General features: G+C 44.0%; 6 protein-coding genes and 2 long non-coding RNA genes across 20 annotated transcripts in view; 5 read left to right on the forward strand and 3 right to left on the reverse strand.

Annotated features, from left to right (window-relative positions):
- The first annotated feature begins 24,283 nt into the window (after positions 1-24,283).
- Zcchc9 (zinc finger CCHC-type containing 9) lies at positions 24,284-32,560 on the forward strand. 2 transcript variants are annotated; one of them, XM_003479510.5, is made up of 6 exons: positions 24,284-24,378; positions 25,201-25,679; positions 27,977-28,127; positions 28,361-28,453; positions 30,204-30,272; positions 31,863-32,560. In XM_003479510.5, exons 2-6 carry the CDS (start codon positions 25,296-25,298, stop codon positions 31,979-31,981), a joined length of 816 nt encoding a protein of 271 aa, XP_003479558.1. In that variant the 5' UTR covers positions 24,284-24,378; positions 25,201-25,295; the 3' UTR covers positions 31,982-32,560. The 2 variants fall into 2 exon arrangements, with proteins under 2 accessions (XP_003479558.1, XP_012999120.1); XM_013143666.3 differs by lacking the exon at positions 24,284-24,378 and adding an exon at positions 24,433-24,746.
- A 13,441-nt stretch (positions 32,561-46,001) lies between these two features.
- Acot12 (acyl-CoA thioesterase 12) lies at positions 46,002-86,031 on the reverse strand. 3 transcript variants are annotated; one of them, XM_003479473.5, is made up of 15 exons: positions 85,284-86,016; positions 78,292-78,361; positions 74,270-74,330; positions 66,909-67,010; positions 64,099-64,234; positions 59,750-59,903; positions 58,962-59,081; positions 57,289-57,439; positions 56,664-56,719; positions 56,413-56,476; positions 55,690-55,773; positions 50,850-50,983; positions 48,924-49,052; positions 47,610-47,736; positions 46,002-47,317 (listed from the first exon to the last, which is right to left on the reverse strand). In XM_003479473.5, the coding sequence occupies exons 1-15, from the start codon at positions 85,399-85,401 to the stop codon at positions 47,177-47,179; spliced, it is 1,647 nt and encodes a 548-aa protein (XP_003479521.1). In that variant the 5' UTR covers positions 85,402-86,016; the 3' UTR covers positions 46,002-47,176. The 3 variants fall into 3 exon arrangements, with proteins under 3 accessions (XP_003479521.1, XP_012999097.1, XP_012999096.1); XM_013143643.2 differs by lacking the exons at positions 74,270-74,330; positions 85,284-86,016 and having other exon boundaries at positions 78,292-78,317; XM_013143642.3 differs by lacking the exons at positions 46,002-47,317; positions 47,610-47,736; positions 48,924-49,052; positions 50,850-50,983 and adding an exon at positions 54,676-55,189 and having other exon boundaries at positions 85,284-86,031.
- A 17,857-nt stretch (positions 86,032-103,888) lies between these two features.
- On the reverse strand, positions 103,889-354,581 carry Ssbp2 (single stranded DNA binding protein 2). 5 transcript variants are annotated; one of them, XM_063245283.1, is made up of 17 exons: positions 354,425-354,581; positions 274,722-274,794; positions 260,485-260,546; positions 250,912-250,996; positions 172,293-172,382; positions 154,833-154,892; positions 144,251-144,317; positions 143,672-143,742; positions 140,112-140,179; positions 135,150-135,198; positions 125,997-126,032; positions 124,722-124,776; positions 121,403-121,473; positions 119,314-119,392; positions 117,261-117,289; positions 111,410-111,508; positions 103,889-104,478 (listed from the first exon to the last, which is right to left on the reverse strand). In XM_063245283.1, exons 1-17 carry the CDS (start codon positions 354,484-354,486, stop codon positions 104,449-104,451), a joined length of 1,086 nt encoding a protein of 361 aa, XP_063101353.1. In that variant the 5' UTR covers positions 354,487-354,581; the 3' UTR covers positions 103,889-104,448. The 5 variants fall into 5 exon arrangements, with proteins under 5 accessions (XP_063101353.1, XP_063101352.1, XP_063101350.1 ...); XM_063245282.1 differs by having other exon boundaries at positions 140,112-140,203; XM_063245280.1 differs by lacking the exon at positions 354,425-354,581 and adding an exon at positions 337,880-341,190 and having other exon boundaries at positions 140,112-140,203.
- LOC134473215 (bcl-2-binding component 3, isoforms 3/4-like) lies at positions 354,563-355,285 on the forward strand. Its single transcript, XM_063236851.1, has one exon. It carries the CDS (start codon positions 354,563-354,565, stop codon positions 355,283-355,285), a length of 723 nt encoding a protein of 240 aa, XP_063092921.1.
- A 23,664-nt stretch (positions 355,286-378,949) lies between these two features.
- Positions 378,950-380,764, forward strand: LOC106025662 (uncharacterized). The gene is made up of 2 exons (XR_001199206.3): positions 378,950-379,701; positions 380,619-380,764. It is a non-coding gene; the product is annotated as an uncharacterized LOC106025662 (long non-coding RNA).
- Positions 380,765-383,795: 3,031 nt separating this feature from the next.
- On the forward strand, positions 383,796-393,237 carry LOC134475273 (uncharacterized). The gene is made up of 2 exons (XR_010046388.1): positions 383,796-385,749; positions 392,939-393,237. It is a non-coding gene; the product is annotated as an uncharacterized LOC134475273 (long non-coding RNA).
- A 138,432-nt stretch (positions 393,238-531,669) lies between these two features.
- On the reverse strand, positions 531,670-539,372 carry LOC134473216 (mitogen-activated protein kinase 7-like). The gene is made up of 3 exons (XM_063236853.1): positions 539,249-539,372; positions 535,397-535,810; positions 531,670-532,559 (listed from the first exon to the last, which is right to left on the reverse strand). Exons 1-3 carry the CDS (start codon positions 539,370-539,372, stop codon positions 532,555-532,557), a joined length of 543 nt encoding a protein of 180 aa, XP_063092923.1. The 3' UTR covers positions 531,670-532,554.
- Positions 535,430-576,716, forward strand: part of Atg10 (autophagy related 10) — a 232,250-nt gene continuing 190,963 nt past the window's right edge. For 2 of the 6 annotated variants that reach the window (XM_063245285.1, XM_063245290.1), the window contains exons 1-2: positions 535,430-535,569; positions 541,610-541,729. In XM_063245285.1, coding sequence (XP_063101355.1) covers positions 541,622-541,729 — 108 coding nt within the window. In that variant the 5' untranslated portion in view covers positions 535,430-535,569; positions 541,610-541,621. Of the gene's footprint in view, positions 535,570-535,788; positions 536,563-541,609; positions 541,730-576,716 lie in introns of those variants that run through there. The other 4 variants (XM_005008024.4, XM_063245289.1, XM_063245288.1 and 1 more) reach the window with 3 other exon arrangements.

Below are 576,716 nucleotides of genomic sequence, written 5' to 3' on the forward strand. Positions count from 1 at the left end.
GTCAAAACTCTAACTCAGTTGCACAGCTTTGCAAATTCCATCTGCTCTGTGTCGCTGGGCCAGCTAAAATAAAAGCGCTTCTTTTAAAAAAGACGTCTTGCCCCGTTTGTCATCTTGGGGTCTTGCCCCGCTTTTCACCATGGGGTCTTGTTTTTTAAGTAAAGTACAACACCATGTATTTGCTGATTAAGAAAATCAGTAAGTCATTCTAATCTAGCTATGAGCATCCCTTATCATCATTTTTTAAGGCAAGACAACCGTCCCTCTTCTGAGAGGCTTTTGGAGCAACATGGTAAATGAAAACAAATCCTTAGGGCAGGAGACACACAAGCATAAATGAGCCAGAGATTAGACAGACACACAACCTGACATTTCATGTTTTTCAGAAGAAAGGCTAAAAGACAAACACTGGCATAAAGCATATGGCTGCAGATCTAAAAAGAAAATGAGAGTTGTAATCTATGCATCTCAAGCAACATCTTCAGCAAGAACTGACAGGGGATCTAAAGAACAGCGGATTCCAGACAGAGCTTTTTTTCTATTGCTTTTTTTTTTTTTTTTTTACCTAATTCATTACTCACCTTTAGCCACCAGTAAGCACGCTGGCATCTGCACTGAAGTGCTTGCAGATCTTGTAGCCCACAAACGAGGCCCCCAAGAGCCCCCAACTTGGTGTCTAAAAATAGGGCAAGACATGTTTTTAAGAAGCAGTGCTGATTTATTTTATCCTGGGCCCAGTGACACAGTGCAGTTGGAGTTTGCAAAAACCGTGTGTCTCCCTCAAAACTTTCCAGACTTTTTGTAGAAAGCACGGTTTACAAAGTAATGGGTTATGGGCGTGGATCAGGAAATGAAAGATCCTTGATCTGCTAAGGAATGAGGAAGACCTTTGTTTCCCTTTGCAGAGGACAGAGAAGTCTTGCAGTAATTAACAATCCTTTGTCAACTTATTTTAGCACTCAATTTTAGATAACATCTGTTGTTTGCAGAGGGCAGCAATGGTTAACAAATCAATTAGGTCAGATTCCCAGGGACTTACAGTTCTTTGCAGAGGAGAGCATTGATTAAAATATCAATTAGGTCACCCAGAAAAATGGCACATACAGAACAGTATGGCTACGTTACAGGTACTTTGGTCATATAACTTAGGCATAACACAAACATAACAAAGCTCTTTTTGCTAGTGTACAGCAGCAGACTATTAGGAATTAATTCTTTAGTCACATAACATTTGAAACTCATGAGCTGTGGGGCTGTTTTCCTGTGTCACTAGAAATATGCAAGCATTTCCTTTCCCCCAAAACCCTGCCAAGGGTTGCAGTTAGGTGGCCAGGTTTGCAGATGTGGTAGTAAGTTATAATTTTGCCACAACAAGTAAGTACATTGTCAGTATGGTAAAAGTAAAAGATCTTTTTTGTGAAAAGTGAGTCCTGTTGAGAGAGAGAAAGGAACTCCTAAAGATTAAAACTGTGAGGAATGCTGAATCCTCCACCCAAGGCAATCCCAGCATGCAAATAGGTCTTGCTAATGAAGGTCTCGTCCTCTCAATATTTCTGGAGTTGAAGTAATGACACAAATAGAACAGGCTCCAGGCCACACACCTTTCACATTTGCTGTGTCCTTGGGCGTGGGGGCAGAGAGCAGCTGGAGTGGGCCCATGGCTGGTAAATCTTGGGTCTCTCCCACAGGGAGTGGGCTTCTTGATTTCCAGGTTACAAGCATCTGCATATGGGCCAAGGCTCTTCTTCTCCCTCAACCAAACATCAAAAATGGCCCCACATTTAACCAAGAGGTGGTTCTAGGGGTGAACCTACAAGGTCAGTTGAAGCTCACCAGGATGAGAACAAAGAATTTATTTGAGCCATTATAAAGCTAGACAGGAATTCTAGGCACCTGGATTTGTGGTCCTTTAGATGGCATCCAAGAGATCTGGATTTTCATAGGATAAAAAAACTCCCAAAAGACAAAAAGGAAGTTATAACAAACTGGTGGTACTGCTGCCCTGATGGACAAGAACGGCACAGGACGATGACTGGTTACTCATGGAATTTGACACAAAGAAAGGGTTTGACCATGGCCATCTGGTATCTTTAGGACATCAGGGAACTGCACCAGGTCAGGGTTCCTGAGGTGACTGCAGCCATGCCTCAGGGTTCTTTGACCTAAAGCATCTTGTGATTTTATTTCAATGTGTGTGTGTGTGTGTGTGTGTGTGTGTGACATTTTACATCCTTTCTCAAAGTTCCAAAGATTTGCATTAAATTGAGGGTCAGCCCCTAACCAGCCACAGGATCAGAGGCAAATTATTTAACTTACTCTTGGATTTATTATGAAAAGAGATACAGGTATATGGGTGTGCAAGAGAATGTATATAAATACAAATAAAAGTCTTATGTGACAGTACTTACCTGTCTACTAGAGATGTGCTTCAATAGTTTTCTAGTTAGTTATACAAAGAAGCAAGAAGGACCAACCAAGGAGTCTGCTAGGTAGTTAAAAGCAAAGAGAGGCCATGTCTCTCCCCATCTCATCTAGGGACCCTTTCACCTGCTGCCCTGTTCGGCCCCAGCCTCTTGTCTCTCTCTGCAGCAACAGTGAAGTGGATCCTTTGCCAAGAGAGAGAGAGACAGCTGTGCCTAGTTGCCTTTTCCAGTGACGAGTATGTTGGAGACCTCAGTGGCAGAGCTGCTGCCTTTGGCATCCTTCACGTGAGCCACATCACAAGAGTCTGAAGGTGCCCCAGTCGGGGATCATGCCAGTTGTCCCCAGGCTAGTGTCTCTGGTCACCACATGCACATTTCCAGTGTTAAACTTGGTGACTTCAGTGATCATGCCGCCGACCAAATTGACCTGGATGGTATCACTTATCTTGATGAAGGGATCAGCGTGAGGGATGGTGGGAGCTTTGGGGGGATGGATTCCCTTTGTGTCCACAGAGCTCTTTCTCACTTTGCGTAGTTCGTACTTGGCCCCCTTGGGTGTAGTATGATGAAGTGCAGGGTGTCATGGTCAGATGGAAGTCCTATCCAGTTCTCAGTGTTGGGGGCATCCATAAAGCCAGCAGCGTAGGTTATATCAGTACAGACTTGCACTGCATGTGCGTCTTCACTTCTCTTCCTGGCAGGGCCTGCTTAGTGCGGTTCCTCCGGAGGACGAGGCTCCCTCAGCGGGTGTGGATGGGCAAGGAGGAAGCACACAGCCAGTTCATCCAGCATCCGGGCTTTGCAGCGAGGCCCCTCGTCAGATGCACAGAGACTGTCCATTCATACCTTTGGTTATGAAGAAATAAAGGCTGAATACTACCCAAATTTCACAAAAATTATAACTCACAGATCAAGTAAATTCAAATGTACTAAAGAGGTAAAACATAAGAAACCACACAAAAACCCCACATCATAATAAAATTGGTGAAACTATATGAAAAACAGAGTACTGTACAAAACAAAATGAAAAAAAGGTGTTTCATAGAGAAATTCAGACAAAACTGACCCCAGACTTCTTTTAAGCCAGGCAAAGCAGAAGACAAGGGGATGTTATTTTCAGGTGCTGCAAGAATAATTTTTCAAACTAGAATTCAAATCCAGCTAAAATACTCTTTGAAAAAGTAAATTTTTAAGACACACACACACACACACACACACACACACACACACACACTCCTTCACAGAATGACACCAGTATACTCACAGCATAAGAAATGATAACAGTTCGAATCTCGTAGCTACTCAAAGGGATGAAAACTTTCCAAGTTCATAGGTACATTGGAAAGGATTAGAGTTTTCTTGAGTTTAAAAATCTATTTTAAAGTAGGTTGTTTAGAGCCAAACTAAGAACAATACGAAGAGTGGGTATAACACGGAGAAATCAAATTTATGGCAACAGCAGTTTCAGTGCAGGAGGGCCTGTGGTATGTAACAGGATAAGGCTCTTACATCAGAGATGAAGAGATACAGTCTAACACTGGATAAACTGTTTGAGTGATGTAATTGTGATACTATAAGTGAAATAGCTACAGGGGAAATGCAGTAAACTGACACTGCCACTTACTTTCAACTTCTTCAACTTTATTCTTCTGGTTTTATTTATTTTTTGTATCAGGAATGGAATTCGGGACCTTGTGCTTGCCAGGCAGGTGCTGTGCTATATCCCTGGCCACTTTTATGGCTTTAAATAGCATCCATATGGCTGTCTCATGATTCCTCAACTTACAGCTCACTGACTGACTTCTTTTTATGTATTAATTATATAAAATATAATTTTTCAAAATTTTTCTTTCTTTTTAATCATATACCTCAAAACCCCTGCTTTGCAAAAAGGCATTTGACTCCTAGAGGCTATTTCTATATTCAATCCGATGATCTAGGGAAGTTTTGTTTGCACAAAGCTCAGTTGTTCACACCAAAGCAGTGATGAAAATGGATGTGAGGCCAGAGTGGAGACTGGCTGTGGATGTGAAGGCTGGGCTGCTGAGACGGAACCCAGGGGCCGAGCAGATGGAAATGGATGGGCCATTTGCCAGCCCTCTACAGCGTGGCCTGCGTTCCTTGGAACTCATCAGTGCTGACCAGGCCCTGCCCGTGCTCAGGTGTGCTTCAGATGCCATTCAGATTAGCGAGGCGCATGAAGACACTAGTGAATACAGAGGGCTGGTACTGAAGGCTGCCACACGTTTTATTCCCTGAACTACAGCTTGGTTAGCAGTGCAGTCCCAACACTCTCAGGTAAATGGTAAAAAACCATAGATGCTCAAGGGTTTACTGAAGTCACGCAATATATTCAGTCAGCATGCTCCCTGGCACATCTTAAGATTCACGTTGACGGCCAGCTGGGCTGCCTTCATTAAAACTGAGATCAATTTACTTACCTTTTGCCTTATGATAATCCCTCTAATTGGATCTGCCCAATTTTTCTAACAACATATGATGTAGTCTATAACTGATTCACTATTGGTTTTTGTATCTCCTGCTTGCAATCTCTATGTAACCAAAACCCAAAGCTGACTCAGGGCTGGTGATTTGGAGCTGGTCTTCCCACCATTCCACTGGTTTAATAAATAGTTTGCCTTCTAACTTCTTGGTGCAAGACATCTTCCTTTTGGTCAGCACAGGGTTTCCACAACAGTATTCACTGATCTGGGCCTCAATTTTATTTCCATCATGGCATCTTCAATTCATTCCCTCCCTCTTCCAATGTACAATTATTTTTCTGTAGGTTCTACTAAAGCTCAGTCACTATTCAGAAGGTGATGAACACTGATAGGATTATTTCCAGAAGATGAAAAGTATTTCCAAAAGATGAGGAGTATAAAACAAAAGAGGCCTTTATTCTGGGAACATGGGGAGAGAGGACTGGTGTGCTGGCCGCTGGAATCTGCCGATCTCTCTCATGCGGACACATGGCGTGGGGGAATATAAGTAGCCTAAGCTTAGGGCAGTGCCCTAAGGCCATTAGAGATGCACAGGTATTTCATTGGCACACGTTTGGCGCCAGGGGCAGATTCTGAAGGATGGGGGGGGGGTATAGGGTTACAGGTAAATCTCTAGGGGCAGGGGAGACAGGAGCTCCCTAATTCTGGCTGAGGCTTTTTCTGGCTACAGTGTCCGGTCTGGGTCAACAAGCCTTTCATATCCCATCTTATGATTATTAGGAAAAGGGGCGAAGATTTCTCTCTTTAACTACCTCCTGCTGGCAGGGGCTGCTGTATTGGAGGCTAGGGGAGTCGATGGGATGAAGGTTGATGCCCAGGTAGATGCTGATGCCAGGTGTTTTAGCCAGGACAACTTCACTGGTGAATGTACGTATGTTAGACTGAAAAAAACAGAGAGACAAGATGTTATGAGGAGACATGGCACTGTCATATTTAAGGACTCAGGTGAGGTAGAAGGAAAAGTGTCTTTGATTTAGACATGTCATTTTATTAGGATGACGTTGCGGTAGGATCATTATCACAGTTAGGTAGAATTCTGAAAAATAAGTGTGAGGTTAGAAGGAGTGAAATTATGAGAGGTCATTACTCCCCCATCCAAAGTCATAAAAGTTAGGAGGGTAGGTGTATAAAACTTGTCTCTGGTCTAGGAGTGAGCTGGAAAAAATAGGGGGAGTAGGGGAGACGGTAGCTGTACCAGTATAGGGAAGGTAAGGGCTTAGGCTTTCAGGGACGTCACGTTTAACCAGACAGCTGAGGGTAGAAAGAACCACGACAGTTATCGCATAGAACATTATAAAGATGATCTTACGCATGATGTGGGAGTCTCTAGGAAAGACTGTCAAGAGTCCTGCTGTAAAAATGATCATTAATAGAGCATAAGAAATTAGGAACCAAATTGGATAACAAAACATGACTTAGCCTGTTAACTGCGGCTGTGAGGCCTTCATGAAACGGAGACAGGTGGGTGACAGAAGATGAGATGACCACTCAGAATGATCAGATTTGGGGCTGGGAGGGCACCTCTTAGCCTGAGTGATGTGAAACCAGGATGGGATTCCAGCAACTTTGACCACTGTAGGGATAGCCAAGTAGACCAGGTAAGGGCCACTCCACCTTGGTTGTAGTCCTGTGGATTTAGAACATTTGAGATAAATTAGATCTCCTGGGGATATGGGAGGATCTGGTTTGGCCTCTCCAGAGGGTTGTGGAAGGTAGAGATCAGCATGTTGTCGCAACAGGTGTCAGAGGAAGGAGAGAACTGGGACATAGTCAGCCAGGGGAGGGAGATTTTGGGGAGCAGGAAGATTGTGGAGTAAGAATGGCCTTCTGTACATAAGTTCAAAAGAACTTAAGAAAGTTGGAACCCAGGGAAGTGCCCTGAGCTTGGTTAAGGCTAAGGGCAATGGTTGAAGCCAAGGTTGGTGTAGTTCTAAAGTGAGTTTTGTAAGGTGTGTCTTTATGAGAACATTTGTCTTTTCTACTTTTCCTGAGGATTGTGGATGGTATGGAATGTGTAGGTGCCAGGTGATGTGTAAGCTCGAGGATACCTGTTGAGTGATCTGAGAAATAAAGGCAGAACCATTATCTGACTGAATACTCTGAGGTAGACCAAACCTCGGAATGATTTCTTGTAATATGATTTTGGTAACTACATCAGCAGTTTCCCTGGTTGTGGGAAAGGCTTCTATCCAACCTGAAAATGTACAAACAAAGGTTCCAAGAAGATATCTGAGAGTCTTGTGGCAGGGCATGTGTGTAAAATCTATCTGCCAGTCCTGACCAGGGGTGTGTCCCCGAAATTTGGGTAGGAAAGGAAGGGGGTGCCATGCGTCCCTGAGGAGAGGTCCTGGCACAGAGATCACAGGTGTGAGTAATCTTAAGAATGATAGCTTTTAGAGAAAGGTGTGTGACTATTGGGGCTAAGAGTTTGTATAGGGCCTGCATTCCTATATGAAAACAGTTGTGTAAGTCGGTGATGATGTCTAAGGCCTGTTGATGTGGGAGAACAAGTTTAGATCCCTGAAAAATCCATCCCTAAGTGTATTGTGTGTAGCCTGGTTTATTTTTTTATTTAAATTACTTTATTTGTTAATATTAAGAAAAGGTAAAACAAATTTTCACAACAAAATAATGAAAAAGTAACAATTATTGATAAATTACACATCATCTTTAGTCACTCAAGTACAACATATGGGCATAAAAATTTCTTCAATCAATATTAGCACGAACTTTCCTATTCAGTGAACTAAGTGACACTAATGGTATAACTAACTTGCATTTTCCCCTTCTATCCTTTCTCTTTTCCCCTATCTTAGTTTCTTCTTTTTATTGAACAGTTTCCTCCCATTTCGCAGTGACTATTGTATATTTTGAACCTTATGGTTTCACATATGTCACTGTGGTGTGATTTTTTTAATCCTTCTGGGAAGATACACAGAAGGTGAATACCTGGGTTGAATGGGACCTCTAAACCTAATTTTTAAAGGAATCTCCACACTGATTTCCACAGTATTTGTACTAGTCTACTCTCTAACCAACAGTTGTAAAGGGTTTCTTTTTCCCTACAGATCCAGCAGCATTTTTTATTGGTTGATTTTTTAAAATAATTTTTTAATGAACAAGGGAGAGGATGAGATAAAAGGTGGCATAACAACATAACAATACAGGTTAAAGCATGACACTTTCAGTAACCTAGTGCTTCACCACCAAATAACCCGACTTAATAGTAGTTACCATAGTGTCTTTTTCTTTGAAATATTTGAATATAACTTCATATGCTATAGCATCAAACATATCCAGACTGTGTAACACCATTCAAGTGGATGAAAGCATTGTAGAGCATTTAGAACCAGCTAACAGAAAAAATGATCAATGGTTTCAATATTATCTCTTTGCCTATAACAATTTTTGTTTATACTACCACATACAATAAAATCCAGCAAGTTACAACATGATAAAATCAATGGAGACAGAAGAACCATAGTTTGGTGCGGTTTTAAGACAAAATGTTATTAAATTGGCACTAGCTGTTATTATGTCTTATTTTCTTCAAAGTAGCTGTTCATTGCATCACCGGCCATAATATCAAACAGCCCAGAATAAAGCCAATCCAATTGATGAGTGAAAATTTTATAAGGCTTCAAGGCCATTAAATGGGGAATCATGATTACCACATTCTTTTATGTATTTATATAATTTCTTAGACTAGGGAAACTATTCAGTATTCATACATGTGAGTTTGATTTATTTCACTTAAGAGTATGGTCTCAAGCTGTGCCCATTTATTTATAAATATCTCAATGTGATCCTTCTTTATAACTGAGTAGTACTCCATTATATAAAAATACCACAACTTTTTGTCCATTCCTCAATTGATGGACACTTAGGTTGTTTCCAAGATCTGGTTATTACAAATTGTGCTGCTATAAATATGGGTGCATATATATCACTGTGTTATGATGCTTTCAGTTCTTCTGGGAATATACCTAGAAATGGAATAGCTGGAACAAATGGGACTTCCAATCCCAGCTTTTTGAGAAATCTCCAGACTGACCTCCACAAAGGTTGTGCCAGTCTACACTCCCACCAACAGTGTAGGAGAGTTCCTTTTTCCCCACAGCCTCTCCAGCACTTGTTGTTGTTGGTTTTCTTGATCCTGGCCATCCTTTCAGGAGTGAGATGGAATCTCAGTGTGGTTTTAATTTGCATTTCCCTAATAACCAATGATGATGAACATTTTTTCATGTATTTATTTGCCATTTGTATTTCTTCCTCTAAAAAGTGTGTATCCATCTCAGATGCCCATTTTTGGAATGGGTCTTTGAATTTTGGGGGACTGATTTTTTTAAATTCTTTATATATTTTAGACAAAAATCCTTTGTCTGAGGGGGAGTTAAGATCTTTTCCCAATTTGTGGGTTTTCTTTTCACTATGCTGGAGATTTTTTTTTACTTACAGAAACTTTTTAATAAGAGTTAGTCCCAGTTATTGATTCTGGGAAGTATTTCCCGTGCAGTTTGAGTCCTGTTCATGAATTCTCTACCTACCCCTATGTCTTCAAGGTTTCTACCTAATTTGTCTTCCAATAGATTTAGTGTTTCTGTTTTAATATTCAGATCTTTAATCCATTTATATTTTAATTTAGTACATGGTGGTAGGCTTGGGTCGAGTTTTAGTTTTTGGCAAATGTAGAGCCAGTTTTTCCAACACCATTTATTAAAAAGACTGTCGTTCTTCCAGTGAACCTGCTTGGCTCCTTTATTGAAAATAAGGTGGTTGAGTGTGTTTGTAGTTGTGGTTGTATCTTCTACTCTATTCCATTGATCCTCTGCTCTGTTTTGACTCCAGTACCATGTTGACTTTACTACTGACTTTACTACATGTTGACTTTACTACTGTTGTAGTATAATTTCAAGTCAGGGATTGTGATGCCTCCTGCCTTGCCTTTGTTGCTTAAAATTGCCTTTGATATTCTAGGTCTCTTCTGGTTCCAGATGAATCTTAGAAGTGATTTCTCTAGATCTATAAGGTATGTTGATGGTATTTTTATTGGGATTGCATTGAATCTGTATAACAGTTTTGGGAGAATGGCCATTTTCACAATGTTTATTCTTCCTATCCATGAACATGGGATGTCTTTCCATTTTCTGAGATCATCTTCAATTTCTTTCTTCAGTGTATTATAATTTTCACTTCTTTCATAAGTGTATTATAATCTTTCACTTCTTTCATAAGAGTAATTCCTAAATATTTCATTTTTTTGGTTGCTAGTGTGAAGAGTGTGGCTTCTCTTATTTCTCTCTCTGTGATCTTGTTGTTAGTGTATAAGAATGCTATTGATTTTGTACCCAGCTACATTACCGAATTTATTTATTATATCTAAGAGTCTTTCAATGGAGTTTAGGGAGTCTTCTATGTAGAGTATCATGTCATCTGCAAATAATGACAATTTAACTTCTTCTTTTCCTATCTTTACTCCTTTTATTTTTCTCTCTTGTCTAATTGCTCTGGCTAGTACTTCCAGTACTATATTAAATAGGAGAGGTGATAATGGACATCCTTGTCTTGTGCCTGATTTTAAAGTTAAGGCTTTCAATTTTTGGCCATTTAGTATGATACTGGCTGTTGGTTTGTCGTAGACAGCCTTTATTATATTGAGGTAAAGACCATCTATTCCAATTTTCTGTAGAGTTCTTATCATGAATGAATGTTGGACCTTATCAAAGGCTTTTTCTGCATCTATGGAAATGATCATGTGATTCTTACTCTTGGCTTTATTGATATGGTGGATTACATTTATTGGTTTATGTATGTTGAACCATTCCTGCATGCCTTGGATGAATCCCACTTGGTCATGGTGTATAATCTTCTTGATGATTTGCTGCATCCTATTTGCCAATATCTTATTGAGGATTTTTGCATCTGTGTTCATTAGGGAGATTGGTCTGTAGTTCTCTTTTTTGGTTGGGTCTTTCCCGGGTTTTGGTACTAGAGTAATATTTGCTTCCAGGAATGGCTTGGGAAGAATTGCTTCCCTTTCAATTTCATTGAAGAGTTTGAGGAGTGTCGGTATTAGGTCTTGTTTGTATTTCTTGTAGAATTCTGCAGTAAATCCGTCTGGGCTTGAGCTCTTCTTTGTAGGTAAGGAATTAATTACATGTTCAATTTCATTGATAGAGATTGGGTTATTCAGCAGTTTTACATCCTCTTGATCTAGCTTTGGTACTTCGTATGTTTCTAAGAATCTGTCTATTTCTTCTGTGTTATCAAACCTTTGAGAGTAGAGGTTTTCGAAATAGGTGTTGATGATCTTCTGTATTTCTATTGAGTCTGTAGTGACTTCACCTTTTTCATTTCTTACTGCACGGATTTGAGCTCTTTCTTCCCTTCTTTTAATAAGGTTGGCTAGAGGCTTATCGATTTTATTTATTCTTTCAAAGAACCAACTCTTTGATTCATTGATTCTTTGGATTGTTTTCTTAGTCTCTATTGCGTTGATTTCTGCTCTGATTTTTATAATGTCCTCTCTTCTTTTGGCTTTGGGCTTGACTTGCTCTTCTTTTTCTAGCTCTTTGATGTGTAGCATCATGTTATTTATTTGTATTCGTTCTGTTTTCCTGATGTGGGAGCTCAGTGCAATAAATTTTCCTCTGAGGACGGCTTTCATTGCATCCCATAGATTCCGGTAAGTATTTTCGTTTGTTTGTAGGTATTGCTTAACTTCTTTTTTAATTTCCTCTGTGACCCACTGATTACTCAGGAGTGTGTTATTCAGTTTCCATGTGTTTGTGGGATTTTTGCAATATCTTTTATCATTGATTACTAATTTCATGGCCCTATGTTCCGATAGCATGCAAGGGATAATTTCAACCCTTTTGCATTTATTTAAATATGTTCTGTGAATTAATATATGGTCTATTTTAGAGAATGACCCATGTACTGCTGAGAAGAATGTATATTCTGTTGTTGTTGGGTGGAATACTCTGTATATATCTATTAAGTCCATTTGTTCACAGGTGCAATTCAGTTCTTTTATTTCTTTGTTGATTTTCTTTTTGGTTGATCTGTTCATTGGTGTCAATGGTGTGTTAAGATCTTCTGTCATAACTGTATTAGTACTGATTTGGTTTTTCATTTCTGTTAGTACTTGTTTTATATAACTGGGTGCTCTGGAGTTTGGTGCATATATATTTAAGACAGTTATATCTTCCTCTTGGAGTTTTCCCCTAACCAGTATGTAGTGACCTTCTTTATCCTTTCTAATCATTATTGGCTTGAAGTTGACTTTGTCTGCGAACAGAATAGCTACCCCAGCTTTTTTTGGGGGTTCCTGTTGCTTGGAATGTTGTTTTCCATCCTTTGACTTTAAGTCTGTGAGTATCCTTTTGAGTTAAGTGGGTTTCTTGTAAACAGCATATGGTTGGATTTTGTTTCTTGATACATTCTGCCAGTCTGTTTCTTTTAATTGGTGTATTGAGACCATTTACATTGATAGTAAGAACTGTTATAAATTGGTCTATTGTTGACATATTATCTTTCTGGTGTTGCATGTTTATCTTTCTGCTCTGTTCAACTGTCTGCTTTGTTTAGTGGTTTTTTCCTAAATGTATCTAGGCTGTCTTTCAGTATTCTTTGCAGGGTTGGCTTGGTGATCATAAAGTTTTTCAGCTGATCTTTGTCATGGAAGTACGTATTTCTCCATCAAATTTGAAGGACAGTTTTGCAGGGTACATCAGCCTAAGTTGAAAATCATTTTCCTTTAGGATCTGAAATACATCACTCCATGCTCTTCTTGACTTTATTGTTTGTGCTGAGAAGTCTGCTGTAATTCTGATAGGTTTTCCTTTATAGGTGATCTGTCTTTTCTCTCTGACAGCCTTTAATATTCTATTCTGTTCAATTTCTGAGATGGTCATTATTATATGTCTGGGTGTAGATTTATTTTGGTTGTGACTATTTGGAGATCTATATGCTTCATTGATCTTGATATCAGTTTCCAATCTCATGTTTGGGAAAATTTCAGCTATTACTTCTCTAAATATCCTCTTGAAGTCCTTTATGTTGTCCCCTTCTTTTTCATTTATCCCTATCAATCTTATGTTGTTTCTCTTTGCGTCATCCTGTAGGTGTTGAATTGTTATTTCCTGCCTTCTTGTTATTTTTAAAAGATCTTTTCTTTCCTGTTTACTTGTTGCAATCTTGTCTTCGAGGTCTGAAATTCTATCTTCATATTCATTGAGGTGGTTTTTACAACTTTCAATGGAGTTTTTGATTTCTTGTATATCTCTTTGCATCTGTTTTATGTATTCTGTTTGCTTCCTATACTGTTCATCCAGGAATTCTATCCTTCCATTTAGTTCCTCTAATTTTTTAACTGCCTCTTCTTTAGCTATGTTTAGTATCTGCTTCATTTCTTTTATCAATTCTTCTTTCATCTGACAGAATATTTCTAGTTTGAATTCCTTCAAGGCTTCCCATACTTGCTTCTTTATTTCAGTTACCATTATTTCAGGTATTTCAGTCATGTGGCATGTATTTTCTTCTATGCACATGGCTCCTGGACTTTCTTGGCATGGGCTGGATGTTTGAGATTGCATTTTAGACTTTCGTTTTGTCATTTTCCTATATTTGGAACCTTCAAGTGTTGTTCCAGGTGTGGGAGAGAGATCCACCAGCCTGGGATGGGGTACCCTGCGATGGCCCCACTCACTGGACCCAGCAGGGAACTATGGCCTGCTCCTCAGGCCAGGAAGAGTGTCTCCTCAGGCTGGGCGGAGATCCCAGCTACCGCTGTTACTCTTACCCTTCCGGCCTAGTCTCTGGTCTGGTGGGGAGCTGGTCTGGTCCCCCAAGTCAGGGAGAAAGTTCCCACAGGCTGGGCGGAGCTCCCAGCTGCAGCTGCTACAGTCTCTGAACTCTCCTGGTCCCCGGGTCGGTAGGAAACCGGCCTGGGTCCCCAGGTCAGGGCGAAAGTTCCCACAGGCTGGGCGGATTTCCCAGCTGCAGCTGTTACTCTTACCCTTTGGTGTGGAGCCGGTCTGGTCCCCCAAGTCAGGGAGAAAGTTCCTGCAGGCGGTCGTACCAGCGCCTCCGTCACTGCTTTCCTTAGCGGCCCGGATCTCGCTGGAGTTTTATTCTCTCCCCCACGTAACACACTGGGTCAAACTACACCTCCGCCGCGTCACTCGCCAATACTCCGCTTCTCCCAGCTGCCCGGGCCACAGGCAGCAGCAGCCGCCACCAATTAAGGAGCCGCTATAACCTGGTTTATGAAGTAACTGTAACTGCTCTGGCGAATAATTGGGCTGAGGTAGACTGTTTGGGACTAACAGGAGAAGATGAGAAGGGCAGGGCCTTTGTGCAGCTAACTTGGCCTGTGAGTCTGCAAACGCATTGCCTTGAGCAATAGGATCTGTAGAGCTTTGGTGTCCTCTACAATGGATGATTGCTGCCTGCTTTGGAAGTTAGGCTGCCTCTAGAAGCTTAAGGATAAGGGGAGCATTAATAATGGGGGTTCCTTGAGTGGAAATAAAACCCTGTTCTTGCCAGATAGAGGCATGAGAGTGCAAAATGCTAAATGTATACTTTGAGTCAGTGTATATATTTATAATCTTGTCTTTTGTTAGTGTAAGGGTCCTTGTAAGGGCAATAAGTTCTGCCCTCTGGGGAGGCAGTGGATTTGCCTCTATAACTTTTGACTGGTTAATTATTGCTATCCTGCCTTCTTTTGGTTGTCTGTGTTTGTTGAACTGCCATCTATGAACCATGTGTCAAAGGCCAAGGACAGAGGTGTGCTACTGATGTGAGGGAAAGAAGTGGGAGTCATCTGGAAAAACTCTATAGTCATGGTGAGGATGGCCCTCTGAGGTGGGAAGTAAGGTGGCTATATTAAGAGGACCACTAGTTGCAATAGAGATGCAAGGGTCTTGAGAGAGAGCTAAGTGTACCTGTTGAAGGCGAGAAGGGGTCATTAGGGCAGGGAGCACCCTTATGTGAGATAAGATCACGTAGGTGATGAGGTGAGTGTACTGTAATAGATTGTCCTAATGTAAACTTTTTAGCTTCCTGTGTCAGGAGGGCTGCAGCTGCAAGAGCTCGGAGACAAGGAGCCCATCCTTTTACTGTGTGATCTAACTGTTTTGATAAGTAAGCTACTGCTTGAAAAGAAGGTTTCTTTTTGTGTCCTAGTACACCTATAGCATTGTGGCCCTGACAAGTAGTGTATAGGATGAAAGGTTGGGTAGGATCAGGAAGGGTAAGAGCCGGAGCTTTTAGGAGAGCCTCTTTTAATTTTTGAAAGGAGGCATGTATGGGCCTAGTAAGGTCCAGGGGTTCTGATAAGGGACCCTTAGCAGCCTTGTAGAGGGGTTGAGCTAGGGCTGCAAAGTTAGGAATCCAGAGATGAAAGAAATTAGCTAAACCTAGGAAAGATGTAACCTGCCATTTAGTTGTGGGCACCTGGAGATCACGAAGAATTGCCTTACGATCTGAGGTGATGGAGCAAGTGGTGGGGGTGAGAGCAAGACCTAGATATTTGACTTTTGGGGAGGCTATCTGGGCTTTGGCGGGAGACACCCTGTATCCACGGCTAGCAAGGAAATTAAGAAGGCTGGCTGAGTGGCATATGGCTAACATATGGGATGGAGAACATAATAGGAGGTTGTCTATGTATTGAAGAAGAACACTAGGTTTGAGATCAAGTTCTGTGAGGTCAGTAGCAAGAGCCTGACTAAAGAAGTGGGGACTAGGGGGCTGGGGATTTAGCTCAGTGGCATAAGCACCTGCCTTGCAAGCTGGCGGTCATGAGTTTGATCCCTGGTACCGATAAAAAAAGGAAAAGACAAAAAAAAAAAAAAAAAGAAGTGGGGACTATCCCTGAACCCCTGGGGGGGTACTGTCCAAGTAAGTTGTTGAGACCTGAGAGTGTCTGGGTCAGTCCATGTAAACACAAAGAGGTTCTGGGTGTAGGGGGATAGGGAAGAAGGCATCTTTAAGATCTATAACTGTAAAGTGAGTAGTGGAGGGAGGGATATGAGAGAGCATGGTATAAGGATTTGGTACCACTGGGTAAGTTGGGGTAACAGCACTGTTAATTACCCTAAGGTCATGTACTAGGCAATAGGACCCATCAGTCTTGAGTACCAGGAGAATGGGAGTATTGTGGGGTGAGTGGGACTTTCTGAAGCTTTCCTTTTTCTGAACCATTGTCTAAAAGCCGCTTAATGATGAGTTTAAGTCCCTTTAAATGTTGGGGGGCTATGGGGTATTGGGGAACGCAGGGAAAAATTGAGGGATCCTTGAGATGGATTAAAATAGGCATGGCATGTGTAGCCAGAGTGGGATTGGATGTGTCCCAAACCATGGGGTCAACCAGAGAAGGAGAAAGAGGGGGGGATGGCTTTGCGACACATTGTGAGGCAGTTTGGAGGATTAGGGCTGTGGGGAGAGAGAAAGTAAAGGAAAAATTGAGCTTTTGAAGACAGTCTCTACCTAAAAGGGGTGTGGGACATGTTGGGATTACTAGGAAGCTATGGGTAAAGAAAAGAGTCTGGAATCTACATGGGATAGGCTCAGTCTGCAAAGGTTGATTCGGCGTGGCCGTCAACGCCCACAACAGAAATCAGAGACTTAGTACAGGGTCCTGAAAATTCAAGAAGTACACTATAGGTGGCCCCCGTATCCACAAGCAGAGATATTAATTTGCCTGAGACCTCCAGTGAGACTCGGTGCTCCATCAAGGTAACTGGAGTGGGGACTGTGAGCACCGAGCCCCATCAATCTTCCGCAGCAAGTCCGAGCAGGTCAGTCAGCAATGAATCTGGCATTGACGAAGTCTCCTGTGATGGTGAGGGATTAGAGGATGGCCTAGTCACTTGCTGGTGCTTAGGACAATCACTCTTCCAATGCCCTTCATCTTTGCAGTATGGGTAGGGCCCAGGAGGAATGCCAGGGTTGGGGCAGTCTTGTGCCCAGTGTCCTTGTTTGTTGCATTTGAAGCACGGTCTGGGTGGGACTCGGGCAGCCACACCTTGTTGTGGATTTTTTGTTTTGGGAGCCCTGAGTGCCACTGCTAAGAGGTCAGACTGATATTTAGCAAACTTTAACTTCTGAGCTTGCTTTTCCTCTTTCTGAAGCTTGTCTCTATTGTTGAAGATACGGAAGGCTAATTTAAGTAGATCTCCTTGTGGAGTTTGAGGGCCATGTTCAACCTTTTGTAATTTTGTATGAATATCAGGAGCAGACTATGAAATAAAAGAGGAGTTAACAACAACTATCCCTTCATGAGAGTCTGGGTTTACATTGGTATATTTAATTAAGGTTTCCCGAAGCTGATTTAGAAACACAGCCGGGTTTTCATTAGCCTCCTGGACCTGTTCTAAAAGCTTGTTATACTTAGTGTGTTTGTGAACAATCTTATTAAGGCCCACAATCAGACATTCAATCATCTTATGTAATTTTGTTGAACCTTGACCATTTTGATAGTTCCAGTTAGGGTCTTGGTCTGGCACAGCTACAGGCCCAGGGTCATTGTCAGTAGTATTTGCCCTGTGCCTGCGGTCAACTTCCTCTCGAGCTGCTTGCCACAGCTGATTTCGCTCTTGTGAGCTAAGGGTGGTATTTAAAATCACATAAACATCTTTAAAATGTAAATCATAACAATTGGTGATAAATCCAAATTGCCTGATATAATTCTGTGGGTCAACAGAAAAGCTGCCCAATTTATGGGTAATCTGAGACAGATCAGAAAGAGAAAATGGCACATGAATATTCACAAGGCCTTCAGGGCCAGCTTGCTCCCGAAGTGGCAGCAGAGCCTGAGGAGAAGAATGTGGAGGAGAGTGCCATTGGGCAGCTATCCGCCCAGTAGATACATGTGGGTAATATCTGAAGAGCAGCTACAGAGCGGCTGCTGCTTACCCTATGAGGAGGAAGTACAGGCAGATGGCATTGTGCTGTGTGCCTTAAAACGAGCGCGACAAGGCAGCTGTTGCTGTTCCCAAGAGGAGCCAAAGAGGGTACCCACTGACCATGAGACCAGAACCAACATGGTGGCACCCTGTCGCCATGGTAACCAAACAAACATGGTGGCGCGCCACGTGACCCCTCTGAGCATGGCGGCGGCCCATCACCATAGCAACTATCTGAACCCAGTGTCGCTCCATCGCCACGTGACCTGTCTGAACTTCTGGAACATGGCGGCGCCCCGTCACCATGGCAACTAACTGAACATGGTAATGCTCTGCTGCCTCGTGACCCATCTGAACTTCCGGAACATGGTGGCTGTTTACAACACAGGCTAGAAAAATCACGCTGTGTGCCAGACGGGCACAATGAACGTGACCTAGTGTGGTAGGCAGGTGGTGAGAAGGTATCAGAGGGTAGAGCAGAGCTGCCAGGAGAAGCCAGTATCTCGGAAGGCGGAGGGGGAGATGATTGCACAGCGGGAGATACCTGTGACGCACTGGGACCAGGACTGCTGAGAGAACCGAGCATAGGGGGAGGGGAGGGGAACGAGTTGGGGGGTAGGCAGGCGGCAACGCTGCAAACACCAGAGGAACATCCTCAAGCGAATCCTGAGGGCAGGATGGAAAAGTTTGAGCTGGGGTAGAGTTAGCTAAAAGTACCTCAGCGGGAGCACAAGACTTAATGAGGGATTGGCATGTTCTCAGAACCAAAAATGCCTCGATGTACAGGAGTTCTATGGCTCTGTCATTGGCCTGACAGAAATCACGAAGTGTTTGTAGAATTGAAGCATTAAATGTTCCTTCTCGAGGCCAGTGCTTGCCAAGGAGTGGGTATGTAGGCCAAACTTCCTGGCAGTAAAAAGTTAATAATTTAGTTTTTATGATACTTTTAATTTTTAAAGTACGTAAGTTGGAGATTAAGCATTGTAAACGGTGTTTTTTTTTTTTTTTTTTTGGATGTAGGAAGTAAATTTCCCATCGTTGATTAAGGCAAGCAAAAAAGCCGGTGGCCCAAAGGAAAAGCCGTCACTGATCCTGTAGCGCCATGTGGCGGGGCTAAGGTTCCAAAACTCGTGTGTTCCAGTCGTCACTGAGAAACATACGAGTGGAGTTCGCGGAAGGTCAGTAGCAACTTTGCCAGTGAAAGCGCGAGGCTTTTAAGGAAAGTGAGGTATTTTTTTTTTAGTGGGCAGTCCAAAAATTTCTGCTTTGGGGTATCAGAACCCAAAGAACGTGAGAAATTTTAGTGTGGACACAGGCTAGCCCAGAAAAAAAACCTGCTCAGGGCTGTCCTAGGGACGTGAAAATGCTAGAGACCCACACAAACAGGGTGGGGGAGACTAGTCCACTGGGGCCCGGCCCAGTGCCACGAGTCTTCCGGAGTGTGCTCACCTTAAATCAATCTGGGCGGTGGTGTGTGGAGGCGGCCGGTGAGAGGTGAAGTGCGTCTGGGCAGAAGGAAAAGCGCAGAATCAAGCCAGGATGTTACCAGTTCGTGAATTGGCCAGAGACCCAACTGGGCGTGTGTCGCAAGAGTCAATCGCCTGCGGATGGAGTCACACGGCACCAAATGATAGGATTATTTCCAGAAGATGAAAAATATTTCCAAAAGATGAGGAGTATAAAACAAAAGAGGCCTTTATTCCGGGAACACGGGGAGAGAGGACTGGCGTGCTGGCCGCTGGAATCTGGCGATCTCTCTCATGCAGACGCGTGGTGTGGGGGAATATAAGTAGCCTAAGCTTAGGGCAGTGCCCTAAAGCCATTAGAGATGCACAGGTATTTCATTGGCACATGTTTGGTGCCAGGGGCAGGTTCCAAAGGGTGGGGGGTATAGGGTTACAGGTAAATCTCTAGGGGCGGGGAGGCAGAAGCTCCCTAATTCGGGCTGAGGCTTTTCTGGCTACAGTGTCCGGTCTGGGTCAACAAGCCTTTCAAACACTGTATTAGGTACATTTCTCATATACAACCATTAAGCTCTAACAGGTAAAATTCAAACACTTTGGTAAAATCTGGTCCTGGCCTTCCTTTCCAAACCCACTACCTCATTCCAGATTACTCTTGCTATAGCAGCTGCCTTAAAGCCTTTGGTGATAGTGACCTTCAGAGATTTCAGGTGCAGGAAAACTAGTATGGGAGTGTGTTGGCAGACGACCTGCTTTCAAAGAATTTCTAGAAGAAAGTCTTTAGACAGAAGGTAAATAATATTAGAAGACAATATGGGTAATCAAGAACCAAGATTACAGAAGCGGAAAACCATTTGGATAAAAAAGCATAACAGGCTATTCTTTGTCCACAAAGTTGTTTTCAAACTGTTTAATGTATGAAAGCAAAAAGTTTCTGTTGATTTTTCAATATAAGTACATGTAACACACAACTACAACATAAAAGGGGCAAAGGATCTATATGATGTAGGTTTCTACCCTGGATTTGTAGTGGTAGAAGGTTGATTTCAAGTAGATTGTGAAAGCATCAAACATAGTTGTACTGAAATTCCTACACCAGGGATGAAGATCCTTTTGGACTTTTAATGATACAGTCTGCTGCAGCACGCATGCCATAAGTTTGCCACCACTGTCCTAAACCAATCACTTAAAAAGCCGTCCTGAGATACAAAAACAATAATAAAATAGCAGAAAATAAAAACCGCACAATTAGAGTGGAATATTTAAAATGTCTAAAGAAGATCAAGAAGTCTGGGAATAGTAAATGAAAAAATGAGAGGAAACAAATTGAAAAATAACAGAATATTTGAGGAGTTAGTATTAAACATTTGAGATTGATGTTTTACTTTTCTTTTCTCAAATCTCTTCATGATAATCTGGACAGAATAACCTGGATGAAGTATAAGTGTGACCTAAAGACGATCTCCCCTGGGCGAATCCACCTCTAGTGTATGGTTTCCTAACCCTAGCAGAGTGCCACTGTCACGTACTGCAGAGCCATTGAAGATCGGTCTCTGGCCTTTCTTCACACTGGACAACTTACCAATGCTGTGATTTGGTATTTACTTGCTTTGCTCCATCAAGCTTTCTGCATTGATTTTCCTAACTTAGAGCCCGCTGACCATAGACTGGGTCCCCTGAAACCTTGAGCCAGATGAGCCTCTCCTTTAAATTGTAGGTGTTAGACATTGTGTCCCACCCTGATGATGAGAAAGGTATTACATAGTTATGCTGTATGTTCTTATGCTCTTCCATACAGATACTTTTCATTTAATGACTTACCTGTTTATGATCTGCTGCTCAGACTTATGATGCTGGAATTTAATGACAGTGAAGTCTTACACTGGCTTCTTCTTCAGTATTGTTTTTTTTTTTTTTTACTGATTGTACAGTACAGTACAACAGTTTTCTCTTCTGTTACACATTACAGTATAGCATGTAAACTCATGCAAATTAAAGAAAGTCATCAAGTTAGTTTCCTTTAACCATTTCTTTGTTCTGAATATTGTGATGCACATAGTATATATACTTCCTCATTTAGCAACCAATTCATTAATTACCTAGTTACAGGAACTGGCTAAGTTATTAAATGAGGAACATCTATATACATGATATACTATATAATTTTCTTTTAAATCTTTTGGTACTGAGAACTAAATCCAGGACCTTATGTTTGCTAGGCAAGTGCTCTACCACTGTGACTAACTCCAATTTTTTAAAAAAATGAAGTACTAACATGTCATAATCAATACCTTGGTTCCTAACATCTGCTTTATGTTTTATTAGAGAGCATTTTCTTGTTCTCATCGTGGTCCGGAAAGTTTATATTGGTAATCCCACGGAAACATTATTGGAATTCTAGAAAGTTAATTCCAATCTACCACTTTCAGTGCAACCCACGGCAAGAACACACATTTATAATTATGGGGGTGAAGGGGTCCTGAGTTCAGCCATGATGAAGGTTCAAGGAACAAAGGCCTCGACCCAGGGCCCAACCCAGATTTTATTCGTGAAGAAATGAGTGGCTAGAGGATGAATGACTATGAGAATGGCAGGAGTTATGCGAGTGCTATGAGCCTGGCTTCTAGGAGGCCAGAAAGCACCTCTGAAGCATGCAGAGAAAAGGAAATGCAGAAAAACAAATCTGTGTAACACAATCTGCACTTAACATTTAGAAGGCTTGTGTTTCAGCTCAGATATGCAAACCTTTTCTGCTTTGAGGGCCATAGCCTTTTATCTCTAGGCTTGAACCCAGTTGAGAGCCCTGGAGCGCTGGCTCTGTACCCCATTGGGCCCAACCATTTAGGGAGTCACTGAGGCAGGGAAACAGTGACTGTCATTCGGCTTCACAGATTAGGTATCTCAGCCAGCCCTATTTACATTGCTTAGAGCCAATTGAAGGGAAAAGAAAATAGCTTAGCCAGCCCTGTACATATTAGTACATGGATATAGGGCCCGGTTAGCTAAAGTGGAGGGGGAGGTAATTACTCTATATTCAAGAAGAACCATCTGGTGGTCTTCTATATTTTATTATTAAAGTAATACATTTATAATGTTTCAATAAGTAAAAGGTAAAATTAAAAGATCTCTTAAACTAAATGTGAAACCTCCCTACCAGAACCAACCAACCAAACAAACAAAACTACATGGAGAAGGGCAACTGGGTAAAGTGTATTTCGGTGTGGGTTCAAGCAGACAATCTTCTGCAAGATTATAAAGCAGGATGTGGGGCGAGATTTCAGTTTAAACCTTGGCTTTCTCTCTTAGCATCTGTGTACCCATACCTAAGTTACCTAAGCTCCCTGAGCTCATTTCCTCATTGTAAAAATGAAGAAAATAATAGCACCAACCTCAGAGGATACTGCGTAGTTAGGTAATGAACGTAAAGCATTAAGCATAGTGCTAAGCATCTATAAAATAGTATAATCAGTTACTATTAATACTATTTTCTCCTGAATTCCAAAGGATTTATTGTATGATCTTATTCAATTACAAATCTTTATTTGATACACTTCCACAGAAACAACTGAGATGTCCTTTCACTTCCATAAAGGAATAGTCTAGTCTTAACATTTTGCATAAAACCTACAGGACAAGTTTTAGGTACATGTGCCCTCTAGTGGTGACGTAAGTGTTTAAAACCAGAAGCCAGCTGGTTGAGATCCTTGACATGAAAAGCACTATCACATTCTTTTATAAAGCTCATCATTTTCAAGGGCTGGATGACTGTTTTCTCCTAGGACAGTTGTGACACTTGCCACACAAAATCCCAATATTCTTACATAATTTTAATCTATCTTAAAACTGGGACACTTTTTACTCTGCATTAAACAAAATGCCAAGTAACCATTCTTCACCCAATTAACAAACACAACATGGCACTGAGCAACAATTATACACCAGGAAATGGGGATAAAATAAAAAATTTACTAAACAAGAATTACACGCAGATTTGAAAGGTACCAACAGTAAGTACAAACTGCCATAGATGTACAATAGGTTCTACTGATAAGGGATTGGTCTAGCGTGGGATAGGGTTTTGGAAGGCTTACCTGAGAAAAATCTTAAAAGCTTTGAAAGACAAAAAACTAATCAGAAGAAAAAGGGTATCGTACAAAGAAAATAATATATGTAAAGGCATGGCTAGGAAAACTGAAGGATAGTTCCTATGCACAAGGCTCAAAAGGTGAGACTGTATTAGGTGAGGCTAGTTAAGGACCATGGTAGAGTCTGAACATCCAAAGAACGAGAAACAATGAAAAGGTTTAAACAATCATATTTAACAGTCTGTTTTATATCTCCCAGTGTTCACTTGGAAAAGGCACGGAAAATGAATTCGAGGGAGTTGGGCAAGAACGGATGCCCACACCAGCTGCAGCAATGCGGGGGCCTCATAATGTGTGCTAAGAGAAAGGTGGAAGCAGAAATAGAAAGCTGGCAATTATGTAGGAAGTGAAATGGATCGAGGGTGATGACAGGATACAGTAGTGAACTGGGGAACGGAGAGGATGTGATGATTCTATTTTCGCACTAACGCAGCGGCTGGTGTGATACAAGGAGTTGTTGAGAGACAAAGGCTAAGTACATTACTTTAGCTGAATAGTAGCATTGGGGGAGGACCTTGAGGTGCTCCCGTAAGAGATCCCAAACTTTCCCCGACCACTGCGCTTATCAGCTCCACTCTTTCTGCTAGGCATGCCCTCCCACCAAGTTCTCCAGACTTTTGTCGTGTTCTCCAAAGTCCAGCCACCCGCTTCCCATCTGTCTCTTTCACTAAGCTGCAGTCAAAGCACTGATCGGGCGCTCTTCAGCCCCGTGTCCTCGGCGTCCAGGGCACTTTCCTTGAAAACCTGGGCGATCTGTAAACTTTTACACAGCCTACAGCACTCGCCAAGAGAAGAACCTGAAGGCAGTCCAAGCGCCTGGCCCCTTCATTGCGGCTTCCGTCGGAAGTGACGACACTCAGGGAGGCGGTGCTTCCGGTCTCATCGACGGGGCTTCTCTAGCCAGCCGACTCAGCTGCTCGGGAGGATCGTGCGTGGTAAGAAGCGCCTCTGCGCGCGGCGTTATGGGGTTCCCGGCCCGTTTGGTGTGCTCGGCGCTGGGTGGACTAATGCGGGACCGGCTAGGGAGTCCCCACGGCCCTCAGCGCGCCAGAGCCTGGCCAGTCTAGTGGGCCGGGCAGTGACAATTTCTTTCGTGTGTCCCTGGCCCTCGCAGGGTCAGCGCCGTCCGCACGGGGGCGCTGGGGAGTTGACTTTTGGTTAAGGTACAGAAAAAAAAAAAGTCCCTAGATGCTGGGTAGGTCCGCGTGGAAAGGAACCAAAACACTGTTCAGTCTGTGTGACATCTGGTGGTTTGAACTCGGCGTTGGTGCCCATCGGCGTTGGTGCCCATCCACGGTGCACGGTGCTGACCCGCGTCGTAGGGAGCTGGCGCCGGCGCGCGGCGCGTCTCACTGCTTCTTTATCTCCCCATTCCCTCATTCATCGCCCGGTCCCCTCCTCTTTTGCAAAGATGCATCCGCTCAGGCCCCTTGGAATAGATCACTTCTTTAAAATGTGTCCACCGGGCGGATGTTCACATTTGAGGACTCTTACTGCAGCGGACGGCGCCTTGCCGGGAACGGTGGGGAGCGATCGGAGGGGTTCATGGCATTGTGTCCTTCTTTGTAGTAAACTTCCGTAAGGTCATAGATCATTTCCCCGTCTCTCTGACGGGCGTCGCTTCTCCGAGCGCACCTGATTCATGTTAGGGGCGGAGCTGTGCTGCGCGTCCTAGGATTAGCATGTCTGTAGAGACCTCAGTGAAGTGAAAAGTGTTTAAATAGTTACAACTTTTAACTCGAGTTTGCTTGATACAGGGATGTGCCGTGGATGATAAGTTGTTACTCGGTGAGTGCGGAGAAACTACAGCCTCGCTTGTTTTAGAGACTGAGCAGGCTCCTCTGGAGAAGCCATGACCCGGTGGGCACGAGTCACCACCACGCGTAGCAAAAGACCCCTGCCTGCCACGTCGTGGGAGGACATGAAAGAGGGGTCCCCGCAGGGGAGGAGCTCAGACCTGCCAAAGCGTCACCAGTCCGGAGCCGGTAGGCCGCCCCTTAAAAATGATACACCCCAAGCAAAACATAAAAAGAACAAAAAGAAAAAAGAGTACTTAAATGAAGATGTGAACGGGTTCATGGAATACCTGAGACAGAACTCACAGATGGCTCCCAGCGGGGAGGTGATAGCCACAGACAGCCCCGAAATGAGGGAAGAAATCGCGGTTGCTTTAAAGAAAGACAGTCGCCGAGAAGGAAGACGATTAAAAAGGCAAGCAGCCAAGAAAAACGCAATGGTGAGATGGTCACGTCTACCTTGTTACTGGCTTTCTGTATCCAGAAACTGTCACTGGTATTCTCGCAGTGCCCACATCCAGCAGGGGCTGACCGCTGGGTCCTCGATTTACAAAGCCTCTTTGTAAGGGCTCTTGCTGTTCAGCACAGGTGGGCACTTGATGTACCAGTACCAGTTAGTGATCACAGCACACTACAGAGATGGTGACATTATTTCCATGTTACTGATAGAAGACTGCGAAAACAGTGCAAGCAGTGCAAGGTTAAGTACTAAAAACTATTTAACTTGTAGCCAAGGCAAACTTCCAATCTGGATTCTAACTTCAGAACCTGTGTTCTTACCCTCTCTTTCTAATACCTATTAAGGGATGACTAGATACCACAGGTTAAATATGCCCAGTTCCCATTGCTTGGAAAGGATGGATGTTCTTAGCCATGAAAAACCAAGGCACAGGAGCCATCTAGCGTGATTCACATTAGTCGCAGAGCAGAGGAATAGAGTTAAAACTGACAGTCTTCCTGGGCATTGTCCCTTCTGTCCCCACATTACATGGCAAGGAGTACTGGGGGCAGGCTTACTTCTGTAGTGCTTAGCCCTTTAGCCTAGGTTTTGAACTCTATCAGACACAGAAAGTGGGATATTTATTGTTATTTTTGTTCTCTGAGAGTCTCATTTTCTAGCCGGGATGCTGCAGAAGAAGCAGGACTTGCTGCTGTTGATTACACTGTCATTTTGTATTCAGATTTGCAAGTGTAGATCTCAGCGCCTGCAGCGCAATCCCTGTGGCTTCTGCCCTCCCACAGGCCTGGTTCAGTGCAGCTCTTTAAAGATAATACTGACAAGTTCTTCTTCTGATGGACTTGCACAGGAAAGCTTAACTCTTCCTGTTGGCATAGGATAGCAATTTATTTAAATTGTAAAATTAGTTATTTTAAAGTATTTTAAGCCCAGTAAATTTATTTTGTAGATTGTTGGCATCACCAGGCTGGGGAATTGCAGACCATTGACAGTGTTCTGCTCTGCCTCCTCAAGAAAGCTTTCAGCTTGCCATTAGAGAGGATGCTGTTTGTCACAAGGAGGATACTTTGTAAATAGTATATGGCTGTTGTGTCTATACTTTTTTTCTCTTTTTAAGTAACTTTGTAACAAGCACCTGTAGCTCCAGTCCATGAAGTTAAGATGTACAGTATCCATCCCATTCCATAAGGCTAGCTCTCCTGAGTTAAGATCCAGGCAGTGAATTTGTTTTGGCAATGACTGGTTTTAGAAGTGATGGCAGGGAACAGTCAAGGTGGTAGGAATCACCTGGACGTCACCGACAAGCCAGCACTAATCCCACTGGTCACCTGGGGGTTAGCAGTGGCCCCTCTGCAGTTGTGGGACAGATGCAGCCTCTTCATTTGGACCAGCTCATGTTTAAAAGTTATTGTAGAATTTAAATGTACTTATTTTTCAGTGTTTGTAAACAGGAAAAAAGAAAGAAAAGGCACAGTGTAAAATGTGGGTTTATTTTTGCCTGTTGAATTTACTTTTTTTTTTTTTTTAACAAAAAAGACCTTATTTGAGGAAAATAATTAAATGATTGTTTTCCCAGAATATTTCTCCACTTGAAGTAAAATCTTTTCAGTGTCTGCTGTCTTTGATTATAGTTGATGTTCTCATTCACCCAGCAGAATCACAGCCTCCAAATTGCTAAATAGTATGGAAATCTCTGTATATTGTTCAGTTTTATGTTGGAGCCAAACTTCTATCTTAGAGTAAATTAAAATTTATTGTCTCTGTCTCAAGATGACATGCCTATTTGTACAAGTTAGTGTGTATCAGAGTGCAAAACCAAAAAATATGCAGTAAAACGTGTTATAATTTGAATCATAGTTTAAATGAAACAATTTGATCCCAATTCGGTTTCATGAACTGTAGAGGTGGAAATATTAGCTTGAGTGGTAATTTGTATAGCCTTTGTCCTTCTCTGAAATCAGGTGCCCTCTCTGAGAGACAGACATCTCTTAATGCCCACTGTAAACTTATATGTAACAGGTTTGTGATATTGGTGGATTTCGAATTGAAAAATTTTAGAAACATTGAGACCCTCAGATGGAAAGGACATCTCTGATTGCTTAGGAATGTATAAAACACTTTTCAATAGGTAGAATGCCAAGTTTTCTCTTTTCAAGAACTAAATAGCTTTCAAGTTAAGCAGTGTTTGAAAGCTATCTGAGTGATAGGAATTGGTTGAGTCACTGATATATTTCCAGCGTGGGAACTCACATTGTGGAAACTCACATTTTGTTTTCCCAGGTGTGTTTTCATTGTCGAAAACCTGGCCATGGAGTTGCTGATTGCCCAGCTGCCCTTGAAAACCAAGAGATGGGCACCGGGATTTGTTACCGGTGTGGGTCCACAGAGCATGAAATAACCAAGTGTAAGGCTAAGGTGGACCCGGCTCTGGGTAAGTTCTCCGGCTTCCTGTTTGGCTCATTGGGAAAGTGGCCACTTAATAGCCAGTTAGATATGGGGAGGCAGAATTGGTTATGAGCATGCCCATTAATATTTCTAAATCTTGTAGTTAAATTTCAAGTTATGTAAGAAGAAATAAAAATTTCCTCTTCAGAATATTTTAAAGCAATGTGAATTATGTGACTTTTGTATCATCACTTTCATAGGAATTGTTGATTCTTACAGGTGAATTTCCTTTTGCAAAATGCTTTGTTTGTGGGGAGATGGGGCATCTGTCCCGATCTTGTCCTGAGAATCCCAAAGGGCTTTATGCTGACGGTGAGTACTGTTATCCCGGTATTCCAGGGACACGGCGAGGTGGAGTCACCCCTATGAAGGGGTGACTTTATTGACTTTTTCCTGTGGTAGTGGAGATGGAACCAACACTGAGCTACATCCTTAATCCTTCTGAGTTTTTCTGGAGTCCTGCTCAGTTGTCCGGGCATGGCTGTACCCCTCCTCAGTGCTGGACTTACAGGCCCGAGGCACGGTGCCCGGTCCCAGTCAGTTCTGGTATAAACTCTTGAGAACGTAATGAAACACTGAGAATTTCATCATTTTTGAAAGTGCTCTGTTGTGTCCCGGGCTGCTTATACAGTATGGCTTGATACACTAATAAACCAGAACACTCGACTGTGTGTTTCCAACAGTGCTTGCTTCCTTTGTGAAAGTGTGTTATATGTTTATACGCAAACATGACCAGAGCAGAGGGGTTCTCTTAAATGACTGCAAGACTGCTAGACATTTGATTCCAGCCCTACACGCCGCTTAGGTAGAAGAAACGGTGCACACTGTTCAGTTTTGCAATAGTTTTTGTTTCTGAATTCCTTCCCATTATCTGGCGTGGGATCCTGCAGCCAGCTGATGCCCTGAGGTCCCCTCAGGAGAGTCTGTGATGTCTGCTGCTTTAGGAATTGGTGGCTGCCTGTTAATGTAATAGCCAGTGCCACTGGGTTCCAGGCGCTGATTGTCCCGGGTCCCAAGTTCTCCCATGGGGAATCCAGTGAAAGAGCACAGCTTTGGAGCCACAAAGAGATAGATGGTGGCCTTGTCCCACTGCACAGTAGCTAGGGATTTCAGTCAAGTCACTGAACTCTCCGTCTGCTCACCTGTCAAACAAACATGATAAAACTATTCCATTTGTTCTGTGATGCGTATTTTTTTCCCATTTTCATATCTGAAATTGGAATGTATCAGTGGCCCCTGCATGGTTACCAGCCTCTTGTTTTTCGGAGAGGTACATAAGGGTGACGCCCCTTAGCATCAGTGATGTCTCACGTTTGATGAACTGTGGCATTCACTCTGTTATTCAGTGCCTCTTCTGGTATCAGTCCCTGTGAAACTGTAGAGTGGCCTGGGCCTGGAAAATGGACTAAGGAGCAAGAATGTCTTTGACTGGTCAACCAAAGTGATCAGTTTCAGAAAGTTTTAGAAAGGGGAGTCTTGGAGAGGGCCCCTTTCTGACAGAGTCACTCAACATTGTGGGTGTGGTTATGACAGCGCCTGACCCTATAGCAGTCCTCCACAGCGTGGAGGACTCAGTTTAGGAACCACACATCTGTAATCCTAGCCTCAGAATGCTGCTGGGAGCAGACAGATGCGTGTTTGGGGGCTGAGCTGCCCAGCACGGGGAGGCACAGGGCCGAGTTGCTTGTATCCCTTCCATCAGTGCCTGCCCCATCTGACTGGTGTGGTGCAGAGAGGCTCCTTGCCGTCCTCTGAACCATGCCATGGAGACCCCAGCTGTCCTTCCTCGGGGGAGTGTGTGGGCCTGGATAGGAACCTCAGGCCGTGATACAACCAGATGGACTAGGGCTCCACCCCATGCTTCTCCCCAGGAAGCCCTTGGTAGGAGCTGCACAGTGCTCTTTGCATAGAGAGCAGGTGGTTGACTGCGCTGGTGGCCCCACTCGGTCCCTCGCCTCGCTGCCTTCATGGCCTGCAGGGTGTGAGGGCGGCGCAGGGGAAGCGCTGTGAGACAAGGGCGGCCTGTCCTGGGGTGGCGCTCAATGGCATTGCTCTTTCCTAGGTGGTGGCTGCAAGTTGTGCGGCTCTGTGGAGCACCTGAAGAGAGACTGCCCCGAGGGTCAGCATGCAGGTGAGTCCTGCAGGGAGGAGGGCGCAGCTGCATTTGGTTATTGGTGCCTCGCAGGACCACTGCTGAGCTTGGACACCGAGCTGCCTTCCCACAATGGTGCCTGCGCTCTTCCCTGTCCTTGCCTGTCCAGGGCAGGCACGGTCCTGCATCATGAGCCTTAGCTTCCCATGTCAGGCAGGGTTCAACACCATGCAGGATACAGGAAGGGTTTCCAAGGCAGGCTCGCCACAGCTGCCTGCAGGATTGGGGTGCACGGGTACAGGAGGGCCGGCTGTGGGAAGCAGCAGAGGACCCTGGGGAGGACTGACGGCCTGGAGCTTCTGCAGTCCCCACCACCGTGGGAGGCAGGAGAGGCTGTATCACCAGGCTGCAGAGTGCGCAGGAGGCCGTGAGGTGACATACAGAGCTGACAGTGCAGACTGGAGCTGGGCAGGAGCAGAAGCAAGCCTGCCTCCTCCTTTTCCTTTTCATTTCCCCCAGGATGGGATTTCGTCTTCAGTAAATCGAGCTATACCCATCCGCTGGGTGTCTCCTATTCAGGTTGACACCACAGTTAGCAATCCTCCTAGTCTCAGAAGAAAAGAAGCCAGCAAGCCTTAGAGGACCCTTTCTATTAAGCATCTTTCTCCTAAGTTCTTACGTTTGCTAACCAGTGAACTTAATTATAATAGAGCCTGTTCTGCTGTCTACAGAAAAGTATTAGTTCACCAAGAGAAAAATCACAGCATAATGCAATTTCAGCATTCATAGGAGGAGTGTCTTTCTCTATGCTTTGTTTTGTGTGTACTTAAATAGTTCAGAATCGGTAGCAAAAACTGCCAAAGACATGAAACATGTGTCCTCCACATAGCACCTGGCTAGCCATTTTCTCCTAATGAAACACTAGCCTTGTTCATCAGAATCTTCATCAGTGTTCTTTAGGCCTACGGCAGACTTGAAGAAGCAGATCATTATTCAGTTTGCCTGGACTAGAATGGGGTGATAATGTTGCATTTTAAAAAAAGCAGGACAGTAGGGCAGCCCGGTAGCACTTCTTTGGGAAAAAGCACATTTTGTCTCATTTCATATAGTCACAGTGCTACACTGTAGATATCTGTATTGGTACTTCCTGTCCCTCCTGTGTAAATCTGAAACCCAAAGGTTCTTGTTTACAGCCTTGTCTGGGAAATGATAGTCTTTACTGCACTGTAGCTGTAGCAGCGAGACTGAAGTGATGAGGTGGAATTTGATTCTCCCCCCTGGAGAATTACCCCTTCCCAAATGACAAGACTGACAAGCAGATGTGTAATTTCACAGGTGGAATCTTGTGCATTTAAAGCAGAGCCTTCCTAAGTCTCACTGTTTACTGGCTCTTGGAATTCATGGACTCTGCCGTGATGAACCCTGGGAGGGAGCGAAGCGCTTCCTCATCAGTTTGCGCGTGGCTAAGCAGCCACTTCCTTAATTGGGATGAGAAATCGCTCCTGGTGCTCTGAAATCAAGGGTTATAATCAGTTTCGGAGCCACTGACTCTTCCCCCTCCTTGTATTCACGTCCCAGCCCCTGCTGCTCCCTTTCTTCTCACACCCAGGCCTCTCTGTTCCTTTACAGACAGGGCGGTCACCGTGGGCCGCTGGGCGAAGGGAATGAGCGCGGACTACGAGGAGGTCATGGATGCACCCAAGGTGCAGAAGCCCAAAGCGAAGACGCCCAAGGTCGTTCATTTTTAGTGAGGACCGCCACTGCTGCTAAGTGCCCTGCAGTCCCTGCTGGGCTCCCCTGGAGTGGGCCTGTGCTTTCTGTCCACTGGGCTGCACGGGGTCCAGACCACTTTGCTGTTCTCGGTCCAGACGAGTACTTCTGTTGTGTGGAGAAAAGTGTACGATGATGAAAGTGGATTTGCTAAGAGGACCTCTTGGGACAGACCAGACCTAGTCATCACTAACTGGTTACACTCCTGAGTGTGGCGGTCAGCTGTTTAAAAGCCAAATTTAAAAGCGTTCAGGCGAAATGTCCTTAGAACATACTGCTTTGAATTTTTGCTTATGTTATTTTTCTGATTCAAAATGACAGTTTATTATTACAATAGAAATTTATTTATAAGTTGCCACAAAAATCTGTATTTTTCAAACACTGAATCAAATGCATTTACTATTTTCTGAGTATCTGATTCTCCATTGAACTATCATTGTTTATTGATGTGCATATAGCAATCCCTTTGGAAAGATGTTTTATGAATCCTAGATGGGGAAAACAAGGATTTTGCTTCATTTGTTTTAGTTTTGACATTAAAATATTTTTAAACAAAATCTCAGTAGCCTCTTTCTGGCCTGTGATTTCTAAGGGAAGGGTTCTAGCCACAAGTCAGTGTGCAGCTGGAACGACAGCTCGTCACTGCAGCTTGTATGGGGGGTGCTTAGGAGCATTTTGTCTGCGTGTTTCCGATGAGGCAGGGTGCGAGGCGTCCCCGTAATACAGTCAGAGCGCTGAGCAGAGGCCCATTAGCGGCTTTGTCTGATTTGATGAATCCATGCATACTTAATACTCAAGCGTGGTACCAGCTCGACGCCACCATTGTGCTGCAGAAAGGAACGGCTGGCTCGCCTATTCCATCTGAAATTGTACCTGATTGAATCCATTTGTAACTAAGGAAAACAGCTGTGATTAGTTACTGATGCCTCCAGAGCAAAATATTTACCAAATAAGACAAGGAGCACTTCTCTGTTTTCACGTCCGCATTTCTACTCTCAATGGGAGCTGTTCTGTTCTTTTCAGTGGAGAGGAAAACACAGGTGAGAAGCGTGTGGAGCAGAGCCGCACAGCAGAGCGTGGTGCTGCCTTGCCCCACAGTGTGGACACAGCCTGGCCGGTGTCACCACTCACAGGACCGCGGTTGCCAAGGGCTAAGGGTTGTCAGCAGTGTGCAGCCTGTGTGCTTCATGGTCTCGGGCTTGGGCTGCCTCCCCTGGACTGCTCTGTCTTCCGTGGAGCCCTTTGTTTGCATTTAATAATCAGAACTTGTGAAGGCAGCAGAAATAAGTTATAGGTGCTCAGTGGACCATGGGAAAGTACAGGCTAATCGGAGGGTACCGGGCTGAAGTCCGAGCTCCTGAGTGAGTGTGTGTCTTGAACTGTTGCTGCCAGAGGTTGCTGGATGTTTTCTAGTGTGGGAATGCTGGAAGAGAAAGCCAGCATTGCTTCCTAAGGCGCCTAGTATGTCTCTGGACCTCTTAGGTGCTGGGATTGTGGCCGTCAATGGGACCTGGTCACATGCAGGACACTGGGAGGAAGAGAGGAGTAGAGACCCTGGCAGTGACCAGCGCGGGTGTCATACTGTGTTCTTGGGGTACCTGGTTGAATCCCTGAGGGCTCCCTGGCGCGCCACCCTCAGTGTTTATGAACATCTCTCCTTATCAGTTTGCCTTTCATGTCTGTGACTGACTCCTGATTCCATCCAGCCCTGTCTGCCAGGGTCACCCCTTCATCTCACCTGTCCACCAGGCACCCCTGGGTGCTCCACTGCCACCTCAAGCGCAGTGTGGCTTTCCCCAGGGAAAAGGACAAGCTCCCTGCTTATGTCTTTTCTCCACCACAGCTGTGTCCCAAGCCTTGAGCCCCTCTCCTGATGTCCCCGAGCCTGTGGGCAGCCAGTCCCTACTGTCTAGCTGTCTGCTTTATGACCAGCTCAGGAGCCGGCCAGTAGTCTTACAGAAAATAGGGTGATGGGAAAATGCGGTGTGTATTTAACCTTTTTCAGAATGTGTTACAGTAAAAGATGTTGCCACAAATTCCCTCAAGCCCTCCCCCTTGCTTCAGACCCCTTACCCTGTTGTTCTGCCAGTTTTTGAAGCAGTTCTGGAGCCCTCTTTCCTGCTGTCTTTAGTTGTCCAGTTGAGGCTGCCCTGATGTCCCGAACTAATGCAAAATGTTCCCTTTTCATGGTCATTTGGACTTTGGGGAAGAGCCAGAGTCCAGCTGGCCAGCTCCAGCGGACGAGGTCAGGGCGTCATGTTCTCACGAGCCTGCTTTTCTGTTGGGGGGCGCTCGGCTGCAGTGCTCACTGTACTTTTGTCACACCTGGTAAAGACACGCAGGAAAGCACGCAGAACTGCTCAGAAAGTGGCCAGAGCAGTGGCATAGAAGTGCTGAATGCAGGGGAAAGATTCTGAGGGGAATTCATGGCGGTGTGTTTTGCTGTAATAACATTTGTAAAACCTTAAACATTCATTATAGTTTTGATCACCGATTGCAGCATCTCCTTCCCTCATCCTGATAGCTCCTCATTCCCTATTTCTTTTGGCAGGGTAGGGGCTTTGAGACAGGGTCTCCTCCCTATGCAGTTCAGGCTGGCCTTGAGCTCACTTTGTAGCCCAGGCTGACCTCGAACTCACAGTGATCCTCCTGCCTCAGCCTCCAAGTGTTGGGATTATAGGCATGCACCACCACACCAGCCCTGTTATTCTTTCTTAGCTTTATACATCTCTGCCTAACATCATGTATTTATTTGTCCCCTCATCACCAATGTATATCATTACTCGAGTGCTGGAATTTTGTCCCTTGGTCATTCCTGTAATCTCAGAAGTGCTTGGCTTGTAAGAAGCATTGTTATTTTTGAATGCGTGAATTAAATGAATAAATGATATAAAAGGAATTAGCAGATTACCCCAGTGTTCAGGTGGCAACTTTGGATTGCGGTCAAGGGGAGCTTCCAAGGGGTGGTGTTTAACCTGAGATATGCAAGACAGGACTCAGCCCTGCCTCCACAACGAGAGTATGCGGGAGAGGGCAGAGTTCGCAAGACCCCTGAAGGTGTGTGAGATTTCTGGGCAGCAAGGTGGGCCTCTCACCACCCCAGTAAGAAATCCTGTACCCGGAGCAAGCCATTCCCCACTTCTGCCTCCACCAGCCACCATCCTCGCCTGTCCCTGTGTGTTCTGCACACGAGCTGCAGATGAAACCCAATAACCCATGGCCTTCCGGGAGGCTGACCGCCTTCAAGAGGGCTCCACAGCCCCACCTCAAAGGCTGAGTTGTTTACTGTGGAGTTGTGTGGGTTCTTTCTGTTTTCTGTATACAAGTCCCTTATCTGATCTAAGATTTGCAAATATTTTCTTTGTTCTATGGGCTGTCTTTATTTTCTTGTGAGTGTCCTTTGAGGTGCAAATTATTAAATTGTTAACTGAACTGTTTTTACTTTTGGTGTTTGCTTTTTGTGTTATGACTAAGAATTCTTTCATGAGCTCAAAGTCACACCACTTAGAACAGTCTGTGTTCTCTTGGGAGTTCATAGTTTATTGCTTACATTTAGGTCTATACTTTAGCTTCTTTTTGGTGTACGCCGTGAGGTAGGGCTGCTACGTCATTTGTTTGCATGTTGATATTCAGTTGTCCATGGACAGTTGCTGTCCTGGGACGGTTTTTCCTCCATTGAATTATCTTGGCCCCCTTTTTGAAATACACAGAATATATATATATATATATATATATATATATATGTATGTATGTATTTCTGGACTTTCAGTTCTACTCTATTGATCTATACACATATCATATACACATATTCTTGTGTCAGTACCACACCATTTTAATAACTGTAGCTTAGCGGTCGGTATTGAACTCACTAAATGAGTTTTCCTATGTGTTCCCCTTCGAGATTGTTTTCCCTATTCTGTAGCCCCCGTGCTTTTCCACGTAAATCTTACAATAAGGATTTTTGCAATTTCTGCAAAAAATAAGTTGGGGTGAGCAGTAGAGATTTTGATAGAGACTGTTGCATTTCTGGAATTTGGAGAGTTTTACTTTCTTCTTATTATGCCTGGCTCCTGATCCAGCGGCATGGGATTTCCTGTTCTTATTTGCCCTCCAAGTCTCTGACTAGCGGCTTCTTTGCCTGGGCAGGTATCGATGTCCAGCAGCTGTGATGCTAAATTGCTACTGTTTGTGTTTTCCAAATTCTCTGGGGATGTGGCCCTGAGAAAGCTTTGAGTTTGGTCCAATAAGGACAAAGCGCAGAGGAGACTTTCTGGGGATGGTTTTTCAGGGGAGCTTCAAAAAACCCTTTGCCCTCTCGCATGGTTCCCTTAGCTGTTTTCATAGCAGCTATTATGAAAGACTGCTGCCTGTAAGCCACTGAGACTCAGTGGGACCAAGACGGAGTGACAGAAGTTAAAACCCTACCAAACTCGATTTTCCTGAGGTCCAGCCTCACTCTTGAATAAATGCTCCTTACTGTCGCAAGCCTGATGTTGATTACCAGAGTTACACAAGAGCATGTGGCACCTTGTGTGGGTGGTTTTGGAAGAGCAGACTGTCCGTGGTGCTGAGCTCACAAGCCTGGAAGTGTTGCTCCCTGACAAAAAGGCTGTTCTTTAAATACCAGTTTCATGTCACAGAATTCACTTGATTACCGTGTCGCTGACTACCGTGTGGAGTCCAGTGACTCTGTACATTCATAGCGCTGTGCATTCGTCACCACCGTCAGTTTCCGAGCATACTCATCGCCCAAACAGGACCCCACTTATTCCTTCTGCCTCCAGGTCCATAAGCTCCACCCCACCCTGGCCACACACAAGCACAAATCTTTCTTTCTCCTTGTTGGGAGGTTTTACAGAAGGAAGGGGAATGCTTGGACGAATATTTTAAAGTGACCATTCTGGCTGCTAGTGGGAGAATAAACTGTGGCATGCAGGGCACACAGAGGAATGAGGAAGTGCTTGCTGTGGGGGAGGGTGGTGTCTGACTAGGATGGGAAAGTGAAGAGGAGGATGGAGAGACACATGTAAACTTCGTTTAGGCAGAAGGGTGCCCGCTACCTCTAAAAATAACCCCAAAACGGGGACTAGATTTACTTTTAATCTTTCTAACCACATTAATGAGTTTATAAGGAGTGTATAGAGTTTGTAAAGATCAAACATTGAGTGAATGCAAGAACTCTTGAAGAATATGTACTGAAGCTGATGGTCTTCCCTGAACCCTGAACGTATGGACGCCAGAGACAGAAGACAAACACTTAACGTGGGCAGTGCAATTTCACATCTCTGTATAAAGCAGAGATGAAAGGAGTCCACCCTTAGTGCCAGAAATAATGAGAGCAAATGTGCTTCAAAGAAGACAGGAAGATAAAGTGCCTGCCTCTCTTCTGGCCCTGAGAGGCAAGGGGAAAACTTTGCCCTGAGCTTGAAACTGTGATTCTTGTGGCTTCTCTGTCAAAAAGGGACAACTTGAGATCTTTACTTAAAAATTGTTCCAAGTTGGAAGTGTTGTGCCAGCAGCCATCAGAAATATCACAATTTGATAGCATAGTCTTAGTTTTAAGCAGCAGATCAAAGAATTGAAATGTTCATAAAATCAAACACGATAGAAAAAATTCAAGGAAATGAGAAAGCTAAACTAACAGCCAACAGCAACAATAGGTAGTAAAATTGGTTCTGCAGATATTTCAGGTTTTGAAGCTACTGCACACAAATATAAACAGGTGTGCTTCAAGCCTTGTTCTATTTGGGTAGATACAACAAAATATCACAAGCGGGATGGCTAGTGTACAGCAGGGATTTACTCCTACAGTACTGGAGCCTGAGCGACCCAAGGTCAAGGTCAAGGTCAAGGTCTGGCAAACTCAGTGTCTGGGAGGGTGCAGTCCAGGCTCACCAACAGCACGTTCTTGGTGAGTCTGCATGTGGTGATGGAGAGCTCAGGCCCCTGAGTTAAGAGCACTAATGCCATTCAGGGAGTCTCTGCTCCAAACCAGACTCCTCCCAGAGGGACTTACTCAAGCCATCGCCTAGGGAAGGGGTGAGAGTTCAACTGTGAATGTGAAGGGGATACCAACATTTAGACAATGTCCTTGATATGTTTAAGTAATTTTAAAAATTGAAAATTGGAGCAAGGAACATGAGACTAGTAAAAAGCAAGAACCAAATAGATTAGAAAAGCAACCAACTGACACTTGAAGAATTGAAAAATATAGTGATTGCAATTTATACTTTAGGTCAAAAACAATCAATTAAACAGAATCTGACCTGGAAGATAAGGCTAAATAAATTACTTCAAATATAGTATAGAGAAATATAGAATAGCACTTAACAGACATTGAGGAGAAAATAAAGTTTCATGAACTTACAATAAAATAGAGAAGAGGAAATTTTTTAATGATCAAGAATTTTCCAGAATTGTTGATGATGATTTTCCTTTAATGAGCACAACATGTCGCAAGAACATTAAATAGAAAGATATATAGAGCTAAGGATTACAGAGATACAGTTTAGAGGCGTTAAAGATAGTGTGAGAATAATTTGCTATAGCATACAAACAGAACAAGGCATGAAGCACACTTATTTATATTCTGCATGCAGTAGCTTTGTATGAAGTGAATGCCAGAAGACAATGTGTAAAGTCTTCAGTGTGGATAGTAAATAATTTTCAATTTGGAATTCTATGCTCATTGAAACTGTACTGTGAAATAAAAACAGCACAGGAAAAGAAATCACCGACAGAGTGAAGAGACAGTTCACAGGACGGGAAAAAATTCAAAATAATCAGACCACCCCAAATTAAAAGACCCAATAAGTATCTGAAATGAAGACATTTCTCAAATGAAGTAATATAAACAGCAAATAAATATATGAAAAAATGTTCAACGTCATTTGAGAAATGTAAATTAAAACAACACGGAGATTCTACCTCCTGTGAGAAAGAATGGCTATTACAAGAAATCAATCAATAACAAATGCTGATGAGGCTGGTGAGGAAAAAGGAAGCCTTCTCCACTGTTAGTGGAAGTGTAAATTGTTGCAGCTAATATGGAAATCAGTGTGGAGATTCCTCATAAAACTAAAACTAGTTTGACTGAGCTATTCCACTTGTTGGTATCTTCCTAAAAGATTTAAAAGCATGATATCACAGTGATGGATGAACACCCATGTTTATAGCAGTACAATAGTTAAATCTTGGAGACAGTCCAGCTACCCATCAACAGAAGAATAGATGAAGAAAATGTGGTTTTAAATATACATTGGGGTGGTACTCTTCCATAAAGAAGGATAAACTCGAGACACTTTTAGGTAAATGGATTCACTTTGAGACCATACTTTTAAGTGAAATAAATTGAACACGTGTTTAAATATCACATTTTTTGTCTTGTATGAGAAACCAAAAGCATAAATAAGGACCAAAATGGATAATAGATATTGGGAAGTAGGAAGAAAATATTCAGATGGGAAAGAAACAAGGGAAGGGGAAGGAAGGGAAACAGTAAAACAGAGACTAGAAAGAAAAAATGGGAAAAAAAGATTTTGTAAATAAGGAGGGGAGGAAGAGTTGAAGGGAGGGGATGGTGATGCGGAGAAAAGTAGAATCAAGACATATCGTGTGCAGATACAAACTCCCTATGATGAATATGATTGTTGTGTGTATCAAAAGAGTACCAATAAAATTAGTTTTAAAAATAACAAAATAAAGTCACTGGAAGACAACATAGAATTTACCACATTAAATCCTTACTAAAAAAATCCTCAATATTGCACTTTGGGAAGAAGTTAAGTCATGTAAGATGTAAAGTCTAAAATGCAAAAAGAAATAGCAAGCAAATACAGGCATGCAAATAGCTAAGCTGACATAAATATTGCTAAAAAAATGAAAAGAATGTATAACTTACAGATAACAGTAGTATGTAGCCGAGAAAGTGTCTGAATTAAAATATTACAAAATCTTTCTCTTGTCTTGCTCTTATAAGAGAAAAGATACAAATGAGTTTCAAAGTTCTGCACCTTGGTGCTGAGATGGAAACATGGGGAGGAGGTGTATTTATTCAGAGAAAATTATTGATAGTAAATACCAGGTGATGCATTAGTACCCAGGATATAGCAATGAACAAAACAGGTAGAAATCTCAGCTCTGATGCAACTGACATTGGAAATGACACAAAAAATAGACAAAGACATATTTTAGATAATGATACACACTAAAAGGAAAAAGAATAAGATGGTAGAGTTGGAGTTCTTGTTGGGTGGGGCCTTCAATTTTAAGTGGGGGGCTTAGGAAAGTTTTCTTTCAGAAGCTGACATTTGAAAAAAGACCACAAAGAGCTAACCCTGGGGAGCCAGAAGAAGGGAATAGCTAGGTCACTTATTCTGAGGAAGGGGCATGCCAAGTAGAACCAAAATACAACAGAGATTAAAGGACAGGAAAACTGAGGCATATACTGGTAGGAAGAGATCAGCTAGTTAATGGGGAAGGCATCTTGTAAGCTCCAGATATGACAGAGCAAGAGGTGAGTTTCTTCTGAGTAGCAACCATGAACCCCCAGAAACACGGTCATGAACTGATCTAAATTAGGCTCAGAAGAAGCAACTCTATTCTATGCCTGTCTGTCTGTCTCTCCCTTTTCCTGAAACCACCAAGCTTGAAATTTATATCATGATAGTGGCTGAGATGTAAGAGGCCAAGTCCTTTTGCAAAAAATAACTTTTCCCAGCCTTTGTTGCAACACATCTGCCAACATCCCATCGATACACAACAGGGTCAAACCCCGAGTCCATTCATGGACGTAAGCGTGATGTGGAGGGAGTAAAGACTATTCAACAATAATCTAATGCACATGCACAGCTAGAGACCCTCATGAGACTCTGGCCTTTCGCTGTGATGTACAAAAAATTGCTCATGGGTTTTGAGGAGAGATGTGACAGTGTTAGACTGCTGCTGGGCTGAGCACAGAGTAAAAAGAAGAGTAATAACAGGAACAGAAAGATGGGTGAGCATTTGGGGAGAGAAAATGAAGTTTTGGGTTAGGGTTGTGGAGGTGAGGTTCTGATTATATTTTTCTGATTATATCTGAAGTGATCAGGTTCTGATTATATTTTTAATGCACAGCTGACAGGACTTGCTGAAGCGAAGGAGATTTGTAGAGGGAAAAGTGTCAGAATTAAGTGGTCTGCTCCATAATGTGGACTTTGAGATGACTGTTATCTTACTGAAAGTATCAAGCAAATAGCCTGAAGTTTAGTGGGGGTTCAGACTAGAGACACAGATACTGGAATTATTGGTAATGAAATGGCTTTTAAATTCTGGAAACTGATCAAGGAATGGAGACAGAGGAGAAGAGGCCTAGGTCAAAGCCTTGGGCAGCTACAATTGGGAGGGCTGATGGAGGAAGAAGAGTTTATAAGAGGAGACTTGTGAAGTGGGGCTAGTGAGTAGGAGGAAATCTAGCTGTGTGACCTCACAGAAGCTAGGGAGAGACTGTGTCGTAAGAAGGAGCCAGTCACATTTGTGAAGGCTGTCAGGGAGTAAATCGGTGAAGAGCAGGCTAGTCAGTTCAGCAAAGGGAGGACGCGGGTGACCCTGATGACAGGTCCTCAGTGAGTGATGGAGACAGATACATGATTAGGCAAGGAAGAAGGGTGCGGGTACCACATCTCCACACAACTGGAGCAGAGGGGGCGGGGCTTAGGAAACAGGATCGGACAAAGGATCGCATTGTTGTGTTTTATTATAAGAAATATAGTGCCCAGTACCAGCTGGACATCTGTAATCTCAGCACTCTGGGAGCCTGAGGTAGGAGCCCAACCTAGACAATTTAGTGAGACCTTCTTTCAAAAAAGAAAAACAAAGCTGGGACATAGCTCGGTGAGAATGCCTGGGTTCAACCTGCAGTGCTGCAAAAGGAAGAAAAAAGGGTAAGAGAGAGAGAAAGAAAGGAAAGTAGAAAAGAAGGAAGGAGAGGTAAAGAAAGCCCTGATGCCAATAACTAAGTGGAGAGAATGGAAGAGAGAAACCCTAAAGGTTAGAGAAGCTGTTATTGGCCGGGGTAGAGATGTTTCATTCATTTTACCATGAGGGAAAATCAGAGAAGATGCAGTGTGAGAACCTGAGGAGACTCCTGCTAAGTGGCGTGTGTGTCCTCCATGAAGTATTTCTTCAAGCTCATGATCTGAGGCAGGCCAGAGACACGAGAAGACAGAGGACAGAGCGGGTGGTAAAAAACAGGGCGCACCCAGGGAAGTGGTAGGGTCATCTCACACCTGGGTACTGAAATTTGTGGTCAGAAATTTAAAGCGAGCCTATTCCACAATCTCCAGCCTGAAGTCTTCATTCAGCCTTGGCTGGGGTTTTGCTAGAGAAGGGGAAAGGGGTACAGGTATTTTCCAGGAAGAGGTAGGCAGTGGAATGTAAGCCGAGGAAGGATAGAGACCATGTAGAGGGGAAGAGATGTTAAGTGATATAAGTGTTCATTTCTAAGTGTTCCTAAAAACAAAATGGGACGTGAAAGATGGCATTAGCTGTTTATATTTTATATGCACTTCATTGTTCCAGGTATCAGAATACAGAAATCCATGAATCTTAGCTTTAGGTGACTTTTTAATATGAGCTGGGGCATCTGGAGGGTGTGAGAGCCTAAATTAGCTAATAAGCAAACCAGTCTCTGTGTAGTGGATGCTGGCAGAAGACATCAGATTGTTGATTGAGAGACAAAGGACTGAATTACTCATGATGCACCTGGGACACAGTATAAACATGTTTACATCACTGGATTTTCCTCCCCAGACCCACAAGAGTGACAGGACAGGTGTGTGTGGTTGCTAGAGGCACAATGGGTTTGTGTCACAGCTGAGGGACTCAGGGCTTAGGGTTTTTTGAGCAAATAGCCAGTGGCAAAAGGCAGTCCCCAGCATCCTACCCTGAGTTAGCCATCACACTGATTTCCAAAGGTGGTTGTCTGGACCTGCTGCTCAGAATCAGGAGATGGGTAAGTTTTAGGAGCTGGCACCCTCAGGGAGAATGGGGAACGCACTCGGGCCCATGGTGAGCTTCCCGTCCCAGGACTTAAATGAGAAGGAAACCATGAATGAACTTACAGTTCTCATGGTGACAATTCATCCCAAACCACTAGACATTTCTTCACACGTATCTTTCAAAACTATCACCTACGACAGTTTCCATCTTTTAAAACATGCCACAGGAAATATGAACAAAACCATGTATGTCGGTGGCCCCCAGGCCTCATGTGTTTGCATTATGCATTTGTGATTGGTTCATTGACTAGAGCTTGGATTGGGGGTGTGAGTGCTATACCCACCTAGGGGTGGAGCCAGGATGAAATGTAATGGCAGGAAGAAGGTGCCTCTCTCTCTTGCAGGTTTCTGCCTTGTTATTTGCAGCCGCCATGAACTGTGGCCCTGCCATGCCAGCCTACCTTGGAGCCAACTGAGTATAGGCTGAAACCTCCAAGAAAAACTGTAAGAAATAAACCTTTCCTTTCCCAACTTTGGTCATCAGGTATTTTGTCTCAGCGAGGAGTAAAAAGTAACTAAGACACAGTGTGATGGTGTATATAAGCAGTCTGGCTTGTTTCATTTTTTTTTTAATCAAAATGTCTCTTTTCCTAAAGGTATTCAAGTATAATTTTCTGAACAATTTTTACATTTTTCCTCTACATTTTTTTAATTAAAAAAAGATAATAAAATATGTAGATATAGATAACAACTCGGCTGCATAATGCGCCCCTTTCTTAACTAAAAGCTCTCAGTACTGTTAGAAGCACTTGAAAACCATAGCTGTAAAAAATCAGGACATTTTGAGCATTCCTTAAAGAGGCTTCGACACTGCAGAGGAAGGCTCTGGTTTTCTGTTCTCTGTTTTCTGTGTTGTGCCTCTCCAGGGGCTGACAGTCATGAATCAAGTAACCTGCTTATCCTCGAGGAACTCACATTTGCCCAAGGCCTGGGCATCACCAAGAGAGAGAGACAGAGACAGAGACAGAGACAGAGACAGAGAATGTGTGTGTGTGTGTGTGTGTGTGTAGGTGTGTCTTTAACTCAGCTGTCTTAAATTACCTCTCACTCTGCTGCAGTCTCCCTGCTCCCTGCTTTTCCTGGAATGCTCCCCAAACACTGCCCTCAGGGGGTTTGTCTGACTCCTCTGTGGCTGGAAGGACCCTCAAGGAAGCCCTGATTCCTCTGTTGGAAACATCGACATCCACCTGCAGCCCTTGCCCAGCAGCTGTTTCTCCACCTGCTTCATATTTGTGTAGCAAGCTAATATTCTGTGCTACTTATTCTATTCACCATTGACCAGATGTTCCTGCTGCATGTAAACTCCAGCCCTGTTGAGTTTCAGGACTCAGTGTTGGTTAACTGTGTCCTGGTTTCAGACAATAGCTACTTTTGAAATGCCTTACATAGAAAATCATCCATTGCCATCTTATCCTCTCTCATGGCCTTTTAAAGTCTGTAAAGACAGTAATTCTGAAAATGAGCACTTTAATATAGCCCACTGCAAGATCCAAGAACCAGGTGGATAAGCCCTGTGTCTTTCTGTAGAAGCATAAAGTGACATGTCTTAGGAAGGTTGGACGGGTTGTTTGATGTGAGGACAGGTGACAATGGAAAATGTCAGGAACTGCCTGAGTCACAGTATTGGCTCCACTGGCTGGACCAACAGGGTCCAGTGAATCCCCACCACACAGAGATTCTGCACCTCTACTGCCTAGGGTGGCCACGGCCATCACTAATCACGTGCAATCGATGCTATGTGACATAGGGCTAGTGTGGCTTAGAAACTGATTTTTAAATTTTGTTTATTATTAATTAGGAGCACATGTGGCTAATGGCTATTGTACTGGGGAAAAGCAGGAAGGTACATGCTATGGTTTAACCAGGATGTCCCCCTAATGCTTCATGAGCTCAAAGTTGGGCCTTTTGAAAAGCACTGGATTAGGGAGACTTGCAGATGACTTGTGGTTAGGACGCAGGGTGGCTCCACCCAGTGGAGGGTGGCTGGGTCATGACCTGGATGGGTTCACCTCCCTCCTGGCTCCTCCTTCGACTGGCCCTGCTTCCTGCCCACCATGCCCTAGCATTCTCCTCTGCCAGGCCCCTTGGCCAGGCCTCCTGCCTTGGAGCCAGATGACCATGGACTGAGCCCTCCAGAAACTGTGACCCAAAATAAACCTCTCCTTTTCAAGTCATGGGTGTTGGTATTGTGTCCTGGCAAAGTGAAAGCGACTAAGATTCTGCCTACGTTACATGAGCCTTCCTTGGCTGTGACTTTGCTTTCTGTGGTTTCACTTAATCTCAGTTAACCACTGTCTGAAAATATTACATGTGAAATTCCAGAAATAAACTGTTTATAAGTTCTGAATCATGTGACATCCTGAGTAGCATGAGGAGATTCTGCACAGTACTGCTCTAGTCGGGACATAGGCCGTCCCTTCGCCCACAGAACCCTGTGGTATGCGCTACTCTCCGTGAATCCCTTCTCAGCTGAACTGGCCCTCAGATGCTGCACCATTCGAGGGAGTGTCGCTCATCTCCTCCATCTCATCCTGTAAGTGCCCCGTCCTCTCTCATCACCACAAGGGAAAAGGAGCGCACAGCGCGGTAAAGTGTGAGGGACAGACCACACTGCTGGGCTTTATTACAGAGGCCACCTCTGCTGGATTCTATCATTCATTATGCTGTGACTACCAGACTGTGTCCAGCTTGTCACTGTGCGTTGCCGTAGGTATGCTGCGTGCGAGGACCTCATGCTACTGCAGGCTGAGTGACCTCCCTCTGAAGTCACCCACTCCAGCCTCAGGAGCTCTGGTCTTGTTCAGATGAAAAGGTTCAGAGCTCATAAACTCAAAGACCATAGCTAGGCAGACAGCATCTAGATGTGACTTAGTTATAGGAAAAGTCTAAATGTTTTGCACTTTAAAAAATTATTCTCAGAAACCTTGTTTTGCATCTGGAATGTAATGAATACTCGTTATAATTTATGTGTCTACTTTTATTGTATATAAATATTGATTCATACAATGGCAGTCCAGCCCAAAGTTCATATGCACGAAAACCTCTTGACATAGGCAGATGAAAGTAACCATGACCAGGCCAGGCTGTGTGGGCGGGTGGGAGGGGAGGAGGCAGATGTGGGGAGCACAGGGACGGGCAGATTCAGGAAATGAGGGCTGAAGGTGTGGCACAAGGCCCTGGGTTTGATCCCCAACATGGCAAGCAAAGAGGGGAGAAAAGAGTTGGCACGCTAACAGATGGCGTATCTAACTTGGTCACTCTGGCTCCTCCAGTGACCACCTTGCTTCCCGCCCACCATTCCCTGAGCCGCTCTCCGCTGCCAGGCCTCTGGGCCACACCTCCTGCCTTGGGAGACCGTGTAAACTCTAGTGGCGAGCTCCTTCAACTTCTGAAAGCTGTCCTTTTGATGGGGCTACCGTGACATATTCAGAAAGACAAATGGCAGCGTGGAAGTCCAGGGGATCATGTGCTGATGTATGGGTTGGGGGTACAGAGCCCACTAACACTCTCTTCCTCTGCAGTATCCCATTTTGCAGGTACTTTGTATGCGTATATATAGCCCTAGATACTAAATTGGCTGCCCACCTGGAATATATGCAGAATGACACTAGTAAAGTAGCTCCCATTACTAAAATTGATTGGGTTCTATTATATTTTAATGCCTTCCTAATTTGAAGCCCTAAAACATGTAATACATCTCGTCAGATGCCCTGCCACACAGATACCTGCTGTACAGGGAACCGTGTCATGCATTAATCAGTGTATAGCAAACCATCATTTTACACTTTGGAAAATTTCAGCCAGAGCACACGTTGCCCCGCTGGAACCCAAACATGTTTATGATGATTTTAACTAAACTCATACCACTTTACAGAACACGCAGTTTTGCAGCCAGGCAATTTTCCAATTTTCGTGCTCTGGAAGAGGCAGAGCCCCGGCTGCTCTAAGATGGAGTTTTAAAGCCGTTTTAATGCTAAGCTAAATCTCTGCGATTGGATTGAGATGCAGCTTGGTTTGCAATCTCTTCTTAACTATTTTTCTTAGGCTGAAAGTCAATCATTCTGTGACTCTAACACCGGGCAAGAGTACTTGGAATTAAAGTGGGAAATTAAGTTCCAGGAAATTGAAAATTGACCTTTAACACACGGCACCATCAGCAGCATTCTCTATGAAGCGTATGCAGGAGGAGGCTGCTTCTTCGATGGATTTGGACCAGCCCCCGAGATCTCCAGCAAAGTAAGGCAGGACGCCAGCCGACATCTGGTTAAGGTACGACACCTGTTTCAAAGTCAAAGCAGCATTTTAGCTTCAGATTGGCTTGGAGCTTTTCTGAGCAAGTATCTCAGTTTTGTTGGTGTCAGGGAGTCTGCAGCCCCAAACTACTGGGGACTTTCTGGAGTGAATCTTGGAAGGTGACCTTAGGAAACCAAAGGTGACCAACCTTAGGTGACCAAAGGGTTGTGTGGATGCAAAATATTGCACAGTAGTTAATTCAGAAATCCAGGGGAAGGAAAAGCCACCCCCATATCTGCCTGGGAAAACTGAATGGCACATGTTTCATCAAACTCACAGTGCAGGAACTGTGGTCGGTGGGCTGGATGAGAAACCCAGCGAGCGCCACCTCACTTCTGGTGTATCCCGGAGATGGTGGCACGGCGGGCAGAACCACTGACTTCACTGCCACCAGGTACGTGTCCCTGAGAGACGAGAACATGCATCCAGGCTCTTGTGGCAAAGGGACAGTGGGTGTCCGGAAGCACGAGCCTGTGGTCCTGCAGTGCAGGGTTTGCGTGTCTAGTGCTGGGGATCCCAGGGCCTGTAGCATGCCAGAACAAGAGCTACACCCCGCCCCTCAAAGCCAGTCATGTATTTATCTGGGTCGAGGAGAGGCTCTGAAGAACTAGATCTTGCAGATGAGGGGTCTGTGGCCAGAAGTTCTATGGCCAAAGTCAGAGCTGGAACAGGAGCCCGAACTCGAGGTTCCCAGTGACCTGCAACCTGAGCTGTAATTTCGTGTCCTCTCTTTTTTAAATTACAGAAACAACGGCTACTGTTTTAAGGAACCACCAAATGATACAGAACTCCATAAGCTGCAGTCTGAAAGAGCCGCCCTGTTCCCTCTCCCGGCGGCTGGGCAGTTCCATGGACTTTGAAACAAATGTGTGATAATAACATCTGTGTAAGCAAATGCACGGTGCAAAATTTTACAAACTATACTCATCTCACTAATATGACCCACAATTTAATCTTTCAGTGACCAGGAGGGAGGCGAGAAGCCTTTACAGCAGAGCTGCTACAGTGACTTTTTCCTATCCTCGTGACACTGCTCTGCAGTACGGATTTGCTGGAAGCTGCAAGATGCACCTCAGGGTTACGCTCAGCCTGTGTCACAGGCCTTCCAACACAACAGAGGACGCTACCTGACGTCCACTCATAGGGTTGTTTGGGACATGCTCCCTTAGACAGCTCACCCCGAGTGCAGTATAGAGAGAACCGCCAACAGGGGACCTCTGGCTCACAGCCCTGGGGGACTTGCGGGCAGTCCATCCTAGCAGGGTCCTGGCAGGGGTCTAGAACTGCGGAGCCTTTGGGAAGCCAGCTTCCAGGGTTCATTAGTCTTTCATTACTTTGTTTCTTTTTTACTCTTCTGTTTCAAGGTTATTAAATATAGGCTTCCATCCAGACAAAACAGAAGAAGGAACTGCTTTCGAATCCTTGGGTGGTGCTTGGTTCTCATCCGCACTTGGTACGTGATGTTCCTTCAGTGATGGCTGAAGATCCCTCTAGAATATCATTCCAAGCCAGAGCAGCCTAGCTGACTTCCCTCCTTTCCCATCCAGTTTCCATTTCTACGCTGTCCCCGCCCTCGAGCTGCAGCACGCACCTCTCCTGGGCAGGCCTCCTCCGAGACACGAGCACCACGAAGTCCTTGGGTTTGTCGCCATTCACCTGACAACAGGTGACGTGGTAGATCTGGTCGTCCTCACTCACCTGGTCCACGGAGGTGCAGGACCTGTGTGGGGAGGGGAGCTGAGGTCAGGGCTCAGCCTTCAAGGCTGTGTTTCCTTCTTTGCTAGGTGACCTTGCCTTGGGGTCTGTGCTGGTCCCCCAGAGCCTGTCAGAGGAATCTGGCTGCCTGTGATGGAGGCTGCCAGAATCCACTCCAAGGTCACACCCTCAGGGCTGCAGAGGGAGGCATTAAAGGCCATCTCCACAAGACTGTCCTCCTCTACCCTGCAGTAAGGCGCCCTGACGCTTTCTGAAATACACACTTGCTCCAAGGACCACAGGTAAAGACCTGCTCTGGGAAGAGCAGGCTGTGGGGTGGGCTGGCTTTCACTTTCAGACCTGAACACCTCAGCAAGGCGCAGCACTGTACTATGCACCGAGAAGTGGGAGAGAGCCTGGGAGAGGCACGGCAGCTCGGGAAAATGCCTGGCCCAGGACTCAGCACACAAGCAAAGCGAGCTGAGTTAAAATTCATCCCTCTATCCACTCAAGCTCAATTTGGATGGGATGTTGAGGGACATAGAGTGTGCAGAGAAAATATTTAGAAGCGCTTAACATCTAGCTTAGGCATTGTTTTTCTTGAGAGCTTTGTACTTGTGGGCAAGCAATGATATGGATGTGAAAATCTGTAAAGCCCTCCTCTTCCCTCAAAATCTTTCATCACGGTGGCCTGCGCCATGGCGTGTTATTCAGGCATCTGTGCAAACGCAACGCCTCGCCTTGGCAACTGCCCCCTTAGTGGTATTAGACTGTCTATTACACGGTGTTAGTTGCAGCAAGTTTTGGACCTTTTAAAGATGCTCCTCTACCTTGTCTGCATTTGGGAACAGTGACACAAAAGAGGGATCTCTCTTTCATGAAGTAGTCCAGGGGGCCCGGCGGGGTTCCCCAGAGGAAGAGGGCCAGCCAGAGGGCTGCCATCACTGCCCAGGTGATGGGCAGTCACTCCTCAGCACCTGGGGATCAGAAACAGGGTCCCCCTAGATACCAGAGTCAGGAGGTGCTCACATCCCTCATAGGAAGTGCCTCTGCGTTTCCAGACACACCCTCCTGCGTCCTTTAAACCAAGTCTGCATTACTTATGCAGGGAGACACTGTCTAGATAGTTGTTTGGCTCCACTGCTTAGGGAATAAAGCCCATGAATGAAAGTGTGTGGTCAGTGTGGACACAAGGCTCCCAGTATGTTTGACCCAAGGTTGGCTGGATCCGCAGATGCAGAGCCCTCTGTGGGTGCAGAGGGCAGAGGTGTCCTAGGAAAGTGAGGGGACCGGAGGAGTCTGGTTTGGGTGAAGAGATGGGAGGAGCAGAGGCTGCTGGGAGGAAGGAGAGAGCTCCATGGGACCTGACTCCCTCCCCCAGCTGCCCTCGGGGAGTGAGGCTTTGTGGGTAAAGAAGGAGCTTCTCACCAAGGGTTGGAGGGGCAACACAGGAGGATCACTTCTTCCAGAGCATGGACCTCACAGCCTGGCAGAGCTGGAGTCCATTCTGGGTCCTGCCTCTTGGTGGCCAGCATAAGCTTGGCCAGTGTCAGAAGCTGGAGTGATGTCACCTTGAGCTGAGGGGAAGACCTTGAGCACAGGTGAGGGTAAGGAGGTCAGCTTGAAGCAGAATGAGTGTAATGGTTCCATCTGGTGTCTGCATCGCCCCAGGCAGGGTGCTGTGCAGAGCAAGCTCTGGAAGCCACTCGATTACCGAACAGCAGCTCACACTTTGTCGGGGGCAGCAGCTGTGGCTGTCTGGGGGGTGCTCCATGTGACCTTGAGAGGCTGGTGACAGAAAGGGCGTGTGGCTTGTGCTTACGTGTAGTGGGGGTCCCACAGCGGGCGATTTGTGAAGTCAGACAAGAGACAGTAAGCCAGGTGTGCTGGGCACCTCACACGCTTTTCAACCCACACCGATAAGAATTCTCGCTCTTCCAGAGTGTATATTTTTATCTAAAAATATTAACGAGAACAATTGAATTATAAGACAAAATATGATAATCTTACTTTAAAAGCCACATACGTATATATGCAATCAGAGACTGACTTTTTTTGCTTTTTTTTTGAGACAGGGTTTCACTGTGTAGCCCAGGCTGAACTCGGAGTGATCGACCTGCCTCAGCCTTCCAAGTGCGGAGATTACTGGCATAGGCCATCATGCCTGGCTAGACTGAGGAACGGAGCTCAGGCATCTCATCACCTGAATAAAAGCAAAGCCAACAATGGCAATTTCACATCTGACGTGTGGATGTCTGGATATCTGGGCCAGAGTGAGTCCCCTGTCCTGTTCACAGCATGTCACGTGACTGTAGTGCAGGCGGATTTCTCATGAGACATAAAGCACGTCAGGCTCGCTCTCTTCACCTCTTTGTGCAAGGCTGATGCTGTGGGTTAGGATGTGTCCCCAAGACACCAGGTGCAGCTCAGGGGGGCCACCTCCAGAGCCACCCAACTGTCACTGCTGCCTGTGTGCCACACAAAGCCTTCTTTGATTTTTCCATCCCATGCTCGCCCTTCTGAAAGACCAATGTCTGCTTTCTCAGGTCGGCGGAGCCCTGCTGGGCACTGTTTGCCACGCATGGACCCTAAGGTTCCCCTGGTGCCCTCAGCTCGCCTACTGTGTCTGGACAGCAGTCATGGACGTGCGATCAGGTAAGAGCACATTTTCTTTCTGCCCATTTTCCTGTCTCCTCCAGGGCACTCTGAAGCCAGTGCTGGAATTTGCAACATCTTACAATCATCCCCATGGCAACAGGATGAGAGAGGACAGCTGAGCATGAGGTCAGGACTTCGCTGCAGGAATCAAGCAGATGGAAAGAAAAACCAGGCTGTGAAGGAGAAACCCTTATTTAAACGTGTGTGTGTGTGTGTGTGTGTGTGTGTGTGTGTGTGTGTGTGTAATCAGAGGATGAAGAGATGAGAAATTAAGAGCTGTTCAGGAAGCAATCAAGTGATCATTTGCTCATGGAAAATCCTCTCTCCTCAAGGCCAAACCATCTTTAAATCCTCTTTGCAAAGAAGGGCGTGGTCCATGCTGAGAGCCCGCACCAAGCATCGCTCCAACCACTGCTGCTTGGTGAGATGCACCATCCTCAGCTGCTCCCCTCCATGTCCCCAGCACAGGGGACACCCAGGGAGAAGCCACCTTCCAGGAGCGTGGTGGTGGTGGCTTGGTGGTGTCGGAGTTGGTGGTTGATCGACTGACAGCCTGGTCACTCTCTGGCCTTAGTACAAGGAGGGTAGGGTGGGGAGAGGAGTGGGCAGAGCACTTGGGAGGAGTTGCATTGTACCCCCACCCTGTCCCCGGTTCTGGGTGCTGAGACTCTCACCTCCTGTACCGCAGAACAGGACCCTACATGAGGCAGGGGCATTACAGATGGGGTTGTTTAAGATGAGGTCATCCTGCCACAGCAAGGCAAGTCCCCAATCCAAGGTGATGGCATCCTTCTAGTGGGGAAAGGAGACCTAGAAGGGACAGGTGCCCAGCGTCCTTGCCCTGAGCCACCTGAGCCAGTGACACAGAGAAAAAGTGGACAGGGGACAGTGGTTCATTAGGGTTCTCTTAACAGCAACTTTTACTTAGTAAAAAATTCTCCAAGCAGAACCCTCTGGGACGGTGAGTTCCCTCTGATGCTGGGGAGGATGAAGGTTCATTTCCACCTGCCGCTGACCCAAATGCTTTCCTCACAACTCAGTGATTAGAAAACCTGTTCAGTGAAATGAAACTCAAGGTGAGTGGGCTCAAATTTGCTGAAATGCCCTCACTAGTATATAGTAGTGGAATTGTTTTTCATTCTGATGAGATTCTGTTTGGATTTGGGTTGGGGATTTTTGGTTAAACTCAAAGTTTTAGAAATTTCTGTACAACTTATGGGAATGTGTTTACACTGGGGAATAGAATAAAACCAGTTTTTACAGAATTTCAAGGAAATCTTGATTTGCCTTGCAGGCACTGGAGAATTAGGACAAGGTAGAAGGGGTGGGGGCTGGGCAGGTGGACCCAGCCCCTTGCAGCTTCAGGGAGGAGAGGACCCTCTGGTCTGCTTCCTGCACTGGTGTCCTGTCCCAGCCAGAGGTCTTCTGGTGGTCTGCGTTGTCTACTGTGAGACTCTGATTTTCACATTCTCAGCTTCTCCTTAAAGAATCAGCTACTCCTACCAGGTCAGTCCCTTGCTTACAATTTCCACCGGGAAGACTCAGCAGAGCTACCCCACTGTCCAGAAGTCCTCCGCCCTCCAGCATTGGACTCCGAGCATCACCTCTGAAGAGCTAGGAACTCGGTCCTGGAGCTCTTTCCACGTAGACTGTTCCCAGGCTGCAGACTGCCTGTGAGCTGACCTTATGTGTCAGCACCACGGCACCTGCCTATTTATAACCTGTGCTGCCAGTGTCGGCTCCACAGGTTCCTGTGTGTGTGATACAGCTCCCGAGTCATCAGCACTGACTCCAGCACTTTAGATAGGAGATAAAGATGAGTGAGAGTTGTGAGGATGGTCCAATCCACGCAAATGGCAGGCTGTGAGTGAAAACAAATCCAATGGAACCTCGGCTCATGAACGGAATTCGTTCCACAACTCTGGGGAAGGAAGCCATGGTCAAGTTTGTCTCCTGATGTGGAGATCACAGAAGGAAGCAAAATTTTGCCCAATGTTTCTGTCCGTGAGCTGGACTTCCCAAACAGATGCATTCATGAACCGAAACATCACTGTGTCCGTGTGAAAATCTGAACCGAGGTGGCATGAAAGAAAAGCTGCGTAGACAGAAGATGAGAAATCTCATGATTTTAAAATCGCAATTTTGCTAACAGAAGTAGCCTCAGAACACGAAAGTTATTTGGGCCATTTTCGTATCCAGGAAACTCACTCGGAAACGTTCCCAGGGTCTTGAGCCCCAAGAAGGCTGGGTCCACTGCTCTCCTTGCGTCACCCAGAGAGCTCTCTACGAAGTGGGCAGTAGAGCCCAGCTCCTGGGGAGCTCAGGGTCTGCGCGGTGACACAGCCCCAGATGGTGCAGACAGACAGCAGGACGTGTCCGGCTCCGGACCACTGGCCTGGCTGTGATGCCCACAGTGCACTCTCTGAGGTATACTTTCATTCTCCTTCTGCCTCTTTCTGACACAACTTGAAAATTGTTTTCCTGTGACAGAAGGCAGAGAACCTGAAACTTCTGCTGTGGGTTCTGAGGTGAGCTTCCTGTCTCCACTTTGGGAAACCACCTCACACTCACCCAGTCACAAAGTGTGTTTCCTGACAGACCACTGTGTTTCAGCTGAATTATTCAACTAAAATGTGACAAGAAAATACAAGATCTGTGTTTTACAATTAAATAGCCAGGTGTGGTGGTGCACACCTGTCATTCCAGCACTTGGGAGGCTGAGGCAGGAAGATGCTGAGTTTCAGGCCAACCTATGCTATGCAGTGAGTTCTAGGCCAGCCTGAGTTACATATCAAGACTCTGTCTCAAAAATAAATTAAAAAAATAAATAAAACCTGATAAAAATTGTAAAACTTGGGGGAGAAGATGGTAACTCAAAAAAAAGTTTATCAAACTTGATATCAGACTTTTGTCATAAGTAAAATTTTCTAAGGGAGGGATTCAAATTTCATACAGGAAACACAGAAACGTTTCTTTAATAACACAGTATCTTCTACTAAATGTTTATTGAAGAATGAAGACATCATTACTGGAAGATCTCCCAGGACACTAGACAGCCTGTTCCTTTGGGTCTGTTTCCAGCCCCAGCTCCCCAGAGCCTGGGGTCTCCTCCCAATCAGCGCTGCCCTGCCCACGTGCTCTGCTTCCTCCCCAGTTCAGCCCACTGTGACTGCCTGCGGCTCAGGACTGAGATGATGACAGCCACACAGGCACAGACTCGCACCAGTAAAAGGCAGCACTCTGAAGTCCCTCATGGGGGTAAAGAGAAAGCGGCACGGGTTTGGCTGAGCAGTTTGTGCACCGTGACAGCAGGCGGAGCTGGAGACCCAGTGGGAACTGACCTGGGCCTGGGAGGTGGGCAGCAGAGTGAATGGGTGGCTCCCAACTGGACATGGGTTTCAGCCTGTGATGACACTGGGCTGCATCAGCCAAATGGGGACACTGAGGCACAGGACAGCAGGTGCAGAACAAGGCCGTCCCAGGCGACCAGGACTCGAGGCTGTCCTGGGTGCGCAATGAGGATCAGCATGTGCTGAGGTGGCCAAGCACCACTAGCCTGCACCACTAGCCCCCAGCTCTGCCCACTGTTAGGTCGGACACCAGGTGGGGGTCATGGGACCTCGGAGCCTCACAGACCACGTCCCAGGGTCTCCTAGCCATGCAGAGCGCAGTGTCAGGTGACTGCTGACAACAAGAGAGCATCTAGCTAAGCCGTTTATGATCCGGTTAGGAAAGACTACAAGAAAGCCACACTGTTGTGTGGGGTGCATGCAGAATGCCTCGCTGGATTGATTTCCAGAAGAGGTGACAGGTGGGGATGAGGAGACCAAGGGATGTGAGCACCAATGCCCAGGGGCAGGGAAGTGTGGGCAGAGGTGCAGACTCCACACGGACCAGCCTAGGGCAGGCGGGATGATGCTGTCTCTTGGTTTCCATGGAGACGTGGTACCTGGCCAGCACGAGGCAGTGGGAGGAGCAGCAGACCCAGCCACCCGGCTCCCTACCTTTCCCAAGGCGCTGGTCACCTCCCAGCCGGTTTTGGCGGCCAGCTGTCTGAGAGCCTCCACATTGTCATCAATCAGGGATGCCTGGAACACAGGGGTGGGAAAGCTGGTATCAGGTCGCAGATGCGGACAGAATTCGAGTTGGAATCTGTTGACAGAAGTTGAGTCTTTTGTACTTAGAACTGAGCTTCAGCAAACATATAATCTATATCTGAAATTCTGAATTCAGAAGCCTGACACAGTAGCTGCAGGCTGAGTACACTGGTGGTGTTTTAGCTGATGTTGTGGGAAAGTTAGATTCTCAATAAGTCATTGATGAAGACTTATTTAAAAAATTGAGGGCTTTTTGAGATGGGACTTGCTATGTAGTTCAGGCTGACCTTGACCTTGTGGTGATCCTCCTGCCTCAGCCTCCCAGTCCTGAGATTACAGGCATGTGCCACCATGCCCAGTGATGACTGATAGTCCATGTGTAATAAGTAAACTTGGATTTTCCTTTGCATTGTGTTGCAAGCAGTTCCAGTGACCATTACTTTATGGTTTTATAAAAGTGCCGGCTGTAGGCATAACATTCAGCAGAGGTCATGGTGCGACACAGGTCTGTGGGCAGTAAGATGGTGGCAGGGGACCCGAGGATGCAGGTGCACAGGGGCTGGTGAGTCCAGGAGAGCCCTGCCTTCCCTGCACATCTCTCCCCGCAGAGCTGCAAATTGTGCCCCTCACCTGCTGGCTCTCGTCCCAGGGTGTGGAGGTGGGGACCTCTTGTCGGTGAGAAATAACGTATCTCCTGGAAAACACGGACGGGGTCAACACCAGGCTGCTTCCCTTATCACCCATGCCAGCCACCAGGTTCCTCCAAGAGTGCAGTGGGCACAGTTGGGGCGCTTTGCTGGGGGTGCAGCAGGAAGTGCCTGGCTTTCCTGTCCTACAAACTCAGCCCCCAGGGGCCTCCAGGTTCTCACCATGTCCCTCACCTGCCCAGGCGGATTCTCTTGCGTGCCATGGCTCCCCAGTAGCGTCTGAAATCATCCTTTAAGAAAAAGAGTAAAATAGACCAAACACAGTGTTAGCGCTGCCTGGGCCCTGGGCACCCCAAAACTGCTGTGGTGTAGCCACAGAGGCCACAGGCGGGGACGGCAGGAGGGTAGCTGGAAGCTCCGCAGTCATGAGGTCTCTTGCCTGGAGGACACAGCTTACTGGGCTCTGGAGAACAGGGAGCTGGCGCAAGGGAAGCACTGGGGAGGAGAGGCCCTGACCTCGGACAGCCGCATGTGGGGGCCTGAAGAAGGGGACACAGAAGTCACAGCTGCCTACAGCAGTAGCAACTGCCTGTGGGTGAGAGTGCCAGGACTCCATCATGTCACAGGTCACCAGCGTGATGTGGAAGAAGGGGAGGGAAGAGAACAAAAGGGAATAAAAGCAAAGGGCAGGGGAGGGGAAGACAGGATGGGAGAGAACAGAACAGGCAAGGGTCATGTTACTTTGTTAGGCAGAGGAGGAGCAGCCACAGAGGACAGGTGAGGTGAGGCAGTGGCCGTAGGAGCCGTGAGGTGCAGCTCTGTGCCCCCTATTCCTGCCCCTGCTGTGACAACAACCAACCTTGGAAATGGGCTTGACCCTGGGGAAGGTGACCGGCTCCTCCTGGTCATCCACGGCGTTGTAGATGAGGAAGGCGCTGTTGATGTGCCGGCCCTGGCCCGCAGCCCACTCCTGACAGGTGAAGGCCTCCACGCGCACTCCGACCTCCACACTGCGAGGGACACAGGGTAGTGGGCACAGAGTGGTGGTGGTCCCTGCCCAGTGCCCTCCATGCAGGGTGTGTGACAACCCGGCTGTTCTCAGCAGCAAGGAATCTGCACAGCGTGCCAAGCCCATGCTCAGGGGGCCATGGGGCTGCTGTGAGCCCTGTGAGCTCTGTGTGTGCACACACGTGTGCACGTGTCCATGTAGCCACAGCGTGGCCTGGTGTTGAGATAGAATCTTTTGACAGGGAAAGGCTTTGGTCTTTAGTGGCACGGCTGTGGCTGCCTCCTTGTCCTGAATTGGTGTGAAACACTGACCTCTCCGGCCCCTTTAAGTGGGGAAGAGCCAGAAGTCACTCAGGGCCAGGGTCAGAGGATCAGGGGACGAGGACCCAGCGTCAGGTTTTACAAGCTGCCTTTCAGCTGGGTGGATGGGGGAGGCGCTCAGAGTGAGGGGAGGGTAGGACGGCGGGCACCCAGGCCAGGCGTGTTTCTCCGGACCCTCAATGGAGGGCCTGGCCACAGCCTGTGGTATGGTCGTGGGGCAGGAGAAAATAACACTTCTATAATTTAAAAGTATCAAACACCAAATTAAAATGGGAAGCACAGATATTCATTTTGTTTCTACATTTGAAAAGAAAAAGTACTAACTGAAACCTTTCATCATGTATCAAGAATAATGAGGGGCTGAGGATTTAGCTCCGTGGCACAAGTGCCTGCCTGGCAAGTGTGGGGTCACCAGTTTGACCCCCAGTACCTCCAAAACAGAAGAATGAAGTGACCAGAAAGCAGCTTGGACTTGAGGTACAAATAACAGGTCCAATACAAGTCGGCCGATTGTGAGGCCTCGGGGACTGTTCAGAGAATTGATAATCAGGCCGAATGACAGGCACAAACCAGAACTGTCCTGGGCCAGCTGGCACGGGCCATTGCCTTTATGAGACAGAGCCCAATTCCCTCGGTGTGAAGAGGGCCCCAAGCAGAGCTGGGGTTCAAATGCATGGCCAAAGATTCTCAAGCGTGAGCAAAGCTTAAAATACCCAGAAGGAGCATGTAGAGAGGAGGGAGCTATAGAGAGGACACACACAAGTCATCCGCAGGAGCGCGGGTGCACCTAAGACAGTACTGTCCAGGGAAGTAAACTCGACCCAGGAGCTTAACTACTACAGGGTTTCTCTCCTGTGAGAAACTCAAGTATAAAAAAAGAGCAATGTGAAAGACGAGAGCAGGACTCAGGGAGACAGACCCTCTGCAGAAGGAAAGTGGTGGAAGAGGAGGAAGGGAACAGCAGGGAAGGCAAAGGGAAAGGAAGGTGAGGACAGGGGAGGATGGGAAAGGGGAGGGAGGGGAGGCGGAGAAAGGAATGGAGACAGCTGCTGTGTCCTTGCACTGACCCTGCCCGATGGAGGTGACAATCACGCACTGCAAGCACAGACCAATACAAATAATCAATTAAAAAACGAAGATCCTCTTTAGTGCACCCCTGAACTAAACACCCGAAGCTGCAGCCAAGGAGCGCCCGCACCTTACCAGGTCTGAAACGTGTTGTTGACGATGGCCCTGAAGACCAGCCGGTCCCCGACAGTGGAGGCGCCCCGGAACTTGAACATGTCCACGGACTTGAGGAAGGGGTGTCCTCGACACAGGCGGCTGGGAGAAGAGGAGGAAGAGGGGAGCGGTCCTTCTCCTCCGCGTGTTCCCTCACTGAGCAGCAAGCAGAAGCCACCCCAGCAACCTGGCTTCCTCTTCTTGTTTGCCTTTGCAACAGGGTCTTTCTTGCCCAAGAGCCCAGGGCCCCCTGAACTCACTGTAGCTCAGGCTGGCGGGATCCTCCTGGCTCAGCCTCCCGAGTGCTGGGATTCTAGGTGTGCACCACCACGCCCAGCGCCGCTGGGCTGCACTGTCTGAGTCTGGCTGCGGGTGAGGAGAAACACCCCTTCCCTGCGGCAGGGACTTTGCCAGGAGGCCGGTGCCTTCCTGCTGGCCTTGGTTCTGGTGTGAGGGTTCTGTGCGTCTGACAGCAGGTGCCAGGAGGTTGTGATTGAAGGTTGGAGGAGGGTCGGGGTGGCAGCTGCCACAGGGGCCACTCACTCTTCCCCAGTACCCGGGGAGTCACGCCCACGTCAAAAGGGCAAATGTTCCTCCCCACGTGAAAAGCACCTGGGGCAGTGCAGTGGGTAGTGGCTGATCATTTCCTCAGTGGTTAGTGGCAGCACTTTGCTGTTTTCCCTGGTCCTCGGGAGGCCAATACCTGCATCTCAGACCCTTCCCAACTCCTCCACCCTGCCATCCCCAGGTCCCTGGCCAAAGCCACCAACCTTGCAGCTATGGTGGCTGCTGTCTCCATCCACGCCATGATCTGGCCCCCGAACGTGTTCCCATGGTGATTGGCGTGGGGCGGGAGCACCAGCTCGATGCTCTGCACGGCAGTGGCGCTGGTCACCGTCCCTTCCTCCTTGTTGCACAGGGGATCTGGGGGGACAATGTCAATGTTGGAGCGCAGGCTGTGTGACCCGCCTCTGTCCTCTGTCCCAGCAGCAGACCAAGGAGGTGAGCTGGCTCCCCAAGGTCATGGTGGGGGGGGGAGGGTAACAGATACGGACAGAAAGCCCTCCCTGCAGAGCTCACGTCCACTGGCATTCAGGTTGGAGGTGCTTCCACCCAGACTCAGGGGTCTTTGGTCAGCAGTCCATTGAGACCACGTTCCGTGGTGGGAGTCAGTGTGCGTGCGTGGCACATCTTCATCCTTTCTCTGTCCCTCCCAGTCCTGGTCCCTTCCCCTCTGCAAAAGATCGATTTGTCTGTTTTCTACGGGCTATGTTGTTTTTAGCTCTCTAATTTTGTTTATATTTTGCATTTCTCATATGAGAGCAACCACACAGTATTTAAGCTTGTGTGTCTGACGCATTTCACTTAACATGACAGTCTCAAGATGCTTCCATTTTCCTACAAATGCCCCACATTAGCCTTTGTACAGCAGAGCGGTGCTGACTGTGTAATCACCACGCTCTCTTGCCCCACTCATCCACTGAGGAACAGAGAGGCCACAATCAAGGCTCAGCCACGGTGAGTTTGCTGCGGTGAACACGGGTGTGAGTGGCTCACAGCGACATGATCACATCTGTTACTCTTTCAGGAAGACACCTAGGAACGAATGGCTGGGCAGGGCGGAGCTTCTGGTTTTAGTGTTTATGGGACCCCACAGTGGGTTCCAGGGTGGCTGTGCTGTTTGGGTGGGGAAGGGTGGGGATGCTGGGGGGTTGAGATGACATGTGCTCACTTCTCGAGCTGCGTGCTGTCCCCATGGGCCACATGTTGTCACCAGTGAGACTTCAGATAAAGGAACAGGGCCAGCAATACTGAGCACAGTTAGGGCAGCAAAGACACAGTGGCTCTTCTGCCCCAAGTCACGCATCTTCTAGGTCAGGTCTGCTGCATTTCCTGACAGCCCCACACTCCGGCTACGGGGCAGGGACTGTGCTTTCTGGCCACCCCGGGAGTCCCTGATGCGGGGATCCAGAGATTGGGGACCTTCTGGGCCTCAAGCCACAGGTGGAATGGAGTGGATGGCATGAGTGGCTCCCCAGAGTGCTGGGAAGAGGGGCGGTGGCCTTGGGGTCCCATCCTGGCAGCCGAGAAGTGCAGCCCCCGGAGGTTTTCCATAATTCTTTCCCCTTTGCATTTCACAGGTCACTAATGAGTCCCAGCGTCTATTCACATGGACGTTAAACGCTCTTGTGGTCCCTCTGTGAACCGCTTCTGTGTTACTTGCTTCAAGCGTCACTCTTCCCGCTTCAGTGAGCTGTGTTCTCACGTCCTGCCCTGTCTCCTGGCCGCTCTGTCCTGTTTCCCACTTCTCTGTACCTGCTGGGCCACACTGGAGGTGAATCCTGCAGCTATGTCTCCCGAGCCAGGCTTGATGTCCCACGTCTATAACCCCAGCATTCTGTGTGGCTGAGCCAGGAGGTTACAATTTTGAGCCCAGCCTGGGTAAGTTAGCAGACCTTGTCTCAAATAAATACAAAAATAAAAAAGGGCTGGGGGTATAGTTCAGTGCAAAGGCCCTGGGCTTAAATAAAAATAAAAATAAACATAAACAAATAAATGTTAAAATATCCAGTTTGCCATGATATTTAATGATTTTCTCATTCATTGAACTTAGGAGTCTGTTGCGTTGTTATAATCAAAACTGGATGACCTCCTAAAGATACTTCAGGACCCCTTTCCTCCCCTCTCCTTCTTCAGCGTCCCCCTCTTTCCTTTCCCTTCTCTGTCTGGTTCTAAGGAACCTGGGACATGCTGAGCTACACCCCCAGCACTTGATTGATTTTCCTCGTGAGACAGAGTTTCTGTCGCCTGCCCACGCTGCCATCAAGCCAGGATTACCTTTCTTTTACAAAACTGGTTTTATTAGGTGACATCCTAAGTAGCTCAGGTTGAGTTTTTCAGCCTGATACTGCCTACCCAAATGCTACAATTTTTTTGCTCAAAATAAATCATTACAAGCTTTCTCTAAAATATACTGTTAAATGAAAACATCAGATACATAACTACCATCTGTTCTATCAATGAGAGGGATGGAGGGAGAGAGGGAGAGGGAGAGACAGGGCGCTGACAGTGGTGGGAACCGCGAGATGCAGGTGGCCAGAAGACTCACTTTTTAACTGTATTCCTTTCATACCTGTTCAATGTTCACCCTATGCCTGTGCTATTCCATTTTAAAGTAACTGTGAAGTTTAAAAACTTAATAAAACATGAGATTCTGTGAAAACTCAAATGTAAGGCAGCACCTTCTTTTCCTGGAGGTAGCTCGGGAATGGTCACTGGACTCGCTGTGGACGAGGCCAGCATACCCAGAGACCAGAGGAGGTGGCTGTTGGCTGGGTCTCTGTGCATGCATCAGCCGGAGCTGACTGTCCCCAAGCAGCAGGTGACCGCTGAGCTACACAGCTATCTTCAGGGCTCAGTGAGCAGCCTGGCTCCCAGCTCCAGCTCGGGCTAAGTAAAGAGCAGACCTTAGGTTCCCTGCAGGCTTCGGGTGGGCAGGTCTGATATTTGTACTTTGAATGTTTGTAGTATTGTGTCATTGCCCTGTGTGGACAGCTTCACATTAATTTCCATGTTTGCAGGTCACAAACTCTCCCCCGGGCGGTGGTCATCCTACCTCGGAGCACATGCACGGGTCAGCCAGGAGAATGCTCCTCAAGCCTGTTTCTTTTCTGAAAAACTGTGATTAAATGCTTTCCATTTTAAGTTTCCCCAACATGCCATGCTTCCAGACAATGACCCAGGGCACAAAAACATGTCCCCTGAAAGTCCTCCTTACAAAAGTTCATCTCATTTTTTTCCTCTTTACTTCTGAAACGTGGGGTCTGGGGTCAGCCTTTCCCCATCCTCACAATTGTGGTTCCCCCATTCAGCACCTGGAAGGGGACTCCCACCATAGGTGTCTGACACGGAGCCCTCCTCTCCTAAATGCCCGCCTTGCCAGCAGGTGATTCACTGCTTTCTTGCAGAAGGTGCCACCCAGTCAGAACAGCCTTCTTCAGACCCGTACACTCAAACCTCCCCATGTGCGGGTCTGGGGTTCATGCCTCTGAGAGAAGCTGGCTTCCAGTTCTCTTCTACCATTGGGGGCAAAACATTAGGAAAATTTCCAAAAAGAAAACACGATCAGTAGAGTTAGCTTCTACTCAGAGGAACGGAGACCAATCTGTTTCAGGCCAGCTGAAGGGTAAAGAAGTCTTTTTGGTTTTCCAGTGGCTCTCTCTGCTTTCTCCTCACAAATGCAGGCAGTGCAATTTCAATATGGAGGGCAGGGTTTGCAGCCGCCCTGGTGCTGGCAGGCGGACACAGCCACGGGGAAGCAGGGCTGTGCTCCCCGCTGCTGCCATTGGGAGATCTGCCTGTTGAAGCTCTCAGGGTTCAGCCTGGGTTGTGGGTCATTTCAGTCCTGTCCTGGGATTTCCCGGGGAGACATGAGCAGGGTCTGCTGCGGTCTGGGCTTTGCTTTTTACAAGCAGCTGCCTGGGCTGTATCCTCACAGGCCTGCTACTTCATTTCTTCTGAGAAACGCATCTGAAGCTTCTTTTCCTGCTGAGCCGTCTGCACCGAGGGGGACTCACTCTTCTGAGCACAGTCACAGGGTGACAGGGGCTTCACTTCCTTAAGACGGCTTAGCAACGAGCTGTGCTCTTTCAGTGGTCAGCAGATAAATAACACCCCTCAGGTACTAGAAGTACAGGCTTGACACGAATCGTCCTCTTCTCCTAGAACCGGCTCGGCCCTCTGTCATGACCCCTCCATCATCCAGATGAGTCTGGACTCAGGACCCGGAGTCTCCCCTTTTGGGAAACAGTGCCTGTGACTCTGAGCACCCCTGGGCTCTACGGGTTTTAGTTCCTGCAAGCACTAACCTTGGAGAACGCCTTTGCCACCACAGAAGGCTTTATTCGCCCTTGGGTCATGGGTGCTCACTTACGGGGACCACCAACTGTCTGGGTCCCATGTGCCCTGCCCCACCCTGACACCCCTGACACAGGAGACTGTGGCTGTCTGTGGGAGCATCAGCCTGGCCAGCCCTGTCTTCCCAGCCACAGGGCTGACATGGAAGTGAGACAGGCCTTCACCTACTAATCCTGGGGACCCCAGAGTGGCCTTTACTGACCTGCAAATGGGCTGCTCTCCTCCATTAAGCGCTGATAAGTGTCTTCGTGCTGCAGCCGGACCTTCCTTCTCTCGGACGCCAGGTCGTGCTCTATGCGGTCTTGTTCAGTCAGGAGTTGGACTGGTTTTAACTCAATCTAGAGAACGAAAAACAGTGGCCGCTCATTGGTACATTTTAGATACACTTAGTGATCACATTCATCCTAGGGAATTTGGACTTGCGACGGTGGATCTTGTCTTCTTTGTTCCCCCCATTTTCATTGCCTCATTAAATTATAAAAGCCACTGTACATTTCAAAGAAACAAATTATACACTACAGGATTTTATAACTCATGCTTTTAAGGGAATTTTCATGGCACAAACATTGCCTAAATTTTTCCTTAAACTATTTTTAAGTTTAAAAGTCAGCATAGGATTACTTCTGCTTTCATATAATAAAGATGTACTTTAACAACTATCCCTGTTCATTTCCATTTTCCTTTTTTTTGTGTGTGTGGTGCTGGGGATTGAACCTAGGCTTCCCTGTTTATTTTCCTTGATTTTAACATTTTTCAACAGAACTAGAAAATCTGAATTCTTTAGATTGATAAAGGAAGAAAGGGACTGTGACTTCACTGGATTTTTATCAAGAAATATTTCCTATCTTTTGCAAAATAAGATATCAAAGGGAGGGAACAGAGAGGCTCTAGAGAAATCACCTTTTTTCCAAGAGCCATTTCCAACTGGGAATTTCATCACATGGTAAAAATATTATCTACTAAACCAACTAGAAGGATCAGTGTGTCCAAGGCTCCAAGTGACCTCAGGAAACCTGGACCTCCAGTGCAACTGTACCAAGGGTTCAGCCTTTGCCCCAGATGGCAATCGGCTGAGCCTATACAGAAGGACACCTGGATCCAGTCCAGACCCTTGACCCAGACTAGTGTGAGAGAAGCTAGTGACTCATCCTAGGGTGTTCAGGAATGCACACCCTGACAGCTTACCTTGGTTTCCCTCTGTATAATCCTCTTTCAGCCACGTGGCCAGTGAGCTACAAAAGCCTGCTTGGTGAACTTGTGCTCAGGTTGTCCTGAAACCAAGGTGATCCCTGTCTGCATGTGGGAATTGACGAAGGACCTGTGGGCCCCTGTCAGCGGCAATGGAGCCTCTCTGAGGTCAGCCTGTGCCTTCTTTCTCCTCCAGCTTCCATAAGCCTGAGGCGAGCACACCCCGGGAACCTTTCTGCCTGCAGTGATCCGACCCGGGATTATGAACCAAGACCTGTTCATCATTGCCCATTGTGTCCTGGAGGAAGGTTAGTTCACACAGAGACCCAGTGGCCCTGCTGTTCAAACCAAACTATTGCTTTGCATGGTGCTTTCCTGCTGCTTAGAAAAACTCCTGGATAAGCATGTTACCGGCTGGATAAGAAGTTAGTCTGGGAGGGTGCTTTACAAGGAGACTAACTTGAGTTACAGTGACACTGAAAGGTGCTGACTCCCCAGCAAGGCCACTGCGACAGTTCCTCACTCAGCAGGGACTGGGCTTGCAGAGCAAGAAGTCTGAGGCTGGGGGTGGCGGAGGTCCTCCTCCTGGATCAGAAGGTGGCCACGCGTGTCCTCCTGCCTCTGGCTTTCAGCTGTGGGAACTCTGCATTCACCCCGTAATTCTTCCCCTCAAAGTTTAGAGATCTGGAGAGATTCCAGTAAGTCTGCGGAAACCTCTGACAATGTCTCAGCTTCTCATGAACGTAGGGTTCACAGGATGCTTTGCCAAAGTATGGATTCTTGATGGTGCCAATCCCTCTGGGGTGGGACGGAGTCTCGGTGCTGATTTAATGTGCATTTCTCTGATGGCTCCATGCTGAATGTTTCCATGGGTTTCCTGGCCATATACCCTTCTCCTGAGAAGGGTCTATTTATTTCCGTTGATTAGGCTTTGATTGAGCCTTTCCTGGGAGAAGGATCTCTTTTGTGTCTACCCCAAGGATTCCAACTTGGTACGTCCTGGTAGGGCTCCGAAAGCTGCACTTTCAGCAATGGGAGCCACTGATGGGAGCTGTGGTTTGGGAAGCAATGATGGGACAGCAGGGGTTTCCCCCTGAAGCACATTTATGCTAGGCCTGTGGTGCAGGGTACCCAGGTGTGTGACAGCCAGGTGCCCAGGAGGCCAGCCTGCCTCTACAGTGTGCCCAGGAGAGGAGCAGCTGTTGCTCACAGCCTGTGGGGACCACACAATAGTTGTCACCTGGCCCCACTGCTGTGGAGAAAGTGAGGAGAGGGATGCAGAGACCTCATGCACACACCTGGAGCTTCTTTGGAGGGAGACATTTACATTCCAAACCAACTATCACATTTAAATAATTCTCAGGGTCAGGCATCGTGGTGCATGCTGGTAATCCCAGCACTTGGGAAGCTGAGGCAGGAGGATCATTGGGAGTTCAAGACCAGACTGGGCTACAATGTGAGCTCAAGGCCAGACTGAAGTGCATAGTGAGACCCCATCTCAAAAACATAAATAAATAAGTAAATAATGCTCAGGGTAAAGGAGGGCCCCATCCCAGGCACCCCAACCCTACACAGCAACGGACATGAGGATGTCTTGCAGCCTGGGTGTGGCCTGCAGCATGCCAGCAGGCACATCAGGACTTTGTGATGCTTAGAAGGGTGTCACCCACCCCCAGGTCCCCAGAGTCTTGCTTTACAGTGAATACTGACGAATAACAAATTTTGAGACCGGGAGTCTCAGGATAAGAAGAAACCTTTCTCATGCAGTTACTCTGTTACCCTCTGATTTACATGAAAAAACAGCTCTTCACATAAAAGATTTACCTTTTCTCCTCCAGCTGGTTTGGCCACAAATGTAGAAAACGCGATGCTGACAAGCTTCTCAGTGCCAGTGAGTGTGTCCTGAACCATGACCTTGATACTTATCTAAGGAAGACAAACAGATAAACTTGGAGTCATCCAGGTATGAATTCAGCTGCCCCACTGAAAACCTGGCCCTGCACTCCATTGATCTTCTCTTTTGTTTTTAGAATGAAAGTGCTTTCATTAATTTTAAGCAATACTGTTCTTTTGATAAATGTTATACAAACAAAGACCTTTGCTTTTCTTATTGGACAAATACCTTTTCTTGACAATAGGACATTTATACATGTAGCATGAAAAAATTGTGGGGTTTGATTTCTCACAGTAAATATTATTAATAGTCCAATCACCCAGAGCTGTATTGTTAATCTTTAGGTAGATTTTCCTCCAGTCGCACACACACACATACACACATATGATGTTATAAATATAAAATATGAAATATATATTCTATAAATGCATGTGTATATACATGATAAAAATGATCACTGTTTACAGATTTATATTCTAATTAATAATTTGGCATGATGTGAAAAGCATTTTCTGTCTCATTATTGGCAGAGGACACTTTTGAAAACAAGGTACTAATGACCATATTATATGTCCATGTGAGATGTATCAAGGTATTTTTATCATTTATCCTCTGTGTTTTACCACCAGGACAGCCTGGGCAGGACTTAGCTGTGATAAACACAGCCAGGCTTCCTCCTTCTGTTCTTCTGGAGGAGCGGGAAAGTGGCAGAGGAGGCACTTCATGAGGACGCTGTGCTGGACTGGATTCGCCGCCCCCAGCCTGTGAGGGGCTCAGAAGTTCATGTCCCAGTGCTTGCACTGCACCGGAATGTGGATGCCCTCCTGAGCTGGTGTTTGCACTGCAGCCATACTGCCCTCCTGGAGTCAGGGATGACCTCAGGCATTGCCATGGTTGATACATTGTGTCAACTTGAGAAGACTACAAGTAACTCAGCAGGCTCCATGCTGGGGTGTAGAGGACAGGCCCTTACTTCTCTAGGATATTGTCCATTGTGTCAGTTTGCGAAGGCCAGAGGTTTAACTACGCGACTCAAGAGAGGGCCAGGGTCCTTACTTTGTAAATATCTTCAGCCTGTGCAAAAGGAGGCACAGAGGTGATATGAGTGCTACACCCAGCTGAGGTGCGCAGCCTGCTTACAAGCTAACAGAGGAAAAGAAAGAGTGGGGTTCCCTCCTTTTTGCCCTTTTGCTCTTTTGGTATCTGCCACAGCTGCCATGAATGGTTACTTCTTAGCCACACTACCCTGTGTTGGAGCCAGCTGATTATGAACTGAAACCTCCACAAACTGTGAACTAAATAACCCTTTCCTCCTTCATTTTGGCTTTAGGTATTTTGTCTCAGTAACCAGAGAAAAATAACCAACACAGGCATCTTAGTGCATCACAGAGCAATTAATGATAAGGAGCATCCATTTCCACCTCAGTACCAGGTACATCATGTACAGAAGCTCTCCATCCTTGACTCATTTTAGGACATTTAAAATACAAGTTAGTCCTTGCATGATAAATTTAAGATAACTAGATGTACATTAACCACATTTAGCTCATCTATTCCTAACCCTCCAACTCACTCATGCTCCATAGCTTTCAATTTAGAAAAATACTGAATGGAAGATGAAATAAAGTATCTAGTAAGAGTGAAAACAAGCAAAACTTAAGCCAGGGAAATTTTGCTGGATCATGCAAGTAAGTTTGGAATTAAATCCCATAAAAACTACTAGACAACTGGACAAAGTATAAGCAGTTATTCTCACACATAGCAAAATAGGAGCTATAAGACTGTGTTCCTGGGGAATGGGAAACAAAGGAAAGGAACATTACCTTCCCCAGCTCTCACCTGAAGGAAATTCCCACACTAACTTTGCTGAGTGGAGGAGCCAGAAATCACAGTGATCAAGAGCTATAGGGAAGCACAGCAGAGAGGAGAGAGCTACAGGAAGGAAAATTTCTAGAAATATCTATAGGTCTCGGTAAGTCTTGGGCTTGATGCCATTATGATCATGAACAAGGCGAAATCTCAAAAACTTTCAGACAAGAACAACTTCTGAGAAATAAATCAGCTGAGCCTTCACATGCAATGAGGAATCTTCAGAGTTCTCTTCAGCCCTACCTCGCTGAACATGCAATGCACACGCCACAAAAGATGCCAACTTAGAAGAAGGATCAAGTTAACCTGGCAGAAAGACCTGTTGTAGATCTTCCATAGAAGAGGTAAAAATGAACCTTTTGGGTCAAACTAATGTGGAAGTCACATCAGCCTGCTGCAAAAAATTCTGACACTCTTCTTACAGAAATACAGCAAAAATCTCACTAAGCAATGTAAAATTCATAGTGTACACTGAATTAAAAAATGATTAAACACAAGAAAATTATTAGGTGAAAGGTACTTAAAATAGAACAACAATTGACAGAAATGATGAAATTAACCAACAAGGACATCAAAGCATCAAGTATGTATGTGTACCATGAGACCAAGAATATCAAAGAGTGAATCAAAAACACAATTGTTACAGGGTAGGCAAGACTGCAAGTGTGCCAACTTTGTGTACACACAGCCTCTGTCACAACATTCAGCTCTGCTAATGTAACGTGGCAGCAGAATACACGGACCATAAAGCAGCAGGCATGGCTGTGCTCAGTCAGATTTATTTATAAAAATACATGGCTGGCCCTCAGGCCATACTTTGCTAACTCATATGAGCATAAGGGAGAGAAATGTAATATATAAAAGGTACTCAAATGGCACTGAAAAATAAAATATCTGAAATGAAAATATACCAGATAAGATTACAATCAGATAATATGCTGCAGAAATAAAGATCCGTGAAACCGAAGGCCATTATATAGACAGAAGGAAAGAGTAAAAAACACAGAAAAAATGTAAACAGCATCAGTGTCCTGTGGGGCACTAATCAACATTCTGAAACTCTAACCTGCAAAAGAAGACTGGGCACAGGGGATTGAAAGAAAAAATGTGTGAAGACAAAATAGCTGAAAAAATTCCTAATTTGTTAAAAGCTATAAACCTACAGGAAGTAGCTAAAAAAAGAAAACCCAAGCAGAATTAACTGGGAAGGTAATCACAAGGCATATCATAACTGAATTACTGAAAATGAGTGGCCAAAGAACAACCAAATCTTAGAAATACACACATAGTGTGAATCAAGAACAAATATAAGCATAACAACAGACTTCTTGGGAAACTATGCAGGTCCAAAGGCAATGGAGACACCTTTTAAAGAACTGTCAGAGGGAAAACCACGGTCAACCAGAATCCTGCACCCATGGAAAACACCTTTCAAGCATGACAGGGAAACAATGGCACTTCCACACAGCTAAAAGCCAGAAAAATTCATCACCAGGCTTACAGTGTAAGAAATATTACACGAGAATCTTCAGACAGAAGAGAATGATATCAAGGAGAATCTGGAGAAGCATGAAAAAACAACCCTAGAAATGGCAAACAGGCAGGAAGGTTAAAATATATTTACCTCATATTAAATCTCTAAATAGTAACTGAGTCTGCAAAGCAAAAATAATGCATTGTGGGATGCGTTACATGTGTGGAGATGAAAGGTGTGAGCACAGAGATGAAGACACAGGAAGGGTAGCCGGGGCTGGGAGGTTATTAGGCTCTGCCTAACGGAATCAAATATTAGTTGAGCGTAGACTCAGGTAAGTGTACATTTTGTAAACCCTAAAAAAATACTAAAAAACAAAAAAAGCAGGCTAAAACACCATGTGAAGATAAGATTGATTACTAAAAATTACTCATTCTGAAAATGAGGGAAAGGAACAAAAAATAATGGAACAAATAGAAAACAAACAGTAAGATGACAGCTTAAAAATTTATCATGTTAATACTTATGTTAAATGAGAATAATTTAAGCACAATGTGACATTTAATCTTGATTGTCAACTTGTCTGGGTTGAGAGATGCCTAGGGGGTTAATGCATGATTTTGAGTGTGCCCTGGCAGATCTTGAAGGCATGACCTTTGGAGCTGCGTCTGGCTCCTGGCCCTTTGCTCTCTGGCCTTGTACCCTGTGCTCTGCTTATTGGCCACCATGAACTAGCTCTGGTCCACTTCATCCTTCCACCTGGTGTTCCTGCCTTGGAGCCTGCTGACCATGGATGAACCCTTGGAAACTGTAAGTCAGACAATCCTCTTGTCCTTTAAGGTGTAGGGGTCAGGCATTTTGCCCTAGGAATGAGAAAGCTGAGTCAACCACATGCTAAGTAAAAGGCAGATTACTAGACTAGATAAAAAAACAACATCCAAACCTGTAGTGTCCATGGGAAACAATATATAAAACACATAAGCAAAAGAAAGTTAAGAGAAAAAAGATGGGAAAAACAATGCACACACACAAATGAATAGAAAGTTGGTATGGCTGAGTTAGTATCAAATGAAGTAGATTTCAAAACAAGAAACAGATACAAAGGTAGATGTCATAATCATGGCAGGGTTAAGTAATCAGGAAGATTCAACAATTCTAAATGTGATTGGGTCTAACAACAAAGTTTTGAAATATAAAGCAAACACTGATGGAACTGAACAGAAAAATATATGTCCATAACTATGGTGAGGCACCTTCTCATTTCTTTTTGGTGCTGAAAGACACAGGTAAAACAACCAATAAGAACAGAGAAAATCCAACCATGGTTATGGACCAAATTATCCTCATCAACGTTTGTGGGTCAGCTCACTGATTAGCAGAGTACACCTTCTCAAGCACACATAGAACACTTTCCAAGATAATGCCTACAAATGTCAAGCTTAACATAATTGGGATTATACAAGTAACTCTTTTCCTACAAAGGAATTAAATTAGAAATCAATAACATACTTGAAAGTTATCATCAAAGATTTGGAAATCAAATAACACACATCTAGATGACCAGAGGTCAAGGAAGAATTCATAAAGCAAATGATGGATTTGACATAGGTGAACAATGCTCTGAAGAACATCTGTGGTTTTAAATGCTGATATTTGGAAAAAACAGAAAAGTTTACTCAATTTGCTGGTCTTCTACCCAAATACTCTAGAAAAACAAAAGAAAGGCAATTAAATGTAAAACAAATAGGAAAATAGGAATAATGGTGATAATAATGATGACAGGAATAAAAACATCATGCTAAGTAAGATAAACTAGGAACTCTTACATGCTATATGGTTCTATTTATGTAAAATTCAGTAAAGAAGGAAAAGATATTCATCTAAAGTAGATGAGTGTGCACCAGGCATTGGAGGTGAGGGGTACTGATGGATTTCAAAAGGGCATGAGAGGAAGTTTGGTTAGCATGGGGATATTTTATGTGTACTATCATTGTGGATGTTCAACTATGTAAGTTTGTCACACTCATCAAAATGTGTAATTAAAACGGGTAGATTTTAATATTGTAAGTGCTATCTCAGTGAAATGAATTTTAAAAATATAGAAACAAAAAACTGCCTACCATTCTTCCCACAAGAGGCTCCTGATTACGCAGTGAGGCTTTCCTCATAAAACCCCAGAGTGGGAGGAGATCTCCTAAAGGAATAGGAGAACTGCTGGAGGTAGGGTAGGGCCACACCCAGCAGGGTTTCAGCTGGCTCTGGGTTCAGGGTGAAATCAGTAATTTTTTCTACTCAGCAAATGACTCCAGGCGATAACAAACAGAAATGGAATGGGATGAACTGGAAGGAGATGTTCAGTTTGTGAAAGTAAAAATAAGAATACTTAGTTGCCATCTAGTTTTAGAAAAAGGAAGGCAAAAAGCAACAGCAACTGTAGAGCAAGAAATCTGCACCACGGGCAGAAAGGAAGACAAACTCCGGGAGCGGCCATGAGTCATAGAGCATGCGCAAAAGGGGCCAAAATGGCGCCCAAGGGCTCATGCTTTGCAAGCTAGCTGGGGCCGGGATTTTTCTTACAATGAGAAAAAAGCTGTACTTTCAAATTAATTGGACTTTTTTCTTAGCTTCTAGAGAAACTTTCTTTAAAACCTCCAACCTGTTTCAAAAAATTGGAGAATAGGGAGAAAAAGAACTTTAATTTCCTGTTTGACTCACAGTAAAGGGACATTCAGTCATCTCCTGAAAGGAGCCTGGTGCTCCTCAGAAGGGAAGCCACGCCCAGCGCTGCGAGGGGCGAAGGGCCAGAGCCCCAGCCAAGGAGTCCAGGTCTTGTTAGAACTATTTTTCCTATATATGTTCCTCCTTTTTATTTTAATGTTTTGTGGCCTTTGCATCTGGATACTGGTGGGAGGTAACTACATTTTGGCAAAGCCATCAGTGTAGACGCAGATACTGCCAAAATAGTTCTGTTAGAGTTGAGTTGTGCCCTCCTTCCCAGATTCCTGTGTTGTTAGTATCTCAGAGGGTGACCCTATTTTGGAAACTGAGTCATTCAGATGTAATTAAAATGAAGTCACTCTAGGATTGTTTTCTAGTCCAACGATGCTGTCTTTTACAAAGGGTCAAGTAGAACACACACTCACAGGGGCACACATGGGCAGTGGAGAAAGAGCTCTGGGCATTGCTTTGACAGCCAAGGCATGCAACGATCCCCAGCAAACCCTGGAAGTTAGGAGGCAGGTGTGGAATAGTTTCCCCTAACATCCTCAGAAAAGAACAATCCTGCTGACACCCTGACTTGGGACTTCCAGCCTCCTGGACTGTGACATTATGAATTTCTGCTCCTTTGTCGTGAAGGCTAGAGGGAACAACCACTAGCTCCCAGGTGCCTTTATTTCCTGGATCAAAGTGACGGCCACTGTTAAAACTGGAAGCTACATCCTGTGCTCCTTTCTGCTTATTTTACCCAGGGAGAGACTTTGAGGGCCTTAAGAATGTCATTTCACAACTGTGATACAAGAAGTAGATGTAGAAGAAAAACATTCTAAACTTCTTTTCTTACCAAAGCCCCTTTTCTCTGCCTTTCAAAGACTAATGAATCATGGGCCCAGTCTCCGCAGGAGTATAAGGAACCAGAACAGAGTCCGATAACAGTGGAGTCAGGAAAATCAAGGAGTAAAATTACACCTTGCAGAGAACCTGGAATGTGCCCTTCCCTATCCCTTGCAGGCGCCCTTCCAGTGCAACCGTTTGTGAAAAGCAGCAGCGGGCAGCCCTGGGTTCTAGTGACAAGGCTCCCATTGTTTACTTGGGAGTCTGAGACAGGTTTAAGGACCTTTTTATACCTCTGTCCCACTATCAGTAAGGCTATTACAAACCTCCCGCTCTGCTGGCTAAACAACAAATGGATGGGCCCAGCAAGCAGAGCTAGGAAAAGGGCCCTCTTACCTCCATGCTGGTTTTGAAGGCTCTGGTAACTTTTGCTCTGATGGTTATAACTTGCCCAACTCTAGTGAAAAAAACAGAAAACAAAAACTAAACAGCATTCTCAGCACATCTTATTTCCCAGTAAAGCTGTACCTAAATAAATGCATGAGCCATAAGGCAGAACCACATCTTCCATTCTCCCCCAGACACACAATTCCCAACACTGTAACTTGCAGGAGGAGAAGTTTACTTTGGGTCATGTTTTAGTCTGCGATCAACAAGCCCCAAAGAAGCAGCGTGGCAGGGCCTGGCAGACTAAAAGAAGCTCACCTCATCGAGGCCAGGAAGCAGAGAACAAGGCAAGGACTGGAGGTGAGAGACGGACTTTTCCAGATCACACCTCCAAGCAATCACCTCCCCTGACTTGGCCCCAACATCACGCCAGAGATAGTGTCCTCATGATCCAATTGCCTGCCACAGGCCCAGAGAGCTGGAAGCTTTGGGGCAATTTATGTTTTATATATCCAGGTATAAACCATGATTGTAATAATGTTTATGCACAGAAAACTTGGGTTAGTGATAACAGAAAAGACAGGGCTTAAGGACAGATTGTGGTCCCCATAAGTCACTTTGGAACTTAACCTGCAGAAACAGACTCTGCAAATGCTGCATGCAAGGAGAATTCAAATTTACAACAGATGCTTTGAGCTTATAGCTGCTCTTTTTCCAAAGGAAGTTCAGAGAAACCTGTACAACTAACACTTATTTTTAAATGCTAGTGAATAAATAACTGGATAAACCAACACATAAGCAAGTAAGCCAGCAGGCTGATCAGCTTCACAGACCTGGACACTGCTAGATGACCCATTTGCTCCTGGCTTTGAGTTCTGGTCCTTAGTCACTTTGGATCCTTTTACATAAGCAGAAGGTAAGAGTCTGCCAGTAGAAGCTACTTCGCTCGTTGTGGTCTGAGTCTGGATGTCCCCTCAAAGCCTCTTGCAGTCTTGGAGGCAGGCTGCTAGAGTTTGTGAATGACTCGTGGTCCAAATGCTGGGATTATGTGTGTGAGTGCTACACTCAAGTGGGTGAGGCCTACATACATTAAAAAGGACAGAAAGAGTCTTCTCTCCATGCTCCTCCCCTTTTGCTCTGTTGCTTGTGCTGTTTTCCACCACCATGAACTGTTGCCTCTGCCATGTGCCACTCTGCTTTGGAGCCAGCAGAGTATGGACTTAAAACCTCCACAGACTGTAAGCTAAATAAACCTTTCCTTCCCTAATTTTGTATGTCTGATATTTTGTCTCAGCAATAGATATTCTCCCTTAACATCAAAGTCACGCTGTCTTATACAGTCTTTTGTTTCAGGGGAAGACTGTTAGATCGTCTCAAGATCCCATCTTCTTCCTTACCTTGATGCTGAACCTTCCTATCACCTTACCTTTGTCCCCTGCTCTGTCCTGCAGATCACCTCTTTCCTCCTCCGCCTACTCCCTTCTCTGACTCTTCTTCAGTCTTTGAAAATATTCAAGGCTTCTCCCTCTAGAAACCTTTCCTTTAAATCTACTCTATTTTGAGATTTTTTTCTTTTGTTCATATTCAAGCTTCCTAAAGGAATCATTGATTTTTCAAACTCCTACATTTACCAAATATTCACTGAGTTAGGATCAGCCTCACGAGAGCTCAGGTGCAAGGTGCAGTGACAGTCCAGACAAGGCTGGGGACCTCGAGGACACTAGTACTCAGGACACTGGTGTGTAAACAGTCTAATGGATTACAAAAGAATTACTGACAATTCATTAGCAATGAAACCCCCTTTCTACAGCTGAGCAAAGTACTCTTTCTGGGCATGGCATGGTAGGAACAACCGCTTGCCCTTTATCAGTGCAGCTGCAAACCAAGCACTAAGCTGCATGCGTCAAGTCATATCTAACAATGAGTCAGTCACCAAGTAAGTGACCTTCAAGACAGGCATCATCACCTGCTTCCTTCACACCAGGAAATGATCTGAAAGGGCAAGAGGGCAGCCACTGGCCGGAGTCTAAACCATTTGGCCCCAGAGCCTGATGACATTGGAGCACAGTGAGGACTGGGCCAGATGCGTACAGGTCAGGCTCCCAGGTGAGTCACCCAGGTTCCCTAAGAGATGACCTCACCCGATAGAGGCTTTGCACATGCCCTGTTCTCTGTGTCCCACACCTGTCCAAGCCTGGCCCCTCAGTCAGAAGAAGGAAGAGAGGCATTTCACGCATCCACACATGTGTGCATTAAAGTGACAAATTCCTGTGTTGCAGCTACGAACAAATCCACAGCCCTAGTACAACTGTATTAGTCCTTAGCTTTGTTTTGCTACTGTGGAAATGTTGCAGCCCACTAACAAAGCCACAGAGAGGAAGTCAGCAATGCTGAGTGAAACGAACGATCTGCCTTTACCCTTAGGCTCAGAAACCCTATTTTAGGGCTATCTGCCAAAAACATACAGGCAAAAAATATGAAATATATCCACGCAAGCCTGCTTTTGAAGTATTATTTTTAACAGCAAAACCTGGAAGTCATCTAAATGCTCATTGACCGGGGCCAGCTCACAGAATGAAGGCATGCATCCTAGTCACTTTCCCATTACTGACACCCGCAAATTAGAAGGGGAGGGGCTGATTTGGGCTCTTGGATGCAGTCCCTGGCTGGCTGCTTCAAAGGCAGAAATGGTGCAGAGGCCTGGTGGAGGATAGCTGCCCAGGTCATGGTGGCCCGGAAGCAGAGCAGAAGAGGAGCCGGGGAGGGAGACGCAGTCCACCTTCCAGCCCAGCCGAGGCCTCGCCTCCTCATACAGCACACTGGGCTACTGGACTTGTCACAGGGTAAATCCACCCACCAGGGACAGCACCCAAGATCAGGTCACCTTCCCAATGCATGAGAGTTTTGGGCATCATTTGTAACCCCTAAATACATGAAAGATTCAGAATGCATGAAAGGTTTGGGGATCATTTGTGATCTAACCCATATCAGCCTCCACATGGTGTGCAGTTATTAAAAATGCAGAACACCTCTGTACATTGCTGTGGACTGATTTTCCACATATTAAGAGAAAAAAAAGACATGGAGAATAGCATATACAGTGTTGAAATTAGTTTTAAAAGGCTATACATAAAAACATTTGCTTACATTTTTAAAATAAATGGGGAAATCATAAAACAAATATAATGTTTACTTATATAGGGAAGAGAGGAGAGTCTAGGCAGAAGCTAGGTAAAAGCTAAATTCCCAGGACCAAACGTATCTGTTTTCCAAATTTGAACCTTGTACACATATGTATTTTACATTTTAAGACAAAATAAAATTGAAGTGAAAAGGAACCTTTAAAAGGAGCAAATAAACTTAAGTACAGTGGAGTTAGTAGTTTAATCATGTGGGAGAGGATTCCATCAGTTGACTTCCAAAAACAGTGATTACGGTTATGCTACATCATCTAAAAAGAGCCCCAATCTTTCATACTCTACTGTTCTCTCGACTGTTACATATTTTTCCATCTGAGGGGTTCATGGCAATGTGTGTTTCACTGCACTTTAATACAGATTTTTAATTTAAAGACATTGTATATTTTGATCATCCCATGTAGGTCTGAATTACTTACCTTGAAATTTTTTACACTAAGTTAGTAAAACAACCTCATATACTGAGTGTTTCACCTGTGTATGTCTGCACAGACCAGTCAGTGCTTACGCAGAAGCCGGGGGTGAAATTCGCCATCGCAGAGGCCCTCGCTATCCTTACTGTCTCTTCGCAGGCATTGGAGACATCAGGGCTGGGATGCCTGGAGGCTTGTGATACCAGCCCCACGATTCAGCCAAACTGGGCCACTCCTCAACAAAGTGGACCCAACCTGCCCTTACAACACTGTCTACCAGTGGGCCCTGTGGTTCTGTTTTGATGCATTTACATTGCTTCCAATGTTACTTATTTTATTAACAAGTGGATCACTGACCCCAAACAAACAGGGATCACACAGACGTGGCAAGTGAACCGAGAGGCCCAACAGAGCCACTTACCTCGCTGTCTCCTCAAACTGAATGTCGTCCACCGAGGCTGTGACGCAGGAAAGCCCTGCGTGCTTCTCGGCTGCAAGAAAGGACAGCATGTGCTGGGTGAGAGGAGGTCAACGTTAGGGACAGGAATGCAATTTTAAGCAACAAATTTTAGTTTCCAGCCATGGTGCCCACTCTCCCAGGGTGCCCTGAGTTTGTAACAGTTCCTTGGCTTCATGAGCTACGTTTCTACTGTGTGGCCACCGGGTTTTCTCCAAAATTAGAATGCATACATCTTTACTTGAATTTCAATAATAGTAATCATAAAATCTGATAACTGTACATGGGGATTTTAGCAAGTAGGAGCTGGCTTTGATATGTTGGCAGGTCTCGCCCTTGCTTTGTTAAAATAAAACTCAGCTCCAGAGGTGAATCCGCTGCCTACCATAACTGGTGGCAAAATGTATTTAAGCCACTGTACACAGTATGCAGAGGCAGGAGAGACTGAGATCATCTTCTGCATCACAAATTCTCCAGCATCAGAGAGAGACGGGCACACAGGAGCTATTTATTGTTATTACTAAGCTGACTCTGCATTCCAGAGCATGAGGTGGGATGAGGCAGGGCTAGGGAGGTGCCTGGCAATCTCCATGCCCACATTCTGCAGACCCTGTGCCCAGAAGACTTTGGCTCATTGCTATTCTTGCTTTATATAAACAGCAAGAGTTTCCACTATTTGCTTCAGCTAGATTGTTTCTCTTTGAGAAATGGTTAAAATCTAAACTGATCACACTGGCTTTTAAAGAACCAAGCACCTCATTTTAACTCCTGGTGCTGGGTGTAAAAAAGGCAGCAAATTCTCCTGAGTTTTTATTCCTGTGGGTACTGATGACTGCAGCTGCAGTGTGTATCAGCCAAGTTGCCAGGTAAACTGAGGCAGCGGCTGAGAAGTTATTGCCCTTGGTCTAACTCTGGAGGAAATCGACACCCTGACTTTGTGAGTGGGAAGCAGTGGGTCTCCAAGCATGCGCATAACCTGATCTGAGTTACCAGGAAGCCACCCTAGCAGGCAGAGCTCTGTGTGCAGCAGTGGGGGGCAGGGTGGGCTCCCCACTGTGAAGCTCAGGGGAGAAGGGGGACGGAGGTGTCAGGCTCTGGAGCACAACGTGGCTCCTGAGAATTCAGTCAAATGTGAGCTAAGTTCTGGCTGATTTCAGACACTGAGCTGAATCAATCCCACTTTTAACCAGTGGGAGCTAGAGTCAGCTTTAGTGATTTTGTCATTGTTTCTTTTCATTCCTTTTCAATCTTAAATTTTCCAGATAACTACTCAACTGAACCTTTTCAAATATATGCTGTGAAACACTGATAGAAGAGTCACCTAATGAACATTTACTCCAGTTGCCTGAGGAGGAGGGAAAGGGATATGGAGGTTACTAAACTACTCTTACTAACAAAATGTCATCACGTGCAGCAAAGTGAGTTGCCAATTTTGAATGACTTCAGTGACAATAAAAATGCAGCAGCCAATGAAAGGTTAAATTTTTATTGCATCTACTGGACATCTACTGCCTATACATAGGCCTGTAAGGCCAGCTTACACAAAGCTTCAAGGAGAAACAGATGCATGAACATGTGTTTACTATTGGCTAGGCACAGAGCTAGTGTTTAGCATGTCAATCACAGGGAGTTGATAAATGGGGATATTTGGGCTTAGAAGGATTAACTATGTAATTTCAGTGGTGATTCTGAGTGCAGAAGTAACGGAAACTCTCAGAAAAGAGTATGATAGACCAATGAGAGGATGGTCCAAGAGAAGTATTGTGTTAAACATGGTCTGTGTAGCCACAGCTTGCAGTACTGAATTTCAGGGGAAGAGACAGAAGGGAAGGGAAAGGGAAAGGGAAAGGAAAAAGAAAAGATAGATGGCCAACAAAGGGTGCAGAGCTTTTGCGCCGGAGTAAGTGTGATTTCTTCTTTTTACAAGAGCATCATGATATAAACTCACAGGGTCATCTTGCTCTGGTTGTTGATTTCTGTTGGAATTTACAAAGTAGTTCAACAAAAGTTGACAAAAACCTCAGGACTGAAGATACAGCTCAATAGCACAATGTCTGCCTGGCAAGTGCAAGGTCCTGAGTTCGATTTCTGGAGCCCCTTCCCCCAAAAGTAGAAAAAGCCTAGAGCTGTTTCTGATCTCTTGGGGAAACTTGAAAGCAGACTAGCTGGGTGATGCAATGCATGGACGAGATGATGACTGCCAAAAGCAATGGTCACCTTCAAGTGACATTGATTTGACAGCTGTACCGTGCCACAGAAGTAGAATGGCCACGGCCTTCTGGTCCTGGAGATAGGGAAAGACCCAGGGGTTACTTCCACGGATGCTTACTAACAAAGCAAGTGCTCAGGACATGTGGCTGTCCTGAGTGTGTAACTGAGGAACCAGACCTTGGGGGACGTCAGGGAAGGCACGCATGTGAGCTGACACCTCAGGATGACGGGAGGGACATGGATGTGGGAACAGTGGGGAGAAACATGCTGGGCAGAGACCGCTGTGACTTCATAGCTCTGGTGACGGCCCCTGGGCTGACACATAGACAGTGAGGAGGGGAGGGAGCGTGTGAGGCCAGGACAGAGTGGGGCTGTGCCTTGAAGCTCCAGGACGCCAGTTTTCATGCCTCAGTGCTAAAGTTTCTGATGCATCCAGTGGTGATTTTAATCACTGTCCCTGACACAGTAGTGTTTCCTTGGCTTCTGTCCAGATTTCTCTTCAGCACAGTTTGACTGTGAGGTGCCCAGGAGTACTTAGTATTTTTGCACTACTCTTGCTTGGAGTTCTGTGGTCTTCTTGAATCTGTATTTGCACGTCTTTCACTAATCTTCTGGAAATTTTCAGCTATTATTTTTTAAAACTATGGATTATTGCCTTATAATTTTGCTCTCCTTCACAGAACTCTACATGTTTTGATTTTGATCTGGAAAGTTCCTGAGGAGCTTCGGTCCAGACAGAGGCGGGGCTTTTGGAAGGCGCCTGGGTCCTGGGAGCAGTAGCTGACTTGGTGTCAGGACGGAGGAGGCCCGGTTTCCTTGGTGTTAGGACAGTTACTGGTTCCTCACTCCCTCTCTGGCCCCTCTGTTGCCTCTCTGTTTCCTGGCTGCTGTGATGAGTGCAGCCCTCCTCTGCCCCGTCCTCCCTCCATGCCATTCCTGCCTTGGAGCCGTAAACAAGGGAGGACTGAAGCCTCTGAAACTATGCACCAAAATAAACCTCTTCTTTTATTGTAGGCGTCATGTACTGTGTCCCAGCTATGAGGAAAGTGACTGAGGCATTATACATATGCAAAACCACATCTGTCATACTTTATTCATTTAAATATTTTTAAGATTAGATAATTTCTACTGATCTATTTTTACATTTATGAACTCTTTTCTCAGGACTCATTACTTTTGAAGTTAAGGCCATCCAGTGAATTTTTTAATTTCAAATACTGTAATTAAGGTGTTACATTTCATTTTTAATAGTTTCTCTTTCTTTTCTGAGATTTACTCCCTTTTCATTCCTTATGATCATATTTTCCATGACATCTCCATCATAGCTACTTCAAAATCCTTGAAGCTTATTTCTAGCATCAAGATTGGTCTCCATGAAGAATGGATCATGTTTCCCTGTTCTTTTGTGTATCTAAAAATTTTGCACTGTATCCCAGCTATTATGTATCATCCACTTGAGAAACTGTGCCTCTGGTGTAGCCCTCTGTCTTTGTTACATTCTTGTCATTGTGATGCACTACCTGACACCCACACACAGCTCTACAGGAGGAGAGGTGTCTTTTGGCTCATGTTTCAGTCCATGGGCAGCCAGCTCTCAAGAAGAAACAGCAGAGGGTCTGGTGGAGGAGAAACTGCTCACCTTGTGGTGGGCAGGAAGCAGGGGGAAGGGAAGAGTTAAGGAAGAAAATAGATCCTTCCAGGTCATTTCCCTCAGTGATACACTTCTCCCAATCAGGGTCCATCTTGTAACAACAAGTCATCTGCAAACTCCCATAATACATCTCCTTTGCAAAGCTCCACCTGAGTGCATGAGACTTCGGGGCACTCCTACATATAAACAATAACATCTTCTGAAAAGGTAGTTAATTTGGCTAAAATTATAAGACCCTGAAGGTGGGTATACATCTCAGTTCTTTTGGCCTTAGGGAGGAGGCTTGGAGTCTCCTGTACAGACCACTTTAAGGTTGGCCAGAAACCTGGCCAAATAATACAGATAGATTTTTGGGGCTCTGGCTCTCTGGCTGTCTTCTGGAAATTTCCTCTTCATATTCCAGTAGATGTGATTCTCTCACACATTATGCTTTGGCTCTTCAAACTAATAAGGCTCTATTTCTCATTAGAAGTTTATCTGGGAGAAAACTGGAGCTTTCGTGCCTAAAGTCATTAAGTTACAACAACAACACACAAAATCCTCACAATAACCAAGTCACAAAAAACAAAAACTCAACTACTTCAGTTCTCTTCTTTGAGGCATTGGCTTCCATGCATACTGAGACTACTCTTGTTCCCTTGCACTTACGTCATTGTCATTTGGTGTTTTGTGCTCAATTTGTAGTTGTTATCTACAGATACTTTCTGCTAGAACGTACGTGGCCCAATGGAGGGAGTTTTTTAGCTGTTAGTAAAGAAAACAATGAGGAAAGATGAACAAAACATGTTATGTGGTCAGACTGGCACCTTCTAGGGGTATGTCAGCTGTGGTGTGGAGATGAGAACAGAATGGATGGGGAACTGGTGCTGAAGCCACAGTTGCTGCCCACAGTGTAAGGGGGCAGTGGCTTGGGGCAGGTGGTGGAAGCGTAAGCAGAGCAAAGGAGCTGGACTGGGAAGACTCCTCTAGCGGGTAACAGTGGTAGGACTTGGTCCATGGATTGGATACGGGGAAGAGGAAGCAGGCAGAGAAGTCTCCAGGATGACTCGCAGGTTTCTGACTTCACAGATGGATGAACTAGGTCCTACCCCTGACAGGGAGCTCTCAAGAAGACTCACAAACAACATACAGAGGAAAGTACAGGCTTGAGATGTTTCAAAATCAGAAACAGACAAGAGCGTAGACAAGGATTCAGCAGACTTCAAGGCTGTGGCTTGAAGGACTGGGGGAAACTGATGGGTGTAAAGTTTAATACTAAAATGACAGCAAAGATATTTAATCTTGCTTTAAATATTGAGGTCTAAGCAATGCCTTGGGTCATGAGCAGGACTGTTATTTATAATAGTAACGTTGGTTGTAAAAAAGCCCAAAAAAGAATCTGTTTTGTTTTTCTCTCTAGATTCCAGTACATTTTAACTAAAAAATATAGTGCTCTTGTGATGCCTTTTGTCAAAGGAAAAAGACAAAAAAAAAAAAAAAAAAAAAAGCATAGTCTTTAACATGAGCATTGCCTATTCTTCCCACACCAACTTATCATAAAGGTTCTTTAATATTAGTAATGCCAATACTGTCTTTTAGCTGGTACATAAATTAGCAGTAATATAACTACTAAGGTATAGAGAAATTGCCTGTTTTTGGTCCTTTCTGCATTTCCAAAAGTATTGATCTTTAGAAATTTTTATGGGGACACTAGAGGGCCAGTGGTTTCTCCATTATAAGATAGAGGCACTAAGCAAGGTAACTTCAAATTCGCTTTCATGGTCATGTGGTTTATCTGGTTGCCTTAGAAACAGTCACCACGTTAGCAACCTCTATGGTTTCTAGACTTGTTTCTTCTTTCTACATGGGGATGCATTTCATATTCTTGTTTTCATTATGTTACTACAGTCAAACTCAAATCCCGTTCCAAACTGCGTAGACAGAAACCAAACAGGTCAATAAGCAGAAAACAAACACCGTGGCTTCAAATATAACTGAATTCTATAGATACTAAGAAATCACAGATTAGAAACTTTAACACTTAATGAGAAAACCCATCAGATAGCTTCACTTTTGTCACCCATAAAAACAAGGGTTCTGGGAAACATGATGTTTAAAGTCCCTTCTGCTTCTAAAATTTACCCTGACATACATTAAAATATGTATTTGCTAAGTCTATTAAGTGTCCTACATAAAGTATACCTTGCCTTTGAACATGAGATTCTAAGTTATAGCCCCATCCATTCACCCATTCGGCAATTTTCAGGGACTGGGGAGAGCAGGGTGGTGACAGGGCTGACCAGAGATGCCGATCTGGCAACTGAGTCATTCTCTGTGACACCAATGACATGAAAGTGTAAAACTACAGCGACTTCTCTAAGTACACTTTTGTTACTGTGAAAATCAGCTCGGTAATCACTTTAATGAAGTAACACAGGAAGCCCTGGCGTATATGTGAGTATATCACAGTGGAAGAGTGTCGTTGTGTAAAAACTATGTAACAGTGGCAGCACATGTATGAAGGGTAATGGAAAGCAGGGTGAGAGTTTGCATTTACTGCGGTAAAGACACGTTTCCACAAATTCCCTTAAAAACGCTCCCCCTCACTTTAATACTCCTCGTTCATTCTTGCCACTTTGCGCAGTGGGTCTAGTGGTCCTCTGTCACGGGAGTCCTTAGGAGATGTGACCCTAAGTTCAGTGAATGTGGCTGTCCCGTGCCATCTGGGGAAAGGTGAGGGGAGGACTTTAGGGGATTCATAGCAATGCATCTTCTTGTGTCATACTTAAGGTAAACACTGCCTTTCCCATCACACCTCTACTAGGACAGTGGCTCAGACCGGTGGTTTGGGAGGGTCTGGTCTCAGGAACCTCAGGTTCCACGAAATAAGCGTGGAGCCCTGGAGGCTCGTGCGTGTCCTGGACACCTGGAACACCCACGCTTGCATTTAGCAGGCGCGAGTTCCTAAAAATGTAACTTCGCCAGGAAGCCAGCCTCTGGGTGACCTGTCATCCCTGTCCCTGCTTCTTCCCTCTGTCCCCTCCCAGGCGCGGACACCTGTCCTCGGGTTCCGGCGCCCAGCCCCGGGACCCCCGACACCCCGCCTACCCCCTACCTGCCAGGCAGGCCGTGGCGTCCACCCACTTGAGCAGCTGCCCCGCGCTGAGCTCGCCGCGGGCGTTGGCGTGCGCCGGCTGGATGGCCTGAGTCATGAGCGCCTCGCCGGGCTCCATGGCCCGGGACGCTGGGACGCTGCCGGCGGGGGGCTCCCCTGGGCGGGCCGGGAAGGGAACGGTCGGGGACAGCCCGGTCTCTCGGGAGCGGGCGCCGGCGGCGTCCCTGAGCCCCGCGGGGACGGAGGCGACAGGCGCCGCCCGGGTCGAGGGGGCCGCGGTGGAGGCGCTGGCCTCTGACACGGCTCTGCCTGCGCTTGGCTTTGTTTTTAAACACTTGTTTGCCGCGTGCTTGCTTTGTTTTGCTTTGCGAGCTGTGCCCTGTCACCTCGGGGCTCCCGTCCCAGCTGGATGCAAAATCCACCTCCGCCTCAGGTCGCAGCGGCGTGAGGCTCCAAAGATCACCTTGTGAAATCGCTCCCGGCTCCAAACGGGCCGGAAAAGCAGGGCTGGGGGCGGAGAGGCCGAGGCTGGGGCGCCTGAGGGCAACGCCGGCCGGGTCACGCGGGGGCCCCGAGGGTGCGCACAGCGCAGGGAGAGTCTCTTCTTGATGGGTCCAAAAACCAACACCTAGACTCGAGCTCCTACTCAGCAGGAAGGGCGCGACAGCGCACACTGCGGCCCCTGAGTTTAGGAAGCCCCCGTCTCAGCTGCTAGGTTTGGGGTGTCTGGGAGCATCCATGACGCAGCCAGATGCCAGGAAGGTGGGCGGCGGGCCTGGCGCGCAGCCCGGCGCGGGATCCAAAGTCCTGAAGTGCAGAGAGGAACCCAGCAGAGGGGACAAGGGTCTGGGTGCTTCGTCATCCAGGACCTTGGCCAAGTCCAGCCCGGCACAGAGCCCCGGGGAAGGTTCTGGTAACTTAGCTTCTCTTTCAGGCAAGGTTTTTTTCTTTGCTTTGTGGTAGGTTGCCAGCCCAGCTAAGCATAAGTAAAAACAGGATACACCCGGTTAGGCAGGGTAAGTCTGGCTTTTACAGAGAGCATAAAGTGAATACGTAAAACAAACGGCTCATCCTGGGTGATCCCTGCTGCGGCGATCTGCAGATTTATTTCAGTGTCCTGTGATAGCGTTTATGTTACCTTTGTCTCTTTGAAAAATGTCTGCGGAATTCTCAGTGCCTCACGAAAGCCCCTTCCGTACTAATGAGGCACTGCAGTAAGAGTCAGGAAACGAGATTAGGGTCCACACTTGAACTGAGAGCTCTGGGACTCTTTGATTGATGCTAAACTTGGCAGGGAGACCCACTGTGGAACGGACAAGGGGAGAAACAGCCTGGCTGCTGTGAGAGGGATCCCAGGTTTCCGTCCCCAGGAACTGAATTCTGCCCTGACATGATTCTATGCTCATGGAGCAACCTCCTACACAGTGCAGAGCTGTCTCCGCCAAATACAGATATATGGGGTGTGAATGAGAACTGTGTTTCATCATCTGTCACTGTGGTGTGTGTGGCTGTTTCTTACACAGCAGTAACTGGCAGTTACATGGGTGAATTTTAGGGAAATGATGGAACATGAAGTCTGTGTTTTGGCTGAGCTGTATTATTTTGAGTGAAGAGTGGTGACTAAGGTAGTAATATTGAATTTCATGTATTCTTTTAGATGTAGTTTCTTGGAAACTGTCAAAATTTGAATACTGCTTAAGTATAGGTGTGACAAGATGGCTTTGCAAAATGACTCTGTGAAAGTACAATCTGTAAATATGTGTCTAGAGATGCGGGATCTGAAACTTACGCTTGTGCTTTTTAATCTTTATCTTCCCCTTCTCATGTCTTCTGAGTATGCTTTCAGCCCTTTGTCTGGTTTCACACTGATTTTCATTTTAATAGCTTCTGTGTCTTTCTGAATGGGACTTCGGACCCCTCACATTGCAAAAGTCATCTGCACACGTGACCATTCCGTCTGCATTTCTCTCTGACTGCACGGCCTGCTGCTATCAGTTTGAAGAAAAGGCCTCTCCGCACTCCGTTTGCACTCACAGACGTCTTTTGGAGACGCAGGACATAAAGCCAGCCTGGTTTTAAAAGGTCACACCTAAGAGCAGAATTATCGAGCAGTGCACAGAGTTCCACAGTCCATGGCACAAGAGAGTTTCCAGTCAGAGAGTGGGAAAGGGACCAGCAGGCAGTCCCCAGGTGCTGGGCGCAGGGCAGCTGGGCTTTGTGCAAGCCAGCAGTAAGGAGCCCAGGACAGAAGGAAAGAGAAAAAGGGAGAGGAAGAAACAGAAAGGGAGGAGGGTAAGGGGGAAGGAGAAGGGAGGGAGAGACTGACAGGAGCAAAGGCTGAGCGGGATTGGGGAGCCTGAAGTTTACTGCAGAGGAAGCTGCAGGGGTGCAGACGGCGACATCCATGTGGGGTGCTCAGATGCCAGCAGCATCACCTGGGAGCACGTTAGAAACACAGAACCGCAGGCCCTACTTGACCTCCGGAGTCAAACCCGATGTCCCCGAGGCCCCCAGAGGACTCCCAAGTTCACGGAAGTTTGCAAGGAGCAGCCACGGCTTTCCCGCCACAGGGAGGGGAGCCAGGTTCTTGTCCTGTGGCTCCATCGTGGTGCCTGAAGGGCTGCTCCTAGGGAGCCCCTGTCCCCGGGACTCCTGCCGTGACAGCCCCGGAGTGCAGCCCAGGATTAGGGAGTCCCGGCTAGCAGCTGGGAAGCTCTCACAGGGACAGACCCAAGCGCGCTGACTTTATCCAGTTCTTCGCCATAGCCACGCCCCTAACTTGCGTGTGGGGCGGGGCTTTACTTCCTTGGGTGAAAAGCCAGTGTCTCTGTGGCCCGCGCTGCTCTGCCCATGTCTTCCCGGCCCTCGAATGATCTCCGACAGTGAGGTCCCCTGACTGCCACCTCGGCCACCTCGGTAATCTCGCGTGGTGCCGGGGCACATGGATTGCTCTGCCACTCTCTACCCCGTGGGTCACGCGTGACGCTGATTTCTATTTCCTAAAGGTTTAGGAAGGATTTTCATGTCCACATTTTAGAGAAATACAGGTCTGTACATTTTAAAATTATCTGTCTGTGTTTGCAGTGCAAGATTACATTCACAAGTCTACAGCACATCTTACTTCTTTCTGAAATCTCTTCTTTAAGTTTGGTTTGGTTTTGGTGTCAAGTTCATCAAGTGAGTCAAGAAGTTCCTCCTCTACATTCTACAAAGGACTGTGTAGATTTAGTGTTCTTTGAATGGTAGATTTCTCCAACAAAGCCATCAGAACCCCAGAGATTTCTCCTGTGAAATATTTGAATTACGGATTCATCTTTCCCCCAGTGCTGGAGATTGAGCCTAGGACCTTTTCACTGAGCTACAATCTTCTGAGTGTTTATTTTGAGACAGGGTCTCCCTAAGTCACTAAGCGAAGTGGCCAGACTGAGCTCAAATTTGAGATCTTTCTGCCTCAGCTTCCCAGAGTGCTGGGGATGACAGGTGTGCCTCCATGCCCAGCTTCTTTTTTAAAAATAGTAACCAGGCTACTCAAAGTATCTTTGGGGTGCATTGTGGTGGCATTTGGTTTTACAGAACTGGTCCATTTCATCTCCAGGTGATTTGCACCAGGACCCGGGGCCCTTCTGCTGACTGGCAGTGACCTTCCCAGGCCTACCGAGCCTAGAGCTGTCCCTTCCTATCCCTCTGGCTTTCCAGGCCCTCTCCAGTCTCCGCCCCTTCCCTTTCTTCCTTAACTGGCCCTCAAGATTCTCTGGCCTGCCCTAGAGTCTCTGCATCAGGAGCTCTGGGGAGTGACCACAGCCTAGGTTTTACAGCCCTGACATCCGGCTCGCAAACTCCTGCTTAGGGAGACATCTTTCATCAAAAGCAGTTTCCTTTCCAGCCTTCCCAAGAATCTCAGACAAGCAGCAGCCTTCTCAGATTGGCAAAAGCTTGTGCACTGGGGCAGTGAGGGCCCCGTGTGCGCCCAGAAGGCCGAGCCTGGGTCTGAGCCGGGTGACTCGCACGGGTGTGCCCTGCTCCCACTACAGTGTGGTGCAGTCTTCACTCGCCTCGTCGCTGAGACAATCCCGATGCCCACCACTCTCAGGAGGAATTTTGGCTCACATTTCAGTGCAGGATGGGCCAGCTCCCAAGAAGGAACAGAGAGGGGACACAGAGGAAGGAGAGCCGATCACAGCATGGGGGACAAGAAGGAGACAGGAAGCGGGAAGCTGGAAGGGAGATGCACCCTGCCAGGCACGCCCACAGTGACCACCTCTTGTGGCCAGCCCGTACCTCCTAAGGCAGTCAGCTGGGAGCCTGAGTCCGATTGCCTTTTGAACACACTAAGCTCTGGGCCCATTGTAGCCCTAACATGGTAGACCCTGGAAATTATTATTCAATGTAATCATGAAAAACATGATTTACCATGGCAAGTGAGTGCTCACAACCAGCCCACAAATCACATTCTTTGTGATTTCCAGAGATGGAAAGTGAAGTCCAGATCATTAACACTCACAAAGGCCACCGTCCCCAGGAGGCCTGGGAACTGTCCGAGTTCCCATCCCAGGGGCAGGAAACTGTGGCGACTTGTCCGAGACCACACAGCCTAGAGGAGGAGGGCTGGGGAGCCAAGCTGCCTGGGGTGCTGAACGTCCTTGGGGCACAGAAGTCAGACAGGCAGACGAAGGGCACTCTCACTGCAAAGTCCATGGAGTGGCTTCTAATCAAAGCCATGGTCTTTCATTAAATGTGTTGGTGACCCACAGCCTCCTGTGTCTAGGGCACTGGAAAAATGCTACGGGGTAATCAGACATGGCCCTTATCTTTATAGCTTTTGGAGTCAAGGACAGTATATGTAAAAATGCTAATAAATAGTGTAGCCGTGTGGTGATGCATGCCTATAATCTCAGAACTCTAGGAGGCTGAAACAGGACAACTGCAAATTTGAGTCCAGCCTAAGCAACCGAGGGACTTAGCAAGATGCTGTTTCCAAAAAAAAAGTACATTGTTAATTAGAGAAACTAGATGAAGATGAAACGGAATAGGCATGTTTGGAAGCTAGCTGATGGCTGTGTGTAGCCCCTCAAGTTATTTCCTGTTCTGACTAGGTATGACCAGTCACAAAGATTTTATTAGTCCTTATTTGCAGTACAGAACATGTAAAGTATTACTGGACATTTGTTTCACCATTACAGCACGCTGGGCAGTGTTTAAATTCTGAACAAATGCAGGGTCCACACAGATCATGTGGTGCCTGCCTAACGTTTATCAGTAGAAAGCAACCATGCCTCACAGCAGCCAGGTGCAGTCGGCTCCTGGGAATCGTCATCTTCTCTTTGGCTGAGCACTTTGCTGTTCCTTCCCTTAGAAACTGCAGAAGCCCAGATAGAGAAAACGGTTTTTAAAAAGTGGCTAGCACCAGCTGCGGAACCCCTAATGCTATGCTAATCAGGATTTAGAACTCAGAAATAAAACTTACAGGAGCTAAGCTTCATGAGTCTCTTTGGGAGCCCCATGGGAGGGAGCAGGGTACCGGCACAGGGTTCCTGCATTTTCAGGAGCTACTAAGGCAGTGATGGTGAAACTTTTAGAGACAAAGGCCCCACCTGCAACCCCGAACCCATTAATGTATTGCAAAGCAGCAACACTGCAATTAAATCCCAGCACTGAAGTTTTCCTTTAGGAAACAACTCATATGATAGCGTCTTTTATCTTGACAGAAAAACACAATAACAGAGCTTTCAGTGGTGCAAACAGTTTTCTAGCAAAAGGTAAAACCTTGCATTTGATGTGATCTTTGCTGTTGTGTCTTTGATGATAATTTGTGAAACTGTGGCTCGTACTTTGTTAGTTTGGGAGCAACACACGCAGTACTCAGGTCATCTGTTTCCTGCATCAGATTTGACATGATTCCAAGCGGAAAACAGCTGCTCACAAGCATAAGGTGGCCCAAACAAGGTAGGAAAAGCAACCCCAGATGCTTTGATTGACTTAGAATTATTTGGCAGTGTACCGCACATTTGAAGGGTTTTGGGGTCGGAGCTTCCAGTGGTGCTGTTCTTGGTCCTCCCTTCATAGGCTTCTTGTGTGTTGCACATGGGTCATGGAATTTTGTTTTTCCAGCTAGAGCTTTCTTGAAATCCCAATAGCTCCAATTCCAGATTTCCAAAATCTAAGCAGGAAGTTCTTCACATTTGGCTTTGTCTGGAGAAGAAAAGCCATGCATGGTTGCCTCTATCTTATGGAACTATAAAAATGTGTTAGTAAAATTCTCCTTTGCAGCAGCTACAATGCTAGAAAATTCCTTGCAGATTCCCTGATGGCTTGTAGGATTGTCTGCAAATGTTGGAGAATTTTCTATATTTCTAAGTAAAACATTATACCGTTCTTGAATCTCATAAAGAAGTGCTTGAAACTGTCAAAAATTAGGAGCATAAGCCATGATGTAATTCACTATTTTTGCCACATCTTTAAGCATATAATCTTCATTTTGCTGCCTTCTCCGGCACAAAGAGCTTCTGATGCAATGAAATACAATGAAATGGAGCGACAGGGTATTTTGCTTCTTTAACAAAGAACTGTAAGAACCAGCTGCTGCCCCATCATCCAATGTGTCAACACTAGTACCTGAAGCCACTTTTTCTGGTCTTATGTTTTATGACAAAAACCCTCCATCACAGCCTTGTAGATGTACCCCTTGTGTTCTTCCAGGCAGACACCAGTTTCACCAGCTCTTCTCTGTGATATCATCAACAGCATACTGTGAAATTACCACTAGGCTTACATGATTATTTAGATCTGTGCTTTCATCCAAGCACACGAAGTAACAGGCTGCCTTCTGTAAGTCAGCGGCTTACTAATATTATAGGGAATTACTCCCAGACAACATGACCATTTTGATAAAATCCCCGTCAGAGAGAGGCTTGCCATGTTTTGCAATGCACAGTGAAATTTGAATACTGGTAGTTTTCAGATGGTTTGTTTTAGAAAGATATTTACAAAAACTAAGATACTGGGAATGATATTCCCTTAGTTTCCCCTCAAGAAGCTCTTTCCTTTCAGTTTCAGTTTCACTGAGTTCTACAACACTTTCATGGTTGGCATCAAAGACCTGTCTGACACATGATATGTGACAAACAACACTACGCAGAAGGTGTAACACTTCTCGGTTGTGTTCAGTCACTCCAGATGACACTGACCAGGCCTCTTGGAATGATCAGCCACTATCTGTTTTCATTTTTGCTTTTTTTTTTGACATAGTCATTTTTTGATGCTCAAGAGTTAGGGTATAAAAAAGAATTTAAAAAATGAAGTACTGACTTACTTTTCTTTCATTGCTGAGACAAAATATCCAATGCATAAATTAAAGAGGAAAAGGTTTGTTTAGCTCACAGTTTGTGGAGGTTTCAGTTCACTGTCAACTCGTTCCAAGGCAGGGTGGCACGGCACAGGGGCAACTGTTCATGGCAGTGTAAGACAGCGAAGCAACAAGAGCAGAGGAGGAAGAGCAAGCCTCTTCTCCTTCCTTGTACTGCATTCAGGGCTTCCCCACAGGGCGGATGTAGCGCTCACACCATCTCCTTGCCCTCCTCTTGCACAGGATGAGGATATTTACAAAGTGAGTGCCTTGGCTCCATTCTGAGTCACTTAGTTAAACTTCTAAACTTCTTGAGGTGATACAATGTATCAACCACATCAATTCACACCTTGTCAACTTGGCAACCAGACATATTTCTTTAAATCAGTGTCCAAACACAAAGACATACTTATCCTGATGTCACAACTTGGACATTATAAAACAGGTTTAACAATTTTTAAGAACCAGTATTAAGTGTATCTGCATTCTATTAAATAAGAACCATAACATTAAACACCTGGTCCTCAAAGACTCATGCATGTCTTTTTATACAAGTGGCATTTAGTTCATCTCTAAAAGTTGCCACAGTCTAAGAGTTCCAGTGTTGCTGAAAAGTCCAACTCCCAAGTCTCCTTTGAGGCAAACTTTTAGATGCAACCCCTTGTACAAATGAAAACAAGATTAACCATTTCCAACATTCAATGGCATAAGATAAACATTCTCATTCCAGAAGTTACAAAAGGGAATACAAAGGTTTGGGACCAAAGCAAGTCCACAATCCAGCAGGACAGACATTAAGACCTGTAGTTCCACGTGCAGTATCTGAGACAACCTGGGACAAGTTGTAAGCTCCAAAGGGTTTGGGAGGTTCCACTCCTTTGGGAGGTAGCACTTCTCGTGGGTAGCTCCCATAGCTTCTTTCTTGGGCTGTCTTTGCTCCCTTCTGGCAGGTTTACTTATATGATCCACATCCTTGGCTTTTTCAAATTTCATGGCAGTAAAAGACAGCAAAAGCAACAGGTGCAAAAGGGGAAAGAGCAAGCCACTTTTCCTCTGCTTTTCACTGTTGCTGCCTTTGCAGTTTTCTATTGCCATGAACTGTTGCCCTTCTGACATGTGCCACCCTGCCTTGGAGCCAGCTGATTATAGACTAAAACTTCCACAAACTGTGAGCTAAAGAAACCTTACCTCCTTTAACTTTGAGTGTCAGATATTTTGTCTCAGTAATGATAAAAGTAACTAAAACAAGCACTCCAAACAAATATATCCCAGTACTAAAACTAGCTAATGCTATTAGTTAACACTAAAGAATTGGGTATTCCTTGAATCAACAATCTATGGCAGTGATTCTCAGCTGGGCTTCCTCTTGCATTTGCTGACCACCAGCTGAAAGGGAAAATGTTCCAATGACCACCAGATTTTGGTCTACTCTGAAAAAGCTATCTGAATGCATTTTCTACCTTGTGGGGGCTTCTGATAAAAGCACAGCCAGTCCACATCTTGCTCTGGTTTTCATAAATTCTCATTTCATAAATTCTTCACAAACAAATATGATGTTTCAGTTTCAAATATTCCAGGGGACAGTATAATATTGAAAGAATTTTAGTCCCATAATTAGAGCATCTGTTTGCTAAATCTTAGATATTAAATTTCAATTTTTTATAAGAAACTTCAAAGCTAAAATCTCAAGTGTTTTATATATATATATATATATATATACATATATATATATATATGTATATGTATGTATTTTTTTTGTAGTTGCACATGGACCAGCACATGAATGCTCAGACGAGTTGTGGCCAATGAGTCACATTTGTGACATCACTGGCCTGGTCTGCTACTCCTTTCTGAGCATCACATGGCTCTCTGTGCACTGTTATCTGATGCCTGGCTGCTGCTGCTGGGATGACTTGGTCTGCATCCTGCCAGAGGGCTCTGTGTGCCATAGATTTGCCACATTGTGGCAAATCACACTGAGTGGGGGTATGTGGCCCCCACTGGAGATGGCACCTGCTGCCTGGTGAGTGCTGAGTGCTGGCCAGCACTGTTACAGCGGGGGGCCCCAGGGAGCATGAAAGGTGCCACAGAGACAGACTGGGAAACGCAGCCACCTGCTGGCCTGAGCACAAAATGGTCCTGGGGTGGAGACAGTGAGGAAGGCAGTGAGGTCAAGATCCTGAAAGATTGTCCCGTCCAGAAATGAAATTCTTTTTACCAGACAGATGTAGTGATTCCTACAGGAAAGATGACCATAATTGGGAGAGGCCATTAATACTGGCCACAGTGCTTAAGGTCTGTATTGCTTGTCCTGCATTTAGCTGTCTCTGCCTTAGGGTAGGTTTTTTATTGGTCTTAATAATCTTCTGAAAAGAGATCAGGTTCTGCGTCCGCCAGTGCCTTCCAGTCCTTAGAGTAAAGGAGGTGCTTGAATCCTCGCGAGCGCCCAGCTACTTAAGAAGCTATGATCCTCTCGATGATTCTATACAATACTCTTGCAAGACTAAGTGCAGGTCAGATGACCACATGACTCTGACATGAGAGAGCGGAGAGGGGGAAGGAAGGAGAGAGAGGAGAGAGAGAATCTGCATTCACAGAGTATGCAAGATCAGGTAATCAAGACCATACATGATGCGTAACTAATTTCTTCACTCAGTGTGAGCCTTTCCTATGTCATGCTTTCATTGTTCAAAGAAGGGTTTTGTTGTTCCTTTGCTGAAATTCCCACCCCATGCCCCACATTCTTTCAATTTTTCTGCCTTCAGTGTGGGTTGGAGGTGCTGGGAATATAGCTCAAAGGTGTAGTGCTAGCCTAGGATGTGTAAGAGTTTCCAGCACCAAAAGAAAAAAAAAAAAAAAAAAGCCTGGAATGCCGGTGCACACCTGTAACCCCAGAACCTGGGAGGCTGAAGTAGGAGGGTCAGTATATGTTCAAGGCCAGGTTGAGGTAAGCAGCTCTCCCAGGCCTTCTAGAAGTGTCTCCTTGCTGATCTCATCTTTTCTGGACTGTCAGAGTCAAAGGAGGGTTTGACAGCCTCTTTCACTTCTCACTGCTTGGGCTACAACTCTTAGAAGAGTAATATATTCTAATGGAAAACTAATTTTGTATCGCATGGGCGGTTTTTCTGTTCACACAGTTCCTCATAAACCTCATAACCTCATAAACCTCCTCATAACATCCTCATAACAAACCTCATAAACATCCTCAGAAACCAGATCTTTCACATTGCTGATGGGCTTGTCTAACAAGCCTGAAAAATTTTAAATATACTCTTTCAATACAATCACTGAGAATGAAAATCTGTAGCCAAGTGACTGACCTCTCAGCACACTGAATATTAGGCTAATCGTCATCTTTTAACCACATGGGCAAATGCTGACATTAATTTGTGAAATAAGAAAGCATTTCCTCTGAAGGCTTTGAAAGCTGAGCTACATTAATAATCACTGCGCACACCTGCAGCTCTCCAATGCTAGATTTACTTTGTTATTTTTTGCAATTCTCTTTTGATGGTCTCTCTACTTTCCCAACTTTATCTTTATGAGTAGGTTTTTCTACCAGAAATACATTTGCAGAGTTTTAATTGTTGCCATTTGTGTCTGAAAAACAGTTTGAATCATGTAGCTTTTTTTGGCAAGCAGAAGGGAGGTCCCTGCAAAGGAATGTACAATATAAAGCCTAGAGAATACATGTTTATCCTCAGCCAGGAGGAATATCCCAGAATAGGTTAAGAAGTCACCAGTGTGCACATAACTTTTGAATTGAAAGTCCACAGATCTATAGTGATTAATCACTAATCTCAGTAAATAAAAATTTCCCACTCATTAGGAGTAAAAACATCATTTTTGCCACTCAAATGGAAGAGTTCTGATTTAATCCCTTGTCTGCTTCAAAACTCTTCAGTTGGCTAAGCTTAGGGACTTCCAGGATTTATTTCACATGTTGGGCAAACAGAGTATCAATTTTTGCAGCCTGGTGTTGAGAACTCAGGTCACGGTAAACTTGACGAGACTCAACACAGCCAGATAACACAGAAAGGTTTTTATTTATTTTAAACAAATTTCCAACACACGCTGAAGTGTGGAGGAACATACACTTCTGCAACTCTGCATTTCATAGGTTCTAAAGTGCCCACCGGCAATGCAAAACAGCAAAATACTTCTAGAGACTGGCAGGACAAGCATTTGCTCTTCATGCTTGAAAGATGTCATGCAGTGACTCCTCCTACGCAGACACGTCACCCAGACCTAACTGGAACATGAAAGTACAGCAGTGAGACTGTTCCGCACACGGTTCCAAACAGTCTGGGAAGCAGAGGTCACCAAGCAACTGTTACCTTTCCTTGGTCGCACACCACAGCCTCAAAGGGCCCATCTGGGAAACGCTGAAGGCCAATATCCCCTGCAGAGATGGAGACCTTGGATGACAGCCAGCCTCCCGGGCCATGGAATTTTGCAACTAAGTATCTTTCAACAAGACTATAGTTTTTAGAAAGCTCAACATCGTTGTGCTATGTTAATGATATTTTTGTTAAGCAAATGAAATTTTAAACATGAATGACCAATATTTACAATTTGGTGATGGCCTGATTTTGTGGTGCTAATTAACTCAGCGATCTGGGCTGTGGATTTTCCAATCTACTTTTCATGCACGTTTGATTCGGCACCTATGCTGGTTTCCATTTAGTTGCTTATTTAGTTCAGCAAATTTCTTATCAATAACCCTTTTACTTGCACTTTAGTTTTGATTCTGGGCATTAATTTGAGAGCTTTATGATGAGATAGTTCTCTTCTGATGACCTGTATTTCTGTTTCCACTTAACACTTTCATATAAGTCTTATGGTTTTAAAAAGTAGTAACTGGATTGTCTTTTTTAAAAAATGGATTTAAGTTCAACTCTTGAATTTTTCATTTGATCAGAAAATTGTGGCTAGGTGGGAACCTCTCCAATAAAAGTGAATATGTAAAAATGCATCCAGTGCCTTATCATTACTATTCTAGTAGCATGCTGAGTTCTGAAATTAAAAATCAGCATCACTTTCAGTAATTGATGCGTATGTTCCACTAAGATAAGTTTGAGACCATGAGGCATGATGTTCCTTCAGTGAGTGACAACTAGCTTCACAGTAACAGTGAGCACTGTAATAGGAAAGATTATTGAAAGATTACTTTTTTAATTCATACGCCACTGCTCTAAAACAACATACAAGCAAGGCTGAACACCTTTTATGTAGCCAACATTAGTCTGCACAGCATAATTACTGATCTCTTACTGAAAGTACATTTAGAAATAAATTTTTCTCGGGTAGCATCATTGGATAGGCAGGAAAGTTCTGCTCCTTTCACCAAAAGCACGTGGAGTGTCAGGTGCAAGGACACGGCTTGGTGGTGCATCCGAGGCTGCTGCTCAGGGGAGACACAGTGGTAGAGCAGAGCCTGACATTTACACCAGGGGGCTCTGTGAACAGTGGGAGAACTGCGCTACTGTTGCCACGTCTTTGGCTGCAGGATTTTCTAAAAGCCACATCTAGCTCTCAGCACACTGCTTGTGAAGGGAATGAAACTCGCATTACTTCTTTAATGTTATCCCTCTTTCGATGTAAAGGGCTCTCTGCTGTCAAGGGCACGCAGACGCCTGAGGATGCCCCCTTCACTTCAGTCTGGTGTTCACTGTCAGCTCATTCAACACCGGGAGCCACAGGGAGTTACTCAGACTCTGCTGGCCTTTCTTCATCATGCAGTACCTGCCTGGAATCTGCATAATACTTCTGCCATGAAGCATCATTTTAAATTAATTTTAATGCACAATTAAATTAATTAATTTTAATGCACAATTAAAAATAGCTGAAATAATAACTTCCAGAAACATTCTCAGTTGTAGTACTTCCATGTATTTCCAAGCCAAGAATGCAGTGTCTGGGGCCCTGCTGCCTGCTCTGCGGGCCCAGACATCCAAGCAACGTGGGGAACCCCCTGGTCTTTGCTCAGATGCCCGGCAGTGGGTTTAATATGTTCCTTCATGGTCACTGCATACAAATGTGCTGCACCCCTGAACCAGAAGCGCCTACTCCAGTCCAGCCCGTACTAGCTAATGGGCACCAGCATTCAGCAACTTGCTGAAAAAATGATGCACGCATATCCATCGCTAAGGATGGCTCTTTCTCCAGTTATCGATCCTCTCCTTCTGTACTTGTATGCATCTGAACGATAGTATACAGCACCTACTTCAGAACTCATCTGGGCAAACTCATCTAGCAAACGAGGCAAACACCTGTACAGTTTGCCAGGAAGATGAAAGAGGTTGAGAGATAATATAGTATTGCAGGAATTATCACATAACCACTTCCGGTTTCCGTATTATGTACAGTTCTACTTGGAATACTAAAGCTTTACCTATTAACAGATATCTATTTGCTAATAATAACAGATATCTATTTGCTAATAGCATTATTTTTGACTTTCCACACAGAGCTAGTCAATGATCATGATTTTTCCTTAAACATGTATAAAAAGTGCTATTATAAAGTCCTGGAGCTTTATATAAGGCCTAATATCCAATTAAACCACCTTCACAGATATCGATGTTAGGTGAATTTTGATTTGTCAGCAGAAGACTTTGATGCTGGCTTCATACAAATAATTTCTTTACTTTTCCAATAAGTATCAAAGTAGAGGCTAGAAATGAGAATAGAAACTGCAAATGAAAAGCTGTATTTTTATAAATAAATGTGAAAACATGCCAGATTAAGGGGTGTATGTACATCTTTATGGCAACTTTTCCCACGACATGAATAGCTTGGGTACTTTTACAAAAACATTAAGTGATAAATCCATTTGAGGACAGTGTAATAATGTATGTGTGAAAACACACACATTACATGTGCACACACAGATGGCAGATTTACAAGGCGTGTCAGATAGCTGGTGGCCATTTCTGAATTAAGAATAGATAACTGAGTCACCCCAGATTCCACTATATTTATACATAAATTGTGCATTTATAAAAATCTTATAAATAAGTTTTCCATGAAGACATTATGGGTAACAATTTAACACATATAATAAGAAAATATCTTAACATCTTAAAATCACAATTTGATAAATTAAACCATTCAATGAGCAGACACCTACCACGAGGAAGTAATTCTATCCATAAAGACTTCTCCTTTTTTATGTTTGAAACAGTGGCATGCTCTTTAAAGTTTTCATCCTAACACACTGTTTGTAAGCTTTGTCTTAATGGAAGGAAAGTATTCTGAAATACAACTTAACCCAAAAAGCCAAACACGCATTTCGGTCAGTTGCTTACATGAAGAGAAGTTTATGGTCCTGCAAAATTGAAAGTAGATTTGTTGTCAAACTTTGTAAACTGGACATTCTGTTAGATTTATTGTTTCCTACTAAATAGATGGTTAACTCCATTTGCTGAATGATTGTTACCAAGACATGATGGAAACTCAGCTGATAACATGTTGTGTTATGTTCTGAGGCCACTGAAGCCAGCCGGTGTGAAAGTGACAGTAGGGCACAGCTGTAACGCTGCCTGGGAGTAAGTCCTTTATGTCATTTTTCTGAAACTACTTAGGCTTGTCTATACCGTGTCAATAGCATACCTCATCTTAGAAATGAAATGCTAAGTGTTCCAGGAGCAGCTGGTAACATTTCAATGACTGGGATAATCAGCGTGAGCCCACATTTAGTTTGCTAACTGAATGTGCAGAGAGGGAAGAGACAGACTGTCACCGCACACGTGACAACACTGCATCCCGCTTTCGCGTTTATAATGTCTAGACAGAGCACTGTGTTCCATTAAAGATGTAGACAGCAAAAATATTCACATTTAAACTGCTTACGGACCCTATTCTATCGAGGAAAAACAATTACACTAAGTTAACCGGGGAAACGGAACCGAGGAATTCTTGGGAGATCTCAGGAATATTTTCCGTTTGGAGGTCCTCCTTTTCAGTCCGAGTTATGGCTCTTAGTAAATTGGTTGCTTTGGGTGAAATAAATGAGTCATGCAGACTTATTCCTTCTGAATAAATGTGTACATCAAAAAACCAGAGTTGCTGCACGCGCCTAGCAAGACCAGCGAACTGGCCACAGAGGAAACGATGGCTGAGCACGGAGCCTCCCTGCAGCCCAGTCTTCCCTGCCCAGTCCTCCCACGCACATGGACAATACCAAGGAGAACGATGATGCTTAGTGTTTGTAAGCTGAGCTACAGAGCAACAGGAATCACAGGGGGAAGTGTTTGGTGAGAAAACTTCCGGCTGCCACCCTGTGTGCCACAAGCACACAGATACACACACGCTCAGTATGCAAAATGGAGGTGTAATTACCGAGGATTCACCACCCTCCTACCACATTTCTCAACATAGAGTTCACAGACCAAGACCAAGGCAGACTCTTACAAATGCCTAAGACCTGGGTATCACTGCTTGCAGCAAACAGATACCTGCTCCTCATGGCAAATAAGAGACGTGAATAAAGGAAGATTAGCATTTCTGGGAAATACATAACAACTCTGTCCATATTGGACTTCACCTTCTTACGTTACCTATTTATAGCCTATTTGTATCAAATAGTGTTTTCAAGGAAGAAGAATATACTACATAAAAAAGAGAGAAAGCCAGTACCAAAATACTATCACACATGCCTAAGTCAAGCAGCCACGTGCGGTACTGGTTAGAATTAACAGTGACAGTCACATGTTGGAAACTGCGGTGACTGCTTCGGGGAAAACTGTGATCACCCGCCTCTGGGAAGGTAACAGTGTCTTCTGTCCCTTGTTCCTGCTGGACCAGGGAGGCCTGGGCGGGGCCCATGGGAGGTCAGGAAGGACAGATCAGGGCAGTCTCAGGGGTCAAGGGCTGTGGCGATGGCCCTGGCCAGCGGGCAGCTCGAAATGCTCACTGATGAAGGAAGGGTGCCGACAGGTGGGGCTCCCTCACACCCCGACTGAGCTCTCGCTTTATCACTTGCTGTCTTAAATGAGAGGAAACAAGCATGGAAACTCAGTGACTTTATGGAGTACGACAGAGTTCGGGTATATTAGTGAATCGCTCAAACAAAAATGGAAGACATTTTCTCTGTCTTATTCCTGGTTGAGAAGGGGTGTTTGGGACACTTTCCATGGCTGGGGATGCAGACTGGGTGTATCAGTCTTTTGGCAATGGAGGAATCTTAACCCCAGATTCTTGACTGTAAAACTCCTATTCCTCAGCAGTGGGGTCCAAGCTGCCACATTCTTACAGCGACACTGATCCTCCCATGAGATGTGTGGCACCCTCAGGTCTATGATGCCCCGGCCAGTGCTCCCGGATGGCTGGGGGGTGGGGAGGTGATTAAAAGTCAGGCATAGCTCGGGAAGAATGATGTGCACTTTCAACTGCAGCAAGCCCAGAGTGGAAAGAATGCATGACTTTACCCATGATTTACATGTGTAATTCAAGCTCAATGTAGGCAAGAATTGCTGATATTAGTTATCACTGTGAGGAGAGATGCATAGAAATAACCCTAGGAACAGGTGCTACATATGGAGGCCAACACAAACACATTTATATAGATGGAACTCATAAGAGAAATAGGCTGAATGTTCTTATCATAAGATAAACTAAATGACCCAAAACCTAAACAAAAACTAATGCACAAATACTCAGCACATGAGAAAAGTATTTGGATATAAAAAGTAAGACTTTTTACTTTCTAGTTTCCTTGAATATAATTTTCTCCTCAAAAATAATTTTTTAACTATTTCAGGAAAATTTAAAAAAATCTGAAAGAGTTGTTTTAAATCTGTGTTCCCAGAATGAAAAAAAAATAAATTCCACCTTTCTAACTAAACATGTTAGAAATCACGGGGCCCAATCTAGGATTACCCCCCAAATAAGGGATCAAGTCTGTGGATGTTTGTGATCGGAAACCGATCTTCTCAGAAGGCAAATACGAGCAATCTGGCACTGCAAGGTGACACATAAAAATCTGTCTATTTTTGTGGCACTGTCACCAAAAGTGGCAGCTACAGGTGGCCTCGCTAAGTCAGGTGTCTGCCTGAGGTGTCACTGCTACTACCTGGTTCGCCTGAATCCTCCACGACAGGTCTCTGGCACCTGACACCCCTGTTACTAGCTTCAATCCTCTCCTCAAATTTAATCCACAACACAAATTTGATACCGAGTCTTTTCCTCCTTAAATGGCTCTGTCATGCGCAGGTGAAATAAATTGACAGAGTAAAGGAAACGAGCCACGTGGAATTACGATGGCAAGTACAAGGCTGAAGTTCCACTTAGAGACTGAGAGCCCCAGGAGAGAAGATTCCTGTTAAGAGAGACTAAACTGTGCTCACCTAGGTCTCTGGAGTCTGGCTGTGGCCATGGTTTCAGCAGTGGCTGCTCTGTGTCACGACTGAAACACACAGGATCACCATGTTATCTTCCGGTCTCTAGTTAGTGTCTCACATTTTTTATTTTGACTCTGGTGTTTGTACATGTAATTAAACGCACCCTGCAGATCTGGAACCACAGAGCCAGGTGCTTTGTTAAGGGATTTTTAAAGCATTTCTTCTCTCCTTCTGAACTCTCAGTACACAGTGTCACCGAACTCAGCGGCTGGAAGGAGTTAAGTTACCACCGGCATGTGCTATGGGATACAAGCTGGTTGCCTGCCAGGGAGGAGGGACAGAAGGAATGAGGTCTCCACTGCCGGCAGGACCTTGGGGCAGAAGCAGCAGCACCCTGTGGTCCCTGGGTGTCCCCACTTGAGCTGAGAGGCTCACCCCTCCTGCAGTGTCTGTGGGGCTACATCACAGGAAGCCTGAATCACAGCCTGTTACGTTTCTCACCAGCGAGTCACTGAGCGTCAACCTGGAGGAGGCCTGGGAAAGAGCCACAGATCCAGGCCCAGGGCTCCCTCTCTCTCCTGAGCTTCATGTGTTAAAGAGCAAATGCACTGTTAAAAACACGACAAGCCCCCGGCACCTTACTGCTGCGGGCTGGGTCCTTCGAACTCATGAGTGATTTCCATGTCCTCTGAGACACAGGAGCCGGAAACTCCCCTTAGAGCAGCTGCTGCAGGAACACACCGCGGGTGGCCCTAGTGACTCCTGTGGAACCGTTTTCTTTCCTCAAAGAAAAAGCACCGAAATCCCTTTACTGGAGGTGACAAACAACAGCTAGCAGGGCCATGCACACGGGGACACTCTCCCGCCCGCTCCTGAGCTGGCACACCAAGGGCTCCGGGGGGGACGTGCACCAGACACAATTTAATGAAAGCTCTCAAATAAGCGATTTTATTCCTATCCATGATCGCAGACATTTACAAAACCATAACATCTGAGTTCACCTTAAAAAATAACTTATATAAAGCAGTGATATACACAGCACAAAATAGTTCAAGGAGGGGGCAGGAGCAACTTTTAATAATTAAAATGTAAACGTGAAAAAAAGAATGGAATAAAAGTCCCTACTTATTTCTACGTAAGATGTCATGTCGTACTGTACAATGTCCTGTGGGCCGATGCGCGCGTGCGTGCATGTCCATGTGACACCGCATGTACGATGCAGCCTCTGCCCACACGTATACATACACAGATAATTATTTGCAGTTCGGTCTCAGGCAATTCTACTGCGCCGCTCCGTGCGGCTGTGTGAATCGCGTTTGGACCCGCTTTCTTCACGGAAACGGGGAGAGAGCAGGAGCTACACGGTGGGCTCGGAGCGACTGAGATCTGTTCACTGTACACTGCGGTGAGGAAGTGCTCCCGAGGGTCCGCGGGCAGGCGGGCGGGCGGCGACTCTGGGGCTTCCAGGGGCCTGGGACCCTCACACGCTCATCGTCATGCTCGGGGAGTACTGGGAGGAGAGAGGAATTGCATTTTAGCAGCAGTTCTTTCACAGGTCACTCGGCTTGCATCTGCCCGAACAAGCGTGGCCAGCTGTAAGGACGACCCGAGTTCTGTGCACACTCCAACTTCCCGAGATGGAACTGACTGCTACACACCGTGGACACAGACTGCCCAAAGTCCCTACTTTACATGAAGGAAATGGGTTAACGACAGCACCTAGGGGTTTGGGCAGAATTAAACATCAAGCCCTGAAAACTGCAGCTTACTGGATCTGCACAGTCTCAGTAAATGCCAGGCGAACGGGAGAGAATCGGAAAATATCCATCCTACCTGCCCCAAGACAGCTACTCTCATACACTGAGGACCCAAAGGGTGTAACAAGGGGATGCTGGGGCAGAACCTCAGCATTGTGGGAGGCTGAGGCAGGAGGATTACAAGTTGCAGTCGAGCCTGGGCAACTAAGTGAGACCCTGTCCCAAAATAACTATAATAATAATAATTTTAAAAAGTGTTAGAAATGCTTCTCAGTGCAAAGGCTGGGGCCTTAATCCTGACAGTGGGTAGCTGAGAAATGAAAGGAGGAGCAGTCTGAAGAAAACGGCTTCTCCTTTTTCTTTTTTAGTGATACCGGGGATCTAACTTACGACCTTATGCTTGCCAGGCAGGCATTTCCCCTTCTTGATCACAATAGCAAAAAGAGTAAAGCAAAGCAAACCCCTCAACATTTGCAGACAGGACTGCTGACTGGGGCTCCCCGGCCTCTGCTGGATGGAGGGCAATTACCCCACTTCCTCCCAGGCACCTTGCACAGTGACAGCATAAATCATCTGGCAGGTACCAGGGTGTTATCCACGGTCTTTGGAAAGACAGAACCATACTCTGATAGCTCATTTTCAAAAGGGGCAACAAGGAAATACGTGGATACTCTGTGCACGTACCAGCTCCCCATGAATATGCAGACACGTACTCACGCAATCTTCATAAATAATAAAATGGGTAGAAAATATCAGATACGGGAAAACATGCACAGAGAACTGTAATGGATGCCACTCCAGTGCTGCCTTTACAGTAAGAACTGTGACTCAATGAGCAGAAGCCCACTGACCTATGATGACCAAGCATGGCGACACAGCCACCTGCTGCATGCTGCCACTGGACTTTGGGCATGTGCTCAGTGCTGATCAGAATCTGAGACTTCATGGTACTTAATTTAAATTTAAGCAGCACAGGTAGATTGTCAATCATTATTTCTGAATAAAGATTGTATTGGATATACTATGTTAATAATCTAAAACAGTAGGATCACCTAAAGCATTTCAGAAAGGATCTTAAAAGAAATGTTTGAAACCACTTCTAAGCCACAGTTACTTCCAGTGCAAAGCTCATTTATTGTATGGTATAAAGAACTGAGATTCTGGAAGTTCTTGAATTTTTTCTTCCTAAATATTCCAAGTCACTCCCAGAGCTCAGGAAGCATTGAGGATGATGGTAAAAATATATAATCCTTTTTGTTCTAATAAATGTTGTTAAAAGATACATATATGCAAACATAGACATAAAGTTTGTTTTTATTGGCTGCTACTATCCTTTAACACTAGTGGTTGTTAACATCTTTAATCTGGGCTATTTCCAATGGCCCAAGCAAATGCTGCAGGAAAATGATCATGGGTTACTGAGTTGATAGCATGTCTCGAGGCAGGTTTGCCCAAACAGAAAACTGAGTTTTCTGAAAAAACAAAGGAGGACACAGAAAGGGCCAGATTTGATGAGAAAGAAGGGCAGTTTGTACCCTGAGACACAACTCAGGAAAATGAGGTGGGCTCCAAGGCTGTGTAAGTGTCACAGGTCACAGTGCTGCAGCAGGTGCGGTGCAGGATGGCGCTTTGTGCAGGACCTGACCGTGTTACCACGTCTCTACCGCACGTCCACCTCAGGGCTGCAGGCCACCCACCTCAGCTGTCTCAGGGGAAACTGCTTGAGAGGAAGGTGATGAAGAGGAACCCAGGCTTCCAGCAGAGCTCACAGAAAATGTGAGCAGGAGGGACTCTGGCCTGGGAGCTGGAGGAGGTGCTTGCATTCTCCCAGAAGAGGAAGAGTGGGTAACTGGAACCCCACATCTGGAGCGTCGGAACACCACGCGTCCTGCAGCACCTGGCTGCAGTGTCTCCACCATGCTGCACACTGGCTCGCAGGCAGCTGTGGCACTGCCACCAGCTGGCCTGTGCATCTGCATCTCCACAGAGGGCAAGACAGCTCCTGAGGCCCTTTCGGCAGAGTACTGCTTGGGTTGCCGAGAAAAAGAAATGCTAAAGATGTTATTTTACACTCACTCAGGTGATGTTTTTACATTTTCATTGGCTCCATTTGAGTACGGTGATCGCATGGGCCATGGAGGCTGGCACCTGTGACGTGCTCTGAGCCTGCTCGCCCGTGATCCTGTGGTTTCCTGTCGCCTGGGGCATGCACAGGCCACTGTGCTGGAGATGTCCATGGATGCTGAACAACGCATATGGACTCCTGTTCGTGCTCCTCTAGAACCCGGGTTCTTAATGCACTGCTGTGTCTCAGCGTCTGTATTTTGTTTCCTTAGTGGGAAATAAGGAACAGCTCTGCCACTCTAGATGGAGTGAAACACACTTGGTGTTTATGTGACTACACAAAACCCTGGGGTTGATGTGAATTCTCGAGCGGAGGGGTGGTAATAGACCATCCATACGTGTTCCTCAGTCCCCATCGGATATGAAGAAGATTTTAATATTATTTGTGCTTAGCTGATTAAAGATCAAGATCACAGGTAAAATACTGCTCTAAAGTAATTCAGGAAATCAGATGGATTGATTCTTTGAAAACCACGAAGATGTTTTTGAACTTCACCACTCTGGACTATGCTTTTAGAAACCTGTGATGAAGTTTGGGCATCAGGGGGCGTCTTTGATTCTGAACTGAATGGCCTTGCTGGTGACCCCAGCCCCGGGAGGCTGCATCCTGTGGCCTCTTTGGAGCGCGTCTTGCGCTGTCCAGCGTGCTGGCCCTGCAAGGCCGCGCCCAGCTGGGTGTCTGTTTCTGTACACGTTGTCCTTGGACACAGGCTCTGTCCAGCTGCTCCTGGGGTGCAGCTTCAGGTGAGGAGCAAGGAGCCCCACAACTCATACTGCTCCAAGGCAGTGCCTTTCAGAGCACTATTCTCCAGCTTTTTTGCATCTGCATTTCCTGGAACCTGTCTTCCTTTTGAACTTAACAGTTCTGTGCATCCTGATTATATTCCCCCAAGGTGACATGTGGCTTAGCTCTGCGGAGACTCTGGTCTGTCAGCCGCACTCTCCTGGTCTTTTTTCCTCTCTCCTCTCCCTACCTAGGTCTGTCCAGAACTTCGACAAAGAGCCGCCGTGCCCTGGCCGTTCACAGGTCAGCCCTTCTGGTCACGTAGACAGCCAAGGGCAGTGTCAGGGCAGCCTGGGCTATTCACCTGCTGCTGGACACCTTTCCTTTTGCGACTTGGCCTCTGCTCTCAACTATGCCCCTCCTTCCTAAGGCACTGTGCACAGGAGGACCGGTCCTTTCTCTCAGCAGTGCAAGCATAGGCCAGCTGGGATGGAAGTGGGATGTGGGTGCCCCTTCTGTGAAGCACCTGACAGTCTCTGCTCCTGAGGCCGGCCTTAAATCCACAGCCCTACTGACAGGGCGGTCACGGGACAGCTGGGGGTCCCTGTTGTCATAAAGCCACGTGGAACCTGCTTCCGAAGGGCTTCTTAACCCCTTTCATCGTTTCTGCTTACTGTTAAAATACATGGCTTACATCTATTGCTTTTGTTTTAACTTTTTATTTTATGCTTTAAGATGGCACAGAAACTCATGCCTGTGTATGGAGTGTGATGTGATGCTCCCACACCCAGCTACCATGCAAAGTTTGCGTTGGGGTGACCGCATCTCCCTCCTGGATCATTGCTGTTTAAGGCGAGTGCCCCCCAATCCTCAGTGTTTTTGTTCTCAGAGGAACGCAGTGTGGGGCAACTCTGCTAGTGACCAGCCCTCATCTCCCCCCAATCCCTGGACTGTGGTACCTTGGCCCTGTGGTCAGCGTCCTACTCTGGCTCCGGGTGCTTAATGTTTCCATTGCTCGTGACTGAAGCCAGGCCATGCTGGTCTCCCTGCGCCTGTCTCGTGTTGCTCAGTGCCATGTCTCCCAGTGCACCCATACTGCATTCACAGGGTCCTGCCCTTTCCTATGGCTGGGGACAGCTCACCGTGGCTGAGTACATTCGCGTGCTGTCCATATCTTCAGTCTGGGCGGAAAGTTGTGAGGACTTCACCCCAGGCTCTCCTTGGCAAGCTTTTCCATTTGTGCTGAGAAGGCAGCAGTGATTCTGACGGGCTTTCTTTCATAGCTGATTTCTTTCTTTTCCCTAATAGCTTTCAGGATTCTGTTTTTGTGTTGAATTTCTGGAATGTTGACTATGATATGCCTGACTAAGGATTTTTTTGATCATTGCTAACTGGAGTTCTTTATACCTTGTTTAATCTGTATGTCAAATTCTTTTTCTCTACCAGGAAAGTGTTCTGTTGTCTGTGAACATTTTTAAATGTTCTTTGTGGTATCTCCTGCTTGTTCACTGACTCCAATTAACTTTTAAGTTATTCTTCTTTGTCTCATCTAGCAGCAGTTGAGTTGATTTCTCATGGTCCCTTGCTATTTTTGAGAAATCCTTCTTTTCCAAGTCCCTAACTGTTGGCCTGTCTTCAGTGTCTGAGATCCTGTCTTCACATTGGCCTAATGTGCTCTGAATACTTTCAATGGAGTTTTTATTCTCCTGGATATATGCTTGAATCTGCTTTATGGACTCTATCTTTCCTGTGCTGATGTTCTATAATTTTCTTAAGCTTGTTTTTCTTGTCTGTGTTTGCTCTATCATTGCTAAGCATGGTGTGTACTTTGGTAATTTCTGTAGCTATCTGAGAGATTACTTCTGATTTCATTTCTTCCAGAGTCTCATTGCATGGCCTTGTTGTTTCCACTTCGGAGAGGCCTGGTGGGGGTTTGGATTGTCCCACCTCTTTGCCCCTTGGATCTGCGGTTGGCACACTGGATGTCTGGGGCTGCATTTTGCTTGAGCGCCTTCTCATTTTATTTTCTCTCTCTTTTTAGTTTAATTCCTGAGGTGATGTTTGTAGGTTGCCTATGATGGGCTGCTTTATTGGTGGTGTTAGGACACTTAGGTGATGACTACTTCTCTGAGGTATCTCCCAGGTGTAGCTGAGTTTTGGGTTTTGAGCCTGTTGGAAGATCCAACCTCTTCAGTTTCTTAGAGATGAGAAACTATTGCTCATTTGGCCCGGTCCCTGGTTCTTGTATTTCTGTGACCCTTAGTTAATCTCAGTCATGGAATCCCAGGATCAGCACGGCCAGCCAGCGCAGTCCTCCACGTCCGCTGCTCCTCTCTACTGCCGTGGCCCTCTGCAGAGGCCTCTGGGGTCACTATGACCGTGTGTCCGCAGGCGCCAACAGCTCCTCTCACCTGGTGAGTCCCAGCTCAGGGCGAAGGTACCACTGCCTTCATTGAAGTTTTTCTTTTCACTCTCTTTGTGGGCTTTAGTTCATACTTTGGATTCTTCCTGGGGCCGGGGGACCCACCTCCTTCCTTCTAGTCTTCCTCATGACGCTTAGTCTAGCATCTGAACGGGGTCTCTGCTGCTTACCGCTGTCATCTTCCGGAAGTGTCTGATTTCCTTTCTTAGCTACTGTATATGGAGTGGCACAGCATTTCCATTCTGAAAAGTGGTTTTGTTAGTTATGTGAGCGCCTGTCTTTCTTTCTGGGCTACACGCTTTCAGGACAGGTATGTGTTATGTTTACCTTAAAAAACCTTGGCCTTAACCTGCTGCTTTGGCTTCAGCAGGCTCAGTAAATGCTGAACTGAATTGATTTATCTTATACTCATTGGATATTATACAATGTTGCTGCTGGAAAATTGCAGAAATGGAAATGAACATCTCTAATTAGATGAAGTACATACAGGAAAATGACTAACCCATCCAGTCTTGCAGTGAAACCATGAAAGAATCACGACTCAAAGCACAATTCCTGTATTGTGAGCATCCTTAAACTACGGAGTTTCTTGTGTTCTTCCTATTTCCTCATCACTGACAGCTAAGCTCTTGATTTATCAAATGACTATACATTTTCTTTGTCTTCCCTACTTGCATATACCCTGCTAGTAAACTAAAGTGCAAAGTCTTCCCCAAGTTTAACAGAGATAAAATGTCAAGGCAGGAAGGGTCACATACCTCAGAGGCTGCAAGCTGTGACCAAGAAGTAAAAGAAACCATGGCTCATGTTTGGGAGGGGTACTTTCAAAAATCTCCCAAGTGTTCTGGTGTAAAACAGCAGCTTAAAAATCATTGCTTTCCGCTCATCTCCTGGCCCTTCTAGCACTCACCATACCCAAGGCACAAGATGCGCACTCTGGGCTGTTGGCTGAGTGAGTGAATTTCTTTCTCTGCTTCACTTCTGGCCCTGCCCATTTCTACAGAATTATGGGAAGTGACTCCTTTGGCTTGGCACAGGCCCCATCTCAGCTGGGTGACCTCCTGCATGCCAGCGGGCTAGCGCTATCGTGCTTCGGGAGGACAGGTGACGTGCAGGGACACAGTGACGTAGTGGAAGGATCAGCTAGGCGACCTGTTTCCATCACATCCTCGGTGGGGGATGCTTGCCAGGCAGAAACTATTATTACTGATTTATAACTGTGAGCACAGGTGTACTCTAGAGAAAGGGTATTTTAATTTTTTTCAAAGACATTCCCCTTAAAGTGTCTTCTAATTTAAAAGATCATCCCTTTGAACCCTAGATACATAGCAGTGACAACGGTCTTATGCATTTATTCACATAGAAGTTCTTCAGAAATGAAATGCAGACAGAACACAGCTGAGGAAATACTTACGCTCTCACTCTGAAAAGGGTTTAAGAAGTTCCCCCCCATCTCGCTGTCATCCCTCGGGGTGCCGGGCTGATTGCTCAGGCTCATATTATTCGGAGAGTTCTGCAAACAACAGTTGGAAAGCAAGGCGTTGGTGAAGGTTTAGTTTCCCTGCCCCGCCACCGCTGTTTCAGACTTTGGACCCAAGAGAGTGTGCAGACTTACAGCACTCACATAGGCCCCGCCATGTATCTTGGCTCGCTCTGCAGCTTGCCAGGTACTAACGCTTTCCCCAGGGAAAATTAAAATCACACACAAAAAATTCCTCAAATAACCTACCACAAATATTTTCCTAGTTTCAGAATAAATAAATATTGACCCCCTCCCCTCCCCAGCTTATAGTACAGCACTCCTGAGAGTTTGAAAATGTTCCCAGCACGGCTCTGATGCAGAGCACTTTGCCACAGCGCAGGCAGCCAGACGGTCCTCCCTAGATAATTTCACTAATCAAAACTGGAAAGGTCACCACTTTCATAACCATCTCCCTTTAATCCTATGTGCATTTTACAGGCTATACTACTTCACCTGAGTGTGCTTTAATATGAACCCTGAGGAGGAAAGGAAGGTGGTGATGAAGTTCAGAGGAGACACTTCGGGACCAGAACTCAGCATGTGCTTTTACAGCAGGAGGCTGCAGGGTAAGCTCCATCAGAGGCTGTGGCCATCCCTAGTTTGAAAGTAGGTTTACTTTGAAACTTTCCTCCCTGAGTGGCCGCTAGAAGCAGCCCGATCAAACACGGGGTCAGCGGGCAGGGCTTTGTGACCATCTAAACGCTGCAGCCTCATCCGGCCACGCCAGTGTGCACAGGAAACCGAGGGGCGCTGGCACGCAAGTGGGTCACACGGTGCCACAGTGTTAGGGGTCAGGGGGAGGCTTCTGAGGTGCAGTTTATCTGCTGCAGGAAACAAACCCTTTGGGGCAAGCATTTTTTTTATTGCAAAAGGAAGATGGGGACTAGGGGTTTAGCTCAGTGGGGTGAGCACCTGCCTGGTGGGCACAAGGCTGGAAGTTTGAGCCCTGATACCAAAAAAAAAAAAAAAGAAGTGGTCTCAGAAGGATTAAAGACTAGGCTTTTATTTTTTTGGGGGTACTGGGAATTGAACTTAGGACCTTATGCTTGTTAGGCAGGTGCTGTGTCACTAAGCTAAACCTCTGGCCCCTTTAGAGTGTATTTTGGATTAAGTTTTTAGATTTCTCTAAAAGAAATATACTGCAGGATTTTGATTTAACTAAAACAGGTTGTGCTGTAAACATTAACACTTTGTGAATGAGTGACTCCCAGGAGGCCGCGTGCTCTTGGAGGCTCCAGTGGGAGAGTGAAGCCGAGACAGGCAGACGAGGAGTGAGGGTGCAGGGCTCTGTGTTTTTCCGGGGACTTTAGGGAGGACGATGGGAGGGCAGAGCCTTGGCAGCCCGAGGGAGCCCATGTGCCAGCAGTGGGGCATGGAGCCACACCCTGCAGGACAGTGAGGAGTCGCTGTCTCTCTGTCCCTCTGTCCTCTCTTCTCTTTCTCTGAAAAGTTACCCAAGTGTACAGAAAAGCAACTATACTTTGAAATCAATATTGGTTAACTGACTTACTTGAACATGTGAGTCAAATTTAACTAAACCCACTATTTCAGAATTCATGCTGGGATTAAATAATAAAATGTGCTTTGAAAACTGTAATCATGATGGCAACTTAGCTCCCAAAGGAAACCAGTCTTCTAAAAACACTGTAAGGTTGACCCTACCCATCTTTCTAGTAAAGGCAGATTTCTCGTAGTGTTGAGGTGAAAGTGAGGTGACCAGCGTGCATGAAAATTTGAGCATGCACTCAGAGTGGACCCTCTTCCACACTGCCTGGTACGTGCAGGAAATACACGCTCTGTTCTCATGCCCTGCGGCTCCAGGCTGTCGAGGGGCTGAGGTGCTCACTGTGTCAGCCCCCAGTTGCTTTGCGTCTCTCCCAGCCCTGCCACGTGTCATTTCTTCACTGAGAGTCTGGAAAGTTCAGCTGACTTTAAATCTGTCCACTCAAAGCGTTGACTTCAAATTACTTAGCATTTGCAAGCAATATTACACTTTCCACAGTTAAAGATTTCCAGAGTCCTTCCAGTACTATGCTTACTTGTTTCCCATGCACACTCTTCCTAGCATGGGGGCCCAAGGTGGGGTGCAAAGGAAGGGGGTGCACAGAAGGGTGCTATGAGGAAGACTGAAAGAGAACAGCAGAACTAAAGTGTCAGACCTCTGCAGCCCGTTCCTATCCAGTTCCCTGGCTCAGATTTGAAAAGCTAGACGAGACAAAGACAAACGTTTTGGTTTGATCTGGCTTTCACTTGAAGCACCCCCTGCAAGATGTAACTGCAACCACAGGGCCTCAGAACGAGGCGTCTCAGCCCGGTGCTGTCTGAGGTCCTCGTGGGCAGGCATGCGGCACTAGGCCCTGATGAGCCATGAGGACAGTCTCAGGGACCGCCCAAAGCAGGGGAGCAATGCTGTATACAGTGGCCTGTGCGCAGGGTCCCTCCCTAGCACTGTCCACCAGGCACAAGGAACCTGGGTAGTCAGAAACGCAGTGCGCTGCTTAACATAGGAGGGGGAAAAGGATCCCAAAAGAATACAGCCAAAGATGGCGCTTAGCGGCACTGGTCACATGAACTGTACTTGGGATTTCAGTGGATGTGTGCTTCATTCTGTACTCTAGGAATCTGAAATGTAGTTTGGAGCTGGGGATGTAGCTCAGCACATAAGCATCTGCCTGGCAAATATAAAGCCCTGAGTTTGATTTCTGGTACAAAAAGCAAACAAAACAAAAAAAGAATAAAGTGTAGTTAGGATTTTACGGGTGCTGTCCCCAAGGGAAGCGCTACATCCCCATCACCCTTTGCACTGGGAGCTTGTGGCACTGCAGGGCCATCCACCGGTGATCTTTGAGGTCACAGCCAGGCAGCTTGGGTAGCTGCCTCGTGCTGCCGTGCTTTCCTCTTCGAGGCTGCAGTCTCCAATCTATCCTGTAAGCATGTTTTCATATCTTCTCCTAATTTGTAGGCTGTCTCTTCCTCTATTCTTAAAGAATGTTCCAAACCTTTTCAAGATCTTTAAATTGCAAATTTTTAAAATTTCAAGTTAAGAAAGCAAGGAGCAACATTGGCTCTGTTATAGTTAAAGAAATGTCCATGCTGTGAGCCTGGGAGATCTACTTTGAATTGATTTTTCACAATTCTAAGCTTCACAGGGTGTCCTGTGGACTCTACTGCCAGCCACCTTCCTCGGGGCACCGCTGGGCTGAGCAGGGATTTGGCCACCACACTGGGAGGACACAGACATGGCTGTCCTTAGTTCCCTTGTGAGGTCCTCATGGGAACCTAGGTTCTTAGGTCAGGAAGCTGCAGGTCCCAAAGGCTGGAGTCATTTACTAAACATGCTCCGATCACATCTTGCCTTCTAACTGAAAGATACCCATGTGTTAGAGCTTAATACAGACTTCCACTGGGCCCTTTCTGCTCAGACACAGTCACCTGCTCCTCCCTGCCCCTAATTCCTGAGGTAACTGCGTGCACTGGTGAAATGGTGGCTTTTTAGCTGAAGAAAGGATGATGGGAACTTCACATTGCCTTGCAACAGGAAGCGACCGCGGAGTTCTTTACTGCGGGCTGCCTGGGAGCTGTCTCTGGCCATAACTGCAGACCCCATGTGAAGAGCTGCAGGCAGCATGTGCAGTGCTGGCAGCCGGGGCACACAGTCACGTGGGTCCTCAGGAGCTGCACGAAGCAGGGTGCAAACCACAGCTCCGTGTCACGGCCAAGGACACCACACCCAGGAGAGAGGTGCATCTCCCACCACCTGTGAGAATAGGACCAGCATCTCTCACTCCGAGTCCTTATTTATTTTAGATATAGTTGGAAAATATACTGAAGAAAGCAAAAAAAGAATTGAAGCTATGCAATGTTTAGAAGGGACAAGGCCAGGCACGCAGCATATGCAGCTGAGGCCAAGGCAGAAAGGTTTGTGAATGCGAGGGCAGTCTGGGCAACTTGGTGAGATCCTGGTGCAAAATACAGTAAAAAGGGCCCGAGGATGTAGCTCATCCAGTCTCTAGAAGCTCTCTAAGCCAGAAAAATTCTCACCCTCATGTGAATACCCACTTGGGTTTGTAACAGTTTCTCTGGTCACTCAGTTACTCTGTACTTTGAGGACACAGGCCCCATCTCACCCAACTTTGATTTTCAAAGCCCGCCACAGTGCCCCAGTACATTCCTGTCTACCACGGAGACCACATATGCATGCATCTAAGGCTCCACATCTCCTCATAGTGCACAGGGCGATGCCATGCAGGAGTGCACAGGGGAGGCCCATGGGTACGTGAAGAGTAAGTCAGAGGTCCCTGGGCAGGACAGTGCCTCGCAGTGGCTGGAGCAGTGCTGAGTCCTATGCCCAGGAAGAGGAGTGGGAACAGAAATGGAGGTAGATCACAGACCCCACTTAGTTTGTGCTAAGTCTACTTAGACACTGTGAAGTGCTTTATGAACTGCAAAATACTTGCCGTGCAGTCTTTTGCTTGTATCTATCTATTGCTAGGGTGCTTAGGGGAAGGGCTAGGAAGAGGACCTAAGGCACCATGGGCCGAGTCCCCTCCTGATGCGGATAGCCTGCTCAGCGCTCAGAGGGGAGGCCAGGGCTGTCACTGGTGAGCAGAGCTGGCTGCTGGGACACCCATGAGGGCCGGCGCTTTCCAGAGAGATGTGCGGGAACCTCATTTCCAAAGCAGGTTTCGTGCCTACCGTTTCTCACAGAGACACACCAGTATCCATAACAACATTTGTATAAAACACTTTTAGGAAAAGCAAACTTTTCTAGTTGCTACTAAAACAAACACCCAAAATGCCTGCAGAACCTGTGGGGCCAGGCAGCCAGTGCAGGCAAAGTGTCAGAGTTACAGCTAGAACGTGTTTTACAGGCTCGTCTTAATTTAAACTGTTTTATAGCTCAGTGAATCTTGCTTTATTTTCCTTGGCATCAGGAATTTTATACATTATGTGCGACTATAAATTAGAAATAAAATTAAAAGCAAAGTCATGCTTTAATGAACTCTCTACTGATACAAGGCAGATGTCTAAGAGAATCATTCTAGTGCCAGCTAACAATGAGTTCTTATTAAGCATTCTAAATATATTGGACTCAGCTATTTTAAATTCATCATGACCTAACAAATATTTAGGTATTGTTCATCCAAAAAAATTACAAGATTTTGGCAAAGGATTAATTCTAGATACTTACATTATTGAAAGAAGAAAAATACAGATATATACATTTCTATTTATATTAAGATAATTTTTCTCTAATTACTTTCTTACTGTTTTGGGAATAAGAATATTGATTTCATATATCAACACTGTTAAGTGAAGGTTTATAAGACCAAATGAATGTATAAATCCAATGCCCTTAACAACTATACAACCACTTTTTCAATGTTACTGCTTCTCACCTGTTTTAGACATCTTTACATTTTCAAAAGCTTATCTAAACTCTAATCATTTAATTTGCAAGTAAGTAATATCACAATGTGATCAGACTGGTTACTGCTTGGGTGCCAATAATCATGATATTCCAGTATGGGAATCTTAGCAGAATTAGGGACATTCTTAAAAGACATTCTTCAATTTCCTAAAGATCACAGAGATTAACATTTTAAACTGCCAGTTAATCTCCTTTCAATCTTCTATACTAGAAGAACATTCATGAAGTTATACAGTCAGATAATCTTGGTGACAGTTCCATGTAGAAAAAAACACAGATAAAAAAGTGAAACAGAGAATATGCAGTACTCACCTTGGAAATACTGTCCATATCTCCTGAGCCTAAAAAAACACAACAAGAGAGTAGTTTACTAGGTAAGGTTATCATTTAGAAAATACGCCTGAATACAGCCATATTAGACAGCAAATGAAAGGGATTCCTGCTTAACCACTGTCACCACAGGGCCATGAATTGGAACATCAGAGATCATTTATGCACCTTATTCAACTAAAATTTAAAAGTGTGCATGTAATTTATAAAGATATTGGTATCTACACAGATTTTTAGAAATTATAAAATGGAATACTTCATTTGTAGCAATATATGACAATATTTGGAACCATAATCTAGTATAAGAACAAACACAAAGTATTCTTAAGAACATTAAAAAACTGACAGCAATAAATATTCATAGTAAAAACTAAAAATGTCTCAAGATATAATATTGCATTTGATTCTTGGGAAAAATGAACAATCAATATTTTTTTCTCATAAGAAATTGACCCATATATTAAATAACAAATGATAATTTGCAACAATATCACTTTGTTTTAAACTATTTTATTTTCAACAATTTTCCTTTGAAAAATTGTATTTTTACAGGACAGCATTTAAACAACACTGCAAACAAAGTCAGTGCTTAACGCGATTAATCTGTAAACAAAGCGCTGCTTGTTGACCGCGTACATGGACCCAGGCCCTTGTGTAAATGTGTATGGCAGTGTTTGGCACAGACTGCACGAGCCAGGGGCCAAGTGTTCCTGAAACTCTTCTGAAATCCCATTCTGCTGAATAAACCAATGGAAAGCCTTCGACGACATCAAGATGTCATCTTTCTGTGACTAATTTTACAAGTGAAAGGCCTGGACGGCGAATGGTTTGGAAGCATGTGAGGGTGGAACCCATCTCTCGGAGGCCCCTGATGGCCCGCCAGCCTGCCATGTCCATGGGAGGACCGGCCTTGCAATTTGACTAGTGGCTGCTGCAGGGTGCGCAGGTCAACAACAACAACAAAACAGCACTTGGAAATTCAGGCAAACCAACGATGGCCCCTTAGAAGCAAAGGAGACTATCACTGTGCTGCCAGTGTTTGCAAATAAATTCTAGATTATCAAAGTTATATATATTTACAAAATATCAGCTGGAAGCATTTCCTGGCCTTGGATGGGGCCTGAAATCTATTTGTAACCTGAATTGTTCATAAGCATAGTTTGTTCAAGTTACGTAAATGATCCTAAAGGGCTTTTTATCCTGTCAACTTTTAAATTAGTTTCTGATCACATCACATAAACATGTACAAACAAGATAATACTTTCATTCAGACCGGCATTTGTTCTGCCTAAAAAAATAAAAAAATAAAAAAAGTTTGCTTCACAAACAGAAGGATGTGGCAAATTTTTGCTCTTGTGACAAGCATGATCACAGCCATCTTTCCCACACAAACACAAACACAAATGTGCACACCTCTTCCAAAATCAGGGAACAAATTACGTTCACAGGCTGGAGCACCACGGTAATGTGCATGGTGACCTACTCTATGTCACTATTCCAAGGCCCTTATTTACTTTGTGGGTACTTTGCTTCCTTGTGAGAAGCCATCATGAATGGCTTTTCACATCTCAGGACACACTTAGATCAGTTCTATCATGAAGGGGGTGTAAGCAGCGCTGTCTCCTAGGGGAAAAGCTCAGATAATCCAGAATAAGGTCACTAACACTGAGGAACCCATGCAGAGAACTGAAGTCCTCCCAGACTGTGTCTGCAGACTGCTGGAGATAAAGAAGCCAGCTGGGAAGACCCCGAGGTGCTCTGCGGAAGCACGTATGACAGCAGCACAGAGTGGCAGCATCTCCTCATCCCCAGGACACTTAGACTGGGACGGGGTCCCTAAGTTCCTGTGCCTACAGATGAGGAAGAGCACTTTTCACATGTCTAGTGAGCATGGCCAATGCGCTATAGATGAAATGTTCTGAGGCAGAAGCTGACACAGCTGGAGACAAAGGAACTGTGCACACCGTAACACCCATATGCAGAATTAAGGATCTTGTTTTTCATTCATTCTGTCCCTCAAGTTTAAAATCCTTACCTAGAGAGCCATTCATGTGATGCGACTCCATTCCTCCTAATCCACCCATGGGACCGTCTGACCCGGGACCCATTGGGAACTATGGTAGAAATGAAGAAAACGACCGTGAAGATCATGCTGAGAACAATTTTACCTCAGTGTTAAGAGTATCCATCTTGATATTGCAACTCATTTTCATTTTCCAACAGCAGTATTTACTTGATCTTTCTTCACCCTTTGGATTCTCTAGCTGGACTGCCCATTCTTCCACCTCATCCTCTTCGTGTTCACCCTACTCAGGTTCAACTTCACTTATGTCCGAATTTTTCTTGTTAAGATATCCCCCACCAGAAAGCATACATTCCAATGCAAACGAGAGGGTGAGCTGCCTCTCCTCTGACTCTGGCAATTTTTCTATACAAACATGAGTAGCTCTGAGAAGCTGCTGAGGTCCTGGATTATTGGGAAGAATACTCAGTGTCACAGGCTAACATCAACATTTCTCTTAGCGTGCAATCTACCTTTGTTCAGATGCACATAATAAACCACTTCACCATACAGGTTAAACACACGCAGCTCCTTACAGACAGCTGAACAGTGCTAATTCACCTTGGCAGTCTGGACTGTGTCAGCTTAACCACAGTCAAGTCTACAGTTTTGTGTAATGCTCTGCAAAGCAGTGGAATTTTCCTTCCTCTGCAAACGAAACCTTACACTGGAAGCCTGGTACAACATCACTGTGAACAGAGGGGCCAGAGTGGCGGAGGGGTCAGGTGGGAGCCAGTGGCCTGCCCACTCTGATTTCACCTTCCTTCCTTAGAATACTTCTGAGGAGACCCAGAGCCCTGTTTGAAGACAAGTTATCTGTAATCATCGCATGTTTAGGAGAAGGTAACCAACTGAAAACATTTGCTCTTCAAGGTTCTCCTATACAGGAATTTCTTCCATGCTCCATGGTGTACTTGTGTGTTTGCACGTGCATGTGTGTGTGCATGTGTGTGCAGATGGTATGGCTGCCAACCATAAAGGCTTTGGGGAAAACCTAGCCTTCAGGAGACAAGCCTGCATAGCACCACGGGTGTGTGGAGACATGATGACCTCTGTCACCTTCAGCATGTGTTCTTCATATGCTTTACACATTTTCCTGGAGTAACCACAATTTTGCTGCCTAAAACCGAGTATCTAAAAGCGTGTGGGTTAATTTTCAGTAAACTACTTGGAATATGCATGTCTTACTGCCAAGTCAAAGGGGACAACTTTGAACTCTGTGTTATTATTTAGCTCTTATCAAAGCATAGTTTGGATGGAGGCTGGGAAACTGGAGCTACAGCCCAACAGCAGGGAGTTTACAGGCGTGGTCCTTTGATCTGGCCCCAGGGTATATCAGAAGATTCTCAGACTCTAAGGGTATATACTCGGTCAGTTTAGCACATAGAAAGTGTATCTTCCCACTTTCCTTCAGTTTCAGTTACCCTGTGTGCATATGTGTTGCATAGTTACACACATTTATAGCTATATTGAGTTTATTGAAATTGCATTATAACTATGTTACAGTTATAGTTCGATTCTCTAAGTTATTCCATCATTAGTACTGGTAAGTAACTACTTTCCTAGGAACCTTTGTGGGAAACAATTACAGCCACATACTTTATAACAAACATGCAAGTTCTTCCTGAAGAACTTCCTCAGTTTCATATTTAAACCCTAGGTTTTATAAACCAAGTAAAAACAAGTATATCCAGCAATCTGTTTTCAAGTTTAACAGTATTAAAAACAAACTCACAATGGAGAAAATTTAGTTATGCCAAAAACCTGGCCAAAACAAATTACTTTACATAATTTTTCATTTAAAAATAATATTAATGTTTAAGCACTGAAATAGGACAAGATGAAAGATTAACATTTTGTAACTGATTAGGTTGTTTCATATTTAAATTATATTGATAGAAAATCTTTCATACATATTTGTTTGCAGTCCTAAGCATATCAACAATTTTTCTGATCTCCAGGAAACTCCTGGGTAATAAAATGTAATGCTTACACTATATATCCAGGAAGTGGAAGGAGTCAGAGTTTTAAGTCTGCAAGTGCATTTAAAAAGCGTACTTACATTAGGTCTGTTAGGTCCAGGAGGCACTGCATTCATTAAAGTATACATGTTGTCTCCAGAGTTGGTTGAATCTGAAACACAACATTACTTCATTAATATCTTTCTTTATAATTTACAGCCCAGTCATCGAAAAACAATAACTAAAGACGGTCTGGATGCCCTCAGATGCTGCCAGCAGCAGCGCCTGCGACAGTCAATGCTAATCTGGATACGACACTGCAGTCATTTCCTGACCCTCAAATTATCACTGCGAGGCCGTGAATCAGGTGTATAAGAAAAACATCAGAGGCCATGAATCAGGTGTATAAGAAAAACATCACTTTGATAAATCAGATCTGAGGAACATTACTTGAAAATATTTTTAGATTATAGTGAATTTTTCTTTTTTAGATAAAGCATGAGGTTTTTTTTTTTTTCACTTCTCCAAGCAATGACATGTAGATACTGGACTAAAATCTCTTAAAATCCAGATTCAGTAGCTTTTCAGTTTTCACTATTTTCTTAGGTTTCATGTACAGAAATTTTAAAAACAGGCTGAAAAAAAAAGCTTTGGTAGAATATCTTGGTTTAATTCCAGATGAAAGAGATTAGAACAAGTTCCACTGGAATGAAAGTAAAAGCCAGTGTCTTGTCACCATCTGAACTTGGATAATTTTTTTACTCATTTTATTGTTGATTCATTACAGTAAAATTACCCATGCAAATATATGGAACATTTTCTAGTATTTATAAAGTTCACATTTGATATCACCTAATTTTAGTGAAGTCTCTGAGTATGTGGTTTTATGATGTAAAACTCTGAGTGAAAGGTTACTTTACAGTGAGGAAATATCAATTTTGAAATATAGCTCATTTTCTTACAATCACGCACTTTTCTTAAGGAAACATAGTAGTACACCTGTTTTTTGGAAAGAGATGTATTTCAAAAGATGTGCCCTGCACTGACTCGAGACAGATGGCCTGGCCTGGGAGGGAACGGCAATCACTGCTGCTCCTTTTGTGGGACCCTATAGCGGACGTCAGCCACCTGTGACCCTACGGTGCCCACACCTCTTTCCAAGTTGGTACCATGTCATGCTCTGTAACCCTCGGGATTGCTTTTGTCTTTAGATGACAGCGCAGCAGTACTGATAAAGATGGCCCCTACGCTGCAGCCCTGCCCAGTCACTGTCCTGCCCTTCTCCATTCTCGGCACGAGGCTCCCCGTGTGTCCTGCCTGGTACCCACTTTCCAGCCCTGTGCTCTGCCCTCTCCCTCCGAGCTCCTCTCCCCAGCATCCCCTTGCTGAATTCTACTCATTTAAGGCCCCTTGTGAGAGTCACCTCTCCTACAGCTCTGTGTTCTGACATCTTGGGGTGCACTGGGCTCCTCACTAACAGAGCTCAGCTTGTGTTATGGGTAAGGTTTTATTTGTTGGGTTCACTTTTGACACACAGCTCTACTATCAAAACTCAGAGGGAAAGAAAACGTTCTTTGTACTTAACAAACTGGGTAAACGCTCTGCAAGGAAAGGTATCTTTCAGAAGGGCTAGGACATCTTTCCAAACAAATGAAACCTTTAAGTTGATTTTCAACTGTAGAAAATAGTCTTATTTTTTGTGAAAGGAAAAATGGTCTATATACTTCAAACATGTAAAATTGATAAATTTATCATTTTTAAGATCATCTGGAGAATATAGTTTCATTTTAAAAACAAAACAAAACAAAACAAGACAGGTCAGGAGATTAAGGTGGTATTTCCTAGGAAATATCTGAATTCTTTCTTATATGCAGAAGATCTTTGTAATAAAGTGGATATTCTGCACCAATTTTTGGTGCTGGGGTGTTGGCTTACTATTAGAGGGGTAACTATGATAAAAGATGAATATTAAAAACTATACAAAAACACTAGGAAGATATACTGGCAATCTCTGACTTCAAAGGTGGAAGTGATATGATCATTTACACCCTGAAAGTCCAGGGTTGTCCAAACAGTTTCACTCTGGAGTGAAGTGTTGGTTAATGAGTGCTGCCTGACAAATTCAACATGAACTTCCCAGCCTAAGAATGCAAGTGTGGGCATCATACAGTTCTACTTCAGTGACCTCTCATTTCACTTCTAATGAAGGTGCTTTCAGGATAGAGACCAAAAATATTGTAAATATAGTGCAAAGTGTGAGTGAAGTAATTATCACATTTGTTTTTTACAATGAGAAACTTCAAAACTTAAAAGCTATTGTTTACTGATGTTACTGATATTAGACTTAAAACATTCATATGCCTTAGATTTCAACAACCCAGTTAAGATGCCATGAACTAAGCAGCAAAACATAACTAAAAAATTATTCTATTTATAAAGGTTTACCATCTGGTTCATCAATCAGCAGTTATCACTGACAGCTTCGGCCTATTTCTCTTTTTATTCTTACTTTTCTGTTACACACACACACACACACACACACACACATATACATACACTAACGTAATTGGGACATACATGGGGTCATCAGCATCTATTTTTCTATGTCATTAAAAATTCTTTGATAATAACTTTAATTACATCATATCAAAAAATTAATTTCACTAAAATTGGACTTACGATTGAACATTGTGTCTACTGTTTCACTATTGAGTTGAATAAGTGAGCACCGGTGCACACACATCTTGAACTGTATCTCTAGTCACTGTTAGTACTGGGGTTGTAAGAGTCACAGGGCAGTAGCCCTTTCCTGGGTCTGTTACCTAATGAGCTTTCCAGGATGACCACCAATGGGAGCTCCCATCATTAATCTCCAACACATTTCAGAGTCTGCATTACAGTCTCAAGGAGAGACGATACAGTTACTGGAGATAATTATGTGAAATGATTATGGATATACTGGAATATACTTTAGAAGATTTTAAAAACTTTTCCTACTACATAGTAAATTTATTAACAGATTCTCACAGACATGTAGGATGAATTTACATGCATCTCAGGTGATAGATGTGGTGGGTCTGATTGGCTATTTTAAACCAAACAGATCTGTGGATTTAATGTTTTACTTCCGTAAAAACTGGCTAACTTAATGACATTTCTTAGTTTCAAGGAATCTTTAAATTGGGTAAATTATTGGGCAATTCACATAAGTCAACAGTTTTCACACTGAGTAAACCTGTTACTCACACAATAGAAATTTCTAAAAACTTAACTAAAAACAGTTGTTTAAAAACTGTACTTCTTTTTTCCTGCTGCCTCTCCCCAACTTTTTTAACCATTGTGAGACAATGGATATTACTAACTTTTTTGTGATTGTATTCTCCTAATCAAATGTTCGTGCAGCCAGTTGGATTACAATACCTGCTGGACTAGGCATGATGGGTGTTCCTGGTGGCCCTCCGCCTCCTGGGGGACCCTAAATAATTAAAAAATGTCAGGATAAATAAGGCATCTCATTAAGTAATGTAAAGAAAAAACTGAATACAAGTTAGACTTATCTCTATAGCAATCCAACTTTTTTAAAATAAAGGAACTCTTTTCTCCATAATTATTTTTTTGGCACAATCATTTCAACATTACCCATAACATAATTTAGCTTAACTATGCTGAGACTTTTTTGACAGGTTTCCAAAACCAAAGGCTCTGAAACACTGATTTATTATTCACAACTTCACCACAACAGGTGGAATGAGGTTAAGCAGAGCCGACTTAAAAGTCTTCACAAATTCATAAAATAGAAACAATTAATATGTACTTGTGATTTTGTTTACCACAATTTTCTTACATTTCATATCCCTGGTTCTTAAAGGAAACCAAAAAGTATTTAAGAACCGAAAGATAAGAACTGGGAGCTTGGCATTTTGTAAACTACACTGATGCTGTTTCCTCTGGACCACTAGTCAGTGAGGAGATGCAGTGTGGCCTCACTGTGGGCGCACAATTGAAATTCAGCCAGTGCTTCGAGGATGTGGGTTCACTCAGAGGCCCCTGGGTAGTTCAGGCAGTGGATTTCAGAACCTTTCACACACCCCAGCTGGTGACTGAATTAACTCTTAAGGGACAGAATTTTCACTTTATTCCTAGTATGTAAACATGAGTTCAGGAGTGCAAATGAAGCTTGCTAATCTAACTTCAGGTCTACAGGGCTTTCTGGAAAACAGCATGTATTAAATAATCATGAGAAAAATAAGTGTTCTCAACTTGTAAGAATGATACACTAAAAGACCCTTCCAATGGCCAGAATCACCTCGGGCTGGGAGGAGGTTAATGTCTCCTAGGCCCTCCCGTGGGGAGTGAGCGGGCCGGAGAGGCACCTCACTCTCCGGAAGAACTCCACATCCAGGTGCTTCCTTGCTGTAACCGGGATTCCCTGCTCCTGATCGTCTGCGGAGAAATGCGCCGGCTTCGAAACACACACCGCAGTGAACTGCGGAACGCTGGGCATTCTGGCCAGATTGATAACTGCTTCACCCATGAACATCAGCATACATACTGAGGACGGCAGAAGACATGACCCAGAATGCTCACTTCCTGGCCAACCCACTGGTGCTCTTCTTAACATCTGGACAGCTATGTCACCACTCCAATAAAACACAGTATCAATTCTTAGGAGCAAGCAAACCCGAATGCACTTACCACGTAATTCCCTGGTGAGGCTGAGGAGTAGGGGATCTAGAACATGAACAGGACAAGACACGGATTTTGATTCATATGGTGGCACGGACAGACTTTATCAGCTCTCAAAATGTATCACAAAGGACAGTAAAAGATAAGGAATTAACATCTGTTATAGTGACAGAGAATTGAGTAACTGCATATTATCTTCACTCTACAAGAATAAATGATGATTTTAGACAGAGGGATTTAGACAGTCACAGCTTCAAGCTATACTGGCTGTAGGTCAGTTGTACACACTGCTGGATACCAATGACTTATTCTGTAAATAGGAAGATAAATGCTTACAAAGGTAATGCCAAGAAACCAGAAAATTTTAAATTACTAGACTTGACAGACACAACTTCTACGCTGTGTACATTTAAAAAACAGTAGTTCACTGCATTCACGCTGTGTGGGGAATGCTTCCACTTTTCCCTTGTACCAGTCCAATCAGCAGGGCAAAATAAAATAAAATATAAGTGCAGGCCACAGTTCAGAATCAGGCAACAAATTTCCCTTTCCTCTCCAAATCAAGCTCTTCAACAAGCTCATTCACAGAGATTAGAGGGCATTAACACCACAGCGCTGTGATAATTTAAGAACTGACAAACTAGAATAAAGATAAATCTTTGAGTGTGGCTAGTGACAAGGAAAGTGAAATCCAAAGGTTTCCTTTTTCCACACCAGGTCATCCACTCACTGGGAGGAAGGCCTTGTGCAGCCTCGAGACACTTCTGCCTCATTCTGAAAGAGCCTTTGGTCCCCTCTACCTGGAGCCAGAGAGGGAGCCATCCCAGGCCTGCAGAGCAGGGACACAGTGAGGCTGTCCCTCCACCCATCGCCAGCCACACAATTAAACAATCAGCAACACGAAATCCCCGGGCAGGAAGGAGGACGGTGCCAAGGGCAGGCTCTCCTGTTGAGTAACTCTCTGCCTGTGTCCTTTTGCCCTAAGTAGGGACCCCGTTCCCCAAGGCTCTGCTGTGGCTGCCCAGCCCTGCTCGGTCCAGAGCCAACAGTGGAAAGGAGTACTTTGCTGAGAGCATGGAGCTCTTGGGCCTTTTGTGCTCCCTCCGTGTGGGGACAGAGGACAACTTTACCTCCTTGAGCTGACCAAGAGGGACCGAGCTGTGTGAGGGTTGAGCTGCTGACCGCAGTCTCTACAGACAAGACAAGGAGGGCTGCTGGATCTCACTCACAGGATTCCGGGCAGTAGAACTGTCAACCTCGAGACTCCGGACAGTGCTCTCCACTGCCAAGATTTACGGCCTAGAGAAGACTTTGACCCAAGCTTCCTGAGGTCCTGCTCGGCTTCTCACCTGGACCTCAGCTGTCCTTTTTCTTTGTTTGAAACCCAGTAAATGGATGGGTGCTCCAGAGGCTTTGTCTTAGCTCCTGGAGAGTCTGACTGCAAGCGACGGTTACATCTGTCTTTATGTGATCGTTGTCCATTAGATTTGGATCAGTCCTGATACACAATCGATGGACTGTGCTTCACAGTCCTTCAAAGACACGCACTTGCCCTCCCAAATCACCCATTCCTGGCCCCCTGGACTGTGCTCTCTCTGCTGGTCTCAGCACCCGGCTCCTGCCCTCCAACTGAGACCACTCTGAAGCTGCTTCGGGACAGAGTCCGTGGTCTTCCAGTACTTCAGGCCCCCTGTCCTGTTTTGGGGTAGGGATTCAGCACCCCTGGTACAGAGATCGGAATGATTGCTCCTCTCCACGACACCCACAACAAGCAATCTAATCCCCACAGTTCCATGTCCTGATTCCTCCATGCTTACTTGGGCAGTTCTTTCTCAGCTGGTTTGTGACTAAGGCACCTCTCTGCCTCCCTCATGCTTCCCTTTCTCTCTAATACCTGAAACTGTTACCCTAAAGCTACTGTTACTTCTGCTTTCTATGATCGCCTCTGGGCCAGCTTCCCTGTTTACAATCATTATTTCTCCATGAAAGACCTCAGCAAGGGGTGGTGCTGAGCGGGTGGGATCCCTTTAAACGTTCCAGATGGTAGATCTCAAGCTGTGGGTGCCACACCAGCTCTTGGGGTTCCTCGGTATTCAGCATCTGACTCCTGTGAGCAGCTCTCCTGACAATGAAACTGTCCTGTCGGGACAGTCAGGCCTGCTTCGCACACCAAAACCAAGTTCTCCCAGTTCAACAGTGTGTTGGTTACAGATTTAAGTTTTCATTTGTCCATCCAGGTAGAAACAGAAAACCAAACTTCCTGCTTGTCTCTAAAGCCAGCTCCTCCTAACAATCTCATCTTTTGAAGTCCCTGTAACTTTCATATTTTTAATTTTTCTTCCTTATGCTCCATCAAGAACAGCAAAATATAATTTTTCAATGCTTTCAAATGCGTGCTATTCTGTTCAGTTTCCAGTTTCTTTCCGTTTTGGCTCAGGCAAGTTTCTTGATGTCACGCTCTACTGTATCTACTCTGCATTCCTAGTGACCTGACTTAGCAGCGTTTGGAAACCCTGCTCCTGCCAATTTTCTGGAACCTGCACTCTTCACAGTCACCAGCAGGATGTGACAATACAGTGTGACTGATGTGGGGTATTCTGTGGGCACGGGACATATTTGCACAGGGCAGCTAGGGCTTACAGAGTCTGCGTCACAGAGCGTGAGAAGAGTTGGTGAGACGGTGGGAGGGAAGAAAGGACCTGTGAAAGTACACAGCTCTGTGTGGAAATGCTCCATCGTTCTCATGGGTGGAGGAGGCTGTGGTGAATGATGACGCTGCATGGCCAGAGTAGGCCTGAATGTGAACTAGAGAGGTGAGAAATGAGTCCAGGAGTGACCAGAGTTCAGAACCAAAGACAGAGCTTCAACTGAAAGAACTCCATTTTTGTCCTGGAGACAATATCTGAGCTAGAATTTCACTGAATTTTGTGATAATTAAACCATATAAAAACATCAAAACAAGCAGCAGTCCAAGAATGCAATTAGAAGATATCACCAGTGAGAAAGGGTGGATATGACTGACTGACAATTGGGGGAAATCAAGGAGTAGCTGGCTGGGAAAGAAATAAACCAGATTCATTCTTAAGGTCAGGCTTAGGCCTGGTCACCATTCTGAGATGACACACCCAAAAATAAACAGTCCAAAGGAACACTGCAGTGACACTATGGAAAAATAAAGAAATGCTACCAAATGAGAACAATAAATGACAGACACTTATAAAAACCCTAGCAATCAAATGCTCCAGAGGTCAGTCTGATGAGCACTGGATGGAGCTCTCCTGCTTGACTGGAAATGGGCCCTGTGCCCTTCAGATCAGGGCCTTGCAGGGAGTGGAAGTGGGCTGGCAGGGTGGCTTCAGAAGCCTCATTCCTCATTGTGCACAGGGCTCCAGGCGCTGGACTAGCACGAGAAGACAGGAAAGACAGAGGCCAGCACTCCTGGACTAGTGTGGTGGTGGCCAGGGAGGGGACAGTGAGGGCAGGGAGGTGGCCAGAGACTGGGGAGCTTGTGAGCAGCTGTCTGCCACCCAGCCCTTCTGGCTCTGCAGGAGTGTGGGCCTGGGGCTGAAGGCTGCCTTGGGATTGGTCCGTGGGCTCAGCATTGGGGACGGTGCCAGTCAATGGGAAGGGACAGAGGAGAGGCTTACTTAGAAGAGTGAGTAAGCAGGGCACTGGCAGAGACATGAATGCAGAAAGTGGGAGTGTTAGCACTTGGGATGGGGTACACTTCTCTGACTGAGGCAAGAGAGATAACGAGGGCCAAAGCTCTCACTTTACCGAGGTGGAGGGGATAATCTGAGAGACTCAAGTCGAGAGGTCTTTGTTATTGTTCTGTAAAATACAAGACAATTTTAGTCAATAGAGAAGGGCCCAGAGATAATGCAAGGGCCACAAAGTGACGAATAAAGACTTGTAACAACCGCTGAGGAAAGCAGGAGAAGCTGACCAAGCGATGTACACTACCCTGCTGGTCGACGTCAGACAGCGCTTGGCTGAGCCTCAGCATCATGGACTGTAACACAGCACATTCAGGGTGACACAGAGGGGTGCACCAGACACGGTGAGAGAACCAGCAGGGCTCGGCAAGTTCACTTCAAATGCCTTCAAAACCCACATGCTCCTTTTCGACTCTCTAAAGGGGGCTTCTCCCTACATTACTAGTTCTGCTATGCTATTATCGTTTTCCCAAAAACGCAGATGCAAAGACTAAAAACCACCTTTAAATTTCTGCTTTTTTTGGTCCCTGAATCTTCAGTCTCACTCTGCCCATACTTCATAAAAAATACTATTATGGTGAGATGAATGATAAAAATGGAAATGTAGAAGATAAGCAAAATCACAGATGGAAGGTCAGAATGATAAAACTATACGAATCTATTGTTTGACAAATGAGAAAATTAAGGGTATTATACCGTCTGCTAAGACAGACTGAAATTCAAGAGCTGCCACGAGGATCCAAATATCCGGAACTGTTCCGAGTCCTGACACCCACAGCCATGGTACTGCAGGAAATGCCCAGGAAACCTACTAGAGCTTTGTTTTTTAAGGACCAGTGAGACTTTGGCTCCACACTTATATTCAACTGGGAAGCATCGACCCGCCTCATGCTCACTGGTTAACTTGAAATCAGGAAGGGCAATAATAAAACATTATTGGTGCCAGTGGAAAGATAAAGCAACTCTACTTTTTAGTGCTCTTTTAAAAAATGAGCCTCTACTTTACACAGGAGCAGCCCACCTGGCGAATATATTAGTATTTCCCTCTGATCACCAGAATACAGTAGAATCTCCTTTTCTCCATAAAGGAGTGCCGTTTCTCCTCCTGCCACGCTGGCAGGCCACTGAGTGCAGTGCCACCCTGAATGTCCGCTGCTCCCTCGTCTGTGGTGAGGCAGACCTGTTACTTTCATGCCACATGGCATGGAGGGGGCAGGGAGCCGGCACACGACCAGGACAGCAGACAGCGTACTGCACTGTGGTTCCACGCACGAGCAGGGGTTACTTTCAGTTCTTTTGCTTAGCTGCTAGAGTTCTGTTCTGTCAGGGTAAACCCGGAGCTTCCTTTGGCTTCTTACTCTGATGAGGGGAGAGCAGCTAGGAAACACACAGAACTAGGGGCCTGAGGACCTGACTGGAACCCTTGGGAGCAACTGTATCCAACGTCACATTGAAAATTAGACTTTTCAATGGTGCAATAATGTTTTCCCTCAGAATGAATCTAGTTGGGTTGATTTTCTGTATTTTTTAATCAAAAGCATTTATTTTCAATAAAAATGCTTGACAGTGATTAGAACTTGCTTTACAGCTGGGTATGGTAGTGCATCACTGTAATCTCAGCACTCAGGCAGGAAGATTGTTATGCGTTCAAGTCCAGCTGGACTATATAGCAAGACCCTGTCTCAAAAAAAAAAAAAAAAAAAAATAGAACTTTCTATAAAGCCAAAGCACACACAATTTCTTATTAAAAAAGACAAAAGCGGAAAAACTAGAATTGGCAGATTTATAAGTAAACCTCTAGACAAGAATCTCAGACTAAGAAGTCTCACACTCAGAGTTAAAGAGACTAAAAATAGATACTTTTATTCAGAATTAAAACATGGACTTGGCTTTAGAAATGTTTCCCTTGCTGATATATAAAAGTGACAAAAAACAATTTCAAGACATTTTCACAGGACGATGGCAGGCCAGTTTGTCCTCCAGAGACAGAGCACAGACTTGGCCGGAAGGCCAGGGCAGGGTCTTGTGTGGGCCAGAACTGAGGCACCCGGCACACTCCCTCTAGTGCCAGGGCCTTGGGCTTGGGTGCCTGCTGTGTCTGTTGGCTCTGAGTGCCTCTCTCCACATCAGGGCCGTCTCCAGGACTTGGGCCAGGACAGCTCAGGGTGAGCTAGGGCATGAAGGGTGCACTTTGGAGAGGCCAGGTGGGCCAGCCTGAAGGTTCCGTGGCCAGACCTCGGTCCATCCTACACCCACTGCACATGACACTCCACATACACACCTGTTACCCAAGACCAGGAAGGGGGACGACAGGCTAGCCTTTGCTGCAGGAGAAACCACCTCCCCCAGGAGCAGGACAGGAGAAAACAGAAAATGTCCATTTGACAACCAACCAGGTTAAATAAACCAGGCAACTCATATAAGAAACATCAGTGGATGTTGCAAATACCTGATTAAAGAACAAGGAGAAACAGGCTGTTTCCTGTCATTCTGTTTGTTTGCTTTTCTTTTTTTTTTTTTTTTTTTTTTTTTTTTTTTGTTTTCGCTTTCTCTTTTTCTAAGACAGGTCTCGTCACATAGTTGAACTCACTATAGATTACAGGCTGGCCTCAAACTTACATCAAATCCTCCCTGTTCAGCCTCCTCAGTGATGCGATTACAGGTGTGCACCCCCACACCCAGCTCTTGCAGTTTTAAGTGTATTTGCAACTTAGTAATTACCAAGGGGAAAACAGTTTTGTGGTTTTAGAAATCTGATGAGGAAGGCCTTGACCAGTGTTCAAAATTAATTGGCCAATTGTGAGCCACCTGGTTGGTACCTCCTGAAACAGTGCCCCCGAAAGGCTACTTCTGTGGTGTTTCTACCAAATTCACATAACACACGTCTGGTCACGAGGATGCAGCGTGTGAGCTAGGCGGTGGCCATTCTGACGGCTGGCTGTGTGGCACGGCCAGGGAAGAGCTGCAGCATGGCTCCTGGGCCGAGGCAGAGACACAACGGGTGGACGCACAGGACAACAGGGGCTTTCTCACCAGTATTATGGGACAATTGGTAAAATCTGAAGCAGGTCCGTAATTAGGACATTGCATTACACTGGAGTTTATTCTCTTATGACTGCTTTGGAATTAGGAGAGGATATTTTTAGGAACACACACTAAAGTATTTAGGAGTAAAGTTTCAGAAAATGTTGCAGATATCAAGACAATGGTGTTTCTACAGAGGGCGAAAACGGTAAAGGGAATGTGTCACCATGTCACTGCATGGGGAAAGGAGCTTGGGAACTCTTTGCATCACCCTTCCAAGTTTTCTTGGAAAATGAAAAACTTAGTAAGCAAATATGTGAAATATGTGAAAACAGTAATAATCAAAAGCCCTCTTTACCATGCTGCCTGGACAATACAGATGTCCTCTCCCAGAACACACCAGAAAGTGTCTGCAATGTTAAATGTGCATGGCAAGTGTGTCAGCGTGACACTCTGAACCTGGCTGAGATCGCACTCCTGCCACTGCTTCCTCTTCTGTGGCACAGTGCCCCGTGCCCAGGCCAGAAGGCTGCCGGTGTCCTTGACTTCTCCCCGTTCCTGTTGCCACTGGCACACTCAAGGCATGGCCGCTCTTTCCTTGTCCACATGGCTGGGGGCTCCATCCCCTCACCTGTGTGGCCCGGACACCTCCAGGCCTGCTGCTTCTCTCCTGTGTGCTGGCTGCATGCTTGTTCCAGACTGACCTCAGACGGCAGTATGGTGCACACCGTTCTAAGCTAGTGCCTAGTTTTGCAGGGTCATTGCTCTGAGCCACTGGTCTGATAAAGAACATTCTCCAGCCACAGTGCTAGGCCCTGGGAAATTCTCAGGGATGGGGGTCATCCCCTAAGGACTAACAACCAGCAGCACACAGACCCCGCTCCGCCACATCTGTGGAAGATTCTGCAATGTTCCTCACTTCCAGGACAGAGCCTGTTCCTAGGATCCCCTCCCCAGAGGCTGCTGGCAGTGAAGCTCTGACTGAGCGGATCTCAGGAGGTGGTGCTGAGGTGGGCAGAGGAGGGGAGCAGGGTCGGTGGGGAATCACTTCCAGGTGGAAGACCGAGCAGCCGCAGCTATGGTGGGACGAGTGCTTTTCACTCCTGTCTCATCAAGCAGACAGATAACAGAAATGCTTTCCACACTACAGTACTAGCAACATTGCCTGAGCTATTAGTATTGCAAAAAAGGTTCTGCCACACCCTTACAGGCATTTAACAGGAAGTTGAAAGAAGCATATTTTGAATTAGGAAGAGGTCAGCTGGTTAAGGCAAAGAGCAGGCAACTTATTACACGCAGGCTCTTATAAGGCATGGAAGTAAACAAAAGAATTTTGGAGGTGTGGAGTTATTTACAATAGGACCCGACCCAGTGAGAGGATCTTAAGACTTTTGAAGAGTTCACTGAAGAGCCGAGCGCGAGAATCATCGCTTCCACCTCAAACAAATCTCACAGCTGTCAATACCATGAGAAATATGGGAAACGTAGTACTTTTCAACAAATATGACAGGTATTTCCTTCACTAAGAAGAATGACTTCTGCCTTGGAATATTCCTGAAATGGTCTGGGATGGTTTTCCCTGTACTGCACGTGCCTCATTTTCAGCATCCTTGAAGTTTATTTAACCTTAGACACAGATGGGGTTCTGGCTGCTCTGTGTGGCAGCCCTCCAGCAGGTGCGACAGACCCCCTCGGGACACAGCTCTCTTCGGATCGCCTGCCACCTGCAGGCTATCCACTCGCCACGAGGGCACACACACACTGGGCTCCGTGTGTGTGGACTCGAGAGTTTAGTCAAGGAGAAGAATCTAGGGTCAAAAAACTAAAACTGCATTAAAGACTGGCAGCTCCCTTCTCAGCCTGCACATATACTTAGGCATCATTTAAAAACTGTGCAGTATAATCACTGGCACAAAAATACAAAGGCCACTCCAAGAGTGTCAGGAAGGTAGAGATGGGAGCGCAGAGACTTAGCCGCAGCACAGAGGCTGGACACTGGGACTCTGGGCAGCAAGGGCGCGACCCGGGGTGGGGCACACAGACACACCTCTGCCTCAGCCCGGCTCCCTCTCCTGGAGAGTGTGTGTGCATTGGCGACCTTGCAACTCTTCCAGTGCTCACCAAGGACGAGCGGCTGTGGGAGACCCCATCGCTGTGCGGACAGTCACTTAGCCACACTCCGGGGCTCCACTTTTGAAGGTCTCTAACCAACGTGTTCACGTGCACATTAGCTCTTGCAGTGAAAAAACCACATAATCTCAAAAATAATGTACACTTTCCAAAAACAAATACACAAAACTTCTTTTTGGGTGATTAAAGAGGTGAATACAATGAATTTTAATGTTTTTAAAGCAACAGATTTTTGTTGTTTTTGTAAAATGTTACCAAGAGAAAAAATAAAAAGAATTACATAGATACTCACTGAATTGGCATTTGTTGGGTTTGGCCAAGGTCTGCCACCACCTGGACCCCTAAAAATAGTAAGATAAATGAAATTTTAAACTATGATTTTAATACTTTATAAGTTACATATAGAAAATCATAAAATACTGTTTCTAGTTTAGTTACTATGCAATTTTAGTTCAACAGGGAAATTATTTTCTTTATATTTTGATGGCTTTTCTTATTGCTTAAATAAAAAGGTTTACCATTCCATGAAGGTTTTCTCCCAAATCAAACTACTTTTAATAAGGCCAGTCTTATTTTAACATTTTTATTTTTATGCACAAGAATATTAATCACCAATATCAATACATACATGTAAGTCATTATGCCACTTTTGCAGCAAATGAAGTTGACATAAACTATGATATAAACATAAGAACTACCTGCATCTCATTTATGTAACTTATTTGGGAAGTATGTCTGTCTCCATTAACCTACACAATGACTGCTCTTCCTGAGCTATCAATAAATGGGTATATATAAAGGGGATTTAACATTGCGTTCTTTTCAAAAAAATCATGCAGTATCAAACATCACCTTATAGAACTATATGTCAATGTATCTTTTAGTGCCAGATAACTTAGTTAATGTGAGGGAATCCTTTTCTTATTTTCATAATTCTGGTTTAATGCAGTGGCTAGGAAGAACCTTAGAAAAAAATAAGGACATTTATGCTAAAGCCTGCCAATGTATTACCTCATCTCAGGATGGGGAGTGTTTTGTGTGCCATACCTTATAAGGACATAAATGTTTTAAAACAAAGTTAAAGGCCAGTTAGTTAAATCAGTCTTATTCTCACGCTGTAGTACTGAGTATTCCTGAATACTGTCTTAGGAAAAGCAGACTGATGCAGCAGTTCTTCTGCATTTAGGATTATTTGAAATTCCTTTTTCCTCTAATCATGAAGATAGTGAAAAGACTGATTTTAAAAAGAACACCCCTCATTCTAGAACCCGTAAGCCTCAAGGTTACGTTAGATGAAGAAGCTGTCTGAGTAAGCTGTCACTGTACCCATGTCTGCCTGGCACAGTCAGGGCTTCCAGTTTTATTTCAGGTCCTTCTGGAGTCTGTGCAGCAGGAAAGGGCCTGAGTTCTGTTCCCAGGAGCTGCTAGGAAGGCCCAGCACGGCTGTGCCCACCCTGACCTGCAGACCACGGGAAGAAGGAGAACTGGATGGCAACAGTGGGTGAGAGGCTTTCGGGCGGCTCAGGAGGCTGCTGCCTGTCTAGAGTGGTGATGACGGCCTGAAAACTAATACTGAAACATTTCAGAACGGGGGCTTCACATCCAGAATTCATTGTCCTAAGGGACACGGAGTATGGTGAAACAGGGTGCGTCTCCATCAAGGGAAACACTGATGGAGTTAGACCAGGCCATGTGATTTGTTTGATATAAAATAAAACACAGGAAACTGGGAAATATTTATGTTAAGATAACATTTTAAAAAAAGCTGTATCATTGCTAAACGATAATATATAAGTAATGAGCTCAGAATTTTGAAACATGATTGAATAAATACTGTATGAATAAGATATACTAGATGTAAAATATTTTATTTAAAAACCTGTCTAATAAATGAACATGCTAAATTAAATGTCAAAATAACCAGAATTTTAATTCAGTTAACATTAAATTAAATGTCAGATTATTATAAATAGTATAGAATTATTTTATGCATTTCAATTGTCTACTAAATACTAATCTAGTCTGTGTACCATGCATTTCATACTAAATTTCATTTTAATATTACAAGATTATGTAATAAAAATGATGTGCAAACATTTTTCCCAGACAGTGCTGAATAAAATGGGAGCTATATCGTGAGCAGTTTGCATGGAACAAGTACTTAAAACTCTGTAACTCCCTTCCTTTTGTAGTCATCAATATTGCCAAGAAAATAATCTACATCCACATTAGTTTGAAGGGAAATTTTTACGTAAGTATAGTCTGAAGTAGAGTTAGGCCAGTGTCCGTTAAAAATAACGAGAAAAATTTAAAAACTTTTTCGTGGTACTGAAGGCTGAACCCCAGGAATGGTGAGTCCAGCCTGGTCCTTGTTAGTTTTATTTATCTTACTTGCTAACTTTTGAGAGGCTGCATGGAGCTGGTTGGGCTGGCCACCCACTCCCCCCATCCTCTCAGGTAGCTCTGGCCACCATACTCAGCTCAGACGTGCAAAAATCAAAAAGAAGCCTGTATTTCTCAGCACAGATGCTGACTTTGATGGAGTCAAAGCAACTATGACCACCAAAGAAAAAATCCCTCTTTTCTTCTGTAACTCACTGTACACACTTGATTCCTCTACAGGCTAAGGTATAAAACAAGAAGATCCTTGAAAATCTTTTGTCCTTTAGTTTCCATGAAATAGCAAGATATAAAAAGTTGAGATGGAAATGTATTAATACTTAACCCTGATTTCTTTGGAAATTTGTAAAAATGTAATTAATTTAGAAGTGTACCACTATTCAAGTTTCTTTGAAAATATAACCTATAACACATTTCAAAACATTTACATTTGGGACATGGTTTATAAATTCTATTTTAAATCACTTAAATATTAGGATTTTACTTCTGAAGATATAATGCCAGTTACAGAAATGCTGAGGATAAAATTTTTAATTGAACTTTGTGGAATTCAACCTGAGTTTAAAGCACACATTTTTTTGGGGGGAGATCACCAATATTTTTTAACAATAAAGTTATCAAAATTTTGTTCCAAATGGTCTGTTTGGCAACAAAAGGACACCTTTGCTGTTGGGGTGCAGTATTTACTGGAATCACTGTGGTGGCCAGCGTCAGGTATTTTTGACTGTCATAGTCTTAAAGCAAATAATAAATGACAAACTAAGTAAGAGGCATCCAAACATGATTTTTCTGGACTCCCAACACACAAATATTTTAAAATAGTTTAAAGGCACAGGCCAATACCATTCTGATATTTCTTACCTCAATTTTTAAGTAGGTCAACATGTAAAAGGTAAGATAGTAACAAAAGACCTGGAGAAAACCACTGATACTAGTTCAAAGCACTTGTCTTTCATTAGAGACACACTCTGTTTTAAAGATAACAAGCTATTACGTGAATTTTAATTAAGCTTACTCTACTGAGTGTAATACACATAGAATGTGTTTTATTTTTTATGTTTTTTAAATTAGTTTTTGCTTTGTTGAGGCCATTATCAATACACTAATTATTCTCTCTGGTTGCCATATTTATGGGAAGTTTCTAAAGAGGAAAATATTTAATTGTGTAAATAAGTAAACTTACATTTTTCTTATTTTTGAAGGAATTTTAATGTGTAGAAAATGGAAAATGGTATAAAACTCCAGAAAAAAGGAAACAGTAACAAATAACAGAAATCAGTCTTTAAGACTTAAAATTTTGTTGAGAACCAGAAATTATATTAATAGTAAAATATTCTATGATTGAAAAACTTTAAAAATATCTTGAAATATTTAAATGAGAAACCCACACTCAAATAGCAACAAAACTAATCACAATTAAAATTTCATCCTTATTTTTAGTCTCTGTAGTCTTAGGGATTTGAATGTGCTTGTAACTGTACACATCAGTACGCACACAAAAAAAGAGAATTAGAAAGGAATTAGGTATTTTTAAGCAGCTACCTGGGTCTCTTAATGATTATCTAATAAAATCTGTGCACTCATAGGAACAGGCTGAGCTAAAGTTAGACACGTGCCCATTAGAGCGTAGCATAATATACAAAATGGTAGTAGACACATCTTAATATCATTCTGGGCTTGCCATATTCTTATTTATACTCCTTAAAACAGGCTTCCCTTAAAAATGAAAATCTCAGGTAAATTTTATGTGTTTCTTCAACCCATTGATAACAGTTTCAGCTTTAGACATGAGCACAAAATAGCACTCATTCTTTTTTTATAGCAACCATTAATAAAAGACTTTGAGAAATTTAAGAAGAGCCAGACTTTGTCTCTCTCCATTTTTATTTTAAAAGTGAAAAGATGTGCTGGGCCGTTTTGACCCATTTTCTCCCTTCCCTCTTGTTAGTTTTGTATCTGGCTGGTGTGCAACCTATAATCCATTTCAGGCAAAACTGCATTCCCTGACAGCAGTTTTAGAAACTTTAAAAAAAACACCCTATATACATCGAAAGCACTTATTTCACAGGCTATCTTTAGTGCCACTAAATGACAGCAGCTGTCTACTTTGACATGTAGCTAATTAAAACGGGACTGATATAAACTGTGTTTGAGGAAACAGCCACGGGAGACAGTTCCTTCTGGGAAGTCCTAGTTCACATGATGGAACGGTCCTCCAGTGAGCTAGGGAAGTCACTGGCAATCACCTGGCACACATGTGACTCTGAGGGAGAGCTGCACAGTGTAAAATATCCCCAACAAACTGCCCTACACTGGCCGACAGAAAGGGCCTATTCCATTTGGGTATGAAAGGTCTTTCTAAAAACATCTTTGAGTTGACTCTTTACAGCCTTCACCCATGGCAAGCCCTTTAACATACGAGACTGTACCGGAGAGATTCTGGCTGCCTTGAGTGTGGCCCCAACAAAGAAAATGTGAAGGAGGAGACGTGTGTGCAGCTAATCACTGCGCTGCGAGGACCGGCCTGTGTCTGCCAGAACCAGGCCCGCTAAGTGGTGGCTAAGTGGTGTTCCTGGTCAGCCGCTCTTCACACTCCTAGAGATGCTCTGCAGACACCATGTGGTGCGTACAAAGCAACAGGACAGAGGGGTCACGTGCGGCACCTGGAAACGGGAGATTCAAGGTTGGCAAAAGAAAACGTAAAAAATTAGGCTGTGGCAACTACGCAGACAGGGCAGCTCACGTTCAGCTACACAGGGACAGAGGGCTCAGACTGCTTTACAAATGGTGTCACCTCAGGAGACACAGAAGAGACAACACAATACCGTACAGAATGAGAGAGCGCTTTGCTTACATGTTCATGCCAGGCATCCCGGGGCCACCTAAAGCATTCAGTGGGGGTCTCATTGCACCTCCATAGTTCTGTAATGATAACCAAGGGTCAGACTACCACAAAACAAAAAAACAAAACCAAAGAGGAGGGGGGAAGAAAGGAGAGCAGGTTAATGACTTCCCTACGTGACTCCCGACTGGCTGAGGCCTGCGCAATTCATGCTCTGAAGGTCCACTCGGGACTTTTGCTTCTATCTTAAAAATTACTTTAGTCTGTATCTTTAAAAAACTACGTGAATATGGACAATCACAAGAACATGTTAAATGATTAAGGTATTAATGTTCAACGTTTTTTATAAACTTCCCAACACTGGCTCACTAGTGAGCTTTTCACCTAAAATATTTCATAAATCTGAAATTGTATTTTTAGAAAAAATTATATTCAAAGGGCTTAAAATTGTCAGACCCAGAATAATCCTATGAAGTCTGAAGAAAAGAATACAAAACAGGTAAACCCAATTCAAGAAAGCTGAATATGAACTTCTCACAAAATCCCAATCCAACACAGAAATGCATGAATACTTACAAATACACAAAAGTACGTGTAAACTAGTGCATGCTCAAAATATACAGGCGTGAATTATATGACTGAATGAACTTCAATTAACACCTACTATGTGCAGTCATAGGGGGAAAACGTCAGTGTTTCAGCATGTGCATCATGTTAGCTTCATGTAGCTGCCACAGGGCTGGTAAGTGACTGGTCACCACCATGTCAACGTGCTCTGACATTCCGCAACGCTCACACTCGGCTGATACTAGGCTTCCTCCTATTCTTCTGTGTGTGTTTTTCACTTTTTGCTTGAATTTTGCTAACTCTTTAAATATTGTTTCCCTCCAAGGTCTGTCATGTTCTTCTTAATAAATACACTTACAGGTGCACAGCAGGAATCCAGAGGCTCATACTTCACTATCATGGACTCTTGCTTCTTGCCGAGCTCATAGATAGCTCATGTGTTGGAAGCCACAGAACTCAGGTCTCCCTGGCCACCGCCCCCCTGCGATACACCTCACAGGACACCGGGGTCATCTCAGCCTGTCCCAGCGCTCCACATTGCCTTCCACACCGCAGTGCGGCCCAGGCCTCTCCAGAGCTCTCTGACCTTTCTCCCCTTCCTTTCCATCCCACATTCAGTCAGACACGGAGTCCACCGACTCGACCTGGGAAGGGCGCCTAGAGCAGGGCTTCCCTTCTGCCACTCCCCTTTGCAGGTCCTGGGACTGCTGCTCCCCCATCTCTCCACTGCCCTGCACTCCCTGGGCTCCTGGACAGGCCTCCAGCTAAGGAGTGGGAGCTCTCCAGCGAGGCCCTGGGTCTGTCTTCTCCGCCCCTTCTCCCAGGGTCCCCTTCCTTCTACTTCCCACAGTGTTCCCCTAACCTCCTGGGCTTCTGCGAGTTCAGCATCACCCCGCACGCTGCCATACTCATGCTAACTCTCTTCTTTGGCCTTTCTTTTTGTAATAAGTGCTAAGACCACAAAGACAATAAAGCAACAAAAAAGGGTCCTTTAACCCCAGAAAGACTCAGTAGGTGAAATCCCTTGGTGGTATGCTACTCTCACTTGCTTTCACTTCAGGAAATCTTAATTAGACATCCTGGTTTGGGTGCTGTGGACGCGGGGTGGCCCCCATCCACACTGGAGCCACTGAGTAAAAGGACCACCACTCCCCTCACGCTGGCTCACCCAGTGACACCGGTAGCACTAGCACGGGGTTTCTGAGAAAAATGATGCTCGATGGAAACAAAATGGAATGGTAAATTAAACCAGAAATACTGCACGAGAAAACTCTCTCCTTACTTTTTAGGCTTAAAAGACCGGTGTTTTATTTTACCAAGGAGAACATTACTTTTCTTTATAGCTTTGGACATAGAAGTGCATTGGTTTGCATGTCTGCTCCAACAACGGAGTCCCTCACCCTCTTTCCTTTATGTGTGATCTTGGGCCCATGACTTCTTCTAGTGATAACCCAATTTTAGTTCCCTTATCTATAAAGTGATACTATTATCTTCCTGAAAGAAGGATGAGATACATAGCACCCATCACTGATGGTCCTCTTGGTAAAAACTGTAGCCACTGAGTCTTTCCTCCCCCGTTAATACAGTGTACATGGGTACTCTTCCTGTTGGCTTCTGCTCCCTCAGTGCTGATAGATTTACCTGCTGGCTTATGCAGTGCCTCTTTGGTACATCACAAAGAGCATGCACACTTCCTCTCTGTACTCTTTCTGTGGTATGACAGTGTAGATGCGCCTGTGTGTCTTGCTAAGCAGTAAGTACACTAAAGACAGAGAGTTTACTTACCATTGTACACTTAATGCTCAAGCACAATGTTTGGTACACAGTAGGCCCTCAACAAATGACTGCCTAATTAAACTGAATTGTCACAGCAAGTGAGTGAGAGATTATTCAAAACTGTACATACTTGATAGATTTAGAAAATATTTTCATTTTGTGAATCATTTAAAGCAAAAAGAAATTAGGGAGAAAAGAAAGAGTAACAACTGCTTTCCAACAAAGGCAGACTGGGAAGAGCTAATTTAGAATCACTGAATTGCCAAGCTGACAGCAGCAATGCAGTTCCATCTGGTCTAATCTCTCTTCCAATGCAGCGTTCCTGAAAGAAGGGTGGTTTGGGCTCTGCTTACTTAGAAGGAGACATCTCTCCACAATGGACAGTTTAATTTCTAGGAAGTTTTTCCTGCACTGTGCTGAAACCTAGCATTATGTTAGATCTAAAAACATGAAATCAGTTTCCTAGGTGAAATGGTAAAAGGAAAGCCTAACAAGCTTCCTCATTTCCTGGCTTCTCTGTCCTGGCGATCTGATTGGGAAATCTTACTTGATTGTGACTGTAATTTTTATTAGTCCATGTTTGCAGTGCGTCTGATCATATTCATTGTGGGGAATCAGGGCCTGTGCAGGATACACCTTCGTTCTTTATCCTTCAGATTCCTAGTAGAACTAGAAATAGGTACTTGTAGTGAATTTTCCTATACATCACCTGACGCCTTGCTGAGTTTACAAACCCAGGATAGCTAAGTGTATCTTATTACAAAAGCAAATAGAAAGATGACTTTGAATATGTTATTAGACCTCTTTTCTTGAATACATAGATTTTTTGCTTTTCCATTGAGAGGATATTGAAATCAGTTTGAAGCCATGTACGTTACTATACTTAGTTCCAGAATAGATGAAGGGATGGGAAATACATGCCCGGGTTTGGGGGAGACTGTGATTCTTCATTTACATGGTAAATGCTAATCACACACCTACTCTATTCCACATGTACACTTTGCCTACTTCAGCATGACTCAGTTAACTATTGTTTCCCTTCACATACTGGGGGGAATGTGCCTGTTTGTATGTGCACATGTGCACTGAAGACTGTACCCAGGGCCTAGCAAACACCAAACCCTGTGCCCCATGGCACCTGAACAGGCACAAATTGCAGCACATGCTTAGGCCCAGACTGCCACGTGCTCCCATGCCAGAAGGCGAAGCTTGCAGCACTTAAGACTCACCTGGGGTCCCAAGGGCACCATCCCTCGCGGGGGAGTCATTCTCTGCATTGGCCCAGCCATATTCGGGTGTCCTACAAGGGATGAGGTCATGAGCCTGGCACCGAGAGTCCGAGCGCAGCCCCACCCTGGCCTGCCCACTCCATCCCTGCACCTCTCACCCCATCACACCCGACATCTGCCCCAGTCCCCGCCCCCTGGGGGTGGGTCTGTGCAGCCGCACTATGGTCCCTTCCCCTGGGGTGGGGCCACACAGTCGCACTATGGTCCCCGCCCTGTCCCCCTGGGGTTAGCCTGCGCAGCCGCACTGTGGCCTGGCCCTTCCCTGTTGGGGTGGCCTGTGCAGTGTACTCAGCTCATTGGAAGTCATGCATGGGGCTTTAGCAATTCTCCTTAAACTGCGAAAGAGTGGACACATCTGTGTCCGCTTCCACAGTATCCCCAGCCATGCCCACTACCGTGCGCAGCTGAGAGTGGGCTGAAATTGCTTAGCCCTCCCACTTCCAAAGACCGGTAAAATCAGGGAAGAGTTCACAGATGGAAGTGCGCTTCCAAAAGGAAGGTGCACCTCAGGCAGGTCACCTTGCTGTCGCGTGGGGTCCATGCCGCTGGGCAGCAGGGGCTGGCTTCCTGGGACACCTCCGAGTGCCTGCAGAGCAAACAGTGCATTAGGGGCGCTGAGGCCTGCGCTGTGGGCGGGCGTGTGCCCAAGGCGCGAGGTTCCGGGGAAAGCATGCGTGCTACAGCGTGTGCATGGGGAGCATTGCCTGGCTTCTCCAGAGATCCTTCTCAGCTCCATTTCGAGGCAGATAAAACAGGCGTTTTGAGGTACTAAAAGTCTAGACCAAAGCATGATATTTCTTCCTCACAAGTGCAATTTCCTAAGGATGCTGAAACAATTGATTTTACCTCTTCTACATGAGCTATTTTTAAAAAATATATTTCATTCGAGAGCCAAGAGATCAACGAATGTTTTTCAGTTAAATTTTTTTCTAAGAAGCTATTTAGAAAAATGTATCAATTAAGTTCAAACCACTTGGCTGTGTGGATGGAGGGAACCAACACTCAAATGTGTGACAGTGGCTGTTCTACTGGGATGCAGAGCCAGTCATGGGTTGCACATGTGTGTAAGACACACACGGCTGGGCCAGGTGGAATCTGATTCAACCCTGCTGATCCCACGAGCACCTCACGCACAAGAGACACTGAAAACCAGTGGTCATTCCTACAAGGCTTCACTCATGAAATCAGGTAAATCTTACCTGATTTAGTAAAATATTTCAACATATGCTTAACATGACTGCCCTGGCATGCCAAGATCAAACGGTTTCCTTAACTGTTATCACTTTGGATGCCACAGAGGGTGCAGTTTTTCAAGCTGATTTTATAACTTTTCTTTCTCGCTGGCACTGGACTGGCCTCGCCCACATTAAGAGCAAGAGCCATGCTGCTGAGACAACCCGGGCCCCAGCTCCGAAATTCTCGGGCTGTAGAGCTGAAGGATCCTCACATGGTCATTGCTGATACCGTTTAGACCTCAGTTTAGGGGTCACTTACTAACACCATTTCCCCCTGTAGCCCTTGTCCTCCTTATATGCGTTTGTGTTTAAAAATAATTTTCAAACCTATAGAAAAAACTGCATGAGCAGTATGAAGAATGCCCCTAGACCTTGACTTCCTAGCTGTTAGCATTTCACATTAGCCTTATGGCCCCTTCTGCCTCCTCCGCCCTCCACCAAGGGACCTGCACTGCCTGAGGGCCAGCGGCAGGCACAACCCAGGCCTCCTCCCAGGCCTGCAACATGGTGCAGCTCCCTCACCCAGCCAGCGCTGCCACCCGAGCCCCAAACCGTTTCAGTTTTGCCATTTCTCCAGCAGTCTTTCGTGTGTCTTTTGCTGTGGGAATGTCATGGAATGTATGCTGCGTTTAGTCCTCAGGAACAGGAGCCAGCGTTCCCGTCTATGTCTCTCTATCCTGTCTTCAATAGTTTTGAGGCACATAAGCCTTAGGTTTTATAGGATGACCGTTGGGTGTTTCCTCAGGCCTGAGGGCAGGGCACATTTTCACACAGGCCACCCAGCAGTGATGGGGGCTGTCCTCCAGGTCATACCCGAGGGGACGCCTCACCCCCACCTGAGAGGTCACCAGTTTCCACACGGAAAGGTCATTCTTTCTCTTTGTCTTTATTTTAATACCAACTATTCTGAGGCTGTTTAAAGCATATTCCTCACCAATCCTTTATTTATCCACAGCCCGTAGCCTCTTTATTTTCTCACTTGCTCTTGAGTTTGTTTTTATTCAATGGACTGGAATCTATTGATATTATCATTTATTTCAATGTTCAAATTATCCCAGGCCTTGTGAGCTAGCTTGGGGTCTTTCTGACATATCCAAGTCATTTCTGGGTCACTTTTCTGGCATGAAATCTTGCAGGTTCACACATACTTTTTATGGCCCTGCCCTGGAAGCATCTCTTTTTCCCAAGGACCTTGATTCCCTAGTGGAGGATGGCATGGAGGTACCAAGATCTGGGCTATTGGAGGGCTACTGTACCGCTTTGGGGTCTTTTGGTAAGCAGTGAGCTTGGCAGTCTACATCTATGTGTATGAACACACGCATACAACAATACATATGTACACTCATACAGATCTGTGGTGAGCTTTATATCTGGGTATGGGTATGGTGCATCCCATGTATTATAAATTCAATAGTTCTGATTGGAATCTGATACTTAGGAATGATTTTTGGCCTTTTTCCTTTCTAGGTCTGTAAATATCCAAAAGCAGAAAATGTGGCTTTCATTACCTTTATCAGTGCACTTATTTGGCTGATATAACTGTGTGCAGACTACATTGGCCCCTTCTTGCTCTCTTTGTGCAGCCCTGTGTAGCCTCTAGATGCCCTAGTAAGCAGAGTGGGCACAGGGGGTCTCACTCCCTGATTCCCCTAGAACTGCCCACTACCAGGGCTGCCTTCATGGTCCATATTGCCAAGTGTAAGCTTGGTGAGAGCTGGGGCCTTCTGCATGCTGCTGGTGCTGAGTGATGCACGTTTACTGAAGGAATGAAAGGAATAGATTCAGATTGGATAGTTATTGGTGATAAACTCATAAATATGGAATAAACTCCAAAGAAGGAAAAGGAAGAAGATACAGGATTTAATTCTTTAAAAATACCAAGAAGGTATTTGTCAAAATTCTACTTTTTTAGCTTATCTTAGACTATCAGGAAAATTGATAAATCTCTCATTTCTACTCATCACTTAAAAACATAGCATTATCTTATAGAAATTTTAATGTAAAGCTCTTTCAAAATGAATAGCTTTATCTAAAGGCATTTATTGAGTCATCAATGTTTGTATTTTAGTATAAGCCAAGTTTTTAACTTTGAAAACACTTTTTATGGTTCCTTTGACAGCTAAATGAAATCTTCGTACATCAACAGGGGCAGAATCATTGCATCGTTTAAACACTTAATACCAGAAAAAATAAACATATCCATCTTGTGTTGGGGCGGTTTCTGTGTGTTTAACATGTTAGATGTATTCCATGCAGACTACTTGTTTACTAGTCAGCGTGCTGGCACGTGCTCTGGTTCTATAAAAGGTCTTCCCTCTGGTGAAAAGCAGGGCCAGTCACCTTTAAGGACACTTAAAGACAACAGAATCTACACTGACATGCACCATGGGTCCCGGGCCTGGGCCAGGGATTGCGCTGAACTCTCTGTACTTATCATTTCATTAATCAGGGTGCACAGTAATGCAACTGGACTATTATTAATCCTTTTGAGGGTAAAAAATCAAAGTTTCATATGTTAGCTACCTGTTAATTTGTCCCTGGTGATCCACTAGTTCTAATGAGTAGAGTCAGAGCTTGGAATTACATCAACCTACTGGAAAGCCCTGAAGAGAAGCCTTAAACTGTAGGCTTTAAAGTAAATGAGTCAGGGCTGGGGACTTAGCTAAGTGCCTAAGCACCTGCCTTGTAAGTGTGTAGGTGTGAGTTCGATCCCCGGTACCAAAAAAAAAAAAGAAATAATATAATATTTTATCAAAACAAAGGAACTACTTGAAGAGTTGCTAGTTCATAGAAGAATTATTTAGCTGACATGCCAGGAGATATCAGGACTCCTAGGGCAGGTCTCTCCTGGAATGTCTGGTGTCTAAATGTCCTAAAGGCTCACAGACCATGACAAATCATGGATCCCTCACCGTTTCCAAGACACAGTTCAGTGAACAATTCTGATCTGTCGGTGATTATGTGCAATAAAGTGAGCTACAGTAATAAAAGAAATCCCAGAACCGAGAGGAACTTTAGCAACATCTGTATCTATTCTTTTACAGTAGGAAAAGCAGATCCCTGAAGGTGACCTGTTCCTAGCAGCATGCTGCTGGGAGGCTTCACACAGTTAGGGCCCGTAACAATATCACTATTTTCTAATTTGTGAAAAAGGCAGTTATCAACAGAGAAGTTAGTTTGGGAAGATGTTGGTCTTTACAGCACAGGGCACCTGTTGATATATATATGCTGCTTTCTGCATTTCTACTGCTGCACCTGTGACATTAAATATAATGGGCCTTTGCCATATCTGGCTATTTAATCAAAATCAGAGTAGTTAAACATTCAGCTCCTGAGACACACTAGTCATGTTTCCAGGGCTCAAAACGCCCAAGCCACTGTGTGTGACTGCACCAGGGACACCACCACCGCCCACAGGGCTCTGGGGCTGTGGGGCTCTACAGCCTCAGCTCTGCAAGCAAGGGGCTTTTCATGAGTTTTGCCACTGGTGGATCCCCGCCCCCAGGGAAGAGAGCCCCGCACATGGTAAACCTCAGTAAGCATGCGCTGGATTTCCGGGAGCGTTTTGTACAGCCCGGAGCGAACAGCAGCGCGCTCTTCGCAATGGCTTATATGGGAAGGAATGCATCTGTGAGCCACGACTCCAACCACGAGGTAGGTTCTGGCAGGAGAATTAAACACTGTATCACAATCTCCACATAACCATAACTTCAGCTGGGTAGGGTCAGGGTTCACTGTAAACTTTCTTGGTGTGAAAAAGAAAAGGAACTTTCTTTTGCCAGACATGTTGAAGTTTTAAACTTCTCTTGCACTATAAGGCAGACAAAAATCGGACACACACACACATGCACACACAAGCACACGCACACACTTCCCTGAATTAACTCAAAATTCCAAGTCATAAGGAAATAATATGCTTTTAACAGTGTCATCGGATTTAAAATAATAATTTACATGTTAATATAATTATCATAAAAACAAGATGTTAATATTTTGATTTGATCAAAGTTATTTTTTGCTTTTCATTACTGACCACTAATTTGTTTTAAATAGGTTACATTTTAAAGTAACAGATTCTCAAAGCCTCCTACACACAAGTATCCAACTCCTATATTCTTTCAGTAAAACATATTTCGTATGGGTATAATTAAAGTCAAACTCTATATGTGAAAATTTTACAAAGATAGAAAATTACTGGTAAGGATATGCTAAGACGTGTTTATCTTGAAAAAGAGAATATGTAATTGAGACTGTGTAGTTTGTTTGAAATGCAGGTCTTGGTTTACAGTACATTTATTTTCAGGATACAAGTGAATGTCCAAACAACCGTTCTTGGTTCCAGTGCCTGCTGATATTGTTCCCTATTTGAAGAATCATGAACTCTTTTCAAAATTTAGTTATCCTTAACATCCACTATTGGTGACCACGAAGTCACATGGCTAATTTTGCAGGTTTCCCTAAATGGAGCCTTGGGATTTTGGTGTCACTCTTTTGAGACTTTCCATTAACTCCTGGGATGGGCCATCCTCTCCCACCCACTAAGAATGAACTAAGACTACTAAGATGAAAAAGAACAATCTAGAGCAAGATCCTTTTAGCATAAGATCATCTCTGCCCTTTGAGTCTTCCCAGGATTATCTGCTGCCTGCAGCCTCAAGGACCTCTGAATGCTCTGCCGACCTGGAATCCTCTGCTAGCCCTTCCTATCACCGTAGACACCCATTGCATTGGACACACTAATAAATAATGGCTGGTTTGGAGGATCTGGGTCTTTGCCCATCCCGAGGCACTGAGCTTCCAGCTCTCCATCACACATGGTTTAAATTTATCTTTGTTTCTTATTTTACCCTTTGCCCTACCTCTCATACAGGCAGTTGGGGATCCTGGCCAGGTCCCTGATAATCCAATATATTTTTATCTTGTCATATAGGAGTGTCCCATTAAATATTAATAAAGCATAGTCCTATATATTAAATTATCAGAAGAATAAAATACTTATACTTTCATTTATCCTTGTATACAATTCAACATCTTTTTCTAACCACACAGATAACACCTACTCAAAGAAAAATTTTAAAATCCTGAAAATTTTATAAAGCAGAATTGCTCATAATCCCACCCCACACAAATAAGTATAGTCCTTACATTATTATTATTATTATTACTTTTGTTTTGGCAATTGAGTATGATTGTGTGCAGCTGAATGAAATAAGTTCTCTGATTCTCTGAGTTCATATGTTTATGTAGGAAAGGTGATATGCTTACATGTTTTGTATTTTTTGTATTTGCAAATGTAAATTCTGTAATATAGATTTAATTTTATTATGCCTTTTAATGTCTGCATGCTTTTTCATTATTTAAATGTATCATGATGCACTTAACCACTCACCTATTACTTGAAAGATCTTTAGGCTGAGCAGAATGGTCAGAGGTAGTATGTGCACAGAGCACCAAACTCCGCATTAGCATACAGAATGAACAGCAGTGCTGATCCATGCTGTCTTACTTCATGGGTCTCTTGATGTTTCCAGAATGGTGAGAAGAGCATACATTTAAAAAATTCCACAGAATCGATAGACCAAGTGCCACCCTCTCATTAACCGTGTCTGTACTGCTGGCTCAGTTTCTCAGTATTGTGTTCTGTTAATACCACGAAGCCTTCCCATCTGACATTTTACCCTGAGAAGGGTGAAGAAAAGTTCCTCTCACGTTGTGAAGGCATCAACTGGCCTCTCCTGAGAGCTGGACCCATGTCAGTGTGCAATTGTACAAACACGTTTTGGGGCCTTAATTTCCATGTTTCACATATTTCTTCCTCTATATTTATTCTCTGCTACATTGTGTACTTCTGGAATGGAGCTTTATTTTCAGGATTTTGGACACTAGTACCTGTTCCTACATTTTTTTTTCAGCGTATTAATGTCATACTGCTTTCCAAACACCCAGTCTTATTAAACATACAGACAATAGAAACTGCTACTGATTTAGCTCAGAACCATACAAACATTTCAGAGAAACTTAAACTCTATAGCCTAGTAGTTATAAATTGTAAGAAATTTGTCTATTAAAGTGATAGCTTTCACATGTTCTACATGACTAGTGTAGACTGACCACTGCAGAGGCCAGTGTTGCCCTAGTGTCTTACATACAATCGATTAAGGGACTGTTTCATTAGGTGATGATCAATTTAAATGAAAACTAAATTTTTAAATATTTTAATATTCTTGTTTTATGTACATCATTTCGATTAATCAAAAGATACTCATGCCAATTCTACTTTAATGGCTACATGATGAAATCAAATAATACTTATATTGGAAAATATCATGCTTCTAACTAGGATAATTTTCCCTAAATATTATTACTTAAGCTACCAACATGGTTATTTTACAGAATAGCATCAATGAAAATTCTTTATACAATAGATATTTGAATAGATGAGGTTACACTAAGTATCCTTGTACATTCAGGGGTAGAGATATGCAGTAGACTTTTACCTTCAGCTTTTTAATTGCTTCTTTAAAAACACCAAAGATATTATATATTCTTAAAACATTTCAAACAATCAGCATTCACAGTTTTACCTACCACTGGGCTCTTCCTAGAAGTGTGGCTTTCATTCTGAGTCTATGGACAAGAAACCTCCTGTCTTCTTTATGCACAGCAGTCATTTCAACAATGTCAAATGAGTGCAATTCCAACAATTCAGTCACATTTTCCCTATTGCTGTGCAACACATGGAGTTCACATATTCTGCTAATACACTCACACAAGAATTTCACACTTCCCAAGAACCATGCAGTGTACAGTATTCAGCATGGGATGTTTGAAATGTTGCAGGTAGCTGAGTTAGTTAGAAATATTATAGGCAGTGAGACAGGGGAAGTCCTCCTTGGAGCCAGTGCAAACACCTGGCAGTTCCCTGGGAAGCTGACACCTTCTGCTGTTGGCCAGGCCTCAAGACAAAAGACCATACAAATGCAGCCATATCCTAGGATTGATACCCTAAATAGTTCCCATCCCCCTAGGAAAGTCACAGCTCTAAGAATGCCCGCTTTCTACATGACTTGCTTGCCCGTTTGTCCCTAATGTAATGAATTTTACCTGAACTATTGATCTTATTGGCTAATTATAGTTATGTCCCACCTTGGACCCATGGTTTTACTCTATACAAAGTCTCTAGAAAAGACAGAGTCCTTTGCAACCCACTTGGGGACCCCTTCTGTTTCTCTCAAGACAGAAGCTTTCTTTCTCTCAGTAAATATATTCTGCAATTAACCTCTGTTGTTCCTAAAATTCATTCTTCGATTTTAGAGAACAGGAGCTCGTACCGGATATAGTAGGTTGAGAGTTTCGTTCCCCTGTATCAGAAACATCATGATGACTCCAAAAGGACTGCAAATTTCTGAACTTTATACACATGAGATTTAAAGAGACACCTGTTTAAGTAGATCTGACAGTTGATACACACAGGTTCCCCCACAGAGAAAACAGCTCCCCGGGTTGGCACACTGGGCACTGCAAGCTTCTCCATCCCCCTCCTCCCCAGTCCCCCTGCTCCAGCCTACTGAAGGCAGATTCAGTCTGCAGGGGAACAGTGCTCCTGCCACTAATGGGAGGAAGGTCACACACTAAAATTCAGAGGTGACCCAGCATGGTTTCCGCATTAATTTCTCCCCCGGGGCGGATGTGGGTGCTGTCCTCCCTGCTGTGCGGCAGAAGCAGAAAATACCAGTGAAGGTGGCAAACTTCAAAGACACGGAGTGACTGCAGTAAGAGTGTGAAGAGGAGCACAGGAACCTGGCTACTACTAAGTGAATCAGTAACTGCAACTTTGCTCTTCCATTTTTGGTAGTGAAGGAAGCAGAAAAGCAAAGATAATAAGAATGAAAAGAATGTATTGTGATAACATGTTTGACTTTATATTTGGGATAATTCTAAGGTATGGAATGGAGCTAGAGAAAATGAAAAGACAGTTACCTTGAAATAAATATCCCACACTGTTAAGTATTGTTGCTTATTTTACAAATAATTTAAAATTTTTATGAGTGCATAGTAATTATACAGATGAATGAGTCTCCTCTTGCCAGTTCTGGGCACGCACACGACACACCTGGATCGCTTTCACATTGTCACCCTCTGGCTCTGCCCTGTCCCGACTTCTACTTGCTTCCTTTCTCCTAGCAATCCTCTCTATTTCATGTCATCTTCAACTCCTCTTCAAGGATTCCCCAAGAGAAACTTCCATGTATGAGGCGAGACTGAAAAATGGTGTAAGTTTAAAAAAATTTTTTTTAAAAAAGCTATTACAGTGAAAGACTCATTGCAGTGAGTCCTTATCAGACTTCTCCCCTCACTCTGAGTGCACTCATCCCATCAATCTTGCTACTTCCTGCAGCAGCTCTGCAGTCCTCTTTCATTAGTGTCTTTAGTTGTGCTGTCTTGGCTGCTGGCTGCTGGCTGCTCAGAAGCGAATCAAAACGTCTGCTTTCCGTAATCATTTTGACTTTGGGGAAGAGCCAAGATTCACAGGCTGCCAGATCCAGTGAAGAAAATGAAGGAGGACACAGGTTATGCTTTATGAGCCTGTCTTTCCAGTTGACAGCATTCGGAAGTCACTGAAAGGGTCTCGCCATGCTGTTCAGGCTGGCCTTGATCTCACTTTGCATCCTAACTGGTCTTGAATTTGCAATGATCCTCCCGCCTCAGCCTCCCATGTACTGGGATTACAAGCATGAGCCACCATGCTTGGTTTAGTAACCATATTTTTTATCACATCTCATAAAGACACTTGGAAAAGAGGACTGTGGGACAGCTTCAGAAAGGGGCAAGAAAAATGGGATGAACATGTTTAAAGTAAGGGAAGTGTTTTGAGGGGGAATATATATAGCAATATATCTTTTATCACAATACATTTTAAAGTTTAAACACACATCGCATTTTTGATTAGCCTTTGCATACAGATGCATATGCACTGCATGTACCCTAAAAGTAAACTAACATTTTGTAAGTAAAAATTGTGCTTTATTTTCTTCGGCAAATAAATATTTACGGTGCTGATTTAAAAAAAAAACTGAGAACTAAACATTATGAAACTTTAGAAACCTCATGGTTAAAAAAGTTGGGAGATTCATTGTTAAATATTTGTTTATTAATATCACAAACTCTTCTAGAAGTAGCTAATTGTCTGATCTGCCATTGTAACTGGACAAAATTTACAGGAACATTGGAGCCATGATACTAAAGCTACAGTATAGGAAAGTAAACCAAACTATATTCATAGATAATCTCATTATCATCCTGCAATGGGACAGCAGTCAGCATTTACCAAATTATGTAAATCTTTAAAAACACACTTGAAAGTATAAGGAGGGCTCAAAGGGTTAGCATACTTATTCTGTAAAGACTTGAACACTGTCAAAATCCCATCTCTTTCACTATTCTTGATAACTGCAAGCCACACATGGCTCTGTCAGAACCATGCAAGTCTAAATTGTAAAAGTAGTTATGGACAATAGACGGATAGGTGAGGCTGTTTCCCAATAAAACTGTTCATCATACAGCCCTGCGGGAGCCAGCCCTTGTTTTACTGTATTATGTTAGATATTTCTAGAAGTAGCATGATGTGAATTAGAGAAAGGGTATGTATTTCTCTTTTACTTCTTATGACAGGGCCTCGAGATGCAGCCCAGGCAGGCCTAGAACTTGCTTGCAGTGATCCTCTTGCTCAGCCTCCCGAGTGCTGAGATTATGGTGTGCACCACCACACCTGGCTAATTTTACATTCTTACAGAATAAAAGATACCTGTAATACTTTCAAGGTCTTTATCAATTAAAGAAAGCAATGTAAGTAGCAGTGATCTTACCTGATTAGGTATCCTCAGAGGCGGCCGGGGACCTCCAGGGTACCGAGGTGACATAAAAGGCTAATGGAGCAAAGCAAATAAACAAAACAAAAAACAGCACACTGTAAAATCAGAGCCAAAAAGGAATGGTTTCAAAGTTCAGAATTAATATAAAATGTAAATCAGTTTACTTTGCTTTGTGGCTGCTTTCAGTAGAAAGTTTTCCAAAGAAAATATAGAAATCTCAAAGATATTAAAATCATTGCAGTAAAATTAAAAAAACTTACTAAGATAATGGTGTCTAATTGACAAAAAATAAGATTAAGAAAGAGATAAATGAATCTCAATAAAGACTTCAAGAGCTTTACTGGCTACTTTATTATACACATTAGGTTCTGAATATGTACTTTTAATTAAATTTTAAAGTTTGATTACCACTTTAATAATTTCAAAATTCTCAAATTCATCATTTCTTTTGTAGTGCTATTTAAAATGGCAGAGACGTTTCTTTTCCAGGGATCACTTGTAGTGAGAAAAAGGGTTTGGCTTCCTCTTTTTATGGGTTTGTTATAATTCAGTATTGATCATATATTTTAAAATTAAAATTTCTTTTAATTATTTTACCCTAGAAAATTATGAAATGCATATATTCAGTAAGAGAACAAAGGCTTTACATTAAAAGCCAAGCTTATTTATATCGTTAGATACAGCAGCTCCCCAAGACGTGTGTAATCTTTCAGTCTAGAAGCGGAACAATGCCCTAAGTGTATCACGTCTGTAACTGCTGAATGGGAGGGAAATATTTTAATCACTTAAGAGTTTGGCACCACATTATGGTATTTATTAATTATTCAAAATCCCAATTTTATCATATTTTTCTAAAATATCAGACAAATTATTTTGTTTAATTATGCCTCCATACATAACCATGAAAGTGTAAAATTCCTTGCACAGGTCAAATTGGAGCACCGCACAGAATAAGACCCTACACTTGTGATGTTTCTCCTACAAGCATTTGCAGAAACTTAAACCTCCAGTTCAGGACCATGCCTGTTTTCTGTGGCCGTTCTAAAAGAGCCCTAAGGAGCTTCAGCCACGTAGCTTTTCCACGATGTCATTCAGAGGACCTGACCTCCAGTGCAGCAGGCCTCTGGCTCTTTGCCCAGTCCTCTGTCCCCCAGGGGTGCTCAGGACACAAACAGCGGGTCATACAAGTGTGCACTCTGTCATGGTGACACAATGTAAGCAGATTTTCCAATTTCAACAGACTGCCTTGAAAGGTTTAGTTTTCATGTATTTGATCAAAGTTGTCTCTCTTTCATGACCTCTGAAAATGCACCCTAAATTGGACTAAATGGGATCTCTATATGACCAGTGAGACGCTGACCCCTCAGTTATTTTTTTCTTTCCTTTCTAAACCATTCAGTTTTACTTACAGAACTTGTTTCCATTCAGAACTACCTCCTAAATTTTAATAATTAGATATGGGGCTATTGCTGTTGTAATGTTGGCTCTCTTTTACAATATGGTATTTTATGACATATTCACTAATTCAAAGAACAATATCAATTTCCTGAAACATGGAGAAATAAAAATACATTACTGATAATTCCTACCTATAACAAAATCACTTTCAGATGGAGCACAGGGAAGAAATTATGTGAAAATAGTACTAAGTAACATATATGAAGTAAGCATTAAGTGCATTATTTGAAACAGAGCATTAGAGGTCTGCATGTCCATCCAAATGTAAAGAGCAGTCGCAGTGTCAGCTCGGTGAACTGTCCGTGAAGGAAGCTGCTGCTTCTCCACGACGGCGCTGTGAACCAGGACTGCCAGCCTTTCCTACACGCCTGGCAAGGGCCTGACAGGGAGGCTCAGGACATACCAGGCCAGAGAAACCACAGGTCCTTAAAATCAGGAGTGAGACAGTCAGTCTGATTTTAGTCAACTTATCTTCTCTTGTATGTTTTTCTCGTTTATATTTTTGGCAAAAAAAATTAAAAATTGAAGATCACTTATAAACCCTAATTTATATCTCTACAATTAAAACATACAATGACAGACATCTAGTGAGTTTAGATAAAAATCTGCTTTTATCTAAAATATAAAGACTTCTTTGGATAAAGTAGCGACATATAAAATTAGTGCTGTTAAAACATAAGCTTCTAATATTTAGACTGATCCTTATCATCCATGATCTCAGCTGCTGGCTGAATTAGTTTGTGGAGAACTCAAAGGAGTTTACACAGGAGTAACAGAGTATCTGTACTAATGTCTGGACTTCACTATTAGAAATCAATTTGCTTTCAAATATAATTCAAACTATTAAATTTAGAGTCTTTTATACTACAATATTAATTTACCTAGAGACGACCAATTGATAATATGACTTTTATCTACTGGCTGACATGTTACTGCTTCCTATACAGTGCTACTAACTTGTGTATTTGGGACTCTCACCTCAAAAAGTGTGCTTCTTCTCTGTACTGGGGCAATGTTTAATTTTGTTTTCAATAGTTAGGGCAACAAATATTTTGAAAAAGTGTCCCTTTATAATGTGTATAGAAAAGATGTTGGAGTGGGGATTGAGGGTGTAGGTTCTGGTTTTCATATCACTAGGAATTAGCAGAGTAGCCTCGAGCTAAGGCGTTTCCTCACCCTTCAGAGGGGGAAGTCCTCCCAAAGGGTCCCTAACGTCCTCTACAAGGACAGCGGGCTGGGAAGGTGTGGTGGGATTTGCTCATGCAACAAATATTTACTAAGTACCCACGAGGCCCTGCCCTGGCCCGAGGGTACTGCGGTTCCCAGGTTAGTGACTAAGAAGTAAACCATCTTCTGGGCACACTGTTCTCTGCATCAGTCCCCTAATCTGGAACGGATAGAATGTTCCATGCACCAAATGGCAAGTTATCAATGGAAATCCAAAGAAAATAACATTTCAATCTGGTGCCTTCCCTCAGATCCTGCTCCATCGCCCCCCGGGAGAACATGCAGTGCCTGACTGAATCCGAGGCTGTGCTGAGACGCCATTCCTGGCTGGGCAGAGCCTCCCAGGGGAGGTGCTCCGCAATGCAAAGAGAATCGGGAAGCAGAAGGAAGCTGCACTGACAGAAACTCCTGCTGCCGTGCGTGGACTCAGTGTCTGTGTCCCCACAAAATCTTGGGTTGAAACTATAACCCATTGTGATGGTATTTGGGGGAGTCTTTGTGGGTAATTAGGAATGAGACTGGTATATATATATATGATAGATGTGTTGATACATGCAATGTACATATTACATGTACATCTATATGGAAGACAAAGATGATTCTCTTCCTCCTTCCTGTCTGCCTGTCTGTCTGTCTCTCTGGCAGTCAACACACCATCATCTGCAAACAAGGACGATGGCCCTCACCAGAAAGGAACTCAATCTGTTTCCAGCACCTCGACCTTGAGCTTTGTGACCTTCATAGTTCAGATGAATATATTTCTGTTCTATAAGCAATCCAGTCTATGGTGTTTTTATTACAGCAGCCTGGCTAAAATGCCCTAGACAGAATGAGACAAAGCAAAATGGAAGAAATAAAAAATACATACTATCAGAAAATCAATAAATATTTGATGACAAAATGAAAGGAAAAAAACGGAAATACAAAGCAAGTGTCCAGCTCATTTCCTCCAAGTGGTCTTTTAGGGAAAAAAAATCACACCACTTAGAACTGTAATTTATTTCAGAGGAAGTGTTATTAAACTTTAAAAGATTATTATTTTCCATTATATCTAGAAACTATTCATGGAATTTTAAACTTCTGCTTTCCTAGAAGGGAGATTTCCTCCTTTATTCCTTGCTGCCTCTGCTCGCGCTCCCCTCTTCTCTAAGGGCTTTCCTGAAGCCCTTGTGTTGCATCCCAAACCCTAAGAATTACACAGAACTGGTTCTTCTTTGCCTACACCGAGTGAAGACAGATTTCTCAGTCTGGGTCTTTTCAGCTCAGAGGGTCCCAGAGCATTCAGTGGAGATGTTTTATAAATAACTTATTAGTAGTGAAATTACCAAATGGGACACATTTGACATCGTACTTCTTTTTCAAGACATATACGATAAAATTGTGCATCATAAATGATACATTGCTTGAAGGTTAATTTTGTTAATATTTTCTAAAAGTTTTCATAGTTTTGAAAGTATATAAATACAATCCGTCGATACCATTATATTTCTAGTTATCCCAAAATATGAGTTTAAATATCACTTTCTCTTTAAAGCTTCTCTGTAGCATCCTTTCCCTCTGATTTCCTGCTGTTTTCTTTATATTATTTATCAGAGAAGATTTCATATGCTACAGTTTAGTGTTTGATAAGAAGGACACCCACTTTAGAGGAAGAAACAACAAAAAGTTAGAGTAGGTAATTATCTTAATGTCAAGGTAAGCAACCTGTAAACTATGCCAGCGTTCCTTAGAATCTCTAAAATCGATGTAACATATTATGGTGGGTTAACACCTGGTGGTCAGCTTGCAACCAGCTGAGTTGAGTCAATATGGTGCTGGGTGCGGAGGGCCTACCTCAGGATCGATGCCAACCTAAGAGACACCTGGAGAAGAAGGTGTTGGGTCTCCTGTTGCCGTGGGTTCACCAGCAGGAGCTGTGAAGCTTCTTTCCTGATACAAACTTGGCTGTTCTCATCATCAGAGGAGCTCAGGACCTCGTCACTGAGGATGGCTGTGGTACTTTTCCAAGGAGCCCTGGTCCTTATTTTGAGTGTTGCTTCCTGGCTCCAGTGCAGATCCCTTAGCCTGCTGGCACAGATCCTTCACTCCGCTGGCACAGACTTTCTAGCTTCCACTGCCATCGTCTGGGCCTTCCCAGCGCAGATCCATGATACAAACTTGCATGAGACACTGTTGTGGGCCCAGGGTTTAGCTCGACTCATGCAGGACATTGCCTTGGGATCCAGGCCTCAGTTGAGTTCTATGGGCCTTTAGTGTGTGGACAGAATTCCTGCACTTGTTTGTATTTGACTCTTTGGTTGACTATTATAAAATAATTCTATAAATTATGTGTCTTGTATTAAATTGTTTGCCTTACAAACCCTGACTATAACACATGTATATTGACTTTTAACTTACTTTGACTATTTCAGTTTGGTTTCAGAAATTCTTTAAATCTTGGTCCTGAAGTATAATGCAATAATAAATAAAATTTTAAATAACTGAAAAGTATGAAAAAAATTTCCTTTAATATACCAGTCACTAAGTGTTAAATCCTCTATTTTATTTTATGAGCACACTTTTGGAAGAAAGCAGTGATGAAATGAGTTATCGATGATATTTCTTTAGAATGGACAACAGTAACATTTAGAATAGTTTATACTTAGAGGCCCAAGATAATTCTGAAACACACAGTTACATAGGACTTCTCTACTTCAAAGTAAATTTGGACTTTTTTGAAGACAAAGTTTTTCTTGTAAAATTTGCTTCCAAGCCTAAAAACAAAACTTGAGTGACTGAAATACGTAGTTACTGGTTTTAAGAAAATATGAACTTAAAGCAATTCAGCAAATGGTCACTTGCCTAACAGATGACTCTGTGCTTTATGAGGTGACTTACTCGGCATTTTACAAGTTGTGCCACCATTTACATTTATGTAAAGTATGACGTCTCATATGCTGATAGTTGAATGTCTTTTTGACACATTTTAGGGCAGGATCTTCTTTTCCCGAGGTTTATCAAATCAAGCTCCTAGTTTTCTACAGAGTGTACGAGTGTTCTTACTGCTCTATAAGCTCTGTGTCGCTCTAATGCCCCGCTCAGGAGCGCCCGTGCACACACTTCCTCTCCTGACCCATGGGCCAGAGGAACCTCCTGACTTGCGGCTGCCAGCCAGCCCCTGCACCTGGGTGACCACGCACCACATATTCATGCTTTACCCTTGATGCCCTAGAGCGCTGCCCTGCAGGCAGGGGAGGTAATTTGCACATAACACAGTAATTAGCCTGTACTCTGGATTCACTAGACCAAAAGAAAAGCCACAACCCAAATGAAATTAAGGTAGCAAGTGCTACCTCTCTTTTTAAAAATGTTTTGGTGGTATTTTAGTAACACATAGTCTTTAGCACATTTATTTGTGGTTTTAAAAATAACTGCTGACAGGGAACAGATGATGGGGAAAATGTTGGGAAGGGGATGTGATTATTCGAAGGCTATCATCACTTTAGTAAGAATGTTCATTATTATGTGATAACCTTACACAGAGGCAGGGAGGAAACTGCTAGCATATTCCAAGAATGCATGGAGCAAGCAATCAGTAAGTATCTGCTGGGCCCCTTAGGGGCCGCATTGGCTGAGTGAGGAGCACGCTGATGTAAGAAAGGCTTCCAAAGCCAGCAGAGGATGCAGTGAAGCTTGATCTCTGGTATAAAATTCTATGTGGCATAGCTGGGTCGAATGGAACCTCCAATCTCAGCTTTTTGAGGAATCTCCAGACTGACCTCCACAATGGTTGCACCAGTCTACACTCCCACCAACAGTACAGGAGAGTTCCCTTTTCCCCCACAGCCTCTCCAGCATTTGTTGCTGGTAGTTTTCTTGATCTTGGCCATTCTTTGAGGAGTGAGATAGAATCTCAGTGTTGTTTTAATTTGTATTTCTCTAATGAGTAATGATGATGAACATTTTTTCATGTATTTATTTGCCATTTGTATTTCTTCACCTGAGAACTGTGTATTCATCTCAGATGCCCATTTTTGGATTGGATATTTGAATTTCAGGGATCTGATTTTTTAAAATTCTTTATATGTTTTAGACAGAAGATCTTTGTCTGAGGAACAGTTCACTAAGATTTTTTTTCCCAGTATGGGCATAGTCCCAGAAGAACTGAAAATATCATACCACAGTGATATATGTGCACCCATGTTTATAGCACCACAATTTGTAATAGCCAGATCTTGGAAACAACCTAAGTGTCCATCAACTGAAGAATGGATAAAAAAGTTGTGGTATTTTTATACAATGGAGCACTACTCAGCTATAAAGAATGATCACATTGAAATATTTACTAATAAATGGGCGCAATTTGAGACCATACTCATAAGTGAAATAAACCAAACTCACACGTATAAATACCGTATAGTCTCCCTAGTGTAAGAAATAGTAAGAGTACACAAGAGTTTATGGTAATCATGATTCCTCATTACATTGTTTTGAAACCTTATAATGATCGCATTGGTTAGCTGTAATGGGTTTATCCTAGTTTGTTTGATTTTATTAACTGTGATGGTATGAACAGCTAATTTGAGGGAAACAAGGCATTATAATAGCTAGTACTGATGTAATATCATCTTACTCTGAAGTCCTACCATGCTTTTGCTCTTCTGTTTCCATTGGCTCTATCATGTTGTACCTTACTGGATTGTATTACGTGTGAAAGTATAAACAAATTTTCTGTGGAAAATGAGAAAGCGTGGGGGGCAGGTGGGTCAGATCACTGCAGTGTCCGCTGCAAAAACAAAAGGAAACAGCAACGCAACCCCTGCGCTGCGTCCGCTTCGGAGCCTTCCAGTCTGCTGTGGGGCCAAGGAGTGTGTGGGGCCAAGGTGTGTGATGGAGAAACGGACTGGGCCTTGCTCTCTGGACACAGCCAGGTGACGACCCCCGCTCCACTTTCTCTAGAACAAACTCCATGGGGACGAGCACATTCACTGGGGATTTGACTGTAAACACAGAGGCTACAGTTAGCGCCCACTTAAGGCTCAGCTCTTCACTAAGATCATCTTTCAACAGAGCAGGCTTCACAGATTTATTGTTGCCTGGCAGCACTGGATACGGGGTCCTTCTTGGACACAGGACATTGTTTTCCCTTGGCTACCGCGGACTGTGCTTCTGGTTCAGGGCTGGATCCTTCTTAGGTTTCCTTGCTGTTCCTCTTCCTCTTCCCCACTTCTCCCCTGATGCCCCAGGACCTGTCCCTGTGGAGCCTCTGTCTCTGTACCCAATCCTGGTGCTGCCATCCAGGCTCACAGCTTTAAGTAAATCCACGAGCTGTGACACCCAGGCCTCGGCCACAAATGTCTGCACTCTGCTGTCACGCTCCCGCCTCAGTACCTCGCCTGTCTTGTGGCCATCTCCCTCCTAAAGACCTCACAGGGAAGCTTCTGGAATTCCTCCTCATGCTTCCTCGTCATGCGTACCTACGTCAGGAAATATCAACTCCACTGTTTCTGACTGAACAGGCCACGTGCCTTCAAGTCATCCTTGACTTGTCTTACTTTCTCACCAACACATCTACAAACCATCATCAAGTCCTTTGGCTGTAATTTCTAAATAGATAGAGAATTCACTTGTCTTCTCTGCACTGTTGCCATGTGGTGCATACTAATCTCCTGCCAAAATTCTTCAATAACCTCCAAGCTGACCTTCCTGTTTCACACTGTCCTCTTGAGACTAACCTCAACATGCAGCCACAGCAACTGTCAAAATCCTCCATGCCCAGTAAAACCCGGTCTCCAGCAAGAATTACAAGGTTCTTCCTGATCTGGCTTCCTCTTATTGACAAGTCTGTTCTCTGCAGTGGACACCACTGAACTATGCAGAGCTTCTCCTCATTCCTTGAAAAGTACCAGTCACGTTCTGACCTTGCTATTTGCTTGTCTCTGGCCAGCACACCATTCCCCTTATATCGCAAGGTGTGTATCTTCATTTCCTTCAAATCTTTACTCAGGTAACATTGCTATGGCTTGTATCTAGATGACCCCACAGTCTCATGTGCTCACAGGTGGAACTTTGAGGAGTTGACAGGATCATGAGTGTGAGGTACTCATCAGTAAACCGGTCCACTGACAAGTTTATAGCTCAGGGTGATGTTGGGAAGGGAAACCTGGTTGGAGGAGGCGATCACTGGGGGTGTGGATTCACAGGGTTTATCACCCTTCTCCTCCCTTGATCTCTCTGCTTCTGGTCACATGCTCCGAGCTGCTTCTCCTCTGTGATGCTGCCCTGCCTTGGAGCCAGCTGACTGTGGACTGAAACCTCAACAAACTGTGAACCAAAATAAAGCTTTCCTCTTTAGAGTTGTGGGCAGTCAGGTATTATGTCAGTGATGAGAAAGTAACTAAGATAGCCATCTTTTTGATCAGTCTCTGGCCACTCTAACCAAAATTTTCATTTTTCCTTTTTTTCTTGCCTTCGCCCTTGTCACTGTCTAATCTACTGTGAATTCTGCAAGGGTGAGGCTGGTATCTGTTATCTTTTTTACTATAGTAACTGATCTAGAAGGGATACAATAAATATATGTCGTTGAATGCCTTCGGCAATTTTAGTGCTTTTAAATCAGTTTGTAAGACTCTTCTGTTAAAACAACCAACCAGTAACAACAATAATGCTGAAAGATTTCTAGCCCCACTCCACCCACACTGAAGAATTCTGATAGCATATGAGCTGGCCCATCATATGAGAGATCCACCTAACAAGTCTGGAGAAACACTGGCCCTTGACCTTTGCATTTCCTACAAGCTACCTCTTACCATATCCACGTAAAACAAGTAGTGGGCCAAATCTGGACCATCATCCGTTGTTGTAAATAAAGTTTTCCTGGAACACAGCCATGCACATAAATTTACATGGTGTCTATGGTTGAATTTATGCCACAATACAATAGTTGTGTGGTTGTGACAGAGACTATGTGGCCCTCACTCTAAAGTATTTACGACTGGGACCTTTCCATTAAATTCATCAGACCCTAACATAGACCATAAGGCAGATTATTCCGAACACTGCTTAGTGATCAGTTAGTTTTTCCAAAGCTGTGGGCTTCAAGGTATTCTTAAAGACAAAGCTATCTCACCTCTATGACCATGGAAATTAGTAACACCTCTCACATCCCATCCTATACGTGTAACTTTCCAAAGAGTATTGACATTTTGGTTTCTGTAACAAGTGGTGAATAAAAACTCAAATTGCGCCAAAATAGCCTGGCATGCTTGCAGTTTGTTTTATGTAACTGTTTTTAGCAGGAGACTTTGATAAGAACCAAAGCACTCTGGGAAGAATTTTCAATAATATGGTATTTCCCAAGGAAAAACTACAATTCCAAATTCTCTGGAAACTGGCCATGCTCCTTTCACAGACCTGGCTGTGACATATGTCCTGGCTTCCTTCAAATACTTTGGTGCCTTAGGGTGCAAAACAGCCTGAAAGTGAAAGGGAAACCAAATCCTGACCCCAGAGGACTGATCTAACTTTCTCCTAGATACACTTGTTTGGACAAACGAATAATAAACACAGTCTGATTTCTAACAGCAGAGCGGCCCATTCTGCTCTAACAGGGAGGCAGGAGAGAACTCCCACCCCTGGCCTTCCTCATGTGGTTCCCCGCCCCTCACTTACTGCTCTGGGGCCCTGAGCTGTGGGAGCTGCAATTTTTAAAAAGCTTCTTTAGTTATTCAAGCTGAGCAGTTTTAATTTGTTCTAATAGTTAAGGCCAGAAAAACTATTATAGCAACTGTAGGACGGCATTATCAAAGCCAGCAGCTGCCAGGTACCTTTATTATCATTTTTAAAAGGTGTTTTTATCTTTATACTAAGGAAAAACTTGCTCTATTTTCAAAATTTAGAATTCCTATTCTTTAAAGGTTCAGAGTGACATTTTTAAGAAAATTAAACTTAGTTTTTGTTGCTTGAGCGTTGATAAATAAGCTTCCCTGCCTACCCTATCCAATTGGATATTCTTATATCTGAATTTTAAACCTACACATTAAAGTAGATAATGCCAGATATTATATTTTGAAAAGTTAACTATCTGAGACTTTCAGGACACTGCCTACTCAGACGAAGGAGGGGTGTAATAAGGAATCTTCTGGTTCCCTATTTAAGATGTGAGGTGAAGGCTGTCACGGCCAGGGGGACTGAAAAGGGGTTTCTCTGGTTTAGAGAGCTTCCAAAGGCTGCTTTCTGCAACCGCCACGGTCATCAGACAGCAGGAAGGCAGATCACCGCGAGAGAGGACAATGCCGAGACTGACAGTAGAGGGCACCTGAGAAAGCTTGGAGAACACCACACTGTATGTGGGGATTTTAGGGTAAACAGGAGCTGGCTGGATTAACAGCCTGCCCAGGGCCTGGAGCTGGTATAAAGATGTCTTTCACAGGTTGCATTTATTGCAGGGAAAAATAAAACACACACTGATCTCTTAGAAGCCTTTATTCTGGAGCTTGTAAAAACATGTGTTCTTGTTGTTCACTAAACATTTTTCCATTCATGTTGCTTCTGTTCCTTTCAAAGTGCCAGCCTCACTGTCACCCTGGGCTTTGTTTTTACCCTGCTACTTCATGGCTATCACTCATAGTCTTTCGACTCCACAGTAACAGCGAGGAGAAGGAGGCACCTTTCTTCCTATTTTTCTGCTTTTTGTGTGTGTTATTACTGTGGCAAAGCGTTAGGTCAGCTTGCTACAGTGCAGTCTTACTAAAAATAGAACCTTTGGAACCTGGATCCCGAGCAAACGGAGATACCCTCAAACCACCACGAGATGGCAGAGCAGCCCCACCATTGCTAGCAGCCCTGCCAGCAAGATGTGACTTAAAACCCACAGTACTGCATTTCCACAGTGTCAGAGTTTTGATCAATTTACTTTGTCTTTTTGAGACAGAGTTTCTCTATGAAGTTCAGGTGGCCTTGAGCTCACTTTGTAGCTCAAGCTGGGCTTGAACTCGCAGTGATCCTCCTGCCTCAGCCTCCAGAGTGCTGGGATTACAGGTGAGGCTGGGATTACAGGTGAGGCTGGGATTACAGGTGAGGCTGGGATTACAGGTGAGGCTGAGATTGCAGGTGAGCCTGGGATTACAGGCGTGTGCCACCACATCGGGCTTCAATTTACATTTTAAAATATGGGTGACCACTTTGGTCTGACAGCAAATTACTCAGTGTAGTTTATCTTCAACAGGTATGTATAATCTATTCTTGTCAAAGCCTTGAATTTACAATCTAACACCAATGTGTCACTTCTTTTCAACTGATTTCAGTCAAGAAAACTAAAGGTCCAGTGAACAGAATATAGTAAATATGTCAAGATGAAAATCAAAACAAACACAAAATGGTAAAGAATAGGTATTTTTAGGCATTTATAATTTAATATTAGACATTTATCAGTTTATCTTGTATTACTCATAGACTCAAAGATACCATCCATATTGGCGCCTATAAGAAGATTACATTGCGCTTTTATATAAAGGTATAAATATGTTTCTGTTTCCTGAGATGGGGCCCCTGTGTAGCCCAAACTGGCCTTGAGCTCACAGCGATCTTCCTGCCTCGTCCTTCAGAGGGCTGGGAGGACAGGCATGCACCACCACGCCCAGCTAATGAGTTTAGTTTGTAAACTGATTATTAGCCAGGGAGGGTTTACTTCTTGAGAACTTTCTGTGGCAAAGGGCAAGAGGAGAAAAAAACTAACCTCCCTCATGAATATTTTGGTTGACATAAGAAATAGATATGGGTTTAATATTCTATAAACTATAATCAGCTCGCAAGAGAAGCCTGTTACCTATCCATAAACTCTTATATTTTACAGTATATTTATTTCATATACTCTTAAAAGGTAAGAGTTAACAGTCTAGTTTTTAAAACTCAAGAAGTGTGAGTACTTTGCTGTTGTTTTATATAGAATATTTCACTAAACTGTTTTGGCATTATACACAAATGAGAAGAAAATGTAGCTGGTCTAAGCCCCTGGCTTGTCTTTCTGTATGCGTGCTGTGAGTAACCCTCAGATGACACTGTTACCACGGGATTCAGAGTTCGGAGGATCCAACAGAACCACTGCCTGGGGTCCAGCGTGGGCCAGGGCGGCTCTGACCACACAGAACAACCCGCCGAGCTCTGGGTACATGTGGCCCCTTCTCCTGGCCTCCTATGGCCCCAGGCAGTTGGTCTTCCTGAGTAAAGAACACTACCCGAGCATAATTCACCTTTCTGTGGTAGGAGTTGCAGGATTTCTAGACAAATCAGCCGCCTGATAAAACATGCCAAGGGTAAGTATGCATTTTGCTTGCTTTGCACGGCTTTGTTTTACTATGCTGGTGACTTCTGGTGCATATCCACAAGCCCCACTGAGTTTTCCTAATTGTTCTTCTACAGTGACAGACGCTCACCTTTTAGTACAGACATCAGAGATTACATGTGAGCAATGCCACAGAGAAGAAGATCCGAACTGAGGGCCGCCTCCCAGGGGGTGGGAGCCCTTGCAACGACCCATTCCGAGATGAGGTCAGCTGCCTCCGGAACTCTGGAGTTTGTGATACTCTCTCATTTGGTGATGAATTTAAGGCTACACCTGGAATGGCAAAGAGGGCCCTTGTTGTGTAATTCAAACAGGAACAAAAGGAAAACACTTGTCGGGTTTGGAGAACTGTTTCAACAAATTCACAGCACGGTCACAAAATGAACAGGACTCAGCCCTGCTGAAAGTGGTGTCTTATGGACTGATTATAAATTATTATTCCTAATTTATTTACTCAAATTTAATAGGCTGACTCCTATTGTAGTCTAGTCCCATTTTAGCTGTCTCCAAATAATACAATTTACATTTTCTTACTAAGCATCCAAATTTAAAATACCTGCACAGTCTACCCAGTGGGAAGCGGCAGGTGGGGTTGGGACTCTACCCCTTAATGCTCTGTAAGCTATAATCAGTTCACAGGAGAAGCCTGTTACTTTTTATCCACAAATGCTTATATTTTACAACAGGTGACGGCAGGAGGCCTGGCTATCTGCGTCCTGAGCCAGGGCTTCTCTGGAATCCAAGCCTCTGGCTCCCTCGGGCGCCCCATCTGGCAGCCTTATGAAATCAAGTTCGCAGTGGATGCAGCCTTCTTCCTGGCTGTTCCTGACCTCTTCCCTTGGTGCTGACCAAGCAGGCTGTTCAGGTCTGTCTTGGACGTTATGACCTCTGAAATGATATCTGTCACATGGTCCTCGGGTTTGGATCACTTGCAGAGCAATATAGCTCTGGAACTAGATTAGAGTTCCGTGTGTGGACTTGGATTGTAATTATGTGCTGCTCTTTCTACTCACGTAAAGAATTACACTATGCAGCCTTCATTATGCATAAGTCCAGCGCAGTCAGGGCTGATGTCTAGGAAACACGCGAGTCACTGGGTCCCATCACTGTGCGGACCAAAAGAAGCAGCGCAAGGCTTCATCCCTAAATGTTTGTCTGTCTGCGCTTATCAGTGTTTGGGGAGGCATTCCTGGCAGCCTGGACACATTGAACACTGACCGGCTGGGAGAAGGGATGTGTTAGCTCGCCGATGACTGGGAATGCCTGGAGTATCAAACTCCAGTATGCCTAGTCATCTTCAACCCTGTCCTGCAGTCTCTGGTGTCTCCAGAGTCAGCCTTGATTTCTCCAGGGTTCTCTGCTACCTTCAGTGAATCAGCAAGGCTCAGCAGACAGAGCAATGAGCTCTCCCTCCCTTTCCAGCAGTACTTCCCTGACCTGGGGTCAGGACGTCTCTTCCTCGGCTCCTGTGACAGCCAAGCTACCGAGAGACCTGTGTCCAGTCCCCGCCATGGATTCCGGGGGTTCTGCTCCCCTAGCTCAGCCGCTGAATGTTAGTGTTCTTTGCAGCCTGCGGTGTGTGCCCCTCCATCTGTATTTTCTCCTTGCTCTTACTCTGATGACGTTTTCATCTTATTGTTTTCATCTCTAGTCTAGATCTCTGTCCAAGCTGCAAACCTGCAGGTCAGCCGGTTACATGTCTCTTACTGAGAACTAACTTACCCCGCCTCAAACCTACTCTGTATTTTGTGGTCTTTAGGTCACAAAAAAATATTTCCCTCTGCTCAGATTAGACCCTAAGACCAGCATATTATCCCAGTGATTTGCTTTGCACCCCTCTACCTTGATTTACACCTTACTACACCTGGCTATGCTACATAGCTGGAGACCGCAAACCTGAGTGTGCCCTGCTGGCTCACCATCGGGCGATGGCTCGTGACTGCCCTAGGAAAAAGGCGAGCTTCTTCCTCTCTGTTCATCTCTGAGTTTCTGTAATTTACTTTTTCTTCTTCCTGGAATGTTCTCCCCTTCTGCCTATCACTAGTTCATTTTCAGGTACTGCTTGTACAGTACTTTCCTCACTCAGCCTCTCTCAGAATGGGCCTCGGTGGCCTCATCTGCACTGAGCACATGATCTGCCGTTTAGTATCATGGTTTTTCATTGCTTTTCTTTCTACTCACCACGATGTAGGCTGTAGAGGGCAGGGCTTTTGTAGATACTCGGACGCCTCCAAAGCCTGAAGGCACTGGCTGTCCATTCCCTGCCCTGCTGGAAGATCTCCAGCGGCTCCTCTGTGTTGCTCCTGACTGGCCCGGAGGGCCTTTTGCACCATCTTTCCAACTTCACGTCAGGAACTCCTGGCTTCCCCGACTTGGGTAAGGAATGACCTCTCCACACATCAGCCCAGTCTTTCAGGTGCCAGCGCTCCACCCTCACACCAGGCCCGCCCTTCAGGGCATCCCTCTGCTGCTTGCTCTGATGAACACCGCTCCCAGCCTCTGAATTGCTGGCACAGGCTGATTTAGTGGTTCTCCCTTCCTGGTGATCACAGGACTTTTGGCTTTCTGCTTCCTCCCTTGGATAAGGGCTCCTCGGCTGGACGGGGGAGTTCTGGGAGGAGCCTGCTCTGTCTTGAGATGCCCATTCAGTGCCCAGCACCCAGTGGAACTCAAGTATTTAACTGTGAAATCACTCAAACCAGGTTAACTCTCTTTCAACCACTCTTGAAAAAAGACTGAGAAAAAAAGACGGAAGGTGAGAAGGTACGTGCCCCAAGTGTAGACGTGGGGTTGTGTGGACTCCTGTGACCCGGCCGGCCGAGGTTCAGAGGAAATGCACTTCCTCCCTGAGCCCTGGCTTCTCTCAGCAGAGCTCTGCACAAACTCTTGAGGAGATAAAACTCTTCCGATTAACTCCTCACCCCAACCCATCTCTGGCAAGAGAGAGCCGGACCATAAAGTCATGAGTAACAATCAACTACGACCTTTAAAAGGCAAGGTCGATGGCCCTAGTCCAGACTTCCTTGATATAAATTCCAGCTCTGTCACCTTCTGGTTCTGTAAGTGGTTCTTCCATCTGCACAGGGGCGATGACAGTAATGTGCATTCGCACCTACTGTTACTGTGGGGATTTAGTGTTTATATATGTAAAGTGTTTAGTGCACAGCACAGCACACAGGAAACAGCTATTGTTAGCTATGATTATCATTGTCTTAAATGGTGGCTGTTTAATTAATAATCAGCATTATAATCTGCTCTTAGATTATAAGAAAGGACCCCTGAGACAGAATGTGAGCGTAAGGAGACTCTTAAATATTCTAAACTACTTGAGTATTAACACAGGCGCAGCTGAGCAAATAAGCCAGTCCTAAAAGATCACAGTCGTACTAGGTTCCAATTAAGACCCTTTAGTTCAATTGATGCATTTTGCAAAATCACTGATAATTTTATTTCTCCATTTTCACATTTGTAAGTGCCCTACAATTAGGGTATCAGTTAACTAACAAATGATTATCAAGCACTCTAAAAATCTAAAAAATTGAAGGGGCAAATTATAAGTACCTAATTTATTAACAATATAGCATATTATGCTAATGCCTATAATGCTTTCCAACTGTAGTTCTTAACTTCTAAATTCTTAAATTTTTCAAAGAACATTATAAAATTCTGTATAAAAATAAATTTCAGAACCTGGTTGGCTATAGTTACTATCAGATTTAAGATATGAATCAAATTACAAAGTTATGTCTTATAATCCAAAATCATTATCATCAGTGGCAGCTACTTGAAATTTTGAAATACTAGTGTATCTATCTGGAAATCTGGTCCTAAAATGCCATATAATGATATTCATTAAATTCCAGCTTAAAAGACACAAAGATGATTCTCAAATATATTGTGATGTGGCCTGTAATTCTTGGTAAGTGAAATAAGTGTGACTTAGCTATAGCTTGAAAGTACGGCCAGACCCTGGTTCTGTCTGGTCCGTGGAGACAGACACAGCGTAGTTAAAAACTCGAATCTCCCAGAACACTTCTTTAGCTTCTTCTCTCACCAATATTTACTAGTTATCAGGCTAATTTCCATTTCAACTCCTTTTCCTTTTTAATGACGATGAGTGATGTGATGGTTTAATTAATTAAATAATTAATTAACAGGGAAACATTGGCAGGAATGGCAGCACAGCAGAGAGCTCCTCTGATCTGTCAGGAGCTGGCTGCACAGTGCTGCATTTAGTGAAGAAGGACCTGGACCTTCTTCTTCCTCTCCCCTCCCTCCTCTCTCTCTCTTCCCCCTCCTGTTCTCCCTCCCTTCCTTCCCCTCCCCTTCCTCCCTCTCCCTCTCCCTCCCCATTTCTCTTCTCCACCTCTTTTCCTCTCTTTCCCCAGCCTCCCCCTCCCTGGCCTTGGCTAAAATCAGCAGGCACCCCCGGCTCCCGTGTTCAGTACCTGAAAGAAGCCTGGTGGCACAGGACCTACTGGCATGCCATCTCCCGGGGGGATGTTTCCTAGCACAGGGCTGGGAGCTGCTGCTGCACTCTGCAAAATAAAGCAGAAACAGACCTGGATCATTACAGGGAAGCACCAGGCAGAGACTGTGGGTGGAGGCAGGAGGTGCCCATCCAGCCCGGGCACTTGCAGGGAGGGGACAGAGTTAGGACAGTGGCCCGGGAGTGGCTGAGTAGACTTCACCAGCTTGAGAAATCCGAGGACCTTTTTAAGACGGGACTCTCAGTGACACTGTGCCAGCAGGGATGTGGCAAAATGACAGAGGTGGACCTGGCATTTGAAATGGCAACCTCAGCTTAACAGGTTAATGTCTATCTAGGTAACAAGGTTGAAGGTGGTGATTGCAGCAGTTGGGAAAAATAGAAACTCATCCTAGGTTCTGCTTCTCTGCTACACAAGTCTGCTTTTCTGCCTATAGGTGGCAATGTATGGCTCACTTTCTCATTCACTGCAACAGCAGCCAAAACCTAACTATTGGTGGTCAACAGGAGACTGAAGAAGAGAAGCATCAGGTTTGGAAAAACTGGTCTGATACAAATTATGAGAAACACCAGATTGGCAAATTCAGTCTCCTGCACTTACAAATGATCGCCCAGAGCCATAGCATCTCATGAGAGAGTGTGAAAAATTTTGGCTTAGATTCTTTGCAACCAAATCAAAGTTATAGATTCAGTAATCACAGCAGTTACATTCACAACTGATCTACGACTATGGCTTTCAGCCCTCCACCTGAGTAGACATAGTACAAATACTGGGGCTGTCAATAAGAAACTAGATAAAAATAAACATTAATACAGTCATTATGGAATACAGCAGAGAGTATCCTTTAAAAATCAAAACTACAACTATTGCACACTCCAGTAGCTCACTAAGTACATATTTGAAGGTGAAGGGGTCAGTATGTGGAGACATCTACACACATGTATACTGCAGCGCTGTTCATAAAAGCCCAGGTGTGGGGTCAACCTATGTATCCGTCTGTGGGTGAATGAGGAGAGGAGATAGGGTCAGGTACACAGTGGGTACTATCCAGGCTTAGTAAAGAGGATTCGTGATGACACGGGTTAGCCCGGGGGACGTGAAGCAAAGTAAGCTAGGCACACACATGGACCTTGCACAACCTGACTCATCTGTGAAATCTATGGCTGACTGCATAGGTATCGAGAGAATGTGGTTACCACGGCTGCCATGAGGAAGCAGAGAGGCTGATGAAAAACTACAATACTCTAGTTAAAGCTGAGGGGCAAGGTCTGGTGTTTTATTGCACGGTAGGGTTGACTGTAATTAAGAGGAATGCATTGTATATTGCAAAGTAACAAACAATTTTGACTGTTTTTACCACGAAGGAACAAGAAGTATGCTGAAGATGATCATTTGACTCTAATAGTTCAGCTTTTAAAAAAATCAAAACAAGGTCTTTGTCCAGTGTATGCACTGACATACATCTACGTCTATGATCATGCAGTGATGCATCACGAGAAAAGGTACAGTTTCACGTGTGTGTGCTGGATGCTCATTTCCTAGCATACAAAGTGATACAAAGACTAGGCGTGTTTATTCTGTACTCCTTGCAGTTCTTAATAATGAAGACAGAATATTTGAGTCTTTTCCAGAGCCTAACTTTAAATTTATCTGAAATGTTGCTTACCTATAAATGCCCAAAATTTTAAACTTCTGATAAAACATGTGAGTACAAATTAGCAATATTTTTTAGGTATATGATGAGACATTAATCCACTATCCTATGTTCCAGGAACCATGTGATTTTATGTAGTGGACCTTAACTGAATGCCTACCACTTGTTAGTAATCCATTGCTTCATATAGTCACATTATGTTCCAGAAATGGAAGGCAAACTGCTTTTTCTCATTTTAACTAAACTTGTGTAACATTTTAATACACACTGTTAGAGTAAGAAATGAAATTGTAACCAAACACATTTAGCTTGAGTGTGTACGATTACATCTAGATCTAGGAAGTAAGATTTGATCTATTTCCTTAAGGCTGCCAATTACCGCCATATGGAAGGTGCTCTTAGTACTAAAAGCTGGACACAGATGTCATTATTGTTCTAAGTCATGGTGAAACAGAGAACTGTTCTGCAGTAAACAGACATGTAAAAGAGACAGATCTGGAAATCTTATTAGCCTATGCTTCCATAGAAGCACACACTGTGACACTGTGCATGTTTACAGGATAAAACAATTCATAGAATTACTGCAACTTTAGTGTGGATCAAAAATATTTTTCCCTTAGGACTTTAGCAGGCTGGCAAGACTGCTAGGGACCCCTCCCCTTAACTGGAGAAGCTTGGCAGTGGTCACCACAAAAGCATGGTGACCACTTCCTCCATCCAGAGGATCCCAACAGGCCTATGAGAGTGACAGTGACCCTTCCCTCCATCTAGAGCAACTCAGGTGGGCCTGTGAAACCCCCAATGACAAGTAGGGCCCTGACTGGGGTGCAAGTTTAGTCTGACAACCTGGAAACGTTTGAAGCAGCAGTAAGAATATAAGCCAAGGGACTTCTGGGAGAATATGGCAGATAGATAACAGCAGCTATGGAGGCTCTCTGAGGTAGCCAGCTTAGATTCCAGGAATAGTGCGGTGTGGGGAGTCCTAAGCAGGGGGAGATATACCCTGCCGACCCAGGAATGAACTAAGCTGAGAGAAACCAACTGGAAATGCAATCCCAGTGCTACAACTAGAACAGCCAAAGTCTCAGTGCTGAAGCTGGAACCCGCGCCTCTGGAAACGGTGGCTTGAATTTCCTGCTGCTACTGCTGCATCTGTATCGGCACAGCAGGGATAGAGATGTGAAAGCTCTGAGAGTGGGAATCAGTGAACCAAATTGAGAGCAGAGCTGGTGAGGAGCCTTCATTAACCTGCAGTGAGTGAGAGCAATGGGGACCCTTCCATGGACTAGTAGGTTCCAACAGAGGACATTCTGGGACCGGGCAGACTAGCTGGAATAGGAGCTACAGTGACTTCAGTCACATATTCCCCTCTCAAGTGGGATTGGTGGGGAGCACTTGACCTGGGTGATGCTGCGGACTAAGACCCAGTAGGCTAGCCCAAACCAGGTCCCTGTGCCTGGCAGTGCACCCTAATGCAGTGAAGCCTTCAGCAGGTTGACTGACCTGGAGGGCGAGTCCAGCATAGGCTGCCCAGGTCTGTGTCTCCCTAGTACACTGCACTGGGCGGGAACACCTAGCAAGCGTGATTTAAACAAACTGTAACCGACAAAGAAAGAAACTGGGCCTCCTATATATGCTTGTATGGAAGGAACAAAAAGTATGGGAAGAGGGAGCAACAAGAAAGGGTCCTCAGTCTCCAATCCTGAGGACACTGATCCAGGAAAGGTAAATGCAAAGGAGAATGAAGACAGAAAACATGTAATATCAGGCACGGCACCAATAGACATAAAGCGATATCTCCGGGACCTCACAGATGAGTTCAAAAGTGAAGTATTTAAGTAGAATAGTTAAAGAAATGCTAAGCACCTCCCAAGAAAAAACAGATGGTGGAATGGAAGAACAGACACAAAGGGGAGAATTGTTTGATGGAGAAAATAGAGAAAACATAGACTATATGAAGCAGGTTCAAAGAGATTACCAGGAAACTAAAAACTATTGAAAGCTGGCATAACAGCTTGAAAGAAACTAAGGATAGATTATCTGAACTAGAGGACAGATTTGTAATGTGGGAGCATGAAAGGAAAAACTTCTTAAAAATAACAAGGAAACAAGCAGTAACAATACAAAGGCTAGAAGATGATAAGAGGATCTATAACTTAAGAATTAAGAATGAAAAGGAAGAAGCAGGGATACAAACAAATGAACTGCAAAGGCTACTCACAGAAATAATCAAGGAGAACTTCCCTAATATGGGAAAATGTAAAGATACTCAGATCTATGAGGCATACAAGACCCCAGTCACCTACAACCCAAACAGAATTACACCCAGGTATATAATAATCAAAATTCCAGAAATCCAATATAAGAACAGAATATTAAAAGCTGTCAGAGACAAGAAACAGATCACTTACAAGGGAACACCCATCAGAATTACATCAGACTTCTCAGCACAAACCATCAAATCAAGAAGAGCGTGGGGCGAAATAATTCAAGCTTTGAAAGACAATAACCTTCAGCCAAGATTGGTATATCCTGCACAAATGTCCCTAGAAATCAATGGAGAAACAAGGTGCTTCCAGGATAAAGAGGAACTAGGTGAATTTGTAACCGCCAGTTCAACTCTACAGAGAATAGCGCAGGACATTCTAAAAGAGAAAAATACCAAGATTCCAGAAACAGTGCAGAGAGGCCACAATGAATGAAGCAGAAAGCGAAATAAAGAAGACAAACTGACAACTAATGACAGAAAAAGAGCTCAATGGAAATGAGGCAGAGAATGTTGGATGATATGAACAGCTATTTTGGAGAAAACAAGGCATCATAATAGCTAGTGCTGATTTAATATCATCTTGCTTTAAGTCCCATCAAGCTTTTGTTCTTCTGTCTCCATTGGTCTTAACAGGTTGTATCTTATTGGATTTTATTATATGTGATAATATAAACAAAAACTTTTATAGACAAAGAGATAATACAGAAACCATTGTTCATTTTCTGTTAGTTGGTTCTAAGTACCCTGTAATACTGTCATTCTTTTTAATGGTTTTACATTGTCTTGATATGTTTGATGGTACAGTATGCAAAGTTATACTCAAGGCTTTCAAGGAAAGAGATACTATCGTAACTACTTTTATGTCGGGATATCTTGTGGCGAAACACTATTTCACTTAAATGTTATGTTCTGACCTGTGCTGTTTTGTTGTTATGTCCTCTTTTATCTCAGTCTCCTTTATTTATTTATTTTTATCTTTTTAATTAATGAAAAGTAAATTAAAAATAGCAGGATACATTATAGTAACCCACTTTGATTTCCTATTAACTTGATTTGAAACCCTGTATTGCTCTCACCATCTTGTTTTGACTGATTTTACTCTATTCTGCTTTGCTTGATAGTACCAAATTTGAGAGTATAGGCAACTGTGAGGACAATAAGATTCACTATGATGCCCAATCTGGTTTGACTATAATCTTCTTTTGAAGTCCTGTAATGTCTCCTATGTTTTGGTTTTATTGGTTTTGCTCTTTACTGTTTTGTTCAATTTTATTATAACTGATGATATAAGCAGTTCTTTTTAAGATAGCAAGAGGCATTATGGTAACCAGTGTTGATCATTCTGTTTTTACATTATGTACTATGTCCATCCTTTTGATTTGACTGACTCTGTTTTGTTATGTCACATTTAGTTTTATTCTCTTCAAAAAAGAAGTAATAAAAACTGTGGGAGTAATAAAACCCAAAATGTGTAATTCTCATTGTAAAAAAGAGAGGAAAAGAAAGTGCTCTAAAGGATATAACTGCATGTATATTTAAGCGTATAAGATAGATAACCATATTACTGAGTTTTTGTTGGATCATAGAACAGAACTGTTTGCAGTCTCACTGTTTGAATGTCCACTTTATATGCTTTAATTTTATAACTTGAACAACTATTTCTAAGATGACAATATGTAATCTATTAACTAGTGATTTCTTACTGTTTATTTTTTTGAAATTCTGTATAACTTGTACCCTTTTTCTTTTTCTCCTTAAATAAAATTTTTAAAAAAAGAATATAAGCCAAGGGTTAGCTCACCTCAGTACTCACAGCTAGTCATCCTGGGAGGAATCCAGGAGTCACCCAACTGGCCCAGTAGGAGGAATTCAGGCACCTGGCTTCTCCCTTACACTGTGGCACCTGGCAAGTGGGTGCACCAGCCATAGGGTAGGACACTAAGACACACACAATACACTGGCAAGACTAGTGAGATTGGAAAGTGGTGAAAATCATTAAGACCAAAAAGCAAATGTAATCTCAGACCCCCAGCCATTCCAGAACAAGTATAAAAGACACTGATACAGAAGACATTGGAAGACACACACTTGAAGTTTGTGAAAAGATAGAAAGTGAAGTAAAAAAAAATCCATGAGCCTATAAAGGAAATTAGATCAGAAATTAGATCAGGTAAAAAAAGAAACTACAACCTTAATTAAGGAGTTGCTCAGCATAGCTAGAGAAGACATAGATTTTTAAAAAAGATTAAAAAAATAGGAACACAAAAAAATAATGGAAATCCTGAATGAACATTATAGGAAAGAAACAGAATGCATGAAACAGATTCAAAGAGATATCCAGGAAATTAAAAATTCTGTTGAAAGTGGGCAAAACCGGTTGCTTGAATGAAATTAAAGATTCCAGACTTTGAAGACAGAATCAAAGCTAAAGATCAAAAAAGCAAAGATCTCTTAAAAACAAGGGACCATGAAATAACAATTCAACAGCACCAAGACAATGCAAAGAAAAACAATGTAATACTGATAAGTATAAACAAAAAAGCAGGAGTCAATACAAATGACATAAAAAAATTTATTTGCAGAAGCAATAGCTGAAAATTTCCCAAGCCTGGGAACAGAATCTGACATACAGAGAAGTGAGGTATATAGAACTTCAAATATCCATAACCAAAATATATCTATATCCAGATATATAATAATCATGATTCCAGAAATTCAGCACAAAAACAGAATATTAAAAGCTGTTAGAGACATGAAACAGATCACCTATCAAGGGAAGTCCATTATAAACATGGCCAACTTCTCAACACAAACCTTCAATTCAAGAAGAATTTGGAATGAAGTATTTTAAGCTTTGAAGGAAAACAACTTCCAACCCAGATCGATGTACCCTACAAAACTATCTTTCAAAATTAATGGAGAAATAAGATTCTTCCATGACAAAGAACAACTGAAGAAATTCATGTCCACCAAAACAACCCTAGAAAGAGTACTAAAAGATATTCTAGATCAAGATAAAATGACCAAAATTACAAGAATAATAACAATAAGAAACCACCAGGCAGAGTAAGCAATTAAACAAAGGGGAAAACCAGGGAACCAACAGCAAGAAAATAACATGGCAGAGATAAACCAAAATATATCAATTATAACCATCAGTGTAAATGGCCTCCATTCACCAATCAAAAGAAACAGACTGACAGAACGAACAAGAAATAAGATCTCACAATATGCTGCATACAAGTACACATAACTCAAGACTGAAAGTCAAAGGATGGAAAACAATACTCCATGCAACAAGAACACAGAAAAATGGTGGGGTTAGTGATCCTATTTGCAGAAAATGTGAACTTCAAACCACAAATGATCAAAAGAGATACAGAAGGTCATTACATACTTGTTGGGGAAAATATTCAAGAGGAAAAGATAATCATAAATATATATGCATAAAATATGACAGCACCCAACTATGTAAGACTATTGAATAGACATAAAAAATCAAATATGTAGTAATGCAGCTATAATGGGAGAACTTAATACCCCACTGACACAAAGAGATAGATCAACTAGACAAAAAGTCAACAAAGAAATAACAGAACTGAATCAACCATGTGAACAAATGGACTCAGCAGACATTTACAGAGTGTTCCACCCAACATCAGAATATATTCTTCTCAGCTGCACATGGGATGTTTTCTAAAATAGACCATACACTAGTGCACAAGTAAATGCTACACCTCATGCTTCTAGAAAAAGAGCAAGTCAAAACCAAAGATCATAGAAGAGAGGAAATTATAAACATCAATTAAGAAGTTAACATAAGACTAAGAAAAAATTGCAAAGAATGAATGAATCAAAGAGTTGGTTCTTTGAAAGAATAAACAGTATTGATAATCCCCTACTCAACCTTACAAGTAAAGAAAAAAAATTCATGCAATGAGGAATGAAAAGGGTGAAATCCTGCAGAAATTTAGACTTTGAAAATCTTTACTTGCACAGGATGGAAAACACAGAAGAAACAGACAGATTCCTAGAAACATAAGAATTTCCAAAGCTGAATCAAGAGGATAAAAAAGTTTGAATATTCCAGTATCAATTAATGTAATTGAAAATGTAATTAAAACCTTCTAAGAAAGAAAAGCCCATGTCCTGATGGATTCATGGTTGAATTCTATGAGAAATTTAGAAGATTTAATGCCAATATTCCTCAAACTCTTGAATGAAATTGAAAGGGAAGCAATTCTCCCTAACTCATTCCTGGAGGCAAGTATTACCCTGATACCAAAACCAGACAAAGACCCAACGGGGGGAAAAAAAAAAGAGAGAGAGAAAACTACAGGTCAATCTCCCTAATGAACACATATGCAAAAATCCTCAATAAAAATACTAACAAACAGAATTCAGGAAATCATCAAGACTATTATAACACCATGATCAAGTGGGATTCAGTCCAGAAATGTAGGAATGGTTCAAAATATGCAAATCAATAACTGTAGCCACCATATCAACAGAGCAAAAGGCAAAAATTATGTAATCATCTCATTAGATGCAGAAAAAGCTTTTGATAAAGTACAACACTCATTCATGATAAAAACCCTACAAAAAAGCAGAATAGATGTTCTCTACCTCAATCTGAAAAAGCCATCTATTGAAAACCACAGCCAGCATCATGCTAAATGCTCAAAAGCTGAAAGCTTTCACTCTAAAATCAGGAACGAGTCAAGCATTTCCATTATCACTACTCCTACTCAATATACTTCTGGAAACATTAGCCAGAGCATTTACACAAGAGAGAGACATAAAAGGAATAAGCATAAGAAGAGAAGAAATTATCATTATTTGCAGATGACACAATATTCTACACAGACAACCCCAAAAACTCTACCAAAAGACAGAGTTAATAAGCAGATTCAGCAGCCTAGCTGGACACAAAGTCAACACTACAAAATCAATAGCATTCCTGTACACACACAAAAACTCATTGAAAATGAAATTAGGAAAACATCACCTTTCACCATAGCGTCCCAAACAATGAAACACTCAAGAATCAATATAACAAAGGATATAAAAGAGCTATACATTGAAAACTATATACTCTGAAAAAGGAGATTAAGAGGTATCAGAACATGGAAAGATATCTCTTGCTCAGGGATAGGAATAACCTACACTGTGAAAACAGCCATATTTCCAAAATCGTTATACAGATTGAATGCAATCTCAATCAAAATACCATTAACATAGTTCACAGATCTAGAGAAAACAATCCCAAAATTCATTTGAAAACAGAAGAGACCTAGAGTAGCAAAGGCAATCCTGGGCAACAAAGGCAAGGTAGGAGGCATCATAACCCTTGACTTGAAATTATAATACAAAGCTACTGTGATATAATCAGGATCGTACTGGCAAAAAACAGACCTGAGGATCAGTAGAACTGATTAGAAGATGCAGGAACAAGTACAAACACACTCATCCACTTATCTTTGACAACTGGGCCAAACATGTTCATTGGAAGAAAGCCTCTTTAATAAATGATGCTGGAAAAACTGGCTCTCTACATATCAAAGACTAAAACTAGGCTCATATCTATCACCATGCCCTAAACTAAAGTCAAAATGGATCAAAGATCTAAATATTAAAACAGAAACACTGAATCTACTGGAAGACAAAGTAGGTAGAAATCTTGAAAACATAGGGGTAGGCAGAGAGTTCAAGAACAAAACCCAAGGTTCACAGGAAGTACTACATAGAATCAGCAACTGGGATTTCATCTTATTAAAAGGTTTTTGCACATTAAAAGAAATCACCAATAGAATGAAAAGACAATCCACAGAATGGGATAAAAATTATAGACAACTGTCCCTCAGACAAGGGACTTCTATCTAGAACATATAAAGAATTGAAAAATCAGCCCCCCCCCCCCATTCAAAGACCCAATCCAAAAATGGGCATCTGAGATAATACACACTTCTCGGATGAAGAAATACAAATGGTAAATAAAAATATCAAAAAATGTTTAACAACATTGGCCTTTTGAGAAATTAAAATTAAAACAACACAGATTTCATCTCACACCTGAAAGAATGGCTGTCATTAAGAAATCAATCAATAACGAGTGCTAAAGAGGCTGTAGGGGAAAAGAAACCCTTTTCTGTCATTGGTGGGAGTGCAGACTGGTGCAGCCACTGTGGAGGTCAGTCTGGAGATTCCTCAAAATTTGGATTGGAGGCCCCACTTGACCCAGCTATTCCACTTCTGGACATCTCCCCAGAAGAACTGAAAACATCACACCGCGGTGATGTATGTGCACCCATGTTTATAGAAGCACAATTTGTAATCGCTAGATCTTGGAAACAACCCAAATGCCCATCAAGTGAGGAATGGATAAAAAAGATGTGGTATTTTTACACAATGGAGGACTATTCAGCTATAAAGAAGGATAAATGAGGCTTTTATAGGTAAGTGGATGCAACTTGAGACCATTTTCTTAAGTGAATTAAACCAGACTTGGATGTGTAAAAATCATATTGTCTCCCTAGTGTAAAAAACTGAAAGAGTAAATAAGACTCAAGATGTACAATAGACATCATGAGAGTCAGTGGGGAGGACTGCTCAGAAGGAAAGGAGAGCTGGGGTGGGGGAGGGGGAAAGGACAGGGAAAGGAGAGATAATTAGACCTCTAATCTTTGTCGGTTCCTCAAAAAGAACACTTTGTGCTTTCATTGGCTAATCATTTTTTCATGCCTATGTCCTGTAACCTGAGCAACTACACTGAAGATAACAATACACAATACATTACTGCTGAAATTCTGTATCATTATTTTTATTTTTATTGTTTTAAAATAAAAAAATTTCTCCCTCAATTCTAACTGCCTAAAAAGTATATAAAATAGTTTTCCCTATCCAAAGTGGGAATGGTCTACCTATATCTAAACCAAATTCAACAGGTAAAGATACTATTAAAGAAACAGGTAAAAATCACAGTTAAATATTAGTTAGTAGTGCTTTTTTCTGGGCAGAGTATGTTGTTTTTCTTTGAAGTTCACATACACACATAGTGATTTATTTTCCTATTATTTAAAAGACAGAAAATAAATGATTCAAATGAAGATTTTAAGCAATCTGTCTTTGCCTTCTGATTTTTCATGTTATACCCTTAAATCTGTTTTAATAAATTCACTCCCAGTCTTCACCTTATCTTCTCAGTATAGTCAAGGACACTTTGAAAGTCTCCAGTATCACAGTTAACAGGAAAAAATCTCTACCCTTATACAGAGAATATTCTAGTAATGGGAGAATAACAATGTGTAAAGCAACCAAATCTATTTATCTATAACTGGATGAGAGGAACAAGTGAGCAGGGAATAGAGTTCCCAGTAAAGAGAATGAGGATTACAATTTTAAACAGGAATGGCCAACTTAAAGAAACTAATGAATCGAGGTGTGTTAGTTACTGTTCTCATTGCTGAGACAAAATATCTGACACATAAAGTTAAAGGAGGAAAGGTTTATTTTAGCCCAGTTTGTCAGGTTTCAGTTCATAGCTGGCTGGTTCCAAGGCTGGCTGTCATGGCTGAGGGGAATGAATGGCAGAGGGGAAACAGTCCTTGCAGGGCAGGCAAGAGACAGCAGGTGACAAGCAGCACCCCCTTTCGGTCCCTTAGATCTTATGAAGCTCACCACCCTTTACGGTGGGCAGCACACACAGCCAGGTTGGGGCAGCCTTGATACTGCATTGTATCATGAATCAAACCCACATAACATTTTTGTATCCATCAGAACATACAAGATCCAGCCACCACTGAAATTCCCCACTATGACTGCTTAGGCTTTGGGGAATATCCAGATAGAAGCCATAACACAGGGCATAGTAACTACTGATTTATTATTATTATTATTATTGTTATTATTATTTGGTTTGTTGAGACAGGGGCTTGCTATGTAATTCAGTTTGGTCTGCAGTTCACTATGTAGCCTGGCCTGGGACTTGCTCGCCGGGAGTCTCTTGCCTCAGCCTCCAGCTTGGTGGGATTGCAGGTGTGAGTCACCACGCTCAGCTACTGATATAAATGTGCATCTTACTCTGTTACTGGCGTTTCCTCCATATGTTTCAAGATGCGCCAAACTCTTATAGTTTTCACTTATTCTCTCATAGTGGCATAATAATTTTACAAAGATTCTTTTTTAATATTCATACTTTGGGCAAAATTGTCTTGAAAACTAGGAGTGCAACAGCCAGATGACTTGCTGTGTATAGCAGGACAAGCCAGCTACCTGATGAGACAGCAAATTCTACCTGCCGTGTAAGGACCCGGGTAGACACAGGTCTGGCAGTCCCTAGCACAGCAGCAGAAAGCACCGGTCCAGACCATTTCAGACCAGACTTTACTTCTTTTCCTTCTGGGCTCACTTGTGAGCTCTGCCGGGTTACCAGGCAGACCGGTGGTCACCCTGCCCATCCTGACTAACCCCTTGGAGAGGCTGGGGCCCAAGTACCAGCAGAGTGCGTTCTCAAACTGCCCGTCCTGCTGACCCCCAGAGCAGCAGCCCAACTACCCCGCTTCCAAAATGGGGCAGAGTCTGAGCACTCGTGGCAGGGGGGCTCCTGCACCCAGCTTTCCCTGCCAGAATTTCTAAGACCGGTCTGCAGTCTACTTCCACACGTGAGACAACATTATCCTTGACGTCTGGAGCCACAGAAAGTTGCCGTTGGCCCGGATCATAAAGCATGCATCATTCCAGGTGTGGCCGCCAGCTCACAGCAGTTTAATTACATTACAAACCACTATGGAGCATTAGTTTCACTGGATTTATATGATTCCCATTAGAGCGCCGTGGGAAATCCTTTATTATGTAGCACATTCATGATTACTTAGGGTTTCCTTTTTATTATCACTCTCTTTTCAAAGAAAAACCTAAATAACATGGTTTTAAATGTTTCTTCTAACTGAATATATGACCAGTACAGATGGAAACATAAGTGTTTTGTCTTTTCTACCAGATTAATCAGTATGCTTTTAGTGTATTTTCAGACATGTATTTTCCAGTACACATTTTCTTAGATCATCTGCTTTGTTACCTAACTCTGGTAGGAAAAAAACGTTATCTAAGTCTCTATACAGAAGTGTCAAAACAACGGGCATAAAGTATTAAAAATCTGTTTAAAAATAAAATCAGGCTGGTATTTACTGTTAAACATAATTAGTTAGCATTGACCAACCTTCTACACATTGAGTAGGAGTTTGATTAATTAAGAATGCTAGAGAACCAGTCGCTGCCTGACGATACAGTAAAGAATCAGGATATACATCTATACTTGGTGGAATAAGAATTCTTAAATATATTTAAAATCTTTAAGCAATAATGGCAGAACTACGATGATACAATTTTTAGAAACTGTAAAGGTGTTGAAGAGAGGGGAGGGCAGGAGGAGGCTGGGAAGGGAGCACGGTCCTTAAGCCATCTGTACTGGTTTTAAGCTGCTAACTTAAATGAGTCACTTCCAAATTCAGGTGTTGCCAAGGTGATGGAACTAAAGGGGTGCCTGTGACATGGCCATGAGGCCTCCCTCACCCAGGTAGAGGTGTAGGTGTGTCAGAAAAGGAACTGAGGTGGGGCTCATCCTCCCAGGCTTGGCCTCTGTCTCCCCATGAGGGTGCAGCAAGAAGCTCCTCACTGATCTGGGCATGGTGGCCCAGCCTCTTATCCCAACACTCTGGGAGGCTGAGACAGGAATGTCACAAACTCCAGCCCAGCCTTGGCAATTAGTGACTCGGTGAGATTTGTGTTGACATAGAAAATTTTATAAAAGGGCTGAGGAAGTAGCTCAGTATTCAATCCATGGCATTACAAAGAATAAATAAAATAAAACAAGGTAAAATAAATACAGCATAAAAAAAATCCAAAACCAGATGGCTGTGGCTTGGTCTCAGGCTTCCCAGTCTCTACAACTGTGCGGAATAGATTTCTGCTCTTTATCTTTTGTCTTGTAGTGCAAAGCACACTCAGCCAGCCATGTGTAGGCGTTTGGAGAAACGTTTTAGAAGAGGCGAGGCCCAGTGGGTGTAGTCCTGACAATTCCAACATAAACCACTGGTAAATATTTTGCCAGGCATTGTGAAGACATTCTTTATCACACCATCCCGCCTATGGAAAAGGTTTCCCAAAACGTCAGGAATAAGAGAAGGTGTCTCACGCTTTTTCACCTCTGAGTGGCACTCTGATTTTTCTCCTGGAAGCCTGCTATGAGAAACCATACACTGACAGTGTTTGCAGACCAGCACCGTGCTTCTGATCTAAGCAGTGCCTGGCCATCACGGCTCAGCTGTCCAGCAGGTGCTGAACTACGCTGGCTAAGGATTCGTACATCCATCACTTAGGATTCATACATCCATAATTCTCAACCAAGACAGATCTAGAATGCTCTTTGATGTTTTACATTTTTTTCAAACTTGAGCACCAAGATTATTCTGCCTTTTCAGAATGAACTGATGGCAAATTGTCTTTCATAATGTTCTGGAGAAATTCATATAATTCATTTAACTCACTGCAAGTTAAAAAGTATGCAGCCATAAAACTGTCCGAATACAAAGACAATTTTAGGGGAGAATTATAGTCATTATTCTTTTTTTTATTTTCTACTTTTATTTGCTTCAATTTTATTCAGCTAAATTCTCCCAGAACACTGTTTCACTGAGAAAGTGGGTTGTATTCATATGCAGCCTCCTTACACCCCCTTTTACAAAGCTCCTCTGCAGCAGCTGGGAGACCAGGGGCAGACCTCAGACATCTACTTTTTGCTTCTGCTATGGTGAAAAAACTCTACCAGGTGCACGGCTTCCCAGCTCGCTTGTGGATGCAGGGCGAGCGGAAGAGGCATGACCCTCCCAGGGCTTGGTTTTAGAGTTTGGGGCTACTTCCTCTTCACATGCATCCCTAATCCTGATCCAGAACTCCGGGGGCATAGAGGTGTGCTTTCTGTTAAGCGGATGCTGCCCCCCAAGACTCAAATGATGTCAGCCCCCCATCTCTGAATGACTGTGTCACACAGTAGTCACCCACCAGCCTTCAACGACATCAAAGAACTCTGGACACTAACACAGTCGCTGACTGTTTTCCTCTCCTAAAGGTGAATTCACATTGCCATCATTATCTTTGCCACGGCTTGAGCTATTAGTTTACTTCTTGTTTTATTCAGGATCAAGTTTTTGAACAAATTCTTCCCATTTTATTGTATTCAAAACCTTTTGTTGTTCATTTTCAAACTTCTTAAATTAGCAGCTCCTGTTTTTTTTCTTTGTGAATTTATAAGGAATAGAAAATGTAATGTGGGCTCTCAATTTACTTTTGTTGCATGTGTAAGGTCTGACGTTGGTGTTCCCACTTTTTAAAAAAATCTTCTAATGAGTTTAATTTTGGTTTGGTAGTTGCTACAGAAATTGGAAAATAAAACCATGCTGATTAGATGATTTACAAAAAATGAGAACATCAGTACTGAGTCTTGTGGATGTAACCAACAACTTAATTTACAAATGTTTGGAGGTTTCCTTTCTAAATTTACTTTTAATTTTTAATGTTGTGCTGTGACCAATAAGATGTATTGCGTAATTTCTATATTTAGAAGCATGTTGAATAACTTTTTGTGATACAACCAATGGCTGATTTTTACGATTTTTTACAGATACTTAATAAAATATCCCCATTCTCTATAGGTGTGGACACGTCTGTTATCCTAGCTGCTTGGAAGGCTGAGGCAGGAGGCTCAATTCAAGGTCAACGTGGGTGGCTTAGTGAGACCATGTCTCTTAAAAAAATAAATAAAAGGCCTAGAGATGTGGTAGATTGCCCTTGGGCCTGATACCCAGCCCCACTATTAAATAAAACAAATGAAATAAATTGATAAAATAAAATGTCCTTATTCACTGACCTAGTATTTTCAAATTACCTCTAATTTTCTCTCTTTGAAATACATCTAACGCTCAGTAACTGATGCCTGTCCACTTCTCCTTGGGCTTTTGTCAACATTTGCCTTATATATTTTAATTGCCTGTGTTCATTACCACAGTGTTCTTGGAAATTTGTGGATTCTATCCCTCAAATGACTTCCTTTTCATGTTGAGTAATCCCCTCCTTGAATCCGTTTTGCATGCTTACATGCCTTCTCCGTGTTAACTTTGTATCCACTGATGGTTAAACTTTATGCTCTGTCTTATTAGCTGCTTTGCTCCTTAGCAGAAACGTCTTCCAATACACAGCCAGTGACAAGACACAGAGACATAGTGTCACTGAGAAGGTAGCTCCCGAGCACCTGAAAACACAAGCAGTGCTGGAGCTGGAGATCTGGATGCAGCAGCTGGGACTCTCCACGCAGAACACCCGAGAGCACAGGTCGGAGGTAACTTCTATACTCGCCAACCTTCTCACAGGACAGTCAGGAAGTGCAGGCAACAGAAGAGAAGAAGTTTTACTCTTATTCAACAATGTTTTTGATGATTTTATTAAAAACAGGAGAACAGCCAGACTTGGTGGTGCACACCTGTAATCCTAGCACTCCGACAGGATGAGTCCGGTGGATCACAAGTTCAAGCCCAATGTGGGTAATTTGGCAGCTTAGGAAATTCCTGTCTCAAAATGAGTAAGGGTTGGGGGGTGTAGGAGAGGCCTTTCCTGGAATTGTGAGTTTTCAAAAATAGTGGTGATATTTATGGTTCAGAATTTAGGCTAGTTACATTTTGTATTTGGCTTTAATCAGAAAAGGCAGATTATAATAAAAAGGGCTGACCCAAGGGAGATGTTTTCAGAAGATAACTTCTGATCAGACCTTAACATGTGACACTGCATTGCAAATATGGGTGCTTATTACATGCCTGGGGCTGTTGTAACCTATGCACACTCATTTTAATCACATGGGTTGCGACATCACTCCCTGAAATGATGAGTGGGAGAAGTTAAATGGCATATAAAGTTGTTCAGCAATACAGTGAAATGGAGCTGCTTCTGACAGCTTTGTATCACTTCTGGTGTGTTTCTGAGTCCCTCAGGAAGCACGGCACTGTCTTCGTATGAACTTCAGAGCCTGGGAACAGTGGGGAGAACAGTAGCCAATGTGCAGGCTCACCGCCGGGCACTCAGCAGAGCATGTGCTACCCCACGCTTGGCAACGTGACCTTCAGTGGGATTCTGAAATACCATAGTTTAGGGAGATGAAAGAAGGGGTCAGAAACATTACTGCTGTGTCTCCTTTTATGAGTCTTTAACTGTTGTCTATTCCGATCATTGTGCTTTTTCCTTTCTAACCTCAAACATGGAAGCTATGGTCTCTTTTTCAAATCTATTCTGCTCATTTGAGTGTTTGGATATTGTTGTTATTCTCAGCAGCATTTCTTAAAATGAAATGCAGGAACCATGGCATCTTTTGAGACTTTGCCGGGCTGTGGGGTGCAGAATGGCCCTTGAAGACACCCAGGCCCGACCCCTCATGCTGGGGGCATGCTGGGTAAGCTGGGAGTTCCTGTCTCCACCACCTATTACTGGACTTGTCTGCCAGTCAGCTACACAAACCCCATGGACTGCAGCTGCTGACTTTGCAGTAACTCACTGCAGTAGCAAAAACTGATGCTCCTTCTCCTCCCTCCCAGACACTATCTTGCATTTTGAAGAATATTTTTCAAGGGACACCTGGAAACTTGGGGACTCTGTGGAGCCTTGGAGATTGTGCACTTGGACCGTGTGCACTTCCTAATTTGATCATTTTGATGAGGTCAGCTGTCCTGGTTACAAAACAAGCAAGCAGAAACAAAGCCTGGGTTTAACAGAGGTTTGTTTTGGGGATCCTTGGTCCCACACGTCGTTGAATGGCTTTGAATCCTGCTCCGTGTGAACAGATCGCAGTGGGGAAGCCCAGAGAGGCAAGGAAGCACAGCCACAGCTCTTCTCAGGGACCCAGGACACTGCCAGCCTGGCCTCGGCCTCTGGCCTCTAAGCTGCCGGCAAGGACCATGAACCCGTCTCTGCTCCAGCCCCGCTGGTTCCCAAGCTGGGGGTTGTTGAGGATTCATTGTCTGGGCCCCCTGGCCCATGCTCCCTGTGGGGACCTGGTCAGGGTAACGAGATCTGCCTTTATTCTTACAGCCAACCTTCACCTGCCAGATCCGACTCACTGCTGGCCGCCCAGCTGGCACAGGGCAGGGGTTCTGGGGGCGCCTGAGCACATAGACTCTGAGGCTGGCACCAGACCTTCGCTTCCACAGCTGAGCCCCTCCCTGATGCTGGGACCCCTCAGCACCCTCCTCCCGTGCCCGGATCCCTGTCCGGTTCTTTTCCCCATGCCTGCCTGCTGCATAGCTTTTGCCACTGTCTCAGGTGTCGCTGTTACTCATTCGACACCACCTTAGACACCTGCTGGACTCTGCTGCCTGCAGGGGTCCCCTGCGGGATCCCCAAGGAGATCTCCTTCCAGCTTCGGGTTTCCCTTCAGGACTCTACCATCCCAGAACGGCCTCTCTGAGGTCCAGGGCATAGGTGCTCCAGCTGCACTGCAGGCTTTCTGAAGATGCTCTTCCGCGAGCAGATGACAGCCGAGGAGCACGTCTGCATCACAGGCAGAAGTCATGGTGACTTTTGACTTTTGTTTCTGTGTTTGATTTTTCCGGGAAGAAGGAAATCACTGCATACTCATCTTTTAAAAACACCACATCCTTTATACCTCATGAAAAGCTTATGTACAAGCCTCTTCTCCTCTGAACTTTTTCCTTTTGAAATGTACAAATACTAAACTCACAGGAAGAAATTTAAGTCAACAATTCTGACTTTTTTCCCCTGCAGGACCGTCAGCATGGATATGAAAGGGTACACAATTAATACATTTCTAAAGGTTCTTAATTTTTACCTAAATTATTAAATGTGGTTAAGAAGAAATTTCAGTAGTTTCAAAAATAGAAATCTTAAATTATTTCACTATACTGTAATATTTTAGGAAGGTTTCATCCTTATTTTAAAGCTTCAATATTTAGTCATTTTTAGTTATTTAGAACAAATTTCATATTCCACAACAATGACAGATAAAAGGAGAACTGAAACGTAACTTGAGCAGAAATACTATCACATACTTTTGAAAGATATTATTGTTTCCTTAAAAGTAGTGCTAACTGCTAGCTCATAACAGGCAGGAAAGAAATAGACAGAAAACAATACTTGTTTACACTGACTCTAGACAGGAAGGGAGCTCACTCCCTGGGCACAGAGTCTAAACCTCTTCTGCTACTGGATTTTACACTACTTGTGGCCACAGAAAACAACAAAACATTCCCACACGGTAATTGCTGTACACATGGGATTCAAGAACAAGTGAAAGGGGGACTTCGAGTCTGTGGAGCATTTTGGTGGCGAGAAACCCTGACTGCTTCACCAAAGATCTTAAAGATAGACAGCACCTGCACACTCTCCCCGGACTAAACACGTGAGAAATTCAGCCAGCAACTGATTTTCTCTGTTAGTGAAGCAAAGGTTAAAAAAGCAACGTTACAAATTTGCTTTAAAAAGTAAAGACGACTGTGAACTGTCCCAGGTCAACCCCGGAGAGACTCTTGGCCAAACTTCCCACTCAGCATCAGCAGAGGTGCTCCCCAGAAGTGGAGGCCGCTCACATGCCGGACATCAGATGCAGCTCATCTCTCACCGGGACAGCGGTTCCAAAATGCAGGGTGAGTGCCCGACTGTGCGCTAAAACAAACAGACCAGGTTTGACATGACGGTGGGGCGCTGCCCCTTAAAGCCATCCCTTTGGGTTCTCAAATGTTTTATCCCTACGATATCACCCCTGACCATGCCAAGAATTTCTGGGTGTGGTGGTGCACGCCTGTAATCTCAGCAACTGGGAGGCAGGAGAATTGTCATGGGTTCAAGGTCAGCCTGGGTCTCATACTGAATTCAAGGACAGTTTGGATGCCATCGTGAGACCCTGCTCAGAAACCAAACCAAACCAAACCAAACCAAACCCGAAAACCAAACCAAACCCCTAAAATTATTTATTTAAAACTGCCTTCATACATGTTACTGCATTTTTTTTGGATATTCTCAGAATAAGAAATCTTCATCCCTTAAGAGTTTGTGTTTGCTGTACACAAGCAGGTAAAATTCCTTTAGCACAGGGTTATGGAATTAGCAGTAAGGCTGGACAAAAGATTTTGAATTTGAAAAATTTATAAACAACAGTTCTTCCTATAAAATTGGCCCTGGTTTCAGTTGCAAAACCTGGGACTTTAAAAATGACAACATGAGGGAGATGCTATCTCTTCACCGCAGGCTTTTCACTTAGCAGGGCATTTTATTTATTTATTTATTTATTTATTTATTTTTGTAAATTTTAATTTATTTATTTTTTTTTTTATTTAAGAGGAAAAAGAGAAAAACACAAAACAAAACAAAGCAGTGTAAGGTTACACATAATACAGAACTACAAAAAAAAAACATAACAGTAAGAAATCATCTGTTAATAGATTACATAATATCATCTTGGAAATAGTTGCTCAAATCACAGTATCAAAGAATACAAAGTAGACATTCAAACGGAGAGACTGCAAACAGCTGTGTTCAATGATCCAAAAACATTAATATAGTCAGCTATTTAACATCCCTAAGCACACTTGTTGTTATATCCGTTAGAGCTCTTTTTTTTTTTTTCCCCTCCCTCTCTTTTTTATAACAAAATTTACACATTTTGGATTTTATTACTCCTCAGTTCTCATTACTCTCTTGGGGGGGAGAGAATAAAGTCAAATATGGCAAAACAAAGCTGTAAGTCCAAACCAAGGATAGACATAGCACATGATGTAGAACAGAGTACAAGGTCATCAACAATGGTTATCAACATTGTCTCTTGTTTCCTTAAAAGGAATTGTCCATCTCATTAGATATTATAAAGCCGGACAAAACAGTGGAGAACAAGACCAATAAAACTTAGGCATTGTGAACATTACAGGACTTCCAAAGGAGACAATAGTCAAACCAGAATGGGCATCTTTGTGAATCTTATTGCCTTCAAATTAGTTGCCTATACCTTCAAACTTGCTACTATCGCACAGAATGGAACAGAGTCTAATCAGTCAAAACAAGATCTTGGGAGTATTACAGGACTTCAAAACAAGTTAATAGGAGATCAAAAAGAGTTACTACTATATATCCTAATTTTTTAAGTTTTTCCCTTAATTAAAATAAACATAAGAAATAGCTAAATAATTTTTTTAAAGAATAGTAGTTACCATAGTGTCTGTCTTTTTCCTTAAAATATTTGGATAAAACTTCATATACTATAGCTTCAAATATTTCCATATCAAAAAGCCCAGAGTAAAGCCTTTCTAATTAATAAGTGAAAATTTTATAAGGCTTCAAGGCCACATAATGGGGAATCATGATTATCACATATTTTTATATATTTGAATCATTACTTACATTAGGGAAACTATTCGGTATTCATACATGCGAGATTGATTTATTTCACTTATGAGTATGGTCTCAAGCTGCGCCCATTTATTGATAAATATCTCAATGCGATCCTTCTTTATAGCTGAATAATACTCCATTGTATAGAAATACCACAACTTTTTTATCCATTCCTCAGTTGATGGACACTTGGGTTGTTTCCAAGATCTGGCGATTACAAATTGTGCTGCTATAAACATAGGTGCACATATATCCCTGTGGTATGATGCTTTCAGTTCTTCTGGGAATATGCCTAGAAGTGGAATAGCTGGAATAAATGGGATTTCCAATCCCAACTTTTTGAGAAACCTCCAGACAGATCTCCACAAAGGCTGTACCAGTCTACACTCCCACCAACAGTGCAGGAGAGTTCCTTTTTCCCCACAGCCTCTCCAGCATTTGTTGTTGTTGGTTTTCTTGATCCTGAATAGGACTCAAACTGCACGGGAAATACTTCCCAGAATCAATAACTGGGACCACTTCTTATTAAAAAGTTTTTGCATGTCAAAAGAAATCTCCAGCATAGTGAAAAGAAAACCCACAAACTGGGAAAAGATTTTAGTGAACTCTCTCTCAGACAAGGGACTCTTGTCTAAAACATATAAAGAATTAAAAAAACTCAGACCTTCAAAATTCAAAGATCCAATCCAAAAATGGGCATCTGAGATGAATACGCAATTCTCAGATGAAGAAATGCAAATGGCAAATAAATACATGAAAAAATGCTCATCATCATTGGTCATTAGAGAAATGCAAATTAAAACCACACTGAGATACCATCTCACTCCTGAAAGAATGAGCAGGGCATTTTAATCCGGTCTGTGAACCTGCTGGGTACCCAGCATCCCGGGAGCAGAGCTCGCTCTCCTGGAGTCTAGGAGGGAAGAGAGCGAGGCGCACACTTGTTTACCAATTGAACCAAGCGGCAAAGGCCAGACACACTTCGGAGAGGCGCAGTTTATCTGTGAGATCAATCAAAGCCAAGACCTAAAAAAGGGTCAGTGAGAATTAGAAAGTAAGGCAAGAGAATTACAGCATTAAAAATGAAAAGAATCAAAAAGCCAGGATCAGCTGTTGGGCAGGCGAGTGACAGAAGTCGAGAAAGCTAAGAAATGCCGACGTGGCTGAACCACGGGGATCCCAAACCGTGGCCAGATGACTTTGACGCTGGGAGGAGCAGCGTGGGGCCACGGAAGAGCCGTGAGACACAGAAACTCCACCTCTCCACGGGAAGCCGAGGCAGGCAGGACACAGGCCGGCGCGAGGCAGCTTCTACAGGACTCACTTGCAGCAGGCTGCGTGCCTGGAAAGGTCGGGCCCAGGCCTCGAAGGAGGCCTTGCAGGCTGGGCAGGAGGATGTGCCACGGTCGCCCAGCAGGGACGGGCTCGGGCAGCCCAGCGCCCACGACGGGGCCAGCCTGGGTCCTTAATAACTCCTTGCTGGTCCTATGCCTCACGACCCCACCCACCTTGTGTTTTCAACTCTTTCCCCTTAAGTCCTTGCTTTTGTGTTTTTCCTATGTTACAGAGAAAACAGCTGCCGGACACCTTAGGTATACAAGTGTAGCTCCACTGTTTTTTCATCAGAAAAACAATAAATAGTACTTATTTACTGCGTCTGCATCAGTTCTATCGGGATAACTACCACATCCTATTGAAATCTAGTTTTACCTGGAAAATAACCATGAAGGTTCAAACCGGTCCCTCTTTGCATAGACAGCAGTTAGCAGACCTGGCACAAGGACAGTAACAGTTGGCCAAGCTGAATGTGAGCCATTAGGCTGATCATCCACAGAATTAATAATTATATGACATCTAAAGTAACCTGTGCTATTTTGCATCAGATAAGCATATCGAGATCCTGGAAGACAAACTGGCTTAAGTCATTATAGCCAGTACTACTTTAAGTTATAAACAGCCGTGGATAGCTTTAAAGAGGCTCAAAAGGGAATAATTTACACAACCTTCAGGTTAGTGTTCATTGACATGATCAGCGAGAATCAGTGATACCTTTACAAACAAATGTCAAGATATCCTTCGGATCATTTCATCTGAATAATAATTTGACCAAGCTAAGACAACCACATGGTTCATTTTTAACATCAGAGCTTGGTATTATGGTAGCAAACTGTATTTAGCTATTAAGTTAACCTGGCTTTAAATACCATTTTGGAAACAAAGCCATTGTGGAATCATTATTGGTGATCACTCAACTAGATCAACTTGAATGCTTTAGCAAAATAAGATTTAAGTTAAAAAGGACTAGTGGATACACAGAGGGATTAGTCAGTGACAAAAGGAATAATACACAAGCACATTAAAATAATCTTTGATGCATCTAAGAGTATAACTTGAAAACACGTATAGCGAAATTGACAAAATTACAGAGGAGAGACTGCGACTTCATAGAAACTGATAAATTAAATACACTAAAAATTAGATTCATGATGACTGTTAATAAGCTTGATTTATGGGGCACTTATTCAACCCTGTTCCCACAAGGAGAAAATACATACTTTCTCACACCTTCTTTCTACCTTCAATTTAGCATCTGCTAGGTCAAGGAGAAAGGGATATAAGATTCTGTCCTTCAGGTTTTGGTAAACAGAAAAAGGGAAATGATTATTTAACACTATAAAGTAATACATAATCTAATACAGAGTAGCAAAAACAAAGCTATGGGATAAAACCAACCATGTGAAACACTTTCTGACTCTAATTGCACTGAAGTGAAAAATAAAGAGAAATACCTCAGAAGCAAATCAACACTATTCTGGCTAGAGAAAAATCATCATAAATTGCAGAGATTTCACTGTCTGTATGTAATAAAAAATATCACATCCTTCCTACAGTGCCAGCCCTCCGGCCTGCATGCAGCTGGTCCAACCCAGGCCCGCAGTCTCCACATACCTGGGAGACCAAAGCTGCACCACAGGCACAGAGAACCCCAAGACCAGCTCACTGAGGGAGCCTTCCCCCTCCACAGGGGAACAACAGCCAACACTGGGCTCACTTCAGAGAAGAGGCCGTGCTAGTTCTTAAAGAAAAAGTAATAGAAACAAATTTTAAAACAATCAGATTGGAACCACTTGAATCCACATCAAGGAGGTGAGGATCGCTGAGCTAAAGAAGACAGAACACCATTCGCTCCTCGGTGATCAGAGGAAAGGACTCACACGGATGCCATAGCACCTGACTGGAAATACTGAATATCAAAACGTATACAGTTCAGCGAGTGACAGAGAACTACTATGTGTCTCCAAGACATGGGTGCATGCAGAAACGTGATGGTTCTGACAGGAAAAAGAAGGAAGGGAGAAACCGGAACGCAGAGCTTTGAAAATGTAACCCAGACTATGATATCAGAAAGGTGCAGCTGGAAGTCAAGGAAGTGAAAGCGATGAGAAGAAAAGATGAGCAAGAAATGACCAGGCCAGGTTTCAGTCCGTTGGCATAGCACAGACGCAGGCAGGGCACCGATCGTGGACAGCCCGGCCGGTCACTGATGCCGCACGGCCCTTCCCCAGGACATATGGAGACAACACACTTAGCTCAGAGATCTGCAGGAGGATTCAATGAATTGATCCAGAAAAAGCAATCAGGATGTGTCTGCTACAACATAGGGGATCAATGAATATTAGCCATTATTACTATCATTATTCATGCCGAACTTGAGTTGATGCATAATGAGAGGTACGTGAGAGTCCAGGGGGGAAATGTACACTAAGACACAGTGAAAGGTCAAGGCTGGACAAACAGCTTCTTCCTCTTTCTCAGCCAGCTGCCACCGACAGAGCCAAGTTCTGTAAATCACACCTCACACAGAAACTGCCGGAATGGCGCTATTTCTTTCTCTCTCCATAGTTCTATATTTTCTGGCTGCCAACAGCTATCTTTTCACAAGCCAGAATATGTTCATACCATTTTTTCAAGAGAAAACTTTAAAACAAATGAAGACATCTCGCTTCCTTTAGGACAAAGCACAAACTATTCAAAACAGCAGAGCATGCACATTGTTACAATGTGTCTGAGTCAATTATGTTTTTATTTAAAGTCTTGCCTGATTTATCATAAATCTGTGCTTAGGTGCTCAGTAGGGGTTAAGAGTGTGTCCCTGGAAAGCGATATAATCATGCAAAGTCCTACTTTCACGGAGCCAGCAAATGTACCCAGTTAAAGCTGTATGTCACTCATCTCACTGGACAGGGTACCTGTCTTATCGACAGACAGATGAGGTGATCAGCTATCATCGAATGGAACTGGGAGACAGAGCATTTGGCAAGGAGACAGGTGACAGAGATGCCTACCTGCAAAGAGGACCTCTCCCCGAAGGGGAGGAGGCTGCCCGGGAGGACGCTGAGGCAGGAGCAGCTCTGGGTGTCAAAGGCTGATTCTGTACCAAGCACTACTATCCAAAGCGTGCACTGCAGTTTTTGCTTTATGACGATCACCTGCAGACTACAACAGTCTCCTGGTGTAAAATCCTAGGGGGTGATTAATCAGTGAAGGCACATAGTCAGCACAGCCACAGTTTCCTAAGTCTTTACTTGGTTTTTCTAAGGAAATGTTTATTTCAGATGTTTAAAAGCTAGAAAAATCAGTAGAAAACTTTTTAAAAAGTATGCCTAATTGTAGGGCAAAAATAGAACATTAAATATTAAATACTGAAAAAAATCATTAAAAAGTCAAAAAGGAAATGGGCAACAAGTTTACAATGGATAATCCAAAATCAGACTCTGTAGATTAAATGTAAATGGCTGAAACACGCAATAGAAGACATAGATTAGAGTGGACAAAAACAAGCACAGAGAGCTGGGGGTGGTAGCACAAACCTATAATCCCAGCACTCGGGAGGCTGAGGCAGGATGATTGTTGCAAATTTGAGACCAGCCCTGGCTACAAAGTGAACTCAAGGCCAGCCTGAACTGCATAGTGAGACCCTGTTTCAAAAGACAAAAAAAAAAAAAAAAGTACAATACTAGTTGTTCCAAGAAGCACATTTTACAAATAAAGACATATAAATTAAACACAAAGAGAGATAAAGATATACTTGCAAATACTATCATAAGAAAGGGGGATGAATTCAGTACAAAGAATGGCAGAGAGTTTCATAATAATAAACAAATTTACAGATCAAAAAGATAAAACAATCCTAAATATGCTGAACCTAATTAATAAGCTTCAAAGTATACAGAACAAAGATTGTCAAACTAAAGAGACACAGACACATTCATAATTATAAGCAGAAATTTAAACACTTTTCTTTCAGTGACTGGTAAATACACAAAAATCAGTGTAAACAAAATACTAGAAAAAAAATCTATAAATCTATCAGACCTAAGTGAATTTATAAAATATTACACTAGATAATAGCAGACTATACATTTATCAAAATTTTTATTCTTTATATCTTCACCAAAAAAGATTGTATGTCTTGCTATGTATTAATAAATTTGAAAAAATATGAAGGATTTTAGTAATCAAATTAGTAACCAAAAACACACTGAAACATCACTAAACACCTGAAAATTAAACAATGGTTTTAAAAACAGTACCAGGTAAAAGACAAAACACATGGAAATTGAAAAGAAAAATATTGAATACACAATAACAATCAAAATGTACCAAAATGCACAGGATGTAGCAGAAGAAGTGGTACTAGGATGATGCACGGCATTAAATCTCACAAAGGAAGAGGTTCTGAATCAAAGACCAAAACGTTCATGTTAAGAAGCCAGAAACAGAGCAAATTAATGCAAAATCAAGCAGAAGGGAGGACCGTGCATGGGATGGAAGGAGAATGATTTAATATAACCAAAGGCAGGTTCGTTGAAAAGTTACTAATGCTGATAAAGGAAGCGAGAAGGAGTTAATTTTATCAGGCCTGAGTTCAATCATCAATACGTATCCCACTGACATGAAAACAAGTAGCATGGCTAGCTGTGTGCCCATCAGTTTACCAGCATGTATGAAATGCACACGCATCTGTAAAGAAAAGACAGTGTCCACAACCGGTCTTAAAAGAAGCTGATAATCTAAGTCCACAGTGAGTAAGTCGAATTTTAATAAAAAGCTTCTCACCAGCAAAACTTTCAAGTTCAGATAATCATCTGCAATTCATTTTATGAGACTGAATAGTACCCTGACAGGAAACCCAAACAAAGAAAACACAGCGGCTAAAACACAAACATCTTTAACGGGGAGAAGGAGGGATCAGGCCCCTGGTACCGTGTGGTGGGCTGGTCACAGAGCTGATACATCCATGGGGGCTCCCTGGGCAAACCTAAGAGTCAGAACCCCAAGGCCCGGCAGAGGGGTCCCTAAGCTTCTTCTTTTGTTCCCGAAGACCTAAATAGGTTCTTGGGAGAAATCACTCACCTCCCACAGGACAAAAGTGGGGGAAGATCACTTTAAAATGTGCCAGAGAGTTCTGTTGCTTTCCTTTTTTCATGTTTATTTTTATTAGGGTGCACACTCACGGTGTACTGCTGTCACTAATGGAAACCTCCATTCAGAGCTCCTCTCCTTCCTCTCCTCTCCCTCTATCTCTGGGGTCTTCCCACTTGAGAAAGTTCGATCTCCTTGATTCCTACTATCTAGGTTTTGTTTGGCTCTTTAATTATGCTTTCAGTTTCTCGTATAAGAGAAACCATGTGAGCTTTAAGCTTGGGTGTCTAAATTATGTCCCTTAACATTGAGGCCTCAAGGTGCATTTGCTTTCTGACAGTGACTCCAGTTTGTCCCCTATAAGGCACAGATGTGCTCCACAGTTTCTCTGCCTTAACGAGGTCTTCCCTCCAGGGAAGCAACTGAACCAGGACCTGGCCCACTAGGGTTTTTAGCAGAGCCCGTGTGGCTGAGGCAAGGGGACTCTGCAAACTCTGCTCTCCAGGAGGGATGGCGAGGGGGACTGAGAAGGCGCAAAGGCCGGGCCTCACTGAAGGCCTGAGACTCGGGCTGGCAAGTTCAAGCCTAGCTGGGGCAGTGCGGTGATGTGGTGAGACTGTCTCAAGCTCTCAGAAACAAAAAAGAGGCGGGCTGGATTGTAACTCAGTGCAAAGGTCCTGGGTCCAATCCTCACCAATAGAAAAAGAAAAGAGAAATGAGACTTAATCACAGGATTAGAGGCTTCCCTTCTCTCACTGTGTTACCACGGCATTACTGCAGGCCTGGTGAAAGCAGTTTCTTCCATCCAGTGTATTATATTCAGCTATATACAGGGAAAGGTTACACCACAGCAACAATGAGGAATACATTCGATGGTTTATGGAGTTAGTAGACTAGACATTGCTAAGGAAAGAATCTCCAAGTTTGAGGGTATGGAAATAGAGAAGTTCCAAAACGGAAAACCAAAAAGAAAATGAACTAAATCCAAATGAGAACAGTATCCAGGAAGAGTGGGACAGTTCCACAGAGCATAACATATCACAGGGCTACAGGAAAGAGAGGGGAGACGGCACAAGTGACACTGGGATGACGGCGACCGAGTTCCTCAACTTAATGTCAGACACAGTTGCACAGAATCAGAAAGCAAAGAGAGCACCAAACATGACATAGGTTAGGGAAATCAACAAACAGACACCAAGGCACGTCATATTTAAACTGAAGAGAATAAAGAAGAGAAAGGGATGATCTTAAAGCTAGCCAAGGTTGTAAAAGAAAAAGTGGAAGGATGGAAGGAAGGAAAAAGAGAAAAAAAGGAAGAAAAGAAAAAAGAAGAAAAGCAAGAAGGAGGCAAGACATGCAAATTACTTTTTTCTTTTCCTTAAACTGGATATTACTGGCTTGCTAAATATATCTAGGATTTTACTAAAAGAATTTAATATAAATAAAGTGGAGGATATCGATGTGTTTGCTATTCACTACTGGAATGAACAATATATAATTATAAATAATTTGCACATTTACATACTTGTTACAGTGTGATTTTTAATCGCAGCTAAAACAACTACCTTAACCTTCATATTTGATTAAAAGTGAAGGCTGCTTGAGCCTGGAGGGCAGTTACCAGCTGTGAAACTGCACACTTTCTAGCACATCTGTCTAGAAGTTACCTTTCTCATTGCTGAGACAAATACTTGACCCATAAGTTAAAGAGGGAAAAGTTTAGTTTAGCTCACAGTACGTAGAGATTTCAGTCCGTGGTCGGCTGGCTCCAAGGTAGGGAACACAACAGAGGGTCACCACAGAAGAGAAACAGTCCATGGCAGGGCTGGCAGGAGGCAGCAAAATAGCACCGCTGAGCCTCCCTTTCCCTTTTATTTTATTCAGGCTACAAGCCTATTGGTTGGTGTGGTTCACACCCACAGTGGGCCTTCCCATTATCAGCACTCAGAATTATGCTGTCAAACAGTGGAATAATTTAGAACAAAACTAAGAGCAACTATGCGGTATCCTAAGTTTACCAGGAAAACAGCAAAATGAAAACAACAATGATGTCACTGAACTACAGAACAAACAAGGGCATGTGATACAACCTGGATGGTCACCAGCCCTACTTCATCTTGGACACCCGGAAGACTCCATTTTCCAGCTCTCCTGTGTGAGCAGGGGCCCAGGGTTAAGACCCAGAAGATAGGAGTGAGCGGACTGGGAAGAGACTTCTAAGACACAGCTGCTCCTTAGGAAGCAGGAGGTTTGTGAATGGAGGGTGGTTAAGTAGTAGAGAACCAACACCTCTCACATGCAGCCGAGACTCACAGACCCCATCTCTGCGATGCTCGCTGAGGGCACAGGCACTGGCTACAGGGTGGCACAGAGGAGCTCAGCCCCTGCAGAAAGCAAGGGGTAGCACACGCCCATAGAGGGGAAGGACGTTAATAGAGATTTTTAACTTTAATTCTACGAAAGCTGTTATAGAAGTGGCTTTGCAGAAGGCAGAGAGAGTATTTTAATTTCTTTTTCATTGGTCAGAGCTCACAGAATCTACTGCCTACTCCATTCTGGTGAGTTAGACAGGTGAAATTCCCTTCCCTTCCAGGTCTCTTTAGTAGTTTTTTTCATCAGTACCTGTTTGCCATGCACATTCCTTGTGGGGAGCGGGAACACGGATGGACACACCGTCTCCTTCCCCTCTTCCTCCTTCCCCTCCCCTCTTGGTCCCCTTCCCATCTGCAAAGGATCCATCTCCCTGTTTCCTATCACCTGCCTTTTATTTTGCTTTTTACTTTTAATGGTTTTAAAGGGAGTATTTAAGTACAAGTTTGCTTGATCTTGTTAAAATTAAGAACCATGGCTTCCACTAATCCAGTGCCTTCTGGCCTTAAGCTGTGTACGAACTCCCACACAGTCATCACGGTATGCACCACCTTGCGTCTGCAGACAGAAGTCAGCGGTGACATAAACACTAGACAGCTCGTGTGGTTGACCACTAAGCCGCCTTGCACACTGATTCCTTAAGACTGGTTATTCTGTCCCTCAACCCAACTGAGTCTTCAGTTCACATGGCTCAGCCTGAATTATTACAGTGCTATAGAAATCAGACTTCAGATGAATTAAAAATACCCCTCCCCGAACGTCACAGTAATTACAGGGGCAAAGAAGACGCCTGCTGCCCAAGGTGTGCCGCTTCTTTCTCAGTGTCCTGGACCTTAGCTCTAAAGAGCTGTGGTCCTCTCTGGGCTTGTCATGCTTCCCACAGGAGTTCTCTGAAGTCTGGGTAACAAAGCTTCCCCATTAGACGAGTCCTTCACGCCCAAACAAAGCTGCTAGTGTTTTTCTTAAAAGGCCTGTTTTGCTTTACCATGTATCTTTCAGTTTCTCTCTCCACTGACTTCAGGAAAACAGGGTATAGAATGGAATCAGTAGATTTATTGATCGACTATTTCTCTAAAGACTTTGCAAAAGAAATTTTCCTAGTGACAAAATTCCAAACTTATGAACATTAAGTATAAAACGTCACAATATATTCTATAAAGCTGGAATTCACAAAGTAATCACTCACCCCGAATTGTCCTAGAATTTATTAGAACATTAGTTGTCAGTGGTCTTCATGTAAACTGAAGACCACTCACAGCTGGGGCCTGAAGAGTAAAAGGCAAATCTTGGGCAAAACCAAAACACAGAGTCTGTGAAGAAGCCAGCGCTTGGCCCAGATCCCAAGCCCCGAGGACACGTGCTGGTAGAGGGGATGCACACAGGGCAACGGCCATGGTGGCAGCGGGTTGGCAGTTTCTCACAGGTCTCTCTCACCCTCATCACATGCCCCGGGAACAGCCCCTAGTTTTATCCAAAGGTGCTGAAAACCCTGCGCTGTCTGGGAAGCCGAGGTGCAGAGCCTGCGAGGCCCTGGTGTGATGGAGCTCCGGATCTTCAGAAAGCATCACGTAAACAGCAGCTGATGTACCTGCGCCTTCCTGTCTCTGTCAGCCAGCCTTCACTCTCCTCTGGCAATGAGACGCCACTGTGGGTCACCTCCACTGCAGCCCTGTCAATCACAATCTCAGAGCCTTCCCTGAGCTCACTCACTTCTACTCCTTGCACACACAACTCCTGTCGTGTCACAGTCTCCTGTCACTTTTGTTGAACTGCTTTCCAAGCCAAAGCTGTAAGTGCTCCATAAAGGACGGTGCCTACCTGGCTGCTCTCCATAGACACTGGTGTCTGATGGTATCAAATGAAAAATAAATGAGTGATTCACACAAAATTAGATCAATTTGCCTGGTGGCTCTCACCTGTAACCCCAGCACTGGGGGGGCTGAGGCAGGAGGATCTCTGTGAGTTCAAGATCAGCCTGGGCTAAAAAGTGAATTCAAGGCCAGCCTGAACTGCATAGTGAGACCTTGTCTCAAAAAACCACAAAAAAAGTGTATCAATTAGTTACTATGATGGCATTTGTCTTACTGATCATGTTAAGCTACTTTATTGAGATATTTTTGGACATAAAAACGTGTGTATTCAATGCATACACCTCAGTATATTTTGGGATAAATACACATCCATGACAGTTTTATCATCAGGACTCTGATTATTGATTACTGCCTGCATGCTAGTATGACATTAAATTTGCTTTTTAAGCACCACTGTCTTTTAAGGTAAATTGGGTCTTGGCCCATTTTCTCTTGGGTCCTGTTTTTCTGTTTAGTTGCCTTTGCCTCAAGGGTGCCATGTCTTCTCCCCTCTTGATGTTCATGTCCTCATACGCTCACTGTAGTCTCTCATCTTCAAATGCACATCCAGGGGATACCTCACAGCAACAGAAGAGCGCGTCGGGTGCAGTGACTCCACTCCCAGGTGGGCTTGGGCCTGTGTCGCCACACGCGAACACTCAAGATGTTTAACTATAGTTTATGCTTCTACTCTGCCTTCTGACACTTGGAAAGCAAAACTGTGCTTCTGAGATGATTTCTGTCTCTGATATTATCTTAAACTCTAACTTTTTCTGGGTTGGGATCTTGATTCTGAGTTGCAAATTCTGTAACTACCACAATCCTATCTAATGTTCTTTCCTTCCCTATCAAAATCCTACTCAGCACTTAGACTTAAGGGTAGGTACTGAGTAAGTAGTACATAGAAAATTGTATCAAAGTATCCAAAACTATTTCACCAGTGTAATTCTGCTAATAGAAAGCAATACTGTAACATACTTGTGGAAGAGCACAGGGAATCATGATCATCCCTCCTTTGACCTTTGATTTTACAAAAACAGTGTGAACACGGGTGGTGAACCTGCGAGGCGGAGTGGGTCAGGGACACATGGAGCCATTTCTGCCAGCACACAGGCCACATCCGCCCAGCAGCCGAGCACCAAATACTGGTTGCTTTTTCTAAACCAAAACCCAGGACTCAGGTTTATTTGCAGGGCTGGCACTTTGTGATAAGTAAGCGGGTTTGGGATTGCAGTTCAGGTACTGGGTCTCTAAAAGGTTCATCATCTCTGGTCTAAAATCTCAATACACCCTTGGCTTGATCTGACTTTAGTGGGATAATTTGATTATCTATATAAATTACAACAGGACCAACTAATCCCTATGTGATTCAAACAAGTAGGTACAACTTCAGGGTTTGGTTTCTTGCTTTTTCTCCCACAAAATCAAAAAATATCAAACTTTGCTCCCTTATATAACACCTCTCCTTCCTCTTCCTCCCCCAGCCCCTTTTGTTCCCTTTCCCTCTTTAAAACTTGAATATTAACATAAATCACAATGGCTAAGAGACTAATATGAAATACAGAGAAATCTCTCAGAAAAAGGTTTGATTTTAGAAGGGGAGGGGGTATTTCAAAATACCGGATGCACTTTTTCCTTGATTCATGTAGGAAAAATAAAAAAGCACCAAAATGAAAGCCAGGCTCACTACAGTAAGCGTATGAGGACATGAAGATCAAGAGGGGAGAAGACATCGCACCCTTGAGGCAAAGCCCACTAAACAGAAAAACAGGACCCAAGTGAAAATGGACCAAACACTTGATCTCTTGACAAACACAGAATGGACACAACACGGGTGGCATCTTCATAGTTTGGAAAGATTATTCAGATCGGTTACCTTGTATTATTCTGGAAGTGATGCTCTAACATTTCAGGGGTTTGTCAGCCCATTTCTCTTCACCCTGTCTCGTGTTGTCCCTATGGCCAAGGTCTTGCCGCATTTTACTCTCTGAAACTTTAAATATGAGGCATGTCTCACATCAATCCTGTCTGTGCGCCCTGAGCTCTCTGTCACCCAAAACCCATGTGCGCCCCTCCCGCACATCCCCCTAGTCCCCCTAGCCACCCCCCGCCCCCCGGCCATGGGCAGGATACTTTTTTCAGGCTTGAGTCAGCTCTGAGAATGACGGAACTGGCTAGTGAGGTTCCAGGAGTCACAGGGAAACTCAGAAAAGATACAGCTACATAACTCTCCTTTACGTCTCCATGACTTAGAAGCAGCATCAGAAACTATACACATTGCTTTATTTATATGTGGATAAAAAGGTGCCAGGAAAGCAGAAGTGAGATATTGACACTATCTGGATGCTTTTGCGAAATACTTTATACTTTAGTATTTTTACAGATAAATTTAACTTTTATATAGTGGTCATTCCTGTTTTCCTTATTTGTCTTTTTTTATGACCATCCTTTCCTCCACCTATCCCTTCTTGCCTTGTTTCTCTCCTTTCTGTCCACACACTCCTCCCTTCTATCCAATATTGGTTTTGGGCTGAAACCAGTTTCAACAAGAAATTATAATGGTATGAGTCACACAGGAAGCTGGTGCGCTTCGCTTCCCCAAGCCTCGTTAGACTAAAGGAGGAGCATGTTTTATAAAGATGCCGGTATAAACAACAGAAAGCAGACTGCACTCTTCCCTAATGATTAAAGTCAACTTAACAGTAAAATCAGGTATGAGGCGGAGTCCCGCACATCTCTGCCAACAAAGCTTGCTGCCCACAATGTCAAGACATTTTTTAGTGCATTGTTGAGCCAAGACAAGTGACCGTTCTCTGCTTTCTACATCTACCTCTTAACTTGCTCTGTGTTTATATTTTGGGTTTCTGATATAGGAGAAACTAGGCAATATTTAAATTTGTGTGTCTGATTTATTTCACTTAACATGACGGTGTCTTGGTGCATCTATTTTCCTGCCCTTGCAATGGGGAGAGGAGCAAATCTGCTGGAGCAGGGCTTGGAAGAGGAAATGAGAAAGATGGACGTGCGCTATGCGCATGCGCCAGCTCCCCATGATGTACGACGTCACTATTACTGCAAACATGGGATCGTGAAAACGTGACCACTACCACTTCCACTGAAAATAATTCTAATACTTAATAGATTTCTTCTAAGTACAGTTTGGATGGAAGGTTTTCAAGCAAAACCATTCCATTAGGCATGGTCATACCAGCGTTGTGTGTACACACACAAATCTATCACAATTATGTACTTAATTGACGTGCTCAAATATTAAATATGGCACAAAACACTAGGTACATAGCGCACACATTCTTGTTCTGAATCTCATCACCTATTGATTTAATTCTGTTCTGTTACAAAGGTACATAAAATTTCTCCGACTTATAATTTAATTGCTTAATGAATCATCAGCTTATTGAACTCGTATTTAAAGGACAAACGGAACAAGGTTTTCCTAAATTGCTTTTTTCTTTTTCTGTTTGTGTTGCATGACAAGCTTACAGGCAAGCTGCTAGTTTGAACATTAAGCTTCAATCTTGAAATTGTTCTCAACAACTGATTTGGTCATTATAGCGATAATAAGTGCCATTCATGATGATAATTTAAAAAAAATATGTTGACTTAGAGGAAATTTGGTAAAACCCAATTCATGTTTCAATGACTCCTAATAGTATAGCCACCGAAATCAGCTTCCTGCTTGTCGGGATCCATTGAACTTTGCAGTGAGCGTCTGGGTGTGCGCCCTGCAGATGTTGGAACAGAATTCCGCAGCAGAACCACTTCCACGTTCATCTGGCTGATAACAGCACTTCACTGAAAAGATTGCTTTCTGTAATTTCTGGCTTAGTTTTTGCCCAAATAAAATGTTTGCTTTTTTTTTTCTAAATGCGTGATTATGGTTTCTTATAAAACAAAGTCCTCCAATTCTAAAATCTATTAAATTTAGGCTATTTAGCAAAATAACTGCATTTAATTTTTCCAATTCAAGATAAACCAGTATTATAAAATGTTATTTATAAGTTATAAGGCTAAGAGTATCTCCTTAAACTAAATTTAAAAAATCTAGATCTTTGGTAAAAGTTCCTAAACGTAATTTATAATTTCTGTGACTTTATTTTCCACTTTTCTTGTGTGGAAAACTGTTTTGAGAGACTGTTCGTGGACCAGACCTTGCAAATGCAGGTTAGATGGAAGGAATTAAAGAACTTTAAAAGTATTCTTAGTGACACGAATTTCTTAGCAAACCACAGCCACTGTTTCCTTTAAGCATCTTCCTCATCTTTGACTCTGCTGAATTCTCTTCACATTCTTAACAGGCAGCTTGGTGTAGAGTTTACACAAACCTTCCAGTTAAGCGAACTCAAATCTGATTCTGTCATTTACTAGCTGTGCATTTTCTTGGGCAAATTACTTAATCTCTCTGCATCTTATTTTTATCATCTGTAAAATTAGGGTGCCATAATACTTCACCCAACAATTGCTATGAAAATTAAATTAATTAATACATGCAAATGTGGCGGTGGAAGAGCCTGGTCCGTGGCAGGCTCTCTATAAAAGCCCTGCATAAACCCCATGATAACATCTTGTCTGAGTTTTATTCTTGCCTCTGACTTGCGTCCACCTTTCTAATCTCACATTTACATTCTTCTTTCTTTATCATATGCTTATGATAAAGTGCTGCAGTATGAATAGAGTCTCCTCTCTGGCCCTGTGCACCTCCTGGCAGCTCTAGGCTGATGTGTTGGGTTTCCTTCTAGTACTTTAAAGGTGTTGTCCTCCTGTGTTCCCATTTGCACTGCTTTTCACAAGAACAATGTCATTGTCCTTATGATGCACCCTTGTTACTGCAGGTATTTTCTCTGCCTGCTTTTTCTCTATAGGTCACCTTGAAGGTTAAACCTTTGTCACTGATTTTGAGCAATCTGATTATCATGTGCATTGCTGTGCTTTTCTTTGTATTTTGTGCTTGGGTTCTTTGATATTTTTAGATCTGTAAGTATATACTTTTCATCAAATTTGGAAAAATTTGGCACTGATTTCCATAAATATTTTTCTTTCTCTTCTCTTGTCCTTCCTATGATGAATCCAAATGCATTAAGGCTGCTTTAGGATACTCAAAACTCTATGTGATGCTATATCTTCTTTTTCCTTTTTAAAAAAAGATTCCTTTTTTCTGTTTCATTTTGGGTAGTTTCTGCTGCCATGTCTTCAGGTTTACTAACCTTACTCTTAATTCCACACAGAGCATTCTAAGTTACTGTCTATGTATCCATATTTCTACCTAAACATGTTTCATCTTCTACTTGTCTGACCCATGTGGGACTTTATAACAACCATTTTAAAGTTATTAGCTGCCAGTACTCCCACCCGTGTCAGTGGGGATTGGCTCTGATTGTTTCTCCTCCTCCTGGGTCACATTTTCCTGCTCTTCATAGTGCCTGGAAATGTCTGATTGATAAATGTTTTAGTCAGTCCGACCACTCTAACACTTTGCCAAAAACCAAGGGGCTTAAGTGACGGACATTTGTTTCCATGGATCTGCAGGCCAGGAAATCAGGGATCCGGGTGCTGGCAGATGTGGTGTCTGGCGAGGCCCCCTTTCCTGGTTTGTGGATGGTTGTCTTCTCATTTGTCTTCACCAGGCAGCGAGAAAGACAGGGCTTCCTCTCTGCTGCCATGGATGCTCTGCTGCCCCTCCCTGATGGCATCCTAACTCCCCCATGGGGTTCACCTCCAAATACTATCACCTTAGGGGTTAGTGTTCCAACTTCAATGGGGGGGGGGATGAATATCAGTCCATAGCTGTTTACTAAGTTCATAACTAAGCAACAAGTGTTTTGTGCTCCCACTGCCGGGCACAGAAGATGCTATGTGCTATAAGCATTCATACATAAAGGCTAGGAAAATACCAAATATTGCATATTTAAGTCAAATCTGTAACAGAAACCCATGGTTTAAGATCAAGCTATTCCTTTTTAACTCACATGGCTTTCTATATACTTTTCTGCCACCTTAGGAAATAAAAACTAGCTGCAATTTTTAATAAAAAAGTTTGGTTCCACTTGTATTATACTTTTTATCTCTTTCAAGGTATTTTTTACTTCTCTTCCTATTTCTTGATATAAGGTTCTAGATCAAACTAATGGTCAAAGCAAAAAGACTTACTCCATACAGAGGTAGTATCAGGAGATAATGTCTTTTTGAGACAGGCTCACACTGCAGTTCGAGCTGGCCTTGAGCTCACTTTGTAGCCCAGATTGGTCTTGAGCTCACAACAATCCTCCTGCCTTAACCTCCAGAGTGCTTGCATTATAGGTGTGCATCACCATGCCTGGCTATGGGAAGATGTCTTTTAAATGGACATAGAACATCATAAGAAACAAGTCCTGGGGATGAGTTGTATACTAGTAATAGATTTATGTATTAAGCTCTGAGTTACTGAAGTTTAAAATTATTTTTCCTTTTATCTAAGCTAGTCAGTCTTCTCATTGCTGGGACAAACCCAGGAGCCTTAGAGCAGGAAGCATGCATTTGGCTCATGTTTTCAGAGTCTTCGACCCATGGCCTGCTGGCTCCGAGGCAGAAATGGCGCAGAAGCAGAAGACAGAACCGAGAAGAAGGGGCCCCAGGCCGCACCCCACACCTGTCCTCCATGAGGCCCCTCCTAGGAAGCACCCAGTCCAGGCCTCCCACAGCCTCCCCATGGGTCAGGCCGGCACACTGGGCCAGGATATTGGACATGGCAAGCACACTGCTCATATCTGTCCTTCACCCCAATCCACACCACCATGGAACAATCAGCCCTTTGGCACCCGGGTCGGGGCATCCACACAAACGTCTTTACATACAGCAACAGTCAGCAGCAAGCAGCCACTGCTTTCTTCAAACCCTCTGTCCTTACAGAGGCCTGCAGGCATCACCAGTCCAGTCACACAATTCATCTAAAATTGTCAAGCAAGTTTTGCATTCACTTATTAAAAAAGCTAAACTAGATGAATAGATGAATATTGAATTAGTCTGTAATTTCAACAGATAAAATTCCTGCAATCAGCAACCAAAACCAAAATATGTTCCCAAGAAGTCTAAGGCAGCCAAGCTGCGTCAAACACCTCAGTGTGGTGCCTGGGCCATGCTAGGCACTGCAGAAAGGTCCAGCTAGGTGCTGAGACAGTGTGGGAACACACGCTTAGACTTCCCACCCTAGAACTGTGGGGCAAAGCAGCTTGTCACCTTTATAAACACCCAGCTCAAGTGTCGTGATAGCAACTCTGAAGTGCTTAGCCTACAGTAGCCACTGCCAAAGGCTATGGCGAATGGAAGAAACACACATTTCATTGGAAATCCTAGCAAAAGGATGAAATAAAATTGGGTAACCAATCCCTAAAATTACAGCATCTCATCTGTTTAGAAAGGAACAGTCTCTAGTAAAAATACTCAATATCTTTCTTAATTTGGTTAAAAGGAGAGACTAAATTTTCATTCTTCAAAAATAAGCAACTCAGGATGTGACTTGCACCTCATTCATTAGCAGACATAATTTCAGAGAGAATACATTAGGCCCAAGGAAGACCACAATAAAGGAAAATTCTTCAACTACTGTCTTGGTTTCCTTTTCTTTCTTTGCTGGAACAAAATACCTGGCACCCAAAATGCAGGAAGGAAAGGTTTTTTAGCTCACTATTTGTGGAGGTTTAAGCCATAATCAGCTGGCTCCAAGGCAAGGTGGCGTATTTGGAGTTGGGTATTTATTTTGTGTAAGTGATCACAGAGATCCAGCTTATAGAAGAGCTTGTATTAGATACATAAATGCGTGAACAGCTATAACTAAAGCTTGGTAGAAAACCTCTGAAGACAGCAGGGAGAGGGTAAGAAGCAGAGGAAACACAGGCAGCTGCCCAGAGGGACGACCTCCCGAAATCATGTACAAATCAGTCCTGACGCCCTTCTGGATCACAAAGGACAGGGAAAAGGTTCCGTATGGAAATCACCAAACTGGGTCTTGGAACAAAAAAAAGGCAGGAGAGACACCAACTATTTACTTATTTTACCAATAAATTTTTTTAAATCTAATGAGTTTTCTGAAGAAAGAAAGGCTGCATTTGAATTTTTTCTTTAGTTTTAGATGTCTGTAAACTCATGTGGTACACAATGCAATGCACTGCGTTATGGATTATGAACTGGTGGTCAACTTAACACCAGCTGGATTCCATCAGCATGGCACCGAGTGTAGATGCTCTACCTGAGGAAAGTTGCCAGCATAAATAGGTTGAGAAGGAGAAGGAAGGCATTGTGGGTTTTCCTACGTGTTGCTGTTTTAGCCTTTGGTTCTCCTGGAGAAGCTCTGGTCCTCACATCAAGCATTGCTTCCTGGCTCTAGAGGGAAGATGTGTGTAACTAGGTCTCCAGGATGAACTCATCATGCTGGCTTCCTGGCATGCACCCAACTGTGCTTGTCATCAGATAAGCTTGGGGCCTCCGTGTCGCTGAGGACAGCTGTGGTGCCTTTCAGGCAGCCCTGGTCTTGTAAGTGTGACTTCTCGGCTCCAGCGTAGAACCCTCATCCCACCAGTACAGCTCCTTCACCCCATTGGCATAGACTTTCTGGCTTCTACCGCTGACCTTTGGGCCTTCCCAGCACGGATCCGTAAAGAGACTGGTGTGAGTCCTTCTTGTGGTCCTCCAGTTGGACTCATGGGAGGCATCGTCATGAGCATTAGGTTTTTATTTGAGCTCATGTGGGACATTGCTGTGGGATTTAGGCCTTTGACTAAATAGTCTATGTCTTTGGTGTTGTGGATAGATTTCCTGCATTTTCTTGTGTTAACTCTGGGTGACCATCATTAAACAATATTATAAACTCCATGTCCTGATTCTAATTGTTCTCTGTGTACAACCCCTAACTACAATGCGCTCTGACAGCAGCACCGTGTAACCAGCACCACAATTGGGAAATGCAACAGCTCTGTCAGCTCAAGGTGTCTTTGTGCTGGCTCTGTGCACGCAGAGCCTATTGCAAATACAGCCCTCCAGTTAGTCAGAACGAAGGCAGACTAGGCAGAAGAAAAGGGGCCGAGCCCGGGTGAGGTAAAAGGTTCATGCAGAAGCGTGTGAGTGTGTACACACCCCTGGGAGAGGACATATGAGCACACACGGTGTGCACATGAATACCCCGTGGAATCCCCGGTGCTCCTCTGACTTTACCAAGGAAACATCCGACAGGTGATTCTTCTCTTATCGTTTTGGTGCTGTTGTGTATTGAAAGCATCCTTGTCATTATCACAATGCCCAATCTGCCATGTTCCACAGGATCACATCAGCAATATCCTTTAAAAAGTCCACTGCTGAACTCACCCTCAGGCCTGTATGTTGGGACTTCCGCAGTAAGAACTGGAAAGGCACAGCAGGCTGCTGTTCTAGCAGGTTTAAAAACTCTCCTCACAAGTACAGCAGCAGCTGCTGTTCTGGTCACCAGAGAATTTCCGTTAGTGCCGTTTGCTATCATGGCCTAAATTCAAAGTGACACCAAATTAAAGCTTGTTATGGCAGTAATCACGGCAGGGTAAAGCAGTTTAAGGAAGCCTAAGTCTGAGCCTTGAGCTTTAATTCAGTTATATCACCCTTGACTGGCTAAGGTAAAACTCTAGTGCCTTCAAAATGTGTGAAACTTGGATTTAAAGGACATCCCGTGAATGAACAGTCACTTAGCAACAAACCTTTTCATTAAATGACAGAGCACTCTGTATTGGAGAAATAAGTAAGAACAGGACATCTCAAAGGTCAGGTTCCTAACTTTACAGCTTTACCCAAAGACTGTAAAAAAGTTTGCCCGCAGATAAAAAGCAGTATGCATCCACACATCCTCCCTCACATACAGACGTGGGGCTATTCTTCAAGCTGCCTTTCCCTCCTAAAGCGCAGACAATCTGGAAGGAATTTAAATTTCAGTGACATAATGAAAGAAACGTGCACTGCAGAATACTGTGGACTTAGTCTGTAATTGATTCTGGTGACCCAACTCCTCACAGAACTTTGGCTTCTCCAGGCTGACTGCTACTTCAATGAAACTGATTAGTGCATAATATAGAGGCATTAAAGGGTTTTAAATTAAGTTCCAAAAAGTAGCAAACCATCAAGCTGGGAAAATCAACAAGTCTCCGTGCATAGCGCCACACTAGACACTTCGTGAAGAGAGCATTCTGCTTTTCTCCTCCTTTTTGTGGCCCACGATGCACCTCATTCCCAAAGAGCATAAATTAATGGCTTTCCAGGAAAGCACTGAATAACCAATTAACCTGAAAATAAATCTGGGGCAACTACAGGAATGTTTTGAGTTTATAGCAACATTCAGGGACAAGTGTGGAGAAATAAATCTGTTTTGGTTTCCAACGCCAGTGAATTCCTCTGTGGCAACTCTCAAACCACAGGAACTCTCCTGTTCAGAGACTGTAATTCTCTTACAGATGTGCTTTCCAGTTAAGGAAGGCGTGTCCACAAACATGACGGCTTCATGGAGCACTGGGGGGGGGTGGAATGTAAATGGTCATTAAGCAGCCAGCTTATTGCCATTAGACTGACAAATCTGCAAGTGTGTCCCAGCAGGGCAGGACTGGTTGGCTGGCATCAAGGATCCAGCCAAGGCCTCCGGTGCACACAGGGTCACCACATGCTGGTGTTGAAAAGGACCCTCAGGCTCACGCGAGAGGTGCAAGCGAGACATTTCACAGAGGAGAGGTTTTCCAAGGAAACAACTGCAAACAGGGAATGTGAGTTCAGCCCTATTACCCTCTTAACTTGCCCCATTTCTGCTCTTTCCAGAGCAGAATTTATACAATTCTAGAACATTATCTTCTCAAGACAATGCCGGCCCACAGAGCCAGTGACATAACTGGTAACTCTGGATAAAAATGCAGGATGTGGGGCTGGGGATTTAGCTCAGTGGCATAAGCACCTGCCTTGCAAGCAGGCAGTCATGAGTTCGATCCCTGGTACCGATTAAAAAAAAAAAATGCAGGGTGAAAGGCCACCTTTCCTGTCATCTCTGTAACTCTGCAGCCTTGCCTGTGTGCATCTCTGGAGAGGTCCCAGAATCCGGCGCTGCCTTTTCAAACCCACAAGCCTCGATAGTAAGTATGTTAGCGTCACAACCCACAGTGTGCCCACAGGATACCTTCGGTTTTCACCGGAAAGACCTTAGCTCTCAACATGGGCTGTGTGTTCCATGTGACTGACCAGCACGAGGCAGCGGATAGTTTATAGAGACCTGAGAGTCAACATGAAACTGGAAGGGGGGTTCATGGTATCCAGAACTTAAGGAGCTGTGCGGGGTCCAACAGGTGCTCACATCCTATATGGAGATAATTGTGTGTGTGTGTGTGTGTGTGTAAGAAACTAAAATATCTTTTCTCTTCCAGTTTATGCACATTACATTTCAAATGACCTTCACGTTGTTATATCATGGATATTTAGAGAGTGCTTTGGGCATAATTGCTTAACAAATAGGTCCCCTAGGGTTCTGCTTACTTGTCTGTTTTTACTGGAAACTCCATGAGATAAATAAGATGCTAGGGTTCCATGAATTGATACAATTTCAGAAAACATTATTGCTAAAAGCACTGTACATTTTGTGTACAGGCTGTACACATATGAGGTACATACATATTGAATGGCTTAAAGGTCATGTGATAAACTGAAAAGACAAAAAGCCTCGACCACAAACTGATATGCTCAGAAAGGAAGTCGGTTCAGAGAGGCAGTCTGATATGTCAGAGTAATTCTGTGCTCAAGGCTTTTGCCAATGTGAAAACCATGTCTGGGGTCTAAGAGAGGAAACAGAAGTTTTAATAAACACAGTACAGGGCCACAGAACTCAGCATTCAAAACTCACCACGGAGAAAATAGAGCCAGGCACTCCCACACCTGCACAAGTTAGCAAGTATAAAGAAGGTGATTTCTAGATTTAAAAAAATTCAACTACGTACAGATGACAAGAAATGCGTCTTAAGTCACAAGGCTGTGGAATATTGGGAAGTAAAAGGACAGAAAATATATGTCATAGAGACCCTAACCAAAAGAGAGATGGAGACAGGGACATGGACGCTGAGGTGGAAGATCATCCCAGGGCCCCAGGCAGGTTCCAGAGAACAGTGATGCCGAGGAACCAGGAGAAGGGACACATACAGGGCCCCTGGGGCTTCACGTTCTTGTAAATGGGGAAACTGAGTCCAGAGACACTATCTCCTGCTTGGCTTCAGGTCACGTAGCAAGCTCAGCTCCTACTAGCAGTTCCCTCCCCAGCGCCAGCTTCCCAGTCTCTGTCCCTTCCTCTATGAGGCTTTTCCCTGGGTCATTTCCAGTTGATGGATGATAACGATCTGTTTCCGCTACTCTCCAAAACTTCAGGAGTCCAGCTGGGGTGATGCGCCTGTGACCCTAGCTACTTGGAGGGTGAGGGCATGAAGACCAAGGCTAACTTGGGCCACATAAGTGAGGCCCACTTTTGAAAACAATGAAAAAAGAAAAACAAAAAGAGAGGAGGAAGGAAGAAAGAGAAAGTTTTTAAAAATCCAAACGCACTCTTTTTCTGGACTAGCTTTATACTCAAATGAAAGGGATGAGATCAACTCGCTAAAATATCAGCAAGTGAGCGTGCAGTGGCTCTCATAAAACGCGTGCTATATGTGAGCCACTATTCTGTCAGATACACAAACAAACCCTCATAGCTGCAGATGAGCTAATGCCATTGGGTCCTTGCTTTATCTATGCACACGGAAACTCTGGTGCTGTGCAGACAAAAAAGCAGAAAAGCAGGGATCGGAACCGTGGCGCCAGCATCTGAGCCCTGAACCAAACTGAAGGTGCTCTCTTCTGCAGGGAGGCGACTCGCCATGGTGGAGCTGTCCGAGCCACACAGGAAGGTCACACCTCTACGTCTCCTTTGCAATGCGCAGAATGGAGGTTTCTGCTAATATTACCAATCCTATTTAAATATGATTTAAAAATTGCACAATTAATAATAAATTGTTATTGTGTGGTTATTTTTAAATTCTAGATAAACTGAATGAATCTTGCTTCTATGCTTTTCAGTTCATTGGGAGGAGAAGTTCAGGCACTTTTGCAAAGCACAGTGGTCCTATGAGGGGACTGTTGGAGAAGCCTGTATTTTCAGCCTTCCACAACTAATTTTTAAGAGAAGAAAGAATATTCACATCATTAACAAACAGAAAAACAAAAAGTCAAGGGAAGAAACAAAAATCTTTAAGTTTGTTCTAATAAGAACAAACTTATTAACTATGTAATGCATATTACAGATGGCGCGTCACAATCATGATCCACTGTACAAAACTGTGCTACCTGTACTTTGTATGTGTTCATGTGCATAAATGTGAGCCATGTAGAATCAATGCACCAAGCACACGTATCTCTTTTATAACACATTATGACTTTAAAGTGTTTAATTGTACTATTTTTGTTTGCTTATTGCATTGTTGATAGTATTTATTCTTGTTACTCCAACCAGCTCTATATAATGCATTTCCAAAGAATCATGAATCCTGCCAGTTAAGGTGAGTAATTAACAGAAACTTTCCCATCTGAAAGACTGACTTGTCCTGAAGATATGTTGTGAGTGCTTGGTAGGAGAAGTGGAAAACGGTAGGAAGGACAATTTTTAGGTTTTTCCAAAATGCAGTGGGTTCACTATATCTCCTGTTATCTCAGATGGAACAAGGGAAAAAACTATACATTAGGAAGCAACTCCCGGGATAGATAAAAGGAAAGTGTGCTCCATAACCAAAGTAAAAAAAAAACAAAGAATGCCTGCAGGATACAGAACGGCAAATAGAACAAGGAAAGCAGAAGCACAGAATCAGAGAAGATGCAGTCATTTGCCTTGAAAATCCATGACACATTTACAGTTTCCCTTATAAAATTACCATTTTCACAAAACTTGTTAAGCCACAGAAGCGCCACAGTAACCCACAAAACACAACAGTGACCTTCTTACAGTGAGTGGGGCTGCTCCTGTTGTTGTGAATCTCTCCTCTTGCTCTGCAGGTGGCCTTTGACAGGGTACAGTTTTGCTAAAATTCTCGAGGTCTAAACTAACTGTCAGAGCTAAAAGTGCCTTTTCTCGATGATCTGGTCCAGCACGTGCATTTCACATTTAACTCAGACTCTGTCTGCAGCTTCCCACATTGCTATGTGCCATCAGAGGTGACACGCTTGGGCTTCCAGCTTGGCATCTCTGTCCCTTGGGCTGGAAGCTCCTCTCATGGACCATGTGTCCTGCTCACTGCTCCTTTCTGTTCCTCCTAGACCCGAGCAATTGAAACCTGAACTGTGGTCAGCCGATGTCCAAAGGGCGTCAGAGTCTTCACATGGCAGAACCAGACTAACAGACTGTTGACCTGACCTATCAAAGCGGTGCTTTTACCTATCTTTCTCTTGGATTACTTGCTGCTGCAAATAGAAAAGCAGAAAATGTATTTTGTGTTTGGTCTATGATTTTTTTCTATTTTAGATCTGAGATTTTAAAGACTTTCACAAGAAACATAATGATACTTAAGATTATCTTTAATCATTTTTATGCCTTAATAGCACACTGAAATCACAGCAGATCCAGAAACAAGTCCTACAGAATCTGCATTTGGTGTTAACATATGGTGTCATTGTGTGTCCTTGCTGTTTATTAGCAGAGAGGTTTTTTTCATCTGCTTTGGGATGTTTTAGGAGTATCCCGGTTAAAATGTTTTCTCTGGCATATACCTCCACATTGAGCAATACACACTTAATTTAGCAGAGTGCAGTGGAAGATGAGAGGAAGGAAGGTCTCCTTCATGCAGAAGCAACCTCGCAGGGCCACATAACAATTCTACTGCAGAAACGAAGCGCAGTGGAACCAGGGCACAAACACAAGGGCTTCAGTGACAAGATGTAGACGTGCTTTTTCATAAACTTGAGGTTAAGATTTATAGTTTACTGGAGCTCAGATAGAAAGCAGCACTTTGATTTTGTATTGGTATCTTTTGGTCAAGCTGTTGATTTCCTGAGCTTTATTCTCTGCAGGCACTGACTATAGGTCCTTAGAAATGTGTATGAGCCCAAGTGGAGTTTGGAGTTTACAGTTCTCCCCTGTCCAGCACATGTGGGATGATTGTTTCTTCTGCCCCGCCCCCAGTAATCCTATTTCTTTACTATTGTTAAACCTATTTAATAGCCAATTGGCTTGATTTCTCTGAGGTCTTTTTAACAGTAGAAAATCTTAGTTTTGTCTTCATACCACACACCATGGAAACTGTAATTTAATAGGAATACAGCAGATAATATTCATCAAGAAGATGCAGTTTCCAACTTCTTGCCCTCCCAACACCATGTACACACTCCAAGCAGTAACCAAAAGGATATGTTTGACTGTCTGGTGGGACCTTTCTGTAAGGCTCACTGGAAGTGTGAACGTGCCTCCTTCCTATGTGAGTATTATTCACAGAGCACCAAGTCCCTAGCCAAAAGGCTGGACAAAGAGAACACTGAATTTCTGAGTCACTGCCAAAGTAGGAATAATCAGAAATTAAGATGAAACATCTTTTAAGACTTTAAAAATCATGTTCACTTGCAACTTTTTAAGAAAAAATTCATGGTGCAAAAGAGGTAAATATGTAGGGCAAGTTAGGTATGAACTGAAGGACATGTCTTTTAATTCATTTGAAGACTGCTGTTGACAGCTGGCAGCTAGCAAAACTGTTCATCCAGCGGCAGCATCTAGGGATCTGGGCAGCTTCTGTGCCCCACTGCATGAGCTCCTGTCTGAGAGTGCCATGCATGCCCATGCCATCAGCACCCTGTATCCACAGCAGAGGCCAAAGCTTCCATATTCAGAGTATTTCTCCGCCTGTGTCTCCAGTGGGTGAGGACACCAGCGAGTAAAACCAAGTGAAAACACAGTACCCTCACTGCACGGTGTTACGTCTTTACTTCTGTTAATTCTCTTGTCCCTAAAGTGGAACTGCAGTCCCGGTGACACATTCGGTCTCACTTCTGGGATGGCTCCCCAAGCTCTGGAGGTGTGACCCCAACTTCTGCAGTCACTCTGGGATGTCATTCTCCCACTTCATACTTGGTGTTTTGGAAAGGTCAACCTTGCCTTGCCCCATCAGTACAGAAAACTGCACAACAGTGAGGAACCCGTTCTCTGCTTGTGACTTGTAATTCTGTGCCCACACCAGGGTCTCCTGCCCTGCCTTACTCCCCTCTCCCTTCCCGCAGATCCACCAGCCCATCTTGTTCAGCCACTTGTCACTTCCCGCTGCCAGCCCAGCAGCCTGGATCTGCTTTTATGCACTCATTCTGCTCTTCCCACTGTCCTGTACTCTGAGGAGGAAATCCAGGTTCCTTTAACCGGCCTGCAGGTTCGTAATTATGTGCTTCTGCTCTCTGTGTTTATTTCCCACTCCTGTCTACTTCAGCTAAACCTGTCTCAGACTGTCCTGGGAATATACATCAAGGCTTTGCTTTGGCTTCTTATTTTCATTTGTTTTTTTGACTTTTACTGGCATATATTTCAGAACATAATGGTTATATTCACCGTACTGAATTGGTGTGTATATGTGACACATCTCCATTCATTTTTTTTCCTTTCCCTCATTTCTTTGTAAACCAACCCAGTGCTTTCTCAGACACATGGCTTCAGCAATATTCACTAGGGTTTCTAATGGCCAAACCCCGCTTCTACCTGCCAAATGCATCCTTTGAAATCCTACCCTACACACCACTTTCTTCTAAAACTTTCTGGATTTGTTTAATAAACTATTTCTATGTAGGGCTTACCTTTTATCTCTTCAAATATAACAACAGCAATTAACACAACTAAATGCTGTTATTTGTATAATGATTTTAATACCGCTGAACAGTCATAAACTTCCAAACGGCAATATTTAAGATTATTTTTCTCACAACATCCAGCACAGTGCCCAGTACACTTCCTGGACGCGCTGGACAAATGTGGAATGATTATTTTGCTCCCCTTCTAGCATTTCTGTTGGTGTTGGAGCCCTGGTTCTGCAATTCACAAATCTGCTGGTTTTTATTTGGGAATAATATCTTTGTCCTGTTAAACTGGTGTACATGTAATTATTAATTAAAGGACATCCTGAATCTAACGGTAATTACAGAATTATAACATGTCTTTTTTATAGTCTTGAAAAGTCTGTGAGTATGCTAGGGTTCTCTCTGTGTGAGCTTAAATCACACCTGAACCATTTACAAGGTGTCTGACCCTTAGCAAGTCAGTTAATGGGTATCAGTCTTTTCATCTGTAAAACGTGGCTAATACTATCTGTTTAACAAAGGTGTGAGTAGGATTAAATAGGGTGATTTATGTGATGTGTTTAGTATATCACACACTAATACTTCACCATACTTTGAGGATCCCTAATCCAAAACTTTGAAATTCAAAATGTTCCAAAACCTGACACTTTCTGAGTGTTGACATAGTGACACAAGTGTAAGATTCCCTGCCTGACTCCGTGCGATCGGCTGAAGTAAAAATGCAGGCTGGCTCAAGTTACTGTATTGTGCCAAATAACCTCTAGGCTGTGGGCATAAAGGTATGTAAGACACAAATGAATTTTGTATTTAGACTTTGAGTCCATCTCCAAAATATCTCATTACATGTATGCAAAGATTCTGAAACCATTAAACCCCTACAGCCTGCCACAGCTCTCTGGCTGGGCCAGTGCGATGACCTTGCAGTGGGCACTAGGTCCTGTGCCCTCAGTGTCTCCCATGAGACCTGTTCCACCAAGCAAGGACACCTACAGAAGATGCAAACTAAAGCGTGAGGTCACAGGACTGCCCCACGGGGAAGCACCTTTGACGTCCATTCTGGAAGGAAATTCCAGCCACCATTTGAACATGAAATACGGCAAGTCCTCACCAAGTTCCAACTCAGTAAGGGCCTTTGATTCCACTATTTTCAAAAGGCTTCTACACACAGTGAGTCTCAAAGCAAACAGCCTTCCCTGGGTACACAAGCTTAGTTTGTCTGAGGATCAGGTCAAAGCCCTGATTGTTTTGTCTAAGAAAAGCCATCTTCACAAAGCCAACATATTTCTCTCTTTGCCTGGGATTGATTTCTATGAGCCACCATGATTTTTCCCCTTCACAAACGTCAAATAAATACTAAAAATTAATAATGTAGTGTAAAAATTAAGCTTTCTTTACTTTTATAAAATCTACACTTGTAAAAATTCAGGGTAGAATACGTGATATTTTTCCATTTTAATATCTTTGAGAAGTAACTGATTCAGTAAGTTTTCTCATAAATTCATAGAAAAAAAGTGCTCTTGGGGAAACAGTTTACAGTGCCCTTGCTACACAGATACCCCATTTTCATGTAAGTCTTTTATTACCAGTGAAACAGACTTTCCAAAATGCACTATTCATCTACAGATACCCACATAACACCGACCTGGAGAAAAGTTCTGCGATGATTACTGAAATGTGATGGTGACATTTATCTACTCAGGTAGGGTACTGTTATTTACTAATGCACACACCTTTTAAAATATAACAAATGCAAAAACAATTTCCAAACTACATCCAACATAAAATAGCTGTTGCCCACGTGTATCTTCCTCCTTCAGTTAAAAAGCAGCCGCTCTGACCGTTTTCCCATCTGAAGTGTGGCCGCCCGCTGCTTACCCTCCTGGAGTACAGCCGGTCACCAGTGACCTTTAGGGACTGTTTCTCGCTGCAGCTGCTGAGCTGGGATACGGATGTGGAGCTTTTCCTCTCGCCTTCTTGCCTGCTGTTGCAGACACGTATACCTGTGGGTTTTTTCTAACCTTTCTTATTTCAAATTTGCTTTCATCAAAGGCAGTGTTCTACAGAATTAGCGTTCACACTGGAGACATTAAATACAGTGGCTGCTATTACTGAATTTGTAATGTAGTAACTACTTTTCAGCAGTTTTGAGACTTGAAAATTAGTTTAATACAAGTAAACTCTAGTTAAATATGTGTGAACTCATGAACGTTAAAGATGTTCTGTCCACACTATGTAAAGAGAAGCATAGTCAGTCCTTTGTCAGACCACTCATAAGCAGGCAGTTTTAGTGATCAATACATTATTCAAATGTTTGGTCTGAAATTTTTAATTCTTCATCTAGATTCTCACAAAGAGTTTGCTTTGTGATCAGTGATGAATTAGCTGAACTAAGTTTTTGGGTTGTGCGCTATTTTTGAAAGAATTACAGAATATATTTAATTTCTCCTACTCAGACAAGTATTCATATTTTCTATATACTATGCACTTTTAGGGGCTGCACCAGGCAATCAAGAAACAATCTCTACCCCTTATTAGTACAAAGAAATAACACTTCTATGTAACTCTCCTAGCTTGGCCCCATAACCCTTGGAAATTCTATCTCAGCCTTTTAAAACGCTGCCTGGGAACAAAGTACTGCAGATTTGTTGTCACAGAACGAACTCTCCAAATGGCTGAGTAGTTTGCCAGGGAAAAAACATAGAACGGAAAAAACGAGTGAGTGACCCTGTGATGTGAAGGGAACAGGAACAGGAAACCACCACAGATAGAAATGCAAGATACAAATTGTGAAGTAAGAGTTCATTTAGCAGCAAGAGAACTTTCTGCTGATGAATATTCAGGTAGGAAAAAAGGGTAAAAGCAAATGCTTTGAAGATGCATAATACCGCTGTGTGCTGAAACTTCACACACACATCCATGCTAACACCATGTCCACTCTCTTGGGTGAAGCAGTTATAATGCTTTAAAATGATGGACTTTAATGCTTCTACATAAGTTTTCACTACCTCACTTAATCTTCAAAACCCTGTGAGTGAAATAAGTTAAGAGGACGAACCATAATGTAAGAGAAATAAGTGAGCCTTACATTACACCTCTGCTAAGCTACGAAAGGAGAAAAGTGGGTCTTGCTACAAACGCTCCTAGAACCCGTAAGAGCAGAAAATATGTGGGTCTGGCCTGCAGAGGTGCACCACAAGTGACCGTGAGTTTCTGCTTGCTCCAGTGTGGTTCTATACAATGATTTCTACCTCTCCAGCCAGACCGCCCTCAGGCCTCCCGAGGTCATGTTATTCCGTGTTCCGGGAATCCCTTCATCCTTTTTCAATACCTCTTTGAATATGACCATCGTCAGTTTAATTTTAGTTCCTTCTTAATAGTCTTCCCTAAAGAATCCAGCCTATTTTAATTTCTTCCTCCTCTGCAAAATGCACATATGATCATTGTAAAACTAGGTTTTCTTCTAAAGTTTCATTTGAAATCAGTTGTTTGAAACCTGGAATGGAATTTTACCAAAGAAAGCATGTCATAAGATTGTCACATTTCCATGATGTTACACAAATGCCTTTAAAATTTTTTTAGTTAACAAAAACTGTATATGCTTATAGTGCACTACATGTTTTAATATGTGTGAACATTGCAAACGGCTAAATTAAACTAATTAACATGTTACATCACACACATCATTTTTGTGGTGAGAACACGTACATTCTACCGTCTTAATAATTTTTGAGTACAGACTACATTGTTATGTACTACAGTCGTGTCCATCAGTAAATTTCCTGAGCTACTTTTCCTGTCCACTGAATTTCTGTGTCCCTTGACCACTGCATCCCAGGTTCCCCTTCTCTTTCCCCTGGTGACCACTGCTCCTCTCTGCTCCTCCAGTTGACACCTTAGTAGAAGTGAGATCACACCGCATTTGTCCTCTTCTACCTGGCTGATGTCATTTGACACGATGTCCTCCAGGGTCATCTATGTTGTCACAAATGACAGGATGTCCTTCCTTTTTCAGGCCAGTTTCCACTGAGTAAACAGCACATTTTCTGCCTCTTCATCCACCAGCTTACATGTTGCCTGTGTGCACACTGTGGCTGTTATCAATAATGCTACCAATGACAGGGCATGTGGGTAGCTCCTGGACACACTGGTTTCATTTTCTTTTTATACATGAACCTAAGCGGCATTCTCAGACATCAGGTAACTGCATGTTTAATTTTTGGGAAAATCTACAGTGTTTCCCACCATGAGTGTGCCAGCTTACACTCCCATCCGTGGTGTGGAAGGACCTCCTTTCTGCACATGTGGTCAGCACTTGGTGTCCTCAGTCTTTTTGATAATCACCATCCTGTTAAGTGTCAGGTGCTCTCTCACTGTGGCTTTCATGTGGCTTCACTTGCAAAAGCCATTGAGACCCAAAATAATCGGAATTCCACACGATGGTAATGTAATACATTTTCTCAGGTTAATTATTAAACTGATCGGTAAAGAGAAATAAAGAATAAGAACTGCTTATCATAAATGCCAATGCTGTTCAGTTAACAGAGTCTAAAGACACAGTGGTTCTAACAGGAGCTCAGGGCTGCTTCCTGACACACTCCTGAGTCTACCTGACTGCACAGAGCAGGGTGCGCACAGCAGAGCCGAGGCTTGTTCTCAAGTTTGGCCTCAGGCTGGCGCTTGGGAACACTGGCCTGCAGCCGGCTCCTCTCAGTCACAGGAGGACCATGGGGAGTCACTAGGCCCCGAATACCATGTGGTTTACGTGGGACACCTGCTTCCTCTCTGGGCATCTGGAGTTTTGGTGGTTGCCAGGCAGAGAGCAACACACCCTTTCCCCTTTCCTCTTCTCCTCGTTTGCTTGCTTTGTAGTTTTTTGCTGTCATACATCATGGCGATGAGTATAGCCATGCTCCTGCATTCTGGGAACCCTTCTAGCAAATCACTGAATCTGGAGATGACCCTAGAGACCCCTTACATGAGTTGTCACTATGGATCTTGTTTCCAATAAATGTACCAACATTTCAACTCTAATACAAGTAAACTTGCAACAACATTCCAATTCGTCTCCTGATTAGAGCTGTCTGAGTTATTGCACACAACAAAGGTGGGTAGGAAAGGTTTGCCTTAACAATTGAGGCACATTTAGAAAAGTTTAATAGGGTGTCAGTGCATACGTGGGAGAAAGAATAATGCCTGCCATAGAACGCATGATCACATAAGCTGGGAAGGGGCAGGTTACGGGGCTGTCCCTAGACAGGGCAGCATGGGGAGACCCCAGTTCAGCTGGCACCCCTGCACTCACACCACATTTCTGCACTGCATCTTGGTCATCAAGGCCTGCTGGAGGATGTTACTGACATCCTACAGCACGTGCCAGGCACTCTGTGCTTTAGTTTATATATAATATGTAGATCACAATATTTCTGCTGGGAGGTATTTTTTCTAATACTCCTTCATGGAAGGATCCCAAAGAAATAGGTATAGAACGACCATACCTGAATTTGATAAATGCTATTTATGACGAGCCAAAGGCCAACATCATATTAAATGAAGAAAAACTAAAAGCACCCTATCTAGAACCAAGAACAAGACAAGGATGCCCATTCTGTCTATTCCTATTCCACACAGCACTTGGAACATTAGCCAGAGCAACCAGGCAAGAGAAAGAGATGAAAGGGACACATATAGGAAAGGAAGAACTCGACTGATCATTGTTTGCAGATGACTTGGTGGCTACATGAAAGACCCAAAGAACTCCACCAAAGCATTCTTAGAATTAACAACCAATCTCTGCAACGTAACAGGGTACAAAAATCAACACACAAAAATCATTAGCACTTGTGCACATCAATAATGAACTCAATGAGAAGGAAATTATCAAAACAATTCTCATTTATGGTAGCAGCAAGAAAAGTGAAATACCTGGAATTAACCTAACCAAGGAACTGCAAGACGTCTACAAAGGTACAGTATCCTGAGAAGGAGACTGAAGAGGACATCAGAAAATAGAAAGATGTCCCTTACTCCTGGATCGGCAGAACTAATACTGTCCAAATGGTCATGCTCCCAAAACTGTCACACAGGTTCAGTGCAGTCCCAATAAAACACCAGCAGCGCACTTCACAGAGCTAGAGAATACAACGCTAAAATTCATACAGAGCCAGAAGAGACTCGGCATTGCAAAAGCCGTCTTGGGTAAGAAGAGCAAAGCAGGAGACATCACGTTACCTGACCTCAAGCTACTGTAAAGGAGTAGTAATAAAAACAGAATGGAACTGAAACAAAAACAGACGTGAGGACCAGTGGACAGAACAGAGGATACAGAAGCCTCCTCAGACACACTCTGCTGTTTGATCTTTGGTAAGAAAGAGCCCGTTCGACAGGGTGACTGGGAAACAGGTTACCTGTGTGCAGAAGACTGAACCTGCACTTGAATCTCGCACCATGTACTAAGTTACAATAAAAATGAATGAAGGATCTAAACATTAAAACAGAAACACTGAACCTACTGGAAGGTAAAATAGGTAAAACACTTGAAGTCACAGGGGGAGGAAAGGACTTTCTAAACAGGACCTCAGTTACTCAAGAAATAACAGCAAGAATCCACAAACAGGGTTACACCAAATTTAAGAAGCTTCTGCACAGCAAAAGAACCAGTTAGCACAGTGAGGAGACAACCTATGGAATGGAAAGTTTTTGCCAGCTTTGCCTCAGAGGACTAATATCTAGAATATGTAAATAATTAAAAAACAATTTAGGCAACTTAAAGTAAAAGACTGAACCAAGAAGTGGGCAAGGAAAATGAACAAACATTTCATAGAGGGAGAAATACAAATGGACAACATAGATATGAAGAAAGGTTTCACATCTGTGGCCATTAAAGAAATGCAAGTTAAAATAGCACTGAGATTCCATCAAAGGAACTCTCCTATATTGTTGGCAGGGATGTCAACTAGTTTAATCATTGTGGAAATCAATATGGAAATTCCTCAAAGAAATCCTACATTAGAAATTCTATATTACACAGTTCTAGGAATCTTCCCCAAAGATCTTAGGACACCATACTACAGAGATACATGCATAGTGCTGCTTAGAGTAGCACAATTCATAAAAGCTGAATCCTCCAAGAGCCCATGTGCCCATCAGCAGATGACTGGATAAAGAACATGTGGTATCTATACAGACTGAAATACTACTCGGCTATAAAGAAGGACAAGTTTGAGCCATTTGTAGGAAAATGGGTGCACCTGGAAATGTAATGCTGAGTGAAATAAATCAGTCACACAAGTTTAAATATCATGCAGTATCTCTCATTTGAGTGAGGCCAGGACAAACAAAGAGTACAATAAAGGATGAAAAGAAGGAGAGAAGAGGATGGAGCGCTTGCAAACAGGCCGGGGTCCAGGAGATTGAGGGCAATGGGCAGGAGGGGGAGGGGAAAGAAAGATGTGCTGTGACAGGAGCCCAGAACCTCAGCCTAAGAACCCTTTGTGTCCCAAACATGAGCTAAGATTAACAGCATCAACAAGAGTGAGCTGGGGAAGGACACAGAGGCGGAGGGAGGAACAAGGGATGGGAAAAGGATTAAAAAGAACCAAGTCCGATTATGTGCACTGTCCCCGGCCCAAGATGACTGTGAGCCTCGTGTGCTGCAGATACCTGCTAACAGGAAAACAGATGCAAATGAAAAAATAAGCTTACACACGGTGACTAATAAAACAAAGGACATCTTTAAAGAGAAGCATACATTTCGAGATAGGAAAATTCTAACCATAACAGAAAAACCGAGATGCCTATGAAGTAGAATGTGAGAAGTTCAAATTAGAACTTCAAAAACAATTCAGCCCTTACTAAGAGAGTTAAAGCCAACAATCAAAAGTTCTTTAAATAAACTAGAAACAGGAAGTCACAAAGCTTATATCTGTTTCACTTAATTTTGGTAAAAATAAATGCACTCATGGGTAAAAGGTATAAAGGGAGAAGATAACTTAGGATCACAATTTTATAGCCTTAACTTTTCAGAGATCATTTACGTTTCTTATCTTGTAAGAACCCTGTAAGAGTGAAGGAGCAACGGTCTTAAAACTCTTTTTTTGAAAGAGGAGTCAACTAGACCAGTGACTGACTACGTGGAACTATAATAAAGGAAAAGCTGACACAATGCCCAGACTCTTCAAATTCTTATAAACAAAGGCTGGCACGTGAGCTTGGTGGCTCACGTACTCTGGGAGGCTGAGGCAGGAGGATCATGAGTGGGAGCTCAGCCTAGGCAATTTAGGGACTCAGACTCAGTGAGTGCCTCGAAATTAAAACAAAGAAGTCTGAGGATGCACTCAGCGCAGAGCCTCTGGGTTCGGCCCCCAGCCCCCTGAGAAGCCCAGGGTAGTGCCGAGGTGCAGCACTGTCTCAGAATGCTGCGAGGCTCTGGGCTTGCTGTCAGCACCCTAAGAGGGTGAGTTTCCTCCCCTCGGGGTGGCACTTCAGAATGCGTCTCCCTTAAGGTGCTTAGGTTTCTAGGTTGGGGTGGATGAGGGTGTGAGTAAGGAGTATTCAGACTCTAGCCAGAGACTTTTAAAAATTTATCAGAAGGAAACCAAAGTGGGGGTTGTGGGCCCATCAGGTGACACGTGACCTGGTAAGCGTCATGGGTCACATGGGCCACAGTGTGATTATGGACCAGGGTCCCACTCAGAGGCTGCTGGAAGCAGATTCACCTTCGAACTTACGAATCAGAATGGGGTCTCATAAGAGGCCGCACCAAAGAGCTCTTCCTCAGCCTTGGGAAAGGTGGGTGCCACCCAGGGAAGTCTGACAGCTCACCTGGCACCAGGGTTGCATGCCCCATGGGGTGGGCTGGCCAACAGGTCTATCACACTGCTCACTGTGGGATCCCTAGGAAACTGGGGCGCTAGGACGTGGGCTCCCCTCTGAGTCTCTCCTGCTTATATCACCGCTGCCCACAAGGAAGGGGGCACAGGGGAAGGGCCCCTCTCCTGGCAGCCTGGGGCAGGGAAAACCTGAACCACTGTAGGAGGAAAAAAGCCCAATGCTACAGTCGTCCTCAGGGCGCAGCTGAAGGCCGTCATAACAGAGGGAGAATGCATGAAAAACAGCAGCCCCCAGTCTTCTGGGGAGGTGGGGAAACATGCCAGCAAGGGCCCGCCTGCTTCTGGCAGAAGGCGGATGACAGGAAACAGAAGGGTGACTAATGCCCTGACACAGACCAGGCAGACCAGGACCACAGGGAACCCAGCCCCATTGCACAGTACCGCAGGGCAAAGTACACAGTACACAGCACCCTCGGATGCACAAGAGAGGGGAAGGAGGGCTCACTCGGCGAAGGCTCCACGGCAAGGCATGATGAGGAGATAAAGGGGACACTGAGCAGAGTCCTCAAGGAAAGCTGACTCCAAGCTGCTGTGAGATCGCGCTGGAGCCTCAGGAACTCTGCAGGGAGCTGACAGCAAAGTGCCAGGGAAACCCAGCCCCAGCTCAGACTCTCTGCACACTTGTCCCACACGAGGAAGGACTAGAAACGGAAGCAGTGTGTCCCTCTCCAGGCAAGAAGAACATTTCACATCCCCAACACAAGGTGTGTAGCTTTCAACCAAGAAACATGGCATACATACAAAACAGCATGAAAAACCCATATTCCTCCAACAGAGACATAAAGATAGATTCTGTCTCAGTTACTCTTCTCATAGCTGAGACAAAATATCCAAAGCCCACAGCTAAGAAAGGAAAGGTGTATTTAGCTCACAATTTGTGGAGGTTTCAGTCCGTAACTGGCTGGCTGGCTCTAGGACGGGCAGCTCTTCAGAGGAGAATAGCTCGTGGAGGGCAGAAGGCAGCAAACTCAACGATCAACCCTAACAGCGTCTTTCTGCTTTTTCCGTGCTCTATCTAGGCTGCTAGGATTAGGGCAGAGCCAGGCCAATCAGTGCACTGATCTAGCAATCAGCCAGCCTCAGTCCCAGCCTTGCAGCATGAATTAATCACACACACTAGATTCAGACACATCCAAAAAACGATGACTGCACGAGGCTTGGGGAGACATCCAGACAAACCTGTAACAGACACTTGCGTGACTAAGTTATTGGAAGTCTCTGACAGGAATTTAAAGTATCTATGGTAATACAATACGTTAATGTTTCTAGTAGAAAAGGTGGACCACAAATGTAAAAACATGGAATAACTTCAGCAGAAAGATGGAAACCATGAATAAAACCAAACTGAAATGCTAGAAATAAGAAAGGCAGTCCTAGATGTGAAAACTGCATTTGACAAACACAGTGCAGTGGGTGAATCTAAATAAGATGATTAACAGCAGTTAACCTGCAACACAAAGGAAAATAAAGAAGAGTAAAAAAACAGAACAAGTCATTCAAGAATCATGAGATAGTATGTCTCGCATACTCACAAATAAAAAACCAAGAGTAAATGAAATGAAAAAGCTAGAAAATATATTTGAAGACTATTTATAATAGCTAAGAATTTTCCAAAATTAGTAAAAGATGCAAACTAAAGATTAACCTGCTTACAAAATACCCAACATAACAAACAAAACTCACAACTAGATACATTCTGTTCAGATCCCTAGGAATGCTGAGGACATCCAGAAAGTTGGGGGGGGGGGAGGGGAGGGTTGTGGGGAGAGGACATTCCATAGAGGAGAACAGTTCCAGGTATGACCACAAACTTTCATCACAAGAGAAAGTGCTAGAAGAAAAGTATGACCAACTGAAATTCTAAGCCCAGGGAAATGCATCTTTCAGAAATGCAGAAGAAACACAGAAGCACCAAACACAGTAGAACAGAGGTAAGCTGCTCCCTGGAGGAAGGAGTGGCGAGCTGCTGTCATGAAAGTGTGAGAAGCCCTCACTCAGGAGGGGACTTTACCAAACCATGGACACGGAGCTCTCTCTGTCTAGGACAACCTCACTTCAACACTCACTTAATGGGCTCCAAAAGCCTCCTTCAAAAATCAGCCCAAATATCTCTGCTTTTTCACGGTCATCAGCAGGGACTGAGTACCCAGCCCATTCTGGAGGCGGCAGGAGGTAGTGGATGGAAGAGGACACACCCTCCATTCTCCTGCGTTCTAGAAGCTTAGCAAATCCTGGCCTTGTGCTGTGCTTGGGGTCTCCTGTCAGCCCTGCTGGTTACGTGTGAAGCTGACCCTGTGTGTTTCCATGGCTTGCTCCATGTGCTCTGCTCTAGAGCATGTCTTTGCGATCTCCTGGTGACCCTCTTCTCTATCAGACAGGCGCTCCGTGCGGGCTGTGGTTCTGTTTCATTTCTATCTTTTCAGCAGCCAGGCTTGTCTCTGGCAAAGGTGAATGCATTTTCAATTAAAGAAAGAGAAACATTTAAACGGGGGATATAAATAGTCTAACTGCATGTTAAATGTAAGAGAAGTACATTAAATGTTAGAAACAAGATAAATCACACATAATACTAATCTTTAGATAGTTTTATTTGTGCATCACAAAGTGTGCATGTAGTATATACTAAAGTACCGTAAAGTTAAAGTCCTGCTCAAATCTTAGATGCTAAAGTCCATACCAATGTTCCATAATGATTCTGGACCTGTGATAAATAATTCAGAAACACAGGGAAAAATCATTAAGTACCAACAGCATGTATAAGAAAAACAAGAAAAGGGCAAAGTCAGAAATTATTTGGTAATCAAAAATTTTAAAATAAAACCTAAAGGAAAAACACTAAGTTCCTTGCAAACACTTTGCCTGTAGCTGAGACACTGTGCACAGCACACAGGACTTTCGAAAGGTTTAATTTGCTTCGTGCTTTGAAGGCACTCAGTCTGCGGTCAGCTGGCCCCAGGCAGGAGCACCCTTGCAGAAGGGCAGGAGGAGCAAAGCTGTGCAGTTCATGGCAGAGGGACAGCACACCAGAGAGGAAGGGGCAGGGCCTGAGGCCCCCAGACACACCCAGACGGGATCCTGCCAATCCTCTCGGTGGGCCCTAACACTAACCACAACTGACCCAATCGAGTTTCACCAGCACAGACAGCTCAGTCTTGGCTCTAGACAGCGGAGAAATGTAGCTAAATGTAAAAGTCTTTACCAAGACGGCAGTTGTTTGTTATTAATGGAAAACTACTGAACTTGGAAAAGTCCATCACCATATATCTCTGAGTAGAGGTCTTTGTTGATTATTTGCGTGACTTAGTAAGACAATATCGTATGTCATGTACATGATCCGGTGAGGCAGGTGGCTGCGGACATACGAATGTACCAGGGGGGACGTTGTCACCCTGTCTCTGAGTACGGGTGCTTTGTTTGTAAACTTACACGGAAAGACTACATGTGAGCACAGGAAAGATGGGGGCCTCTGAGTAGCAGTCAGATTCTGTCATGGTCACTGTCCTGGTAGGAATGACTGAAAATTAAAAATGACAGAATTTTTACTATTCTGGAGAACTTGGCCACGGGTATATGGGTTATTTATTACTTCTTACAATTGCATTTGAATCTGTAATTATCTCAAAAAAGAGTTTTACTAAAAACCAATCTAGCACCATCTGCCCTGTGGTCTCAACAGTTTACATCAAACCCAAGGCCAAACACACTCCCTGTCAGCCCCGGAGTCTCGTCCTCAATCAAGCGTCCTCCTAGTCCTGAGTCCTGTGCCCTGAGTCCCATTCCCTGCCATCTGAAGAGTCAGGCACTAGATAGAGACTCTTTCTCTGCCCCGACGTGGGCCCCTCAGTCACCAGTGGTGGGCGGCAGTGAGGCGCTGTCCCTGGGCCGCAGCAGCGATGCGGAGCTGAGCCCAGGCTGGCTCAGTGCACATCCTGCTCTCCACTCTGGGTACCCCGAGCAACCTCTGGGTTTTACCCTGAGCCTCATGACTCCTCCTCTGTAACTCGCGTAGCAGAGCTGCAGCTGAGTGCTCTGTTGAGCTCCTCTGTCTCCTGACTCTGAGAGTTCCAAGCTTGTTTCGTTTCGCACTGTCTCGGTCCCTCTCAGTCCAGGGTGACACAGTTCTTCCAGGGTATCCTGGGGGACGGTCTGGCTAAATTTTCCGCCACTAAACAACAAAGATCTTTGTGGGTCCAAATGACATGGTCGCTACTCTCCAAGACACTCTCCCCACCTTCCCACAAGTCCTCCTGGGCCCAGCAGCCAACCCAGGTTCTGGTACAGCAGCACTCCTGAGCCCCCAAGCCAGCATTGGGCTGATTCTGAGGAGCTGTTGCTGCAGGATAGCTCCCCACCCCCAGCGCAGGGGCAGACAAACAGCAGCCTCACTGCGCTTACACTTGGGACTTGGGCTTTGCACGGTGGAGTCACCGAGGGTCTGTGCAGACCCGCACACCTCTGCCTTCACGGGCACACTTCCGCTTTCCCAGGTCTCCCAGGACGGGAGACACCGGACCCCACCTGGACGGCAGGAAGAGGATGCAGATGCTGTGATCCCACAGGGACAGGACAGAGAACCACGGTCACACCAGGAGCAGGGCTCAGCTCCGGCAGTGGCCACAGCTTCGTGTGTGAAGTGAACACACAGTGTGGAAATCTCGGAGGAACTCAGGAGATTGAAATGGTGCTGCACGCATCACCAGGCTTGTTTTTATGAGGATAAGACATGAGTCTGACTGTGTCAGCATTAGGTGAATTTTATGGAACTACTGGGAAATCCAAGTGTCCTATGGTCTGGCACCGTGAGAAGCTGGAGGAGGAGATAAGACCCAGACCCTTCAGCAGATGCTGTGAAAGGGGAGGAGACCTCCAAAGGGAAAGAGGCACTGTGGGGGAAAGGGAAAGGAGGGAGAAGAAAAGGAAATGCACACACACACACACCCACACACACACAGTTAAGACAGTTACATAGCAGCTCGTGTCTCTCAGTTCACTGAAAAGGAAGGCTTATGCTAATACTGCTCGGAGAATATTTTGGGCCTTTATTTTGTACTACTCTGAGTAACCATTATCAAGATAACATATGCAATGTATCAATTATTGCTATTCTGCTGTTTTGTTGTTTTGAAGGTCTGTTTCCTTTTTATTTTTTTCTCTTGGGAATGAAAATAAATAAATAAATAGTTCCATGACCATTATTATCATTTTGAAAAGTAAAATGAGCAGATGCAACTAAGACTCTGAATATTCTTCTACATAGCCTGGTGTCACTGAAAATGTACAGGAACAAAATTTGAACCCAATCATGAAAATACGTGTATGTCATCATTCAAAGTAAAATTTACCATGTTTTACATGAGAGAAAAAAAGCTACATTAAAATTTATGCTACTGACATTGCAAGAAGTACAACACTTGAAGAGACTATTTCAATGATATAATTTATCCCTCTAAAGCCACAGGCGGATGCCTATTTACAACTGGGTCTCATCCAATCAGATACTCTGGGAGTGATCCCAATGGGTGCCCGCTGATGTAAACAATCTGCCTCCAAATCCTGGGACTCCGTCTGGTGTTTCCGCCCAACACACAAGATAAATAATAGGAAGCAGGAAGTAGATCTTGTTCCAGTGGGAAGGGGATGAGAGATGGCAGGAGGCAAGGGCGGGGGCAAGAAAGGGAGGGAGATGCTCTGTGTCCAGGTACCAACTCCACAGGAGAATAAAATTGTTACATCACACAGACAGGTCACATAGACAGGTACTAATCACAAATCAGAACAAAACAAAACAAAAAAACAAACTAAAACTTACAGGCTCTGAATTGAACTAGTGTTCATTTTATGAATTTCCTTAACTTAGAATCAATTCATTATCGCCCTCCAAAAGAGACTGTTCTTAATTCTTACTCTTGTTATCACCACACAGTAAAAGAAATAATCTACTTAGGAAAAAACACACACAATTTTTCTCCACAAATATTTAATGACAGGATCTCACTCCTTCTTTAGATAACTACTTCCACCACAGATGCAAAAATAAATAGAGGGCTTTACAGAATTGCAGCTCAACTGAAAAGTTTTAAATCTCTTTTCTCTGTTTTATAAATCAGTCAGCCCTCACTCCCCAGGCGGCTCTCTTGGTGCTGTGGCAGTGCTCTGATGGGGAAGAGCACACGGGATGTGAGGCCCTGGATTTGGTCGAGACCTGCATTGGGCCAGGAGCTCAACCAGCACAGGGTTCCATCTCAGTGCCTAAGTTTCAGTGGTTGCAGAGGCATGAGGTCCCTAACTAAACTGTAAACAAGGGACTAAGTGTAACCAATGGCAGAACCACTCTCTGCACCTTCCCCCTGCTTTTCTGTTTCTGATGGTGCCATTGGTTAGCGTTCTCAAAACCTGCTGTAGCTCTGGAAGCTGCTGGGTTACATAACAGTTTGGTTTTGCTCAACTCTACAAAGTATTACTGGCAAAAGAGGGAATTCCTTAGAACACAGCTGAGCGATAGCTGCCTCTAATTTCAGAGAGGCAGCCGGGGAGAAGTCTATCATATTAAAATACAGAAAACTGTGTGAAAGATAGGGGAAAATCCTACTGGCCTTCTCAAATTTTCTTTTAAGGAAAATTACTGAGGTGCTTATTTTGTTTCAATTCAGCCTTGCTTTTGCTTGAACTCTGTGAATTTTTTAAGTAGGGAAGACACCAATTTAGGAGCCTACATGAACAAGTGTACCAAGGAGACCAGGAGAGCTACCTGGTTTCCAGCCCAGAAGGGAGATAACACTGAGCACCTTAAGGCTGAGGCTTACAAAGTCCTCCCTAGGGAGGCGGCACCTGGCTCTCAATGGGGCTCACCTCTGCCTCCCCGGAGGGCTGGCAGCCCATAGAAGCAGGGTCAGAGAAAAAAATTCTCTCTGGGGGCAGTGCTGGGGCTCACTTTGTAGGGATGCGCTCCAGGGCCTTTTTCTTTATAAAAGACAAGGATATTTGGCTCACTGGAATTTGCTGATCTTGGTGAGAGTCAACAGAAGGTGAATGAGAATTATTCGGGCATCTGGGAAATAAGTCCGAACAGGAGCAGGTAGGTCCCTGAGCAAGGGCTGATCCATCATCTTTGTTTTGACAATGAGCACTGGCTCAGCAGATGTCAAACTGGAAAAGCTTAGTTTCTCTCAAAGGTAAAACCAGTCTGCAAATTCCAGGAAATGGAGGAGCTGATGGACAGGAAGCAGGAAGGGGAGCCGAATAGCCAGTAGGATCCAGAGAGCAGCTCAGGATGTAGGGAGTTGCGAGGGTGACCAGGGCCTCCAGGCCGCAGCTGTGCCCACCTGCTTCTGACCTGGGCTGAGCCGAAAAATCTGAGCTTCCTGCAATCCAGACAGGAAAAGAAGAGGCGGCTTGGCGTGCCTCACCCACTCTACTTTCCCCACGACCAACTAAAAACCAATCAGGAGTGTGGATGTGAGGAACAAGCAAGTGGACGCCACTTATACTTCAACCATAAAAGCTCATCAGGATGCCCAAGTCTCTGCAGCCTTCCCAGTGCTTCTGCTGCCTCCTCTCTCCCTCTCTCTCTCCTTCTTCCTCTCTCTCCCCTTCCCTCTCTCTCGCAGTGAATGAAATTAAAATCCCAGCCAGGAGGAAAGCAGGCTCTGTGGGAGGGAAGTTAACAAAGGGCTCACGCCCTGGATAGATGAGGTGCCCCAGAGGTACACTCTGACATGCAGGTGCCCCCAGACAGAACAGGCCCCAGGAACTCACCCCAGGTTCCAGGGAAAAAGACCTTCCAGGTCTGAGCCTTAGGTGTGGCTGGGATCTGCAGATGGGAACTGTCTATTTCTAATTACACATCAGTTACAGGGTGCTGCTGTGGAGAAGACAGAAGTCATTCTGTGATGTCTGACAATGTCCTGTTTTCTCCCTGTATTTAGGTTTCTGGCCCTAGTTATAATATGATCAACTCTAATTATTTTTGTGTGCCTTATCTTTCATCTCTACCTCAGGGCTGTCAAAGGGAGCACACAAGGAAGGGCAGGGCTAAGATGTGGTGAGGAGGATAAAGGAATGATCAGAGGAAAGCAAACAGAAGTGTGGAGGAGACCACGCTAAAATAGTGCACTGTTCCACAGAATTGGGATCACTTCACTTAAAAATACCACGCGCAAGAAATGGATGTCCTTCTGGTGTATTTACTCCTTCAACTGGTTAGTGAGTACCACCTAGGTGAAAACTCACTAGTTTACCATACTGCACATGATGTATTTTTTCAGTCTTCAATTTATGTCCCTGTGGTGTGTAACCCATGCTTGGGTTGTAAGTTACTTTACAATCTGATTTTTTACACCGCTCTTTCCTTAAGTGGCAACTCCAGACGCTGCAAGCTGAAGACAGTGCGGAGAGATTTCCCTATCACTAATCCAAGCTCCAAACTCTCGGAAGAAGCGAGTCATGGGTCATTTAGGTCCTTTTAGTTTTCCTGCTAAATCTGAATGTACTCTCCCCTCATACATGCTTTGTTTGTTTGTTTTTGTCTTTTTGAAACAGGGTCTCATTATGCAGTTCAGGCTGGCCTTGAGCTCATTTAGTAGCCCAGGTTGATATCGAACTTGCAACGATCCTGCTGTGTCAGCCTCCCAAGTGCTGAGATTACAGCCATTACACGACTGCTTTTTAAAACGAAATTGTGTCCTGTAAAAATCTTCTAGGCACTGGCACAGAGTGAGCCTCAGGTTTTGCTCCAGCAGCCTACACAACTTTGCAATAACTCTAACAGTGCGTTACCATCAACCACTTTTATTCATTTCCCCAGGATGTAGAATTCCAGGTGGAAGCAAAGAGAAAACAGACTTGGGGAGCCCTCCAGGCCACAGAACACAGCGGTTACACCACTTGTTAGCCTCGCTGGCAGTGGACGTGTGTGTCTCACATGGAGCTATGTTCCCTCCCATGTGGCAACGCAGTCCTTTCTTTCCCACCACACTTACACGTGCGCATTTCTGCTAAGCTCCTAGCCCCAGCCCTCAATTCTTGTTTGACCTTTACTCCCCATTACTGTAGCCCATTCCCATAGCTTAACCTACTTTCTGTACATTTTTTCCTACAAAATGCCATGGCATTCTGAGTCTCAGCTCATGTTAACTACACACTATTTTTATTTTTCTATCTATCTAAATCCTTACAACTAGATCTATTTTCTTTGTGGCTCTCACACCATACTGAGACAAGTCTTGGCCTTGAGAACTTGCCTTTATTTCAGATCTTTTACATCATGCCTTTCAATCAATTGTCCTAAAATGTCACTTGTTATGTTTGAATGTACTCAGGAAATGACTGCATTGCAGACACATGTTGCACCCAGTTAGAAAAATGCTCCAGTCTGAGTTTTCCTCCTCTTATGGTTGTTGTAAGTCATGGGGCGGGTGCTTTTCAGAGGTGTCTGGATCTTGAGTGTGTGGTGCCCACATCAAGGGTGCATGGTAGTAAATCAGCTCACTGATTGGTTTGACATAGTGCTGGCTAGGATTAAGGATACCAGTGCTACACTGCTGTAGGGCAGGTGGCCTGCACACAATACAAGGGCTAGAAAGAGGCTTGTCAATTCCCTCTTTTGTTGCTCTTGCTGTCTTCCATCATGAACTGTTGCACTAAGCTGGGGATTTTGCTCAGTGGCACAAGCACCTGCCTGGCAAGCATGAGGTCATGAGTTTGATCTCTGGTGCCAAAACAAAACAAAATAACAGCAAAAACAACAACAAAAAAATTGTTGCTCCTCTGCCAGCTAATTATGGACCAAAACCTCCACAAACTGTGAACTAAGTAAACTTTTCCTCCTTTAACTTTGGGTGTTGGGTATTTTGTCTCATAGAAAAGTAACTAGGACACCTCCACAAAGGATATTCAATTTTAAAACAGTGGTGTACCTTTAGCTTCCCTGGGCACCTGGCTTCTTACCTAACAAAATGACAAGGCTAGACCAAATAAGGTGCCTTTTAACATTTTTATTTGAAGTTTTTAGATTGTTGTGGATATAAATGTCATAAACATATAAAAGAGATTTTAAGAAAATGTTGCTTAAGAGTTCTCCCAAGAATCCTTGAGAGAGAATTCTTGAATGGGGGTGAGGATGGGGTGAGTTGGATGCAGAAATAGCTGTGATAGCACTTTCGGAACATGAAGACATGAACTAAAACACCTGAATTAGAAACACTATAAAAGCAAAGAGCTGAGCAGTGGAACTGACAGACTCTGATGACTGGGTGGAGGTACAGGAACAAGTGGAAGAGACCGGCCTACGCCACCGGTGATCTTTGTATATACACTTGAAGCTGGGGCAATGGAAAGATAGGACTCACGCACTCCACAGTCTGGGAGGCTCAAAGCCCGAGAGCAGATGGTTCCATCAGGTCAGGTCTGGTGAGGGACTTGTGGTGCAGAGCGTCACGGTGGTGGGAGTAGACGCAGGATCAGAAGCCAGGAGAAGTTCAGGGACCAGGCTTGCTCTTTCTGCAGTGGTCTGCTTCAGGAGAGGAGTCTGGGAGATGGCTTTGGCTTGTGTCTAGATGTTCCCCCAAAGTCTCATGTGGTCATAGGTGGGGCTTTTGCAGAGGTGTCTGGACCTGCAGTGTGTGAAGCTGGAATGGTCAAGGGCACTAGGATTGAAGGTGTGAGTGCTCTTCACCCAGAGTAGCCAGCATAAGACACAAGGGACAGAAAGAGCTGTGGTTGTCCCTGTTGCTTTGCTACCTTCTACCTGACATGAACTATTCTCTGCGATACCCCTATGCCACCCCTCTCTGCCTTGGAACCAGTTAATTATGGACTGAGACCTCTACAAACAGTGAGCTAAGTAAACCTTTCCTCCTTTACCTTTAGGTCACAGGTATTTTATCTCAGCAATGAGAAAAGGAACTAAGGTACATGCCTTGAGAACTACATTAATCCCAACCAAAGCCAGTACCCACAGCTAATTGCCTTCCCTAGGTGCCACCTATTAAAAGCAGCAATATCTCAACACCAGCTCACCAGGAACCAACTTCCAGCACATGGCCTGGAGAGAGGGGCAAATTCAAACCAAATCTAAACCACAGCACCAGTACAGAGAGATCACTTACTGGAGAGGGAAAGCAGGAGGGCTCAGGAGAGGAGGAGGCCGATCTGCTTTGGCTGCAATGGGAGGGCAGCAGCTCTACAACAGCATGATTGATTCCTTCTCTTCCTTGGCACCATCTACAGCCTTCTCAGCACATTCCAAGGACCAAATCAAGGAACTCCGCATGCAGCCAGTTTTGAGTGGGACGATTTTATTGTCTCCTTATAGTTTTGAAACTTCGATCATCTTATAAATGACTCTGTGTCTGATTTTTCTTACCTGGTGAATGGTTCTGCTGGCTATTCCTCAAATGCACCTTGCATTTTCCCAACTTCAGCTATTTTCTCTGATACACCATCAGTCTTTGTTATTTTCTTGCTGCTGGGACAAAATACCTGACACCCACAAGTTTTATTTTGGCTCAGAGTCTGTAAAGATTTCAGTTCATAATCAGCTGGTTCCAAGGCCATGCAGAATAGCAGATGGGCATGGCAGAGGAGAAACTGCCCATGGCAGGGTAGGCAGGCGACAACACAGAGCAGCATTGAGCCTCCCTTTCTCTTTTATGCCATGTAGGCGACAAGCCTATTGGCTGGTGCCATGCACACCCACTGAGCCTTCCATTACCCAAACCCGGAACTATGTTAAGCCAGTCAGTGAACTAATTTCATTTTCATGCCCTTAATCCATATTCACACACCTCAGATTGAGCAATCTCTGCAAAGCCCCACCCATGGCCACATGAGTCTTTGGGGGCATATCAAGATACAAGCCATAACATTATCCTTAAAATGTCTCTTCTCCAAATCCCAGTCATCATTCAAAATCCAGTGCATGTTTAAAGTACCTAAACTCATACAGTAGAGCAGCTGTAATTTATGTAACACTCATAGCAAGTAACTCTTGGTATACAGCTCGTGCACTGTGCCAAACAGATTATAAATACCTAGAGGGAGAAATTTCTATGACGTATCTGGCACACAAATGGGTACTAAACAGGGAGTCACTCAATGACCCTAAATTACATCTACTTAAATTACTGCCCTCGAGGATAATCCTTTCCGTAGCACAGGCACATCTGCTAGTTGTATCATTTTCTTCTTTAAAAATCTAAATATTTTAACACAACATATCACACAAATTTTGAAATTTGGACTTTCATAAGGAATTGCCTTAAAAATATCACACCTTTCTTTTTCAGGATTCTGCAACTTTCCTTTTGGTATGTTCCAAGATTTAAAAGTTAGCATTTTATCTTTGGAAATTGCTAACATCTATTTACTGTGGCTGGCTGCAAACCATATTACAGAATTAGTTGTCTGTGATTTTAAATTCAAGAGAGAAAAGCAATTATCAGGTAAAATATATGCAGATTCAAGCAAACCTAATTCTAAAAACATATGCAATAAACCTATATACATTTCATGCTCTAAAAACAGATATTCCATTCTTATTAGTATAAAGTAAGAGTGTCACATCATAGCTCTATTTTATATTAATTGATTAAATAACTACTACTTCAACTAATAGCTATTGTTAAAGTCATAATAATTAAAACTGTAGGCAACTTATTTTAGAAAGATATGTGAATCCCTACCTTTTGTAGTAATAACCCCTACCTAAATTTAAAGAGTGAAATATAAGATAGATAGGAAACAAGCCGGCAGACCTTTTCAAATGGGAAGGAGACCAAGAAACTAAATAGAGGGGGAGATAAAGGAGGGAGCGGCGAGTAAACACAACGCAGTTACATTCTGTACGTCACTGCCCCCATAATGACGTCACCGCCCCGTGATGATGTCACCGGCTCCCCGTGATGAACACAGTCATCAAGTGCTGCAAACGTGAACAAAAAAAAAATGTTTTTTAAGGGAAAACTATTCTGGAGTAAGTGAAATGTGTTTTGTTAATGATTTTGTTTCTTTCCTCCAAATAAAAGGAAATAAAATGCAAATAACATACTTTTACTTTTCCAAGTTGCATGAAATACAGTAGCTTAAGGGAAGGTATAAATAGGAAATCAAAAGTCAAGTGTGGTGGTGCATGCTTACAATGCCAGCACTTGGAGGCTGAGGCAGGAGGACTACAAGTTCAAGCCCAGCCTGGGCAATTTAACAACTTGGCAAGACTTTATCTCAATATAAATAAACAAAAGCTCTGGGGATGTAGCTCAGTGCAAAGACCCTCAGTTCAATCTCCGAAACAACTTATTTTCTGTGATTCCTAAATTTTAAATCTCTTAGTATTAAATGAGAAATGTATTTTAGTGAGATTTGTATTACTTGATGAGGCCAGCAACATGATCACAGACCGTGAATGTCACCGTTAAACCACTAAGGATACAGAGCTTTCTGTGTTCACTTTTTCACATTCACCAGAACTTGGATTTTAATAAGAAAATAATATATTTATGGAGGGCAAAGAGACTCGCAGTGTTCGTTTAAGATGGAAACTTTAAAAATAAGTTACTTTTCATAACAAAGCAAAGTGTAAATAAAGGCATGCTCTTTTGTTAGTTTCTTTTCCGCATTAATGTCTCCATTTATTGCCTTACAGATTTCACAAAGTCTGTATTACACTGTAAATGATGCTGTCAAACACTTGCATAAAGAGGCATTTTTCACAGTGTTTTATAGTTTCTTTGGTTAGTGCTCCTTTTGCATGTTTCCCGTTGAATGAATGAATTAACAAATCCCCCCACAGGAACCTTCAGAATGAAAAGAACTATGAAAAGGAGTTACCAGCCACACTTGGAAGACACTTACGAGTAGTCCTGGGCCAGAATGACAGCCTAGCAATGGTGGTGCACACACGTCCCACTGGCCAAGGGGTGCGTGCGCACTTCTTCAAATCCTCCCAGCTGACATACACAGGAACAAAACCGAAAACAGCTCACCTCACGCTGGACAGGATGCAAGGTGGGGTTTCTAAGGCTTACATGCAGTAGAAGAAATTAATCTAGACCCACAAGAAGTTGTAAACGCAGAATGTCAGGTAAGAGTAGGCTACAAACCAGTCTGACAACATCCTGCACGTTGCAATGAACAAAAATCTAAATACAGACACTATATGCACATTGACTGATGAGGATCAGTAGGCCACTGCTAAAGCTCTTACCATGTGAATGGATTTCAAACACAATTTTATTTGCTCCCAGTCAATTAAGAATTTTCTTTACACGAACCATTTAGAAGTATTTATAACCCAAAATGACACACGGTTCATTCACCTGTGCATTTACTAAATCCCCACTATATGCCAAAGTCTAAACCCAAATCGAAAGTTACGTGAACATTTGGTCACTTCCCAGATTCCCATGCATTATATAAATGCTAATTCAACCATATGCAACTATCCTGGGTCTCTGTGTGCACTTTATCCTTCCACAGTTCAGACTTCTGGAGGAAAGGTCTCCATTCCTATATGCTGAGCCCATGAAGGGAGGGACCCATCCACCTCACTGCCAGCTGCTCTGTTGCCTGCTCAGACTATTTTACATCTTCATAAATTGCTGTCTTATCTAAATTTGCATTAAATACAAAGAGACTAAAAGTGATATTAAAGGACTTTTTTATAACTATGTATCTAGTAATTAAAATAAATAGAAAATCCTTATGAGACAATATTTTCTTAATCATTTATATACACACTAACTATGTAGCTGAATACATCATGTGTCTTGGTTACTTTTCTCTCCTTCCTGGGACAAAACACTCAACACTCAAAATGAAAGAAGGAAAGGTTTATTTAGCTTACAGTTTGTAGAGGTTTCAGTCTGCAATCAGTTGGCTCCTATGCAGGTGGCATGGCACTGGGGCAGCACTTCAAGGCAATGGCCAGCAAAAGCTGGGAACAAATCTCTTTTCCTCCCTTATATTGTACACAGGCAAGACTTTATATAAATAAACAAAACATACCACCGCCACCCTCTCAGGTGTAAATCTCACAAAATCTCCCCACCCTTCTCTTACACTAGCTGAGAATATTTACAAACTAAGGATCCTGCTGAGTGTCTTAGTTAAATCTCTAAACTTCTCAGTTGACACAATGTATCTACCATAACATCCTGTCAAGCAGCCTGCTGGGTACAGGGGTGATAAGGATGAGCCTCACAGAATCTGTTCCCTGAGGAAGTGCACAAAGTACTAGAGACAAGGTTCCACCACAAAAGTCTAATGCACCAGGACGTTAAGGATGTTGCAGAACAAATCTGTTCCATCACGAGGGTGACACAGGTGTAGGCAGGAGGTGTGCACACACAGCAGGAGGTGGAACCCTGCAGGATGCTTCCCTTGGACAGCTCCTCTGAGCTGGGCTGCCCTGTCCCATGAGAGACTGCATTTCACACACAGAAGCCTGGGACAGCCCTGTGTGGAGCAAGGCTTTCGGTGCCATTTTTCCAACAGCTCAGACGACTGTCTGCATTTTTATACCATAAAATACTTTCCATCAAGGTGTAGACATTTTAGACATAATGCTATTGCACATTTAGCAGACTGAGGTGTAGAATAAACATTCAGTATATGCCCCGAGGAACCAAGGGCCCGTGTGACCTGCTTTTTGAGGAATCTGTGTGGGAACCAGGCCTGCAGTATCTCCAAGCTACAACTGGTCTGATTTCCTGTGAAAATCTTCATGAGGTATTTATGAAACATCGATTTCCCATTATTTTATTTATATGTGATCACAAGGATTTATATACCATTTAAAACTATTATTACAAACCAGTTGCATAACCATTTCTAGGTATTACCACACACTTTTAGGCTAGAATACAAAAGTCAGCCTCTTGCTATCAACATTTACAAATCAAATTTATCACTTTACCTGAACACTTGAGAGGTTTTTAAACATTTTTAGTTTCCAACTGATGTACTGTTACCTTCTGTTAACATTTATTCAGCATGTATTATTCGACAGACCCTGAGGAATAAGGAATCTCATTCTCTGATTTCAAAGAGTTCATTGTTATAATTTGATTTTATTACCATTACACTAAAGCATAATATATTTCTACTCTAACTTTGCTTTAGGACAATTAAGCAATCTCCCATTCACAAAAAAGAATTCAAAATATAATCATGGCAATTCTTTTTCATTAAAAGTTTAATAGTATAATATTTTAGAAATAAATGAATTGTTAAGTAAAGCAATTATATATTAAGCTTTAGCAGAACAAACAAACAAAAAACCCAGTAAACATTCACTCTAGATAAAATTACTGCTTATGCTTTTCAGAGTCAAATAATAATTTAAAAAAACACACTAAGGGAAATAAAATAAAATGTAGTCCAATAAACACCACAAGCAAGTAGGTACTACTTTTACAATGACTTTGTTTTTATCAACAATATAGTATAATCATTTTGTAGCTCAGATAAACCTGTTTTTAATTCAGCATGGAAACCACAGGACCAAGCAAGCTGGCTCGTTCCCACCATGTGGCAATATAGTCATTTAATAGTAAAATCTCTGTCTTTTCCTACATCAACTCCTAGTTATTCATCCTTTCCTCAACATTTCTGACCTTCTGTGTCCTCCTCTAGAAACTCAGGGGTGGACATCTTTCAAGACATGCTAAGGCAGAGAGGAAGCACTGGCTTTGCTGGGATTCATCCCGACAGTCCTGCCACTGGTTCACAAGACAAATCTCAGAAATGCAGGAAACCCACGCATAACAGGAACTGTGCACATGGTTTTTCTAAAGCTAGTTATTTCAGCTATGGTTTTGAGAATCTTGTTACTTTAAAATAAAATAAAATATAAACACAGAAAGATACACCAAGTATACTTACAGCATTATGGGATGGTACAAAGCAGACTTGTAACTAGCACCAGGGCCTTGGTGAACTTGGCAAAGGAGAACTTTGCCATCATCGAAGAAATCCCTAAGAAATTTTTCCCACCACTAAAGCAACCACTAGCCTGATCATAAATGATCTCCTTGTGAACTGTATGGCTTTGTCTTTCAAAAATGCATCCACCGTTTATTTCTAAGTACACTTTTATTTTCTATTTACATTGCACATAGATTCTAAATATTTAACTTTCTACATTTTAAAATGCAAGAAAATTTAGGTATCACTTATCTTAAATGTGTTCTTCATTTCTCTTACGGTAAGTGTGCACAGGGTGATTTCTTTTGAGGAAAAAATATTAATTAACACTGCATCTGTAATCATTTGGCAAGTAAAATAATAAAGTGACAAAACCCATCCTCTAGCAGATAGTGATCAGGGAAAACATTCCAAAATTTAAAAATCAAAAGCCAAAATACATCCGGAATGGTAATTATAAAAACAGTTATTAAAATTAAAGAATGGAGATCAAATCTCCAGAATGGAGAAGAAACTCTTCTATTTGGTCAGTGTGAATGTAAATTTGTACCACCACTATAAAAAAGTGTAGAAGTTCCTCAAAAGACTAAAAATTGATTTACCATGTGTTCCAGCAATGCCATTTTGCTAGGTATCAAACCAAAGAAATCGAATGGCCAACAAAAGTCTATACTCCCATATTCATTACAACATTATTCACCACAGCCAAGACACAGGATCAGTCTAAATATCCATGAGGAATAAATGGATAAAGAAAGTGTGACAGAGTATGAGTGAGTGGTAAACAGGAAGGAAACCCTGCCATTTCTGATAACAAGGATAAACACAGAGAACACTATTAAAGAAAATAAGCCAGTCACAGAAGAACAAATACTGTCTGATTTCAATTTATATGGAACCTAAAAAAAGCCAAATCCATAGAAGCAATACGTAAAATAGCGAGTCCCCAGAGAGGGAGGGGAGAGAGAAATGGTCAGGTATTGTCAAAGGGTACAATATTCAATGATATAATAAGTTCTACACATCCTCTGTGCAATAGGGTGATTCTAATAACTGACTGTGTACTTAAATGCTGCTAAGAAGGTATCTGTTAGGTATTCTCATTGCAAAAGAAAAACAAAGTGATGGTTTCACTGTTTCTGCAGTTTCCTATCCCAACAACACTTCACTAGGGTGGTTAAAAATAAAATACAGAATGCTTCAGAATGAGTTGAGACATCTCTCCAGTTTAGGGATGTCCTTGAGTAAGCACACATGCAAAACCCAACACACCATCTTTAACAAGAGACACTAACTGCCCAGGTGTACAGCATGACTGCAGGAAAAGTCTATCACGCCCTTCAAATCTAAAGTTTAGCTTGCTAAACTTTTTATTTTCCAATTTCAGGAGAAAAATCAGAACTCATCAAAAGGCAAAAAAAATCTGTTTTAAAATAATTTTCCTGATTATAAAATTAACATCAATTATAGATATTTGGAAATTATATAAATTACATAGACAAAAATTAAAAATCATACATAAACTGAATACTAAGTCACTTTAACAGGTTAGACTACATTTTAAATTAAACATATTATTCCTTTTACCTGATTATCCTTCCAATGTATCTTCTAAAAAGTGCTCTGTCACTATACATTTATATACTCTATCATGCAAATCAGAGGTAACTGCATACAAAATAACAAGAGTAACTTTTAAAATCCTGGTATTTATACATATGAGTCAAAGTGAGTATTTCTCATTCCAAAGCTGCAACTACTGAAGAAAATATTTTCAGAATACTTCCTTAAGAAGTGCTTTACAGTTTGGTAGGTAAATGTATTAATATCCATCATAGGAATGATTTTGCAGTGATTTGAATTTTACTAAAATCTTACTGCTTGTTCCTATACTTCTTATTTTCTTCCCCAATTTAAAAAAAAATCTCTGTTTACACATCAGACATGTTATATTCATCACTTTTAGAAATTGTCCACAATTAAGAATTGAGGAGATCCTCCTGAAAATTACTATAAAAGTGAGCAACAGAAAACAAATATATTTCAAAAAATCGTAATTTTAATGTAAATTATAGAAATCAAACTCTATCTTCCACCCTCCTCTAATTTTAAGAAGTCAGAGAGGCATTACCTCTGAAAAGCCACTGGCTTAGAGATGTAATAAAAATGCCACCTAAAAATAAATTGCTTCTACAAACACCAAAATTTAGGACAAAATTAAACATGCAATAAATGTGTAATTATTCATAATGCATTATAAAATCCAAGCACTGAATTTCTTTCTAAACAGCATTTTCCGAGGCCAAACCACATAGTAAGATGCTGTTCGTCCTTTGGAATCTAGTTTACTACCTCTGTCAATGCTCACTTCAAACACACTGACAGCCACCCTCGTAACCATGACCAATCTCCGGAAGTTTATGATGCTGCTGAACGCACAGCTGATGATGGAGGAGGCCTTACAACCAGAGGATCACTTAGCCCAGGTTTCTGTGCTGCCCACCGGGCTCCGTGGTGAGCTGCAGTGTGCACCTTTCCAATGGACGGACTGCTAAGGTGCTGGTGTAATTAATCCCTCACCCTGCGGTCTGCCCACGAGTGTCTCCTCCACGCGTGAGCACCACATCACCTGGTAGTAGAAATCAGCAGGGAAATCACCACCAACTTCCCCCAGGACTGGCAGACTGGACACCGGCACAGCTGTCCTGGTCTAAGGGACAGACGGATGGGTGCCCATTAAACCTGGGCGCCGTATGCTCTTCCCGGTTGGGTCCCTGCTTCACTTTCTGCCATCAACCAAGGATGACAGAGAAACAGAAGTGAGCTCCTTCAGGCATAGCTGTGCCTGGTCCCGCCCTCTTGGCCTGTGCACTGCTCTTGGTGTGCTGTGGGGTCCTTTCCACTCTGCACCCCCAGAGCAATGCTCAGTATGCATTAAGCTTAGAAGAGTGACCGATGTCACATGAGGCCACCATGAGCCTGTCCACCTTCACAAATCACACAGCGGCCACCTTCACACCCCTTGTGCTAATCTGGGAGTTATAACTCTGGCCAATTCTGTCCTCTGGTCTAACATTCAATCATTTTCACTAGCAGGACGAAGTCCGTCTCCCTTCGGAGCCCAGTTCTGGTCTGTGAGGACTTTCACACAGTGATGCCTCCTCCCCAAGCCAGACAAGTGTCCCTCTGGTTCAGGCTAAGGACCTGCTGCTGGACGCTTTCTGAGCTCCAGCCCCAGCGCCACTCCCAAAGACGGAGCTCCTCCACCTGAAACACCACCTCTCTCTCCACGCCGGCCCCCAGTGTCCTCCCAGCCCTTCACAGCACCATCTCCTCATTCTCATGGGAAACTTTGCTAGAGAGAATTTCCCTTGCTTTGTTTCTTTTTTCTCATTCTACTTCCAGATATAATCAGCTACCTAAAGTCAGGCTTGCAGTTCTGAAAAATGTTTAGAGCAAAGCCCACCCTTCCTTCAGAACTTAAGAAGTAATAAATTCACATTTTCATTTTGGCTTAGAATCTTCTGCACTAGTGTCTGGTATTTTCATTAACCCATGATGAACTTCATTTGTGGAACTGAATTCTGCGGAGAAGATACAATATTTAGTCTTATGCTATCTAAACAGTACAAAACAAGAATAGAGTATTTCTACATTTAAAAACCTCTCACATGCAAAAGGAGAGCTTATCGTATTTCTAGAAACCTTGTGACACATCTTTCTGGACAGTAAAGAAGGACGGCCTCCCTTTACAAATTCCCCAAGCGGACACGCCGACGCGGGCCTTCAGCAGCCCTGGGCATTTCACTGCTAAATACAAGCCCGGTTTGCAAGGGAAAAGTGAAAAAAGGAAGAAGAACCAATTCATTCAGTGCCACAACAAAAGCACAGCCCACAGGAGCTGTCCAAAAGCAAGCGGTGAAAGGCAGCGGGGTGCACTTACGTAGTCGTGGAAGGCCTTGGCCTCGCTGGAGTGCTCGCAGGTCTCCCGCCTCTCCGGAGCCGCGCAGTACAGGTCCCAGAACACGCTGCAAAGGCACCAGGCACACTGAGAAGCCAGGAACACGGGGCACAGCCCTACCGCTACAGCCTCAGCCTGCCACTGCGGGACGGGATTGCTCTGTCTGCAGAGGAGCCCCGGCTCTGGCTCTGCAGAGGAGGGCGCACAGCTGCCCGCACGCCCAGCCCAGCCAGGCCTGCCTAGGAGGCCAACGACTGTCAGCCAGTGCTGTGGTGTTCCCGCTTCTGGAGGTCACACCCAGGGACTTGCGCAAAGACCAACAATTTAACATTTCATTCTAATAACGGCTCTTTACCTGGCTTAGTCCTCACTGAAGCAATTTATAGTGGTTTTCCGGTTAAGAACAGTGTAAATAATCCTTTTTCTTTCTATTTTTCTTTCTCTCTCTCTCTCTCTCTCTCTCTCTCTCTCTCTCTCTCTCTTTCTCTCTCTCTCTCTCTTTCTTTCTTTTTTTCTTTCTTTCTTTCTTTCTTTCATGACAGGGTCCCGCTAATTCACTAAGTTTCCCAATCTAGGCCCAAATTTGCAACCCTCCTGCCCAGCCTCCCAGGGTGAGGAGATTATGGCATGCACCACTGCAACTGCCACTATGCTAGTTTAATCATCAGGGAATAAAGTGGTTCATTAATTTTTTTCACAATAATTTTGTCATCCAACTCACAGACCTATGTACCTTTACCATTAAATAACATTGGTTAAATGGATATATGTTCTTCAAATATCTTATTTCCCCTTCAATTACCAAAATAAGTAATTCTGAAAATAAAACAACCCATTCAAACTCCTTTTTTCCTCCTATTAAAAAAATAATGTTTCTTGCAAAACATAAAGCGCTGGTCCTCTTCCCGTTTATCAAACTGATTACCAGCTGCAGAGACCCTACAGCCAGCTTCTTACACAGCCAGAAGCACCATTTCCTTCTCGTGCCCTGGGACTCCCGGGAAGACCAGATGACAGAACATCAGCCCGGTGTCTGCATCCTGAAGCACACAGTGTGCCTAGTGACAGCATGGACGCGATCAGGAGTGTGCAGAAAAGCTCAGAGTCACGTACTCCTCAGGCAGCCGACGTGATGGGGACAGAGCGGTGAGAGTAAATAAAACTGGGTGAATTGAGCCAGAGTTCCCGACTCTAAAACACGTTCATCATCCAGATCTTGCTCTCCCTCCTCTGTCGGGATAAAGTATCCCAAAGGCTTGTGACACACAGCATAAGTCCACGGTTCAGGAAAATCAGAGTACCCCAGAGAGGAAAGCGTGAGCACTGCGTGTGCCACAGTTTCCTTGACTGCACTGCTTATTATTTCCTTCCCTATTAAGTGGAAAGAAAATTTATTATCTCTTAGTAAGATTCTACGATAAGTAAGAAATACAAAGAAGATAAGGACAAAATAACCTAAGTAAATTTCAGTATTTTCAGGAGAGTGAAGGCAGTGGTACTTGGCCTCCTTATGTCTCTACCTGGATAAAAAAAAATAATGTAAGACTTGCAGATAGGATACGACTAAAATCTTCACCTGGTTACAGTGTGTTGTGAATTACAGTCTGTTGCAATTACTTGTTCTCCTGTTGCTAAGGAACTTCAAGGCTCTGAAAGCCAGAACTTTCAAACGTAATGTTTACTGTATGTAGTTTAATCACAGATTAAACATAATGTTATGACAAACAGCTGAATAGCTCTTCTTGTTCCTGATTTTCTTATTTTCCCAGAAAGTACCATAAAACCTCTCCTAACATTTCTATCCTACTACTGTTAAATGATTTGTATGGCCTGAAAATTATAAAATAAATATGACAAGTGATTATTTACACATATGTACTTAAATACTTGAGAACATTGCACTGTTATACTTTTAGATCTGTTCTCACTGTTTTAGTACAAGTCAAAAGTTTTAAGATTGAGCTTAGAGATGTTAAAATAATTTAAAAATAATTTAAATAATAATTAAATAAAATAATTTAAATAAATAAATAAAATAATTTAAATAAATACTTTAAATAATAATTTAAAAATAAGTTTACATGCTATTGCTAAGAATCCTGCATGACTTACATGTGATCTTCTTCAATAAAGGTAAACAAATGCATCTGACATTTAAAAACATTTACCATGGTAAGCTTTTATCCTAGGTTTGGTCTTATATCGCCTAACACAAGCGTGCATGCTTTTCTATGCATTCATAGCTGCTCTTCCACTGATGCTACGCAGCCACCCAATGTGGCAGTAAGAAGGGTTAAAGAAAACTGGGCAAATCTTCAGTTAAAATAAAGAAAATGTGGGGTTATATTATTTATAAATATGTATATACATATATGAATATATGGTGGAGTACTACTCAGTCATAAAGAAAGATAAGTTTGAGGCATGCAACTTGAGCCCATTTACTTAAGTGAAGTAAATCAGACTCATGTGTGTAAACATTGCACTGTCTCCCTAGTGTGAACCAAAATGTACCTTTGAAATGGGAAGAAATTGTTCAAAAGGAAAGAGGAACTAGGGTGAGGGAAGGGGGAAAGGGAGGAAGGCAAAAGGAAAAAACTGATTCAAAAAAGGATAAAATGGAAATAAAGCTTTGTAAGTAGGAAGGGAAGAAGTGCTGAGGGGAAAAGGGGATGGGAAAAAGAGGGATCAAAGCATATTGTACACAGATACAAATTCCCTATGGTGAAGATGACCACCCTGTATATCTAAAATGTGCCAATAAACTTATTTAATTAAAAATGGTACTTATCAGGAGAGTTTCAGAACGAAGTCTATAATAATATAAATTATATCATGAAAATTAAACAATAAAATTAATTTACAAATTAAATACATATGGACAAATTACCTGTAGTACTAGGGAATATGTGATTTAAAACATGTTTCATCTATAGGTGGAAAAGATAATCAAAATTTTATTTTTTCTATAATGTTTGACAATATCTTGCCCCAATGATATGAGCCTAACAGTATCGTGGCTGCTGCGGTAACTACACCCCTAGTGTTGGAGAACAATTTGCTATGTTGTAGCAGCAGGAGCTGCAGTAAGAACAGAACATACCATGTTGTCCACACTCTGTAATTAATCCATGCTTAGCTTTGGATTAATTGGGAGATTGCAGACAAATCACTTAATCTTTATAGTCTTATTTTGCAACTTAGAAAATGCGGAGATTAAGGAAGTTAAAGCTAGGGGACCTCTACGAGTCTTTCATGAAACACAAAGCAATATTAAACAGTATTTTTCTTCAAATTTATTCCAAATATTATTAAATGCCTAGTCACTATATTTAATATGCTATGTCACATGCTGCCAAAGAAAAAGACGTATCATCCATGGTACATAGGAATTCAAGACCACTGATGAGTTGACCTAAAAATTAATCAATTAATTAAGATAATTAAGTGCAGACTTCCATTTCGTAAGTTACTAAAATTTCGTGCATACTGTGGGCAGAAGCCTATGGCTCACATTAGGGCCTTCTGCTACTGATACACAGAAACACAGCTTTATCTCTTTGAGGAAGAACTAGGCGTCTGAGCAGGGAAGGCTGACGGTGACACTTGGTGGGTTCCTCACTGGAGGGAGCCCACTGATGTGCTTCACGGTCTCCGATGACCCGCTGTAGTGGTGCCCTGGTTCCCAAGAGAACCACGAGCAATACACTGTGACAGACTTCTCCCTACAGCCTACAGGCTGCTGGCCAAGCTGGTCTGGATTCCTCTAACTCCTGCATCTGTTAAACTTAAAAGCAAGTGCACTGGTTTATCACAGACACTCTCTTTATACCTAAGCAGTAACCAATGAAAAACTTCTGCACTTCTCAAATGGAAAAAGATGCTACACACAGAGAAGCAAAACTTAAGGCTTTGGTTTTGTCTCAGTTGCGAGTCTTCTCTGCATAAACTGAAAAACATAACGATCCCAAGTCAGTGATTCCTACCCAAACACTTTCAGTGATGTGGGGACATTGGGCAGAGGGCCGGGCTAGCTGCTGGTTCTTAAGGGAACACAGACAGCTGTGAAGGCTCATAAACACGCTACGCATGTCCCCGAGGGCAGCCAGCATGTTGATAGCCAGGTCTAGGGCTTCCTGAAGCTAAAAATTCAAAAATAAAAGACAAAAAGTCCCAGAGGACGATTTCCTGAAGAACAAGCCATGCTGCTGTAAGCTCAAGCCCCAACAGCTGAGGAAGTCGTTTTTCTTGGATTGGGCCAAAGATACATCCATGAATGTTAGCAGCTCCTGATCCCTGCTGAACTGTTCCAACTGCAGCCATCGTGAAGGGCTGGCTTCAGAGATACATGCCCACTGCAGGGCTGTCCAGAGGTGGTGCACAACTGCAGAGCCGCAGCCTGATGAGGGGCTTCTGGTCACTCCTCCTGTTCCCTCTCCCATGTCCCAGCACCACAGGTGAACGGTCATTCCACTGTACATTCCCACCAGCAGCTGCTATAGGCCTAAGTCACACCAACAGAAACCTCCAAACTGGGAGACCAAGTGAACCTTTGCTCTTTATAAGGTGATTATCTCTGGGGTTCATAACAGTAACAGAAGGTTGACTAATACAATCCTGAGTGAAGAAAACTATCCATTCATAAGACCAAGGATGTTTTTATATAACATATGCATGGATCTCCTCCTCATCTTAGTAATTTTTTTTTTTTTTTTTTTTTTTTTGGTACTGGGAATTGAACTCACGACTGTGTGTTTTTCAGGCAGGTGCTTATGTCACTGAGCTAAATCCCTGGCCCCAGTAATTTCATTTTTATGTACTTGTATTATTCCTTATTACTTAATATTTTAAACAATGACAGCATTAAATTTTGCCCCACAGTCATAAAATTCTCACAAAATTTCTGCATTAATAACATTTATGTTTTAAACATCATAAATAATTAACCTTTACTGAATATGTACTAAAGTCAAGTGTCATATTCTAAGCATCACATATTTAAGCTTCCAGTCTCCTAATTATGATCCCTTTTATAGAGGAGTGAGCTGGGGGCATAGAAAGTTAAACAATTCAGCTAAGGTCACAGAGTAAGAAGTTAGTGACAAGTTGGACTGGAACTTGTAACCATTGCATTATCTGCTTCCACTGGAAGTGTGGAGTAAGAGTTGAGCTCTCTATCTGGATCAGGGTCAGGTTTAGACAGCTCTGGCCACCTAGCCAGTGTTGGCTCTTATAGGAGTGTGGCAGATGTTTGTTCAGATAAGACAGCAAGCACTGTCATTCTGGCTTTGACCCGGAAGGAGAACTCTCATGTCCAGTGTGTGCCCATCACTACTACCCCGCATCTTGCATGCAGCTGCAGTGACCCGTGAAGGCCTCCATGCAGACATAACTAGTCCCCGGGACACACACTGCCTGGAACCTGCTGCTCTCTCATGGTGCTTTAATAGGAAATGCAATCCCACTGCAGTAACTGCAGTGAGCTGCTGAATTCAGCCCTGTGGCTAGTAAATTGTAAGCTCTGCTTACAATTCAGAAGATTTCAATTCCACTCATAAACTTGACCTTGACGGCAGTGTTTCATTCTTTCCTTTCTCTCTTTGGTCCCAGGGACTGAAGTCACCACCCCGTGCTCCCAAGGCAGGTACTTATGCCGCTGAGCTAAATCCTCAGCCATTGTTCTTTGATTTAACAATATCTGTACTCTATTGTACAGCATTTTTGCATAAGCAAGAGATGATACGAAGCCAGACATACTTGCAAAAAAAGTTTAAGTTTATTAAAAACTATTCTAGTAGAGTGTCATATAGCCAGGGAAAATGTCTTCTGATTAACTAATACAATTGGCCTCGCCTTCCTTCCCAATTCTTTGCATCTTTAATGAAAGAGCCCGCGGGTTTTCTCCTCCCAGGGATATTCTGTATTCCTCACCAGACTAAGTTTTGCTTTTTCTTTACAACCTAACCTCACCTATTCTTTGCTTCTCTCTTCCTAATACTTTGCTTCCTTTCTCACCCTGATCATACTCCTTGTATGCTAACAGTCACCTACCCTGTCTTACACAAAACTCCGTATAAGTCAACTCGAATAAGCAGCTATTCAATACCTGCTCCAAGAACACCTACAGAACAAAAATTATAAATACTATGTACCATTCCAGTGAATGAGCTGACTCCAATGTTACTGATTTCGTGCAGGTCTGTGTTTATTTTTAACTCCACCTGGTGTCATTCATTACAGTCATTAGCGTGCAAGCATACTGCAGGGCTTCAGTTCTGAGTGCCAGGTAAAAGAAACCAAATTCTTACAATAATTCTACTGATTAACGTATTTTCTGTGTGATATTACATAATTTTAGAATTATAAATCTAGGGGCCTGAAATTATTTTAAAAGATGTTTTAAATTTTTGTGTTTATAAATAAAAATGAGACATCATTCTTATAACTCAAACTTTACAGGAGAAGTCTTTTAAAGTCTGTAATTTTAAAATTCCACAAGTGGAAAAGGATGTTAACCTTGGAGGAACGAAGCTTCTTGGCAGCACAGTTGTGAAATTAGCGCAGGAACGGGGAGTGCTTGCAAATCCAAAGTTAGACTGGGCAGGTGAGAGGGGAGAAGGAGGCGGTGGGCAGGGAGCTCCAGCTCCAGGAGGCCCCCACTGGCCTCTCCTCTCCAAGGCCTCTGGCTCCCACTTCTGCTTATTTGTGTGTGGAACCCCCCCCCAATGTCTTCAGCCCTTGGTTTGCTGATTTCACACCTCCATCTGGATACATGCTGGAGTGCATGCTGTGTGCCAACCTGAGCCCACACACGCACCTGCAGGAGCTGGACACCGCGCTGGACAGCACTGGTGCCCATCGGTACTCCCTCCCCACTCCACCCAAATGTCCTCTGACTGGCACTTGCCTTCCTTCCTACACGGGAGGCCCCGTGGCTTCCTCTGTTCCTTTGGTGGTGGAGGAATCTGAGTTTGAATGTCAGCGTTCTCTTCTGGGAAGCTTCTGCACATTCTTCTCTCTTCATCCCCTTCCTCCCTTTCCACATACTTTTCTTTGAAGTTCCTCTTAATCTCCCACATGTAAATGCTGATTTCCTGGGGGTTCCAGCCCCAGGCACTGCTCTCTTCATCCTGTAGGACTTCATCCATGAACTCCCTACTGCTGTAGGTCCTAGTGGGTGAGTCCAAGACACCGTGCTGCTACCTCAGAGCTGTATACCCAGCTTAGACTCTCACCTCTGAGCAGCTGGGGTGGAGCCATCTGAGCTAACACATGATTCCTCCAACCTACTGCTCTCAGTATCTTTCCTCTGTCTGTCAGCAGCATCACCATCTGCACCACCACACAAATCTAAACCCTGGGAGTTCTGGACTCGCCTCTGAACTCGGTGACACCTGCTACCCAGAACTTCTCCTGCTATCTCCCTGCAGCTGGACCATGCTAGGAGCAGGCAAGCTCACCTTAGTTCCCAGCACTCTTCAGCCTGCCTCTGCAGTGATGCCAAATGAGTGCCTCAGCTGGACACGCCCGTGCACTTTGCTTAAAATCTCTGGGCTGCAGGCTCAAACCCTCCATGTTTCTAGGACTTCGGATCTGGCTCCTGCTTTTATCTCTGGGTTTATAGTCTACCTTTTCCCACTTTTTCCTAGTGTTCCTACGGGCCAGCTGCTCAAATGCCTGTCATTCCTTGAGGGTACCATCACTCCTTTTGAGGTTTTACACTAACTGTTCCTTCCCCAAAATACCTTTCCCTCACTCAACTTTCAGCTCAGGTTCTGAGATTAACTCCCTCAAACTGAGGTGAATATTGCTCTTGAGCTGGTATCTTAACCAACACCTACTTTTCTTATAACATTTTTAATTGCTGACCTTGCCTACTTCTGATTTCTTTGAAAGCAGCACAGCTTTGTACTTTATAAACATTTAGTAACTTAAACAACAAGAAAATTTTCATTTTACACATTCTATTAAAAAATAGAATTTCTACATGGCCGTCCTGGTCCACGTGGAAACACAACCATTACCACAGCCCTGCACCCTAGCTGGGACACAGCGATGAAGCCCAGTTCTAGAGGAGTATGGTGAGGACGGCAGGCATCTGCTGGGTCTGAAGCCTGGGCGGTGGCCTCGGAGCACACCGCGCCCACCACTTCCACTCCCAGCTTCCGGAGCCTTCTCCCTGGAGAAGCTGCACAGCACTTACCATATTCCCCCCGAACCCCGGCTTTCTCCTTGCCTACTGAGCTGTCTGTTTTCCCCAGTAGACTGTTGCTGGCAGGAGGGGAGGGTGTATCTGTTTTATTCACTACTGTGACCCCAGTAACTGGAGCACTGCACCTGGCATAAACAAAGTACTGCATAAGCTTTTCTAACAGTATACAATAAATAAATTTTATTAGGTTTGCAAAAAGAAATTTGCCCAAAGCCTCATGAGTAAATAAAACTTCAAAAGGTACTACTACTTATGGCAAAAATACAAAGAAATCATTGTTTAAAAATCCACATGGATAGTCAGTATCTATGAGCACTGGATCAGGAAAGTTTTTCTCATGAATATGCTCCTTCTTTTTAAGAAAATGGAGATAAATTTATTTCAGTACCTCCTTACTTATATCTCACTCCCTTCTTGTTCTTGGAAGATTCTATTTAATGAGTGGCTATTATTTTGAAATAGAATTGGCCTCTTATACAAGATGCCAGTCAAACCATTCTCTTCACTTCCAATTCCCCCAAGAGGAGAAAGGAGGATTCAAAGAAGAACCTGGAACCGTGGGTCAAAGTTTCCCATCGCGGCCCAGCACAGGACAATTTGCTAGACTAAAAAAAACAATTGCACAGCTACAGTAAGCAGAAATTAATATACACTACCAATGCCTCCTTCATGTTCACTGTTATGGTCTAACTGTATCTCCCTTCAAATTCACACATTAAAGTCCTAACTCCCATGTGACAGTACTTGGAGATGCAGCCTTCTGGAGATAATTATGACTAGATTCAGTCACAATGCTAGGACCCCATGATGGGTTTAGGACTTTATAAGAAAAGATACAAAGAGCCTCTCTCTCTCTCTCTCTCTCTCTCTCTCTCTGTCTCTCTCTCTCTCTGTCTCTCTCTCTCTCTCTCTCTCTCTCTAACTGAAAGGACACAGTGAAAATGTGCCGTCCACAAGCCTGGAGGAGAGCCCTCTTCAGAACCCAAACACTAGACACCTTGATCTTGGATTTCCAGCCCTCCAGAACTGTGAGAAAATGAATGTCCACTTTTTCAGCTACCCATTTCCAGGCATTTTTTATGGTAACTTTAGCAGACTAACAGAAAATGATAACTTATACTCAAAGAGTCTACATGCTAGTTTCAATTCTTTCTTGACTCAATGTAATAGCCTTAAGTCAAAGAACAGTAATCTGATCTTAATTTTTTTGTTTCTTAAAAGTGCTACCTCTCAAGTAACAACTTTAGTAAATGAAAAATAGAAGCAGGAAATCGTAAGGAGGTACAGTATAGGCCTACTGGAATCATTATCAAGTTAGTAAAAATGTAGCAAAAGATACTCACCACCACCAAGAATGTAAGAATCCTGGAGGTTCTCCCAATGTGATGTTTTTTTCCCATCTTATCTAAAATGAATAAAAAAGATAAATACTTTCTTAATAATAGTTTTGCCCATACACATTACAAAGCAATATTTTTCCATTTAAAATTACTATGGTAATTTTTAAGGTTTTCATTTTATTATTTACATGAGCTTTCCAATTATTCACTTCCCACCATGATCTACAGACTGAATTAGTCTCTGATAGTGGTCACCATTAATTTCTGATTGCCTCCAGCCTGTCAGGTCCTACCCGTCTGTGTCTTGGCATGAGGGCCACTGAGACAGTGAAGTGGTCTCCACTTTCTGGCTTCCTGTTGGGTTCTGTGACCTAAGTCAGATGAGGAGTCAGGTGGGTGGAGAGGAAAGAGGCCGAGGCTGCTTCTGGTCCCTTGCTCCTCCTGTCAGGGTGGACTCATCTGATCAACCGAGTGACTACAACAACTGCAGCTTCTTTCAACACGACCAGGCCCAGTCTCTTCCTTCCCGTCACAGGCACCCACACACAGGCGATGCCTTGGCCCCTCATCAACACTGAGCCCCTGATATGCAGCGGCCACTAAGCTCACATCTTCATGGGTCTGAACCTCAGCAACAGGAGGCTTCTCCTCTGATTTTTGTCAGTCACATCTCTTTCTTTTGGTCCCCTGATCCTAGTGATTGTTCATGGCAATTATTAATTTTATGATACTTTTCCCCTGCCGTGTTCCCTCTCTGATCCTTGGATATCTGTTTACCTATTTCCCTGCCTTACATTCTTTCTGTTGAAATAGTTCACAGACTTTCAATGAATGAGCATGAATCTTGACTGCTAGGCCACTGCATCTGATAGTACATATCACAGCCCCCGGAGAGTAAGAACTTCAAACTCCCCTGAGACAGAACAAGGTGTGCAAATAAACATCAGCTCCCCTACAAATCAGCTGTGTGAACTGGGGAAAGATACGTAGGCCTCCCATAGCAGTTTTCTCTCCTACAAAATGGGCTAGCAATACATACCCCCCTCCAAAGGTTGCTGTGAGGAGTAAACCGCTTAGTGACAACCCTTAGAATGACTGACATGCAGTCAACGCCTGATAACTGTCAGCTGTCATTATCTTTCCCTCGAAGCACATTCCTATCATAACTTAACTTATTCCTGTATCACTGTCAACAACATAACATTCTATGCATCCACCTGACATAAAAATATTGCAGTATTTAGGTAAGTGCCCAACAATTTAGCTTACTAGTCAGAAGAGTGCAAAATATCTAGGTGGGAATCATACATATATCTAGGAAAAAGAGCAATCCATGTCAGAACTATGGAAGACTTGTCCATGCCACTGGTGGAAATGAGAGAAGTAAATAAACATTAATCATTTAAACAAGATTAAGGTTTATTTATTAATCATTTGGAGATTAGGATTCTATTTACCGTCTTATCACATAATAAAATTCAGGTGATTACTAAAATATCATAAATAGACCCTAACTTTAAACATTTTTAAAATATTTGCTTGACATGTCTCTGTATATCTAGGGAGAAGAACGTAGTATCTCCACACACAGACACAGTGCGCAATGTTAAAATCAGGGTAACCTGCACATCTAGCACCTTGGGCCTTTGTCATTTATTTGCCCTAACAGTGTATTCCCCTGCTGTGACACATACAGAGCACAAGCAGCGTCCCTGGCGACAGTGGGCCCCGTCATCCCCTCTCCCCACACTTCCTGCTGCTCCCTCCACACGCCAGGCCCAGGAGCACAGCGCCGCAGTTCCCACTGAGAAGCGGGGGCAGGTGTGGCTGGCTTTTGCTGTGCCTGACTTACTGCACTGAATGGACCCACTCTAGGAGAATCCTACTTTTGAAGTTTTCTTCTTGTTGGCAAATCAGAGGGTATTTCGGGACCTTCAGGCACATCGAAATCATCATCAACATTAACATCATAACATCAGTGTCATCCCTGACCCAGAGATTCGCAAACGATTGCTCTTGAAATGCAGACCATACCTTAAGAACTAAGTTTCGGAACAAATTCCTGACTTGAGGGGAAGGCATGTCTTTCATAAAATACAAGTTTAAAAATAAAGACGGTGATACTGACATTCCCATTGTTTGCATTATAGATGACTCACAACTTACCATTCAAAAATTTAAATAAATTCAGTGTCTGTCACAGTTAAAAGTTTAGACCATGTGCTTTTTACAAAGTCAGTACAGAAGTTGGAAAGCTGGAAGGGTGTTTACAGGGCACCTTTTCTAAGCACTGGATAGCACTGGATGACACTGCAGGGACGGGGTGGTCATACTTACTGAGGGATGGACAAGGCCAGGCAGTGTGGGCACAGGGACAACAGGAAATGGTGACGGGAGAAAGCTTTAAACAATGTGATCCAGAGAGGCATCAAAAGGTTCACAGGCCTCTGACACCATGAAGAAGCAACTGTAATTATACATTTTGTAAAAATTTAAGGGCGGTTTTCATCATCCGCTATGGGAACAGCAGAGACTTCCAGAAAAAAACCTAGCAAATCAGCAATAACAACAGCAAAAATCCTTTAAAATAGGAACTGAGAAAGTCATCCCACGTGAGAGAGAAAGAAAGAGAGAGAGAGAGAGAGAAAAGGAGAAAGAGAGAACATGAGACTTTTTAAGGAAGAGATGGAAAAACAAGCACCATCGAAATCACTGAAACTGGGTCAGCTTTTAGGGTTTGAAGCACACAAAACACAAAAGGCAGCTTTGGAGGAAACAAGTAATTTTCTCTCAAAAAAAAAGAAGATTTTGCTAAAGATTAGAATGTGATTTAAAGTTCACGTTGTCTGCAAACAGAATGGCTACTCCTGCTTTTTTTTTGTATTCCTGCTGCATGAAATATTGTTTTCCATCCTTTGCTTTCAGTCTGTGAGTATCCTTCTGGGTTAGATGGGTTTCCTGTAAACAGCATATGGTTGGATTTTGTTTCTTGATCCATTCTGCTAGTCTGTTTCTTTTGATTGCTGCATTGAGGCCATTAACATTAATGGTTATTACTGTTAAATGTTGGTTTATTGTTGACATGTTATCTCTCTGCTGTTGCATCTTTATCTTTCTGTTCTGTTTAATTATCTGCTTTGCTTAGTGGTTTTTTCCTTTGTGTATCTAAACTGTCTTTCAATATTTTTTGCAGGGTTGGTTGGGTATTCATGAAGTTCTTCAGCTGTTCTTTGTCATGAAAGTATCGTATTTCACCATCAATTTTGAATGATAGTTTTGCAGGATACATCAGTCTAGGTTGGAAATCATTTTGCTTTAGGATCTGGAGTACTTCACTCCATGCTCTTCTTGACTTTATTGTTTGTGCTGAGAAGTCTGCTGTGATTCTGATAGGTTTTCCTTTATAAGTTTTGATCTGTCTTTTCTCTCTGACAGCTTTTAATAATCTATTCTTGTGTTGGATTTCTGGGATGGTGATTATTATATGTCTGGGTGTAGTTTTATTTTGGTTATGACTATTTGGAGTTCTATATGCTTCACTGATCCTGATGTCGGTTTCTGATCTCATGCTTGGGAAATTTTCAGCTATTACTTCTCTAAATATCCTTTTGACATCCTTTATGTTGTCTCCTTCTTTTTCATTAATCCCTCATTCTTATGTTATTTTTTTCATCATCTTGCAGTTGTTGAATTGTTGTTTCCTGATTCCTTGTTATTTTTAAAAGATCTTTCCTTTCCTGTTCACTAGCTGCAATCCTGTCTTCAAGGTCTGAAATTCTATCTTCACTTTCATTGAGGCGGTTTTTACAACTTTCAGTGGAGTTTATTTCCTGTATGTCTCGGTGCATCTGCATTATGTATTCTGTTTGTTTCTTATATTGCTCATCTAGGGATTCTATCTTTTTGTTTAGTTCCTCCAATTTTTTAACTGTGTTTTCTTTAGATACATTCAAAATCTCTTTCATTTCTTTTATCATTTCTTCTTTTACCTGGGAGATTATTTCGAGTTTGAATTCCTTTAAAGCTTCCTGGGGTTGCTTGTTAATTTCAGTAGCTATTATGCCTGATATTTGAGGTGAATGGCATATATTTTCTTCTATATACATTGCTCCTAGGGCTTCTTGAGATGGGCTGGAGGTTTGAGGTTGTAATTTGGTCTTTCGTTTTGTCATTTTCCTATATTTCTGTGTTTCAAGTGTTATTTGAAAGCTTCCTCAGGGTCTGTTGGAAATCCCTTTCTATGTTCGCAGCTCCTGAGACTCTGGCACTCAGTTACCCCAAGCCACTGGGCCTGTAGAACCAATGGCCCTCTTCTGCCTGTTTAGAACTCCGTAGTTCCAGATAAGCTGGGTTTCAGGGACACTGTGCGCCCACCTGCTTGTTGGAAGCTCCTCAGTTCTCCAAGCGCAGCCAGAATGGGGAGGCGGTGTAGACTGGTATAACCTTTATGGAGGTCAGTCTGGAGATTTCTCAAAAAGCTGGGGTTGGAAGTCCCATTTATTCCAGCTATTCCACTTCTAGGCATATTCCCAGAAGAACTGAAAGCATCATACCACAGTGATATATGTGCACCTATGTTTATAGCAGCACAATTTGTAATCGCCAGATCTTGGAAACAACCCAAGTGTCCATCAACTGAGGAATGGATAAAAAAGCTGTGGTATTTCTATACAATGGAGTACTACTCAGCTATAACGAAGGATCACATTGAGATATTTATCAATAAATGGGCGCAGCTTAAGACCATACTCATAAGTGAAATAAATCAATTTCGCATGTGTGAATACCGAATAGTTTCCCTAATGTAAGTAATGATTCAAATATATAAAAGTATGTGGTAATCATGATTCCCCATTATGAGGCCTTGAAGCCTTATAAAGTTTTCACTTATTAATTGGAAAGGCTTTATTCTGGGCTTCTTGATATGGAAATATTTGAAGCTATAGTATATGAAGTTATATTCAAATATTTCAAGGAAGAAGATAGACACTATGGTAACTACTACTAAATCGGGTTATTGGTGGTGAAGCACTAGGTTGCTGAAACAGTCATGCTTTGACCTGTATTGTTATACAGGTTATATATGTTATATATATATGTTATATATGTCCTCTTTTATCTCAATCTCTCCCTTATTCACTAAAAAAAATTATTTAGTTATTTTTTATGGTTTTTTTTTTTATTTAAGGGGAAAAATTTAAAAAATTAGCAGGAGATATTATAGTAACTTTTCTGATTTCCTATTAACTTGTTTTGAAGTCCTGTAATACTCCCACTATCTTGTTTTGACTGATTAGACTCTGTTCCATTCTGTATGATAGTATTAAGTTTGGGAGTATAGGCAACTACTTTGAAGGCAATAAGATTCACTAAGATGCCCATTCTGGTTTGACTATTATCTCCTTTGGAAGTCCTGTAATGTTTACAATGTTTAAGTTTTATTGGTCTTGTTCTCTACTGTTTTGTTCAACTTTATAATACCTAGTGAGATAGACAATTCTTTTTAAGGAAACAAGAGACATTATGGTAACCATTGTTGATAACCTTGTACTCTGTTCTTACATCATGTACTATGTCTATGCTTGGTTTTGACTGACAGCTTTGTTTCACCATATTTGACTTTATTCTCTTCCAAAAAAAAGTAGTAAGAACTAAGGAGTAATAAAACCCAAAATGTGTAAATTTTGTTGTAAAAAAGAGAGGGAAAAAAGTGCTCTAAAGGATACAACTGCAAGTGTGTTTAGGGGTGTTAAATAGCTGACCATATTAATGTTTTTGGTTGGATCATTGAACACAACTGTCTGCAGTCTCTCTGTCTGAATGTTCACTTTGTATGCTTTGATACTGTGACTTGAGCAACTATCTCTAAGACGATAATGTGTAATCTATTAACTGGTGATTTCTTACTGTTTTTTTTTTTTTTTGTAGTTCTGTATTACTTGTACCCTTGCACTGCTTTGTTTTGTTTTATTTTTTCTTTTTTTCCTTTTAAATAAAATTTAAAAAAAAGATTAGAATGTGATAGGCATTTTAAAAGAGTTACACGGAGAACTTCCAGGAATTAACAACGTCAGAAAGATTAAATATGAACAATAAACCAGAACATGTTATAAAAATGTAAGTCAGGTTCTATCTGAATTCTCCCAAGAAGTAACAAACATGACTGCTGAATGTGTATCGCCTTCATCTGATGACTGTAGCTGACCAATAGTGGTATCATCTTGGTTCATGAAAACTAAGGAATAGCACTTAGCGAGGCTGTTCAGAGACACTGATGTCCGGCTGAAGTTATAATTTAGTCAAAATTTCTGTCTTGCTCTTCTCTCCATCTCTGCTCTATGTTTTTATTAGCTGGTGGCTTCCCGAAGGAGCACAAGAATGGGACCTCAGAGATGTGCCCCAGACACGGCGGTACCCCCAGTCCCTGCATTCAAACTAATCATGGACCAGCGAGTCTTCCAAAACAGAGTTCTGTGGCACATCTCAGCTCACCTTGACTCTACACAATTTGCCTATGAGGTAAAGCAGATGCTAATTAATCACTATTCTTAATTAGAAGGAGAGCATGTGCAGAGCTCTGGAGCAGTCACAGGGGTGTAACCAGGTCTCAGGGCCAGGGTGCCCTGGAGGTGCCCCGTTCACAGCCTAATGCTTCCTCCACAGGTCTACAGCCACCTCCAGCTCCTTCAGGAGACAAATCAGGCTGAGAAACTACTGGCCCGGCTTGCAGCTGACATGGTCTTTCAGGAGAGGAAGCCTGAAGGTAATCTATGTGTGTTTTTAAACGCATTACATCTTATTATTCCTTGGAGAAACTCCCAGTGCTCCACATCCATCACTGCTTTTGGCCTCATAGTATTTTTTACTATACACTGAATAGAGTTCATCTTTCTTTCTTTAAATTACAAATCTGTGCCAGAAGCAGCCAGACCTCAGGCCCATCATTCTGAACACAGAAGCCATCCTTCCATAGCTATGGAATGAAAACACTCAAAGCTTTAAGCATTTCTAAAGAAAAGTAGTTCCGCACTGACACACATTTCCAGAGTGAGTGATACTGCTGCCTCCAAACAAATCACTGCCTAAACACTACGTATGGACAGAAGGCAGGGGCAGCGCACGGGGAAGGGCCCAAGACAGCTGATGCACAGGCCGAGCCACACACCCTGCGGGGCGGGAGGAAGAGTGGATTAGCCCCAGCAGAGAAGCACATGGGCACCAGCGAAGGTGAACTCAATGAGCCGCTGGCACCCCTCAGAAGAGCGTGTGACCAGGGTGAGAATAAGGCACGTCTATGTGGATAGAGGACTGGGCTTGCCGGCTTCTTAGGCCGGAAGACTGGACAACAATCTGTGTAATATAAAGCTTTTCCTGCTTCAGTGAAAAAGAAGAACGTACGCTGCAGTATGTGGATTTCAAAGAAATCAGACCAAATTTACAACTGTTTTTTAGAAACAGATAACAGGAGACCTTCATTTTAAAGTTCTCTTCATCTTTGTGATTTTTAGCCTACATGCATTATTGATTAGTGTACTGAGGAACAGCAAAACGTGACTCCTAAACATCAGAAACATCGCTAGTCATAGGGAAGTATTTTTTGTGGCACTGAGTTCTGTAGGCTTGAGGCTTGCTCAGGTGTTTGGGGGGACCCACGTCAACACAGTGTTTTCCTTGATTCACTTTTCCCTTCTCCCCTTGTCCCCGTCCCAGTGTGTACCTCGAGAGCTACGGGCTTGTTCCTGCTGAAAACCCGCTCCTCTTCCTTCCATTAGTTCATCAGCTCCTGGCCGTGTTTACTTGTAACTTCCCTGCAAGCCTCACTGCCCATTCCCCTCCACACTCCACTTTTCTGGGGCCTTGCTGGTGACCGTGCTTCTCTAGAATATGATCTAGGGCTTTCCGTGTTTCTACACAAACTCAGAATCTAACACTGAGTCTGAAGCAAAAGGTGTGCGGATGGGGTAACACATGCCTTGTGGTGTAATAATTAATTACATACTCTCCTGTGCAGCAGTTCTCCTGGGAATTTATCCAAGAAATGTCAGATATGCAACATGTTATATACACATTTTTTTCATATATGAAAATTGTTAATGGAAGCATTACTTATAATGGTAAAAGACCATAAAAATAAAAAACCAAAAAAGCTATCAGCAGAGGGCTTGCTGAAATATGCCATGGAACATTTCACAGAATGAAATATTAAATCATAAAAACTGAATGGTGGTACTTCATGAATCTGTACAACACAGTTTCCAAAATCTAATAAAGAGCTAGAAACTCAAAACACAGAACAATAAGCATAGTGAATTAACATTTGTGCAAGTGAAGAAAACACATGCGTGCACGCACACACACACTGTCACACACACACACACACAGACCCTTGCATCACCGTCTCTCTTCCTCTGTTTCCAGCATGGTGCCTCTCACATCTGCTCCACTTCTCCACATCCTGCTCGGCACCAGGGGCCAGGACCCTGCAGTTCACATTCCCAGCCTCCTTGCCAGCAGGAGACACTAGCGGGGATCAGAGGCAGGAGGGAGGAAAGGAGCTCCTCCCTCCGGCTCCGAATGGGAAGCAGTGGCCCCGTGTGTGGTGACAACGAGACTGGGCAATGCCAGGCACCAGGAGCGTCCTCTGGGGCCCTGGCCTGCTTGGCGTGGATCTTCTTGGCAGATGTAAATCCAACTCAATAGCATTTCCAACAGCATAGCTGCGGGGTTAGCTTGGAGGCTACAAGCTTTTCTGTGTTCCTAAATCATTTCAGATTTTTAAATCTTGAGCCAACATTCAAAAAATTTTAATGGCATCAAAGGATGAAAGCAGCTCCTGTGTGAACCATGTGTTCTAACCTCTGCTTAGGCTTGCTCCCAGGCAAAGTCCCTAAGAGGTCACCTCATGACACAACCTAGGGTCCTACTCATTTTTCTGACACTTCCCATGTACAGGTGAATCTATCTATGCACCAAGCTCAATATAAAAAGTAAACAAATTTGAAGCAAAACCTTTTGCATCTCAGTTTGACAACTGAAACCAATGGAAGTTTAATGGGAAGAAAAATCCAACCATACCTTGAAGTAAACCACATAAAACTGGGCAGCTTCCTGAGGTACCTGCTATTCTCCCCCGAGGCACCTATGATTTAAAATTAAGTTGACTGAAGGTCCTTCAGTCGAATAGCCAAGTGGCAAGTACTCAGCCATCACACATGAGCAGTGGTGAGCTTGTTAGCAGAGGTTAGACTTCCCCGCCATAATCACAGGAAGTCACTGGACAGTGTGGCTCTGCTTCAGAAGGGAGGGAGTGGCCCTTTTAGAAAAAACTCTTTTGATAGGAAGATTCCTTGCTGGATCCTTCCTTTATTTGCTTCTGATTTTGGTTTCATTCTTTGACCCAGAAAGACAGACCCCTAGAAATGGGAAGAACGAACAGGAACGTACAAAGGAAGCAAACACTCAATATTCGGCATGATGAGACCATAGGAGATTGCCAATGATACCGCAGGAAGCAGGCTGGGACATCTGAGAAGATTCAGAAGAGGAGGGGACAGGAAAGGCTGCAAGGTATCAAAGAGGAAGAATGCAAATGGCACCCGCAGAAAGACAGTTAGGGAGAACTCCTCCTAGAAAGAGTCAACAGGCAGGGGCAGCTGTGTCTAGCCAACATGCAAAGTAATGCTGTCACCCAGATTGTGCTTAAATCTCCTCGGCTGCCCCCAGCCCTTCTGTAATAACCTGCACACAGGAGCACTGTGTTCTTAAGAGCTCTGAAGCCATGAAGGAAACAAACCTTCAGCCACAGACCAGAGGAACCAGAGTGAGACTGGAAGAGTCAGCAGGGCAGCAGTTACCGAACAGCGCCCCGGGCACCCTGAAGCAGGCTCATAGATGCTGGAGAAGCCTCAAGATGCACTGCAGTCCTTGAGCCCAGCACCAGAGCCCTTGGATAAAAATGCTAACACCAAAAGGCAGGAAGGAAGGCTGTGGGCCACCCAAGCGACATGTGTGCACACAAGAGGATGCTTACACGTGGTACTCTGAAAGAAGGCACTGCACAAAATAGGAAAGTGCTGGCCAGCAAGCTTTTTAAAATAACCTTCTGGGGCACATACTCCATACCAGGCACTGTTCCAAGCAATTATGTGCACAAAGTCGTTCAAAGCTCAGCACAATTCTACATGCAAGGCTACACAGCCTCCAAAAGAAAGCTGGAGAAGCTGGCTAGGAAATAATAACTATGTCTTCTTTCTTCAGGTGGGTGAAAGAGAGACAGAGTGGAACTTTGGAGTCTACAGTGTTCAATAATAGCATCCCTAATAAAATCTCAAGAAGCTAACCATTCTGTGTTTTTAGGTTTCCATTCTAAGCTAACTGTTGGTTAATAATATAGTATAAACCATGTAAAATTTTTAAGAATTAGACTGTGTCACAGTCTAAATTTTTAATTTTAGTTATTACGGACATTGAGCCTCACTCTGAGGTATAAATACCATGCAGAACTTCAGGAATAAGCAAGAATTATCTTTCTATATTAAAATAATATAATCAGAAAATAGCTTCTAATGAATCTAAAGTAATAAAAACTGGTATAGAATTGGAAAGACTTCTTAACATTCAGTTAGTAGCTGTTGAAAATTAAAGGATAATAAAGATAAAGCAGAAGGATTACATTGAGAATATTTCTAAAGACTAGTCAATCTTCCTCATTATGAGCAAGAAAATGAAACCATACAAACTATACTCATGGTTAAGTAGTGGCTGAAAACCTATCATGTATCAGAGTTAACACTGAACTAATTAGCACAGCCTAGTTAGAGAAGCGCCTTGTCCACTGTTTCATTTTTAATTAGGAAAGGAAAAATGAGCTGGGTTAACAAACATTATGCCTTCCTCTCATCTGACCACCAAAAAGCTTCCAATGGCCCAGGTCCACTGATACCTCCAGTGCTTTCTTTGCACAAGTTAGCCTTGACACCTGTCCACGCTAGTGAGAGGAATGGCCAACACCCTCAATCCTGATTCCGAAGGGCTCGTTAACATCACGGTCACCCCTAACCTTGCTGATCAAAATGGGAAGACATATGCTACTTTGCCTTGGACCAGAGTAAGAACATTGAACATCTGAATAACCGGAACCACCACAATCATTTCCTTTTTATCACAATAAGGCAAATGAGTCCGCCTCGTTGTTTTATTTCCTTTTGTAACAGTTCTCGAGGAGCTTGAATCTGGGGCTAGGACAGGGAAGATTCAGGTTAACGGTCCAGAATGGCTAAGCGAGGAGAGAGGTCGTCCTACTACCAGCAGCCTTCAGTGCTCCACGTGCTCCAAGTAGAGTCAGAAAAAAGAGCAGCCCTGGAGTGTACAGAATTTAATCCACGACATTCTGCTTCTGTACTGTCCACAGTTAGGGAACAACATCACACAGGCACCAGCGAGCAGACCTAACGCTGTTATCTTTTTACCTTAGAATGTTTAAAAGCTCTTTCTTAGGAGAACATAAAGCACAAACTTCCCTACATCGGACGTAAAGGGCTTTGTACACGATTCAGCGGAAGGCATTTGAGCTTGAAGGAAGAGTGGCTGCTAGGGAACTTGGGTGAAGGGGAGAGGGTTCAGGCCCACAGACCACACTGGAATGTAGCCCAGAGGACAGCGGACAGGCGACCGCAGCAGGCGGGCCCAGAAACTTGGAAGGCATAGCGGGAGCCAGCCGCTGAGACGATGAGGACAGCAATGGCCCCCTGCGAACACACTTCCAGGCTCCCCGGTTCACATTCAAATAACTTAAGAGAATATATTTTCTGTTACTTTTATTTTTAAAGAACTATAAAATAATGTATGTATTTTTAAGCATATGCAAAACCCTGCAATTAAGAATAATATCCCCTGGTCCCTTTAATTAACTAACATCCATACTCTGAATAACAACTCTTCTAGTAGGTACATTCCTTCAGAGCTTTACTGTGCTTTACATTCATGAATTCATACTACCCACAAAATACACAGGGTCGCCTCATATTCCAGGGTCCCCATATAAATGGGATACTTTAGCCTCCTTTACCACTGGTCAGTGTTTCGCCATCCAGCTATGGAAGGCCGAATAGATCTGATTCTCTTATGTTATGGAACACTTACAAGATTCATTTAGCTACCCCTATATTGGTTATTTAGGCATTAAGAATGTATTTTCACAGGGTCAGGGTTTGACTAACTAGAAAGGGAGGAATAGCTTGGAGAGTTGCACATATTCATCTCCAAAACGCAGGAACATTCTACCTACCTGATGACAACAGTTTGTTTTCAATTTAACTGATTTCTCTTGTAAAACTGAGCCAGACTCATAATTCAGAGCAATCAGCTTTGTATTCCAAATGCAGCCAGAGAAAATAAAATCAGAGTAAATACTCGAATCTGTTCTGAAATTCTAATTCCATTTCTACTAAACTGCCCTAGAATTTGTTTCTATCCATTTTCCAATGAGCTCAGAGATTTGGACTATAGAATTGAGTTATCTGCTTAGTTCACATAACCCATTTGAGCCCAAATATCTGAGCTTACTTAAATAAGTTACAACATTTTCCTTTTTGAATGATGTTTAGTAACTGCTGCACTGATATAATGTTGGAGAGAAAACACAGTCTAGGAAAGCCCTGAGGATCCACCAAGCTGAGCCAATTCAAAGTGGTCCAAGGTACAAAAAAAGAGATCTGAAAAGCCTTCCATCAAGTACCTGCCTGCATTAGAATAAAAAGTTTACCCTCCAGGGTGGGCCTTAGCTTCCACCGTTGTGGGAGTTGGCTGTGGTTAAGAACACAAATACAGAAGACGTGTTGTCACTTCCCCTGCAATATCAGGCAGGTGATGGCCCATGCACTGCTGATCAATGATTTCAAGAAGCTTGGCAAACCCAGCTTCTATTCTGATTTAAATAAATTTTCATTATACTGCCTCTACTCCTGATTTTTGAGAAGTCTGCACCGAACCTCTAAAATTACTAACCTCTAATTTGCCCTGCTGATTCATGCTGGCTGATGGGGTCTAGGGTTGTGTGTTTCTTTCCTATATGTTTGTTTGTGAGGTGAATGAGTTTCAAGGGAGATGCTTCAGGCAGCCTTGCAGGCCATGCCTGGGGGACCTCTGGACAGTGAGACACCAAGCAGTGCCGCCCAGCAGTCACAGGAGCATGGGCCACAGGAAGAGTTGCATGTGCCATCTCAAATGTGCTAATATCATACCACAAAGTGAGTAAAACTCACTTTAACAATACATTTTTTATCCAGTGTGCCCAAATATTGATGTGATAATAATGTGATGGAAATTGTAAATGTACTGAAATTTTATATTCTTTGTTCAGAATAGGCCTTCGAAATATAACACACACTCCACAGAGGCAGCACTACCCTCTGAATCATTACATTTCAAGAGCTCCAAGGTGTTCGGCGCTGTCAGCTACCACATTGCACAGCCCAGCACCGGGGGCCAGGGGCTGGGAGTGCACACAGACGTAGGCTGAACTCCAGGCGCACAACTCACTACACTGTGCAAGCACTGCGAGTCTGCACATAAGCTCTCTGAGCACTGTCATCCCGATTTAGTGATAAACAGCAAAATGTGACCGGCTTCACAAATCGCTTAAAAGAATTAAAGCTAAGATATGCAGTGTATCTTGGCATCCGATGCATCTGCCACAGAACACAGCTCAACACACTCAATACCCTTAGCATTGTAACGTGGACTGAAGAAAAAATACCATTGTAGGAAAGCTCAAATTCAAAGTTTAACAAAGTGAAAAGAGAAAGAGAAACAAGAACTTGAAAAAAGCTTATCAAAATGTTTCCTATAATGATCAACTATTATCCATGTAAACAAAAATAAATAAAAATCACAAAATTGAATAATGTCAAAATAAGATAATGTTAGAAATGGTGACATGGTGGATTTTTGTTTTTAAAGAAAATTAGCTTTCTTGATTATTCTTGCCATGCTTAGACTATTTTCTGTTTAAAAGGGGAATAAATGGCTGCAAAGCTGACTAGAAGGTTGTTGAAAGGCACAGAAATAACGCTCCAGGATACTAAAAATATGATCACCTATGACTGACTATATTTTGCATACTGATAACAGCATTCACTACATAATATATAACAATCAATTTTTCAAACAAGTCTTACAGTATAATTTCATTCATTTATATAAGATATCAAAATGCAATGCAGAAAATACATAAAACATACCTCTGATAAAAATGTTTGGGCCGATTTCTGAGCTCCTACATGGAGCAGATATTCATATACATAGAGTGCTAACCTGAAAAATGAATAAAACATTTATTGAGAAGAGGAATATTTAAAATTCATCCTAATAATAATGCACATCTTTCTATAGAAAAATATTACATACAATAACAGTGACAGGAAATAAATCCTTCCCACACCTTTTCAATGGAAATCTATATATTCATAGCCAGAATGAACTTAAACTAATTAAAATAGGACAGAAATAAAAAGATAAATGTGTCTGTTGGAAAGAAGCATCTGAATACAGACTTCGCTCCTGAGACATCTCTCGTCAGAACACCATTCCCACAGGAGCGCAGGAGCAAGGTTGTCATCCCAGCATCCTGGGAGGCCAAGCCAGGAAGACTGAGCTTAACCCCACCCTAGACAATTCAGCGACCTGGCAAGACCCATCTCAAAATAAACACAGAAAGTGCTTGGTGCAAAGGTCCCTGGGTTCAATCCTCAGTATCGCACTGACCCCAAAAGAATCTCCTGGTTTTTATTACACTTAACGTAACCAACAATTTATGACCAAACATTAAAAATCTCCAAATCCTAGAATAAGGCAAAAATTGTTAGTAAAATAAATGAATGAGATTATTGGAATTTTCTAACAACTTTATGTCCTTTGATCTTTTTTACTAAATGTTAATGTAAACTCTAGCAATCTGTAGAACCACAGGCCAAAACTTGCACTGAGTATCTATTTTAAGACTTACTTAGCAGTCTCTCATTCTCCAGTTTCCACTGTCAAATCAGTTAATATTTTAGCTTTCAGGCATTTAATTCACAGCATTATGTAAACTTTAAAAACTGAAAATTCATAGAAAGCATGCGGGCACTTAGAGTTGAACAGTTAATATAAAATTGCATATAAATTTAATACTCAAGTACAGGCTATTTACTGGGTGGCACACATGCTACTCTCATTATCTGGTGGATTCAGAATTTTTAAGCCACGTCACGTGGCTCAATTTCACTTGAGCTGTTAAAATATTATTCACAAACCCAAATTAGTCTGAGGCAGTATTTTTAATGATATCTTGGCCCGGTGCCCGGCGAGCTCACACAGTTTGGTTTCTGCTACATTGTGTTTACCAACACTGAACCAGGTTTACAGTAAACAATGCGACGGAACAATAACCACAGATCTGCACGGCCGCATTGCTTTCCTTGCCAAGCCAACTCCTGATTGTCAAAGACGGGTGACATCAGCAGCCGTGGGGACACACTTGGTATTCACGGAAACACGCTACGCATCTGTCACACATAGACGACTGTGTGCGCTCTGGCTCTGTCCATCAGGTTTGCTCGAATTCCACAACTGCAGATGCTGTGCTGGGAGTGACTTTGTAGTCCCTGAGCACCCTGAGAGAGGAGGCATCTGTCACGACGGCTCATACGTGGGGAGTGTGTTATGGACAATGAGCACGTGTGCGCAGTTCTGAAACATCTCCCAGGCTACGCAAACACACACCACTGCCAGAGCGGTGGCTCTCAGCTCTTGGCCCTTTCTTAGCACAATCTTTTTAACACAGAGTCCCCAGGGAAGTGTGGCTCGCCCCCGAAGATGGCAGAAGGGACCGAGATTAGAAAGTATCTATGTTTACACAAACATTCCGGCACATTCTTCAAACACACATCCCACACAGCCTGCCTCTCCTCTGGCCGCTCCTAACCCTGTCACACAGCTACTTTGGCAAGATCTTCCCAGAGAGATCCTGATGTCTCCAAGTTGCCTGGCAATGTCTCTGCCTTACTGAGGAGACACAGCCTCAGGAGCTGCCCTGTCACTAGTAAAACCCCGGGGCTGCAGCGGAAACCTGGGCACAGGAGGCGAGACCATGGCAGAGCCCGGAGCAGCTCAGATCACCACTCAGTTTTGTGTCCTCGGTGGACCCATTCTTAAAGTCTAGCCAGTTACTTCTTTATAAGCTGATAGTCTCTTCTTTGTAATATGACGGTGCTAATATATTTCTTTGATTTTTTCCTTAACAAAATAATAAAGGGCTATTTAATTTTAGTTAAAATTTAAAGAAATAATCCCATTTTTTGTTCTCTGAGTATCTAGACAGGGATTCCAAAAACCTGCCACCACCCTACCCCGACGTGTCCCACCCTCCTGCTTTGGAATCCTTGCACAGCAGCTCACTGTAATCAGCAGGTGACAGAGCAGGACAGGGCTGAGAAAACTCATCAGTGATGCCACTTCATCCATGTGTCCATGCTGCAGAGAGGGCACACGACCAGTGCGAGGCTAAACAGCAAACTCACTCCACCATGGTTACTCCGGAATACACAGCCAGCAAATCCCCAGCGTGCAGGGGATTTTCCACACCTATCCCTCTAGTTTCGTCTCCTGTCACAAGTTCCAATCCAGCTTCTCCCAGTTACTGAGGGTTCCATCAAGCAGTTTCCCTCTGAAAGTGGCTATGTTCAGAGTGAAATTTGGACCTTCTGTCAGTTTTCACTGTAACTGTGTTCACCAGGAACAAGACACAGTTTACCCAAGTCCCAGGTTCCTCATTGGTCAGATGGGAGGAGAGTACTTTCCCTGCATTACTGGAAGGGTGAGAGAGCTCAGAAGGTAGGGGACAGCTGGTATTATGATTTCTCTCACTCACATCCAGCAGCCCATTACCTCGCCAGGCACTGGATTCTAACACACAGCTTCTCCCACATCAACATTCCTCTCTGCCCCACGGTTGCTCCTGAGAAGCCCATACAACAATAGGAGGAACTCATGCTCTTCCCTGGAAATAAGACTGTCCTGAAAGTTTCAGGATAAAAGCCCTGCAACAAAAGATACTGTTGAATACAAATAAGGCTCAGGAAAGTGGGGCGTGGTGCTGTCCATCCACACAGGTGATTTGCAGCATGTTCCTTCTCTAGTGACATGAGATCACCAAACATAAGAAGGCAATGATTTTCTTTAGATGCAATTTCTCCTGAGCAGGAAAATTTAAAGATAAATCTTAAATTTACTAATATTTGAACTACATGCTTTTGAATTAATGTTCCTTTTTATGTTTTATGATCTTTAAAAATTTTAAGTACTTTTGGTGAAGTACAGAGTACAGAGTGGTTACTTAACTAAGTAGCTCATAATATGATCTACATACTTTGAAAGGATTAACAAATGTGTTGATTGTGAAAACCAGATTCAGTCTTTTATTATTATTATTATATTAATGATTCATGGATCATATATTTTCATTTCATTCTAATTTTAAATACGTTATCAGTGACCAAGTTATCAAAATCATAGCCAACAATTCTACATAGTGAATCAAAGCCAAAATACAAAATAACTCATACAGTACAATACCTTCTTTATTCCCTGGTCACTCTTTGCCATCTCAGTTTTAAAGTTAAGAGCAAAAATCAAAGTTAAATTGGGAGGACCAGAGAATAACTATGTCTGAGCTCACCTGAGGCCACCCTTGGAACAGACACTGTGTGTGACCTTTATGGACAACACCCCTAGCTGCTGACACACACTCACACTGCTCGGGGACAGGCTGGACAATCAACAGTGACAAATCCTGTCTATCTCCAGTGGTAAAGTTAAACCTCCTTCAACCAGGCTTTATAGATTTGAAATTTAGTAATTTAAATCCAAATCTAGTAATTTTCAAAAAGTAGTAACTTGTGTGTGACAGCTCTATACCTTAACCTTTTATTAAAAAAAATCAAAGGGGGGGGGGTCCCTCTTAACTTTTTACTTTACAAAGAATTCTAACAAAAGTGAAGGTTTTTAAAGATACACAACTAAAAGAGAATTAATGATACACAGAAATGAATATACAAAAATGTGAACTGGCTCCCTCACCCTCTTGGAATCAAGTAAAATTAAAAAGTAGTAATAGACTGAGAAAATGGGGTACGTAGTTACCTGTAATAGGATAACAAAAGGCTAATACATACGCTTAATATATATAAAAGCATGGATAAAACAGCCCACCACCATGTGAAGACCTTAATTTTTAAATAGTGAGCAAAGTAGGAAAGTGAGAAGTCAAACACCAACGGCTATAAACAGCCCCAAGGAAAAACGCTCAGACACAGCCATAAAAAAAGTGTTTCAAACCTTCTGTGCAGTGCACCTAACACTGTAAAACATTCGCATCTCCCTCTCTGCAAGGGTAAGTAAAACCCGCGAGTGCAAATGGCGCAGCTTTTCAGGGAAAGGACAGGGCAAGGAGAAAAGGTCAGCCGGCAGATGAAGGACGCAGGGAGAAGAGCTACACACAGGGCCTCCGAGTCTTCTCTGTGCAAGCTCCGGCCTAGGATTACCTGAGTTAAAACCGTGTTTTACTGCAGGACGCTTTCCTTGGGGACCGGAGGTTTGGGATAAGGGGATAACTTTTTATGGTGTAACTTTTCTTTCATTTGATTGCTTCCCTTGAGCTTATATTGTTTGCAAAAACAGATATGCAAATTTTAAAAATTAAATGGATCTTTTATATTCTTTGACTCAGCAAGTTTTATTCCGCAATCAAGAAGTGCAATTTATTTATAAAGACGCTGGCGGGGAAACCACAGCGATGGGACACGGCCACCTGAAGATCTGGTGAGAGGGGCGGGATTTGCACGTGTGCTGGGAAAAATATTTTTGAAAACTGATCAAGTGAAGAAATGCTCTCTTTAAAATTTAAAAGTGCCCAGCCAGGAACAACCTGTACAGAAGAGTGGAAGGAGACAGGAGCAACCGTGCTGGAAGACACATCAGAGTAAGAAGGGCAGGTGAAGCTGACCATTGGTGATGCCTCTGGACACGGTGCGGCCCGCCCAGTGCAGGACCGAGCACCTCTCCTCTGCCTCGGCCGGGACAGCTCCTGGGTCAGCACTACCTTCCCGAAGGCAGGGTGAAGCTGGCGCCACCCGCACTGACCGAAGACCTCTGGATCCGGCCACACAGGAGTATCAATCCTAATGTATTCTTTCTGTAAAGCTTTTCCTCCTTAGGCCTTTGACTTAGCTTTTGGTCGTTTTTTTTCTTTAAATGAGAATAGCGTTTAGATATTTTTTACCATTTTGGACAACAGAATGGCAACTTTGTTCTTTAACAGAAAATGTCGCCTTTCTTTTTGGTACTGACATGATGGGGTGACAGATGTGAGCTCTTGGAAGGGCTGCCTCGAGTTGCTATGTGTGCTGCCTCGTGTGTGGCATCACCTGTGTGAGGTCACAGCAATTCTCACCACAGCACGCCATGCATTACCACTGGCGACCCTCAGCAGGCTGTAGGACAGCCCTGCAGACCTGCTTCTCCTGACAGCTGTCCCCTTCTGCTCCCCACTCCCAAGTCTGGCACAAGTCTCTGCCTAGTTTATTTCACTTAACACAGTGTCTTCTAGGCTGTCAGGAAGACAGGCTTTCCTTTGTTTTTTAGGATGAAGGGCATTACACACGTGCATGCACACACATGTGTGTATCACTTTCACTTAGTACTTAGGTTGACTCTGAATGCTGGCTAGTGTGAGTGAAGCCACGGTTTTTTTTTTTTTTTAACTTTTAAGTTCTTGAGGAACTTTCATACTATTTTCCATAACAGTTGTACTAATATACATCCCCACTATTAGTGCACAAGGGTGTGCTTTTCCTCCAGCCATTTATTCTCTTTCTCTTCTCTCTCTCTCTCTCTCTCTCTCTCTCTCTCTCTGTCTCTTTTGAGACAGGTTCTCGCTATACAGTTCAGGCTGGCCTTGAACTCACTTAGTAGTTTAGGCTCAGCTTAAATTCACAGCAAACCTCCTGCCTCAGCCTCCTGAGTGCTGAGATTACAGGTGTGCACCACCATGCCTGGCTTTCACTGTAATTTTAATGTGCATTTCCCTAATTATTACTGATCATACACCTGCTAGTCACTTATATGTGTTCTTCTGAGAAGTGCCTGTCCAAGTTCTCTGCTCACTTTTAAATTATATTATTTTTTTATTCTGCAATTGGGTCCCTTAAATGTTTTTAATATTAACTCCTTAGCAGATGTTTGGCTTTCATATATTTGCTGCCATTCCACAGGTTCCTTCTTCCCTCTGTGGACTGTTTTCTCTGCTGTGCAACACCTTTTTATTTGAGGTAATCACATTTGTCTAGTTTTGCTTTGGTTGCTTATGCTTTTGGTGCTAGATTCATGAAATCACTGCTAAAAATCAAAGTCATGAAGATTTTTTCTGTTTTTCTCTAACAGTTCTACAGTTTCAGGTCTTGGAACTGTCATCAGTACTTTGACTTGACTTTCGTATTTGAGGTAAGATGAGGGCCTAATCTCATCTTCTGTGTGTGGATAGCCAGTTTACACAGCACCATTAACCCAAGAGAATGCCACTTCCCCACTGTATGTTCTTGGCTCTTTATTAACAACCAATTGACAGCAAATGTATAAAATTTAATTTCTTGTCCATCTATTCTGTTCCATGGATCTGTGTGTATTTATGTGATTTATGCCATGGCATTCTGGTTTTTATAGCTTTATAGTAGCTTTGAATTAAGACACTATTGAATTAAGACAATTTTGTTCTTTTTGTTCAAAACTGCTTGGACTATTCAGGGTCATTTGTGGTTGGATACAAACTTTAGGATTTTTTTCTATTTCAGTAAAATAACTCATTGGAGTTTTGATAGAGTTTGCACTGAATCTTTAGATTGCTTTGGGTAATATGGACATTTTAGCAATACTAGATTTTCCAATTTGCCTTGTGAACTTTAAAATTAGAAATATCATTGTCATATCACCAAATAAAGTGATTTCTTTTTCTTGAGGAGGTATTGAACTCAGGACCTCATGCTTGCCAGGCAGGCACTGTGCTGCTGAGCTACATCCCTGGCCCCAATTACTTCAAATTTATCTTGTAAAAACTGCAAATTCTGATAAAGAGCTGAATTGTTTCCATTCACTTGAACGAAATGTGTCACAGTGCATGTTTGTCATTAGGCATTATCTAACAGCATGAGACAGGTTAGCTTTCACCTAAGTAGGCAAAAGACACTGACACTTAAGTGTATAATGGTGGTAAATTTTATTTTATTTACTTATTTGCTTTTGGTACTGGGAATCAAACTCATGACTTTAGCCTTGCCAGGCAGGCACCGTGCCGCTGAGCTATATCTCAGGCCCGTGGCAAATTTTAAACTATCTTTGGAAATGAGTGACTTTACAGCTGGAAAAGATGTTAGTTCATCAATTCTTTCTATAATCTAGTTATCTTAATTAAACATAATTTCTTCCTCTGAATAAAATTGTAGAACATAAGTGACTATGAGTGAGATATAAAAATAGAAGCTTTCTATGACAGTATAGTTAATTTGCAAACCGATTTACCACACACAAATTTATTTATTTATCATACATAAATAAGACAAATATTATCTGTAGTTCAGAACCAATTTGTCTCTCTCTATATATATACACATACATACACACACACACCAATAATATATATATGTATATATAATTCTAAAACAAATCATTATTTCACAAAAGTTGGCTAATAAAAATGACCTAATTTTTTAAAAGTTGGATTCATGAGGACTTTTCATCTTTTGGATTCATCAGGAGTTCTTTCACGTTATGCATGCTAGTTATAATAACATATAAAACTCACACAATGTTTTAAGAAGATATGCCACAACGCAGGTTGCTTGCAGATACCTTTAGTTACGCCTCCAGGTGTCCCTGTGAGAAACACAGTGATGCACTATGCAAACATGCTGCCAGCAGGATGCCTACAAAAAGAAAGGTCCGCCTCCCTACAAACAGCCATCGCTGGCAACCTGACGGTGATAGCTTACATCTGCTTTTCCCTTAGTCTGTCTGTTACCTATTACAGCCCAGGCCTCCTGCAAGCTTCCCAGTACGTAGTGCTGAAACCTTAAGAGCAGCAGTCGTTTGACATGGGAAAACTGCAGTGCTGATGAAGGATTTTGTTTGTAGTTTTCTATCTTCTTCATTTAGAAAGGGAAAAGAAAATGATTCCAACAAACACACAGCCTACTCGTTAATGAATCCCTATTTGTAATTTTTAAATTATTTTGCTTAATTTACTATGAATACGAAGGTAGAGAATAGGCAGGGTGGAATGCCTACAGAAAACAGCTGTTCCCAATTTCTCTTGAAATTAAGGATCATAATCACTTCAGCTGTCTTTTCATCTCTGTATCTCCAACACCTAAACTAGCAGGACCCAATAAATAAGTTTAAATGGATGAATGACTCCTTCAGGCCAGGTCTGAGGTGCTTGCAGGATCCTTTGGCTTCCTCTGTTCGGGCATTAGTTAAGAGCTCCTCTCAGACACCTGCTTCAACACAGGATCCTCTCAGAATTTAAGACTTAGCCTCTCAGTAAAATGCTGAACTGCTCACAACTCCGAAGTCAGCAAACCAGCTCCTTCACACTCATTCCTAATGCCTATGTAATTGTATGTGGTAGGTTTAGGTGCTCTATTTATTTTTAATAAAAGGTTCCCAAGAGGCACAAACTCCCTCTCTCTCTCTCTTTTTTTTGTGTGTGAAAAGGAAACACAACAAGCTTAGGAAATAAGTTTTAAAGGGATGACAGTGAGATACAGGCGGAGAATTTTGGAAGAAAGTTCTCGCTCTTATTTTCAGCGCTGATAAGCAGTAAATATCCAAATTGTGTCCACTTCCTATCCTTTGATTTTACATCCCAACCAGTGACCAGAGAAGCCTCAGCTATAGAGAATTTAAAATAGAAGCAAAATAAAAGACAGATGATAGGAGGTGGGGAGACCTTTCTCAAATGGAAACAGATCAAGCCATGGAGGAGGGGAGGCAGGAAGGGACGGGACGGGGATGGAAGGGAACAAACTTGTGATGTGTACTAACATGCACAGGTCCTCATGGGGATAAATGTTACTTGCTGCAAATGTACATCAATTAAGATAAAAACAAGTGCATAAAATTTAAAAATTTCTGAAAAGATCTTAAGTGTCGCTCAGACACATGCTACAGATAGAAAAGGGATCTCTCGTATCCCTGAGCCACTGCAGAGTCCAAGTGTTGGCGGGCGACGCACATCAGTAACCGAGTGCAACTCCTCGGTGATAAATGCCAACAGTCAGCTGGCTGAGTCTCCAGGAGCACTGGCAGCCTCTGAGCAGCCACTCAAGGGACCCGAGAGCTGCGATTAGCAGTGAAAGGAGATCAGCCTGATCAAATGTTAACGGCGTTTACAGCCTGGTGCTAAGGAGGCGTGAAAAATTAGAAATCTCTTTCTAACACAGTCTTTTTAAAGTTCCTCATCATTAACGGGCTAAGGGACAGATTAAAGGTGTCAAGAACTCTGTCTATGGAACCACTCAATAATGTCAATACTCAGCCTTTATTTTAATCGTACTTACAACTTGTCTCTTTATAAAGATGCACATAAATTATATATATACAGATATTGAAGATAATAAATTAAGCATTAGCAATGTTCTAGAGCAAGAGTAACTGCATCCACTAATACAGACATGCATGTCAACCAAAGATTTCACTGGGCAGCTGGGCCTGAAAAGGCTGATGGTCACTGACATCATAGACACCTGGTGTTGAGGGTAAGGGCTGCAAGTCCAATGCTTCTGCCTGCCCAGGAACAGAAAGACTTGCCTTGAGCAGAAATGCAAGTTCGAAACTAAAATGTTTACCATCAACGTGTAAAACTGAAAACAAAAAGATATAAAAATGGGAATTAAAGAACTAATTAAATCAATGGCTTGCATAAATACAGTTACTCACAGAATTCAGTAAAATTTTTCATCCAACCTTTGAGCTGAAGTGTACACACTGGAATTACTATCCTGGGTGCACTCAACAATCATGTTTACTCAGGCCAAACTGAACATTATATTCAGGCTCCACTTCCCATGGAACCCGATACACTCAGATGAGTCAGCTGGCCTTCTGTGCCACCCTCATGTCTGTGCACTCCAACACTGCTGGGGCCGGCATGCTGGGTACCAGTCCTGGAAGACTTCTGTGCTCTGTTTCAGTGTTACAACATCACAATTAGTGGTCCCCAGACTTGTACTAATGCCATAGAGGTGGGTTTGGACTTCTGTTTTGGCTGTCTACAACTAGGAAAGTGGATATAAACATATAAAACAGACTATTTTAAACCATTGGCAGTGGAGGTGCAGGCTTAGGGAACTTGAGCAAAGAGGAACAAGCTAGGTTGGGCTCCGTCATTTTCCTAGCTTTGGGCACAACCAGAAGACACAGAACACAGAAGAGCAGTGTCTTGAGTCGGAATCAACTAATTTTGGACAAGTTTTAGGCAGCTGGAATTTGAGGGGCAGAGTAACCCAAAGGAGTAAACCTATACAAAACAGAAAACCGCAGGCAATCAGCACAGGGTCCTTTTGTCCACATGTGGGGTAAAACTCCACAGAAACAGGCAAAGAACCTCTGCCGCACTGCTGGGGGAGCCACTTTGGACTGGGTAAAAAGATCTGCCAGAACCACGATGGACAATTTGGCAACCCGGATTAAGCTGTTAACAACATGCAAGCGTAGCCTAATTATCGTGGTTGAAAAGTAGCTTTAAATGAAGATAAGGAGCCCCTTCGCATGCCCAGGAAAAAGGTGAGAGTAGGTATAAAGTCAAAGACTACGATGACTTATAGGTACATGAAAGTCTGGCCTCCAGACTGAACTGCATTAACTACAAAGCACGGTAGGAAGCACCAGGAAAAGCCACAGAGTGAGCAAAACTGCTGCTATCAGTTTACATTACTATTTCTTCTGTGCCTGTTCGTATTCTTCTGGCAGGTTACATCTTTAACTGAAATGGGGTGGATGGTAAAGCATCCTGGAATAATGACTTTGCGAAGGAAGCTTGCAGTCATCTTTGAAGCCAGTGAGATGCACATAACTTTCCCACTGAGCAGGTAATATTACGACAGGTGATGAACTACCTTCCTCAATTGCAAAGAAGGGGCAGAACCTGCGTGGTGCTGGGAGGACCTGGTGGATGTCAAGATTTAACTAAAATCGAAGAAATTTCCTACAGGCTAAATACAAGCCAATAAATATGATGCATTCATTTAGCATTACCCCACAGAACCAGACTAGATACAGAAGTTATGCTACAGTTTAAAAAATGAAAAAGAAATGTTCTTCAAATAAAGTTTCACTTGTCAGCTTTATAACTATGAAAATTTTTTCGTGTATTCTGAGTAGCCAAGGTACAATGATTAGCCAAATAGTCTTCAATAGTTTAAAAATGATTGATTATGCTATGAAATTTTATTCAGCCTAGTCACCTTAAACCAAAGCAAATTTTCACAAGGAAAAAAAGAAATTAAATATAGTGGCAAGATTTCATTTTTCTTCTGAAATGAATCAGGTTAAATTTATATATTTTTATACTATTTATATAATATTTATAAATTTGTATTTTATATTCCAATTCATAAACAATGGATTTACTTCATACTATTCAACTTTTATTATTTTAACAAGTTGTACTAGTGAAAAGTTGTTGCTCCTATTTTATGGTATAATAACACTTCTATCACAAAAACAAATAAAGCACAATAGTTTATCAAAATCAAATGATATTGAGCCTTTTAAAAGTAAACATTGGGATATATACTTGAAATTAGTATCTTTATAGAACATCTTGTTAAATTTTATATTTATACTTATTTAAGGTTTTCACCTTTTGTACAGAGACAGAAAGAATTACTTTGCAAATTATTTCTCAAAGGTATAGTTTTGAAAACCCAAAATGATTTTAAGAGCCTTGAAACTTTAAAACATATATATATATATATTGTACTAACAATAATTATATATATGTGTGTGTGTGTGTGTGTGTGTGTGTGTATACAATTCTACCTGTAGAGTTTATAAAGGATTTTTATCAGTTATGGAGAGCAAAAAGAGTGAGAGAAGGTAATCACCTGTACGTCACAATTTATGAAAGTTATTATGTTATGGTATCATGTTTACATATACAAATATGCCACATAATGAAAGTGCACAGAATAAAGCATTACAAAGTTATTACAGCAAACGCGGACCAAGCTGTGCAGGCCAGAATGCTGAGCACGCCCATCACCAGCACCTGTGGAAGATGGCCTGCCACCTGTGAAACTGCCCGCAGCCTCGCCACACCATCCAGCTCTCTGCTCCCGGCACTGACCCAAATAACTGAAAACTAACATCCACGCAAAAGCCTACTGGGACCTTACTTGGAATTCTTCTTGACTGTAGCGCTCTTATTTTTCCTTCTCCTTCCCATTAGTTCTCCTCTGTAACGTTTGCGCACCCCATTTTGGCATTTAGCTCTCCTGGCTTCCTTTCCCACTCACTGTGCACTCTCTGCTCCCTACCCCTTCGTTCCTGTCTGTTCCCACTCTGTCCATGCATCCAGCCACACCCCCGTGCGTGTCCGGCTCTGGCACAGCGTTGAGTGGGTGCCCTACTTCGTCATCGCCCACTTTCAGTACCCGCATTAACACGCACCACGAAGGGAATACAGCTGGCCCCTGCATTCCCTAAAGGGATTCTGAAAGAGCTTTTCGCATGGCAAATCCCAGCAGTGCCACAGCCCATATTTGTTAGGCAGAGCAGGAAACAGAATCTTCAGAAGAAAACACCTGCGAACCAGGTCCAGAACTGTGATACCACAGGAGGATGTGGTCAGGTGTTCAAAGCAAAACCCCAACCGAAGAAAAACATAGGCTTTTCAGAGGCTATAAATCTGTAGCCACTGCTTTTAAAAACCATTATTTGGAGATATGTTTTAAAGCTCCAAATAAAATAATCAGAATCACAGGGGTTCTTACCGCAGGCCTCAGGCCATTTCCCAGCCCGGCTCTGATACCTCCAGAGCATGCCCTGGAGGCAGCGTGTGCTTCCTTTACTCAGCAGCTCCTAGCATCGGCTGTGTGTAGCTGATTTCCTTTATAGAGCACCATTAACTTAGGGTGCACGTACAAAGAGCTGGTGGCAGTCTAGCCAAGTAGCATGTCTTCACCTCAGGAAAGAACCAATTAGCATAAAGGCGATTCTAATCATCTACCTTACAAACAAAAGTCATTTCCAAACATCCTAAAGGTGACAAACACACACTTACGCTAGTCACTGTCAGCAGTTAGTAAGGTTCTAGCACTGTTCTGGGTCTCAGACAAAACAAAATCATGACACAAAACCTGCCAGCAAGTAATTTTCATATTTGACAATGGGCCAAGACATATAATTAAAAATAACAGCAACGATGAATGTTGCAGCCAATGAACATGCAGCCAGCAAAACATCAAAATTTCAAATAAGGACTACAGTAAGAGTCTCGATAAAATGAGTTTCCCTGGCAGGAGATAATATCTAATTCAGTCATGAAGGGAAACCAGATAAGTAAGGAAAACAGGATTTTCTAAAAGGGGTAAGGGCAGGAAAGGATTATCTACTGTATATGCAATAATGATAGCCGAACTAAAATGCTCTGTGTAACCCGAAGTAATCAATGGTTTGATATAATATTCTACTATTGATACATATTTCTTGCATCAGTATAATAGATTTTACTCTGATTATATTATTGCTACAGCAGAGAAATAATAGCAATTTATACAGTGCTTTATAGCTTATAAAATGCTTTGACATATGAAAGTAAATCATCAGTAGTAGCTGAAAGTAATGTTTCATTAACAATTTTTACATAGTTCTCTTTTAATTATTTTAAATTTACATTAGAAGAAACCCTACTGTATGCATTTGTAAGTGACAGATGTTCATCTAAGTAGCATTAAGTTACTATGAAGAGTTCTGGAATACAGTCATTTATTTAGCAGCCAAAAATGTAAGTCAAAACCCCACATTTTTTTAAAACACTAGAAAGTAAAAACTATTTTTCAAATAGAGATGAAATGATTCAGATTCTTCAGTGATTTTTATATGTAAAATGAATTTTCTAACTGTCTCCATATAAGAAATCAAAATAATAAATGAAAGGTAAAGCAGATAAGGGGAGAAAAACAGGATCAATGCAACATGAGCTTCTACTGAATTAACTTCCTGATACACAGTTTCCAGCCAACTGAACTAACATTTCACAGGGTGGGCGCTTACACCAATGAGAAGAGAGTGAACCACAGGCCTTGACTTCTCCAAGTTAAGATGGAAATAATCAGACCAACTCCTTGATTTGAGAAAAATAATCACAACAAAATAACAAATTTGAAAATAAAGCCAAATGATAACATATATATTTACATTCCTGAATTAACATCCAAGAAGAATAAGACTGTGAGACTGCCTAATCCAGCAAGATGAACTTAAAAATAAACATAAAATCTTGTGCTTGGTGAAGCCTACACAAAATGCCAAATAGGAGTTAATGACAAATTATAGGGAAAAGCAGGCTTTGGCTGATTGCAGGTTTAACATAAATTAATAGAGTACTTGATTGCTTTGCTGAAAATCTTCTTAAATACATTAATAGACTACAAACACTAGAAAAGAAGAACTTGACTGAGAAAGATGAGGAATAAGAAAGACACAAGTCACAAGCAGTGACTGTCAGTGAGACACAGCCTGAGAACAAAAGCTCAAATATTTAGTAATAAATTCAGTTATTAGAGGACTGATCACTTTTTACATGTCTAAAGAATGCAGAACTAAATAAATAGGTTAAAGTGCTAAGAAGGCAAATTTTAACTCAAAATAACCAATAACATTTTTTGTAAATGTTACAGCTATTTAAAAATGTTGTGAGTTGGGAAATAAACCACTTGGAGATTGAGAAATGTGCCTGTCCCATCACTGAAAGAGTAGAGACAGAACTAGAAGACAGGATAATGCGGGAGCTTGATCTGTATACTCAGCAGAAGTTCGGACAAGAATACCTCCTCTGAGACTGTGTCACTCTCCCATCACCAAATGCGTACTGAGGCCCCAGAGAAGTGCAAGCAAAGGGAACAGGAATCATGAGAGGACGTTCCATTTTAAACTTCCCTTTCCCTCCTTTTTTGGGAACGCATACCCTTCCTGATGGGTTGAACCCTTCCTGATCGGTTGAGTAAGTAAAGGAGTTGAGGTCAGAATTTTTTGTGCTTGAAATTTAGGCCCCTGGGCTGGGGATTTAGCTCAGCGGCATAAGCGCCTGCCTTGCAAGCAGGCAGTCATGAGTTTGATCCCTGGTACTGATAAAAAAAAAAAAAAAAAAAAAAAAAAATGAAATTTAGGCCCCTATACCTAGAAAAATTCTGCAAGACATCCTGAATCAGTATTTTCCCTAAGTTATCCAGGAAATACTGCTTTGTGACCAAGTGACCAAACAAGCAGCAGCAAAGACACAGGCAGCTGCCAGTGTGACCCCTGCCCCCTGCAGTGCCCCTCAGATGCTGAAGGGAAGCTCTGCACCCCATCTTCTCCATGTACCCTAAGTCTGTGCAGGAGCCCGTGGTCCACTGTGGACCTGGGCCCCGTGCTCGCCAAAATACCACGCAGCACAGAGAAAGCGTGTAGCTGATGACACAGCAAACACCTGGCCTAACAAAGATTACTCTGCGGAGTCCAGGTCTGTGGACTCAGTAGCCAGCAGAGCTGCGGCCAAGAAACACTGAGGACATCACTGTAAAACACCCACCTAAAATAGCACACCTTTTCTAAACACATTTTCTCCTTCCAAATTCCCCAATATTAGCTTTGCAGATAGCAAAGAATTTCTACATCCTATTTAATTGAATCTTTTTAACCTGTTCCACTCTATAATTTTTTTACAATTATAGTTGAAGTTGAAACAGTTGAAGGGATAAATTACACTAATACTAAGTGACAATTACAAAGCCATCTAAACAGACATTGCGCTGTAACAGGTTCAAGGTATTAATCATATTACCAGGTCATTTCAGTGTTTTCTTGCCATATCAAATTTAACTTATGGAATATATGTAAAATATGTTAATAGAGATCTCCTGTCCTGAATAAACTGTCCTACATATCTGCAAAGTTAGTTATTTGAAAGCAGAATGGTTTCAGATCAAAGTTCCGTCCTGTATACAATTTATTCCCTCTTAGAGCAGCTGTGATTGTCCAAAACAGTCACAGAAATTCCAAGACAGCAGACCGCAGCCGAGGGGCACAGCCCTAACCAGCTCTACTCTTCCCCCCATCACACAAACTTGCTCCCCAACCCCACACACAATTTTAATTCTACAGAAGCGGCTGCAGGCTACCTCCAGTCCAGGGTCACTCTCCTGAATGATAAGAAGCCACATGTCCAGCAGACTTCTCACTCCCCTGTCCCTCTTCGAGCCGGACGTGCCCATCTGCCTGAGCAATGGAGAGGAAAAACAGATCGGAGCTGGATGAGCGAGGTTTCCCTTGTGCACCCCTGCTCTCCACGGCACGGCCACGGCTGGGTGCCAACCTCCATGCTGCCCCAGACGAGAGTGCAGCGGGACCGCACGGCAGAAGGCAGAGGACAGACCCTCGGCGTCACAAACTGCCACCCACCTGTATCCTCAGCCTTCAGACGCCTTTTATTTAGGAGAAACACACTTACTATGATTGAATTTTCTGCTACACGCAAGCTAATAGAAGTGTGACGAGTACACCTGCACACGGGCATCTGCTGTGCTCCTCCACAGCAGCCTTCGGCGCTGGGGACCCAGACCGCCACTGCCACTCCTCTGCTGATGCCTCCTTCTCCCCAAACTTCTCTCCACTTGCTCTCCCCCAATTAAATCTTCACTTTGCTTTTCCTGTACACACTACCCCCACCCCTAAAACAGCAGCATTCCCTGCAGCCAGGTCCTCTCCTTAGCCTTCCCGTGTGGCCCACAGAAATCATCTCCTCCAGCGTCTGCCAAGATCTCCAGGCCCACTCTTTCCACCTGTTCATTGGGCACATCCACCTGACCCCAGACAGTGTCCGCACCATCTCCTCTCTGCTGCCTCAGTTAGTGGCACTGTCCACTCAGATCCCCAAAGCAAAACCTGAGGGTCACCCTCAGCTCCTCACCCTTCCCTGACACCCACTGGTCAGCATCTGGATCTTAGGGCTCATGCTGCCCCTTCCTTCTCCAGCGGGGGTCTCAGGGCACCGACCAGCATCTAACCTGCTCTCTCTTCTTGCACTCTCTCTCCTGCTCATTGCAAAGTCACAAGATGGCGGGGGAACTTCAGTTGTTTCAAGTTGCTTCCCTGACATCTGGGGACCCCGATTCATGGGGGCAGACACCTAAACACACAGACACGGCCTTCCCAGATTTGATGGTCGTGTCTTTGACAACTTCCTCTCCATCTCATCCCACTGAATCCACCCGTGATGGAACTGTTCTCAACCCCCTTGCCTCCTGCCAAGCCAGAAAAGGGCTCCTCCTTTCCCAAGGTCTAACCCAGGACTCCTCCACATGCGACCTTCCTCTGAGTGACACTCTGTGCTTCCTTCCATCCCATCCGGGCCACCACTGGACCTGTCTTATAAGCTGCATGCAAACGGATAATTATGATGAAATTTAATACACATCTGTATCTTTTAGAAATTGAGAGTGAAGAGAGTAATTAGCTTTTACTCCCTAGCACTTAACACCTGGTAGTTGTGGATAGAAAGAATAAAAGAAAAGGAAAAGCAATGAGAATGGAAAAGAGGAAAGCCTGCCGCATAACTCTTGTGAGGAGTCGTAAGACCCAGAGAGATTACAAAGTTTATTCTGGGTCACACAAGAATAAACATGTAAACATACTATGCTCTTTCAACTACTTCGCAGGTTCACTTTTCTCTCAGTATAATAATCCTGCTCTAAGGGTTACTGTACTCTTCCCCAGATCTTAAATATTCCTCACTTTCTCTAAGGGTGAAATTCACTTATAAAATACTGTGCTCTCAAAGCATAAATGGTTGCCAATTGGATATCTGGTTTCTAGTCTAGCATGAAACCAGTTCAAAAGTCACCATAGGGTCCTCACAAAAATTAAAATGCTGAGTAACTGAAAAATCAACAGTTATTCTTAGATCAGGAAGATATCGGAGGTCACAAGGCAAACCTTTGCGTTCAAAACTGTAGCTGTAGGCAGACATGCAGAATCAGAACTGCCCAGAAGAGAACCCCATGAGTGGAGGCGGGGACCTGAGACAGCGTCCTTGGGAACAGGTCTGACAGCGCCAGCTGTGGGGTACCAGTCACTCTGTATTCTAGGAACCACCTGCTTCCCACAGCGAGCACCGAAGAGAAGTACTCGTGTGCTTGTGTGGTGCTGGGGAGGGAGGTGGAACACATGGAAGTTTCTTCTCCTCCTCCCCCTGCTTCCTCCTCTTCTTCCTGCTCCTCTTCCTCCTTCCCTTCCTCCTCCTCATCCCCACTTTGCCAGAGCCCAGCCTGCTGGATTCCAGTGGAACCCAACTGGAAGGAGGGGAAATGACCACAGCCCCTCAGCGCCCTGCACCATGAAGAGTGAGGGGCTTGAGACGCACGGCTGAGGTCCACCAGCAACGGGCAGGGCCGGGTCACAGGACTGCAGGACCACGGAGCCATGAAAGCTGCCCCTCAAGATACAACATGTTAAAACCAGTGGAAACAGATGTACTACAGCTTGCTGGGACTTTAAAACAAGACAATATTAAATCAGCACTAGCTTTTATGTTGTGTTGCTTTCTTCAAAATAGCTATTCATGCTATCACAGATACTAAAATCGAACAACCCAGGTTAAAATCATTGCGGTTAATGAGTGAAAACATTATATGGCTTCAAACCAATATGACTGGGAATCACGATTACCACATACTTCTATGTATTCTTATCATTTCTTACACTAGGGAAACTATTCAGTATTTGTACATGTGAGTTTGATTTATTTCACTTATGAGTATGGTCTTAAGCTGCGTCCATTTATTTATAAATGTCTCAATGAGGTCATTTTTTATAGCTGAGTAGTACTCCATTGTATAAAAATACCACAACTTTTTTATCCATTCTTCAGTTGATGGACACTTAGGTTGTTTCCAAGATCTGCCTATTACAAATCATGCTGCTATAAACATGGGTGCACATATATCACTGTGGTATGATGCTTTCAGTTCTTCTGGGAATATGCCTAGAAGTGGTATAGCTGGGTCATATGGGGCTTCCAGTCCTAGTTTTCTGAGAAATCTCCAGACTGACCTCCACAATGGTTGCACTAGTCTACACTTCCACCAACAGTGCAGGAGAGTTCCTTTTTCTCCACAGCCTCTCCAGCATTTGGTGTTGGTGGTTTTCTTGATCTTGGCCATTCTTTCAAGAGTGAGATGGTATCTCAGTGTGGTTTTGATTTGCATTTCTCTAATGACCAACGATGATGAACATTTTTTCATATATTTATTTGCCAATTGTATTTCTTTATCTGAGGATTGTTTATTCATCTCAGATGCCCATTTTTTGATTGGGTCTTTGAATTTTGGGGGGTCTGATTTTTTTTAATTCTTTGTATGTTTTAGATAGAAGTCCTTTGTCTGAGGGGCAGTTCATTAAGATCTTTTCCCAGATTGTGGGTTTTCTTCTCACCACGCTAGAGAATTCTTTTGATGTGCAGAAACTTTTTAATAAGAGGTGATCCCAGTTATTGATTCTGGGAAGTATTTCCCGTGTGGTTTGAGTCCTGTTCATGAATTCTCTACCTACTCCTATATTTTCAAGGTTTTTACCCAATTTGTCTTCCAATAGATTTAGTGTTTCTGTTCTAATATTCAGATCTTTGATCCATTTAGATTTTATTTTAGTACATGGTGATAGGCATGGGTCTAGTTTTAGTTTTTGACATATGGAGAGCCAGTAAAATGTTTAATTTTCAAACTTTAGTTCATTAGTACACGAACAGTACACAACGCACACACTCCTGCTACATGTACACGACCTGACCCACCCTAATTCCTTTTCTGTCCCCTCCTTCTCCCTCCCTTCCCTCCCCCTCCACCATTCCGTTGATTTCCTTTCTTCTTTTTCCTTTGTCCATGTTTGCATTACATGACGCTTAAATTCCTTGTGTAGAGTTACATATTCTATTGTTTTAAAAATATTTCAATATATATACAAATAGTTTCATTTATACAAATACTATATTTTAGTTTATTGAAAAGAAAGTTTGTATTATCTGTTTCTTGTTCGTAAAAGTCTTTTTGGCTTATGTCTTGTACCAAGTAATTACTTTGAAGATAATGATGCAGTGTAATATTATTTGATTATGAAAATTTGTTTTATTTTTCATAAAATAGAAAGGAAAAAGGAAGCTATGTGCATACATTAGAAAAGAAAGATTTAACATCAAAGTGTCTCAGGTTCCATATTAGGAAACTAGAAATGGAGACCAACTTAAATCCAATATATCACAGAAAAAATACCAAAAATTAAATTAGAAATTAATAGAGAAAATTAGCAAAACCAAAGCCTGGTTGTTTGAAAAGATAATTAAAATGTGTAAGTTGTTTAAAAGGCTAAGAGAAAAAGAAAGGGTAGAAACTGTAACATCAGAGACAAACAAGGAGCTAGCATTACAGATCCCATGGATACCAAGAGGACAGACAGAAGACTGGGAGCAACTACGTCCTCGCAAATACCACAGCGACGTGAGGTCACTCAACCAGTTCTGTGAAAGTCACAAGATAAAACTCACACAAGAAGTGTTGACAATCTTCATAGATTAAAGAAAGAATCTACTGAAAAACTTCAACAATTAACAGCCTTCCCAGATATAAAGCACCAGGTGTAGATATATTTGTTGGTGAATTCCATCCAAAATTTAAGGAAGAAATTACACTAATTCTCTATAATTTTTTCCATAAGATAGAAACCATAAGAATGCCTTTTACTTATTACAGGCCAGTATTACCTCAATAGTAAGATCAAGCAAAGACATTATAGAAAAAAATTATACTGACTAATATCTTACAATGTAATGCAAAACTCAATCAAATATTTACAAATCAAATCCGACATTGTGTAAAAGGAATTATACTCTGCTAATTACTAATAGACGGTTAAATAAGAAAATCACATGATTATAACAACACATGTAGAAAAAGTATTTGACAAAACTGAATTTTCATTCATTACTTTAAAAACAAATTCTCAACAATTGAGAAATAGAGGGAACTCCTTTGACCTGACCTAAGTCAGAAGACCTAAGTAACCTCTGGCTAACATCAGACTTCACGACACGAACCTGGAACTTTCCCATTAAGATCAGAAACTAAGCAAGGTGCCTCCTCTTGCTGCTGCTCTTCAGCATTCAGCTGAGAGGTCTTAGCTAACAGAATATAACAAAATAAGGAGTTAAAAAGTAAACAGATTGGGAGGAAAAAAATCATGTTGTCTTTGTTTGCAGGTGACATTGTCATTTACATAAAAAATCAGAATACACCATAAAAACATTTTAAAGATCTCACTGGAATCAATAAGTGCATATGACAAGCTTGTAAGACACAAAGTTAACATACAAAATATAACTGCTTTCCTATATACCAGTGATGAGCAAGACAAACTTGAAATTAAAACATAATACTATTTATGCTAGCACCCCAAAATAAGATATATATACATAAAAATCCAATAAAATATGTCCAGGATTTATATGAGGAAAACTACAAAAGGCTATGGAAGATGTAAGAAGAACAAGGTAAGAGGAGGGACAGACAGACCCTGTCTGCAGAGTAGGAAAGTTCAGAAGTGTCACAATGTCAGCTCCTCTGAACCCATCCAGAGATGCAGGGTGGACCCAGTTAAAACCCCAGCAAAGTATTTCAGGCACATTGAGAACCCAATTCAAAGATTTACAGGGAAAGGCGAACCCAGAATAGCCAATTCAATACAGAAAGGGAGAGACAAAAGTCAGAGAACTAACACTGCCTCATTCCATGCCTAAAAACCAGTAGGTATACTGTTGGCATAAAAATGACAGATCAATGAACAGAACGATGGCCTCATAAATACATCCAGCTGGTGGCTGACAAAGGTGACATAAATGCACCAAGTGCACAAGGAATTCAATTATTATTACTGCAAACATGGACCCATAAGAAATTAAAACTGAAAATAATAATCTTGACACAGACTGTGCTCTCCACAAAAATCAGCCCAAAAGGGTAATATTCCTAAAGGAAATGCAGCAGTACTCCAGGGCAGCACAAGAGAATGAATGCTTTCCCGATCTCCGATGCGCCAGTAACTTTTTAGATACAACACAAAAACTAACCAGCTAGGCTTCCTTAAAACTAAAATGTGCTCTTATTCTCACTTATTTACAGAAGGTAGAAAAGCTGATCCTCTAACAGCACAGTACACAGCGGTGGTCACTAGGGGCCAGAGGAAGAGGGACAGGAAGGGTGGATAACAGGTACAAGAAACACGGAGGAGGAATTAGTCCTATTATTCTTATAACAAAGGAGCAATTACAGTCTGCAACACCCTGCTACATATTTCAAACTCACAAGAAGAGAAGAATGTGGGGCCAGGGATTTAGCTCATGGCATAAGTGCCTGCCTTGTAAGCACACTGTCATGAGTTAGATCCCTGGCACCAAACAAACAAAAAAAAAGCCACTGTAAAAAAAAAGAAGAGAAGAGTGTGAAGGCCATTAACACATAGAAAAGATAAAGATCCAGGAGATGGAAATGCTATTTATATGAGCCAAACTGTGTACACAAACTGGATTTTCACACTGTACCCCGCAACTACTGAAGATATGATGTTAACTTAAAAAGTTTTAAACTTCACACAAAAGATGTCAAAAGAATGAGAAGACAAGCGATAGACTGGGAGAAAATATTGGCAAAAGACCCATTTGATACAGGACTGTAGCCTAAAATATGCAAACAAGTATTAAAACGAATGGCAAGAGTGCGGAAGGTGCACTGCTCAGTGGGAGAACCTGTCTTACCACGTGTGAGGTCCTCAATTCAATTCCCGGCCCTACCACCAAACAAAACCACTGACCAATAAAAAATGAACAGCCCCCTTAAAAATGGGCAGACAACCTGGAAACCTCTCTCAGAAAGACATAGAGATGATGAACATAGAAAAGACGTTGAACAGTGTATGTCATCAGGCAACCTCAAACCAAAACACCAAGACTGCAGTAAAACACTGAACCCTACACAGATAGTGGAACAGTCAAGTCCAAAACACTGCACGGGGACAAGGGCTGGAATGAGTGTTCACTTCTGATGCTGATGCTGCAGTGGCTCTGGGGAAGCCAAATACAGCCTCAGCAGACCCACGCGGTACTCGGTCTCCTCAGCACTGACCAAAATGAACGGAAAAATGTGTGCCCACACGGAACCCTACACATAGGTAAGCAAGCAGGTGGGTAAAGGGAGAAATACACCGTGTTCCCTCCAGCAGTGGAGTATCACTCGGTGCTAAAAAGGAATGCCCAAGCCGCAAAGAAGAGGTAAGTGTGCATTATGAGGTGAAAGCAGCCCATCTGGAAGCACCAGCACTGTGACGTTTTAGAAAAAACACTATATGGCTACAGGAAAACACGTCGCTGCCCGCCAGGAGTGAGGAAGGGACAGGAGAATGGATGCACAAAACGCAGGCAGGGGAAGTCCTGAGGTCAGCTGCTGTGAACGACACGGCGGTGGCCACTGTGGAAAGTGACAGGATGGAAGTGTGTGCCGATGAGCCTGCCGGAGTGCAGGGTCAGCACCTGTGAGGACTGTGCGGCTGTGGTCCAAGATGCCGTAATGGAAAGGGTGGAGTGGGGCTAGGCAGGAACTCTACCTCCCACTCCGTTTTGTTGGAAGGCAGAAGGTTTTTTTAAGTTTCTTTCTTTCCAGGTTTGCCTAGCTGCAGGCCTACGGAAGTGGAGGCTGGTCTAATGTGTGCGAGCCCTCAGGTGAGCTACAGACCCTTCTGCTCAGTGTGAGGAGGCAGAAGTCTGCACCACGGCTTACTGCCTGGCCAGCCAATTGCGGCAGCCAGCAGCTGGGGTCCAGGAACCTCTCCCAACCTCAGGAGCCCAGGACACTCCTGGCCGTGGAGAGCTCCACAAAGAACCACTACCCAAACCGCACTTACCCTGCCTGAATTTAACCTGGAAACCAATGCATTTTCAAAATAGTGCACCGTGAACAGTGCTATTTGCCTTAGACATAATGCATAGTGAATAACCCAAACATGATTTGGGTTCCTTGATAAATGGGGTTGTTCAAAGCAGGCAGAAGTCTTCATGTTCTACTTAAAAAGTTCTCCAAAAGTTCAGAGGTGACAAGTGGGGCACCAACAAAGCAAGGAATTCACTTCATCCACTTAATTTTTAATTGGATCCAGAAAGCCTCACCGCTGCCTTCCCCTGGTCACTCCAGCAGGGCACAGAGTCACAGTTATCAGGCAGGCTGTCATTAACTGTCACCAAGATGAGCGAAACCTGAGTGAAATGCGGCGTGCCTTACAAATGCAATGAAAATTAATTCTAGGTACAGTCAACACCAATCAAAATCTGTTAGCCATTTGTGATGTAAATCATGTCCATACTGTAAACCTACTGAACAATATATATTATTTATTAAATCCATAGCATATGAGACACATGGCTTCTCACTGTATACATATAAACCAACTCCAAGAAAGAGTACACTTAAATATGTCAAATCAGTGTGCTAAAGCCAAGGAAAGGTATCTTCAAATTTTAGACTTACATACTTGGTTAGGAAGCCAGTAATTATGCAGGAAAATCATACTGAATGTGGCTGAAAACAGTAATTCTGGTATAGTCAATTAAGGGTGATTTTTCTTATGGGAGAACTGGGTACTGAACTTAGGGCCCGGTACACACAAACGAAGGTGAGCTACCACCATGTCACTTCTGCAGCCCTTTTTAGATCTTGAGACAAGATCTTACTAAGTTGCCCAGGCTGACCTCAAACAACAATCTTCCTGCCTCGGCCTCTGCAGTAGCTGGGATCGATCACTCACACACACCTCCTTGCTACAAAAAGGATGAGGGGCTAGGACCATAAACTGTTCAACAGCAGGAAACTTTTATGTCTCCATCCCTCTCCCAGAATTTGGCAGACTTTAATCTGGGGAGAGAAAGTAGACAGAGTTTGAGGAAAATGGGGAGATCCCAGCCATAATAAGTCTGTGTCTTGATTAGATAGGGTGAATACACAGCATTTCAGAGACCCCAAAGAAAGGAGCATTCTTCCCCTTCATGCTCCACAAGCCAAGCAGAGGCTCCTTTTAAAATAAACTCCATGTATCCCTGGTCCAAACCTGACCTGTACAGGACAAGCGGTCAAAAAGTAGATGTCCAGCTAACACTCTTCACTGGTGACAACCACAAGTCATGTAAAATGACACATGTTTTAGGACCAGGACACTGTCCTGCCTGGACCAGGGACATGGGACAGAAGACCTGCTGGGAGCACAAATCCTTCATAGGGGACAGTCCACACCGGCCGTCTCAGTTTCACTTGTTACCTCCTGTGCTTACACAGGCACCGTCTTAGGGGTGCTCTATTACAACCGCCTACAAGTGTTCCCCAGAATTCACAACCTGGTGCATCCGGTTACATGGAGTGCTCCATTAGCTAACACCCCTTAGCCGATTCATTTGAACCAGACGAATGGCAATGGAAATAAAACCACTGCTTCGAGAAGTCATGCACAAACCTAAGTCTGAGAGTTAATTACTATGACCGCCAGCCTAGCTCCTTTCAGTCTTGTTTCTGGAACTGCTGAGAAGATTCTGAAGAGAAAAATGAAGCAAAGCCTGGGCTCCAACCTCTGCTACCTAATTTACTAGAAATCACTAAAATTTCTTTAAAAAGGAATAAAGTTCTCAAAATACATGGTGGAATAAATATTACATTATTGTGTTAAGCCCCTAAATCCAAATGCATTAAAACCCTAACTCTCATATGAAGATAATAAAAGAGATACAGTAATAAGCAGATGTTGACATTATACAAATATAAATGATGATTTTCCAGTAAGGTGAATTTATCTAAAATCTCATAGAAATGTCTCTTTTGAGAAATTAATTCTTTCCATTATTTTTATATCCCAAGTAATGTTTATATTAAATTGCTTTTCAAGACTATCTCCTCAAATGTTAAAGATGACACTGAGCTTAGGTGACCACTTAGAATCATGTGACCATACCAGCACAGAATATAAATGAAGAGCAAAGAAAGTATATAAAAAGCAGAGAATATTAACACAAAATATGAACCACATAAAAATATAATACAAATAAATTAGTAAAAAATACTTCTGAGGTTTTTGGCATATTAAACGGAGTTCTTCCACATTACGTGTGAATAATAAAACAGGGGCCTAAGGTGGTCTCTGATGCGATTTACACCAGAGACCTACTAAGCAATTTTATCTGAAAGCCCACCTACCACTGCATTTCCTTATTTATAGCAACTTTTTTTAAAAGTTGGCACATTTTAGCCAAAAATGAAAAAAGAGGAAAGTGAACACCAAAACAGCCTATCTTTAACAAATAACTCACTTCCTCGGATCTGCACTGTTGGAGGGGTGGTAAAGAGAGAAGGAAGATGAAAAGGTCCACAGCGGAGGACTCCAGCGTTCACCCCAAGGCCCCAGGGAAAGCGCCTGCGATAGCCAGCCGACGCAGTGCCCAGCAAGCCTCTGGAGCTGCAGCCTTCCAGGAACACGTGTGAGGAAAAATAAAGCGGAAGGAACACTGCCATGAAGTCAGCTTCGGGAACTGGGCAGAGATTTCTGCTTTAGTGGGTTTAAGACACTGAGTGACATCAGTACCTATTAGTTTAACTCAAGTGCCACAGCTCCTGGCCTGTTAGAGAGTCCTTGTTCATGATACATGCAAATAAGTATCTGATACAAAAATCTGAGATCAAAACAGGAGAAATGCTGCTCTGTCCCAATAAACAATTTTAAGAATAAAGGAAGATGGAGTGTTTGGCTTCATCATTAGATACTAGCTTTTTAAATAATAATGATAGTAATAATAATAATGATCCGCTAAAAAAACTGCCAGGAACCCCAGGCATCTCTCTGCTGCTTGGGCTTTTGCCTGAGATGGTGGCAGGGTGGGAGGTATTTAACAAACACAGAATCTCCGCCTTCACACTCCTCCAGCAGCAAGACCTCTGTGACAACTGCCACTCCCGTGCTCAGCTTGCGCATGGCCTCGAAGGCAGTGGGGGCCTGGAAAGGAAACAGACGGGCTCTGAGGTCCCGGCAGGCAGCCTCTGTTCAGCTGTGTTACCTGTCGGCAACACACATGCAAAACAGGAAGCCAAATGACATGATTAATCCTGTGGATCAATAAAAAAAGAGTACATAAAAGATAAAAATAAAAGAATTTTAGAGATGAGAGACAAGTGGATTTTTCTCTTTTGTTACTCTCTAATCTACTCTGATCCTAACTGAAGGCTTTAAGGCTTTTGTTCTTTTTTCTTTCTATTAGTGCATGCTATACTAATAAATGATTGCTCTGCTTGTGGGACTTGGAACACAGTCACAGTGTATCTGCCTTCTTTTGGCCTCCCCTCTCCCTTTTCTTCTTCAGCTCTCTGTTTAAAAGGTTTTTGAAAGTGTAAAAATGAACTACAGATCTAGAGAAGAACAAATGTACATAGAATCTCGCAGGTTGTTTCTGGCCTAGGAGCTGCTTTGGAAGCTGCTGTGAGGCCCACGGGTCACCCATGAACAGCAGCACAGTATGGGGCACACTGAGGTTAAATAACTGTTCTATGCTGGGAAATGCCATGGATATACTGATAAGGAGATAAACTCATCACACTATAAAAGTATAGTCCTCTTACCTTCAAGCAAGCAGGATCAAAGGAGTCAGAAATGAAACCCTTCGAGGTGTGAATATCTTCGAGATTTCTAAGGTTGACCAGACCAGGTGCAGTCTGGTGTAAATGTAGTTGGTCTGATGAGTCCCAGTGCAGCAAAATCTGTAGCTATGGCCCTATCAGCACACAGAGATACTATACGCCAAGCACCAGGGTGGGAAGAAAAGCCGGCCCTGGGTGAAGGTCACCGAGGCTCCTGGGGCCCAAGTCAAGGGTTCCGTCTTCTGGGGTTTCCAGCTCGCCACTCCCCACTTACCGGAACCAGTGCACAAAGACAGAGCCAGAGCGATGGTCAGGGCAAACATTTGCCGGGGAGACAAGAAAGAGGACTGGTACAAACTGTCAACCCCACAAGGGACCATTCTGTTTAAATTCCTCATATTTCATATCTCCAATAAATTGGAGCTTTTTGACAAGGCTAATTTCCTAAATTCTTTCATTTCAGTTATATCCAAGCAAGCGATATCCTCCAACGAGCGTATTCAAGTGACAGACGTCCTTGTCAGCTTATCCCCACCCGGAAAGGAACTCCCAGACTGAACATAAGGATTTATTTTAGGGAGTGTTTGAGCTTTTGGCAATGTGTATTATTACAACATATATACACTCCAACCTCTAAAAAGAGGCACACCATTCCATATACTTCCCTAACCTCTGAACCCTTTTATTCTAGAACACCATTTTATGGAGCAATGAATGAAAACTGTGGACAACACTGCAATGTTTTCGCAGAACGTTAAAATTTAAGTTTAACTCTCTTGTTACCTGGCATGATTAGAAACAAAGTTATATGGACCGACAAGACATATTGCAAGGAATCGATCCCACTGCATTTTTAATCATAAGAAGATTGTATATTGTTTAGAAGAGGCCCTGAGCCATGACTAGACCCTTTCTACTGCTCAAGTCGCCCCTCTGTGAGAGAAGTGAAATAACAGAAGCCCGGAACAGACACCTGCCAACGCCAAGGGCATGAAACAGCACTCGCCAGCTCTGAACAAGGGAGGGGCGCTGTTTCTGAACCAGGATTGTTCTCCTGCACTTTCATCAGGCCATTCCAGCGAGAGCCCCCAGAAAGCAAGCCCTCTGTCCAACAATGCAAAGTGTGAATTCAAACTGGGTTACGACACCGCTCTGTCATTTCATTCCATGAGGCTGAAACTGGCACTTGTTTTGTGGCTTTCTACTAGGTCCCCTGGACAGCTGCGGGATATTTCCCAGCCGTTGTTAGCCAGCTAGGAGATCTGCGACCATACTGAGCTGTCATTAAAATCCCCTCAGAACCACCGAACCACTGGCCAGGGAAAGGCCTTGGACTGCCCGCGCTCAGTGGGAGCTGCAGGAGCGGATATAACACATTCACCACTACTTATGACAAAAGACAAGCTGCTCATTTTAATAGGGATTTTTCTGTCTTTACTTTTCCTCTTGATTCCTTTTGTGCACATATCTTACTCAGTCTTCTTTACGTGCCAAACACTTCGTTAAAGTGGTTCAATATTTAATTAAGGATTAAGTGGTAAAGCAGTTTGTCTATCACAGTCTAACAACCGTCAGTGTTTACATAGCTTTTTCTGATTCATTAAATAACTTCATAGAAATTTTAAAAGATTTAAAATTAAAGCTTTTAGGATGCACAGAATTTGAAGATACTAAGTTGTAAACAAATTGCACGAAACACATATGACCTGTCATCTACCTGCGACCAAGGGCACCAGAGCTCCTGCACTCAGCTCCAGCCACAGTCCCAGTGCCCACCAGATGGGCACACAGTTGAGCACTGACAAGGCGACCCTGAGACCCGCGGGGCAGGTTGTGGGCTGCATGAGAGGTGCTGCGTGTTTGGGGGGTGGGGGGGAGACAAATAACTTCTAATCCAGTTGTGTGAATTCAACTCCTCTGTCTCTGCTTATCTTCCTACCAACAGATAACCCAGGATTTCTGCAAATTCGTTAATTCTTCTCCAGACGACTTCATAGAATGCATCCACAGTGCACGGTTTGTACCCCTGCATGGGGCCAGTGTGGACAGAGCGCCCTGTTCCTGTCCTGTTCCCTCCACTCCTCCGGAGAGGGTGCCAAGGTGCCTGTAAGGTCAGCATCTCCAGTGTCTCTTCCCATGGATGCAACTATTCTTTATCTGCGGAGCCAGAATGTGGTGCCTAATTTGTCCTCGCACCAATGGACGCCTTCCGGTTTGCTCCTCCGCTGTGTTTTCCTGGGTGACAGATATGCTGTGGCAGACCTGAAGAGCGGCTGGGGCAGGACCTTTGGGCTGTAGCAGGCCTTGGGGCGGGGAGAGCGAGGGCAGCGGGCCTGGGGTTCACTCTTTTCCTTCTCCGCAGCTCCTCTACCCTCTGCTGAAGTCTGAGCTTGCGTGCAGTAACCAAGAAGTGGCCAGAGTTCATGGGCCCGCGGCCCACCACCCCAGGTCTGCGTGGGTACACACATGCATGCACACACACAAAGTACACATTTCCAAATCCATTTGGCTATGGAGACTTTGTGCACAGAATACTTTCGTAGCACATACTTTGGAAAATATTTAGTAAACTATTCAAACAGACCAAGCATGCACCTGTTTATCCATACATATCTAGATAGGCATGCAAGCAGTAACAGACTCACACATCCACGCATCTACTCCACTAGCTCTGTGACAGCAAGTGTCCAGATGTGAAGACCAGATGTACTCATCTGTGCATCTGAACAGGCTTGTGCGTGGTGCTATGTGACACAGAAACATCTGAAAACTATGTCTAATGCATTTTTTATTCTCTTATTTGCATAAAAATGCTTCTAAAAACAATGTAATGCACAAAAAACTTAACCTATTAATAAATACCACAGTTTCTCTTTTAAGAAACTATAAGCTATAAACCAAGGCAACATCATATGCATTACAAAAATGTTTTAATATTAAATAACACTAATATATTTTAACTCATTTTTAGTCTACACAATCTTCCAGACTCTAAAATTAAAAAGAACTGATCTTTTTAATTTAAAAAATCAAAAATATACTTGAAATAAACATATGCTTTAGGATTTAAGAACCATAAACACAAGATATATGTTTTAATTAGCTGGCAAGTAACCAATACACACACAGAAGGACTTATTTAAAACCTTCACCCAGGACGTTAGTAGTTTCCTACGACAAGTCCCTCTCCCAGCTCTCTTCCTATCCCCAACTCTGATGCCCTGGGAAAAGCCCGCAGTGACTGGCCTACAAGCACTGACTATGAAGTCGAACTTCAAAGTGCTAAGAACACTTTCACTGGGACAGCGGGGGTCAGCGCACCCACGCTGACCTGCACTGTGATTTCAGAAAGGCATTTCTTCTGAACACACATCACAGGCCTGGCGTGCTGCCCTTCCCTGGTCCACGCACGGCTGGAGCAGTTTCTTAGGAGTCCGTACAACTCCTCCTCCCATGTAGCTATTTCCCAGTGAGTCTGCCCCACAAACAGCCATCCCGTCCACCTCAGAGCTCATAAAATTTATAGTCCATGCTCCTCATAGAATGTATTATGTTATATCTCACACTATTAATTTACTACTGCTGAGCCATTCCTATTGTAATCTTCTAGGAGTGGAGAACATTTCTTTCTCTCAATCCTCAACTACATCTAGAAAAAGAATAAGCACGTAAGTTATTTCATGGAGTGATAAGATTTCACCACTGAATCTGAAAATCTCCCTATTCTAAAAAATTGAAAAAAGGAAGTTTGGAAAAGTGAAATAACTTGCCCTAGGTTATTCAATTGCTTGAGAATTGAATTAGGCCAAGAGTCCAAGTGTTTGAGTTTAACCTAGAGTTGTTTTAGCCTATGCTAAAAGACATAAATTATTTTAAAATATATTTGTTCACTTTTGAGTTTTAAGAACCAACCTGTGTGTGTAACCAAGAATTCTGCATTTCATCAGTTATCATTTTCTTTAAAATTAATCATTATACCCTCCTGATAATATGGATAATGTACAGTTAATCTGGTTAAAAGTCTACAAACCCAGAAGAGCCTTTACATTAAGTTACTTCTTCCTCAAACATGATGGGGGGAGGGGAGGTCCATTAAACTAAAGAAGCTTGTTACTAGCACAGTACTAGTGTATCAAGATCTTAACTAACAACAGTTGGCAAAAGACCTACAATCCTCATTTTAAAAAGCTGCAATCCTTATTTTAAAAAAAATAAGCAAACAAAGAACTCAAACAAGTAAACTAAAAAAACTATTAGCTGCCATTGCGATCACTGGAGACTGGCTAATTCTTAAAGATTCAGAGCTCAAAGACGCAGCCCCTGTATTCATGGAGCCCTGTGGACAGAAACAGAGATGGACACTGATTAAACAGAGGTTCGTGTGGTACAGTGCGTACACAGGCGTGCCCACATCTGAATAGACTGATTTCCTGAAGCCCACAATGTTTAGGCAGTGTGACACTGGAACATTTTCCTTCTTAACTCTTTGATGACCATTGCTGACTTCATTTCTCAGGTTTTTCTGAAACAGGTTTACAGAAAGACTGGTTGCTGTTTCCCTCTCCTTTTGTTCCTCTTTGCTTTTGAACGTGCTGCCTCTGTGTTTTATCACTCCTTTGGTTTTTATTTTTGTAAGAGAAAATTTAAAAATCAGTGCTTCCACCTTTCCTAAAAATCCTTCCAAACTCTGTGCTTTCTTCTGCAGCCCGGACAGTGTCTGTGAATGCTGCCTTGGCTGGCTAAAGATTTCTCCCTGGTCCTCAGGAGTCAGCTGAGCATCAATGACCAGGCACTGTACTGTGATTCCAAACACAAGAGAAATGGACGATGGGTCGGTGTTATGCCCTTTCAGGATGGGTTGGAGAGACTAAAAGTCAACTTATAAGTCCACTACAACACTTTGTGATTGCTTCTAAGAAAAGAAAAGAAAAAGTATGTGAGAAACAGATCCATGCTGAGTCTAAGGTAAAGGAGGAGTCTGACCTCTCAGCCCAGCTCTGGAGTGTAAAAGCAAGCAGAAACAGCGAAATGACTGCAGACTGCTGAAGTCTTTATCACCTTCTTTATGTACTTATGTCAACAGAGCTAGGAAGCTCTATTTGCAAAGGCTAACACACAAAGCAGATAATCTCTCAATGGGTAATTGAGCTGACACTATTAAAAACTGCAAGTTTCAAAGATGGCAGACGCAATGACCCACATTTCCTGGAAGTTTAAGATTCAATGAGCAACATGTAACTGCTGTATGTAGGCAGCAGATTTTCTTTGCATTTTTTTCTGATCTCTTTCAATTTTCTTTTCTCCTTCCTATTTTGTTTAATAATGTATTTAAGAAAATATCTTTCAAATACCAGAGCTTCCTCAGCTTGCTCTAACAATATGTACAGTTTCTAATCATCCTGAATAATGTCTTAATCACAATCCTATCTCAGAGAACATGCAGACCTATGAAGGTAACTAAGAAGGAAAGAGACCCTAGAGACCAAACATATTTACAGCTAAACCGACCTCTAAGAATATAAGGAACTCAACTGTACATGTGGAAAGAAAAAAGCAGACATTTCTAAGGAATCCATGATCTTCAAGACTTTAACATGGATTTTTCTCTTTAATTTTAAAAATATTTCCATTTTTGGATTAGATAGTTCCTTTCAAAAAATTATTTTAGAAATAAAAAATTTATAAGGCCATCTTAACTAGATGTGTAACACAAGAATTATTCCTTTACATGCAATTTAGAAGTTAATTTGCCTGGAATGCAATCTCCTGTCAATTCAGTATTTTCCATTATAAAATGAGAAGTTCGTCAAGAAAAAGAAAATAGGCAGATGTAAATTCTTACCAATATCTTTGCTTCACAGATTTATACTAAAAAACCTAATACTCAAGTACAAATGTCTTTTAAAATATATTTTATTAGTACCTATTGTTTACAAAATACTGGACTTAATGTGGAGTTTTGCACATGTATATATATTTTGCTTGTATCCTCTCCCTCATCATCTTCTCTTTCACCCCACTTCCCCTTCTTTTTCGTAACAATTTCCTTTTTATTTTCATGTCATCTTTTTTAGATTCTACACAATAGAGAAAACATGCCATATTTGTCTTTCTGAGCCTGCTTTATTTTAAGATGGTGATCTTGAGTTCCATTCATTTTCTTGAAAATGACATAATTTCATTCTTTTTAGGGCTGAAAAATACCGCATCTTCTTCCTCAGTCGCCTGTTGATGAGAACGTAGGCTGGTTCCATTACCTTGGCTACTGTGTGTGGTGCCGCAGTAAACCCGGGATGCAGGTGTCCCTTAATGCTGGCAGCAATCTCGTTGGGTACATTCCAAGGCATGGCGTCTCTGGGCCACATGGGAGCCTTATTTTTAGATTTTTCAGTTGCGGTCTCGACAGTGGCTGTGCTAGTTTGTGCTCCCACCAGCAGTGGAGAAGAGCTCCTCTCCCCACACCCTCACCTGCATTTACTGTTTTCTGGATGATAGTCATTCTGACTGGGTTGAGATGAAATCTCAATGTACTTTTTGATTTGCATTTATCTAATGTTGAACATTTTTGTCATATACTTATTAGCCTTGAAAAATGCTTGCTCAATTCATTTACCTACTTATTGACTGGGCTATTTGGGGTTTTTTTGGTGTTTCACTTACAAGATATGGGACCAGCCTGCATGAAAGCAGATGAGAGACTGTTATTTGACAAGAAAAAAATTAAAGGGGAGGAAGAAAGAGATATAAGGGAGGATAACACTGGGCTGGAAGAAAAAAAGTTATATTATTATGAGATCATGATACTGGCAGGATCTTGTCAAGGTGAAAGATGTCTATTCAACCTCTGTTAAGTGAAATAGCAAGTTACAAGACAATATATATAGCACTGTCAATTTTTATTTTCAAAAATGAATTAATGTATAGAGAAATCAAGAAATTATCTACAATGATACTGACTTGTTTTGATTTGTCTCTAGGAGTGAGATTCTAAGTACATGTTTCTTTTTCTCAAATCTTTTTTTTTTGAATTACACTATTATAAAATGCTTCTAAAAGGAGGAAAAATTGTTGTAAGTACTGAAGTGATGGATGTGTTAATTAGCTTGGTTGCAGTAATTATATTGCAATGTTCCATACTTCACAATGTGAACACTTTAAATAAATATATATAATTTTGTCAATTATACTCATTAAGAAATCGGTAATAAAAATAACTCAAAATTATACCAAGTATGAAATGCTGATCAAAAATTTAGAATACAATAATAAAATCTTGGTAGTATCTTTAGAGACATTTAAGTATAGGATTGTATCATCTGTTATCTAGGGATAATTTGTTTACTCCTCTTGATCCTTTTTCTTACCTAACTGTCCTAGCTAGAATTTCAGTACTGTACTGAATCGGAGCAGTGAGAGTGAAGATTCATGTGTCTTTCTTGACTTTAGAGGAATTCTTCCACTTTTTCCCTCTGCAGATGTTAGCTGTGGGTTTATCACACACAGCTTTTACTATACTGAGGTATGGTCCCTCAACACACGGATTCTTCAGCTTTCTTAACTTTTATCATGAAGGCCACTGAAGCCAGGCACCGTGGTACACATCCGTAAGTCCGGTCTGAAAGAAGAAGAGGCGGGAGTATAATAAGGTTGAGTCCCACAGAGGAATCAGTGAAACTTGTCTCAAAAAGACAATAAAAATAAAATAAAGGAGCGATGGATGGTATAGATCAGTTGTATAAAGAAAAGAGTCATGTTGAATTTTGTCAAAGCTTTTTCTGAGTCAAATGAAATGACTGTATGTTTGTTAGATTGTACTTATGTGATATACTACATTTATTGATTTGTGTATGTTGAATTATCTTTATATCCTGATTAAGGCATATGATCTTTTCAATGTGCTGCTGAATTCAGTTTTCTTAATATTGTACTAGTAATTTTGCATCTATTTCATCAAAGCTATTGGTCTAACAATTTTTTCTGTATGTCCGTATCTGATTTTTGGTATCCAGGTGATATTAGTCTTGTAGAATGAATTTAGAAGCATTTCCTCACTTTCTAGTTCATTGAATACTTTGAGGAGCATTGGTGCCAGTTTTTATTTGAACTTCTAGTAAAATTCTAAGGGAAATTCATCTATTCCAGGTCTTTTCTTTGTCAGAAGGTTTTTTAATACAGCTCCAATCTTATAACTGAATATTTATCTATTTGGTCTTTATATATCCTCTCAGTTTTTCATAAGTCAGGAGTCTAGAAATTTATCCATGTCTTTTAGATTCTCTAATTTAATGAAATACAGGTTTTCAGCACAGTCTCCAGTGCACAACTGGATTTCAGTGTTGTCTGTTTTTTTTCATTTCTAATTATATTGATCTAGTTCTTCTCTTTTAGTTAGTTTGGCTAAAGGTTTATCAATCTTGTTTATCTTTTCAGAGAACCAACTCTTTGTTTCATTGGTCCCGTGTATTATTCTTAGTTTTTGTGTTTGTTAGGACTTACTTTAGAGTTTAAAATATCTGCTTTAGAGAATGTTTCATGAAGTGCTGAAATGAATGTGCATTCTGTAGCTGATGGAATATTCTGTAGATGTCTGTGAAGTCCACTTGATCTGTGATGTGTTGGGAAGAAAGTCTGGATGGCCCATAGAGTAGAAAGAGTGGAATACTGAAGTGATCCACTATTATTATAACAGGATCCATGTGTCCCTTTATGTCAAGTAATGTTTGCTTTTTATGAAATCAGGCACATCAATGCTCAGTGCATATGTTGTAATGTTTTCTATGAGGATTCCTCTCATTATCAATATGTAATAGTCTGTCCTTCTGATTAATGTTGTCTTGAAGCCTGCAATTTCAGCTCCTGCTGCTTTCTTTCTGATTTTGCTTTCATGGAATATTGGTTTTCATGCTTTTACTTTTAGTCTGATTATTTCTTAGCTAGTGAGGTTCATTTCTTATAAGAAGCAAACAGTTGGGTCTTGGTTTTTTTAATCCAATCTTCCAGGTTGTACCTATTAATTGGAAAATTAGGATCATTTACCAACTGTTATAGGTGTGCAGTGATCTTGACATTTTGTTGTTTTTCTAATGTTTTATTCTTTCCTAATTCTCAGTAGTTTATCTATTTTGCTTCTTCTGTGTTTACGATTCTTTTACTTATGTTCCGAAAGATTGGCTTAGTGATCATAAATTTCTTTAGTTTTTACTTATCTTGGAAGGTCTTTATTTCTCCTTTAACTCTAAAGGATAACTTTGCTATGTGAGGTAATCTAGATTGACAGTTACTTTCATTCCAGGCTTAAAATACAATGCTCCACTCCTTTCCAGAGTTTCTACAGCAATTTTTGCAGTTATTCTGATGGGTCTGCCTCTGTGACTTGATATGTCTCTCCTGCAGCTTTCAATAGTCTTTCCTTGTTTATGTTCTTAATATTTTAACTTTATGTGATGGCGTGATTCTTTTCTGGCCATCCTATTTTGGATCTGATTGCCTCCTGTACCTGAATATCTGTATCTTTTCCAAGGTTTGGGGTGCTTTCTGCTCTTCTTGCACTGAATAGCTTTTTTCTATGACAATACTCTGAATTGTGTTGGCCTCTTCTACGCCAAAAACTCATGTTTGGTCTTCTGTGTTTTGGGCTTCTTAGATACTTTACTCATTTTTTTTTTCAGTCCTATGGACTGAACTAATGAGCTGCATTTCCAACCCTGTATTTATTATTTTGAGATAAAATCTTGCAAAGTCATAGCATAACTTGTGTGATTCTCCTGGTTCAGCTTCTCAAACTGCTGAGATTATAGGCATGGATCACTACACTTGGCTTTTTTTCTTTATTAATGTCTGAATAGGGTAGTTTACCAATCTTATCTTCAAGCCTTGAAAACCTGCCTTCTCTTTGACCAAGTCTACTGCTCACGCTTTCTACTGCTTGTTGTTGTTGTTTTGATTTATCACACTTTTCATATCCAAGATTTTTATTACTTCTTCAGAATCTCTGTGTCTTTGTTGGATTTCTCATGTATGATCTCCCTTAATTGATTTGTTTTACATTCATTTTTAAGTCATTGGTATTCCCTGTGCTTTATAGAAAATATGACCTAACTGGAAACTAAACTTTGACAGCTGATGTCACATAGAAGATTGCACCTTACTATTGCTCATTCTCTATAAGGGCAGGGGCAGGCGGATTGAAGCTGGCACTTCTGATCTCTAGTTAGGTCTCATTCAGGAGGGAAACAATGGATATCAGTCTTTTATATTCTTTGTCATTTCATCCTCTTTTATATTTGCATTCAGTTGTTGACAAGTTATAAACTTTTGGAGGAAATATTTTGCCTTGTTTTTGCCATACTTCTTGTATTTCTATGTTGGCATTTGTGCATCTGGTGAGATGGGTATTTCATCCACTCTTATGTGAGATTCTTTTTCTTACTATCTAACTCTCTTTGGATGGTTTGATCCCCAGTACTTATCAGAAAGGAGAAAAGAAACTACAGTAATGAAGACAACACAAAGAAAAACCAGATATTGATATACACTATAAACCAATTAAAGGCAACAACTAAGTCACAATAGGAAAAAAGCAAGTGATTACAATGTAGAGTAAATAAAAGGCTACAAATTAACAAAAGTTAAAACTAATAAAAGAAAGGGTAGGAAAAAGAAAAATAGAGAAGTATAAGTTTAAAACGAAAGTTAAAAAAAGGGAGAAGAAAAAAATGGGCAAAATAACAGATTTTAAAAGTTAATGAAAATAAGGTAAAAGCAACATAGAAAACAATAATACAAGACAAGTAAAAGTGGCCAATTCATCCTTCCTATGAGCCAACAGAAGCCACACAGAGCCTAGGAAGTGAACAAGAAGTCAATTTGCCCTTCCCATGAGCCAACTGGCACATGGGCTGGGAGAGAAGAACACTGTTCCCTCACCCCCACTGTTAGCAACCGAGGTACAGAAGCAACTTAATGCTTGTATTGTTTGGTTGACTTTGCAGGCCTAGAGCTGGTAATCTGTACATCTACTAAAAGGATAACAATATGCGATGTAGCAAATATGGGGAATTTCTTTCTTTCTTGTTTTTGAAATCCAATATTGTTCTGTTTTGTTTTGTACTGTCTTACTGTTTTTTCTTTAATGTTCTGCTTTGATTGGTTTTATTCTGTTCTATTTTATTTGATTTTATTATATCTGATGGTATGAGCAGCAATTTTGAACAAGAGGTGTTATAGTAGCCACTGATGATTTCCTGTTTTGAAGTCTGATATCGCTTTCACTGTTTTAAATTGTTTTATTCTGTTTTATTTTCTTTGGTTTTATTCTCTTAAAAAAAAGAAAGAAAAAAGTAAAAGGAAAGAAGAAAGGGGAAGGTCAAAGAAAAAAGAACAGAGAAAATGAAAAACACATTCAAAAACATTTTTGATGCTGAGACATTTGTATGGGTATAGACTCTCCTCTCTCTGTCTCTGTCTCTGTCTCTGTCACTGTCTCTGTCTCTGTCTCTCTCTCCTCTCTCTCTCTCTCTCTCTCTCTCTCTCTCTTTCTTTCTCTCTCTCTCTCTCTGGAATCCACAAGGTAGTATGGGGAGAGAATGAGAAATCCAGCTAGAGCCTTTTGTGTTCCCGCACCCCTAATGGGCTGCTGTTGTGTGGGTGCTGAGTCCCGTACCACCTTTCCTACAGGCTGAACCAGTCAATGGATACTGTCTGCCTTGTGGCTGTGTTCACTCCAGAGGCCTGCAGTGTTTGTTTGTACCCTGCTATGCACACTGAGCCGCTGTTATCTACTAGCTTGTCAGCCTGTGGGCTAGTGAGTTGCCACACTTGCTGACTCTGTTTGTGACATCACCAATGTGGCACATATTCAAGCAGAGGGGTGTCCCCAACACTGTGGGTGAGGAAAGCAATCAGACCTTTGAGTTCTGTGCTGGAAGGAGAGGAAGATCCAAGCAATCCACTGGGCTAACCTGGGTGCTTTCACACCCAGCCCCTCAGGAAACCTCATGTGACCAGCCCGGCTCCTCCTAGAGGCCGAAGCTGCCAACTACTGTGTTTTCTCAGCCTCTGCTTAAACTTCTCAGGAACTGTGACTACTAGCCCTCCCCCTTCCCACAACTGTCTCTTCTTGTCCTTACCTGGTCACTGTGGCAGGGTAGCCCCAAGATCCTGAAGGTTGGTTGTCCTGTGACTTGATTCCTGAAGTAGCTCGGACTCGAATAACAATCTCTTCTCAGATGGCCACTCAGAGCATGGTGGCCTGAGTGGGCTTCTGCCACCCTCCCTACCATGTAAGAGGCACCACTTTCACACTGGATTCATGGCTGGACTTAATGACTATGTTTTCCTGTGGCTACTCTGCCAGTGCAAGGTTTTGTGCTTGCAGCCAGGTTCCCCCTCATTCTGGGAGCCAGGACTGGCATTGCAGACTGCGTCACTCTTTTCTCAATGTTGCCTTTCAATGTCTGCATGGTTTTTAGCTTTCCTTCTGGATCCCACAAGCTTTTCTTTTTTGCATCAAAGAGGCTATGTACTCCTCTTTGCTTCTACTCCACCATCTTTGTTCCTGGTTGGTCAGTTTGTGCCTGGTTCCTTGGATGGTTTCTGCAATCTCTAAAAATTGGGCAAACTTACTTTTAGAAAAGATTTTTTTTTAAATGCAAGAAGATAAACTCTCCTACAAGAACCCATGCTGAGAACACTCTTTTCATAAAGAGCTGAATTGACTCAAACCAACCACCATGAGTTAGAAAGATTATGTGATAAAATGGTAACCATGGCCCAATTACAACTGGGTGTCAGGAGTAAGTTAAGAATGAGAGTGGGTGAATGAGAATTTTCTAGTTGATAGGCTGGGAGGGAAATGTGGCTTACTACAAAGGCAGTGCTTTTAACACTAATTTGTGTCTTACATCATTTTATCTTCTAGATGAATCCCAAATAAGGAACTAAATGATTAAGCTAGCACTGCTAGAGTTTCCCTTGATTGGGACAGGACACATGGTGATGCATTTAAGCTGACACAGGACAAGGGCCTACACAGGCATCAAATTTAGGCCCATTTTTTACTGTGCCAACATTTATACATCATCTTTTAGAAGCTGGAGTACAAGGCACTCATAGGTGAAAACAGAACTCGAATTAGGAAACGAATTTTTAATTCATTTAATTCTTAATTAAAGAATTAAGACCTACAACAGGAAAGTAACAAGCACACTTCCTATAGGTATGAATGAAGCTTGAGTACGCCAGGAGCCCAAGCAACATTCTCAACACATTGGGATAAATAAGACACAAATTCCAGAAGTGAGAAAGCTATATTTTAATACAGAAAACAGGCAAAACTGGCAGGAAGAAAAGAGCTTAGTCACGAGAATAAGGAAAACAAACAAATAAACAAAAAAGTCTTCAAATAACACAAATATCAGATTTCAAGATTTATTAAAGTAAACAGGTAATTATTTTAATACTTTTCACATCACAATGAATAAATCCTAAAGAGCCAGGCATAAAACTATTTCCAATGCTCTTAAAATTCATTAACTAGGGGGCTGGGGATTTAGCTCAGTGGCATAAGTCCCTGCCTTGCAAGCAGGCAGTCGTGAGTTCGATCCCTGGTACCGATAAAAATGAAAAAGAAAAAAAAAAAATTTATTAACTAATAAAAATGACAAATTTGATTCTTCTCTTTCAGACATAATTTCAAAGAGTTCAGAGGGGACAAAAGTCTAAGCTAAGAAAGTCTGATTGCATTAAGGTGTTTATTTGTCTGGGTCTTGATACAGAAAGAGAAATAAAACTTGGGTGCTTGGGGTCGGGGATTTAGCTCAGGGGAGGACTGGGGATTTAGGTGCTGGGGATAACCACCTGCCTGGCAAGCGTGAGGTCATGAGTTCAATACTTGGTGCACACACACACACACACACACACACACACAAGACTTGGGTGCTTACCTTTAAGAGCACCTTTCTCAGAACTGAAACAAAGGGTTTTTTTTAATGTTTTTAGTAACTGAACTCAGCTAGTTGATTCTGTTTAATAAGTCCTCAATGAAATACCTGTTTAAAATGTACCAACATATGGTTAATTCCCCTTGAAGATAATGTTTAATTGTATCTGAAAAAGAAGCATTTTCCTGTAGCTCATCACATGCCCTGAAATTTACGTGATGCTGGAATAACAGCATAATGAAGCAAAACGTAGTCTGTGAAAAGCATGAGTCAATGATAAATCAATAAAAGAGGATCATCAGAAATATATCAGTTGTGTAAAAGGAATAGAGGTCAAGCCTTCAGGGACATGCCAGATAAGTCGAAGGCCACAATTTATCTTTAGATAAATTACCAAAGTAAAGAAACATTTTTAGACCTGCAGACTATTCATGATGAATAATGCCTAAACAGATCTATAAATGACAGGAGACAAATAAAATTGATCACCCTATCTCACAAGGAAGGAATGAAACCTTTTCCATCTCCACCAGAATAAACAATCTTTGCAGTGCAGGGAAGCAGCTTGGCACAAGGGTTCAGGGTGTGGGGTCTGGACCCAGACTACCCACCCATTGGCCTGCTTCACCATCCCCCACTTGAGCCACGTGGACTGTGGCAGGACTACATTTCTGTCTCTGTGTCTTCCTCCATAGTCTTCATTGGTATTCCACAAAGTTGGTGTCATGCTTAAAAGAGTTATCACGTGAGTAGAAAACTCAGGGCCTGACAGTATTCAACTGTAAGCTGTTTAAAAGGTTTAGATTATCCCTGTTGGTATCATTATAGTCTAAAGGGCTGCAATGAATCTTCAGATATTTCTCTGGGTCAACTACTATATCTATCACTATGCACCTTTCAGGTACAAGATCAAGAATTATGTCAAAGTCTAAAGAATTTTAAGTTACAATAGAGTTGATGGATAGACAGAACCAAAAAACTGGCCAGATCCCATGGAAGGACTGTCAATTAGCAATATGCCTTTTCAGTCTATTATAAATTTTAAAAGGGCAACAACCTTTCAAAAAATAAAGATTAGAGTTTTTCAGGTAAAACGATAGGCTCCTTATATTCACAGGCACATTCTTCTACCAAAGTGACAGTAAGAGGAATCTTTTAAAGTTTAAATTCACAAGGACAGAGTCCACAACGTTGAGAGAGTGTCCTCTTACTTATTTTTCTAGAGATTTTTTTAGGTAGCTGTCTCAGTTACTTTTCTCTTATTGCTGAGACAAAATGCCTGATGTCCTACATAAAGGAAGAAAAAGTTTATTTCTTTCAGTGTTTTAGAGGTTTCAGTCCATACTCAGCTGGCTCCAAGGCAGGGTGGTTTGGCTGATGGGCAGCCTTTCATGGTGGCCACAAACAACAACAATGAAAGGTAAAAAGAAAGGAAAGCAAGCCTTCTACCCTTCCTTATATAGTATGCCAGCTCCACCCCTGGGCAGGTGCAACACTCACACTGCCAGTGCCAGTGCTAAACAATGAAACAGTCACAAATGCTAGATTCAGCTGCCTCCATGACTGCATCAGGCTTGTGGAGTCACCTAGACACAAACCATAACATTCAACCTCTGGCCCCTAAGGACTCATGTACATCCTTTAGCAAAACACATTTAGTCCATCTCCAAGAGTTGTCAAAGTCCTAACAGTTTCAGCATTGCTGAAAAGTTCAAGTCCCAAGTCTCCTCAGAGATCTAAGGCAAACTCTGAGCTATAATGCCCTGCACAAATGAGAACGGAGTTAAAACACTTCCAACATACAATGTACAAGATAAACACTGCCATTTTAAAAGGTACAAATGGGGATACAAAGGATTGGAATCAAAGGAAGTCCAAAATCCCGCAGGGCAAACATTAAGTCCTGGAGTCTACACTCAGCATTTGAAGCAGTCTGGTTGCAAGCTCCAAAAGGCTTGAGTGACTCCTTCCTCACAGCACTTCCAGGGACTTTAGCCCCCAAGGCTTCTCTCTTAGGCCCACTCTGCTCAGTCCTTGCAGCTTTCCTTAGGATGATATACACTCTTGGCTTTTGTAAACTTCTGGGTTCTCCACTGCAACTCTGGCTTCACACTCACAGATTCACACACTGCCCTCTCATTGAGATTCACACCCTGCCCTCTCAGTGGCACACTGCCTGGCCTCCCCAGGCCCACTTCTGAAATCAAGCTGGAAGCTGCCTTAACCTCAGAAGTTGTACATTCTCCACACACTTAAAACCAGGGCCATGTTGATGCTGCCAAGGTCTGCTCCAGGCTTTCTTCTTTATTGGCTGTAGGGGTTGAGGGCCTGAATCACTAAGCACTTTCAACTTGATTGTGAGGAATAGTTTCTCTATGTCACCACCATTCTGGAACCTGGTGCAGCTGCCACCATTTTGGACCCTCTCGTGGCCTCTGCCATCATTCTAGAACATGACACTCTGCAGCTTTCTCCTCTGAGCAAAATCTTTCACTTTTACAGCTGCCAAAGGTGTGGTCGCATTGCTTCCTGGGATGCCCGCATGCCATCATTTTTATTTTTTTGTTCCTTCTCAGTAATCAAAGTCTCAGCTTTTAGTCCACAGCTTTCTGTTCAAACTCATAACATTTTGAATTATCCTGTTGGGCTCTTTGCTCTTGATTCACAACCTAAATCTGGCTAAAAGCCCCCAACAATAGCCATGCCACTACTTCAACATTTGAATACCTTAAATTTCTTCTGCCCGACTAATCAGTCCACTGCCCTTAATCTCAGTTTCAGGCAAAGTCTCTGAATATGACCAGAACATAGATAAACTTTCTGCCAATCCATAACACATATCATGTGGAGTCCAACAATGAATGCAGTCCTTCCCAGCAGAAACCTCCTAAGCCTGGTCTTTACTGGCAGGCTATTAACCTTCTAGTCTCCTGAGCTCTGACCAGAATCTCCCCTATGGAACACCCTAAGCTGTTTCAGCTCTATGCATCCAGGAGACATCTCTGAACCTTTCCAAACTCTTCCCACAAGCCATTCCCAAAGGTTCTTAAGCCACATGGTCAGAAATGACCCCAATCTTGACACCAAATTCTGTCTCAGTTACTTTTCTCTCATTGTTGAGACAAAATACCTGACACTCAACATGAAGGAAGGAAATTTTTATTTCTTACAGTTTTTTTTTTTTTGGAGGTTTCAGTCCATATTCAGCTGGCTCCAAGGCAGAATGGTGTGGCTGAGGGTCAACCTTTCATGGTGGCCACAAACAGCAAGAATGAAAGGCAAAGAGAGGAAAACATGCCTTCTCCCCTTCCTTATACAATATGCCAGCTCCACCTCTGGGTGGGTGCAACACTCACACCACCAATCCCAATGCTAGACAATGAACCAATCACAAACACTAGATTCAGCTGCCTCCATGACTGCATGAGGCTTGCGGGACCACCTAGACACAAACCATAATAGTGGCCTTATTCCTGACTAAGATAAAGCAAGTCCAGAACATAATTTAAAAAACAAAAGCAAAACAAAACAAAAAATATATTTGTGTTCCAATTTGTGTTCAAAAGCAGTAAAGGGCAGTCTCATACTCTCCCACCAGGTAACCTCGCTCCTAATAGTCAGAAGCCAGTCTTCCTAGTAAGCTGAATGTCTCGGGTACTTTGCCACAGCAATGAAAATCTAACTTGGATTCAAGACAAGAAAGAGCTCAAATGGATCCTTAGGATGACAAAACTGATGAGGAAGAAACCAAGATAATAACAATGTAAAACACCTAGAGAGAAATAAGTATAGAATGGTGAGAAGAGTTTGAGATTATATTTTCAAAAAAATAAAATTACTAGAACAGTTAAGACAGTATCTACAAACAGAATACAGTTTGGAAGAAAACTAAGCCTACTGTTAAGAAGTAGAATTCCAGTAAAAAGTTACAACAGACTATGATGATAATCCCAGCACTCTGGGAGGTTGAGGAAGGTCAGATGTGAGTACAAGGCCACCCTAAGCAATTTAGTGACTTAACAAGAACTGGTCTCAAAAGAAAAAAATACAAAAGGGCAGTGTGAAATGCCCTAGGTTCAATTCCCAGTACAAAAAGGAAGGAAAGAAAGAAGGAAGAGGGAAGGAGGAAGGGAAAGAAAACCCTACCCCATGCAGCTATGAATAACATTTAGTCTTGATAATGTAAACTATGTCAACCAAAATTAAAATACTGGAAGGATGGGAAGGCAAGAAATGTGCATAGCTGTGGGAAGAGGACATGGAAAATAAAATTCGTATCTTTTGTGGGAAATCAGCAGTGTTCTTAAAATCAAATAGCAGCACTTCAAGCTGGTTATTTGGAGATACCACAGTAAATGCCAAAAGAATAAGCTAAAGTAACTGAAGGTGGTCGTCCCTGAGAAACAGGAAATGAGAAAATTGTGATACAATTTCACTATTTGACTAGTATTCTGTAAACAGTGCACCTGTAAAACAATGGTAAAATGTATATAAAACACCAATTAAATAAAAATAACTTCCTAACTATGTGCTCATATAATTTGGAAACTGAAACTGACTTAGAATAAAGAACTCTTCATATACAGTTCTATTAATATATTGCTATACCATCTTGAATATTTTTGATGCATATACATGTATTTATATATAAAGAATTTTTTAAAAATGAAACTTGTAGTTTATGCTGAATATACAAATTTACATAATACTTTTTTAAAAATGAACATTACATTATTAATATTTTCTGTTATCTCAGTTATTATGTTAAGTTACCTTCTGCTCTAGCATCACTTGCCCATTTTTCTGCTTATTGTTTGGCAAAGGGAGAGCAAAGATGTCTTTGCTTTCTGGAACTCCCATTCCTTGCCTTGACCCTTCCCTGCCTCCCTCCCTCCTCCAGTCACTTCTGTCCCTCCTCAAGACTCCTCCTCCTCCTCAGCCTACACCCTCAGCTCTGATGTGCTGCAGAATGTCCTCCTTCTCCTTGTGGACCCCAGTGACAACGTGTTACCTGGTCCATGATGATCACCATGTTCAGTTATTTCTAGCTTTCAAACAACTTGGGTCTTCCGACTTTCATCACCTGCATGATGCCATGCTGCCCCAGCCACCATTCTCAGCAGCCTGCAATCCCCCTGATCCCAACCTTCTGAGTCACTTCTGCGGACTTCAAGGCTTTCTCCACCTCCCCATCACAGTGACCTCTGAGGAGCACAGAGCTGCCCCGTGGCAGCCTCCTTGAGTGGCTTCCTGTTGTTTTCAGAATAAATTCCGAACACCTCCCTGCCTCCAGAGCCCTGTACAATCAGACGCTGGCCCCTGCCAATATCTCTACCTCCCTTTCATACCCCTTCAGCCTCATTTCACACTCTCTCACTCTCTCCGGTCCTACCGCCCCATCCACACTGCCCTTTCTGTCCTTTGCATGAACCAAGACCCTTCCTGACTCAGCCTCAGCACATGTTGTCCTCTGCCTGGAAGGACTCCTTCCTCCCTGCCCTGACTCCTTCCTGGCTAACTCCCGTCTGTCTTGAGTAAGACCTTTAAGTGGCTCACAGCAGCCAGTGTTTGTACTCAGGAATCTACAGCAGACAGCACTTTAATAAAAGACATTGCAGAGTTTTTGGTCTGATGTCTTATGAGAATGTAAATATCAACAGAATAAACTGTTCATGGCTGGATCCCCAATACACAACACTATATCTCATTACAGCAGATGATAAATATCTGTGGAAGAAACAAGTGATTCTGAAATACATGCCTTGGCATTTAAAAGTCTCTTCACCTCTAGCACCATAATAAGCTTCCATCTCCAGCTAGATGTCCTACAGGTGTTCCAAATTCAATATATTCAAAACTGAGCCTTTGGCTAAAATCATGACACTCCCCCAACACACACTTTTTTCCATGCTTTCTTCCAATTAATAGCTTCTTGCAATTCTGCTCTTCGCCTTTTTCTTGAGTGGCCCCCACTTAATCTATTTTGCCACAGCCTTAGTTCAGTCCTTACCAAATCTTATGGGAATGACTGTGATATTTACTAAGGTGCCTCCAGCCCTCTGGCGTCAACTTCACCTGTCTTCCTAAACCAGTGACTAATGTGATCGTCTTACACTAAAACTAGCTCGTTTCTATCATCCCATGTCTCCCCACAAGTGAAGCATCACTACTGTACTGCACCTTCATTCTCTGGTCCGGTCTGTCTGTCCACTTGCTCCTCCATGGACCAAGTCCATGCTGTGTATTGCTGGACTTTGTGTCCTTAGGCTCTATTAAACAGTAGTAGCAGCCTGACTACGTAACTCAGTGACCTGTTGTCAGCGTAGACCTCAGGGATTTTGCTACTGCTTACGGCTGGCTATGGAGGGAATGTGGGGTCCTGACCCTCCTTATGAGGCCATCTACAAGTTTGTGTCTGCAGTGGGCGGCCCTGAGGGATGAGTGGAAGTTGCCCTCCAGGACAAACAGCAGTCTTGCTCACTCTAACAGCAGGAGGTACGCACGTTCTGGGCCCCTCAGCGGCAGCTCACCATAGCTACTGTGCCTCTCTGCATCCTACCACTTCACCCCCGAGGTGGGTGCAAACGCGACCCTGCCCATCCTGCACGCTGTGCCATGTGACATAAAGCCTTCTGTCTTCCACCTAGGAGTCTCGTGTGTTCTACCAGGCCAATGGGACATAAAAGCCTGCCGCCAAGCGGGCAGACACCAAATCCCAGACCCACCAACTTGGCTCTTAGCAATTCAAAAATAGATGGGATCAAACAAGTGACATTTAAACTACTGAAGAACACTGCCATTTCTTCCTTATTACTCAATGTATAGAACCACAAAGCCCAGTGGCTCACAGGTGGGACTTTTGGGGGTGACTGGGTCATGGGTGTGATTCCAGGTTAGTCCTCTGACTGGCTTAGCACAGTTCTGGGTGTGGGGGATGGAGTTACCGGAGAGAGGAGAAGATCCGCCCTGGCTGGAACGCAAAGGAATGAAGGAAAGCTCACTGCTTCCCGCCTGCCCGGCTTCACCAGGGTCCTTTTCTCTTCTGCCATGTCGCCCTGCCGTGGAGCCAGCCAACCACGGGCTGAAACCTCTGTAAACTGGGAGCCAAACCAACCTTTCCTTCTCCAGCCTGTGGGTGTTGGATACTTTGTCCCAGTGATGGGGAACTGACTAAGACAGTAAACATAATACAGCAGGACCTTGGTTCACAAACTCAATGTTCTCCATGGTTCTGGTCGCAAACCGAACTAGACAAGAACCAAATCAAACCTCCCCCTAAGGTCAGCATTGAAGCTGACTGTTGAATTTGATTCAGTTCTCTTCCAACTGGGTTGGTGACCAGAATCATGGAAAAAATCAAGTTCTTCAACCAAGGAACCACTGCATATGAAACTCTAGGCTCCACAAAATTTAACTTACAATACAATTTTTTACCTGCTTGTTTCAACCATTTTGACTGCTTCAATCCTTCTTCCCCAAAACAAATAACCTTCATGATTCTGTTTACATTTTCATGTTTCTTTTATTCTATCCATTATGTAAGATGGAAGTGTTTTCTAGTACATTATCTCTCCAATTGCAAAACATAAATCTTGCACCCAAGAAATTCACAGAGTCTGCCTTAAAGAGCCAATCAAGTTTGTGGCTTCTAAAACAAAATGAAACCAGAACTGACAACACAGGGCCCAGGCATGCCAGTCTCTTCTCACTTGGAAGCTGCTGGAGTCCCTCAGGGGCCTAGCCTGTGTTTTCAGCATCTATTTAGAAGTAGCTCCTTTTGATAATAGACCTTCACTCTCTCCCAGGCATGAAGCAAATGACTGAGGAATTCTTTCTTTAAGACAGAGAAAGCTGATGAGCTCAGAGGAAGGCAGTACATGCAAGGAATATGCTTTGGGAATAACAGAAGGACAGGATGGCAGAAAAATCTCCCAGGGCTGCCACTGAGGCTAGCGTGGAAATGCTGAACCATAAAGCAGGATTCCAAGGCTAACTGGAATGAGCAGACCAGAGTGACTGGCTGGTAAGGAAAACCCCATGAAAAACTGAGAAAAACAACAGCTAACAGTGATTTTAAAAAAAGAAAGATGTGTTAGTTTTGAATGCTGGTGGTGCAGGTGTGCTCGGGGCAGAGGTGACCTCCCATCGCCCGTCAGCCTCCTGAACTCCAGGAGAACCCCCCGCATCCCCTGCAAGGGAGAGAGGCAGGACAGTGGTAGGGCTAAGGGCTCAAATGCTTCCCCAAGCCAGCTCTGAACTGACACTTTTCTATATTAAATGTGTAACAGAATTCTGCTAAGAGCTTACATCTGCATTTCCAAGGATTCTACGAGTGCTGACTATGAAAGAAGCCCATGTAAGCCTGTCAGCATTCAGTGGGACCTGGAGGGGCTTCCCCAACCCTGAGCTATGAATAACACTGCAGTAAGTAGCCCTGCAGATTCTTTACCTAAGAAAGGCAGTGTGCACCACAGAAATTCTAATCTAAACTTCTAAGGCTGCCTCTAATCTACCCATCACTATACACCCCAATATAAATCTTTCCTTTAAAATGTAATCATTATTCGATAAATGTTGTAGTCAGGGGTTGCAAGGAGAACAATTACATACAGGACACAGAATTTATAATATTATTTTATGGTGGTCCCCCAGAGTTAAATACAAGAAAATGTAGGAAATCTGTCCACAACACTCAACATCTAGGAGATCTAGCCAAGGGCCTGGATCCCACAGCAATGTCCTGCCTGAGTCCAGCTGAAGATCTAGAGCGCATGACAATGCTTCCCATGAGTCCAGTTGGAGGTCCAGAGCTCATGATAATGATTCACGCAAGTCTGTTTTACAGATCTGCACTGGGAAGGCCCAAAGGTCAGCAGTGGAAGCTAGAAAGTCTATGCCAGCAGGCTGAGGATTCTGCACTGGAGCCAAAAAGCAACGCTCAAAATAAGGATCAAGGCTCCCCTGAAAAGCACCACAGCTGTCCTTAGTGACAGTTATGTCTCCTCCAATGATGAGAACAGCTGATCTCATATCAAGAAGCCAGTGTGACAAGCTTCTCCTGGAGAACAAACAGCACACATCTTCCCCTTGGGGGCCAGGAAGCCATGCTCGATGTAAGGACCAGAGCTCTCCCAAAGTGAACCACAGCCACTCTCCCCAACTAGGCCCCAAGCTCCTCCAATAATAACAGCCAAGTTCATATCAGGGAAGCCAGCATGACAACCTTCTCCAAGAGAACCAATAGCTCCAAACAACGCCATGAGCTAGGAGAACCCACAATGCCACATTCTTCCTCTCCATGTCTCTTTTGATTCCAGCAAATTTCTTCAGGTGGGCCCTCCACGCTCAGCAGCATGCTGATTTAATTCAGCTGGTGTCAAGTTAATCACCAGTTTTTAATCCACAACAGTGAGCAATAACTTTGTGAGACTTTGTCCTTCATTTCCTTCATTTATATTTTTAACAGTTAAAAGCATCAGGGCATAGTAATTCATGCTTACGCTGTTTATAGCAGCACAATTTCTAATAGGTAAGTCATGGAAGCAGTGTACATGTCCATCAACAGACAGATGGATAAGGAAAATGTGACATGCAAATACACAGTGGAGCACTACTCAGCCATAAAGAACAACCTTCAGTCATTTTCAGGCAAATGGCTCCACCTTGAGACCACAGTGCCACATGAAATACATCAGACACACAAACTCAAACATCTCATGGTTTCCCTTGTATGAGAAACCCAAAGTATAAAAAAGAAGCAAAATAATAGATAAGATAACAAGAAGGAGGGAAGCAGATCTTTTTTAAAGGGGAAGAGGACCCAGAGAGGCAGGGAGGGGCCAGGAGCAGGAAAACAGTGAGAACAGGAATTACAATGCATCCTCACAATCAATGGAATCACCAGCACTGCAAATGGATTACTAAAAACAAAAACAAAACAAATCAAAAATAATAAAAACAGAAGTTTATTTTTGGCAGGCTTATCCATTCGCACTCCTTAGTAACATTCGTTCTGTTTATTCCGACAGAGCTTCCACAGAAGCTCTCATGTTTACAGGATTTGGATGAGGTCACTGCAGGTCTCAAAACAAAGCACAACCAATGCCAGTTAGGAGACTGGGCTGTCTGGGCCTCGGGCGGTGGGAGAGCCGTCGGCTGCTGCAGTCCTTCCGCAGGGCACTCTCGGCTCCTGGTCCAGGGCTCACAGTCCTCCCGACAAGGAGAAGGGCTCGGTAGGAGACGTCCCCATCCAGCTGCACCCCTGGCCTCTTCTCCTTAGAAGAGTCCTGCCGATCTAGGGACCCAGAAGTCGTGCATGGTGACAGTGACTGCCTGAGGCTTCCCTGCTGTACAGAGTCTAAGCCTGAATCTAGGCTTAGCAGAAGCAGCTAAGGGACCTTGTCTTAAAATGTCTGTGGTGTTTGTTTTGAGTCCCAGGAGGTGACATGCACAAAGACAACTTCCCAGGACGGAAGAGTTTGGAGGGCGCAGCTGGCCTGGATGACTGCAGCAGGTCCCAGGCCTGGTCCCAGCTCTGGGCGGACCCTCGAGCAGGAAGTGGGCGATAGTACAGCTTGTGCAAGCTCGGTGCTGTTCAGGGAAGGGTTGCACAGGACAGTGGAGGCCTGCGTACCCCGGGACTCGCTGGTCCTGCTGGGGTATCTGACCCCACCAGCGAGAACTCAAGACATCAAAGCATCAGGAAATATAGGAAATAAGAACCACGATGAGTCCGGCCAGGCTACACATCTGCCAGCAAGGCTCCTAAAGTTCTTATAAACTCTAGTGACACCATCCATCGTGCTCTGATGTGACAAGCCCTCCCACATGCAGATTCGCCACAGACCCTACCTCCTGTGTCACCATGAACATGCATTGGTGGTGAAGATGACAAAGTATTCATCCTGAGGGGCTTCCCTGGGTTTCCTGTGGATTGTAGACATGATGACTTGAAGCCAGTGTCACAACCCATCAAAATAATGACATGGTCTTCACCACAACTTCTAAAGAAGTCGTACTACTGGTGTCAGAACCACTCACAACATTAAAGCTGCAGGTGCTAAAAAGGAATATATGCTAAGCTTTCAAATCATGCCAGTAGCTGCTGTTCAGATGTTTGCACAAAACTTCAACAAAGGAAACACAGAAATAATGCCTCAGGATTTCAAAGGCATCACTTGTGTTTATCATCTCAGAAAAAAGGCAAGGGAGCAGATGAGATAAATAGCAAGGCATTTTCCTCTCTGCTCTGCCACTAAGCTTCTAAACCAAATTTTTGTTCTACTTTAAAATACTATTAGTCACGCACTGTCAGAATTTACGATCTGGCTGCAGCCGCTGTGCAGTACGGCAGAGGTTCGGGGAGAGGAAGATCCTCGATCTCCTCTCCGCGCTGGTTTTCTTAACTGGGACTCACTCCACTGTTAAAACTGCTTACTATTCACAGTTTCCTGTTGAATCCACATCAAAGTAACTCTAGAGCTGTTAAGACACACACACAAGTCCAGTAATCAATTAAGAGGGTTTTCTTACATTGTTTTCATAAACACAGGCATGCTCACTGGGTAATGCAATCTTCACGGACCAAAATATTAGGTGAAAACTGGCTTAAAATTACATGGAAATAAAGCAGCCAGATATAGACATGGGCTCTGTTCCATATTCTCCAGTGTTTTCATCAATCGCCCAGTTCAGTGCTATTTTCGGAGCTTTTAGTAAACAATCACAATTATGAGTCCGAACACCTGTCAACGACCACTAGTGTCAGAACGGAGATCGTAAAAAGGGTGAAGCCTGCTTGTTGATGGAGGGCTCGGCCCAGCACATGACCAGAGCCAGTGACCCCGTGCCCAACACACCACCTATGTAATATTTACACAGAACCTAAAGAGACATCGCCCCCAATGTCTTTCTTAACTTCCAGAGAATTCTTCCAACTCAGACAACTATGATGGTTGGTCGTGGAGTATAGAAATTATTCTCAACTCCATTTTTTCTCCTTGTCACCGCGTAAAAACACGCGTTTATTCTGCTTTCAGAATGTGTCCAAACTACGGCCAGGAAGAGCATGGCTCCGTACGGGAGGTGAGGGGCTCTGGATTCCTTTGCCTCCTGAAGGCACAAGCTCTAACCCAAGCGTGGCCGTCCCTTTACTTCAGCTGATCCTTACTGAGACTCCCGATGTCTGTTTCCCTGCCTCTGTGAACAGAACATCTAGAGCATACGCAGAGGTCCTCCCGGTTACTCAGTGTCACCAGTGCCTGTGAACGCTGATCACGGAACGAAGTCTTAGGGGCAGCTGCCCTCGGTGCTGGAGCCCAGTGGAGATGTGGAGCCCTGGCCAGCGAGGTGGATGCCACCCGCGTGGCTCACGGCAGTACTCGCATGGAGGACGTCACAGCTCTCTGTTCTTCTACATTCATTTCCCAGGGCTGAGGCAGGTGCCTCATGTGTTTACCCGCTTCTGTCCTTCCTGTGCTTCTGGGATAGAGTGCTGCTTGCTGCCTCCACTAGTTCCTATCACTAGCAATCACAGCGCTTAACACACACACACACACACACACACACCCGGCCCCCTGCTCTTCCCTGCATCTCTGCTGCCTCCAGTGGACCATGATAAAATCTGAAGACCAATCACGGCACACATGGTGGGAAAAGAACTGTGAACGTGTATGTTTGTCTCACAAGGAAATTTTACAGTGAGTGTGCTGTCTGAAAAATATATCCATATATTGAAACTTTCACTGTAGTTGTATCAAATTTAAAGGCTGATGTGGGAAGGACAGACATCTTTATAACATCAAGTTTTCTTTTGATGACTTGAAATACAAGTATTTCTGCTATTTATCTTTTTATGGCTTTTAATAAAATTTTACAGTTCCTACATAATGGCCTTCTGTGTTTAGTTTAATCACTTTTTGAGACAAGGTCTAGCTATGTTGCCCAGGCTGACCTTGAACTCTGGTGCAAGCAATCCTCCTGCCTCAGCCTCCCAAATAGCTGAGACCCCAGGCATTTCACTGCACCTGACTCCTGTGTGTTCTTTTTAAGTTTGTTTCTTGATTGTGTTTGTTGCTACATCAACTTTTGAAAAGGAGGGCGAGTCTCTTGAGTGGACTTCAGGTCACAGAGAAAACACTGAGTGAGAGCACTGCGCTCCTGGGCAGAGACTGTGCACAGGTCACTGAAACACGAGAGGTCACATACACGTGGCACAAACCAGCATGTGCACAGACAGCTTAAATTCTACAGGAAGTGAAACCTAACAGGACACCTAGTCACCTAGACAGAGGCAAATCCCTGCACGGTTACAGATCACACTGAAACATAAAACTGTAAAGCAAACAGAATAAAATGCAGGTGGATCTGTGACATCGGATTAGAAAGGTTTTCCTCAGACCACAAAAACATAAATGCTGGTCTACATAGTGTGGTGTGTGACTTAACCTCTCAGAAATAAAGGGCTATTTATCAAGGTACCCTGACAACTGCGGCAGGTCCCGGGTGCAGGTCTGAAATCACCGAGGACAAGGTCCCACCCTGCAGAGGAGGGAGCCAGCGTGACAGCGAGCAGCCCGCTCAACCTTCTGACTCTGTCGATTCTCGAGCTGCTACTTTTTGCAGCAGAAGGGATATACAGGTGTGAAAGGCACAGAAAGCTGTGCCTCCAAAAACACGAGCAGAGGGAACACAGGAGTACAAGAGCTAAGTGAGGCTCTGTTGGGTTAAATACCAAGAATAAGGACAAGCGGGGCAGGAAAGGGGCAGGAGCACACTGCAGGCGAGAAGGAAACAATCTTGGTCTCCGTTGACACGACAGTGACCAGAGCTCTGACTCAATCATGAGCAGGAGTCATGTGAATAAGGAAGGTGCTTTCAAAACAGAACACCACCACGGACATTTTAAGGATAGCAGTTAATAAGGACAGGAAGAGACAACTTCACTAATGATCATAGGAATGAAACAAGTAAGATAACGTTTTACAAAGATTAGACTGACAAGAATACAATATGAAGCTGGCTATGAACTGTAATTTCAGCACTCAGGAAGCTGAGGCAGGAGGATTGCCGCAAGTTCAAGACCAGCCTGGACTACCTAAGTGAGACTCTGTCTCAAAAATACACATAATGAAATAATACCAAGTGTCAGCAAAAATGGAGAAGGGAAGGGCTCTCACGATTGCTATGAGAATGTAGAGCAGTACAGGTTAAATTTTCCTAATCCAAAATCCAACACACTCAACGTGTGAGATTTTTTGAGCAGCGGCAGGATGCCCCAAGTGGACAGTTCTACCCTGACCTCACCCCCTGGGTCACTGTCAAAGGCCAGGTACACTCAGAATGACTGTATAAAATGACCTCTGGGCTACGTGTTCAAGCAGGTCCATCGCTGAGACTTTAGACATGTGCGGATGTTCTGACAGTCGAAGCACTTCCGCCCCATGCGTGTCAGCAATCAGTGAAGTGCGTGTGCACCCAGTACACAGAGGCTGCTCTGGAAAAATCAGAATTCTCCCAAATCCCGAAGAGGACCCTGATGGCAGTGAGGATGGCGGAGCTGTGTGTAGCAGCGGGCACTGCAAGAAACCCAGGTGACTGTCCCCAGGACCCTGCAAGATGTGGTGGCTGGGCACCCACTACATCGATCACAAGGCACAAAGCACACACAGTGACCCAGGCGGGTAGAGAGGGCCCCGATGTTTGCTCAGGGTTCGTATTTTTTAAGTGCTGAGCACTGAAAATACTTCCAGGGAAGCTGGGGTTCAGATTTGCTTCAAAACAGTAACGCAGTTCATAGATGTGGAGTTTCAGGTGCGGCATTGAAGGGAGAAATGGTTAAACACGCATGTGAGGCTAAACTGGCCATGAGACAGTAACACCTGATGCTCTGTGAGCAACTCGTGGGCGTTTGCTAGAATCCTCTCTCCACATCTGTGTGTTTGAAGTTCTCCATCACAAAAGTGCTGAGTGAAAAAAGAAACACAACCTTTAGCACAAGTCCGTTTACACAGATGAGAATCACAGGTGCCTAGAGCAGCACTGTAGTTTTTGAAGACAGAGCCGTGTATGGAAGCACTGGTGTGGATGTCAGCGGAGGCAGGGGATGACAGAGGCAGCCAGAGACAAACGGGGACTTTGGGAAAGACAGCATAAAAGCAGCTCAGCCTGCAAAGGCTGATGGCCTCTGACAAGTCTGATCCACTCAACTTCATGGATTCGAGGTCAAAAAAAGAACACAACAAAGAACCCCCTGCAATCACAGAAGAGGAGGCAGAAGCCCGACACCTCAGACCCCTGAGCCAGACCCTCTGGGACCACACCAAGAGAAAGGAAGGGCCAGCAGGTGGGAGGGTGGGAAATCACGCACCCTCAGGGTCCCACCAAGGCCACCCCAGGAAACTCAGAACCTGGACAGGGACCTGTGCCTGTGAGCCCTGCGCTGAGGGGTGAGGCAGGGGCGAAAGGTTCGCATCCCACCCAGGCAGCTTACTAAGACCCTGTCTCAAAATAAACAATCAAAAGGCCCGGGATCAAGCTCCATGGGGGGGGGCCTCTGGGTTCAATCCCCACCACAGGAAAATCTGAACCCTGCCCCTGGATCTGACCTTCCTAAAACATTTTGCCCCTCACTGCCACCGGGCTTGGTAACAGCAGAAAAGGCTAGATGCCACAGAGTTTGAATACCCACCAATCACAGCCGTTTACTTTTAAAAACTCTTCTCCAGTGTAAACTCTCCTAGTCACACCAGTTCTCTTCCTCCTTTCACATGTGCTTTCAAGCTTGGGGCAGTGACTTTCTTCAGCCAGAAGTGCTAGGCTTCCCCTCCACACTTAACTGTCTGGGGCATGGGGAACTCTTTCTCTGCACTCCCTAAATGAACCCCAAGTCCTACAGCCCCTCCTGGTAGTCCCCCTGGACTTCTGGTCATACCTCCTCCTCCTATAAGTGCACTTTCCCCAGAGCAGTTCAGTTAGCACCTTATTAAGGAAACATAGCACCCATCCAGCAGGCTGGAAGGGAAAGTGTTCCTCAGAACAGAATTTTCCAGACAGCTTACACATTAATTTAGGAAGCAGCAGAGTGAAAACAGTGCTGGCTTCTGTTCCAGAGACCTGGGTTCAAATCCCAGCTCCACCAGCTTCCTAGCTTGGTGCCTCTGAGGCCGCATCCCTGGGCCGCATTGCTCTCCACCTTCCTCCAGCCGCGGGTCTCACACAGCAACCCCGTGCACTAAAGCAAGAAATAAGTTTACAGAAGGCTTTGTGTACACCCTTCAAGATTTTCCTCGTAAGAGTGAATATAAATTAAGAACTTCTTGATAACTAAACAATTTATCTGATGTTCAAAAATGACTCATTCATCAGACCACAGATGTTTACCCAAGGCCAGCTAGGTGCACTGTGACTGCAGACTGATGGAGACGAGGTCCTGCACCCAGGGTTATTCCACCTTGTGCAAGGCAGGGCGCTTGGGAAGGCCTGGGGCCCAAAGGAGTCAGCAAAGGCAGGACTGGGAAGGGAGCCCCAGCAAGGGTGAACCCCAAGTACTGAGGTGTCAGAGGGGGAACTGAAAGACAGCTAGGAAGGGCCAAGCATCAAAGGGCCAGGAGCAAGCAGTGTGGCTGCAGAACCCTGCAAAACCGGACCACTCAGGGTCCCGTAGGCCAGAGTGGGCTCTGAGTTTTACTGCAAGTGAGTGGACAATGGTGTGGCAAGATCAAGGAGGCAAACACACAAGGACCGCAGGGACAGGCCCTGTCCTTATTTCCTGCCAGAGCTCCTGGTGACTGTCTTAAGAGTCCCATCCCAGAGCAGAAAGAGCCATGGCACAGCACAGCGTTTTTACGTTTACTAAAAGAAGCACCAATTTTTAAAAAAATTTTTTTCCTATACCCAGTTAGATGAAGCCATTAATATGGGGCTGCTCCAGGACAGAGGCACACCCTTCCCATCCCTTCTAGAGCCGAGGAGAGGACATGATATAGAGAACGTTGGCCCAGGAGCCGGAAGGGTCCAGTCTTGCTCCTGACCATGACTCAGTAGCCAAGAAACCTTGAGCAAGCCACTTAAGGCCTCAAGTCTCCACTTCTCCTTCTTTAGTAAGAGAGAGACAACGCTGAGATGCCCGCCTCGGCCATATGGGCATGGGTCCCAGCTGGAATGGAAACTGGAAACACCTTTCACTGCTTTGTGATCGGTTATTTTGACTGATGTCTAAATCACATGGCCCCCAACCTGTGCAAATGTCCAAGCCAACTCACTGACTGACAGTTGCAACACTAACTGAAACCCACACCCTTACTGAACCCTTCCTACCACTGAAGCCCTAGCAAAGCCAAGCTACGTTTGACGTTTGGTGGAAAATGAAGTTTACTTTCTAATTTTTTTCCTAATTATTTATTTTTAAAAGTCTATGAGAATGGTATATTACAAAATAGCTAAGAGTAATTTTCAAATTTTCAAATAACAATGGTAGCTGAGTTGATGGATATTAATTAGCTTGGGTCAAGCACTCTGCCAGGCATGTGTGAATCAAAATACCACAGTGCACCTCACCCACCTGTACAACTGGGATTTGTCAATCAAAAATAATGTTACATGGGAAAAACTCAGTGAGTTAAAGGACAGCATACTTCTCCTAGATTCATCAGTGTTTTCAAAGCATTAACCTTAACTTTTTTGTAAAGTACCGAATTAGGTTATATTTGTTCTTCAGTAACTAGAGTAGCCTGTCTTTGAATAGGTTGGATTCTTTCCCTTAAAAAAAAAAAAAAAAAAAAAAGAATTTGAAGCTAGAAATTCTCAAGCAGTTAGCTACTGTAATAATACTAATAACTATTTTATGCAGCCATTAGAAATAGGGACTGGATAGGCACGAGGCAAGATACCCTCACGTGAAACTGCCATGGAGAAATGGGGACCAGTGAATGAACCAACATCAAATACACTGCCCAGAGCCTGACAGGACCAGTACTGATGCTGTCACCAACTCTCGAGCTCTGTTAAACCTCTACACATACAGATTTACTTTTACAGTAACATATGTCATGTTTTACACTGATAAAAATTGGGGTATATGCAGTTATATGGATGGGTCCAGGTAAACAAACACAGCCAAAACACTAGATGGGAAACGCAGTCAATGTTTAAAGCACTTAGTTCTAAAGAGTCAGTCAATATTATTTATCTGTTTGTAATTTAGAAGATAAAGAGTAACACTGAGAAAATACAGATGCACAAATAAATCTTCACAGATTTCGAGGAGAGAAAAAGTTCAGGTTTTTATCGTGGTCATTATTTAATCATCTGAGATAACAGATTTCTAACCTGCTATGTGGAAAGGTATCACAAATAACTGGACATCACTGAAATATGTAATCCTTGTCAAATATCCTTTTTGCTCTATCTTAAAAATAAATGATTTACTCTCATTACTGGAAAAACAATGACATGGTTGAAACACATCTATTACTAAAAATCTACATTTTTCTTGTGCTTTATCAAACCAAAAAAAGTGGACTTCACATTCAGAATGACAAACTAAGATATACTTATTCTCGGGTACCATAATTCTGGTTTGTATTCTATCTTTTATTGCTCCATCACTGACTAGACTTTTAAAAAGAAACATAAACTTCTCATCATAAGGGAAGAAAACTATTTTCTATAGCTTCATTCAAACCAACTGAAGGCCGATTTCCCCTGAAATGACCAGATTTACATACTTAGATACTGGATGTGAGAGGAGCCAAATAGTGTACATTTTACCACCTCTGCATTCATCACTAAAATTTTATTTACCAATTTTAATGAATAGTCATTGCTAACAGAACCTTTAATTGCATATACATACCATACAAATTGCCACGGCAGCACTCTAAGGTGTGGGATTCAGCGATGCTCTCTGCGTTGCTGTGAAACACATTTTCAGAAAGGTTTCATCCTGAAAACTGTAACTTTATCATCACTGCACAAGCATTCAATGAAACAACCGAGTTCAAATACAGATTCTGTGAATACCAAAATGTCTAACTAAATACTTCTGCCTTAGATTCCTTAATATCCACAAAGCAGAGTATAACATTCACTTCAGAGACAAGATGAATGAAATCATGGGCCTGACATCATTACATTCTGAGTTATTCACACATTAATAGCTTACTGAGAAATAGTTAATACTTTGTCATTTTTAGATCATCACAAACGTAAAGAAAAATGGATACTACCGTCATGGAGCAGAATGACTGCCCTCGAGAGGCAATCACAAACAGTCCGTGCAACTGCCAAGGCGAGTGAAGCTTTGGCAGTACCCTCTGGAAAAGCATCTCTGCTGATGCCAGCTTAGAGGAAAGAATCCATGCTGCTTAACAAGCTTCAGGCAAAAAGTGCTCATCCACTTCCAGCATTCCAGGAAGCTGGTTTTTAAGGCTACAGTGAGGACACTTAAAAAACAAGTCAATGGCCTTATCCAATAAAGTTCAGTTGGCAGGACTGGACTGGCTTCCTAGGTTCTGACACACTTGAGGCCTGGGATGGGGGAGGAAGGGGAGGGAAAGGCTCAAAAGGTGACCTGAGGAGGTGTCCCAGCAGCCCACCATGACACAGTCACTATGTGTCACAGACATACACTGACACAAAAAGTTTAAGAAGAAGGTAGATTCAGGAAGAAAACAATACATGGTCTATTTATTTGTAGATTCCTCGGGATTCCGCCCAAAAGTTTGCTTATTTCTTCCTTCTTGGTTGTTTAACTTGGGAGTGTAACAGATGCAAGCAACCCTAAAATTAAATTTTATTATCATAGTATATGGAGAAATGAAAAGCTGGGTCTTCATTTCAATTATCATATTAGGTGAACAAAAACTTGGTATTTCAACTGCAGGACATTTAAGTGTTGGGTTTCAAAGTCTTAAAATTGGTCTCATAAGACAGCCTTTCATTGGTCTCTATATCATTCACCTGTGTGAACTAGAAAGTCTTAACACATTACGGGGCTGGGGATTTAGCTCAGCAGCTCAAGCGTTCGCCTAGTAAAGCATGAGGTTGTGAGTTCAATCTCTGGTATCAAAAAAACAAAATAAAATTTCTAAAAATAAATAAAATAAAATAATGCATGGAAAGCAGAAAACATAGTCAGAACCATAAAACAAATTTATTTTAGAGGCAATAGTGTACAAAAGTTTTGACACAAACCATCAGTTCAATTTTTAAAATCATTTTGTTTCTAAATATGAAAGCCAGACTTCCTCTTCTTCAAAATAAAGTGATCGTTCATGACTCCATAAGGTATATAAATTACTTCAATATAAGCACACATGAAAAAACTAGTGTTCTTCATGGAACAGAGCCATAATAACTTATAGCCTGGAATCTGAGACCCGTAGTAAAGAGTAACATCAACACTCTCTGCAAATTCACTCTTAGCATCTTGTAAATGTCTTTAATGTTTAAAATAGCATTGTTTTGCTTTTACATGTTCAACTTTCTATCAAAACTCTATCAACATTAAATGGAATTTCTCAAACTAAATTTTTTGGACTAAGTCCTAATAAATCCACCGGAAGAAATGACAATGTTGCTGTGTTCCTGTTTCGTTGCTGTTTATAAGAACTTCTCTTTTTTACAGGTATAATAAATGACATATGTAAATAAATAAAAGCAAAACAAGCAATGTGAATGCTGCTTTCCTGTTTTATAATGTTCTGCTTTGTAACTAAGCTACTCTGGGTAACGGACACAGAAGAAACTCCGGCTGCAGGTAAAAAGGCGTTTTGTGAAGGTGCCCATAGCACTAAGAGGAGTATTTTGTATCTTTTCTAGTAAACACTTCAAATGGAAGAGAAAAATATAAAACCCCCTGCCTCTGCTCAGCTCTTTGGAAGCACATGCATTGCTGGGTGATCATTCAAAAAACATTCGATTTCTGCCTTTAAAATGTTGACTGAATTCTCTCAGCCATGGAAGGAAAAGTGTCTTAGAAAGTTATTCAAAATTATAAGACCCTGCCACTCAAAGCAAACGTATGATGATTTTTTTTTTTTTTTGTATTGGGAATTAAACCCAGAGTTTTCACACTGAGCTACATCCCTAGGCCTTTTTTAGTGTTATTTTGAGGCAGAGCTCCACTAAGTTGCTAAATTGGCCAAGTCAGGTTTGAACTTTGCATCCTCCTGCCTCAGTCCCCAGATGAGTACCACAATGCCGGGCTTACAATACATCTTCATAGGTTCATTAAGCAACACCCCTTCCTTTCTCAGGCACAATATGCCCAGAATCCCACAATGATAGATAAAACTCTTTTTGAGCTCACTTCAGTACCAGTTAGCAAGATGCAAAGTTATCAGACATCAACAAAAAGGAATGAAGCCGGTTACACTCAGGCTCCCACGAACTGGAAACAGTTACCTGGCAGTCACAGAAAGCCAGCAGGGATGCACAGTCGCGACTGGGAAGATTCCCCCTGGCACATCAACAGCTGGCCGAAGAGGAGGCCAGGACCCGGCCCAGCCCAGCAGCTGGAACCCATCCTGCAGCACCGGGCTCTCACTGAGCAGCGCCGCCTTTTGCATGGCGTGGACGCGTGACAACCCACGCAGGCTGTGTCATTCGGAGTCACACAGGCTGGAGCCTTTGCCTTCGTAACCTTCCAGCGTTGCTGACAAATTACAAATTGCGCTTTGTTGCTTCCTTTGTGTCTGAACCCCTCTTCCCACCAAGCACCCTGAGGAGCCGGGCTTCCTGCTCAGCGAGGAGACCACAGCCATGCAACCCGGGAAACTGAAAGTTCTCCCGCAGCCGCGGAGTGGCTATTTTTGGCTGACCAGGGGCCCATTCAGAACACTTATTTAAACAAATTAATTATCCATACAGGTCAAAAGACTGGTGACTTTTCCCTAGCAAAGGAAAGAAGTATCAAAAAAAAAAAAATTTCAAAGCATCATTAGCCTTGCAATTAGCTGAGAAAAAAAATGAAACATCAGAAACGTGAAGGCTGTGTCACAAATCCCTGTGCATCTGGAACAAATGGCACAAGGACAACACTTTCTGATTGAGTTGAGAGCCAGGACCCTTCTTTTTACTAGGTCAGACACGCTTATGCAGGCTGGGGGACAACCCGAAAAGGTGACAGCAGCCTATACCTGTGTCCTTGCCTTTCATAACTGCTTAAGGATACAAATCAAAAGGCCGTCGTTTCCTCTGCTGTATTACCTCCAAACTGCCGACAGTTGGGAAAAGCAGACAAGGAGGTACCTACGAGCACTCTTTAACACCTTAAAGGCATCACAAACCTAAACTGACGTGTTCCCCACTGTTTCGGTTTGCAGTCGGCTCCATATCTCTGCCTCCCCCAGGGGTGTCCTACATGCCCAGCACACAGTGCTCATACACTTCATGGTCCCCGCCTCGCCAAGAGTGTGCAAAACGGATAATGAAGAGCATGCACATCTGTAGCACCAACAAGTCCCACCGCCATCGTACTCCAGCCAGATTATCTGCTGGACTTACAATGGGTGAGGATCTGCCAAGCAAAAGGACCCTGCTATAACAGAGCTCAGGTATCAGGCTGTAAGGAGCAATGTGGCAGAGAGTCGCTCTGCTCTTTCTGTTTGGGGGTTGCTGGCGATGGGCCCTAGGGGCTCACTCACACTGGGCAGGCAAGTGCCCTGCCCACAGTAACAGTGTCTCAGACAACTGTAATAAGAAAGGAGACAGTGAAGCATGATACACTCCTAGACTAGCACCCTCGTGGTCCTGTCTGTTAATAACTGGTTCGTTTGCATCTGGTTACAAGACCGTGGTCCTCACCGGAATATTTTTGATAGGCCCTTGCTTCTGAAAGTTGCCTTAAGTTAACACAAGCATGCTGAATTCACGGTCAGGTGAAAGCACTGAAGAATTTCACTAACGACAGCACTGGTTATAAACTTTAGTTAATTCATCTCATGCTGCATGTTGCAAATCACATTAAATATACATTGATAAAACTTGGTTTATTATATGCTATAACTATGTAACAGAAAATAAATGGCAGCCCTAATACCATCAGCTGCATTTCTAAGCTTTAATAAAAGATTTATGTAAATACACTATTCATGTATGTTAGTGATACATTACCAGGGTTTTTCCTAACTTATCCCTTACATTGTACATTTAAGTACACTTTTCAATAATGAAATGATTCTTAATAAGGAATTCATGGTTTACAAATAATTCATAACACATTTGATAAACTTCCTCCTTAGCAGTGCAAAGTATTATACATCTCACCATAAAATATTAGATAAAAGTAAAACATTGGTAATAAACCATACTTTCTATCATTTCTGTATGTATATCTGCTTTCCTCTAGGCAGAAACTTGCACTGTTACAAACGACAAGAGCCCTTTAGCAGTGTATCTGTGTCTTATTACAGGAGCAGGAAAGGGAATTGATTATTTTTGAGCATATCAGATTCCTCCTGCACTGTCTGTCAGGATGGCAGAAGGTGAACTGCGATCCAGTCTCTCTGCACCCAAGCAGACCACTCTGGCCTGCAGGAGTGAGGCTGCCTGGCTGGCTGTCCGCTGCCACCAGTCCTGGTCATCTCGGGGCCCCTGCCGCCTCCCCAGTTGCCCTCCCACACCAGCAGGAACCTCTGGCTTCCACAGATGGGAGCTCCCCTCTTCTAGCTTCTCCCAGAGTCCCCGGCAGGGGCAGGGCTTGAAACAGCTACTCAAGACAGATGTTGACAAGCTTGAAACTGTTTCTCAGACTTCTGTTTTTCCAGGAAGTTGTTACTGGGAACCTAGAAAATAGTAACTTACCTTTGGTTGCCTTCCCCCATTAATGAAAAGGATGGCTCTTAGTCAACTGGCTTTGGTATTTTTCTCATTAAATAATACAAAAAAAATTTCCTATGCTTGATTGGATATAGAAGAATCTGAAAGGTTATATGGGCATTCATCATTTGCTTATCAGCATTTTTTAAAGTCTTCTGCTTTGAATATTTATACAGAAGTAATAAAACATACATTTTAAGTGTGTCTTTAACTGTTTGAGAACCACGTTTGCAGTACGCGATGGCTCACTCATCATGGAGTGATCCTCTCCCCTCTTCTTCCTCTCTTCCTCTCGCTCTCCATCCCCATCAACTGGCAAGATGAAGTCTTTGAAAAGTACACCTGGTAAGCTAACCGAACTCCAGCTATGCTGGGAACATGAGTTTTACTGGCGGTTCCAAAGTGCAGAAAGGAAATGGAGACGTGGCATCTGGAGGCTGAGTCAGTCAGCTGCTTGGGGAGGCAGAAATCTGAAAACACTTCCAGGGGCTCCGCCTGAAAGGCGTGGGGCACACTCACTGGAGCCACAGCAAGCACCTATTAATTTAGTTTGTAACCGCACCACCATCATTTCCCAGGCATATCTTGGAAAAGATCCCTTTATTCTAATCTTCTAAGATTCAAAAACCTTTTAAAAATTGATGGACAGCAGCTAGCAATGGAACCCTTCCTAAAGAGCCTTTTAAAGTTTCACGTGCACCCCCTTCCAACAGCTATCGCCTGGCTACACGCCGCCTCCTGGGTTCTCTATGTGCCATCCATGCCCTCCCATTGTTGTCACCCTTTGATTGGGCACATGAAGGCCTCTTTAACTTGACAAATCCAAATAGTGCTCCCACAAACACCACTGCGCCAAGACTTCACAGGGAGAAGGGATCCCAAGCCTCCTCTTTCTCCTCCTCCTCCTCTTCCTCCTCCTCTTCCACCTCCTTGTTCTTCTGGGGCAGGGGCTGCCTGGCCTGGGGTCATGCCTGGAACTGTCCTCCTTGTCACAGACTGGAGTCTCAGCCTTGTCTGACCCCTTGCTGGCTCTGCCTGGGAATCCCCCTCACACCTCTGGTTCCCCTCCCATCCCTTGCCACCAACCCTTGAATACCGGCAGGTTCCACCTGTGATTTCCTCGCCCTTCCCAAGAAGATGCTTTTGTCCTAGTCTGACGGCTTCAAATGACACACAATAAAAACCAGGATGGAGGCGCAGACATGTGACAGGCAGGAAGAGGCAGGACACTACACTGTCAGGCTCCGGCAGGGAGCACTGGGGAAGCTGCTGGCCTTGCCCTGGATGTGGTGCCCAGCTCCCCAGTGCATGGGCTTGGTTACAATTCCCCAGGCTGTTTGCACACCATCAGGAATGCTGGCCTTCAACAGGGTTTGTTTTTGAAAGGGAAGACTAAGCTCCGCCCAAGCTCCAGAAGGCTCCCCCTGTGAGACTGGAGTCCCTCACTCTGCTGAAGCATAGGTTTCCTCCTTGGCAAAGTGAAACAAAACATCACACAGGAGGTGCTGGGAGAGGCGCTGGGCTGCTGGGCGCAAAGGTTGTGTTTACAAAACACAAACTTTCTGGGTCTCCAACTTTTCCATTATCCAGCGGGAGCACCGATCTAACAGCTCCTTCCTTGCTCAGAAACCTGCGGGCAGTTTCCTCCCAGGCTGCTCCATCAGGAGCACACTGGGCTCCTACTCATCTCTTCCTTGCACCTCCAGGTTCTCCCCCTGGTCTCTCCCAACTTGGGGCCACTGTGATGACGGCCATCTCAGGGTCCCAATATTTCATGTGCGGTCCTCTGGATCCCGTCTGCTCCTCATCCTGAAAGCGCCTCCACACTGCTGTGGAGACATGATAACAAGTTGGCCGTGTGTGTGTGTGTGTGTGTGTGTGTGTGTGTGTGTGTGAGAGAGAGAGAGAGAGACAGAGAGACAGAGAGAGAGAGAGAGCACATGAGCGAGCAGCTGGCTTGTCACAACTGCTCCCTGGTATCTCTGCCCCTAACTCCATGGCCCACATTACCTCCAGAATTTTCACCCTAAAGGACACCTCAGTGACCTCACTTTTCTGCTCCCAGCTCCTCCATAGGGCCCAGGTCACGCCCCTGTCCCAGGTTGCTGTCCATGGCTGCTGCTGGCCTTGCAGCTGTGTCTCACAGCTGTGTCCCACACAGCATCCCAAGGACAGCTGGCCCTCGGGGCTGTGGTGCTGCCTCTGCGGCCTCAGCTAACCACAGGGCCACAGTGCTGGGGAAACAAAACAACATCTGCCCTGAACACAACAGATGCCTTTTTCCTCAGTCCCTGAACGACAAGGGGCAGAAGTAACTTAAAAGGTGATTTCAAGTATGTGGGAGGATGGCAGAGGAGAGATGCAGATGTCACACCCGCCCCACACAGGACACAGGCACCGGCAAGGGTTTGGGTCTGTGGAGAGGCGGGGAACCACGCACGGAGGCTGAGGGACAGCCCTGTGCTGACCTTACAGGTCTCTCTATCTCTGTATCCGCCCCCAACTTGAGGTTGGTCCACCCCCAATTGGCTGAAGTCTGTTTTCCATAGCATCCTCTCAGAAATGTTTCCCACTCCAGCTCTGGGGTGCTCAGCTGAGGCTGCTGTATACAAATGGTTTGCACTGGGTAAACAAGTACAGAAATGGAGAAAGAGTAGAAAGCATGAAGACCTTGACCCCATTTCAAAAAACACATGTAAATGTACATTCTTGTAAGAGAAACAAGGTTTTAAAACTCACTTCAGATGTGATCTGGGCAAGCCCCAATTTCAGTTTTCTAGGCACTGTATTTTCTATACAAAGAAGTGAATGATTGTTTCAAATGTTTAAAAGAAAGGGACCCCGTTACCCAGCTCCTGACCTCGGGGTCCTGCTGTGCCCTGCAGAAAGGAGGCAGGAGCAGGAGCCCAGCAGGTGGAGAAAGCAAGGCCTCTCCCTGCCCAGCTTTGCCCTCTGCTCAGACCTGGCAGGACCCAGCCTGGTCCCTGAACACCTCCCCCGTCCCAGGGCTGGCGTCTGCCCTCTGCCTTGCAGCCCAAGGGGTGACACAGCCCCGTTCTAATTCTGGGTGCTCTTCCGGCCCTCGGGGTGCTCACGCTGCATAGAGCTGCAGGAAGCTCTCCCCAGTCCTCTGTTTTGGAAGTATCCGCTGGTTACCTAACAAACACAGAGGCAACACTTCATAGGATTAGCAGCATTTTGCTAGGATTGTTACATTACCAGCTCACTTGTCAAGGGTACTCCTATTGTAAGAAAATACATCAACAACTTTTAACTTTCAACACTTTGAGAAAAACTTTCCTATACCCTATAAGTCCAACTCACGTAATTCACTCAATACAATCTGAATTCAAAATGAACGAATGAGCTGTTTCCCACACACAACCGCTCCCAGTGTGTGTGTGTGTACACAGGTGTGTGTGTGCTGTGCTCTCCTAAGGAAACGTCACTCGAGTTTTCCCATTGTAATCATTCTAAAGGAAGGAATAATAGTATCAATAGCGAACTTTAATTCAGAGGAAAAATGCTCACGGAAACCCCTTAACAGCTTCCTAATAATAGCTACGATTTAAGTGCACTGACAAAATATAATCATCACATAATGTTAATCCAATTACAAGTGACAAACAGTACACGATGCCGTGAAAAGAAAAATACAACAAGGCACCGTGCCAAGGGAGAGCTGGGGGTGTGGCTTGGTGGCACGGCACCCACACCCTGGGTTCGAGCCCCGCCCCCCGGAGGAAAAGGAATTAACAGGAGGGAGAGGAATTGCTCCTGCTATCCCAAGAGTTGGTCCCACAGCTGTAACCTCGACAGACTCAGGCTGGTGGCGGCGCTGATCTGGAGGGGCCACACGGAGCCCTCTGGGTACCCTGGGTTCAAAACCTGCTGGGCCGTGTGCCCACGGAAAGACGTAGCAAGCAGCAGAAACTGAATCATAGGAGCAGGGGCTTCTCCCTGATGCCACCCAGGCCTCTTGATTTGTGTCTGACTCTGGAGTTTACCAGGTAAACTCAGAGGAGGAGAGACAGCTGAGCTGGCACCCCAGCTCCTCCTGGCCTTTGTTTCCATCGGAACCCTTAGAGCTGGACGCTGGGCTCCGCCTTGGGAGCTGTCTGCAGAGCGCTTCTGGTGCCTGAGATCATGACCACTCTCCAGTGGCTGTGACACGTAATACTCCTCTGCCCCCATCCCTGCCACCTCCCAGTCCAGCTCACAGCGCAGTCGTGCTGGCGCTCTTTTCTCCACTTACCCACGGAAGGACACCACGTCGCAATGGCCAGTGTGGGCAGCAGAATCAGCAACCGGAACTGAAATTCCAACTGCACAACTCACTGCGTGGCCTCACCAGACACAGAACCTCTCTGAGCCTCCATTTCCCTGTGAAATCGGAAAAGCATCTATGCTATGAGGGTGCTGGAGGGGTCAAACAGGACGCCAGACATGAAGGACAAACGCGGTGGGGTCCCCTCACAGGCGGACTGTGGGGCAGTTGAACTCACAGACAGCAGCAGGATGGAGACTGCCAGGGGCCACGGACGGGAGGAGGGAAGTCATTGCGTTCTGAGGTTCTTGTTTGTATTAATACTGGTTTGCACGCACAACCTCCCATTCCTGCTGAAGAGCTGGCACACATGCAGACACAGCTTCATCCCTTTCTCACTCCTGCCCTCCTCTCTCCTTCTCCCAACAATCTATCTCTATGCATTTTATTATTTATCTTTTATTTTGCTCTTTATTTATACATTGGGTTTCGCATGTAAGAGAAACCATGTGATATTTAAGCTTGGGTGTCTGATGTATTTCACTTAATATTATGCTCTCCTGGTGAATCCAATTTCTCTATACATGGCCCAAGTCCATCCTTCTTTATAGCAGCATAGTACTCCATGGTACATAAACACCATGTGTCCTTTATCCATTCATCTATCAGTGGACATACAGATCACTTCCAAGACGTAGCTATAGTGAGCTTGCTGCTATAAACATGAGTGTGCACGGATCACTGCAGTATGATGTCTTTACCTGCTCCAGGAAGATTCCTAGGAAGGGAAGAGCTGGGTCAAATGCAGTATCTAGTTTCAGTTTTTGAGGAGTCTCCACACTGATTTCTAGGTTTGTGTGCAATGAGCACACAGTTTCGGTTAGGGAAGATGAAAATGTTCTAGACATAGGAAGGGAAGACCTGTATGTCACAAGGAGAATGCACTTACTATTCTGGAACGCTGCACCTAAAAACTGGGAAAATGGGAGATTGTGTCATGTAAGTCTTATTACAGGAAGAAAGAAACCTATCCCATCAGTAATTCATACTGAAAGATCCTCCCTCCCTTGTTAGAAAGAGGAATAAAGGGGAAAGACCATTCCCTTCCCAACAACTCCCAGCTTGCCTCTCCAGACCAAAGCTGATGGGCAAAGAAAGAGTTCACTGATAAAAACTTACTAAACCGTCACAAAATAAAAATCCAGAGTGACCCTAAGCCCCACAGCAATCCACTGCGAAAGCATAAGATTTCTTCGAGGGTGTGGCATCCTGGGGTTAGTGACTGTACAGGATTGTCTCCAAGCCAGGACTGCAACGCTCAGTTTCATTCCATCGAAATACCGACAGGAAGTTTATCAGCTCCTCTACAATTCTGTTCAATCAAATTCATACTTAGATCTTCTTAAATGCACAGGAATCTCTTATAATAAAAGATGCAGCCATTGCATACTGAAAGCAAGACTAACCTCAGAACCAAAGCCCCTAAACAGGGCTCAGCTTCATCATATTATCCGTACTATCCTAGCTGGTGAGACGATCTCATTTCTAAATCGCAACAGTAAATGGAGGGGCCACTTCATTCACAGAAGAACTGTGAAACTTAAATAAGTCTATTAAAATGCTTTGAAAACAATAGTTCAATGTCACTTATGACATTAAATTGGTGAATGCAGAGTTGTCTACTAAAGACTCCTATTTAAATGTACACAAATTTTCTTTTAAGTAGGTAATCTTCCCTGGTTGTGAAATCCATAGAAAGACTCCTGTCTGTCTACATTCTGGGAAAATCTTGTTTAGAAGATTGTACCAAATACTGGCAATCCTGGGGACAAATAAGCTAGGTATACGTGAGGTAGATTGTGAAATATTTATAATTGACTACACCCTAAATGCATTGATTCCCCAAACCTATAATAATGATTCTGAGCAGAATTGCTGAATAATGATTGGCAATAGGAAGGTAAAGTGGACACCGTGGTCCTGTCCTCAGGGGCCTTCTGGTCTGAGAGGACACTAAGCAAAACGCTATCCAGTAACATGCTTTCTCCATTCCAGACACGAGAAAGAGAAGCAGCAGAGGCTGTAGGAGCAGCCGAGGCAGTGGGGGCGGTCTGGGAGGGAGGGACAGTCCGGCCAGGCCAGCGCAACCGCCCTGTGTGACTGCCCAGGCTGGAATGTTTGGAAACCTTAGCTGCTCCTAGCAACACCACGATAAAGCTCCACTGTCTGCCTCCTAACTGCACTGTGCTCCTTGGGCTTGGGAGAGAGGAGATAAGCAACCCCCCTGATAGCTAGGAAGACCAGATCAACTGGATCCACCACTACCTCTTCCTAAAAAGCCTAACTCCTTCTTCCAGCTTTCCCTTGGATTGGACAGAGCCTTGAGCAATCACACTCTGCAGGGAACTTTCCTGAGAGCAGCTGAGAGCTGCTTTTCTTCCACTGCTTCTCCAGTCTCTCTGCTGAGCGCCTCTCTACCCAAGACCTGCCCATGACAGCCATCCAATCCAGATTCCCTGTGCTATTCCTTTTGAGGCACACGTGACTATCCACAACTGCCACTTGGTTATCTGTGTTACTCTCAAACTTGCAGGGACCTCCTTTATCTCCCATTATCTTTCTGCTCCCTTGCTAAAGACCCCCCAGTTGTGTCTGGGAAGTTCAGGCAGAGGTGACAAGTTTCTGGGACAGGGACAGGGAAGACTGATGGAGGCCAGTTTCGGTAACTTGAAAGCAATTGGTACAGGAGAAGAAATGTACAGCTTCTTCCAGGAAGGCCTAAGGAGAGATTTCCTAATTCTGGAAAACGTTTCCAGCCGTGGCTGACAGGACCTGAGAGAAAACACTTGCCCTTCTCCTGCACTCTTGCTTGTGTGGAAGAGAGGCTGGCCAGACGGACTGCTGACATTCGGGTAGACCAGAAGGAGGGCAGACGAGGTCTTATTTTAACCTTGAAGTTCTCAGTTCACTAAAGCACCTCTCAGACTATAGCTTTCAGACACTCTCCTATGTGAGATTTATTTATAAATCTGATCAATTGAGCCATTTTCTAGCTATTTTGATACCTGCAACCAAAAGCGTGATAAACTCTTAAGCCTGATTTTTCTGTAATAGAAGAAAAAATAGTGCAAACAGCCTACAGGACTTCTGCAAGGATTAAATGAGATAACACAAGCAAAGTGCCAAACACAAACAAATAATCAAATGAAAGCACTGCTGTTTTGTTCTTATTAAAGCAGTAACTTTATATGACAAGCCCACGAGATGTATTTAGGATTTTTGTAACTTTACAGAAAACATTTAATTGTTTACATGAATTTTTTTATTAATTCTTTTTGAGATGGGGTGGTGTCTTGCTATGCTGCCCAGGCAGGTCTCAACTTCTAGGCTCAAGGGATCCTCCTGCCTCAGCCTCCAGAGTTGCTGGGGCTCCAAGGATGCACCACCGTGTAGATTTTCCCACCATCTTTAACACAACAATTCACTTACTTGGAGTCCTGCCACTGACAAAGTAACTTTTGTTTCTTTCCTTGAGTATGGAATAGATGAACAAGCAGAGAATCGACCAATACCAGGTCACGGAAAGAAAACCATCCTGCTACTTTGGGAAAGGTCCATCTGGGGCACTGGGACTTTGATAGACACAGACATGTTTTCTTCTTCTATTCTTGTTTCACAGATATTTTACCAGTATGACTTATATAGAAAACTAAATGCCATGTTAGTAACTAAAACTACACTCTTCAATACTTTACATTTACCAACAAAAGAAAATGGAATGAGAAAATTCTCAAAATGGAATGAGAAGTGACAAACGCAGCGCTCCGGCCTCCGCCCTGCTCTCTGCATGAGCCACCTGTCTGCTGGGCGGCTGTGAGACAACACTAACTTAGATGACGGGAGCCAGGAGCTGCCAGGTCGCCCGCTCAAGTCCACACTAGCTGAGGCGTGGTTAAAAATGTCCTGATTGCTCATTGTGATCTCAAAGTTCTTAGAATCCTATGTGGAAAATAATCCCTGAAATTCTTTAAGTCAAACAGGAGGCTTCGTCCTTACTAAAGGAGTCACACCAACTGAACTTCATGTTTTACAAGATGCCCGTAAGTCCATAAATGTTAATATCCCCCCTCATGGGTCAGCGAAGGAGGAAGAGGAAGAGACCGAGGTGTCTTAACAGCAGGCCTTTGGGGACACTCCCCCACCCCACCGCAGGGCAAGACTGACTCCCACGGTGGGAGCCTCTTTGGGGCCCCTTGGTGCTCAGTGCTAAGGTGGTAGGGAAACATAAGCAGAAACGCCCCTGCCTGCTGGGAACACCGCCACAGCTCCAGAGGATTTGGGGCCCCGTAACTATTACAAAAACACAGAGAGCTGTGCTTTTCAGAAATCCTTAACTGTGAACTTCACTGTGACAATGACCACTTGCCCATGGTGACAACCAGACATTTTAGTTAGGTGGAAAACTCCATTCCTCCCTGTGTGGTCCATTTCCCCACCTGGTTTCCAATGTCCACAAAGTAAGATCACAGCTTAGAGAAGATGACAGCAGCCTCTGTGACTTCTCTGACATTACCTAGAGTGTCAGGACTGCAGTCCTGGGCCGTGCCTCAGGTCACCTTTTGTGGCACTTGTGGGATTTTGGTGTCACAGTTAAGTAACTCACCGAGCTCAGTAGATCACACACGTACACATGGACTAATGGGGCCTTGTGTAAGCAGGTGTTATGTAACAAAATCTGATAAGCAATCTCAGATCTAAATATCACCACTTAATTTTTATTCTAAACTTTCTTTTGATATTAACAAATATATCTTAGTCTACTGCTCCAGGGTTATTTTGAGACCACCTTGCTAGAAATGGTAAGTGCATGACAAAATCAGTATTTCAGAATGTTTATGGAGGTTCACTTACAAGCAAACATCGTCAACCACACGCAAACATTAATATCAAAGCAGTCAGACAGCAATAATATATTCCATATTCCTAATAAAGTTATAATTATGCATATTTTTAATTACACATCCCTGGTAGTACTTTCATGTCTGTTAAGTCCAGCACTCTGGGCTTCACCCTCTGTCCCAACACCAATGTAATGGCTGTGGTCTCTATGGAAGAAAAGATTCTAAATTCGAATTGGTTCCATCCCAAACTTTATTTCTAATTCTAAACTACTGAGATGGACCATTAATCAGCGGCATCCTGGGGGCTCTAACCCCTGCCTCAGTACATTTGATTTTGAAATAAGGTAATTCTATTTTCTAGTCGCAACTGAAGATGTAAGACATACTGGATGACTACAGAATAACCACAATTTAATGATGTTTTTTTCTCAATCTGAATTGGTTTTATGGGGCAAACTTGCTTTGGAAGTATGGGAATAAACCTTTCATTTTTCTTTCTTTCACAGCTCTGAAAGTATATAGTACTTTATAACACTATTTCTAAGAGTTACAATAAATCTTTGGATAATCTTATAGTAAAGTTTATCTTAAAATCTTAGTTTCTTTCTTTAGATTCACTATTCCAAAATTTTTAAATCTTCCTCCTCAAATAATAGAAAAGACATCAATCAAAAGAAAAGAAATCTCACAGATCCACTGCAGTTCATTATTTTGGAGAGCTAGGCAGTATCTCAGGGAAGATGGGAAGATCTGGTTCCCAGAAGGCGATTCTGTCATTCATTTTAGTGACTGTCAATTGTGTAAACTGCTCATCATCAAACAAGTCTCTGAGGCGATGTGTACTTCTCACTGACCCTGTGCCAGCTGAAGGAGGAGGGCTGTGATTTGTCTTTTGCTGCTTTAGTGGGACAAGGTGGGAGGAGGCAGTGAAGTGACAGTGGCCGGCAGGAATCCCTAGAAACTTTCTGGGATGGAGTAATATTTAAAGGTTCTTTAGACTCCAAGCTTAGAAGCAAGTGCATGGTGTTTGTTTCTTGCATATTCCACCAACAGGGGCAGCATTAAGAGCCACAGTACTTTTAGGAGTCCCAGGCGAGGGACAGTCTGCTTTTGCTGGTTATGGCCAGCTGACTTAATGTCCCTCTGCTATGTGTATCTGACATCCAACTTCACTCTTTTAGTAGACTCCCCTCTTGATAATATTACATAATATTAAAAGATCAAAGTAGTTAAATAAAAAGTTAATAATCCTTTGCATCTGTGTGTCAGCCCGGTGACTTTCCAGTGGTACAGCGTGCTGCATGGCTGGAAGGTCAGCAGTATTTCATGCAGAAACTGTTCACAACTATTGCATTTAACTGCAAAACTTAAATGATCTAACAAATTCCTGTAGAGAAAATGTGGAGCTATACGAACTCATCACTTTAGGCTTCACTGTTGCTCCTGAAACTTCTGTGCCTTCCACGTGCCACACATGTATGTTGGGCCCCCAAAATTCAGCTGTGCACAGGGGCCATAGGAGTCCCCACTGTGCTGGATCAAATCTCTACACTCTGCTAATTCTGATTACATAATGCGGCTCCCTACATCGGGAGCATCCTACCCCAGATCCAGCAGGCTGAAAAATACGATCAACTACAGCTCTGAATCTTACAGAAATCTATGTTAAAATCCAGCATTCTTACTTCTAGCAGGTATCTCCAGGTGAGTTACTTAACCATTGACTGTCTCTTCTCATCCTTCCTCACTGGAGGAAAACAAATCCCCCATCTTGCACTTTTTGGACATTTACAAACATAAATGTACACAAAGCAGTGAATGGCATAGAGGGAGGCAAGTAAACAGCAGTTACTTTGTTGTATCATTGTTTGGGGTATTTCTGTAACACAACTAAACTAGAGAATGTGGAACTCAAACTTGGAAGTCCTTATCCTGGAGGTCACTGAAAAAAATATATTTCACATTGAAAAAAAATTCCTTTCCATCTGACATCTTTAACATGTAGTTCATTTGTTGCTTCCAATATTGGAAGGCGGCCCTTCATGTCAGAAATACTCCAAAGAAATTAGAAGTATTATTCCCTGCTTTCAAGAAACTTATATTTTAGGGAAAGCTAAACATTAAATAGCCAATTACACAGTTATTTCATTACCATTGTGATCAGTGTTATAAAGACAGTGAGCTAAAGCAGGAAAATGACCAAACTAGATCTGAATTAGAATTTTTCTGCCTGCGCCCCACCCCCCTCAGGGTCTAGCTCATCCTCTCTGTAATTAAGCCTAATCTACACCTCTGAATGGCCTGGATCTGCTTGTTTTTTAACCCAACAAATAGGTAATTAACCTGAGCCTGGCCATTTTGATGTTCAGAACTGCAGAGTGAAGTTTTAGGAACTGTGTCAAACCTACCAATTAATTCCCAATACTTTACACAGTGATTTCTTAACACAAGAGGAAGCAAGCAGCCTCTAACACAACTGCCCACGTGTGTCAGCTGTGTACTATGAACTCACGTGAGAAAGTTCATCCTTGACAGATTATTCATAAGAAGTCATTTTCAGTCTTTTGTTACTCATTTTAACACTGAAAACAGTTTTTTAAGTATTAAGTTCTTAATACTGAAAAACAAAGTATTCTTTTAAGATCAGAAGAGTTCTGATCTGGAGGCATACTGGGGATAAACACCCAGTCTTCACACAGAGCTACATCCCCAGTCCTCTGCTTTTTTATTTTGAGACACATTCGAAGTCACTATATACCCAAGGCTGGGCTCCGACTTGTGATCCTCCTGCCTCAGCCCCCCAGAGTGCTGGAATGATAGGTGTGCTCCACCATGTCCAGGAAAAAGACTCATGTTTCAGAACCCTTTTATTTGGTGCACATTACTTATTACTAAAAACAAATTATTTCTATGATTTTTAAAGCTCAGCACAGTTTTAATTTGCTCATGAAGAGAGAATTTCTGCCACCTTAAAATCGCAAATCTGTCACCTTAAAAAAAACCAACAACAAAAATCAGTCGACAGACTTTGAAGAGAACTTAGAGATTCCTATCTTCAGATATGAGTACAAATGCTGAAAAGCACCGCTGAAATCTCAAGTAAACAAGAGAGGAAAACCTGCGTGATCAGATCAGCTCTCCTACCAAAATGAAACTAAGTTTACTCTAGGAAATACAAGCTCCCTCCTCGTTTGTCTTCCATTGGAACAACATACACCCCAAAATTAATGCAGCAACAATCAACTGGAACTGTCACTGCAACCCCACAAAGTGGCCTCCCCACCTATATTTAGTTCATAAGGCAGCCAGTGGAGAATTCCTGCTGCCGTTGTAATGAATGAAGAAAGATATTTAAATCAAACAGCACCATCTAGCAGAGCCCTCAACAGTTTGCTCAGAACAGTGTTAGGGTTCCGTTTAGTAGATTTGACAGCAAAGAACAGCAGTTATTATTTTCACAACAGGATCACAGAATCGGAGCTAGGAAGGCCCACACACGCTGGGTCAGACTTCCTTGTTATTATCTCAGCAACCAAAACAACACTTTCTTCCCACAAAGTTATCAGGATATAGGTTATAATTCAGCCAAAGTTCACACAGGGAGTCCAAGTAATATCCAAAATTACTTTGATTCTCAAATTCAGCTATCCCCAAAATAAGTTAAAGAGGAGGATTCAATTACATTTCAACCCCTTCCAAATTCTCTGCAATCACTTATAGACATCCTCCTTGGAACAGAGGTTTTCATCCGATAGATTACAAGCACATGGCTAAAGCACACGAATTCGTCTTTCAGAACTTCATTTCCGGGGGCTGCTGTTTCTGGACAGCATCCGCGGTGTATCTTTTGTATATTCCTTGCAAATGCAACCAGATTCCCCCAGCACAGCTCCTCTGAAGGGGATAACAGCGCTCTCTCCTAATTTAGGGGGAGGGGGTGCTCCATCCAGGCCTGCTGCTCTGAAACCCCATGGGAATGTGAGTGTCGCTGCCAACACCAAGATAAGGAAAGGTTCCCATCCCTTGGGCGCCAGAAACTTTGAGGACCCGCGCCCCGAGAGAGGGAACTCCGGTGCGCTCGCTGGAGGAGCTCTTGCAGGTGCCAGGCAGCGCAGGAGGTTTCTCTCATCCCAACCCCAGGCCCCACAGGCAGACCCCTCAAGGCCAGAGCACACCGATCCCCCAGGAGGCATCGCCGGGGGTTCCCGCGACCCCAGGGGTCCCACTGCGTGGTCACAGTTCTGCTTAGCAACCACCACCAACATTGCCTGCCGCACACCCTAGAACAGCAGTGAGAAGCCTGCTCCCCGCAGGCGGTGACGGGGCCAGGGGGCTCTGTGCGTCTCGCCGGCGCCCCTTGGGGTCCCCCAGAACGGATCACCTGTGTCCCCCAGCCCAGCTTCACAACCCAGACCCTCTAAGCGCACTTCCCGCCGGCCGCGCTCTGGGGATCCCTCGGCGGAGATCCTACACCCCCGAACCTCCTGCACCCAAGTTCCCCGCGCCCGCCTGCGCCAGCCACGCCGCCCCGGGCCCGCACCCCAAAATACACACACGCACCCCACCCAGGAACTCGGTCCCACACTGGCTCCAAACTTCACCGGGTCCCCGCGCCCGCTACGCCATCCCTCGGCGCCCCAAGGACTGCGCGGACCCCGCATAGTCCTCGGCGCCGGGCGCGGGGCGGGAAGGCCGGGCCGATCCCCGATCGCTACCCCGAGCCCCGATCGTCCTCCACCGCCAGCGCCGCCCGACCCCGCGCCTCGGCCCCGCAACCCGGCCCCTCCCGCCGGCCGCCCCGAAGTTACTTTCCGCGCAGGGCCGCCCCGCGCCCGGACAAGTTTCCCTCCGCGCCGCCACGCTCGCGCCCGCGCCCGCGCCCCCCGCACACAAACCCGGCCCCCACCCCCACGGGCGCGCGCGGCGAGAGTGCGCGCGGGCGGCGGCCGGCCGCGGACTTACTTCTCGCGGGCCTGGCTGTCGGACGGGACGGCGCTGCTGTTACTCTTGCCTTTGCCGTACATGCTTGTGCCGAGAGCAGCTCCCACTGTCACGCACCTGTCAACCCATCACAGCCTCCCCGGGAACGGCCCCGTCCCCATGGCGACCCACGCAGCCACCCCCGCGATTGGCCGCCGTGCGCCGGGGCCCCGCCCCCTTCGCCCCGGCAACGCGCGAGACGGACAGGCCCGCCTCCCTCCCGCCTTCCGGCGCGCGCCGCGGCTCCGCCCCCCGCGCCCGCTCCCCCGCCCGCCGCCGCCCGCGCGCCGGCCCCTCCCCCTCCGCGGCGCAGGGGGGATTAGAAACTGCTCTAGGAGGATTTTAAACAACTGGCTGTTCCCTGCGCCGCCGCCACGCCCCCCGCGCCGCCCGCGCCGCTCTCACTGGAGAGCAGGCGCCGGCGCGCCGCAAAGTGCGGCCTGGACTACAGCCGGAGCAGGAGCGGAGCGGAGCGAGCGCGGCCCAGACTTCGGGGCGCCCGCCGGCCGAGTGCGGGGCGGGACGCAGGCCACCAGCCTCCTCGGCGGCCTGCAACTGAGCGGGTCCCGCGATGGGCGTCCCCCTGTCCCTGTGTCCCCGCTGTCCCCACGGCTCCCTGCCCCAGGGTGTCCCCTGGCCGTCTCCCGGGAGTTGGGGGGGCACCTGGCTGGGGACACCCGCCTCCTAGAGGCAGAACGACGCTGCGACCGTGGAAGAACCGCGCCTCCGGCGCCCGTCCCTGGAGAGCACCCTGCCTCGGCCTCCGTGGGAGGGCGAGTGACCGGCTCCCGCCCCATGGCGGTCCCACCCGACCCCTTCGCCCCTGCGGGCCTGGAGAGATGATGCCCTGGGGTGCCGGTGCCAGCCCTCCTGACTCCCGCCCGGCCAGGGCCTGAGGCCCTCTGTGTCCCCCCATGACACAGGCCGGGCCTGGCTAGGCCCTAGGTGGGGAGGGCCCTGGATCCGACCCCCACCCGGTGCCCACGGGTTCCAGTGTCCAGGCAGAGCTCAGCTCAGGGTGGTCTGGGCTGGGAGGCGCTGCAGGGGCGCGCAGGAAAGGGTGGCCTGGCTGAGGAGCCGACCAGGCAGGAGGTGGACCAGGCAGGAGGTGGAGGAGGGCAGTGAGGGAAAAGGAGTGGGGAGGACCAGCACCAGAACCGGGGCTGACTGCCTAGGCCAAGAGAGCCCAGAGGAAGCTGATGCTAACCCAGTGTGCAGGGAAGTGAGCAGTGCAAAGGTTAGGTGGGAAAGGAAGAGGAAAAGCAAGCAAATGGAGACACGCCAAAGAGAAGAACAAAATGAATGCAGAACAGACATCATGATGAGAGCTACAAGAAAAATAAGCCGGACGTGGTAGCATACACCTGTGATCCCGGCACTCAGAGGCTGAGGCAGGAGGATCGCTGCAAGTTCCACAGCTAGCCGCGTTGCTACTTAGTGAGTTCAAGGCCAGGCTGGATGACATAGTGAGACCCTGTCTCAAAACAAAAGCATTAAAAAAAAAAAAAAAAATTAAAGCATGTTTATTGAAAGCACAAAAATTCAGCCAACAGGAGAGTAAGAAAAATGCCATTGGCTGAAGTAGGGTGATTTCTAGGAGAATCAGCGTGCTAGTTCTAAGCCCAGCATCCAGCGTGGTCCTTTGGGTTTCTCATGGTTCCCTTTGCATTCTTCCTAATCTACAGGGTTTGCGGTTGGGTGGGGCACTGCCCATGGCCCTGGGACCCGAAGGAGCGGTCACTGTCACTGAGCCCCTCTGTGGATGAGCTGCTGCTCCCCACATGGTGCAGGGGGTGCCTGTTCCCACACACCACACACTGCTGGCCAGGCCAGAGCGGTGTAATCTGTTACTCGGCGGCTTTAGCCTAGCACATGTTAGGCATTTCAAGGCTCTTCCCCATAGCACACTCAGTACAAGGTGCTACATGGGGACACAGTGAAGGGCAGGCCTGGGACAGCTGTCACTCGGCCTCTGCCCACACCTGGAAAGGGGGAGATTCCCAGTTCTCACCCTTCCCTGTACTGCTGCTGGGATTCTCTTGTCTGTGTTTGTCCAGAATGCAGCAGCGTTACTTAGGATGTATTCTTGTTTGTAAACAGTCAGAAGCATTGGGGAAGGCCCAGCACAAGTCTGTTTTGTAGCCTGTGTAACCACGCTGCTTCCCTTCACCCCCCTTTTTTTAGACAAGGTCTTATTACGTAGGTAGCTCAAGCTGGCCTTGAGCACACTATGTAACCCAGGAGGGGCTTGAACTTTCAGAGATCCCCCTGCCTCAACCTTCTGAGTTGTGTGATTAAAGGGATACACACCATGCCCACCTTTATCTCAGCCTTGGGTACTGCCAGAGCTTAAAGCAGGAGTTTTAGATTGTGTTTGTGGGTAGAAAAATGACCTTCCTCCAGTAAGGCATGAGATGTCCTGACAACAGTTTAACTTTTTACTGCTCACCCAACTACCTGCTAATAGGATGAAAATGTGTGACCCTATGTGTTCTCACAGCACAAGGCCACAGAGAGAGAGAGAGAGAGAGGGAGAGAGCTACAGTTTCATTTGCTGCTTCCCAAGAGAAAGGAAAGTGGGAAAAGGTAACAGAAGAATCAGTCTACTACTGATCTACTACTGCGTTGATTTATCAGGTTTGTTACGGGACGGAGCCCGATGGGAGTGGCAGGGTTTTTGGTATTTAAAATGAAATAAATGATAGATCCAAAATGATTTGCTGTTAGTATTGGGAAAGAATAAAATAGGACTAAGGTCAGAACTTGCAGAGTTAATGTGAGTCACTGGTATGAGAATGGGCTCCTCCAACAGGTATATGAAGTGGAGAGGTGACTTTCTGTGTCCACATGTCTTGGTACGATCACCTCTGGGTGACCCTGACTGACACCACGGAACATGTCGCTGGCTCCCCAGCCCTCTCCATTCTCCTCCCCCCTCATGTTTACACGTGTAAGTAAAATGCTACTTTGCCCTTCCTCAAATTATTTTGAGCACAAAGAGTGTTTCTTTGCTCAGCCTCTGTACCTCTTGGGGCCAATATTGTAATTAATGAGATCTGAAACCCATTCGGAGCCGGAGTTGAGATCCCAGGCACAGAATTGAAGGCCCTTTGTGTCACTGGTGTTTTTCTTTTAGAAAGGAAAAAGAAGAGGCTAGAAATGGAAAGTGTCCTAGTGTAAAGATTCACCATATTTGTGAGAGGTCTTTTTTTTTTAAACCCTGTCCATGATGAATTTGGGAGCTGGGTCTTGGCTAGGGGAACCCTGGCCTGCCGAGCCCGGAGTGCAGCTGATTCGAGGTTGATGCTGTGAGCTGTGTTCTTTCTGGCAGACAACAGCCCTGCACACACATGGGCAGTGTTTTCTTTCCAGAGCTTGCAACTTATTCTTGGGCGCCTGCATCATTTTAAAACACACAGCTCATTACAGACCCAGGCCAAACTCTGCCTGCCTCTTCCTTTCTTTTACCTGAATCTTTTTCTAAAGTACCAAAGTTGATAATGTTGATGTCTTTACAGTGCTTGGAACCCCAGAAAAAAGGGTCACATGTTGTGCAGAACAAAGAGACCACCTCTATGTTTCAATGGAAGCCAATCATGAATTTAATTATTTACATTACATGGGACACTTAGCAGGATAACTTTCAAAAGCCAGCTGGTTAGAATGGAAAATATTTACTCGGAAATACAAATAAACTACTTAAACATTAAAATCATTATCTTTGGGAGGGGAAGTAAGTTTTCCAAAGAACAAACACTAATCAATTTTGTTTTGTTTTGACACAGGATCTGACTAGGTAGCTCAGGCCAGCCTTGAACTTACTATGTAGCCCAGGCTGGCCTCAAGTTTTTGGTGACTCTCCTGCCTCAGCCTCCCTAGTGCTGGGATTATAGGCAGTTTATAAGAATAACCACTCAGTTGCCTGCTCGCCCCTTTCCATTTCAAGTCACGTAACACTTACCCACGCTTTCACTCACTAAGGTGGCCGCGTGACCACTTGCTTCCTAACCTGGGTAAACTGAGGCTGGGCGGCAGGATCTAATCCATCAAGAAAACTGCGTCTCAGTGTGGCCTGGACCAGGCTGGCACCGGGCACCACCCCACTGTTTCTGCTTTAGCTCTGCCAGGCTGCAGCCACGGCTGGCCCTTGGCCCTCAGCCTGGGCTGCGAAGCCCCAACTTACAGATTCACGGATGCTCGAGATCCCCCGGAGAGGCGGGGCAGAGCCCCCAGTGCCCTCTCCTGCCTCATCTGTTTTGTCACCCTTGGGAACGGGAGCTCTGTGAGTTGGAGCAAAATAAAACAACTCTGATGCAAAGAACTGTGCTCACGCTGAAGATGCAGGCAGGATGACCACAGGTAGCAATTTTACACTCGTTAACAAAACAAATGCCAAGTGTCGAGTTTACTAGCTGGAGTTCTGTCATTAAATATTGAAAGTTATGTAACAAGAAGTGTGCCTAAGGATATTCTTTCTTCCTTTCTTCCTTTTTTCCTTTCTTCCTTTCTTTCTTTCTCTTTCTTCCATTCTTCCTTTCTGTTTTTCGACAGCCTCTCATTATGTAGCTCAGGCTGGCCTTGAACTCGCAGTGATCCTTCTGGAACAGTTTTGCTATGTATTTTTAGTGCGTTCCTAGAGCGTCACCAGGGTGTTTCACCCAGCCTGGTCTTTGCCTGTAGGAATCTCTTTGTGCTAACAAAGGCCACCATCTCAAGGCGGACCTGGAGACTTTCTGGGCAAGGTCACCCTCTGTGTTGGATGTGGAAACTGGGGAAAATACCTGCTACACCTGGCCTTTGTGATTTCCCACCATGACTGGGTCCTCTTTACTGAGTGCAGCTGGAAAGGCAGCTGTCAGATTATACCACACTCTGTTGGCCTTCATTTAGTTTCAGCACACGGGGTTAAGAAGATGGGACGCCACAGGGCGACACATGGCCAGTCATAGCTGCGTGGTGCCAGTGTCTCATCATGGTCCCAACGTACATGCCAAAGACACACAGAGCAGCTGGAATGCCTCACCGGGGGGTGCTCAGAAAGAGGGCCCCATATTAGAAGCTCAGTGGTCGCTGAGGATTCACATCCATTCTGTGGTGGCAGTTACCACCAGCCAGTAGCATCCAACTTCTCATCAGATACACGAGTTCACTGTCTGTTGTCACTGTCTGCTGATCCCTGAGTTCTTCTTCCTTCGAGCTGAGTCCCTGAGAGAGAAGCACTGGCCCTCAGGAGGCCAAGCACGGTCAGCTCCCACAGCTTCTGAGCTCAGGTGAAAAAAGTTAGGAAGGGCATAGAACTTGTGACCCTGCGCTCACCTCCTCCATCTCCACAGTAGATCTCCTGGACCTTCTAGTACCTTCAGTAAAAGCTCGGGCAGTGTCCACAGTCTTGGGTACCACTCACAGTTTGTGCCATTGGTCTTTGGAGTAAGGATCGTTTTGGTCGTTGGTCTGGCTTCTGGAATATTCTTCTCTGGTGCCATGTTTGATACCGAAGTGCCTACAGATTAGAAGCTTCTGGAAGATGCCATTGGTGGTCTGGATTTCAGACGGAAGGCAGATGGGGTGACATCTGTGGTGACGGACGTAGGCAATGGAGTTGCTTTCCACTTCTGCAGGGACATCGAGCTCCTCACTCACTGTCTGACTCCAGAGTCCTTTGTGGTCTCAGAGGGGTCATGTGGGGTCAGGAAGAATCTCCCGCAGGGAAGCCTTGTCTCCATCCCGTCTTGGTCCCCTTCTTCTTGAGTCCTTTTGGAAGATGCCACTTCTGTTTTACAGTTTGGATTTTCTCTGTATTGTAAAGAAGCACTGAGCCCGTGTGCCCTGGAACCATACACCCCACAGGCACCACACGACCCAGAGCTGTGCTAGGGACCTAGGGCTCTTCAGAGAGCCAAGGACTCAGGATGGGGCCAGCCCTGCCACCTCGCTTGCGGTCCTGCACTGTCCCGGAGGACTGGCCTGCCTCCTTTCTCTGTTCTTCCCTTTCCCCTTCCCTCCGCCCTGCACTGCCCCCAGTGACCTTTACCAAAGCTCTGCCCCGGCCAGGCCAGGCAGGCGCCCGGGGCCCCTAACCACCCATGAGGCAGGTGTTATTTTTTGCAATTTTCTCCTGGTTCCCACAATGGCAAGTGACAGGAACTGTCATTCCCACCCAGTCAAACCATCTCATCCTGGCATCGGGAGTCCGATTCACAGATCCTCCCAGCCGCCCTTGTCCTTCACTGCCGCCTCCAGCGTGAACCAGGCCGGGGCCTCAGGCTGGTTAGGTAGCCATGAGTTCTGCTCTTACACTGTTAAGTAAGTAAGTAAATAAATAAAATAAGTAAGTAAGTAAATAAATAAATAAAATAAAATAAAATAAAATAAAATAAAATAAAATAAAATAAAATAAAAAAGCATTCTTCTGAAAATGAGCAAAACTGGTTCCCTGGACTTCAGTCAGCAGACTGCACCTCCCTCGAGTTTCTGTTGTTGTCCTGGCTGTTTGCTTTTGTTTCTCTGGGTGGTTTTCCTCTGGTGGATTTTCAGTCCTTGGCCACCTTCCTCCTCTTGTTTTTCTAGCTCCACTTCCTCCTCCTATTGTTGCAGCTGTCCTTTCCTCTCATCTTGTTTCCTGTTGCTTTCCAATTCTGCAGGGACATCCAGCTCCTCACTCACTGCCTGACTCCAGAGTCCTTCGTGGTCTCAGAGGGGGAAACCATGCTGCACGGAACCACTGGGTCCCTGGGCGGAGCCCGAGTCCCCACACTTACCCTGATTGGTTTTACACCAGAGTGAATTCCAGGGTCCTCTGATTTGGAGAAAAATGTCATCCTTCGGGCCTCCAGGCCTGGGCTAGCACCAGCACCCCTCACATCAAACAACGAAATCAACTTTGGTCACTTAGCATAATAGAAATAAACTTGTAATATTCTATTAGAGAAGGATCGATGTCTCCTGTCTTTTGGCTGGGCATCAGAGCTTGGCGCCCACATCCATGGAGCAACCAGAGACCATTATTTTGTAGCAGCCTTCGATTCCATTGACATCAAGACAGATTTATTAAATTAATAAATAGAAGAAGATTTTCAACCTCTCATTTACAACCCTCCCCATCCCCTCCCCCAGGTGATCTTCTGCGCCCGTCCACCTGTCGTCTTGACTTTTTATTATCTATGACCTTCATCTCTTTTTTGTGTGTGATATGTCAGCTTATACTCCAATTAATTTTTTAAAAACTCACTTTTTAGCTAGGACATCTAAATTGGCTAGTAAGCACAAAGTTAACAAAAGAAAAAAAGAGAACCAGCCAGTTGTTACTTGTTTAACTATTTCACTGGCATCCTGTTAGAAGAACAGTTATTTCAGAGGTGCTTTTTAAAGTCATGGATGTGGCTGATGGCAAATGCCCCCCCACTTCCTGCTGCCTCTTTTTTGACTTGCAACCTCAGGGCCTTTGCCCCGGTTGTTTCTTCTGCCTGAAATTGTCTTTCCGGGCTCTCTCTCCTCATTCAATCTTCTGGAGAACTCGGTCCGGGAGAAATTTGAGACGTTCCTTTCTAAGGTTCGGTACTCAGGCCTTGCTAGCTTTTCTGCGGGGTTTTATTTTCTGCACAGGCGCACATCACTGTCTGCATCGGTTATGGGCTGAATCACCCATTTCTCTGCAAGGCCCATGGAGGCAGCCGTCCTGTGCTTCTCAACTGGAGCATTGTGTCCCAAGGCCTAGAACCATGCCTGCCGCATAGCTGGGGCTCTTTCCATTCTTTGGAAGAACAGAGGCTAAACAACAGTGTCAGCACTTGGGTAGCATGTAGGCTTCTGCTCTTAGCCCCACGCATTGTTCTAGGCTCTAAACCAGTTTAACAGAATTCTGGCAGGGAGGAAATGAGAGAGGAAAAACACTTCCTGTTCCTTTCTCCCACCACACACCCGGACTCCAAGGGGCTAAAGGTTGCCTACGGCAAGGAAGCCGAGCAGCAGCGGCACACAGTCAGCAATCAGCTCTTTAGCAGTGAGTTTCTTCACATCACTCTCCTGCCCTAAGACCTCAGAGGCAAAGGATGATGTCTCTCCTCTCGCATTTAGCCAGGCTGCTCCATCACTTCCTATAGCCTCCCATAGATCATAGTTGCTTTTCCCCGGGAGCCTTTAACGTAGTCTGTTCTTCCCAGACCCCTAAACTGTAGTGAAAGTTATTTCCCCACTTTTAGGCACCAGAATTCCTGATTCACTTTGCGTCTTGATTTGGGAGGTCCTTACTAGTGTTTCTGGAATTAAATTTTATTCCCATTTGCTGAAGTCCAAGGACATTTGGATGCCCAGCTCCATCGATTACTAGCTCTGGGATCTTAGATGAGCCACTTAAGTGTCTCCGCCTCAGTTGCATGGACTGCAAACTGAAAGGAGCTTGCTAACTATGCATTAGAATCGTTATGAGGTTGAACAAGAACATGCAGTACCAGGTTAGACTGAGCTTGGCAACCCTAAGTGCTTAGTAAATATTTATGAATGTTTTTGTTATGGTTTATATCTAGATGTCCTTCAAAGCCTCATGTACTTCTAGGTGAGGCTTCAGGTGTGTGTGTGCAGTGGGGGGGGGGGTTGGGTCATGGGGGATGCTCATCCGTAATTAGTACCTGGCCTCAAATAGCCTTCCTTCCTCTCCGTTGACTCCAGCTCATCTGCAAGCCATTCTCAGCTTTTGTAATCTGTAGCATGTATGTCATCTGACTTTCACCAAAACCTAAATTTTCCTCCTCTTCCTCCCCCTCCTCCTCTCCCCTCTTCCTTCCCTTCCCTTTCCTTTTCCTTATCCTTCTCTTCCTCCTCGTCCCCTTTCCCTCTCCCTTCCCCTCCTCCTTGCTGTATCACCCAGGTTTGTCCCGAATTCCTGGGCTCAGAGGGATCACCACTGGCACCAGAATGGAAGCACAGCAACACACACAGTCATCCACAGGCAGGCTGGGAGAGGATGTCTGTGGGAAACTGCTGCTTCCAAAGCTTGGACACGGGACTCGCCCAGAGTACATCAAGAACTCAAAAAATTAGCACCTCCTCAGGCTAAAAGACCCAGTTTCAGATGGGAAACTGAAATGTCCTTCTCTAAAGAGAAGTACCAGTGGCCAATAAACACATGAAAAAGTGCTCTGCCTCGCTGGCCATTGGAGAAATGCAGATTAAAACAACACTGAGATTTCATTTCACTCCAGAAAGAATGGCCAAGATCAAGAAATCAACCAATAACAAATGCTTGCGGGGCTGTGGGGAGAAAGGAACACTTCTCCACTGTTGGTGGGAGTAGACTGGTGCAACCACTATGGAAACCGGTGTGGAGATTCCTCAAAAATTTAAAATTTGAAATTCCATTTGACCCAGCTATTCCCCTGCTAAGTGTCTTCCCCAAAAGGTAATGACATCATATTACAGGGAAACACATGTAACTGTGTCTATAGCAGCACAATTCACAATGGCTAAACCTTAGAAGTGACCTATATATCCATCAACAAATGAAAGGATAAAGGAAGTGTGCTATTTACACACCATGGAGTATTACTCTGTTATAAAGAAGGATAGATTTGATAAATTTATAGGAAAATGGATACACCTGGAGACCATAATGTTAAGTGACATGAGTCAGACACACACACTTTTAGATATCATGTAGTTTTTTATATGAGAAACCCAAAGTATAAATGAAGAGCAACATAAAAGATGGATGCTAGCAAACACAGAGATAAATCTTTTGCAAAAGGAAAGGAGACCAAGAGATGGAAGGGGAGAAAAGGAGGGGAGAGCAAGTGGACCTAAAAAGAATTCAGATGTGTCCATGTACCAACTCCCCATGAAGAATGAGATCATCATGTACTGGAAACATGTGCTAGTAAAAGTAAAATTTAAAAAAAGGAACAGTAGCTTCTATACAAAGGTTCAGAGAAAAGAACAGAAGTGTACTGAGCCCCACATCACACCGGACACTGGTTGCAGGCAGGGCACGTGGAGGGAATTCTAGCTCTTAAGACTCAAGGTCTGGAGCAGCCTGGAGCTCTCAGATCCTCAGGCGGTCTTCTCAGGGCACTCTGCAGCCCTAGGAAGACATCCACCCAGGGCCTACTTGGTACTTGAGTGCACATAAGGCTGAAGAGGTCACCCAGGTGAAGCGGGTATTGCAACCAGGGGGGAAAGGAGGGCACGGGCGTGAGGGCAGAGAGCCCAAGTGCACGTGGAGTCTTGGGAAGTTCAGAGACTCCGGAAGTTTGCAGAAACTCCGGAAGTTTGCAGAGACTCCGGAAGTTCATGAGGACTCCGGAAGTTCACGGAAATTCCGGAAGTTCACAAGACTCTGAAAGTTTGCAGAGATTCCGGAAGTTCACACAGACTCCAGAAGTTCATGCGGACTCTGAAAGTTTGCGGTGACTCCACAACTTCACACAGACTCTGGAAGTTCACAGAGACTCCAAAAGTTTGCATGGTGGCCTGGCTGAGCAGCCTGGTGGAGAGTGGAGAACCTGCTCCTGAGGAGTTCTCCATGGGGATGTTGACTTTTAGTTTGAGGTCCCTGAAGAGCTATGAGGATTTCAAGCAAAGAAATGTTCTGATTGGATTTACAATTTAGAAAATCTGCCTGGAACAAGAGCTAGGGGAGGGAATCCTGAGCACCCAAATGAGCACCATGATGGGAAAGGAAGGATCACTGCTGGTTTGCAGATAGAGAAAAATGCAAAGCTGCAGGCGCTGTGTGTGCATTCAAATGATGGTGGAAGACTCTTCAGCTTCTCACAGGATTTATATCAATATCTACAGAATTTACGTAGGCAAAGAAGGTTTACCACTTCTGCGGTTTGTGCACATTACTTAACTGTAAATTACTTAATATGCTAGAAACAGATTGGCAGAATACATCTTTCAGTAATAATGGAAGTTTCTGGGGAAATCAACATTTAACTCATGGTTTTAAAGTACAAAGAATTTCCTACAGTATCTCCTCCAGGACAAAACCCAAAGAAGCAAAAAACAAAAATTAAGACAGTGACCAAACAAGGACTATTTCAAATTTCTGACTTAGATCCTTCAGGGTTTGACAGGAAAAGCCTCCAACTTGCACACTACTTGCTTCTGTCTTGGGTAGATTCCCTGAATGCAGAGACTACAGTCAGTTTATACGCAGTGTGTTAGGCACCAACTCTGGGAAAGGAAAGCAAAGAAAGGAGGATCCAGAAGACAAAGGACTATATCACAGGCAGGCTCAATGAAACCTTTGCCCACCTGGCAAGAGTCTGGAGCAAACTGTCCCCTGGTGCCCTGTATCTAGGCCTGGTCTTTCTACCAGGTAACAGATGTGCTGCCCCAGGAAAACATGTTGGTTCTTGGTTTCGAGGCAGCCCCCAATGATGTGGACACCCCCACAGTGGAGTAGCATGCCTTCCCTCAGAGGAGATCTCTGCGTCTCCCACATCTGTGTGCCCCTTCTTGGATGGAGCCCCAAGATAGCAGCCTGTATTCCTGGTCTTGGTGAAACTATCTAGAGCGCTCCAGCCAGATGGCTATACCTCCTATACTTAGAAATGCTATTTTAGAATTTTAGATACATGAAAATTGTGTTGAGAATAGAATGTAAAATCAAGTTTAAAATCATTTACTAATATTAAGATACCAATGGGCATAAAAGGAAGAAAAGCAGAAAAATAAATAAATATTGACAGGAAGAGATTGTTCTACTTTTCTGTATGTATAGTGGAAATCACAGAATTAACCATATGTACCAAGCAATCAGGTATATTCATAGAACTGGAAGGATCATTACAAAATAACAGAATATCCCCAAACTGCAGGTAAAACTGGCGTTTCTTTCCATCCAGTTCCTACAGCCTTGCATGAAGAGTTTTCCTAAAAGAGTTGTTTATTTTAATCACTAGACAGTAGTCCTAACTATAATGTCAGAATGATGACATATGATCCAGGATGGAAGGAGAGCTCATTTTTAAAATTAACAATGCCTAAAGAAAGGAAGCTCATCAGACTTTAGAACATTGGTCTCCTGTAACATTATGGCAGAGACAAGCAGAAAATAGTGAAAATCTTTCATTGTGATTTCTGAAACTTGGTATTATGTACTGAAGTGATAGAATCCTCATCCCTCAAATTTTATCTTTATAGTTAAAATTCACTTATTTAGATCCCATAAATTTGCAGTGTTGCAAGAATACCATTGTCGTGTGTCTGCCTGAGAAAACATTTTACAGTGGTTTTCTCTCTGAAAAGACAGCCTAATAAGTCTTGTGAAGAAGGAGCCTGCTATGATTCTGAAGGATACTTTCAAATTCTGGGTCCAGAAATTATTTTCATAAAGTCGAGGATATTTATAATCCATTTTGATGGGTCAATAATGATTCTTCTTTTTATAAACTGACCTATTCTTGGCAAACATCATGTTTACAATATGTTTCCAAGCACAATTATTTGGAAAATAAGAAAATAGAATTCATTTTTTAAAAGCTGGGTTTTCACTATTTTGGATAAAGTTTTCTGTTGTTACTTCATCCCAGAAAATTTATCACAGTTCTCAGTGTAACTCCTTCCCCCAACCTAACTAACAGAGTTTAGACAGACTGCATACCAGAGAGCTGCAGTCCATCTACACCCGGAAGAATCAGATTAGTGCAGTGTTACAGAAGAGAGGAAAGAGCGCAGGAAGAGGGAGAAGGAAGCTCTGGAGTGGATAAATGATGATATCCAAACTGCATACAAATCTGCATACCCCTATCTTAGGGCTCACCAGGCCAGATTTCCACATTTTGAGTAGATTTCTGACAAACTGCATCACCTGCCTCAGAAAACAGTGTTCCTTGAAAGTTGCCATTTTAGTAACTCTTTCAGAGTCCAGCAAATCCAGTCCAGTGTTCTGATTCCCACAGTGTGTGTGTGTCTAAGGAATAATCGCACCAGATGCCCAGAGCACCTTAGTTTTGGAACTGTACCATCAGGACTGCAGCTGGAAAACTCTGCACCTCTCTGGCCCCATCACAGTGAGCTTGCGATGCACTGGAAGCCGGAACCTCAGTCTCATTGCCCAGAACCAGAAGCCTCCAGGGCCACCTCTGCCAGAAACTAGACTCTGGGAGGCACTGGCTTCCGCTGATTGTTCTCTTCCCCAAAGATTTCTTCTCTATGCACAGTGGAGATGGATTGGCCCAGTCCCTGGCATGCTTGGGAAGTGCTTTGGAGAGGACTGACTTGTACTGTGGGGAATTCTTCGCACAGGGAAGAAAATTTTCTTTTCAACATTTTTTTATTTTTATCAGTCCCTGTTTGCAGAATACTGTGATTACATTGCTGGTGGGGCGCTGGTGCATGCACAGAACACAGCTTTGTTCTTTTTACATCTGCTTCCCTTCGTTTCCTTCTCCCATCTCACAGTGCCCTTTGCTTTTGCAGAAGATCTGCCTCCCTGTTTCCTAATATTTCTTGCTTATGCTACTCTTTATTTATGCTTTGGGTTTCTTATGTAAGAGAAATCATGCTATTTAAGCTTTGTTTCTGATTGATTTCCCTTAGCATTGTGGCCTCATGGTGCATCCATTTTCCTACACTTGATTCAAGTTCATCCTTTTAAAAAGCAGGAGTGGCCAGGAATTTAGCTTAGTGGTACAGCACCTGTCTGACAAGCATGAGGTCCTGAGTTCAATTCCCAGTACCTCCCCCTTCCAAATAAATAAAGGCTGGCATAAAAACTCCACATCTCTATCCACTCATCTGTTGATGGACATGGTCAAAAAGCGCAGTGGTTACAACACTCTAGCTCCTACTTGTTAAAATGAAATACAGCTTGGACAGAGAAACTGGGTGGACTCCTAGAGAACAGTCCTTTGAGCGCTCCTCGCTGACATCTTTCCTGTGTCTGGCTGTCCCCATGGCAGGAAGTCCTTGCCCAGGCATCTGGTGGGGCCACTTTCCGAGTGCTGACCCTCAGCTACTGCCAGGGGCCGCTTCCAGGACGACAATCCAGCTCTGCAGCATAATCCGGAAACATAACTGACACACAGTGGACAGGAAGAAGGCTGAGAGCCTAGCTCTTATACACATGCTAATTATTAGGTGGAAAGCAAAGTTATAATTGAGTTACAAAACAATGTAATAAAATAGAATACCTGACAGAGAGCTACTCTTCACATGAAGTTTTTACATGAGAATAAACATTGTGTTCTTTGCAGAGTTCAGAAAAGGGAGAGGGAGCTGTAGTCTGCAAACTGTGGACTCTTGTAACTACATTGTTACTTCTATTTGTTGACATCTTGATTTATAAAAACCGGAACAAGTTCAGTTTCAATAATTCTTTTTATTCAAGAAACACCAGAGAAAGAGGAAAGAGATTGATGTCTCCCCCTAAAAATGGCATATGCAAAAGCTTTACAATTCTCTTTGTTCAACTCTGGGTCAGATCTCATGAAAAAGCAATTGAGATTCCGTCTGCTCCCCATTCTTCCTTGCACACACGGAGGCCTGGGTTCCTAATGAGCACCAGGAAGCTTCCTTCCACCGAATTTTACCTTTGAAAGATGAAATGACCTGGTCCCGCAACTCTTCTCAGTCTGGTTTCTCTGGTTGTAAGTCTCTCCCCTTAACCACACCGAAGGGTATCTAATTAATTAAACTCACCCCACTGCCTAGAATTGGGCTCCGTCAGCCAAGGAGAGCGAGAAGCAGAAGGGTTCGGAGCACTGGGTTTTGTAATTGTTTTTAATGTGGACTCCTGGTGGCTGGGTCCAACCAGGAGGAATCATACTAATGACTGGGCGAATGAGTGCCATTCAAATGAACACTTCTTGTTTTACAATGAATTTGGAAATTCTTGGTTTAAAAAGAAAGATAATAGGAGAATCACAAGTTCAGCCTGGCCAGTTTAGCAACTTTGCAAGACCCTATCTCAAAACTTTTTTAAAAAGTATAAAAGTGATAGAGAATATAGCTCACAGTGAAGGCCCTTGGTTTGGTCCCAAACACAAATAAATAATATGTAGTATTATATAAATAAAGCAATTCAGAAAGCATCTCATGGAAGCCACGCTTGTTCATAAAGTATCATTCTCTTCACATCAAATGATAAACGTTAAAAAAAAATCAAAAGATTCCCTGAAGTAGTCTGCCAAGAAAAAGCAACCGAATGATTTAAAGAGGATGTCTCTAAATGGGGTGCAAATAGTCCTCACACTAAATTCACTGTCCGCCATTAGTGTGACTTGTACCGCTAAAGTGACAAAATGATTTTCTAATTACTCTTTTCAGGACACATGTCCACTTTTGCTACAAGTTCCATTTTTAAAGAGTGAGGCGTTAAACTGAATTGCTGGTTCAGGGTCGGCATATCAGACTCTTCCTGCCCCATGACAGGTTCATAGAGGACTGGAGCCCCTTTTTTGAAATCAGTTCCCAGACCAAGGAAGTGGGGTAGGGCTCAGGACAGCCAGCAGGCACTTTGGGAGGTTAGCGAGGGCGGGAAACAGCTCAGAGTGGCTGTCACCCAGTGACCTTGGGACGTGCTGGGCCCCTTACAGGAGACGGTGCAGAAGTGTGGGAACAGCTATTTCCTGTTCTTCCTGCTCTGTTTTCTTGCTCATCTGTGGAACAGAACATTTGTGGTGTCACAGAGACCACAGGTGACATGCTAGCTTTTGTCAACAGAGGCACACCCTCACTTTGCCCACTTGCTTGCTAAGTGACAGCTCATACTGTCGGACCCTAAACTGCCTGAAAATAGAGCATAGCACTCCCTCAGACTGCGCAGTTTCCAAATCACTTATGCAGCACTGGAAGCTGAAATTTGACGAGAACCTCTCCTAGTTCCCTCACTCCACGCATCTCTGAGGCTCTGCGTTGCTCCTTTATGAGAGAGAATATCTACAAAAAGAACAAAACTGAAATTAAAATTTATGATTGTGTTTTACACTGGGGAAAATAGGCTGATGTGTTTTGCAAAAATAAAATAAAAAAGATATGAAGTTTATCTATGACTTTTCCCCTTAATCTTGTTTCAAAACCAAGAAATAATGTAGTACTTGTTTATAAACTTATATGGAACATGGTGGCATGCTCCTGTAATCCCAGCACCTCGGAGGCCGAGGCAGGAGGATTGCTGTGAGCTCCAGACCAGCCTGAGCTACAAAGTGAGCTGAAGGCCAGCCTGAACTGCATAGTGAGACACTGTCTCAAACACACACACACAATAAAATTCATAAGTATAATAATAAGAGTTTTGCAAACTCTTACTACAGGAAAATGTGTGTCGTCACAGAACCAGGGGCTGCCTCTTGGCACTGAGATGGGGAGTTGCCAGGAACAAGGAGAGATACTGGTGACCATTCCTGGGACATCAGCCAGGACCTAGGACTGGCCAAGGGCGTTGAGCCACAGAAGGCAGAGTCAGGCACCATAGGATAAGGAAGAGAACAGCCAGGGAAAAGGGAGATGCCAGAGAGCAGGGCTGAGGGTAGGACACTAGGTTTGGGGTGCTAGGCCTGGGCTGGGAGAGTAGGGGAAGAGGAGTCCGCCTTCCGCGTGCCTTTCTTCGCCCTTCCTCCTCAGGTCCTGCTGGGGAAGGCCATAGAGAGTAGCAGTGAGGGGTGGGGCTGCAGAGACAGGGAGGAGCCGATCCAGGCACTAAGGCTGGCCGTGGAAGGAAGGGGCAGAGAAGACAGGCATGGATCCCGGGCTGCTGTGCCAAGATCAGTTTCCAGCTCTTCTCCAAAATAGAAGGAAGCTCGGAGCTGCCCATGCAGCCCGTGTCCTCCAACAGCTGGATGACCATACGATTTATCACAGGGAACATTTTTGGAAGAAAGGAATGTTATTTTTATTTTTGTTTGTCTATTTGTTTATTTGTCTTTTTGAGACAGGATTTGGCTATGCAGTTTAGGCTGGCCTTGAACTCACTTTGGAGCCCAGGTTGGTCTCAGTGATCCTCTTGTCTCAGCCTCCTGAGTGCTAGGATTACAGGTACACTATACAACAACAACAACAGATATAAACTGGGAACATCTCAGACACACCAAGATATGTATCCACGTTGTCCAAGATTGACTGATAGCAGAAAGTATGGAAGACTTATGTGGGAATGGTGTTTGCCCTTTTTCTTGATTTACAAGGCTTGGTATTCAGAAGGATAGAAAAAACAGCCAGGTAGGCACAGAGAGTGTCAATTAATATGGATTCCACTTTAAATAAGTTAAGATGGAAACATCTTTATGACCACATCCAACGGACATGCATTAACCATCTGTGCATGAAAAGCACTGTGCTTGGCCTTGGGGAATGTAGAGAGGGTCACACACATTATGCCCTAAAGAAGCTTCGAGTCAGTACAGTAACCTGGGTAATGACCAAGGGAATCATCACTGGCGCTCCTGAGATAGCTAAGACCAAGATGCGGGGGAGGTCCCGTAGAAGGAGAGGTTAGGGATTGATTGATGATTGAACTAGAGGGATGGACCAATAATTAACGTGTGTGGCATACAGGGAGGGGGAGATAGAGCTTTCCTGGTGGCAGAACACAAACACAGGGAAGAAGGTGTTTGGGAAACCAGTGATGCGGGCTGGCCGAGCAGAGGACTTGTGAAGAGGAACTGTGGAAATGAATTGGGGGAGATAGTGGGGTAGACATCGATCCTGGATACAACTCACCAGGATGTAACTGAAAGCTTTGCTCCTACAGTAGCCATCTGGACAACCACCAGGAAAACATTCATTCCTTCCAGTTATGCAAAGCCCTGGAAGTGTTGGGCCAGCCCTGACTTCTCACATGCCAGAACCCAGAAAAACAAGAGATGTCAACACCGAGATGCATGTGAACACTGAGACTCTTATCAGATCTGAATTAGGCAATCATACTAACTTTCCACTGCCACACATCCAGGAGCCTAAAAAGAACTCAAATTTCTTTCTTTTTTTTTTTTCTTTTGTCTTTTTCATTTTTATCGGTACCAGGGATCAAACTCGCGACTGCCTGCTTGCAAGGCAGGCGCTTATGCCGCTGAGCTAAATCCCCAGACCCAAGAACTCAAATTTCTTCTCCCTGTTCTGCAGACTACAGGACCAGCTTGAGTCCCAGTGAGTCAAAGTCGAGGTGTCACAGGCCCTGTCCTCTACCTCAAAAGCAGCAAGGGTGACTGGAATTCTTGTGACGTCTGTCACTCTGACCACCTCTTCTGACACATGCTTTTACCCTTCAAGAAACTCATAATTCTACAGGGCCTGCAGGAATAACCCAGGGACACCCCCATCTGTGCCATGTAAGTAAGGAGCATGCTCTCAGGTCTCTGAGGCCGGGACATGGTCATCTTCAGGGTGGGGAGCTTTCATCCTGTCTGCCATGGAACTGAGTGCCACACCCGCCGTGCTGTTTTCTCCTCCCACAACCTTTGGCCCAGCATGAACAAACCACCTCATCCCTGGTTCTCCAAGATGCTTCGAGTGCCCAGTGTTGTGTGTGATGAATTTCACCAAAGATTTGTGAACCATGAGTGGGAGTCATGTCTGGGTGCAGAGAAGGAACCACATTCAAACACATCACTTCTTTGCTTTAAGGCTTTTGGTCCCAAGGAGTTCTCCTGTGCTGCTTTTCCCTCTGGCCTGCCTACTGTCGCATCTCCAGTGACATTTTTCCCTCTTCTTTCTTCTCCACATCTTAGGCCTGCCAAAATACCTCTCCCATCATCCTCACTGCAAATGGAAATTCCTTGATACTTTATTACTTAAGGCAATCTGGTCTGCTTTGTTTCAGCCTTTCCTATCCAAAATCCATCCTGGTCTTTACCTTCCATGACCAGAGAGATCCATAGGCATCTTACAAGGCAAATTTTGTGCTGGCAGTCTGGTTTAATACTTTTTAATAGTCAGTCTTCACAGCCTGAGCCCAGGAACCAGGAGACTGGCTTCAGATTGAAATGACCTGGTGGCTCAGGGTCGGGCTGGGGCTCATACCTCTCTGAGGCACTACTCTGTTACTGTCAGATAGAAAGTCAAATCCAGTCTTTTGTGAGTTCCAAAATTCTAGCAAGATGGAATTTGTCCTTTGAACTTTCTAGATATGGAGTGCGCCTTTTGGTAGCTCAACCCTGAGCTGGCTGGGTTTGTCCAGCTACCTGACACTCCTGGAAATGAAGAAAGTGTGAATGAAACTGGAAAAAAAGGTGTCCTTTCCAGGGCCATGGCAGTCTCCCCATCAAATTAGCAATTACTGCTTGCAGTGGGAGGTGTTTGGCATAGTGATAGTTGGGAATAAGGTGGTGCATTGGGGACAGCACAAACTCCTCTACCATGACAGCTGGCTTGATATTCTGGGACATTTGGAACCCTGAGCATTTCCCCTATTTTTAAAAGCACCTCTGGGGTGGTTGCCAACCTCTGGAAGCCATGGAGACTAACCGAGGGAGAAACATGATGAGAATTAGTGTTTACTTTTTTTACTTAGGGATAGGACACCCAAAGAAGAGGCTGTCGTAGAAGCTCATGTGTGACTCAGATGTCAGCAGGTGTCACAGGGCTTCCTCACCACACCATGCTGGCTGGTGATGAGAGGCCACTGCTTCTACTTGATGGTGCAGTCAGCTACCATGTACCACTGCTCAGCATCGCGGGCCATTGGAAAAATGCAAACTGAAATGACCCTGAGAGTCCATCTGACTCCAATAAGAATGGTCCTCATTAAGAAATCAAATAATTACAAAGGCTGGTGAGGCTGAGGGGAAAAGGAAGCCTTCTACAATGGTGGAGGGAGTGCACACCAATGCAGGCACTGTGGAGATTCCTCAAAAGCTGAAGGAGAAATTCCATTTGATCCAGCTATTCCTTTTCTAGGTATGTTCTGGAAAACGTTAAAGACATCATATTACAGTGGTATATGCACACCCGTGTTTATAGCAGCACAAATCATAATAGATAAATCTTTGAAGCAGCCTATGTGTTTATGATACATGGATAAAACAATGTGTATGTATAATAGAGTACTACTCTGCCATAAACAAAGACAAACTTGAGTCATTTCTAGTAAAATGGATGCACTTTGAGATCTAATGTTAAGTGCAATAAATCAAACACACAGGCTTAAATAGTGCATGATTTACCTTATGTGAGAAACCTGAAATATATATTTTAAAAAGAATGAAATACAAGATAATAGAAAATAGGGAGATAGATCTTTTGCAAAAGGGGAACCAAGAAATGGAGAGTGGCTGGAGAAGGGGAAAAGAAGGAGTCGTGAAGAGAATTAAGATGAGTTATGTACATGGACCAACTCCCCAGGAGGCATGTGATGATTACATATGCTAAACATGAACTAGTAAAAATAAAAACTCAAAACAGCATTGCCTGCCAAATACACATGCTATCAGGCCCTGAGGGTGCCTGGCTTCCGGCACTGATTTTCTAAAGGAGAAGGCGGTGACCCACTGAAGAGAAGACTGTGATGTGTGAGGAACCTGCAAATGTAAGTGCTGTGACCTACCTGCAGTTAACAAGAAGCCAAGACCGCCTGTGGGTCGGCGCCATGCGCTGACTAGGGAGAGCCAGAGGCCAGCCCCTCCCAGTGTGCGAGCAGGGAGACAAGAGGAAACAATGTCCCCGCTCCCACCATCAGCAGCTGGCTGCTCTGGAGAAACACAGGCTGTGATGATAGCTAATGAGGTAAAATACAGCTTAATGCTTGTGGTGTTTAGTGCTTCACTGACTTCGTAGGCCTAAAGCAGGTAGTGTGATCATCTATTTAGACGATAACAATACCCACTGTAGCATCTATGGGTCTCTCCTTCGGAGGTGGTAGCTATTGTTAGTTCCCTATTATTTTGTTTCAAAGTCCTTTATCATTTTCATTGTTTTGTTAGGTTGGGTTTTGTTCTGTTCTGATTTTATTCTATTCTGATTTTATTACATCTGATGGCTTGGGCAGCTATTTGAAAGATAACAAGCTATATTACAGTAGCCATTTTGGATTTACCATTATTTTGTTTTGAAGTCCTGTATTGCATTCATGGTTTTGTTTTCACTGCTTCTATTCTGTTCTGTTCTGTTTGGTTTTACTATATCTGAAGGTATGTGCAGCTATTTTAAAGATAACAAGAGGCATTATGGTAACCATTGCTGAGTTCTTATTATCTAGTTTTGAAATCCTGTGTCACGAAAACTGTCTTGTTTTGATTGGCTTTATTCTGTTTTATTTTGCTTGGTTTTATTCTCTTTAAAATAAAATGTAAAAAACAAAACAAAAAAATGAAAGAAAAACAATTCTATGGTCCCTAGAACATAAGGAGAAGGGAGGTGGACTCTTGCCTGAAGAACAGACGCCTGCCCTTCCAGAAGGTGACAGGGACAAGGAGTGGAGGTCTCGGGGGCAGCTGGGCTCCGGGCTGCACCTGAGGCTGAGACTCCTGATGTTCTGGGAGGAAAGCACAGCATTCAGTGCTCTACCCATGAGGAGTGAGGCTGAGCGTCTCAGGAGGCCATCAAAGTGGACAGGGCCATCAGAGAGGACATCAGGACAGAACCAAGCGGGACCCCGGAGCAGCAGCTGCCACCCTGCCACTTCTTCACCCCATCTGGCCACCCCACACCACATGGGACGGACGTTATTAGTTGGTAAAGGTGCATTCTTTACTTACTTACTTTATTCAATCCCTACAAGAACCCCACGACCTCATAAGAAGATACTATTAAATTTAATCCCACTTAATAGATTAGAAAATAAAGCTCAGAGACGTTAAGTAACTTTTTTGCGAGATGCTCTTAGTAGGCGGCTGGTTTCAGGCCTTACAGAGCCCTTCTGAGGCTGTAATAGGGTGACAGTCATAAGAAAAGGGAGAGGCAGGGACTTAGTAAGTGCGATCTCCCATTATTCCTTCTAATCCAGGCTCGGATGGCACAGGGATTAAAAAGCAGTGACACAATTTGCATGCATAATACCACTTCAGATTGTTTTACAATCCACAAATAGTATTTGTTCCTAAATAGAAAGCGACCAAATATATATTAAACCATTTAGTGTTAGTGGCTTGCTTTTGTTTTGTCTTATTGTTTTTTAGAAGTGTTCTCTGATCAGTTGAAATTAGCTCTTTGGAATAGAACCAGTGTGTTAATTTGTCATTTATTCCACGTAAATGTTCTAAACCATGAAGTCTCTTTGACAGAAATAACACCTTTATTGTTTTTGTGATCATGTTACTATTTAATGATGATCTCAATGCAAGAATAATTTCTACCCTGTGAACTCCTTGGAGGCGGGAGGACTCTAACCTGTGCGTGCTCACGCTCTAGGTGTCTGCTCCCTTTTCACTGAGGACCTGCTAGCCTGGGCACTGAGGTGAGCGTCACATGCTATGACAGTGCAGCCCTGCTCATGTGTCTGCAGGGGATTCTGGCATTTGCTTTCCAGCTTTGCCTCTTCTGAGACTTTTCCACATTCTCAGACACTGGTGGGACGGTGTGAGACTTAGAGGTAGCGAGACAGAGCTGGTGCGACAGGAGGAAAATCGAGGAAGGATGGGTGGATGGATCTTAGGGTCAGGATGGTGGGGAGAAATGAGACGGCAAGGCATGATCTGAGCCCAGTCCTGAGCCCCCGAAGCCCCATGCTATCCCCAACACTATCTGGGGCCAGAGCTGACCTGTGACCCTCCCCTCGCAGGCACCTCTGTCAATTCTGTGTTGTACACAGATGGAAAAGGCTGACTTCTGAGCCCTGAAGGAAGGAATGGCTTCACCCCTGGCGGGAAAGCAGCCGCCGGCCCTATGCTGCTTGCCTTGGTGAGGCGGGGTGCTGCAAGGTTTGTTTTGAACCCCAGCCACTCTGCACCCAGGAAATGGCTTGTTGACTGCAGACGGTGCATTGCAAACCACCGCTGGAGTTGCTGTGTGGCCACCCATCTTTCTTGGAATCAGCTGGAAAGAGCCAAAGTATTCTTCAAACTGCAGACCAAGCTACTGCAGCCCTTCCGACGGCCAGAGGTCAAGGAAGGAGGAATGCCCTTGTTTTGGCGAATTATCGTGACCTGGCATGAAGGAACCTGCTCTTCCTCTATCACCATAGAGACCATTATAAAATTTCTTGTAGATACATCAGAAACAGGACTACCTACTCCCATGAGGTGGACAGTGGGCAAAAAGAACCTCCAAGGAAGCAAATAGCTATGTGGCAGAATAACACAACCCACTGGAAAAAATCTCTTTACAACCCAAGTCATCGTGGATGCTGAGCTTGTGGACAGGTAAGGGAAAAGGGCCTGACCGCGCTCTGAGGAGCTTCTGGAGCAGGATTTGGATACTGCAGGCCAAAGTGGGGTGCACTTTCTCTCCTGCACGGGGAGCACTGCACAGAGGTACTCAGCGCACACGGATTTCATCGATATTCAGGGAGTGCATGCGTCGGGCCGTTTTGGACCAGACAGGAACCTTATAAGAGTGATTTGACAAAAAGAAATAGCCAGTGTGCTCTGCCAAAATCAGTAGTGCTCTTCTTCAAGATGAATCACAGTCTGTTCCAAAATGTAAAGTAAATTTACTCACTTTTAATTAGACGAAAACCTGATACTTTTATAAAAATGAAAAGAAACGGCTGGAGTGTAGCCATTGTGTGATCTTGGGTAAGTAGTGTGGCTGGTCTAGACCTCGGCTTTCTCATCCTGATCCTCAGCTCCAACTATTTATGGAAGGGTTAAATAAAATAGCCCATACCAGGCCTTTAGTGTGGTCTTCAGTATTCCTAAGTACTCAGTGGTAACTGTTACACATTATAAAGAGTAACAATTAATAGAATTGATAACACATGTGCTCACATCATCAACACTGATGACTAATTTTACATCACTCTTTCCCTGGAACCCACAGACAATGTCTGATCATAAATAATTGAGAAGAGGTTACCTAGGGAGAAGGCAACCCCAGATCTGAAAGGCACAGTCGATGCCATTTCTGCCCAGCTCTGACCTTCCTGGCACTGGTGAATCTGGAAGTTTTGAAATGCCCTGGGTATGCTTCTTGCAGCGTTTCCTCCTGATGCCTGTGAAGAAAGTCTGTTTTGCTAAGACCTTGGGCCTGATTTCTAGTGGGAAAAGGGCCAGGAAATTTGGCTTCATTTCCAAGTGTCTTTGCACTTTTCCCAGTTGCACAGACCCTCCGAGCTTCCCCCGATTACCTCGTTTCAATGACATGGAATCTTTCAAAGGGAATGTAATAATTCCACCGAGAACTTAGCGTTTCTGACAGCCAACCTCCCACCATCCTCTGTGCTTCATAAATTATGCTGCCTGTGAGGGTGAGCTGGGCAGCGCCGATTTCCTGGCCCCTCGTGATTCATGGGTTCTCTTAACTATGTCAGTGCCTCGTCAGCAGAGCTGTTCTTTTTGGACAGAATGAGACAGCATCTGCTTCTTCTAGGGCAGCATGAAACCGGGCACTGAGCCTCTTGTGGACCCCAAATTTCAAGTTACCCAATAGCTATTAATGTTTGGAGTCACTTCCAAATTCAGAAAATGTTAGCATTTAATTAACAATTGTCTCTCTGCAAATACACTGTGACCTGAGAGGCCACTCTGATGGCCCTGCACTGTGATCATTAAAATTAACTAACAGACCACAAGAATGGTACCGTTCAGGTCCGAGGTGGAGAGGCTGTAATGAAAAGAAAGTGAAACTAAAAGCAAGCAGCAGATGGCAAGATCCAGGCAGCACAGAGGCCACCCAAGCCAGCCTCTTTGCAGCTCCCGCCTCTCCCCAGCCCACCTGAGGGCTCTAGAATGGGAGGTGCCAAGCAACTTGGGTGAGAAACCCTGAACACGCTTCCCCTCTGGAGCACCTTCTCATGATGCAGCGTCTTAGTACACGAGCAGAAGCCATGCATTCTTAGGAATAAATTCTACCTCCCTCCTGCTTCTGGGACTGCGCAGGAGGAGCTTCCGAGACTCCTGGGTGCTTCTGACTCAGAGCCTTCCTGCTGGGGACACAGGAGCCAGCTGAGATCCTCCAGCCTCCCTCTCTCCTGGGAACCCTGGGGCGTCTGTAATGACCTGAAGGCCTCTTTGGGCTTAAGGATAGGGAGAAAGAGAACAGAAAGAAAGATATGCGTGGGAAATGGCTGCATGAAAAGCCTTTTAGGATTTGGGGAAGAGAATTCTTAGAAGGCTATAGGATGAGACCAATGCAAAGCAGGACACTAAAGCACAATGATTGGGTGATTACACACCGACAGCACAATGTCCTATTGTGGACAGTCGTCAAGGTTCTCGTCATTTTCACAGGTTTGTCTGCTTGGTCCTTTCAGTTCTTTAATGATGCATACATTAGTGGAAGATTTTTAAGGTGAGGAGCCTCTGAAATGAGTCCTTTTGCTTGTGATAGTAGTCTGACGTGTAGATTCTCATTCTAACCTAAACATGTCCACAGGAGATGGTTCTCAATCGCAGTTGCTTTGCAGAAAGAGGAGGCTTCTTTGGTGTGTGTGTGAGGGTATGTTTGTGTGTGTGTGAGGCCCTGTGCATTGTACAATATTCCTGGTATCAGCAGCTTTCACCTGGAGAAACCAGGAGCACTCCCAAGCTGGGACTACTCAAAAGTCCCCATTTGCTGTCTAGCTCCTGAGTCATGGCTCACTCACAGGGGAGAAAGATGTCCAGGGAGCAGGCTGACTGTGATTTCTACCCACGCTCTGGCACTCTGGGATCAGGTTAGGCTATGCCCTCCCTGTGTTCAGTTTCTTTACCTTATAAAATATGAATTGTAGGGAAAATTGTGAAAGAACCTAAATGGGCCAAAAGATGAAGAAGAATCTTCATAGCACAGCAAGGTGTATGGATCTCTAGCATATTCTTTTAAGTTACCCAATTTGATGAAGGCTTTTATTTCTATTGTCTTTGAGCTACTTTCCAATTGTATATCATGTAGAAAACTGATCATAATGTAAGTCTTGATTTGATGACATAAAGTCTAACTTGAGTCTAGTGGAATCCAGTTGATTTTTGCATCTGGATATTAGTTTTTTGGGGTTTACATCTAATTTAAAATTCATTCCGCATTCCATGTGTGACTACCTTTGTGTAATGTAAACTCCACTTTGAACCTGTGTGACATTGTAGTGGTTCCCTCATTAATTAGTGAACTAAGTAAAATCCTCCACATGCGTTTAAAAAAGAAAATCCGTTGCTCTTTCTTTTGGCAGTGAAAACGTGAGTGCTTACACAAGGACCTCCAGAGCAGACGTCTTCAATATCACATCTACTCCAGCCCAACCACTTCCTTCCTGATTCCTTACAACCCTTGTAGTTTGTGTATGCATTAATCAAATAAATGAGGAAAAGGAAATGAGGTTTGGATATAACAGTACTGTTCACAGTATTATTCCTTTCTCTGGATTCCTTGTTTACACTGCTGGAATTTACTAGGTAAATGTCGACCTAAAGCACTTAACTCAGCTAGCTATAATATTTAGAAAAGGATCTGACACCCACCACACCACAACTATCTCATCCTATGCAAAACTAAAATCGTGTTTTAAGCTCATTGATGGGAGTCGAATTTCCTACAGAAGTCATTACTTTACTGTTATCTACTCCACAGTGTTTCACTTCAGTCTCCTTATTAACCTGTTCCAACATGAACCTGTATCTGGAAGCGATTCAGGAGTGAAAATACACTGGAACCCAAAAGCATTGTCCTCAGGTCTAGAAAAATTTTCTTTTTCTTTCTAGCTCTCTGCTTATTCTTTGCATTGACCGTGGGGCTCTCTGGAATCTTCGAGTCTGCCTTTCTTTTCCTACAAGGCGGGTGGAACAGATCGCTTCTAGGTCATTGTCAGCTTCAAGATTCCATGGTGCCATGATTCTGTCCCTAGACTGTTTTCCTGAGAACAAAGTTGTGGCAACAACAGGGGGACACAAGTCTAGAAATGATGTATAGCCATTCCTGATCTCTACCCAGAGTTCTGGTTCCTTCTGCTCCTTTGGCCTGCTTCTACCTTCCTCTCTTGTCCAGGCACAGAGCTCCCTTGTGGGATCTGGAATTCTAGTTCCAGCTCCCTCCATCGGAACAGTCTCAGCAGGTCACCTGCCCCTTCGCTCCTGCCCTACAAGAGTGAGTCTATTCGAGAGCATCTGGATGGAATGACCCCTGATGACTGAGCACAGAGTGACCATGTATTGTTGAGGTACCCCATTGTTCCCATGCCCAAGTGTTCCTCCTCCATTGTCTCCCTGTCCGGAATTCCTTGCCTGCCATCTGCTCTTCCTCCATGGCTGCCTGTTTTGTCTTTCACTGCCAAGGCTCAGGTCAGCAACTGCAGAAGAACCTGACCAGTACCTTGCTCTTCCCAACAGCACTAATCAGGGCTGCAGCTCTTCTCAGGGGCTCCTTGGAAGGGGAGCTCTGGGCTGCTGCCTGCTCCAGGTAGGTTTGTTTGGGGCAGTCCACTAACGCATTTCTCTCAGCTCAGCTGTTAATTTTGCCTAAGAACTGGCTGCAACTTTTTATTTAAAATCCACTGCCTGATAGAGACCTTGTGATGGCATGATTCAAAGACAATTTTTATTGCTAACTTACTAGTTTTTTGAAAGAAGGAAAATTTGACGTTTAATATTTAAACAGCTTCTATTTTGCTGAGTTATTTGATATTCAATGTTAACTATGTAACCAGTTAAGGACCATTTCTAGAGACTTTTCCCAACATTTAGAGCACGATAGGAATGTGTTTGTAATGCTTCCGCAAGACCAGCTGCCAGCCGTTTCATACTGTGGTGGCTATTGCTAGCAGGTATGTTCATTAGTAAGGAAATAAAGAAACACTTCTATTTTGATGGATTTTAATTTTCCCACTATGCCAGACTGCTTTATTTTCCCCCTTAGGGACAGGAAAAAATTCCTTTCATTTATAAAATGTTACCACTTTTTTAAATTTAGGGGAAATTGAAACAGAATTTAGCACAAGGAAATGCATTGTCTCTGGGTAAAGAAGATCATTCCAAGCATTTTCATGCCATTTTTTTTTCTTGATGTTCAGGAGTCATTAAAAACCTCGTATGTATGCTTGGGTTCAGACAAGGGTCCATCTCTCGGATTCAGACAAGAGGTTTTCAGAATCATCCCCTTTTACAGAGCCAGGGCCTCTCTTACCCAAAATGTCCAAGCCTAATAAAATGGTCACCTTGAGTTCTACAGGCAGATTCTATCACCTGAATCAAGTTCAACAGCAGCCACCCCAGAGCCTTGGACAATCTGTTAACCTACTCTTTTCCTGGTATTCGCAATTCCTACAGGTTTGTTCCATTCTGGAATAAGAAAACACATATACACACTTCTACAAGGGTGCAACACAAACTTCAGTTACAATAAAAATCTCAGTTCTATGAAAGGAAGCTAAAGTCCATTGTCCTTTCGAACTAGGGAATTTATCCTGAATACTTTGTAAGGATTAAACTGTTGGTTGAAAATAAAGCATCTTCCTTCCATTAACTGTGTACACTTCCATGGTTCAAGGAGAAGCCTAACGCGATACGGACCTAAGCATTGGTGTCTCCTTCACTTTGTCTAGTGACCTTGGGAAAATCACTCACCCAGCTGACCAGCTTCATTAAGTACCAAATGTGGATATATGATGCCAGCTCAAAGTAGGTGATGTGAAAATACTCTAGAAGCCGTGCGGCTGGATTCCTACTCTTGATTCTGCCAAAAGACATCCAAAGTCCCTGCTCTTCTCACAGCTGCTGCCCCCAGAGCCCTTGCTACACAGGTGGCATAGTGGTCATGTTGGGCTGTCGCCCCCCCTCCTGTGACATTAGTCAGGGGTGGACTCTTGACCAAAGACGCCCAGCAGCAGGAAGGAGTCGTATCTCTTGGAACTCAAGAGATTCAAGAGTATTGTCAGACGGTGGCCTGATGATGCTGAGAAATTGGGATCCGTGGTGGCCAAGGAGAGAGAGCAGCTCCTTGGCTCTAGGGGAGGTCCTTAATCCAGTCCAGGGGCGAGACATTGATTTTTTTCCCCAAGATGGCCAGAAGATGGCCCATGTTGACCTCACAATAAACTCCCCTTGAGTGACTTCTCTTCCTGGCAGCCAGTAGAGGTTTGGCCGACACAATAACACCACAACTACAAAGGGCATGACCAGGAGCACAGAAGACTGTATCGCAACAGAAGCAGATGTTTCCAACTGTCCTTCAAGGCCACCAAGATGAAGCTTTCCAGACAGGCTTTTCAAAATGTGAAATGCAGGGTGGACCATAGAAGATGCCAAAGCAGGCCTTGTGTGCAGTGGAAAGATTTGCTATGTTCAAAAATGTGCTTCAAGCAACACAGAATCTGGTATTTTCTGAAAGATTCTCTCTCTCTCTCTCTCTCTCTCTCTCTCTCTCTCTCTCTCTCTCGTCCTCCATATACAAAGTTTTGGGATCCATAAACGATAGTATAGTACAGTAGAAATAATACACATTCTACACTTAGACACAGGTTGAGGTTCTAGCACCTCAAATATGAGCTCTGTGAATTCGACCAGGTTATTTGACTCCTCTAAGCCTCCATTTCTTCATCTATATGTAATTCGTGGAAAGAGCGTGGCACTCATTAGGCACCCAGACCACACTAACCTCTTCCCTCTCCTTCCTCACCCCAGTTACTATTTTACAGCCACCGCAGAATATTGCTCCAAACTGAAAAGCAGGATTGGAAAGAAAACAGAAAATAATCTTTTGCCTTTTTGACTTTGTTAACAAGAAGTCTCCCTCGTTTTCATCAAAAAGAGGTGAACACAGAGGCTTAGAACAAGACTTCGGGCAGAGGGGACTGTGTCTGACTCCTCCCTGGCTGCTGTAACTGAGTTCCACAGACCAGAGGACGTTTGTCTCACAGTCCTGAGGCTGGAGGGTCCAAGACAAGGAGCTGGCAGACTGCGCGGCTGCAGAGGCCCTGCCTGCTCCTAGACACTCTCTCGCTATGCTGTCACATGGTAGCAGGGGCGAGCTGTCCAGGACCTCCATGTCCCTACACTTTGAACTTGGGGTTGAGTTTCGCCATGTGAATTCCAGGGGGTTGCGAACACAGAGCCCATAACAAAGGCCTCCTTTCATTCTCATGTGCATATTTTGGTCAACAGATTACTTTCCCAGCGAAGTGGCTCTGGTGCCAGCACATGTCCCAGCCAGTGTGCACTTGTGTCCACACGCACTAGCTGTGCACAGCCATCAGCGTGGTTTTTCTCATCAGGTAGATTGCAGAGCAACCTGGTGCGGACGTTGGCCAAAAATCTTCTCAGATAAAATCTGCTGCACTCCATAAACGATTGCTTCACTTGAAGGAGGAAGATGCTTAGCAAGGAAGCCTTGTGAGGAAGGCCCTGCACGCTGGCACAGGAAATGATTCCCGGAGGATGACAAAAAGCCTGCTCAAGTGGCTTCAGCCATCTCCAGCCCTGCCGTGCTGTGTAGCATCATGGCGGGATGTGTGCATTCCTGAAAACGTCTGATTCCCCAGGTGACAGAGAGAGTGAGGGATCTTCCAGAGGTGAGCCAGACTTCCATGCCTAGGATGCATGCGCACCCAAGAACTTGGACCACGTGTAAACAGGGGGTCATGAAAAGAAAAGCAAGCAAGGGGTCAGGCCACTAGCTCCATGCAGGCGAGCAGGACCATCCCTCCAGCAAACTTAGGAAACATACTAGCATGTGAAACCTTTCAGAGGGGACCCAGGTCGGCACCTCCAAATCTGCCCAGCCACTGCACCCAAATATCCTTTCAAGCAGCTGTGACCTATACAGAGATATGTATATTCTGAAAGCAGAGCATTATTAAAAATGAGTCCAAATACCAACTCTCCCCTAAAGCACATATTTTTTTTTTAATGTTCATGGTCCTTTGTGGTTCTGGAAAATCACAACTCTGTGAAAAAACAAGAACAGTGCCCAGGACACGCTAAAGCAGCATGAAAGGGGCCACCCATCAGGACAGATCAAGGTCAAGCAGGTGACTGAAAAGGAGGAATCTGACAGCATGCCAGATTTCAGAAACTCAAATCCACCAATCCATAGTTTTATTCCAGCCTCTGTCTATTTAAGGTCAATTTGGAAAAGTTTTCAAGCAAACTATTCTAAACCTAACCCCTTTTCTAGCCTGCTGTCTGATTAGGGTTTAAATGAGTTTACGATATAAGCCTTACTATGCTCTTAAAAAAAAAGTCCCCCAACCCCCACTAATTTAGGTTAAAAAACGAAGTAATGGCAGCAAAAGTATCTTTAAGTTTTGCAATAATCCTTCCAGTACTTCTGCATCCCAAAAGGCTCCAGATGTGACCAGACACTGCAAAATGGTAAGTTGTTTATCAGCACTCTACAATGGGAACTGGCACCTGTAATTTCACTCTCTTTTTGCATCAGCATTATTAAAACACCTAAACAAATGACCAAGCCAAGGTTTTGTGTGATCACACAGAGCCTTTGGGGTGAAACACTCAGCAGGCTGCCCCCGTGGTCCCCAAGGGTGATTGCTGGTGTTAGCAGCTTCCTCCCCTAATGCCTGAGTGTAGTGATACCCGCCAGAGCTCTTTCTAGAGGGAGATTTTGCTGGTAGCTTGAGCTGGAAAGCAAAACTGAAATGTTGTTCTCTGGGACAGAACTGATGGTTGATCGCTTTGGATCATACAAAGAATCCCAGGGTGCTTCCGTGACATTCATTCCTTTCTTTCTTAGTTTTTCTTTTTCTCCCCACCTTGTTAACAGTCATCTGTAGCCTTCTGGATACCTAGGTCTACAGTGAAGATTTAAGAAATAAACCTTTGATTCATGTGATGACAATGAACAGCCTAGGAAACCGGACATCCCTCCTCCTCTTCAGCCTGGGCTCTGCTGCATCTCCCCGAGATCCACTCAGCGGCCAGCTCCAGCCGGCCCCCATCTTTGCTGTTGTTTAGAAACAGGACAAGTACCTTTCACAATGCACATTACTGGAAGCGCACTTCTGCCAGACTGCTGATTCCCATCCCGATATAGCAGCAGGCCGTAACTTCGTCCTGATGTGGTATCAACCTGGGCTAGAAGTTAAGCTGGGGAAAAACTTGCTGTTCTTTATTCCTGTAAAATGATTACCCACCTGGATGCTTGGAAACAGGCCATTTAAAGTAGTCTACTTCTGCAAGGCCTTGGCAAGCCTGGTAAAGAGAAGTGGTTTGGGAAGTAGAAGGGCAGTGAGTTAAATGACCCCCCTGGCGTTCCAGACGGAGTCAGGGCCACACTAGGGGTAGAACTATACTCCTGGCAGTTAACTGTCAACATTGTACAGTTGATCGTGTTGTCTTGGGAGTTGGAGGGTCACACAATTCTTGTTACTGGTTGAAGACTTGTTTCTGCTTCTCATTGACAGCAAGTAGACACATCTTGATGTGTTAAAAGAAGTCCAGATTAAGGATAGGCTAGGTTAAGTCACACGGATATTTCTAATTGCTGCTTGCTAAAGTTTGGAGAGCTAGGAGTACCCAGAAAAATGTGAATGTTACTTCTGTGTCAGGGTTTTATTAGAGGAACAGATAGAACACAAGATATACAAATGTGTAAGAAATCACAAAACTGGCTTACAATGGTCAGCCACAGAAGGGGATGAGGAAGCGTGCAGAGGGTGTCTGCACCTGGAGGCCAAAGGATTCAATCCAAGGTCTGGAGCTCACTGCAGTGTCCCTCGCAAGTCTGCATCAGGAGACCAATGGATCTGAGATGGATGGCTGAAGAGGCATGCTTAAAGAGCCTAAGCTGGAACAGATACACTGGAAGGCAGCAGGATCCAAGGTGGAAGCCAAAGAGTCTGTACTGTAAACCAGGTGATGACATCCAAGCTGAAGGCAAAGACTGGAGCTGTTAGAAGGAAGGAATCTGTCTGTCCTTCCTCCTTCCCTTTTATACCTAAAGCCACCTAGGGTGGGTATTCTATACCCTAGGGTATAAATTGCTAAGCCAATTTAACTAAGCTTCTAAATTTCTCAAGTTGACACAATCAACCAACAATTACACCCTATTTTCTTGAGATAGTCTTTAAATTCTTTAATGTCAGTGATGGACACACTTTTTTTATCCATCCAAAGGCCATAGCTTCCTGCAAAACAAGCCTTCCACCCAGCAACAGACCCACTGCACAGTGTTAGCAGAGGCCTCGCTGAGTAAGAGGGCTCGAAGTGTGACGATGAATAGGAAAACAAGAAGATGAGAGCGTTCACGTCCTTGATCTAACGTCAGACCTCCTGTGCAGAGGAGAGGGGACCATGGGTGCCCCAGTGGCAGCTCTTTTGGAAGCCCTGACGGTGGAGTGGACTGCAGTGTTTAGGTATGTTTTTCTGCATCACAGCTTTGGGGACTCGGACCTCTGGTCCTCCGAAGGTTGCTTTGTTTTAAAAAGCAATTTGCAAATCTAGTGCCATCTTCAGAGATCTCAAAAGATAAGTTCTTTATCTTTTAACACCTAGTAGGGCGTTTTCTTGGAGTTGTGTTAAAGAAATGAATTGAGGCTCTTAAACACTGGAGCTTCAGATTGGGGTGCTGAAGAAAAGACTCTCTCCTTCACACCAGTCCCCAGGGGGGGGAAGATGGGGGAGCAAAGAGAAACCTGCAGAGAACCCTGGGCTCCCCGGAATCAGCGAGCAGCCCTCGGAGGAGCCCCGGAAGTATCTGTCTCTAATTAATCTCTTCTGCCGTATTCCCTCCACATCCGCTCGCTCGTAATTATATTTTTGATTGTAATTGCATTATATGACAGTTCAGATCCCTTTACAATAAATACCATGGCGGTGGGAACCTTATTGCTGCAGAAGATCTCCAAGCCTTAGCCAGTGATGTCCTCATCCTAAGATCCTTTCCACCATCGTGTTCAGTAAAGTCCTAGCACTGTGAAATAGCTTGGGTGCTCCCTCAGGTCTGGTGCGAAGGAATGTGGCCTTGGCCTTGCACGCTTTGTCACGTGAGAGTGGGAGGATCTTTCAGTAGATCGTGAAATCTTCCCAGCACAGTTTCACACGAGTAGATGCTCAGTACACCAGAACAAGGGAATGACTCACAGGAGAACTGGGTAACGAAAAGGGAGCCCCATCTATTACGGCAACCCGCTAGAATTATAGCTGTCACGAGAACAACAGCCACTCTTCGCTGTCATTCCTATCAGTATCCAAAAATGTACTGAGTGCGAATCTAAGCCCTGATATGAATACTCTGGACTCTTATTTGTTCCTGATGTTTTCTTCCAGAAAGTCTTCATATCAACCAGCCAGCCATTTGGGGCACCATGATTCTATCTGTGCGGGCATTCGCTAAAGAGTCTTCTTATACATCCTATAAATTCTTTGTTACTGCTGCTAAACAATTCTACAGGCACGCGTGGTTCACAGGATTTTCTTTATACACAAACTACCTCACCTATTTGTCTACTCTTCTGGAATTCTGTATTTTAAAAAGACAGTGTCAGGGGAAAATGAACTATTTGAAATCCAAAGACATAAACATGATAAGCAAAATCTGGTTCTTAGCCCACATGAGTGGTTCTCTACAATGAAGAAGCCGCATGAGACTCAGCTCTGCCGCCCCTCCTGGTTAACCAAGGCGGGCATCTGGAGATGGCAGGCAGGCCTCTGGTCAAATGCTTTTGGAATAAGTGCTGTATGCAGCACTGGCAATTCAATGTGTAAGAAGACAAGATTTAAACATGCATTCCATCTTCATTTCTTCCATTGCTGGGGGTGGAGAAGAAAACAGCTGAATCAAAGGAAGCGGCTTCAGGTTCGGATTAATAAACTGGCTTTAACAGACAAACTAAAATGGCCAGGAGGAAAGCCAGGTAATCAGACTTCGGGACAGAGTTTCTGTCCCGACAGCTTACAGGAAGATGAAATGTTAAGGAAATGTCTGGCTGTCTTAGCTGGGTACACAGTTTTAGAAAAATAAAATCCATTGGATCCAGCGGTGATGGTTGTACAACTTTGAGAATATATGAATTAATTTAGGAATGTGATACTTTATTTTTTACTTAAGGGAGAAAAAGACACAGAAAAGAGAAACAATAAGCAAAAGGGACAAACAACAACAAACACAAGACAATAAAAACATAGGCTTTCAAAACAAGGTGGTAGGAATTTAACAATGGTTGTTATATTGTATATTGTTACCTTCAAAAGGTTTGCTTAGATTACTAGATATAGATATACAAAATTGATCACCTATGAGTATTAGTTGTTCTTTTCCAAGACCAGTACAGTTAGTAGTACAGTCATCTTAGCTATCTTACATAGCTATATACAAAATTAGGTCTTTTTCCTCCTAAGCTTCAAAATGTTGAGTTCTACAACAATGTGGTGCATCTCACAGCAGGGGTGATATTGTGAGGATCACTAAGGTTTTCTTCTCTAAGTCCCACACTATACACTCAGACCCTTGGCACTACCCCTAAAATCCATCTGCTTCCTGGTCTCTAAAGGCAAATACGACCTTTGGCTCAGTGGCACTGTTCAAGCCAATAGTCAGCCTGCCAATGGGTGACGGATCAATGACTCCAGGATTCTAGCGAATAACCTGTGACTCAGAAGCCACCGGGCTCTGAGTGTGCATCAGAGTCCAGTGAGCATCTGCCTCTGACAGACATATTTTGCAGAAGGCAGCTTGAGCCAGGAAACGACTTCCCCTAACGGTTGCACCAGAGTCAGTGGTTGCCCTAATGGAACATTTCTGCAGAAGGGCTGAGTGCAGCATGCCACAGAAGGAAGGGGAACTGTGTGTGCACGAGCTATTCTGTGCCGGAGCTGAGAATCCTCTGTGGTACATTAGCAGGTGGTGTGTTTTATATTTCAATATGGTAGCACTGGAGAAAGCGATTTCCCTGTAAAGGAAGCTTTTCCTTGTTGACTATTGGGCAGCTGCCTGCAGATGTTGGCCAGTCTCGTCCTGCACAACACTGCAGGGTGGGAGTGAAAACCCCGTCTCAGATGAGGAAAGGGAGGTGCTTACGCATGGGCCACGACTACACAGTGGAGCTGGAACTCAGCATCAGGGCCAGGCAACGCACGCCGGATGCCTCAAACAGACAAGTGTCTCTTTGCAACTGAAAAAACTACTGAGCTGGCCCAAGTATCTGGCCCTGCATGATCAACAACCCAAAGGGCTAAGGTCCCCAAGACCTCTACAAAGAGAAATGACTGCAACAAGGAAGGAAAAAAGCTCTGGAGACAGAGCTGGGTTCAAATTCCAGCTCTACCTCTTGGAGCTGAAGGACTTGGGAGAGGTTGGGGGCATTTCTGGGCCTCTGTTCCTTGGGGGATGTGTAGTATATAGTTCATAGGATGTTTTCCCTTGAAGAGCAACAACACACACACACACACACACACACACACACACACACACACACACCCACTTGGTACTCAGGCAGCACGCAGTACTATCTGCTGTTTTAATACTTTTGTTGACAAACTAAAACTTGATGGTCCCTTCCACGGAATTAGTTTTCTATGTCTAAATCTCTATTACCAGATTTGGTTTTTTAAAAGTTGTATTTTATTTTGCACAGGAGAGGATCTACCTTCCCTCATGAATGATCAGGCCGACTTTAGTCTGCCTTGCTTTGTAGGACTTTGGGACTTTGTAGGTTATACAGGAGGTAACTCCAAGATGTGTTGGAAGAATGCATTTAGGATCATTATTGCAGCTGATTATTTTCCTCCAAGTTGTGCTTCTAATGATTATTGTTCAAGGAACTTATCATCTGGCCTCTAAAATTCCTTTGGATTCATAACTCTGACAAGAAAGAAAGCCATCCAGAGCTTTGAATAATAATAATAATAATAAATGGAGCTCTGGCTTCAGAAGGTGCTTGTGTAACACTGTCTTTGAAGTTCTCAAGACTGAGACAGAGAGAGAGATACAGTGAGAGAAAGAGAGAGAGAGAGAGAGAGAGAGAGAGAGAGAGAGAGAAAGAGAGAGAGAGAGAGAGAGAACAAGAGAGCAAGCTTGGGAATAAAACACTCAGGCAGGGTGTTGGCTCTGCAGAGGCCCCTGTCTGCCCAGCCCAACTGCTATGCCACACCCTGGGTTTAGAGACGCCCAGGAGGACGTGAAGCTCCTGCAAGCCCCAGAGAGTCCTCAAGGGCTGGGGATTCTGCACTGAGACTTCTCTATGGGGCGGGTTACCCTGGTTCTGCCTCCAGGAAGAACTTCACAGAGGCCAGCAGGCTGCCCAGAGTTGTTCAGAGCTGCCTTTTAGGGTGGGAGAGGGATGAGCAAGGGCTTTTGGAGTGAGAAGGGATCAGCTTGGGTGGTTCCAAGCTATGATGAACTGGCCAGATCTGGAGCCAAGGGGACTCCAATTCGGGGCCCTTCAAAGCCGTGGTGTGAGTAAACGTGGCTGAGAAAGGGACGGACAGATGCTTTCATTTCCGCATTTTGTGTCTGTCTCTTTAACAATGAGCAGTTTAGAAAAAAACAGGTTTAGACTCAAAGCGTATCTAGAAGTTTCAGGTTTTTTGTTTTTTGTTTGTTGGGTGGTTATTTTGGCATCAGGGATCGAATTCACAACCTTGCACTTGCTGGGCAGGAACCTGTGCCGCTGAGCTACATCCCAGCCCCCAAAGCATATCTAGGAATATAAAAAACTTTCGCTTTTCCTTTTTATTTTTTATTTATTTTTACCACCTCTCTCTGTCCCCAAATCTTTTGCTTTTCATGAAAAGATTATCCCAGGTACAAGGCTTATAAGTGGGGAAATAGGTTAGAACCAGTACTGTTTTGTTGTTGTTTTGAGGCAGGTTCTCACTGTGTAGCCCTGGCTGGCCTCAGACTCAAAGTGACCGTCCTGCCTCAGCCTCTGAAGTGCTGGGAGTGCTGGTGTCTGCCACCAAGCCCATGCTAGCCATTTTCTTTTGAGAAAACTCAAATGTACTTAGCTTGGTAATCGGCTAGCGTTTTGGGCTAGTGGTGTTCAAGATCATTTTCCCTCCCAGGGAAAAGGAATACCATGAATTTAAGACAAAAATAAAATATGACTCACTGAAACGGTTGCCTAATGAAAGGTTATTTGTTTTTATTTTAAAATCTTAAAGCATGCTGTACAATTACCTCAAATAAATATTGCTAATAACCTTGAGCTGTAAAGTGATTTTCTATAATGAGATGACAGATAATATCAAAGAAAAAATTTCTATACAAATAAGAATGTTTAGAGACACTGAATCAAAGCTGAGACTGCTTCACTGAAATGGGCAAATTAAGAATTTACCCAAAATAGAGTGGGAACCCATTTTATTAAAAGTTAAGAGAGGGGGAAAAAAAGCACCAGTCACCCAAAGTTGCACACCAGTGATTTAATTGGAAAGGTCTTTTCTTATAAACAGAATTAATTCTAATTAATGGAAAATTCAAATTATGTTTATAAACACACACAAAACACTCTGTCCCATCGCATGCTCCCTGCCCAGCCCCAGACTCGAGAGGCTCTTTATGAAGGACAAAGGCCATTAATTCAGGTAATTCCCTACTTTCTAGATGAAGAAACTGAAGCACACACCACGAAGAAGACAAGCAACCACAGATACACAGAAAAGCATAGCAAATTCTTTCCCTCGGTCCTTGCTTTCTCTCTGCTGTTCCTCTAAGAGAGGGTGAAGAAGCAAACCCCAAAGTCAGAAGCAGAAGACTTGATGAGAAACTATGGCACCAACACTGAAGACTCGGACCTGGAAGAAACACAAACTGTAGCATTTCAAATCGCTGCTTCCTGGCCCCTGGACTGGTTCTGAACCAGGGTGGGCCTCGCCCTGAAAGAAATAAAGCTGGGGTTTGCAGCCCTGAGCCCCTCTTCTCTAGCACTGGGAAGCTATCAAGCATTGTGGAGGATGTGAGAAACCATCTGCTGTTGACATGGGCAGTGTGATGTGGCCCAGCAAAGTGAGGCTTCTTCCTGCAGGGCTGTCCTGGCATCCGGGGCCTGTCAGGCCCTGATCAGCCGCACCGGGCTTCAGTTACAATGGGAGAAAGCTTGGGCTAGCTGGGTGAGAGCAGAGCAGCAAAAGAGTGAGGCATGTAATCCTGTTCCAGGAGGCTGAGGCAGGAGGATTGAGAGTCCTTCAATCCCCTCCCCCGATACGCATAAAAGACAAAGTGGGTGAAGAAGGAGGGACTGGTTGGTTTCAGAGGCCTGAGCTCTGCTCTCCACCCTGTGGGGTGCAGTCTCCCACAGAGGACATTCAGAGGCTGCTGCCTCTCAGCAGAGAAATTCACTCTAGAGCCAGATCCACATTCCGGCAAGCAAGCAGTGGGTGGAGCATGGTGAGGAAGAACTGCCTCATTCATCACTGTGACAGGGACTGGGGCCCAGAGACTAAGTAGGTGCTCAGGAAGTGTCTGTTACTGCAGCAGGGGTGGACGCAGGAGTGATTAAAGGTACACGCTCAGTGGGGGAGAAAGAAGAGCTTGGGAAAGATCCTCACCCTGAAAACCACCAAGGGTGTCTCAGCCACAAGACAAATGGGACTCTCTCTCTCTCTCTCTCTCTCTCTCTCTCTCTCTCTCTCTCCTGCTTTTTTCTTTCTTCCGATGTCAGGTGAACCCTGGTTCTTCACACCAAGCTGTATCTCCAGCCCTTTTTATCTTTTATTGTGAGATATGGTCTTGCTAAGTTGCCCAGGTGAGACTCAAACTTGCAATCCTCCTGCCTCAGCCTCCCAGGTGCTGGGATTCCAGACGTGTACCACCACACCCAGCAGAGATTTCTTAATTTCATACTATTTGCTTCGTAGGGTGATTTCACCTTGAGGTCATCATGGTGGAGGAGGCAGGGAAGAAAGACAACTCGTGGGTGGTATCAAGAACAAAATCAAGGGCCAAGGTGGAGAGTGACAAAGGACATGGAGCAGCATGTGTCATCCAGGGACCTCTGCTTGAGGAAGGAGCATTCGTGGAGGGCACAAAGCGTGGCATGGAGCTGCCTCTGCAGCAGAGGACGGTGGTGCTTTAGAGGAAGAAGGTGAGCAGCCTTATGTAAAGGCTCTGACAAGGAAAGCTCTGGCTCAACGCAGAGGACTGAATTTAAGAGAGAGAGAGAGAGAGAGAGAGAGAGAGAGAGAGAGAGAGAGAGAGAGAGAGAGAGAGACTAAGGAAGTGACAGAGAAATTCAGCCAGGTCTCTCGGGCTGGGGTCAGGAGCTGACAGGATCACCCTGCCAGCCCTGTGCTGGTCCAGCAGGAGGAACTGAGGAATCTAAGCAACGTAGCAGGAGAGACAGAGCGAGTGGAGACTCCAGGAAAGCTCAGGCCACATGCAGCCACACCTGCCCTGGGCTGTCCCAGCTGGGGACAGGGGATGAGACAGGGATCAGAGTCTCCACACTGCAGGGAAAGCAAGACCGGGCCCAGGGCCCTGGGCAATCAGTAGTGAACCTACCCTGTGGGCAGGGAACTGGTATTTTTATCTCTTTCCCAATTTTCATTTCTTTCACCCCAAAGTTCAACCAATCAGAGGGACATGGAAGGAAATGCACCGAGTGAACCAAATGGCCAGGCGGGTGGAGAAGGTGGAGGTGGGAATGGGGAAAGGCCTGGGGTGGCCGTGCAGGGTGAGGCCACCGGGAGAGGCGCAGCCGTCACCGTTCCCTCCATCCTCCTTGAACTCAGTGCCTGCCACCTTTTCTCCTGCACAAAGGTGCACCTGCACTGGGTTCCTATGCTCTCCTGGAAGGTTTCCGGGCAGCCTTTTCAGATCTGCCTGCAGCTCACAGCTCGGGAAGTTGACCAGAAGGAGACATTTTGAATCCCACAAGAGGGAGGGGCGAAGTATGAGATGGGGACCGGTTGATCTCTCTGGAAGCCCCACTACTGGATCAGATTTGTCCCCAGGGCTCAGTCACACTGGGTGTAATATGTGTGGGGTCAAAAATGACTTCTCTGTACCTCTGAGCTCTGCAACGTTGATAGTCATTAATGATTATGAATTCGATTTAGAGGACCAAGAAATTTTGCAAAGAGATAGAACAAAATAATAGTCAGGTGTGGCAGCTGGGACCTGTAATCTCAGCTTTCAAAGGGGAGGGAAGGAGATGCAAAGCGTGTAAGTGTACACACGCTCGTGTGTACACACTGCACTTGTGCTGCCTGTAAAGTCAGACACGTTGCTTATTGTGGATAGCAATCTAAAAAATGAGAAAACTACTGATAACTTAGTTTCTCGCTCCCACTACCAGTCAGAAGCAGGACACGAGAAGACAATTGTGCACATACATGTCCGGCATCTTTTACTATACCCGAGGGAAGCTTTGAGGTCTGTCTCCCTCCCCTTTCCTGTCCTGGTCTCCTCCTGCTCTCCACTCTGTCCAGCTCCTGCTCCAGCTGGTACTGGAGCTTCAAGGACACAAACCAAGCGACCACAAGCCCCTACCTCACCGACAGGAGGCCAGGGTGTCCTTGGCTACACATATACCCCATCCACACCTCAGCCTCCTTATCCCCTAGATTGGGGAAGATTGGCCACGCTGACTATTTAAATGCCTGCATCCTGTCAAGCATTGCGCACTATGGAGCTTGCCCTCTCTGAGCTCCTGTTGTGCTCTAAAAAGCTTCCCTGGGGCAGCCCCTGCGCCCGGAGAGCTCCGCGGGAGATGGATGTGTGCGCTACATGGAGACAGCAAAAAGAAAACAAATCAATACGCCGATGGAGTGGAAGCCTTTTGTATCATACTCGGTCAGGGTGCTTCATGGCCCATGGCCAAAGGTCTGAGTCCCTGCCCTGTCTGGTCCGGGGAATTCTTCCCGGTGCCGCAGATAGAACCAGAAGCACAGCCCAGGCCCGGAGGCTCTGGCCAGAAGCGTGGTCCACACCTGGGGACTGCGCCCCACTGGAGAGATCTCTGGCCTGGAGGCCTTCAGCAGCTCTGCAGCCGCTGCCCTCAGGTCCCCCAAGTGCCTGCCAAAATTTTCAATGTAAAAGAAGAATCTGAGCAGGGGAAGGAATTCAGTCTCCCCGGCTTGCAGCCCAGACGTGCAGAGTGGGGGTCGAGGGGCCCCACCATGCAGCCTTCAGCTTGCGGGCCCAAGACCTGGCGTCCTCCTGAGAAAGCCGACCACGGAAACACATCGCATGGGGTGGGACACACAGGTGGACGGACGGAGTCTTGAGAGCCCAAATTCGGGAGGGCAAAGCCTTTGCCTGCAGACGGGGAAGCGGCACGGATGCTCTGGACCTCTGCCCACGGGAGGCGCCCTGTAGGGGTGCAGCGTGGTCAGCCATGAGCCCTGCCCCGCCTTCCTCCTGCTGCCCACACCGGGAGCAGCCTCTGCTTTCTTTAACGTCCACCAATAAAAACATAAATGCAGGCCCCACCGTCCAGCCCAGCCCGTGTACCAGATCCAGGCCCCAGGCACCCCAGTCAGCCGCGCTGTCTCCCAACTCTGGCTCCCTTCCCTTATCGCCGGATTCAAAATGTTGCATGCTGGCACATGGGGAATTATTCATGAATTTAAAGACTGTTTGTGGTTGTGATATCTACTCATTTGACAGGCAGAAGTACCATAATGCATTAGGGAAGAATGAAGCCAGGGAGGGGGTGTCTTGGTGTTGTCCTAAAAGTATAAATAAGCATTCAGGATATAGCAGGGCCGGTGGCACAGTCCATAATCCCAGCATCCCAGGAGGCTGAGGCAGGAGGAGTGCCATGAGTTTGAGGCCAGCCTGAATTACATAACAAGACTTTGTCTCAGAAAGAAAGGCAAGAAAGAAAGAAAAAGAAAAACCATTCAGGATGCAAAAAAGCTTTTGCTTATGTGAATTGTGTCTCTAAGATACTATTCTTTAGGGAAATATGTATCATGTTAGAAATGAAAAATAAGATATTTGAAACATAGTTGGGAACTTGTTTCAAAATAATAATGCTAGCAAGCTTGCCAGCATAAATAACATATTTTTATGTAAAATAACTTTCCCCAAACAAAAACAATTGGTGAGAAGAACGTCATGTTTTTGCAAACCTAATGCTGGCTTAATAGAAGACAGTGAGACCGCTTCAGCAGCTTCATCTGTCGCCTTTTGGTGAAAGTTTGTGAAGAGAAAACCCAGCACTACCACACGGACCTGTGGACAGATGGGGCCACGTTTCGAGAACCACTGGTTACACAGACACTTCCTACGCCCTGGGTCCTGGTCCTGCTCTGTGGGGATGAGCTGTGAAGCCTTGCATGAGGCTGTCAGCTCCTGGGGGCCACAGCTTGCTCGTGGGTGGAGTAAGGAATTCGAATCTTTATGGTAACTGCCCATGTGGGGGTGACAATGGTCACCTGTGCTTGGTGAGCAGGACGTGCCCTAAGAAGTTAAGTTTCTTCGGCTGCTGCATTGTTGTGCAGACCCCACCTGGTGTCCGTACTCTCGCTAAGGCGGCTGCAATGGCACCGATCAGTATAATTCGATTTTATTGAGGCCATCATCATCTGCACGTGCTCCATTGCTGACCAGAGCACTGTACGCCCGTGATTCCCCACCCAGGAAGAATTGCTTCAAGATGATCCCACAGACACAACTACCTCACAGAAAGGGACCCGGAGCCCCAGGTGCTGACCCACACATGCCCTGGGTGCCTCCTTCCTAGGACGGGTACAGGGTGCTAATTCAGGTTCCTGCTTTCCCTGTGAGCCTTCGTGGCAGAGGATGGGACTCTGCTTATTCTGTGCTGTTCGATACAGTCAATAAAGTACACTTAGCCTTGGATTCTTGCCCTCCATTTCCATTTCTACTGGCCCTGCCCATTGGGGTGAAGTGTGGAGAGATGGGGTGAGTATGGGAGAAGATGCTGCAGGGACAGCACAGAGCTGAATGTGACCCTGGTGTCGGTGGCAGTGACTTGGGTGTTGGTAGATGGCCATGGAGTGGAAGAAGGAGACCAGGGCTGGTCACTCACGGAGGCTGAGTGGGGTTGGAGTTTGGGTGCCTGCCTGGGAACTCTGAATGCGCACAGGAGAACCCCCTCCCCACCAGGACTGTCCCGAGCTGACACCTGTAGGTGGGTTACAGGACAGAGGTGCACAGTGGCCCCCAAAGGCCAGAGCTGGTGGGCAGCACTTCTTTGGACAGGACAAGGAGGAAACTGAGGCTGAGAGCCCTTAAAGCCTGGGCCTGGGAAAGCATGCATCCTCGGAGTCCTCGGTGAGGCTGGAGGGAGCAAGAGGCAGAAAAGCCGTGTGCGACAGGAGCAGGCCCTCGGGAGACGCTAGCTCTCCTCACCCTCGTTCTTGCCTTTCGACTGGAGCACCACACACGATGGTCCTCTGCTAGGAACTCTGCAGTTTAGTGCTTTGGCATCTAGTGGGACATTAAATACATAACCCACTTCTAGAGCCAATGTTTTACACGGTAATCTAAGGTTGGAAGGAGGGTGCCTCTCTGGCTTTATGTCTTCAGCAATCTTCCCTGTAAGACTGTCTGAATGAACTTTTAGAAAGTAAGAAAATCACTGAAAAGAAAAACTTAAGGACATGCTGACTAGTAATTCTGCTTCCACAAAATATTCTGCTTACTTCAGGGTTGCTAGTGAGGATGTTAAGTTAGACCGTGAAATGTGTATCAGTAGAGAAATGGTTACAGATATTACCAGACACACACAGTTCACCAGACTTCAGTTCACCGACCCAATGTGTTCCACAATTTTGGGGAAGATGACTGCATTTGTGCCCTGTGGGGTATGATGGGAATGATTACCCTGGTTGTGTTTGCTTCCTGATGGGGACTTTGAGAACAGAAACACAATTTTCTGAATATACTTGTTTGCAAACCGAATTGCTTACAAACAGAGGTATTTGTGAACTGAGGTATTACTGTACAATATTGAATATTATACAGCTACTCAAAGCATAAACTAGGTATCCAAGTATATTGAAAAGGAAATATCTTAAAGCTACCTTAAACAAACAAGTCACGTTTCAGATTATACTTAGTATAAACTCAGTCATATAAAACAATTAAGACCCATTTGTATGAAAATTAACTGTATGTAAATGCTGGAAAGAGGTGTAGATGGCTGGATAGCAAACTATGAATGCTGGCTTATTTGAGGGAGAGACTGAATGGGGATGAAGATGGTAAGCAGGTTTTAGTTTTTATTTTATTTTATTTTATTTTATTTTTTGTCTTTTTGAGACAGTGTCTCATTATGCAGTTCAGGGTTGCCATGTGCTCACTCTATAGCCCAGGCTGGTCTCGAACTTACAACCATCCTCCTGCCTCAGCCTCCTGAGTGCTGGGATAACAGGTGTGAGCCACCGCACCCAGCTTGATTTTTACTCTATATGCTTCTGTATTAAGTGTGAGCCCATCGTTGTGCCTTCCTCATATAATTTACAACAAACCATTTTGCAAAGAGACTTTGGGCTACAGTTAATTATGTAATCATAGAGGCTGAGTGTGTATGATTCAAAGTTTCTGGGATAGCAGAGCTCAAAGCAGGCTGGGCAGTCTCCAGAGAGAGGGGAAAAGAGAGACAGAGACAGAGACAGAGACAGAGACAGAGACAGAGACAGAGACAGACAGACAGACAGACAGACAGACAGATTCTATACTGACATGGTGTCTCCTCTGTGGGGATCCTTAGCGGTTTCCTTTCCAAATAATTATTTCTGGTGGCCGAATTTGAAGCACTGGATGAAGAGTGTCCCGTGTCCTCTGGCTGACTGGAAAAGGCAGCTCCCCTGAACAGACTGTGTTTGAATGAACCTTGCATGCCGTATGTAAGCGAGGCCCGGGTTTTAGTTTGCCAACACTATGCTCACCAAGCCCTTGGTCCAGCTGCCTAAACCTGCAGCCAGCGCAAAGCAAGCTTCACACTGTTTACCTGTCATTCTTCAGAAATGTGTAGGTGCATGTGCTTGTGTGAGTGTGTGAGTGTACGCACGCACGCATGTGGGCGGGCGGGCGGGGGGGGGGACAGGAGCTTTGGAGACTTGGGCTAAGGAAGAACAGATAGGCACCTCTCCCATAGTTTTCTCTCAAGTTCACAATTTCTTTGCGCTGACAAATTCTTTTAAGGGTAGGAGTCATCAGTATGTTAGCATTTGTTGACTTAGTTAAGCAGAAGTCTTGCTTTCTCACCTGACGACTAAAATGTAGGGAACAAGGAAGCTAACTCAGGAGGAAGAGCTAGCAGTTGTGTTACAGGACCCCATTTACAAAAGAGAAACAGTCTAGCCTGTGGGACCGTCGCAAAGACACCTACTCAAGGCACCTGCCATGCAGCCTGGTATGCTGGGACCATGTAGTGCGCACTGCAATCCCTTGGACAGCAAGAAAAGGTGATGTTCTGAGCTGGCTCCTTTTAAACAGGCTCCTGTGGGTGAGTAACCTCAGTGTCATGCACCTGCAGGGGGGTTGTGACACAGAGCCCTCCGCTTCCCTCCCATGGGCCCTTCCTACAGGCACGCCAGGAGCTGGAGGCGGAGGAGCAGGTGTGGGTGGAGGCCAAAGGGAACGCTGTTCCACAGTAACAGAGGGAAGCCACAAGACCTGTTGACCAAGTGTCTTCCTGGGGGCGAGCGAGTGTCCACATAGTGGGAGGCTTGTCATGGCTTGCCACGGCGCCCTCTGACTCAGAAAATGATGGGCAGGCTGCAAAATCCGGCCTCAGTGCCACCTTCCCAGATCTAGGGGCCACCGTGCAAGGGGCACCTATGGGCAGCAAGGATGCCCCGGTGATGAGCTCGGTGGGGCAGCACTGTGGGGCGCCCTGGATCCTGATGGAGGGAGTTTGCAGGAAAAGCACAGGAGGCAGAGGAAGCCCTGCCAAGGTGGCAGCCACCAGAAAGGTGAGTGTCTGTCTGCAGTCATTGCTGACACCCAGCACTGCTGGGACTGTCATGGTGGCCCAGGAAGAAGCCACAGAGGGGAAAAATGAATCCTTTTGGAAAGGTGTGAGGTCGCTCAGGCTGCAAGACAGAAGAGGGGCTGGAAGCTGGAGGAGGAGCCAGAGGAGCCAGAGAGAAGGGCAAGTCAGAGGGTTCCAAGCAGAACTCTGAGAACTGGCTTGCAGATGCGAGAGGAGCTCTGACATGGTGAAAGTGTGGCCAGCAGGGTGACAGTGACAAATGCAGACATGAGCACAGGAGCCCTCTGTACCACTGAGGGATTATTGTTGCGTTGATCCTTTTACTTACTCCTCCTCCTCCTTCCCTTCCTCCTCCTCCTCCTCCTCCTCCTCCTCCTCCTCCTCCTCCTCCTCCTCGAAATGCCCCAGCGGGTACAGAAAGATCGTAGATCAGTCATCAAAATCCACCAACTACATTAATTTAAAAAACTGTCAGTACCAGAACTGGGGGATCCAGTGTTACGCTTCTAAGTTAGCTCAGCTCCATCACAACTTTACCTGTGCTCTGAGTGCCTGGCATGTCAAAGAGTTTGCTATTGGGAAATTAACTTTATTGTTTTCCTAGGGCTGTGGATTAACCATTCAAAAGAGCTCCTTTGCTATCAGTGAGGTGAAAATTAAACCCCCTCAACCACAGGCATCCAAGCCAGGTCAGTTCTGTACACTAAACTTTCTCTCCTTCTATTAACCCTTAGGATAAAACACTGAATATCTAAATTAAACCAGTTTCCATAAAAGCAGATATCAAGGATTAAAATAAAAATATCAAAGACAATGGCAAACAAAGTTATTGTAGAGTCTGCACATGTCACAGTGAGCTCCATATTAATTCTCTGAAGGCATTTAACACAATCTCTCCTGCCCCATTTTAACTCTAAAAATGAATTTCTATCTACTGTCCTTGAGATCTGGATTGAGGATGAAAAGGAGAAAACTATTCAAAGTGTGAAGATTTGATACGAATTAATCAACCAAGAGTTCAAACACTGGAGACTGAAGATTAAACTACAGTTTGGAAACCCAAGGACAGTGCTTTTTCCACAAATACATCTTACATCAAAAGAATCTGTACTGACATACGTCTCATGTACAACATTCAAATGAGGATGCGATCTTTATAACATCCCAGTCGGAAGGGACAAAGGTGTTGGTTAAACAATTTTTTTAAGTCAAGAAGGGCTCAAAATTAGAACAAGGCGGCTTAATCCTAGGGCCATCTGTATTCTAGACACCGACACAGCCTCATTTCTCCTCTGATTCAGGTTAAACCGTATGGCAGATGAGATGTTTCAGTCTTAAAGACTTAAGGAGAGGAAGTTGTCATTGCCATGGAGTCTCACACTCAAAAAGAACCCCTGAAGGACCTCAGCCGCTGTCACCACTGTGCTATTCCAGGAGTGAGGGTAGTCACAGAGACCAACCGGTGTCTCCGTCTGCGGCTGGCCACCTGTGAAGCTTCAGTCACTGTTTGAAAGCACTGAGTCCGGAAAACAAGACAAACGTGGGGTTTGCATTTAGCATCATCTGTCCCAGTTTCCTCGGGCCCAAATAAAAGTACCCAATGGAGGGCTGGCATATAATTGGTCTATGCCACCCATGCGTGGTCAAGAGCTTGCTGTGTAAAGATCGCCTGCTCAGGTATCTAGAGATCACTTGTCCCAGAGAATAATCTAAAGACAGACACATGAGAAAATGGTCCTATGGCACCAGCCAGCCCTCTGCACAGTCAGAGGACCATGTCATGGCACCAGAGGACTGACAGGTAGGCCTAGGGTAAACACTGTGGTGAAGGCTGGGTTCCAGTCCCATTGAGGGAGCGAGCTTTTCATTCACGTCAGACAAAGTCAACCTGGTGGCCTTGACGTGAAAGGGACATCAGGGATGCCTTGCTCTGTGACACGCCTTGCTCTCTTCACACCTGCAGGATGCGGTGACATTTCTCCCTCCACACTCTTCTCGGGATCCCGGAGTGCTTGGTTTGTAGACAATTACTGAACATCTCCTGTTTGCTTAACCAGGTTGGGGAAAAAAATGTACAAGATGGACCCTTTGCCACAGAATTTAAAAAGGGAGCTCTTAGGAAACAGCAAAGCATAATATTATGTTCCTGAGCCTGTGGGGAAGGTCAGCATGATTGTGGGGCCAGAAGCTTTAAAGAGAGTGGCTCTCTCTGCTGGTTGGAGCTATCTGAATATTTTATTCTTTTATCGCTCCTATCAGTGGAAACCCCTGAAAATAGGATTTTGCATTTCGTGGCAAAATGGAATGGGCACATTCTTCTTAACCCTTCCACTAAGCATAACTCAAGAACCTGGGCATTGTTCACACATGAAAAGAAGCTTAAGATGGTGAGGGTGGGGAGAAGAGGAAGGGAACATCAAGGAGGGACCTCGAGGCTTTGAGATCTGTACATGATGCATTGCGTTTTCTTATAGAGAGCCTCTTCCTGTCCTCATCACAGCCTGGAAGTTCGTATTTGTAATTCCATGGGAGAAGTTACCATGCAAGGTTATTCTAGTCTACCACTTCCGGTGCAATTCACGGTGAGACTAAAGACACTAAGGCATGTGTATAATTACGGGGAGTCAAGGGGGTTCTAAGTCCATCCAGCATGGCGGTTCACCAGCACAAAGGCCCTGACCCAGGGCCCAACTGGGGTTTTACTAATTCTCCATGGGGAGTGGCTCAGGGATGAGTGACAGTGAGAATGGTGGGAAATATGTGACTGCCTGAGAGCTGAGATCACCTCTGCAATATGCAGAGGGCAAGAAATGCAGGAGAGCAATCTGCATACCATAGCTAAGGTGGTAGCTAATGTTTCGGGGTCTGTGCTTCAGCTCATGTCTTTTTTGCCCTGGGAAGTCACAGCCTCTTTTTCGAGGCTCAGTGCCAGTCAACAGTGACAGCACAGAGCAGGGCTCTCCACCCAGCCAGGCTCAGCCAGGTTTTTCTGGGAGTCACTGGGCGGGAAACAGCGATAGTCACCTTGCTTCAGAGATGACACATCTGCTCCTCAGCAGCCCCATTTACATTGCTTAGAGTCAATTAAAGAGACAAAGAAATGGCCTGGCTGGCTCTGTACATATCAGAACATGGAGATGGGCCAAGTTTATCCAAAATGGAGATAGTTGCTCTTTTAAGGAGAGTCAAGCATCCTCTGGGTGGTTTCCCACATTTTCTCTGTGATTTTTTACCCCACAGTTGTCCCTGAGGAAACTGGCAACCCAGAAACATTGGGAAATGGGCACAGGAAAAAACGTTCTGCCGAAAGCCTGCGATCACCAGCCAAAGGGCTGGCTGAGACAGAGCTGCTGGGCAGCTGCCCCACTCCAGCCTAACACCAGCAAAGGTGGCCCTAAGCTGCGGCCACCCCAACCCCACCAGCAGTGGCCAAGAGGTACCCTCGATTTCTCCCCGGAAGGTTGCCAAGAGGAGCCCCAGCACTGCTGCCCAAGTGACATCCGAAGGGCCCAGCAGGGACCCTTGATTTTGATCTGAAACTCTGGTAAGGGGGTTTCGATTTTATAAAGCCTACCTGTGTTCCCTCAGAAAGGGCACACGGAATCTCTGCAGTGTTCCCTACCACTGCATAGAAATCTGTAGTTACCTTAAAATAAAAGATTAAATACAAAAAAGTAAAAGAAATATTTTTTGATAGTTGAGGTTCCTTGATCAGAAAAGAAAACTGAGGGAATCCGAAACACTCCTCTAAAAGCTGGTGGTACATAACAGGTTCCTGTGACTATGGTAATAAGTCACCCCACATTTGGGAACTTGATCCCACAGACGTTTATTCTCATAGTTCTGCAGCCTGAATGTCTGGAGTCAATATCGCCTGCTGGCAAGCAGGGTGCCCACCCTTGCAGTGGCTGTAGCATCCCTTGGCTTGTGGCCACATCACCTGAGTCCTCTCATGTTTTTCTGTTTCATCTTTACTCAACCTCCTCCTGGTGTATGGAATTCTTCTACATCTGTTTTACAAAGATTCCTCCAAGAGCCTTGAGGACCCACCTAGAAATCCAGGATAATCTCTCCTTGAATTTCTTAACTTCATTATCCTGCAGCTTCTTTTCTCAAAATTGAATTACATTTCCGTTTTCCAGAAAGTAAGACCTGATATCTTCAGTGATCATTTTTCTACCGACCACAGTGTACCAAGCAGTCCTTTGAACAAATGTGGTATAATTTATTTATCATCTACCATCACAGAACGGGTAGGAGGTCTTGTGTGTTCTACTGTGAACATGAACAAAGAAGATTTTGCATTAGCATGTAGTTTTGGGACATGGATTCTGTGACAGCTTCCCTCCTGGTCACTGTAGACAGGGCAGGGAACAAAACTCCCCTCCTGTCGGTGGAGTTTATGTTTCGGTGGGAGAGACACAGACCGTGAATGAATAGTGAGACACACAGATGGAAAGTGGCATGGAGAACAGTAAAGCCAGGAGGGACATGGGAACCTGTGCAGGTTACCTTTATTTCTGTTGTTGTTACTCTGGGTGCTGGGGATTGGACGCAGGGCACCTGCTAAGTGCAGATGTCACCATTATGCTACACACTAGCCCCCACATGCTGCGGTTGTTCATGGGTGACAAGGGAAGGCCTCAATTACTGCAGGGGTGACAAACAAGCCACGACAAGGGGAGAGGAGAGATGCAGGAGGACTCGGGGTTTGGGGATCAGAGATGAAGAAGAGGACATGAGGCACAGACCCTCTAATACATCTCTACTGCTTTCCAGGATGGACCGGCGCACCGGCTGGTAATCATGAATGTCCCTTTTCTTGACGGCACCAGGGCAGTCTGCTCCAGGCTTCGGGCTTCCTGGTCCAAAAGGAAAGTGTGGAGGAGGGGCTGGGCAGGGGCAGGACTCCAGGGCAGCGACTCCGGGCAGGGACAGGAAGGGGTCTCACATAGACACACACACACAGTGACACCACTTGTGCAATGGTGTGCGTGTAGCTGGGGAACGTGGGGGCTATGGTGCCCCATGCGAGCGGAGACTCCCGTGGCACCTGCATCCCAGGAAACCCCGCCACAGGTGTCCTGAGTGGCCTGGGAGCCTGTGCTTCCCACCGTGAGGCCCCTAGCCTGGGGTGGTGGCCGGGATGAACTACACAGCTCCTGAGCTTTATCCAGGATGAATCCCTACGAGTATCCAATCTCCACCTGCATCCCCAGATGGGCTGCACCATTTTAAACCCCAGGAAACCCTTGTCCTCCACCACTGAGCACCCGCACCCCCTTGATCTCTTCTGGATGGTGCGGGGAGAATGATTTCTCAACAGTTCTCGCAGTGCTGGCATTCGGGAAATGCGAGGTCAGATGTCTTTCCCCGTGTCCATTGGCCACTCGTCTTCTCTCTTTAGCTCATTGTCTGTCTGTGTCCTTTGCCCTTTTTGCTACTGGAGTATGCATCTCTCCTTATTGAATTTGTGGGAACCACTTACGTTTTCAGGATCTCTTGCTTTTGTCTGTAAAATGCTGCAAGTACGTTTCCCAGTACATTGTCTGAGGTCCTCGGGTGCACGAAACAGAAAGCCGCTCGTGCCAGCAGAAACTGAGGGGATGCTTGGTAGACCAGAGAACCTCCGGGAAAACTGGAGAAAGAGGCCCTGAAGCAATAGGACAGGCCAGCAGACCCGGATGGCACCGAGGAACCGCCTGCTGAGGAACCTGCTAGACCACAGGGCACTGACAGCCTTGCTCCAACTTGGCACAGGCTGGCCCCAAGACTGGCTGGTGGACTGTCTTCTGTCCCTGAGTTGGAGCCACAGCCTTGGCGTCTGAGTGTGTGTCACAGCTTGCCAGGCTTGCAGGGAGCCGAGAAAGTGTCAGAAGTTTCATCCACTCACGTGGTGAAGACCATACTTCCATCAGTCAGAAGAGGGGGTCAGAGGCTGGAGAGAGGCAGAGAGACAGAGAGACAGAAAAAGAGAAAGAGAGAAAGAGGGGGAAAGAGAAGAGAGGAAATGCAAGAGGAGGGAAGAGGAGAGGAGAGGTGAGAAATGGAAGGAGAGAGAGAAACAGGGGTGGAGACAGACAAGGGCCTTGGAGAAAGAGGGAGACAGTGGATAGACAGAGACTCCCTTGACTGGCTTGCTCCATAATTCCCAACTGTGTTTTAGTACAGGCATCAGCCAGCTTCCTTCTCAGGGAGACACAGTGGTCAGCACCCGTGGTTTAGTAAAGAGAGGCTGAATTTGCTCTCAGGTTCAGTCTGTGGCTGGCTGCTCGGAGGCAGAGCCGTCCTGGGGAAGGAGTGGTGGGCAAGGCTGCTCAGGCATGGGGTGGGGAGCAGAGCGGGTTCAGCGCCAGGGGCGAAGGCGCCAGGGCCCAGGTGGAGACCCAAGGCCACGCCTCCGTGACCCCGAGATGCAACCAGGAGCACGCTCCCCCAGTCCCTACGCTGATCCCAAAGACAATCCAGTTGACACCCACCACAACCCCCATAGTATGCTGTGGTAGATTTTATTACTAAGCTAACTCAATCAATTTAGGAATGCTGAGTCCTGGACACTCGGATCTCTTAGGCACTGAACTGCAAAGCGCTCTGCTGCTCACTTTCATGTCGGAGCCCTGAGTTCAGAGGGGCAGCCTTGACCTTGGCTCCTTGAGCACCATCTGCCAGTCTTGGCTCCTTCACGCCCTCTCTCCTTCTCACCTCTCCCCAGCTGGAAGCCCATGTACACCTGCTGAACAGGCTGACACCGGCGAGTGCTGGTCCCAAGGAACTTCTGGAGGATTCTCTGCCTCCTATACCTGAAGGCCAACTATGGGCTCCCCAAACCTGGCTGCTCCCTTGTGACTCAGCCCTGGGAGGAAAGGTATGAAGATGGTGCAGCCACTGTCTTAGATGTGGGTGCTCCTGGCCAAGAGAAACCTCATGTACCATCAGGAACAGAGCTGGGCACAGAGAACCGTGCCTGGAGGAGCTGGGGCCTGAACATGGGACACGCAATGAGCCAAGCTCGAGGCTTGCAGACAGAAGACCTCATGAGTAACGAGGGGAGCCCACCAACAGCATGAGGCGGGGTCTGGGGCAGAGGGGCCTGACGCTGGGTGAAAGGTGCAGGTCTGCTGGCCGAGGGCTCAGGGCAGGGGCCTGACTTCCCAAAACTCATCACCACCGCAACTGTGACGGACCGAGGGTTCCAGCCTTCATGTTTGGGCTGAAGGATTAACTGGAGGCTGAGACAGGAAGCACAAGCTATGGCAGGGAAAGTGGGTAAGTGCGTGTGGTGCTAGGCTCAAATCTCTGTCCCACTCAGCTTTTCTGTGCCTCAGTTTCCTCATCTGTCAAATGAGAATGATGATAACACTACATTGTATGGTAGTTAGGAGAAGCACATGATGAATTGAGATGCAGGAAGTGATGAGGATAAAGGAGGAGTCATAAAACGCTACTTTTCCATTTTATTTTTTAATTGTATTTTATTAGTCCACTTTGTGGCATGTAATATTTATATTCCCGTGTGGAATGAGTGCATGTTGTAACTCATTTTCATTCTTTTCCCTCCTTTCCTTCTCCTTCTCTTTTTCTCTTTTTTAGGGATTGAGCTCATGACCTAGCTCTTGTCAGACAGGTGCTTGTGCTGCTGAGCCAAATCTCCAGCCCACCCCTCCCTCCACCTCTTGATCTCCTTCCCATTTGAGAAAGGTCTCTCTCCTCCCTATTATTTTTATTTTGGTCTTTATTTGTAATTTGGATTTCTAATGTAAGAGTAGCCGTGTAATATTTGACCTGTGCACCTAATTTATTCTGCTTCATATTGTGGTCTCAAGGTGTGTCCACTGTCCTACAAATGACACACGTTTGTCCTTCTTTATAGCAGAGTAGTACTCCCCTGTATGTCAGTACCACGTTGTCTTTGCCCCTTCATCTATTGATCAGCACAGAAATTCTCCCAATACTTAGTTATTATGAATTGTGCTGCGGTAAATATGAGTGTGCCTGGGTCACTGTGACATGAGATCTTTAACTCTGTTGGAAAGACTTCTAGAAAGGGAATAGCTTGAATGGAATTTCTGGTTCTAGTTTTTCAGAGTCTCCACGCTATTTTGCAGAGTGTTTTGCTAGTTTACATTCTTCCATGCAGAGGGCTCCTGTTGCCCCTGCTGCCTCCCCAGCACTTGTTTTTATTTGATTTCTGTCTGGGGTATGGTGGAGCCTCCATGTTTCTTAATTTGTGCTTGTCCAGTGGCCCTGGAGTGGGAACCTTTTTGTGTACTTATTGGTCATGGGTGCTTCTTCTGCAAAGTTTCTGTTCATTTCAGTTGCCCACTTTTTCATCAGGTCTGTTATTTTGGGGACCTAATTTTTTCTGAGTTTTTTATGTATTCTAGGTATTAGTCCTCTGTCCATGGAAAAGCTGGCAGACATCTTTTTCCTGCTGTGTAGATTCTAGCTCTACTCTGTTGGTTGTTTCTTTGCTAGGCAAAGGCTTTTTCTTCTTGGCAGAATCAATATAGTCAAAACGGCCACACTTCCCCAAACGCTTACTTTTATTATGATTAGAGCTGCCTTAAACAGTCAAAGCAGAAGACACTTTGGGCTTCTCTTGATACAGAGTCACCAGAGCTGTTTGGTTCTCCCTGGTTCCCTGGGAGGAACAGGGGAGGTCATGGGTTTGGGACAAGCTCATCTTACAGTGGGGGCAAGGTGGTGGGGTGGGAGGCAGAGCATGGAGCTGGGTGCTTCTCAAGTAGGCAGGGGGACAGGAGTGGTCTCGTGGGGCCTCTCTGGTACGTGGGACTCCTGTGCCGGTTCATGAGTAACAGGAGCAGTCAGGGTGATGCGTCACCTCTTCCACCTCTGCTAGTCATCCAGGGCGATGGTGGCCACCAAGCTGGTGCCTGAGGCATTAAAAATGCTCCTCGTTCACAATCAGAGACAGCACCTGGATTCAGGCAGACTAAATGTGAGGTTTGTCACAGATGGCAAGCCATGATTACGGGCGTCTCCTATGGCTGGCAGGTGGCTGTGTCCTGAGCCCCAGATGTGGTAGGTGCATCTTGAAGGTCCTCACGGTGGCATAGGACCTGCCAACTGTAGGTGGCATAGGACCTACGGTTCCTGCTTCCTGGGAGATGAAACAGGCTGGGGGATGGGAACAGGCCAAGTTCACGTGACCAGCAAGTGGGAAAAGCCCAGCTTGGGCTGGGATCCAAACCTGCGGATCCAAGAAAGGAGATACAGAACGCTTCGAGCTACTTTCTTAGAGGAAACGCAGCATTTTGTCAGAAGTGAGGTATGTGTGATCTGCTCCATTTCTTGGTGAGCAGATGACAACTTGGGATCTTTGCCACTCCGGGGGCATCTCCTCTGATTCTCCCAGGAGGGGACTGGCTTGGCAGACACTTCTGAGGGAGTGGCCAAAGTTTCCCTGTTGCTTTAGGGGTCACAAAACCTTTTCAACAAGATCCCTCGGGCCCAGGCCCCTAAAAACTATGCAATAAATTTACCATCCAAACAATCTCACTTGTTCCCTCCGAGACAATTATACTACAAACAAAGGTAACATGATATTCCAATAAATGTTTCTCCTGTGAAGTCATCAGGGCCTTTTTCCCTCCTCCTACACTAAACTATATTCTTCAAATTTAATATAATTTCATAGTTCTCCTAAATCATTCATGGGTATGCCATATTCAAATGTTCTACATCCTGTCATTTGAATACAAAAGATTATTAAAGTTTGGGCTGAGTCTAAACTGCAAAAGCACTGTACTGTTTTTATTATTTAAAAAAGGCAATAATGAATTATTTTTGAATGTTACAGCAATTATCTTTTCATGGCACTAACCTGTATTGTTGACTACGCCACATTAAAATGTTAAATCACTATTTTAACATCAAATTACAGAGAGAGGTAGGGGAGAGAGAGAGAAAGGAGAAACTGCTAAAATTCATTTTCTGTGCAGTGTATTTCTCGGCAGCAGTCTGGGCTCTTGCACATGTGGCTATTATGGTGGAGGGCTGTTGAATTTATAGGAAACACCAAAGATTGTGGAAGTTTTGGAGTTGAAATGAAGAATGTATGTTTCTTCATCATTGTTTAAAAATCAAGATCATCCACCATTTTTTTCTGGGTCCCCAATTCCCGTGGGATCCAGCAGCACCCAAGCAGCAGCTGGGTTTGTGAAAATAAGAGGATTCCCCAGGCCACGGTGTGGCTGTGTCCTGAGGGCACTGACGAGCAAGCTCCTCCTCTGTCCCTGCCCAACCAGCTGTGCTGGCTGGGGAGTGGCAGAGGGAACAACGTGGAGCTTGGGTGCTAATGACACCCAGCTCCTGTCTCTCTGTGGAGCTTCCCCTGTCCCCGACACTGTCTATGAAACTGAGCGTGCATCTGACCGCACAGACTCTACTTGGTACTCAGGACCTCAGCCTGTCCTGCTAGGTAATTAAAAACAAAAAGTACCTTTTTAATAGCTTTCATGAAGAGCTAATTATATACACTCTGGAAGCTTCTGGGAAACTATCAGAGAAGGTCTACACTGGGTCAATAACTCACTTTTCAGCTCTCCAAATTACACGGTCTTGTTAGCTACAAAGTTTCTAAAAATGAGCTTGTTATCAACAAAACTGGAAATCATCTGAAGAGCACCCAATGGTTATGCTGTAAACAAATTGCATCTGTGTGGGGATTTTCGTTCAGAAACAAGTCACTCCGTGGATGCTTATTAAATACCTGACTGGCGAGTGTGGGTGTTATTTAAGGATTATTATGAGTGAAGCCTTGTAATCTGAAGGATTTTTACTTTACGTGAGACACACTGTGTGGATAGGATTGCAATCCTGCCACTACTACGAACACCTCGTACAATCTCACTTCCGGTTGTCTATTCAAAAGCCTGGACGTCAGGATACCAGGGAGATACTGGTGCTGTCCTGTTCCTGGCAGCACTGTGTTAGTTGCTAAACTGTCCTTCAGCAGATGTGTATGTTAAGGAAATACGTGGCATAGATCAGTAGATGCCAGATACACAGAACAGTGATGCCGAACCTCTTAAAGGTCGAGCGCCCAAACTGCAACCCCAGACCCACTTACTGATCACAGGGTGCCAGCACTGGTGAAACCTGAGTATCTGGGGCCCCTTGGTCCACTTGCTGACAGAGGGCATGCGTGCTGTGGGTTCACCACCGCTGTCACAGTGTGAATGGAAATTCTGCGATATGCAACAGCAGGAATGGAATCTGAGAACAGTATGTTAAGTAAACTGGATACAGACAGATAAATACTACATGCTTCTGTTTGCAGGAGGAGTCAAAAATAGTCAAATTTACAAAATCACAGAATGAAATCCTGGATATCCAGAACCTGGGAAAAGAGGAAAGCCAAGAGGTATCCATCAACAGCCACAATCTTTGTCTCAATTATTTTCTTATCATGGAGACCTTGTACCTGACCCCACAGCTTAATGGGAGGAGGGGTGTATTCAGGATCACGTTTCAGTCCATGATCAGCCAGCCCCCAAGCGGGAACAGCACGGCAGAGGCTGGCGGAGGGACAGCTGCTCACCACATGGTGGCCAGGAAGCCAAGAGTGAAGGGAGGGGCCAAAGAAAGAGATGAACGCTTCCAGCCCACGCCCAAAGACCGTCCTCTTCCAAACAGTCCCCACCTCCTAACAGCATATTTAGCTATAAACTCACCAGCTGACTAATCCACCCATGAGTATAGTGCCCACGTGATCCAATCATCTCCTAAAAGGTCCCCCATGAGTGATGGGGCTCTGGGGACACACACAGATGGAATCCATGATGAAGTTGCTGTGAAGTGCGTGAGTGTATTCTGGGATCTGCTGTGCAGCATGAGCTCCATTGTCGAAACAATGCACACCTGAAGCTACCTAAGCTCTTACCAAAGAGTTCTTACCAAAAAACGAGAAATAACTCATTACACCTCTCCATCCTGCTCATCCTAATAATACGTTTCCTTAGTTCATGGGTCTCGTGGGCTGGACTGCCCGGGACAACAGATAGAGGCCAAAGGAAGTGTGCAAGAATTTTATTGAGGTGCACTTTGAAAACAACATGGTCAGTGGGTGAGGAAAGCAGGATGGGGCAGGAGGTGTTGCACCCAGGCTTTGTCAATTCCCCTGGGGGTGTGAAGCTAGATGGCCCTTCACAACTGTCATGGAATTGAGAGTGGGGACCTGTACATGGCTCCTCTCACCAACAGCTGCAGGATGGGGACCACTGCTGGGGAAAGGGAGATGATTCTCAGCAAGACAGATCCTCAGGGTGAAGAGCAGCACCTGAGATTGCCGGGGAGGGGTGCACCATCGTGGGCAGGAGCCTGAGGACTGAGAAATAAGCCCCCTGGTCTGGGAGGGGAATTTGGGAGTCACACCAAAGAACCCACTACCCTGGACCACACCACAAATTCCCCTCGAGAACTAAACAGCTTCTTTAAGAGACGTGAAACCTTCCTCTCTTTGTTATCACCACTTTCTTACCCAAGGTAGTAAAACAGGAATGTTAAGAGTTCTAAAAATTGCCTTGGGCGATTTTTAACAGTCTGTCACATTTAATTTCCAGCATATTTATCCTTTTAAACAATTTTAAATAATTCACTACAAAGTGAAATCTGGCATAAGTCCTATCTGTCTTTTACTCCCTGAATTACTGAAGAAGCCAAGACAACAGATTTCTAGGCAGTTTTTAGGGTCTGGGCTGGGGTCTGGTGATGTAACCAGGAATGGAGGATTGGTTGAGTTCTGCTGTTTTTCCCTCCCGTTTTAGAAAAGCAAGCTTAACTCACTGGTTAGGTAAATCGGTATCAAACTATTGTCTGGTCAGCCCCTGTTTATAAAAATGTAGGTAAATGATTGAAAAACAATGCTGCCATAGTATGTAAGAAAATTAAAAGGAACTGATGTTTTCAGAGGCTTAGATTATAAACAAATGAGCTGGCTCTGGTAGATGCTACTCCCCTCCACTACTGTAACCCGGCGGCCGTGCCACACGCCGTCCTCAAAGCCTGGCGGGGAAACGCAGGAGATATTAAATTATAGTGTAATCAAATTAAATTATCACTTTGCCATCCCACCAGTAAGACTGCTTCTGTTTTGAATCCTTGCTTGCTAATCCTTTTACTTGGGATGAGAACTCCTTCCTGCCAAAGGCAGACTCAGCTCAAAGGTGAAGCTGTAGATTAGATGATCATACAGAAGCTCTTGTACCCAGACAATTTAAGAAGCAAAAGGAAAACTCACTGATTTCCAAGATTTACAGTCCTTTGAATAATTTGAATAATTGTACTGATCTGAAACACGTACCTTTATTGTATACATTAGGTAAATGCACATGCAGAATACATAGCAGTTTGAAATGAAAATACACATTTTCACTGTTATTGTTGCTGATTGATAAGAGGGATATTTTAATGTTAGGAATTTTTGGATGTGTGGAGAAAGGATCTATTTTTGAATGAATGGACCAGAAGCCTGTACTTCTGAAAGTCTGAAGCCAGGTATGACTGTACACATAACAATCTCAGCTACTCACAAAGCTGAGGCAGGATGATTTTCTATTTGGAGACAGATTGGACAATTTAGTGAGAACTTTCTCAAAATAAAACATTTTTTTAAAAAGTGCTGGAGATGTAGTTCAGTGGTAGAGTGGTTGCCTAGCATATCCAAGGCCCTGAGTTTGATCCTTAACATTGAAATAAATAAATAAATATGTGTGCACAGCACAATTAGACCCACCATCATGATATTCACAGTGTGGAGTCAGCAGGAGCTCAGATATGTAACAATACAGAAAAGAAAAACAAGACAAGAAAGCACTTGGAGTTCAAATTTCCTCTTTAAGCCCCTGAGGTCTCTTGAGCAAATCCCATTGAATACTCAAGAACCATGCCTAAAGTCTCTGGAGCCATGAGGAGCCTGTAAACTTGACACCAAGAAGTCTCCCCAAGTGCGTGCATTTTAGATGTATATGCTTGTGCCTGCACATGAAAGTGCATGTTCTCATTGTACTTGTCAGAGAATCCCAGACAAAGAGAACCAACAGGAGAGAGAGATGATAGATGATAGATGGATAGGAGAGTAGATGGGTGGGTTGATGGATGGATGGATGGAGTTTAGATAGGAACAGATTAGATATAGATATGGATGCAGATATGGATATGGATATGGATATAGATATAGATATAGATATAGATATAGATATAGATATAGATATGAGGTTTATTATGAAGACTTGGCTCACGTAATTATGGAGGCTGAGAAGTCCCATCTGCTTTCTGCAAGCTGTAGACCCAGGAAGCTGATGCTGGGAATCTCAGTCTGGGAGAAGAAGACCCATGTCTCAGCCCAACCAAGCAGTCAGGAAGGAGGACGGATGAGTTCCTCCTTCCTCTACTGTGTCACCTGGTCAGTCCCTCACCAGAATGGAAGATGCCCATCCTTTTTGGAGTGGCAACCCATTAAGTCTTTATTGAGTCTGCCCCTTTGAATGCTAATGTCACACAGGACACCCAGAAATAAGGATTGATCTGGCCACCTTGTAACACAGCCCAGTTCATATGTAAAACTAACACACACACCCTCACGGAAGTAACACCTTGCCATGAATGAACCGTAGGACAAAACCCAGTAAAATGGTTTTACACACCCACCCCTTCCCCTTCCAACTCTCCAGCGTCTATCAGGCGATGCAGCTTGTAATGGTACATGTGCAGGACACTGCAGAAGGCCAGCTGAGAGACATAGTGACAACTGGCCAATGTCCTTGGGCAGTGTCCCTGGCTGGCAGTCCCCACTCAGGCATGCTTTGGAGAAGCCACCTAAACGGGGGGTGGGGGGGCTGTTGAAAGAGGGGCTTAAAGCAGAGAAGGTCAACATTCAGGTCCATGTCAGCATGCCCCAAGGGGATGTTAAAACACAGATTCCTGGGCCACGTCCTGGGCTGCTTGTTCCACCGTGTCTGTGGGGCCTAAAGCTGTGCATTTCTAACCAGTTCCCACATAGCATTGAGGCTGCTGGGAACAGCATCAGTGATGGCCACTGATCACAGGGTGGGAGCCCACCCCCTCTGCCGTCTTTCGAGGCCTTAGAGTTACTCCAAACTGCTGAGCCCACTGGCAAGGAGGCCCATGAGGTGGAGGGGACTGGAGGTCTACGCTGGAACCCGAGACATCGAGCTCAGAGAGCCCCTGCTGCCCCTTTGGTAGTGATGCCATCAAGTCACGTGGCTACATCGCTTTTGGTATCCGCAGCTGCTTGCTTTCCATTTTCTTGTCCATGTGTAATAGCATCCCTCTGCCCTTGTTTGTTTCTGGCCCCAGCACTGCAGGAATGTGCTTGAGAGCTGCTGTCAGCCACATCCTCCTCTGCAGAATGCGGGAGAATGAAAACAGATAAAACCAGAAGGGGGAGAATCAGAAGGGACCCTAGGCAGCAGCAATCATCTGTGTCCAGTGACCAAGGGCTCTGGGCAGATTGGGCGCCACAAGGGTTTCTCCAGCTCTCTGGAACACCTTGCCAGCCCTGACTCTTTCCCCATCACCATTGCTCTGCTTCAGAGTTTTGGTTGAGTTTCTGTCCCTTGTGAAGGAAAGAATCCCAGCGAGTCTCCCTCTCGTCCCAATCATCCGGCCCATCAAGGGTGGAGGTCGGGAAGCAAGAGGAGCAGCCAGAGGGTACTAGTGCAGGACCTCACACATACTGTCAGGCTCCTGCAGCTGCCAGGAACATGGCCCTAGAAAAAGGACAAAGACCCAGCGGTGGGGGAAGATGAAAGCCACCCACACCCCGGGATGGCCGTGGGACCCGCTCTGTTCTGGGTGCCTCCCGTGGCCTCTGTCCCCGTCTCTGCCCCAGAGCGTTCAGCCTATCCTTCACATGCCCCTCGCTTACCGAGACCGTCCTGTGCTCTGGTGCAAATCCCAGCAGGCTACATGTCACACTTCTGTGCCTGCCCCACCACGTGGAGCCACTGGTCCCCGCCAGCTAAACTCAAGGATCCAGGTTTTCTCTGGTCCTGCCAGGCCCGTCTCCTGCAGAGAAGGATAGCAAAAGCCAAGGACCTCGGATGGAGCAGACATTGCGCCATGGCTGAGGAGGGGGACACCCATTCAGAGACACCAAGAGAGGGGGTCTCAGCATGAACCACCAAACACATATTGAATGAAAGTGCTCATCCAAGAGGATGCACAGTGCTCCATGACAGAGCAGGCCTGAGAGGGTACCTGGATTGAGTGCTTCTGGACCACAGTGCAGAACTCCAGACTCCAGGAAAAGCGGCGGCTGGGGGTTGCTTGTGTCTGCCTGGTGTGACCTGCTCTCTTCTCAGTGACCCTGGAGAGCCCCTACATGCCTTCCATCCCCATCTCTCCAAAAGGACTGAGAGCTTGTGTGGGTTCAGAGGATGGGCCAGTCCCAGGAAGTGACTCAGTGCAAGGTTGTCTGCTTTTGGGGCCTCAGTTTCCTCATCTAGAGATGCAATTCCCTGCTCTCGTGGGGTTTTGTGGCCTTGCTCCAGGTGAGGTGAGAACAGAGTGCTGGCTGTAGTGTGGACACTACCGTCACCCTCACACCCTCATCGTGGTGCTATCACAGCGCTCTAGGGGGAAGAGAGCCAGGTGTGCAGAGAGCCACCTCCTTACCCAGCTGGAGAGACAGTCATTTCTCTAACAAAGATTGCCCCTTAAATGAAATTGAAATCTCAGTATTTTTAAACTTCAGCATTCTGTGTGCAAAGTGAACACTACAACTCGGAAAGATTTAGCATAACAGTATGCAATGTAGCACAGAAGGGGATTGCCTTCTGAAGGTGGTGGCCATTGCTAATTCCCTATTGTCTTATTTTGAATCCTGTATCATTTTCATTGTCTTGTTGGGTTGAGTTTTATTCTGTTCTGTCTTGTTTGATTTTATTATATCTGATGGGTCGGGCAGCTATTACAAGGATAAGATATAGCCATTTGGATTTCCTGTTATCCTATTTTGAAGTCCTGCATTGCATCCATTGTTTTGTTTTTATGGATTTTATTCTGTTCTGTTCTGTTTAATTTTCCTATGTCTGATGGTATGCACAGCTAATTTGAAGACAACAAGAGGCATTATAGTAGCCATTGTTGATTTCCTATTATCTTGTTTTGAAACTCTTGGGCTGTTTTGTTTTGATTGACTTTATTCTATTTTGTTTTGCTTGGTTTTATTCTCTTTAAAATAAATTATAAAAATAAAGTGATGAAGAAAAGAAAGAAGGAAGGGAATCCTCTTATAAAAGCTCTGCTCCGCTTGTAAGATTATATACCTCTTGACAAAGAAGATGCCTCAACAACAATAAAACCACCAAAAAAGAAGATATAGGAAAAGGATCCTCAGCATCTTTCTGTGTTGTCATGCAAATATCTGGGCATACTAACCTCGTGTAAAATCGTTTCTTTAGTCCTCTATGCCTGTAGTATTATCAAAAGTGTACTTTCGAAAGACACGAAAAGGTTGGGAGGGTATGGTTTAAATATAATCTACAATTTTAAAATTTAATTTTACACATTGCCAAGCTGTTCCATTACATATGCAGGAAAGAGGAGAGAAATGTTCTTTAGGCTTGAAAAAAATTAACCCATGCTTCCTGGCACGGACAACTAATTCCACATTTAAAGTAAATGTCTCTAACACAAGACCCATTCTCTAATCAAAGTTACGGACCCTTGCTGCGCACTTGGTAACTTACAATAACTAGAAGTTGATCAAAGGGAACGACTTCCACTTTTATGGCATTGTTACTATTTTTATGGGCCAAATTTAAAGCATAGGATAAAAATCCAATATACAATCGTTGAAACATGCAGTCCAACCTCACTCGGCTCTGATAAATCTGTTCATTTCTGGCCATTTTCGGTGTTGCTATAGTGAACAGTGTTGACAAGTGGATGAAAAAAGCTTATAAATGGAATTCAGATCGCAGATAAAGCGAACATAAACTATCTCGCAGCAATTCTGCATGTGAGGAGGCCCGGCTTGCACACAGATGGTCATCTCCTGATGTCACATAAAACATTTGTGGCAGGAGCTGGGCACAAGCCGGCGAACGCACAGGTCAGTAGAAGGGAACAATAACTTGATTCGTTTCACAGTGACCTCACTGGAAACCAGCACAGGCACGAGATGATGCCATGAGACAAAAGTGTACTAGAGTCTCAAAAATTAAATTCTTAAAAAGCTGCCATGCTCCCTTGTCAAAATAGCACTGAAATGTATTCAGTGTTTAGAGACCAGGCGGGCTTTGTGAATTTATTTTAGTCTCTTGGATTTGACTACTATGTCTCCCTGCTGTGTTTCTTTGGTTTTTCACACCCAGAGCTTTCCTGGGGAGGTTGGTGGTGTCCCCTGACCCTCCCACCCCACCACTGGCTCCAGGCTGAGCTCATTGAAGAAGAAGTGTTAAGTTCACACCTCTTCTCTGCTGGCTGCAATGGCCGTCCATGGAGGGTGGCCACAGAAAGTTCTAGAAGCACATATGAGAATCATTTAACCAGGCTAATCAAATCAGCTTTGTAGGTAAAACACAATTATTCTAACCTTGAGCATCAAGATCATGTTTTTCTAGGATAATTTCTACTTCTATTTTGAGCTTGTAAGGTTTAAAGTCCAGGATACCCTGCATTGACTGTGATAAAGGAACTCTAGCAGGAGAAATTAGAATCTTTTGCTCACATCAAGAAGATGCTCACTGCTCCTGTGTCCATGGACTGGACCTCACTCAGCCAGAAGTTTAGCCAGGGTGTTCATTTCTAGTTTTAGAACCATCCAAGTGCTACAGAAATTAGGCCCCACATTGCCAGAGGCTTGACTATTAACACTATGTCACCTGTATTTACTACAAAAGCACATTTAATAAACAGTACAGCATTTAAATCCATTTCTGTTTAATATAGTTTTTTAAAAAGTGACTTAACTTCTCAAATTCAGTCATAAACTAGAAAAACTGAAGTGCTAAAGAACAAAAAACCAAAAGACAAAAAACAAAAAAACCCACCAGAAATGATATACAGCCTGTTCAACCATTATTAATGTCAGAGAACAAGGAGGATATTTGTATCGAAGTGTCAATAATTGTTTTATAATTTACTTATTTTATTCTTCATCTTTTATCTTTTTTCCATCCACCTATCCTAAGAGCTCAAAATAACAAAATCTACTTTCCAACAAAATAGTGCTTTTCGGCTTGGAAAGCACATTTTTTCTAGAGGACCTAACCCGTTAGCTTTATTTTGGTACCAGCCTCATCAATACCAGCTGGAATACCCCGTAATAGTGGTGATTTATTACCTTCTGCCATAAAAGCAGGAGAGAGAACACTTGTGCTGCTTTTCCAGGCAAATGGTGGCTCTGGAGAGGGTGTTCTATGGGTTCAGTGGTCAGGGGAGGAAGAGGGGAGAGAGTTACAGAAGCAGAGAGTGCTTTCCACTCGCAGGAGCAAAGGTTTCAGGCTGAAGGAGGCACCTGTCACCTGCACAGGACATCTCTCTTCTTCCTCTTCCCTTCTTTCCTTCGAGGCCTCTCCACAAACGATGGCACCGTCCTAGCCTCTAAAAGCATTTATTATCTGAAGAAGAGAGAAGACAGAAGGTAAATGAACCGACACACGTCCACAGACACAGGTCACGAGGGACCGTAGTGACAGGTATGAGATCTAGACCTGAGATCCAGAGAGGTCCTTGAATGAACCTCCAAGTGAGCTTGCTGACCTGCTCCTGCAGGCTGGGGGAGGTCTCACCCCCTCCTGCCATCACGGAGACAAAATGCCCCCCCCCACAAGGGCGACCCTCTGGGCTGGAGAAGGGGCAACCACCCAGTTACTCCTGGGATTGCAGGGACCAGTTGGGCGTGGGGGAGCCCCTGGTACTCTCTGCTCCGGGAAAGATGGGGTGAAGAAGCAGGAAGCTATACTCCTTTCCAGGCTGCAGAGGGAAAGGGACGAAGAGGGCGAAGGAAAAGGCCATGGATGTTGTTAGCCCTTCAGGATAAACTTGGAGCATGGGCAAAGCAGACACATCTCAAGACTGTTCCACCCAGTGAAATAAACTAGATGCACCAGCTTTGGTATTGCATAACTTCTCTTCCAGGTAAGACCCAAGGCATAAGTAATTTAAAGGACAAAAGAAAAGATAGACAGTGGGAAATAGGGAGACAGATAAATGGGAACAAGAGAAGGAGGGAAGGGTTGGAAAGGGGATAGAAAGAATTAACTTTGATCCCATGCACCAACTCCTCATGATGCATGAAATCAAAGCACACTCCAGATGGGGACCAGTGAAGGGTTTTTTAAAAGCCATCAAATGCTGTCATCAGTCACGGTGGTAGCTTCTAAACGCCACTCACGGTGCCCAGAACAATTCAGGGCTGTTCCTGTGGGGCATGAACAGAGGCCACCTCACGCCAACCCTATGAGTAACCTCGAGTCAGAACCTATTTTACAGGTGAGACTCAGAAAACCTCATTATCTTGCTCTCCCAAAACCCCAAAACAACAACAACCCACACTATGTCCTACCTAGTCTTGTCCTCTGCCTCACCCTGTTTTGCTTCTGCTGCAAAAATGGCTCCTGTGGTTGCTTTTAAAATATATCTGCAAGTTCTTGGATCATCCTCTCTTCCAAAGGTAGAGCTGGGCCCTGTCCCTTGTCCCTTTGATGATACATTGTGTGTGGTGACTTTTTTTTTTTTTTTTTTTTGAGACAGGGTCTTGCTGCATAGGTCAGGCTGAACTTGAGCTCACTATGGAGCCCATGCTGGCCTCCAGCTTACAACAATCTTCTTGCCTCGGCCCCATGAGTGGTGGGATTATAGTCACGTGTTGGCAGGGACTGGCTTCTGGTGACTGAAATCTAGCAGGAGGGTTGGCCTGTGACTTTCAAAGCAAGGCCCCAACAGGTGCCACTGTTCCTCCCTCCCCAGTGGGGCATGGACAGCTCTCTAGGGCAAAACTGTAGCCACCACTTGCCCCAGACAGCCAAGGGGGAACAGGACGGCTGGCAGAGCCGTGAGCGAGTGTGGTGGGAATCCTCCGGCCCTGGCCATCCTCAGCACCAGCTCAGGAAAGCCCCAGATACTGTTCTGCTGCTCCCAGATTCCCGATTTTTGGAAACTGGGTCCAACAATAAACATTGGTCTGACACAGGTACATCTTGGGGTGCTTTGTTATACTGCAGAGGAGACAGGTACATCCATCCTCATCTCGCTCAGGTCCTCCCATGCAGCCTGGGAGCTGGGGAGTGGCCAGGGACGTGATGGGACGTGGTGCTGGCATCGGAGTGACTGTGAGCGCAGAACTACCTACATGTTCTGTGTGCAGGTAAATGTAGGAGAGGCAGAGAAATGTCTAAAAGAAGCCAGTCCAACTGAGGCAACAATGCTGCTCGAGGTGGGAAGGGGAGGGTGCCAGGGGAATTTTCCACCCTGCTCTGGGATAGCTATGCTCTTCATTTTCTTCACTCCGAGAATATATCCACGCCTCAATTGGGTAATCAAACACTTTTCCTACATAAAAGTGGGAGGTATTAAAAAGTGTAATTGCACCGGATCCTGGAAGCAGTGTTAAACATAGAGCTGTGCACGCCTATGTGGCTACCATGTAATCTGCGCTAGTCCTGAGGCCCCAGCCCAGGTGGGGAAGAGCTGCAGCCTCAGGGCCTGGCACCCACACGGACTGCTTCCTTGCCTCTAATGGTGCAGTTCAGGGAGTCTTGCAGAGCCTGAGGCTGGTTCTCGTCTGTGAAGCCCGGGCCAGTGTTCAGTGACTGGGAACTGTGGTCCTGTGGGAAATATGGTCCTGGTTCCAAAGTCACGGGTTTTAGGATCATCATGGGCAAGCACATGGAGACCTCTGTGAATACATATTTTGGGGGACGAATGGGAAAGTTTCAGAATACAAAGCAGCCATCTCGTTGCTGGTAGCTTGTTGCTGTGGATTGAACCCAGGGCCTCGGGCATGCTAAACAAGCACTGGGTCACCGAGCTGCAGCCCAGCCCTGAGCTGAGTTTTTAAAGACGCATTTATGACATGAGCAATCATCCCGGGGATCACATATTTTTCTATTTAAAGTGACAAAGTCCTGAGCCATTTTCCTTAGTTACAAGGGTAAAACTGGGGCAGTGGAAAAGAGCACAAAGCACAGCCGAGCTGAAGCAAGGCTAAGTCTGAACACCGTGGACTCAGGAGAGGGACCGTGCCCACCTGTGCCCAGGCACTGTAAGTCCCATGGGGCCGTGACCCTGGCTCAGCCAGAAAGCTGCTTTGTTTGATCCCTTCCGTGTTTCTGAAAAGCATTTGGAATTTAAGTATGGAACATTTCATACAAAAGCACAGGTTTCCTTTTGCTTTTATTTTTACTATTTTTAAAAAATTGAACTCAGGAATCAAACTCAGGACCTTGTGCTTGCCGGGCAGGTGCTGTACCACTGAGCTATGTCTCTGTCCTTACTTTTGCTTTTAAAAGTGAAATACTTGCATATTTCAAAAAGCTACAGGAAAGGATTTTGAACATTCTCTTCATTAAGAAATGATGATGCGTGTTTAAAGTACTTGTGAATAACTCTGATTTGATCACTATACAATGCATACATATACAGAAGCAACACAATGTGCCCCACAGTGCACCGTACAAGCGTGTGGTGACACATACCTGTATTCTGTCCAGAAGGCTGAGGCAGAAGGATCACCGCAAGGTCAAGACCCACCTGAAGTACATAGTGAGACCTTGTTTTCAAAAACAAAAACCAAACAAACAATAACAACAAAAAAATCTCAGCTGAGAACTGCAAAGGGAAAACTCACAAGTCAAAACATAGCAAGACAAAAACAGCTGTCCTCGGGATCAGGGCTCCCCACGAACCCCGAGCCTCACTGGGACTGCTGCGTGTCACGTTTTGGGGTTTGCCCCTTTCCTGGAGCAATGAGTTTGCCCTCTGCAACTCTAGGTGTTCACTCTGATGCAGGGATGCTGTCAGCATACGGTGATGTAGGGATGCCGTCAGCATACAGTGACTGACAGGAATCTGTACTCGGGAAAGTCACCGGGGCCAGTCTGCAATGAGAGACCCTCAAATCGGATGGTGGCTTCCTCTGTTTACTTTTTAATGAACCAAAGAAAAGGAACATGGGGCTTTCTAAAATGTCTCTGCAAGAGAGGAAGAACTGCTATTTATAATCTACTATGCTTTTCCAAAGAGCTAAGATTTATCGGGAAGACCTCTGTCTCACAAATGCTCTGAAATTACTCATCGCTGCAGCTGGTCTATTATATCATCTGTCCCATTCCACAGAGAAGTCCGAGATGAGTTCCCTTCACACAGGCAGAAATCCTACCAAAGGAACAGGCTGAACCGTGAGCCTCGCCTTTGATATACAGAGAGCTACTTATCACTTTTAATACCATGCAGTCAGTCGTGAATCAGTATCTGTCCAATATCTGTCCCGTAAATGTTCCTGTCTGACAATTATTAAAAGTAAACAAAAACAGGTCTAATTCTGCAAAAGATCTGTCAATGGCAAAAATGATCTTCTATGATTAGCAGGGGAGAAATATGAATTTATTATAAGAAAATTCTTTCATTTGCCAGGAATTATTTAGTCCTGATCATTCATCCACAATATTTTATGAAGAAATCCTTCAAATACATGGAAAGTTGAAGGAATGGCTATGTGGATTATACAGTGAACATCTGTTACATATACTTGATCTTATATTCATTCATTCCTCTTGAATAAGTTCTTCCCTCCCCTCCCCCTCCTCTCCCCTCCTCTCCCCTCCCCTTCCCTTCCCTTTCCTTCTCTCCCCTCTCCTCTCCTTCCTTTTGCTAGGGATGAAACCCAGGCCTCAGTCATGTAAGGCAAGCACTCTACCACTGAGCTCCATCCTTAGATCCATCTTTGACTTTTCAGTACCTTTCATAGTAAACTGCAGATATGAGTACATTTGACCTCTAAGTAGTGTAGTGTGCATACCACTAAATTCAATATTGTTTTGTTTAAAAAAAAATCTATTGGGCTGAGATGTAGCTCAGAGGTCGAGCACTTTTCTAGCATACATGAGGTTCTGTGTTCATAAAGTCCACCAGCACCCATCAGTGCAGTGTTCTGGGGTAGCAGGTTCGTTTTCACTGCTCTGTAACTCTCAGAACAGCCAACTTCTAGAACATTTTCAATCTTTCCATACGAAATTCTGTACCAATTAAATGTTGATTGTCTGTGTCCTCTGGCAACTACTATTCCATTTTCCACCTCTATGAATTTGGTTACTTTAGTTGCTTCATTGAAGGAGAGTCATACAATAGTTGATCTTTGCAACTGACTAATTTCACTTAGCCTTGAATTTCATGCTTCATGTATATGGTAGTTTGTGACAGAATTCCCTTTCTTTTTTAGGATGGAGTAATATTCCACTGTATGTGTGTCCCACATCCTGTTCATTCATTCATCCATTAGATACTTCACTTTTCTTCCCATTGGTGCTTTACTTATTTTTAGGGCAGATTTAGGTTTTTTCTTTCAGCTGTTGTGACTAATACTGTTGTGAATGTGGGTATATAATTGCCTTGGTGTTCAAATACCTGCTTTCACAACTGTCACATATTGCCCTGAAGTATGCCATTTGACTAATCCTGTCTAATTTTTGAGGAATTTGAGGTTTTTATGTGAAATTTATACACAGTAAAACGCACACCATTGATATGTACCGTTTGAAAAATTGTAACAAATGTGTAGTCTACTGCAGTTTTTTCTTTTTCAAGTCCTCAATATATGAAATAATTTTCCCATCAGAACAGTGGTGTATTCTGTCCTGACAGCAGGAATGTGGACTTAGGTGACACTGAGTCCAGAGTGTGCTGAACTTACCAGTCTGCAAAGACTCTCCTGGTCCTCAAGTCTAGAGTTTGCAAAAACAATCATCTTTCTCTTCCACCACTGGCTCTAAACAGTTCTTCTGCAAACAGCAACAACTTTTAAAAAAGGGGTTGCAAACAGAAAAATGCATGTTAAACTCAATTTTGAGCCCATATCTATCTTGCCAGGAAGCAAGAATTTTCCCTACACCCAACAAGCAGATTTTTCAGTGTTCAAAAGAGTGTAAGCAGGAAGTGAGCAAATTTATCTCATTGATCAAGAATTTATGATTGAAAATAAAAATAACCATGTAGACAGCCAAATAAATTTTACTCATTAGTAAAATTCAGCATAGTCAGTGTTATGGATTGCATCTAGATGCCCCTGCAAAGCCACATGGGCTTGTGGTTGGGGAATTTCAAAGGTAACTGGATTAGGGTGTGTGAATGTGGATTAAGGGTATTATGCTGAGGTCAAAGGTGTGGGAATTAGTCCATTAATTGGTTTAACATGGTTCTTGGTGCGGATTATGGAAGTCCCATCCTAGGTGAGGGTGGCACCAACCAAAGACTTACAGTCTGCATGTAATATAGAGAGGTGGGGGAAGAGAGCTTGTCACTGCTGCTTGCTGCCTTCCGTCTGTCCTGCCTGCCATGGACTGTTTCTCCTCCGTGATGCCCCTCTGCCATGCACCACCCTTGGAATCAGCTGATTATGAACTGAAACCTCTACAAACTGTGAGCTAAATAAACCATTCCTCCTTTCACTTGTGGGTGCCAGGTATTTTGTCTCAGCAAGGAGAAAAATAACAGACAATAATAAATGGTAACATTCTCATTGGAAAAGGTTGGTATGGAGAAAAACATTCTTAGATACCATAGGTAGTATTAAACAGCACAGTCATTTGCTAATATCTGCTCATGTTTGTCACATAATTCATTCCCAACACAGTAGCTTCAGTTCTTGAAATGTTTCTTGCAAACTTGTGCAAATACACATGGTTGTACACTGCCACATGGCTGGTAGTAGCAAAAAATTGGGAAAAATTAGTCAGAAGGTAACTATTAAAATTAAATCCAATATACTCATGTATTTTTGGCATAACTTGCTCTCCCAGTTTGGATGCAAGTGAAATTACTTTTTTTTCTCCAATTACATTAGGTTCAAACATCCATGGGCCAGACCAATGCCAGAGGACGGGAGCAGGCTGTCTTCTCTTCTCAGGCCTTGTGCTTTCTCTGCATTGTCCAAGCACCCTGGAGCTTTCCTGACTACACTGTGGCTGGGCAGCTTCCAAATGCCTCCTGGAGAGAGACAACAGAATCTGATTAGTCTATTAGGACCCTCATTCCCAGTGTCTGTTGCTGCTGCTTGCCATAATGTGACTGCCGAAAGCTGCAAATGTAATAAATAAGGACCTGTGTTGCAAAGGAAAGACTGAAAAGCTAAACGGGTCCAGTGAGTCTGCTCCGAAAAAACACAGGTAAAGGTTATCTTGCTATTTTCAAACATGGTTTATCTTGGAAGATATACATACAGGTATAAATATAACGTGCTTTCAAGGCAACAGTACTGTCACTTCTAGAATAAACAAAGATCGAATAAGGCACTGGTCTGGTGGAGGGGATAATTTCTCTAACAAAATTATTTGAGGACAAATGTTGACACCTTCCTGTTCACACTGACTTACAGCAGAATGATACAGGTCGTGGGGGTTGGGGGGTGTTGTAGAAACCTCATCAGTTCTCCTGAGAGCCTCTCTGAATCCCTTGATGTTCATTTAATTCTCCTTTTGAAGAACTTATCTTGCTAGCATCCTGTTGTTTTTCTCATTTTTAATTGTTAGCTGGCCCAACATCGCCAGACACTCATTTGCTTATGGAACACTTCTCCAAAATCACTTTCAAATGACTACATAAAATCCTGCATCTTCTGCAAGATTAGCAATTTTGCATTGCAACTGAAATGTATCGTGTTTACATTGTATTGTGGGATGCTTATAACAGCTACAATCAGCAAAATTGGTTGGCTGAGTGGGAATAGAAGCTGGTACTTAAGTGGGGTCTAATTTACTAAGTGGTCAGTTCATTAGCGAATATTTTTCTGTTATGACCAATTTTTGCTTCCCTGCACAATTTACAATAGTTGCATAACAAGAAACTTTGGTACCATGTAGCACTACAAAGGCATGAGGTATGTTTTGACACAAAAACACATTCGAGCTGCTTTGTTATGGGGAAAAGAAGCAAGCTTCCAATTCATAGTATAACCGCGCTTCTGTGAAATGAGAGTAAAGATTAGTTTATGCACCAAAAATAAAAATAAATAAGACAGTGTGGAAGACACTCCACATTCTTAGCAGTCACTTCTGATGGGTGTGTGAGAGTGGGGAAAGTCTAGCTCGCTAGCCTTATTTTTTAATGAGTATTTACAGCTTTCTCAAATGTGATAAGAGCCAATAAAAATATTTTTCACTAGTATGTCTGAGAGGGCCAAAGTAGAAGCAAAAAAGAAAGATAGAAAAATGAAAACAGGCTGTAGCTAGATAATGTCCAAACAGGGTACTGCTAGAGTCTTCATTAACCCATTGTGAAGTAGAATAAAAAGATTCCACCAAGTGTGGTGGCACATGCCTGTAATCCCAGCACTCATGAGGCTGAGGCAGGAGGACTGCCATGAGGTCAAGGCTAGTGTGAGCCAGATAGTGAGACCCTGTCTCAAAAAAAAAAAAAAAAAATCCTCAGTTGGAAACTGTATTGTTCTAGACATCCCCAAGCTCGTTTTTAAGATCATCAACCCACCTTTTCTGGGAATCTGTTATTTTCAAGGTACCGAGTCACACCTAGTACAAAGATTGAGAGGAATTCTACAGCCTCTCCTCAAAATGTTAAGCATTGTAGCTGAAAAGAAACAAAAATCTTCTTCAGGTAGGAACAGCACCCAGATTCCAGTGAACATGGCCCAAGCAAGACTGGGCAGGTGTGCCGAAGAGAGCACTGGACAGGCTGCTGGCTTCTGCCCAGGGTTCTCTGGGTCCCAGCGCTGTATACCAAACAGTTCCCCTAGAGAAGGATGCAAGCCTTTATCTCCATGGGAAGGGGAATGCACAGTGAGGGCTCCATCTGGGTTTTATGAGATTAAACTAGGGGGCTTTCAACTGGGATACTCATGAGGTGAAAGGGAGAGTCATGCACGGAGTCTGATGATGCCTGCCCATATTGAGATTCTGCTAAAGGCAGAACCAGGATCTGAAGCCAGGACCTCTGACCCCACAGCTTTCACTCCTCTCTCCGGTCACCCACTCTTTCTCACTGAAAATGAAGGCTGGCAATCACAGGGGACTCAGGAAGAGATGCTGTTCCTGGCACTAACCAGTGCATGCACTGATGTAGTTTAACCCAGGAGAAAAGAGGAAGACCAGCTGTGAACGGAATGTGGATAAGGGCGATACCTCCTGGCTAGCAACATCACAGCCATAAAATCGCTGGAGTCTTCCTGGATTCAAGGTTGCCAAGATCGCTGTACAGTTGGTCTTTTCCCCACTCCTAGAAATGATTTCTTTAAGGCAGAGAGGAGCCGCGTGAGCTGAGTAACTCGTTCTCTGTTCAGCAGTGAATAATCGGAGGTGCAGCTGGGCTTTGAATTCATTTGAAACAGATTATGGTTTAGAAGTTGCTGCTGTAAAAACTTAAATTATGGACATGCTCTGGATGGTATAGTTGATATCCAGGATAAAAGTATTTCATATGTGCTATGAAATATAATCCATCATGATAACACTGTTTGCCCTAACATGTCTCTGATATGTACCAATTATTGCTTAGAAATTTTTGAAGTACAGAGAAAGTACTATCTTTTATTACAGTTTCACTTGGATTCATGACTTATCCTAGAAGACTTCAACGTCTTTTTAAAAAAGAGTACATTTTCAAAAGAACAAAACCCATTTGATCTTCAGACAAAATTTCTCATGCATATTTGTTTGCAAAGTAATATCAGAGAAAAATTGATTTTAGTTTTAAAAAGTCATTTGAGTTCACTACTGTGGTTACCATGAAATACATAACGAATTATTTCAATCACTTCCCTGATAGAGTGAAAATAAACTGTTTCTTAAACTCACTCCTGGGATAGTATAGGAAACGCAAAAATACCCTTTTCTGATGGAAAATGTCTGGGAGTCACTATCTTGAAAAGCTTTTTAAAAGTATTTTCAACATTCTAAGCTATAGGAAAATGACTCATGGGCAATGAGTTATGAATTCTTTTGTCTTTCTTTGCCTTCTTTACCTTTGAGAATGTGAGAACTTAGCTTTGGACATTTTAGTGATTTATAGGCAGCCCCAAAGGTCTATGAAAAATAATAATTTGCAGATTTGCTGAGACAAACATCAGAACCCCAAACATGACTGTCTGAGAACAAATCACTGGATTAGAGGGAGTCCAGCCAGCCTCCTGGTCGTCTCATTCAGGCAAGATCTTCCAGTTCTGATCATCACAGATGTGGTAAATCCTGCCAATAGATAGTAACTTCATTTCATGGTGAGAATGGCCCTGAGGAAAGAAAGAGTCAACTGCTAGTGCTGGAAAGTGATGGCATTTATTAATTTGCATGATTATATTTAGATAATTGCATGATTATATTTATATTTAGATTATAATCAGATGCATGGCGTTGATGGCCTCTGGATATACTTAAGAGTCTGTGTGCACAGATACTTCTCTGAAGCCTGGCACATGTCTTCTTTGAACAGAGACGGCCAGACACCTTCTGGTTTCACACAGTGGAGAGGGACACAGAAAAGACTGTCCTGTCTATGATTTTGGGTGGGCGGAGCAAGGATCTTCGGTAAATATGCCCAGTGTCTGCTAAGATCTGCAGCCATTCCCTGCTAACAAAAGCTCTCTCGGTTCAGGAAATTGGTAGCTTTCTCTTAAAATTTTCTTTTAAAAAAATCCTCTGTAGTTGACCTCGTCACCATTCTGCAGCTGAGAGTTCCCTACAGCAATCCCAGTAATCTCAGAATCACACAAACCATTGACTGAGGATGGCCCTCCGAGCAGATGTCACCAGGCTATGGATGGGCTGACAGCCAAAGCCATCTTCGGTACATCCTCCTGCTGGGAATGTTACTAGGCGTGTTTGGTTCTAAGTGAAGCACCATGCATTACGTTGCTTATTATTCTGTTCATGCTCCTTCCAGTTAGTCAGTGATACTCAGACGAGAATACCCTACCCAGGATTTGATTCTGAAGGCACGTGGCGAGATGTCAAGCATCTGCAGAGGCCTTACAGGTTTGGCCTATTGCCATTTGAGAGGAGGCCTCTGCTTTTCATTTGGCTTTCTTGAGGCTATTGCAAAAAAAAAAAAAAAAAAAAAGAAAAAGAAAAAAAAAAGAGCCTCCTCACTGGTCCTGGCTATACTTCTTAATGGTGGTCTTGGAAAGCTGGTAGCACCATTTGGTTGGGTTTATGGACTCTGAAGAGACTTTGTTGTATCAGAAGTACTCAAGGAAACTTAATTTCCAGGCCTAGAAAACCTAAGCCACTTATTTGGGTTGTTGCCTCGAGTTAAATAAAGCAGGTTCTTCTTTACGAAGCATGAACAATGCCAAAAACACATCATTAACTTGGTAATTGAGTTGGACTTACCGAAGGAAGAATCCAGACATTTGGACGACCTGGAAGTGACAGGGCTGAATGGTCCTGGGGCTGACCTGGACTCATTCTGGGAATGTGGAGGGAGCTTTACTTTAGTAGGTTCAAGACCAAGCACAGGACAAGGAATGCTGACTTTGGTTTTTGTAAAACGTTAAATCAACTTGTAAGAGAAGAGAATGGTAAAGCTCACATATATGTAGCTGTAAGCTTTAATTCTGTGACCACAGGCTTTGCATTAGTGCCTCCCTTCTCAGCAACTTCTCTAAGCCCAAAGGGGACTAGGAGCTCTTTCTCAAATGCTGGGACTTTATTTTGCAAATCACTGGCAGGTCCACAGCAGAAGTTAAAAACTTTGCAGCCCTGATGTCACAAAAGTATTCTTTTTTATTTGCAAAGATAAAGTCTCAGCTCATGGCCTGGGACCATACAGTAAAATGTAAATAACATTTTAATGAGCACGGTGGAAGGGAGTGCTGGGCCGGTGGCCCACCACTGAAGGGCTGGATTTCAGTGCCTTCAGGGTCATAATGAAACTAGTTTGGTGGTCTCAGCCTCCCCAGTAGACATTTTCCCACATTAGGAAACCAGCACAGGATTTCATGCAATTCCACAAAGGACAATTGCAGCTCTGCCCAAAACCAGAACTGGAGTGTGGATGGGGTAACCGGAGGAGAAGCCAGAGCAGGAACAGCCAGGGGATTCCCAACCCCAAGTTATTGGGGAGGGGAAAGGTGCAGACAATGGCACGAGGACTTTTATTTTGGGCTGGATTTTGCAACCTCAGATGCCAGCTGAAGAGTGCCCTTGTTTCTGCTTCCTTTAATTCCCGGATCTTCACTTGGGGAGAACAAACACATTTTCTAAAACACTGAGGAAAACCTGTGGGCTCACCTGTCCGTCCAGGGAACTCAGCTCCTGGGGGTCCGGGTTGAGCACCCACATCTGATCTAGACTGCATGGGAACAATACTTACAACATCCTTGCCCTGCCTATTCCAAACACATCTCCTCTAACAGGCTATGCCTCTCCTGTCTGGGACCCAGGCACACTCCAGCCCTGCAGGATTGCAGGATGGTCTGTAATCACCAGCGCACACCTGGCTGTCTCCCTTTCCATCCTTGTGGGTGGGCAGTGCTCAATGCGCCTAATCCTATGCATTTCATAGCACAATATCTTTTCACTGCTCTATTTTGACCAAAAATATAAACTGATGCTTAAAAGGCAGAGGGCTGGGGAAAAAACCAAGATACGAGTTGCCACACTTTGGACTTTACCATGCTTCAATAAACACAGGATTCCTTGTTTTGTTTTGGGTTTTTTGTTTGTTTGTTTGTTTCCTCTTTGAAAAAAGGACTCAGCTCTAAATTCTTTCATGATACTACCTGACTACAGTCCTGCATGGTGAATTCAGACACTGCATCTCTCTGCCCTCGCTTCCCGAATAATTGGCCTAACTTGTGTAAACTGATCAGCTCTTCCAAGTGGTCCCAAGACACTACATGTAACATGGGCTCCAAGAGAAGCAGATGGTGCTGATGCCCAGCCTCCCTGGGGACCCTGGGACTTGCACTGGGTAGGGGGACTCCAGAGCTGATACTGGAGAAGGACACGTTTGCTCCAAATGCACGCAAGGTTCCCTGGTCAGCCACCACAGGTCTCCTACATGCAACTCTCTTTCACATGCTGTCCAAAATAAAATTCAGGCAGCCTGGCCCTCACTTAGGGGCAGGAAATACTGCCCCCAAAACAGCTCTGGTCACCAGTCCTGAGGAAAATGCCGGAAGTTTCCCTGCTAGACTTCCCTGCAGCAAGCTCCAGTGCCTCTCCTGGAGCTGGGCCGACTCTGCCCTAAGGCTGCATTTCTACACAAAGAAAGCCTTTAAGGGTGCTGTTACAGGCCTCCACGTGGAGGTTCATGTCTGTCAATCCTAGGTGAGAAAAGGAGCCCATAGAGCAGCCAGAAAGGCAGAGGTCGGCCTCCCAGCCCTGCGGGGCGCTGAGCATGGGGCTCTCTGAGTACCTAGAGCAACAAAGTGGAAGGAATTGGAGTCCACTGGCTGAGGGACTGCAATTGAATGAGCTGGATTGGGAGGAGGGGGCACTTGCTGAGGGTGGGGCGTGGATTTGGGGGCACTGCCCTGAGTGATGCCAGCTGAGCTAGGAGACTGAGAGCCCCAGGGAAGGAGAAAAGTTCACCCAAACCAAACCAAGTGGAGAGGCTTGTGAGGGGCAAAACGCCCAAGCTGGAGGTGATGTGGAGCAGCCTTGGCGAGGCTCAGCGTCACTCTGCTTCGTGAAGCGTTCCATATTAAAAAAAATTTATAGTTGATAGGAGCAAAGACTAATAAAGCCCTCAGCAAGTGACCGTGATAGGCAGAAAAACAGGAAAACCCTCAGAAGGTGGGTGGCACATTTGGCCAAGAGGCAGCAGGCAAAACAGGCAGTGGCATGTGGGTAGGGAGGGGTGGGAAACCACCAAAGCGGGTAAGGAGCCCAGAACAGAGGGCGTCCAGCAGTGCGCAGCCCTGGGGTTGGCAGCAGGGCCCCATGTCTGCACTCAGGCCAGCGGGACCCAGCTTGAGAGCTTCCTAAAATATCCCGGGGCCTGATGCAACAGCTCTTGGTGAGGGCACTGCATTGCGATGCGGTGACGGAAGCCCCTGGGTGGGAGCGAGCGGGCCTTTTATGACTGCCTGTGATTTTATCGGAGGCCAAATGAACCCACATCCCTCAGGGGCTCGGGCTGGGTGATGCGGAGACAGGCCTCGCCTCCACCCACAGGGCTGGGAACCCCTCTGCCACCCTCAGGACACCCTGAAAGTCAAGGGGCAGAAGAAGCTTCGCCTAGGGAGACGATGCCCACGGGACTGCGCGAGACATTGGAGCTCGGGCAGCAGCACAAGGGGCTCCCCAAAGCTGGTAGCACTCGCGTGGGCCGGCACAATATTCTCCAAATAAAGACGGTGCGTCTGGGCGGGCTCCAGGCCAGCTCTGGCCCTGCCCCAGGACCCAAATTCTGCAATTGCAACTTTCACCTTGCAAAGGACCCTGGACCACAACTCTTCTGCCCTCCCTCCTCAGCCGCCAGCACCAGCTGCTTAGCGGGCCAGGGGTGGGGGACAGGGAGGAAGGCGGACACGTTTGCCCCTCGACCTGAAACGGGGAAAATGTCCACCTCAGTTGCCACCAGACCCCCTCCCGCGCTCAAAGTGTCCCAAACTAAGACCGCTGCATCTCTGCTGCGAGTCATCAGCACGACTCACACAGGCTGTTGCATTTCTGATCAGATTGTATGGTAAGCAGGAAAATCCCCCCCCCTTCTTTTTTTTTTTTTTTTTTTTTTTTTTTTTTTTTTTTTTTTCGTGGCTAAATGAATGTCTGTTTAAAGCCACCAGGCAGGCAGCGCCTCTCACTTTGTCTTGGCAGGGCACAGCCATCAGACGAAGTGGGAGGAAGAAACATTAACTTCAACAGCTGTTTCTTGACCCCGGCTGTCAGTCTTCCCAAGAATAAATTTTGGAGAGTCCTATTTGAAACAAAGGAGGGGGGGAGAAAAGTTGGTGGCTGCAGGGCGCGGGGGTGGGGGGGCGCGGGGAGCATGCGAGCCCGCGGATGCGAGCGCGGCCGGCCGGGAGCGCCCCTCCCTCCCCCTCCCGCGCCCCCTGCCCCCCGCCTCCGCCCCCTCCCCCTCCCCGCGCGCGCCCGGCCCCGCCCGCCCGGTGCGCTGGGCTCGGCGGCTGCGGCGTCCCGCGCGGGCGGCTTGAAACCGCTCGGGCTGAATAGCATTTGCTGTTCCGCGCGCGGCCGCCTCCCGCCGCCGCCGCGCGGGCTCCCGATCCCGGAAGTTGTGCTGACCCAGGCCGGGCGCCGCCGAAGTTTGTCAACACGCGCGGGCGGGCGCTGGCGGGCGCGGGCGGGGTGCGTACTCCGCGGGGGTCCCCTCGTGCCCCGCACCCTGCACAAACTGGCGGGCCTGGGCGTCCACGCGTGCTTTGCGCGCGCGCCTGTGTGTGTGTGTGCACGCGCACGTGCTGCTAGGAATTCGCTGTTGACCCTGGAGCAAGAGTATGGGGAGGCAGGGATGCGACCCGCTCGCTCATGGGAAGGGGTCACGGGGGAGGGTCGAGAACAGCGGGGCACGGCGCCCACACCCTGCTGGCAGAAGTGGCCTGTGGTCCCCCACCCTGACCCTGCCGCAGAGGTTATGTAGAAGTGGAACTCCCCCGCAAAGATGGGGACCCCCTCAACCTCACTCCTACAACCAGCATGTGGCGCGCTGGGCACTGGCTGGTGCAGGGCTTTTCTGCAAACACCAGGCTTGCTGGCTGGCTGCTTCTGGATCTTTGGGAATAAAGGGCATTGGGGTCATCAGATGCGTTTGGGGACTTAAATGGCCCCAGCAGAGAAAGCCATAGGTAACACCTAGGGTTCTACCTTCACTTGGCTGTAGGTGCCTTGATGACACCCTGGGGTGTGAACGCCCGAAGGACTCCCTGTCCTACCCATCTCCTTGGGGTTGAGGTTCCAGTTGCTCCAACCAGAGAACAACCCTGCCCCAAATTAGGAACTCCTGGGATTAACCTGTTCTGCTGTACTTTCACCCAAGCAAGGTCCACCCTGCCTAGGGAGTAGGGAGGACAAGGCAGGCTGAGACCTCAAGCACACAGGAAGAGGTGTCCGGGTGTGTGTGGGGGGGGGGGCGGGGTACGTGTGTCCCTTGGGAGCTGGAACTTAAGGCACAGGCCTTAACTTTGCTTCTGTTTGGAGCCACAGGCTGTAGTCAAGCTGAAGACAAGGGGGGCTGCCTCAGCTCTGTGTGGGGTCCCATCATCCCCCAGTGCCTGCTCCCTAGAATTTACAGTGTTTCCACTTTGGGGACAGCAAATTCTTCCCAGCTCTTCAAGAAGTCAGAGTAAAAATAAAAATCCTTGAAGCGATACCATTATCCGGTTATGTATGGTGGAAATGCAGAGGGCGGGCTTAATTCCTTTAGGGAAACAGGACCTCAACTTACTCTTCTCTTGGTCAACTGTTAACAACTATGTGTCCAGAAAGGTGAAGTCTGAAGGCTTGCATAGTCCATGCTTAGAGGGAAAACATTTTCCTATTCTTCAGACTGCCCCCAACAGGAGTGTCACACCATGCAGGGTGGAAGTTTTCCTTACAACCATAACAAGAACAGAAAACCAGAAAGAAAATCGAAAGAACATCTACCTGACATGTTTCTCAGGACTGGATTAAAATACAGTCATAGAATAGGCCATTCTTACACACACACACACACACACACACAGAACTTTTCCGTTGGCCCTGTCTGAGAAATTCCCCCGAATTATTCTCATTTTTTTTCCTTGAGTAGTGTGTTCGCTTTATTTATTTTCTTTTAACCCAGAAAATGCTACTCAATATGTACTGTGGTGTGGCTAGGAAGCAGGAAGGCCACGTCCAAGTCTGCACAGGTGAATTATGTGTACTAGTGGTTCATCTGTCGTTTGTGAAAAGCCTGAGTCAGAGGCTACAGGCCTTTTGCAGAATCCAGTATGGTGTATGGCTCATAGGGTTGGGCTGGTTTACAAATAAAACTAGTTTGCATTTCTGTCCCCAGTTTCCTAGTTGCACAAGGGTAACTTTCAGAGTTTCAGTTCCTAGTTCCGGAATGGGAGGGAGGAGCATGAGGAAACAATTTCTTTTTTACAGTGACCTGAGCCCTGGGCTCATCTGGACTTTGTTACTTCCTAAGGTAAATATCATTGAACTTACAGTGAGCTGTTTGGAATCCCGTACTGGATGGGTGAAAACCCTACTATGAAGAGTGTCAAACAGTTGAATTCCTCTGCACAACTAATTAGGTCAACTACGGTATTGTTTAATCAATATCAATCAATTGAAACATTCTTTTAAAAGTATTTTCAGCTTCATTTTGGTTAGATTTAGCTTGTTTTAGTCAGTATGATGATTAGAATTTTCTCCCAAGAACTCAATTAAAATAGACCCTCATGAAAAATATAGTCTCTCCACTGAGTAATGTCTACTAATGAAAATGTAGGTTTTGAATTTCGTGCTAATTACATTTTAAAAGACGAAGTTCATGTAATTATTTTTATTTAAAGGCAAAGTATCTGACCAGATAATAGCCAAAGCTAACCAAACTGCTTTAAAAATTAATGAATATTAATGAAGTTTATGAATGGCACAATACTGCCCCTGTCTGTCTCAGGAAAACAAACGTATGGACTTGGTTCTAACATAACAACCCTAGTTATTGATGATTAAAATAATTTTATTGCTATAAAAGATCGTAAAGGATACCCTTTCCTAGGAGTTGGCCCTGCTTATTAGACTTAGATCTCTTCCCCCAAACGGAATTTGCTTTATCTTTGTACATATCCAGATGTTATTTCTTTTCATTAATTTGCAGTCTCAAGGTATCTTTCTCAGTTCCCTCCGTTCCCTCCCCCGCGTCTGGGCCTTTCTCAGGACCCGCTCCACTCGGGTTTTTGAGCCTCCGTTTGTGTTTGGTATATAGCTAATAGGATCATTAGTCAGCGCTTTGCTTCCTGTGGATCTGTCTAAACACAGTGGACGCTGCCCGCAAACCTTTTCCAGTAGAAGGACGAATGGATGTCAGTCCAGAGCCCCGGCACCCAGGCGTGTTCTGTGCACTGCGGGAGTGTTTGTGTGTGTTTCTTCCATAAGGAGAGGCTAGGCTATTTTTTGATCTGGACATCTGCCTGCCAAGGCAAGTTTCCCAGGCGGATCCCTGGTTGGCATTAGAAAAGATTTGCAAAAATTAACACCCAATGAATGACAAAAGAAGAGAAATAGTATGTGAAATTAAATTGTGGAAGAATCCATTCCCTTAAGATAAATCATTTTTCGGTACTCCAAATTTCAGGATTGTTACAGTTTTACTTCAAATGAGTGTGTAATGAGAAAGGTAAAACCTCATTTCAAGCAAGCCAGCAAATTTGGGTCAAAATGAAAGCAGTTCTGTGTGTGCATGTGTGTGTGTGTGTGTGTGTGTGTGTGTGTGTGTGTGTGAGAGAGAGACAGAGAAAGGGGGAAAGAGACAGAGAGAGAGGGAAAGAGATGGAGAAAGACAGAAACAGAGAGAGAGGAAGATTCCATAAGGCTGTTTGGGATTTTCTGTCTATTAAATCTACATCTATAGCTATATTTTAAATACCTGTATACATTACGCTCTTTGTGTGTATTATACACCCTGACATCCCAGTTCTGTTTTGGACCTTGTTTTTAATAACCAGTGCAATCTTTAGTGCTATTTTCTAAGTGAAATACTGCTTAGGACTTGCTCCCAATTTTAACATGAGATTACTTGGCCTGCACTTGAAACTGATTGCTGTTTTCTAACCTGTAACATGTTTTTGCATGTTTAAGAGTGCTGCTGCTGTTGCTGAAAAAAATTCTGTGTTTATATTCTAATGAGTTCCTATGTTTAGCCAAAAAGCACTGTGTGCTAAGATTAGACAGGAAAGAGTCTAAAATCTTAAATGGGTTAGTAAACCCTTGATAATAATTGCAGTTTTATGGATAAAAAATATTTTTAACATTTTAATACTACACAGAAGTTATTTTTTTCCCAAAGTTGTTATGAAATTTCTTTGTCCATGAGGAGTATTAAGGAAAAGCTTATAAGTTGAAGTTATTTTATTTGGAAACACTTAGGAGTGAAGCTAATCTTTACACTCAGGACTACAGACTGCAATTTCACTTGTAAGATGGTAAGATGCCTAAGTTTACTCTTGTGGCCCAGAAAAATTTTAGTGACTTTTAAAGTGCAACGTGGAAAATGTTTCCAGCTCATTGCAAATGTGGGAATTCGATAAATACCACTCTAAATGATGATTTATTCTATGACTTATTATTGTAATTAGTAGACATTTGAAAAACAAGCTATGGACTAAAATGAATTTAAAAGTTGGTGCTGTCTTTTGATCACAGCAAAGTTCGAGTCATCACGACAATTATATTTTAGCTTCAATGGGGTGAGGGTGGGGGCCCCCAATGCTTTCCTCCCCAAATTCATGGTGCAGAAAGGTGAAGCAATAGTTTTTCTAATGCTGTATTCTGCAAGCTAAACTTGTTTTCTAAAACCCAGTCTGGGCATCTCTTTCTGTTTACATATGGGAACAAAGAATCCTGTAATAGAAAGAAGAAAAAGAAAATCTGGCTTTCTTGCTTATGATTTTGGACTGAGAGTGATTTGTTAAATATGATATGGATTTCTGTCCAAAGGCTAAGTGGCTTTGTTGGAGGAAAGGGAAGCTTTGGTTTTGTTCATAAACAAAACTAGCCCTGCTCAGAATTACTACCGGATATTAGACGTGGAAAGGTTCAAGCTGTTTGGACATAAAGCTCCCGATGTGGGGTGCATGGTGACCACCCACCTCGTGGGGAAGCAGGGTCTCTGTCTCCCTGCGGTTTTCTGAACCCAGGGACTTTACCATGGACCTGAGGCTCTGCACACCGCTCCAGATGGGCGTGTCCCTCTGTCCTTCCTCCCTGCCCCAGGCTGCAGTCTGTCTCCTTCCAGCCCTGCTGCCCCTTCCCCAGGAGCCTCCTCTGGAGCCCAGAAGGCAGCTCTCAGCTCCAGCTCACTTACAACCCCTGAAGGCTAAAATTAGCCAGCTTCTCCCACTCTGAAAGGCTATTTTTAGCTGCAAGTTGCTTGGGATGGAGAAATTCTGGAAGAAGCCTGTAAACTGAGTCGGTCTTCAGGTTGTGGTTCCTGGGGAATCCATAGCCCCAGGCCCAGAAGGCCTTTAAAGTGTTTTATAGTTCTTGAAGGCCTCAGAAGACATCCCCAAAGGCCTGTAAAAGTCCGGAGAGCTCTCCTGTGGAGCCACGGCTTGCAAACACATTGGGCCCATTTCCATCCCAGGGCCTAGCAGCGGCTCTTGGGTCATGCTTGGAAAAATGACAAGAATGGATACTTCCCATCCCACCATTCCAAGGAGAGGACTGTGGGGCAGGCGGCTGAAGGGACAGATACCCTGTCCAAAAACTTGACAACTCCAGGCAGCAGGCCAAACAGTGGGCTAAGCACCGGGCATCGCTCCAGGGACCGGGCCCAAGGCCCAGGGCACTCTCTGGTCTAAAGCTGGAAAACAGAACACTGTTGCCGGCAGGAAATGGAGTTGAACAGATTGAGAAAAAGCAAAAACAGGCTGCCCAGGAGGCTGTCTCCCTGGACAAAAGTTTTCAGTTGTCAACAACAACCAGGAAGGAGGAGAGTCTAGGTTTCCTACTGCCTGAGGGCTAGAGGAGGTGGGACAGGGTCCAAGGAGCTTGCAGTGCCAGGGGACCCAGCTCAAGGAGGCTTGAGGAGATGCCTGGTACATTCCCCGCAGAGAGGGAGAAGCTTCATGTGGCCTCCTGCTCTGGTCCAGTACTTCATAGGCTGGCTTTGTGAATGAGTACTGCGGTAGGTGCAGACTTGGCCTGTGGGTCTTGTCATTCTGCGAAGTGTTAGTACTTCCTTGCTGTCTTTGGCCCTTTCTGAGTCTCTGTCACTAACTATCCGACACCTACAACTTAAAGGAAGAGAGATCTATGGTGGCTTCCGGTTTCAGTCCACAGCCTGCTAGCTCCAAGGAAGGACGGCATGGCATAGGGGCCTGGCGGAGGAGAACTGCTCAGGGCATGGTGGACAGGAAGCGGAGAGTGGAGGCAGGGGCTGGAGATGGAGATGCGAGTGATCAGCCTTGTCCAACCTGGCCCTGCCTCGTAACATACCCCGGTCAGTATAGAGCCACCTTGAGCTAGGCAACCTTCAAAAGCTACCTATGAGCCCATGAGGCTTTGCAGGGACTCTTAGGTACAAACCATAAAGCCCTAGGATTTACTCCCAGAGTTCTCCTTGGGAGATAAAGGAAAAGAGCAGACTCTTCTGAGTTGCGTATTTCACTTCTCTTTTTTAGTGCTTATGCTAATTTTATTAGAAAAATGAAAAACGGAGGTCGCTGAGAGATCCTTCTCCTGTTGCTACAGCAGACTCTTGGTTTTGCGGAGCTCACCACCTCAGCTGTGTCTCAAGAGCTACCCGTGGAATGCTGGCCCTGCCTCCTGCCCACTCCTTGACGAAGGGCAGCAGACTGTGTTTCAGGGAATTCTACACTTGGGGATGTGGACAGTGGGTTGGAGCCAAGAGAATGAAAGAGAATGGAGCCTTGGATTTGCAGAATTCCACATGGGCTGGAGGTTAACAGAGGGAGTTTGAATAGTGGCTGAAATGATTAATAGAGGAAACAAATTTTTCCCTTCTGTTTTTTAGACCAAATATGATAGGGGAGTTCAATAGTCTTCTCAGACCCAAGGAGAGAGTCTGGATTGAGTAGGATGGGGGTGGTGGGTGTCCAAGAGCCTAAACTAACTTTCTGCAAGTTTCGCTGGTGATTTTTACACATGTGGAAGTTTCAGAGTGGCTGCCACATAGTTTAAGAAAAATGTCATCTTTCTGTTATCCCAAATCATAAAGGGAAGTAAAAGCGTCCATCTAAAATCATTTCTGTATGCTTGGAAGCACTGGAATCATTTGACAGGACAATTCCCTTTGTAGTTTTCTATACAGGTAGGTTTTATACTGGTAATATGTGGTAGCAATAGATTACTGCAGGAGTTCAATCTGGTTATTAATAATTGTAACAACCAAAAACTATTCTTTTCCAAGTGACTAAATATGGCTTCTCCATTTTACAGATCGGGAAACTTGCACACAGAAAAGTCTAGAAAATTTCCCGAGGTCAAAATGAGGGACAAAACCAAACCTCAATGCAAGCGTGTGGTACTGCAGCCCTGCTCCCAGCTACCCTGCTCAGAGCAAGTTACTTAATCTTCATAGACTTGTTGGGTCTGCCCACCTGGTTCGCCCTCAGTTTGTGTTAGAAAGTCATTTCATGAGTGCTACCCCATACTCTAGGTTGAGACCACCAGGCCAGAAACTGATATCTAATCTGGATGAAGTGGGAGTCATTTCTAAACATCCAGGACAGCTATCAAGGGAATTTTTTATTGACATGGTACCTTAGGAAATGTCTTGAAAGAATAAGCAGCTATGACGCCACACAGCATCTCCAAAGCTTAAGTTCAGTTTTAGGAAATTGATGGGCTTGTGTCACTTTATGAAGACCATGAAGTCTGCCTGCCCTGCCTGGCTCATCTCCCCAGACAGACTTCCCGGCATCCCCCAGCATAACTGCTCACAGGATGCCTCTGTGCTTAGGGGCAACATTCTCTCTCTTCTGGGAAGCCCCCACATCCTTCTATGTGAAGTCCCCTCTTTCTGCATCCCAGGGAAAATGAGCCTGCTTGGTGTCCCCACAAATCAGTTATACCTGGCTTTCGCACCATTCCCAGGAAGAACACTGCCATCATCCGTGTCTCCCATGCCTGGGATCATGATTTCCTCATCGTTACGTATGTCAGGAGCCAGCGTGTTCCACTGTGGACTTTAAATCTTATGCAATGTGTGTTCAGTGCATAAATGTTTTACTGGCATAGTTTGTTTTTTGCTTTTTGGTTAGAGAAGCTTGCATCACACAAAGCCTCTCACTGATTTTTGAGAGGTTTTGGGTCCTTCCTAGTGATAGAAGACATGAACTTAAAGCCTGCCATAGTGCAACACACACTTTATGCTCTCATCTCTAGCATGATAGGAGTCTTACATAAAAATGTGACCTGGCGTCGGTGAAAGAAAACAACCAACCGCCAGTGAGGACAAAGCAGCAACTGTGTTGCTGGGAGGGGAACCCAGAGCAGGGGCCTCGACTCCCGGTGCAGCCTGCATGGGATGCAGAAGGGAAGCCTGGCACACCTGAAGGGTAATGATAATGCCTGCTGTTTGTCACTCTTCAGCACTGTGCCACTGACTCCCTCCATACATCCCACGGTGATTCTGATCTTCACGGAAGTCCTGGGTAACAGTATTTGGAATGTTCAGGGAGACAGTAAAATGATGCAAGTCTCTCTGTTCTTTTTGTTTGCTAAGACTGGACCCTTTAGTTCCATGGGATGCCTGGTGGTGGAACAAGAGGGACTTCCGGTCGCCCATGGTCTGGCCACCATCTCTGCAGCAGTCTAGAGGCTCCTGGATTTGCTTTCCTTACACTTTGCATCCCTGGTCCCCTCTGCCTGGGAAGCCCTTCCATCCCCCTTTTGCAAAGCATATTTCTTCTCATCCTAGGTCTGTCATCATGTCCACAGGTGATTTTCCTGAGCTCCGTGACCACTCAGTCTCTCTTTCATAGCCCCTCCTCAGAGGCGAGGCCACAGGTACAATTTCCATTTATCTGTCAGATTATCTCCTCAGTGTCTGATTCCCTTGCAGGTGCAACTCCAGGAGGGCGCAGACCTTGTTCCTCTGGTACCATGTGATAGAAATGTGGGGGACGGTGATGCGGCTGCAAAGATAAGAAGTATGAAATATAAATGACCTTTATTTTGAGAATGCGGGGAGAGACCCCACACATACCCTGGGGCGCGGCATCTCTCCCCCCCACCCTCTGGGGTCAGCGATCTCTCCGTGGAACACGTGGAGTGGAGGCATATATGTAGCTTAGGTTTGGGGTGGAGCCTGAGGGGGCATTAGGGATGCACAGGTATCTCATTGGCACTCATTTGGCACCAGGGACAAATTCCTAGGGGTGGGGAAGAGAGAGTCACAGGTAAATTCCTATGGGTGGGGGAGATGGAGCTCCTTGGTTCCTCCCAAGGCTTTACTGGCTACAGTGTCCTGACTGGGCCAAAACTCTTTCACCATGGTGTCCACTGGGTCTGGCGTCAAGACCTGATGCGAGTGGGTCTCAATAAACATTTGCTGTGTAAAATCAGAGGGAGAGAAGCAGGGGAAGAGAAGTGTGGATAGAATCGGAAGCGTATTTGGGAAAAGGCATGTTCTCTGGATACACAAAAGCAGAAGAGCCTTGAAGAGGAAAGCGGTGGGTCCTCATTTATTAGCCACCTCCTCTGTACCAGAGCTGGAACTCAGGTTATGGATGCATGATGCATGAGGCTATGAGCCTTGCCCTCATGCTGCTTTTAAAGCATCTTTTAATGATCTATAAGCAGGTAATGCTGTTGATATAATAATCATGTACACGTGAAGCCGTGTGCAGCAGAGTGAGCTCTGTCTGCATAGGATAATGCAGGTGCCATATAGTTATCAATGCCCTCAGCTTTCATACCATCTCTAGGTAAGCATTTTGTCATCTCTAGTTTATAGCTAAAGAAATAGGAGCCTCAGAAAAACTTAAATTTCTTCAAGATTGCTCACCTGGAACTCAACCAGAGAGCCTGATCCAGGCAACATTTAAGTTGGATTTTGGGGTTAGAGATCTGTCTTAGTCACTTTCTCCGAGCTGGAACAAAATACCCAATGCCCACAATTTAAAAGGAAGAGGGGTTTATTTTTCCTTAGGTTTCACAAGTTTCAGTTCACAGTCAGCCAGCACCAAGGCCAGTGGAAAGGCCTGGGTGGAAGAACGCTGCTTGTGTCATGGTGGGCAAATCCATAGATGAGTGCAACACCCCCGTGACCCTGCTTTGACTAACCCCGAAAGCCCTGCGCTGAGCATGCTGAGTGCCTTCCAGATTCAAATCAGGACTAGACAGGAGTGAAAGTGGGGCAGAAATTAACTTGAAACTTCCCTCTGATCTCTAGCTCCAGTATTCTATGCTCTGGTCACTGCTTCTTGCCCTCCCAGTCTCTCTTTGTCTCATCCTCAGTCCCAGTTGATTTCACTGAGATCCTCTGAGCCTCCCCTTTCTCCTCTCCCTGTCTACTGGTGTCTTCTGTCTTAGCTTTCACCCAGGCTCGATCCTTCATATCCTCGACTCACAGTGTGCTGGTCATTAACATCTCATTGCCATGACCAATCTTCTCTCATCCTGCACGGGCTGAGGGAGCCACGATGAGGGTTAAATGAGGACATATATGTCCTGAGAGCTATGCCCAGCACTGTTACACAGTATACACATCATGGTTCTTTTCATTTACCTCTGAGTAGCTGTCATTCTTACATGAAATAAATCTTGGCTGAACTTCATCCAACTCAGCTGGATCCTTAATGTTTCCGCTAAGGTTACTTAGCAAGCTCAAGCACCTGTAGAGCTTTAAGAACTATTCCACAGCTTCTCTCCTCTTCTCTCCTCTTCAGTTCCCATACTAGTTTGCTTGTCATCCACCCCCCTTTATTCTGGCAATGGAACCATCACATCCATTCACCATTCTCTTGCCAGGGCTTTGGGTGAAGGACCATGTCTTTCCGGGGCAGCCATCTGTGTCAGATAGGCATTTGGTTCAGTGTGAAACCATCGGAGCCTTCCCTAGGAACCTGTATTTCTGGAGAGAGGATCTCTCCCTGAGAAGCCATTGTTGCTAAGCAGTGCAGAAGAGTGGTGGTGCAGGCACAGTGACTGAGCCCGCCTGGAAATGAAACAGACAGAATCAACAGAAGACAACAGAGCTGAGGAAAAGAGAATTTGATGCCATCCCTTGGGTATCTAGATCTAAGTATTCGGATGACTGTGTACTCCTTGACAGTTATGGAGGCCAACATTTTTTCTCTCTTTCTCTTTCCTTCTTAAATATTTGAGTTTGGGTTCCACCATTTGCAACTGAGGAGTCCTGAGGGACACACCTTGCGTGATGTCACTGGCAAAGTAGTGATTCTCACTGTTGCTTTCCTTGAAGGTTGCTTTATCCGTGAATTGCTTGACCTTACATCAGTTTTATTTGACCCAGACCTCGGCTTGACTCAGCCTTCACCTCTACCCCTCTGGACCCATCTGGCCACATCAGTGTTTGCCACATTTCTGGAATAATCCACCCTCCTCTTACATCTTCCACTGCTCTTTTCTCATGGGTCCTTTACTCTTAACCTAAAACACTTGCATTTCTCTTTTTGCCAAAAGGCCAAAAGTGTTGTTTTACATCACTTTCTTCCCTTCCTTGCCTTCTCTTCCAGTCTCTGTTTGCAACTTTCACATTCCACTTCTTCTTGGTCACCAGTTTCCTATTGGAAAATCCATTGACATCTTTAGACGGAAGCTAGCTGGATCTCTCTTTTATTGGACAATATCTTTCACTTTACCCGGCTATCTTTTCTGACTTCTAAGACATTGTTTGTGATGCTTTGTCCTATGGTAGCTGGCTTGGGAGATACCCAGGAGACTAGAAAACCACATTCATGGGTATGTCTGGATTGGACATGACCTCAGGGACTTTCTGTGGTCCCTGCTCCCTCCTGTTTGGCTCTTTCCCTGTCTTTCTGCTTTGTGGGTGTCATGAATCAAGCATTTTTGTTCTGTATGCCCTTCCACTGTAGTGGTTGAGTCTCAGAACCAGAACTGGCCTACAAAAGGCCAAAAGCTCTGTAATCGTGAGCGAAGTTAAGCCTCTCCCCATCTAAATTACAGGTGTCGGGTATTTTGTTCCAGTGAGGAGAAGCCAGCTGACACATCTCCCAGCTTCCCTGAAACCTTCCTCCCTTTCTCTGTCTTCCCTGGAAATTTCTCTTCTGTCATGTCCTTCCTCATGGCTGATCCAACCACTCCCCAGTGGTAATGCTGACCATATGCTGACCATATGACTCTTATGTCTCTACCTAGAATTTCAAATATTTGCTGCATATTGATATGTTGATGTTCAATGACACCTCAAATTCAATTTAATTAAATCATAACTTATCTTTTTCCAAGTCTGTTGTCTGTACTGTGTTCCCTGCCTCACAGTATGTAGTTGTCTAGCCATATAAGTCAAATTCACCAATATTGTTTTTCTCCTCCAAACTTTACCTCCTAACACCTTACAGATGATTGACTTACAGATCATCAGGGAGTTGATTTCTCTCCTGGTAGCAGACACTGACGACTATCTATCCAGCAAACTTTCCCTCTGCCATTTCTTTTTTCTTGTTGCTGTGGTTCTTGTTGATGTCCACAACTCCTGAGAAGCTCTGTGCTTGGGGGAAATCTGGCATCAGTCTCGGTCCCTGCTCCAAAGGATGAGTCTTGACTTTCCTGCTGTAAGCAAACCATGATAATTCTTATCAAAAAATAATCCATGAATACTTAACTCATTATCAGTACCAAAATATTTGAGTCATATATGAAGAAAACCATCATTAGGTTATTGTCAATGTATAAAGGCAAAATGGCAGGAATTATAAAGGAGGTGGGGAGGAGGAAACACTTGGGCAGGTGCTCCGGGAATAATAAATCTTATTTTATATTTTAGATAAATTGATTAGCCAGCAGCTGCGCTGCATCCTTCTCCTACCATGCTCTTGCCAAGGCTTCTTTGGCCTCCTTCCTCCTCCACTGGTTCCATCGTCATCTTCTCGGGCGCAACTTCCTGGCTCAGCCCAAGCTGACAGGCACTGGAAACCCTTCCTTTGTTTATGAAACACACACACAGCATTGCATGCTGCAGCCCGGATGCCAGATTACTCTATTTTCTAATTAGAAAGGGAGAACTTCTGGGTCCGGGGGCAGAAAACATGCTGCCTGCTAAAAGTAGACCTAGTTGGGTTTTGTTCCAATTATTTGTGGCTAGATCCTCCATATTCTGCAGTTCTAGAAGTTAGATTATCTCATCCACTGCATTTATGATGTATCTAAAGTTGAACTCTGGAATACATGGGGAGAGACTCACTCAGGAAACACACAGAGCTAACCCTGTCACATATCTGATATTTGAGCAAGTGTTACACAGGGCTTTATCATGGCCTTGTTAATTGATGCTTGTCCAGGGCCAGTAATAATTTACTGGACAGGGTATAAAGGCTCTTATTTTATTTGCTTGTGGTGTATCCTTTGTATGTAACACAATAACCCACAGAGCTTTCAAAATTTCTCCCTTTTATTTTGAAAAATTTCAAGGACAGTGGGAATTGTACCCTGGAATTACCAACTGCCAACATCTTTCTGTGGACGCTCTTCCCTCCCCACATGAAAACACACCCCACACTTTTCCTGGAGGAACACCTGGAAGGTAGGCATCACCGTACCACTGCTTTGTCCTCATACACGGAGCCCCTGGCAGCAAGGATGCTGTCCTGTCCTGTGGCACTGCCAGACTCCAGAGCTGTGCACTGAGGTGATCAAATCATCGCATATATAGTCTATACTTAGGTTGCCCTGAGTGCTCCATTCTGATCGTTAGTTACTTTTTTCTTAACTGTAGATGATTAAGAATGGGGCACTGAGTTGGCTGTTCAGTATCTTTAGTCTCTTTTAGTATGAAACAGTTCTTACACCCTGTCCAGAACTTTCATGACACTAATACTTTTAAAGCATTCAGATTTGGTATTTTTTAGGATGCTGTAAGTTATTTACCTACATGCTAGAGTCAGGGAAAGCATTTTTGGCAAGAATTGTACATGACAGATGCTGCTGCTTCTCTGGATATGAGAAATTATTACCAGTAATAGTAAGTTTGATCACTTTTCTTTCTTTTTGTTATGTTTATCTACTAAATTATTTATTAGGGCCATACCCTGGAGATGAGAACACTATCTTCATTTATGGAGCACTTAGAGAAGTAAAATGGAGAATAAGGAAATCACATATTTAAAAAAAAAAAACTCCTCAAACAAAATGGCTATGATTCAATTATTTGTGTTTTCATTAGAACATTTTTAGCATCTTGGGAAATGGAATTATCTGCACAGTTGTCTCAAATCTGCAGTTGCCTTTGTTCATACAGCTCTACCCAGTTAAGTGGCATCTATTATCTCCAATGTGCAGCTCAGCACAAAAGTTAAATGGCTCAGAGCCCACATGTATGATGGAAGAGATGGAAACCCAGAGTCCAGAATCGTCACACTCATCTGACCACCTGAGGCCAGTCTCCACCTACTGCGGAGATAGGATCTTCACAATGCCATCGTTTTGAAGGGCTGCTCACATCTACAGTGAACTGCTGTGTACTCTGAATTATTCTGCTCCTGGTTCTATGTGCTTATGTCTTATGCAAGATAAAAAAAAAAATTTTAACCAAGAAAGTCACAGAATTTGGGGAATGGGTCAGAACTGTGGAAATTACCACTCACCTCTTACCCGATGTGACAGTCTCACCTGATCAGTGGCCACCCTGTCTTGTAGGAGCCTTTGGGTGCTGTGGCCACATATGTCTGCAGCAGGGGTCAAGTGTGGTCTCTCTGAAGTCCTTTTTCAGCAGTGTCGCGAGGTCAGCAGGTCACCAGGTCCAGCTCTTAGCTTCAGAAAGCCCTTCCTCCACCCTTCCTCAGCAATGTCTTGCAGAGGGTGTCTATGTCTAGAACTGGACCTTGGAGCTGCTTGGGATGGGAACTTTTAGGGTCCTTCTGTCCAGATTTCTGCTTGCCTCATGGCTCCTAAACAGCTCCTACCTGGTAATCACTTTCTCAGGTTACCTAGGCAATCACTTCGTCATTGCCCTTAAATTTCCGCTGCACTCACAGCCTCCCCAGTTATACCAGGGGGATCTATTCATATATTATTCATATGCAAATGCTGCCCAGCAGATTTAGACAGAATAGAATGCAGAACAGCTGTGCAGGAAAACAAAACCTCAACTTGCAGACCCGCCAGTGAGGGCACACTCTTTAGAATAAAATGCATAGTTTACTGCATGTAACTTGACCGAGATGATTGTGTAGTTGGTCACAGGGGTCTTCCCGATGGAAAGGAAGCTCTTGCCAACTTGCTAACGTGACACTGAAAATATGACACATGTACTCTTAAGGGCCTTAAGATCTTGAGGACTGCAGATAAATATCTGACCGTGTGATGTTGTACAAGGTTTGAGCGGAAAGTGAAACACACCGATTGCAGGGCCTGTGATGTGACCCGGGGCTTCAGATGGTTTTCACTGTGTTTTTCAAGAGCAGATAAGTGCATCATATTTCAGGTGAACTTACACTAATGCAAATCATAGGGGCCTTTCTTCAGATTTTACTCCCGGGAGACTTCTCTGCATGATCTTAATGTGAGTAATTATATTTAGAAATCAGAATAAAAAATTAGTATCAAGACTCTGAACTAAGTGCTCATTTTGTTAGTGAAGGAACGGAGACCAGGAGGGCAACATGCTTCTCCACAGACAACGGCTCTGGCAACAGGACCACAAGGAATGCCTGGTTCCAGCTGTCTTTCTGGGAGACGCAGGCGCCTCTGGAGTTGCTAATTTAAGACTATCTTGGGGAAAAGACTTGATATTATTTTACTGTCTTCAACTACATTATATATATAGTTCAAGGGAACCTTGAATTCACTGTGTGGCCCAGGCTGGCCTCGAACTCCTGCCTCAGCCTCTCAAGTGCTGGGATTACAGGTACGGGCCACTAGGCCAAGCTTGAGTATCTGGTTCCACTTAAAGATTTGCAACTAAAGAAAGCATTAAAATTGAAAACCATACCTTAACATCCAAATGGTGAGTGAAATTTTTTCCCTATAGCAATTACTCAATAATCATTATAAAGTGCTAAGTAGTTTGCCTTTCATATATTTTTATTTAAGTTGGTTCCTTAGCTGCATCATGAAGGACACCCAGAGATAAAGACGTGGATGAGAAAATTGGATAAAACCCTCTCTTTTGCTTTCTCCAAAAGCAAGTCTCCCCCTTGACGTTCCAACACTCTACTTAGCTACTTCAAAAGAAAGAGAAATAAAACATGGCAGAGGCCATGAGAAGAAATAAAACACCAAGCAAGTCTGGCTTTCGGTAAACTCCCTCAGCCCTCACCTGTGGGAGCCTGATATATTGTTGAGTGTAAATGGCCCGGAGCCTATCAGATTTGTACTGTTATGGAGCAGGAACATTTATTTTCACAGCTCTTTTCCTTCTCAAGAATTTCCTTCCCGGTAATACAAATATTGGTGCATATCAGATTAACAGCAGAACATATTCTCCTAGGTTTTCTTGCATGCTACCATGAATGATAAGATTCACTCCTCTGCCATTATGATGACTGCCACTCTCCATGTCTTTTTTGGATCATGGAATGACCTATATTTTAGTTCTCCTGGGCTTTCTAGTTAGCTGATGTTTGCAAAGTTAATTCAGTATATTTAATGCCTAAAATTTTTCACTGATCACTTATCTTCCCTTCATCCTTCATTCTGAAAACAATTTGATCACCAAATAATGTTGAGCAGACTGTTAAAAATACACAGACTGTTAAAGACTGAACAGACTGTTAAAGATATACATACATGTGTGTATGTATATATATACAAGATAGATAACTATACTACTAAGCTCTGAAAGCTCATCAAAAAGAACAGTTTGTCCTCTCATTGTTTTGTTGTTTCATCACTTTTTCATGCCTAAATCTTATGATCTGAACAACTACTTCTGAGATAGCGATAGGCAATATATTAACGTGTTAATTTCCTACTTGTTTGAAATTCTCTATCATTTCTATCCTTTTTGTTTTGTTTTTCAAAATAAAAAAATGAAAAAAGAATAATTATATAAAAAACTAAAATCCAAATATGAACTTTTTAAAAGTCCCCTTCAGGACAACCTTGTTTTTCTTAGTGATGGTCCCCACACATTTTGGATTCTAATTGTGAGCTTCTTTCCTTTATTAGAGAATTAAGTTTTCAAAAACACCAAGAATATATATTTCCAGTTTTTTTTTTAAAAAGTCTTTTAAAAAACTTTCACAGAAAATTAAGATGATCTGAGCTATAATTTCGCTTCGTCGACACTTTGATAAGTGCATAGCTTTGATAGGTGCACCACTTTGATAGGTGCATAGCTTTCTGCAATCCAGTTGTTTTCCTTCACTACCTGTGGTGATGAGACTGCAATATTAAAAACCAGAAGGGCACACTAGACTCTAGCAGGGATGTTTCTCAACCAAGAAAAGTGATTAGAAAGGAGACAGTTCCCAATGGAAGATGGATAAGCTACGTCTAGAAACCTCCATTACTGCAGAAAAAGCTAATTGCTTTGCTCTTGTTTTTGGATTTTTCCTTCAGTTCAGGAAGGAGTAAGTGTGCCAAAACTCCATTTTGTTGCTGCTTATAATGCATCTTCCTTTAAGTTGCAGAGAGCCATGGGTATCTAAAGTCATGTTTGGAGAAAATAGACCACACGAGCTTAAGAGAGCACAGATGAATTTTTCTGGGTTTATGATCATGATTACATCAGTAACTGACTTATTTACAAAACAGAGAGACTGACTGGCAGGCACTGTGCCACAGCAGCTAGGACAGGGTCTTCCTCTTGGGTGAGCTTACATACTCATTATAATAATATAATATTATAATAAGTATGTAATTTCTCTTATAATATGTAAGAGAAATTAGCTACAATTATAATATGTGGAAGGCCAGTAGAAGGAGTACTTCTATGTTTTGTTCTGAAGCTCTTTTATATCCATTCAAAATATGCATTAAGTCAGTGTTATGGTATGTTTTGGGTGGCCTCACAAGCCTCCTGCAGTCATGGAGGTGGCTGGGTCTAGCATTTCTGATTGGCTCATTATCTAGTGCTGGAATTGGCAGTGTGAGTGCTGTACCCGCCCAGGGGTGGGGAGCTGGCATACAATATAAAGGAGGAAAGGAGGGGTGCTTTTCCCTTTTTATCTTGTTTGCTCTTGTCACTTGCAGCTGCCATGAACGATGACCCCCTAGCCAGGCCACCCTGCCTTAGAGCCAGCTGAGTATGGATGGAAACCAATACAAACTATAAGCTAAATAAACCTTCCCTTTTTTGGGGTGAAGTATTTTGTCTCAACAACAAATGAAAAATAACCAAGAGAGAATGTTCTACTGAAACTTATACTACTTTCTGTTGCCATGTAACTAGTTTATTATGGATATGGTAAATAAATTATGTATTTTAAGTTCTAGGAAGTTTAATATCATTGATGAGAAATGAATCCTGGGAGATTTGGGGTTGAAGATTGAAATTAAGAGACTTGGAGCTTTTTGAGTGACTATTCTTCATGCCTTGGTACTGGGGGAAGAATATAGGCTTTGATTTACATCCAAGTACTTACAGTTATTAATTGAATTACTAGGAGAAAGTCACTTAATTTTCCTCAGTCTTATTATCCTTATCTATAAAACAGAGCTAAAAATAATGTCTTCCACATGATGTTGTGACAATCAATAGAACTAAAACATGTGAGAGCACTCTATAAAATTTGAAGTCCAATAAAAGATTAGTTTTTTATAACAAATGAACTTCAATATCCATTCATCAACATAGAAATAATACATGGCTATATTTATAGTACCAACTTTCCAGATAAGAAATACTTGTCAAGGTACCTAACTATAAATGGCTAATATTGAGTGTTGATGGTTAATATAAGGCTAGTTCACACATTAAACATTATTAGATTTCATGGAAAGAAAATTCAAAAATTTGTTTTCATGAGGTCACCAAATGTTTAAAAATCGTGTAAAACTGAATTAATAAATCAAGAAATATAAGCTGAAGGAAACTCCATAGTAACATGACTAGGTAACAAACCTATATCCTGAAAGGAAAACAATTATATTGATGATGATGATTTAGGTTGTAAGTATTAAAAAAGCCCAAAACATTGGTTTAAGTCAAAAGAATATTACAAGAATCTTGTAAACACCCCAGGACTTGGTGGGTGGCTCACCAATGTCAAGGCTCTGGACAATGTTACCGAGGCTATTTTCATTTTCCATTATTGTGGCCACCTCATGGATGAGAGTCACAAGTTTCAGCTCAAGTGCTACCATCAATAGCACAGATAGGAGAACAGGAGTGCCTAGGGGAAAAAAATCTCCTTGAATGTGTGTCTCTTTTGTCAGAAAGTAAAATATTATCCAGAATAACCCTGAGGAGACCCTCTTGTATCTGACTGGCTCAAACTGGTCATATGATCACAAAATTATTGGCAAGGGAAGCTGGGAAAATAAATATTTAGCAAGGGGTTATGTTGAATCATAAGGAGCCTGGACGAATAATGGGTCATTTTAGCAGCCAGGTGCAGTGAACAGAAAAAGTCAATGTTTTAATAATTAGGATAAAGGACAATGGAGAAAAAATACTGGGTAACTGTTTAATGGCAATTTTGAGACATTTTGTGCTTTTGTATAAAAATAACTAGATATACTCTATACAAAAGAAATGTAGCTCTTGCCCTTTAGAATAGACATCTAAAAAATGACTTCCTAAATTGTAAGGTCCTGATAAAGAAAACCCAGGAAGGCAAAACACAAAATATGCACTAACAAAGTGTTCCTGACCAAAGCCAATTGGCTTCATCCCCTTTGAAGCCTGGCTAATCAATCAGGGGCTGGTTCCTTTCCTCTTGAGAGGTACTAATCCCCTGAAATGGTGATTTTTAACATTTAGCCAACACATTTTTATTTGTCCAAATATAAGTTAGTGCGATTAATTACAAAATAGAGCTTTTGTCAACCCAAGAGCCTTTCTTCCTAAGCCATTGTAAAATGTGGTTCCTGTCTTTGGCTGAGCTTTGATAACAGGAGCAGCTGAGAACCACCCCCTGCCTGGTAACTGGGAGCATTAGCTGAGGAAGAGCCCAAGAAGGTTGTGACAATGGATATTTGTTCAGAGTTTGGATTCTTTATATATTTTAAAAAGTGATCCATCCTAGCATATCTTTGGCACTCAATTTTTTGAAATTGCTTTTCCCACTCATAATTTTAATAAACTACTGTAGTTTTTTCATCATGTAAGGTATCAGAAAAAATGAGTTCACTGGCAAAATAAAGCATGTAGCTAAAAGAATAAATTCATACAGTTGCAACTTCTTCCCTGTCCTCCTCCCATCCAGCTTCCACCATCTCTCAGTCCAGTTTCAGATATTAGTAAGTAATGGAATAATACACAGGAAATGAAGAGCCCTCTCTGCTCTGTAAATCAGAAAAGTCATTTACAGGGGCTGAGTGAATGGAGAGAGGTATATGGCAAGGGAATTGGACCTAATGGCCTCTCAAGAACTATAAACGTCCATCTCTTTCTCCGCCAGCCTTTCTCTCCCTCTCTCTTTCCATTCCACCTCATCTTTCTCAGGATTCTCTCTTTCTCTGCTATTGACTCACTGAGAAGTGGCCTGTGTGTTCTAAACACTGCATGAGAAATTTTTCCAAGAATTTAGTCATGCCTTGGAGTAAATTATTTTTTTAGATAATGGAGCTTGGTGACTAATCCTCTTTGGTGACTTCCTTCTTTAAAAAAAAACCTATGTAGTACATTGTATATGGGAAGATGTTAATTACTGATTCAACTTTATGTTACCCTCTGACAAAGCCAGAAGCACGGGGGGTGAGGGGATTCAAGATTAGTAAGTAAAAAGGTCATCAAAACATTACCTTCATTGTATTTTTAACTTACATTAAAATATGGCCACTATGGTGTGCTAGGAGATTTCAAAACTTAGAGCAAGATAATAGGTAATGTGTCCAATTCCAATGCATGTGTATAAGGATTTATTCTTTATCTGCTTTGCTGCTCTGCTACCAGCTTTCCTTTTTTCAACTTCAAGCTACGAGTGAACTCCTTTGCTTCCCAAAGCACTAAAAATCATCGACACCATCTAAACCTCTACTGTCCATTGCAGTCACCTACGGTGCCTCGAAACAACCCACTGATTCAGTCCCTCCTAGATCTGAAAGGAAGTCTTCGTCCTTGTGATTTTAAAAAAACTCAGATGATTATAATGTACAACCAAAACTGAGAAATCTTAATCTAGCCTCAACATTTTCTAGGCTCTATCAACCTGAAGCCATAAATACATAGCTTTTTAGTATCATTTTTCCAGTGACAGAGAAGAAATGGTTGCCTTTAACAATTTCTTTTAGAGCTTTTGTTGGATAGCAAAATAAATAAAGACCTATAGTTACCAACCCTTAGTCAGGTTTCATTAGAGAAACAGAGCTACTAAGAGATGGTTATGGGGCTGGGGATTTAGCTCAGCGGCATAAGCACCTGCCTTGCAAGCAGGCAGTCGTGAGTTCGATCCCCGGTACCGATAAAAATGAAAAAGACACACACAGAGAGAGAGAGAGAGAGAGAGAGAGAGAGAGAGAGAGAGAGAGAGAGAGAGAGAGAGAGATGGTTATTTACATGTACATGTAATATAAGGAACTGGCCCAAGTAATCATGGAGATGAGAAGTCCTAAGATCTGCAGACAGCAAGCTGGAGACCCAGGGGAGCTGGTAGTAAACCTCCAGCCCCAGTCTGAAGGCCAGGGAACCAAAGAACTAATGGTGTGTGTCCCACTGTGGAAGCCAGCATCCTTGAGATCCATGAAGCATCAATTTTTCAAGCCCCAAATCAGGAAAAGACAAGCTTAGCAGTCAGACAGGTAGAATTCCTTCTTATTCACAGGCAAGTCAGTCCTGTTCTGTTCAATCAATCTGCTTTAACAAGTCCATTGATCTACTGATTCAAATGTTCATTTCCCCTAATTCCTCCCCCCACCCCCCTTTTTTTTGCCCTGGGGATTGAACCCAGGGCTTTCATAATTAGCTATATCCCCAATTTTTTTCAATTTTGAGACAAAGGTTTGCTAAATTGCCAAATGGCCAAGGTTTGTTTGAATTACCATCCTCCTGGCTCAGCCTCCCAGAGTTCTGGGATCCCAGGCATAGACAGATATCCTCACAGACATCCAGAATGATGTTTGGTCAACTATCTGGGCATTCGATAGTCCAACAGTCAAGTTGACACACACCAACTTGATGCTTAAATAGGAGAATAAATGGTAGCTTTGGTGGAGAATTAAGAGTAAATAAAGCCCAAGACAATCCTTATGCATTTAAAATTTGCAGCAGGTAATAGGTGATTTTGTCATTTTCTACTTATTCTGGTGACAATTAAATCATGCATCTTCAGTTGAAGAATTCTCCTGAGATGCAAGAGGGGAGAAAATTCCTCTTCATAATAACATAATCAGTCACCTGACATCTATTCCTGCTGCCTTCAGAGATGCCTTAGAAGAAACTTGAAGGGAAGAAATAGGACAGATAGAAGGCTGAGACTGCAAAGGTAAGATATGAAATTTTCTTCCAAATGTTTGAATTATCAGTGTTTAAAGACACATAGTAAATAATAAGTTTCAAATGAATAAATAAATAAAATTTTAAAATGTAACCTAACCCATGACTTCCTCAGGTAACTTTTTACAGAAGGACATAGAGGAGAGTGGAAGAAGATATTTAAGACCCTCGTCCGTGTCTGATTATTCTCACCTTCCTCACTAGAAGGAGTGCGCTTTACCCAATTGATTTCTGGGTATCTTGAACAGAATGGGGAGATTGAGTAGGAAGGAAAAAAAAAGGCAATAAGCAAGGACAGAGGAGAAGGTGGGCACTAGGGCAACTCATGGCAGTTAAATCTTGGAAGAAGACTAAATGCTCACTAATAGATGAATGGGCAAATAAAATGTGTATTTATACGCAGTGGAGTACTTCTCGGCCACCAAGAAAGATCAACGTGAGTCATTTGTAGGGAAACTGAAGCACCTGGAGACTATAACTTGGGTGAAGTAAATCAGACAAGCCAGCTTAAATATTGGCTGGTTCTCCTTATATGAGAAACCAAACATAGAAAAAAAGAGCAAAATAGAAGACAGGTATAAGAAACAGGGAGATGGGTCTTCGGTAAAAGGGAACAGGAGCAAGAGATGGAGGGAGGGGAGGCGGGAAGGGAAGCGAAAGATCGGAGATGTGTCACATACACAGCCAGCTCCCCGCAGTGAATGCGACCGTTATGTACTGCAAACGTGGACAAATAAAAATAAAACTTTAAAAACAGATATCTCAGGAAGTTAAGTTGATCTGCATAATAAAGGGAATGGGAACGGATAAGTCTTTTTTGGGATTCTACTGGAGTGGTATTTTGGGATCTGTTGAGCAGAAAGTTTTAGAGTACATGTAGGGTGTGAGAATTGAGGAAGAAAGAGAAAGAGATCCAGAAACTTGGTTCTGTGCTCTAAAAATTAATTTTTCTTTGGGAGATTTAGACTTTTCTTTGCATCAGAACTATACTTCTTTAAATATACCTAGTTCAAAGTGGGTCGCAGAGAGTGGCTGAAGTTCTGCAGGTTCTGAGATTTTAGGCCCAGTTGCTCTGTGATACTTTTCTCCCTGCAGATTCTCTAAGAATGCCACATGAGCTGGGCATATAGCTCAGTGCCTGCTAAGTGCGAGGTCATGATTCGATCTCCGATACTAACAACAACAACAACAAAAATAACACTGCATGGTCCTAGCTTGTTTCCCTTCTTAGAGAACAGATTATTCTTAGGGTTGCTCATGGCTTAGAGATGAGGTTAAGAAGAAGTGGAGCTTTCTTGAAAGGTAAAGGCACCGTGTTCTCATCAGCAGTTCTCTTCAGGTGAATAAAAGGTAAGCTGAATAAGAATCAGTTATTCTGATCAGTGAGGTGGAGAATAGGAAGCAGAAATGTGAGTGTACAGTGGAGTTCCGGGCCTCCCATGTCATCTTTGTTTTCTTCTCACAGTGGTCATAGAAATGGGTGTTATCTCTTTTATTTTACTCAAGTTACATAGCTACAAAGTGATAGAAATGGGTTCATGCTATAAAATCTGTTCTTTCCATTATACCTGCACAATGGGAGCTTTATTATCTGATGAGGTTCTAGAAATTCCATGTAAGAATTCCATGGTGATTCATTGGCCAGTCACACCCTTAGATGGAACCTGCTTCCTCTGGTAAGATCACGAGTGAATGGAAGAATGTTTGCGAAAGCTTTACAAGGAATAGAGCTATTTTTCCTCTCCAACACAGTGTCAAGCAAGTGACTATGTTTTATTTTTTTTTCACTTTTACCGGTACCAGGGATTGAACTCACGACTGCCTGCTTGCAAGGCAGGCACTTATGCTGCTGAGCTAAATCCCCAGCCCCTATGGCTATGTTTTTTAGCAAACCATATTGTTATTTATTCTGGCCCCTGCTGGAAACAATGCCAGTTACTTGACAGGTTCAAGGAGATGAGAGAGACATTCAGCACATAGAGACTCTCTGCTAGCAATGGCAGGACCTTGTTACAGTATACATGCAAGGCCCTCTTACCTGCAGTTCCACTTTCCATGGTTTCAGTCTCTTACAGTCCACCACTGTGACTCTTAATCCTGATTTATTAACTTAATTATATCTTTTAAAAGCTTAGCAGATTACTCAAGCGCAGTCCTGGGGTGGGTCCTGGAGGCCTGGCCTTGGGGTACTACATGAGGTCCCTCATGCTCCTCTCTAGCACTCTCTCCCTCCTCTGCTCCTTCACCACCATGAACCAAGCATTTTTGCTTTGCCAGGCCCTTGCATCATGTTGCCTCTGCCTTGGACTCAGCTGACCATGGACTGAAACTGTGAGCCAAACCAAGTGTCTCCTCCTTTCCAGTATGGCTGCTGAGTAATGTGTCCAGTGATGGGAAAGCTGACTGATAAAGCCATGGTCTACAAAAATTAAAAGAAAATTTGAGAAACAGACACCTCGTAATGCCATTCTGCCTTGTGTAGTAAAATCTCATGCCTTCCTGCTCAATCCTCCTTGGAACACGAGTCATCTGTTTAGCCAGAGGATTCATACCACATACTCATCCTGCCTGTCAATCTCTTCACAGCCGTCCTGTCTATCAGATCTGTGATTGCAATCTCACCATGCTTGTGTTCATGTAACTTTTATCGTGTTTATCAGCATCCCCAAAGCGCAAGAGCAACGCTGATGGGAACCTGGATGTGCCAAAGAGACGCCCGAGAGGCCTCCTATTACTGAAAAATTTCATTCATCCACTAGGCACACTGAAGGTGTGAACTTACCAACTCAGGGAAACTATTGCATATAAAATTTCAAAACACACAACGATTAGGTCTAATAAATGAATTCAGCAAAATTTCAGGAAATACAAGAGCAATTTTTAAAAATTAGAAAAGATTTCAGCATACAAGAGCAATTTTTATGTAGCACCAATGAGCAATCCAAAGATGAAGTTAAGAAAACAGTTTCTCTCTCAATAACATCGAAACAATGGACCCAAAGTATTGAACGATTGTCAGCCAGAAGAAGCCTTAGGGACACCCACAGACGTCAGTCCTTGCTTCTTGGCTAAGTATTTTGGTTGAAAATTTGAATGATAGTATAAATTACTGTAAAATATCAATGTAAGATAAAGATAAGCAAATGGAACAAACTAGGAGAAATGAATGAAGGGAGTATTTGGGATGAAACCTAGCCACTACTATATGGTTACATAAAGCATTTCACATTAGCTTGAAAATAAGGTGAGACTTTAAATTCACAATGTACACTTATGTAAGTTAAATTTCATGCCAAAAGTCAATTGTTCCCTTCTTGGAAAATTTATCTAAGAATCTTGAATGAACAGAAATATTTTTCACTGCATGAAGAGTTGCACGAAAGTCGAGTCAGGTGCTGAGTTAGGCTTGTGATGGGGAACGTCTCCATCTTTGTCCTTGACCTTGAGGTTGTCATAGTCTAATAACAGTATGCTGAGACACGCAATGAGTCAAGGTCCCAGGAGGAAGCAGAGGCAAGCTCAAAAATGTCATGGAAAGGGAATTGAATAACAGAAGCATTTACAAATGAGTGCGCAGCATTAAGGAAACCACTGATGTGAGGACACAGCCAGAGACCAGCAATGGCAAGAGCTGGATCCTGCCCCAGCAGGTACCAGGGACCGTGGCCAGGCAGAGAAGAAGCTGGGAACATGAATACCTTAGCCTCTTCCCTGGCCCTAACCTTCCAATCACTTGGGTGCCACTGGCCAAATCCAACAGGAAACCAGAGGACTAGGGACTCTGGTGTACAGTCTGTGGCTGTCAGCCTCCTGGTCCACAGTGCAGGACAGAGAAGAGAAGAGAAAGAGAGCAGAGAGCCGAGCAGACTATTCACTTTTGCAGATGAAAGAGATAATTACAGTGAAAGACTGAGATGAGCCTGGGACGCTGAAGCGCCGAAGCAAGGCTTGCCAGGCTGCAGTACTGGTGCTGGAGGCGATGGCATGTACGGGCAGGGTTTCGGGAGGGAGCAACTGGCTAGAGAGAAGGCAGGACGTTCCACAGGTGTCAAGAGTTGAGGGGAAAGGGTGGGGCCATGGAAAGAGTTACAAAGCAAAGATGGAAAGATGTGTTCGGTGGGCAGGTCACTTCATGAAATGATGGTACAGGTTAGGCTCCAAGTTTGGCTGCTTGTTAAGGATCTGAATGAACACAATAAAATAATTTTCCCTGGGTTCCAGACTGGGCCAGGGGGCATCTTGCAGTCTGAGAGTTGGGAAAGCACAGTTGCCCTTTCATTGGTTGCTTGGCCCGCATACACATGGTTCAGAGCCACGCACCATGAGGGCCACATTTTAGCCACCAAAACGTCACTCTTTCCTGCCTGGAAAATGCACATGTGCCTTCGCTGCCACTCACGAGCCAGGACTCAGTACCAAGGCTACTCCTTGTTGCAAAGGAGTCAACAGATTGGGCTCCTCTGACTGTGCGCAGGAAAGGGCTGGAGTGGAGGAGACCCAGTGTTCTCGGCCCCCAGCACCTCACTGTCTTCCAGGTCAGTGAAGAGAGGAGATGTGAGGAGACCGGAAGCGCTCTGTGGTCAGGGAGTGAGTCAGGTGGAAGGGGCATCTATCTGCCTGAGTGGCTCAAGTGCTCACAAATGAGACTCCCAGGCTGCAGGACATCAGGTTCCGTGAGCTGCAAATCTCACGATTTGGATCCTCAGGCCCATCCGGAAGGCTGTTGTCACTCAGTCCTGCACCACAGATGCTGCTACTTCTGTCCTTCCAAGGATGCAACAACTGGGAGACAACGAGGCCATTCTTTAGGGTCCTATTCCGACCCTTGCTCAGGCTTAGGAAGAAACAGCTTCAATGGTATAGTGTTACAAAGCTTTCTTCCGAATCCATGGCCACTGCGGGCAGGCTGGACCTCTCCGTGTGCCCACGGCGAGCGTGACTTAGGGCAGCGCCTGTGTGTTTGGCCGCAGTCTCTGAGCTTTCCTCTGTGGTGCCCCTACCTTAATGACACGCTCCATTTGACATCAAGTCCTTTTAATCCTTCCCCCGAACCATGTATGAAACTATTTCCAGTGCATCCCGCTCTAGCTTTCTTTGCTCATTGTCTATTCCCTGGGGACTGAAAAATGCACTGAGGAGGAGTTTAGGAATTGCACACTGCTGCTCTGCACATAGTGTGTTGAACATTGCTGTCTAGGTTTTCAGCCCAGCCTCAGAGGAACCCTTCCCCTCGATTTTACACACTGAATTTCAGTCCCCAAAGCTAATCATTGGCATCTCCATTTAATCACATGCACCCTCCTATCAAGCGGCATCGTCCAATGAGAATGTGAGGAGATAAGGGTGCATGCAAGGAAGGATGGTTAGGAATGAGCAGCAGTAGTGTTTCTAAAAAGAAGCAGAAGAGTACTCAGAAAAGCACCAGAACTTTGGCTTCCAGTGGTCCATGTGTTTTACACATTTACTCATCCATCATTTGTTCATCCTTCCGTTCAAAAGTCTTGCAACCCTACAGAGGTCAGTGGGGTGTGAATATCGCTGTGAGGTGTTTTATGTGTCAACACTGGAGCACACTTAGTTTGAGTCATGGCTGGAGATAAAGAAACCAATGCACTTGACCCATTGCAATGAGCTTCATGTGTGTAATCTTCTTCAGTGGTTGGGACTAAGGAAGACAAAGGCTGCTATCAGTTTATGTTTTATGTTTTTATGAGTCATGCAGGGCATGATGGGTACATTTATCTTGGGGCACTGGTGCACAAACACAATGTATCTCCATTCTTCTTTCTTTTTGTCTTCTTCTCCCATTCTGCTCACTCCAACTCTTAGTCCTCTTTCCATTTGGAAGAAAAAAACAATGGGAGGGGAAAAGGATGAAAATAGAGCTTTTCCTAACATCATAGGCAGGCGCAGAAGGTGCCACAGAGGGAGAGCTGATTATGCACGGGGTGAGTAGAAAGCTTCTCAGAGGGGCACCGGCTGCGGCTGGGTCTGCAGAGGACACCAGGCCCTGCACAGACAGAAGCGAGAAGGAGCAGTGTGGGTGGCATGGGTGGGGCGCATGCAGCGGGGATGCAGGAAGGGCAGCGCCACACCAGTCACACCACAAGGCCCATGGAGTATAGCAGAAAGGCGGACAAGGTCCGCTGGGACTGCAGGGCCTGGCTAAGGCATCCGAGCTTTCTTCTATAGGAAACATGGAGCCATTGACAGTCCGTAAGCACGGGAGTAACACAATAAATTTGTTTAAGGAAAGATGACTGCAGAAAATAAAAAAAGTGAGGTGGGGGGCTAACTTCACTCATTAATCAGCAAATATTTGTTGAGTGTCTCCTAGCTGGCAGGCATTTCTAAGGGGCTGGCCATACAGCATCGAGTGAAACCGTTGGAAATTCTTGAGCTCATGCTGCTTCGCATGGTGGAGGGTTACCAGTGATGAAATTATATGTAATCGCACAGGCAGTGATTAGAGCCATGGAAGCAGGGAAGCAGGGAAGCAGGGAAGGAGGACAGAGTGGCCAAGTCAGTACCGTGGATGAGCAGAGACCAGAAGCAGATGGGGCCAGGCAGGAGCACAGCTGTGGCAAGAGAATTTCAGGGGGAGGGAGTGGCCCGTGCAGAGCTGGTCTGAGAGCCCCACACACCCCACAGCGACAGAAGACAGGGCTGCAGACTTAAGCTCCTGCACCATGGCAGGCACTGAGCCTGAAGAGACCTCTTGTAGCGCCCTCAGAACATGAAGTTTCTCGTTTCCAAGAGTTGGAAGTTGACAGGCTAGGGCAGAAGCTCCTGTCAGGGGCCGTGGCTTTGAAGAGAGGAAACCAGTTTTTCACTGCTTCCCAAGCCCAGCAATTTTGCATTAAAGCAGCGAAGTCCGAGTATTATCCTGAAGCCAACAGAATGCAGTTGTTGACTTTGTAATTTTAAACCGTTTGTTTCATTTCTAGATGCTCCGAATCTAGGCTTGCTGACCACCAGGAAGGGAAATCATCCCCAGACCTAGAGACTGGCTGAGATGGTATGTGTGGGAACCCCTTGGCTAATCAGCAAGTCAAGGGGAACTGGGACGGTGTCTGCCCAAGGTGAGCGGGTGGGGTGTAACACACACACACACACACACACACACACACACACTAGAAAGCAGAATGTGGAATGAGATCATTAGTGTACACCATCCTGGTGCTGCAGTCGGACCACACACATATTTAATGCACCGAACCCACCTTGAAATGCCCCTCAGCCCCCAGAGAACAAAGTATCAGGAAAATACGAGGGGGCAGGGAGGACACCAAGTGATCCATAATGCTGTCAATGTCACAATCCATCCTGAAGAGCAGCGTTGAGTTAATAAAGTTCTTTAGTGCTTGTTCAGCTGCCTGGCACCCAGTGCTGTGCAGAAATGCAGGAGGAAATAGATGTATCATTATAGACGATATCAATAATAAATTACAGACATGCCTTACAGAGGAGGAGCAGCTCCCTGTGTTTGTTTGAAATATCAATATTTAGGATGGTGTATTTGACCACTGAATGCTAAAACAAACAAACAAACAAGAAACATGATCTTAAATTATTTGTTTTTTGGACTACTAATACTTTAGTGACATTTAATTAACACATGTAAAAAGTAAGGGACAAGAATTCTGTGTCATAAATTAGAAGAGAAGTAATGTTTTTCCCAGCATGCAATAAATAAAAACTACCTTGGAAAGAGCCCTCTATCTATTTATAGCATGCATGAGGGAACATCTCTGCAAGTCAGACATTCCATCTAAATTCTAAGCATTATGTTTCAGCTCAGGGAATTTCATGGTTTAGGGTAGAATTCATTCCAAATCTATGTACCTTCTAACTCCTAAAAGTATTTTCTAAAGTCTCCCAGCATTGTACTGCTTGGTTATAGAGTCAAGAATTTACACAGTTCAACTAACATCTATCAAACCTTCATTTACAGGTTAAACACTTCCTGTGTGCAAGATGTGACCGGACAAGGTCCTGCAGGAAATGCAGACTGAACACACCTGAGAGCCTGAGCTCTTGGAGCACAAGGAACAAAGAAAAGACAGTAGCACATGCATCAGAATATGCTTGGTGCTCGAGGGGAACCACACAGTGAGAGATGACTGCTGGGTGCAGGATTCTAGGCAGGCTTCAAGGCAAAGCAACCTTTGCCCAGGGACTTTGGCAGAGGAGCGAGGTTTCAATAAACAGAAATGGGGTTGATTTGGGTGGCGCAAGGAGAGCAAGTCAGGTAAAGATGGATCTCCTCCAGCAGAGTGGTTCCCATCTGGTTGGAGCCAGGTCAGGAGACTAAAGAGGGCGGGAGGGGGTCTCTGGGTCAGCAGCGCGGTGTGCAGACACAAGTGTGATGTGGTGTGATGTGACAGAACACCACTGTTCATGCCCTGATGCCCAAGCCTGCACGTGCTGGAGAAGTGAGGCTGATCCTCCAGCCCCTGGGGAGAGCCGCTCTGAGGGCCAGGCTTTGGGGAGGACCAAGCACAGTAGGGGACATTTGGGTTTAGCACTTAGCACTGCTGCCCCTGCACGGCCTCTGTGTCCTGGCTGTTTTGGTGCCTTTGGAGTTTCTGAATATTTTTTACAAGTGAAAAACATCATCAACCACAAATATTTGCCAAATGTTTACTAGATAAGCAGTGGGAGTTTCACATGCTGATTCCAAAGAAGAGCTACAGTTTAGGTCTGGACAGGAAAGGGACAGGATCAGGGCAGCAGGCGAGCCAGGGAAGCCTTGCCTTGGTGAGGCCCCTCTGTTACGCGTGATCTCAGTGAATGTTTCCAAGTCTAAGTTGGGAAGAGTGTTCCATATTTAGGGAGCATCAGAGGAAGTGATAGACATTCCTGAAGCACAGGAATCCAATGGAATCGTTAACCTGTGAATAATACCCACTGTGCAGCACACAATAGGGTCGGAGGTTGCAGAGTTGCAGATGTTCTCTGCTATCGTGGGGGAACCTGGGTGCACATGGGCCTGATCCAATGCTGCTGTTTCCTACTCTGGACCCTAGAAACCTGGCTGCAGTGGACATTTGGAGCCCTGCAGACCTAATAGAGGCTTTTCACAGTCACCGAAACCTTCTTTAGTGTGATGCTCATTAAAGACTCAGAAATCATAGTCATAAATGATTGAAACTCCAGTCAAGTTAGAACTTAACAGTAGAAACTTATTTGATAAGATCAAAACAGTAATGGTCAGCTGATTAAAAATCAATCAATCAATAAGTGAAACATGTTAAAGCCAGATATTCTAAAATCTATACCAATGCGGCATCCTCATTTGACAATGCTTTGATACCCATCCCTCCAGGGGCAGAGCTGAATGTTGGAGTCTTTCTGGCACAAATCACCACTTTCAATTCTCTGGTAAGGCAGTTGTTGAGAGTCCGGGACCTTGGAGATCGATGGCCCTGTCATAGCTCCTACTCAGGCATACTATGATAGCAGTTCTTCATATTGAGATTCAACCCTGAATTTCAAAATAACAAGTACACTTTTTTACACTCCTACTTTGATGGGCTTTCCTGTTCAATATGCCTAAGGGCAGTGCCACCGTTACAGTCTATTTAACCCAATCAGGCCTGGGAACAGCTACGACTGACTCTGGGTCTGTGGACAATAGCAGAAAGCCGAGTGGAAGTCCTGGTGTGCATGGGTGTGCAGGGTGCATCGTGCCTATGAGAAAACTGGGTCCCAGAGTGGGTGGGGCACATCCAAACATCTGGCAAATTAACTCGGAGAGACAGTTGAGAATGAGTGTCCACCACAAAGTGAGCTAGGCAGTGGTTTATGTGTGCTTCACTACCTAAAATGTGCTGTGATTCAGCCTTGAACACGTGCATACACATAGCTAATAACAAAACTCTTCTTCTTGGGTACAGATTAAGGAAAAGTTGACTCTGGCCTTGTTGGGGGAGTCCTTGTCTTGTGCATTAATATTCTCTAGTGTTCTACCCCCAACATTCACCAGTGCTGTAGGATATGTGCATCAAGACTTTGCCATTGGTCACACAGAGTCTTAAAATATTTCAATGAAATACAGAGAAAACACTTTTCAACAGGCTTCTCTCAGTATTAGTGAAATCACGTGTGTGGAAAATTTAGCATAGTGCTGACACACTTTGATCTCGATTCATTTTACTTTTGAGTATAATTGTCCAAAATTCCCATTTTGCATACAGAGTTGTCACTGAAAGTGTATTAACCAATTGGAAGAAAGTTCTGCCAGTGCATATGGAAAATTCAAGCATCAGAATGCGCAGTGACAGGAATGATTAAACACATGCAATTTACAAGATCTCTACGAATTTGTACCAACAAGAAGTAAGTTTTAAGGGGGGAGAAAAAGGGAATGCCCTTCTCCACAGAAAATGCCATCTAATAAGTGTGTAAGGAATCATAGGAGGAGGAAATTACTATTTTGCAACTACCATGGTAATTCTTTAGTCAAAAATCATCAATGGCTGCTAAACCCATGGGACAAAAGAACAGTGAGGAATGAGATGTTTGAAAAATTTCATACTTACATTCCTATTTTTTACAGAAAGCAATGTTCCTGTAGGATTGGGGAAATCTGGTAGATGCCAACTTCACCACACATAGCAGCACTAAAGAGGTGCAGACTGTGCCAGGAGACTGCTAATGTGACGTAGTGTCATCTAATGTCAGCTATATCTCTTCTCCAAATTCTTGTTTAACCTGAATTTACTTGTGAGAAAATAAACTAACCCAAATTGAGAAACTGCACAAAAAAGCGTCATCATCAACAACAAAACCCATGTAATAAAGTTCACATACGAGAGAAAGTCGGGCTAAAGTGATTAAGGAGGCAATTGGATATGGTTTGGACATGATCTAATGTCATCGTATCAATGGTAGATTTCAAGTTTTATGATTTATGTAAGATAATGCTTTAATTCTGAGGAGTAAAGTATTAATAACATAACAATGCACATTTTCATATGTGTATAATAAAGCACGTGAATGACCACACACACATACATGGGATGATTGAAACACATGGATTAAATCTTAAGAAGTTATTACAGTAAAAGACACATTGCTGTGAATTCCCTTCAGAAGCTTCCCCCAGCTTTGAACACACTTATCTCACTGTTCTCGACACTTTCCGAAGCAGTTCTGTAAGTTTTCTTTCATAAGTATCTTCGCCAGGTAAGTTGAACACTGCTGCCCAGTGCCGTCCAGTGGAAGAGCAGGCTTATAAATCATGGCGCGGTATCCCCATCTGCCTGATCCACCAGATCTGGCCTTGTGGGATTTCCAGCTCTTCCCCAAGTCCAAAGGACCATAAACAGTTGATACTTTGAGTGGACTCTGGATATTGAGGCAGCCACAGCAATGCCATTAATGACACTCTGGAAAGAGGACTTCGAGGGCTGCTGTGGAAAGTGGCAAGGATGATGTGCTCAAAGGGAGGGACGTGTTTTGAGGGAATTCATGGGGCTGTGTCTTTCACTGTAACAAAAATTTTTTAAATTTCAGGACCTACCATCCTGTTCAATCACACTTTGTATATGTTTAGAGAAACAGCAAATGTGATGAAAACAATTGAGGAACCTGAGAGAAAGGGCACAGAGCTCTTTTTGAGCACCTGTGAGGCACTGGGTTCAATCCCCAGCACTGCAAATTAGTGAAAAGTTAAGGAGCCTGGATAAAGATTTTATGGGTGTTCATGTTCTCTTTCTTGTAATTTCTGTAGGTTTGTAATTTTCCAAAATAAAAGATGGAGCAAATAGAGCCATAGCTATAGTCGTGAGCACTGTTCTTTGTAATTTGCAGTTTCACAAATCTGTGCCATGTGGGACTACTGAGTACAGCATCTGCAAAATTGTCCTCTGCCCATGATCCAGAAATAGGTTTCCTTTGGGATAAGCGTTCTCTCCCAGAGCCACCGCTCACAGTACAATTTGAAAAACCAAGGATTTCCTCTTGCAGAATAAAACAGAAGCATCCCTGACATCAGTAAGCAGACTATATGTGGACCTTAAGGAAACATGATAACAGAAGATGCAGAGAAGATCTGGCCTTTCGGCAGGTCCTCGAGGTGCTTGCCAGAATCCCACTAGCTGTGTGGATTATTGCAGAAGCTCTCATAAATACCTGTGTGATATTTCAACAGGAAGTATGCGTCGTTGAGATTAGGTGAAAAGTGATGTGAAAATCACCAAAACAAAGTAAAGGTAGATGGCGATCTCAGGGTTCGAATCATCAGGGACCAGGAAAGATTCAAAAGCTCAGGAGAAAGTGTCCGACGAACATGGCAGGAGACTCCCATGAAGAAAGAGGTGGCCCAGCTGGAGGTCTCCCAGTGGGACCCTGGTAAGTCAGAACTGGAAGGTCAACCTGTGACCCACTGTGGAAAAGAAGGTGAGTCCTGTGGGATGTCACACCACGCAAGTGTGTCCTCTACAAGAAAGTATGCAGGCACTTTCTACACTCCCCTTAAAAACAGTCTTGTCAGAAAACTCCAAGTAGAGAAAGTGTTTTAATGCTCAAAACTCAAAGTAAAACCCAAATTACAAGATCAGAAAATTCACATAGGCAAGAGGTACAGCAGGTCAGGGTGACCCAGCTGACTTCTGTTTGTATGGTTGCTGAAGATGCATTCAACTCTTCAGCAGAATCATTTACAGTGTTGTATTAGAGCTTGGTAGGATTAAGGCACATTCTTCCTTTGGTGGCTGTAAAACAGAAAAGATGCAGATGACAAACTATATTTAAGGACTAATTCCTACCTACAGTCACAGACACAAAACTTCAGAGCTGGTTCTCACAGCTACAGAACTGCTGAGTCCTGGTACAAGAGAATGGTTGTGCTTGTTGGAGTTGGATTGTAGTGGTCAAGATAGTGGAGATGTGCTGTGTAATGACAGAAACAAATGAAATGTAAAAACCAAAGACCCAAAGTAGATGAGCCATGGGAGTTTGTGGGCATGTAAGTTGCTGTTGTGCCTTCAATAGCACATGTGAGTTTTCTTCTTCTGGAGTCAGATTCAATGGGAATCATAAGCATCCTAAGGAATATCAAATATCAGAAACTAAAGGAGTGCTTTAAATATAGTAATGCATTTGGGTCCATGATGTCAAAAGTTTTCAAGTACTTATCCTGTATGAGGCAGAGTTCCAGGTACATTATCTCACTTACTCTTCACCTCTGTGAGTCAGGTGTCACTGTTCCCACCTCCCTGAGGAGGGAAGGAAGGAATGAGATTCCTTTAGTGATCTACCCAAGGCAGAGCCAGGGCTTAGAACTCGGTGACTCACATACTCTTAACGATTGCTGTATGAAAGCCAGTGTGCAGAATGGGGAGAAGGAAGGAAGCTAAGCCTCTGCCTGTGAGCCATCCAGTGCATGGGCAGAGGAGAGAAGAACACCTTGAGCAAATGTAAAGAACTGTAGTGTTTGATTGGTGTTGCAAGCCTAAAACCAAGCAACTATTTAGAGAACAACAATATGCAATACAGTGACTATTGTAGAATTCCTACTGCCTTGTCACTGTTTTGATTTGCTTTATTGTTCTGCTTTATTCCCTTTAAAATTAAATTTAAAATAACCAATTACTGTATGCTGATAGGTCGTTAAACTTCTAGAATCATCTTTTTGGAAGTTACTTAGTGGCAGGAAAAGGGTTTAAAACTTTTAAATGGTGGCCAACCTGTACAGGAAGTCTGCTTCCATTGTAAAAGTATGCAGAAAAAGTCAAGGGAGAGAGGACGCCAACCTGAGAGGGAGAGGAGTGCTGAGGTGGACAGTAAGTATGAACAGGCCCAAGGGGTGTCAGCAGTGGCCACTTCTCAGTGACGCTTTCCTAGAATTTTAATTACTTTCTTTATATTTTTATTAAAATTTCAAATTTACTATCATGCAAATATAGTTTTTATTAAAAAATGATAAGGCCTGGGGGTGTAGTTCAGTGGTTGAGGATTTGTCTAGCATGTGCAAGGCCCTGGGTTTGATCCACAGCACAGTTAAAAAAATTATATATAAAAGAAATATTCTAGAAGTTTTTAAAATAACCATACCAAATATTTGTCGCAGCCATCCTAGTCCTTGTCACATCTACTGACACTTTTTTTGCCATAAAGTTCTCCCAATATGATTATTTACCTAGTAATTATTTCATTCAGTGTTTTTACTTAATCTTTTAAATAGACTTTTAAACTGTAAATTCGAACACATAACGTTGAAATCTTTTGGATCACCACAGGGCAAATGGCCCATCTAGGAAAGACAGAAGATCCTCCTATTTCTGCCTTAGGGCCACTTAGATTTGCCAGAAAGGCAGGGTCCTCAGCACACTGCAGGTCCATGGGGTCAGAACAGGAAGGAAGGGTCTGCTTTTTTTGTAGATTCAGCAGCAGCCTAAAGTTTGTGAATAATCATGATGCATAGTGGTCAAAGATCCCCTGTGCAATCTGGGGCAGTTATGGAGCGTAGTGAGATCCCCAGCATGAGTGCAGACCTACAGAGGCCACCCCAAGAGGCAGCTGTGGAGGGCCTTGATGCCAACCTGGGTATAGAGGGGAAAGCTAAATAAAACAAAACAAAGGTCACCTCCTCAGAGAGCTGCATCGCTGTGGTTTTGTTTAAATAGCATTTGTATCACTGATAAATCTTATCAGAGAATGTAGTAAGATCACGGTGTGTGATAGCTAGCAGGGAGGTGGCCCTAGCCTTTTTCAGGTAGACAGAAAGCTGCCCGAGCCAGGAGTCCACTGCAAAGGTGAGTCACAGCATAGGAACTTGGTGGGAGTGGTCATCTTGTAGATACTCAATGAAGAGAACTGGTCAGGGCTGGGAATGAGGAGCACAGGCAGAACTAATTGAAGGGGGTTTTCAGTGTTACCACCTGCTGGGAGAGAATTTCCACGTAAGGGGTTAAGGCTCCCTCCAGCTCTGCAAAGAAAGCCCCAGGGCCTCCTAAGCACCAGGATCTGGGAAAGCTTGGGGGTAGGGGGCAGAGTGAGAGGAGGTCTCTGGTGGCCTCGGGAGGGTCTCTGCTGTGGATGCTGGCATTCTCCACAAATAACCAAGAAAACCACAGCTAGTGGAGAGGTGAGGGGCCTGGTTCCTGGGAGCCAGTATCCCCTAAACGAATCCTGCAGACATCTGTGTGTTACACAATCACTGGAGGACTTGCTGGTGCATAGACCTGTGTACAGAACAGAGACGGCTTTGATTCACTATGTCACAGAGTGGGGTATGGCAGGCTGTAAGAGTCCCTAGACACATTGAATAAGACTGGAGAAATCTAGTCCAGCTGGATGTGGGTTGGAGAAGTTTGGAGGGATTGTGCCCAGGAGTAAGGGCAGAGTCTTCATTGGGTGTCTGCCGGGAGCCAGGGCCCTGGTCACTCATAGTTCCCTTAGCATCCACATGATGAGAAGGAAGCTGGTCCCCCTGAAAAGACCAGCATCTGAGCACCTGGGAGATGCCCTCTCTGGTGACACAAGAGCTGTGTGTGAGTACGAAACCAATGGGAAATGTTGTGTCTCTCAAGACGATATAGAAGTCAGGCTCTAATCTGCAAAGGGTTGATAAAGATAGCCAAGAGAGAAGACAGAGACAAGGACCCAGAACCCTGAAATAAGCTCAACCTACCCCGTGGCCAGGAAGTTGTTCTTTTTCTGTCACAGGATAACATGGGGCTCTCAGGACCCACTGGCTACTGCCTGCCGGTGTGCCTAACTTTCAGGTTGTTTTTCATGCATTTATTTTCCAACTGACCTTATTTTCTCAAAAAGTGTTATTTCTCTAATTCTTAGATGTGTAATTTCTATGTATTTCTCTCTTTTCTGCTATGCACAAAAATTTTGAATTTGATTCTATTCTTAATATTGATGACTCCTATAAATTCTCCAGCCTACTAAGTCCTTATGTCCCATTTCCCTTAACTTTCACATTAAATTTTAGTGATTTTGCCAACATCTTCCACTCTGACTCAGGGTAGTTGAACAGTAAGGTGATTTGAGGAGGAAGGGAAGGAAAACCCTAGACCATGATTTGCTACTCTGAGTGCTGCATTTCAAAACGATTGAGACCATACACTTGCACAGTGAACACTGTACAGTGGACTTTTGTCTGTGCAGCTTAAATGATAACAGGGTCAACAAACCTATGAGGTGAAATTAGGATTTCAGTTTCAATGAGCAGGCATCTAAGGTCTTCTTCAGAGCTTCCAGTAGTGATGAGGGTCAGCTGTCAGATGCCTGCCAAGCCACAGGAACACCAAAAGAGGGCTTTGACTAATTCTGTGCCTCCTATTGTTTTACTCAGAGACATCGACACAATCGCTTTAAGGTAGTGAAATTGCTCTGGGTATCTGCTGTGTTAGCCAATGTCCTATTTCTGGGACAAAATACCCAACACCCGCAACTTTAAGGAGGAGAAGTCCATTCTGTCTCATGGTTTCAGTGGGTTCAGTTCACAGTCTTCTGGCTTGAAGGCAAAAACAGCGTGGTGGAAGAGCCTGGGAGAGGGAAGCTGTTCAACCTACTGCAACCAGAAAAGAGAGGAAACTGTAGCTGGGATGAGGGTATACTCTGCCTCTTTCAACCAGACCTCACCTCCTAATAATCTGTTCAGTTATCAATTCATCAATGGATTAATCAAGTGATGTGTACAGTGCTCCCATGGTTTCATTACCTTCCAAAAGCCCCACCTCTGCACCAGTGAGACTTTGGGGAACATTTTAGATCCAAACATTAGCAGCTACATCATCTGAATCCGCCATTCAGGTTTCAGGCCTTGTTCCTCCTAGCTCACAGAACTACATAGCTAAGCCAGTCGCAGACTGTAGAAGGAGACTATAGAGTGAACAGTCACACCAGAGCACTGTGACAATCACCAGACTGAGTGAACACCCTGTCACACACTCAGTGGGCATAGACGCTTAGGGACACAGAGCAGGCCTGGCCACCCCAGGAGCTCAGCTGTTTGAGGAATGAGGGCTTGAGAGTGAGCAGTCAGCCGAGAGGAAGACAGAGGTGGGAGATGTATGGCACAGAGCTGGCACAGAGCAGCTCTGAGGGGCCCTGAGACACATTCTGGGAATGTCCCAAACAGTACAGCAAAACATGTTAATATCCACTGCAGAGGAGCCTTCTCCAGCCCCTCTCTCCAGAAGAGTCTCTCCATGTCTCTGGACGCCACTCTCTGGAAGCCCAGGCCCTACTGATACCACCAGCTGAGCTCTGGTCATTTGTTCCCTGGCTTAGTCCATGGGAGTTGAATTTGTCATTATTATTAGCAAATTAAGTGAAATACTATGTAAAAAAGTATATAAACTATGAATATATAAGCCAAGAGTTGTCTCGGTGAGAACTTGGTTGAATAATTTGAAAAGTTTCAGTAAATATAAGTCGCTGGACAATAGTTAAAATAGAAAGGCAATTGCAAAAATCTTGATGGATTCTACACTCAAGCCTCTAAAGTACTTGCTGCCTTTTAAAGAAAATTATAATTGGAAAGAGTACTGAATATCTAAAAGAATCTATAAAGGGTGTACTAGATGGAAGAAAAATGAGCCAGGACTTCAGTTCATTCACCAATAGTCAAATAACACCACTTAGCCTTATATCAAAAGGTTGGCAAGCTATTATTATTATTTATTATTATTCATTATTTTATTTATTATTTTAAAAAATTTATTTATGGCACCAGGGATTGAACTCATGACCTTGTGCTTGTGCACTATTATTTTAGGTTAAAATACAAAGTTGTTATGTGTCAATGTTAGTCTTTAACTAACTCCTTCCAATAATCAACCGGTTTGAGTTCCTAGATAAGGATTTTTTTGCGGAAACCCCTCCCACCATGGAAACCCACCCACCATAGAAGCCCCTCCCACTGCTCAAACTCCTCCCACCCTACAGACTCCACCCACCTCACCGGCTCCTTCTACCTCAGGCTCCTCCCACCATGGAAACGCCTACCCTGTTGTTCTGTTGAGATCTATGGAACTGAGAATCCCAGAGCTGGTGTCTTCTCAGAGGCACAGGACAGTCGCATTTCATGAAGGAGGAGTTCAAAAGACGCTGTGTAACTCAACGCGTTTCACTGCAGGCTAATAGTGACCGAAAGAGATAAGAATAGCTATTTCCGCCTCTCCGCGAGTGGAGTCATAGCAATAGCATAGATTCGGTCCGTAAGTCCCTTACATACCAGCTTTGAAACAGAGGCTCTTGATAAACTCAGAGCAATTTCAAAATTTGCACTCTTTCCACTGGGGCATGAAGATTTTATTTTTTTATGCTGTGTAATTTCAAACCGCCTTAATTCTAGTTTGAAAAAGCCACAATTGCCCCATATCAGAAGCAGCCCTCCCTCGTGGGGCAGTGAAAATCGGCCACCTGCGGGAAGGTGTGCTCAGGGCAACATCTGTCTCCTGGATCACGCAGGCCTCGCGCTCTGAGCTGGATTCTGAGAGCAAGGCCTCCCCTGCTCTACCCAGAGGTTTTCCTGAGCTTTACTGTGGGACGACCCACTTCTCCAAGCTTCTCTCTTTTCTTATAAGCTCCAGGTTGCCATCGATGTCGCTAGACTTCAGCTCTATCAAGTTCCTCGACGTGAATCTTGGGAATAACTCTGTAGGATGTATTTTAAGGCGTAGAACCAAGATATTGAGCCATGAAAGCCTTATACACCTCCGGACAGTATGTAATCCTTAAGGCACTGATACACTCCATCCTTGCCTTACCCGAAGCCTTCAACCAGTGTTTTTCCCACTGACTTCTAGGACTCAGCAAGGTCAGCAGGGGTTTGAAAGGCATTGCAGAAGCCAGGAGGCAGAGACCAGGACTCGACACCAGCAGGTGTTCTCTTTTTCCCTTGCCCTTTCTATCAGAATGGACTTCTCTCTTTCATTCAGAAACGGTTTACTTATCTGGAACCCTCCACCCCTACAGTTAGGTCGTCAGCTTGCCCATTTGTGTGAAGAACTAGAACTGGAAAAGGCTTCTATTCTTTCAAATTGATGAGGTGTCAGAATTGATGTAAACCCCTTACTGCTTTCACAGCAACGTTACTAAAGCAGAATTCACACAGCTTAAAAACCAATCCTAGATATGACCTAGTGGGTTTTAGTAGTACATTTACTGCATCGTGGTGTTACCATCACCACTATGTAATTCCAGAACATTTTAATTACCACAAAAGCAAATCCTAGCTCGGTAACAGCCACTCCCCATTTTCTGTTCCCTTCAGCCGTAGGCCACCACTAAGCTAGCTTCTGTGTCTGTGGATTTGCTTGTGCTGGACATTTCCTGTAAATGGAATCATATGATGTGCAGCCTTTTGTCTCTGGATTATTCCGCTCCATGTTTTCTGAGTCGACAGATCCTGTATCAATGCATCATTTTCTTTTTATAGCAGGACAATAATCTACTGTGCAGACAGACCAGATTTTCTTTAGCCATTTGTCTATCTGTGAACATTTGGGTTATTTCCACCTCTTACCTATCTTGAACAAAGCTGCTGCGAATATTTGTGTGCAAGTTTTAGCCTGAAGCTATGTTTTTTATTTTTAGGTATTTATCTAAAAGTGAGCTTTCTCGGTCAGATGGTATCTTTATGTATAACTCATTGAAAAATTGCCAAGCCTTTCCATATTGGCTGTACCATTTTACATCCTCACCAAGGTTGCATGAGTGCTGTGTTCCAAATGTTTGTGTCACTCCAAATATGTGTGTGTGAAAGGCCTAAGGATGTCAAGAGATGTCAGAGGAGTAACTGGATTTAGATGAGTTTGCAGAGCCCAAGACCGCAGTCCTCAGAAAAAGAGAGAAAACTTTCTCTTTCTATCATGGGGGGACCCAGCAAAATGGGGGGCAATCTGCAAGCCAGGGAGCCCGCCCACCCCCCAGAACAGACTGCTGACATCTTGACCTCAGACTGCCAGCCGCTGTTATTTAAACCAGTCACTCTGTAGTGATCTGTGAGGGCAGTAGCAGAAGTCTGATCCACTCAGCAGTCCAATTTCTGAGCAGCCTCTGTGACACATTATTTTCTTCTTTAAAAAAAAATTAATTCAGGAGGCTGAGACAGGAAGATAGCTGTGAGTTTGAGGTCAGCTTAAACTACGTAGCAAGACCCTGTCTCAAAAAAATGAAAAATAAAAATAAAAAAGTATCAGTATGGCCATCGCTAGGGGCTTTGAAGTTGTACCTCACCGTACAGCTGTTTTCTGTTTTGGGATGCTGGAGATGGCACCCAAGGCCTTCTACACACTGGGAATGTGCTCTGCTGCTAACCCACACCCTGCCCCCGTCTTTGCATCATGGTTTTGATTTGCAACTCCCCAAAGACTAACAATGTGGGACATTTTTCATATGTGTACTGGCCATTTGTAGATCTTCTCTGGAGAAATGTCTATTTGAAGTCATTTACTTGTTTTAAAATTGGGTTGTGTGGTGGTGCATGCCTGTAATCTCAACACTGGGGAGGCTGAGGCAGGAGAATTGCTGTGAGTTTGAGCCCAGCCTGGTCTACATATCAAAGCCCTGTCTCAAATAAACAAACAAAATAAAAATAAAGAGTAAAAAAATAAAATTGGATTGTCTTTTGTCATTGAGTTGCGTGATGTGGGTGAATTTTGTGTCAGCTTGGCTGGACCATGACAATCAACTGTGGGTCCACAGCAGTCCGCACAGTGCCATGGGTGTGTTTGTACATGGGAGGGCTACTTCTGAGCGCAGGAGACTGCCCTGGTGTGTGGGTCATCCCATCCGGGGTCTGAAGCAAGCTCTGCAGCACTGGCCCGGCCCCAGTCACCATTCCTGTCTGGGGTTTCCTGCTCTGTACCAGAGACCGTAGAAACCCAGCCCTGGCAGGAGCCAGGAAGCTCCCCCCCATCCTTGGGCTGCACCCCAACGAGGCTCTGCACTTGCATTCTTTGTTGAAGAGGACCCTTTTCATTATGCAGCCAGTCCTATTACGAAGGACAAGAAATTCTTTTTGTTCAGAATATAACTGGTACTCTTAAATTTTATCATATATTATTCAGAAAGCATTACATTCTGCTAAATAGACTGTTTTAAAAGGCTGAGGAATATATATTTTGGAAACACCTTACCAAACATGATATAAACAAATGAAATTTTGACATTTAACAAGTCAGCTTTAGTTCGCTGAAAAATTCACTTATTTAGAGCAGTCAAGTGCCTGACAAAAGAAATGTCAATGTGTTTCACAATAACAAGACAGAGAGAAACTGCAGGTTTTGTAATCATGGCAGTTCTCAGGGCGTCTGCATTGCTAGAGTTTTGGGGGATTATTAGAGTAAATATTCTGAAGCAGGTATTTTCCCCAGGTTTATTATTGGCCTAAAACAAAGGGAGGAACCAACTGTGAGACCAGGCATGAGTTGCTTAGTCTCCTTTAATCTTGGCTTTATGTAAATGAGCATGACACAGAGCTGGGGTGTCTACACGGAAGTGTGTTTGTTGTGTGAGGTACACAGGAAATGTCCCTTTTGTGGAGTGAATATATAGTAGCATAAACTTTATGAAAAAGTGCATAGCAGTTCCTCAAAAAGCTACAAATAGAATTGTCATGTTATCCCTTTCTGGACATCTACCACAAAGATCTGAGACTGGGCAGCACCACTCCCTGCAGCCAAGCCACCGAACCGACCCAAGTGTCTGTCAGTAGATGAACAGGAATGACACAGCCTGTAAAAGGGAGGAGTCTGCCGTCTGCAGCAGCTGAGTGAATCTGGATGTCATCGTGTTAGTGAAATCAGTCAGGCACGGAAAGACAGATGCTAGATGTTCTGGCTTAGCAGTGCCTCTGGGCTGTCTCTGTGTCCTGAGCTGACTCAGAGTTTTGTTTTTGGAGAAGTCTCATGGTGGCAGATCCAGTGAATTAGGTGGGTAAGCATGCAGCGTCATGTTTTTATGAGCTGCCTCTCCATCCGATGGCATTTGGCAGCAGCATCCACTGCATTTTTATCCCATCTCATAAAGACACTTAAGAACGAGCACTTCAGAGCTGCTTCAGAAAGTGGTAGGGACCATGGGAGGAGTGTGTTTGAAGTGAATGGAAGCGGAATTCACAGTAATGTGTCTTTGACTTTGGTAAAGTTTTTAGAGTTCAAATACTCAGGGAAATTCTTCTAACAGGCTTCTCTGTAGACATACTCTCTTCCTGCCTTTCAACCGTTCTCTTCATACCCTAGGACGCAAGCGTGGGCTAGACTGCATCGTTCTTTATTTTTAAAAAAATGTAACCCAGAATTGCTTTATCTGCTAGATCTTTTTATGAAAGGAGTGAGGAATTCATGTAAAATTTTGATAAAGTTGACTTTGTCTCCCAAACGTACTTTCTCTTCATGAGCCCAACGAGCCTGACCTGATAACACACACCTGGCAGAGCCTGGGGAACTGGGTTTTAAACCCAAGAGTGACTATGAAAGTGTTTAGAAATGTGTCTATGGGGGCTTCTCTAGCTTACAGGCCAGTTTGGCAGTGTAATTTGGTGTTCAGGGTAATGGCGATGGGATTTGTGGGCATCCGAGAGGGTGTGGTGCAATAAAGAAAACACAGTCTTGTCTTTTATGACTCAAAGTTGTCGAAAATGGCAAAAAGAAAAATCAGCTCATTTCGTTTTTAATATTTTGCGTAGACACTGGTAATAATCACAGTGAATGTCCCTGTGCTCTGGCAGACCTTGGAACTGGTGGTGTCATTAAGGTAGAAGTGGTGTACCTCATGCTCAGCTTAATTTTAAGATTTTAATAAAGGGAAAAATCCGTAGGAAGTGTGGTACATTATCACACTTAAAGAAGCCAATTAAATTAGTCTGCGAACACAGGCTGCTTTATAAACTCATTTATCACACAGCTTAGCTTGGTCTGACCTTCCCGCTCCTTCTTGGATAAGGATAGTTGCAATTTCTCAGTAGCTAAATTATTGATTTTGGGGGGTTTTTTTTGACAGAGCTTCTTTTCCAGTTTGAGTTTTCTGTACTTCAATTCTATTATCACCTTATCAAAAACAGGGGGAGCCCCATTTACATGCGGGCAACCAAAATTCTGCCTGGAAGGCTATGGGAAGCTGTATCTTTATGCTCACACTAATTACCACACCCCAACAATCTAGGCGGGCATTTTGCTCCATACGGAGTGTTTCCGCTATCCAGCAACAGAAGAAAGCGCTGATTATCTGCAGAAACTTGTCATGCTCACAGACAAATGTCAAACCCTTTTTCCACTGTTGTTGAACTGTTCAACCCCGAGAACACTAACACTTTTTCTGCTGCATTCTAACACATGTTAAGTGACGATCTATTTGTCACCCACCATATTGGCATAAAACATTTGCCCAGCTGGTTGAGAATGTTCCCCTTTATTAATAATTTCTAATCATTTGGGCAAGGCGTCTTTCCCCGTGGAATAATAACCAGGTGACAATAGCACATTGCCAGGACTGAGAAATTAAGGGAATTAACTCCCATACTTTGAAAACTTTATTTAAAGTTAGTCTTTTTATTTATTTATTTTTATTTGTACTGGTCAAATTCATGACCTCAAGCTTGTCAGGCAGGCCTTTATGTGGCTGAGCCAAATCCCAGGCCAAGTAAAAGACTAAGGTTTTTCCCAGAAAAATAAGGCAAGGAGCAGTCACAAATAGCAACAAATTTGCTGAGTGTCCACTGTACACTGGAACCTATACTGGGGGTCCGTGTTACGTCCTTCAGCACCTGAGATGGGTCTTTTAGCTCCATTCGATACGGGGTAAATTGAGGCCCTGAAAGGCCAAGTAACTCCCATGGTTAGCGGAAGGCTGAGCCTAAGATGTTACACAGAGTCCACTGGACAGGCCTCCATCTCCTCCTTCTGCACTGTGCCTTCGCAGTTTCTCACGTGACCAACGTGGTCTTTGTTCCCTGGGGACTTGTGGTACCCTGTGACCTGGCTGGTTCCGATCTGCAGAATTCCCTGACTACTTCTTGGTGGCAGCAGTGGAGTGGCAGGAGAATGTTACCCTGCATGACACGAAACTCTAGATTATGGCCAAGAGCATTTGGTCTCCTAGTGGAGGTGGAAATTCCAAGTCTTTTACAGGCCCCTTTACAAGGACACAGAGATTACTGCTGGGTCCTAACAATGGTGGCCTTTGTTTTTTCTTGGTAGCTGGGCTTTTATTTTAAGAGAAAATGCTATTCCACATCTACCTCTGTGCTGCTCATACCAGCATTCCTGGCAGCACACGTTTTTGAGAATATCCACGGTACCAGAAGGTCTTATCTCTCTAAACTGTGTTAATGCGTCCTCAACACTAATTGTCTCAGGGTAACTCCCAGAGGACTGAAAAGCTCTAACACAAGTAGAAAATATTTCTGTAATAGGACCGAGAGTAAGATCAATGTTAAGAATTGTCTTTGTTTCTGAGCTTCTTGCTTTTTAAAGATAGGGTCTCACTGTGTAGCCTAGGCTGTCCTTGAACTCACCATGTAGCCACGGCTGGCCTCACACTCACAGCCATCCTCCTGGCTCAGCCTTCCTCAACACTGGGACTACAAATCTACCAAGATACCAGAGCTCAAAAGACAACTGTGTAAAGGGATATCTCTCACTGCAATGCCTGCAGTGTTGACCTAAGCTAAGGCTGAAGTCACCAGCTACCTTACTGTGGTAGAAGCAACATAGATTGAGTAATTAAGGTCAATATTTCCTAATAATAAAGAAGACCAGAAATCCAAAGTACTGTCAGATTTTTAAAAATTTTATTTTAAAGAAGGTAAAACTAAACCTAACAGCACAGAACAAAGCCAATCAGAAGAAAATAGTGTAAGTGACACAACAGATTTCAAAACAAGACAACAGGAGATCAACAGTGGCCACCATAATGTCTCTTGTTTTCTTCTAAACAGTTGTGCGCATCTTCACACACAATGAATTCATACAAAACAAAATAGTATTAAACTGATCAGAACAGGATGATGAAGGTATTATAGGCCTTTAAAACCATACAACAGAGAAATCAACAGTGGCTGCCATAATGTCTCTTGTTCTCTTCAATATAGCTGTCCATACCTTCATGTACGTTGAAAGTAAACAATACAAAACAGACTAAAACCACTCTGAACAAAGAATAAAAGCATTACTGGGTTTCACAGCATGACAGAACGGTATCAGCAATGGACACCATAATGTCTCTTTTTCTTCAAAGTACTGTTCATTTCATCATGCATTATCTAATTGATTCTCATAAACTGTTTAGAGGAAGTTCTATATATGTATAAGTCTCTACATGTACATCTATCCTTTCTGTATTAGAGGGGAAAACAAAACCAAACAAATTACTAGGAAAACATGAAACAAAAAAGACAAATGACAGTAGCAAAGAGCCCAAAACGATGACGATATAGGCCTTCAAAACCAGGTGGTAGAAGCATAACTAGGGTTGTTATTTTACATAATGATCTTTAAGAGTTCCTCAGATCACCAGACACTAACATGCAAAATTATTTCAGTCTCAGAATTGGAAGCACAATCATCTTAGCTATCCTGTGTGTTTACATAATTTTAGATAATTTTCCCTTTCCTTTCCTTTTTTTTTTCTTCCATTTCCCTGAGATATTGTTTTTCCTTTCTGAGCAGATTCTCATCCTTTCACTGTATTTATTGAGGTTTTTGTATCTTATGTACTCTTACTATTTCTTATTCTAGAGAGACTATACAGTATTTAAACATGTGAGTTTGATTTATTCTGCTTATGAGTAGGATCTCAAGTTGCATCCACTTACTTAAAAATATCTCACTGTGATCATTCTTTAGAGCTGAGTAGTACTCCATTGTATAAAAATACCACAACATTTTTATCCATTCCTCAGGTGATGGGCATTTAGGCTGTTTCCAAGATCTGGCTATTACAAGTTGTGCTGCTATAAACATGGGTGCACTGTGGTATCACGTTTTCAGTTCTCCTAGGAATATGCCCAGAAGTGGAATAGCTGGATCCAATGGGACTTCCATACCCAGCTTTTTGAGGAATCTCCAGACTGACCTCCACAATGTTTGCACCAGTCTGCACACCCACAATAGTGCAGAAGAGTTCCATTTTCCCCCACAGCCTCTCCAGCATTTGTTGTTGGTAGATTTCTTGATCCTGGCCTTTCTTTCTGGAGTGAGATGGAATCTCATTGTGGTTTTTAATTTGCATTTCTCTAATGACTAATGATGATGAACATTTTTTTCGTGTATTTGTTTGCCATTTGTATTATTTCATCTGAGAACTGTGTATTCATCTCAGATGCCCATTTTTGGATCAGGTCTTTGAATTTCGGGGATCTGATTTTTAAAAATTCTTTATATGTTCTAAACAGAAGTTCTTTGTCTGAGGGACAGTTGACTAAGATTTTTTCCCAGTTTGTGGGTTTTTTTCACTATGCCAGAGATTTCTTTTGACATGCAAAAACTCTTTAATAAGACATGATCCCAGTTATTGATTCTGTGAAGTATTTCCCATGTGGTTTGATTTTTGTTCATGAATTCTCTACCTACCCCTATGTCTTCAAGATTTCTGCCTACTTTGTCTTCCAACAGATTGAGTGTTTCTGTTTTAATATTTAGATGTTTGATCTACTTTGACTTTAGTTTAGTACACGTTGATAGGCATGGGTCTAGTTTTAGTTTTCAACATATGGAGAGCCAATTTTTCCAGCATCATTTATTAAAGAGACTGTATTTCTTCCAGTGAATGTGGAAGAAACACAGTCTCTTTATCAAAGATAAAGGCCCTTTTATCAAGATAAAGTGGCTGAGTGTGTTTGTAGTTCTATCTTCTAATCTATTCCATTGATCTTCATGACTGTTTTTATTCCAGTACCATGTTGATTTTATTACAGTAGATTTATAGTATAACTTCAAATCAGGGGTTGTGATGCCTCCTGCCTTGCCTTTGTTGCTCAGAGTTGCCTTTGCTATTCTAGGTCTCTTCTGGTTCCAGATGAATTTTAGGAATGATTTCTCTAAACCTGTGAGGTATGCTACTGGTATTTTGATTTGGATTGTATTATATCTGTATAACAATTTTGGGAGACTGGCCATTTTCACAATATTTGTTCTTCCTATCCATGAAAAAAGATGTCTTTCCATTTTCTGAGGTCCTTTTCAATTTCTTTTTCAGGGTATTATAATTTTCCCTGAATATATCTTTTACTTATTTTGTTAGATTGATTCTTAAGTTTTTCATTTTTTTTGGATGCTAGTATGAAAGATGTGGCTTCTCTTATTTCTCTCCCAGTGATTTTGTTGTTAGTGTATAGGAATACTATTGATTCTTTTTTTTTTGTCTTTTTCGTTTTTATTGGTACCAGGGATCGAACTCACAACTGCCTGCTTTCAAGGCAGGCGCTTATGCCGCTGAGCTAAACCCCCAGCCCCTATTGATTCTTGAGTGTTGACTTTGTATCCAGCTACATTGCTGAATTTATTTATTATACCTAGGAGTCTTTCAATGGAGTATTGGGGATCTTATATGTAGAGTATTATGTCATCTGCAAACAATGATAATTTAACTTCTTTTCCTGTCTTTACCCCTTTTATTTCTCTCTCTTGTCTAATTGCTCTGGCTAGTATTTCCAGCACTATATGAAATAGGAGCGGTGATAAGGGACATTCTTGTCTTGTGCCTGTTTTTAGGGTAAAGGCCTTCAGTTTTTGGCCATTTAATATGATGCTGGTTGTTGGTTTGCCATATTGAGTTACAGACCATCTATTTCAATTTTCTGTAAGGTTCTTATCATGAATAAGTGTTGGACCTTATTAAAAGCTTTTTCTGCATCTATAGAAATGATCATGTGATTCTTATTTTTGGATCTATTGATATGGTGGATTACATTTATTGATTTACATATGTTGAACCATCCCTACATTCCTGGGATGAATCCCAGTTGGTCGTGTGTGTAATCTTCTTGATGATTTGTTGCATTCTGTTTGCCAATATTTTATTGAGAATTTTTGCATATATGTTCATTAGGGAAATTTGCCTATAGTTCTCTTTTTTAGTTGGGTCTTTCTCAGGTTTTGGTTCTAAGTAATATTTGCTTCCAGGAATGAGTTAGGGAGAATTATTTCCCTTTCAACTTCACTGAAGAGTTTGAGGAGTGTTGGCATTAAGTCTTCTTTGAATTTCTTGTAGAATTCCATGGTGAATCCCTCTGGACCTGGGTTTTTCTTTGTTGGTAATGATTTGGTTATGTTTTCAATTTCATTAATTGAAATTGGTTATTCAGCAGTTTTACATTTTTTTGATCTAGCTTTGGTATTTCGTATGTTTCTAGGAATCTGTCCATTTCTTCTGTGGCATCGAGCCTATGAGAGTAGAGGTTTTTTGAAATAGGTGCTAATGATCTTCTGTATTTCTATAGAGTCTGTAGTGATTTCACCCTTTTCATTCCTTATTGCATGAATTTGAGCTTTTTCTTTCCTTTTAAAAATGAGATTGGCTAAGGGCTTGCATCAATTTTATTTATTCTTTCAAATAACCAACTCTTTGATTCATTGATTCTTTGTATTATTTTGTTAGTCTCTATTGCATTGATTTCTGCTCTGATCTTTGTAATTTCCTCTCTTCTTTTGGCTCTGGGCTTGACTTGCTCTTCTTTTTCTAGATGGTTGAGTTGTAGCATCAGGTTGTTTATTTGTGTTTGTTCTGTTTTCCTAATGTGGGAACTCACCACTGTAACTTTTGCTCTGAGGACTTTTTTCATTGCATCCCCTGTGGGTAAAGTTGTATTTGTACTTTTGTTTGCTTGTAGATATTGTTTAATTTCTTCTTTAATTTCCTCTGTGACCCACTGATTTCTCAGGAGAGTACTATTCAACTTCCATGTGTTTGTGAGGTTTTTGTAGTTTCTTTTGTTGTTAATTTCTAGTTTCATGGCTCTGTGATCTGATAACATGCATGGGATAATTCCAATTCTTTTGCATTTACTTAAGCGTGTTCTGTGGGCTAGTACGTGGTCTATTTTAGAGAATGTCTCATGTGCTTCTGAGAAGAATGTATATTCTGATGTTGTTGGGTGGAACACTCTGTATATGTCTATCAAGTCCATTTATTCACAGGTGTGATTCAGTTCTGCTATTTCTTTGCTGATTTTCTGTCTAGTTGATCTGTGCCTTTGTGTCAATGGTGTGGTAAGGTTTCCTTACATAATTGTGTTATTGCTTATTTGATTTTTCATTTCTGTTAATATTTGTTTTGTATAGCTGGATGTTCCTGAATTTGGTACATATATATTTAAGATTGTTATTTCTTCCTTTTGAAGTTTTTCCCTAACTAGTATATATAGTGACCTTGTTTATCTCTTTGGATCATTCTTGGTTTGAAGTTCACACTGTCTGCAAACAGATAGCTACCCCTGCTTTTTTGGGGGGGGTTCCTGTTTCATGAAATATTGTTTTCCATCCTTTGACTTTCAGTCTGTGAGTTTCCTTTTGGGTTAGATGGATTTCTTGTAAACAGCATATAGTTGGATGTTGTTTCTTGACCCATTCTGCCAGTCTGTTTCTTTTAATTGGTGAATTGAGATCATTTACATTAATGGTGTAACTGATATATATTGGTTTATTTTTGACATGTTATCTTTCTGCTGTTGATTCTTTACCTTTCTACTCTGTTTAATTGTCTACCTTGCTTAGTGGTTATTTCCCATGTGTATCTAGAATATCTTTCAGTATTCTTTGCAGTGCTGGTTTGGTGGTCATGAAGTTCTTCAGCTGTTCTTTGTCATAGAAGTATCTTATTTCTCCATCCATTTTGAAGGACAGGTTTGCAGGTTACATCAGTCTGGGTTGGAAGTCATTTTCCTTTAGGATCTGAAATACTTCACTGCATGCTCTTCTTGACTTCATTGTTTGTGTTGAGAAGTCTGCTGTGATTCTGATAGGCTTTCCTTTATAGAAGATCTGTCTCTTCTAATATTAGAAGCTTTTAATATTATGTTCTTATGGTGGGTTTCTGGGATGTTGATTATTATTTGTCTGGGTGTAGTTTTATTTTTTATTATGGCTATTTGGAGTTCTATATGTCAGTTTCCATTCTCATATTTGAGGAATTTTCAGCTATTACTTCTGTAAATAGCCTCTTGATATCATTTGTGTTATCCCCTTCTTTTTCACTTATCCTTTTCAATCTTATATTGCTTTTCTTTGCATCATCTTTCTGCTGTTGAGCTGTTATTTCATGATTCCTTGTTATTATTAAAAGATCTTTCTTTTCCTGTTCACTAGCTGCAATCTTGTCTTTGAGGTCTGAAATTGTATCTTCACTTTCACTGAGGTAGTTTTGCCAACTTGCAATGGAATTTTTGATTTCCTGTATATCTCCTTGAATCTGCTTCATGCATTCTGTATTTCTTATATTATTCATTCAGGGCTTCCATCTTTTTGTACTGTTCCTCTAATTTTTAAACTATGTCTTCTTTAGATGTGTTCAGCATTTCTTTCATTACATTCATAATTTCTTTTACCTTGGAGATTATTTCTCATCTGGGTTCTTTTATGGCTTCCTGGAGTTGTTTCTTTACTTCAGTTGTTATCATTTCAGGAATTTCAGGTGTATAGCTTACACCTTACAGCTTACAGCTTACATTTTCTTCTATGTTCATGTTTCCTAGGCTTGCTTGGAATGGGCTGGAGGTTTGAGATTGCATTTTGCTCTTTTGTTTTGTCATTTTCTTATATTTCTGGGTTTTAAGCAATGTTTCAAAGCTTTCCCCTTGCACAGGGAATCATCTCACGCACCTTTGACCCCCAGGATGAAATGGAAGTCTTTGGGAATGGACCAGTTAGGCCCTTGGGGACCTCCTGTGCATCCTCCAGTGATTTAGGATGCTAGGCAGTGTCTTGCCAGCTGGTGACTACTAAGGTAATGAAATTTTACCAAAACTTTTAGAAAACATACACAATAGAACAAAATGGTGTGTGATCACTAGGGTCCTACTAGTCACAATTCTTAATCACCAAAAGGAACAAGCTGTCATGCCTTCAAGTAGAAAGTATTTCACTGAAAACATGATTAGTAGCACAGAAATCCACAGAAAGGTGGTAAAACCAGGAGGATGAGTGACAAAGAGAAGTTGACATGCCAGAACTGGAGGCAAGTACTACAAGGAATACTTCTGTAGGCCTCCCAGATGACCACAATGAAGACCTGCTACAGAGACTTCTGCTGTGGTCACTGCCAGCCCTGCCAGCCTGGCACCTGGGGCTGTGTCACCTGCACAACTGGTGTTGTATTCAGGGTTTGCAAAGAAAACAATTTAACATGGACACAGGACACAGGACACATAATCTACAATATTATTTTATAATAGTCACCCAAAGAGTCAATCACAAAAAGTCCAGATCTGTCCATACACTAAAAACCCAAAGAATCCAGCCAGGGACCTGGATCCCATGGCAATATCCTGCATGAGTCCCGGTGGAGACCTTAAACCCATAACAATGCCTTCCACGAGTCCAACTGGAGGCCTGGAGCCCACAATGATGACTCATGCAAGTCTGTTTCACGGAACTGCCCTGGGAAGGCCCAAAAGTCAGTGGTGGAAGCTAGGAAGTCTATGCCAGTAGGTGAAGGAGCTGTGCCAGCCGGCTTCTTCACAGCAGTCAGGAAGCAACACTCAGAGTAAGGACCAGGGATCCCCTGAAAAGTGATGCAGCCATCCTCAGCGACAAGGAAGTCCCAATCTCCTCCAGTGATGAGAACAGCCAAATTCATATCAGGAAGCCAGCATGGCAAACTTCTCCTGGAGGTTAAGCAGCACGCATCTTTCTCTCTGGAGCTTGGAAGCAATGCTCAAAGTAAGGACCAGAGCTCCCCCAAGTGAACCTCAGCCACTTTCAGGGACAATGAGGTCCCGAGCTCCTCTGATGATAACAACAGCCGAGTTCATATCAGCTCCTCCTGGAGAACCCGAAGCAACGAGAACCAACAACACCTCTTCTTCCTCTCCAGGTCTCCTTCTTACGTTGGCAGTGACCCTCAGGTGTGTCCACTGCACCCAGCACCACACTGACTCAGTTCAGCTGGTGTTACAAGCTGACCACTGGCTGGAGAGGTTTATTAGTCAGGATTCTGACAGAACCAATAAGCCATGGACCAGACAAGATCAAGATTTATGGGGAATGATTATACTTTAAAGTGTATAACTGCAAATATGTACTAATACAAATTTTAAAATGCGTTAAGGATGTATTCCAGTCAAAGAAACATTGCCAAGAATCCACCTCAGAACCCTCCCCTTACTCTAAACTGTGCCTGACACTTTCTGAAGCTGCTCTGGAGTTTGCTTTCCTGTCTTTATAATGACTGATGAAAAGTACAGCTAATGTTCCTGTCCAGTGCCACCCAAAGGGAAGGCAGCTCGGAGAAACACAACGCTGTGTCCTCGTCTGCCTCATTCACCAGGTGTGGCCGTGGGACTCCTGCTCCTCCCCAGAGTCAAAAGAGCAGGAAAGCAAAATGTTTTAAATAGAAAGGACATCAAGGCAGCCATGACAGCACAACTAAAGACACAGAGAGCTGCTTCAGGAAGTGCGAGAATAAAGAGGTGAGTGTGCTGAAAGGCGTGGGGAGGATGCTGTGCTGTGGGAGATTCATGGCAGTAGGTCTAATAAATTTAAAACATTTAAATACTCAGCATATGTTTCAATCACGTATACATATTCTACATGTGTGTCAGAGAAAAAGAGATGGAGGGGAGACAGAGATGGAAGAGGAAAGGAAGGAAAAGGAAGAGAAGAAGAGAGACAAGCAGAGAAGATGAGGGGAAGGGCAGGGAGGGAAGGGGAGAGGAGAGGAGACTCCTTAGGGTACTGACTCTCCCCATCACAGAGGCAGAAAAGCCCAACCATGGCCTGCGATTTGGAGCCTTGGGCTGGGCCTCGATCCAGCCCATGTGTAAGAGCCCAGAGCTGGAGTAGCCGCCTGTACCACTCCCACTCAGGATCCCAGGACACTGGTGCAAGTCCCGGAGGCTGGAGAGCCTGGGGATGGGAGGTAATGTCTGAGGGTGAAGACAGAAGCCCCGGGTCCAGGAGGGGAGACCCGTGGCCTCCCCACTGCCTCAAGGCCCCCAACAGACTGGGTAGTCACAGCCCACACTGGGACTGGGTGTCCCCCTCTCCATCCTGGGATTCCCAGCGATCCCTCCACAAACATCCAGAAGAACATCTTCACTGACAGTCCAGGCTCCCTTAATCCAGTCAAGATGATGCTGAAAATGAGCTCCCGGACAGGGATCCTGCTGTCCCTTCCCTGAGAGTCTCTGGCTCCAGTTCCCAGGCACCTGCTCCAGCTCCCATCACATACCTGCCCCAGGTGTGTGGGAGCGAGCATGGCGAGGCTGTTGGGTTGTGGCCTCTGTAAATGCAGCACACACACCTTGTGCCTGCAGCGCCCCATGGTGGGTAAATTCCCTCAGCTGGGAAGGAGGGTGGGTGCTGGGGCCACAGTGCACGCATCGCCTTTGCACCAAGAGCTCATACAGCTTTATGTAGCTCTGTGCCTGCTTTTCCCTCCTATGTGCAGTCAGGTCTGTTTCCCTAACACATGAACTCTTTTCCAAAGGTAAGCTTTTCAGTGGTGGGTAATAACAGTATCGTTTAATCAGCAAAAAGTATGCTATGTTAATTGTCCCTCAAGAAGGTTTGCAGGAATTACAAGACAGAACCATCCGACTTGGAACAAAAGCAACTGAATTCTTTTCCTGGCTGTGGCCAGCAGTCAGCTGAAGGAGGTATCCTGCGCTGTTTCCTCCTGACACATCACTGCCACAGATGGCCTTGATCACTCGAGAGAGGAAGACAGCAAAGGTGGGGTCAGGGACTGTCTCTGCTCACCACCCCGGGACAGGTGAGACCGCTGCAGAGGTGAAAGCAAACTCACCCCAACAGCAAGGAACCTGCATGTGAGCCAGCTGTGTCCAGTCAGCAAAGGAGAGACCAGCAGCAGCCAGCATTCACAGATGGCCAGTCCCAGCCTTTGACCTGAGGCTCAGGAGCAGCCTGGGGCTGAGAAAGAACAGGAAGGGCTTCAGCTTTAGAAGGACTAATAATAAACAAAATGCCAAGGTGAGAATACAAAATATGAGGTCTGGCTGAAAACTAGAGTGTATGTTTACACTTTTTAAAAAAAATGTAAGGACAATTGATTAAAAATATATTACAGCTGGGAATTTAGCTCAGCGGCATAAGCACCTGCCTTATAAGTGTGAGGTTGTGAGTTTGATCCCTGGTACCAAAAGAAAAAAAAAAAAAGTATTATAGTGAAAGACACATTGCCAGCAGTGCCCTGAAAATCCTTTCCCTCGCCTTGAACACACACTCATCCCACTGCTCTGGGCACTGTCTGCAGCAGCTCTGGAGGGCTCTTTCCTGAGTGTCTTTAATTGTGCTGCCTTGGTGTCCTGAGCTGATTCAAAATGTTTCCCTTTCCTTACAGTTTTGACTTGGAAAGAGCCAGAAGCCACACCACACCAGATCCCATGAATAAAGTGGATGAGGACACAGTGTCATGTCTTTACGTGGCTGCCTTCCCACCAGGTGGTACCTCACAAAGACAGTTGGAAAGGAGGACTCCAGAGCTGCTGCAGAAAGTGGCAGGAAGGAGGATTTTGAAGCAGGGAGGACTTTGAGGCATATTAATGGCACCATGCATTTCACTGTAACAAAAATTCTTAAGATTTAAACATTCACCGCATTTTTGATTACCCCTTGTAAAGCAGCAAGTAGCAGACCAGTTAAAAGGGATGCAGCAAGTTTATAACTGCGGTCGTAGAATGAAGGCACCATGGAGCATAGCTGGGAGAAGATGTTGGCAGAGAAGCTGTAAATGACACCTGGGGACCCCCCAGCGAGGACAGCTCAGGGCTGGACAAGGCCACTGGAGACAAGCTGTGTTCGCTGAAAGCCTGCATCTGTGAGTCCAGAGATCAGGCTGCAAAGACAGGACACAGATCCCAGGTGTGCTGGATCTCCAAGGATGCACTCTGAAGCACTCAGGCCTGCTGGGGCTGTGGTGACCAGGCTGACCCGTTCTCCTTGGAATGCTGTAAATGGCTACTTTCTCCTCGTGTTCTGTTGGAATGCAGTGTCCTGATGCTGATCCCATGGAGGCCCGAAAATAAGTTTCTTCTATTCCAGCCACACACAGTTCAGTTCCTTTATCTAGAGACCCCTATCTTTTAGAGTTTGCAATGTGTTGACTATTGAAAGATCTAATAAATCAACAGAGAGCCAAAACCATACATGAGATTAAAGGCCTCTGCTCCCTATGGGAATATCACTGGAGGAAAAATTGATCTATGCATGCAACTTTATGCTTTGTGTTGGTGTACTTCCTGTGGCTGGGACAGAAGGCCTGACATACAACTTACAGGAAGAAGTGGTGCTTTAGCTTACAGTTGCAGAGAGCTCAGTCCTCAGGCTGACTGGCTCCAAGCAGAAGCATCATGGGTGTGGTGGAGAAGAGACACTCACCTCAGGTGGTCAGGATGCAGAGCAGAGGAAGAGCTTGAGAGGCAGACACACCGCTTAGAGGTACACAGCCCAGGGACCCAGGGCCCTACACCCTCCAGCAGTGCCCACCTTCTAGCAGCCCACTCAGCTATGGTGTCCCCACAATCTGATCTCCTTCCAAAGCCCACTTTAGAACGCAGGAGCCTTCTGGGGGTCATTTTTAATACAAACCAAAACAAGCAGAAATGTGGTGGAATTTTAGGGACAACGTAGGTCACTCATGGGCTTAGTAGCATGTTTGGCTGTGATTAATGAGAGGCGATGCCACATGGACCCCAGGGTGACTGCCATTCCCCCTACATGACTCCATCCACGCCTGTCCACTGACTCTGCAGAGGACTGGCTGTGAGCCAGCCACACGGACTCCCAACAAGCTGTCCTCATCGACGTCTCCCAGGGGATGCATCGTGGGTACCTGCCACCCCTGGGCCGACCTGCCCTTTAAAAACAGACGTTTCTGCACTCTGGAAGCTCCGGCTTTTCTTCCTCTTTATCACTGCCAGCCGAGTCTGCGCGGACGGTAGGAGGAGGTTTCGGAGGTTTTCCACCGCAAGGTTATTTAAAGTTCTTTGAGCTGTCGCCAGACCTTCATCTAGCATTTTAATAAACTTCCTGGGCCAAGGAGTAATTTTCCTGTCCCCTCTTTGTCCTCAGAGTGAAGTAATAGTACAAAAGAGGGTCATCATTTTTAGGCCAGTCATCCGTACCAATTATAAAATTATCCTTGTGAATAACCAGATAGAAGGTTGGGGTACAGAAAAGCGGGGAGCAGGTTCCTTTCTGCGATTCATGTTGAGAAGGGGGATTGTAGACACATCAAGGATTCGCAAAAGTGCCAACAGAAACATTTTTTATGCAGTTAGTTAGAAAGGACATTTTAAAAACTGCACACCCAGTCAAGCCGCAGAAAGATAAGTAGAATTAAATTGCCTGGACCCTCGCCTCCAAGAGGAACCTTATCAGGCCTGCGAAAGGCAGGGGACCCACAGCCCGCTTGTTTACACTGTGATATGGAAATCAGCCTCCAAGGGCCCCCAGAGGGCGTCTTTGGAGCCTGCATCTTTGGGTGCAGTGTGACGTCACTTTTTCAGCATTTTCTAGGCATCAGGCCAACAGTCGGTTTCAGGAAAATAGTTGCAAAAATGTTTAAAATAATATGCAAGAGGTTTGTGAAAGCAAAGCAAAGGCTGTGTGCTCCATCCCCAAAGGAGATTCCAAGACACAATCAATGTCACGCCACAAAGCACCGTTTGGGTAGAATAATGACCAGCCCTTCCCTCCCTTCCCTTTCATGATTAAGCGGAGTCCTATTCCCTCTGCAGGTGTCACCCTGCGCATGGAAACGCTGCCCCTTCAAAGTCTGTTCATAGGTGTTCATAAGAGCCGGGCAGATTCACAGGTTCCTGGAGGGGTTTGGTTCCAGACACAGTTTGATGTGAAGTGGGTTCACTGTGGTGACTAGCTTTCTCGGTCTCTTTGTCACAATCAGGCCGAGTGGGATTACACAGGGTGGGCTCACATCACATGCAGAGTTCTTTGCAAATGTGCCCCAGCGTCGAGCTGATGTCGCTGCCTGCTGCCTGCTTAAACCCAGCTCAGAGGGCCCTGGGTGACAGAATGGGATTATGGGGACCCACACTAGGGTGTGTGGGGAGACAGGAAGGCAGAATCTGTGTTGGAGTGCTACCAGGGACATCTGTGGTCAGGCGACACCCTTAATTGTTTGGGGGAGACACTCAAAGTATTATGGGATTGAATCAAAGTTATTCTTGCAGAGATTTTTGGGATGATATTATGTGATTTTTAAATTTTAATTTCATTGGTTTGTGTTGGATGCACATCATATTACAGGCTTCCTGGCAGCAGGGGAAGCCCGGGCAGGCTCCACACTGTTCTACCTGCATCTCCTTTCCTCCCTGTCCCATTTACCAAAGATCCAGCTCCCTGCTCCCAATATCTTTTATTTTTCTGTCTAAGTTATTTGTGCTTTGGGTGTCTCCTATAGGAGAAATAATGTTTTATTTAATTAAGCTGGTGTGTCTGGTGTGTTTCCGCTAAAGCGTGGTCTCAAGGGGCACCCACTACTCATGATTCACATTGTTCTTCTTTACGGCAGAGTAGTACTCCAGCATTTAAAGAGACAGAGCTGCTATCCTATTGCATTTTGTGATTTTGATAGCTCAGGAACAGACACATGGAATGAGTCACCCTGGAAGACTGCAATCAAGCACAATTTGGCTTCTCTCTTGCCTGCTCCGGTTACTTACAACCCACCCTGCAGGTCCCACACACCAGGTGCCCAAAACCATTCTTGGTAGACAACAAGTTTCTCCCCTGCCATTCTGCACAGATTACCGTATGTCTACACACCTACCTCTGCACAGGTACACACATCCACACACACACACACACACACACACACACACACACCCACACACATATAGACAGTTACTTGGCTAGCAAAATGTTGTGTCAATCCCCAGTACAAAAAAAAAAAATTAAAAAATAACAAAAGTTGTGGCCATCTTCCATAAAAACGACACTTAGGTCCGTAACTTAAATGTTGAGTTTTGTGTTACGGCTAAAACTTGACAGACTGACGTGCAGTTAGCTGTCAGAGATACACCTGCATGGCACAGCATTGTGTGTGAGGCCCTGGGTTCCGTCTTTGGTCTTAGAATAAAAATAACAGAGACCTGCTAGTTTGGGCCTTCAATGGGAAGTGTGGAGCGTGGCTGATTCCCCCGACCTTCCCTCCTGACTGCTCGACATGCTCCTCACCTCCCTAGAGCTCTGATGTGCGGGGAAGTAAAGGGAAGATAAGAAAACCGAGGAAGGTTTGAGTTGACTTCTCAGCTCCTGGCAGTGTTGCCGTGTTTCAAAGTTTCTTGTCTTGAAAAAGACATTTGAAAAAATGGAACAGGTTAGGGGTGTAGTCCCGTGACAGATTCCTGCTTAGCATGTTCAAGGCCGTGGCTTTTGACTCAAGCACCAAAGAGAAAGCAAATTAAACAAACAAGGTAATTTTAGATAACTAGAAGTGTTTTAAGGCCAACCTCAAGGGGATAATGGAGAATTGTCTGGCATGATGGGTGAGGAAAGCCCTGTGAAGTGGTACATTCATGCTGAGGCCATCACAATGAAGAAAGCATGTTCTGAGCAGAGGAACAAGCACAAGCAAAGGCCCTGGGGCCTGGAGGCTAGATGCACCTAAGCAGCAAATAAGGTACTGTGGACCAAGCAAATCAAGGAAGGACAGCATTACAAGGCAAGGCTGGGGAGCAGGGTGGGGGCCAGCTCATTAAGGGGCTATCAGGCCTCAGGCCATGCTGAATAACTGGATGCTATTAACCAGGAAACCTCTGACAACAGCTAAACTCAGAAGGATCTTCCGGGGTGGGTGGGGACAGAGAACATGGACAGGCCAGGTGGAGAGAATAACCATGAACTGAACCAGGGGGGCACACACTGGAATATGGAGACAGGCGCACACGTCTGACACATATTTTGGAGATGGCAGCAATACCTGCCGTGTCCTGAATATACGATGTGCATTGCTCCTTGTTCTGACCTCCTCACAGCTCATAAACCACTCACATTACCCAGGTATTTGTGTTGTTTTCCATTGTTTGGAAAAAATACCTGAGTCTAAGAACTTTAAAAAAAAAAAAAGAATTCAAAATCTCAGTGTTGGGGGTTCAAGGGCATGGGATCTGCTGGCTCTGTGAGACTCCGGGGTGGTGATAGTGCCTGCAAGAGAGACACAGCAAGCTGGGAAATTGGAGAGAGGTGGCAGGGGCAGACTTGCTCCTCTGTAACAGCTCTCTGATCAGAACCATCTCAGGCCCATGAGAACTACACCGCATCTCTAGTTTCCAGTCACGCTAACAACCTAACACCTTACTCCTGCCCTATCTCTCAGTGCAGCCTCACTGGGGACCAGCCCTGCGGCACACAAACCATTTGGTGACAAACCACACCCGAACCACCACACCTGCGAGTTAGATGCATCGGTGTCCTTGTTTTACAGAAGAGACGATTTGATTGAGGGCAGCAAACTTGCCTAGATAACGCAGCTGGTAATGGTGAGGCCAGGTTCTACGCTCCAGGGCTCCTGTCCTTAACCACCCTCTGCCCTCTTGCAAGCAGAACCAGGGGTGCATGATGGAGTAAAAGCTGGTGGGTGAAGGAAACAAAAGTAAGAGCTCGGGTTTTGGGGTTGAACCTCTCAGAAGATAGTGATTTATTCAGATCAGAAATACTAGGGCAACTACTGATCTAGAGTGGTGGGACATGGTGATAGAAGAGGAATCATGCATTATGTTGTATAAACATTGTTTTGGAGATCTCCAGTAGGCAGATGGATGTGGGAAGCTACGGGTTAGGAGCTGGGTGAGGACCAGAGAGTCTGACTGAGGACTTCTCTGTAGAGTTGGTACACAAAACTGGAGCTTCCAGGAAGGACATCAGGGGAAAAAAGAGAATAAAGATGGTGTTCAAGCCCCGGGGCCCAGAATAAGGGAGAAGCAGTCAAGGAGACAGAAAAGGGTTGGCAGCGTAGGAGTAAAGTTATCGGAGTGTGCCATCCTGGAGATCCTGAGACAACTATTCCAAAGCACAGCTTACTGAGCCCTCTGTCCTTTCCTTACTAATCTGAAGTGCTTTGGTTCTCTTACACATCTACCCCGATCTGTCCAGGTTTGTTTCTAGGTTCTTCTACACTACCGCTCTGTTCTCCCAGTCACCCACTGCTGTCCTGAGCGCTGCCCGCCGGTGGCGTTAGCTGTGGCCTGCAGGAACTCTCTGCTGCCCTCCCTTGTTATTTCCTTCTAAGTCTGCATCAACCTGCCGCGGTCGCAACAACCCCATGGGATGGGATGAATTCCCATGGTCATTTTGGGGAAATACTGGCACCCTCATAGTACTGAGCTCCTCATGCCAGGCAAAAGAAGGATTTGCTTTCCTGCCATTCAGATTTTGGGCTTTTGTCAGATTTTTCTTTTCCTTTGTGCCCAACATTGATTTCTAGTTGTCTTCACGGAGGTCAAGCATGCTCACTCATAAGTTTATGCCGGATATTTTGTGGTTCCAGTTCTAACACAGGTCAATCTCCTTTTATTATGTTCTATGATTGATTATGCTGGGTTTGTCAGTGCTCCTGTTTATAACCACTGATTCTAACTCCAGCAGCAGAACCTAAGGAAGAGTAACAAGCAGTAAACGGGGAGTTGGATTCAGTGCTAGCGCCATGGGGCTGGGGAGCAGGACAGAGACAGAGAGGGCCAGGGTGCCCAAGACCCACTTCAAGGGCACCCAGCCACCCAGTGACATCAGCTGCTTCCACCAGGCTCCAGGTTGCCTCCGACTCAACAGTGCCACGGGCTGGGGACCAAGTTGCCACCACACGGGGATCTGGGAGACACTCAAGGTCCAAACCATGTAGACTGATTGAAGGGAAATTGGAGAACAGAACAGGCACAGAAGAGGTGTCACTTCATGTGACAAAGGAAAAGCTATTTTCATGAATCCATTGGATAAATTTGGCAGGCAAAGTTAAAATAGCATAACTAGGAGTATATTTTAAAAATTAGAACATATTGGTAATATATAATAATTCCTCTTCATTTTGGGGATTTTAGGTGGGAACACACGTTACTTTATCTTTTTAACTAATTCCTAAAATTTGTAAAGTCGTGAAGCACTATGACCCCAAAAGATAAGGATACAAAGGACAAAATAAACACTACAAAGTGAAAAAAAATTAGTAAATACGTGAAGACTTATTCAGCCTCAGCAGCAGCAAGAGAAATGTCATGTAATAAGACTGGGTTTTTATCTGTTAGATTACAAGTTTTTTGTTTGTAAATGATTCATTCTGGCAAGAGTTTGGACAAATAATATTATTATTCACTTTTGGTAAACTGTAAAATAATCCAACGTGTCAAAGCCTTGGAGGTGTTCAGCAATTATACCCAGTAACTAAGTACTTCTACTTCCTATCTTTTGAAAGTGATTGAAAATATTGAATAAACTTTATAGGCAAATATATTCAGTGCAGTTTAAGTTACAACATAGTTAAACAGCTGGAGCAGCTGCAGTGTGTGAAATGGTTATGTGCTTGTATATTATGTCATGTTCACTTGGTTGAATACTAAGTGTACTTTATTTACCTATTGTTACAGGGTGATGGGTTTGTTTGTTTTCCTTTGAGAGGAGGTCTCATGACGCACTCCAAACTGACCCTGAATTCATGTCGTGGCTCAGGATAGCCTTGAGCTTAACACCCTTCTGCTTTTTTCTGGTCTTGAATGCTAGAATTCTAGGCCTCCATCACCACACCTGGCCTAAACTCACTCTCTTTTTGTTTTCTTGAAACAGGGTTGTGGGATATTTCAGACTGGTCTCCAATTCGCTATGTAGCTTAGGCTAGCCTCAAACTCAAGATCTTCCTGCCTCAGCCCCCTGAGCGCTGGGACCTACGCGTGCACCGCCAGGCCCAGGATTTAGTGCATTTTAGAAGTGACTGTGGCAGCCAAACAGCAAGGACCATTGCTAATGAGGAAGACAAGAACTCCGTGTCTAGGCTGACTCACACTGTCTCTGTTCTACGGAAACCAGATAAGGTGTCTTTTCACCTTTTTGCAGTTTTACCATTATTCACAGTGAGCACTTGTTACTTCTCTAATATAATAAAACTATGAAAAGCTTCCAGCTGAGTCTGCATCTCCTTTGAAGCTACCTGGGTCTTAGAGGCAAAGGACACATGAAAAGAGTTAAGATCCACGATAAGTGTAATTACAATGTGCCCCAAACAGGGACTCATAAAAATAGAAATTTTTAAAAAATCACCATATTTAGCTTAAATACTAAAAAAAAAAAAAAAATCCCTCTTAGCTCCTACAGCAAGACCCGCTCCCCACTCCTCCCCGCCAGCTCGGTCCCCCCAACTCCCATCCTGTCTGGAGTCCTGCTCAGTGACGCTGCAGGGCCGCCTTCCCTTAGGCAACAGCAGACAGACCGGCCCCTCGGTCCTGAAATAGCCCCTGCCCCGGCCCTGCTTCTTCCACTGCTCATGATCACCTTCCCTCCTTTTCACCCCAGACTTCCTTTCTCTCCTCATCCTGGGCCCCTTCGCTCTCACCCTCCATTCCAAGCACACCTGGGAAGGGCCCCGCAAGCCCCTCGTGTGCATCTATTTGGACGGCAGACCTAGGAGGTCCCCTACACCAGGGGAGCCAGCTCGCAATGGCCCGGCGCTGCCTCAGGGAGCTCTGTGCCTTGGTGCTGTTATCTGCAGAACAGGAACAAGACTGAAATTATACCGTGAAATCACTGGTAGAGAAATCAGTTAACGCATGCTGTGCCTAACTGGTGCCAGGTGAAACAGAAAAACTAATAAAAGATGACTGCATAGTGTTTTTTAAAGAGCAGAGTATATTTACTGAAAAAAAAGAAAGCTTCTGTCTGAGAGAGACAAAAGGAGTCCTGAGTGGGTTGCCAAAAACTCTGTCTTTTCTAGGGACTTTTAGAGAGCAAAACCACAAGGTGAGAGGGGTCCAAGGTGGGGGGGAATGGGAACTCGCAAGGTGGCATGAGGTGGGACAGAACTTTGGTCAACCAGGTAAAACCGGGGACAAATGGGAAAGCGAGTCACAGAGCAAGCGGGCATGCTTAACAGCAGTGACCCTTCCTGTCGGGGCTGGGATGGGGACTCCTGGCTTCCTCAGGGTGACCCACACCTATTTAACATATCAATCCCTGATGTTTATATTTAGGGTATGGTTGCATTTGTTTTGCTTTTTGTCTTGAGATCTGGGCCTCAGCAGAGGTGTCTGTCTCCTCCAACGCTGCAAGGCACCTGGTCTTCTGCACTGGCTCCTTCGAGGCCCAGCCCTGACTGACTATAATATTTCTATCTACCTCAGCTGCCTGTAACATTGCCCCCTCTGAAGAAGTACCCCAAACAGCTGGGAGGGAAAAATGGGTGACGACCTATCTGGTTTCTTCAGGCTAAAGTGAGTCCTAGTTGTTGATCAGCAGTCAGGGATGCCCTGCAGAGGTTCTACCTAAAGGCCCACGGAAGACACAAAGCGCTTTCATTTAGGGTAGGAGTCCAGTTTTAAGTCTCCATCCAGTGATCTCGACGGCGGAAGACCTCCAGTTAACACGGGAGAAAGAAACTCCCAACCTACTAGGGCTCCGGCACAAGCCTATGTTCTCTAAAATCAAAGAATGGATTTTAGGAACAATGGAGGGTAACAGCAGAATACGTTATTGAGAGAAAGAAAGCTCTGTCTGAGAGAGACAGAAGGAGTCCCGAGTGGGTTGCCCTGAGTGTCTTAATAATAATTTATTCTTACTGTTGCCACAGACGAGAAAATTTTCACTGAAGTAAGATTCTCCACCTAGAGTGGGCACACCAGGAACAAGTCTGATTCCCTTTCCTCCGGGTCGGTCCTCGGTGTGCTGCCTTCCTGAAGGTACTTTCTGAGCTCCTTTCCTCCTCAGCCCTTCTGTGGTATATGGAGATTACTATTATTTGCCATTTAATTCACAATGCTACCTTATCGCAACCACGGTCTTTTTGATCACACCTCCGGAGTGCACACAGACACAGACACCAACACTCTCATATGTAAGATCTCACATTGCTTCTACCTCTATTTCTCATAGTGACATCACTTTCTCGGCTTTTCGAGCTATCACTGGAGACCTTAAGACAAGGGCAGATATTGAAATGTCACTGAAATGTGAAAACAGTGAAAACATTCTGAATCTTCCAAGAGGCAAGCTGAAAGGAGTAACCCAAGCCAGCTTTTTTCTTGGAGCACCTTCTTTCTCCCAAGACTCACACTCAGGTGTTCAGTGACTCCCAGGTGGCCCTCCCAGGGTGGTCAGGAATCCTCCAAGGCAGGAAGGTTGGTGAAATTTATTACAATAAGAGATGCAATGCCAGGAATCCTGCACTTCAAACACAATTGTCCCATCATTCTCGCTGCTTTCCGAAGCAGCTCTGGAGTTCTCTTTTGTGAAGGTCTTCACAGGATGTGGTGACTGCTCTCCTGGAGCACCACCCAGTGAAAAGGCAGGATCATAAAACCATGACCCTGCATCCTCATCTGTAGGTTCACCTCATTCCCTGCAGGGATGCTGCCTGACTTCCAGCTCTTCCCCAAACTCAAATGACCATGAAAGGGAAACATTCTGAATTATTCAGGACATTGAGGCAGCCAGGAGAGCACAACCAAAGACCCTCAGGAAAGAGCACTCCAGAGCTGCTGCAGACAGTGGTGAGGACAATGGGATGAGTGTGGTGGAGGTGAGAGGGAGGATTTGAGGAGAATACACGGCAGCATCTCTGTAACTGTAACAATATTTTTAATTTAATCTTCAACATCTTCTGCCACATTTTGTATAGGCAACTGTGCGTGTTACACAAGCCTTAAAGACAACATGGATCAAAATTTTTTTCCTTTGGCAAGGAAACAGAAGTAACTAAAAGATACTGCAGTTTTCCTCATGAGAACGAACTAAAAAGATCTGGGTTCTCACACAGGCAGCTTGGACTGTAGTCCATAAATCACAAGGAAATGGGGAGCCCAGGGTAAACAACACATTGCCTGTCAGACCCCAAGGCACGGCAGCCCAAAAGTATCACTAAATGCTGCAACAAGCTCCTATCCTGTCACAGAAAGGTCGGGGCAATTTGTACCCAAGGTGACAAACAGGAAGTGGCTGTGTCGAGGGGCCCTGTGGGATGAAAATACAGAAGCCTTCGATAAGAGTTTTGTAAGCACTGATTGGTGACCCAAAATAACCTTGTTCTGCACATTTGCAAAACACGGATTTTGAAGTCGTGAAGAGGGGTAAATCTGATATTGTGGGCTGGGCGGACTGAACATGTGAGGTGGTAGCAGGATCCTTGCATGATTCCATGGCGTTGGAGAGCCTCTGTCATCAGTTAGGACCCCACTTCTCATGTCATGCCTGCATCTCCACCCTCACACTTTTACTATGAACAGGCCATGCAATCCTCAGTGTGATGTCTGTTTTTATAATGAAACGGTTTAAAATGTGCGGACCTCTTCATGCATGATGCTTGACTGAGGGAAGTTGGAGGTCCTGGCAAATCACTGAAGTTTTATGCATCAGCAGAACGTGACGAGGACCAACTCAGAAGTCCGAGGTCAGAGTAGGAAACTCAGAATTGCAAGTTCACTTCCACCGACTCTCAGTGCAGTTAATCCCAAACCATGATTTAAAATGCCCACGCTCAGCTTCCCGGGTGTTGGGGTGACAGGCAGGGGTCCCCACGGCCTGGCTGCAGACTTAAAAAAATATATTGGTTCATCTTCAATGTCTCCTTAAAAGTCATCGTGTTTTAAGGGCAAAGTAACGCTTGGTTTCCTTAGAGTTTGTACATTTGAAGAAACAAAAACAACAACCACACCGAATCTTGCTTTTCCACACCAGAAGCACAAATTATATGGGAAGCCTTCATGGGTGAGGTGAGAAGTTCCCAGGGTCTGAGCTCTCCAGGGTCACTTCTTGGCTGCTGGACCAGGTGCTACCATTTGAAAATCTAACATGGGAAGCAAATGTGTTCCCTTGAGTGCATAAAACTAAATTCATAAAATACTTACACGTCTAAACAAAAATGTAGGGACTGCTCCTAAAGCTAGTCCCTCCTCGGCGGAGGGCTCAGGCAACCCTTCACTGGCCTGTTAAATGGGGCAACTCAGAGTGCTTCGCATTTTTCCACTTGAGCCTCAGCTGTGGACTTTGGCCCACAGAGTTGGGGGTCTGATTAAAGACAGACTATAGAAAAATAAAGTAAAATACAGTGCTGAGGCCGCATGGTAAAAAGAACCCTTCTCCCCTATTGGGGGGGATTTAGACTAAAACCACCGTGGTGAAATCAGCATGGAGATTCCTGAGAAACCTGACACTGGAAACCCCATCCCACCAGCTATTCCCCCTGTAGGTATCATCTCAGAAGAGTTAAAGCCATCATGCTTTTGTGAATCACACAAGCCTGTGTTTATAACAGCACAATTTGTAATGGCGGAATCTTGGAAGCAGCCTATCTGCCCATCAGCAGATGAATGGACAAAGAAAATATGATATTTGCATGCAGTGGAGTACTACTCTGCCATAACAAGAAATAAACTTGCGTCATTTGTAGGAAAATGGATGCACCTTGAGACCAAAATGTTACGTGAAATAGATCAGGCATGCGAGCTTAAATACTGTACGGTTTCTCTTGTTTGAGAAACTCAGATGCAATGATACCTGCATAAGACAGATACTAGGTGTTGTTGTCAGGGGTTGTACACAGAGAACAATTCAGATCAGGACATGGAGTTTATAATATTTTTATAATGGTCACCGGAAGTTAACACAGGAGAATGCAGGAAATCTATCTGCAACACCAATGACACAGATTAATTAGTCAAGAGTCTAAACCCCACGGCAATGTCCCACATGAGTCCAGATAAAAACCCAGAGCTCAGGACAACGCCTCCACGAGTCCAACTGGAAGTCCAGAGCCCACAAGAAGGACTCACACCACTCTCTTTTACGGATTCATGCCGGGAAGACCCAAGGTCAGCGGTGGAAGCCAGAAAGTCTATGCCAGCAGGATGAGGGAACTGTGCTAGTGGGATGAGGGTTCTACACTGGAGCCGAGAAGTCACACTCACAACAAAGAGCGGGGCTGTCCTGAAAGGAACCACAGCTATCCTCAGCGACACGGAGGCCCCGAGCTCCTCCGACAACAAGCACAGTCGGGTACATGCCAGGAAGCAGCGTGACGAGTTCATCCTGGAGACCAGGCAGCACATGTCTTCCCCTCCGGAGCCAGGAAGCAATGCTCGATGTGAAGACCAAAGCTTCTCCAGGAGAACCAACAGCTCAGACAGCAACTCGTAAGAGAACCCACAATACCTCCTTAACACCTCAATCCCTCCCAACGCCTCTGCCTCTCTTCTTCTCCACCTATTTATCCTGGCAACCCTCCTCAGGTGGAGTGTCTTCTCTTAATGCATGCTGATGTAATCCAGCTGGTGTTAAGTTGACCACCAGTTTTCAAACCATAACACTAGGGGACAAAGAAATGGAGTAGATCTTTTGTGAATAAGAAGGAGACTCCGAGATGAAGGTGGGGAGGGGGTGGGAAGAAAGCAGGTGCGTTGTACCCACGCACCAACTCTCAGGATGGAGCTGATTAATTGATAGATGGATCAACAGAAATATATGTGTTAAATACACCTTGCAGCAATGGTCACCTGTCCTCCTGGCTCATCAGAAATCCTGGAAGTGATCTCAAATCGCCCTGTCCTGGGTTCTCACTGGGGAGTTTGGGTTGGGCCAGGTGGGAGTCCTGCTCAGGAGCTCTTCAATGATTCTGGGGGCGGTTCTACCCCCCAAACTGGGCTCATGGCAGGTGTTCTCTCATTCCCAAGGGAGGCAGTGCATGTCGCCTTGTTTCTTGACACATGCCCACTGCAGCAGGGTGTGGTGGTGCATGCCTGTAGTCCTACCATCCTGGGAGGCTGAGGCAGGAGGACTGTAATTTGAAGCCTAGCTTCGACAGCTTGGTGAGACTCTTTTTCAAAATAAAACGTCTTTCTAAAATGGAACAAACACCCTGGGGTTAATCCTCAGAACCACAAAAATAAATAGAATATAAATGAAAAAACTTTAAATTTGCCAGTGGTGGCCCATAGCTCTTAGGAGGTGTGACAGCAAACCCTCTTGCTTAGCACAAAGCACTGGTCACCTTTTGGCACTGGCCTGCGTCTCTTGCTTTATCTTCTAGTGCCCCTTCCCCACACTCAGCCTTTGCTGCACCTGTGCCCAATGTTCCACCCCCTGTTCTGCCCCCCAGTGGTTGCCTGGCTCTTCCTGTGGCACCTGTGCCCACGCCCTCATCTCTTCCTGATTGCTAGGCCTCTGGGGACGACCCTGCGTCCTCAGCTCTCCAAGCACTAGCACAGCGGTCCCTGTCTCTGTGGTCCAAATGATAGCACTTTGCAGCCGTCACTGGTCCATAGCTGTTGGATGAACGAATGCATCTCCCCTCCCTTCTCAGCGTGCACTTCCGATCAGAACTTCTCCTGGGTCACGCGTGTTTTCACACCTTTGAAAACCCTTCCCTTTCCAGGTGGAGTGTTTTTGACACATGGTTTGTGTGTGAAGTAAACAAAAATAACCTCTTCACTCACATTTCCATGGTGGAAGATCCACTCGAGAAAAAAAAACTGTGGGCCCCACGGCCGTGTTCGGGCACAACTGTACCAACAGCAAATACAGCTGCATTGACTCGTACTTCTGGGCAGATTGAAAGCGAATTATTCTAACATGCTCGAAATGGAGAATCGTGTGGTGTAGGTTTGACACCTGGATCCCTGGAGAGCAGTTTAAATCCAGAGTCTGGAGTCTACCCTAGACCCCTCCAGTTGCAACTGCACAGCTGTATTTTTTTAAACAAGTTTCACTCACACATGAGTCTGAACTCCAGCGAAGATTGATAGGTTTCCAGAACCAAAATAAACGTTCCGATGTACCATTTTGTACAGGTCATGGTCTGATTTTAGAGTTTCCTCTTATTAATGAGATACCTAGCTGAAGACATTAAATTAAGGGCCAGGGTGAACATAGGATAAAAGAACAAGATAAAAAATCTCTTTGGTATTCATTAGAATGACATCTAGGGCAGAGATTTGATATTTCTCTTTGAATTTCAGGGCACTTTTTCAGCCAGAAAAAAAAAAAAAAAGGTTTGAAAAAATCCTAAGGAACGAGTCTCAGCAGTCTCTTCCTAGCAGTAAAGGATTTGAAAACACACCTTTTCAGGGTCAGAAGCTGCCACACTGGGGTTTGTGCTGCTGGCAGTTCTGTGTCACCGCTGAAACACGGGAACACGGTCTCCATTTGATGGGATTGTGGCAGCAACAGAAGGCACGAGGTTAAAACTCCGGTGGAATGGGCTTATCAACTCTTCCTGCGGAATCCTCTTTTAAGAGTCAGGCTAGCCAGACGGGCGCGGTGAGCGACTGTAACCCCGCCTTTCAGAGGCTGAGGCACACAGCACGAAAGATTCCAGCTCTTAGAAAAGAGTGTCTTAAGTCTCTTCCAGACTCCTACAGTGAGGAGTCTGCTGGCTGGCTGATTTACAGGGGGACATTTATTTTCTCTCGGTTCTGGAGTTGGAACCAGAGTCAGTCTGTGGTGATTCCGAGACCAGGGTGGGTCTCTCCTGGGTCATGCAGAAGTCTGCATCCTTGCTGGTCCTTCCTCTGTGCCCCTGTGGAGAGGGAGAGAGGTCTGCTGTCCCTCCCTCTTGTCTAAGGATGCATGATTGTCCCATGCAGGGACTCATCGTTCAGCTTGAGGGAGGCAGAGGCACACGGGCAGGTGCATGGCAGGTAGTCACCAGCCTCACCTTGCTTTCCAGCCTTACGATTTGGGAGCTCAGAAAATGGAGCACTTATTTCTGGGGACATTTTTCCTTTCAATTGGGACAAATAATCTCAGTTCTTAGAGTCCACAGGATATAGGGGGCTGGTGTTATTTCACTGACTCCCCGCTTCATGTAGCCCAAGCCAGGACCCTTCGTTGCTAGCGGCCAACAGTGTATAAGTGGCCTTGTTTCCCAGACTTAGCCTTAGTTCTGGTTTTCCATTTGTTTGTTTGTTTTTCTGGATATTTGTTTGTTTTTTCAGTTCTGGAGATTGAATTCAGAGTCTTCTCCATGCACCACATTCCCTTTCCTTAAAAAAAAATTTTTTTTTTTTAAATTTTGAGACAAGTTCTTGCTAAGTCACTAAGTTCCCCAAGCTAAACTTGCATGGGGTATCCTCCTGCCTCAGCTTTCTAGAGTGCTGGGATTATAGGCATGTGCCACTGCACCCAACTGTGATACCCCTTCTTCTGAATTTCAGATGCAAAGTTGGGTTGATCTGTGCTACAGATAAATATGTGGTATTTATCTGCTTCACAGAACACGAAAAATAATGCTATTCTCTAATTAGAGTAACCCTATTAGGAGAGTTGTTGCTGGATATTTTATCTAAATACCAAAGGTTCCAGGTTATGATCTATAAATACAGTAAATATGTGCATCTGGATGTTCTGCTCAGAGGTGGGGCTTTGGGAAGGAAATCGAACTACAGGGCTTGCAGCTGACTGGCTCTCAGGAGGTAGGGCGGGTGGGAAGAGGAGCCCCTGAGGGTGTGACCTGAAAGGGCTCATCTGGCTTCCCAGTCTCTCTTACCTCTGCTTGCTGTCTGCCATGCCATGAGCAGATCCCCTCTGCCAGACCGTTCCACCTTCCTGCCGTGGAGCCAGCTATGGATCGGAGCCTCTACAGAGTCTGAGGCCATAAACCTTCCCTGCTTTAACTCACAGAAGTTGGTTGTTTTATCCAGAAGTAAGGAAAGTGACTAAGACAACATGTCACGTCTAAAACAGTGCCATTTGACAGAATTATAATCGGAACTTGAAATGTGTCTTGGTTACGTTTCTCTCTTTGCTGAGACAAAATACCTGACACCCAAAATTAAGGGAGGAAAGGTTTATTTAGCTCACAGTTCATGAAGGTTCCAGTCTATGATCAGCTGGCTCCAAGGCAGGGTGGCACGTGGCAGAGGGGTAATACTTCATGGCAGCAGAAGACAGCAAAAGCAAGAACAAGTGTGGGGAAGCAAACTCCTTCCTGCCCTTATATTGTATGCTGGCTGCCCGCCTTAGGCTGGGTCCTTTATACCTACACCATCTAGGTGCCCTCCTCTTGCACAGGTTCAGGATGTTTCCAAAGTGAGGACCCTGGGCCCCTGCTGGGTCACTCAGTTAAATTTCTAAGCTTCTCAAGTTGACACCATGTATCAACCACTCATCCTGGAGCATAAACAGCTGCCCTAGGGCATGTCCTCTACATCCTAGGATGCAGAACTGCTGAGAGGCTTAGTTAAGGTGCTGAACTTCTTAAGTTGACAAAATGTATCAACTCTTCCAAAATGTAATGTTAAATTTTTTATAATGCTTTTTTTTTTGGTACCAGGGATCGAACTCATGATCTCATGCTTGCCAAGGCAGGTGCTTAAGCCACTGAGCTAAATCCTCAGCCCCAATTTTAAATTTTTTAGTACCTTCATTTAAAAATCATAAACTCAAATACTATGATTTCAACATATGATTAATATTAAATAATGATGCAGTCTTTGACATTGTTCACTTTTCACAAGTGTCTGGAGTCCAGTGTATTCTACATTTAAAGCTCTATATCCACTTCTGCATGGACCCACAGTTTTCTAGCCAGAGAAGTCTTCAGTTTGTGCGGGACTGGATGTGTCCATCTGGTGTACCTTTCTGTAAGGAGAACCACTTCTGTTGTTTTCCTCTCCATGGTTGCAAGCATCGCTCTTTCAGGTGTCAAGTGTCATGACTTACGCTCCTCCCGACAATCAGTTGCTCAGGTGTCAGTTCTGAGATGAACTGTTCCTTTGTCTATCATCATCCTGCCATCTTCCATCACAGGACAGATGACAAGATGTCCTTGTTGGGGAAGACATGTTCCTTTGGCCCCAGACACTCTCTGATCCAAGGCAAGATCTCAGTGAAAGTATTCACAATGAAGTAGTATTCACAATGTGGTGGTAGTTTTGGCTTCTCATGGACAAGCGTGTCCTTGATATAAACTGCTCATATTTTTTGTTCAGCTTCCTGAATAATAAAGGTCACCATCATTCTTTCATCTTTGGGAATGTTTTAGGTCTCCTTTTATCTGACATAGCCTCTCATGGTCCTTAGTCATATTTTTAAGTGCTATTTCCAAATGTATTTGGGTTAATGAGATTCTTTGGAGCAAAAATCTCTGACTGCATTCCTTAGCCATCGGTGTCAGGTACAAACATCTCATCTCATCTCACAGAGGCTGTGTCCTCCTGTGTCTGCCGTATGCCTCATGTTGCATTTTGCAAACAGTAGGTGCTCCATAGGTGTTTTGTGAATGGACAAGAAAGTGCTTCTTTATCTGGGTAGCTCATTTGGGTCTAAGCTGGAACACAGGCATTAATAGATGGAGTGGTGTGGGGAGAGATAAGAGGAGTCCTTTTTGTATCTTACATCAAGGACTGGAGCGAGGAGCTGGAGAGAATGAGATGATACTGGACAATCCAGGTCTGGCCTGGACTTATCCCTATGGAGAGAAGCCCTCCTCACACCCACAGCTGAAGGTCTTGACTCCAAGACGGGAAGAACTGAGGGTGTCACAGTGACACCCTAGAGGTTTGGCCACTATTGGTCAGCCTTCTTCCTACTCTGTGAAAGTAACCCATGGTGTGGTGGGAGCCACAGGGAGTTTTCCCACTCAGAGGTAGTAGAGGAAATTGCCACCGGGGTTTGGTTGCTCTTTGATTTTTCTGTGCCTTTTTTTCCTCTTTAAAATAACATAAATATATAACTTGCCCCTGGAGAGGGGACCAGAGGGTCTTGAAGTAGAGATGCATAGTGACAGGACACTATGGTGCCATGAAAATTGGCACCTAGAAGGACTTGAAGCGTTCAGTTCCAGCTCCAGAGCACTATAGGGTCTGAACTAATGCTTAACCCCAAGGACACCAACCCCTCTCTGCTCCCACCCCACACTTTATTCCTGCTCTCTTCCCCTATTTTCACTAAACGTTAAACAATTCATCACAGCTCACACTGGGCTAGTACTGAGAAGGCATCAGAGCATGTGTACCTTTCAGAAAACCCTCACAGTCACGACAGCTTTCATCAGAGGCCACGAGCTGTTGAAGAAACACTGAAAAGAAGGTTATTATTTTGAATAAAAGAATCCTTTTGGAAGGACTGACTATGTATGGCTTGGTAAGCATGTAATTAGAGATCCAGGGAATTCTATGATTTTATTGAAATTTAACTATAGACCAGATGACTTAAACTTTTAGAATGTCAAACGCTTATTGCACAACTGAAGGAGTTCATTGAAGATCCGCAATACCTTTGTGAAATATGGAGCCAGAGATTTCAGACTTGTGTACCTGAACAAGTAGGCTGGCAAGTATTGAATTCTAAAAGGAATTCAATTTTAGCAGTAATGATATATTGCATTGCTTGAATAAAAGAAGATTCCATAATATTCATCAGAAAACCTATTACTATATACTAATGAAATACATATACACATACACATGCACACATATGCATGCAGACACATTGATATTTTTGTGATATAATTAAATATGGTAAAGCCTGAATTACAGTTCATTTTCCTAAAGAGCATTTGCCTTTGCTTCAGCAGAAGCCCTGCGGGATCACTGAGGCAGCATGTAAATACCAAATCCAGGTGCGGGTGGGTTTGTACCTAGGAATTCATCAAGTAATGTTCATCATCAAGTAATTCCTCATCATCCCATACTAATGTCTGTGAGAGTCAGCTTTCCTTAAATGGTTCTTTTTTTTCCAACAATAACCTCTCTCTTTCTCCCTCCCGCCTCCCTCTTTTAGGATCTTGGCTCATGTTTGGAAAACTTTAATTCTGGCTTTCTGTTTTATGCATTCATTTATCTCCTACATTGTCATTAATTACAAAGCTCTGATGTCCTGTCACTGATGGATCACTCAGAAGAATCTGAATTCTTTACCACTGTAGATAAAGCTCTTTTATCAACCCTGGCTGTCATGGATTTCTCTTTGCTGCATAGACCACCTGCAAGGATGACCAGCAAGAGACCAGCCCTTATGTCCTCCATACCTGGTGAAGACCAAGCCTGATCTGATCTGAAATGCCATCCCACTTATAGCAGTGAGTGTGAGATCACCACTCCCTCTAAGTACATTTTAGTTGGTTATAAATTTGATACGGTGTGTTACTTCAGTTCAGCCTTTAAAAGTGTCATTATACTGACTTCTGCATACTATTTTCATTGCCTTTGGCCAGTCTGAATTTCATTCCTTTGTAAGTAACCTTTTTTTTCCTATGGTAATTCTAAATTGTTATACATTGTCTTCCGATGTCTATAATCTCACTATGATGATCTTGTATATTTCTTTGTTTATTGTATATTGTCTTTGTTTGTAGGGGAGGAGATTTATTTTTATTTATCTTTCTTGCTGTGCCAGTTACTTTTCCGTTGCTGAGACCTAACAACTGACACCTGCGACTTGAAACAGAGACGAATCATTTCGGCTTATGGTTTAGTCCATAGCTGGCTGATTGCCAGCAGAAACAGCTCGGTGGAAGGACCTGGTGGAGGAGAGCTGCACACCCCGCGGCAGCCAGGAAGCAGAGAGAAAGAGTAGGGGCTTGGGGCAAGAATCCACCCTTCCAGGTTACAGTCAAGGCCCCACTTCCAATCAGGCCCCACCGGCATTAGTTGAATCCACTGGCAAATACAGCATCCTCCAAGATCTACACCCTCCCCGAACACATGAGACTTTGGAGGGATATTTTAGAGCTAAATTATAACACTTGATACCTATAATTCTTAGATCTTAAAGTTCTTATTCTTTTATAGAGCGCATCAATTCACGGTCATGTATGTCCTCTCCTCAATTCTTTTTTTTTTTTTTTTCGTCTTTTTGAGACAGGGTCTCGCTATGCAGTTCAGGTGGGCCTTGAGCTCACTTTGTAGCCCAGGCTGGCCTCAAAGTTGCAATGATTCTGACTCAGCCTCCCAAGTGCTGGGAATACAGATGTATGCCATTATGCCCAGCTCCCAATTCTTGATATTCCTTCATGATGAGAATTGTCAGTTGAACTTTCTCATTCTTTTCTGCAGTCTATTCATATCTTTCCCTAATGTAGCCAAACATTCCAAGAGCTAAAGGGCTTACTAGGGTGCGGGCCTTTCAGTGTTCACATCAGGAAAGCTGCAGGGTGACGAGGATGGCTGGATACCCTGCTCTCTTCTGCCCATGTCTCTTTCTCCTCAGCGGCTGCATCTTCTCTAACTGTTTTCAGATCTATCTCCTAGTTCACTGTCCCTGTGATTGCTAGCTATGATGATTAGAAATTATGGCTGTGATTTTGCAATTCTAGTTTGTAATCAAGAGTTCCTTCCTGTCAGCTCCTTGGTGGGATGTACCTGCAATTCTAGCACTTTGGGAAGTTGAAACAGAAGGGTTGCAAGTTTGAGTCTTACATGGACAATTTAGCAAAACCCTGTTTCAAAATTTAAAAAATTAAAAAGCCGTGGCTACAGCTCACTTCACTGTCTTAGAGTCAATCCGCAACCCCCCAGGAAAAAGTAAGATTATTTTCCTTTGCTAAATTCTAGATTTTTAACATAGAATTTGAATTTTGAAGTATCTTAAAATACAATCTTCTTTTTATATGATCATCTCTATTATAGTGTTCTATTGCATAAGATTCTTAGGTCTAAATCTTTCTTTCTTGTGCCTGTTCCCTCTAACCCATGGTGGATTATTTTTAGACAAGTTTGATAATTTTTGATGCTTAGGCTTATACTCACAGAACTTTGATCTACAGATTAAAGCCAGTCTGGTTTGGACCCCTCTTTAGGGAGGTTTGCATTTTCTTCTTCTAGGATGTCAGCCAGGATTCACATCTATACTAATTTCTCGATTTGATGGACGACAGGCAAAGGCAGTAGTGTACACTGAACTCTGCAGTTTTGGGGGTCAAAGGCCAATCGTTGTACATTTTCCAGGGAAACTTTTGCTACCCAGAGCTCAGCCCGAAGAACAATCACTTTCTTATCTGGTAAGTGGGAACTTGCTGACTCTTATTAAGGACACACTTTTAGCTTCTGTGTAGGCGTAAAATCTCAAGTCCTCAAATTGATGACACCAGTAACTCACGCTGCGTGGTTCAATTTTTCACTCAGTTTTCTTGATGCAGTCATGGGAGTTTGGTTTCAAACCAGCCCCTACCTGCGTACACAGCTACTGAAGTTCATGGGTGTTCCTGTTCTTTCCGTGAAATGATGTGATATTTTCATATACTCTACATGTACCTTCCATATACTTAAATTTCCCTAGATTACTAGACTACCTAATACAACACTGTACAACTGTACAGACAGCTGGAATACTACCTTGCCTAGGAAAAGTGACAAGAAAGGAAATCCTGTAACCGTGCTCAGGACAGACACACTGGCTGGAGTGCACCTAAGGGCCGCTGGTAGCATAGAGCTGAGCTTGGTTGGATGCCCAGGTGCAGAACCTGTCAACACAGTGGGTCTGCTGAACAATAGCAGCAGAAGCAGTCATGGTAACAGCTGGGCTGGGTCATTCTTTCCGAGGCTGTGCCAGGCCCTGAGTGCATTCCTCAGAGTGCACTCCACAGCAGTAACAGGCGGGTCTTGCTGTGTTGTTTCTGACTTTTCATCTTACAGGATTATTAAGAGAATGAAATATACATGTCTGTTTAATGCAATGGTCCATGCCTTTTTATTTCCAAGCATTTTTAAGGAATTCTCAAATAGAAAATTTATAGATGAAAGTCTTCGGTTTTCTATGATGAAGGGACATGTTTACACCGGAGTGGAAAGTGGAGGCACGGCCAGGAGTCGTGGGACAATCCCAGGAGGGTGAGGCAGGAGAATCGCTGTGAGTTCAAGGTCAGCCTAACAACTACAGAGCAAGACCCGCCTCAAACACTGCCCGGGTACCCCCAAAAAGAAGGATACGATAGGGCGATGTTAATAAGGCTTTGGTAAAAGCTAAGAGGCTGATGTAGTTCAGTTGTTGTTCGTGAGTTGACCCCAAAAAAGGCAAAGTCAGCTTCTTGGAAACGAGTTAGAGGTACAGACTCAGCCACACCCTGTTAGAATCCCAGAGGTGGAGCTCAGATACCTGATTTGCTGTCCCTTTGGGCAATCCTGAGGCACCCCAGTGTCTGAGAACTACTGCTTTCACCCATTTAGGATGCAGTTCGCTGCACACCTGACGTCCGTTATAGAGCGGGATGCTTTTCTCCTGACTGCGGTCAGGCTGCACACGTCCTAAAGCCCTCGTCCTTCAGCTGATGTTTGCTGCCTTGCTGGTGAGTTCAGGGATTTTAGATTCCTTTCCACTTCCTGCTGGGGCATACTTGCAATGCTTTTCCTTAAACATCTGGGATACTTTTTTATAAAGAATCCCTGTCATTTCATTTAATAGCAACCTGAAGAATTTGGAAGTTATCCCTTCTTTTTATGTAGAAAGGGAATATAGCCTTCTGTACCGTGCGTCTTTTGCACTTCTGTGTGGTAAACTGTAATAGAGCAGTCTAACCTCTGAATCAATCTCTTTTCTTCCCTTCATTTCCTTCTTTCTTTCTTTCTTTCTTTTCTCTCTTTCTTTCTTTCTTCCTTCCTTCCTTCCTTTCTTTGTTTCTTTCATCCTGAGAATTGAACAAGGCCTTTGGACTAAGCTACATTCCCCAGGCCTCTTTTTTATTTTCTTATTTGAGACAGGGTCTCACTGAATTGCTTGGGCTGGGTTTGAACTTGCAATCCTCCTGCCTCAGCCTCCCAGGGTGCTGATGTTACAGGTGTACACCACTAGAGCAGGCTGCTGAATCTTTTATAGCAGGATAAAGATACAACCCTAGTATCATCAGTACAGATTAAAAGTAAAGTACATACAAGCTGCCTCTGACATTTACCTGTATTTTAATGAATTGCCATGATTATTTCTCCTGCTGTTATGTCTAATGTCTATGTGTAAACTATTCTGTGGTTTGCTCTTATTTATCCCCCTGCATCAGGGATGGTTCTAGATGCCCACAATCCAGCTGGGACTGGGGCTGCTATGGTTCCTGTCACCACAGAGCTCAGAGGCTGGTGGAGAGGTACCAGCGGCACAGGTAGTTAGCACGCAGTGTAGTAAGTGTTACGATAGGTGGAATAAAGGCTGCTGTTGGAACCGTTCACGATAAGCATGCAAACTGCCAGCTGAGTGATTTATTGCTCTTGATGATAAAATACACTCTCAAGATAGAAGCTAACTCACACTCAGCCACAGCAGGCAGCTCGTGTTGTCACGTCCACACATTCCCTGGCAAGTCTTCCCTCTCACCCCACTACCTGCCCTGCATCCTTGCGAACTGGGCCCTTCCTCTGGGTCCCCTCAAACAGCTCACATTGCACTCTGGGGGTCAGCTCCACTGTGCGTCACTCTGATATACACTCAGCTCCCAGGGGCACCTGACTGCATCTTACTGTCATTGTAATTCTAACACAAGGCTCTCATCAATAGCCTTTTCCAGTCTGCTATTGTATGATTTAGGCTCATCCCTCTACCACTGTTGCATGATTTCTAACCTTTAAACAAATGTGCTTTTTTATTGACCTTTTTGCTGCTAGGAACATGAGCCCACTGTAAATTCTTTCCCTGTATACCAATACTTATAGAAGAATCTGGACCTCAGTTTGCCCTCAAAATCATAATCATCAAAGAACAGAAAAGAATTGCTAAGGCCTGGGGAGGGACTTATGAGAGGATTACCTGGGCCATCATCACTAGCTTTCTTGGTGACTTCTTGTCTGGTTGATAGTTTGTTCGTTTTTCTTTATTTCCTTGTGGGCCTCTGAGAGCAGAAAAGCTAATCTAAGCTGCATATATGAGCTGTGATCACAAAATGTGGTGAATGTTTAAATTTTAAGATTTTATTTCACTAAAAGACAGTTCTGTGAATCCCCCTCAGTATTCTCCTGTGGCTTTGAATACACTGACCCACAGTGCCTGCTGCATTCTGCAGCAGCTCTGGAGGTGCTTTTCCCCAGTTGTCTGTAGCTGTGCCTTGTCGTCCTGCATGAATTCCAAACAGAAGAGAAGACGCTGAACAAGCCAGTGTCTCCTAAGATCCAGCCATGTTGGAACTTGGGGGGCTGAACAAGAAAGCAACAAGCCCTCCCTCCTGGTAAGCGGCAGCAAGAACGAGCAGCGGGCACGCCAGGAAGAGAACAAGTCAGTGTGTCCCAAAAGCCCACCGAATCAAATGTCCTGTCCATCACCATCCTCATCACCTGGTTAGCAACTGGAAGGTGTCTGGAGTTGATAGCAACTAAGGTACATAAAGCAACTAAATGCTTTCAGTATTGGATTGATTATGCTGACTTGGGGCCAGAGATCTGAGCATCTCTTGGGAGGATGATCTCATGTAATATAGCAAATATGGGGATTTCCTTCAATCTTCTCTTTGAAGGCCAATATTGGTTTCACTGTTTTACTTTGTTCTGATGAATTGTATTGCTCTATTCAATATTCTGTTTTGATAAGTCTATAATGTTCTGTTTTGGGTTTGATTTTGCTATACCTGATTGAATGGACAACTATTGTGAAGATAATGAGATATACTATGGTACTTATTGCTGTTATCCCAGTATCCTGTGGTAAAGTTCTATACCAGTTTCACTGCATTGTCTCAATTGGCTTTGTTCTGTCTTTCTGTGTTGTATTTTACTACCTTCAAAATAAAAAAAATCTTTCAGAAAAAAAAATAAAATGTAGAAATGTACCATGTTCATTGATTGAAAAATTTGGTATTTTTAAGATGTCACAACTCTCCAAATTCATTTCATGTGTACACATGTGCATGTATGAGCATGTGTGCATGTGTATGTGTGTGTAGTGATATAGATCAAATCTAGAGCCTCACACATGCTAGGCAAGCAGTCTATCATGGATCGGCACTCTAAGCCTGGTTCACATTAAATTATAATTAAATTTATAACAGGTTTTTTTTTTGTAGAATAAACACCTTGTTCTAAAATATGGATAGAAATTTAAAGCTAAAAAACCTTTAGGAAGAGGAAGAAAGTTGTAGTACTCAATTTAAAATTTACTATAAAGCAACAACAATTGATATAGTTTGGTATTTGTGTAAATATGAAACACAACTCTAGAACAAAATATGTAAAGAGTTCAAAAACAGCCCTATGTAAGGCAGATGTGATAACATATACTCATAACCCTGTACTCTGGGAGGCTGAGGCAGAAGGATCAAAAGTTCAAGTCCAGCTCAGGCAAATTAATGACTTAGATTTTGTCTCAGAATAAAAAATCTCTATCTCAAAATGAAAAATAAAAACAAAAGGACTTAGAGATGGCATAGAGCTTAGTGTGAAGGTCCTAAGTTCAATCTCCATGGCTACAAAACCAACCAACGAACAAATAAATCTGTGTATATATGATCATTTGCCAAAATAATTCATGAAGAAAATGATTACCTTTTCAATAAATCATGCTGGAATAACTGGATATCTGCATGAAAATATAGCTATATCATTTGTATTTACATGTATATTCTTTATGCAAGTATGAAATCAATGAATCAGGGGTTGAAAGATGCTGAAAACGTTTCTACTACACTTATGAACTCACTGGTCACTTGTCTATCTTCTTTGATAAAGTACCCATTTAAAAATGGATAGTATGTTTTATTTTTCTATCATGTTATTCATCTATTCTCTTCCTAATTATATACCTGTTATGCAAATATTTTCTACCAGCATGTGTCCTGCCTTCTCATTTTCTTAGTGGTATCCTCGGCAAAGAAAACCCTCCTTTGAATAGAGTATAATCCTTTAATTGTTTAGAGACCCCTCATAGTGTTGGTACTGCATTTATAAAATTATTGCACAACTCAAAGACACAAAGATTTTCTCCTGTGTTTTCCCGCAGTAATCTCAGAATTCCAGACTTTGCTTTCTGATCAGAATGCCTATATCTGATCCCTCTGTGTGGCCTGGGTTTTATCAAGCATGGTGGTTTGGCTCTAAGAATGGGTGTCCCTAAGATCACATAGAACCTACATTGCCTTTTATGATCGAACCTTTCCGGCATAGTTTCACTTCCTCTCCTCTGTAGTTCAAATTCAACAGGAAGGAGTATTGGAGACCTCTGAATCGAGCCCCAGTCTCCTACCCCATTTTATAGCACATAGAAGAGAGAGAGAGAGAGAGAGAGAGAGAGAGAGAGAGAGAGAGAGAGAGCGAGCTAGGGATCCAGGATGATTAGTTGTTCATGAGGAATGAAAGGCAAAGGAAGTCACCTTACAGTGTGAAAAGTCCAGTAATGTGCTAACACCCACACAATTTCTTTATCTTGCGGTACATGCCATCAACAGAAGCAATGAATTTACTTATATAACATGGGTACCCCATTTTCATTTACTATTCCAGCTGGGCAGGGAGCTGTGAGGCCGAGTGAGGATTCTGCAGAACAGTCTACACCAGCAGCCATGTGCAATAAACTTTCCATTATATGGGCCAAGTAAACAGGGCTTATGATGGACGCAAAGATGTGCACAATTACTCCTAATGACAGTATAGGTAATGTTGGCTTCTGTTCTCTCAGCGCTAGATGGTTGTGGATTAAACAATGCGTAAACTCCTGAAGAGCACAAAAATGGTTCTGCTGGAACGAGAAGTTGAGGCTACATCGTGGGCCATGTTGGACTCCTCGTGTTCTGAAGCAGTGGGCCAAGAGACATTACAGTGTCCCTCCAGTCCATCAAAGGGGCCACCAAGGGAAAAGGAGCAGGAGCCTTAGAATGTGAGCAGGAAATAGCAGAACCAGGAGGTTCCGTGGGAGATCTCCTTATTCAGCCGGGCCCGCTGTTTGAAGTTGCCTACAGTCTTTTGTGGGAGGATTATCCATAAATAATCTTAATTAGTGAAAAACCTGGAGTGAGTAGGCTATGAGAGATTTTAACAAGTTGAAATATGGCAAAGCAATAATTCCTGGCAGTGATGTTGTTGTTGTAGTCAGGGATTGCAAGGAGAACAATTACATACAGGACACAGAGTTTATAAGATTACTTTATGATGGTCACCCAGAGTTAACACAAGAAAGTGCAGGAAATCTGTTCACACACTAAACATCCAAGGAAATGCAGCCAAGGGGCTGGATCCCACAGCAATGTCCTGCACGAGTTCAACCAAAGACTTAGAGCCCATCACAATGCCTCTCACGAGTCCAACTGGAGACCTAGAGCCCACAAGAAGGACTCACTCAAGTGTGCTTCATGGATGTGCACTGGGAAGGCCCAAAGGTCAGTGGTAGAAGCTAGAAAGTCTGTGACAGTAGGTTGAGGGTTCTACACTGGAGCAAGGAAGCGATGCTCAAAATAAAGACCAGGGCTGCCCTGAAAAGTACCACAGCCATCCTCAGCAACAGTGAGGTCCCGAGCTCCTCCAGTGATAAAAACAGTTGAGTTCATATCAGGCAGCCAGTGACAAGCTTCTCCTGGAGATTAAACAGCACACATCTTCCCCTCCGGAGCCAGGATGCAATGCTCAAAGGAAGGCCCAGAACTCCCCTAAAATGAACCACAGCCACTCTCAATGACAAGGTCCTGAGCTCCTCTGATGATTATTGCCAAGTTCCTACCAGGGAAGGAAGCTTGTGCGTGACAAGCTTCTCCAGGAGAACTAACGGCCCCAAACAGCAACTCTTAGGAGAACCCACAACACCTCGCTCTTCCTGTCCGGGTCTCCTTTTATGCTGGCAGCAGTCCTCAGGCAGGCCATCCGAGCTCAGCACCATGCTGATTCAGTGCAGCTGGATGCAAGCTGACCACCAGTTACTGATCCACTGCACGTGGCTCTGATGCCTCTGAGAAGTGTGGGTCACTGAGTGTGCATCTAAAATCTCCTGGGCCACTGAGTAGTGAGACTCTCTTCCTACTGAGGACAAGTTGTACACTGTGTGCCTTGGTGGGCGCTAGAACCCTAACTCCTCCAACAGTGAGCGGCCCCCGACCTCAGCTACCCGGCACGAGCTCAGCACAGCCTCTGGCAGCCAGACTGGTTCCTGGCTTGGAAGTGAGTCGTTAATGGAAAGAGATGCTAGCAGGGCATCCCAGGTGCCCGTTCTCCGGCCTGATGTCTGGGGTGTTCACCTGGCACAGCGTCCACCAAGTGTCCTGGCTGTGGGCCTCGCCAGGCTCTCTGTTCCGGTGCCCTTGGCTCCTGCCCTTTCTTTAGCCTGGGTCTTCGGTTTTCCTGTTGATTCTGTGAGCTGGTGGGATTCTGCCTGTCAATTCCTTACTATTAAGCTCAGCCAATTCCTATTCCCTCTTCCTACTGCTTTGCTCAAAGTGCGTTGTACTTAGTATTTCTCTAGTAAGCATAGGTTGCTCTTTGTCTCAAGATGCTTCTGCGCAGCTATACTCCTGAATTTACTCCTATAGCACAGAATGCAGGTAGGCTGGTGGGTATATAAACCCAGCACTCAGGAGGCTGAGTCAGGAGGAGTGCCAGTTTGAGTCCAGGCTGTTCAATTTAGCAACTTAGCAAGGCACTGTCTCAAAATAAAATATAAACCAACAAGGCTGAAGATGTCCAGCATCTCTCTCTCTGTCTCTCTGTCTCTGTCTGTCTGTCTGTCTCTCTCTCTCGCGCACACACACACACACACACACACACACACGCACACACACACACACACACACACACACACACACGAATAAACACCAGGGGTGGTGGCATACACCATAATCCCAGAACTCTGGGAGGCTGAGTCAGGAGGATGCAAAGTTTGATTCTCTCCTAGGAAACTTAGTGAGAACCTGTCTAAAAAAAATGAAAACACCAAGGGCTGGAAATATAGTTCAGTGTGGATCCCTGGGCACACTGCCCCCCTCCCCCTGCACCAGAACAACAAGAAGAAACAAGAATAAAGAGAAGCAATTTTATTTGTGGAATATTAATCAGCGACTTACAGAATATACTTGTGTTCTACAGGGCAAGCGACCCACTACTACATGTGTGAAGCGGCAGGGAGGCACTGTCCGAGGAGATGAGAACCAGTAGGATGGAAAACCCTAAACCCTCAGGAACCAAACCTCTCCTGGAAGGCAGTAGGCGTGGGTTTCAGCCTAAGATTTGCTCACTGAGCCTCTCCGCAATGAAGTGTTCTGTGCGCCTTGACCGCAGCCCCAAAAAGCTTAGGGAGGAGCAGCGCTCTTAGCTGTGCTAAGGGGTCGGAACATCCAGGTCTCCAGCGGCCGGCGAAACTGGGAGCAATTTGCTGTTCATGTTTCTTGGGTGGCTTTTGGGGGTGGGGTATGGAGGCTCTTTTTATTTTTCTTTTTCCACAGCACGTTAGAATCTATTTTTAAATGCGTTGATGATTTCTTTCAATCTTATAGTTGATTATTTTATTACACTTACTTACGGAAAATCTCTCATAACTCGATCATATTCGGTTTGAATTGTATCATCCTGACACTGTTGGAGTTTTATTGTTTTTAATACTAATGTTTGAATTTTATTTTTGTTAATTTTGCAGTGCAGTAATGATCACATTCTTCAGGGGGAGGTTATTCATAGACATAGCTCCTCTTAGTTCTTATTTCATTTCAAGAGTTTTACCCCCACATCTATTGGGGCTGGAAATTTAGCTCAGCAGCATAAGTGCCTGCCTGGAAAGCATAAGGTCGTGAGTTTGATCCCTGATATTTTGTTTTAAAGAGAAAAAAAAATTTCAGAACACAATAATTAGGGCAACAATGGTATATACATTGCATACTACACACACACACACACACATATATATATATACATATATTTTTTCTTTCAGCTTCTCACATAATAAGACAATACTCATGATTAAAAATGGTTTTTAATATACTTGTATTAATACAGTAATTGTGTTTGTTGGTATGGTGATATAAGAACATTTTCAAAACGGATTTCAATGGTTACATCTTAGGTTTTTTTGTGAAAGAAAGTTGATTATAATTATAATTGAAAGTACTATTATCGGATAAAGTCTCTAAGTGTCAAAAGAATGATGACTCTGTGGTTGTCACATCTGAGCTACCTGTAATTCAACTGTTCATATCATTTGGTGCTCAGAACAGCAACTGATACGTGTTTCTAAAAGTATCTTGGGAATTTTCCATCTTGCATGCATATAACATTTAAATTTAACTTTCATGCGATTCTGGGGTATTATACCGTGGAATGACATTATACAGGTCTGTGGCTGTTTGCCTATTAAAGCATTCTTCCTGATTTCCATATCAATAGATTCTGTGCCTATTTGCAAGGTAAATAACCCCTAAGAGTACAATAAAGTAGTGTTTACTCCGTGGTAAACAGCCCTATTATGACTTTTTCAAAGACATGGGAGGGGTTATCAACATCATCAATATCAGTGCTTGCCAGTTATGGTTACGTGTACTTCTTTATTCTAGGGAAAGCTTGTCAGACTGAGCCTTTAAGATTCCTCCAATGACCAAATCTACACAACTTCAGCACATGCTGAGGCTCAAGGCTTAGTTTCTTGTTGCCCAGTGTTTGGTTGCCTAAGGTCTCTCGATAGTCAGGCGGGGCCTGCTGGCTTTGTCGCTGCCCTATTTCTAGCTCCTAGCGCAGTTCCTGGCATACGTTCCACTCTCAATGTGTTTCTACAAAGAACGGATGGGTATTAATCAGCTTGATACTTTCCATATTGCAGGGAAAGAGCCAGTTCAGTATAGACACATCGATGTCAAACACAGATCTTGAGTTTCTGCTGTGTGTACCCTGACCTCCTTCTGCACACCTTGGAAATGTGGCTAGCATTCCTGCTCCCCCTGAGTTTATAATTTTTCTTCTATGGAGCTTTCTATCAACCCGTCTGTTTCCCTTGCTATCCTCCTCATCACCATGTGTGTGAATCAGCTTTCTTGTTGCTGAGACACAGTACCCAATTTCCACAACATAACAGAGGAGGGAGTTTATTTGCTTCTGGTTTCAGTCCTCCGTCAGCTGGCTCCAGGAAGGAAGGAGGTGTTGGGCTAGAGCGGGTTAGTCCATGGCAGCTTGGAAACAGAGTGGAGTATAGTGCCAGAGAGGAAGACTACCTTGGGGGTGGTGGCTGGTCCATGGGGTACTAGTCTCATGGGGGATGGCTCACCACTGAGTTTGCAGTGAGAAGTGCTGGCTGGAGATATGGGCTGCTCCAGAGGGCAGCGGTACCTGGGTGTGGCCCCCCCCAGGCTGTGAACTCTCCTCTCTGTTGCTCTGCCTTGCCCAGAGCCTGGTATCTCACTGACTGTGGATGGTAGCTGCGAGGCACAGCAAACCTCTCCCTGCATTTGCAAGTGGTGGGTGCTGTATGTCCGTGATCAGAAAGTGGCTGAGTCCTTTAGCGACTGAAAAATAAGCAGCACAGACCTCCTCCAACAGAGGGATCCAGCCCTGGGCTCTCCAACCTCCTTTAAAGATTTTTACATTTCACTTCATTTTAAGTCCCGTCCCTCATTTCTAGGAAACAGCTCTGCTTCCTTCTTCCTTCATGGAGAGCAGGAAGCCATCAGCCATTCTGTCTTCTCTGCTCATCTTCCAGGCAGTACAGATTCATCCCTGTGGCCAGCTTCAGTCTCCTCGGAGATGTCCTGTCTCCTTCTGCTTCTTGTGTGGTCTAAGAGCTGCAGGAAGCCACGCCCCATACAGTGCCGTTCTCAACTCATTCATCTCTCCTGCCATGCTTTCTCCTTTTCTTCATGAACAAGCTTGAAGTTTCTACCCCCTCGCCACTCTCCTTGATTGATTGATTAACTGATTTGGTTTTTGAGGCAGAGTCTCACTAGGGAGCTCAGGCTGGCCTTGAACTCACTATGAGGCCCAGGTTGGCCACCAGCACTCAGTGATTTTTCTGCTTCAGCTTCTCAAGTGTTAGGATATTCCTTTACAGACCCGTGTACTTGGTAATCCACCTGTAACAGACTTGAGCACCACTATGGCATCAGAACTGCTGGTGCTGAGGGCATCGGGGACTTCTTCATTTTCAAAGCCAAATGGCCATTTTACAGTGTTTGACTTCCTTAACAGTTTTTGTTTTGTTTTGCTTTTGGTTTTGATACTGTTTTCTGGACAGTCTCCTCTTGTTTTTGTTTCTATTTTTTATTTTGTAGTACTGGAGGCTGGACCAGAGCCTCACACATGCTAGGCAAGTGGTCTGCCACAGAATTACTCGACCAACCCTTTTTACTTTATCCTGAGGCAGGGTGCTTTATTTTTCTTTTATCTTTTGGGAAAAGTCTCACTAGCACTTGCTAGTGAGCCCAGGCTGTCCTCAGCCTCCTGACACCTCCAGGTGTGTGTGTCACCCTGCTCACCTGAGACAGGCTCTTTCAGAGTTGTCCCGGCTGGCCATGAACTTGCAATTCTCCCGCCTCAGCCTCCCAAAAAAGCTGGAATTACAGATGTGCACTACCATATCTGGCTTTTCTTGTTTTTGACACCTTTCTTCATCTTCCTCTGAATTCTTTTAGATGCTCATCTGTTTTTCTGGCTGCTTTTATAATGTTGATGTTCCCTAAGCTTGTTCCCTCTGGTCTCTTTTTCTCTCCCCCTATACAGTCTCTCCTAACTAACCTTTTCCATGACCATAAATGCAATCCCTGTGTATCAGTGACACTCAATATAGTAAGGATTTGTTCTTCAAGTGGGGAGGATAGGATTTTATCAGTGGCAAAAGCAAAAGTAGAACAGAATTAAAATTATCTTTGAAAATTCCTAACATTTCCTGCAAAATACTGTATACCATTTGAAACGTATAGACTATCAATCAAGAAACCCTGCACAGCCAGCTTCTCTCTGCTATTGGAACAGAAGGTGGTTTCTTTAGTCAAACACCAGATGAAGTTGTTGGCTTGCATTTGGGGGCCATGCTATATGAAAAATATGTTTTTATTTTTTGCCAAGTGCCTATAGTATAGTTCTCTAAATAAAGTAAGCCGAAGGGATAATATCGCTGTATGTATTTTTACCCTGACCTCTTTTATGCTCTCTGGACTTAACATACCCAACTGCCAGCTCGATCGCTCCTTTTGGATATTGTTTTAATTATATTTCCAAAAGCTGAGGGAATGAGATAACCCACATTCTCTCTAGCAAGGCATTTACTGAGAGAGCATAGCAAACCACTAGGGGACAGGTCATACGTGGAGTATTTCTGTGTCATCTTGACTGATGTCTGTGTTCCATGCAGATATCCTCCAGCACCTTGCAGCCACCCGCAGCCCTGTCTGCCTGGTGGCACACGGCAAGCTTCAAATTGGTAGAAACTCTAGGCTGAGTGTCTCTTGAGCCCATGGCGCCTGGCAGAATAACTCTACCGAGACCTATGGGATTCATGAGCAGCTTGGAACGCACCGCGATCCTGATTGGTCCTCTGAGTGCTGTGCTGCACCCATTGGATGTGATGTCACCCACAGCTCATTGTCACGAGGTCAAGCTGGCCAATCAGCTTAGCAGAATCCCAGCATTGCCTCAGTGACCAGCATGGCGTGTGCTGTGTGTAGTGAAGCAACATCAGAGACAAGTTCATATGACAATTCCCTTCCCTTCCCCTCATCACATACACTGCACAGCAGAAATAATTAAAGTTCACATGCAGTAGAGAACAGTCAAACATTACATGAAAACGTAGCAACACTACTCAGCTGCAGAAGGCTTTCCTTCGCTTTCAACTCTAATGTAATTATAACAGCCCTGGACAGTACCTGTGGGTTCAGCTCATTCATTCCCCATCGCGGTCCCTGGCCCAAGCACGTGTGCCTGCCATGCACACAGGGAAGGGTGTCTCCTTCTGCCCCTCTCTCTAGTGCTGCATACTCAGGCAGTCAGTTCCTTCACCTGATGCACACTGAGCCAGGCATGGACGCTGTCCATGGTCACTCTGGGTTGCTGGGATGGACCTGCAGCTGCGAAGTGCTGCGCTATGGACCGCTGCTGCCAATCAAGTCCAGGCTTTCATTCCTTCTAGATGGAGCTATTTCTCTCCATTGTTAATCTCTTCTCAGAACAGGATACACTTCACACCCCGGCAGTAATCCCGCCTTTGTGCCAAACGAATATCGAATGAGGTTAAGATTAGAAATTAGCTCTTCCCACGTAAATCACACAATCCATTTTAATTTTTAAAATTTCATTATACAAAGCAACACACTGGTGATAATCTATTTTTCTTTCTTAACAAAAATACCAGCAAAACATGAAGAAGGAAAGTAACACATGAGGTCATTGTTACTTTGAGATGGTGCTCCTCTTCCCCCCTTTTTTCGGGACCATAAATAAAGCCAATGATTGATCCTTAATTTTGTATCTGGTTATCTTTCCATGTCTGAAAACAATCATTGTACTATATTAGAGAGTATATCATTCTGCCCCCTCTACACATAAATTCCACAAATTTTAAAATGAATATGGTTGGTCTCCACACTGTGCATCGCTAGGGTTGCTCCCAAGTCTGTTTTATAGTGATAGAGATTACCAGGTAAATGGCTGCCCAAATTTACATGTCAAACAATTGATAGAAAATAGGTTTTGGGGATTATACCCAGGGGTACTCACCCCTGAACGCTTTTTATTTTTTATTTTGAAGTAGAATCTCACAAAGTTGCCCAGGCTGGCTTCAAACTTGTGATCCTCCTTCCTCAGTTTCCCAAAATTATGGGATTACAGGTGTATATCAACTTGCTCACATTTGGATTATGGTAATGGTACATGATATCTTAGTTCATTTTACCTGCTATTAAACAATACCATAAATTGGGTGGCTTATAACAGTAAGAAAAGATTTTATACCCATTTAGAGGTTGGTGATGCCCTAGATAAAGCTACCAGCAGACTAAGAAAACAGGAAGGCCTGGATTTGGGCTCCTGCAAAGACCACCCCAGCACTGTGCCCTTGGGACTTAAGATTTGAATGTTGGGGAGATGGGAGCATCTCTCATTAGGATGCACATGGCGACATGCTCTTATCAGAATGCACTGAAGGAAAGTGGCATAGTGGTGCATGCCTGCAATCCCAGTATGGCTGAGGCAGGAAGGTTGAAAGTTTAACCCTAGCCTGGGCCATTTAGTAGTTTAGTGAGATCCTGTCTCAGAATGAAAAGTAAGTAAATAAAAAAAGGTCTGGGGATACAGCTCAGTGCACAGACCTTGGATTCCATCTTCAGTACTAAAAAACCAAAATCATAACCAAAAATAAAACCAGAACCAAGGGGCTGGGGATTTAGCTCAGCGGCATAAGTGCCTGCCTGGAAAGCATGAGGTCATGAGTTCAATCCCCGGTACCAAAGAAAGAAACAAACGAAAAACCAGAACCAAAACAACAATTGAACAATCTACTTAAATTTGGGAGCATTCTGTTTGTAGAAATTATACCCCAAAAACTTACTGAATTATGAAAATAAAACAAACTCCCAAAATATGTGTGTACTTCATGCATAGTAAAAGTGATAATAAGAAATGGGGTGCTGGGGAGCTGGAAACATTTCCGTGCTTGTTTCCAGCGCCTTCAACTCTGGACCTTGATATAGACCTTTCTCCTCCTCCTCATTCTCCTCCTCCTTCTTCTTCCTCTTTCTCTTCTCCTTTTCCTTTGCTTTGGTCCATCCCCTCCCCCTCCCTTCCCCTTCCCTTCCCCTTCCCACTTCCAGTCCCTTCCCTTCCCTTCCCTTCCCTTCCCTTCCCTTCCCTTCACTTTTGCAGGGGGTTTGAGACAAGGCCTCACTATGTAGCTCAGGTTGGCCTTGAACTTGCCTTGGCTTCCCTGAGTGCTGGGATTATAGGTGTCATCACACCCAGCTCTTATTTTTCTTTTAAATAAACAGACTTTCGGACCAGGAATCTAGCTCAGTGGCATAAGCATCTGCCTAGCAAGCACAAGGTCCTGAGTTTGACCTGGGGGGGGTGGATAAAATAAATAGGAAAGAAAAAAATAAACAGACTTTTAAAGAAAATTTTTGGTTTCCAGAAGATGAGCTGTGAGCAGAGAGCATGCCCGTCTCCCACACCCAATTGCCCCTCACACAGCCACCTGCTTCCACGAGGAACGTTTGTCACACTGGATGAACTGACCTCTGTGTACCACGGCAGAAGCCCCTGTGCTTTGTGGTGGATGGGTTCTCACAGAGGCACAAGGCCCCTGTCCATCACCATGGTCACAGGGGACAGTGTTGTCACTGGAATGCCCAGGGTCTCCTTATGGCCCTTCCAGCTTTCCCCCACTGCCTGCAGATTCCCAGTCACTGAAATTTTACTCTCATGGTTTTGACCACTCCTGTATTCGCTCAGGGATTTGGGGAAATCTGATGCATGCTCAGCTTCGAGATGAGTTTCTTATCCCTGTCCTCCAATGAGCTGACCTCCTCTAGCTCTGTTTTGGTTACTTTTCTCTCATTGTTGGGACAAAATACCCAATACCCAAAATGAAGGGAGAAAAGTTTTATTTAGCTCACTGTTAGTGGAGGTTTCAGTCCATAATTAGCTGGCTCCAAGGCAGGCTTCAAGGCATGGCACTGGGGCAACACTTCAAGGCAGCAGCCTGCAAAAACAGCCAGAACAAAAGAGAGAGCAAGCCTCTTCTCCTCCCTTACATTGTACATAGCACTGCCTGTGCCCTACCCCCAGGGCAGGTGTAGCACTCACAAGATCTCTGTGCCCTCCTCTTGCACAGACTGAGCATATTTACAAAGTGAGGACCCTGGCTCCCTGCTGAGTCTCTCTGTTACACTTTTAAGCTCAAGGTGACACAATATGTCAACCATAGCAAACTCTCTTTCTTTTTCAGGGTAAAGCAATCTTCCCAGCTGGGTGTGCTGCAGTAGCGGGAAGAGGGGACAAAGAAGCAGGGTGTGTCAGGTTTATTTAAAAGATACAAAGGTAGGGAGTAGGGCTCTGGCCAGCTGGGAGGAGCTCTGCACTGGAGCACTACCAGGGGTTCAGAGGGAGCTCATGAGTCCTGTTAGCAATGTGACCTCCATCCTATAGGAGATGACATCTTTTTAGGGTCTAATCCAGGATGTTCATGGGGTGCTCATAGAGGGATGCTGCCTGATAGCACTCTGGGAAGGTCCCAGACAGCAGCAGGACCTCTGGGAAACATTTCTGTAAGATCCTTGGAGGGTCATGATTCAGCTGGCCCCATTTCTGGGTTCTGGACTCCATTTGGGGGCCACTGTCCTTATTGCTTAAAAGAACTGTAACCACTGTGTTCACTAATTCTGGTTACAGGGGCACTGGCCTGTAACCCCAGCTCCCAAGAGGCTGAGGCAGGAGGATCATGGTGTGTGAGCCAGCCTTGATCACACTGAGATTCTGCCTTAGTGAAACAAAACACAACAAACCATAAAAAAAAAAATCACAGCAGTCCTCTCTGTCCAGGTCTGACTGACTACATTTCCTGTCTTTCTTGTATTGAGGTGTCCTGTGAGATGGGAACAGGCAGGATGTGTGTGAGCGACAAGGACTGATGAGATTGAAAAAATAACAAATTGATCACAGAACTTTAAACTTGTGTCCCCTTATAGGACTGAACTACCTAAACTATAGTTTATTATTTTAAAGTAAATCCTGTATTTCTCTTATTCTCTTTTTTGTTGTTATTTGTTTTGTTCTATTTTTTTTCTTTTGAGACAGGGTCTTGTTCTTCCAGATTGGCCTCAAACTTGCTGAGATCCTCCTGCCTCAGCTTCCTAAGTGCTGGTATCACAGCTGTTCACCACCACACCAGGCTGCTATAACTATCTCTGGAAAGATTCAGTTACAATGCATTGTAATTTCTGGCACTAAAAGGAAAATGATCTCTACTGTAAACATTTGTCTAACACTGTTTTCTTCATGAGTCTCAATAAACCAAAACCAAAAAAGCAGCGATTTCCATTTCTGGGAGGCCCCGAGTACACCGTGGACATTCAAAGAGTAAGAGGCAGATGGGAGGCTGCGGAGGTGAGGAGGAGGAGGCCGGGAGCTGGAGAGAGGCAGGGGTCCCTGGTCCTGTGGAGGCCAAGGGAAGTGGAAATCCCAGCCAATGCAGGCAGGAGTTTCATGTCAGGAAGCTGTCGCCCGCAGTCTCAGTTTTGATGTCTGTAGAATGGGTATTTCACTGACCCTGGCTAGCACAGTGACAAGGCAAGGTACAACTGAGGCTCAGGTCTGCAGACTTTAAACAGAAGATGGAAAGTGACTTCAGCTTGCAGCATCCACAAGGCTCCAGGGGCTTAACAAGGGAAAGTGAGGGAAAACTGGGGCAGGAACATCCTGGCCGGGAAATGTGAGAAGCCCAGGTTGCAGGAAGAGCGTTGGCCCAGGCTGTCCAAAACCAGGATGGGACCATTTTTCCTGAGGGCGGAGGTAAACTGGGGTCTGCCTGGTCACTGTCTTGTCTTGTTTTGTTTTGTTTTGAGATTTCTTTGGTAATAGGGGTTCTGGGGATAGAACCCAGAGCCTTTGATATAGGGAATGAAACTCCCAACCAACTATATGTCTGGAACAAGTTCATGTTCTCTAAAATTGAAGAATGCATTTTAGGAACAACAGAGGTTAAGAGCAGAATATATTTATTGAGAGAAAGAAAGCTTCTGTCTGAGGAGAGACAGAAGGGGTCCTGAGTGGCTTGCCAAAGATTCTGTATTTTCTCGGGATTGTTATAGAGTAAAATCATGAGGTGAGGCGGCTCTAGAGGAGGCAAACTCAGAACTCACAAGGCAGATGGGCATGAGGAGGGTTAGAGCTATGGTCAAACAGTAAGTTTAATTGTTCAGGTAAAATTGACCAAATCAGGGACAAATGGGGAAGCGAGTCTTATAGAAAATGAACATTCTTTATGGATCAGTGACTCTTCCTATAGGGGATTGGGATGGTGACTCCTGGCTTCTCAAGATGATCCATACTTAATCTCTAAGGATTATACTTAAGGGTGGGCTTGCACTTGCTTTGCCTTCTGTCCTGAGATCTGGCCTACAGCCAGAGGTGTGTGTCTCTTCCAAGGTCACAAGACAGCTGGTCCTCTGTGCCAGCTTCTTTGAGGGCCCAGCCCTGTCTCACTGCCTGTAATATTTCTAACTAGCTCAGCTGCCTGTAACACCTTCACACCAAGCTACACCCCCAGCCCATTTTAGTTTGTACTTTAAAGTGGCCGGAGTGGGGCTGGGGGGGGGGTAATTTGCAGTCCTCCTGCCTCTGCCTCACTCAGTGCTGGGAGGACGGGCTTGGGCCACCCTGCTTTGGTCCTGGTTTTATGGCTCCAGGAACAATCCTCAAAGTTCAGAGACACAGGATGATCCAGCTTGGTGGTGGTGGGCGTGGGGTGCAGCCTGTTCCACAGCAGCCAGGTCCCACGTAGAGACGGGACCTCTCTCTGGTGCTGCCATCAGCCTCTGTGGAATCCCAAGATGCTTCAGGGCAAAGACTGCAGATTTCCAGGCATCACTCTAGAAGTGGAGAATTAGAAGGCTGGCAGCTAGGTGTCCCTACAAATCCCAAGCTCACTCCAGTCACTCCATCTTGGGGTCCTGGGGCAGGAAGGGGTTCAGGTAGCTGGGTCAGAGACACACTTGGATTGGAACTGAGGCTTTATTTTAAAGTAGAAGGGAGATGAGGAGGAGGAAGAGGAGGAGAGGAGGCAGGACATGGTGGCTCATGCCTGCAATGCCAGCACTCTAGAGGCTAAGGGAGGAGGATCGACAGAAGTTTGAGGCTGGCTTGAACAACATAGGAAAACCCTGTCTCAAAATCAAAGCAAAAAACAAAAAAATCATGGGCAGCATTTGCTTGCATCTCACGTAGAAGGAAGGGAGGGAGGAGAAGAACAGGAGGCAAAGGGAGGAAAAGGGAGGAAGAAGAGGAGGAGGAGAGGAACAGGAGGGGGAGGGGCGGAGAAGGCAGCCCCTAGCTCTGATTCCATGTGAGCTTATGGAATTAGGGAGACATAAAGATGTGCACCACAGCCCGAGTTCAGCGGGATTTAGCATCTTTCCCGTCTTTGTGATAATTCATTATTTTAGTTCCCAGGCTGGAAGGCTGCACCGAGGAAGGCCTTTGAGGGGACCTGACTTCCTCAGAGGAAGGGGAGAAATACAGAAGCTCAAGGACACCACCTGATCTCTAGTGCTCTACTTTGGCAGGTGAGTCATGAAATGAAACCCATCTCCCCAGCTCACCAGTAGCTCTTCAAAGGGAACATGGCATAGCTGGTGCTTAAGATGTATTCCTAGCATAGTGTCAAGTAATGTGCTTATTTTTGCACAGGAAAGCTTTAGGTTTTCAAGATAACAGCTTAATAAAAGATAACTACAGCTCAATTCTTTAAAAACATCAAATGTGTCATTCAAATTGGCAGCTACCAATTAACGCACAGTTGCTTGATAACGTTAGTTGAAGCTCGTTTTTACTAGTAGCTTTTGTAAAGACAACTTTTAATCTGCTGGGCCTGTTGGAGTGTGCCTGTCAACCCAGCAGTCAAGAAATCCAGGTGGGAGGACTGCTAGGAGTTCTAGATCATCCTGAGCACAGGGAGTTCAAAAGCAGCTTGGACTACATAGTGAGTCCCTTTCTTAAGAAAAAAAAAAAAAAGAGTTTGGGCAGGGATATAGCTCAGGAGCATAAGTGCTTGCTTGGCAAGTGCAAAGGCTGAGTTCAATCTGTGGTACAAAAATTAAAAAAAAAAAACCAAGAATTTGACTCTGTCATCTATCACAGATAGATCAGGTCTGTAACCTCCCAAATGAGTGAACGGCAAAGGCGTAAATAAAAGAGATAAGTAGTTTTTAGGGCTCCAGGAGGATCAAACCTTCCAGTAGAATGTGAGATTCTCTGGGGGCTGAGACCAGGAACTTCTCTGGGTGACTGTATTTATTTGGTTTTCAAACAAGGGAAGGGGATACTGAGGAAAACAAGGGAACTGAGCAGGACCTTGGGCATCAGTTCAAAGACTTCTCCAGGTAGTAAATTACCCTAATTTAGGAGAACTGTCTTATCTCCAGGTTGACATTTACAAGCAAGATGACTGTAGTAAGAGTCTCTATTTAGCTAATTGAGGTTGGAGCCAGGCGTCCTCAGCTATGGCCTTGTCCTGTTCTTTGAAGCATCTCTGCCATCACAGGCAATTATGGATCTCAGCTGGGACCAGTAAACACAGAAAGCCAATTGGCTAATTTTAAATTCTGCTCAGAACTGCTTCATAGTGGTCTTCATCAGAATCCTGCATTTGGTAAAATTCATGAACTTTGACAAACAAAGGGTCTAATCATCAATATAATAGCGATCACGATATAGCCTAGTTCCTTCACTGCCCGCCCCCATTTCCCCAGACATCTTTTGATCACTGCTGAGCAGTATTCCACACCCCCCCCCCTTTTTTTTGTCTTTTTTGAGACAGGGTCTTGCTATGCAGTTCAGGCTGGCCTTGAGCTCACTTTGTAGCCCAGGCTGGCCTTGAGCTAGCAACAATCCTCCCACCTCAGCCTCCTGAGCGCTGGGATTACAGGCATGAGCCACCATGCCCAGCTTCTGTCCCCTTTTCGAAAAACTTTTCTTAGAATTTTGGAACAATTTTGGGCTCACAGGAAATTGTGAAAGCAGTGCCTAGAATCTCAGGTACTTGGTCCCCTTATTTTTTCAGATAACTGTGTGCAAAACTAAAACCAAGTCCCAGCCAGGCTTTCCTTACTTCTCTGCCTGATTTGACGGTCTCCAGTCTGGTGTTTCAGCTGTCACCCTTTTATATCCAGACTTGGGGCGCCCCCAGGTCTGGCATGCTTGTGTCTTCTCCCCTGGACATGCTTCAGTTTTCACTAGCTGTCCACAGTCCAGAGCCTGGCACGAGGATCAGGACCATTGTGTGCTTTTTTTGCATTATTTAGTCCTAGACTTGGGTCACAAGTTTAATAGCTTTTTGTAAGCCCAGTAAAAGGCAAAGAGTAGCCCAATCAAGTGTGACACTCTGGGGGAACTTCTGCAATTTATTATTATTATTATTACTTGGCACTGGACCCAGGGCCTCCAACGGGGCAACAACCATCTCTTTTTATTTCTTAATTGGAGGCACGGTCTTGCTAAATTGCCCAGGCTGGACTCTAATTTGGGATCCTCCTGCCTCAGCCTCCCAGCGTGCGAGATTACAGGCGTGGGCTTGCAAGCCCAGCACATAACTAACTGTAATCACTAATTTCCTCCTTACAATTTGGAGAGCGCCTAGGCGGGCGTTGCCGACCGCAACAGGGGCGGACCCAGAGATGGCCACGCCCAGCACAGCAATGACGTCACCCACCTGCGCCCGCGCATCCAGCACAGTGCGCATGCTCAGCGAGGCTCCGGTTTGTGCCCCGGTTCCCGCACGCCATCGCCTGCTTTTCCCGGGTCCAGCCAGCCCGCCCCGCTTCCGCCCCTTCCCTGTCGCCCCGCCCCGCTCCGCGGCTGGCTGCGGTCGGCGAGCGGAGCGGGGTGAGTAGTACTCCCGGGCCGGGAGGGAGGGCGACAGCGGCGACCGGAGGCGGGGTCGGCGAGTCCCGGGGTCCGGGTCCACACCCCGCACTTAGGCGCGCGCGGCCTCCGACCTGAGCTCGGCCCGGCGCGTGCGGGGCCCTGGCAGGTCCCGCGCTCCGCGTCCCCGGAGCTGCGGCCGGGCCGGCGCGGGCGACGGGGGCGGGCGCGTGTGCGCGTGCGCGGCGCGTCTCCCGGTCCCCTGCGTTGGCGGAAGCGCCGCCAGCTAAATGCGCTCGGCTTGGCCGCTAGCTGCAAGGCCTTCCCGGGGTCAGGGCGGGGCAGGGTATGGACTCGGTGAGGGAGTGCTGCTTGGGAGGGAAAGATACGCATAGAGATCCCATAGCACTGTCATTTATGGAATTGTAATTTCTTAAAAAATTTTACTGTGAACAACATACCACTTAGTTAAAAGTGGTATGACAACCCTTGGTATTTAAGAAAAAAGTGGTGTGACAACCCTTTTATTAACCCTTCTGAGTTCAGTGGTGTTTGACTGCTCATCAGGAACTATAAGCTTCCAATCCATGCTTGCAGTACCTAACGGTCAATTCCTTGTGGGGAGTTGGCATGTGTATACGACACGTCTCCACTCTTTCAGGTCCCCTTCTCCACTCCATCTCTTGCAAAAGATCTGTGTCCCGTGAGCAAAAGATGTGTCTCGTTTCCTGGTACCTTTTATTTTGCTGTTGGTACTTTGTCTCAAGAGAAATCATGTAATGTTTTTGTGTTGATTTATTTCACTATGGTCCCAATGGCTGATTTTGTATTTAACATCGAGTCTAAGCAGCCTCCTCCCCTTGAGAGTCTGGGTCTCCCTGTGTTGTTCCTGCTGGTGTCCAACTTCTGGGCTCCAGGGATCCTCCTGCCTTTGCCTCTCTGGTGCGACGGACTGTTGGATTGACCTTCCACACGCTCTAGCCCTGTCAGTTTTTCTTCAGTGTACTCCTTCAGGTGTGTTGAGCATAATTTACTATTCCGCTTCCTTCTCCAGTTTTAGTTGGATTTGGCAGTTATTTGGAGCCCTGTTGGTTACTACTGAGGCCTGATGGGGCCTCCTGCTGTGGCGGCCAACTCTCAAGTGTACACAGGGTTGGAAAACTCAGAGAACTCTGAAGTACTATCCTGCCTCCTGCTTTCAACGGACCGCAATCCACAAGGGAAAGAAGCATTACAAAATGAAAACCTTAAATGGAAACAAAATTTCAGGATTGAGAAATTCAAATCAGAGTTTTGGACAATACAGAGTGCATAAGTTGCTGATTTTTTTGTGGGGGTGCTGGTGGTAGTGGTGGAAGGGGACTACTGAGAATAGAACTCAGGGCCTTGGCACTGAGCTACATCCCCAGCCACTTTATTTTATTCTGTGGAACTGAAGACTGAACTCAGGGCCTTCACATTGAATGGCACCCCTAGCTCCTGTATTATTTCTGTTTAGTATTATTTTAAGGCAGGGTGTCACTATGTAGCCCAGGCTGGCCTTGAACTCATGATGATCCTCTTGTCTCAGCTATCTAAATGCTGGATTACAGCCATGTGCCATACCTAGTTTATTTCAGAGTCGGAGACTGGCTCTTGCTAAACCACATTGCCCAAAGTGGGTTTGACTTTGCATCCTCCTGCCTTAGCCTCCCAGAATGTTGGGATTATAGGCATGAGCTGCAGCTACACCCACATAAAGGTATTACTGATATTTTAATTGAGAAAATAGTGGAAATAGTTCTAGACTGGGTTCTCTTGGGCATGGACTGGGGCTATTCCCTCGTCCCCTGATTCTCCCTTTCTACCTCCTGAGCTTCCTATTCTATTTAGGATAAATTAAGTGGGATGTGACCAGACACTCAATGTTGGGAACAATGTTTTGGGCTATTTATATCTGGACAGCACTCCTAATGCTAAGTAACACACATTCTTAATAGACACACTCAGGCTAAAGGTTACACACACTGGGCTGTGTGGTAGGGTCATTGAAGCTCCCAGAAGTGTGCTTCAAGGTGGTGCTTGACTGCTAATCAGGAACTATAAGCCAAACAGCTGTAGACATTATTGATTATTGAAAGTGGGTCTTCAGAACCCCCACAGGTTGGGTCTTGAATAACTGGAAAGTAGTGAAAGGAGAAATAAACCACCAAATGGGATCCTGCTTTGGGAGAGGCTGCTGAAAACCCCATGGGAGCAGAGGTCCCCTTCAGTGGGCCTGGGACCCCAGCCTTGAGGCCTCTGTGGTGTAGGTCTAGGAGATCTAGGGACAGTAGTTACCCAGAGAAGTTTAGCTTTGGAGTCAAGGTTATTCCTAGCACCATTGTGTTAACTTTCCAAGAAAACCCTTTTATTAACCTTTCTGAGTTCAGTAGTCTGTGATGGTTTCATTTTCCACTTCATTATGTACCTACCTATCATCTACTGTATCTTTCTAGGCATTGAACCCCGGGCCTTTGCACTGGGCTACACCCCCCAGCTCATTTTTACTTTTTTTCTTTTGAGATAGAGTCTATGTCAGTTGCCCTAAGGCCAAACTCACCCTTCCTAGCCTCCGGCCCAGGGTGTTGTCCCCAGACCACTGCAGGGCCCTGAGGGTCTGAATCCCCAAGTGGGGCCTTACCACCTGCTGCTTCTGTTATTTCAGTCATGCCAGCTCTTCAGGGTTGTTGAGCTCATCCCTGACTTCCACCTTCTTCCTATCTGAGTTTTTATTTGATGCCTTACACATTTCATTAAAACTGTGGGGAGCAAAAAAAACAAACAAAACCAAAAAACAGTTCCTGGGCAGGGGATTTAGCTCAGTGGCTTAAAAGCACCTGCCCGGCAAGCGTGAGATCATGAGTTTGATTCCCAGTATCAAAAACAAAACAAAACAAACAAACAGTGGGGAGAGAAGAGTATGAGATGTATATTTAAAAGCATCTTAACACTGTCCCAGGGCAATGTGGGGGTTCTCTTTAGATATTTCCCATCTTCCTATCCAGTTTTCTGTTACCTATTTTATCTCTGTTGTTTATAATTTTACATTAATACTGTTTTGTTCCAAAGTATTTGAAGCAGTTTATAAACTTAAGAATATGCAAAATAAAGATAAATTGAGGTCGTGAAAATACACCTTCCCATGATAAATGTAATCGTATACTGCAAATGTGTATAATAAAAATTGTAAAGAATGAAAGAAATAGAAGGATGAGGTTAGGACAAATTACACTGAAATATGTCCTGTGAAAGTTGTAGTTTCTTTTTTATGCAGTTGTTAAAAGTAGGCCACAGGCCAGGTTGGTGGTACGTACCTGGAATTGCAGAACTTGGGAGGCTGAGGCAGGAGGATTGCTGAAAGTTTAAGGCACATCTGGGTTACAGAGTGAATTCAAGGCCACTCTAAACTGCCTAGTGAGATCCTGTCTCAAAAAACCAAAACCAAAGAAACATACAAAACAAACAGAAATCCATAAACGTAAGCCACAGACTAAACTCAGCTCCATGGTGGTTTGAAGAAAACATACCACTTTCTCTGCAAATGAAACAAAACCAAAACCCAAACCAGCTTCCCGTGTTAAAATAACCAGGCCCTCGCACCCCATGTAAACCAGCGAACTTGGCATAGATGATCACAGCCTGGGAAGAGGAACCAGAGCTCAAAGACTCCAGCTGGAACCATCGCTGGCCTTCAGCTGGCCAGACATCCCCTCCACACTCTTGGGAAAGCGCTTCTGTGTACCCCAAGCTTCCTGCTCTCTGGAGCTGCCCCATTCGTGAATATGAATGGCCGTCTCTACCATCCTATGCATCAGCTTCTCCCCTGACCCTTGAAGTTGGTAATCACTGCGTGAAATGTAGATCGTGACCTGAAATTCCATGGGAGCTCCCAGAGGCCTGAGGTTGAGGCCCACAGCCTTCACTGGGCCCCGACTTCTTTGCAGGTTCCAGCAGGGAGGCCTGCTGGGGGCCCTGCCTGGCAAGCACAGTGTATCCTGTACCTGGTCGCTGAACACCAAGTGGCAGTGTTACACGAGGACCCCTTTTCGACAAGCAGGAAGGACCCTGCTCATTTCCCTCCTCAAGCCTGAGGAGCAGCAGACCTTAGCCTGTATCCTACCCCAGTGCCTTTTTATAGTGCTGTAACATCGAGTTATTCCCCAGCCCACTATTATTTTGAGACAAGATCCTGCTAAATTACCTAGACTGTCTTTGAACTTGTGATTCTTCTGCTTCAGCCTCCCAAGTAGCTGGGATTAGAGACGTGTAACTGTGGCAAACAAGGGTATTGTGAGGATGTAGAGGTACACAGTACACATTGGCTTACATTTTTATTTAGTGTTCTCTGCTTGTTGGGCACCGGTGCTGGAGTCCCCAGGCCTTGAATCCTCTCTGGTCCTCCTCCCCTTCTCTAGGGACTGAACGAAAGCCTTTGCACTGATCCATATCCCTGGCCCATTTTTAGTTTTAATTGTGAGAGAGGGTCTTGCCTAGCTTCCCATGCTGGGCTCTAATTTGCAGTCCTCTTGCCTCAGCTTCCTACAGAGCTGGATTACAGGTGTGTGCCTAGGCCCAATTTGGGTGGTTGTATATAGCAAATAATAAATGTCTTTTTAAAATTTTAACTTTATTTTTATTTTAAAGAGAATAAAACCAAACAAAATAAAGCCATTTAAAACAAGCCAGTGTAAGTGACACAGGATTTCAAAACAATAGGAAATCAGCAATGATTTTCATAATACTTCTTGTTGTCTTCAAAACAGCTGCCCATACCTTTGGACATAGTAAAAAATCAAACAAAACAGAACAGAATAGAACCAATAAAAACAAAACAAGGAATGCAATAAAGGACTTCAAAATAGAATAATAGAAGTCCAAAATAGCTACATAGTATATCCTGCTATCTTTGAAATAGCTACCCATGCCATTGAATATAATAAAATCAAACAGGATAAAAAAGAATAAAACCCAACTAAACAATGAAAATGATACAGGGCTTCAAAACAAAATAGGGATTCAACCATGGCCATGAAACTACAAGCATCAAGTTGTATTTTACCTCAATAGCTACCATCGAAGCCTGTGCTTCTCCAAATCAGCTGGTCCTTTATGGCAGTGGTGGTGGTGGGGTTGGCTCTTCTCCAGTCCCAGCCTGTGTACCAGAAGGGGCTGGCATCTGGCTGTCCCTGCAGCGGACCACACATGGTACTGATTTGCAGGGACTGCTTGCTTCTTGGTGACTTATTGTTTTCTTCCCCCACAGTCCACAAATGGGTGCTGACTCACGGGAAAAGGCTGGGGTCTGGGTGTCCCCTCAGTGGCCCAAGCAGAGTGCCGATTCGCAGGGCTATATGATATAAATCGATAGGTTATGTTTGGAGATGATTAGGTGATTGCAACCTTACACCTTGAAAACTAATTTCAAGCTTTAGAACATCATTTGTTAGTGAGGTGCAACTTCGTGGTGTGGAGAATGCCCTGGCCTCCATGGATCACTGTTGCACTAGGAATACGGGACTGAGCTAGGAGATGGAGAAGGAAGTTCTAAGGAGATAGTTTGGAAGCATTTTCTTAGAAATGGTATAAAAGTTAAACTCTTTAAACAAGTTATGGGCAAACTAAAGATTTTAGTAAAAATAGGACCTCCTGAAATACAACTGTAAGGATTTCAGCATTTTCAACACCCACCTTAACGTTCTAGACAACATAGACGGTGGCCAGGATGTAGCACAGTGGTAGAGTACGTGTTTGGAATGCGTGAGGCCTTGGGTTTGATCAGCAGCATCCAAAGCAAAACAAAATGAAAACAAAAGCACAGGTGGGTATTTCTTAAAGATCTAGGTTTTGGACTTTCATGTTGACTGATAAAATAACAAGGGTTGGGTTGAAAGATGGAAACAGAACATATTCTGGAACCCCTCAGGGTATTTCCCACTGTACAGCCCAAACTTCCATAAGTGTAAAGAATCAAGTCAATCAGCAGAATTGCTTTCGATATTTGTTCTAAAGCTGGTACTAATACTCAGTTTTTATACTGCAGTTACCATTGAGCATGGAAGAGAATGAGTTCTTGGAAGAGAAAGCATTCCAGCATTGTTGTGCAGAATTCATTAAACATTCACAGCAGATAGGCGATGGCTGGGAATGGAAAACATCAAAGGTAAAAACAAAATTTTATTTCCTTTTTCAGTGGAGGCTTATTTGTTTATTTTTGCCTTATAAAATGTCAGTAATTGGAGACTAATGTGTAAAGGCTAGGTAGATTGAATGAACGGCCTAAATTGAAGGATGTTTTCAAACAGATGTCCATTTTATGACTTCGACCGTGTAACTCATTATGATTAGACTAATGAAGTATTGTCTAGCAAAGTCCTTAGGTGAGCTGCTTTCATTTAATAGATAAGGATGCCCAGCATGTTAATTAGCTGAGGGTAAACAGACACTGCTCTGCCACTTTAAACCATGTGTTTACATGACAGATTTTCTTAGGAAACTACTTTGTTCAGAGAGTAAAAGACAATCACAACCACACAACCACAGTGGAAGCCACAAATTCTGAGGTATTAAGGACCTCAGTCACCAGAGACTTCTCAGTAATGTAAGGCATACGTCCCTAAGCACTTCTTCTTTTGATTATATTCAGAAATGACGAGGAAGACTTCCAAACTTTTTATTTCTATTCACACAATTGGACAAATTATGTGCCAAAAGATTTTAAAGAGCTCCTTGGAATTCCTTCCTTAAAGACTAAGTTTTCTCTACCTGACAGGGATTCCTGAGATGTGAGGAATCCTGCTGCCTGTGGGCTGGCCCTGTGTCCTGGGGGCGCTTGGAGAAACTCAGAGTGCAGAACGGATTCCCAGGGTGTGGAACTGAGCCCAGTGGGGGAGGTCTTGACAGGGTCCAGCAGACCTGCATCTGCACTAGGCTTTGACAGCAGGCTGGGGGGCAGTTGGGAGGTACAGGCCCCCTTCTGGGGAGAGGTCCGGCCTCCCTCTGAGCAGTGACTGGACACTGAACTCTTCATGGGGTGGTCTCCTGTCCGGGAACATGTGACCTTGTTGGCACTTTTTATTAATTTGATTCCTGTGTATTTTATAATTTTGCTTACCGTCATGTTTAAATTTTCATTCATTTTTTTCCTTCTATGATTATGGATGATATACAAAGGCGTGGTTAATTTTTGGTGCTTTAATTTTATAAATATGCAGTCACTGTACTGAATTATCCTGGTGGCTTTCAGTTTCCCAATCTTTAGCGAGTAAGGTCATTTGGAGGTGAAGAGGTTTTTTTGTTGTTGCTGTCATGGTTGCCCTGTTTGTGATAATTCTGCTATTTTATGCATTGCTTGGAAACATGTTCCAGGAATACTGGTAACAGATCTCTTTGTCTTAAACTGATTTTAGTATTAATTTTTCTGATAGGTACCCGATTAAGTAAATATTGGTTGTTTATTCCTTGTAATTTGTTGACAGTTACAGTTCTAATTAAGGACAGTTCTCTTGCTAGTTGGGGGGGGTGATCCAATAGCTGGAATCAAAACAAATTAAAGCACCAGTCTGCGAAAACCTTTAGCTCCAGTGGAGACCAGGCTGCCTGGGACAAGACAGTGTGGAGACTGGGTCTGTGGCTGACCAAGTTGCCTGTGCTTTGTGTCTTGCCTGGCTGCACTTGTGGGCCCAAAACGTTACCCTATCTTTTTTTTTCTTTTCTTTCTTTATCTTTTGTCTTTTGAGATTTCACTGTGTAGTTCAGGCTGGCCTTGAACTTGCAACATATCCTCTTATCTCAGCCTCCCCAGTGCTGGGACTACGTGTGTGTGCCACCACACCCAGCTCAGTATTTTGATTTTCAAGAGAAAGAAACAAATTCAGGCTGGAGAAGAGAAATCTCTTAAATTTTAAATGTTGGCAGCTATTCGAAAGATAGTTTTCAAGCACAGTGAAGGCTGACCCAAACATCTTTTCGCTTCTAAACTATTTTGTTCCCAGAGGTCCGCATTTGCGGCACATAAGGGTCCCATTCATCTTGGGAGGTGGTGCATGGACCCCTCCCCTCCCACCCTCCTGCAGCCAGGCAGGTGTGAGGGCTGGGGTACCCCGTTTCTGACCTCTGGGCTGGGAGCTGCCTGCCTCTTGCTTGAGGATGCCCTGAGCTGTGCAGGGCTCCTGGCTGCCTCTGGTGAGCTGCAGGCCTACACACACAGTGAGCCTGCGAACCCTCCTCCGGTTCATCGGCAGTTTACAAACTATCAGTGAAGGAGTCTTGTTGTCTATGGAACTTTTCCTCTTTCTATTCAGTTTAAGCCCTGTTTTATTTCGGAATTATATGGAAATAAATGTGTTTTATTCATGTATCAACTCCTAATCATGAGTCTGATCATTATGCACTGTAAATGTCAACTCATAAAAATTTAAAACATTTAAAACAATAAGAATATGCTGTATAAGGAGTAAAGTCTAATGTAAACCATCGGCCGTCACTAAGGCTAATGAGTAGGTTGAATGGATAAAGAAGATGTGGGTTTTTGTACAGTGGAGTATTACTCTGCCATAAAGCAGGGTAAGCTTGAGACATTTCTCTAGCTAAATGGATGCACCTTGAGACCATACCATAGAGATCATAAATCAGACACACATGTTCAAATATTACATAGTCATAAAACTGATTATAAAATGGCTTATTTCCTAATTTATATAGGAATATATAGTTATAAAACTGTTATAAAAATGGTGTATACCCTAATTTATACAGAATAAAATTTAAAATGCCATTTTATTGTGTATAAATTGATATTGCCTTTATGATTTCTTTCCTCTAAGAGCCTTTCTGGGTAATTCACATTGCTTTCTTAAAGTCTGTCAGTGTTATTCTAAGTATATTAAATCTGCCTTTTTAAAAGAGATTCTGGAGTATCTCCACGTTTTATTCTATCTTTCATTGTTGTCTCAGTAGGTCAGGGAATTAAAGAAACCAGTCACTGAAGAGACTTGTCCTGTGGAGCTGAAGAGAGAGACACCAGCCTGGGGCTGAAATTCTCTTCATCTGCCACCTTTCCTTCCTTCCTTTCCTTCCTTCCTTCCTTCCTTCCTTCCTTCCTTCCTTCCTTCCTTCCTTCCTTCCCTCCTTTCTTCCTCCTTCCCTCCCTTTCTTTCTCTCTTTCTCTCTCCCTCTTTCTTTCTTTTTCTCTTTCTTTCTTTCTTTCTGTCTGTCTGTTTGTCTGTCTTTCTTTCTTTCTTTCTTTCTTTCTTTCTTTCTTTCTTTCTTTCTTTCTTTCTTTCTTTCTTTCTTTCTTTCTTTCTGTCTTTCTTTCTCCTGACACAGTCTTACTTTAATTTCCTGTAGGAAACCCATGGTGACGCTTCCCTGTGGCCCTAATGAATTTCCTACCACAGCTGTATTTATTTTTAGTATTTATTATAAAAAATGTGGAGCATATAGAAGTCAAGAGGGTAGCATAATGAATCCCCAAGTCCCGTCACCTGCCCCACAGTCATCCACTCACGGCAGAAGCACCATGCCTAAAAGAGTCAGTGGCTCATGGGAAGTGACATAAGATATCCCGATTTCATTCAGTTTGCCTTCATTGTCTTCCCCCATATGTCTTAAAATCAAGGGTTCTTCAAGTCAACTCTGCAAATTTATTTATCATCCTATATTGAAATACATGAATGCACGCAAGAAGAGCCCCTAGAGGCAAGAAGTATTATTTAACAAGTTTATATTTATTTTCAAATCGTGATAAAAGGCACTTAACGTCACATTTGCTGTCTTAGCCGTTTTAAGTGTACAGTTTGGCAGCGTTAAGTCCGTTGGTGGCGTTTGCGTAACCAACTCTAGAGCTGCCCAGGTTCTGGGTCATCACCACCCTTCTAAAAACTTCTCTTAAAAACTAAAAACAAATAAGAAAAACAAAGCAAAGCAAAGACAGCCATCCTTTTCTTTCTGTCCCTGGGCTCAGCTACCCTAGGTGTCTCTTACAGCCCAGAGAATCAGGCAAGATTTGTCTTTCAGTGATTGGTTTCTTTAACTTCCTGATCTCATGCCAGGCCATTGTTTCTACAAATTTTAACTTGTGGTTTTATTTTACTTTTTTCATTTTTTAATTGATTGAATGGCACTGAACGTCATCAATAGTTTGCAGCCCAGGCGGCAGAAATGCAGGAACTCAGGGCGGAAGTGCAGTAAGGGGTTGCTGTGAAGCTGGGTGTTCAGGCTGAAGAAAGGGCAGGGGTGGGGGGCGGGGAGGTGGCAGATTGGAGAGAATTCAAAGTGATCCTCCTGCTTTAGCTTCCTGGGAAGCTGGGATTCCAGAGCTATGCTATCATCTGGCTGGAGTGAATTCTGATAGATGATGGAATCTTGAAATACGTAGCTTTGTTCTTTTAACAATTTGTACTTCTTTATTTCTGAAGTGGTTTATTAAAGAGCATAAACATGTTTTCTGTGTTTATCTGACAAGGTGAATTCTTCACTATGTCTCACATTTGCTGATGATAAAGAAATCCAGCTGGGTATTTCTGTCAGAAATATAATCAAATCGTGGAGTAAACAATGGGGTTTACATAGTTACTTTGCCTAGTTTTCCACTTCTTCCTTCTCCTCCTCCTCTTCTTTTTTTTGAGACAGTTTCACTATGTTGTCTAGGTTCATCTCTAACTCTGGGATCAAGTGATCCTCCTGCCTCAGCCTCCTGAGTATCTGTGACTGGCAGCCAGCACTTCTCCCAGCCAGCTCATTCACTTTTGTGTCCTTTGTGTGTTATATATTAAAATTCTAGAAGCAATTAGTTTTCATTTAAGGCAAAATTTCAATTTCTGTGTATACAGTATGCTTAGATTCCTGGAATTTAGTGACAGTTTTAAGGTTCACTGTAGGAAAGAGACATGCCCCTTAGGAGTGATGTCATTTTATGTGAGTGAAACAAGCCAGGCTCAGTGGCCTCTGCCTGGAATCTCAGCACTGAGAAGCTGAGGCAGGAGAATCCCAAATTTGAGCTCAGCCTCAGCAGCTTAGTGAATTAGTGAGATCTTGCCCCAAAAAATAAAAAGCAAAAGAAGGACTGGGGTGTAGCTTAGAACAGAATCTCTGGGTTCAGTCTACAGTAGTGTGCACACACACACACACACACACACCCATGGGTACACACATACCCATGGTTGCACACACAGCAGTGTTGGTTCGTATCACTTAAGTTGTGCTTCACTTTAATTTTTTCCCATTTCCTTTGAATATTTTTATGTATCCTCTTATTAGTAATTCTTTCTGGGGTGGGGGAGGGTCAAGCATGTTATTGATATTGCATAAGGTTGTATTTGTTTAAGTCCTTCACTGTGAGTTAATGAACTATTATTCTGGCCCCAAATGTCACTAGATAAAGATTAAATATATTGCATTCATCTCGTCTCTCAATGAGACTGAAGTGGATTCTTTTTTAGTTTATCTTAGGAGATTAGGGGAAAAATGCACTCCTCCCTGTGCTAAGCTTTCATAATAAACATCAAATCCTCGTCAGTTGCACTAGGTTTTTTCATTCATAATTTATTGAGTGTTGTGATACAGTTTGTCTCTTAAACATATGCATATCTTAAGTAATCATTTCCAGAAGAACAGGTTGTATCACTTGTGAATGAAATACTTTTGAACATTCATTTTAAATGATCAGAAATCTGTGAGAAGAGAACTCTATAATACTTTGCATATTTATAAATTTCAAGTCAAAATAGCCGTGGTAGTTGTGCAGGTTTGACAAATAAGAGCACAGGCGTAGTCCCAGTGAGGCACTGGTTCTTGGGTCAGCTAGTGGCTGCATTTCTGAGGCTCTGGGGAAGTTTTTTGTGTACCAGGAGCTTACCAAGCTGGGTGAGGACCTGAGTTCAGGTCCACAGAGGGGAAGGGAGCTGACTCCTACGGAGGAACTCGTGTTAAGGATGTGCATGTAATCCATGCATGTGATGCATATAAATTGTTTTTTTATTTTTATTTTTATTTTTATTTTTTGTCTTTTTCATTTTTACCGGTACTGGGGATTGAACTCACGACCACCTGCTTGCAAGGCAGGTGCTTATGCTGCTGAGCTAAATCCCCAGCCCCCAATGCATATAAATTGTAATTAATTCATTCCTGATAAACAGCACCATTAAGTGAACTGTACTGCTCCCTGCAGCATGATGGCTCTTTTTGATTTGTAGGTGACCAAATCACAATCATGTTACTACAAAGGAGTGAAAATTCTCATGCTTAGTTGCAGAAATGAAATAGTTAAATGGCATACACTAAAAGTAACATTGTACCTCTAGTATCACCACTGAGGATGGATTGTTTCAAGTGGATAGGGTTAAAATGTTTTGAACAGTGTAGTGGATACTACTAATGTTTGGTTCACTGATCTGAGTATTTTTAAATTTTTAAATAATTTTCTACTTTTATAATTCCATATTTGTAGTATATAACAATTACACTGCCTGTTATGGTTTGTGTCTGGATTCCCCCGCAAAGCCTCATGCAGTCATGGGACAGGCTTCTAGAGTTTGTGAATGACTCAGGTCCAGTGCTGGGATTAAGGGTGTGAGTGCTATACCTGCTCTAGGGCGGGTACCCTGCATGCACTATAAGGGATGGAAGGAGGCTTGTGCCTCTTTCCCCCACTCCCTCCCTGCCTCTTCTCCCTTCTCTCTCCTCTTCTCACTCTGTCTCCCTCATTACTTTTGAGGCCTTCTGTTGCCATGCACTGTTGCCCCTCTGCCATGCACCACCCTGCTTTGGAGTCAGCTGGTTATGGACTGAAACCTCTACAGACTGTGAGCTAAATAAACCTTTCCCTCTTTAACCTGGTGTTGGATGTTTTGTCTCAGCTACGAGGAAAGTAATAAGACACCCCCTGCAGAGAGTTGGTCCATGTATGAACACATCCTCATTCTTTTTCATTCCCCCTTTCCCCTCCTCTCTCTCCCACCCTCCCTCTCTTGATCCTTTTCCCTTCTGCAAAAGGGCTTTCTCCCTGCTTCTTCCCTATTATCTTTAAAGCATTAACAGTCGATCAGTCCATTTTTGATGGACATTGAATTTTAGTTAGATTTTCCAGGCTCTGGAGTCATTTTTTCTCTTAAAGGTGATTTTCTTACCTGACATATTTTGAGTTAATTTCACACTTGGACTTAGAAAATGCTTTTTAAAATATATATTCCTTATTCTGAAAGCCTGAGAGAATGCTTCCAACTACAGACTGCACTGTGATCAAGATTGTTTATAAAAATAGAAGGGAGAAATCACTTATTATCCTCCACCTCCACACAGTTGTGGTCATTTTGGTTAATTCCTGTGTATGTTGGTTTTCAATTTTAAATATCTGCACTTTTAATTAAACAGGTGTTGATAGATTTCCCAGTTGTTTTTTTTCTTTCTTCCTCTCTTCCCTTTCCTCTTTTCCTTCCCTTCCTTCCTCTCTTCCATTTCCACAAAGTGTTGCTATGTGTCTAAGGCTGGCCAGGAACTCTCCTGCCTCAGCCTCCTGAGCACAGGCAGGTGTCACAATGCCTAGCTTCCCACTTGGTATTTAATGTTTGTCCCATTAAATTTACAAAATTGGAGGGAAATTGCACATCAAAATTATGGTATTCTCTTTTAGGAATGTGATACTCACTTTTTTAAGTCTTCAGTGAAGTTTGAACTTTACCTTATATAGACTTTATAAATTTCTTTATGTTGTTCCAGAGTGGGATAAGACAGCTATAGAGCTATCATTATTTAGAGAAACTAGGTTTTCTCCATTTTATGTTCAAGCAGTTGTTACTGATATGAAAGAAAGTGATTTGCCTGGTAAATTTGTGACTGGTCACTTTCCTAGACTAACTGTCCTATTTCTAAACTAAGTGTATAGGGCAGCCTTGCTTTCATTTTGCCTAAAGATAGCTTACGTAAATGGCCAACTTATCACCGAGGTAACAACGGACTTGTTCACGTTTGGCTGCACCTAGGACAGGAGGCCAGTTTTGGATCACCAGAACCCCACGCGGGAGACTTGGTGACAAGCTGAATTATGTAAGGGACCTGGGGACTCACAGCTCCTGAGGCCTCCAGCTGGACAGGGCGTGGTCAGGACTGAGCTTGCCCTTTGCATCCACAGCAGGCCTCGTCGGAACCCTGGGGCTGCACCCTGCTCCTGGCCCAGCAGTGATCCAGAAGGCCCTGCACCACTGTCCCTGTGCCTTATTTCTTTTCTTTTTTTTTTGAGGTTCTCAGCTGTTTTTTTTCTGTCATCTTAAATTTTATTTTGAAAGTAGTAAAATACAACAGAACAAGACAGAATAAAGCCAAGTAACATCATACAGTAAAATTGGTACAGAACTTCACAGCAGGTTACCGGGAAAACAGTAATAGGTATCACAGTATATTTCGTTATCTTTACAATAGTTGTTCTTTCAATCACGTATATCAAAATAAAATGAAATATAGAAAATTATAGAACTTATCAAAACAGAATATTGAATAGAGCAGTACCATTAATCAGAATAGAGCAAAACAGTAATAAAAATATTTGCCTTCAAAGAGATGGTAGAAGGAAATCCCCCTTATTTGCTATGGTTAACCTCCCAGGAGATGCTCAGATTTCTGGTTCCCATTTGCTAACGGGGGTGGGGGTGGGGGAACAGGAGAAGACAGGTAGGAGCATGGGATGTTTGACTCTAGGTTGTACACCAGTAGATTCACTATTGCTTAGCAGGGAGGCAGGCTGGTTGCTTGGTGTCCCAGCTTCATAAGTTCCAACACGGCGCAGATCTCAGGAGACACTGGTGATTTTCCCCCTGGAAGGGCAGCAGCTGGCCACACCACTACTGCTTACCAAGGAGGGTAGCTGCTTGCTTGGTTTCCCAGAGTCCTAAGTTCCAACATGGTGGGGATCTCAGGAGATAGTAGTGATTCTCCCCCTGGAAGGGCAGCAGCTGGCCACACCACCACTGCTTCCAGGGAGAGGAGCTACTTGCTTGCTTTCCCAGTGTCCTAAGTTCCAACATGGCCCCTGTGCCTTATTTCATCAGGAGCACAAGGTCCCCGCTGTTGGCCTCTGTGTCCTCTGCCCCTCCTGCTCCTCTTCAGGTTGTCTGACCTCTGCTCTTGGGCTCCCACTCCCAAGTGCGACTGCATCCCTGTAGCAGTTCCTCATCGCTGGGGTGGGGGTGGGGGCTGCAAGGATTCGTCCTCCAGTGGATCCCAATGTGGGTGGGGGGCACACATGAGGCCCAGGTGGGGCCCAGGTTCCCCTGGCTGGCTAGTTTCCCACATCCACTGAGCCTGTGCCCAGCCTCCCCACCTGCCCGGGCTTGGAAAGATTCTCCTTGGCTTCCCGGAACCCTTCTGTGGAGCCCTCCTTTTCCAGATCTCCTTGGTTACTTTCTTCATTTCATTTTATTTTTATTAGAGCATGTTTGCAGTACATAATGATTCTGGGGATTGGTCCATGGGCACGATACCCTTTAATTCTTTTTGTATCTCTTTCCTCTCCCCCTCCCCAGCTCTCGGTCCCCTTCCCATCTGCAAAAGACCTCTCTTCCTGTTTCCTGTGATTTATTTTGCTCCTAAATTGTCTGTACTTTGAGTGTCTCAGCTAAGCAGAACCATGTGATGTTTAAGCTGTGTGTCTGACTCACTTCATGTCACAGTGTGGTCTCAAGGTGCTTCTGTTTTCCTGCAGATGATTACATTTGTCCTGTCAGGTGGCAGTGAAGTTCTCCCATTGCATGTGAACACTGCGTCCTTTGCCTGGTTTGCTGCTGGCTGGTTGCTTCTCCTAACTGGGGGGTGAACTCAGGCTTGCTGCTGAGATTGTTGCCCCCCAGGTCAGTGGGGCTGCAGGTCCTGGTAAAGCCACGGTGGCCACCCCAGGGATGAGTGACCCCGGTCACCGAGCCACCAAGTCCTACCTTTCTTGCTGAATTTCAAAGGTTTTCCATGAATATAAGCGCTTCCCAATATTTGCCTGTGGTTGATTTCCAAATTTCTGAGCTGGCTGTTTCCAATAATTTGGTCCAGGCTTGTAGTCATCTGTTAGAGAGGAGAACTTGGCATCCCATCTCCTGAGCCTTCACAATGATTGTCATTCACATTTTTGCTGAAAAGTTGTGCCCTGAATACTTTTCCACACCTTGTAATTGTTTAATGCCTTTCTGTGTGTGTGATTTGTGCAGTTAAGTCTTTGGCCTCTGCTCACTACCTGTTTTGTCAAGAGTAGACTTAGGCAGTATCTACTTCAGTTAGGCAACCTGACCTCCCAAAAAGGCTTCTGTACTCCTCTGATTCCCCAGGCAATCAAATGGTGAGTAGCTGTGTGCCCACCTAACTCCCCATTGTATCTGAGAGCCCTTTGACAACAAGGACTGGGAGTTGGTTTTGTTTTGCCCTGGCCTTCCTTTGATGGAGCCTGGCTGTGTAGCTGGGTTGGCTTTGAGTTTGCCATCTTCCTTCCTGTTTCAGCCTCCCAAATGCTGGCACATGACTGTGTTTTTATTTCTGTCTTTTCTTTTTTTATATCCTTAGTGCTTAGAATAGTAAACAGGATGATCTATATGTATTTCTTTAATTGAATTCAAATCCTATAAAAATGCAAGGAGGCCACCTAATTTTTTTTAAATCTGTAAATAGATTCCCTTGTATTTCATTCCATTCTGTAATACATTGTTTGAAATGAGTGAGTCATTGGTGTTTAAAAACCTGCTTATTTTAGGAGAATTCATTAAGTGGTAAGTTTTCTCTTTAGAACAGCGAGCTGTAGGGTCGAGATTTCTGTGCAGTGTCGTGACGACCTCTAGCTGCTGAATTCCTTGGTAAATTCTCTGGTCTTTTAGCAGAAGTGATTACTTACCAGAAGTGATCACTTTTTCCTTGACACATGGTCCTTCCTTTGTCTGGTGTCTCCTTTCCTGGTTTACCTCCAATATCACGCTTCATGCCTTTCCCACCTGTTTTGCTGTTTTTTTCCCCTGCATGTCATAATATCAGTGCTTGGGCTTAGTGCTACATCTTATTTTCAAGAATTTGGAGGAATCATCAATAAAGACCATCTAAATGCCAGTTACAGCCAAATACCTATCCACTACCCAGGCTTCCCTCTCCAATTACGGATTCATAAAGCCAATTGCTTACTTGTTTTGAAGCTCAGAAAATGATCCCCTAAACCCCAAAGTATGGTGACATTTGAGCTAAAGGAGCAGTGCTCTCCTGTGTGGCCCTCCCACAATCACTTAATCTCTTCTCTCCCACAGTGCAGGTGGGGGCTTCAACCGAAGTGTCCAAGTGTCCATCCCAGAGGAAAGCAATTGGCGTGAACTCACATTGGCCAGGAGAGATTTGCCATTAGATGCAGGAGAGACTCTAGGTCTTCATGTCCAGGTTCTCAGGCATGCCATGGCAGCTCCGAGAGACTAGAATCTTTCTGTGCTTGATAAGACAGCTGTGTTCCGGGGCATCCCTGCCCTCTTCTCTCCTGCAGCTGGATCTTCCTGGGCTCCAGGACACTGCATGTCCTCCCTACCAAGTCTCCCATTTCCAGAGCTCCAGAGGTTACTTGAGCCTTAATCATCTGGCCCTCAGAGAGTCTCATGCTTTGTGTATGCTTCTCATGAATTTTTCCTCTGTGAACTTCAATCAGTTTGTTGTATCTTTCCTTCCTATTAGTCTGTCTGTTAGCAGCTCAGTTCAATGAGCATGTGAAAGGCAGGGGAAGGTTTCCCTTTGTCCCTGAACTTGGCATTTCCTGCAGCCCACTGTGTCCAAAATGAAGCTCCTGTTTACTACCCCTCCTCCGAGAATGGTCCCCTTCTACTACCCTGGCCGATATATCGTGACTCAAGCTCCCTTAGGCCTGTATTTCTATCCACTAGGACACCTGTATGGTTCCTGTATAGCACCCCGGTCAGATCATGGCTCGCTGTCACTGCAGCTCCCCTGCCGGCTCACCTGTGTGGAAGTCTGTCGGTTCCTGCCTCTGCCCTGTCCCAGCCGACCCATGTAACCAAGCATGTCCTGGTGTGACGTTCTCAACTCAGGTCCCAGCCGCGCGCTCCGGGCCCTGGGAGCCGCAAGTTCTGCTCCCTTCCCACCTCACACCCCTCTGACTTCCCCTCCTCTTTCTACCCCTTTCATTCTATCACAGTTGTCTGTCTCACCAGTGCCCTTGCTGTGTCTCAAACATACGGGACACCACTGCTGCTCTGAAGCCACAGAGCTGATGTGCTCCTCAGTCACTTCCCTGCACACTGCTGGCTCTCCAGCCTCCATGTGAGGCCTCCCTGGCCGCCCCTCAGGGCGACAGACCCCCGGCTCCTCACTGGCACTCCTCTCCTCTACTGCGCCTTTTCTTCTGCCTGTGACTCACCTCCTACCACCTCCACCTCCATTCACCACCACTTCCATTCGCCTCCTACCATGCCCACCTCTATTCTTGTCCTACCATGTCCACCTCCGTTCACCTCCTGTCACCTCCATTAACTTGCCATGCCCATTTACTACTGCCTCCATGTCTACCCACTTCCTATTGCATTCATCTCTGTTCACCTACCACCGCCACATTCATTCACCTCCTACCGTGTCCATGTCCATTCACCTCCTGTCACTGCCATGTCCAGTGACCACCTCCACCTCCATTCACCTCCTACCACTTTCACTTGTCATGTTTCCTATTTTGTATCCCTATTTCCCAGCTCTGCTTGTTTGGGCAGAGAGCTCTCTATTATTATTATTATTATTTGCAGCTATGACCAAATCAACTGGAGATATATATATATATATATATATATATATATATATATATACAATCAATGATATATACATATAATATATGTATATCTAATCAATCATATACATACAATCAATCATATATGTATATACATATATATAATCAACCATATATATTAACTATATATATATGCAATCAACCATTATATATTATATATATATTTGTTAAATGATGGCTGAACATCTGAATTTCTAGAAAAAGTAAAATTCACAAATTTTATGAATAATTATGTTAGGAACAGTTATTGTTTGATACATTTTAAGAAGTTTAAGAAGTGCCAATGTTTTTTATCATTTAATTGATGAATTAGGATCCATGAAAACACCATAGCATTTACATAAAAAGTTAATAAGTATCATTCAAATAACCTCTTCAGGGCAGTCTTTTTAATAAAACTGGCATTTCTGTAGAAACAGAATTTTTCTGTAATGATATGCAGGATAGGAGAATTTAATGCATACTTTAGATTTAAAAATAACCATGGAACAGTGTGTCGAGAGGGACCTTTTTATCTTGTTCCAGAATTTCAGCTAAAGCCCTAACTGAAGACAAAAGTCTCTGAGTAACCACTTTTCTATATTTGGATATCAGGGAATAATGCACTAGCCAGCAGCACCGGAAACCTGCCTGCGGACCTGCCCTGGCTGAAGACCGGGGTCCCACACTCTGTCCCCATGTGTGCTCAGGTCTCAGCAGAGTGGGGGATGGTGCTTTTCAGGAGAAACAATCTCCCCACAGCCTCTTTTCCTTCTTCAGAGAACCACAGGTAAAGAGCATGGGGCTCCACGGGGCAGGCAAGGAGTTGGGCCCGTGCTTAGCTGTGGGTTTGCCATCTGCTCTTTTCAGCCTGAGCAGAGGTCCAGGAGTTGAGAGCAAGCATGCAATTCCAGGGGTCAGGGGAGGACACTAATGCGGGCACTTTGAAGGAACTGGGGCTCCACTGTTGCTCGGTGTCCAGCTCCAGCAGGCCAGCAGCCGGGTGCAGGGCCTCCACAGTGGTAGATGTGGGATTCCAATTGCGGCTCCTAGATCAAGCCCTTGTGTCAGGGGTTGGTCCCCTACAGGTGGCTCTGAAGAACCCCCAAGGAACCTAGCAGCAAGGGGACCACCTGGAGGGATTTTGAGCCCAGGGTCAGCCAGAGAAGCAACAGCAAGCAGTGAGAGGACAGCCTGCCTGCTGCTGGGACAGGGATGGCTGTTCTCAGTCTCTAGTTCTCCAGCTGTGGGCTCCTAGGAGGAGTGAAGGGCAGGCCGCTTTTCTGAAAGACAGCAGGTGTATTTCTCCATCCCAGCCTGCTGAAAGGGTGGATTGAGCTACAGGGAAAAACAGTGCTTCAGGACTGATTTTGAAGCGAAGGCTTCAAATTAATAAAAATAATATATCTGAGTTAGTTATCTGAGAGTGTTCTCTTAACTGGGAGCATCTAAAAAGATATGGACTGGGACCAAGTTGTTGTGTTCTAAGATCCCTGGTATATTAGGTAGATATTGCTGCATAGTAAGTGATGCCCGACTTAGCGACTGGAAACAACCCCTGTTTATTATTTCTTAGAAGTCTAGCAGGACTAGGCAGTCCTGCTGGGGTTTGCAGCAGTTGCTGTGCACACACAGTCAGTCGAGGGGTGACTTTGTGTGGCCGGCCTAGGAGGGGTCACTTGAGGTGGTTTGGCCTTGTTAGTCTGAGACTGTTGTGGTGGATCAAAAGCAAGGGAACAGAAACACTGAAGTGCTCTCAGATCTTGTTGTAGTCAGGTTTGCTAGGGATTGAATTCAATACAGGACACATAATTTATAGGATTATTATGTAATAGTCCCCCCAAGAGTCAAATGTAGAAGAATGCAGATCAGTCTACCCACTGGACACCCATACAATCCAACCAAGGGCCTGGATCCCATGGCAATGTCCTACATGAGTCCCGCTGAGCCCACAACAATGACTCATGCAAGTCCGTATCAGATCTGCACTGGGAAGGCTCAAAGGCCAGTGATGGAAGCTAAAGGTCTGTACCAGCAGGAAGAAGGATCTGTGCAGCAGGCAGAGGGAGCTGCACTGGAGCCATGCTCACGGTAAAAATCAGAGCTCCCCCAAAGAGAACCATAACCATCCTCAGCAACAGTAAGGACCTGGAGCTTCTCTGAGGATGAGAACAGCTGAGTTCATGCCAGGAACACCAGCTTGCCAAGCTTCTGTGGGAGAGCCAGCAGCTCACCGTTTTCCTCTGCAGTTCTCCTTTTATGCTATTGGCAGCCATCCTCAGGTGGGCCCTCTGCACCCAGCATGGCACTGATTCAGTTGAGCTGCATGTTACATGTGGACCATTAGTCAGTCCATCACAGACCTTGACTTGAGCTTTTCATGAGGCCAGCTTGCAAGTCCAGTGAGCAGTCAACACCAAAGGGCATGGGAGGTGTGAACAGTTGAGGTCATGAATGCATTCCATCTGCCACACCAACCAAATCCTGCAAAGAGAGCTAAGGACAGTTAAATGTACCCTGGGGTACACGGCTGCACCGTGAAGAGACGAGGTTACAACTAACTGACTGGACTAAGGGAAGGGGCGTGCAGAGTCTTCTGGAAGGGCTGATCAGAGTATGTGGGACAATGAGGAAGGGGTGGGTTGTTGACTCCTGTTATTTCTTTTCAGTTTTTATTGGTACATGTTTGCATTTCGCAGCGATCACATTCCTTGAGTGGAGTTGGTGCACGTACGTACCGTCTCTTAGTTCTTTTTTGTAAGTGTTGGTACTATTTCTTATGTCAATCGGGGCTTTGTTCAGAAAGTTCTTGCCTATGTCTGGCTTCAAGAGTCTTGCCTATGCCTATGGCCTCAAGAGTTTTGTCTTCCAGCAGATTGATTCTGTTTAAATATTTAGATTTAATCCATTGGGATTTTAGTTTAATAAATGGTGCCATATATGGGTCCATATTCAGTCTTCTGCATATAGATAGCCAGTTTTCCCAGTGTCATATATTAGAGATACCGTCTTTCTTCCAGTATATGTTTTTGGCATTTTCATCAAAGATCAAATGGCTGAATGTGCCCAGGGTTGTTTCTTCATGCTCTATTCTGTTGCATTCACCCAGAAGTCTTATTTTTGTGTCAGTACTATGCTGTTTTTTAATAACTGTAGCTTTGTAATATAAATTGAAATCTGGGATTTTGATATCTTTTGCTTTGCTCTCCTTGCCTAGAATTGCTTTTGCTATTCCGGGTCTCCTCTGGTTCCATGTGAATTTTAGGGGGGATTGTTTTCTCTTGTTCTGTAATGAATACTGTTGGTATTTTGATTGGAATTGTGTTAAATCTGTGTATCAGCTTTGGAAATATGGCCATTTTGACTATATTTGTTCTGACTATCCAGTAAGGGGCATCTTTCCATTTTCTGTTGTCTTTGTTTCCTTTTGCAGAGTACTACAATTTTTTTATAGAGGTCTTTTCTTTCCTTGGTTAGGTTAATTCTTAAGTATGTAATTTTTACTTATGCTATTGTTAATGGTATTGTTTTCTTAATTTGTTTCTTAGTGCATTAAATTAGTATACAGGAATGTTATTAATTTTTGTGTGTTGATTTTGTATCTTGCTACATTGCTGAAGTTGGTAATTCTAAAAAGTTTTTTGGTGGCATTTTTGGAGTCTTCTGTTTAGAGGATCATATCATCTGCAAATGATGATAATTTGACTTCTTCCTTTCCTGTACTCATTCCTTTCTCTTGCCTGATTGTTCTAGCTAATATCTCAATTACTATATTAAATGGGAGTGGTGATAGTAGATATTCTTGTCTTATTGCTAATTTTAGAAGGAAATCTTTCAGTTTTTTTCCCATTAAATGTGATATTGGCAGTAAATCTGGTAAATGGCTCTTATCAGATTGATATAAGGTCCTTATATACCTGTTTTCTTCAAGATTTTTTATCATGAATGAATGTTGGATTTTGTTGAAGACTCTTTCTGTTTATTGAGATGATTATGTGATTTTTGTCCTTGCTTCTGTTGATGTGAAGTATTACATTTATTGATTTGTATATGTTGAACCATCCTATGTGGGATGAAGTCTCCTAGAGCATGCTGTATGATGATCTTTTAGTAATTTGTTGTATTCTGTTTGCCTATATCTTGTTGACAATTTTTATGACTACTCAAGAGTCAACAATAGTCTTGTCGACTATTTTTACGTTCATTCAGGAGTGTCCCATAGTTCTCGTTTTCATTTGGATAGCTGTCTGGTTTTGATATCAGGGTAGTGTTAGCTTTCCGGTGGGACTTTGGCTATACTTTTCCCCTTTCAGTTTCATGAATGAGTTTTGGAAGAACTGGACTTATATCTTTGTGAAGTTCTTGTGCAATTTGGCAGTAAATTCATCAGGACCTGGGCTTTTCTTTGTTGGTAGGTTTTTTATTACTGCTTCAATTTCATTGCCTATTATTGGATTCTTCAGAGCTTTTACATATTTGTGGATCAGTTTTGGTAAATCAAATATATCTAGAAACCTATCCCTTTCTTCTGAATTCTCCAACTTACTGGCATTCACATTTGGGAAATAGTTGCTAATAATCTGGATTTTATCAGTGTCCATTATGATTTCAACTTGTTCATTTCTAATTGCATTAATTTCTTTTATTTGGTAAGATTGGCTAAGAGTTTGTCTGTTTTGCTTATTTTTTCAAAGAAAATCAGCTCTCCAATTCATTGAAAAAAAGTCTCCATTTCATTGATTTCTACTCTAATCTTTATAATTTCCTTCCTGGTATTAGGTTTGGATTTAGATTGGTTTTGTTTTTATAGGACCATGAGATGCATTGTTAGGTTATTGATTAGGGTTTGATCTGTTTTTCTGATGTTGGCATTTACAGTTATAAACTTCTCTATTAGGCCTGCTTTCATTATGTCCCATATTTCTGGTATGTCTTACTGGCATTGCTGTTTGATTCTAGAAACTGTCTGATTTATTCTCTGATTTCCTCTGGGACCCATTTATTACTGAAGAATATATTGTTTAATTTCTATGTGTTTATATAATTCCTGTGGTTTGATTTGCCATTGGTTTCTGTTTTCATTGAGCTGTAGTCTCATAATATAGATGATGTAATTTTGCTTGTTTTGCATTTGCTTAAGCTTGCTTTATGACTGACATTTGATATGTTTTAGAGAAAGTTCCATGTGGAACTGAGAAGACTGTGTGTCTTGGTGGGTGGAACACTCTGTAGATCTCTTTTAAGCTTGTTTGTTCAAAGGTTTTGTTTAACTCTGATATTTATTGATTTATTGTCTAGTTGATCCATTTATGATAATGAGTTCTTGAGGTTACCTACTTTGTCTTGATATTTATCTGATCTTTTATATCCAGTAATATTTGTTTTATGAAGTTGGTTTTGCTGCTGTTTGATGCATATGTGTTTATATTTATTTTTCTTCCTGTTGCATTATTCGTAACAAATATGTCATGACTTTTGTCTCTTCTAATCAGTTTTTGCTTGAAGTCTACTTTATGTGGAAGTAAGATACCTAGTCCTGCCTATTTTGGGCTTCCTATTGAATGGAATGTTTTTTCCATTCCTTGAAAAAATTTTTTTGGCCTACAAATCTCTTTTTCTCTTTTAGAGCATACAGTTGCGTTTGTTTCGTGATTCATTCTGCCAGTCTGTGTCTTTTGATTGTAGAATTGACATTATTCATACTGACTTTATTCATACAGACTTCTTCCTGTCACTGCATTGTCTTCCTGCTACTGATATTCTTTCTTTTCTTCTACTTAACCCCTCTTTATACCTTGTATATTCATTCTGTTGGATCTTTGGACAATTTTAGCTTCACTGTCTCTTTCTAGAGAATATTATGGCATGCTGGTTTTGTAGTCATGAATTTTTAGGTGCTTTTTATGATGGTAGTATCTTATTTCTCCATTTTGAATGGAGTTTTGTAGGCTATGTCAATCTAGATTGGAAGTTTTCTTTTAGGGCTTGAAATCTTCAGTCCAGGCTTTAAAGTTTGTGTTGAGAAATCTATAATTTTAATGGGTTCTCCTTTATACATGATGTGTTCCTTTTCTCTAACAGTTTTTAAGGTTATGTTCTCGTGTTGTATTGAGCTTCTGGGATTTTGACTGTGATGTGTTGTGCAGAGGTTCTTTTCTGATCATAGGTATTTGGAGAGGTTCTTTACTGATCATGGTTTATATGCCTTACTTATCTGCATGTTAAATCCTTTTTTCATTTCTTTCTTTCTTTCTTTCTTTTTTTTTTCTGGTACCAGGGATTGAACTCATGACCTTGTGCTTGCCAGGCAGGCACTTAGACCACTGAGCTAAATCTTCAGCCACTGAATCCTTTTTTCATATTTTGAAAGTTTTCTGCTATTATTTCCATAAACAGGTTTTTAATGGCATTTATGCTGTTTGCTGATTTTCACTAATTCTGATTAATTTAAGAATTGTCTTCTTTGCATCATCTAGTAACTGTTACATCCATTTTTCATGTTTTCTTGTTTTTAAGATAACTCCTTAGTTGGTCACCAACAACGGTCCTGTCTTCTAGTTCTTACACTGTGTCCTCACACTGGTTATTTCTGCAGCCCATATTTTTGATAGAATTATTTCTGTTTCCTATCTCTTTATGGATGCTAAGTTTTTCTATGGTTGTCATTCATATTTTGTATCAGCAAATATTGACCTAAGTAAAAATCTACTAGATGAAAGAATTTTATCTCCATTAACAGTAGAACAGTATTCTCCATAACAGTATGAGTTAACTATCTAAATCATAAAGCTTACTGATTATACTACTAAAGATGGTGTGGGGATGCAAGGAATGACAAAAGTAAAAATTGAAATATTAATCAATGGAAGATGAGAAGGAAGAGAGAAAGTGAGATAGGACATCATATTGGGGTGTAAAAGGAAAGTAAAAGTATTGGATAACAGGAAAAGAGAATGAACATAAAAAGAAGGGAAAAAAAAGGACAAAGAGCAAAGTAAAGAAAGAAAACAAGAAGGGGAAGAAAGTTAAAAGGAGAAAAACAGAAAGAAAATACAAGAGGACAAGCCTCTATCCCCAAAACAGTGAAGGGGGAAAAATGAGTCATTTCTCATCAGGAAAAAAGAAAAATAAACACCATTTGTCAGTGTTTTTAAGTGAATAATTTCTTTCTAGAATCTGGGATCTTGGAACCCCGCAAGTCACATTTTTCTCCACCTAACTTTATGGCCTGTTTGTAAGGTTTCCTCCTTTTTTTTCCTGGAAACTCTGTCCATACACCTCAGTCTGTGGCAGCCATCCAAGTCAGGGTATGTCGTTGCGCATGTAAGTAAATGGGAAAAGCAATCAGCCCTGTGTTCTCTGCTGCACGTAGGCCACAGGGCAGGGGTTCAAATAGATTGTTGGACTTAATGAGAACACCTTCAGATTCAACCTATTCTGGCAAGCATGCTTTCTGGGCCTGGTTTTTCACCACAGAAGGCAGAGACCATGTCCTTCCAGTCCAAGCTGTTTATCACCTAGTCACTATGGGATGGTGACATACCCTGAAGTGGCATAGTCTTAAATGACCTATCCCCAAAATGGAGCCTAATTAAACACTCTCTGGTTATAGGGCATGTTATGGTTTGTGTTCGGATGGTTCCCCCCAAGCCTCATGCAATTATGGATGTGGCTGAATCCAGCCTTCCTGATTGATTCATTGTCTAGCACTGGGATTGATGGAGTGAGTGCTGCACCTGTGCAGGGGTGGAGCCAGCATACAGTGTAAGGGCAGGAAGGGGGCATGCTTAACCCTCTTCTGCTCTGTTCACTGTTGCTGTTTGCAGTGGCCATGAACAGCTACTCTGCCATGCCATCCTGCCTTGGAGCCAATTGTGTATGGACTGAAATCTCCAAGAACTGTAAGAAATAGACCTTCCCTTGCTTTACTTTGGGCATCAGGTATTTTGTCTCAACAATGAGAGAAAAGCAAACCAGGACATGGCATATGCTATACTAGATTTCTTCTCTGACTCTAACCTGCCAAGAAGGAGTTGCTTGCAAAGTAAAGCCCTGCTATTTTTGTGTTTTACCATAGGTGTGGGCTTTTTTGGGGGCTGGATCTTTGATTAGGGCTTCTTTTGCTTGGTGCCTAGCGAAAATAAAACAGTGGGCCTGGAGTTAATGGGTGGCTGTGGCCACAGCACAGAATCTACAGGCACAGAGTTAGGCACAAATTCTGCATGGGAAGGCCTCCTGCATCTGGATGGACATAGGGGCGGGTTCCCTAACTTTTGTTATGTATCTGCATTTTGGTGCATAGTTACTTCTTAAACTTCATGCTATGCTACTTTGGTAACACAAATAAATAGTTTTTTTTAAAGGACAAAGTGATATATGAGAAATATAGCTCCTAATCTGCTAGATGTCAGATACACTGAGTTCATGTTCCCTAGCATCAAAGAATGAATTCAAAGGGACAGTGGAGGCTAGGCATAGGAAAGGTTTAGTTAGGGATAGCTCCTGAGAGACAGGAAGGGTCCTGAAGGTGTGTTGCCACTGAGGCTCTTCATCAGGGGAAAAGTGCACAGCAAAGTCACGATTTGGTACAACATAGGTCAAACTGTAACTACGGGCTATACGTACAGCTGCTTAGCTCATATTGATCGAGCAGGGCAGCGGGAATGCAGCAAGGGCACATAGAAAGAACAGAAGCATTAGGGGGCAGGGATGGGTACAGATGCTGTGGTCGGATCTGCGTGACTGATGCCTACCTAGCTGGACCTCCTGGACCAGGTGGTGCTAACTGCAGTATAATCTCAAGGTACTGCTTATCCCTTAGGGAGGCTGTGGGTCTGGCTGGCACATCTTCATCCTGAGGTCTGGCCTGCATGTATGCATCCAGCCACCATTCTGATTCTTTATTCTTGTGCTGACTCCCTTGTGAGTCTGGTCCTTCTCTGACTGTGTGTTAATTTCTGTCTAACTTACTGCCGAGAATAAAAGTACATTTTCAAGACTCTCCCTGTGCTGTTTGCCTGTGGTGGCTCATTTAACTTAACCTTTTAATATCTCTGCAAGTTTGCCATTATTATTCCCACTGTAGTTGAAGTAAGCCGATTTAGGGAAGTCAAAGGATTTTTTCAAGTTCTAATAGTGTTTGTGATCAACACAAGGTCAAGAGCAGAACCAAGGGGTGTATGTTTCCAAAAACTATTAGACTAACCTACAACCTTTAATTCGATATTTGAATATTCTTCACTGAAGTAAAAGTTCAAATTTAATATGCTCCATGTCACTATTAGGTAGTCAATATAATAGAACCAGACTGTAAATATATCTCTACCTCCCAGGAAACTTTTCTTGCTCCTTGTCAGCATCTAGTTATGAATTATAAACGTAGCAATTGGACAGATTCTTCCAGTGAAAATGTAGTGAATATCCAGCAGGACTACATTTGCCCAAAGGAAGAAAAAAACCTGACTTTTATTTAGCACCATAAGTTGCATAGATTTCACATATTGGATTGTAGTAGCACATTCATTTAGATTTTTTTTAAAGTATCCTTGTAGTGTAAGGAAAGCATTTAAAATTAGGAATTTCACTAAGAAGAAGTAATGTTTTTTCTTGAGATTTCCAAGTTACCAAATCCAGCTGTATTATCTTACTTGAGGTGTTACATTTGATACTAACTTGATACACTAATTGCCTCTGCCAGATGCTATAGGTATTTATTGCAAAATGTCACTGAAAAGACAAATTTAATATATTAGTGTAGTACACATGGTGATTTAAAGATTAGACTATGTTAAATAAACTGTGTCAGAAATTATAAATAAACTAAAATGAGTAAAATTATCCTTAAATTGCTAGACAAGTCTTCACATTTAATGTTACATTAATGAGTTTGGTGCAGAGACTGTTTAGGATAAAAACCTTTTTCATCAGATGTTGCACATATGCTTTCACTGTTTTTCTTCAAAGTAAAACTTAATGAAACAGCTAATAAAACCCAATTTTGCTCCAGATTCTTGAAAGAAACAAGCCCTTGAAGTGCACCCGCTGTTTGTTCTTTTGCGCTGGTTTTTGCTACTTTTCAATGTGTAAATTTTCCAGTAATGGAAAACAGTCAAAGCTGTAAACCTTTTCTTCCAAGTCTTGTAAACCCGGTGTTTATTTCTTATTTGTAGATTGCACAATGGAAACATGGGTGGCACACAGAGCAGGAAGAAGTCTGGTCTCAGATCTTCACTGCCCCTGCTGCTGGCTTTCCCAGGGTGTACAGTGTGAGCATTTAAATGGATCTTTATTATGTAAATATAACCAAGATCCAGAATTGGGCTTTTAACCTACAAAATGAGAACTATCAAAGCCCATGGCAGGGCTGTGGACTCAGACCCTCTTCCTCTTAGAAACCCAGAAGCCTGTTAGTTTGGCCCTTAGTTTATGGAAAAGGATCAGTTTCTGTGAATTAGAGGTCTGTAGACGGCTGATGTGTGTATCCCCAGCGTGGCTCTAACTGACCAAAGTGCACACTGTTCTGTCTCTTGGCTTCTTCCCGAGAGACCCCTTGGCTCCGGTGCCAGGCTGGAGGTAGATATTCGTGGTGGGTTTGGAGACTGTGTTACAGGGCAGAATTACTCCAGGCATGGATGTAGACCCCGAGGAGATGAGTGTAGAAACTGAAAACAAGGGACTGGAAGGCTGTTAAGCAATTTTATGTCTGTCAAATGTAATAAAAGAATTAGGGCCTGCATTTTCTATGTTTTAGATTTTTTTAAATTTCATTTTTTCTAGTAATTCATTTTTAGTGTTTTTCACAAAAGTATGTCTATGACAGATTGGAAATAAAAATCTTTATCTTTCACCACAGATGGTTTGAAAAGCATTTGGTCTAGGATGAGATTTTCAAATGTTGATTTTTGTCCCTTTGCCCTGTCATGTAATGTTAGGCATTAAACACTGAATAAAGATTGGATAGTAAACCTGGATAGAGATACTCTGTCTCCAGTAAGGACAGGTCCATGTGTGTACTCTGGTGACCACTGCGTGGGGACTGGTGTTGACATTATTCTGTGTGAATTGGGAAGTCTCAGTGATATAGGGCGTGTGATATACTACTGCCAAATAATCCAAATAACATAAGGGAGATATAGCTGCCAGCCTACTAGATGTCCGAAACGCAAAGTTCATGTTTTCTAAAATCAAGCCATGAATTCTAGGAACCCTAGAGGTTAAGAGTAGGAAGAGTTTATTTAGAGAAAGAAAGCTTCTGTCAAGAGGGTTGCCCCCCAACACTGCTTCTCAAGGGTGTTTTACTGAGCAAAACCATAAATGTTACAAAGTGGGACAAAACTACAGTCAACCAATCAGATTACAAGTAAAGTCGCTTAGGTAATATTGATCCAGTGGAGAATCACGGGATGGGTGTGGGGTGGGGCAAAACTATGGTGAACCAATACGATGGGGTTCAAAGGGGAAGCAAATCATGTAGTCGACGCACAGGGGAGGACAAGGGCTGTTCTGGAAGGATGGGTTAAGAAGGTTTGGTTCCCCACCCACCCATGATTGGTGTCTGTTTAGAACATGGGTCATGGCTGTTAGTCCCAAGAGACCTCCAGCCACAGGTGTCTTCTGCACTGACCTTTTGCAGGCCCAGCCCTGTCTGACTGCTTACAATATTTCTAAATAACTTAACTGCCTATAATATCAGCAGGATTTGTGCCTGAATGGAGGTAGGCTGTTGTCAAAATGGGACTTAAACATTGGGTAGCATCTTAGGTGGAGGAAAAAAAAGAACAGAGAAAACTGTTATGTACTTGGTGGCACTTTTGAAAGGCAATGTGAGATACTTAGCAACTTTGGGCAAACATGGGACATTATGTGGGGCTGGACCACAAGGTGCCTGTGAGGCCACACGACATCAATGACAAGTTTCATTACCTTGGTATCTTAGTGCTACTAAAAATCACGAGGCATGCCTCTTTGGTATGTATTTTATTCATTGCTGATACCGAGACAAGCAATCAGAATATAAAGCTGAGATGAGTGTATTTTATAACCTTGGGTCATAAAAACGTGCATAAGTCCTAGCGATGGGGTGTGGAGTGAGAAGGTCATATAATTCACCTTGTTCCAGACAGTGCTTCTGTTAGGGATGCTTATGGTACAGCAGCTTTCCGTAGTCACCCTTTGGGTTCTGCTCCCCACTGCCCTGCCTGCAGGTGGGGTGTGGCAGAAGAGTCCCTGGGTGTCATAGTCAGGAAGCAGAGGTCCTAAGGCCGGAATGAGCTAGGATGCAATATACCCGGATGACTAAGAGAAAGATGACAGCTGGAGACTGCCCCAGAGCTTCCTAACTGGTATTTCTTATCACGTTGCTATGCTACCCAGAAGCTATGAGTGGACTTCACACTAGTAATGTAATAATTCCTTAATAGTGTTTAGCACAACCATTCAGAAATTTATAGTAGTTGGCTTGGTACTTGAGCGCTATTGGAAAGGCTCCCCCCATAAACTTTCTGTGTCGCCCTGTTTTGGGTGGGACAGGGTCCCCACTTGGTAGTTCCCCTGGCTTTGGCCTTGCCCTTGCTGGTCTCTGCTCTCACTGTTCCTGCCTCGGGCTCCTGAGTGGTGGAACTACAGGTAGGGGCCACCATGACCGGCAAAATTCACTAATTACTTTGAACCAAAAAGCCCTTGGGGCCAAGAAGTTCTCTACAGTAGTCATGGCCGCAGCTCCTGTCTCTCGCCTTGGGCTTTAGGTATCAGTGTGTGTCATTACATCCTTCTACAGACTTTTATCAGTGATTAGTTTTTATTTTTAAAAATTATGATTATAGAGCTGGGTATAGTGAACACGCCTATAATCCCAGCCCTTGGGAGGCTGAGACAGGAGGATTGCTGCAAATTCAAGGCCAGTTTGGACTATATAATGAGACCCAGGCCAGCCCTGAGCTGCATAGGGAGACTGTCTCTACAAAGAAAAAAGACGGAAAAGAAAAATTATGACTATGTATACTATAAAAGCATTCTAGTCATTTAAAACTTTAGGTTGATTAAAAAAAGACACCTGATAAAATTCACCCCTCTAACAGTTTTTAGGTGTACATCATCCCTTTGCATTAAGCACACTTATGTTGTGCAGCTGTCACCACTATTATTCTCTGGAACTTTTTCACCTTCCTCACTGAAGCTCTGAGCCCCGCAGCTGCTCCCTGCCCACCTCCAGCCCTAGGGAACGTCACTGCGTTTCCTCACTGGAGTTGCCTACTCCACAGATTCACTTAGCACTGGGTTCTCCAGTTTCATCCATGGACTAACATGTTAGAATTTCCTTCTCTTTTAAGGCTGAATAATATTTAATTTTACCTATCTGTCATCACTGTCTGTCTCTTTTTGTTTTTCAATTCTTCTGCTGATGCACATTTGAGTTGCTTGCTATTTTCATTTTTTATTTTTATTTATTTATTTTTTTGTCTTTTTGAGACAGGGTCTCGCTGTGCAGTTCAGGCTAGCCTTGGGCTCACTTTATAGCCTAGGATGGTCTGGAACTTGCAATGGTCCTCCTGCCTTAGACTCCCCATTGTGGGGATTACAGGTGAGCACCACCATGCCCAGTTTGCTTTCACTTAAAAAAAAATTATTTATTTATTTATTTTATGATTTTGAGGGTTGAATCCAGGGCCTCATGCATGCTAGGCAGATGTTCTATCTCTGAGCTATAGCCCCAGCTCTTTTGATTTTATTTTGAGATAAGGTTTTGCTAGTTTTCCTAGACTGGCTTCAAATTTAGCAATCCTCCTTCCTCAGCCTCCCTACACCCTGGGATTATGGAAATGCATAGAATTTCACTTTTTAATGCTTACAAAATATTTGTGTTTTATCAATTGTAGTTAGTATTATTTTATAATTTCACTTCAGAAAACACATTTAGGAAAATGTTTTCAATCACATACATTGTACCTTAGCCCTTCCTTACCATGAAGGGTACATTCCAAGGAGCCCAGGTGGTCTCTTCCAAGACCCTGCCTAGATGTCTGAAACCAGATGGAACTGAACCAACGCACAGCTGTGGCTCACTTAGTGACAGGGGTGTGTCCCAGGAAGTGCGTTATTTGGTGATGTCCTTGTTATGTGGGTATCACGGAGTGTACTTAGCCTGCTGCCCAGCCAGTTGCAGCTTGGCTACAGAGCTGTAGAGCTTGGGCCCTGTTCTAATTATCTTTGTATCTGCATGTAGCAAAGGCATAGCTCCAATAGGATCTTATGGGATCATTGTAAAATAGGCAGCCTGTTGTTGACTGAAGTGTTGCCATGCAGCACATGACTGTTTACAGGTGCTTGGTTATACCTTGATAAATTAGTTACAAATTGAAAACATCTCGAGTTGAAAATGCATTTAATATACCTAACACTGAGTGCTTGAAACCGGGTAAAGGAAAACTGTGTCACAGTGTTTCTTAGGTATCTGGAGGCCTGGCTCTGGGGCCCCCATGGATGCTCACAACTGCAAAGGCTCAGGTCTCTGTCCGAAGTGGGATAGCGTTCGTGCCTGCCTATGCGTACACCCTGTTACTTGGAACATCTCTGCTTCACTTGCGATTCCACAGTGTACGCGCCGTGTCTGCAGTTGCTAGGTCTTATGGTCTGGCAGGTGATGACGAGAACCGTAATCTCTAGGCGTTCAGGGCCTGAGGTGTTTTTCTTTCCAAAGATTTTCAAACCGAGCTTGGATGAATTCACCATGTACGCTGTGGGTAGGTTACAGTTGAATACACTGTGACCATCATCTTAAACTAGGCCGTGTGTACTCTGCAGTCCTTCCATTCTCAGTTTATTGGCAAGGAAGCCTTATCACGGAACAGGGTGCCCAGCAAAGTGCACTAGCACCTCAACACAAAAACTCATCGAGAAAAGACTAGAACTCTTTAACATTCTGCAAAAGCAACACAGAAAACCAAAGCTCTTTTTGAGATTGGTTCCAGCCATGTTAGGTTAAGTGAAGTAAACCTCTTCTTTTTTTTTTTTTTGTCTTTTTTTTGAGACAGGGTCTTACTATGCAGTTGAGGCTGGCCTTGAGCTCACTTTGTAGCGCAGGCTGGTCTTGAACTCGCAAAGATCCTCCCACCTCAGCCTCCCCAGTGCTGGGATTACAGGCGTGAGCCATCATGCCCGGCTTTTTCTTTTCTTTTCTTTTTTGTCTTTTTTTAAAGTGAAGTAAACCTAACAGTTCCAAGGTTGCACCATTAAAAGCTGAAGCCCCAACACGTCAAACAAGGTTGAAAACTCATGTTTTACTGTGCGAGATGGAAACTGTCTGAGGCCAGTAAAGCAAAAGAAATGGAAGAGGAAGCAGCCTCAAATAATACTGGTAAATATATTGACGATATGTCAGCTAGCAGAGAGGCAGCATTAGTCCAGATTGCTATTAGATGGAGCAGCTTTTCATTTCAGATTGATGAGTCTACACACCTTAGAAACTGCTGAATTGCAGCACAAACGAGGGTTGCTAAACGGAAATGCTAGGAAGAAGGTCAGCTCCCTGTGAAGAAGACTAACACTAATGATGGGCAATGAAGTACAGGAGATTGCAAAATCATGCTTTGAAACAAAGTGCTATGCAGACCTGCCTGGAGGGAGACCTGCTTGGATTTGTATTGGGTGAGGTATCTGCAGACAGGGGCGTGTGGTGACTTCCGGTTCAGAGGCACTGTGACAGTACAGTGGGAGGAAGGCAGACGCTGTGTTCTTCACGGAGGTGCACTGTTGTGTGCAGCTTTGCTGCAAACCTCAGTCTTGTGGGTCTAAGTAGGGATGCCAGCACCCTGAAACCCTGTCATTTATGCCTGTGTATGGAGAGACAGGACTGAAATCCAGTTTTCCACTGTTGCATGCCAAAGTATAGTGATGTCCAAGACCAGATCCTTGCTGACGAGAGTGTTGTCGAAAGCTTGTGAACTCGGAGAGTTGGACCTCAGAATAGTGTTTTCATGTCTATGGATGGAATGCATGGATTATAGGCAAACATTTAGCCAGGCATGGTGGTGCATGCCTGTAATCCCAGCACTCCGGAGGCTGAGGCAGTGAGCTTGAGGCCAGTCTGGGCTACAAAGTGAGCTCAAGGCCAGCCTGAACTGCATAGTGAGACCCTGTCTCAAAAAGGAAACAAAACAAAACGACTAAATAAATAAAAATTTAAAAATACAGGCAAACATTTGAGGTTAAAAATGATTCAATTGTGTTTTGTCTATGTCAGTTTGAATAGACAAGACAAGAAGAGCTACATCTTGTCTACCTAAAGAAAAGCTGCATGGTTGGTTTGAAACATGGGGCTTTAGTTGTAGTCACAATGTATTCATATTATCATACGCTTTTGTAGTATATTTGTTAATGAAGTTAAAGATCTAATTGGTTTACTGAAAGATGGTGCTTTTTGAAGTACAATTTAGAAAACAGTTAACATTCATAGGATTAGATCCATTTTGCATATGTATATCTGGTAATCTTAGTAACTGTTTTGAAGATAACTATACAAAATAACAACCTTAAGTTATGTTCCTACCACCTTGTTTTGAAAGCCTATATTGTCATTGTTTGGGGCTCTTTGTTATTATTTTTCTCTTCTGCTTCTTGTTTTCTTATAATTTGTTTTGGGTTTCCCTGTAATACAGAAAGGATAGATGTACATGTAGAGGCTTATACATGCCTGGAACTTCTAAAGAGTTTACAAGAATTGATTTTATTACATGTGATGTATGAACAGCTACTTTGAAGAAAACAAGACATTATGGTAGCCATTGCTGATTTCCTATCATCTTGTTGTGAAATCTAGTAATGCTTTTATTTTTTGTTTTGACTGGCTTTAGTATGTTTTATATTATTCAATTTCAATATGTGAAGGTATGAACAGCTATTTTGAAGAGAACAAGAGACATTATAATGGCCATTGTTGATTTTCCTATTCCTATTGTCTGGTTTTGAAGGCCTGTGATGCTTTCATTCTTTGATTTTAAATGGTTTTATGCTATTGTGTCTTGTTTGAATTCATGATGTGTGAAGAGATGGACAGCGATTTCGAAGAAAACAGCAGACTTTATGGTAACCACTGTTAAGTTCCTGTTGTTTTATTTTGAAATCCTGTGTTGACTGCATTCTGATCTGCTTTGTTCTGTTTTGTTTTATTCTCTTTAAAATAAAATAAAAAGAAGTACAATGTAGATTTGAATTATCTAAATTCTGGTTAATGGTGAAATGCTCCTTTCCATCATTTGGAGCAAAGTGATAAATCTCTGTCTCTGTGGAAACCGAGTAGCTTAATCTTTGCTAAGTCCATGGTAGGAATGGAGAATGACTGTGGAGGTGATCTGATGTGCAGAAGGGATGTTGAAGGTGTTTTCGCCAAGGTCCACGTGGACACCACCAGCTGCTTGCAGCTTTCCCTACTCTGCTGTGCAAAGATGGTGTTCACTTGTGGCCTGGTATGAGAAAGCTTAGGAAGCACTGCCCTGACTTGAAGGACATTCTAGAAGGCTGAGGCAAGAAGGTCAACTGGGATGGATCCCAGGTTTTGCTAAGAGATTTCAGGGAGTAGAGTGGAGAACCAGGCTTGGGAGAGTGTGGTTTCGGGAAATGATTCCAGGCTGGGAGTGCATGGTGGGCCGGGGGTGCCATTTCCTGATTGATGGTGATGTAGGGGACAGGTCACCAGTAGTGGACCAGAGCTGGCAGGAGGAAGGACTGGACTGCGTGGGGCTGGGCCAGTTATCTGTTTAGATGGCCTCTGTGTAACGTAGCACAAGACCATCCCAGGCTCTGCTACTTCACTCACAGAGAATGAGTCAAATATTATCAATTAACTTTTGAAAACTATGTTTCAGAAATAAAAAAAAAAAACGCTCTCTTTAGGATTACTTCATATCAGGCTGTTTCCATGTGTTTTGCACGTATTAATTCAGTTTATCTTCAGCCTGGTTGGTAACAGTGGCCAATATTATCCCCATTTTACAGATGAGGTCACTGAGGTCACATTTATTGGTGGCTGAGCTGCCATGTGGGCTCAGGCAGCCTGGCCTTAGAACCTGTGCAGTTGACCTGCTATGCTGCTTCCCATGTTTCTAGAGACACCGACTCCCTCTGAGCTCTCACCTCTGTGTCTAGATGGTTCTAAGGGCCTGGAAACCTGACTTGGATGCTCCTGGCACTCCTGAGACTATGATAGGATGTTGCTGGCTGCCCACAAGTGTGTGTTTGTGAGCCAATTGAAGGCTGGGGCTGATCCCAGAGTGTCTTCAGGACATGCACTCCGCTGCCTACCTTCATCTGTGTAGCAGCCCTGAATCTGGTCTCCATTAGCCACACATGATTACTCAAATCAAAACGAACATACAATAAAATACAGAAGTATTTGGCTCCGTGGTTTCACGAGCCGCATCTCACATGGCTACTGCCTACCGTTTTGGACAGCACAAAGAACATTTCTAGTGCTGAAAATGTTTTATTGGACAAGGGTGCCCACCACCCTCCCACCTCCCCAGCTATAGCAAAAGTGGGAATCTGGGTCCAGTAGACTTCGGACTCCTCTGATTCTCTTACTTTTGTTTTTTGGAGCCCCTCCCTACTCTTTATTGGCCTTGCTGATTGTATCCTTGATTAGCATAAGAACAGTACCAGAAACAGTACCCAGTTGCGGTGGGTGTTAATTGAGAGAGATTTTTGTGCTTTGAGGTGGTTTTGGCATACTGCTGTCCTCAGTAACAATCACAGATCGAGTTCTAACAGTTCCCTGTTTGATAGCATGGCACGTTTTGGTTCTTATTAACTTGAGGGTATCTGGCTCTCACGTCTTTAAATTGTGCTTTGGTGTTAAGGAGCTTCTGTATTTGTCTACAGATATTCCTAATTTAATGACCTGTGTATTTACCGACCAACATTCACTTTTTGGACTTGCTATCCACTACTCTGACTCACGATCACATTCAGATTTATGACTCAGAGCAGCAATGTGACCTTGTGTTCTCTTCTGCGGTACAGTGTTTTAATGCTTGCGGATAGATCTATGCAGTCCAGTACTGTAGTTCTGTGTTGTTATCATGACAGTGCTGCATGTGAAAATTATGCAAATAAAAAAGCAAAGTCATCAAATTGGAGTTTCCTTTGTCCATTTTTTGTATATTGTAATGTTCTGTATAATGTAATGTACATATTATGTACAATTTCTCATTTAGCAACCCATTCATTTAAAGAATCATAGTCATAGGAAAGGAACTCAGTCATTAAACAAGGAGTGTCGGTGTTTAGATTGTTTAGCCTAAATGTAAGATTTTTTAAAAATTCATGCTAAGTATCATCTCATTTTGCCTTTTATGACTTCTTAAAATTAAACCTTAATTTGATCACTTGACAAATCATTATTGTATTACTTCTTGAATACACTTTTTGTGAGCCAGCTAAAAAGATCATATGGAGTTAGCCTCTTTTTTGTTTGTTTGTTTGTTTTGTTTTTATCCTGAGAGAGTTATACGATTGGCAGGACAATGTAGAGGTAGTGAGTTTGGTCGGAATGAAATAGTTTAGAATATGTTCAGAAGTGGAGGATTATGTGAGTCAGGGCCCTGGAAATCATCAAATCTGAAGAAGCTGACAGTATTTAATCTGGGGAACAAAATACTGCTTTGGATATTCAAAGAGTGTGTTGAATGAGCAGTGCTGATCAAAAGAGAGTTTATTGCGTCACAAGAGAAGTGTTGGGGTCAGTCTTGAAGAATAGAACATGGTAGTGTATTCAGAGGAACGTGTAGAGGTTATCAACACCAAGTAAAAAGGGGGAGTTGTGGAGTATTTCCATCCTTGTGGCCATGAATGTGAAGTGAGCCCAAAAAACCACAGTGGGAATGAAACGAAGTAGGGTTAAGTTTTCATTAAAGCCTGCTGTATGTTCACCACTCCTGGTTGCCTGGGCAACAGGGCTCCCTCGCATGCTAATGACATTGTAATGAGAAAAAAACACATGCAAATGCAGAAAATAGTAATTAGCAGCAGTGCTGTGCACGGAGCAGTGAGCTCTACCTTGGGAAGGTCTGGGAGGAGCTGGCAAAGGGTTTGTTCTGAAGACAAAGAGGTGGCGAGAGAAGGACTTCAGGTGACGCGTGACAGGGCTGAGTCAAGGCTGCACACGGCACAGCTAGCATTTGGGTCTTGCAAAGAACCCTCTCTTTCTCCAGCAGAACCCAGTCAGAAGTGATGCGATTGGGCATCCACACTGTCATGAGCGCTCTGTCCACCTGTGGGCCTCACCCGTTGGAAAGGGTTTGAGCTGTGCCTTGGCTTCCATTTGGAAGTCTACAGCTTGGAACCATCTTGCCCACACTGGGAGGGGTGACCAGAGGATGCAGCCAAAAGCCTGTGTTCAAGGAGAGGTGAAGACCTGATTCACGCTGCTTCTGACGAGGCAGGCAGGGCCAGTGAGATCTCCAGCAGGGCGACACGGTGTCCCAGCTCTACCCCGCCCCTTCCTGCAGGCACCTCGGCTGGGCCCCCGCATTTTCCCCTGGCCCAACGCCCCATCCCCGAGGGCAGTGAGGTTAGAGTCTGGTCTCTGAACAGTCACAGGGGCAATGCCTTTAAGGCGTGGCTTCATTCCTACCACTCTTTTGCTCAGTAGCTTCCAGTGACTTTATATTTTAGTAAGAGTAAAGTTCAAGATTCTGCATGCTCTTCCCTCTCGGGTGGGCATCAGCCAGCTTTGACCTGCCTAGTGGGCAGACTTGGAGACACAGACCTGCGCTCAATTTCGTTCTTTCCTCTTTTGGGTTCATTGTGCACAGGCTTTGCTTCCCTATTTGATTTTCCACGTGTTGATATGTGTGTTTTTCCTGGAAATTTCTAGAACATGGTATGTTGACTGCCAATGCTTTGGTCATTTTGGTGAGCGTTGAATCATAGGTCATTGAATAAAAATTGCTAGAAATAGCCTTTGAGAGCCATCAAGTTTACTTTTTTGTTTGTTTTTTTCTTGTTTTAAAAAAACCCATAAGAAAAGCACATGCATTTTTATAAAAACGAAAACAGCAACAAAAGACTTTTGTATTAGTTTATTTTCATAATAGAGCAATAATCATTATTATTTTGCAATACTAGGCTTTGAGCCCAAGGCCTTGTGTGTGCTATGCAAGTGCTCAACCACTGAGCTACACTTCCATTTTTGTATTTTGAGACAGGGTCTTTGTAGATTGTCCAGGCTGGCCTGGACCTTGTGATGCTCCTCTTAAGTAGCTGGGATTGTAGGCATGCATCGTCACGCCTGGCTGCATTAGGATATTGTTAAAAATTCAAGTAATATGGAAGTGTATAGGAACTGGGGAAGTATAAAGCTCTATAATAGAATGCTTGCCTAGCAAGTATAAGACCCCGAATTTGATCCCTAGCAATGAAAAAAAGAGTGTATATGGCAAAATTTGTTGCTGTGGAGATGGAACCAGAGCCTTGTACATGCTAGGCAACTTTTCCAGCATTGAGGTACGTCCGCAGCGCGGTAAAATACTTTAAATCCCTTTCGTCTTCCCTTCACCCCGGCTGCCAAATCCCAGTTCCAGACTTCTCAGAGATAACTAGCCTTAGCACACCTTAAAGCCTCTCCCGTGTCCTGTGCGTGGGTTGATTCTGCCCACTTTGAAGACATTGTGAACGGCCAGCTCTTCTGGAGTGAACCTTTGTGTGCTGGGCATCTTCACACTACTTTGTACATTGGTTCATATAATCCCTGGCACCTCCTTTGAAGGAGAGGGCAAGGAAGGCCAGGAGAAGTGAGGAAGGGTCCAGCGTGGCATGCCGCATTTATATGCTGGGAAATGTGCTCTCTCTATCACACTGTTCTGCCTGCTTGTCGGTCACACACACATTTATGGTTTCTTTTCTCATACGTTTGGAATCAGTCATTCCATATGATTATTCTTCATGTATTCAGTGAGAGGGTGTCCCTCCCTTCCTACACTGTAGGCCTGCCACCTGGGCCACCGTGTTCTCAGTGTCCTTTCTCCTTGCTGTGATTGCTCCTTCTTTGCCTCTTCTGTCTCATTCTCATCTTACACTAGCTCAGTGTTGGGACGTTTCACAGCTCAGTCATTGGTCTTTCCTAGTTAGACTCTACAGGAGATCTTAGTAGATCTTTGGCTGTAAATATGATACACAGATAGATAGGGATGGATAGATCAGATGGATGGGTAGCTAGATACAGAAGGATGGATGATGAATAAATAGAGATTAATAGATGAATAGATGGATACAGATAGATGGAAGGGTGGAATGACAGAAATAGAAGGATGCATGGATATATAGATATGAGGGTGAATGGATGGACAGATATAGATGGAAGGATGGACTGACATAGATGGAGGGATGCATA

This window comes from Cavia porcellus, unplaced genomic scaffold (genome assembly GCF_034190915.1).
Source record: "Cavia porcellus strain 051 isolate PalLab524CR breed Dunkin Hartley unplaced genomic scaffold, mCavPor4.1 scaffold_2, whole genome shotgun sequence".
In the NCBI taxonomy this organism is placed as follows: Eukaryota; Metazoa; Chordata; class Mammalia; order Rodentia; family Caviidae; genus Cavia; species Cavia porcellus.

Coding starts and splice junctions, on each gene's coding strand:
- Zcchc9 (XM_003479510.5), top strand. CDS start 25,296: ATGACCCGGTGGGCACGAGTCACCACCACGCGTAGCAAAAGACCCCTG. Junction 28,128..28,360: donor TAAGGTGGACCCGGCTCTGG/GTAAGTTCTCCG, acceptor TGATTCTTACAG/GTGAATTTCCTTTTGCAAAA. Junction 28,454..30,203: donor CAAAGGGCTTTATGCTGACG/GTGAGTACTGTT, acceptor GCTCTTTCCTAG/GTGGTGGCTGCAAGTTGTGC.
- Acot12 (XM_003479473.5), bottom strand. CDS start 85,401: ATGGAGCCCGGCGAGGCGCTCATGACTCAGGCCATCCAGCCGGCGCAC. Junction 64,235..66,908: donor AACCAGCTGGAGGAGAAAAG/GTAAATCTTTTA, acceptor TTCGTTCTCTAG/ATTGAGTTAAAACCAGTCCA. Junction 57,440..58,961: donor AACAACACGTTTCAGACCTG/GTAAGGTGCGGG, acceptor TGTCCCTCGCAG/TGTGGAGGTCGGAGTGCGCG.
- Ssbp2 (XM_063245280.1), bottom strand. CDS start 338,043: ATGCAAAAGGCGGCGCTGCTCAGTGAGAGCCCGGTGCTGCAGGATGGG. Junction 144,318..154,832: donor CTCTGAGGATACCTAATCAG/GTAAGATCACTG, acceptor TTTGCTCTGCAG/GCACTCGGAGGTGTCCCAGG. Junction 104,479..111,409: donor ACCCTTTTCAGAGTGAGAGC/GTAAGTATTTCC, acceptor CTCTCCTCCCAG/TACTCCCCGAGCATGACGAT.
- LOC134473215 (XM_063236851.1), top strand. CDS start 354,563: ATGGCGACCCACGCAGCCACCCCCGCGATTGGCCGCCGTGCGCCGGGG.
- LOC134473216 (XM_063236853.1), bottom strand. CDS start 539,372: ATGGTAGAGACGGCCATTCATATTCACGAATGGGGCAGCTCCAGAGAG. Junction 535,811..539,248: donor CCAGCTGAAGGCCAGCGATG/GTTCCAGCTGGA, acceptor CCGCCAACGCAG/GGGACCGGGAGACGCGCCGC.